At 44.4% G+C, this 576,716-nt stretch overlaps 6 protein-coding genes, 1 long non-coding RNA gene, 1 other non-coding gene and 1 pseudogene across 18 annotated transcripts in view; 3 read left to right on the top strand and 6 right to left on the bottom strand.

Moving 5' to 3' along the window:
• Nucleotides 1-20,271, top strand: part of HACD3 (3-hydroxyacyl-CoA dehydratase 3) — a 38,189-nt gene extending 17,918 nt beyond the window's left edge. The window contains exons 3-11 of the mRNA XM_042941681.1: nucleotides 1,051-1,124; nucleotides 2,334-2,498; nucleotides 4,171-4,222; nucleotides 5,477-5,587; nucleotides 11,722-11,849; nucleotides 13,993-14,105; nucleotides 15,497-15,603; nucleotides 16,183-16,314; nucleotides 18,933-20,271. Coding sequence (XP_042797615.1) covers nucleotides 1,051-1,124; nucleotides 2,334-2,498; nucleotides 4,171-4,222; nucleotides 5,477-5,587; nucleotides 11,722-11,849; nucleotides 13,993-14,105; nucleotides 15,497-15,603; nucleotides 16,183-16,314; nucleotides 18,933-19,009 — 959 coding nt within the window. The 3' untranslated portion in view covers nucleotides 19,010-20,271. The remainder of the gene's footprint in view (nucleotides 1-1,050; nucleotides 1,125-2,333; nucleotides 2,499-4,170; nucleotides 4,223-5,476; nucleotides 5,588-11,721; nucleotides 11,850-13,992; nucleotides 14,106-15,496; nucleotides 15,604-16,182; nucleotides 16,315-18,932) is intronic.
• LOC122221903 lies at nucleotides 2,418-7,765 on the bottom strand. Of its 2 annotated transcripts, none has more exons than XR_006203504.1 (3): nucleotides 7,499-7,765; nucleotides 5,440-5,570; nucleotides 2,418-2,528 (listed from the first exon to the last, which is right to left on the bottom strand). It is a non-coding gene; the product is annotated as an uncharacterized LOC122221903 (long non-coding RNA). The 2 variants fall into 2 exon arrangements; XR_006203505.1 differs by having other exon boundaries at nucleotides 5,503-5,570.
• A 278-nt stretch (nucleotides 20,272-20,549) lies between the features above and the next one.
• INTS14 (integrator complex subunit 14) lies at nucleotides 20,550-88,815 on the bottom strand. Of its 2 annotated transcripts, XM_042941678.1 has the most exons (13): nucleotides 88,745-88,815; nucleotides 84,701-85,136; nucleotides 47,173-47,456; nucleotides 45,319-45,426; nucleotides 41,468-41,623; nucleotides 40,567-40,685; nucleotides 39,984-40,126; nucleotides 37,915-38,007; nucleotides 36,600-36,744; nucleotides 35,223-35,356; nucleotides 25,890-26,008; nucleotides 23,637-23,702; nucleotides 20,550-21,951 (listed from the first exon to the last, which is right to left on the bottom strand). In XM_042941678.1, exons 3-13 carry the CDS (start codon nucleotides 47,392-47,394, stop codon nucleotides 21,700-21,702), a joined length of 1,557 nt encoding a protein of 518 aa, XP_042797612.1. In that variant the 5' UTR covers nucleotides 47,395-47,456; nucleotides 84,701-85,136; nucleotides 88,745-88,815; the 3' UTR covers nucleotides 20,550-21,699. The 2 variants fall into 2 exon arrangements, with proteins under 2 accessions (XP_042797612.1, XP_042797611.1); XM_042941677.1 differs by lacking the exons at nucleotides 84,701-85,136; nucleotides 88,745-88,815 and adding an exon at nucleotides 50,952-51,269.
• Nucleotides 64,470-92,801, top strand: SLC24A1 (solute carrier family 24 member 1). Its single transcript, XM_042941680.1, has 9 exons — nucleotides 64,470-67,192; nucleotides 78,212-78,265; nucleotides 79,603-79,711; nucleotides 83,636-83,719; nucleotides 84,807-84,898; nucleotides 88,226-88,804; nucleotides 89,511-89,600; nucleotides 90,474-90,640; nucleotides 91,579-92,801. The coding sequence occupies exons 1-9, from the start codon at nucleotides 65,294-65,296 to the stop codon at nucleotides 91,826-91,828; spliced, it is 3,324 nt and encodes a 1,107-aa protein (XP_042797614.1). The 5' UTR covers nucleotides 64,470-65,293; the 3' UTR covers nucleotides 91,829-92,801.
• A 4,949-nt stretch (nucleotides 92,802-97,750) lies between these two features.
• On the bottom strand, nucleotides 97,751-226,338 carry DENND4A (DENN domain containing 4A). 9 transcript variants are annotated; one of them, XM_042941668.1, is made up of 34 exons: nucleotides 226,136-226,338; nucleotides 198,747-198,825; nucleotides 189,014-189,346; nucleotides 183,188-183,437; nucleotides 173,343-173,412; nucleotides 172,613-172,782; nucleotides 171,280-171,521; nucleotides 168,499-168,565; nucleotides 167,064-167,122; nucleotides 164,739-164,883; nucleotides 164,272-164,447; nucleotides 160,219-160,319; nucleotides 155,014-155,232; nucleotides 153,203-153,348; nucleotides 137,892-138,025; nucleotides 134,463-134,598; nucleotides 133,894-134,100; nucleotides 133,428-133,556; nucleotides 133,026-133,167; nucleotides 132,493-132,624; nucleotides 130,214-130,330; nucleotides 129,239-129,373; nucleotides 126,679-127,778; nucleotides 121,981-122,170; nucleotides 117,375-117,469; nucleotides 115,227-115,402; nucleotides 114,986-115,132; nucleotides 112,158-112,356; nucleotides 111,653-111,907; nucleotides 110,601-110,718; nucleotides 110,457-110,483; nucleotides 109,831-109,993; nucleotides 109,604-109,668; nucleotides 97,751-98,924 (listed from the first exon to the last, which is right to left on the bottom strand). In XM_042941668.1, the coding sequence occupies exons 3-34, from the start codon at nucleotides 189,322-189,324 to the stop codon at nucleotides 98,788-98,790; spliced, it is 5,760 nt and encodes a 1,919-aa protein (XP_042797602.1). In that variant the 5' UTR covers nucleotides 189,325-189,346; nucleotides 198,747-198,825; nucleotides 226,136-226,338; the 3' UTR covers nucleotides 97,751-98,787. The 9 variants fall into 9 exon arrangements, with proteins under 9 accessions (XP_042797602.1, XP_042797603.1, XP_042797604.1 ...); XM_042941669.1 differs by having other exon boundaries at nucleotides 132,493-132,621; XM_042941670.1 differs by lacking the exon at nucleotides 110,457-110,483.
• Nucleotides 226,339-288,510: 62,172 nt separating this feature from the next.
• Nucleotides 288,511-288,639, bottom strand: LOC122223244 (annotated as a pseudogene).
• A 9,668-nt stretch (nucleotides 288,640-298,307) lies between these two features.
• Nucleotides 298,308-298,379, bottom strand: TRNAQ-CUG. Its single transcript has one exon. It is a non-coding gene; the product is annotated as a tRNA-Gln (tRNA).
• A 339-nt stretch (nucleotides 298,380-298,718) lies between these two features.
• Nucleotides 298,719-317,346, top strand: RAB11A (RAB11A, member RAS oncogene family). Its single transcript, XM_042941667.1, has 5 exons — nucleotides 298,719-298,883; nucleotides 305,546-305,741; nucleotides 305,987-306,180; nucleotides 307,188-307,268; nucleotides 315,560-317,346. The coding sequence occupies exons 1-5, from the start codon at nucleotides 298,844-298,846 to the stop codon at nucleotides 315,697-315,699; spliced, it is 651 nt and encodes a 216-aa protein (XP_042797601.1). The 5' UTR covers nucleotides 298,719-298,843; the 3' UTR covers nucleotides 315,700-317,346.
• A 6,090-nt stretch (nucleotides 317,347-323,436) lies between these two features.
• Nucleotides 323,437-553,912, bottom strand: MEGF11 (multiple EGF like domains 11). Its single transcript, XM_042941666.1, has 22 exons — nucleotides 553,332-553,912; nucleotides 548,977-549,078; nucleotides 544,634-544,734; nucleotides 503,266-503,358; nucleotides 399,325-399,571; nucleotides 397,912-398,032; nucleotides 392,062-392,198; nucleotides 387,275-387,487; nucleotides 380,073-380,247; nucleotides 356,808-356,928; nucleotides 355,671-355,834; nucleotides 354,503-354,605; nucleotides 349,186-349,332; nucleotides 348,703-348,837; nucleotides 343,543-343,671; nucleotides 342,402-342,530; nucleotides 341,777-341,905; nucleotides 341,079-341,207; nucleotides 339,321-339,557; nucleotides 337,619-337,737; nucleotides 332,247-332,303; nucleotides 323,437-325,524 (listed from the first exon to the last, which is right to left on the bottom strand). Exons 1-22 carry the CDS (start codon nucleotides 553,427-553,429, stop codon nucleotides 325,516-325,518), a joined length of 2,895 nt encoding a protein of 964 aa, XP_042797600.1. The 5' UTR covers nucleotides 553,430-553,912; the 3' UTR covers nucleotides 323,437-325,515.
• Between the last annotated feature and the right edge of the window lie 22,804 nt (nucleotides 553,913-576,716).

Here is a 576,716-nt window from a genome sequence, read left to right as displayed (position 1 = left end):
TGCCATTACTAAGAGACTGGGGTTATGGGATATTGACGAGTTTCTGCTTTACTTGAGATTCCATCTACCTTGGTATATTTGCATGAAAGCACAGCCTGGCTTTCGTATCTGCTTTTCAAGATGAGAACACTTGTAGCAGCTCAGATTTTTGGGGTGTTATACATTTGGGAGAGGAAGTTGAGTGATGAAAGTGTATCTTGCCAGTTGGAGATTATGGACTGCTCAACCTTAAGGAATTTATGGTCCTAGAGAACAGTAGCCACCTGTATATAGCAGATATTAGGCAAGTTGTACCACATATGGCCAGATGAGGAATGAGAATCCAGGAGGGAACCAAATGATAGACAAGTCAGAGAGTTAGAGAGGAAGGGATGTCTAGCAGTCATTGGCACCTAGGCACGGCACCTGCTTGATTTGGGGAAAGGAGCCATGTCAAAGCACAGGAATGGTGTAATGGGCAACCCAGGGATTTTCATCCCAGATCCATTTATCCTCTCTTAGAAATGAGCCGAGGAAATTATATTTCTCTTTTTCATTCCTTTTGGGATGTGCTAAAGGAGAAGTGAGCGTCTCCTTTTTCTGTCGTTGGTAGGGAGATGTTAGATTCAGAGCTTTCTCTGAGACAGTCCAGCACTTCCGTGTTCTCCACACAACTCTCCTTAACTGCAGTCAAGAGAATACGCCCACCTGCGATTTCTCTGTTCTGAATTCAGCACCAAAGTAAATGTGAAAGTTAAATTTATATCTATGTGATACCTTTGGCTTTGCTTTCTGTATTGCTTTTCCTGCCTCTTATTTGTACTGGGTATTATCAAGGCCACATTGGAAGATTCAGTAAATATTCTGGAACTGATCATTAGAAGGACATGTGGAGACAAAACTTTTGTCTAGGATTCGGCTTATCTAGCTGTCGAGTAGCTCTGCTCACAAGCCCCTACTCATTTTGGAAGGACCCATTACTATTTGTATGCTTCTGAAAGAACTGCACCAAGCTTTTGGATGGCCTTGCTCTGCCTGTTCACATTGTAACCCACATTTCTTTCTTTTTAGCTCAGGGACATGGTGCCAAAGGAGACAATGTCTATGAATTTCACTTGGAGTTCTTAGACCCTGTGAAACCAGAGGTATGTTTTCTCTTTTCTCACTTCCCTTTCCATTTTAGGAAATAAATACTAGTAGTTTAGTAAAATAGGAGGGCAAGGGTTGTGGGGGGAAATAAGATGAAAACCAAAGGAGAATATGGTTCTTTTATTGGGAACTGAGCCCAGATTTTAGCTGCAAAGGAGTAGGAAAGTCAGAGAACCTGAGGTGATTAGCAGTGCAAACAAGTCTCTTCACTTCTTTGAGTTACAATTTCCTCATGTGTGTTAAATGGATGATTGGACTAAGTAATCTTTAGGGTCCTTTCCAGCTCTGATGTTCTGTGGTTTTTAGTGAAGACAGAGGGGTGTGGCGCTCACAGGGAGCAGAGTTACATAAGCTAGGTAAAGCCCACGCCAGGGGCTTACTTTCATGTGACTTTGTCACAGGGGCAGTAGAAATCCGAAAAGGTGGAGGCAGCTGACCTTCAGAAAGAATGCTGGAAGTATAATTGAAGTTCCCTTTCTCTCAGAACTCGAGGAAGTTTTTCTGACAGGAAGAGAGAGAATCTCACAGATGGTGTATTGAAGTTTCTGGAATTACTCTCTTATCTCTGGGGGCCTGGGCATATTGACCTCCCTGTGCAGGAGGGGTCCGTTGTTTTGGTTGTTTTAATAGCCAGCAATAGTGTAAGGGATAGAGAACCTGTCATAGGTCTTGCCTTGGAGGTAAGGAAGGAAGAGGCTATGTGGAGGAATAATGAACTGGAACAGCCTCTCAGAATTTGAGTTTTGTTGGGAAGATGCCCTAGGCTGGTCCTTGTGATAGAGTTGTCATTATCCACTAAGTATCCACTAAGTTCCAGTCTTGAGTAGACCTTTCTAAAAAACGAGGGCTCGCTAGGCCAGGGAGTGTTGACCACTTGAATTCAGTCTGATACAGGTCTGGCAGGAGGTTCGCCTGGTTTCCTCCAGGAAAACCGGAACCATATGCCTTTCTCACCCTGATTTCCTCTGAAGTCATTTGCTGGAGGAATCAAAGAAACAGAGCGCCATTCTTAGCAGTTCTTGGCTATCCCAGCCCTTGGTCCAGATGTTCTCCTTGCATCACGGCTTGTAGGAACGGAGGAGGAAGGGGAGTGAGCATATATTGTGAGCTTCTCTGGGTAGCTACACTGGCTTGGTGCACTTGTCGCAGGAGGAGTGAGGGATGGGAAGGCAAGGGCACTCTCACATTCTCACTTTCTCTTCTAGCCGGTTTACAAACTGACCCAAAGGCAGGTAAACATTACAGTACAGAAGAAAGTGAGTCACTGGTGGGAGAGACTCACCAAGCAGGAGAAGCGCCCACTGTTTTTGGCCCCCGACTTTGATCGCTGGCTGGACGAGTCTGATGCGGAAATGGAGCTCAGAGCCAAGGTCAGTAAGGACCTGGATGCTAGTAAAGATCTAGACAAATCATAAAGAACACAAGTTATTTGGGCTACCTCAGATACCTATTTGGTAGGTATCTTTATCTATCTGATAGAATAAAGACAAATTCAGTTAAAGACACAAATTCAGTTAAAGACCTGGAAACATGGTTTTATAGAAGTACTGGACATGTATTTCGTATTTTGTCTCTCAACTGGGGTGTGTCGAATGTTTTTCTTGTGATTAGATGGGGTGATGGGTTTGGGGGGAGGAAGACCACAGAGGTTTAATTCTTACTGTGTCATATCAAGGGCACATACTATCAGCATGACTTATCACTGTTGATATTGATCTTGATCATCTGGCTGAGGTAACATTTGTCAGATTTCTCCACTGTAATGTTACTCCCCCACCTTTCTTTACTTTGTACTTTTTCTTTAAATTAAAAAAATATTTTTCAATGTTTATTTTCTTTTGAGAGAGACAGACAGAGCGTGAGCAGGGGAGGGGCAGAGAGAGAGGGAGACGCAGAATCTGAAGGAGGCTCCAGGCTCTGAGCTGCCCGGCTCAAACCCACAGACCGCGAGATCATGACCTGAGCCAATGTCGGACACTTAAACCGACCGAGCCCCCCAGGCGCCCCTACTGTGTACTTTTTGGATGGAAGTCACTGTGCATAGCCCATGCCAAAGGAGTGAAGAGTGATGCTTTCCAACTTTAGGGTAGAGTGTCTACGTACTTTATTTGGAATTTTTCCACATGGGAGATTTATCTCCTCTTCCATTTATTTATTCAATAATTTGTTTATATCAGTATGGACTGGTGAATATTTTATATTTGGGTTATAACCCAGTACTATATTATTTATTTTGTTGTTTGTGTTGTTCCAGCTTTGGCTGTTGGAAGCTTTTTCAGTTGACTCTTGTGTCCCTTTGACAAAGCTCCATCACTGTGGGGTGCTTTTTTTTTTTTTTTTGACATTCTTAATTTCTAGCACTATAAGCTGCTCCAGGCTTATCTTGTATATTCCCTGCTCCAGCCCTAGAGTCAGCCATTCTTCAAGGAGCTCTGTTCTTTTTATTGAAGGATAATAGTGGAAACCAAGATCTGGGCTCTAGATATTGCTTCTAGGCCCTCTTAGGTAACAGAATGAGCAACTAACTATATGCGTGCATGCAAATCCTACCTATATTTATAAATATTTCTGTATGTATCTATCTATATATCGACCAGATGTGGGTTCTTACTGATGTTGGTGACATGATTTTAGCTTCTGGAAAAATTATACTAAAAATCTGGAAGTCTCAGAAACAACAACAACAACCAAAACTGCTGTCTATTTACTGCCTTAAAATTCTGTTTAGTTCCTACGACCGTGACACATCTTCTGGGTGTCTTTTCCAGCTCCATGATTCTAAGACTATCCACTTTGTAGTTTGGAAGCCAGCTGATTGGTTTAATTCTGTGAGCATTGGAAGGGCATTCTATGATGCTAGCACTACCTAGTAGGAGGAGTCAGGCTTTCTGGCATCATTAGCTAGGCTGTTTGCCCCAGTGAAATATGAACACAATTGGAGGAAGTGGCTTTGAGGGAGTCAGATCACTTATCCTGCATGTGGACTTTTGCAAGCATCTGGGAATCCTAACCTGTGTTCTTGGAAATCTGTCCAAATTCTAGGAAGAAGAACGCCTAAATAAACTAAGAATTGAAAGCCAAGGCTCCCCTGAAAGTAAGTTGCCCCCACGGCCGTGGGAGTTACCAGTTAACTAATGATAGAGATGGGGGTATGGAGGGGTGCGAACAACTGAGCCACCTAGGTGCTCCCTGATGAAATGAATTCTTTAGGATGGGGAAGTATAATACATTTTTGTAGTTTTGAAGAGAAAAGTGTAGTTACATGTTGCGAAAAGTCTGACTCTTTTGGCTTCGCAGGACTGGGTTGCGTTTAATTGAGCACACTATTTAGTGTGATTATGTGAGCATCAGCCAAGGGTTATATGCAGAATATCTATAGCCTAGGAATAAATATGTAGCAGGAAAATTTGAACTCCATAGCTCTTCTCTTGAGAACTGTCCCATTTCCTGTGTCCTACCCCTTTGACTCAACCATGACTCTAAGCTCCTTACTCCTTCCTTAACTCTGTAATTGGCTGTGTCTTCATGAGCCTTAGGCTGCAGACAAAATTAATGTTCCTTATCCTCCTGCATCTCAGTCTGTAATTTTCCTTCTTTGGTTATATCCTCACCCTACCCATCTTCCAAAGCCCAGAGCAGGCATCGTCTCATCTATGCAAACTGCCTGATTCTGACTTCCCCAGCCTAATGTCATTTCCTCACCTCGAAATTGTCACAAGACATTACCTATTACTCTCTATTTTGTATTACAGCTTTCAGATTATAAGTTCTTTGAGGGCAACATCAAGTCTTAACATCTTTGAATCCCAGTAGTGCCCCTCAGTACCTTGCATGTTGGAGGTGTTCAGTTAATAAATACTTGGTTGAATGAATATATGATCAAATGTCAGAATTCTTTTTTTCATTGTGTTCCTATTTCTTTGAGCTAGTTTGACCTGCATGGCCTTAAAAAAATTCCAGGTAGAAGAAACTATAGATAATATAAAAATGGTAAGAGCAGGAGCTGAGTATAGCTTTATTTACCTTCTTTAATGCCCTCTAAGGTGGTCATTCTTTGCCAGAAGTAATTTGTCTTTATTCTCCTTGGACTTATGTCTGTGTACTTACCCTTCAAGGCTATGAGGGGAAAGACTGCTAAAAACATACCTTGGAGTGCAGTGTTCATAATTTTACCCATTTCTCTGTGGGACTAGGAGCCCAGGCTGGCACAGATCTGGGCCAGATATCTTTTTGGGAGCTTAGGGCACCCAGTGGGAAAGTGGGGAGAGGTCACCCAGGTATGCCCCCCATACTCCCTCCTGCTGCACCTACCGCTTGTAACAGTTTATTGTCTTGTTTTGCTTTTCAGCTCTTACAAGCTTGAAGAAAGGATACCTGTTCATGTATAATCTTGTGCAGTTCTTGGGATTCTCCTGGATCTTTGTCAACATGACTGTGAGGTTCTTTATTTTGGGAAAAGGCAAGCACAAAATTTCAACATTAGTTTTCTGTTTTCAGTAGTTTGACCTACTACTCACCAAAGGTACTAATAATACCCTGCCTCTGGTGTTAATAATAACCCCCCATGTTTGTGTAGCACACATGCCCTCCATTCTACTTTCATGTCTCTTATTTCCCTTGACCTTGTGAAACAGGCAGACTGGAGATTGTGTGCACAAGTAGACTGGAGATTGTGTGCACTTAACATGTGCAGAAACAGGCTTAGAAATGGTCCCCATTCACACAGCTGGCCGGAGGCACATCTTGGGCTAGCATTCCTTTCTCTGTTCACTATATGACAGTTCATTTATAACCAAATAGACTTATGTGGTAATTTCAGTGACAAAGTTATGCAAGTCCTATTCCAAAATTGAATGAAAGGACTATCATAAAGATGTTAGTTTTTGATGAATTAATTTATATGTTTAACAGAATTCTGGCAAAAGTAAAGACAATGGAAAGTTTTTGAGAATGTGATCTAAAATTATATTATGAACAATAAATAGGTAATAAAATTTGGAGGAAGAAAGGATAATGGGAGAGTACTTTCTCTGCCTGACAGGAGAGAATAATTAACATAGCAATTATTAAAAAAATAGAATGATCAGTAGAGCAGATTAGGTGGTCCACAAATAGCTCTTACATTATAATATATGTATGTATGTATATGTACACACACACACACACACACACACACATATATAAATTATATAAATATTATAAAAAAAATAATGAATCAATGGAAAGGGAAATATTACCCAATACTTTTTTTTTTTTTTTTTTTTCAAAATTTTTCTTTTTACATTTATTTATTGTTGATAGAGAGAGACAGAGCACAGTGGGCGAGGGTCAGACAGAGGGAGACACAGAATCCGAAGCAGGCTCCAGGCTCCGAGCTGTCAGCACAGAGCCCGATGTGGGGCTCGAACTCACAAACCGCGAGATCATGACCTGAGCCGAAGTCAGACGTTTAACCGACTGAGCCACCCAGGCACCCCTACCCAATACTTTTTTACTGGATGGGAATTCTAATAATATTTCCAGGGACAATTGGTTAGGTTTGGATACATGAGGCAGGCAAGGAATCTCTTTGACTCTTTTCCTTACATTGTGTACAAAAATAAATTCCCCCAAAGGATTTGAGTCATGTATCAAAATTTTAAAACATAACAGAAGATATAAGTTAATGTTTATAACCGTCTCATGTGGAAGGTTAGTACTTTCCAAGGTTAAAAGTGTTAGCGGAAATCATGAAGAATAAGGTCAATATATTTGACTAAGTAAAATACCTAAATTCCTGTGTATCTAAAAATACCCCAGCTAAAACAACACTAAAGATTAAAAGCCTATTGAAGCTAGTAGCATGGGGATGAAGGGTTGGTGGAAAATTGCAACAAATACCAGCAAGGGTTGATTACCTATAAGGAATATGTTACAGATTGATCCAAAAATGTGACTTCATCCAATAGATAAATAAACAGAAGTCATGTGCAGGCAGTTCATAAAAGGAAGTAAAGCCATATTTAATGTACAGAAAATGTTTAACTCAATAATGATGAAGGAAATAAAAATAAGATTTTTATCAGTTTTTCAAAGTTAAAAAAGATACCTAATTCAAGAGGACATATGCTAAAATACACAGTAGTGGCTACTGGGAGGGTACATAAATATGACTCTCTTGGAAAATCATTCGGCAAAGCACATCAGGAACCTTAACTGTTCATATCCTTAACCCTGGTTATTTCACTTCTGGGAATATGTTCTAAAGAAATCATTGAAACTACAAAAACAGCTTTTTCAAAAAGATATACATTATGGCATTACTTTTATTAATGACAAGTTAGAAACTACCTAGATGTCCGCCAACGAGGGATTACTTTAGAATACTTACTCAGTGGAATGATGAGAAGCAGATATAAAATATTCAAGGAGTTTGTAGTGACATGGAGAAATATGATAGGCTAAGAAAGTAATATATAAAGTTGTTCTTCCAGCTTCATCACATCTGCATAAAAAGCGGAAACAACTGAACCAATACATGCAAAAAGATCGGAAGGAAATGCACCATTTCAGATGGTTTGGATGTGGATAATTTAGACATTTTCCCTTATTTTATAAAATAAAAATGAGGAAAAATATAAGTATAATGGAATATATAAACTCTGTTTTAAAAGAGGGAAAAAAAGTCCTAGAGTCTGTTTAATTTTCAGTCCTAAATTTTCCAATCTGAGGTTGGTAGTACGTGAACTGCAGTTAGCTCAAGAGTCATTTGAAAGAAGCGCATGTTGTTTTTCCAGCCTTCTCAACACCTTAGAATCCTGCAAAGCACAGTGGCAGGAAAAACTTCCCAGCTGCCTAGTGTCTTACAGCCCCAAGTGATCAGAGGTTTACAGATGAGTTACTTAAAAAAAAGAAGGCAAGTCTCAGACCTGTAGTTTTTATTTCTCTGGGTTTATCCCAAGGTCCATGGAATGAATAGGGACATGCAAATACATAAATAATTTAACATAGTTAGATGGATTCTCCACGTTCCCGTGCAAGCCTGCTGGCCATCAAGTGATCTAGTCCAGAAGCTCCTAAGTTATTTGGGTCATGTGTTTAAGCTGCTTGGATTTGTAATTTCTATTTTGGCGCTCAACCCCTTCCTAACCCCCTTCTGGAATGGAGCTGCTGGTTTAATTCTTCCCTTATCAGTCCTCAAAAATGTAGTAAGGACTTGGGGCCTGGCACTCAATTTGCCCTTAACACTTTTCTCCTTTTGAACAAAGGGTGTTGGGAAATAGCAAATACCACACATATATACTTGGCTTTTCACATAAGCACGTATTTCCCAAACTTCTTATGCTAAGGAAACAAAGCAAATTCTTGGGCTTATGTAGAAACCTTTGTTTGAGCTTATCTAGCTCCCTGTTAAGGAATGCTTTTTTTTTTTTTTTTTTTAAATGTTTATTCATTTTTGTGAGAGAGAGAGAGAGGAAGACACAGAATCCAAAGCAGGCTCCAGGCTGTCAGCTGTCAGCACAGAACCCGACACGGGGCTCGAACCCACAAATGGCAAGATCGTGACCTGAGCCAAAGTCAGATGCTTAACTGACTGAGCCACCCAGGCACCCCAAAGGAATACTTTTTTTTCTTAGTAAAATTAATTTTTTTCTAGCTATAAAAATGTGTTATAGAAAAATCAGAAAATAAAGACTTAAGACATTCTCCTATAATCCCATCTATGACAGCAACAGATTCTTGGCATCCTGATACATATTTTTCCAACCCACAAAATTTCCTTAGGAGCAATTCCTGATATGGAATTGCAGGATTAATGGCAAATTGTTTTTAAGGATTTTCATGTATACTGTGCAGATATACTATATTATACTACCACTATTTAAATCTGTATCTCATTGACAGATGAGTGCCTTTTGCTACTTAAAACAATTTTTTTTTTCCAAATCATCAAAGTAAGTGTGCTGATTGAAGCAAATTTGGAAAGTGAGGGAAACCAGTGGAGGTGTGGGGGAAAAGAAAGGACGGTGAATAAGCCATTGTCCATCTCTTTAATATATCCATACATTTCCTTTTAGTTGTTGTTCTCCTACAGTTAAAAATTTTAGGGCACCTGGGTGGCTCAGTCCGTTGGTTGGGCTGCCAACACTTAATTGTGGCTCAGGTCATGATCTCCCAGTTTGTGGGATCAAGTCCCGTGTCAGGCTCCTTGCTGACAGTGCAGAGCCTGCTCGGGATTCTTTCTCTCCCTTTCTCTGCCCCTCCTCCACTCATGCGTGTCCACGTGCACACACTCTCTCTCTCAAAATAAATAAACTTTAAAAAGTTATAATCATACTGTGTACACAAATTTCTGTCTTGTTTTAAAAATAAAATTATAAATGGGGCGCCTGGGTGGCTCAGCTAGTTAAGCGTCTGATTTCAGCTCAGGTCATGATCTCACCGTCTATGGGTTCAAGCTCTGCATCAGGCTCTGTGCTGACAGCTCAGAGCCTGGAGCCTGCTTCAGATTGTGTCTCCTTCTCTTTCTGCCCCTCCCCTGCTTGCTCTCTGTCTCTCAAAAATAAAACATTAAAAAAATTTTTAAATAAAAAATTATAACCATTTTAATGTTATTAGTATTCTTTGTAACTATCATTTTAGAAGCCAGATTTCTAGTCCTGAATTGAAACAGGGATGAATTTCCTATAAAATCAGAGCAAAGCCACAAGATCTAGTTTTTGTTCACCATATGCCAAATCTTTTTTTTTTTTAATTTTTTTTAATGCTTATTTATTTTTGAGAGAGAGAGAGACAGAGCACGAGTGGGGGGTGGGGTGGAGAGAGGGAGACACACAATCCAAAGCAGGCTCCAGGCTCCAAACTGTCAGCACAGAGCTTGATGCGGGGCTTGAACCCACAGATGGTGAGATCATGACCTGAGCCAAAGTCTGATATAGGCGCCCCCACCATATATACCAAATCTTAAGTCACAGCTTTCTATTTCAACATGGGAGGTTCTCATGTTTCAAAGATTTGTCCAGGAGAAATGCCACCTTAAAGGGAATTCCCTTAAAATGGACACCCGGATTTCACTGTGATTTGATTGGGATTTTGTCTTGGAAACAGGGAGATTTAAAATTAGAATAAAATTTTTATCTTATATATAGCAAAATTCACATTGTAATTTTGCATTAATTCTTCAAAGAAAAGAATTAGTCAAATTTTGAACTAAATTACTAGTGGAATTTTTCTGGCAAAATTACATAATAACACTGTATACACCATTCTTCATTTCACATTTGACTTTGTAGTAGGATTGTAAAGTGGATCATTTTTGCAAAAATAGTAGATGGTTTAAGTTTTTGGAAGGGCCTCTTTTATTTAACTAATATTTAAACCACATTCTTTCGAGGATCCTACAAGGGTCATCTTTGTTTGGCACCTGGCCTACCTGTGCCAGATCCTTGGAGGCGTTACTTGTATTTAATAGGCAGGAAGCCATGGGGTGCCTGAGGGGCTCGGTCAGTTTACCTTCTGAGTTCGGCTCACGTCATGATCTCACAGCTTGTGGGTTTGCATCGGGCTCTGTGCTGACAGCTCAGAGCCTGGAGCCTGCTTCGGATTCTGTGTCTCTCTCCCTTTCTGCCCCTCCCCTGCTCGCACTCTGTCTCTAAATAAATAAATAAACAAACAAACAAACATAAAATTTGTTTTTTAAAAGATAGGCAGGGAGCCAAAAATCCTAATAAACTCCTAAGGCCAAAGAATTGTCCTGCCCAAATTGTCAGCAGTACCCTGGTTGAGTAGCACGCAAAGAGGAATGTGGGGAGGCAGGAGGTCAAGTGAGGATCAATATGAAAAGTAAAGGATTTTATATTATGGTCCACTCAGAACTGATACCACACTGGCTGATGGCAATACCACACTGGCTGATAGGCAATAACTGTCACTTTAAATATTACATACTATTCCATGAAGTAGATAAACTGTAGTTTACTCAAACTTCCCATACGCTTAGGCATTTAGACTCTTTGCACTTTAATACACTTAGAAATGTTTCAGAGAGCAGCCTTATTCCTAAAAAGCTTTTGGTTTTTTCATTTTAGATTTTTTTGTTAGGATAGATTCTTAGAATAAGAATTATAGGGACGAAATAGACATAAGGTTTTTGAAAGTTAATTTTATTTAGTATTTTTACACATCTGCGTTTGTTTATGATTGTACACTTTTGAGGTTTTTAAGAGGCTAGATTGCATTCAATATATGTGACATAATTTTAGCTTTAAATTCAATGATAATGGATCTGAAAAGACTTAGCCACTGTTCCTGATACATAAACTTTTCAGCTTATAATAACTGAATGAAGTATAGGTATACTTTTTTTCTTGCCTTTTAAAATGAGGACATACAGGGTTTATGTGTTTTAACTCTCTGCTAACCAGTAGAGTTTACTATTTATGACTCCACAGGCCTGTTTCCCGCCAGCTTTGTTTGGATACTAAGCTCGAATCTGAGGGGCTGTTTATTTTACTTTTCCTTAAATTCCTTTCTTGTAAGGAGGTATCTAGTTGGAGAAATAATTCTGTTGGAATTTGCCATTTGATTTACCCTTAATGTATATTTGTCCCTTAGAGTCCTTCTATGACACGTTCCACACCTTGGCCGACATGATGTATTTCTGCCAGATGCTGTCAGTTGTGGAAACTATCAATGCAGCAATTGGAGTCATTAAGTCACCAGTGATACCTTGTCTTATCCAGGTATTGAGTAATTGACTTCTAGGGTGGGGAATGAAAGATTTCAGAATTTAGTAGGTACACCACAATTTGCTGAGAAGTCTCAGTAAAAATCTCTTTACACAATAGCATTGTTTTTATCTGAAAAAAGAGGAAAACTGTAAGCCACAGGGATAATTTCCAAAGTAGAGTTTTGCCATTTCAGATCTGTGTTCTTTTTTTTTGTTTGCTTGTTTATAATATCTTCATGAAATTATAAAGTGATAAAAAGGGCTTTAAAACTAGCAAAACTTGACTTTCAAGCAGGAGCAGAAAGACCTCACCCACAGTCTTCTCAGGTAGAGACATGCTTAGTCTCCTCCCATCTTGGGTAGGTGAAGGCAGTGTGATCCTAGGAGATCTTTTCACTTTGGACCTTCTTCCATATATGAAGGTAACATTTTTGATTTGTGTGGGGATTCTCCCCCTCACCATACATCTGTGTTATTTCCTAACATTTGGAAGATTGCTATCAGGAATAGGACATCAAAGTCTTTTAATTTCTTTGCCCTATTACCTACCTATGTGATTGTATACTATCAAATACCCCCCACCTGGAGTCGGGGGGAACCAGGTGATGGTTGGTTAGTCTTTTCCAGAGTACTGTTGTTTGTTTTTGTTTTTTTTTTTAATTTTTTTTTTGTTTGTTTATCCATTTAAAAAAAAATTTTTTTTTTTTAATGTTTATTTTTGAGACAGAGAGAGACAGAGCATGAATGGGGCAGGGGCAGAGAGAGAGGGAGACACAGAATCGGAAGCAGGCTCCAGGCTCTGAGCCATCAGCCCAGAGCCTGACGCGGGGCTCGAACTCACGAACCGTGAGATCGTGACCTGAGCTGAAGTCGGACACTCAACCGACTGAGCCACCCAGGCGCCCCTGTTTATCCATTTTTGAGAGAGACAAAGCAAGAGAGAGGGAGAGGCAGGGAGAGAGGGAGACACAGAATCCAAAGCAGGCTCCAGGCTCTGAGCTGTCAGCACAGAGCCCGACACAGGGCTCGAACTCACAAACCTCGAGATCATGACCTGAGCAAACTTGACCACTTAACCAACAGAGCCACCCAGGCACCCCTGGTGTACTGTTTTTATACTTCTATTCTTTTATGGTACACCTGCTCCGGCATTCTGAGAGTATCCATTGCACGGTAAAGTGTGTTAATACAGTGGCCTTATTATTTCTAGGTTTTCTGTTCTCAGAGAGAGGCTGTTTTGTTCAGTCTAAAAAATAAAAGAGGATACAAAGTGACCCACTAATATGGAATAATATTTTTTGTACATCAAGGACTACTGTGATAAGAATGAGGATAGCATTTCTAGGGCAAGATGGAAGGGACAGATTGAGTTATTGTCATAATGCATGGCCCCAGGGAGTGCCAGTCACATAGAATGCAGTGTGAGTAAAACCTCCTGGAGTCGGACAGTGCCATGCGCACTAGCACGGACGAATCTCGGAAACAAAACATCGAGTAAGAAGTCACAGAATAATACATTCTGTTTCTTAAGGTTTAAAAACAGGCAAAGTGAAACGGTGTACTGTTTAGAAATATGTACATAACTAGTAAACTCTAGAGAGACAAGATAGTAGTTACTTATGAGGGGCTGCCACACTGGTGATGTTCTAAAAATTTTTTTTTCTTTAATGTTTATTATTTGACAAGAGACAGAGAGCAAGCAGGGGAGGGGCAGAGAGAGAGGGAGACACAGAATCGGAAGCAGGCTCCAGGCTCCGAGCTGCCAGCACAGAGCCCGACATGGGGCTCGAACCCACAGACTGCAAGATCATGACCTGAAGTGAAGTCGGCCGCCTAACCGACTGAGCCACCCAGGAGCCCCCACAATGTTGATGTTCTTGTTCTTGGGTTACGCAGACACGGATGTCCATTTGGCAGTAGTCTTTAAACCGTGTTTGAACTATTCGTGATGATATGTATTTACACACATGCACACAGTCAGAAAGACTGATTTGGATACTTGTTCCAAAGCTGGAACAGAGAATTAAACTAGCTGAGCTCAGTCTTTTCCTATTTACCCTGAATTTAGTGGGGCTTGGTTTTGGGTGACACTTTTATATAGTTTTTGTAGAATATATTTTTAAACTTTTTTTCTCTCTTCTGGGTTCTTTTAATAGCTTCTTGGAAGAAATTTCATTTTGTTTATCATCTTTGGCACCATGGAAGAAATGCAAAACAAAGCTGTGGTTTTCTTTGTGTTTTATACATGGAGCGCAGTTGAAATCTTCAGGTGGGTAGAAATGCCAGCATGGTTGTTTGAATGCTTCTCCTTTCTCTGGAACAGCTCTCTTCTGGAGGGAGTTGTTTTATTCCGAGTCTCATTTGGTTTGAAATTAAGGTTCCACCTATGTGGAGAGTTCTAGCTGAATCTGTGAGCTCTGCAAAGGAGACACACAGTTTTGTTTTTTTAAAGCAATCATAATACCAGTGTAGGCACTGGAGAACAGAGGGAGGAGAGATCTGGAGAAATGAAAGACCTGTGTTACCCTTCTTGCTGTCTTGTTGGAAAGAGAGGACTCATCCACATGGAAATATTTTTGAAAAAGCTGAAGAAACATGGGGTTGAAGGAGTAGTCAGGCTGGATGGAAACAGTGAATACCAGCCTTCTAGAAGGAATGATAGAAATCTTTTACTACAAGATTACTGAAATTTGAATCAGCCTTCTATGATTCTTCCATTCTCAACTGTCATAGAAAAAATATCTTTAAAAAATATATCCATTAATAGTAGAGGTGTTCTTATCTACCAGACCATACATATTCCATTTCTTTTTCGGTCAGGTGGAGAAAGGATTTTGCACATTGACTCCTGAGCTCTAGTATTTTGCAAACTTAATAGTTGAGAGGGAGAAGTAGTTAGCAACCCTAGATTTATCTTAACAGTGGTCTGGTCCCATAGTATCCCGTATATCCTCTTAAATCTGCTAATACAAACGTGAAAGAGATTATAAGTACTTAATATTAACTCTGTTAAAAATTCTTTTGTGTTATCTCTTATCAAAAAAAATTTTTTTTAATGCTTATTTTTTGAGAGAGATAGAGTGCAAGCTGGGGAGGGGCAGAGAGAGAGGGAGACACGGAACCTGAAGCAGTCTCCAGACTCTGAGCTGCCAGCACAGAGTCTGATGCGGGGCTCAAACTCACGAACCATGAGATCATGACCCAAGTTGAAGTCGGCTGCTTAACTGGCTGAGCCACCCAGGTGCCCCTTGTGTTTTAAATAGAGTGTCTGACTCTAGATTAGGGGTCTTTTGTATACTGAAATTTTGATGACATTCGTTGATCCAGGGATAAATTGTCACAGTGTTTGTCATCTTTACCTCTTGGAACTTAGAACTAGGAATGAAGCCAAAGAGCTTCTGAGCATTCACTCCATGTACTGAACTATTCCAAAGAAGGTTGTCTTAGGACCTAAACTTAGTCTGCCATCAGAGTTCACATCCACTGAAAATTGGAGGAGGGGTGTGATGGGAGTTTGTGGGTAGAGAGCCCAGGATTAGAATTCTGTTCTGAAGAAGCCATGTGTGGCTAATTGTGAAATGATTCTTCTTGAATGATGTTCTAGGGTTGCATTCAGGACCTGAAGTGGCTTTTCACATCTGAATTCCTTATTTTCAATAGGTACCCCTTCTACATGCTTTCCTGCATTGACATGGATTGGAAGGTGCTCACATGGCTTCGTTACACTGTGTGGATACCCTTGTATCCTCTGGGATGTTTGGCAGAAGGTACTTTCAAGAACACTGGGTTTTATAAGCTTAGTTCTAAAGATAGCTAAGCTAAAAGATAGCTAAACTTTCTTTCTTCCTGTGCCAGCCTTAGTCTGATATATGGGTGTTAGACTTTTTAAGAATTTCTTTCTCGTGGCTTCCTTCCATAGTACTCATGGTACCCAGACTGTTTCAGGGAAGTAGCTCGTTTTTGTACAGTTTGGAAGCTGGGTGTTCATGTATTGTATGCTTCCTATTTATACGGTATTTAAAATTTTCCAAAGCAGGTTCTTAGCGACAACTTCATTTTATCCACCACACACCTAGTGGGTGGGTCAAGTAGGGCTTTTTCTCTCCATTTTACACTTGATCTTAGCCAAAAGGCCGAGAAGCGATATTTTCTCTCCATTTTAGAGAAGACTGAATCTCAGTGCTATCAAAATGACTGTTCTTCATTCATCTTCCTTTTGTCAGCGTGGAGGGTTATCACGTGAAAACTAGGGGGGTGGGGAACGGAAGAGGCACGAGCCCTCTGTATTAAGGAGGCTAGATGGGACTGTATTTCATTTGTTTCTGACAAGTTATTTCTGCTCTCAGCTGTCTCAGTGATCCAGTCCATTCCAGTATTCAATGAAACAGGAAGATTCAGTTTCACATTGCCATATCCAGTGAAAATCAAAGTTAGATTTTCCTTTTTTCTTCAGATTTATCTCATAATATTATTTTTAGGTAAGTATTGGCTCTGTAATAGACTTTTTCCAGTCACTTCTTAGAGAGTAGAATTAAATGATTCAAAGTTTTCCAAGTCCTTATTAGGGATTTTCTTTCTAGAAGAGTAGTGTAGAGTCAGAAAAACATTACTTGTATGAAACGGACCCACAAGAATATGCTACGTGTATCTTCCAAATCTCCAGGGGTTATCTTCTTGGTCATTGGGAGTTCACCATATTTCATGTTTAAAACAACGTAAGAAACTCTTTTAAGAAGCTCATTTTAATAATTTCACTGACACATTCCTTATCTAGAGTTCACAGAGGTGGTAATACCACCGGCAGCAAGGAAGGAAGAAGGCAGTAAAGGCTTCTGAGCAGCCAAGAGATGTCATAAAGCCTTCTACTTAACAATAGGAAAGCTCCCTTAGCCCCCACCCTGTTCCTTATGTAAAACCTGCTTATATATTAATTTACTTTTATATAAAATCATAAATTCTTGCCTTAATTCATAAAAACTAAGAATTAAAAGAAGCAAACCTAATTATTGAAAATATGAGAAATTTAAAAGTCTTCCTAACTGTAAGGACTGTTTACTTTAGATAAAGTTCTAATGCATTTTAATCTATATATTTCTGTTTTAGTTCTCAAAAAGCTTAAGGTGGCCCTAAATAAGTATGGCTGCCTGCTCTTCTAGCAACAGGATATGAGAGCGGATACTATGTTAGTTATCTATTGCTGTGTAACAAATTACCCCAAAACTTAGTTGCTTAAGACAGCAAACGTTTGTTATCTCACAGTGTTTCTGAGGGTCAGAAAGCAGTCTAGCTGGGCGGCTCAGGGTCCCTCCTGAGGGTTCAGTCAGTCTGTCAGCCCAGTGGGGACTGCAGTTTCTGCAGACTTGACTGGGGCTGGAGGATCTGCTCCAAGCTCACACGTGTAGCTGTAGACAGGAGGCTTCAGTTTCTTGCCACAGTACATCTCCATGCGGCTGCTCGTGGCATGGCTTTCCCCCAGAACAAGTGGTCTGAGAGGCAGAAGCCACACTCTTTTTTGTTTTTGAATTTTATCTATTTTTTATTGAAATATATTTGACATATAACATTGCGTAAAGTTAAGTAAGGTATACACCATGTTGATTTGACTCATTTGTCTCAGAAGTGACATACCATCACTTCTGCCATATTCTGTTGGCTACACAGACCAACCTAGTAGAGGACAGGAGGGGATACACAAGGGTATGAGATCCCAGAAGGTAGGATCACTGGGGACCATCGTGGTGGCTACCCCAGTGAGAGGAAGAACACAAAAAGTAAACCCGAGAACCCCAAAAGCTCAGTGGTCTTGATCAGTTAGTACTGATCACATACCCTTTAGGAGGGGCCTCCAGGTATCAGCACGTGGCAGAAGCACAGTATGGGTGTAGATCATTTGCCAAAGGTTAAGTTTTATGCAATTTCTCCTTTCCTATTTCAGAGAGGGTATCATTTATTTTAGAAAGATTTCTAACCAGAAATGTTAAAATGTTTAGCCCTTGAAGGGAGTAAGCTTCAATTTGGAAGATGCACTCATTAAAAAAATTCTTTATCCCTATTACTGGATAAATAAATCTGGTTTACTGCAACTAGGCTCCATGAGCCATGATACTGAAAGTGTTAAAAGAGGAAGAAGTATTGGAAAGACCCTTAAAATACTTTACTAGAAAAGTTAGAAGAGTAGAAGTATTTTAATGTGCATTAACTTTAGTGGCTTTTCTTCAGGTTATATTGTTATACACTCTAATTTACAAGGTTTTATACTCCTATTTAGTTTGCTTGCAATGAATAATGTGGTTCTTATTTGTCAGAATGAAATCTCAAATTTGCGTAATTTAGAAGCAGTACTACAGTTACATTTGCATATAGATCAAGGTGCTTTTCCAAATACACATGCTTAGTAATCCTGTAAAATAGGTGTTTTTAACCTTGTACAATGAGGAAACTGAGGTGAGGCTAAGCCATAGAACTAGTTAGTAGTCAAGTAGGATTGGAAAGTTTTTTCTGACTCTGAAATCCTGCGTTTTCGAATTTACTTCCTAGAAAAGCATTTCATACCTTTTAGACTAGTGCTTAATACACATTATTATATTAAAAGTTGAACTAAAAATAGGGCTGTTTTTATACTTAAGGTTTGTATATTTAATTTTGTGTAAATCTTACCTTAAAAGGAAGAAAAAAAACTGAACTCTAATTGACGGAATGTTTCGGGGTGAAGTATACTGATGTCTGCTACTTTCAGTGAAATACATCAAAGATGAGGTGGGAGTGGGCATGTGCTCAGACGAATATAATAAAAACTTAAAGTTTAAACCTAGGTGGTGTTCCCTGTACAGTATTTTAATCTTGCAGCATGTTTGAAAATTTTCATATTAGAATATGGGAGGGAAGTTAAATTATAAACCCTCTGGGGAAAAAATGAAGGGTCTCCAGTGCATTGATAATAACTTGGTTCAAAGCTGTAATTTCTGAGCACCTACAGTGAGCACAGTGCTGGTGGATAGGATAGGCAGACATCTAGAGACTGTCTTTGCCCCAAGAGCTTCTGGTTATAAATACAGACCAAGATTCCCTTTTCTCACTGGCTTCTTTTCTTTTTCAGGGTTGTACATAAATTTTCGTCACCTTTATAAACAGCGCAGGCGGCGCTATGGACAAAAAAAGAAAAAGGTCCACTGAAAACAAAGATTGAGAGGATTCCTTGCCAGTTTGAGCCTAATCTATAATTCTTACAGTTTTACCTTCTTGTACTGATGTAAAAGTTTTTTTAAAGTTAAATGATTAAATTCTCAGTGAAGCTATCTTCCCTTTTCCCCCATAACATTCCTGAATTTACCGAACTATCTTAGTGTAGTACTTGCATGACATGGGTTCCTGGTATCTGAGGACAGGTTTGTTCTTGTGTGTTCCATTAATGACCGCAAAAGACTCAGCCCTACCCCCACACACTCCTTGTCCTGTCACTCTCACACGGGCCAGAGATATTTCTTCAGTGCCCTAACCCTACCAGGTACTGGCCATTCTTATAGCTGGGAATTGTTCTTTTCAGCTGTTGCTTGCAAGAAAAAAACCACTGTTGCCTCTACAGGGGGCTGTGAAAGTGACTCAGGCAGGACCTTGGATATATTCTGTATCCAAGGAGTTGCTTGTTAAGTGGGGTGGCATTGATTTTTGGAAAATCAAGTTCAACTCAGTCATTGATAAAACATTTCTGAGTCTGAGTGGAGCTAGAGAACACCTATTACCTCTGAATCTTTTGGCCTCTAACACCACCTGCTACGTGCTTACCTGTGTGTGTGCACGGGAGAGGCATGGAAGGATTTGGGAGAAACCGGTCAGAACCTTGGAACACCATGATCACTTACTTCATTCCTGGCTAAATCAGAACTATTTTCAACACTAGAGAAAGATGAAACATTAGTTAGAAAACAATGAGATTATAAGAGTTCCAAACCCAAATGGCTACAGGGTGTCAGAGGGTGAAACTGGCAGTAAGACAGCGGCTGGCAGTGCAGCCTGTGGCAACCTGGGAGCAGACAAAACAGACCTACAAAATGGCCTCAGGCTGTGCACATACATAAAAAACCTTGCTATCATCCTCCGCACTGGCTGAGTCCATTTACTCGTGTACCTGTCAGAGTGACTGGTAGAACTGACCTCAAAAACACCTGCTTTATTCTTTGGTTTCACCTGTCTGCCGTCAGACGGTAAAAACAGAGTGAGAACTTTGGCTGGAGAAGCTCAACAAAGCTACCTGGCAGGAAACCCACCAACAGAGGAACTGAGGAAAATCCAGACGTTGTAAAGTTTGGTCATTGTCAAAAACATTGTTTCCTCTAATACATTCCAAGTTAACCAAGTAAAATATGTTAGAAGTAATGCTTGTATTAAAGAATTTAAGAGCATGATAGCTCTTTCTGTTCTGCCATTCCTACTGTTCTTGGGAAAGGGGGACTCAGTGAGTTATGCTGTTTCTCTGAGTCCAATATGGAAACTTGGTTTGACCTAAAAACATCTGATTAGCATAGGCTGGCTGATTTTTATAAGTTCACTGCACTGAGGGGTATTTTGCATGTCTGTAACTTCTGTCAACACTTGTTTGTGTTAACTTCCGTTGTTCTTTCAATTGACTTTCTATGTTTATTTGGACAGATCAGCTTTGCAGTATATGCTGCATCTTTGTGGCAGAATCCTGTATTCTTAGTGATTGTTAAAACTCCTTTATTGCTGTCTGAGAAAGCAAAAGATTGTGTATTTCTATTAAACATTTACAATCAAAATCCTAATAACTTGTGTTTAAAGATCATTTAGTCTGATAGGTTTTCAAGTTGTTAATGATAAGTCCTTTGTTCAGGGAAAACATTATATAGCATGTTAAAATGGTTGCTCGGGTTAAAGCCCGAGGGAGGGAGTAATACCTTAGGAAGTCCACAGAACAATTTGAAAAGTATCGATGACATAAACAAAGCTTAGTGAAGTTATGTGACTTGCCTAATATCATGAAGCTAGCTAATGAAAAGGTACTGTAACTGACCACAGTGATCCGTCAGAATCCACGGGTGGAACCTGGCTTAGGCAGAGACCTAACCAATGTCAGAAACAAGGAAGTCCATATGGAACCCAAGGAACTCTGGGGACTTATGAACCTGTGCCGCTTAGGAAGCCGAAATTATACACAGGTGGTAGGACAGACCAAAAGGCAAAGACCCATTAGCTTCCCAGTGAATCCATTTCATAGAAAATCAAGTATTTTATTTTCATTAAAAAAAAAAAAAAACTTGAAGAAACAGGAATCATTTTATACATTTACGGTTGCCGCTTAAAAGTCTGTATCTCAAGACATACCAAAAGCACCAAAGGGTTGCCACCAAGTTTTTGCCCAAGTTCTAAGGAAAGTTCTGAAGCTTAATTAGGTGTTGGGCTTGTATTTAGCAAGCCCCAGACAGTCTGGGCTACTCATTCTAAGGACAGGAGCCTGAAAGTGTCCTTATGGTTGAGAGAGGAGAGGAAAAAGGTGCCTTTCAGGAAGCTGGAGAGCCCTTGCTGGTTAGATTTCCTGAGGAAGTGGGAGAGAGCTCTGTGCTCAACAGTCCTTTAAGTTTCTGAGATGTGCCCATTGTGGGAGCAACAGCGTTTTTTTGGGCTTAAAGACTCAGCCCCCAAAAGCTAAAGTCAAAGCCCAAACTGGCAGCCACTCTTCGGAACCTCCCTCAGACTCTAGCAGAGTCACTGAAACCAGCAAGTGGTGCTTCTGAGACAGCCTCGGAGTTCTTCGGGTGGCTCCTGCAGAGGTGAACAAACTATAAAGTTTTTACCCTAAATCATTTTCACCTGGAATGACAAAAGAAGGAAGGCTCCCAAAGTCGGCTTTACATTCTTTCGGTGCTGCTTCCGGAGAAGTCTGTGTGCAAAGGTGTGATGTTGTGCTCATACCCAGCATACTCGGAGGTGCCAGTACTGGCGAGCTTGAGTTGCTGGGCAGCATGGGTCAACTGGAATGCAGCGTCTGGGTGCGCTGTGTCGGGCAGCAGTGTGCACTCCCTTTCCAGCATGTCAGCCACCCCTTTAAGCAGGTCCAGGAAACCAAATGCCAGGGCGGCCTTTCGTAAACGGTTTAGCTCCTGAAAGAAGATTAAAAAGAAAACAAAAACAAAAAAACCAGTGTTCCTGAAATGCATTTTCCTTATCATGTACTTTCTAAACGCTCAGCTTAGAATAAGTTTTCCTTGATCTCCGAACTTAAGTGAGCATTTTTATAGGAGAACAAATGCTCATACAGAGATGCCAATAACCAGAGAATGTGATGACACAACCAGGTCCTCTACAGGCAATCAGAAAGCTGGCAGACTGAGTGCTTACACCAAACATGAAGAGACCCTTGTCACACACCATTCACTCGTAACTCTCAGGAGGATTACCTTTCCCCTGTTACTCAGGTATGGAAAAGGCATGCCTCAAACCTCAGAGGGCTCTGAACCCTCTGGTGCCTCCTCTCTGGATGGGCCTCAGGCCGAACAACAACACGCTTAGAGGAGGCTCTGGAGGATTCAAGAAGTCTGACCTGAGAGACTGCCATAAAAAGAAGGGCCGGGCAGTGGATGGAAACAAGAGAAATACAAAGTTCCTCTAAAACCACTTAGCAGTGCAATCTAGGCAAGCTGTGTAGCCTCCCCAGGTCTCAGTGGTCTCATTTATAAAATAAGAAGGATGACCTCGTCCTTGCCCACAGGAGGGGCTGACTCTTGCCCAACAAAAAGAGGCCCTTCCACATCTGGTATGTGGGATTATATAAAACCAGAAAAGAAGTGGGCTTTCTGACCACCTCTCTACTATCATCTGTGAATGGGTGAAAAGTTCAGAAGAAGGTGAAAGTAAAGTGTGCCATCTGGATAGACGGCCGACAATCGTGTGTAGGGGAGAAAGGGACTATAGCCAAATAGTGGTCATCAAGGGCCTGTGTGAGCTCAGCTTCATGGGGAGGGAGGGCATGGTGGACTGAGCAGCTGTTTGAACTCTGATTAAGGTTGCTCTTCCTTGCCACAATTAGGTTTGAAGACACCAGTGACATGAAGGTAATGAGATAACACCCAGAGTAGCACGTATATTCTCCGGGAAGAGATGCTAGCCTGGGGTACGTTATGTGCACCATAATATATTAGTAGCTAGGCTACAAGTGACAACACGGCATACCTCACACTGCCACTTAATTTAATTTTGGCCAAACACCAGATGGACAGGGGAGAAACAAGGAGTGTACTTAAATTACCCCCTCAACTCCCCTCCTTGTAACTTTATCCCCTCCACCAACTGTTCTGGATTCAGCTAGACAGGATTCCAGAGGGCCGTCCTTTTGCAACTCATAAAAGTGCAATGTTAATAGTCATTCCTGAGAGCAGCTTCTCTGGTACAGTAAGAATGCTTTGGGAGATCACCATCCCAGGAAGTCATCCTGGCTGCCTGGGCTTTGGCTGGATACTCACAGGAGAGTGGTGACAGGGGTTAAGGGCTTTGACCCACAGGTTCTTTCAACTCCTTCCCTCAGCCATTCACAGCAGCACCAATACGGAGGAGCCCTTCTGCACAGAACCAGGCCATTTAAACACATCCACTTCTTAGATTTTGGATCAGCAGTGGACCTATCATTTCTATTGACTTTATCAAGGAAAAAACTGAGGCATAAGCTAAACATTTCTAATTCCTGTCCATGTTCACTCTGCCACCCCACATTCATAACTACTGTGAACCATTTATTTTTGGCACACATCCCAGGGCCCACCCTTTTCCACTGTAATTCTGACAGTCTTACCTTATAGAATGTCTGTGTTTTTTCAGGTAGTTTCCTTGCATTTCTTAAAATCTTCTGTACATCTGTCTATCAAGGGTAAAAAGATTTCAACATAAGGATTCTGTGGTAACAGGGGTAAGAATACGAAAGGATATCTCTAAATGTTTAGAGAAATGAATATGGGAACAGAGAATCTCTTGTGAGTTAATGTCACTATTCTGTTCAACATTAGTAAAGCACCTCCCTCCTTCAAAATGTTTGATAATAAATCCCGTTGGTGACAGAAATGAACTTGTCTCACAAAAACAAACCCAGTAAACTCATATATCTATGGCCAGCTGCTTTTTGGCCAGGGCACCAGGACCTGGGGGAGAAGAATAATAGTCTCTTCAACAAATGGTGCCAGGACAACTGGATATCCACATGTAGAAGAATGAAGCTGGACCCTTGCTTCACACCATATACAAAAAAATTAACTCAAACTGCTTCAGAGACCTAAGTGTAAGAGGAAAAACTACAAAATTCTTGGAAGAAAACACAGGGGTAAACTCTCATGACCTTAGATTGGTAATGATTTCTTAGTTATGACAACAGCACAGCAACAAAAGAAAACAAATTCTAACAAATATTCACAGGAGCATTATTCACAATAGTCAAAAGGTGCAAACAATTCAAATGTTTGTCAACTGAATGAATGGATAAATGTAGCCATCATCAAAAGAAATGAAGTACTGATACATGCTACAAGATATATGAACACTGAAAACATTAAGCTAAGTGAAGGAAGCCAAACACAAAAACCCACACATTATATGAGGCTATTTATATGAAATATCTAGACTAGGCAAATCCATAGAGACAAAAAGCAGATTAGTGGTTGTCATGGGCTGGGGGAAGTCAGGAATATAGAGTGACTTGCTTAATGGGTACAGGGTTACCTTTTGGGGTGATGAAAATGTTCTAGAGCTGCACAGTGATGATGGTTGTATAACATTATGGTTGTACTAAATGCCACTGAATGGTTTACTTTAAAATGGCTTAAATGATAACTTTTATGTTATGTGTATTTCACAATTAAAAAATTCACCCAAGGGTGCCCGGGTGGCTCAGTTAGGTTAAGTGGTTTTGGCTCAGGTCATGATCTCACAGTTTCATGAGTATGAGCCCCACATCGGGCTCTACACTGACAGCGTGTAGCCTGCTTGGGATTCTCTCTCTCCCACTTTCTCTCTGCCCCTCCTCTGCCTGCTCTCTCTCTCTCTCAAAATAAATAAACTTAAAAAATATATACAACCAGACCAAAACAAAATATAAAAAGTAATTTAAGAAAAAAATCAGCAATCCTTGTGACAGGGGAGTGCTGGGGTCAAGGATGGCAGGAAAGAGAGAACCTGATTTTCCAACAAAACCCCTACCCTCTTAGCCACGACAGGACGTGTCCAGTCTCCACGGAGAGGGGGCTAAAAGAAACTGTGCCATCAGCCAAAGCTATTTCCCTTGTCAGGTGGCCTAACTGCCTCTTCTCATTTGGCTTAGGTTGAATTCATTGGAGGAACAAAGAAAAAGAAGATGGTGCTCAAATGAGAAAAAAGGTTCAAAAATGATTTTTAAAAACAGGCAGAAAGGACTATACGTCAGTGGAAGGAGAAGCATCACTGAGTACATTGCCTGAAAGCAACATACCTTGTGACAGTATCATCTTAGCTTCCCAAGAAAGTGTGTTTGTAGAATTAAAGTGTAATGCCATTGCTTGGGTTCTACTGTGGGGACAGAAGAAATAACCCCATAGAGATTTTTATATCTTTCTCAAAACTGTTGTTAAAGATAAAAACCCATTATGTCAATGCCTCACTATGTCAAAAATTTTACACTGAAATTCAATGCCAGGAAAATGTATCTCTCTAGAACCGACATGCTTCCTTTTATCAGACCAGAAAAACCATATAATCCTACATGTTGCTTTTTTGACCTTGGTAGCAGGAAGCTCAGAGCCAAATTGCTCAAATATAATTATCATTTGCCTTGGGTTCCTGGCACAATTCTCTCTCCTCTTCCTCTAGGTTTTTTACTGCTCTAAATTTTCTAAGAAGTGATTTTGCTGCATACGTGTTTTACTGTAGGCCACCTCAATTCTTTTTTGGAAATAATGACAAACATTAGAAGTAAATGAATTACTAAGTATCAAAGGAAAGGAAAATCAAATCAAAGGTCTGCCTGCTTGCCAGAATCCCTCCTCCTGTCCCCAGTGGAAAGCAACTTGAATGGTAGTATTACCTGTAGGCCACTGGGTTTGATCCAGACAGTCACGTTCTGGGCATAACTGCGTTTGTTTTTGGGCTGCAGGGGGAATGGGCTCTTATTGTCATCTTCACCATAAGGGTTTTCTTTAGCATCTTAAAAGAAAAAGACATTGTTAAAATGATATCTGGCAAAACATACAATTACATTTCCAATTAGGCTAAAAGCTCTTTGAATCATTCAATCTTCTACATCCTGTTACTTCCCTAATTAAGAAAATCTATTAACTTCCCTCAGGTTAGGGAATCTGTTTGCAATAGAAAGCCACTGATGTAGAAGTCTATAAACAATCAACTGAGGCCCATGTAGGTAAAAAAGCAAAACAAAACAGCTTAATGTTTTCAAAGAGACAAGCTTCACTTATCTGCTTTATAAATTGAGTTCAGAGAGAATAATACAAATACATGCAACAATACTGAAGCACGTATTTAAAAAATATATAAAAATACATAGTACAATTCTATATAGTCAAGCCCAGCACTCTCCAACAGAATTTACTACAATGATCAAATGGCAGTCACTAGACCACACGGCCATTGGACACTTGACTTGTGGCTAGAGTGAGGAACTGAATTTTAAATTTTACTATCTTCATTAAATTTAAATATCCTCAAGTATCTAATGGCTCGTGGGTTGGACATCAGTCTAGGCACTGAGAAAATTCCAAAGGAAAATTACATATAGCCAAATTAAAGAAAGAGCATAAAAAATATTTTTTGGTGAAACATACCCCAGGTCATCATAGTTTATTAGTTCTTGTTTCCAAAGATTAAAAGCCAGGTTGTTTTTCAGTCATGTGAATAAACAAGGATTTCTGTTTTTCTATTTGCTTCCTGAGCCAATGAAACTTTGCCACAAACTTACAAAGCATACTTACATCTACTGGCTCATTTTATGCTGATTATTACCACCTTCTGGGGTAGACAGAGCAGGGATCATTTCTCCAAGTTCAGGGAGTTTAACTCCCTTGCCCAAATGTTCATGTTGGAAACTGGAATTAGCCTAGTTTCTCTGAGTGAGAAGCTCTCTAACCCCAATCTGGTCATTAATTTAATGTTTTATACTGGCCCCACAACTCCTGTCAGTCCCTTCTCCTCCCAGCCCCTCCAGAAGTACTGGTCCAGCTTTCCAGACCTATTTCCGTAAATACTTGTGTGTATGTATGTATATATGTATGTATGTGTATGTATATATATATATACACACATATATACATATATATACATACACATATACATATATACACACACACACACACACACACACACACACACTTTTTTAGCCAGGCCAAGGTCCCAGCAGTCTTTTTCCATGTAACATGTTTATTTCCAACTTCTCTGCCACTATTTCTGTTATTTCCTCTGCCTGGGGTGCTCCCCTTTCCTCATTCATTTATTCCCTTACTCACTTATTCACTCATGAGCTATATGGTCGACCCACCATGTAGCAAGCACCTGCTAATGTGACCGGAGAAGATATTTTTCTGGATTCAAGGAACTTACAGAATAAAGAATATTTATTAAATTCCAACTATGTGTCAAACATTTTACATATAGACCTTCTCTCCTTAGAGCAACCCTACAGGGTAGATATTATCAGTCCCATTAAAGATGAGGAAACTGAGGGTTAGACAGGTTGGACCTTCACGGGTTTCACAGTGACCCAGCTGGGCCTGGCTGCAAAAGCAACAGGTTTTCTACCACTGAACACCACTGTTCCTCGCATAAACTTACACTCTAGGTCCTGATCCTATCCCACCTTCTCCATGATCTGTCCCAAGTTTTCCTGGCACACGGTACTTTCTCTAGACCCTTTTCTACTATAGCGCCCAGTATCAGTACCAAACATTTCAACACCTGATTGAAGTCTATCTTGTACTGCCTCTAATTGTTTGGGGACTTTATGTGATAACTGGCTTGGCAGACAGAAAATACTGCATTTATGAATAAAGAACAGGAGACTCTCAGAAATAAGAAATATGATAGCAGAATTAACCAAAAAAAAAAAAAAAAAAAAAAAAAAAAGACAGTTGCAAGGTAAAACTGAAGATAACTTACAGGAATTAGAAAAAAATGGAAAAATGGGTGTAAGAAAATTATACACAAAAATCATAAACAGATGTTCTAGAAAGGGAGAAGAGAGAATACGGAGAGGGGAAAATCAAAGACATAATTCATGTTTCCAGAACTGAAGAACATGAATTGCTAGATGGAAGGGCCCACTGAATGCCCAGCACTATGAATGAGGAGACCAACAACTAAGGACATCATTCTGAAAATCCAGAACACAAGGGACACAAAGAAGCACCTCCAGGAGTGCAGAGAAAACAGAGCATCAAAGCCCTGACAGCATGGCACTAGACTCTTAACAGCAACACTAGAAGCCAGAAAGGAAAAATAGAGCTATGCTTCAAAACTCTAAGGGAAAGTGATTCCAAACCCATAACTCCAACAAAACCATCAACTGAGTGTAAGGGATGAAATACGAACATTGCCAAATAGGCAAGGTTTCAAACATCTACTTCCCATGTATCCTTTTCTCAGGAGGAGTCATGAAACAGGAGAGCCAGAGGAGAGATGGGAAGGCTGACCGCTCTCCAACAGGCCTCGAGAACAACCAATTCACTTTATGAAACAAGAGGAAGGGAAATTATACTAAGGGGAATAAAAAAGAAAACTGACAAAAATACATACTGGAAGAATGTAGCTGGAAGGTAGGAAAGTAGGAATTAGCAGTAAGTACACAAAAAAAGGAACAAAGAAAAACTAAGTAGAGAGGAAGGCCATGAGAACCCTGAGGGAGGACTGCTCTCATCTGCCACTGGCTGCCCCCAAAGCCTACTTGCCCAGTTATTTCCTGAAGTCTCTGAGCAACCTCAGAGATCGGAGTATCTCTCTGATTATTGCCTTCCTTTTCATGTTAGGATACAGCTGACCTCCGAACAACATGGGTTGAAATGGGTCCACTTACACACAGAATTTCTTCCATAAATACAAGTACTGTAAGTGTATTTTCTCTTCCTGAGGGTTTTCTTAATAACATTTTCTTTTCTCTAGAATACATTATATAGTACACATACAAAATATGTGTTAACTGTTTGTTATCAGTAACGCTTCTAGTCATTAGTAGGCTCTTAATAGTTAAGTTTTGGAGGAGTTAAAAGCTATAACCCCCATATTATTCAAGGGTCACCTGCACATTTATTTTGCCTGCTAGAAAAAAAAAAAAAGTGGGGCAGAGAACAAGGAATTGCAAAACAAAATGTAACTTGGTATACACCACATGGCTTAGGTGTAATTAACACATTGTCTAACAAGGACAATCAAGAACACTATAACCACACTGGAACAACCAAGAACACTATAACCGCACTGGAAGGATACAGAAAGGGAAAATGTGCTTCTTGGAGGGGTGGGTTGGGATGGTGTTGATAAGAGAGCTAAGTAGTGAACCTTAAAAAGTCAAAAATATGACATTTAAAATGAAAAAAAAAAGTTAAGAAATAATTATATATGTATATTAATTAGAAATGTAAATATAAAAAAAAAAAACCCATCCCCAAATTATAAGTTGTTAGTGGTTGTTTCTAGGAACAGAATGAGAAGTAGGAGGGAAAGGCATAAACAATGGTATTGTTCTGCATGCCTTGCTGTGACAATAAATAAATAAATAAATAAATAAATAAATAAAAACAACTTCTTTGACATAGGCCATAGAAATATTTTTCTAGGTATGTCTCCTCAGGCAAGGTAAACAAAAACAAAACTAAGCTATTGGGAGTACACCAAAATAAAAAGCTTTTTGCATGGAAAAGGAAACTATCAACAAAACAAAAAGGCAACCTACTGAATGAGAGAAGGTATTTGCAAATGATATATCTGATAAGGGGTTAATATTAAAAATATATAAAAAACTTATACAATGCAATACCAGAAAAACAAATAATCCAATTAAAAAATGGGCAGAGGACTTGAACAGACAATTTTCCAAATAAGACATACAACTGCCCAACAGGCACATGAAAAGATGCTCAATATCACTAATCATCAGGGAAACGCAAATAAGAACCACAATGCTATATATATAGTCAGCTATATATGCTGACTCTGTACCTGTCAGAATGTCTACAATAAAAAAAAAAAAAAAAAATTAACACACACACACAAAATAACAAGTGCTGGCTAGGATGTGGAGAAAAAGAAACCCTTGGGCAATGCTAGTGGGAATACAAATTAGTGCAGCCACTGTGGAAAACAGTATGCAGGTTCCTCAAAAAACTAAAAACAGAATTATCATATGATCCATCAATTCCACTACGGTATTCACCCAAAGAGAATGAAAACGCTAATTTGAAAAGATATATGTACCCCTGTGTTTTTTGCAGCATTATTTACAATAGCCAAGATATGGAAGCAACTCACGTCCTTTGATAGATGAATGGATAAAGAAGACGTGATATATATATACACACACACAAGGGACTATTATTCAGCCATAAAAAAGAAAGATCTTGCCATCTGCAACAACATGGATGAACCTAGAGGGTATAATGCTAAGTGAAATAAGTCAGAGAAAGACAAACACCATATGATTTCACTCATGTGTGGAATTTCAGAAACAAATGAACAAAGAAAAAGGCAAAACAAAAAAGCCCAGACTCTTAAATACAGAGAACTGGTGGTTGCCAGATAGGAGATGGGTGGGAGGATGGGTGAAATAGATAAAGGGAACTAAGAGTACACTTATCATGATGAGCACTGAGTAATGTAATTGTTGAATCATTATATTGTACACCTGAAACTAACAGTGTACATTATACTTTAAAAAAAGGAAAAGAAAACAATAAAAACAGCAGGATCTACCATTTATATATCTATTGTGTGTCAGTCGCTTTATGCACATTCTCTCAATAAATTCTCTCAACAACCCACTAAGGTAAGTTTTATTATCAATTATTACTTGCTGTCATAATGGCAATTCTAACCTCATAAGACTGTCACGAGAATTAAAGGAGATTACGCACTTCATTGTCTAGCAGAGTGCCTGGTACAAAGTTAAATTCAACAAAATGTTAGCTCTTATTATCTTCATTTGAAGAGAACAGACCCTGAGGGAGAAAAAAATGAATATGGGGCAAAGTAAAAAGCAGTTCAATTTGAATAAAGAACATATGTAACAAACCAAGCACGACTAGATTGGAAACTAGATTAGAAAGGAACTTAAATGCTACATCTTAGATCATTGACAAGTATCTGCGTGAGAATGTCACAAGTCTAGGTCAGGGGTTGACAAACTTTTCCTGCAAAAAGGCAGGCAGTAAATATTTTAGAGTCTGTGGGTTATATGGTCTCTGTTGTAACTACTCAACTCTGCCACTGAAGCAGGAAAGCAGTCCTCGATAAACATCAATTAATGCATGTGACCATGTAATAAACCTTTAGAGTAGAACTTTATTTACAAAACAAGCAGTGGGCTAGTGTGGCCAGCAGGCATTGGTTAGCCGACCTTTGATCTAAATGAAAGGTAAAAGAAAACCAGACCAAGGCAAGAGCAGTGCAAACAAAAAGGTAGAATAAATTCAGGAATGCTACAGAGACCAGGAGGTGAGCAATCTCTTCACCCTAACACATACACATGGCTTCTTGCACCCGGTGCTCTCCAATTACTGCCTTACTTCTCTCCTCTTGTGGCAAACTTGTCATCTTCGTTTCCTCATCTCTCACTCATTCCTCAACTTGCCTCCTGTCTAACCACGACTGAAGCTACTCTTAACAAAGCCACAAAAAATGTCCTGTCGACGTCAAATGATTCTTTCCTCTTCATTTCCATTCCTTCCTAAAACTCTTTAGTCATTTACAACATTCTGTGGCCTCTTTCACATTAAGTTCTCAAGGTGGCAATCCTAATCTTCCTGTTGGTCTCCATTCAAAGGAGATATAATGCTCATATAATTTAAAGGCTTTTCTTTAAATCAGGAACTCATCTTCAGCGAGGATGGTTTTTCTGCACAAGTCTTTATGCCCTGTGTTGCCATTATATTAACTCCGGAGGTTGCACCATGGGTTTCATTGCTTCAGAAACGGGTTAGTGCATTGCTTGGTTTTGGGGATCCCCACTTCAGAATTGGGAGTGTCAATCTGCATGGTGCATGACTCATGAGACTTTTAATTTTTTAAGTTTATTTGTTTGTTTATTTATTTATTTACTTGGAGGAGGAAGAGCAGAGAGAGAGAGAGAGAGAGAGAGAGAGAGACAGAGAGAGAGGGAGAAAATCCCAAGCAGGCTCTGCGCTGTCAGCACAGAGCCCAGTGCAGAGCCCAATGCAGGGCTCAAACCCATGAACCTGAGCCAAAACCAAGAGTCAGCTACTCGACTGAGCCATCCAGGCACCCCAGGAGACTTTAATTTTTATAATATCTGGAAAAGCAGGTAGAAACAATGGGTTCTTGTCATCCTCTCACTAAGGGAGTAGACGTTCCACATTCCTAGCTTTACTCAGAGTTTTCAGTTTTATCTTATTTGGAAGCAAAGTCATATTCTCTTTCCCTGTGTAAGCTTTAAAACACCAGCCCCTGCATCCTGGATCAAGAGCTGGCCAACTATGGCCTTCTTTTTGAGTTACAAATGGTTTTTATATTTTTAAATAGCTGGGGGAAATCAAAATAATATTTCATGACACACAAAAATTGTATGAAGTTTAAATTTTGGTGTCCATGAAGAAAATTTTATTGGAATATGTCATTCCCATTCATTTATGTACTGTGCTATAATGGCAGAGTTAATAGGAGTTATAACAGAGAGCACATGACCTGCAAAGTCTAAAATATTTATTATCTTGCCCTTCACTGAAAAAGCTTGTTGACTCTTGGTCTAGCATCTAGGGTGTATATTTAGTCAAACTCTTTTCTAGGCATATATGTGCATATATGCATGCACATATGTATAAGACAGAGTATGTAGGTCATGTATCTTACATGTGTATGAGACAATGTACCTTCTTCTTGACTCTCTATTGTTTTGGTTTCTGTGACATCACTGTTTTCTCCTTTTCCTTCTGCCTATTCCTTCTCATTTTCCTTTACTAGCCAGTGCCCTTTCCACTGTCCCCACCAGTTAGTCCTTCCTAGGGGTTTGGTCCTTGGCTCCTTTTTTGCCTTAACTACACAGCTTCCTGAGGGTAGGGCTTCTTAAAGTGTGGTTATGGATCACCTGGACTGTTATCACTTGGGTTATATTAAAATTGTAAGTTCTTAGGCCAGAATTCAGACCTACTGAATCAGTCCTACCCCATCTTTAAGTGGGGCCCAGGAAACAATTTTTAAACAAGTTTTGTTTTTTTTTTAATGCATACGAAAAATCAAATGTGTGAAACCACTACCTAAGCTTATGCTCATTTTCACCATTTTAACTATCAGTGATATGCTTATAACTAAAAATTATACATCCAACTCTGCCCCCTCTCTAGAACTCTTCCAGGAGTTGTCTCTAGGCACCTCCACTTAAATCTCATAGGCATAAACTCGAAATGCACAAAAGATGTCTTCCCAAACCTACTCTTCCTCCTCTGTTCTGTTCATTTTTTTTTAAAGTTTTATTTATTTTGAGGTGGCAGGGAGGGAGAGAGGATCCCAAGCAGGCTCCGTGCTGTCAACACAGAGTCCAACACGAGGCTTGAGCCCACAAACCATGAGACTATGACATGAGCTGAAATTAAGAGTCGTATATTCAACCAACTGAGCCACCCAGGCATCCTTTTCTCTCTTTCAATCAACAGTATCACCTTTCACCCTGCAGTCTAGTTCAGAAACCTGGGATCATTCTTGACACTTCCATTTCCTTTATTCCCATATCTAAAGACTGTTGATTCTACCTCCTGAATATCTTTTGCATGGATCCCCACCCTATCTATTCCCAGCCACTGCCCTGTTCTGGGCTCTCATCTTTAGGAATGTCACAGGAGACTTCGAACTGCAGGATGCCCTTACCTTTCCAAATCCACACGCCACAGTATTATCTTTCTAAACGTAAATTCATTAGCTCTCACTTAATTTCAGCCAAACTGCACAACTCCAGAGGCTCCACTGCCCAGAACACAAAGTCTCCCAACTGGTATCTCCACTGTTCTCACATGCACCTCCTTCAGTGGCTTCCCGGTACCTGCAGAATAGTTTTAGCTCTTCACACTTCAAATGAAGCCTGCCCTATTCCAGCCATTGCCAAGCTCTAACCTAACATCTGGCCCTCCCACCACTACCCTCATCCTTTGTGTTCCAGATTTGTTTTTCTATAGGTGTTCCATTTGTCCAGGATGCCCCCTTTGCCTTCATCAGCTCAGTACATCTTTTTCTTCAAACTCCAGCTAAGGTGTCCCTCCTCTGTGAAGATTCTCCTGAGTTCTCTGGCAGAGATGATCATTAAAGCCAACTCTGATCTTGTACCAGTCTATGTTTATTATTCCACTTTCCACTAGACTTTGAGCAACTAACTTCTGCTAACTCTTTTATCCCCTGAAAGGTTGCTTGGTAGATGTACCTGAAATTGAAATGGGCCCAAATAAGTCAAGGATGACTCTACAGTTGGAGCCTGGGTACCTAGAAGTACTTAGGCTTCCATCGGTAGGGGCAAGGAAATCAGAAGAAGTAATCGTTTAGTGAGGGAAATGGTGAGAGACACTGGTTTCTGTAACAAACATGCTGAGCTTAGTACTAAGGCAGAATATCTAGGTGGACAGGTCCAACTAGGAACTGGAAATACAATATGCAAGTTCCAGGGAGAGATCGAGTAGGACCAGAGTGATGGATCTAGGGGAAGCTGAAGCTGTAATGGCTGATGAAATAACCAAGAGAGAATAATAAGCTAAGAGAAGAAGGCAAACAGCATTCTGAAAATCATGAGGCAAGAGAAAAAGACAAAAGGACAAGAAAATACCAGGAGAATGTAATGTTAGGAAAGGTGAGGGAAAACACTTTCCAGAAGGAAGGGAATTAAATTCTCTAGGAATGACTGAGGTTACCTGGTTTGAAAATAGTGCACTGGAGAAAAAAAAGTTTATAGACAGTATCTTTTTACCCTAAGCAGCGAAAGTATTTACATTTACTTAAAGCAACCTAAATGTTGGTTTTCCTTGACATAAAGTTAAAAGTTCAAACATCAAATTCTGTTGGGGTTCTCCATGCACATATCCAGCATCAGAGACCACAGCACACCCCTAAGGGAGATCACACAGCTCTCTGACTACACAGTCAGAGCCATTCAGAATAGTAGACAGAAAACAAAGTCAAGGTAAGTAAAATCTGATCTGGGTTATACCTGAAATAGGACCCAACTGTGCCATTTTCCCTAGCCATGGGAGAGGTTCTGGGCCAGGCTCAAAGAGAGACATCATGAGGTTTGATTTCTTCTTGCTGTCAGCTTGGGAGTAGAGCATTCCATGCCATTCAGGACTAGATGGAGAGAAGATGGAAGACCAGAAGAATGTCAAGCCTGGGACTGTAAAGTTAACAGCTTGGAGCCTGGAGTCTGCTTCAGATTCTCTGTCTCCTTCTCTCCCTGCCCTCCCCCTCTAGCACTCTGTCTCTCTTTCTTAAAAATAAACATTAAAAAAAAAAAAAATCACAAGGGCAGCAAATAGCCACAGAGGTCGGAAGGAGTAAGGGCTGCAACCTATGTTTCAGCTGCCTCCTTGAGTCATTCACAGCAACACCAACACAGGGAGTACTTCTAACAAAGGGCACAAAGCCATCACCCAACTCCGTTCCCGCCTCTCAAGGGGCCCCAAGGGATTCTCATATTCAGAGCCAGTACAAGTAACTCAGCAAACTAATACCTAATAAGAATTGTATTCTTCTTTTTGGACCAGGTAATTTTAACTCAAGTAGAAATGGAGCTTCATTTGAGTACTCCTAATCTCTTCATCTTCTATACCAGTCAACCCCAGGTGATGGCCAGAAGATGATCAGTCACCTCTTCTTTCCTAACAATAAGTATTATAGAGAGGGAAGCAGACGGCTTTGCAAATTTCAAGACTGCAGCACACGTGAAAGCTAGAAAGGTTTTCCTCATGGGAAGGGTTATAGCACAGTGGTTATGAGCATGGGCTCTGGAGTCAGAATGCATGAGTTAAGAACCCTGGCTCTTTGGTTTACAAGCTGTGTGACCCTGAGCAAGTTCCCTGACCTCCGTAAGCCTCAGTTTCCTCATCTATACAATAGGGATAACACTATATACAACTGTTGTTGTGAGGGATTTAATGAATTAATACATGTAAAGTGACTACAGGAGTGCCTGGCACATAATACAATGTTCAACCAATGTTCTTGGCATCTTTTTTCATTTAGTTCCTCCTCCTCATTTTATAGCTAAGGAGTCTGTGAAGATTGCATAAGATATCATAGCAAGCAGTAGCACTGTTATAACTAAGTCCAGATTTCCTAGATAAAAATAGAAAAGAGGAAAATAGAGAAAGGATATAAAAGCAATATAAATAAAAAAAGGCTCACTCTATACTGACTTTAGGGGATGATTTAAAGAGCAGTTTAGAAGGTGATGGTAGGTGGGAAGGGTATGGCAGGGAGAGGAAAAAGATGACAAGAATATTTCTATTTCCTTCAGAAGAGTCCAGGAAATCCTTTACTTTGTAAATTGATTCTCCCTTTCATTCAACCAAAGGTAAACAAAGTTTCTTACCCTAATTGAACTATTGCCACCATTCCTTCCACTTTTAGGCTGCCATGGAGCAGGACACAAAAGTTGGGTATTTTGCCTGCAATCTGATTGGCTGAGTTTTCATCTTCATTGTCATCAGTTATTCCAGTACCCACCTCATCACCTTCTGTGAAGAGAAAACAGGTCAGACTGAGATTAGCTACAAAACTTCCAGACCCCAATTATACTCCTAGGCTGTTTCTAGCCTTGGAAGGAGAGTATTTGCTTATAAAGGAATATTACTTATAAATTGCTTATATGGGAATAAATAAGAAAAATTCTTATTCTGGTTTTCTTATATCCATATAAAAACCCATTTTCCCATATTATATGAATTCCATTTATATGGAACATCCAGAATAGGTGAATCTATTGAAACAAAAAGGACATTTACTGGTTACCTGGGCTTGAGGGATATGGGAAGCTAGGGGTTGACAGCTTAAAGGGTTCCTTTTATGGTCGTGAAATTAAAACAGCAGAACCAGTTTCTTAGTATATTAGGCAACATTCAATTTTTATATAAAAAAAATTTTAAGCTTATTTATTTATTTGAGAGAGAGAGCAAGCGAGCATGCGCATGTGAGTGGAGGGAGAGGCAGAGAGAGGAGAGAGAGAATCCTAAGCAGGTTATGCTGTCAGCATGAAGCCTAACATTAGGCTTAAACCCATGAACAGTGAGATCCTGACCTAAGCCGAAATCAAGAGTCAGACACTTAACCGACTGAGCCACCCAGGTGCCCAAGACATTCCTTTTTTTTTTTTTCTTTAAATGTGTATTTTTGAGAGAATGTGAGCAGGGAAGGGGTAGAGAAAGAAGGGGACAAAGGATCCGAAGCGGGCCTGGCACTGACAGCAGACAGCCTGATGTAGGGCTCAAACTCACCAACCATGAGATCATAACCTGACCCAAAGTCAGATGCTTAAATGACTGAGCTACCCAGGCCCCCATTCCATTTTTAAAAAATCCAATCCAGTAGGGGTGCCTGGGTGGCTCAGTTGGTTAAGCATATGACTTTCGATTTCAGCTCAGGTCACAATCTCACGGTTTGTGAGTTTGAGCCCCACATCAGGCTGTGCACTGACAGTGTGGAGCCTGCTTGGGACTTTCCCACTCTGTCTGCCCCTCCCCTGCTCATGCGCTTTCTCTCCCTCTCTCTCTCTCTCTCTCTCTCAAAACAAATACATAAACATTAAAAAATTAAAAAAAAAAAACCCGATCCAATAACTATTCCTTTCCCCCAATTCTTCAGATCATAAGGTGCTTCATCTTTATAACCAGAATAGGAAAAGAACTCACCTTTGTTAAGTGCTATTGGTAGGACCAGATGTCTGGACAGAACTGGGGGACTAGAAATATCAGCTATATCAATAAATCCCACTATTTCCAAATCTGAAAAAAAATGGAATCAACACAATTAATTCATGCTATAGAGAAGTACATTATTTTCTACGTACTAGATTTTACAAATACAGTACTTAGGTAAGGAATTCAGATGCGCTGACTAGGAATGTTATTAGAAGTTTCTCTGGATGATTTCATAATTTGCATTTTAAATAGCTGAAGAAATAATACTACATGCCTTTCATTTAATGATTTAAGTTATAAGACAAATCAGCTAGACTTTATTTTTATGAGGCTGGGTCCCCAGCCAAGACGAAAGCTTCAAGGTTGAATCCCTGTTTAGTCAGGGATGCTCTGGTCAGCAGGGGGCATCGCAGTGTAGCACATCCACCAAGCCACCGTCGCAGGAGGAACTGCCATCCTGGGACAGTAAAGCTATCATTAAAAACATTTTTGTGAGAAAGAAATATATTATCTATAAACCCAAGGTAGCAGTATAACCATGACAATGATTGCTTTATAGAAGCTGTATTAAAGACCACGGGTATTTGTTGAAAACCTAATAGGTAAAAAATGAAAGTTTTATCCCAAAGTACTTTTTTTTTAAAGTTTGTTTTCTGATTATATAAATAGAAAAACTTGGAAAAACACTAAAAATTGTAAAGAAGAAAAGTCAGTCGTTCTTCACCGTCAAAGGAAACCTCTCTTAATATTTTATTGAATTGCTTTTCAAGTCTTTCTCCTAGGCACAGACATACTCATATTCTCAAAACGATTTTTTAAAAAAATCAGAGTCACAGTGAGTACGTTGTACTTCAAACACACCAGGAAATCTGCTTCTCTGGAGAGTTGTCATTACCTTCTTCAGCTTACTAACAAATGAATCAGCATAAAGCAGTTACATATTTTTCATCTGAGTAGCACAAGGCCTGCATTTTAAAGTGGCTTAAAAGAAGTATAAGCTATGGACAAAGATCTTGGACCAAAAGTTTATATGGAAAAGAAAAGACCAATTCAAAGGTACTAATCAAAAGAGACGGGAGGGAGTAGAATCTAGATGTTTTGAAGGCAACAAAACACTTGACACAGCTTAACACAGTGTAGGAGCCACAGTGAGAGAGAGGGATGCCCTACTTCCAGACAGCCAGGAGCTTAAAGACACAAAAAATAAAAAGCCTTTGCACAGCCCTTCACTCTCAAGACTCCTTCAAATCTATACACCCATGAGTGAAATGAACATTTACTGTGCACTTAATTTTAATCATTTGTTGACTGAGCAATTATCTAGTAAACACCTATAAGCATCAGATACTGTGCTAGGCACTGAAGGGACAATGATGATATAACGTGCACCCACCACCTCGAGTGGTACACCCACCAATAGGAGACAACTCTCCTCTCCACTCTTGTTAGGTTTGACTCACTTTGCCAATCTCAGCTAAGCACAGCACTATCAGCACGAACCAGGTAAAAGCAGTAGCACATCTCTTCCTTTTAGTTATAATATAAGCACCAGGGCTAAAGGGGTATAGTATATCAGAGCAGAGACCTCAGAGAGACCATGATTCATCTAAAGATTTCCACGCACCTAGGCAATCAGAATTAGAGGAAGTGATTTGTCCAGCATCACACAGGAAGAACCACACAGCCAAGTTTAGAAGCTAGCTCTTCACAGATGATCTTAATTATGATGCTAATCAATCTTAGTATCTCTTAAGAATTACTTCAAGGATATCGTCACTAGTAAATCTGGTCATGATTTCTAACTCTATTTAATTTGTGGGCTATAGTTATCTAGGATTGGAGATTAATTCATGACCTCACCATGAAAGATTACCAGCCTGCCACCCCTTAGGCAATGCTTCCTCCCACCCAAAATATACATACTGGTGATGACAAGAGCACCCTGGTATGAGAACTTACATTTCTTTTCAATCCTCTTGGATAGAGAAGAGTAGAAGTCAGAAGTTACAAGAAAGTAAGGATGACAGAAGAACTAAGAAGGAAGTTAAAAAACACATTACCTGTGTTGATGACTTTAGGAATGGGATCGATTTCCTCATCTACAACAAAAGGCTCTGGTCTGGGGAAGACTTGCACATCAGCGGTTAGATGGCCGCACTTGAGAACAGCATGGAAAGGCGTATATGCTAGATCTATTAGTTTTCTAGAATATGAGGATTAATTGTTATTAGAAGAGTAATATGATACATATTTTTTCATGTAATTTTTTCAAGATGCTAAGTTTATTTTCCCTTCAAGTTGATTCCAAAACTATGATCTGACCATTTGTGAAATAGAACAAAGTCTGACACTTTTGGTGAGCAAATTTCAATCCTGAATAGCCCAAAAGCAAATTAATCTTTTGAAACTGCTGAGTCGTTGTAAGGAGGTCAATATCTATAGACATCGCTGATTCAGTCATGCCTAATTTAAAAGGGAATGAACTTTAAAAAACCACTACTACCATTAATTTTTACCTGACAATTGTGCAACTCAGGAAAAATAAAATAACAATTAGAAATAATTAAACAGATCTTATAGTGGAATATCAAATTATAACAACAGATTGTAAGAAGGCAAAAAAAGCTCAAAGGATATACTCACCCAAACATAGACTGCACATTTTTCAAGCACAGGGGGCCATCAATAGTAAAAATCTGCCCTTCACCATTGTTTAAATCTATGAGACGTTCAAGGCAATCCAAAGAATCAGTACTCTGAAGCTACAAGGCAAAACAGATGACCCTTGTAAAGTGGCACACAATGACAGATTATTATCAGCACACCAAGGTCAAACCCATCACAATAACACAGCCAATAAGTAATAGAAATGATTTTTTTAACAATGTGAGAGAAAAATAACTATAACAATTTTGATTCAAGGTTACTAAGAGGAATGTTATATAAAATGATACCAGTAGAGCTATTTCATTCAAAAAGTTTTACTAAGATTCTCAGAAGTGACCACAGTTGGTATTTACAGTATCTTTCCTCCAAGGCGTTTCTAACATCTTTTGGTGAGAACCATCATTATCTACATTCTACAGACAGAAAAACTGAGGTGAAGAAAGGTTAACTAACTTTCCCAAAGAAATGAGAAAAGCAGGAAGTAGAGCTTAATAAAACATGTATCAGTAGTGTTACTTTACTGAAAAAGTTCAAGCACACTTCTGTCAACATTTCTGGTGGAATGGACATAAGAATTCCTAAACGAGAGAAATGTCTTAACACCAAAAAGAACATTTTGACTTTTAGGCATCTGAAGAGTCTCTGTGGGAAGTAGGATAAACAACAAGTCCAGCTATGTTTCCCGAGATGGGCAACCTCTAAACCTCCAAAGAGCATTACAGACCTAGAGTCTTTTCAAATATAATTTAGTGACCAGCCTCAGCTGAAACCAATGGAGTTCAATGCTATAGTATACACAATATTACTATTAATGGAATATACTAAAAAATAAAATCCTAAGATGTATCTAACCAAACTAAAAAGAACTTGGTATTACCTCCTCCAAATTTGCCATGCACATGATGTATAACTTAGATGGGAAAGGAAAAGGTAGTGGAAACCTGTTGCTCTCGCTTCGTTGACTGTGAGTAGCTAGGGAATGCCGCAGTGACCCTCTACCAATGCCAAGACAGCCATCTGTCACCAGAACAACCTGTTTGCAAAGCGTGAGAGGTTTGTACATGAAATAACATATTTATTTAAAGCAGTCTCATTTAGCAATGTTTTCATTTCTCCCTAATTGCACCTACACTGAAAAGCCCATCTCTTCGGGGAGATAAGCAAGAAGGTAAATAAATCTCAAAAACATTTTGTCAAGTGAAAGATGACACAATGTAGGACTCTATTTATATGAAGTTCTAGTACAGATGCAACAAAGCTAAGATAAATCAAACAGGAGACTTTGGGTATAGGGGGATAATGACTAGAAAGGGGGTTGAGGAAACTTTGTTGGATAACGGAAATGTTCTAGACCTTTACTGGAATAGTGGTTATATAGGTGTATGCGTCTGTCAAAACTCAGGGAACTGTGTGCTTAAGATCTACGCATTTTACTGTATTTTATATAATTAAACATAAAAACTAGTACCTACCTATGAATACTTAAAATCATATAATCAATTCTTACTTAATTGTATTAAAACTAGAACTCGATCTCTTAGCTAAGGGGTGGGCCCCTATGGCACTGGACGTCAAGAATGACATGAGGATCTATTTTACGTGGACCTAGGAAATCTGAACCTTGACACTATTTTCAGAGATGTCAAACTCTACCTGGTCAATTAAAAAGACCAGCGTTTCAGGGTGCCTGGGTGGCTCAGTCAGTTAAGTATCCGACTTCAGCTCATATCACGATCTCGTGGTTTGTGGGTTCGAGCCCCGTGTTGAGCTCTGTGCTGACAGCTCAGAGCTTGAAGCCTACTTCAGATTCTGTCTCTCTCTCTCTCTCTCTCTCAAAAAATAAATAAACGTTAAAAATATTTTTTAAAAATGACAAGTGTTTTAAAAATGTATCCATAAAAACCATTTAACCAGACATGTATAAGACCTTTAAAATACATTCTTAATCAACCTGTAATTTGAAAATGCCTTCGAACTATACCAACAATAGACAGTGGTTACAAATCATTTTCCTCATTGCTTCAGAGACCCTACAGGGTGGTAGACTTTCCAAGCATTCCAGAGGAGGACTGTTTTGGCTTTTCCTATTCTAGACTTGTACTTGATAAAACAGCCATTAAAGCAGTATTAGGTGACTGCAACCATGTGAAGTACCAAGATTGGCTCTTGTTTCTAAAGCCCAAGAATGCTCAATGGCAGTCTTCTGGAGGGATGTCATCTTTTGGGAAGATAGTCAATTTATTACAAGGCAATGTCCTCTTCTATGAACAAATGCTATATAATGATTTACTTCTGCCCCTACTTTTTTCAGATGCTTTGTGATAATGGAAATATTTCATGTAATATCAAAATGAGACAGACGTCACTGAGATAATGAAGACATGGTCCAGCTGTCTAAAACCTTGGTTAATAAAACTCCATGTTAAAACAAATCTATATGATAGCAACGGATTATAAAAACAATCACTAATAACTTCCACACCTAGCACACTGTTTTGGACCTGATTCACTCCAAAACTCATCAAACAAATCTAAGTGGATCCAGGCCTAGCCCCATGACCTCAGGGAACAGTACATCTCAAATTCAGATTCTTCCTTTTGCAAAGGAAGAAAAAATATTAAAAGGCAGAAGTCTGCATGGTACACAAGATCTTGCTTGTTACATATTTTCTGAATTTCTTCTCTAAAATGACTGAAGTAGCAAAGGAAACTGTGCTACCAGCTAGCTTCTAGTTCAGAAGATACTGACAACAAAATTTCATTTATTCAGTATATTGTTAGGACATTAGAAATTCTGTATGCAGATTTACCAAATAAATGTTTATGAAGGTGCCAAATATGTTTATTTCTGAAAATAAACTGATCTAAAGGCATTTATGGCATTTGCTAAAGTGATTTAACCTTTATAGCAGCTCAGGGCCTTCATTAACCCATGAGTTCATACTCTGTAAAACAGGGTGGTTTGACAGTAAGAAAAAAACCCAAAAACCAAAAAAAAAGTTGGGTTCTTGAGACAGACTTCACATGCAATAAAACTCATCCTTCTTAGTATACAGTTCTAGGAATTCCAACAACTGCCTTTAGTGAGCAACGACTTCTACAATCAAGATAAAGGCTAGTTCTGTCCTGTCACTTTCCATTCTCCCTTGTGCTTCATTTAAGTCAATCCCCTAACCCATCCCTCACCCCCAGGCAACCACAATCTTAAAAAATAAATACCAGTTATGCCATTGACACTACTAAAGAATCCATGTTTGACCATATAATAAAAAATCATATGCTATGGCACACTGCCTGTTTTCGTAAATAAAATTTTATTGCAACACAGGCTTTTCATTTATTTACTTTTTATCTATGGTTGCTTTCATGCCATGACAGTGGGAATGAGTTGTCGTCACAGACATCTGCAACATCTAAAATACAGAAAAAGCTTGTTGGGGTGCCTGGGTGGCTCAGTTGGTTAAGTGTCCGACTCTTGATTTCAGCTCAGGTCATGATCTCATGGTTTGTGAGACAGCCCTGCAAATCCTGCTTGGGATTCTCTCCCTCCCTCTCTCTCTGCCTCTCCCCAGCTCATGCTTGCTCATGTGTGTGCATGCGCTCTCTTAAATAAATAAAGTTAAAAAAAAAGAGAAAAAGAAAAAGCTTGCTGACTCCTGTTGTAGATTACTATAATTTTTCTGTTAGTGATTTTTTGTTTTCTCCTTTAAAATATGGTACCACTTCTCAAAGCACAAGCATATTCGTCATTGTATTTCTTTTTGTTTTTGTTTTGTGCTTCACAGATATCACAGTTTTTACAAATCGAAGGTCTGTGGCAACCCTGCACTGAGCAAGTTTATCGGTGCCATTTTTCTAATAGTATTTGCTCACTTCATGTCTCTGTGCCACATTTTGGTAATTCTTGCAATATTTTAAACTTTTTCATTATTGCTATCTTTGTTATGGTGATCTGTGTCAGTGATTACAACTTTCAGTTGACAGCATTTTAGCAATAAAGTATTTTTAAATTAGGATATGTACTTTTTTTTTAGACATAATACTATTATACACTAAATAGACTACAGTATAGTATAAACAATTTTATACATACTGGGAAAGCAAAAAATTCATGTGACTCACTTTACTGCAATATTAGCTTTATTCTGGTAGTCTGGACCAAACCCACAGTATCTCTGAGGTATGTCTGTACCTAATATTTATAGCAAACTTCCAATTCTCTTTTCATCTTAATACTCTGTTCTGACTTGATGCTAATGTGGACCCTGCTGTGGACTCTAAGTAAAGGGCAACAGATATATGACATTCATACTCCCCCCATTTTTAGACAACTCAGTTGAGATGGTTAAGTTTGCTAAATAAATGCTACAGTGAGATAATGAAGACAGAGTATAATGTACTGATGTTTATAATTGTATCATTCAAAATTATAATTACCCCTTCTAGGAAGTGTTCTAAAATTCTACTGTGAGCACTTCGTGTTTTATACAAACAATATTGGTTTGCAATAAGCCAATTTACTAGGAGAATGCTTTCCTCAAGGCATAATTTTGCTGTTTTCTGAGCATGGTAGTGTTGACTTAGTGCCTTCTTTTAAAAAGATACCAATCGTGTATAATGTAGTTTATAGAAATTACAATGCATGCTGTGTCAGAGCCTAAAGAAAATCGAAGCACCTCAGTGGTTAATGGTTTTAACTTAGGGCAATGAAAAAGAATTGATCATTACCTGGCAAGGAATTGCACCACCCCATTCTTGCTGAACAATATTGCAAACACCAACTAATGCAGATTCCAAGCAGGTTTTATCATAATCATCCATATTACTTAGTGCTTCCTAATTGAATAAAAGATAAAATTGCTCATTATTCTTTACTGTCTTAATCTGTTATTAGAAAACAACATAAACCATTCAAATCATGAACGTTACACAGGGGACATTGTGTTTCTGAGAGCCCAAAAGCATAGTTTCTCAAAGAAAAATGGTAAGACAGGCTTCCTCAACCACAAAGGACAATTAAAACAACTTCCCCTTATTCTATTCTCTTATCAAGTATGAGTGAACAATCCACCAAGTTCATAGCTTTGTAAGGGAACCCTGAAGAAAGTAACTAAAATGAAGAACTTTTAAACACACCAAAAAAATGACAAAAATTGAGTAGTACTATATCCTAAACATCAACCTAGGCACTTTACATGCATTTAATTATCACAACACTGTAAGGTACAGATTATTAACCTATTTTTAAAATGAGGAAACTGAGGTACAGATTGATGAGGTAACTTTCCTAGGTCACATGCCTAGAGGTGGCAGAGTTTAGATTTAAACCCACTTAATTGGATTCTAGGGCTCCTGATCTTAATCACTACTATGAACAACTTAGATAGTAATTCTCTAAATTTCAGAACTACTGAACATCCAAAAACTCTTAGTTTACTACTCATTTATAATAAATCCAGTGCAGGGGTGCTGGGGTGGCTCAATCAGTTAAGCGTCTGACCTTTGATGGTGGCTCAGATCATGATGTTGTGGTTGTGGAATCAAGCCCCAGGTCAAGCCCTGTGTTGAGCTCCGTGCTGAGCTCATGCTCGCTCCCTCTCTATCTCAAAATAAATAAACTTAAAAAAAAAAAAATCCAGTGCAATTTTTAAAAAGCTTTTAGGTAACATTAAGAAAGTGAGGTAATAAAAGAAATGATTTAACAAAATGCTATTACTTATATTAAAAAAAAAAATCACATTACACTGATCCTGGATTTCTAACCTACCCAGCAATTATTAACTATTTTCTTTTCTTTTATTGATTGATTTTGAGAGAGAGAGAGAGAGAGAGCATGCGCATGCATGCACATGAGCAGTAGAAGGAGACAGAGAGAATCCCAAGCAAGCTCCAAGCCCAGTGCGTAGCCCAACATAGGGCTCAATCTCACAACCCTGAGATCATGACCTGAGCCAAAATCAAGTCAGAGGCTTAACGAACAGAGCAACCCAAGTGCCCCTAAACTGTTTTAATTCAACACTTATTGACTATAGGCAAGGCACTATGCAAGGTAATGCTGGAAATATGATTTAGAGATGTTGTCAGAAAGTAAATTTTCTGGCATTTCACAGACAACATCTTTTGAACTGACACCTAACAATTAAGGTTTAAAAATTATACTTTCTTGCCATCTGTAAATCAAAGCTATTTATTGGAGAGGAAATATAATTTTGAATTACTCTAGAATAAAGGTTTTTATAAGAAGGGCCATTTTTCAACTACTTGGTTTATAGGAAAATAGAAAATAATCAAGTATTGCACCTAAAGACCTTGAATTTAGAAAATGGGGCACATGCTCTCCTTTCCACAGAAAAATTCCAGAAAACCGAGAGACGAAAATAAAGTAACAACTCACAGCTCGAACTCATAGCTCTACCAAAGGCATAAGGCTTACAGTTTATGAATCTTTGTTTTATAGATATTTTATCTATAGACTTAACATTAAATAATCCCAAATTCTAAATATTCAGTGCAATATGGTAACACTGTTTTCCTCCCTAAAAATTTGAGCCTTGTATTGCAAACACTTATTCCTTTTTGTACCTGAAGTGTGTTGTAATCTCTTGTGAAGGGAACCATCAGCTCCCAGAGTGATGAAAAAACCACCAGGGCTGTAAACTCGAGCTTATAATTTGTGGCCATGTGCTCAAACAGCATCGTCAGACCATGGGCGGCTAGGTGCTTGCGTTGATATTCTTCAGACCCCTCAATAGACACAGGTCGGGTCATGGAAAGGGATACGTCCATTACCACCACTGTTGGCATGATGAAAGTGATCCCAGTGTTCCCAGTCAGAGTGCAAACACACAGCTATGAACAGAAAAATGCTGTAGAAAATAAACATGATTAGGTCTTACATGTCACAGAGAGAAAAAGGTTTTTTGTTTTTTGTTTTTACCCCACCATAATTTTAACCAAACTTTGCAGAAATGGGTGAAGGCAAACCACATTTAAGTTGAGGTGAAGGCAAATCTGTGGAGAGTTCAATGGGAGGGAAGCAAGCAGCTTAGTTCCCTATGAGGAAGACTCCTAGAATCACCCACTAAATGGCCATAAATCAAGGACCACATAAGTATTTTTCTTGTTTTCAATTTATTTATTTATTTTTAGAGAGAGAGAGGCACACATGGTGGGGGGAAGGCCTGAGAGAGGGGGAGAGAGAAAATCCCAGGCAGGCTCCACACTGTCAGCACAGAGACAGATACATGGCCCAAACTCACAAACCATGAGATCATGACCTGAGCCAAAGTCAGATGGTCAACTGACTGAGCCACCCAGGGGCCCCGGGCATTATTACTATCTTAATGAATACAGCAGTATTTGTATATGTGTTTATTTAATTATCGTGTTGCTTGGTGCCCTTTTTATTAAAATGAATGCAAAATATAAAAATGAAAGGGTTAGAAGAGTCATAATCCAAATCAGACAAAGCTGGAAATCATTAACTATTACAAAAGCAACACACTCAGTAGTATGCACTGTACATAAATCAGGCAACAGTACTTTAATTGAAGGAAAAGCACAAAATTAAAGAATGTGAATGACAGCTGGCATTATCTCATGAAATTGTGTATAGAAGTCAATATGCAGAATAAATGGAGAAAACATTTCTATTCTCAAAAATAAAGAACATAGTTCATAGATATACAGACCTGTTCATGGGGACACAACTTGCTGCTACTGTTACTAAGCAAACTACATTCTATTGACATAATCAAATCTCATATAGCTATAAATAAAAGACACGTATGTAAATATGAAAAATATTTACACAAAATACCAGTAACTGAGAAAAGCAGGTCATAGCATTCTATGTATATACTGATTACAACTTCATAAAAATTATACTGCATATAAAATTAGGGAACACACTGGATGGATAATACTCATTAAAAACTCATTAGTTTCTTTTTTAGAACTTTCTTTAAACACACTTAACAGTAGCCAGGCTGCTTGTTTCATTAAAATATCCAACTGCAATGTGTGATATTCTAAAATTCCATTTCTACATAGGCTGCTGGGAACTTAGAACATACTGGTTCAGGGAAGCAATGTTATAAATGGGAGTCAGGGACTCAAGTAGGAAAAGCCTTTTTACCACATAGTGGCCTGAGATACATTTCAAATATAGTAATGCCTCATGTATCTAACATCAACAAAGATTAAATGAGATATAAATTACTTTTCCAGACTCCTCAAGATTCTAAAATGCTGGGGCACCTGGGTGGCTCAGTCAGTTAAGCGTCCAACTTCAGCTCAGGACATGATCTGTGGTTCAGGGGTTTGAGCCCCGAGTGGGCTCCGTGCTGACAGTGCAGAGCCTGCTTGGGATTCTCCCTCTCTCTCTCTCTCTCTCTCTCTCTGCCCCTCACTGACTCATGCTTTCTCTTTCTCTCAAAATAAATAAATACATAAATAAATAAGTAAACTTAAAAAAAATTCCAAAATGTTTCACCATTTTGATAGACAAAATTAAAATGTGTATCTTTCTTCTCTGCCTCATTAAACACTGTGTGCTGAACATAATTTATCTCTTATGATGACTTGGCATCACCCGTCTAAACACCAATACTGCCCAACACCCTAGTACTCTGATAGGTTTCTTTACACCAACATTCCCCCAAGTACATGCTGCGGAACACTGTTCTGGAGAAATGCTCCAAGAAAAATGAGTTCAGGCCTTATTAAAGATGTTGAAAAGTACCAGCGCAAAGAATTCAGTTTAATTTGCTAACCCTGTGTTTCCCATTTTACCTTTTTCTACATAATTATCATTAAGGCCCCAAAAAACAGGGCTTATATAGAACATACACAGAAACAATGCCTTAAGAAAAAAAAAAAAAGAAAAGAAACAATGTGTTATATTCAAGGTATCCAGGCTGTTGTGTTTTGTTTTGGTGTCTTTTTATAATTAATTTTTAGCCTATAAGTTTGCATTCTACTTTCCTGAGTAATCCCCTGTAATCATCCTCCTCTTTCTAATTTGCTGCTTCTTGGCTACTATGGGCTGGAAAGTCAGGTAATCAAGCTTGTTAAAACTGCGGCCAAAGTGAGTCTGTGGGTTTCTTCTCGTGTCAAATGTATGGGCTTATGTGTGTCAACTTGGTAATATTTCACCTCCTCAGTCTTTTTTATTTCCTTTCTGGGTCTTAGCTGTGTTGTTCAAAAGGTGAGGTCCTGTACAATATCGGTTCAACTATACTACATTAGGCCATAAATTCAATAAAAGGGCACTGCCCACCAATGGTCTCCTCGGAACCTATCACAGTAACTGGCACATAGTGTGAGCTAGACAAATGTTTCATAATGTCTACCCCTCATCATCAGATGTAACATTAATTCTTGGGCAAAACACATGATAAATTTTAACTCTGGACACTAGGAACACATTTCCTTCTCTCCTCATTCAATCAGAGATACTAGGGACACCTAAGCCTCTTCCCACAAGTAGAATCTCATGGGTAGACCTATTCCTGCGTGGAGGCCTACCTGTTACTGAAAGTTGGGGATTATGGGAAGTACTTCCTCAACTCTTAGAGGAAACTGAGAAACAGGCTACAAAGATTTAGATCAGGTACACGAAAGCATCTCTCGCCCACGAAATCGGTTGTAAACACCGCACTGGGCGACCACGGCTGGCAGTCCTGCCTTCTCTGCGAACACCTCGAGTGCTGGCTCTTTCCCCTTACTGATGCGTGTGTGTCCATCCACCTTCTTAATAGTGGCAATGTCATGGGAAACCATTTTAGTACCCAGGTTGTAAGCACAGAAGTAAAAGAGGGAACTGCATGTTCTTGAAGGATGATTCACTCAAGCAGTCTAGCCCCGATTTAAAAAAAAAAAAAAAAAAAAAAAAAATCCTGCCCACCACAGTCCAGCAATTTTGTGAGAACGCGAAGCATTTCTCACTTGGGCTAATGCTCACCTCCCCGCCCCACCCCCGCCTTTCCCCGTAAGTACTGTTTACATACATGGCTAAAGACAACTGTAGGTCTCCTTTCTCAAGGTCAGTCTACTGCTGAGAATAGACCCTAGCCACCTGATTTGGCCTTAGGGCCAAGTCACAGAAGTACACATTTGCAATTCTTCCCAGCAGGTGACAATTGGCTCATTCGTAAAGAATTGGTTCTCAGCAGTTTTGATTCCACTCGGATTTCTAGGCGCCCGCCCATTCACGTTCCGGTCCTCACCTACCCTCAGGTTTCTGAGTCAGCCTGACTTCCCTTGCCCTGAGGTTCTCAGATACAACTTCATCTCGAAACCTTCAGCCTGTAATACAGCACGCCTGCATTTGAATCGCAGCTGGAGGGGTGTATTTTTACCTTAAAATCAGCCCAAAACAAAATTTTTGATCGGGAAGTCTCTCATGGGTAGAGGGGACGAACAGGGCCCAGGGAAGGGCCGAAATCGTGGTGTTTACGCGCGGCCGACGACCCCGAGCCGCGGAGCGAGGGGAGCCCGGGAGCAGACGCCGCGAAGCAGGGCCCGGAACTGGTGCCGCAGAGACCGCGCGGGGCGGCGGAAAGGCCGGGCGATGGTTCCGCGTGGTTCCTCACCCCTGACCCCTTCTCCTGCAGCTCCAACAAGCAACGAAGGACGGCCCGAGACCGCTGCCACCTCCACTCACCCCGCGCCCATCGCCGGCGCAGTCCGTCCGCGTAAACTTTCCGCCCGTGCACCACGGCCGGAACTATAGTGCCGCCCGACAGCAGGGAAGCCTGCGCCAGATGGCTCACGGAGCTGGGGCGGGGCTTTAAGGCATGAGGGGCAGGGCTCTGGCGCAGTCGGGCCGCTAGGGGGCGCGCCTTCATCTCTCCTTCCCTCCCCGTCCTTTCTCGGGTGCTTCCCTTTTTACCCCTGGCCTCCTGGCCTCCTGGCCTCCTGCCCACCTCCTCCCCTTTCTGGTAACTCTGAGCTCTTCACACTCCTCTCGCCTCACGCACCTAGGCCCGTTGGTGCACCAGCCTCTCCCTCGCTGGCACTTGTTCCTCGTCGCCCGCACTCTTCAGCCCCCTCAGTCAATATCCTACGAACCAGTTGACAGAATCCTCTCCAAACTCTTTTTTAACTGCAATTCCTAACGGCTAAGCACATTTTTTTTTTTTTTTTTTAGCTGACCTGAGCCAGTTTACAAGTCAAGACTTTCTCTCTTGGTCTCCTCAGCGCGAGACTCACCTTATCCCCCCACCCCCCACCCCGACTCCTTCTTTAAGGGAACGGGGTGGGGGGGAGGGGGCGAGGGGGCGGGGGGAAGGTTCAGTGGGCTCTCCCTACAATGCCAGGTGCATTGCACTTAAACTTACTCGTGAGGCACCATGAGCCCTCGCCTGCCTCACCTCTGGCCGCCTGGTGTCCCACAGCAACCTGTGGGCCAGGTCTAGCCACGTAGGGAGCCAGGAAATGCCAGCTAGAAATAGGCCTGAATGGATGCCATCAGGCCGTGGGTAGATGTGGTTCAAAAAATCATGTTGTACCACACAGGTTACAAGTGAGAACAGAAAAAGGCCTCTGCCTCTTTCTTTTAGTTGGTGGGATGGGGTGAATTGGGGCAGGGGTGGGAGGGGTGGAGGTTGAGTCCAGGAGGGAGGATGCTTTGAACTGAACCACCCAGTCTGTCTGACTTTTCACAGCTTGTTCTGTGGGAGAGTACAGGGTCCAGTTGATGGGGTTTGGGGAGATGGGGGTTCTGAGCTGACGGCCAAGAAAGAATTCTTGAAGACATCTTTGGTGCAAAAAAGGTGATTTTATTAAAGCATGGGGACAGGGTTGTGGGCAGAAAGAACTGCACTGTGGTTGTGAAGAGTGACTCGTTATACACTATGGGGCTGGGAGAGGTGAGGTCAAGAGGAAGTTTCTTTTTTAAAAAATTATTTTAATGTTTATTTATTTTTGAGAGATGGAGAGACAGAGCATGAGTGGGGGAGGGGCAGAGAGAGAGGGAGACACAGAATCCAAATCAGGCTTCAGGCTCCGAGCTGTCAGCACAGAGCCCAACATGGGGCTCGAACTCACAGACTGTGAGATCATGCCCTGAGCCAAAGTCGGATGCTTAACATTTAACCAACTGAGCCACCCAGGTGCCCCAAGAGGACTCACAGATTACTGGAGGCCTATCTCTTGTCAAGCTAAAATTGTTTTTCCCTCTAGCAAAGTATTAACATTAAGACAGTAGGGAGTTCCTGGAGTTCTACTCTGCCTGCCTCAAGTATATGTCAATGCCTTCAGGTTATAAGGAAATTTAATTTTACCTGCCATTTCCTTTTTGACTTTGTTCCCCATATTACTATGGAGGAGTGATGTTGGGGCTCCAGGAAACTGAGTCTATAGTTTACTGGAGATTAAGTTATTGATAAGATTGCCTTTTTCTTGTAATTTACTAAGATATTTGTATACTGATGGAGACCCTATCAGTTTAACCATTTGTTTTCTGTCCTTTCCTTTGTCCTTGGGCAGCCAGGAGTGCCTGAGGAATATCACACATATGTCACCTGTAGGGGGAGGGTATGCTAGCTTGTACTTTGCCCTCAGCCTGCCTTATGGTCCCTCATCACATGTGCTTATAGTTCTTTCTTCTTCTTCTATCCAAGGTGGCAGAAGAGGAGTCAGTCCCTGGGACTGTCCCTGCCAGCACCAAGGCCCAAGCACCTACAGACTGTCCTTTTTGCTTCAGAACTTCTTTCCCCAACTTGGCCAGCCTCACTGTCTCAAAACCTTATAATGCTTGAGCATAATGAGTAAGTAAGGCTGCTTTCTGATTACTTAGTCACCATTTCTTTTTTTATTTTTTTTAATGTTTATTTATTTTGGAGGGAGAGAGAGGGAGGGGAGGGGCAGAGAGAGAGAGAGGGAGACACAGAATCTGAAACAGGCTCCAGGCTCCCATCTGTCAGCACAGAGCCCAATGTGGGGCTCAAACTCTGAACGGTGAGATCATGACCTGAGCCGAAGTCAGATGCTTAGCCAACTGAACCACCCAGGCACCCCTACTTAGTCACAATTTCTAACTTTTTCCCTAGTGGGAGGGATGTGGCCCAGAATATACGGGCAAGGGAGTCATCTAGTTACACTTAAAGTGGTGATGGCTTAGCCATAGGGTCGCTGTTCTCCTGGTAGTTCCAGCTCATCTCCATGGACTGATTCGTTACCTTCCTCAGTCCTAAAGCTTATGTTTATTAGTTTGCTGATGGTTGATCAGATTTTGGTAACCTAGTTCTGAATACAGGCTTTCAGGAGACTAGGGAAGCAAAAGGGCAATTTACTAAAATTGAATGGTAAAAGATAGACCTACCAAGGGGGCTGCGTCACTTAAGGCAACTGTTGAGTGCTTTTGTTTTTATTTTTAAATTCTTAGCAGAATCCCATTAAAAACTGGAAAATTGTTCAGTGATTATAAAAAAAGAGAACATCAACACAAAGAGTTAGAAGGTCTTACAGGAGATGTCTTTCAAGCTGTAGCTGGCTAATGAATTTCTTTGTCCCACTCCAGGGATCCTCATTTGCATGTTTCCACACACACATTAAAGAGAATCAATAAACAACTTCCTTTGCATAATCTATCATCCTTTCATTTTTAATTTATTTTTTTTTATTTTTTTGCCATAAAAGAGTGGACTGCTGTCAACAGAGGCTTTAAAAGTCAGAGTGGCAAAGTAAAGGTTAGTGACAGAACCACTCATAGGTGCTAGATACTCGGGCTCAGAGGGAGGTTCAGATATCCACCATTGTAGCACCATTCAGAATATTTTCACTGCTCTAAAAATCCTGTGTTCTGCCTTTTTATCCCTCCCTCTAGCCTGATTCCCAGTGACCACTAATCTTTTTAATGTCTCCATAGTCCTGCCTTTCCCTGGGTGTTGTAGAGTTGCAATCCGGCAGTATGTAGCCTTTTCACATTGGCTGCTTTTGCTTAGCAATACTTGCTTGCTTCCAAGTTTGGGCAATTATGAATAAGGCTGCTATAAACATCATTGTGCAGGTTTTGCGTGGACATACGTTTTCAATTCATTTGAATAAATACCAAGGAAAGAGATTGCTGGGTCGTATGATAAGAGTATGTTTAGTTTTGTGAAAAACCACCAAGCTGAAGTGGCCAAGTTGAAGTGGCTGTGCTGTTTTGCGTTCCTAGCAGCAATGAATGAGAGTTTCTGCGGCTCCACATTCTCAGCAGCATTTGGTGGTGTCAGTGTTCTTGATTTTGGCCATTCTAATAGGCGTGTAGTGCTATCTCGTTGTTTTAGTTTGTAATTCACTAATGATATATGAGGTCGAACATATTTTCATGTGCTTACTTTCCATCTGTATATCTTCTTTGGTGAAGGTCTGTTCAGGTTTTTTTGCACATTTTAAAATCAGATTGTTTCTTTTCTTTGAATTTTAAGTGTTGTTGTTTGTGTATTTTTGATAACACTTGTCAGATATGCGTTTTGCAAATATTTTCTGCCAGTCTGTGGCTTGCCTTTGCATTCTCTTGACAGTGAGGGACTTAAAACCACAATAATTACAATATCCTTATAAAATTTAAAATAATGAACAATAAGTCCCTAATATCGTCAAATGCCCAGTCAGTTTTCAAATATCCAGGTGTCTCATAAATATCATAAATTTGGGGGCACAGGGTGTGGCTCAGTCGGTTGAGCATCCAGCTCTGGATTTTGGCTCGGGTCATGATCCCAGTGTCGTGGTATCCAGCCCCAAGTCAGGCTCAGTGCTGAGCATGGCGTCTGCTTGGGATCTTCTCTCTCTTCCCCTCCCCCTCTCATGCTCTGACACTCTCTCTCAAAGATAAAATAATAAACATTAAAAAAATAAATTTTGGGGCGCCTGGGTGGCTCAGTCGGTTAAGCGTCCGACTTCGGCTCAGGTCACGGTCTCGCGGTCCGGGAGTTCGAGCCCCGCGTCGGGCTCTGGGCTGACTGCTCAGAGCCTGGAGCCTGTTTCAGATTCTGTGTCTCCCTCTCTCTCTGCCCCTCCCCCGTTCATGCTCTGTCTCTCCCTATCTCAAAAACAAATAAACGTTAAATAAATAAATAAATAAATAAATAAATAAATAAATAAATTTTACTTTTTTACACTTCGGTTGCTTGAGTCAGGATCCAAGTATGATCCAGACATTGCAATCCCTGAAGTCTCTGATCATCTATAGGTTTCTCCCTCCCTCCATGTCTTTTTTCTCTTGCAAGGTATTTGATGAAGAAACCATAACATTCTCTCTTTTAATTGCTCTCAATCCTTCCTTCCACAACATTTGAGAAAATGAAAAGTTTCTCTCTATTCTGAAATTATAGAAAGACTCACTGAACAAAGAAGGGATTTTATACAATTCCAATTCCAATTGACTTCATCTGTGCTCTGCAAATAGGGGTGAGCCTTGGTTGCCAAGGGTCTGGCATGTGACACCGAGTATGCATTTGTGGAAAGAAGATAGGAAGGAAGGAGGAGATTATTTGGGGGAAAAAATCAAAGGGGAAAGCAGAGAAAATTTGATACTACATTTGTCTAAGAAAGTAGAATTGAACTTCTTTATTTGGGATACCTTGTCCTTTGAGAAGTGTTACAAAACTCTAAATTGTTAAAGACTCCTCATGATCTGGGTCTGCATCTATCTTGCCGGGCTCACCCTCACCCTCTTAAAACTTTGGTAGCATCTTATAAAAAGATACGCAATATCACTCATCGTCAGGGAAATACAAATCAAAACCACAATGAGATACCACCTCACACCTGTCAGAATGGCTAACATTAACAACTCAGGCAACAACAGATGTTGGCGAGGATGCGGAGAAAGAGGAACCCTTTTGCATTGATGGTGGGAATGCAAACTGGTGCAACCACTCTGGAAAATAGTATGGAGGTTCCTCAAAAAATTAAAAATAGAACTACCCTATGACCCAACAATTGCACTACTAGGTATTATATCCAAAGGATACAAAAATGCTGATTCAAAGGGGACACATGCACCCCAATGTTTATAGCAGCGCTATGGCCAATAGCCAAAGTATGGAAAGCGCCCAAGTGTGAATTGACATTCCACAATGGAATATTACTCAGCAATCAAAAAGAATGAAATCTTGCCATTTGCAACAATATGAATGGAACTAGAATGTATTATATTAAGCAAAATAAATCAGAGAAAGACAAATATGATATGATTTTACTCATATGTGGAATTTAAGAAACAAAACATGAACGTAGGGGAAGGGAAGGAATAATAAGTTAAAAACAGAGATGGAAACAAACCATAAGAGACTCTTAACTGCAGAGAACAAACTTAGGGTTGCTGGTGGGGTATTGGGTCAGGGGATGGGCTAAATGAGCACTGGGCATTAAGGAGGGCCCTTGTTGGGATGAGCACTGGGTGTTATATGTAAGTGATGAATCACTAAATTCTATTCCTGAAACCATCATTACACTATATGTTAACTAACTTGGGTTTATTTTTTTTTAATTTTTTTTTAAACATTTATTTATTTTTGAGACAGAGAGAGACAGAGCATGAACGGGGGAGGGTCAGAGAGAGAGGGAGACACAGAATCGGAAGCAGGCTCCAGGCTCTGAGCCATCAGCCCAGAGCCCGACGCGGGGCTTGAACTCACGGACCGTGAGATCGTGACCTGAGCCGAAGTCGGCCACTCAACCGACTGAGCCACCCAGGCACCCCTTAACTTGGATTTAAATGAAAAACAAACAAACAAACAAACAAACCACTTTGGTAGCATCTTTCAGTGAAAAAGCAGATAAAGCAAAACAAAACTTCTTTATTATAAAAGTAATTCATTTATAAAGGGAAAAAATTCAAACAGTTTTAAAATATATAAAGTGAGAAGTAAGTGTTTCCCTTCCTGAAAGTAACCATATGTATCTCCCTGCCTCAAGGGTGGTTCCCACCACTGGCTTTAAGGCATGAAATATCAGAGAATCTTTTGTTTGGTTTTGTTCATTCTGTAACTACTGATGACAAAAGTACAGCCATTCATACATACTTTTTGCAACTTTGTCTATACTTGTGTGTAACATGTATTTATGTATGTATATATGCACATATAGATAATAGTATTAAATATATAATACTTTAAAATTGTTAAAGTTTGTTTATTTATTTAAGTAGTCTCTCCACCAAACGTGGGGCTCGAACTCATGACCCCAAGATCAAGAGTCACGTGCTCCTCTGACTGAGCCAGCCAGGTGCCCCAGGAATATAATATTTTTAAACTAAATGCAGTAATGTTATATATACTGTTTTATGTCTTGTTTTTATTATTTCTCGTTCATTAGTATATCTTAGGCATCATATTTCTGCCTTTGAACTGCTATATAATTGATTACTGGGAAGATATGACACCATTTATATAATCAGTTTTCCATTGACATTTAGATAGCTTTCCATTTCTGCTCTTACAAGCATTGCCTTGTAGACCATTGTGGGGGGCTTTTCCTCTGACTGAAGTGGAGAAGCACTGAAAAGTTTGGAGTAGAACAGGGACATGATCTAACTTGTAGTTTAACAAGGTCTCATGTGCTACTGTACCAGATTGAGACACCCTTCATCAGCACTGGATAATACATTTTTTAGTCTTTGTCAACTGATAAGAAAAATACAGGGGCACCTGGGTGGCTCAGTCGGTTAAGCGGACGACTTCGGCTCAGGTCATGATCTCGCGGTCTGTGAGTTCGAGCCCTGCTTCGGGCTCTGTGCTGACAGCTCAGAGCCTGGAGCCTGTTTCAGATTCTGTGTCTCCCTCTCTCTGACCCTCCCCCGTTCATGCTCTGTCTCTCTCTGTCTCAAAAATAAATAAACGTTAAAAAAAAAAAAAGAAAAATACAATCTCACCATTGCTTCATTTGGTATTCCTCTGTGGGTTTTTTTTTTAAGTTTATTTATTTTTGAGAGAGAGAGAGAGAGAAAGAGCACAAGCAAGGGAGGGGCAGAGAGAGGGAGACACAGAATCCAAAGCAGGCTCCAGGCTGTCAGCACAGAGCCTGATGCAGGACTTGAACCCGTGAACTGTGGGATCATGACCTGAGCTGAAGTCAGAAGCTTAACCGACTGAGCCACCCAACAACACCCAGTTGGTATTCCTTTGTAAAATCAGATTGATAGTGAGTTTTTTTCTTAATTTTTTTTAATGTTTATTTATTTTTGAGACAGAGAGAGACCGTGTGAGTGGGGAAGGGGCAGAGAGAGGGAGACACAGAATCTGAAGCAGGCTCCAGGCTCTGAACTGTCAGTACAGAGCCCGATGCGGGGCTTGAACTCACGAAGAGTGAGATCATGACCTGAGCCGAAATCAAACGCCCAACCGACTGAGCCACTCAGGCGCCCCAGATTGACAGTGAGTTTTACTTAATAGGCTGTTTCTCATTTGCTCAGTGGGGAGCTATTAATCAGACTGGTACTGTGTGGGTTCCTGTATGACCACACTGAAGCCCTCTGATAGTGCCTGTCTGATTTCTCCTCTAGACCCCAGGCCTAGAGGACCCGGATGGGTCCTTGAGAAGGCCCAAGCCCTGACTCTGAACCATTGCTAACCTGAAGTGTCACCACCTGCAAACTCCCTGCCTCAGGTAGGGCCCCAGCCACTGGTTTAAGGAGATGAAGTATTACAGGGTGTTATGGGATGTTTTGGGGCTTATTTTGCTTATTCCCACAGTGACAGCTGTGTGGTCATTTTTTGACCTCTTATACACAGTATTATATAAACAATTAAAACAATATAAACAAAAGGTCTTGGGCTGTGACACAGTTCAGTGCCTGACAGATCCAAGTGCTTTTCCACAGGTTCCCACTGGACCTCTTACATCACCCCCACAGGTTTTATAAATGAGAAAGCTGACTTTGAGAGACCTTAGGAGACTTGCTCCTGTTCTGGCTTTTTCCTTTATCAGATGTTGTAAAGTAGTACCTGTAGGTCAAATTTGGCCCATTTCATTTACATTTTAATATTTTAAAATTGCTTTACGTTGGAATGCCTATTGATAGGTCAATCATTCTCTGTCCAGACACAGGCCTCATTACTCTCCACTGACTTTGAATAGAACTAATGTAACTTAATTTTATCCACCCAGGCACCAAAGGCATTTGACTTTGCAACCCCTGCCCAATCTTGTCTACTTTCCACTCTGAAACTGTTGGGTCAATAGCAACTCCTGATGTAGCCCAGAAATAAACCAGCTTCAGCCAGAAACCCTCTACATCAGGCAAAAAATCCCATTCCCTCTTCCTCCTGTTCTAAAAGAACCACAGGAAAAGCCCTGAGATGCAGAGGGAAAGGAAAGGCCTCTGTGCTGTCCTGTCCAGTCTCTAAACCCTGCCTTCCTCAGTCCCTGATGTTATTATGAGGATCAGAGCCAGAATGGCCATATCTGTCCTGCCACCCTGTTCCAGGGAGAGTATCAAATGAGGCAGCTTTGTAGAACAAAGTATATCAATTTTTCTTCCTCAGTGGTCATGGTCTTTTTCCAGCACTTGTCTCTAAAATGACATAAACCTATGTGAGTGGGCATTTCCTCCACACCCTCCTGATCTCATGTGTAGCTCAGGTACCCTATCCCAGAGCATCTGCTCACTGGGATGTACTTTTTCATTCCATCAATAAATATACAGCCCACTGTCCTGGGCTCTGGGGATTGATTCAGTCATGAATAAGACAGGCAAGGTCCCTGTCTTAGAGCCACTAACTAGTAAGAGATTCAGAACGCTAATCAGGTGATCACACTTAGTACACAGTACAGTGTTGTCACAGTGGAATGCATGGGGACCGGCTGCGCCCCTATGAGCCTATGATCTCCGGAAGAAGAATAACAACAGTACCAGACACTGTTGACGTGTTTTCCATATTAATTCACTTGATCTTCGTAACAGGCCTACCAAGCAGGTAGTGTCATTATCATCCTCATTTTACAGGGGAAGAGATTGCCCAAATTCACCGTGCCAGGACAGACAATGCTTCCACTCTTGGTTGAGCAGCAAACTTTTCTACAGCCTGGTGAATTTCAAAATATGCCATAACCCCATGAGAACAAGACAGAAGGAACCAGATTCACCCCCAGCAGGTGAGATTTAGGTTGGACACTAGAAAGAACTCCTTGGCAACAGTTAGTTATAAGTATATGAGAAAAATTGGGGCGCCTGGGTGGCTCATTTGGTAGACCCGCTGACTCTTGATTTCTGCTCAGGTCATGATCACAAGGTCATGTGATCAAGCACCGTGTAGGGCTCCAGGCTGAGCGTGGAGCTTGCTTAAGATTCTCTCTCTCTCTCTCTCTCTCTCTCTCTCTCTCTCTCCCTCCGCCCCTCTCCCCTGCGCTCGCTCTCTCTCTGTCTCTCTCAAAAAAAAAAAAATAAATAAATAAATAAAGCATATGAGAAAAGGAATTCCTTTTCTGGGAATTTGCTTTTTTGAATTTTCTGTATGGCACAAATAACATTGTAAAAAATAGAGGAATTAATCTAGAAAAAAAAAAAAAAGATCTTTCAAAATTCCACCTGTGAATTGGGTTCCTTTGTTCATCTTTCCAGGCCACATGGAGACTGTGAGCTGGTGTGGGAGGAGAAGTAACTAGATCTGGGGCTGCTTGCAGCAGCCTGAAGGCAAGGATGTGCTAACTTGCAGAGGTCAGCCCCCATCTTTCTGCTTCCACAGGGGGCAGGCACCCCTGTGTGTTTCAGCAGGGGGAGCTGGCTACCTTCTGACTCTGACAGGCCACTCTGGATAAAGTAGGGCAGGGGTGAGGCTGTGAGGGATTACCTGCTTTTTCAGATGAGAACAATCAAAACTGCATGCTCTCTAGTCCCTGGGGGAAACAGCGAGGGAGAAAGGCGCAATCAGCAATCCAGCAAAGCTAGGTGAATGATTAAAATGGCTTCCAGGTCAATGGGTAGGGTCATAAGTCCCCATTGCTTCACCCCACCTTCACTTCAGCAGCTCCAGCCATGAGCTGGAGGCATAATTCCTTGGGTATCTTGGGATGTCCCAGCTTGTTCTGGGGAGTTCTGTCAGTGCCCTCTCCGCCAAGGATTTCCCTCTGGCCTAATAAAATATTTTTTATGTGTGAAATACTTTAAGGTAGTTTGAAGTATTTTCCCCACATTCTCTCATATTTTACCTTATTTTAAAAGTTTATTTATTTATTGAGAGAGAGAGAGAGAGAGAGAGAGAGAGAATCCCAAGCAGGCTCCTCACTATCAGCCCAGAGCCGGACTCAGTGCTTGAACCCATGAACTGTGAGATCATGACCGGAGCCTAAGCCGGATGCTTAACCGACTAAGCCACCCAGGGGCCCCTCTCATATTTTTAAATAAACTTTATTTCTTAGAGCAGTCTTAGGTTCACAGTGAAATTGAGCAGATACTCCCTAATTTTTAGTTTTGATTGTCACATCCACCCTACAAATAGATAGAAGGGGTATTATCTCCACATTTATGTTACATTTAGACTCACAGTAACAGAGCCTGGTGTTAACTGAGGTCTTCTGATCTCTTAAGCCCCAGGTACTTTCTCTTGGTTACCTCAGAGTGCCTTCTGAATCTTTCCAGATCTTTCCTCACACTAAGCCTGGGAACCTTGCACCATCTCTCATTGCTAGAGCTTAGAGCCAAGTTTGAGAAGTTTCCCCCGGTTCCCTGTTGACTGCAGGGGGCCACTAGAGAGCCCATCTCTTTCCCGGGTGAAAGGTCCACCCTCTCAGGCTCTGGCAGAGGCACTGGGACCCAGAACTTGTACAATGCCTTGATAAGCTTCTTAGAGGTGGGTATTAGCAGGGATCGGATATTCTTTCCCTGAGATGCCCTTCACACCCGACCCTGCTTTGAATTAGGATTCCATAGGGGAGCTGGGGACAGGAGAATGGGGTGTGCCCTGCTGTCCAGCTTCAGACTCACTCTTTGAGACCCTGGGTTCTGACAAGTTTCCAGAACTGAGAAGACACTCAGATGTCCAGGTTTGAAGGTAAATGATGTGCTTAGGTAGGAGGGATCAGCTGGGGTGCCAGCTCAGCTCTGTTACACAACACAGGCACACCAGGAATAGGAAGACCCTCCAAAGGTCTTGAGGAGAGTCAAGCGGGTTGCTAAGGAGTTGAGCTTCTGGCAAGGGACAGGGCGGCTGCAGGGAGATGGTGGAAATACAGTTACAGGAATCAAGGACAGAGAAGGAAAGTCGCTTATTCTGTACTTCTCCTTTAGCTTGCTCCTTTTTTGTTTTGTTTTTTTAATGTTTATTTTGGCGAAACAGAGAGGGAGTGGGGAGGGAGAGGGAGAGAGAGGGGGACAGAGGATCCGAAGCTCGCTGACAGCAGTGAGCCCGATGCAGGATTCGAACTCAGGAACCATGAGATCCTGACCTGAGCCGTAGTCGGACATTTAACCGACTGAGCCACCCAGGCGCCCCCTGTTTTGGTTTTTAAGATAAATGCATTTGATGGGGCGCCTGGGTGGCTCAGTTGGCTGAGCGTCCGACTTCGGCTCAGGTCGTGATCTTGCGGTCTGTGAGTTCAAGCCCCGTATAAGGCTCTGTGCCGACAGCTTGGAGCCTGGAGCCTGCTTCGGATTCTGTGTCTCCCTCTCTCTCTGTCCCCCCCCCCCCCCCCATGCTCTGTCTCTCTCTCTCTGTCTCTCTCTGTCAAAAATAAATAAACATTAACAAATTAAAAAAAAAAGATAAATGCATTTGCGTCTCTAGTTAGCATGGTATGCTGGAAAGAATGGGGCATTAGAAGGCTCACCTGCTCTGCTATGCACTAGCTGTGTCGTATTGAGAGAGTCCCATCTCTTCTCGGGAACTCGGTTTCTTCATGTCTCAAATGGGGAGCTGCACTAAGCAGTGTCTGCAATTCCTTCTACCTTTAATGTCCTAAGAGTCCTAAAGAGTCTTTAATATCCTAAGAGTCTACCTTTAATGTCCTAAGAGTCTATTAGTCTAGAGTCTAATATATTAGAGTCTTCTAATATATTACTTTATATGCAAACAACCATTTCTAGCTATTGTTTTATAATAATCTGTGGACACTAAATAGAGATTTAATGAATATTTAGTTCTTTATAAATAGAGGATTTTATGAGGGCCCTTCACGTTCTTCTTCCCTCCTGAAGAATATAAATTAAACCTTTGTATAAGATTAGAAAATTAAAATTTTACATAAAATTAACCCTTTATATAAAATTAACCCTTACGTAGCACTTGACTCTCTACAATGCTTTTTGTAGACCTTATGTGTTTTTACTCTCAACATTCCTGTGACATAGGTATTGTTATTAGTATTTACATGGATAGATATTGTTATTACTATTGTTATTTCTGTTAAATTTAAGTTTAAAATACCATAGTGACGCCTGGGTGGCTCAGTCAGTTAAGCGTCCAACCTGTGGTTGGACCTGTGGTTTTGGCTCAGGTCACGATCTCATGGTGTCGTGAGTTCAAGCCCTGCGTCAGGCTTTGCACTGACAGTGCAGAGCCTGCTTGTGATTTTCTCTCTCTCCCTTTCTGTCTACTCCTCCCCAGTCTCTCTCAAAATAAATAAATAAACTTAAAAAAATACAATTAAATGGCACAGGATAAAAAGGTTAAACAGTTAATCTGAACATTATGATATACTGAAAAGTAGGGCGCCTGGGTGGCTCAGTTGGTTAAGTGTCCGACTTTGGCTCAGATGTTGATCTCACGGACTGTGGGTTTGAGCCCCACGTCAGGCTCTGTGCTGACAGCTCAGAGCCTGGAGTCTGCTTCAGATTCTGCATCTCCCTCTCTCTCTCTCTCAAAAAGAAATAAAAATAAACATTTTTTAAAAAAGGATATACTGAAAAGTAAGTCTTCCTCAGACCCCTGACCTCAGTTTCCTCTCTCCACATGTCCTTCCAGGGACCCTCTTTGCATAATCAACATATACATTATCATGCTTATTTCACAGAGGAGGCAATGAGGTTTGGCCTGTCCAGGGAGGCACACCCGGTAAGCAGCTGAGCTGGAAATCCAGGCCTTTGACTCCATTCTCCGTGTTCTTCCCACCACACCAAACTGTCTGGGAAGCTCTATGGCATTAGATTTTGTTCTCTCTGGATGATATGGTGGAATTGTTTTAAGTCAGTCCAAAACCAGAAAACAAAAAATCACCAACACAGAGACTTGAGTTCCCAGCGCTGCCTTCCACTGCTGCCTGTTTTTGTCTGAAGCTTAAAATCATTCCCTTCCTCTGCCTTTGACAAGGTGAGATCTGTGGCCTGGGGCACCAACTATGGATGACTGAGCTCCCAGTATGTCAGGCTTGGACTTGGGGGATACTGGCAGACCTCTTGCGGGGATCCCAAAGAGGATTAGGTAGTCCCAGCTCAGGAACCTGGTTGCTGGCATGTCTACACAGAGGACTTCTAATGCTTTTTCCGAAGAGCAGGCATTTTTCTCTGGGAACAGGCGGCAGGGGTACTTTCGTTCCAGCAGAAACAACTGCCTCCTAGCACAAAGGTCCACTCTTCTAGATGATGGTTTGATGGTTCTCAGCTCTCCTCGTAAGGGACAAATAACCTCTTCTTTTTTCCCCCTGCAGGTTTGTGGATACCCCCTGGCTGGGCTTCATGGAGAATTCTTCACTGATCACCAACCTGAATCCCAGAACAGACCCCCTCTTTCCCTGGACAGAATGAAAGGCCTTCCGTAGCCAGGCATAGCTGGCCATCATGGGGAAATTGATCAGAATGGGGGCACGGGAGAGGCGGTTACTCTGGCCAAAGCGGCTTCATTGGAGTCGCCTCCTCTTCCTGTTGGGAATGTTGGTCATCGGTTCCACCTACCAGCACCTGAGGAGCCCCCGGGGCCTCCCCTCATTGTGGGCAGCAGTCTCCTCCCAACATTCTGTAAAACTGGCCAGCCGTGACCTCCCTGACAATGAGATGATGATGGTGAGCAGTGACCCTCCAAGAGCTAGCTCTGAAATGGAGGTGCCCCAAGCCACGGTGCCCCAAGCCACGGTGGGCAGGGTTCGTGAAGCAACACCTGGGATAACAATGAAGAATACACACAATCCACCCAGAAGAACAGCCAACATCACTCCAACAATACCCAAGATTAAGTACACAGCAGGAGACATAGAAAGAGTGAAGGCAGACAGCACAACCATACCCAGTGGACTACTGAGTCACTACACCCCAACTTCAAACAGACCAACTGTGAAGAATTACACCCCAACGCCACCACCCAGGGGAGAAATGCAGAGCTACAATCCAATTCAAGCCAAGGGAAAGGTGAAGAAATACACCCCATCTCCACTTGGTAGACTAGTAGGCAATTATGCCCCATCCACACTCATGACAATGACAAGGAGACATGGGGTCACCCCCAGAACAACAGTGAAAGACAGTGAAACTATGACAACCACCAAAATATTGGAGACTAACCCCTCTAAGAGAATGGTGGAGGAAACCACCCCAGCTACTCTCAAGGGAATAATTAACACCCCAACTTTCCAGATAAGTGGTATAGAAACAAACATCTTGACTTCTCCAAGGAGTATAACGGAAAAGAACACTGTGACTACCCCCAGAACAGTGGACAGCAAGAGCCCGACCAAGCCGCGGGGGTTAGTGGGAAAGAACAGGCTGACAACTTCTCTGGGAACGGTCCTTGAGCGTACCACAGCCATCTCTGAGGGGCAAGTGATGATAAGCACCATGACAGACAGTAGCCCAAAGGAAATCAAAGCCTCTACTGCTACCTGGAGTGTTAGTGATCCTTTGTCTAGGACCAGTGCATTGACCATGGGAATATCCTCAGCCACCTACAGGGGGCTGGCAAAGAAACCTTCCATAGCACCCGGGACCTCATCAACCTCCAAGGTCAGGGTGAATCCAAAGATCCATGTGCATCACTGTGTTTTTGTGGAGGCAGCCCCGACTGTGCCCCCTGCTTCCTCCCCCAACCTGACAACAGCTGCGATCCCAGAGGCACCCAGTTCCGGTCCCTCAGAGCTGCCCCCTGGCTGGCCAGACCTTCACTCCAAGGCAGAGTACCCCCCAGACTTGTTCAGCATAGAGGAGCGGCGACAGGGCTGGGTGGTGCTGCACATCTTTGGCATGATGTACGTGTTTGTGGCCTTGGCCATCGTGTGTGATGAGTACTTCGTCCCAGCCCTGGGTGTCATCACAGATAAGCTACAGATCTCTGATGATGTGGCAGGTGCCACCTTCATGGCTGCTGGAGGCTCTGCCCCTGAGCTCTTCACCTCCCTCATTGGCGTCTTCATCTCCCACAGCAATGTGGGCATTGGTACCATCGTGGGCTCTGCTGTGTTCAACATCCTCTTTGTCATCGGCACCTGTGCCCTCTTCTCCCGGGAGATCCTCAATCTCACGTGGTGGCCCTTGTTCCGTGACGTCTCCTTTTACATCCTTGACCTGATGATGCTCATTCTCTTCTTCCTGGACAGCCTCATTGCCTGGTGGGAAAGCCTGCTGCTGCTGCTGGCCTATGCCTTCTATGTGTTCACCATGAAGTGGAATAAACAACTAGAGATATGGGTGAAGGAGCAGCTCAGCAGGAGGCCAGTGGCCAAGGTCATGGCCTTGGGGGACCTCAGCAAGGTAAGGACAGGATGGTTCAAGCTTCTGCAGCCCCTTTGGGGCAAAAAGGGGGGAGAAGCCAGTGACTAAAGGGGAAAGTGCTGGGTCAGACCTCAAGAGATGGGTGCTTTGGTTCCCTTTGCTATTCATTCAACATTTAAAGTCCTATTCTTTTCTAGGCACTATGCTGGGACCTTTGCAAGAGTGACTTTGGCTCAGCCCCCAATCACCCAGTGGTTATTATCATGATCTATCATTGGTAGGGGAAGAAATCGAGGCCTAATCAAGTCAAACCACTGTTCAAGGTCACACAGCAAATAGGCAGTGGAGCCAGGATTTGAACTTGGGCTGGTCTGACTGGGTCTTTGGAAATGGCATTTGAGCTGGGCTTTGGAGAATATCCAAGGAAGATATCAGGCAGGCAAAAATGATAATCTCTTCCCTGTCCATGGAGTTGAGGGCTTGTCTAGCACCTTCACTTTCACTTAATCTTGTTTGTTCACATTCCAGATGTGGAGGGGCTAGTGGCTGGGAATGGGGTCTGGCAGGGGGAGGTTTTTGGGTTTTGTTGTGTTTTTGATATATTGGAGAAGATGAGAGCTCCACTCATCCATGATAGGCTAGCCCTGCGTGCAGAGCCCTCTCTGCGTGTTGAGTGGAGACCAGATATCAGAGGCTCTAACCCTAAGGCTTTCTCTTGACCCTCAACTTCCTTTTTAAGAATTTCTTTGCCCCCATGAGGGACCCTCCCTCTAAGTTCACTGCATGCTTCAATAACCTGGAAGATGAGATTAGACTGGGGAAGAGATTTCTGAAGATTCATCTCAGAGTTTTTGTTCCTTGACTCCAAAGTGAGATACCCTAGGGAACACAGATCTCGTTTCTTTCTTGCTCCTAAACAGTGAGTTTGGGCAAAGGTCGACTCTCAGCCTGCCTCTTTCAGGTCTCAGACAAACCACTGGTGTGAACATAATTTTGTGTGCAAAGAGTGGAAGGATTTAGCTACTTAATCCAGAGCAGTTTTGATGAGTGGGCAGGATGGAGACCACATTTAGCAGCATGTCTGGGAGATCTATGATGAAAGGAAGAGAAAATCTACTTCCTCTAGGATTTTTGAGATGATGCGGTGTTCTGGACAGAACACAGAACTAAGAGTCAGGAAATCTGGGTTCTATTCTGATTCTGCCTCTACCTAACTGTGTGACCTTGGATGGGTCCCTTCCCTTCTCTGGGGGAATTGACAGAGTCCAACTGGCCACCAAAAGGTCCTATCTGACAACCATTGTCCAAGTGAGTTCAGTTCTGGCAGGCCCCGCATCGTGGTTTTTTTGTCCGGTCTGGTCAACCAAGCTCCAATTGCCATATCTGCAGATGACTCCAAAGGAGAATGTCCTACCCAAGGTTGTACAGCTAGCAGGTGTCAGAACTGGCATGAGAATCCAGGATCTAACTCCCCATTCAGTGCTATTTTCTATTAGGCTACTACTCCATGAAGCCAGAGGCTTAAAAAAGAAAGGGAGGCTCAGAGCATTACATAATTTATTTTTTTTTTTAATTTTTTTTTTCAACGTTTTTTATTTATTTTTGGGACAGAGAGAGACAGAGCATGAACGGGGGAGGGGCAGAGAGAGAGGGAGACACACAGAATTGGAAACAGGCTCCAGGCTCCGAGCCATCAGCCCAGAGCCTGACGCGGGGCTCGAACTCACAGACCGCGAGATCGTGACCTGGCTGAAGTCGGACGCTTAACCGACTGCGCCACCCAGGCGCCCCGAGCATTACATAATTTAATATGAAGAAACAGCAGCCTCCCTCCTAGTGAGGTCCTCAGGGCGCATCTTGCTGAGGGTGGCCATAAGCCTGGTAGTCTCCCCTGAGAAAAGCATCTAATGCCTTGGTACACACAGGCCAGCCATTTTCAAAATGCCTCTGACTTGCCTCCTAATTCTTATCAGTAATTCTGTTTTTTAAATTTTTTTTAATGTTTATTTATTTTTGAGAGAGAGGGAGACAGAGTGTGAGCGGGGAAGGGACAGAGAGAGAGGGAGACACAGAATCTGAAGCAGGCTCCAGGCTCTGAGCTGTCAGCACAGCCTGATGCAGGGCTTGAACTCACAAACCGTGAGATTGTGACCTGAGCTGAAGTCAGATGCTTAACCGACCGAGCCACCCAGGCATCCCTGTTTTTTGTTTTTTTGTTTTTAATTTTTAATGTTTTATTTATTTTTGAGAGAGAGGGAGACAGAGCATGAGCGGGGGAGGGACAGAGAGAGAGGGAGACACAGAATCTGAATCGGGCTCCAGGCTCTGAGCTGTCAGCACAGAGCCCGACGAGGGGCTTGAACTCACCAACCATGAGATCATGACCTGAGCCGAAGCTGGACGCTTAACAGACTGAGCCACCCAGGCGCCCCTCAGTGCTGTTTTTATTTCAAGTCTCCAAATTCTGAGTTTTCCATTTTTCCAGGGCTAGACCATCAAAGGAAAGCTCATCAAACAGTGAAACATAATCATGATTTTAAAGGAGAATTTGTAATCTACTTAAAGAGATTCTTCAAGGGCAATAGTAGCAGGTCTTTGCCAACCACCAAGAGTGGTGCCGGTTACAGCTCTGTTCTTATCTGTTGAAACAAATCCAGCATGAATTTTAATTGACAGTGTTATTTAAAAAAACAGGTTGAATTACGGGTTATCATTAAAAGTAAATTTATATTTATATCATTAAAAGTAAATTTATATTTATTTAAAGTTAAAAACCTATGGGGTGCCTGGGTGGCTCAGTCGGTTAAGTATCTGACTTTGGCTCGGATCATGATCTCACAGTTTGTGAGTTCAAGCTCCATGTCAGGCTCTGTGCTGATAGCTCAAAGTCTGGAGCCTGCTTCTGATTCTGTGTCTGCCTCTCTCTGCCCCTTGCCTGCTCGTGCTCTGTCTCTCTCTCTCTCTCAAAAATAAATAAACATTCAAACAAATTTTTTAAAAAATTAAAAACCTAGCCTGGTGGGCTTGGCCAGTAGAGTATGCGATTCTTGGTCTTGGGGTTGTGAGTTCCAGTCCCATGTTGAGTGCTTAAAAATAAAATCTTTTAAAAAATGAAATAAAATAAAAACCTATAGTTAGTACTTTCCAGCACTAACAACTCCTCACTGAAAATTAGTACAAGTAACAAGAACTATAGCTATTTTGACATGGTTTTTAAAGCATCTGGATTTGAATTTCACCTCAAGTTTCTAATAGCAAGAGAGATAGAGCATTCTTTAAAAAAATTTTTTTTAATGTTTATTTATTTTTGAAAGAGAGATAGTGTGGGAAGGGGAGGGGCAGAGGGTCCAAAACAGGCTCTGTGCTGAGAGCAGGGAGCCCGATGCAGCTTGAACTCATGAACTGTGAGATCATGACCTGAGCAGAAGTTGGATGCTTCTAGAGATAGAGATAGAGGTAGATAGATAGATATATAGAGAGAACTGTCTTTGTCTTTGCTTCTACCTTTATGTCTATGTTTGGCTGGCCAAGACCTATGATTTGGTCAGAGGGAGATAAATTATCCTGCACTTCACTGATAGACTGAGGGCGAGCTATTCAGTTTTGAATTCATGCAACAATTCTCGAAAATCCAATTGTTGATCTAGTAAACTGTGTTGGCATTTGTTTTTGCAGTTTTCCCCTGTGAACTGTTTGACTTTAACATGAAAATGAACGTGCCTTGCTCTCTCACTAATGTTGACATACTGACGCACACCTCTCCCCGACTAATGGTTCCTCTCTGAGCATCACCTCTGGAAAGCAGGCATCCAGGGAAACCGGGCTTATTCAGTCTGCCATGGCCCAAAGTGAAGAAGTCAGAGAGAAGTGGGGCATACCCAGACAGGGTGGTAGGGAGCCAAGGAGAGGCAGGGTAGGCCAGGTCAGAGCCACAGGTGCTCCGGAAGTCTAAGCAGCAGGAAGAGAAGTGGAGGGCAGTGTGAGCCAGCTCCTTTTGGAGAGAAATAAGAATAGGAAAGACACCTGGGCCTCCCCCTGCCTCCGTTAGCAGCCTGGGGTGAGGGGTAGAGGGGGTGGCTACAGCATCAAGCTCATCATTGCCTCTGAACAGGAAACAGTCTTTGCATCTCCCAAAGAGGTGCTCCCAGGGTCTTGTCTCTAGCAGGAGATCCGTAAGTATTTGGTTTGGTTTCCTCAGGAAATCCTAACAGTTCAGGGACTCCAGTGTAGAGGAAAGTGAGGCCCCCAGCAGATATTTAACTCAGCTAGTTTCACAGCGAGTTGGTGGTTCTTACCACTGATTCCTGAAGCTGTACTTTTGGATTTTAATCCAGGCTACACTGCAGACTCTCCCCGTTGCCCTGGGCAAGTCAATGCCATTCAACAAACCTTTATTATTAAGCACTTAGATGAAAAGCAGTGTGGGAAAAAGATTGTGTCCCTTCCAGTAGAAAGGACAGGCTAGGCAAGAGTAATTGTAATAAAACGAGCTTTATACAAAGTGCTACAAAGTCACTTTGCTTTTCAACCAGGCCTTAGACTGTTTGTCTATAAAGTGAATGGGATGACCCAGAGCAGGGGTTGGCCGACTTTTACCGGAAAGAGCCAGATAGTAAGTATTTCAGGCTTTGCAGGCCATACAGTCTCTGTCACAACTACTCAGCTCTGTTGTTGCAGCATGAAAGCAGCCACAGACAGTACATAAACACACGGAAATGGCCACATGGTGTTTTACCAATTGCAACATACTTGCAGGTGTTTTTCTATGTGAACAATTTGGAGACAAGATCAGATAATTATTCTTTAAAAAATTTTTTTCACATTTATTTATTTTTGAGAGAGAGACAGAGTGTGAGCATGGGAGGGGCAGAGAGAGAGGGAGACACAGAATCCAAAGCAGGCTCCAGGCTCTGTGCTGACTGAGCTGTCAGCACAGAGCCCGACGCGCGGTGCTCAAATTCACAAACTGTGAAATCATGACCTGAGAGGAAGTCAAGTCAGACGCTTAACCGACTGAGCCACCCAGGCACCACTGGGCTAAGATATTTTAGACAACATCGTCAAACTGGCATGTATTGGTTTGGGATACCTTTTATGACCCCTATTATCAATATAGGCTAACTTAGCTTGCTCTGAAATTTTATACCTGAGTAGAAAGTATGCCTGAGTATAAAGTGTACACCTGTCCATGTATTTGTTCTAGCCTGACATGATAAATATCTGACTTGCCTTGACCATGCATAGTCACAGAAAGCCAATAAACAGCAAAGCCGATGCACTAGCCTGGCTTTAAAAGCGTTATCTCTCAACGATTGAAGCACCTCTGGCCATTACAGAGAGAGCTCCCAGCTTAGCTAGAAAGGACCAGCCATCTGCAGGAGATGCTAATTGGCAATATGGCCTGAGGGGAGCCAGTGGTGAAAAGGAATCCGAGGGAGGAGGTGGGGGGGAGGGGAACAGACCTATTTTGGATCCTTTTGGGTCTCTATCCACATCATGCCCTCAAGAATACTTCAGAATGTGAAACTCTGGAGAAAAGTCTGCCACTCTTTCCTAAATGCATTGAGGCCTGTTTTTTTGTTTGTTTTGTTTTGTTTTGTTTTCCTGGCAAGGTTTTTTTAATTAAACCAGCCAATATGACTCTCAAGCAGGCAAACCAAGTACCTCCTAAGGAGCCACCCCTTCCCTTTCTTGCCAGGGTTGACATTTATTCCAAGGGCTTCTATCAGTGGCTTATATGGTACCTGTCTGCTGTGGAGACAAGGGGGCTGTGGATAGGAAAGCCTTTTCAGTCTCTGTGGACCACCCCCCTCCCCCGTCCCTGCTCTAGGCTGCAGGGAATCCACTAAGCATCCTAGCCTGGGCTGAGGTTGTTTTTTTTTTCCTTCCTTCCTTCCTTCCTTCCTTAGCATTCACCCATTTTTAATTAATTAATTAATTAATTTAAATTTTTAATGTTTACTTATTTTTGAGAGAGAGAGAGAGCGAGCAGGGGAGGGGCAGAGAGGGAGACACAGAATCTGAAGCAGGATCCAGGCTCTGAGCTGTCAGCACTGAGCCCGACACGGGGCTCGAACCCACGAACCATGAGATCATGACCTAAGCTGAAGTTGGATGCTTAACTGACTGAGCCACCCAGGCACCCCTATTTTTATTTATTTTTTTTTAAATAGGCTCCACACCCGTTGTGGGGCTTGAACTCACAATGTTGAGATCAGGGTTGCACGCCCTAGTGACTGAGCCAGCCAGGAGCCCCAGGGTTCCCTCCTTCAACTCCTTGAATACTTAGCTTCCCCCCAGTTGTCACAAAAAGTTGGTATGAGTAGAATTCTCAATTTTAAGCCTTCTTTCCGTCATAAAATTTTTTTAGTGTTCACCTGCTAGTCAGTGCTGGCAGATGACAAAATGAATGTGTAAGAAACAAATATGAACAGAACTCAAGAACCTGATCATGCCTGGTCTAATAGCTTGTTTCCATGAATGCATGTGTGCTTATAATTCAGATTTTACATGCATTCATGCAACACAGTAATATTTTCTCATACTGAAAATGATGGGATTAAATATGAGATTAGATATACATGGTGTTCTACAAGTAACAGCATGATTTCTAGATGCTCTACCACCTGAATAACTTGGAAATAGAAAACCAACATTAATAGTGTGGGGGAGAGGGCATATGGATGATAAACAAGTAAAAACAAGATAATTTCAGGGGCACCTGGGCGGCTCAGTCAGTTGAGCATCTGACTCTTGGTTTGGGCTTAGGTCGTAATCTCATGGTTTGTGAGTTGAGCCCTGCATCGGGCTCTGTACTGGCAGTGTGGAGCCTGCTTGGGATTCTCTCTCCCCCACCCACCCCCCAAAGTAAATAAATAAAGTTAATACCACCTGTAATGGTATAGGAAAGCGCTGAGGGGTTTAGTACTGCAGAGAGTAGACACCTCAACAGACCAGAGAGTTAGGGAAGGCTTCCTCCGGGAGGTGATGTCTAACAGAATCTTGAAGGACCAGCAGGGGGTGGCTGACTGAAGCTGGGGTCAGGACTCTCCTGGGCTTGTGGAGAGGCCGAGGGAATGAGACACCGTGAGGAGATACAGCCGCACTGTCCAATATGGACCATTTGCTACATGTAGCTACAGAGCTCTTGAAATGGGGCTGGTCCGACTGAGTTATGCTGTTAAGTATAGAATATACACTGGGTTTCAAAGGTTTGGTATGATGAAAAAAAGGGGGGGGGGGAGTAAAATAGCTCAATGATATTAATCACATGTTGAATTATAATATTTTTAGTATATTGGGCTAAAGTATATTATTAAAATCAATTCCACTCATTTCTTTTACTTTAAAAAAATGTGGCTGCTACAGGAATTACATTTGCATATATGACTTGCATTCTATTTCTGTTGGACAATGCTGGACTGGAGGTAAGCAGGAGGCTAGTGTGTGCTCAGCCAAGGAGTCTGGACGCCCTCATGAGGACAGTAAACCCCCAGGATGTAGGGGAGGGACATGATTTGTGCTTTGTTCAGAAAATCACTCTGGCTGAGGGGTGGAGAATGAGCTGCAAGAGAAACAGATCAGGAGTCAGAAGCTTGCAGGACTGTAGGCAGGAAGAGTGAAGACATGAGGCCACAAGTGAGGACTTTGAGTAACTAGATCTGACAGCTGATTGGACCTGGGCTGTGAAGGAGAGGGAGGAATTTGGGTAGACTTTTGGGTTTCCAGCCTAGACAAATGAGTGGATCCAGATGCAAGACTGTACTCAGCAAAGGGCTAGAGTGAAGAGTCCCCTATTAGAGTCTAACCTCGGTGAAGGCAGGACTCAGACCAGGGACTCAGTAAATATTTGTTAAATGAATCTTAAAACAAAAATAACAACAGAGACTAAAATACATGGTTCAGAAAATGTGTCATGGATGGTCTAGAAGGGGAGGGGTCAATGATTAACTGCTACATCAGTGGGAAACAGAAACTGGAAGTCAGGAGGGGAAGCCCCCTGAGGGCCTGCCATATTTGCCATCCCAGGTTCCCATGAATGGCAGCAAGGGTCCTATTGCTCAACCTCAGCAAGATACCATGCAGGTGCTGGGGGCTTTGGCTGGCATGGAGACATCCTCTTTGGTTTCCTCAGCCCCTTTGCCAGTTTTCATGAGGAGAAGGGGAAGGTGGGGTGATGAGGCTGAAGAAAGAGGAGGGGCACTGGGTGGGTGTGAGAGGTGGATATGAAATGTATTTGTACTAAGGGCATATTCTGAATGCACCCACTTGCCGGACTGCTTCCTGTAAGTGGACCCATCGTCCACACCTAAAAGTAGGCAAACGTTTATGTCCATTTATCTAAAATGTCAATAATTCGCAGAGCCACTAGGGAATAGAGATTTTTACCTCAATACCTTGGGAAAAGAAATAGGAGTTCGTAAACAACAACAGCAACAAATATCTCCCTCCAATGGAGATCGGAGTTCTGACACTGTCTCTGTGAATGTGGGCAAGCCCCGGGCTCTTTCTGCATCTCAGTTTTCCCATCTATCAAAAAGCAGTAATAGCGCTAACCTTGTCGACTTCACGGGGTTGGTGGTATTGGATGAGAAAGTGGATGTGAAAGGTGTCAGAAGGTTAGAAGTACATGCTGAAGGGAGAAGATACTGGTGTGTGCCAAGAATGATGCGCTCCTAGAGAAGTACTTTGGCTTGAGTAAACCTGAATAGCAGAAAAATCACGAGGCCTGTACATCATGGGGCAAAAGTCAATCTCTCCTGCTCCTCTGAGGACAGAACTGGCTACCCCAAAGGGCAGCCTGGCTCCTCACAGTTTGTTACCTCCAAAAACTCACTGGGTGTGGGTGGGACATGATAAACAGTGAGATGGCTGGGCCACTGGGGGTCGGTGCTATAGCCTCCAGTATCCCAGTGAACTTACAGGTGTGTCACGAAAGAGTCAGGGACTTTGTTCAAGAAATCTAGAGTGCTCCCTTCAGATGCAGATTGGTTATTTCTGCTCCATTTCATTCATTTGCATGTTCATTTGTTCATCCATCTGTTTATTTATTCAAGTGTATATCCAGCATTCAGACCTCCCCCATCCTTCAAAGCTTACTCAGATTCTATCTACATTAAAAACATTTTTTTTAATCTTTATTTTTTTTGAGAGAGAGAGAGACAGAGCGTGAGTGGGGGAGGGGCAGAGAGAGAGGGAGACACAGAATCTGAAGCAGGCTCCAGGCTCTGAGCTGTCCACACAGAGCCCAAAGCAGGACTTGAACCCACAAACTGTGAAATCATGACCTGAGCTGAAGTCGGACGCCCAACCAACTGAGCCACCCAGGCACCCCAAGTTCTACTTACTTTTGGAAGCCTCCTCGTCCCTCCAACCACCGCACCTTTATCTGACCTCATTTCTTGAATCACGTTCTGTTTTCTATCTGGAGATAGAATTGGTCCCGATTCCTTTCTGGCCCAGTCAGTGTTTTCTTTATTTTCTGAGCTGAAACACAGACAGGAGATACAGAGCAAGTCTAGTTCTAGTTCTGGCCATGGAGGCCAGCAGTGAGGAGGGGAAGACCATTCCTGGGGGCAGCTATCAGTGACCCTGCCACCTGAAGATAGTACTGGAAGCCACTTAGGAGTAGCTCCTCATTCAGCTCACCTTTAGTGAGCACCTCCTGTGTACAAGAACCTATGCCACAGGCTTGGGGAACAGATGACTATATCGTAAGTTCAAAAAAACATGGAGTCAAAGCTGGGTAGATAACTCACATATGGCAAAGTTAAAAAAATGATTCTTTTAGGGCCGCCTGGGTGGCTCAGTCGGTTCAGCATCCAGTTTAGGCTCAGGTCACGATCTCATGGTTTGTGGGTTTGAGCCCTGCGTCGGGCTCTGTGCGGACAACTCAGAGCCCGGAGCCTGCTTCGGATTCTGTGTCTCCCTCTCTCTCTGCCCCTCCCCCCTCCCCCTCTGTCTCTCTGTCTCTCTCTCTCTCAAAAATAAATAAACATTAAAAAAAAATTTTTAAATGATTCTTTTAAAAGTTCAAACAGCATTATAAAGCAATAAATGCCAAGTGGAAAGCTAGTGGTCCAGACAACAGTTACTGTGGGTTTAATGATTCTTCATCTTGGATTTTTCTAGGGCTGTCTCATTTCCCAGATGGCTGCCCTACAGCTTCCCCAGGACACTAGCACTTACTTGATCACAGAGCCAGGTTTTGGTAACACAAAATGTGCTTACTCTTGTTATACAGCTTTTGAAGAGAGAGGTATTGTAGTGAGCTGGAGTGAGTGGGGGCGGGGGAAGGGGCCATTCAGGAAAGCTTTATAGAAGTATTCACCGTGAATTTGCTGAAAAACTGGAGACATGGGGGAATGGATGAGGCATTTTATGCAGAGGGAAAAGGTGTAAACAAGGGAACAGGAGCTAGAATAGATTGGGTGTAGTTACAGGATGGTTCATTCATGCATTAATTCAACAAATATTTATTGAACCTTTGCTAAGTGCTCAAGAGTGTTTTCACGCTGAACACATGGTGGTGAATGAAAGAGGCAATCTACCTTCAAGATGCTAGTGGGGCAGTTGATTTATTTGTCTGTTTATTAAATACAAGACTACATTGAGGAAAGTGCTATGAAGGAAAAGAACAGGAGTGTATAAAAAATAATTAGCACCTTAACCTCACAGAGGAAGGTGACATGTAAATGGAGGCCTGAACTATGGGGAGTGAGGAAGAGAGGGTTCCAAACATGGGAGGAGGGACCCTGTGATGAGGGTTTCACAGCAGGTAAAGACGGTGCATTTGAGGGACTGAGAGACGGTTGGTGGTACTGGGCTGTCGTAAGTGGACACATTTAAGAAGACTGTGGGGGGGTGGGGGGTGGGGGGTGGGGCTGAAGCCAGACTGTGAAAGGCCAGACTGGGGTTTGCACATGTGAAAACATGTCCCGAGACCAGGTTCTCTCTGGGTGTGTTTCTCAAACTGAGGGTTCCTTGGAGAGAGAGAGAATTAGGGAGAGAGAGCAAGGGTCTCTCCAGACATCTCGTGACTCCTGTCCCTGTTTGCAGCCAGGCAATGGGGCAGTTGCGGTGGATGAGCTGCAGGAAAACAAGAAGCTAAAGGTGGGTGCCATGTGGAGTCTGCCCAGAGGGGGCGCTGCAGGGTCTCAGAGGCCCTGTGGCCCTGATGCTGGGGGTGCTGGGCCGGGTTCAGGCTTGGGAAGCCCCAGGGAGTGCTGTCAGGATGAGCCAGGGAAGGCGCCAGCTCCTCTGCCAACAGGACTGTCACCTCTAAGGTGGCCTTGGACGAGGTGCTTGAGGTGCTTGTTTGGGAGCTGAGGCCAGAACATCACTGCTCGCTCCACCAGTAGCTTGCTGTGTGAGCTTTTACATCTGTGAAATGACTGTTTGGACTAGAAGAACTCAAGCCCCAACATTTAGAATTGATCTCAAAGCCCAATTACCTGTGGCTTTGGAATGCCCTGGAAATAAGAGAAACATAGGAGAGGCACTGGGGGCATGGGGGGGGGGTCTGAGGCTTCTGAAAAACTGTATCTTGGATGCTTTGGCCTATGGGATATTTGGGGAGAATTATGGGAACCTTAGAAGGGAGAGTCTGGGGCCTGACTGAAACCTTCTTCATCTGAAGAAAATCCCCAGAGCTGTTGTGAAGTACTGTGTTACCACAGCCACTAGATGGCAGAAGAGTTCAGATCCAGAGGGATGGGGGTGGCGTGGGGAGCGTGGGGGAGGGACAGAGCAAGTGTCAGTCTGTCTTTGGATGTTCCCTTGGACATCAGATGATATTTCTATGTGTGTCACATCTGGGTATCTGCATGTACAGATGTGTGTATGTGTGCACCTATGAAGGTCTCTTGAGCACCTGTGCGTAGAAAAAAGGACTGAACTGGGAATCAAAAGACCTGAGTGCCCATTTTGATACTTTCATTTACTCCCCACACGACCTTGGATAAATCACCTAGCCTCGTTGAGTTTCCATGTCCTTTTCTGTAGAAGGGGGTCACAGCCTTGCTTATCTGGGGGTGGGGCAACGATAAAGCGCGATGATGCTTTGTGGACTGTAAAGGGCTGTGCCCATGCACAGCGGTCCGTCTGTGCTGTGTGTGGGTGTGTGTTTCTATGACAGTGCATTTTCAGGGAAGGACAAACCCTTGGTAATGTGTTATGCTTAGTACACATTGTCTGCTCCCTGTTGAGACCTTGGGGAATTACTCGGTATGTAGAATTAGCCAGTCATGGAAGAGTGAGAGGAGCCTGAGAAAGAAAGCAGAGTGTAACTCTTCTCACTGAGGGGAAGGGAGAAGGGAGGCCAGGAGAAGGCTCCTGTGCTTTGTTCTGAGCTCTATGGGAGGGAGGCAGGGTTAGGGAGGCCCTTGTGTGGCTCCTCCCCTGGCTTGGGCAGGGGCTCACTGAGGCCTGTGCGGCTCTCTCCTGCTCAGCTCCCAGCAATGCTGACCCGAGGGAGCAGCTCGACCTCTCTGCACAACAGCACCATCCGCAGCACCATCTACCGGCTCATGCTTCACAGCCTGGACCCTCTGGGAGAAGGTAAGCAAGGCCTCCCTGGACCTGCGTGGTCTCCTGTCCACTCCCTCCCTCCCTCCCGCAGGTGGACAAGCCCTGGGACATGCAAAACTAGGAGGCAGTGGGTAGGATGAGGACGGAGTGGGGAATGGGGGGAGTGGGGGGATGAAGCCAACTGTCTGGGAGACAGGGTAGAGAGAGGACATGGGACTCAACAGGAGAGGGCCCCAAGGAGCTAAGGTTAGGCATCCGTATCCCATGGCTTCCATGTCTGTGTGTCCCCTCCTGTGAAAGGGTCCACTTGTAGTTAGTGAGGCCATGAGTGCCATGTGCCCTGCTCTGGTCGATGTCAGGGCTGTCCTCAGTGACTTCCCTGCGTAGCCCACCACCCACGAGTCGTCTCCAGTGTCCCACAGAACCTCCAGCCAGGCAGCTTGGCCCAGGCTGACTGCCAGGGCCACTTCTGGGGGTACCTCCTGTAGGGCCCCACAGCCCAGAAGCTTTGAGTAGCACCTCCCCTTGCTCTTTGTCTAGCTCTGGAGTCCTAGGGAAACTGCTAACCCTCTCCCTAGCCAGGAACCCCAAAGGAGCTGCCAGGACCACTTCTGGAGGATGACAGGGGTCCAAAGTAGAGTGGGTCCTGATTGACAAATGATGGGGGTAGCTAAGATTCTCTCCATGCACCTTACCAAGTCTTGCCTTTTGGCCCGCTTCCCCAGAGAACTGTTCCTAAAATGCTTCTCAGGCCCCTAAAGGGCACCCTCAGGTACACTCCTGTTCTCCTTGGGTCCCTTCATCTCTGGATCTCTGGTGCAAAACTAGGAGCCCAGGTTGGCCTGTGGGCAGAAGCCAAGGGGTCAGAGTGTAGTTGGAAGGAGGGCTGAGGGCTGAGCTGAATAGGACACTGGAGACTGGCCCATGAGCATCGGGAAACACCCTCACTGACTTTTCTGGTTCAGGGACAAATCTTGGGGGGGGGGGGGGAGGGGGGGAGGGAGAGGAGTGGCAGGGGGAGAGGTTGGGAAGGGGCTCAGAATTTCCTCAGGCCTTGAAATATCCCCTTCAGATACAGTATTGGGTTTAGGGTATTTAAAAGGCTATTGTACTGGGAAAAGCAGAGGTGATGAAACCTTCCTCAGGAAATCCTCAGGGCGAGCCTCTGCAGACATTGAGAGAGGCTACTCCCAAGTGTCAACTCCAGAAAAACAGTGCCCCTGGAGTTTTGAGAGTGGAGTTTGCATTACGCAGTAGCCTGTGGGTGATCGTGCTGGGGGCGTACCTGGCCTGGGGCGGTGAAGGAAGCTGTATCTCTGGGCCGAGAGTACTCGGCCACTCCTTGTAGAATCACCAACTCTAGCAAAGTCCTGAAGATAAAGATCTCCTGAATGGGACTGCAGGGCCCCTTGCCTGGGCCACTTCCATGACTGGCAGCCTGCCAACAGCTGACCTACTTGTCCTAACAGGATTATGTGATGGCCAGGCCAGGCAGAGGTCAGAGGAGATTGATACTAAGTAGGAGATGATCCGGCCACGCTGAGAGTAGAGAGGCCACGTGAGGAAACAAGTGCTGGGGGAGCCAGCGACAGTCATCCCTAGGAAGACAAGCAAGCTTGGTATATGGTGGGTACATGTGGCAGGCATGAAGGCGTGGAAAGGCCCTCGTGGCAGGTAATTGCTGATACGCTCTGGGACGAAGTCCTGCTCTGAGAAGCCAACCCAGATTCTATACTCCCAGACCCCATCCAGGAGGGCCTGGGACCTTGCAGAACTGTGGTGAAGGCCTTTGTTCCCAAGACTTTCCAGATCCATGTTTGTGTTTCCATATGCTGTTTCCAAATGGCTGTCCAGATGTTTCCACCCTTTCCAGGTGTTCCAACTCTTTCCACAGAGCTGATGTGTGTGGTCTGAACTCTCACCCACCCTGTAAAGGGGCCTTTCTTCTCCAGGATCCTATGCCTTCTATGGTGACTTCACATCTATGGATGTGTGCATATGTAAGAGAGAGAGGGAGAGAGGGACAGAAAGAGGTTCTGCAGCTGACCTGCTTTCCTCAGTGGCAAGGGAAATGAGAGGTTAGGGTGTGTGATGAGGAGTGAGGAGGAAACAGGGGGACTTGGTTTTTCTTGCCAGCCCTTCCAGCCAACAGTCGGCAGATATTCTCAGCACCAGGACCAGAACGAGTGGGACTCTCTTCTTTGGTAACAACTCTGTGTTCGTTGCTCAACAGAAGATTGCAATGCGTCATCCACGCCAGGGGGGCATTAAAGGTGTGTGGGTGAAGGAGGCAGCGGAGGGCCTGCTTCCTGACATCTCAGCTCTGACGAGCACCTGCTGGGTTGGCCCACCAGGACACTTGGAAGTCATGCCAGAGTGGTGGCCCTGCAGGATGGAGCCTGTTGCCAGACGCAGCTGCAGCTGAACCATCTCTGAGAGCTTAGTTGACAGGCTGAAAGGAGGAAATTCCAGACCCGTTTATGCTTCCTGTCCATCCTGGACCCAGGCAGAGTTTGGTCCCAGCAGCTTCCCATATTGTACCTTCTCAGTCTGTCTGTCATAAACTAGAGGATCTTCAGGTTCCCTTCTAACTCAAACGCTCTGGAATGCTGGGCCACTGCAGAGATGCTTCCTGGGTGGGACAGCTGCTCTCCATTACTCACTTTGTCCTTGTTGTAGCTAATGCTTATATAGTGCTTTCTAGGTGCCAGGCACTGTTTAAAGCACATTCATGTATCAACTTATTTATTCCATTAACAACTCTGTAAGATTTTACAGATGAAGAAGCTGAGGGACAGAGAGGTTAAGCAATCACTGAGCTAGGTCCCTGACTATCAAGTGGCAGAAGTAGGATCCAAACCCAGACTATCTGGTATCAGAATCCCAGCTAACATAGCAATATTTAATTGTAGCATTAAAGCCTTTTTATTTATTTTCGTCTCACAGACCCCCACATCAGTGCTCTCAGTGTATCATGATGTTGCCTTTTTAGAGGGGGGCGCTGAGGCTTAGAGAGGGCACACAGGCTTCCCAGGGTCACCCAGCGCTCACAGGGGAGAGCCAGCCTGGACTCCAGAATAGATTCCATGGTGCCACATTTTTTCTTGCTTGTGCCGTTGTCCTTACCCTCCCAGGTTACACAGCTGTGAGGACCCGCAGGAGCCCCTGCACCTCTCTCTGTGCCTCCCACCTTGAATTACACATGTAAACTTTGCATGTTGCCTGGAGCATCATCACATTGAAAAAGATTGCCCTCCCTAGTTTTCTTGCCTGGAAATCAGAGCAGCACTATTCTGTCCATAGTTCTCTTTGGGCCTCTGGCAAAGTGTGTTCATAGAGATCCGAAAGGAGGCTCCGGGTACCTAGGGTCAAAATGGTGTGGCAGGGAGGTTGGTGGTAGGCTCTTTCCCCTTTCTGACCAGAGAAGAAAGTCTCACCAGTAGTGCTCCTGGAACTATAGCAGAGCTTCTGGTAAATTCATTGAAGAAAGCAAGCTACAAAGGACCTTACAGATAATCCAGTCCAAGGATGGCAAAAATGTCTCCCTGCCATTTTTCGTCCGTTCCCTGCTCATTGCAGACATCACCAATAAATCACGGTAAAACCTCCACTATCCTTGGATCAGAATCCTCCTCAATCCAGCACTCATTCGAGCTTGTAAAGGAAATAAATCCTATTTGTTGCCTCTGAGTCCAACCATGTCATCTTACCAGAGAGGAAATAGGATCAGAGAGGGGAGGTGACTTGCCTAAGGTCACAGCCAGTTAGTAACATACAGGGAATTTAAGGCGAAAGCTTGGGAGCGGGCAGCAGGAACATGCGCAGTAGGACCGGAACCCAGACCATGACTTCCAGGCCAGCCTCTTCCCACCCACTTCAGCTGCTCTGGTTGCTCAGCTGACCAGTGTAACTGAAGGGCCTCGGATAAGATGTGTTCCCCTTTCTCATTTGCAGCCCATCCCTCCAAGGATAAGGAGGAGGAGAGCTTGAATCAGGAGACCAAAGCCAAGCCTCATGCTAATGCAGAGAACAAACCAGGTGAGAGGATGGTGAAACTGGTGGGTTTCCTCATGCTACCTTCCTCCCTCCTGTTGGCCAGGGGCTGAGACGTGCCTCTCGGCCTGTCTGGGCCAGTCAGCTGGAGTGATAGTCTGGTGCTGCCCTGAGTGCCACTGCACTCTAGCCTCCTCCTTCCCGTATGCTCCCTTTCTGACTGGGCTGCTGGCCCTAGGGAGGCTCTGGACAGCCCCTCCGCACTTTCCTCTGATGGGCCAGGCCAGGCCAGGCCAAGGGGTTATTGAAGGCCCATTTCTCTTTCACTAAATCTCATCCCAAATGAGACTCCATGGGACCTCTGTTTCTTCTTCCTGTCACTTCTACAAAAGGACAGTGCTCTTAGGGATTGGTCTGAGACCAGCAACCCCAGGAGGGAAGGACACCAGGGGTCTGGTGATGCAGAAGTCCAGCATCCATGTGGCACCTGGGATGGAGGGAATGAGGAAGCTCCTGCCCCTGTGGGTTCTGCACAGCACACCGGGCCTGCCCCATGCACCCAGCGACCTGCGGAAGGAGGGAGAGCGGCAGCCATTTTTTCCATACAATAGACAAGGAAACCCAGGCTGAGAGGTCAACTGACTCGTCTGAAGAAGTGAGAGGGTCTGCTCCTAAACCCGGCTCTCCAGGCTTTCTGAGTCTCCCTTCCCTGCCACCTATTTCAAGGCTTCCAAACTGCTGTGCTGCCTTTGAAGTCATCAGGATCCTCTCCATGTAGGCGGTAGGGGGCAAGGTCAGACCCTGAGGGCTGGGGCTTTGCCCTCTCTTTGGTCCCAGTTCCCCAAGCTTTTTATAGGTTGGATCCCTGGCCCCACTGGTCGGGATGGAAATATGTGTGAATACAGGGGGAGCAAAGATGGCCAGCTCCCGGCTGTCCTATCTGCAGCTATCTCTGTGGACAGGACAACAATAATTCCTATCACATCATGTTACTTTTCCTAACAACAAGAAATTCCCCAAACTTACTGAGACCCTGGGGTGGACGCGTCCTGTAGCCCCTCACACTGGCTCTGCCAGCTGCCCTCAAAAACTGGCACACTCTTCTGATCTTTTCCGTGTTTGTCCTTTAAAGAGGAGGAGTCAGCCAAGCTTCCTGCAGTCACGGTCACACCAGCCCCTGCTCCAGATGTTGAGGGAGATCAGGAGGAAGATCCTGGCAGTCAGGTAGGCACGAGCTTCTTCCCAGGTGGAGGGGATTGAACAGGCCCAGGGAAGGAGTTGCTGACCAAAGAGTCTTCTTTCGTGAAGGTCTGAAATGCTGCTTGAGGTTCATTCCTCTGAAGTAAGTATGGCCCTTTCTCTGAAGATCAAATAATATCTCATGGGGCCAATTAATTCACCGTTAACACCTTAGTGTCAGTGCGGTATATGCACACGAGAATGTGCCGCCACGGGTCACGTGCTAGGAGAACATAAGGAATAACTGTTAGGGGGTCTTTCAGAAACTAGGGGGCAGTAAGACCAGGCAGCTCAAAGCGTAGCTCCATGCCTCGGAACCCCCTGAGGTTTGTCTACAGGGCCTGCCGCTGCCTTTACAGCCACACAGCCTCTTCTTCCACCACGCTCCAGCTACACTGGACTCCTGTCTCCGTGCTCTTCTGCCTCCGGACCTTGGTTTCCTCCCCCTCATGTATCCCCCCACCTGCATGTATCACCTCACCCACCTCTCCAGGCCACTGTAAATGCCTCCATTGCCCTCAAGCTTCCCTGACCCCCCACCCCGATCTTATGAATAAATGCCCATGGGCTTTGTCCTTGTCCCAGGGCTCTTATCACTGCCTTCCCCGCACTCCATTTAGGAGTCTCTCTTCCTTCAGCTCGCTGCTGAGTGAAGTTCCTGAGGGCAGGATGCACTCCTGAACTGTCTGTCCCATAGAGAGAAGTGCGGTGCCTGGCACACGCGGCTGTGCTCAGTAAGGGTTCAGAGATGACAGTGAGGGTGTGGGGCCTCCCTCGGGCCAGCAGCCCAATCAGAAAGGGAGTCGATGACGGTCAGTGATACACTTGCATTTAGTTTGCAGGTTCCACCCCTGTTTGTTTTTTTTTAGTTTGCCACCGAGAAATAGTCAATTATACCTCATCCTTAAGCCAGCAACTTTGGGTTTAGTGTCTAAGACCTCTTGATGGTATCATGAGTGTCCTGAGTAGACCCACTACAGCCAGCTCAAGTACAAGGGATTAAGAGGAGACAGAGAGATCTCCTGGAATCCCAGGGCCAGAAGCGAAGCTCCATTTCACAAAGAACTGCCCCCAGTTCTAAGCAGGCAGCTGTGACCCTAGTGGCTTCTGTCTGTCTTTGCTCCCTCATGTTCCCTTCCCTGTGTGCAGACTTTTTTTCCTCTCAATTTTTATTTATTTTGGGAAGAGAGAGAGAGTGCGAGTGGGGAGGGGCAGAGAGAGAGAGGGAGAGAGAGAGAATCCCAACCAGACTCGGAGCCTGATGTGGGGTTTGAACTCATGAACCGTGAAATCACGAACTGAGCCGAAGTCGGGTGCTTAACCGACTGAGCCACCCAGGTGCCCCGCATTTACTTTCTTATTAGCACACATAGCACCACTCTAGGCCCCAGTCCATTATGGGGGTCAACCGATGACCGGCTCCCAGTCTCAGAAGAGAGAATCTGTTTAAACCAGGTCACAGGTCAGGGATCCAGCCTGTGTCTAAGCTGTGACAGGGAGTGCTGGGGTGCTCTGACTCCAACACAGAAGAACGGAGCCACCAATTCAGAGGGTGTTAGGGGTGACAGTTCTCAGAGAAAAGGGTGCAGGCTGGGCAGACACTCCCACACCTATGGATTTAAATGACTTGTCATCTCCCCCAGTAAGCCTTCTCTCCTGATGGGGCTGGGGGAGGGAGGGCAGGAAGTATTTCAGGGGCACCTAGGTGGCTCAGTCGGTTGAGCATCCGACTTCGGCTCAGGTCATGATCTCACGGCTCGTGGGTTCGAGCCCTGTGTCGGGCTCTGTGCTGACAGCTCAGAGCCTAGAGTCTGCTTCAGATTCTGTGTCTCTCTTGCTGTGCCCCTCCCTGGCTCATGCTCTGTCTCCCTTTCTCTCAAGAATAAATAAAAAACATTAAAAATGAAAAAAATGTACTCTCGACCATTAAGTTAGAGTATCTGGGGTGGGTATGAATGTTTTTAAAACCCTCAGGTGATCTGAATATGCAGTGGAGTTGAGAATCACTGAGTATCCCTTGGGGTTGGCTGTGTGAACTTCGTTACAGATGACATACTCTATGAGCACACAGCGCAGGTCACTTGCTCAAGGGACAGGCCAGGCATGTTGCTATAGGTTAGTTGGGCACCTAATCTGAGGACACTCAGAATCAATGCCTTTTAGAGTGCATGGAGTCACAGTGTTTGGTTCCCAAACACTGGTCTGCAAATGCATCTATTAGGAGCACTTGTGAGCATGTTAAAATAGATTCTTGGCTTAGTTCTCATCACAGAGATTCTAATTCAGTTGGTCCAGGAGGGGCCAGGACATCTGGATTTCTTTTATTTTATTAACTTATTTTGAAAATTAGTATTTATACTAAGCTCCCCAACTGAGAACCAAAGATCTCATTCAGCCCTGGCATTTGCGAAGAGGGGTAGCTTGGTGGTTAAGAGGCCAAGAGCTGGACTATCCATATGACAAATCCCAACTTTATCACTTACACCATGTGGACCACTGTGTGGACCACGGGCAAGTTATTTAACTATTCTGTACCCTAGTTTCTCCATCTGTCAGATGGGTTTAATTCCATCTATATCATAAGTTAATTGACTCATGAGACACAGTAAGTGCTAGCTATTATTATTGAAGCCACTTAACATAGTGCCTGGCACATAAAACCCCCCAGTAAATAGGTATTACCATCATAGTTTTACATACATAAGGTAATATAACAATTTAGAAGTTTTAGGAGGCTCAGCAATGTAACCACCAAAAGATATGCAATATTAGGCAACATTAATGGAAGTAGGTATCCAAGAGAGGGAAGTGATAATCTTATTCCATTCTGTGGTCCAATCCTATTACGTGTGGTGTTCTGTTTCAGTTTTTAAAGCTTCCTCATGGGGTATAATCTAACTAGAATGAGTTCACCAAGATGGGGAGGAGGCTCCAGGCCATAGCACAGAATAAAGGAAGGGACTGGGAATCTTTAACTCAGGGGAAAGAGCTGCCTCATGAAAGAGTGATTAGCTTTGTTCTGTGTGGCTCCAAAGAGTCAACCTATGCACAGAGAGTAGAACCTTGTTACAAATATGGACTCTAATCAGAGTTGCCAAGATACAGAGGGTGCCTTAGGTGGTGAGTTTTCCATCCCTGAAGAAAGGACAACCACTGTTGTGGTTGTGGAGTAATTTTGCTGAATGATTTCTCCTCCTAATCAAGTTTTTAGATCCATTCTGAGAACAGCAACAACAACAAAGTGGGGGAAAAGTGGGAGGGAAAACAAACCCAGCAGTTATTACACATTAATTTGTTGGCTTTGGATTGCAGGGAGGAGATGTGGCTGGAGCTGAGAGCACAGGTGAAATAGTAGCTGAAGAGGGTGAAGCTCCTGGTGAAGGCAAAAATGGGGAGCAAGGTGGAGGTGAGACTCAACTGGAAGGTGAAGGTGAAATTGAAGCAGAAGGAGAAGAAGGTGAACATGGCAGTGAACTCCAAGCAGAAGATGAGGACGTGAAAGCTGATGAAGGTGGAGGTGAAGGTGAACTCCAAGCAGAAGAGGGTGAAATGAAAGCTGATGAGGGTGAAAATGAAGAGCAGGAATTCAATGCTGAGAGTCAAGGTGAAGCCAAAAGTGACGAGAAAGGTACAGATGGTGAAGGGGGAGGTGATGGAGGTGACAGTAAAGATGAAGAGGAGGAAGAAGAGGAGGAGGACGAAGAGGAAGAGGAGGACGATGAGGAAGAGGAAGACGATGAGGAAGAGGAGGACGATGAGGAAGAAGAGGAGGCAAATGAGGAGCCTTTGTCCCTGGAGTGGCCCGACACCAGGCAGAAGCAAGCCATTTACCTCTTCCTCCTGCCCATTGTGTTCCCACTGTGGTTGACGGTGCCTGATGTCCGGAGGCTGGTGAGTTTGCCCAGCTGTACCCCAGGGAATCTGTGGAGTCTCTAGGCACTCCCGCTCAAGAAGGCAAACCAGCTTGGCAGGGCTCAACCACAGAGAGTATCTGGGATGCAACTTGTAGCTCCAGATGGGACCATGCACCTATGGGGACATACCGGTGGGCTTGGGAGACCCTAAGACATGCTTATTTCCTCACTATCAGCATGTGATCTGGTCCCTCAACTCCTATTCTCAGTTTTCTCGATTTTAATATGGGAATGATGCCAAGACGCCCCCACTCCGCCCCTGTATTTCCAGGCATATTCTGAAAACCTAGGGGGAAAGTACTGTTTCTACCCAGTATTCTCATTTATAGGGAAAGCGCTAACATACCCTACCCAAAGGCCATCCATACGCTCTAGGTCCAGAGATGGGTGGGGTAGGGGGGAGGTGGCAGATACCAAACCAAACACCTAGGCAAGTCTGGCTCTAGGGCAAGCAAACAGTCCTCTTCAGTTTGGTGACTGCTGAATGCCCTGCTGGCTGGACTCCCCTGCAGGCCACCATCCCAGGGTCCTCACTGGAGATCCAGATCTCAGCTGACACATCCCCAGATCCTCTCCATCACTCACTCAGCAGATCCCGTCCCTGATTCTGGGGCTCCCTCAGAAGGGCCAATGACCTTTAGCATCTGCAACTTATTTCTCTTCCTTTTCAAACTTGCAAATAGGAGTCTAGGAAGTTTTTTGTTATCACCTTCCTGGGATCCATCGTGTGGATAGCCATTTTCTCATACCTCATGGTCTGGTGGGCTCACCAGGTGAGTGAACAGCAGGAACTATATCCAACGTCAGTGGGGCCCAAGGACAATTTTTACCTTCAGGGTCAATGGCCAGTACCCAGGGAACGGTGAGGCTCAAGTGACTTTGTAGTTTCTAGATTGTTTACGAAGGGTCAAATTTGCCTTTTTTCTTCCAGTGAGTGTAGTGTTTTCAAGTGCGCTCTTCTGTCTTAACGCTCATGCTGTAGCCTCGCAGAGAAGGCCCTTCACAGTCTGACCCAACTGACCATTGCTTATTAGCCTTACTCCAGGCTTTCTCTGTCATGGATGCCCTGCTCCTCCCCACCTGGCGATGTTGGACACACTTGCGAGAGGAAGCTCAATTTTGCCTTGTCTCTGGCATCCAGTGAGTCTTCCTCTGAGTGCCCATTGCTTTCCTGTTCTACCTGTAATTGTTGTTCACGAGCTTTTTTCTTTCAGTAGGCTGAGGGTAGGGGCAGTGTTGTGGTGCCCATACTTCTATTTCCAGCCTCTAACTGGCACATAGCAGGTGTCCGTGGTTCTGGAGATGGAAACGTGACACGAACAGGTGTTCGGAGGGGCAGTTCTGAGAAGGTGCAGGTGTTATAGCTGGAATATCAGTGACAGCTGGTATCAGGGAGAGACGTGTACTCCAGAAAGGAGCTGCGTCATTCCCTGCAGCCTTGAGCAGGGGCCCTGCTCCTTCTCTCCGTGGCCCATCTCCCCAGCTGTCGGTTCGCCATACCCTCCCTCCGAGGCCGCGGGAGTATGCTGAGCTCTCCGGAAAAGTGTTGGGTTTGCACAAAGTAGCATGTGGTTGGTGCTTTGAAGAGCTTCAGATTTTTCCTTTTGCTGTTGCCATGGCTTATCATCGCTGTTACTTTTTACTAGGTTGGTGAAACAATAGGGATTTCAGAAGAGATCATGGGTTTGACGATCCTAGCAGCAGGCACGTCCATTCCTGACCTCATCACCAGTGTGATTGTCGCTCGGAAAGGCCTGGGAGACATGGCTGTGTCCAGCTCTGTGGGCAGTAACATATTTGATATCACCGTGGGGTGAGTGGCAAAGTTGCTTTCCAAGGCATATTAAGAATGACTGGAAAACACGGTGTTGGCTCTGTTTGCTGGTTTTTGGTTTCATTATTTATACATGGAATAAAAGGGCATTATTAGTTTCTACAAGGCATCAAAGTGTCCTCCCTTCGTTCATCACAGCCTGAGGGGATAACAGAACAAAAATGCTGTCTGAAATGTAACTGACTAGAATTTATAGATGAATCGAAAAACAAAGTCCTTTAAATTTCATTCCCAAATTCAGTCAGATGCTCTGCTCACTGACCCCCACTGGAAGTGGGGCCGGAAGGAGCAATGACTCAATCTCACTCGCTGATACTTCTGCTCCTTTGTGTTTGGGATCCTGCCAGCTCAGAGGCTCTAAAAGCATTTTGTCTAAACAAGCAAATGCCGCATCCTCCTGTACCCATTCTCTTGCCCCCTCCTCCCAACTTTGTCAGAGCCCAACCTCTGGGCTATTTTCATTTCCACGGGCATATCCTGGATTTGGGTGGTGGCTTTGATTTTTCTAAATTTTTATGGTAAGTCCTAGCTCAGGCTAATTTAAACGTAAAGACATGTTAGCCTGAGCTAGGACTGATCACAAAAATTTACAGATGGAAGAGTCACACATCAGCTCACCTGGGTTACTCACAGGAAAGTCATGAATTATAAAGAAAAAAATACCCACTCAGACCCTGAAAATTTCAGTTTTAATATAGAACTCCTTGTTATTAGCTGTGAGACCTTGGGCATGTAATTCAATTTCCATGAACTTCGTTTCCTCATCTGTGAAATGGGGCTATTATTTTCTGCTCTATTTCATAAGCTTTCTCGTGTGTGTGGAAAAATAAGTGCTTTGTAAATTGTAAAATACTATTTATGTTTATGGGATTAGTGCAGACATTCAGAATATTCACATTGTTTCTTCAATCTTGCAGCCTGCCTGTCCCTTGGTTGCTGTTCTCTCTTATCAATGGATTACAGCCTGTTCCAGTCAGCAGCAACGGCTTGTTTTGTGCAATTGTTTTGCTTTTTCTCATGCTCCTGTTTGTGATCTCTTCAATTGCATCATGCAAATGGAGAATGAACAAGATCCTGGGCTTCACAATGTTCCTCCTTTACTTTGTATTCCTGATAATCAGTGTGATGTTAGAAGATCGAATCATTTCCTGTCCTGTATCTGTCTGAGGCAGAGTCGCTGTTGCTCACAATGGACGTGGATCAGAAAACCATGCCAGAAGCTACCATACTTCTTGTTACATTAACAAAAGAATGAACGTGGTCCATCATGAGAGAGACCAGAGTGGCAAAGAGCCACTGATGGGAATGTGATCGGGGACTGAATGTTAGCCTTGGAAACACCCGCAGCTCGTTGTGGATTGTCTCACCTCTGGAGGGATGGAGTTTTTACCCCTGCCTGATGTTGGCAGCTATCACGTGGAGGCCAGTAGAAGGACCTCTGGAGCCAGAGGGTTTTCGGAATGAGGGATCATTTGGGGGTGAGGGCTGGGACAGGCACAGTAGCAGGACAAGCCCCTATACTCACAGTTCCCTGATCATTCCTGAAAGGCTGCTGACCCAAAGACACAGATGTGGTCTACACCCCACCCTTTGGCCCCTGTCCCAAGCACACACTGCAACTTGCCGTCCTCTCTTTTTCTGTTTAAAACATGAGGTTCCACCAGGGTTGTAAACATTACACATCCAGTTATTGGTGGGTTTAAGGAGCTAAGACTCGGAAAAAAAAAAGTATAACAGGAATCAATGATCATTACACACTGTAGCCCAGTAAAATGTGTACTGATATTTGATAGCTTAAAAAGACTCCCTTAGCTCTTCTTTTGCACTTCTGAAACATGAAATTAAAATAAGTAGCCCCCCAAATGAAAATGTATAATTCGCCGTTGTACCAGAAGGGGGGTGGGATATTAGGGAGGGCTACTTAAAAATATGTACTTACTAGAAAATCCAAATTAGTGTTGTCTCCATCAAGTGGTCACCTTGGGGGATTAGACAGTCATACAAAGCTGTCCTGACTTTGCTCCTCCAGCATATTCTCACCTAACAGTGACAAATGCTACTAGTGAGTCAGAAGGGGAGTGATTTTATTTCATTATTTTTTTAAATGTTTTATTTATTTTTGAGACAGAGAGAGACAGAGCACGAGCAGGGGAGGGGCAGAGAGAGAGGGAGACACAGAATCCGAAGCAGGCTCCAGGCTCCGAGCCATCAGCACAGAGCCCGATGCGGGGCTCGAACCCACAAACTGTGAGATCATGACCTGAGCCGAAGTTGGACGCTCAACCAACTGAGCCACCCAGGCGCCCCAGGGGAGTGATTTTAAAAAGAGTCCAAAATCAGTAGGTCCAAGTCTGCTATATAAAGTAAGAGATCTTGTGGGGTAATGCTACTTCTGTATGCCAACCTACATTGGATGATAAAGCCAGATTGATTTCCCGTGTGGCTTACATGTGGCTCTTAAGGCAATTACAAAGGAGAAATTCCAAAAATGCTTAACATAACGACAACACAGTGAGAAAAAGAGTATTACTACTTCTAATAGCTAGTGTAAAGGACTTCTGTGTTTTTAAAAATTGTGTGGTTATTTAAGCAGTGCTTGTGCAATTCGAAGTGCTTGTATGTTAAATACCACTGCTTGCTGCTTTTACTAGCACTCAGTTAGGGGACCGCTAGAAATGAAGCAGTTCCGTGTTCCTGGTTTCAGAGCAAAAGGAGCTCAGGTGACTATAGATTATGACGGCAAATATGGCTTTAATTACAAACGTGAGAGGATTCAGACTGGAATATAACAGGACAGATGTGATGTGGAAAAAAAAAAATCAAACATTTTGGTGTTGAAGGGCTGTACTGAAAATACTTTAGTCCATAATCCATCTCTTCAGATGGGCTGATTAATTAATGGCCTCACTACCCCAGGATTCACATTCTTTGGAAATGACTTTTATTAAATTTCAATAAATTGTGAGTCCCCATGGTATTTTATTTTACCAACATGGATGAGTTCATCTGTATCTTTAGGTCACTGGGTCAGAATGCTCAAGAAGAAGAATATGGAATCATGTTCACATTCCATTTTCTTACTTATCCTCCTTGCCGTTGCTGCTGCATTTGCCCAGTCTCCATATGCCATGGCCTAGGAACAGGAGAGAACAATGCCTACAGAAGGGTGACCCCAATGCCCAAACTCTGGGCATCTGTGTCTAATTCCAGCTAGCTTCAGGGGCATCACCTGAGAGTCTGGGATCTGATGCCTTCCCCAGAATGACTGATAAGGAGTGATGGACAGTGGAACATTTTGTCATGAAAAAGTGTTGGACAGTCATTTCATGATTAGAGTCAACTCTAATGATCTAACATTCTTTTTCTGATTAGCTTGCTGGATTTTTGGCATTTCTCTTTGCTTAGAAAGGATGATCTGATCACTTCACACTATGACAGAAAGGGTCAAGTAAAATGAAAGCTGGGTCTTGATGGATGAGTAAGAAGTCACTGGGGTGGGCAGGAGAAAGGAGATTTCAGGGAGATGGAAAACTTATGTAATTTTTATAAGATCAATTTGTTATGCTTGGAAATTAAAATTTTTGTCATATTTATAAGCCTACAGTTTATTAGAATTATGCTGTTGTAGGATAAAGAGTCATCTTAAAATGTCAAGATAATGGTGACACGGCCCTCTCATTTGGTAGGCAAAATGATCTACTGAGTTACAACGGACACATACTAGATCACTCATTCAGCCCAGGAAGTCTGAAGTGTCCCAGCTGGGCATCTCAGCTGGAAGACAGTGGCTGCAGAGATGACTGCTCCCTCCCTCTGGAGGTTCCATTTCCTTGATGACCCTGGTAATGGGTTTGGGTCAAATTTCTAAAAATGTGAGTGTCTTCCTAATTTAATGGGTTAAGTTTCTATATAGTACTAAGAAAAGATTCCTTCCAAATTTTTGAAAAATGGTGTTATGTTTAAATGGTTACTATACATGGTTAAATGGTTACTTTCATCAATAGATCTGAAAATGTTTTCATCAAATTATAGGCTTGGCCCTTTAGGACACCGTTGTCTATATCATAATGATCATTTCTTTAAAGACTGATACCAAAGAGGTCAGGAACTGGAATTTAGTGTGTAGGGCACAGCCTCGTAGATACATTTGAAGAACTGGCTGGCCTTCCGTGCCAAAGAATACCCTGGGGATCTGATTCCTTTTTTTGCGGGAGGGTCCCTCCATAGGTGCCACCTGCGATGTGTTTTCGGACTGGTCACTATGGAAGGTGCAGAGAGGGCTCATGATCACGGCTGTCTTTGCCTGGTGTGGGTGGGGAGTGGGGGGTACTGGAGCCAAGCAGGCCACCCTGGCCTAAGACAACATGGTTGCCTTCGCAACCAAAGGCAAGCTTTAGGTCTTCACTGTGATGAGCAGGCAAAGCCTGGAGAATTTCATTTACAGAAAATTCTGTCAGTTGCTCCAGTGGCTCTATCACAGCACAATGTTTGAAAAAAAATCTTTACAGACAAAAGGAGGGAGCCATGCAAAGGACAGCAACCGTGGGAAGGCCGCAGAGACTTCATCAGGAAAGTCTGTTACCATCTCAGAGGATAAGCACATGCACACCCACCTGAGTGAGAGACAAACTCCTATACTAATTTGTGCACTGCTAATTTTGTAAACGACAATAATTAAGCCAGCAAATGCACTTGCTTTGAGGCCAGAGGAAGAGGCTAGTGTGAAGGGATAAGAAGATAATAAGCCTGAGAATATTAAGGTAAACTGGTATGTAACTGCTAGTGGTTCAATTCTGAAATAAAACTTGGTCTTGTATCCAAACAGGAAAGACGGAGCACACCAACTCTACCACACAAAGGGGCCAAGGACCCTCTTAAAGAGGCAGCCTGTTCTTTCCCAAGGCACTTGGAAGTGCCTAATAGCAGCTTTCAAGTTCTAGTGGGAAAAATAAAAATAAAACTGGGCTACCTCACATTACCATACTAAAAACGGGTATTTTCTAACGGGTATTTTCTAACCATATACTTAAAACGTATTTAGAAATACACTGTAACAGGGGCGCCTGGGTGGCGCAGTCGGTTAAGCGTCCGACTTCAGCCAGGTCACGATCTCGCGGTCTGTGAGTTCGAGCCCCGCGTCAGGCTCTGGGCTGATGGCTCGGAGCCTGGAGCCTGTTTCCAATTCTGTGTGTCTCCCTCTCTCTCTGCCCCTCCCCCGTTCATGCTCTGTCTCTCTCTGTCCCAAAAATAAATAAAAAACGTTGAAAAAAAAAAAATTTAAATAAAAAAAAAAAAAAAAAAGAAAGAAATACACTGTAACAGCTTCTCTATAGAGCAGGCTAACACTTGCTAGTTTCAATAGGCATCATGGTAATGACCAGCATAAAATAAGTATTTATCACTAAAAATGCTGAACCAACATTTTCAGGGGCCATTTCTCTATATACAAAAATGTATAAACATCTTAGAAAACCTTAAAACAAAATAAGCTGGTAGTTTTAGGGATTTATCACAACCTCACGCCGTTCCCCCCCCCCCCCAAAAAAAAAAATCAGGGGGAGAAAAGACAAAAATCAGAATATGAACAGGCTGCATAATTCCCCATCTGACAGTAGGAAGAAAAAGCGGAATACTGAAATAAGATACAAAATACAAATGCATGACATTAATACCGTGAGAGGAAGTAGGAACAAGTTATACCAGGACACAGCAGGGTTTATTTTCAACTATTAAACATATAAACAAAACTAAGAGTAAGAAAACAAGAGACAGATAATGTAGCAAAAGTGTATTTCTCTCCAACCAGATTGGTTGGCCATGATTCTTCAAAATGTATCTTCAACAGAGAGAAAATTGAAGAGAAGTTTGTATAGAGTTATTTTAAAGGATGATCTAGATTTTAATTTTCTTTTGAGCAGGGTTTACTACATTCTACTCATGTTTTTGGTTTTATTTTTAAAGACTAAATTTGCACAAATAATATTCCCTGGGAATTAAAAGTAGAGGAAATAAAACCCAATGAAAAACAGAACAAAAACTCTGTGTGTATGGGAGGAGATAAAAACTATACTCACCTTTCCCCATAGGAGTTTGAACCATAATGAATGGGCTTTACCTCATTTTTTTTCTGGTTAGGTACTTGAAATCAATAAACTATAATTCTTACATATAGTTTGTGTCAAAGACAAGTTAAACAACAGCGAAAGCTGTTCTTATAAGGGAAACAAAACCCCAGGACACAAAAACAGAATAGAACCCCAGAACCCTATTTGGAGGGATATTTGTTGCCAATGCCAAAAGACTCACCTATCAAATGTTTCTCTCATTTGACAATTATCAAGCGATGTAGGGAACAAAAGACTCCTTTAGGATGTGAAACTTGGATATGAAGAGTGAAGGAGACTGGAGTTGTATTTACAAAGGAAAGGCATATAAATGTGCATAGCACCAGGTTTTTCAAGTAAGCAAGGTCAGTCCCAAACTAATTTGAACTAAAATTTCACATTTTTTAAACTCTCCCCATGACTTCCCAGGGTAGAAAGCTGTGAAATGTTTCAGCTTGATGCTATTCACTAATGGTGTGAACTCACAAGGTAGTTTTTGCGCAGCTAAACTGATTCTAAGTCTCAGATATCCCCAGGACAAGTGTCCTGGGCTCTACTGGCTTACACACCAGATTTGGAACCATCCACATTTTTCTTCTATGAAACTGTCTAGAGAATTCTCTCCTTCATGACAATGTGTGCAACCACGCACACACACATACTGGAAATCTATAAATAACTCTAATAGCCAAAGAATACTTTTTATCAGAAATTACCAAAGAAAGTGATATTTGAAATAATGGGACTAAAAATACTTTTTAAGAGTCTTTCTAATACCTATGGTGTTTAAACGTTCAATTTATTGTCTGATTTCTGGATATTTCTGGATTTTAGATTCCATAAACTTCAGATTCTGAAGGCTTATTGAAAAAGCCAAGTTCCTCAATATGGGAAATTCTACCTGGCTGTACTTTTAGAGAGTTATTATTTTTCTATTTTTGAAAAAATATCTTGTTTATTTATATATATATATATAATATGAACAGAATACTCCAATAGGTCATATTCCAGATAAATATGATACAATCTGCATCATATGCCACATTTTAGATATTAAAATAAGGGTAAAATCTGGAATAAGTTGTCTGACATATTTCCCAACACAAGTGTTCGTATAGAATATTAAAATCTAAATTGATTTTTGGCTTTGTAAGCTATCCCTGTGTACTGTCTGTATCTGTTAGCAATAGAGAACATTTTCAGTCATGGTATACTGAACCTGATTTTGCAGAAGCAGACTTGGAACCTCCCCGGCTCTCCTTCGACAAGGCTCAATGAGTCAGTCTGGGCAGTGCGCACCCTGGCTTTCATCCACTCACTGCAGTCAGGCTTAGCGGTACTAACATGCAATCCTAGCACAACACTGACACTAGCGCTGACAGTTTTGAATCATTCTCCCAAGTAATAAAATATATATATATATAGATAGATAGATATAGATAGCTATACATATAGAGATCTGCAGCTGTACTAATTACTTCAAATAGCAGCAGACAAGGAAAATAAGCACTTAATTGCTTGCTTCGTAAGTTTCAGTTCATTTTGTTTGCTATATTAAGTTTAAAAATTAAAAAAATATCAACTTACTATAAACAATTTAAAATATGTATAATACAACTTCATGGTCAAAACATTTGAATAGTCTATGAAAACAGGAAATACTTCGAGTTCCATTCATGATTTTTTCAACATGTTTCTTCCAAGAGAAACCACAAAACAGGTGTCTTATTTTGAGAAGTAATTTTGTCTAGGGATTTCCTTGTCACAAAAATACTTAATTACTGGTTACAGGAGAAGTAAAGAAAAAAAAAAAAAAAACAAAGAGATGAGAAACAAAATGGCTCTCTCTTCACTTGTCACTCTTCTCTTCTTAGAACATTCTGTACAAGAGCTATCTGGGCTTTCTGAACCATTTACAAATGCATTTTCAAAAATCGAAGAGAAAGAGTTTAGAATCTCCAAATATTATTTTATACACTGACTATACAATACATATTGAAAGTATACACGCACGTGCATATCTTAAAGATAAGGTTCTCCAAAGGTTTTTCGACATTCCATCACCCCTGTACTTGGTGGTCGATCACAGTTGTGTGTACTCTTGACTTGACTAGGTGTGAGGCGATCGTATGCCATCTTGTATTCTTTATCAAATGCATCTGTAAAAATTCATAAAGAAATGAGGGCATTTAGCAATTTATACTCGATATTAACAACAATCAAGATTTTGAAATATCACAGAACTAAAAAATTAGAGGCCAAGAAGGCATCTCTAGGTCATTTCTGCCAACTAAAGAAATACAGAATTTCAGAGCTCAAACAAGGACCTCAAAGCTCTCAGCATTTTAGAGCTAGATCACACAGACCAATGAATTTTAAAGTTTTAAGATGGCTTCCTTTTAAAATTCTTTTTCTCAAATTTAAAGATTGTGGTAAAATACATACATAAGTTACTATCTTAACCATCTTGTAGGTCAGTGGTATTATGTACATTCATAACGTGCAGCCATCACCACCATCCACCTCAACTCTCTTCCCTCTTGTGAAACTGAAACCCTATACCCATTAAACATTAATTCCGTTGCCCCCTGCCCCAACTGCTGTCAACTATCGTTCTACTTCTGTCTGTATGATTTTTGACTACTCTAGTAAGTGACTCATAAGAGGAATTGTACAGTATTTGTCTTTTTGTGATTGGCTTATTTCATGTACATAATGTCCTCGAGGTTCATCCATGTTATAGTATGTGCCAGAATTAACTTCTTTTTTAAGGAGGAATAATATTCCATTGTACGTATAGACCACATTTTGCTTACTCATTCATCCTTCAATGGACACATGGGTTGTTTCCACACTTTAGCTATTATGAATAATGCTGCTATGAACATGGATGTAAAAATCTCTCTTGCAGACCCTGCTTTTAAGTCCATTTTTAATTTTTTGAAGGGACTGACATACTGTTTTCCACAGCAGCTGTACCATTTTACATTCCCAGTAATAATGTATAAAAGTTCCAATTTTCTATATCTTCACCAACATTTGTTATTTTTGGTTTTTGTTTTTGTTGGGGGGGGGGGGACAGTAGCCAGCCTAATGGTGTGAGGTGGAATCTCACTATAGATTTGATTTGTATTTCCCTAGTAATTAATGATGTTGAGCATCTTTTCTTGTGCTTATTGGCCACCTATATGTCTTCTTTGGAGAAATGTCTATTCAAGTCCTTGCCCATTTTTAATTGGCTTTTTGTTGTCGTTGTGTTTTAGAAATTTTTCAAATCTATTCTGGATATTATTTTCTTCCATTCTATGGGTTGCCTTTTTACATTCCTGATACCTTTTAATGCACAAAATTTTAAATTTTCATGAATTCCAATTTTTGTATTTTTTCTTGTGTTGCTTGGGCCTCTGGTGTAATATCCAAGAAATCACTGCCAAATCTAATGTCATGAATGATTTTGCCCTGTTTTCTCCTAGGAGTTTTATAGTTTCAGATCTCACATTAGGTCTTTAATCCATCTTGAGTTAATTTGTTTTTTTTTCTTTAATTTTTTTTTTTAATAATTTACATCCAAATTAGTGTATAGTGCAACAATGATTTCAGGAGTAGATTCCTTAGTGCCCCTTACCCATTTAGCCCATCCCCCTTCCCACAACCCCTCCAGTAACCCTCAGTTTGTTCTCCATATATATGAGCCTCTTATGTTTTGTCCCCCTCCCTGTTTTTATACTATTTTTGTTTCCCTTCCTTTATGTTCATCTGTTTTGTCTCTTAAAGTCCTCATGACTTCACTCAGAAGTCATATGATATTTGTCTTTCTCTAATTTCACTTAGCATAATACCCTCTAGTTCCATCCACATAGTTGCAAATGGCAAGATTTCATTCTTTTTGATTGCCGAATAATACTCTGTTGTATATATATACCACATCTTCTTTATCCATTCATCCATTGATGGACATTTGGGCTCTTTCCATACTTTGGCTATTGTCCATAGTGCTGCTATAAACATGGGGGTGCATGTGTCCCTTCAAAACAGCACACCTGTATCCCGTGGATAAATGCCTAGTAGTGCAATTGCTGGGTTGTAGGGTAGTTCTATTTTTATTTTTTTGAGGAACCTCCATACTGTTTTCCAGAGTGGCTGTACCAGCTTGCATTCCCTTTGAGTTAATTTGTTTTACAAGGGGTTCCAACTTCATTCTTTTGCATATGGATATCCAGTTTTGCCAGCATCATTTGTCGAAATGACTGTCCTTTCCCCAATGGTGTTCTTGGCCCCATTGTCAAAAATCATTTGACCATATATATGAGGGCTTATTTCTGGGCTCTCTATTCAATTCCATTGGTCTACATGTCTGTCTTTATGCCAGTACCACACCGTTTAGATTACAGTAGCTTTGTAGTAAGTTTTGAAATCAATAAGTGTGAGTCATCCAGGTCTATTCTAAGATTTTGGTTACTTGAGGTCCCTCTGAGATTCCATATAAATTCGAGGATATGTTTTTCTATTTTTGAAAAAAAAAAATCATTACGATTTTGATAGGGATTGCACGTTAATCTATAGGTTGCTTTGGATAGTACTGATATCTTAAAAATTTTAGTCTTCTAAGTATATGAAAATGGGATGTATTTTCATTTATTTATGTCTAATTTCTTTCAACAACGTTTTGCAGTTTTCATTGTACAAGTCTTTCACCTCCTTGGTTGAACAAATTCCTAATTATTTTATTCTTTTTGATGCTACTGTACATGGAATTGCTCTCAATTTTTGGATGATGCATTGCTAGTTACAGAAATATGACTGAGTTTTGTATCTTATCTTTTATCCTGCAACCTTGCTGAAAGCATTTATTAACTCAAACAATCTAAGTGGTTTTGTTTTGTTTTGCTTTTGGTGTGGAATATCTAGGATTTTCTATATATATGATCATGTCATCTATGAATAGAGATAGCTTAACTTCTTCCTTTCCAATTTGGATGCCTTTTACTTCTTTTTCTTTCCTGGCTGCTTTGGCTAGAACTTCTAATACAATGTTGTCTTGTTCCTGATCTTAAGGGAAAATCTTTCCGTTTTTCACCATTGAGTATGGTGTTAATTTGGGGTTTTTCATAAATGCCCTTTATCCAGTTGAGGACATTCCCTTCTATTCCTAGTTTGCTGATTTTCCCAAATGCTTTTTCTGCATCTACTGAGACATGTGTCTTTTTTTTAAAATAATTTTATTTATCTCTATAACCAACATGGGGCTTGAACTCACAACCCCCAAATCAAGAGCTGCATGTTCTACCAACTGAGCCAGCCAAGTGCCCCAGAGAATTTGTGTCTTTTATTCCAATAATATGGTATATCACATTGATTGAGTTTTGTGTATTGAACCAACATTGCATTCCTGGGATAAATCCCAGTTGGTCATGGAACAAAATCCTTTCTAAATGTTGCTGGATTTCATTTGCCAGTATTTTGTTGAGGATTTTTGCACCTATATTAATAAGGGATATTGCTCTGTAGTTTTCTTTTCTTGTGATGTCTTTGTCTTATAATATTAGCTTCACAGAATGAGTTAGGAAGTGCTCCTTTTTCTTCTACTTTTGTAAGAGTATGTGAAGGATTGATGTCTTAGTTCAGGCTGCTATAACAGGATACCATAGACTAGGTGGCTTAAATGATGAACATTTATTTCTCACAGTTCTGGAGGCTGGGAAGTCTAAGATCAAGGCAACAGCAGATCTGGCGTCTTGTTAGAGCGCTCTTCCTGGTTTGTGAACAGCTGTCTTCTCCCTGTATCCTTCCATGACTGAGAGGGATAGCTCTCTTCTTAAGGATATTACCCCATTGTGGGGGCTCCAACCAGATGATGTTATTACTTCCCTAGGGCCCTACTTCCAAATACCATCACGTTAAGGCTTTAACATAGGAGTAGGGGCAGGGCATCAATATGCAGTCCATCACAATTGGTGTTAATCCTTCTTTAAACATTTGATAGAATTCACCATCTGGTCCTGGGTTTTTCTTTCTGGGAAGCTTTTTGATTATTAACTCAATCTATTTACTTATTACAGCTCTAGTAAGGGTTTCTATTCTAGAGTCAGTTTTGCAGTTTACGTCTTTGCCTATCTGGGTTACTGAATTTGTAGGCATATAGTTATTTTATTTATTTATTTATATATTTATTTATTTATTTATTTAATATATGAAATTTACTGTCAAATTGGTTTCCATACAACACCCAGTGCTCATCCCAAAAGGTGCCCTCCTCAATACCCATCACCCATCCTACCCTCCCTCCCACCCCCCATCAACCCTCAGTTTGTTCTCAGTTTTTAACAGTCTCTTATGCTTTGGCTCTCTCCCACTCTAACCTCTTTTTTTTTTTTTTTCCTTCCCCTCCCCCATGGGTTTCTGTTACATTTCTCAGGATCCACATAAGAGTGAAACCATATGGTATCTGTCTTTCTCTGTATGGCTTATTTCACTTAGCATCACACTCTCCAGTTCCATCCATGTTGCTACAAAAGGCCATATTTCATTTTTTTCTCATTGCCACGTAGTATTCCATTGTGTATATAAACCACAATTTCTTTATCCATTCATCAGTTGATGGACATTTAGGCTCTTTCCATAATTTGCCTATTGTTGAGAGTGCTGCTATAAACATTGGGGGTACAAGTGCCCCTATGCATCAGTACTCCTGTATCCCTTGGATAAATTCCTAGCAGTGCTATTGCTGGGTCATAGGGTAGGTCTATTTTTAATTTTTTGAGGAACCTCCACACTGCTTTCCAGAGCGGCTGCACCAATTTGCATTCCCACCAACAGTGCAAGAGGGTTCCCGTTTCTCCACATCCTCTCCAGCATCTATAGTCTCCTGCTTTCTTCATTTTGGCCACTCTGACTGGCGTGAGGTGATATCTGAGTGTGGTTTTGATTTGTATTTCCCTGATAAGGAGTGACGTTGAACATCTTTTCATGTGCCTGTTGGCCATCCGGATGCCTTCTTTAGAGAAGTGTCTATTCATGTTTTCTGCCCATTTCTTCACTGGGTTATTTGTTTTTCGGGTGTGGAGTTTGGTGAGCTCTTTATAGATTTTGGATACTAGCCCTTTGTCCGATATGTCATTTGCAAATATCTTTTCCCATTCCGTTAGTTGCCTTTTAGTTTTGTTGGTTGTTTCCTTTGCTGTGCAGAAGCTTTTTATCTTCATAAGGTCCCAGTAATTCACTTTTGCTTTTAATTCCCTTGCCTTTGGGGATGTGCCGAGTAAGAGATTGCTACGGCTGAGGTCAGAGAGGTCTTTTCCTGCTTTCTCCTCTAAGGTTTTGATGGTTTCCTGTCTCACATTCAGGTCCTCTATCCATTTTGAGTTTATTTTTGTGAATGGTGTGAGAAAGTGGTCTAGTTTCAACCTTCTGCATGTTGCTGTCCAGTTCTCCCAGCACCATTTGTTAAAGAGACTGTCTTTTTTCCATTGGATGTTCTTTCCTGCTTTGTCAAAGATGAGTTGGCCATACGTTTGTGGGTCTAGTTCTGGGGTTTCTATTCTATTCCATTGGTCTATGTGTCTGTTTTTATGCCAATACCATGCTGTCTTGATGATGACAGCTTTGTAGTAGAGGCTAAAGTCTGGGATTGTGATGCCTCCTGCTTTGGTCTTCTTCTTCAAAATTACTTTGGCTATTCGGGGCCTTTTGTGGTTCCATATGAATTTTAGGATTGCTTGTTCTAGTTTTGAGAAGAATGCTGGTGCAATTTTGATTGGGATTGCATTGAATGTGTAGATAGCTTTGGGTAGTATTGACATTTTGACAATATTTATTCTTCCAATCCATGAGCAGGGAATGTCTTTCCATTTCTTTATATCTTCTTCAATTACCTTCATAAGCTTTCTATAGTTTTCACCATACAGATCTTTTACATCTTTGGTTAGATTTATTCCTAGGTATTTTATGCTTCTTGGTGCAATTGTGAATGGGATCAGTTTCTTTATTTGTCTTTCTGTTGCTTCATTGTTAGTGTATAAGAATGCAACTGATTTCTGTACATTGATTTTGTATCCTGCAACTTTGCTGAATTCATGTATCAGTTCTAGCAGACTTTTGGTGGAGTCTATCGGATTTTCCATGTATAAAATCATGTCATCTGCAAAAAGCGAAAGCTTGACTTCATCTTTGCCAATTTTGATAGGCATATAGTTATTAATTGTACTTCCTTATCATTCTTTTTATTTCTGGAAGGGCGGTAGGAATATCTCCTCTTTCATTCCTCATTTCATTAATTTGAGTCCTCTCTTTTTCTCTTAGTCTAACCAAATTTCAATTTTATTGCTCTTTTCAAAGAACCAACTTTGATTTTGATGAGTTTCTTGATTTTAAAAATTGTTTTCCCCTATATTTTCTATTTTTTCTCTATTTTATTGATTTCTGCTGTAATATTTATTATTTCCTCTCTTCTGCTTGCTTTGGGTTTAATTTGCTCTTCTTTTTCTATTTCTTAAAAAAATTTTTGTTTAATGTTTTATTTATTTTTGAGACAGAGAGAGACAGAGCATGAGCAGGGGAGGGGCAGAGAGAGAGGGAGCCACAGAATCCGAAGCAGTCTCCAGGCTCTGAGCTGTCAGCACAGAGCCTGACGCAGGGCTTGAACTCACAAACCGTGAGATCATGACCTGAGCCGAAGTCAGAGGTTTAACTGACTGAGCTACCCAGGTGCCCCAAAGTAAACGTTTTTTACTTTTTTTTAATTTTTTTAATGTTTACTCATTTTTCAAGAGACAGAGAGAGACAGAGCATGAGCATGGAAGGGGCAGAGAGAGAGGTAGACACAGAATCCGAAGCAGGATCCAGGCTCTGAGCTGTCAGCACAGAGCCCAACGCAGGACTTGAACCCACAAACTATGAGATCATGACCTGAGCCGAAGTTGGACGCTTAATCAACTGAGCCACCTAGACGCCCCTTTCCATTTCTTAAGGTAGAAGGTTATGTAGGTATTTACATAGAAGTTCCTACCTTATTAAATTTCCAGTTGAGCATCAGAATCACTTGTCAAATTTCTTATTTTTAATGATTTCCAATGTTTCACAACCATCATAGTTAAAAAGCAAATATTCACAACATTCTGCTCAAAGCTCCCTAGATGCAATTTGAATCCATTCATTCTTTTCCTCTTTCTAATGGAAAGTGCAGCTCAACACATTCATACATTTGTTTACAAACAAAATTACAGGTTAAATACAGTTGTACTTCTGTTAGTCTTTTCCACCAAATAGTCCTTACTTCTAAGTTTTACTATTATTATTAGAACTTGTCCAAAATTTCCCACCTTTATTTCAACTAGGAAAATCAATGACTTAATGTGACTTTCGAGTACAACGTTCCCTGGTTATATTTCTTTGCATCATACTTTTTTTTTCCCAAGCAAAGATACCAAACACTGATCTCTACCGGGCTCAGATTTATAGCTAAACATTTTTTTTTTATAGCTAAATTTTTTGTTGTTGTTATACAGCTAAAATTTTTAAAAGCCATTTTAGTGTAAGGCCAATTGTCCAATTCCTAGCTTTTAAATCTTTCTTTCTTTTTTAGATTTATTTTCTTTCTAATCAAACCAGTCTCTCTGTATTTTTTAAAAGTTTATTTATTATTTTTTAGTAGTCTCTACACCCAATGTGGGGGCTTGAACTCATGACCCCCAAGATCAGCCAGGTGCCCCTCTTTGTCCTTTAAACATTGGTTTTGTTTAAAATAACACACTTGTATAAGTTTCACTTGTACTATTTCATTAGCTTCTTAATTGCCCCTTTCACTATCTACTGGGTCCCCACACAATTTGTTCTCCATAGACTACAGATCCTGGTAAACCATATATTTGATTATGTCTCTCTCCTGCTTAAAAATCCCCCAGATGTTTCCCACTGCCCTTAGAATTCAGTCCAAGATAGTTGGGAGACCCTAAAGACACCACACAATCTAGTTCCTGCCTGCTTTTCCAAACTCATTTCACCCCACACTCTACCCTTTCTCTGTGATCCCTCTCTTCCCTGGCCTTTCCATTACTCAAAAATGCCAGACCTTTCACCTCAGGGTCTTCCTACAAACTTTAAAGTTTGTTTGTTTTCTCCCCCATTGATATTCTGGCTACATTGTCAACTTAGTGTCATTTCCTCAGAAGCCTTCCTTATTTTCAAACTTGTCATTCTCCACACTCCTTCCTGGTCACAATGCACTTTTGGTACCTTCTCCCCATAGTCCAATCTACATCTCTGCAGAAGCCTCCAATAAATTAATTCTTCAACATCCAGATTCTCCATCCATCAGTCCATCCTAATACCAATTACTTATTCATTTATATTTGTTTCACACTTGCTTTTCTTTCCCATTATTGCTCTAGTCTCCAATCCTTCCCCTTGGGTTCTAAAATTTCCTTGGGCATCAACTCTGGTCTACACAGAAAGTGATACTTTTTTGAGGGACACCCAACATATATAGACAGTGAAGAGCTTTGCCCCCAGTGAGGGCATAAAAGAGAGGCCATAGAACCCAGATGCTTCCAGAAACCTTCAAACAACTGGCAAAGGAAGCTGATATCAGGTCTGTAATCCTACAGAGAGTCAGAGGAAAAGAGCTATTGAATTCATGAAATGGTAAATTCCTTTAAGGTACCAGTAAACCCATATAATAATCTCCAAGCAGATCTAGAGGACGATTAAAATTGTCTATTTTTAAATTTCGCTCTGGTTGGGGGAGGGGTGCTGGTAATATACAAAGATAAGGAACTTGAACACCATCACTGCAGGGGTCAGGCAATGCTGGTCTTAGCTAGAACAAAGTAAATGACAGATTGCTGAGATAAAGAAAAGCCTTTTACGCTTTCCCTCTCTCAGCATTATTTTAGGGGATCAGGAAATTGACTTTAAACTTTAAATAAATTTGGCTTTTCTGAAGAATGTGCTAAATAAAGGTTAATCCTTTTAGATAATGAGTACAAAAAAAAAAAAATTTAACCTCAACGTATAATTCCATTCTGTAAAATGCTCACCATCTCACGCATACACATCATGGCTTCTGGATTCAACAACTTCTCTCCTGGCATCAAAGCAGACAATTCCCAATGATATGAGTCACCTTTGGTGAGATGGCACGTGATAACCTCTTGAGCGACCCAGTTAGGGATGGCTGCTCTAAGCCCTCTACTTCACTCACTAATTCCTGCTCTTTCCCATCCTTTAGTGAACTTGTTGGGAAGCCAGCACCACAGGGAGTACTCTTGTTCTCTATTCATGTTCCCTAAGGTCTGGCTGAGTAGCCTGTAATAGGGCCTAACCTTACTATACATATGATATACATATGTATGATATATGTATGAATGATGTATGTATATGACTCTGATGAGACTAATAAATATCTGTGGCAAACGTCATGGGCACTCTAAAAGTCAACTGAAGTGTTGACTAGCACTAAATAACTAGATATATTTTGTTAAGATAGTATACAATCACCTAAAAGGTATGGCCTGTTGCATACTCTCTCATTAACTGGGAGTGGGTTTAATTAAGTAGGGCACCCAAGTTAGATACCACTTAAGTCAGGTGAATTATATGTATCATTATCATTTTCATCAACTTATTCATATTAGAATTTCCCAGACAAAACGCCAAAACTCTCTTGAGTCTCTCGATGCCTGACAGCTACCTCTTTCTTCTTTTTGTCTGTCGGGGGCTATTTCTGCCCTTTCCTGAGACTTAGAAACCAAAAGGAAGTCAAGCACAGTAACTGGGAGAAGGAGAGGATCAGTTAAAAAAGTTTAGGACCTCCTGACATATATATTTAGCTACCTTATATCCCTTCCGAAACAAGCTTAATGTTATTTTTGATATGACCCAACTGTGAAAAGCATGGATGGGCATTTAGAACTGCTTGATTCAAGGGGCGCCTGGGTGGCTCAGTTGGTTAAGCGTCTGAATTCGGCTCAGGTCATGATCTCGCATTTTGTTAGTTCTAGTCCCAAATCGGGATGTGTGCTAACAGCTCAGAGCCTGGAGCCTGCTTCAGATTCTGTGTCTCCCTCTCTCTTTCTCTGTCCCTCCCCTACTTGCACTCTGTCTCTCTCTCAAAAATAAGTAAATATTAAAAAAAAAAAAAAGAACTGGGGCGCCTGGGTGGCGCAGTCGGTTAAGCGTCCGACTTCAGCCAGGTCACGATCTCGCGGTCTGTGAGTTCGAGCCCCGCGTCAGGCTCTGGGCTGATGGCTCGGAGCCTGGAGCCTGTTTCCGATTCTGTGTCTCCCTCTCTCTCTGCCCCTCCCCCGTTCATGCTCTGTCTCTCTCTGTCCCAAAAATAAATAAAAAACGTTGAAAAAAAAAAAAAAATTAAAAAAAAAAAAAAATAAAAAAAAAAAAGAACTTTATAAAATTGCTTGGTTCAAATAGGGCTCTGTTATTTATTGTGAAACCCAAGTTCAAGTTACTTAACCTCTTGGATCCTCAGATGCCTCACTAATAACACAGAAACGATAACAGTACCTATCTCATATGGCTTTGGGGAGAATTATCAGGATAATACATGGGAAGTACTTCCTACAGTGTAAGGCACATAGTAAGCCTTCAAAAAATGTTAGCTTTTATCATTTAACATTACTATCACTAACGTGACCAAAGTATCAAAGTATCTATTTATTACATTAAAATTTTAAAAATCAAAGAAAGAATTCTTCTAATATTAATATATATTATATAATATTAGTATAATTTAATATAAAAATAATAAAGACTATCAATATAAAAATAATTTGAAAACAGTATCATGATCTATAAATATTACATGTTAGATATTATGCTGAATTACCTATATCAATGTTTTCTCTTCCCAGTGCCACAAGCGAGAGAAATAGTATTTCTCTATATAAACTCCTAGGGGGGGAAAAGGAGTGGAGAAGATATTATTACTCATTGGTCTCTATATTCTGTACAAAATATTTATGCTAATTTAAGCGTGAAATAATCAAACAAATTACTAAGCCAGTAACAGGAATCTGCTTGGAGGAACAATACATTCATTTAAGACAGACTTACCTCTGTCTTTTAAAATGAGGGCATTTATTCAGGGTCTCTAAAATCTGACTCATTGGTCCATAGACATCATTCATTTTAATGCTTTTTACCATATTTTTCAATAGTTCCTGGTTAAATGAATTATCACCTTTTTGCAATAAATGGACCATTGGATACTTTTGGGCTACAAAAGAACAAAAGAGCAAATGAAGGAAAACGTGTATAAAGGACAACATAATTAAGCAGCAACTGACAGTTAATCAAGAAGTTACAAAGCCCCCAAAACAAATTAAGGGCAATAGATAAAGGAACAGAAATCTAAGAATGAAGAAAGAAAAGAAAAGGGAAACAAAATAAGACACATAATGATAAAAATAGGCCTAAAGCTTTCTGTGGCCTCAGACAAAAACTAAAAGTGCTGTTTTCCTTAATACAGCCCCTGGAGGAAATTCTAAATCAGCAGCTTGGGATGGAAACAAATGTGTAAAAAGAAGCAGCTGGGACAAGCAATGTGCTAAAAGCAAACTCCACAAAACATAACCCCTTCAGCACATACAAAGCACCACTCAAGAAACAAAACCAAAAAAACAAAAAAACCCTTGACCTCCACGGAAGGTAGCACTAAAAACATCAAACTTAACACTCACTCTCAAATAAAAGAGTACGATTTTGACCTGTAAGACAAAAAGTAGTATAGTAAAATAAACGTTATTATACATTAGTTTAGGCTTGTAAAACAAGTAGAGATCACTCTCATATGAACAAAGTCAGCATTCTGTGACAGTACTTACTGTGGGCATTCCAGAGGATGTACAAGGGCTGTCCCGGATCCTGATGTAATTTCATATTGTCCCATAACATCTGTATTAAAACATATTTACTATCTTCAGACATACAGTGGCGAGGAATCTGTGTTGAAGAACCAACAAATATTCATTAATGATCCTTACAAATACTTTTTAGGACAAATGTGTGCAAGAGAGAAAAGAGAACAGAAAATGATTGGTTTGTATGCATTTTGTCTCTACTGAAGGAAGATCAGCCAAGAAGCTAATGATCTCTAAAGTAACAGATTTAACTAAGGACTGAGATCAGTAAGAAAGGGTGCCATGAAGGTCTAATCCTGACCAGCTTATGATTGAGGGGTCCACAGAAAAAGGAATCCAGGAGCCTCATGATACATCAGTCCACGACCCTACCCTAGATAACTCACTGAGATAACCTCTTGGTCATTCCTTCATCATGTACTGAAAATCCAAAGCACATGCACCATCACAGACATGAATACAAGCAGGCAGAAAAAGTTCCTGAATGTAGAAACTTGGCGATTTAGTGGTGGTGACACATATGAAGAAGTAAAACACTTTTATAGGACAATATATCAAAAATACAAGTAAACATACAACAACCTATCTAAATGTTAAGCAAAAACTCAGACTAAAGGACTGAAAAGAATGGTAGCACTCGGCTGAAAAAGGAATTACAGACATCCTCCTAAAAACGTGTAAGGCTCGTTTTTGAAGGAGGTAGGAGACATGAGTGGGGCCAACTCACAGACTCTTCTCATAAAAGCCATTTACAGTTTCTTCTTGAGGCTATGATGAAAACACAGCCCATTTTGTGTAAATTTTACAAGGAGTCTAAAAACATGATCTTGTCTTACTGCTAGGCTGTGAGAAGAAACATTATCTGTAAATATGACTAAGACATTTTATTGATCTAATGATTCCGATAATTATTTAAAATATTTAGCATAAAAATACTTTTTTGGTCATTAGGAATATGCAAATATTCCAATGGTGATGATAGCATTGCCTTTTAGATTGAATTTTCATTTTCATACCTTTGAATACTTGTTACAGTGCTCAGAAGAAAGAATCAATCCAGGTAAATTACTGGGTAAGTCAAGACGTCTAAAATACCACACCAGGTTCCAAAACACAATTGGATGATGGTCCACAAAGTCTGCCACTGTTATGGCATGATCACCTTCATTTTCCAATAAGCTTTCGAGTTCCTTCCATACCACTAAAGGACTAAGATAGGGAACAGTGATAGGATCTGGACTTGGGAGATGCCACTCTAATCCTAAAGAATCCTGTTGAATAAATAAAAAAAAACATAAATGGAAAATACAAGATTGGTGATACTAAATCAATTAAAAACCAAAACAGAATTCCTGTCAATAATTTCCATATAAATGGAAATATACTATAATTGTATCATGAGACTAGAAACTCTTCTTGAGAATCACAAAATTGAAGCTTGTAAGGCTATTTAGGACAAAGGGAACAAAATCATATGTAAATCATCAATGTCCAAATTTAAAAAGACACCAAAATACATACTGTAGCTCCTTGTAAAGTAGTTGGCAGGCTGCCTGTAGAAATGAGTTTCTGCCCTCCAGGGTCTTCCTTATCCAAGGGGCCATAAGTACTAACACTCCTGGCCATTGGAAATAGTGGACATTTTGACACAGCTGTTTTTGATCTATCAGCAGGGATCTGAATACTTCGGGCACATGTATTTTCCAGCAGTTTAGATTTGCTTCGGCATTGACAAAAGAAAAAAAGCACATCATTCTTTAGATTTACTTTATTTTATCCAGAAAGACCAGCTCTTTAGTATCAGAACTGGATATGCAGCAAAGTTATCAAAGGAAAGATGTTACTTCAGCTGCATCTGGTAAACAGGATATGGATATATATATATATATACATATATGTATATATGTATATATATACACATACATATATTTTATATATATATATAAAACAGAGATATATATGTATATCATATTTATATATGATATACATATATATATATGATATACATGTATATATATGATATACATGTATATCATATATATATCACAGGTTCGAACCCACAAACTGGGAGATCATGACCTGAGCTGAAGTCAGATCTTAACCACCTGAGCCACCCAGGTGCCCCTTTTAAGTAGTCTGATCATGTTAAGTTTCCAGAGAACTTTAAATACTCAAAAGTTATTCACTTATTAAAAACATTTAGTGGACAGCTTTTTAAAAAATATTTATTTATTTATTTACTTATTTTGAGAGAGAGCATGAGAAGGGGAGGGGCAGAGGGAGTGGGAAAGAGATAAAGAATCCCAAGCAGGCTCTGCGCTAAACCTGATGTGGGGCTCAAACTCACAAACCCTGAGATCCCGACCTGAACTGAAGAGTCAGATGCTTAACTAACTAAGCCACCCAGGCGCCCCTAGTGGACAATTCTATCACAGCAGGAGCCACAGCAGGCCCAGAGGATACAAAGCAGAGAAAATGGGCACCTCTTACTTCAGGAGTCACAAGCTAGTCACAAGCTAGTCTCAGTCAGAGAAAGGGCTGTACTTAACCTATCATGAGAGGAGATGCGCACACAGATTTGTGGGTTTGCTGCCTAAGCACTCAGGATCAAACAGGTCACGCCAGCCTACTAGTACTAAGCAGGCACTTTCTCTTGCACATGCAGTTACCTATATGACTCAACCTGCCCAGCTATATAGATTGAGTATCTGGCACGCCTCCAAAATGGAGTCTATTTCTGCATTTGTTTTCAGTGTAAATTCACTTATATTAGGCTTACTGTATAAGTGTTAGTTTGATTTTACAGTTCCTCTAGCAGCTCCAAATGTTTTCTCAGATTATTAAATATTCCAAAGTAGAAGTAAGTTAGTACTCATTTAATTCCTGAAGAGACAAGGGATAAGAGAAAGATGTTCACTGTAAACTTCAAGTGTTCTACAGAATTTTTACTTTTTTTTAAGAAGGTGCTATGCCCAACATGGGGTGGCTTGAACTCACCACCCTGAGATCAAGAGTCACATGTTCTACTGACTGAGCCAGTCAGGTGTCCCTAGAATTTTTACTTTCATTTTTGTAATTTTTAAAATTGTTAAACAATTTTATGTAATTTCTATACCCAATAATGGGGCTCAAACACACAACCCCAAGATCAAGAGTCATAGGCTCCACTGACTGAGCCAGCTGGGTACCCCTAGAATTTTTACTTTTTTTTAATTTAATTTAATTTTATTTTATTTTAACGTTTATTTATTTTTGAGACAGAGAGAGACAGAGCATGAACGGGGAGGGGCAGAGAGAGAGGGAGACACAGAATCGGAAGCAGGCTCCAGGCTCTGAGCCATCAGCCCAGAGCCCGACGCAGGGCTCGAACTCACAGACAATGAGTTCGTGACCTGAGCTGAAGTTGGACGCCCAACCGACTGAGCCACCCAGGCGCCCCTAGAATTTTTACTTTTAAAACACTAGTAAACATTGTCATACAAGAATTATACAGCTTAGGGGCACCTGGGTGGCTCAGTCAGTTGAGCATTTGGCTCTTGATTTTGGCTCAGGTCATGATCTCAGGGTTGGGGTATCAAGCCCCATGTTGGGCTCTGTACTTTTCCTCTCTTTCTCTCTCTCTGTCCCCTCTCCTCCACTCGCATTCTGTCTAAAAAAATAATAATAAAAAGAATTACACAGCTTAAACTCTGGGGATTCATAAAGCATAAACCATAACTATTTAAACATTTAGGTTTTCTTTTTTAAATGTTTATTTTTTTGTTCCCAACTGTGTTGATGGTTGTATAACTCTGTGAATAATATACAAAAAACCTTTGGTTTATATAAATGGGAGAATGTTAACTGGGGGAACTTTAACGTGTGAATTATATATCAAGAAAGCTCTTACCCCCCCACTCATCCCCGCCCCCAAAAAAGGAGTTGCTCTCTTTCCTCTGATGTTAAACTGGTAGAATAAAACTTGAAACTGCTAGTGACCAAATAAATAAATAAATGTTTATTTTATTTTTGAGAGAGAGGGAGGGTGGGCAGAGAGAGAGGGACAGAAGATCTGAAGCAGACTCCTCACTGACAGCAGAGAGCCTAACTCAGGGCTTGAACCTACAAACCTTGAGATCATGATCCAAGCTGAAACCCAGAGTCAGACACTCAACCAAATGAGTCACCCAGGCACCCCAAACATTTAGGTTTTTAGAGAGTTTAATAATGTTTTAACGAGGTGTAAAAATTTAAGATTGATTACGAATCTATTATACACAGAAATTTTACATGTTCAGCTGATTTTTCTGTCGTTTTCAGAAACGTATAATATATGTTGTTAAAATATAGTTCCCCATGATCATAGTTACCTATTGAGATCAAAATTCCCTTGAACAGAGATAACAGATGTGTCAAGACCAGTGGCTGATGTTGAGATACAAGACTGCCTTGTCTGACTTGAAAAGGAGGATGGAAAATGCATGTTTTCTGTAGATGGGCTTGACTTCAGAAAGTACCTGCAATGTGAATCAAAGGAACTTCTTGAGAAAAGAAATATTCTGGGCAATATGATCCTTAAACATGAAGGAAAGAGAAAGCATAAATCATTACCTTCCAGGTCGTCTTAAATCTCTTATTTCAATATTCAGAAAAGGCAAGAAAAGATTGCCACAAAACGGGCATGTAGTATTGAGATTTGAATCATCTGCTGTCCAGCCAGCCATGATTTCCTCATCATGGACAAGACAATCGCAAGTTCTACACCGAGAGCAACTTGAGATAAGGACCTATGGGAGAAAACAGCATTATAAAGTGAGCCTGTTGGAGATATTATGAATTAAAAATTATTTCAATCCATAAATCTACTGGAAAACTAAAACTCAGAAGGATTCAGAAATTACAAACAAAAGAAAAAATAGATTACATTCAGTGTATTATATAATATACTCATCTTTCACTATTTCAGCTAAATCTATTTTAAAATTTTTACCTCAAGGGAACCTTGCACTTAAGTAAGCATTTTTACCATTATAATTAATGTTAAGCCTGCCATGGCTGTATTAATGAAAAAGTGAACCCAAACACTAATTTGCTAATACTCCAAATCAGTACATGTACTTACACATTATGAATCTGTGTGCTACTCACAGTGTGGTCACCAGACAAGTGTGGGTCCGCAAACTCTTAGTGGTTAGGGGTAAGTAAAGAAACTAAGAAGAGGACTTAGAAACTTTAAAAGAATTGGTCATTGCTTCAATATTTAAGTTTGTGATCAACATACCGTATTTTATAAGACTACTAGCCATGATAGACTGGAAATTAAAAACAGCAACAAAGGGCACCTGGGTGGCTCAGTTAAGTGTCTGACACTTGATTTTGGCTCAGGTTCATGAGATAGAGCCCGCACTGAGCATGGGGTCTGCTTATTCTCTTTCTCTCTCTCCCTCTCTCTCTCTCTCTTCCCCCCTGCCCCTCCCCACTGGCTTGCGCAAGCATGTGCACTCTCTTTCAAAAAAAAAAAAAAAGTGTTGCCATAGATAAATGTAAATGCTGTGATTACATTAATATGGAAATTCCTGAAGCCATCAGAAACTTTGCCAATTGTAATACCAGTGCTCATCATTTATTTTCCAGCCACATGCAAATCTATTTTCCAAATTTATGCCAATTGGCTTAGAAAAGCAACAACACTCACAAATGTACTTGGAAGTAAATTTTACACAAAAATTAGGGACAGGGCACCTGGGTGGCTGAGTCGGTTAAGCGTCCAACGTTTGCTCATGATCTCATGGTTCGTGGGTTCAGGCCCCGTGCTGGCCTCTGTGCTGACAGTTCAGAGCCTGGAGCCTGCTTCGGATTCTGTGTCACCCTCTCTCTCTGCCCCTGCCCCGTTCACACACACACACACACACACACACACACACACACACTCTCTCTCTCTCTCTCTCTCTCTCTCTCTCTCTCAAAATAAACACTAAAAACACTAAAAACATTTTTAAAACTTAGGGACAACTTTTAAAGTGTAAAAGTGTAACTTTTTCCTTGTGAGCAAATAGGACATACAAGAAGCATATTGAACAGTTATTCACGTCAAACCGACACAAAGAATGAAAAACATGATGGAAAAATGGCACACAAATGCTAAACTGCTCCATGCCCCTCCTCAACACTGCTATGCCACGTGCTTGCACAGCAAAGCTGGTTTGTAAGGGATTCAGATGTAAAATAAAAATTTAAAGGGAACAGGGGAGTTTGGGTGGCTCAGTTGGTTGAGTGTCCAACTTCGGCTCAGGTCATGATCTCGCGGTTTGTGGGTTCGAGCCCCTCATCCAGCTGTGTGCTGACAGCTCAGAGCCTGGAGCCTGCTTTGGATTCTTTGTCTCCCTCTCTCTCTGCCCCTCCCGTTCTCGCATGCTCTCTCAAAAATAAATCAACATTAAAAAAAATTATTTTTTTAATTCAAAGGGAACATACATATAACAAGGGATAACTAGAAATACTGAAAATGAAAATGCTTTTATATGTTAATAAATGCAAAGGAAGCATGGGACTTTTCTAAAAAGGTAAAGCAGTAGGACTTCAGTGTTCTGAAGAACGGGATACTTTCAGTTTATTCAGGTGCCATATACATTCTGAAATTTTCAGATGCTCTGTTTAACTTTTTAGTTACTCTACCCCAAGCCACGAATACTTAAGAAACAGAAGTTTTCTAAGTAGTATAAGTAGTACAGGAAGATGCTCTTTTGATTCAAATCGTACCTCCATTGCATAGTTCTGGAAGATATTTGTATTACTTGTGTTGCAGGAAGATGCCACTTCTGACTTCCCAGGTAGGGCAAACTTCGACAGGGATCCTGCTCATGATTAAAAAACAAAAAGCAAAACCATTACAATTAATGACCAAGGCTATGAAAATCTTTCACTTTCATAAATCCTCTGATAAAATGTCAAACTGTTCTGTTTAAAATAGCAATTTGAGAAATAAACCAAATAAATAGTGAAAAAATGCTTTTCAAGGCATACATTTTTGTTTTGAGTACAAACCTAAGGACATGTGCTCTAATCCTACAGATCCCCACATGCTAGGGGTGTTCATTCACTACTCACTGAGGAAGCGCTTTGTGCATACAGGCTACAAGGCATTCTAGTTATTTGTCATTACCATTTCGCTGTTTCTATTTTTCCATGTTTAAAATCCAAGAATGTGGGGGCGCCTGGGTGGCTCAGTAGGTTAAGTGCTGACTTCGACTCAGGTCATGATCTTGCGGTTCGTGAGTTCGAGCCCCATGTCAGGCTCTGTGTGGACAGCTCAGAGCCAGGAGCCTGCTTCGGATTCTGTGTCTCCCTCTCTCTCTGTCCCTCCCCGGCTTGTGCTCTCTTTCTCTCTCTCTCAAAAATAATAAACATTAAAAAAATACAAGAATGTGTTCAGTTTTAAGGTCTAAAACATAAAATAGCTAATTTTATTTCCCATCATAAAAAAGATTTACTAGCAATTCTCTGTCTTGTAAGGATCTTTTAAGATCTGGTGCAGTAATCTTGTTCTTAAACATGAGGGAAGAATTTCCATATGTATTCTTCAGAGTAACGGATATTAGTTGGTATTAAAACAACAACAACAAAAACAACAACAAAGGGGAGTTCTGTGGTCAAATCACTTGTTGACAGTGGCTATTATATGTTGTTAGTAAAACTGAAGGTAATCCATACCATTTCTTTTCTTTTTTTTCTCAATAGTTACAAAATGTTATAAACACTTACATTTTTATAAAGTAAAGGTAAAAATAAGTCATGGGATAAACTACCAGTTCACAAGAAATAAAGAAGGGAAAACGTGTTAAACACCAGTCATGGGGATGCAATCGGCATAATCCAGACGAATGACCTGATTGCTTCCATAAATAAATGACGATGAAAAAAAAATTGTTCTATATCTGCCACCACTGGTCCTAGGTTGTGCCTCACATGTGCGTTGAGAGGGACAGAGAGAGCTGAAGCCTCACATCAACCTTTAAGCTACTGAGAGCTGGTGGTATTGCAGTCCTTTCCTGCATGGTTCCCCATAACCCTCTGTAATTCCTCTCTGCTAAAGCTAGTTGAAAACTCCCTTCTCATACCTTCTATTAGGCTTGAGTACTGTAATTATTTATGTGGGCAGCCTACCTTTTGTATCTAATTAATCTAGAGCACAGAATAAATATTCATTGTGATAAATACGAATCAGGCTATAAGGTAACTTTTATTTCTTAGCATAATAAATTGTTCTTGTCTATTCAAAAGAGGTGGGGGGAGCCGATTTCTTCATGAATGGATGACAAGATGGAAAAAAAGAGAGGTAACAAAGATAAAACATATCTTAGGAAAACATAATGTTAACAGACATATTAACCAGATGTGACAAGTGGACCTTGTCTGGATCCCAATTTGAACAAACCACCTATAAAAAGAGCTTTATGAGATAAATATGAAAATTTAAACTAAGTGAATATTTGATATAAAATGTTATATATTATCACATTAAAATATAATATTATAATTATGTTTTCAAACAGCAAATGCTTCACAAAAGACACATGCTATAAGAGTTCCTAACTGGCCATGCTAACATATAGTGTTAGAAGACAACGTTCATCTGTGAAGGGAGCAGTGACTAGATGTGGGCAGGACAGGAGGGTCTGGATGTTGTTGATGTTCTGTTTCTTGATCTGAGTGCTGGTTACTTAGGGGTAACCTGAGTACCGATAATTGAGTAACCTGAAATGTATTTACATACATAAAAGTATACGCATTACATGCATATTAATAAAATTAAAAATAAGTTTATGAAATACATGATTTTACTAAAATGTTAAAAAAAATTTTTTTGAAAAGAAAACCCCTGGCCCCAAAACGCATCATAAAGGCTGAATTCCCAAAAGGGCTTTATATCTAATCAAATTGCAGTTTCAACCTCCCTTAGAGTATAGTTTTAACCAGTCAGTCAGGAATTTTCCAACCAGTGCCAAGGAGTCTGCCACATGGGCCCCTCCATCTCACAAAGGAAGATGAAGTCATCTGCATGGTAAGACTGCTTCTCCCCAGGGAAAGTGACTTCGCCTGGAAAATTCTTTTTCTTTTGCTAATAACTTTCTTGCCCCACCCTTCTATAAAAACCTTCTGTTTTGTATAATTTGGAGCTCCCTTCTACTTGCTAGATGGCATGCTGCCCAATTCATGAATCGTTTAAGAAAGCCAGTTAGATCTTCAAATTTACTTGGCTGAATTCCGTTTTTTTAACAATATAAAACATTAAAGTCCTTATATTTTAGAGCTACATATTGAAGTACTGATGAATAAAATTATATGCTGTTTGGGATTTACTTAAAAACATTTTTTTTTAATGTTTATTTACTTTTGAGACAGAGAGAGACAGAGTGCAAGCGAGAGAGGGACAGAGAGAGAGAGGGAGACACAGAATCTGAAACAGGCTCCAGGCTCTGAACTGTCAGCACAGAACCCAATGTGGGGCTTGAACCCATGAACCATGAGATCGTGACCTGAATCAAAGTCGGACACTCCACCGACTGAGCCAAGCAGGCGCCCCTGGGATTTATTTTAAGATAATCCAGTGGGGAAGGAAAAAATGTTGGGACTATAGGAGGGGGAAAGATAAAACAAGACTGGTCATTTGTTGACAATTGTTGCAACTGGGTGAAGGGTAATGTGGATTCATTGTGCTATTCTTTCTACTCCTGTGTACATTTGAAAATCCCCACAACAAAAACTTCTTAAAATAGCAAAGGTGCAAATGAAAAAAATACTATAATGCGTCCATTCCTCACATCATACATTAGGACAAATTTCAAATGTATTAAATATCTAAATCAGGTGTCAAATCTACTTGTGTATGGCCAAGGGCTAAGAATGGTTTTCAGACTGTTGTTATAAAAAGAAAACGATGGGGGCACCTGGGTGGCTCAGCTGGTTAAGTGTCTGACTTTGGCTCAGCTCATGATCTCACAGTTTGTGGGTTCGGGCTCTGTGTCGGGCTCTGTGCTGACAGTTCAGAGACAGGAGCCTGCTTCAGATTCTGTGTCTCCCTGTCTCTCTGCCTCCCCTCCCACCCCCCCCACCCCCCCCCCCCCCCACGCTCATGCTCTGTCTGTCTCTCTCTCAAAAATAAACATTAAAAAAAATTTTTTTTTTAAAGAAAATGAGAAAAAAGAATATGTGACAGATGTATGTGGCCCACAAAACCTAAACTATTTAAAGCAGGCCCTTTACAGAGAAAGTCTGCTGAACTCAGAAAATGTTAGAAAGAAAACTAAACAAATGTCAGAAGAAAACACTGGCGAACTCTGGAAGGGGAAATCTTTCCTAATACCTCAAAATCCAGAAGTAGTCAGGGAAATGCTGAGAAATTTGATGACATAACATTAAAAACTTCTGTGTGGCAAAAATACCCACAGAAATTTAACACACTTGGAAGGAAATATCTGACAATTATATGACACAAAGGATTCCCTAATATAAAAAAAGAACTATCAAAACTTAAAAAAAAAAGGGCCAACAAGTGAAACGCAGGCAAAAGATAGTGCATAGAAAAAGAAATACAAATAGTCCTTGAACACATAAAAAGTTACTCAACTTACAAGAGTAATATAAATGAAACCAAACTGGAATACAGTCCTCACCTATCAGATGGCAAAAAATCCAAAAGTGTGCTAACATATTTTGTTGACAAGGCTGTGGGGAAATAGGTATTCTTATATACTGCCAGTGGGAGTGCAAAACAGCATACCCCCGAGGAAGGCAACTTGGCAATACCACTTCAAGGGAGAATTTTTGAGTATCTTCCAAAGATACCCTGTCAAAAATATAATATGACATACATGCGTCATAGCATCACTGATACTAGTCAAAGGCTGGACACCTAATGTCCGTCAACAGGGAAGTGATTAAAATGAACTATGACATATCCACAGATGATTGACCATGCAACTGTAAAAATGAACAGGGGACAATGCTATGTGATGATATGGAATGATCTTTAAGATACATTGTTAAGTGAAAAAAACAAGGAGTGGGAAAGTAGGTTACTTTTGAGTAAGAAGCCAAGGAGGCAGTAAGAACACACACATCCCTATATTTTTATAGCAGCAGCAATAAAGGATAAACCAAAATGAATAAAAATGGTTACTTCTAGGCACAGGGAGAAAACCAGATGAAGGGGTGGGGCTGGAAGGCACACCTCTCTAAAAGTGCCTGGGTTTCTTATTGTTTTGGAGATCTGGAGCTACGCAAATCTTTTACAAAATTAAAACAAAGGAAAACAAGTAAAGGCACCACATATAAAATGCAGTATGACCAAGCTGTGTGGACACACCTTCTAAGGAGGCAGAACTTTCCAGGCTTGTTCTGCTGAAATCAATTCCCTTAGTCCCTGAAGTGGCACTGCTCTCTTGGGAGGAAGTGGCTCCTTCCAACTCCTGGCAAACATCTTCATCTGTTAAAGAGGTAGATTCAGAATCCTGGGCTCCCACTGAAGAAAGACTGGTACGATCAGAACTTTGATCCTGAGGACATAATTATAAGCTTAATTTCCTTCATATTTAAAGTTAATTATTTAAAATGTCACTCCTAAGGCAGAGGAAATGCCTAATTACTCAGATGATCGATTAATCAACATTACAATGTCTACAGAAAGAAAACAACCGATTTCACAAGGGCTACTAATTTGGACAAACAGCGGGCTGGAAATCATTTAGATAACATTTGGAGTTAGATCAAAGCAGATACCTGCTAGTAAGATACCCTTGGCTGACTTTGAATCTCTTCATTTATTGTTCCTTTCCCTCCCTGCAAATCCCAGCCCAGGATGATACCATTAGAATTGCATTCTATTAAAATTTATGTTTACATTTTATTGTTTTCCATAATAACCTAGGTTTCAAAGACATGTATTTCCAGTTTTCATTTTTGAGAACACCAAAATGTTAAGTTAAATATTTTGCTGGTTACATCAACAATACATATGAACATCTGATAGGTATGAATTTTTGTATAAAGAAAAATATTGGAGGGGGGGGTGCCTGGGTGGCTCAGTCAGTTAGCGTCTAACTCTTGATATCAGCTCTGGTCATGATCTTGAGGTTCACAGAATCAAGCCTCACTTTGGGCTGGGCTCTGCACTGGCAGCACAGAGCTTGCTTGGGAATCTCTCTCTTCCTTTCTCTCTCTGCCCTTCCAAAGCTTGCTCTTGCTCTCAAAATAAGTAAATAAAAGAAATTTAAATATCTATAATTCTACTGCCCAGATAATACAATTTACATTTTTTTAGTCATGGTGTGTGTGTGTGTGTGTGTGTTGAGTTGTTCTTTTTTAGGATTATTTGAACATTTTTATTGGCTTTTTTTGGCTACATCGCATTGTGTTTTTAAAGTGGGTGCTCTAGGAATTAGAATATACACACCTAATCATTTACAGCCTACTTCAGGTTCTTATCATACCACTTCATATATAATAACTAATGAATGTCAGCAGAGTGAATCCCTTCACCACTGTAAAACATGTACCTATGTTGCATATTCCGTAACATGTCATAAGTTTTAGGTTGGAGAATTATAAGCATTTTAAGGAATTTAAGAGATAAAAAAGTATATTTTTTTATATTATACAACTATTTACCATGTATTTTGTTCTTCCTTCATTCCTGCAGATACAGTTTTGCTTGTGGTATCATTTTCTTCAGCCCGAAGAACTTCCTTTAGCATATTTTATACAGCAGGACTGCTGGCCATGAATTCTTTTCCTTTATCTGAAAATGTGTTTATTTCGCCTTTACCCCTGAAGAGTATTTTCACTGGATAAAGAATTCTGGTTGACAGATCTTTTGGCACATTCGTGGTGTGGTTCCAGTGTGTTCTTTCCTCCACGGATTGTGATAAAAAATATATGGTCATTCAAATCCTCATTCCTCTGTAGGTAATGTGTCATTTGTCTTTAACAGTTTTCAGGATATTTTCTATTAATTCCCCCCACCCCCAGCAGTCATTTTATTAGTAGATGGATATCTTTGCTTTTTAGCAGTTTTGCTTATGTGTGTATACATGTGGTTTCGAGTTTATGCTAATAGTTTACTGAGCCTCTTATACCTGTAAATCTAAATCTTTTACCAAGTTTGGGAAGTTTGAGCCATTATTTATTTCTTCAGATATCTTTTCTACCACAATCCTTTTCTCTAATATTTCTGGAACTCCAATTATATGTTAGATCTTTTGATATTGTCCCACAAGTCTCTGAGGCTCTTTCCTCTACCCTCTCCATTCTGCTGAGCCCATCCAATGAGTTTATTTCAGACTTTTTTTTTTTAGTTATACATTATGTTTTTCAAAAATAGTTTCTATTTCTTGCTGAGAATTCCTTTTCATTTATCCAAATGTGTTTTTCTTTAACCTCAGGAAACCTCGTTATAATACCTACTTTAGAGTTTCAGTTGGATAATTTCAACATCTGGGTCATCTCAGGGTTGTCTTTCCCTTGAGAATTGGGTCACATTTTCCTGGTTCTTTACCTATCAAGCAATTCTGGATTTTATTTTGGACACCATGAACGTTATGTTTTGGAGTCTGGGTACTGTTATAATCTCTTGGAGAACACATGCTTTTGCTACAGCAGGCTGGCAATAAGGTTATGTTCTGATTATAATTTGTGTTTCAATTTTTATAGGCAGTGACAATTCTTAGTTTAGTGCTCTAAGCTTCGTCTCTGCTGGTTTGCATTTATCCCGTGCACGTGTCGCTCAAGGGACTCTTGTTTGGGGCGTTCACAGAATCTGGGAATCCCCTTCTCTCAGATTCCCCTCAAACTCTCCAGCTCACAGCTGCCCCCCTTCTCTGGTTCCTCTGCCCAGGAACTGTGGGGTTTCTCTTGAAGTCTCAGCTGCCAGGGCTGTCATGCCACACAGTGACTGGACCTGCTCTTGGGGTGAAGATGCAGGAGAAAAGAAAATGGGGAATTCACCTCTGTCTGGGTCCCTCCCCACAACCTGCCTGCTTTTTCAGAATTCTTAGTTGTTTTTTGTGTTTTGTCTGGAGATTTTAGTTACATTCAGGGGGAGGGATGGGCTTTGGTGGCCTTAAATTACCACAGTGGAACTGGGACTCTCACCCTAATTTTTAGAGATGATATTTGCTGGGTGTAGGAAAACAGGGTGACAGTTTTCTCTCAGCGCTCTAAAAGAGTCTTTCCAGGATCTCCGGACATCAAAGTTTCTGTTCTGAAGACAAGTGTCGGTTTCTTACTGTTGTTCCATTTGAAGGTAAGACAGCTCTTGTCCCTGGCTCCTTCTATGATTTCCTCTTTGTATTCCATTTCCATCTATTTTAACAGGAGATGCCTAAGTATGGTTTTCTTTGCATTTATTCTGCTTGACATTTGTAGATCTTCTAAATATGTGAGTTGCCATCTTTAGTCACTTCGGGAAAATCTTTGGCAATTCGCTTTTTAAATGTTCCTTCTATCTCATTCTTTCTTCTTTTGGAACTCAGTTACATCAGTGTTAGGCATTGTCACTAAATCCCACCTCTGTTTTTGTATTTTCCGTTTGTTTTCCCGTCTGTGCTTCAGAGTGGATATTTTTTACTGAGTTTCCATCTAGTTTACTACTTTCTTTTTCTGTGCTTTGTCTGCTGTTAAATCCAACTACTGAACTACTGCAATCTTAATTTCAAATCTTTTTCAGTTCTAGAATTTATACTTGATTCTTTTTAATGGATAATTATCCAGTGAAACTTTCTACCTTTGCAGCTGTTTTTCACTTTTTCCTCAATTTTCTTGAACATACTAAAAGTATTTCAAAAGTCTCCTGCTAAGTTAACTATTTGGGCCACCTGAAGGTCTCTTCCCACTCCCTGTTTTTCTTTTGTTTTTTAGTTACGGTCCCATCTCTTGGTATAGCGATTTTTCATTAAATGATAGAATATAAAAAATTATATGTAAAAAATCACGAGGACTCTAATGATATTCTTTTCCTCTAGAAAGGGCACACTCTTTCATGTGTTAGATAAGGCTGATTATCTTCATCTAATCACAGGCTGAGCTGAGACAAGCCCGGGGTGCCGTTCTGGTCAGGTGTAGTCCACCTCTGGTTTGCCAACAGCATGGCTCTGTAGGACTTCTGACTAAGGGCTCCGTGTGCTTATCGAAGCTCCCTGCCTCCACTCCCGCCCCCTAAGAACTTAGGAACTCTTTGCAACTGTATTCCCGACACCGTGAAACTGCTGAAAACTCTTTTTCGTCAGAGACTTTCGGCTTACCTTTTTAGCCTCTTGTCTCATGCACTATCAGTATTTGGAACATATCTTGAAGGAAAAAAATTGGTGCTATTTGAGGACCCTCAAGCCTCTAATTTTGTCTTCCCAGTTTTACGAGATCCCCAAAGCTCTGTGGCCCCTCACCTCTCCTCAGTCCTCTGATAAGGGATTTGCAACTCCCAGTTCTGAGCTCAGATTCAACAAATGCCCTCAGGGGAAACGTAGCTGTAGCGTGTCCGGCTCCTCTCTGCTATTCTTTTCTTGCTACGATCTTGCCCCAGTACTTTCTAGTTGCTTTAGCAAATGTCTGATGACTTTAAACAGATACTTTATATTTCCTTTAGCTTTTTGCTCTCGAGAGATATGTAGTGGGTCCATCACAAGCTACTGCATCCTAACTAGGAGGAAAAAATCCTATGTCGGCTGATAATTTTGAAGGCATGCTAGACAGTACCTGAAAAAAAAAATCCCCATTTTGAAGGAAATAATGAAGTTCAGTAGGCATTTTCATATAACACTCATTTTTACTCCAGCTACAATCATTTTCGTTCGAAAGTGAACTAAAAACATAACCCTTGGTTAGTGAATTTTCTTTCGAAGTTATTATTCAAGTTCAGGTTCTGATATTTACAAACCTTAAGCATCCCAAGATTCCTTTTTGGTCAAGTTGTGTTTAAGGAGAATGGTGAAAACGGACATCTTTGCAAGGAAGGGGCTTTTGGTGGTGGAGGAGGGTAAAAGGAAAAGTAGAAAACACAAACAGAACTTACCTTAGATGAGGTGGTATACATGGTGAATCTTGAATACCATTTGCTGGCTTTCTCTGCAACTCCTTTCCCAGCAGTAAACATACTGTTCCTCAGAACGTCTAGTTTAGGTACTAGCAGTGTATCTAAATTAAATGAAGGTGACGAATGGGTTAATGCATCTTGAGAGTCTTCCCTAAATGGGCAAGTAGGTGAGAAGGCCGGAGAAGACCAGAGTCTGTCCCTTGGTCTCTCCTCCGTTTTCGTGTAACTTTTAGATTTGGTAAGTCTCATCGGCCTAGGAGAATGAGGAGGCAAGCTGGATCTTCTGCACGCCTTGACCAGTGTTGGACTTTTCTTACCAGTTGATTTATCGTCACATGCCCGTTGTAAATCAATGCTTGGCGTGCGGCTCGTCAACGGACTGCTCATGTTATTCATATACATCACAATTTCTTCAGCCAAATCACGCCTAGCGGATGGTGTTGAAACGCTTTTGCTGTCATCGTCATCCTCCTCCTCCTCCCCTTTTTGCTGCTGTTCAGTCTCAGCCACCAAAAGGGAGAGGGGATCAAATCCCGTGGCGACATCCGTTTTCTCAGAGGGTTTTACTGAAAAGCTGCTGCTGAGACGCTGAGTCCTCTTGGGGTTTTGTGAAGCAACATATCCCACTTTTGACCCATCTGTTTCGCCGTCTAAGTCCTCCAAATCAAAAATAACGGGAGAATCCACTTTATCTGCCAAACAATCGGAACCATCGAAAGGTGTATCGTCATCACTAGATTCCTTTTCTAGACTGTCTCTTTTTGATCTCAAAGGTGGCTTTCCAATATCAAGACTAGTTGGTCTTGTGCTTTTTGAGATCACATTTGAAAGTATTTTTGCGTCAGCTCCTAGTTTTTCGGCCATGTCTCCAGGATTTGCTTCCTGGTTGACTCTACTGAGCACAAGTCCCACCAGTACTCCTCCGCTAAGACTGCGCTCTCTGCTTCCCCAGGAGAGTCGCTGCTGCAAATCAGCTTCGTTGTCACTTTTATGTCTTTTCCTGAAGCATCTGCTTGGACTCTTTCCTGTTTCATTTGGACCCTCAAAGGGTGACATTAAGAGCAGCTCAGATGTGCTTTCTGAAAAACAAGTCAAGTGTTTTTAGCCACGAAAAATGTCATGTGCAAATGTAAGGTGTCTTACATTTTGAAAATACTAAGTAATGAAAGTGATAATAGCAAGTACTCACTGAATTATTTCCTCTGAGTACCGTCTTAGTTGACAGACACCATAACTAGGCACTTCCCTCGCATTACCTACTACAATCATTCCAACATCCTTACGGGTTGAGAAGAAACTGACACTCAGAGAGATTAATTATCTAGCCCAAAGTTACCCAGCCCTTAAGTGAAAGAAGTGGGATTCAAGTCCAGACATGACTGACTATGAAAGGTATGCTCTGAGACATTAACAGGTACTGCTTTTTAAAATTATTTTTATTTAAATAAAAAAAAATCTTTTTTAACATTTATATTTGAGAGAAAGAGACAGAGCATGAGCAGGAGAGGGGCAGAGAGAGGGGGAGACACAGAATCCGAAGCAGGCTCCAGGCTCTGAGCTGTCAGCACAGAGCCCGATGTGGGGCTCAAATTCACGAGTGGTGAGGTCATGAACTGAGCCGAAGTTGGATGTCCAATCGACTGAGCCACCCAGGCACCCCTAAATTTTTTTTAACATTTATTCATATTTGAGAGACAGAGATAGATTGTGAGTGAGGGAGGAGCAGAGAGAGAGGGAGACAAAGAATCTGAAGCAGGCACCAGGCTCTGAGCTGTCAGCACAAAGCCTGACGTGGGGCCTGAACTCACAAACTATGAGATCATGACCTGAGCTGAAGTGGGACGCTTAACCGACTGAGCCACCCAGGCGCCCCTCCCCCCAAAATGATTTGATGAAAATTTGTGAGACCAAATATTATCCCAAATCCTAAACACTCTTTTCCATTAATTAGGTGATAACTTATATGACCTGTCAACTGTCAGAATATGCCTTAGTCTTCTCATCTATAAAAGAGCGCTTATATCCTCTCTCCTTAATCTAAGCATTGTTCTATTAACAAATACAAAATAATATGTAAAAAGTACTCTGAAAAGAAAAAAAATATTAGGTATTATTATCTAAACTATCTGGAAGACTATCCTCTTGCTTCTGAGAAAACAGGGACAATAATGACGATTAAAGAACTATAGGCTTCAGGGGCTCCTGGATGGCTCAATTAAGTGTCCGACTCCCAATTTCGGTTCAGGTCATGATCTCATGGTTTGTGGGATCAAGCCTCATGTCAGGCTCTGCACTGACAGCTCGGAGCCTGCTTGGGATCCTCTCTCTCCCTTTCTGCCCCTTTCCCGCTCGTGCTCACTCTCTCACTCTCAAAATAAATAAATAAACTTAAAACAACAACAACAAAAAGAACTATGTGCTTCATTTAAAAACTGGTAAGTGTAAGGTACCCCCAGATGGATCATCTCACTTGCTCCCACTTCCCCCTTCCAGAAAGTCCATCATTCCAAACTCAAAAGATGTGTACTGTTCAACTTACCAGCAGCGCCTTCTTCTGATATTTTATCAGCACCATTGTTACCGGTGCCACTGGGGCGAACTATACTGGAAGAACTTTGATAATTAAGCTCAGGAAGACAATCAGCACTTCCTTTTGCACTCTCGCTCTCTGATACTGTAAAGATTAAAATGAACCATTAAGATAAAAGCTATGTACTTCATAGAAGGCATAAAGAGAAGAAGCTTTCGGTTCTAAATATTTCTATCTTTAAACAAAATTTTTTTAAAATATTTATTTATTTTTGAGAGAGACAGAGACACAGCATGAGTGGGGAAGGAGCAGAGAGAGGGAGACACAGAATCTGAAACAGGTTGCAGGCTCTGAGCTGTCAGCACAGAGCCCGACGCGGGGCTCGAACTCACGAACTGTGAGATCATGACATGAGCCAAAGTCAGACGCCCGACCGACTAAGCCACCCAGGCACCCCCTAAATATTTCTATCTTAAAATAGGTGATTAGAAAATACCAAACACCTCTACATCTATTTGTCAATCACAAGTAGATGATTGCAGTTATTTGAGGCCTCAAGACGTGTATCAAATTACTAAGTACTGGTCATGTGTGAGGTCCACACATTTTGTATTTCTTTTTGGTTGTGAAACACTGCTTTTGATGGAGGTGGCCAAAGGGGAAAAATAGAAGTCACAGACCATTAACAAAGCATTACATAAAAATATTGTTAAACCTTAGAAAAGAGCCACTGTTTGTAGTATATTTGTACTACGAGAAGAGAATTTGATTGGAGAGTGTTGTGCCACTGAGACGAGACACTTTACACATAAAGTATTTGTGTGTTGGAACATTAGGTGGTGAAGAGAGCCTGTAATGTGAAGAAAGAGGAGTCATAATGGGAACTTGGAAAATAAAATCAGTACTGTTATACTTGAAGCCACTTGTGTTTTCCGTTAATAGACGTGCACAAATTTATACAATATCAACTTAAATAATACCTACGGGAACTAGAATCACTCCCTTTCTTATCTTTTTCTTCTTGAATTTCTTCAGTAGATATATCCCCTCTTCTAACTTCATCCTTAGATAATGAATTATACCCAAGATCAGACTGGCCACCTAGGAAAAAGAGAAAAAAAAAAAAGAAACAAAAACCCTCTGCTGTTCATCATAAGCTTCTTTAGTGAGAACAACTGGATTTAGGAGCAACACACTAGTGTTTAGACTTCCTGATGAGAAATTTTCTGGATAACTTACAATTGAAAGCATTATTTTGTCAGCCCCCCTCCTCCATCTCTACTAATGCAAGAGAGGGATGATCGCAAAGTAACATTTCTGGCTCCACACCGCAGTCAAAAGAGACTATGTACATTCACACTACTGTCTGGGATCCTAAAGGTACAGACTAACCAGATGTTCTTTAAGCCCATGACCTTTCCAGGTTAAAGTCTAAGTTCCAGCTAAGCAATGGAGAAGAAAAATCTGCAGGGAATTCCTGACAGAACATTCACATGCAGATCACTGAACCCAAATGTATAAATGATTCTACCCAAAAATCATTTAGGTTTGGGTTTATTTAAATTTATTGATAGGTAATTATTTTTCTGCAAGTTCAACAGAATGATTACTGAATTGCACTTGAGTACAGATACATGGGAATGAGAAAAAAATGTGTCACTGTTAAGCAAACCCTGCACTGATAGAAGAAAACTTCTAATACATTGCTGTTCAAGAAGTCCTCTGTAATTTTCAGCAAATTGTTTTCACTAGAATAGCATCAAAATACAAGGTTTTAAATCCTATTTCTCCATCTTAGGAGACACGATTTTAAGCAAACCACTCAACCTTTTGGTTTGGATTTCAAGTCTCCAGATTTATAACACACAAAGCAGTTATGACTATATGAGAGAGGCTATATATTGAACGGTTTTATAAACCTATAAAGAACTGTGTAAAGAAACTGTATTAAGTATCACTAGGTATTTACTTTAAAATTATAATTTTGAGTTTGTATTTTTTCTAATCAAACTTTTGGCTCCATTTGTACAGAAAATACAAATTTAAAAATATGGAGATGATCATGATGGAAATTCATGCTTTTGTTAGATTCTGCAATGCTTTAAAATAAACTTTTCAAAAGCCACACTTAAAAACAAAAGATAGAGGGGCCTCTGGTCGGCTCAGTCAGAAGAAGGTGCGACTCTTGACCTTAGGGTTGTGAGTTCGAGCCCCACGTGGGGTGTAGAAATTACTGAAATAAAAATAAAACTAAAAAATAAAATTGATTTCTTCATTTTTAAGAGAGAATGCCTGAAGATGACTACTATAACCCGGATTAATTCATATTGCATGATCAAAATATAAAACCAGCCAAGTAAGAACAACTATGAAAATTACACTGCAACACAATTTGCTTACATTCATTACTCTTAAAAGTAGGCATAAAAGGAGACAGACCAAAATAATGTTACCATATGTAGAGAAAGAAGCCTTCATATTTTGTTATTAATGCTTAGATTTTTAATTTAAAATTTCTGTCTGTTAAGAGGTGGCTCTTACACTATGCACAAAAGTCATGTATCTTTTTTAAATGTCCTAATGAAAAGAACAGAATTATTCAACAAATTTCAGTGTGTCAGTTTTAATTCTTAGAGGAAGATTATGTACAAATCTGATATTTTAATGAAATTAATGGCATCTTCAGTGCTAGAAGACTACAAGCTTTATATATATTTGAAAAGTTTTTTATAATGCCTTTTTATTTTACTATAGCATAAGAGTCACAAGAAGCTGGCAAAATAATACAGTACAGAGAGTTCCTGTGTACTGTTTACCCAGCTTCTCTCAATGATACTATCTGACATGAAATATAATACACTGTTAAAACCAGGAAGTTGATGTTGATATGTACTATTAACTCAGATCAGGGCTATAAAGTTTCTCTTTAAAAAACCTCTAATAACATTTTCACAATTACAAGGAAGAATTTATCCTTAAAAATTACATGATAAAGATATCTGTGTGCTATCCAGAGTTAATTGGATTATCATCGGCTAAATACTTGAATAAACTCTCAAACTTTTATTTCTATTCAAATAAAGAATGAATAAAACAGCATGTAATTATTAAACACAGTATCAAACCAAATGCCTATCATATAAAATTAAAAAGTGACAGTTAACTTAAATACATCATTGAAAATTAAAATCTAAAAAAGACAGATGAGCAAATCTAGTTTGTAAAATGTACTGTAATAAATGTATACATAAGCACACACAAACCTGTACTAGATCTATCATCAGTAGCATATACTTTGATTAAACCCGTATTAAAAGGTGCCTGCTCCACAGTTTGTGTCCCATGACCACTATCCATGCTGCCATGACTAATAGCATCCAGGTCACTGCCATCTGCTTAAGAACACAATGTGACAGCATTTTACTACTCAGGGAGATACCAAAAATACACATTAGTTGTCGCTCAAGCTAATAATCCACTAATACTGAACACGAAATGTGCCACATAATTAGCAAAATACAACTATACCAACTATAACTATTGTGAATTATTACTGAACACTAAAGCAAGATCACCAGAGCTTCATAATTTAACAGTTCCAGGAAAAAAGTGAAATTTGGTGTCTTTCAAAGGGGAAAATACTCTAATATTAGAATTTGCTTAATGGCAATAAAAACTAGAAAACATTTAATATTTTGAAACTATGTAAAATTTCTAAAGAAATGTAAAGTGTAACTAGTCAATGAATTTTTTTTTTAAAGTAAAACATATACATCCTTTAAGAACCTTTAATTACCTGAGAGAGTTGTTTGTGATAAGTGTGCGTGTTTCTTTAAAGCTCTTTTGAACTGTGCTACTCCTAAAACAACGTTTCTTACTTTTGTCCAAAGAAAATAGCCACTACGACTTCTTGAGGGCCAAGTACTTTCCAGAACAGCCTATGCATTCAACAAAATAAAATAATTAGTAAAATAACATTGATAAGTGAGTGTACATTGGCTTTATAGTTAAGCTAAAGAAGATCTAAATCGATTGTACAACACAAAATAGAATAAAAAATCTTATTTGGTTTACAAAATATACTTTAGTACTCCAAAATTAATGCCAAACAAGGCCTGAATCAATGATTTCTGCCAACAAATTAAGGGTGTATAATCACAAAAGTTATACTTTTTCTCCACTAAATCAAAGTAATTACCTTATTATAATAACCATAAGTAATGGCATTGGGGTCAATACCAGCTTTCTGCATTTCGAAAAGCACTCGAACTGCAAGCACGGGCTGATCATACTGTCCACAGAGCTGCATGAGAATGCGGTAGCACACCTGAAACACAAAACGCAGAGTGTACAGAAACAAAGTACGCATGAACATAAATCCAAAATAAAGTAATGCTTTTTATTTCATTTCTTATAGTTGCTATTGTTTCTCCCGTTTTTAAGTTTTTAAAATAATGCGTTAAAAAACATGTTTAAAATACATGTATTACTTTTTTTAAGTTTATTTATTTATTTTGAGAGACAGAGAAAGAGCACTGTCAGCACAGAACCTGTTACAGGACTCGGACGCACCAACCGTGAGATCACGGCCTGAGCTACAGTTGGATGGTTAACCAACTGAGCCACCCAGGTGCTCCTAAAATGCATTTGAAAAAAACTGTTACCTCATCAGGGGGATCCATCTTCTTTGACTGCATTTTTTTAAGCACATCATATGCTGTTTTCAGGGCCCTGACTTTTGAATGACATACTTTCACATAAGCTGGCAGACAAATAAACCATAGTCCGTAACAGTGACGCAGTAGACATCTAGACCACATTTGGGGAATGGAAGAATACTTCTTGGCAATTTTATGGGCTGATTTAATTTCCTAGAAAAACAATGCAAGGATCTCATTAATAAATATACACATTTAAGTATTCTTATTTATTAACTGAATGCTGAATAAGGGCAGGTCATATGCTTTTATAATATTTCGCTCACAAAATCTGTCTGTAATTACTATACAGTCAAGCCTCTGCTTGAATGTGTATTATAAGATGTGTAAAATAAAATTCTAAGATAGGAAAATTAGTTAATGTTTTGAAGTCACATTACTATGAATTCAGGACGCCTTGTGGAGCATGATAACCTACTCATATATATGGGGCAGTAAAATATATTAAGAAAGAGTATCACATTAATTTTGTTCTAATACTTGAATATATGAAAAGCACAAAATTGTCAAAGTACCTGTTTTGTTCTTCTGAACATGGGAGAAGGGCTACTAGGACTACTTGATTTTGAAGGCAATTTGTTCTTTCGTGTTTGTAGAAATCCTTCAGGTCTCTCAAATAAATTGTTTCTAAGAACTGGAAATCCATTATAGCTGTTTTTGAAAAGAAAAAAAAAATCTCAAGCACACATAGATGATCATACTGGTTACAATCTAAAAAATATTCTGACCAATATTTCAACTATTTTTCTCCATCAGACAATGATATATACTTAACAAATATTCATGCTAATGTTGCCTTGTAATAGTCAAATACAAACTCAAGTATATATTTTAGAGCTAAAAAAGCAAAATATATTTAAATTTTGTTGAACTTAACATCAAACCCTAAAGTAAATCAAGCAAGCTTTGTACGTTAGTATTCATGTAGATACACAGCAAACATATCAGATAATATGATGGTAAAAGGTCCACCAAATCAATACGCTTTCAGACAGGACAGTCATTAAAATCGCTGCTTTAGATTAAAATATTACTGTTGAACTGTCCCCTTAAAAAGATACAAATAACGTATTAGTGCTCCAGGACAAACATATTATTATGAATTGGTTTATCACGTTAGTTAAGTAGGTTCAGGCCCTCATTTATGAGAAAGAAAATTGAAGAGGTTGGAGAAGAAGAAAAGATTAGAATGAGCGGCTCAATGAGGAGGTGGGCCTAATGTGGGTGCTAGAGCAAAGTATTTTGGGAATTTAAAAGGTAGCAGCAGCTAGGAAAAAGACATGCTTTTGAAAAGAATAGAAGAAGCCCCTGAGCATCACAATGAACCTACTTTAAAATCTTCCTAAGGGCATACAAATAGTTTCAATTAACTGAGAAAACCAGTTATAATAAAAGATAGTAAACTATATCTATTATACATTACTATAGGCAAATTCAGTAAAATGAAAAAATATTGATAAATATTGAATGTTAAGTAGGAATAAAATAGCAAAGGAGTTCAGGAAAACTATGCCCCTTAAAAAATTCATTGTATGTACATGTGTGATAATGAGACCATTCTGTGTGTCTTATGGAAACTTGCTTGCTACCTTATCATTTTACACAGACAATGTAAGAATATGAGTCGCCTCTCACTAAGAGGACCCACTGTACTCATTAAAGACATTTAAGTTGTTTTTCCAATGATTGGTATGATTACACCAGAATTATATTGTTAGTCTCAATTCAAAGAGTGACTTAGATTCTTTAAAAAATAGAAACTTTCCAAGCTAAGCAATTTTTTATTAACGTAAATCTAAAAGTTAAATTTTGAAAAAGTTAAAAGCAAATCATAAAAAAACAAAACTTTATTAGTGAAACATGTCTCCCCACAAAAGTCTTAGAAGTATAATGTACCAAAGGGATCAAAGATATGAGATCTTGTTTAGAAAGAAAAAAAAAAAGTGAGAAAGAAATTAGGAGAGAGATTTTGAACACCTTTGACAAAAGGCAGAATTTTAAAAAGTGATCTGAGCAACTTCATCAATAGACAAAAAGTAAGGGCAGGAGCCAAGCGGCCTATGAATTAACTGACATTCACAAACACCTGTTGCACCGCTTTTTTGTCTGTAAAAGGAAGAATTTAATCTGAGTTACAAATAAGGATGTTCTGAAAAATCCTTTTTCAATGAAAATAAACTATGACCTAATCAGTGATAGATGTGAAATGGCTTTAAAGTAAGAAAATATTATTGGAGAAAGAAATCATTTATTATCTAAAACGAAATATCAGGGGCGCCTGGGTGGCTCAGTCGGTTAAGCGTCCGACTTCGGCTCAGGTCATGATCTCACAGTCCGTGAGTTCGAGCCCTGCGTCAGGCTCTGTGCTGGCAGCTCGGAGCCTGGAGCCTGTTTCAGATTCTGTGTCTCCCTCTCTCTGACCCTCCCCCGTTCATGCTCTGTCTCTCTCTGTCTCAAAAATAAATAAACATTAAAAAAAAAAATTAAAAAAATAAATAAATAAAACGAAATATCAGTTTAGGGGCACCTGGATGGTTCAATCGGTTAAGTGACTGACACTTAATTTCAGCTCAGGTCATGTTCTCACCGTTCCTGAGATTGAGCCCCGAGTTGGGCTCTGCACTGGCAGCTCAGAGCCTGCTTGGGATTCTCTCTCTTCCTCTCTCTCTGTCCCTCCCCAACTCTCTCTCTCTCTCAAAATAAATAAATAGGGGCACCTGGGTGGCTTAGTCAGTTAAGCTTCTGACTTTGGCTCTGGTCTTGATCTCATGGTTTGTGGGTTGGAGCCGCCCCGCGTCAGACTTTGTGCTGACAGCTCAGAGCCTGGAGCCTGCTTTGGATTCTGTGTCTCCCTCTCTCTCTGCCCCGCCCCTGCTCATGCTCTGTCTCTCAAAAATAAATAAACATAAAAAATTAAAGAAAAATTTTTTTAAATGTTAAAGAATAAATAAATAGGGGTGCCTGGGTGGCTAGGTCAGTTAAGCATCTGACTTTGGCTCAGTTCATGATCTCACGGTTTGTGGGTTCAAGGTCCTGCATCGGGTGAGTTCGAGCCCGCTTTTGACTCCACATTCTCTCTTCCTCTCACTCTGCCCCTCGTGGGATTCTCTCTCTCCCCCTCACTCACTTGCATGCTCTCTCTCTCTCTCAAAAATATAAATAAATAAATACATACATACATACCATTTATTAGAAGGAAATACCATTCTAAGTAAAAATAAATGCATACTGAAAACCACCTCTAGTAGATAACAAGTGTATGCACATAATATACCTCTAGATACACAGATTATAATATATCTAACTCTATCATAACCCTATCTCAGAACTTTCCTCTCTTTTCCACTAGACTTGAAAGCAGTAAACAATGTATCATTCAAGTCTATGTCCCAAGCACTCAGCACAGTGTCTGAACAAACTTCCTGAATTAACAACGATCAATTCCCAATAGTTCTGAATTTCCACAGCTTAAAAGAAACACTCACAAAAAAATTAATAGCCTAAAAAATTGTATCGTCAAAATCAAGGCCACAAATATTGACTCTATTTCAATTTTTGTAAACAGATTACATTAATCAATATGTGTGTGGGGAAGGGGATGAAAGGGAGGAAATCAGCTTTAGTGAGAAACAAAAATCAAAATCTGTAATAAAAGTGCTGCATTTTGGTGGGGTGAGTCCTAACTGAATTTAGCCAACATTTATGAGAACAGATACTTATGTAGATATATAGAGCTTCCCAAGTCTAGATTATGCAAAATTATAATTCTTTTCTTTTTATACCTCAAAACTTAATAATGGATGTGGGATAAGCTTGCTTACCACCTAAAAATTAGGAATCTGTAAAGTTTGGATTTTTGAAAATACCACAGTCCTTAGAAAGCTACGTCACAGATGATGGATTGCTTCTCTCTTTCAATCTCAAACATTCTGCCTCTTGAATACCTGTACTGTAAAGGGGGTTCTTCACCATTGGGTAGATGGGGGATCTCAGGTGGTGTTACAAAAACAGTATGTTCACTTTTGAAAGATTCATCCAGTTCTATAAGTCGCATTTCACCACTCTTGTCCATATCCACCTGAAAAAGTTTAAAAAACATACATTAAAATAATACATTGGTTAGCCAAGAGTTTGTCTATGGGGAATGGTTAAATAAACCATTTACATAACTGGATACTAAAGAGCTATTAAGAAGAAAAAAAAAGAGCAAGTTCTCTATGCACCACTAAACAAGACTTCCAAGATAATTAAATAATAAGGTGTAGAACACTGTATATAGTGTACTGTCTTTTGAGTAAGAGAGAAAACTAAAAACACATATTCATATTTTTGTTTGTATTCACATAAGGAAATATTAAAGAATATTATGAAAAGCAATTACCTGTATGGGGAAGGGGAGATGAACAGAATGGACAAGGATGGGATAGGACCCACATTTCCCAATGTGTACCTTTTTATATTATTTTGCATTCTGAATCATGAGAATGTACTCAAGAAGTAGTATTTTTAAAAATCCACAAATACATGTGTGTATTTGTTGAGAATACTGGGATCTTTGTTTCATTTATACTCAATATAACATATTTCCCTAAGTTCTTCCAGTTTAGGTGGAAGCATAACGGAGTTAAAATTCCAGTCATATCAGTATTAAAAGTACTGTAGTAGTATAATTTCCCCTAGATACTCTATGGCAAGGTAATAGTAAAAAAACTGAAAACAGAGTCCAAATTGCCCAAAAGGAGCTCATGAACAAAAAAGCACACATCAACATCCATTGGAAAAAAACAAACAAGAAAACCAAAATGTCATACGTATCACAAAAATAACCCACAGCACTTTATTAGGATGGAGAGAATATCAAGTATCACTTGGAAATAAACGGGAGGACAAGAATTATTAACAAGTCAAATCTTTATTTTTTAAAAAATTTTAAGGTTTATTTATTTTTGAGAGAAAGACACATAGTGTGAGCGGGGGGAGGGACAGACTTTGAGGGAGACAGAATCTGAAGCAGGCTCCAGGCTCCAAACTGTCAGCACAGAGCTTGATGCAGGGCTCGAACTCATGAACAGCAAGATCATGACCTGAGCCAAAGTGAGACACTTAACCGACTGAGCCATCCAGGTGCTCCAACAAGTCAAATCTTTAAGATAAGGATTCAGGGCACAATCTACCAAAAAAGGACAGGGATAGCTTTTAAATTTTTCTAACTCTTATAAAAAAGTTAAACATTCAGAGTGTTCTTACATTAAGTGTTGGTTATAATTTCATAGTATGACATGCTGTAATCTCCAAGATTAAAGAATGTTTTTAATGGTAAATCCGTAAAGTGAACTAAATAACAATAAAGATGGTGTAGAATGACGACATGAAAAAATGTTCACAGAATAATGACAGTTGAAAAAAAAAGCATACTATATATATAGTATGATTCTAATTTTTAGGAGTGAATATATATGCCATATATAATACATATTTCTGTATATATGGGCACATATATACTTTTGTTCGTTTCTCTCTCTCATACACACTCTTATCAAATGTTACCTCTGAGTAATGGTATTACTGCAATTACTTTTCTTCTTTATATTGTTATCTTTCAGCTAAAAAATAATAAATATGTATTACTTAAGGAAATTTTTTTTTTTAATTTTTTTTTTTTTCAACGTTTTTTATTTATTTTTGGGACAGAGAGAGACAGAGCATGAACGGGGGAGGGGCAGAGAGAGAGGGAGACACAGAATCGGAAACAGGCTCCAGGCTCCGAGCCATCAGCCCAGAGCCTGACGCGGGGCTCGAACTCACGGACCGCGAGATCGTGACCTGGCTGAAGTCGGACGCTTAACCGACTGCGCCACCCAGGCGCCCCAAGGAAATTTTTTAAAATGTTTTTTTTTTTTTTTGAGGGAGAAAGTGAGCATGAGCAGGGGAGGGGCAGAGAGAGAGGGAGACACAGAATCTGAAGCAGGCTCCAGACGCCGAGCTGTCAGTACGGAGTCTGACGTGGGGCTTGAACTCACGAACCACGAGATCATGACCTGAGCTGAAGTCGGACATTTAACTGAGCCACCCAGGAGCTCCTAAATATGTATTACTTTTATTGGTTTTTCAAATATTACAAAAGTAATAAATGCTCAGAATAAAAACTTAAAGTAGAATACGTTGGAAGTCCTGCTTCAGATTCTGTGTCTCCCTCTCTCTCTAGCCCTACCCCTCTCACACTGTCTCTCAAAAAATAAATAAACATTAAAAAAAAAAAAAAGTGTCAGTGGAGGGAGGGGCAGGGAGAGAGGGAGACACAGAATCTGAAGCAAGCTCCTGAGGTGGGGCTTGAACTCACAAACCGTGAGATCATGACCTGAGGCGAAGTTGGATACTTAACCAACTGAGCCACCCAGGCACCCCCAAAAAAAATTAAAAAAAAAAAAAAAAGAATACGTTGGAAGTTACCTATGTTTTCAAAAAACAGGCAAATGAATAAACTATGATAAATGGTTGGAAAATACAATCACTAAAAATTAAAATAGTAAAGATCACATAGACTTCTGGTTGAGTAAGACAAATTAAACACAACAATTTACCTTCAATCCCTCTTGAAATCTCACCAAAATGAGAAGTAAGGGACTGAAAAAAAAACCCAACGAAGACAAAATGAACTGGAGAGAGGACAGTAGCGCAGCTGGAGTTCAGAACATTTCAGAAGCTGAAAAGTAGACTGATGTGACCCGTGAAAGCTGAAAGCCACATCTCTGGCACTGGGGAGGGGATAAAGGAGAGAGCCAAAAAAGCAAGCCATTTGCTCTGCAGAGTCCCAGAAAGGTCGGGAATTAAAAGTGCTTGATGACCCGGAAGACTGGAGTACATACACATGGGGCGGAAGCAGGAGAATTAGTTAAAAGCCTACATTCAAGGACTCCCAGATCCCTGACTCAGCCCAGTGCAGTTAGGCTACTACCTCTCCCCACTGTGGCCCGAGATGAGGTTGAGTCTTTTTACGTGAACCAGAGGGACTCTAGACTTGAAGATATCAGGCAGAGCTGTGGGAGATGAAGGAGGTTAATAAAACAGGTGAAGTGAGTAAAAGCCTACATGTTACAACAAGGGAAAACCTCAGTTACCTTCCCCACTGAGCTGGGAGAATACTGGCAGTCAGGCTGACAGTCCTCAGGCTAAAGACTGTAGATACCTCTCGGGGAAACTAAAATAGCCTAAAAGAAAAAAATTATAGACACTGCTCAAACAGGGCAGTGAATGAATGAATAGTTGAGTTCCTCTATGATCATCAATCTCATACCTAAGGAAGCTCCAAGTTTCAGCTTCCCAGAAAAGCTCCAATGAGTTCTTTGTTCCTCACTGAAATACCAACCAAAGATCACATGAGGAAAGCCAATCACTTGGAGGACAAAACAAACAAATATTAAAAGTAACATCTGAGTAAAAAATAGACACAATGCAGGAGGAAAAAAACCCTTCAAAACAACTAAAATAAACAAGTCTACATCCATGATAAGAAGATGCTATGAAGAAGAGACGTAACAAAAATTACAAATATGATAGCAGAAATAAAAAGTTTATTATAAAGGATGAAAGATAAACTTTAGGAAATCTCCCAGAAAGTGGAGATGAAAAACAGAGAGACAGAAATGGGATGAAAAAATATAAGAAAATTAAGAGGATCAGGATAGGAAGGCCAATAATCAAAACAACACATACTTCAGAAAAGGGAACCAAAGAAATGGAGGAATGAAAGGGGATGTAGGAAAACTGCCCGGAATCTGAAGAAAATGGGGCCACAGAGTAAGTAGAAGGGCCTGGATGTGTTCAACTCAGTGAAGAAAAGCCATCTACCAGGCATATCCTTGTGCAACCTTAGTAGAGTATCAAGGATCTTAAATGCTTTCAGAGAGAAAAAGAGATCAGGTATAAAAGGTCAGAAATGAACATGGCATTAGACCAGATGTTATTCTCAACAGTAACAATCAAAGCTAGAAGACTTCAAAATTTTACTTCCAACCAAATTAGCAATCAAATCTTAGGGGAGAATAAAGAAATTTACAGACAAGTAGGGCATCAAAAAATGTGAATCTCCCACATACTCTCTCTCACTAAGCTACCAGAATTTGTGCTCCACCATTAAAAGGAAATATGCCAAGAAAGAAGTTATTGAAGCCAGAAAGCAGGGGTACCAACTCCGAAGAGAAATCAATATAAGTCCCAAGATGATGGTGAAGGAAAATCCCAGGATGACAGACTAGAAAGCAATCAGTTCAGATTGGAATACACATGGAAATTTCCAGGAAAAAAAAATTACGGATATGTTGGAAAAATTGAGGTTAGATTTTTCACTTTTGTGAGTTTGGAAGAGTTTGGAGATGAATTAATAGTAGACATAAAACAAGAAATACAGCATTAACTTCAGAGAAAATAAAATCCATGCATGAAAGTACATCTAATTATAATATATTACAAAATACACATATGTGGTCTAGCTGGGATTACATACAAAGTAACAGTAATATTAACACTGAACACCAGGACACCTGGGTGGCTCAGTCAATTAAGGTCCGACTTCAGCTCAGGTCATGATCTCACCATTCATGGGTGTGAGCCCCATGTCAGGCTGTGTGCTAACAGCTCGGAGCCTGGAGCCTGGAGCCTGCTTTGGATTCTGTGTCTCCCTCTCTCTCTCTCTCTCTCTCTCTCTCTCTGCCCCTCCCCTGCTCACGCTCTGTCTCTCTTTCTCTCTCTCTCAAAAAACAAATAAACATTAAAACAAAAAACCACAAGCACTGAACACCTCTTGACCAAAATTCATTATAATGACAGTGGGAGAATTCAGGTGGTATGGTAGATAAGACATTAATGTACAATACATAAAATAATAAACAACAATAAAATCACATTATTTGGAAATCTTAAGGTAAATGAAGAAATTGCTGAAAGAGAAAAGTGGTTGCCTTTGGGGAGTAGAGACTAGGGGCAGGAAGGAATGGGCCTGAAGCTTGGACAATTATCTGACTTTTTAAACTGTTGTTTTGCTGTGTTAAAAATGAAAATCTCCTTTTATGAGATTTGGCAGCGATATTAAAAATGCTTATAAGATCTGGTTATGTAAAAAATTAGGAAAGTATGTATGATAATTATGTAAAAAACACTGACAGTAAATGTGAAATGGTATTAGGGTACCAGGCTTTACAGAGTTTTTTTCTCACTTTTATTTCCCACACTGTTTCTTCAACATTTAATAAAAGTGTTAAAAATTAAACTTTTAATAAAATCATAGAGCACCTGAGCCCTTATTAGAAAACTAACAATATTTTAAAAACATTAGGAATATGTCAATTATAACTCAAAATCATAGGTATGCCTAAGTAGGATACGGTGTCCATGGGCAACCCAAGAACAAATGAGAAGCTCTACCCACAAATATTTTATGCAGATGATATGTGGTTAATCTAATTACAAGGGCACCACTGATAATGAAAAAGAAGAGATGGACCAGAATGAAAAGGTTAAAACAAATACCTAAGGTCACTGGAAAGAAAGCTGGCAACCACTCCTGTCTCCATGATGGAACATTACAAGAGAACTGCTTGTCTATGGACATCATATGTTTTTATTTTATTATTATTTTTAAAATAATTTTTAAATGTTTATTTTTGAGAGAGAGAGAGAGAGGGAGGAAGGGACGGAGGGAGGAAGGGAGAGGGGCAGAGAGAGAGAGACAGAAGGAGACACAGAATCCGAAGCAGGCTCTAGGCTCTGAGCTATCACCACAGAGCCTGACGTGGGGCTTGAACTCATGAACTGTGAGATCATGACCTGAGCTGAAGTCAGATGCTTAACTGATTGAGCCACCCAGATCCCCCCATGGACACAATATGTTTTTAAATTTTTATTTATTTATTTTTTAACAGCTTCTTCTTCTCCAGACCTGTGCCTACTTCCTACTCCCCAGCCATTTTGCTCACAAAGAAAAAACCTGTTTATGAGCACAACTGCTCTAATTCTCAGTATCATAAAGTCTATTAAAATATTAAAATTTTGCACCACAGATTCAGTACCTTGGGAAAAGATATTTCTCTTAACTTGTATACCAGTAAAATCTCATTTCAACATTATAAAAACAGCCATGCTATACGTCCTACATGCATCAGTTGGCCATTTCTGTCTTTTGGAAAGCACAGTGATGTCTGCCCATTAGGAGAAAAAGAAATCCAACACCCATGACAGGATAAAACTAAAAGAATTTTCATATTCTCTTCATATTTTTTTCCACATTAATATGCTCAGAAAACACTGCAGACAGATGCTTGGGAGACTGAGAAAAATCTTACCAGACTATCTGTTACACAAAACTGCCCTTAGTGGGGCACTTGGGTGGCTCAGTTCATTGAGCATCCAACTTTGGCTCAATTCATGTTCTCACGGTTTCTGAGTTCCAGCCCTGCATTGGGCTCGCTGCTGTAGGCAGTGATACTCTGTCCCTGCCGCTCTCTGCCCCTCCCCCATGCATGCTCTCTTTCTCAAACAAACAAACAGACAAAAATATGGCCAACTAATCTTTGACAAAGCAGGAAAGAATATCGAATAGAATAAAGACAGTCTCTTCAGCAAGTGGTGCTGGGAAAACTGGACAGTGACATGCAGAAGAATGAACCTGGACCACTTTCTTACACCATACACAAAAATAAACTCAGAATGGATGAAAGACCTAAACATAAGACAGGAAGCCATCAAAATCCCCCAGGAGAAAGCAGGCAAAAACCTCTTTGATCTTGGCCGCAGAAACTTCTTACTCAACACGTCTCCAGAGGCAAGGGAAACAAAAGAAAGATGAACTACTGGGACCTCATCAAAATAAAAAGCTTCTGCATAGCGAAGGAAACAATCAGCAAAACTAAAAGGCAACCCATGGAATGGCAGAAGATAGTTGCAAACAACATATCAGATAAAGGGTTAGTATCCAAAATCTATAAAGAACTTATCAAACTCAACACCCAAAAAACAAATAATCCAGTGAAGAAATGGGCAAAAGACATGAATAGACACTTCTCCAGAGAAGACATCCAGATGGCCAACCGGCACATGAAAAAATGCTCCACATCACTCATCATCAGGGAAATGCAAATCAAAACCACGAGGAGATACCGCCTCACACCTGTCAGAATGGCTAACATGAACAACTCAGGCAACAACAGATGTTGGCCAGGATGCAGAGGGAGAGGATCTCTTTTGCATTATTGGTGGGAATGCAAGCTGGTGCAGCCACTCTGGAAAACAGTATGGAGGTTCCTCAAAAAAACTAAGAATAGAACTACCCTACGACCCAGCAATTGCACTACTAGGCATTTATCCACAGGATACAGGTGTGCTGTTTCGAAGGAACACACACCCTCTAATGTTTATAGCAGCACTATCAACAATAGCCAAAGTATGGAAAGAGCCCACATGTCCATTGATGGATGAATGGATAAAGAAGATGTGGTACCATAAAGAAGATGATATACCATTGTATATATACAATGGAATATCATTCAGCAATCAAAAAGAATGAAATCTTACCATTTGCAACTATGTGGATGGAACTAGAGGGTGGATGGAACTACGTGGATGGAACTAAGCGAAATTAGTCAGAGAAAGACAAATATCATATGACTTCACTCATGTGAGGACTTTAAGAGACAAAACAGATGAACATAAGGGAAGGGAAGCAAAAATAATATAAAAACAGGGAGGGGGACAAAACATAAGAGACTCTTAATTATGGAGAACAAACAGAGTGTTACTGGAAGGGTTGTGGGAGGGGGGATGGGCTAAATGGATAAGGGGCATTAAGGAATCTACTCCTGAAATCATTGTTGCACTATATGCTAATTTGGATGTAAATTAAAAAAGTAAAATAAAATAAAACATTAAAAAAAACCCCAAATTGCCTTTAATTAAGCACAATCCTATAGGAACTGATTGTAAGAATTCAAAACATAATCATATGAAGAACACATGGTTCCTAAATTAGTCATAAACGAAACTCATACAATTCTCACACACTGTTTTTCTTATTCCTATTCAGCATTACCCACCCTAGCTTTTTAAAGTTGGGCAAATGTGGGGCGCCTGGGTGGCTCAGTTGGTTGAGCCCACTTCAGCTCAGGTCATGATCTCAAAGTTCATGAATTCGAGCCTTGTGTTGGGCTCTGTGCTGACAGCTCAGGGCCCAGAGTCTGCTTTGGATTCTGTGTGTGTCTCTCTCTCTGTCCCTCCCCTGCTTGTGTTCTGTTTCTGTCTCTCAAAACTGAATAAATGTTAAAAAAAAAAAAAAAAAAAAACTTTAAAAAAGTTGGGGAAATGTTTTCTGTTTGAATATGCTAAGATCAAAAGATATGTCTAATTCCTGTTCACTCTTAGTCATAGATTGACTTAGGTAGTCTCTCTCTCTCTCTCTCTATATATATATATATATATATAATTAATAACATAACAATAATATATTATATATAACATAATATAACATTATTATATACATATAACAAAAACATTTTATATATAATATATATTTGATATAAAATATTTATATATAAATATATAAAAGTAAATATTATTTTCCATAGCTAAATTGCCAAAAGTAAGAGGACCTGTTCATTTAAAATATTAAGTTAAAAGGGGCACCTGGGTGGCTCAGTCAGTTAAGCATCTCTTGATTTCAGCTCAGGTCATGATCCTCAGTTTGTGAGATCAAGTCCTGCTTGGGATCCTTGCTCTCTCTCTCTCTCTCTCTCCCCCTGTCACTCTCTGCCCCCCTCCCATGCACACACTGGCACGCTTTTTCTCTATCAAAATTAATAAATACATTTTGAAAAAAAAAAAGTCACCCAACTAAGAACCCCAACATAAATGATTATTTTTTAAGTTATTATTGATATTCAGGGGCGCCTGGGTGGCTCAGTCAGTTGGGCATCCAACCCTTGATTTTGGCTAAGGTCATGATCTCTCGGTTTGTGGATTCGAGCTCCACGTCAGGTTCTCCACGGAGTGTGTAGCCTGCTTAGGATTCTCTCTCTCTCCCTCTCTGTCCCTCTCCTGTTTGCACACGTGCTCTCTCTCTCTCTTTCAAAATAAACAAACATTATAAAAATCTCAGGTATTACTGATATTCAGAAAACATTTGCAGATTAAAAGCAAGTACTAATACTTAAATTGTGGTACTAAAATATGAAAGGTAGCAACAGTACTGCATATTTACTATTTCAGAGAGTTCTGCTTAATGATACTAGAAATACAATGAACCTCTAAGTGTATATGAAGGTTATTTAGGTATATTTTGAATCTTGTGACATTTTGTTATTTTCTCTAATAAAAAACTTCCTTTGAATTATATAATAAAGGAAATACAAGTAACTATGTTTTAATGAGTTAATTTTCAGTGTTAATTTTCTTAGTCATTAAAACATTTAATTATAACGTGATTCCATTGGATCTTTTGTTGGATCTAGAGTTTGAATAGGTAAATAGCATTGCAGGAAAATAATCTGCCTGGAAACAATGGTTACACATTTAATGGGATTGGCTTTTCTCAACAGAACTTACATTCTTTGTGCAATTATTCTAAGCATGTCCTGCACAGACTCTTATCAAGTAAATAGCAGGTGTCCTACTTTCAGAAATTCCTAGACAATATAAGGTAGTAATTATCAATAATAAAATATCCTCCTCAGAACACGATGCCCTAGGTACCTAGGAAAAGTGTTACGTGTCTTACAATATTAATGAGTATTTTAAAAACCATGTGATACGGACACTACTGTATGAGTTCTTAGTTGAAATACAAACTTATGAACAAGGTGCACAAAATAAGTAAAAATAAAAGGGAACAATACAAGATTTCTGTCCTCTGCATAGTTAATTGGATTCCTACAACAAATTCAGTGTTCCCATGTGGATTAATCAATGTATTGGCTAAAGTATGCTATTAGCCAATCTCTGATCGTGAGTTTAGTCCCTTATGATTCAGTTAGTTTGGCACAGGAAAAAACTGTTACACAAATGTATGCCACAGTTCACAAAGCAAGCTGAATTGCACCTAAAGATGACCAGTGGAAGTCCAGCATCACAGGGGAAAAACATTCGAAGTGCATAATGCTAGTCAGAAACCCCACTTTTTTAAAAAAGCAGACTTCATGCCCAATGTGGGGCTTGAACTCACGACCCTGAGATCAAGAGTTGCATACTCTACCCACTGAGACAGCCAGGTGCCCCCAGAAATAATCATTTTTACCTACAAAACCAACAGAATTATTCCTATAAAAAAGGACTTAAGGAAAATATGTTTTAAAGCACAGTTTTCTATTTACCACAGACCTTTCTATTTATTTATTCTTTCTATTAAGCACCAACTAAGGCAAACTTACAGATTTGATTAAGATAGTGAATAAACTACCAATCTATAAACTCAAATAAAAATCAGCAAAATATAAATAGACTCATAATGTTTTCTACTTTTCGGTTCATACTACACTACTCTGAACACTGTGAGATGTGCATAATTATCTCTACTCACAATATATTTTAAACATAGATAAGAAAACAACACAGAAAGACTAGATGACTCAACAAAAGTTACAAGTGTAAGAGCTGGAACTCAGGTTGTCCTGATTCCCAATGCAGTGTTTTTCCTATTACATCTGGCATAGTCAGAATCATATCTCATTTTTATAAGACATTTTTGGTACTTATTTAACAATTAGTAAAGGACATTTTCATGTCAAACTCAGAAATGAGACAATTTCTGGGGCGCCTGTGTGGCTCAATCAGTTAAGCATCCAACTTCAGCTCAGGTCATTATCTCATGGTTCATGGGTTTGAGCCCTGCGTAGGGGTCTGTGCTGACAGCTCAGATCCTGGATCCTGCTTTGGATTCTGTGTCTCTCTCTCTCTGCCCCTCACCCGCTCACACACACACACACTCTCTCTCTCTCTCAAAAATAAATAAACATTAAAAAAAATTAAAAAACAAAAAGAACTGAGGCAATTTCTGAATGTGAGGATGAGTTGTATTTTGGCTGTTGTGCTCCCTCCCCTCAAAAATCACTGATTTTCACAATCCTAAAATTTGTATGGAACCAGAAAAGACCCCAAATAGCCAAAGTAACGTTGAAAAATAAAACCAAAGCTGGAGGCATCACGATCCCAGACTCTAGCCTGTACTACAAAGCTGTAATCATCAAGACAATAGGGTATTGGCACAAAAACAGACACAAAGACCAATGGAATAGAATAGGAAACCCAGAAATGGACCCATAAACGTATGACCAATCTTTAGCAAAGTAGGAAAGAGTATCCAATGGAAAAAAGACAGTCTCTTTAGCAGATGGTGCTGAGAGAACTGGACAGCAACATTCTCTTACACCGTACACAAAAATAAACTCAAAGTGGATGAAAGGCCTTAATGTGAGACAGGGAACCATCAAAGCCCTAAAAGAGAAAGCAGGCAATAACCTCTTTGACTTCAGCCCAGCAACTTCTTACTCAACATGTCTCTAAAGGCAAGGGAAATAAAAGCAAAAATAAACTATTGGGACCTCATCAAGATAAAAAGCTTCTGCACAGCAAAGGAACCAATCAACAAAACTAAAAGGCAACTGATGGAATGGGAGAAAATAGGGTTAGTACCCAAAATCTATAAAGAACTTACCAAACTCGACACCCGAAAAACAAATAATCCAGTGAAGAAATGGGCAGACGACATGAATAGAAACTTTTCCAAAGAAGACATCCAGATGGCCAACAGACATGAAAAGATGCCTGACATTGCTCATCATCAGGGAAATACAAATCAAAACCACAAGGAGATACCACCTCATGCCGGTCAGAGTGGCTAAAATTAAGAACTCAGGAAACAACAGATGTTGTTTCTCTTGTTGGTGGGAATGCAAACTGGTGCAGCCACTTTGGAAAACAGTGTGGAGGTTCCTCAAAAAATTAAAAACAGAATTACCCTATGACCCAGCAATAGCACTACTAGAAATTTATCCAAAGGATAAAGGAGTGCTGATTCACAGGGGCATATGTACCCCAATGTTTACAGCAGCGCTTTCAACAATAGCCAAATTATGGAAAGAGCCCAAATGTCCATCAACTGATGAATGGATAAAGAAGATATGGTATATACATACAATGGTATACTACTTGGCAATGAGAAAGAATGAAAACTTGCCATTTGCAACAATGTGGATGGAACTGGAGGGTATTATGCTAAGTGAAATAAGTCAGTCAGAGAAGACAAATATTACATGTTTTCACTCATATGTAGAATTTGAGAAACTTAACAGAAGACCATGGGGGAAGGGAAAGGGAAAAAATAGTTTCAAACAGAGAAGTAGGCAAACCATAAGAGACAAATACAGAAAACAAAGTGAGGGTCATTCGGGGTGGGGGGGGGGGTGGAATGGGTGATGGGCATTGAGGAGGGCACTTGTTGGGATGAGCACTGGGTGCTGTAGGTAAGCAATGAATCATGGAAATCTAGTCCTGAAGCCAAGAGCACACTGTATTCACTGTATGTTAGCTAACTTGACAATAAATTATATTTAAAAAATAATCAATCAATCACATTTTCTTTAAGTCACATAAATTTGAACGTGATGGACCTCTTTAAAAAACCTTACAAGTATAACTTGTTGACTAAATACATGACAAAACTTTGCTTTCCTCCTTTTTTCTATGGTCATGGGCATAAAATCATGAACACTGTATGCATATATACTCACAAATTTACAGGAGTTTCAAGTACAATAACTTTTCAAGGGCATATAATGTTTTCCGTTTCATCGTCTGAGAGTAAATTGCTGGCCTGATGACCCAACACCCTTCAATACTTTAGTGTGTACTTCCTAAAAACAATGACAGTCTGCTATCTAACCATAATACAACAAATTGTGGAAACCAACATGTTATACTACTACCTCTGTCTAATCCTCAAACTACATCCGAGCTTTACTGATTATATTAATGATGGTATGCCAAGAGCATCCAGTTCTGAATGATGAGCCTTGTATTTGCTTGTCAAGTCTCTGTAGTTTCCTTCACTTTTGAACAGTTTCTTAATTTTTCCTTTATTTTCTTAACCCTGAAAATTTGTGGATTACAGAAGAGGTATTTTGAGGGATGTCACTTAATTTGAGTTTGTCTCATACGTCCTTGAGATTCTATAGGTCATGCATCCTTGGCAGAAATATCACAGAGTTGATGTTGTATTCTCACCGTGGACTATTATAGGCATATGATGTTGATTTGTTTCCCTACTTGTAATGTTCACTTTGATGACTACATAAAAGTGGTGTCTGCCAGGCTTTCTGTTCCACTATAAAATTCCTCTTGCCCATTTTGTAATTAATACGTATTTTGTGCAGAGGTACTTTGAAACGAAAATCCTGTTTCTCATCAGACTCTCAGTACCTGTGTAAACTCACAGTTTCCTATTTTATTCAATGGGTTATAATCTGTTACTTAGATTTGATGTTCAAATTGTCTCAGATATAGCCAGTGGGGGTTCCTTCAAGCTGACTTACCTTTGTGTGTGTGTGTGTGTGTGTGTTGTTGTTGTTGTTTTAAAAAACATACCTCCATTTTTCTTGGAGCAATTCCTTATGTTCTAGCACAAGCTACTTCAGGGCTCATCCTGTACTTTCCTTGCCCTAGACCCAATTATTCTCCAAGGAGTCCTAATTCCTTTTAGTGGAGAATCGGCGTTAGAAGCCAAATTCTGTTCATTAGGTGTACTCACCACTATTGGGGTATGGCTGCTTCCAGATTCTCTAGGTGTACAGAGCTAGGGAATATATGTATGTACACACACAGACATACATACTTACATCTGTACTTATTTCTATATTTGTCTATACATACTGAAAACCAATGATATATCAAACCTCTTATTCCACTCTAATAACACAGGGTTCATTCTGGTTTTCTCCTTTTCTGTATTTGTAAGTCCCTTCTCTGACGGTAACTTCATTATCTTTAATATATTTATTTGATCCACTCCTCTTTACATTCTCCCATTTCCACCACCACCCCTCTCCACACATACAACTTCTTCATCCTAATTTGGCCTCAACAGCTACTTCCAGACCTACCCTCTGTCCCCACCAAGCTGGCATCTTCCTCATCTAGATCAAACGTTGATACTCCATTTGCTGCCCCTACCCTGTGGGGACACTCTCCTCACCTTGCTCAGCCTCTGATACTCCATGCTGTTTTGGCATGGATACTCTTCTCATCTTGTTTATTCTGACCCCCTGCAGCTGTCTGTCCCCCAGCCTGGGCACTCTTTTTATCCTGCTCATCCTCTGATTCTCCATGCTAGGTCACCCCTTACATAGATGCTGTCTTCACCTGGCTTGGGCTCCAACACCCAATGCTAGTCTGTTCCTCCTTCTTCACCCCATTCAGGTTTCAACATCCCACTCTAGATCACTGTTCCCCAACCTCCTCTATGTTCAGCATAGATAACCACCTTATGATATTAGGACTGAGGGGAAGAGAAGGTTTCATACACGAATTTAAAATAGAATTAATTGGGGCGCCTGGGTGGTTCGGTCGGTTAAGCATCCGACTTCGGCTCAGGTCATGATCTCACGGTCCGTGGGTTCGAGCCCCGCGTCGGGCTCTGTGCTGACTGCTTGGAGCCTGGAGCCTGTTTCAGATTCTGTGTCTCCCTCTCTCTCTGCCCCTCCCCTGTTCACGCTCTGTCTCTCTCTGTCTCAAAAATAAACGTTAAAAAAAATTTTTTTTTAAAAATAAAAAATAAAATAGAATTAATTCACTTAATTTATGCTATAAACTCACTTCCAAATTGTAGAAGTATTCAAGTGATATATTCATTATGCACTATACCTACTCTCAGCATGTGGCAATGTACAATAAGGAGAGGTGAAAACTACAGATGCTCAAGTTGGAGGTCCACAGACTTGGACAGAACTCCCATAGTCTGTAAGTGGGCAGGCAAAGTTATAGACCTGGTTGCTAAAATAAAACTCATGATTCAGTAAAATCCTGCAAGGTACTCCTAAGAGTTTGTGGTTTATAATATCTAGCAGTCCAAACAAAACTTTAATAATATAAAGAGTCAATGATGAAATGAAATGAACTTAGATTCTGTTAAGCGCTGATAAAAGTTAAATAGAAACTATAACTCATAACATGTAAAACAATCACACAAAATAAGTTAGGGCACTGTAGACATACTCTTACTTACTTTATCTACACAGTCATCAAAAAATGCCAGGCTTGCATCTTTATCACTGACAAAAGAACATTCCTCGATGAAGCGAATGAACATTTGTGTTTTGGTCATCATGTTATAGAATTTTTGATGTGATCGGTCCCGGCTTCTTAAGAAAGCTGTTCAACATAAATTCATAATGTCACAAAATATAGGATCATTCAAAGATTCATAGAATTTTAAGCCAGAAGGAACTTGATTAATCATGTCATCTGTAGTTCCTCAACCTACCATTTTGCAGAAGAAGAAACTAAGACCCCTGGGGAAGTGACCTGACAAAGACAGCAATAGGAAAGGAACTTGAACCCAGATCTTTCAAATCTTCACCCAGACTTGTCTCTGTTGTCCTCTCATTACCTTGTGGATTATATATAAAATTGTAAATGTGAAAGCATTTTTAAAGAGCAACAGTTACAACCTCTCTAGTGTTTGATTATGTCTGTGTCTTACTGAAACAGAGGAAAAGTTTATTTCCTGATTTCGCGCTCCACACTGCTTACTATGATCAGTTACACTACACTTGGGCCTTCTTTTGGGCCCATAAATTCAAACTATTTCCAAATGTTCTCTCTGTCTAAAACTTTCTACTTTTCTTTTGCCTGGCTCATTTGTATTCATCCTTGAGATTATGGCTCAGAGATAAATTCCTCAGAAGGGTTTTCTGTGATCTGAAGTTGTGAAATAAACTGTTCATCCATATTATTTTTTTAATGTTTGTTTTTATTATTTTTGAGAGAGAGAAAGAGAAAGAGAGAGAGAGAGACAGAGAGACAGACAGACAGACAGACAGAAAGACAGAGTACAAGCTGGGGAGGAGCAGAGAGAGAGGGAGATACAGAATCCGAAGTGGGCTCCAGGCTCTGAGGTGTCAGCACAGAGCCCCAAGCAGGGCTCGAACTCATGAATAGTGAGATCATGACCTGAGCCGAAGTCAGATGCTCAACTGACTGAGCCACCCAGGTGCCCCTCATTCATACTATTTTCAAATTGCTTATCTTTTTTTTTTTTAAGTTTTATTTATTTAAGTAATCTCTAAACCTCATGTGGGGCTTGAACTCCTGACCCTGAGATCAAGATTCACATACTCCTCTGACTGAACCAGTCAGGTGCCCTTCAAATTGCTTATCTTCTTGACTATAAGCTCATTGGGAGAAGTGACCATGTCTCTCTCTCCCTCTCGCTCTCTCTCTTTTATGACCATGTATCTTTTGCATGCCACTATATACCTAGCATTTAGAGGAACTCAATATATGCTTATTAAATGAATTTCTCTTCCAAATGTTATATACTACAAAAGAAAATAAATCTGTATTTTGACACAAACTGCACTCGGGGGCTCTCCAACTTCTTTTGTTTCAGGGCACAAACAGAAAGAAAGGAATATTTATAAAGTGTAATGAAGTAAAATGAATGAGGCTGTGCATGCTTGGAGGTGACCATCCCAGAGGCTCCTCTGAGTGTTCAACATTGCCCAGCTGCTCTGAAAACTAAAACTGTCAATATCCTAACACATCTGTGGCACAAAAGAGTGAAGCAGTACATGGTTACAAAGCTCTGTGCTTTTCAAATAGTTTCTTCGACATATTTTGTTAATGGGATTATTTCTAATTTGTCTGAGAAATAACTAGCTGTGTGGAAATGGATTACCAACAAAATTGGTAGATTCACATACTTCAAAAATAGCTACGTATTTTGATAAACATGAGCTACTAACACAGAAAAACTGTATCATCATAAGGTTAAACTCAGTGATACGAAAGCTGTAAAACTGTACAATCACTCACCTTGCAAGGCAAAAAGAGAGGACGCATCTGTGGCTGTCTCAGATGGGGCTTGTGTTATTGGTCTTAAGTATGATCTATAGCCTTTTAAAATAGAGGCCATGAAACACAAAAATGCCTCTTGGATTTCCAAATCTATCATGTGCAACCTCTTTCCAGAATTAAAATCATAGTCATTCATTGCTAAGTCCATTAGTCCATCGTCTCTTGGTCTCTGCTGCACTGTGAAAAAATACAGGGTGAAGGTTTTCTCCAAACTATTGAAACCAATGTTAATAATGGTATCAATATAAATCTGTTCTATATGTATGTCAAGTCACGCTGTACACCTTAAGTTTATACAGTCCTGTATGTTAATTAGATTTCAAAAAAATTGAAAGAAGTAAGTTATTGTTTTCAAAAGGGCTCAAGCTACTTAACTCTTTGTTTACATAACTTCATAATATGTAAACCCCAGCAAAGCTTGCTACATCATTTGTTAGCCTCTGCTGAGTTCGTTTCAACCAAAGTAAATATAAAATTATTCCTGTTTGTCTGACTACCATAAAAAAAAATCATGTTCTGAAGTAACTATATATAAACTAGTAAGAGAAAATCATAGCAACCATATCAACAGGAAACAGGGTTAAATGCATTAGTTCTACCCTCCCCCCCTTTTAAAAAAATGTAAGTGCCGACAGGAAAAACACACATGGATTAAAATGTGAAAAACAGCTCTTCCTCTTCCTGAACAACTCAATGCTAAAGCCATTAGGTAGTAAAAGAATAAACGCAAGTAAAAGAGGCCTGCTAGATGCCACCTTAATCAAGTGTACAAAGTGAACACCTTCATCAATAATGGGACAAATCAAAGTAGTTCACGATCTGATAAGGATGCTAGGAAAGGAACATAGTGTCATTTCTGTGATATTCCTGCCAAAAATGTATGACCTGTATTTACCATGTGGACGCTCAAGACAAACCCACATCATGGACCATTCTATGATAGCAAATACCATCTTCAAAAGTCTCAAAAAAAAAAAGGAAGTACAAATCGAAGAAGTGTTTGCAGAAAAGGAGACTAAAGAGACTTGAAACTAAAGACATCTGATTTGGAAGTGGATTATTTTGCTAGAAAGAACATTATTATAATAAAACTTGAATCTGGTCTGCAGGTAAAGATGGCAGAAATGCTCACTGGTAATTTCCTGATTTTCATGGTTATGTAGTGGTGGAGGAGAATGTATTTTTGGGTAGGAAATATATTCCATTTGGAGGTGATGGCGCATCTATTCTCAAAGATCAGGGAACATGTTTGTGATTGTTTCAAAATTTAAAAACTTTTCAAAATACGAGGAACAATAAATCATCTTACAAAGTTTTTTCTGGAGTTCTTATTGTCGAAAAAAGTAACAGTACTAGAAAGAACATGGGCCTTTATACAGAAGATCTAGATTTTAATCCTAGCTTCATCCGGGTTAACTGTATAATCTCTGACAAGCTATTTAACCTCCCTCAATTTATCTTCAGAGTTGTAAAGATAAAAAATATATGTGGAAGTGTTCTGAAGCTATAAAGTGTTACACAGTCCTCAACTATCAGTATTGCTTAAAAGTTTATAATTTTCAGCTTTAAGGTTCTGCCCTTCAATACAGCTGGACGGGCTATTTCACAGATTTTAATAATATTTTAAATATTGCTACAAAAGCTGCTGGACTTCTCAGCTATTTACAAGAAGTGTATGCCTTGTTAGAAAGCAGTTAACTAGTCAGCTTAAATAAAATTCTATACATAATTTATTTGCCACCTAAGATGACATGCTGCTCTATTTCATGTCACTGTTTTCCTATTCCAGTACTTATGAGCCACTTCCAGATTCTCTGCTTGTTGTAAGGTTTACTTGGGAAACACTGTCGTCTTCCATGTCTATTTCCAACTCTATGGTCACTTTGAACCCTCAAGGATATAGGCCCCTTCCGCTGTCTGTATTTCACCTAATACATAAAAGAGAACCTCAAATACTGCTATATCATTACTGACCATTTTTTAAACAGTAAGTATTAAATCATGGACCCTGAATGGGCCATTGTTCTAAAATACCAAGAGATTAAGTATATGAAGGTTTAATTCTTCTTATCGGTAATTCTGGATCACTGTCAAGGTATTCTTATATAAGCTTTTTACTGAAACATTCTATATCCCAATCAATTTTCATTTTGATTAATTTCCTAATGCATTTGGTAGGCTTCTATTTTCAAATTATTTGAGGTAAGGACGGCATTAAGATCCACTGAAGGTGAAAGCTTAAAACCCAGCTCTCACCCCACTAAAATCATCAGCACTTTCTAATTTAAACCATCTGTCTTAAATTTTCAAAATTAAACTTCTATTCTCTGTATGAAGAGAATGTTATACAAGAGGAAACCCTTATTTTTTAATTATTATTATTCATTTATTTAATTTACATCTAAGTTAGTTAGCATATAGTCCAACAATGATTTCAGGAGTAGATTCCTTAATGCCCCTTACCCATTTAGCCCATCCCCCCTCCCACGACCCCTCCAGTAACCCTCTGTTTGTTCTCCATGTTTAAGAGTCTCTTATGTCCATCCCCCTCCCGGTTTTTATATTATTTTTGCTTCCCTTCCCTTATGTTCATCTGTTTTGTCTCTTAAAGTCCTCACATGAGTGAAGTCATATGATATTTGTCTTTCTCTGACTAATTTCACTTAGCATAATACCCTCTAGTTCCAGCCACATAGTTGCAAATGGTAAGATTTCATTCTTTTTGATTGCTGAATGATATTCCATTGTATATATACAATGGTATATCATCTTCTTTATGGTACCACATCTTTATCCATTCATCCATCAATGGACATGTGGGCTCTTTCCATACTTTGGCTATTGTTGATAGTGCTGCTATAAACATTAGAGGGTGTGTGTTCCTTCGAAACAGCACACCTGTATCCTGTGGATAAATGCCTAGTAGTGCAATTGCTGGGTCGTAGGGTAGTTCTATTCTTAGTTTTTTTGAGGAACCTCCATACTGTTTTCCAGAGTGGCTGCACCAGCTTGCATTCCCACCAATAATGCAAAAGAGATCCTCTCCCTCTGCATCCTGGCCAACATCTGTTGTTGCCTGAGTTGTTCATGTTAGCCATTCTGACAGGTGTGAGGCGGTATCTCCTCGTGGTTTTGATTTGCATTTCCCTGATGATGAGTGATGTGGAGCATTTTTTCATGTGCCGGTTGGCCATCTGGATGTCTTCTCTGGAGAAGTGTCTATTCATGTCTTTTGCCCATTTCTTCACTGGATTATTTGTTTTTTGGGTGTTGAGTTTGATAAGTTCTTTATAGATTTTGGATACTAACCCTTTATCTGATATGTTGTTTGCAACTATCTTCTGCCATTCCATGGGTTGCCTTTTAGTTTTGCTGATTGTTTCCTTCGCTATGCAGAAGCTTTTTATTTTGATGAGGTCCCAGTAGTTCATCTTTCTTTTGTTTCCCTTGCCTCTGGAGATGTGTTGAGTAAGAAGTTTCTGCGGCCAAGATCAAAGAGGTTTTTGCCTGCTTTCTCCTGGAGGATTTTGATGGCTTCCTGTCTTATGTTTAGGTCTTTCATCCATTTTGAGTTTATTTTTGTGTATGGTGTAAGAAAGTGGTCCAGGTTCATTCTTCTGCATGTCGCTGTTCAGTTTTCCCAGCACCACTTGCTGAAGAGACTGTCTTTATTCTATTGGATATTCTTTCCTGCTTTGTCAGAGATTAGTTGGCCATATGCTTGTGGGTCCATTTCTGGGTTCTCTATTCTGTTCCATTGATCTGAGTGTCTGTTTGTGTCAGTACCATACTGTCTTGAGGAATACAGCTTTGTGATACAGCTTGAAGTCCGCGACGGTGATGCCTCCTGCTTTGGTTTTCTTTTTCAAGATTGCTTTGGCTATTCAGGGTCTTTTCTGGTTCCATACAAATTTTAGGACTGTTTGTTCTAGCTCTGTGAAGAATGCTGGTGTTGTTTTGATAGGGATTGCATTGACTATGTAGATTGCTTTGGGTAGTATTGACACTTTAACAATATTTGTTCTTCCTATCCAGGAGCATGGAATATTTTTCCATTTTTTTGTGTATCTTTTTCAATTTCTTTCATAAGCTTTCTATAGTTTTCAGTGTATAGATTTTTCACCTCTTTGGTTAGATTTATTCCTAGATATTTTATGGTTTTGGGTGTGATTGTAAATGGGACTGATTCCTTGATTTCTCTTTCTATTGCTTCATTGTTGGTGTATAGGAATGCAACTGATTTTTGTGAATTGATTTTATATCCTGCAACTTTGCTGAATTCATGGATCAGTCCTAGCAGGTTTTTTTTGGTGGAATCTTTTGGGGTTCCATATAGAGCATCATGTCATCTGTGAAGAGTGAAAGTTTGACCTCCTCCTGGCCGATTTGGCTGCCTTTTATTTCTTTGTGTTGTCTGATTGCTAAGGCTAAGACTTCCAATACTATGTTGAGTAACAGTGGTGAGAGTGGACATCCCTGTCTTGTTTCTGATCCTAGCGGGAAAGCTCTCAGTTTTCCCCATTGAGGATGATATTAGCATTGGGTCTTTCATATATGGCTTTTATGATCTTGAGGTATGATCCTTCTATCCCTAATTTCTTAATGGTTTTTATTAAGAAAGGATGCTCTATTTTGTCAAATGCTTTCTCTGTATCTATTGAGAGGATCATGTGGTTCTTGTCCTTTCTTTTATTGATGTGATGAATCACATTGATTGTTTTGCGGATACTGAACCAGCCCTGCATCCCAGGTATAAATCTCACTTGGTCGTGGTGAATAATTTTTTTAATGTATTGTTGGATCTGGTTGGCTAATATCTTGTTGAGGATTTTTGTATCCACGTTCATCAGGGAAGGAAACCCTTATTTTTTCCATGGTATTTCAGTAATGGTAAAAGTAAGGAAAACAATTACCTCAACCTCTTTTTCAATTTTACTATTCTAAAATGGCTCTATGAACATGTAGCAGATATAAAATAAAATATAATAAATTTTATAAATCTATTCAGCTTCTAACAAAGTTTGCTTTAATGTTCATTTTCCCTTAAGATTATAAAAACATTTCCCTTAGATAAAATAAACAATATCCTTTCACTAGCAAGGCAAAGTAACTGGAGTCCTTTCTCAGATTAAATTACTTCCTTTAATTAAGTTATACACTTACATTTTGCCAGCTGCTGGTGCAAATTATTCAGTGTGTTCATCAGATTTTTACATGGTTTCTTTGGAAGTATCTTCCAGGCTACATTTTTCTTGTCACCAGTTCTGAGATTAAATGACAACAACAATGTATTTGTTAGATGTTTTGTTTTTTTTTTTTGCTATATATATATAAAAGGTAAAAGAAAACATATATTGAATAAAAAATAAAATACATACGTACAAAATGTATGTACATATATACAAAAATAAAATATTATAATAAGAGAAAAATACTACAAGGATAAACTGGGATGCAGAATATTTAAAAATTAACTTACACAAGAGTAGAACCTTATACAAACATAGCGCAAAAAATTATAATTATGTTGGTATTGGGTAAATTCGACTTGCAGTGGAATCATGCTAATCACTACAAACTTAATATGGTGGTCATTACTCTCAAACCCCATTTAAGAGTCTTTAGACACCTCAATACTGAGAAAATCCTAGCAACAGGAGGTTTTTTTCTTATAGACTCTGACTTTAAGAACAAGCACTGTGGAAAACTTGCACTTGTAAAGACAAAATGAACTGAGGATCCAGAAAGCTTATCAAAATACTGCGGTATATTTAAGTATTTAGTTTCTTAGTTTCCTAAAAGTGGAAGTAAAATTTGCTTTCGTTTCTTTCAGAAAATAACTAATCCATGATATTAAATTATTTGAGCAAAGGATAATACTCCAAAGTACTTTTATAACTATAAAAGAGGATATCTGCTTGAAAGTGCTATCTTTGTTTCTACAACAAACTCCTATAATCTCTTTTATTAAAATTATTAGGACACAGTTGTTCTTCCAACCACACGTGCAGTAAGAAAAGAGCATGGTGATAAAATACCATAAACCTTTTGGACTTCACTATAGCTTTTTTGATTCCATTCTTTACTTATTAAATCTTTCTTTGTACTTCAGAAGCCATATATATATATTTTTAGAAAACTTGAAAAATGTAGAGAAAAAGGAGAAGAAAAGTGAATCACTCATGTACTAACCACCAAAAACAACACAGCACACGTGTGTAGTGGAAGTTGAATTTATTTTTCTGTTCCCTGTACCTCCCACAGAACAAAAAGGGCAAAATCATCACCTTGGAAACCAAACAAAGAAAAAGGAGTGGATGGGAAAGCTTAGGCTAAAAAGAACTACTGTCTTGGAATCTACCCTATCTTTCCACAAATGAGGATAAAAATACAGATAGATGGAACAGGGCCACCTGCAGATGTCCCACTGCGAAGGTTTTATTTTATAATGTGGCCGGGAGCACGGAATCCTGCATTACAGTGAGAAGACAATGTGGAACACTTTTTACATTATTTTCTGGATAAAACTTTGCAACACAGCACTCCCACTGTACTTCATCATTCACTGTGTGCATGCTGGCCTTATAAAACTAAATTATGAGCAACTTCAGAGAAAGAAGTGTACTTAAGTGTACTTAAGAGAAAGAAGTACACCAAGTTGCCCCTTTATTTCCAGTACCTATCAAAAAAGGGTGCTGAAGATAGATGAACAGAATCTTGGTGTCCATTCATTACACCTAATTACTGTTATTTACTCATGTTTTTACTCATGGTGATTCCCAAAATAACCAATAATCGGTGGCAGAGGAATTAGTTTTAAACCTGGATGGTGATGGTTCCAAAATCTAGCGGGCAGTAGATGCTATGTGCCCCTTCTGATAAATTACTTAAAAATCTAAGCTTTGGGGGTGACTGGCTGGCTCGGTGGAGTGTGTCACTCTTACTCTTGGGGTTGTGAGTTCGAGCCCCATGTTGGATGTGGTGATTACTTAAAAATAAAATCCAGAAATTCTGGATAAAGGAAACTAGAAAGCTGTTAGTTCACTAGCTTAGTCCTTCCATACATTTGGAAGGGTGATAATATCAAGAAGGAATACTACTAATGAGTGCCAACAACTCATGTTTTCTTTGATTCTTTAACTCACTAGTGATCAAAAGAAAAAGACAAAAATAAAAAAAATTCTTTTAACAAACCGGAAGGAAAGTATAAGAAGAGGGAAAATGTAATTTATTACCACAATAAATACAGTATATACCAATTCACCACCCTGAATTTCATTTTTTAAAAATACTATGTCATTGGGGTTGCCTGGGTGGCCCAGTTGGTTAAGCGTCCGACTCTTGGTTTTCGCTCAGGTCATGACCTCATGATTCATGAGTTCGAACCCTATACAGGGCTATACACTGTAGTGCACTGACAGTGCACTGACAGTGCAGAACCTGCCTGGGATTCTCCATCTCCCTCTCTCTCTGCCCCTACCCTCCTCATGCTCTCCCTAAAAATAAAAAAAATAAATTAAAAAAAATTATGTCATGTAACATCAACAACTGGCCAAAAAAAAGATAATACTTTAATATCTAAAGAATTAAATATTCCTGGTAATGAGTGAAATGTTCCTGATAAAGAATATTAGACTCTATCAATCCCATGTATAAAATGGCTTTTATGCACAAAGTACATCCCATATTTACTTGGTTAGGCATTCTCTGAAAAAAAGCTTTTTGACAGCGTATATACTTTATAATAGAAAAGTATTCAGGGTGCCTGGCTGGCTCAGTAGGTTAGGCGTTCGACTTCAGCTCAGGTCATGATCTCACGGTTTGTGAGTTGGAGCCCTGCATTGCGCTCTCTGCTGTCAGCGCAGAGCCTGCTTGGGATCCTCTGTCCTGCTCTCTCTCTGCTCTTCCCCTGTACACTTGCGCACAGGCATTCTCTCTCTCTTGAATGTAAACCTTAAAAGAAGTATTTTTTTGCTGTAATATATTATCATTTTATATTATTTTTATATTATCTATTTAATAGAACACCATCTTTTCTAATGGTTTAGGCACTTGAGGATTTGACATACGTGACAAGACTAGAATTAATGTAAGGTTAGAGAATTCAATCAAAACGCTTTAATATGAAACACGCTTAGTAAAAATGGAGAAGAACCTATTGCACATATACATATTTAAGTTGTAAAAGGTGCACTAGCTTTTGGGCTTTACTAACAGACTAACTTGTAGTTATTTTAAATATGTCCTGTGAATGCAGTGTGTTCAGTGCACCAATTTCCTTTTCCCTGAATAGCATAAGTATGATTCAACTGAAAATAAGGGATATGAGCGAACAACTGAATTATAAAAAAACTATGAAAAGATAGCTCCAGTAGCTACAACTTAAATATTATTCCAATAAAAAGAGAGGAAAACTTATAAAACCCTTATATTCTAAAAGTATAAAGGTGATAAAATCATTTATAACTTAAAAGTTGTTTAATTTTTTTTGAAGTACTAGTATACTAATAGTATTACACAAGACTAGAAACAGAATTTGAATACTATACCAAGGTATAGTATTCCAATTCAATTGGAATACCAATTATACCTTGGATATATACCTTGGATACACCTTGGATACTGGAATACCAATACTATACCTTGGTATAGTATTCCAATTCAATTTGTGATTTCACCTGTACTCATCTGGAAAATGGTAAATAAATTTTTGTTTTGTTTTTTTAATGGTTATTTATTTTTGAGATAGAGAGTGCTAGCGGGGGAGGGACAGAAAGGAAGGGGGACAGAGGATCCTAAGTGGGCTCTGCACTGACATCAGTGAGCCCACTGCAGGGCTTGAACTAACAAAAATGTGAGATCATGACCTGAGCCAAAGTCAGACACTCAAATGACTGAGCCACCCAGGCGCCCCTAAATTTTTCTGTTTCTAACCTCCATTTCCCTTCTGCTAAATTTCTACATAAGATTATAATGTTTCTTAAATATTTAAAGATCTGAGGCTTAAAGGTATAATTTGTTTACAGTACAAGCTCTCTAATACCCTAAATCTATTCCATTGGAGAACAGAACGGGTTGATTCAAAGATGGTATAACCCCAAAACAAAAACAATACAGCTCAAAAGAATTCTAATTCGCATTCATAAAATATACAATTACATACATATACTACTAAGTTGTAAATTACTGAGTAGAGAATCACTAAAATGTACTTACTGAGAAATGGTGTTGGTGTCTAGGTCAACACAACTGACATCTGGTGGAGGGTCATAGAGATCAAAGTATCTTGAATCAATTCCTACTATGAATGGACATGGTGCACTCAAGACATCTGCTAAAGCCAGTGGGCAGAGAGGAACATATGGGCATGGCCAGTGGAAAGGGAAAATCATCTTGGATAAACAAAAGACAGGAGAATATTTAGCTGTTTGGCATTGAAGCATAATTTATCAGCACACACAAAAAACTGTATTTAAGTATTCATACCTAAAGCCTAACACTTGATAACCAGTGAAATAATTACAACTAATATGAAGTGTCAGAAAATTAAAATTGTTTTCACAACATAAAAATTCATTACTCTCTGAATTTTAGTTAGGCTTTTAAAAAGTAACTTTAAATTAGATGAATCAATTATGCTTAAAATGAAATTGACTGCCAATGACAAAACCTGTAATACTCACAGACACTAATGCTTCTGTCACACTAGTAAGCACGGAAGGGCGTAGGGAATGGATGAGAATCTTATGTTCTGTTACTGCAAACACAAGTAGTGTCACAGCATTTTCAGGGCCTAAATTTTGAAGTAGTGTTGAAAACTTGCCACCACTGTCAATCCAAACAAAAATATATAATTAAAAGTGTATATATTCAAATATCTCATTATCCAAAATAATGAAACAAGGTCATGATTGGGTTAGGATTATATTATATATTCAACTTTAGACGCGATTGCTGTCCTTATGTGTGGAAAACATTAGAAATATACTATGAAAACAATGAAGTTTTCTGAGGTTTCAAAATCATCAGATTTTTCTACAGTGTATTCAATATGGAAAAATGAAAAGTCATTCTTTTTTTCAGAAAAAGATCTGCTGGGTAGATAATGTCCGAATAAAGGACTCAATCTATAGAGGGATGTTTTAGTTGAAAGCAAATTTTTTAATGAAATTTTTGTTAAATGGCTCACCTTTCATTGTTAATTGTCAGAAAAAATATGACTTACAGGCCCACCTCCCTTAAGGCAAGCACATACATTAAGATTTGGATTTACAAATAGATTATCTTTACTATTGTAATGAAAAGAGTAATATGAAATTGAGAGGTACGAAGTGATGGTATATACATACAAAGCAAATTTATAACCCAAACTGAGACACTCTGTGTGGTAACAAAATACTGGACTAAGTAATTCAGTAAGCCAATCAGTATGTTGTCTATATAATTGGCTAAATAATTGGCTTCACCAAATTAACTTTTTTATTTTTATTTTTTTATTAAAAAACTTTTTAAATGTTTATTTATTTTTGAGAGAGAAAGAGACAGAGTCAGAGTGAGGGAGGGCAGAGAGAAAGAGAGAGAGAGGGATTACTGTCAGCCCAGAGCCCAATGCGGGGCTTGAACTCACAAATCTAAGATCATGACCTGAGCTGAAGTCGACGCTTAACCGACTGAGCCACCCAGGCGCCACTTAACTTTTTTTTAAATAAAGCAAAACTAGTAACAATTCTCTTGGAGAAAGGAAAACACATCCACAAAAAAACTTGTGCATGTTGGTAGCAGCATTATTCATTGTAGGCAAAAGTAGAAACAACCCAAATGTCCCTCAACTAATGAATGAATAAATAGAAGTGATCTATCCATACAATGGAATATTTGTTGGAAACAGAAAGGAACAAAATATGATAACATGGATGAACTTCAGAAACATTATAATAAGTGAAAGAAGCCACACACAAAAGGCTACATATTATATAATTCCATTTATATGAAATCTCCAGAATAGGCAAATCCGTAGAGACAGAAAGTTAATCAGTGGTTGCCTTAGGCTGGAGAGGTGTGTTTGTCTGTGCGCGCGCACACACACACACACACACACACACACTATTGTGTGTGTGTGTGTGTGTGTGTGTGTGTGTGTGTGTGTGTATTTGCGTGAGTAGAAATGGCAGAAATTCTTTTTAGAGTGATGTAAATGTTGTTTATAGTGATCTCCATATATCTCTATTCACAGAGTGAATATAACCATTGAATTGTATGATTTAACTGGGTGAATTGTACAGTATGTGAATTATATCAATAAAGCTGTTACCAAAATTAAAAAAAAGGCCTCTTGGGTAATTTAGGATCTTTTTATACATAGTCACAGTCAGTATTTCTAGTTTATTTTTCACTCAAACAAAGGTTAAGAAAACACTGGTTGCTCTGGACTGAGACCTAGTGATGAAATAATCTGCAATTCTTACAAAATTAATGTCAAAGATGGCAGCTGGTCTCCCTCAGGTATGTGCTACAAAATAACTTAATTATATTGTAACGATTTCTCTGCTAGAAAATTACACTGCTAATTAAATTTCAAGAACTGATACTTTAGAAAAAATTTATTTCATAATTTCTTGGAACTTTTAAGGGATGAAATACATTATTTTATTCCATGGTTAGTATTTATGAGTACCATTTTATTAGGGGGTTAAATTTAAAATTAATTACGTTTGAATGTTCTTCAGAGGGTATTTAAAGTTAAAAACCATTGTTTTCATAATCTATATACACATATACTTATTTATGCAATAATAAGTACTTGATAATAAATGGATACACAAAATACCAAACTATTGTAAAGGTTTTTCTTTTTTCTTTAAGTAAAAGGAATTTAGATAACAAACAATTAAATGAGAAGTCTTTCCAACAACATTTGCAATTTTTCCTAGGAAAGAGAAAATATTTGAATGTCACTTTAGCTCACACTAGATTTAGAGAAACATAAATAGAAAGGAAATTCTACTTGCCTTAGTGGAAGAGGTGAAGAAACAGGTTGACTGAGAATCAGATTATCATGTGGTGATAACTGGAAGAAGATTTACAATAAAGTGTTTGAAATATAAAGATGAGCTTTAAAACACCACTTTCTGGAAAAAAATTTTTTTTGGCTAATGCTGACATCCATCAAGTTTCAAAATAACCATTAACCTGTATAGGAACTGTTTATATCACTTAATAAGATCTTGAAAAGTACATCCTAACCACTGACCTAACTACTAACTTCCCCTACTCTGAATTCTCTTTTCTCCTGTTCCTCAATGTTCCCCTAATGTCGTTTTAACAAAATTTTATTGGGAGACTAAATTATTCATTTAGTACCACAGAGTCAGGGCTAGTAAACCTATGGTCTCCAGGGCAAATCCACAGGCCATCTGTGTTTATGAATAAAGTTTTATTGGAACACTAGCCATGATCATTTGTTTAGGAATTATCTATAGCTGCTTTTGTGCAATAAGAGCTGAGTAGTTTTGACAGAGACAGGATGGCCTATAAAGACTAAAATATGTACTGTTTGGTCCTCAAAAGAAAAACTTACCAACATATATATATGTGTGTGTGTATATCCTGGCACTAAATATCAAGAAGAGAGGGAGGATATGTGGATATACAGACTGATTATAAAGATTAAAAAAATGACTTTTTTTCTAGACATTTTATCTGTATCAATATAATAATGCAATTATTTTTATCTACATTTTCAAATTTATGCACATTTCCACAAATTTGTAAATACCTATTTGCCAAATACTTCTAATTTTGAATGACACCGCACTCCCATTAAGGGTTGTGATAAATACAGTAAGGCACATATAGTGATAACACATAAAAATATTTTCTTTATATAAATCACTTTGTAAATGGTGACTAAATAAGCAGATATCTTACAAATCAAGACCATAAATAAGAAATGTAAACAAAAGAGAAAAGATAGTCAATTGGGAAAAGAAATAGGGAAAAAAATTATTCATTTTGAACTTCCCCATCACAAAGATATGAACACTTCTCCCTGCATAATATATGAAAGCACACCACTTTTTCTTCTATTTATTCTAAAAAAAAAAAGAAAAAAATATGTACACACACACAAACACCGCTTCGGGAATAAATGCCAAAGACACAAACTTTCAATTACCTATAACAAATTTAGGGAAAGAAGTCCCTTTTGGTGTGTTCAAAATGTCTACTGTTGTCTACTTTAACTCTTCAACCTTTTACCTAAGAGGAAACATTAGATGTCTGTCTGGGAGACAATTAATAAAACAATAAGGGCCCAAATTCCAACATGAACTACCATCTGGTTCTCATTTGATCTTTTCCTCCATTTAAAATTGTTATTCTTATGGTATGTTTTGACAGGGCTAATAATCATTTAATAAGGCACTTACATCAAGAAAATCTTACCTGAACTAAAATCCGCGGCCTCTGAGGAGATGGAAAAGGAACTTTATGCATAAAATGAGAAATATGCCTTAAAAACAAACAGACAAAAACCCAATTGATTCCAAAGTGAACACCATATACTATAAAGGTCAGCATGTCACCACAAGTCCAAGTTGAGTCAAATGCTCTGTGTACTTATAATTTCGAAATCCCTGGTACTACAAAAACAAGTGAACAAACTCCAAAAATCATTTGTCCCATTAAAGTTGCTTCTACCTAACTCCAGTGGCTTTTCATATGAATAGTTCCTCAGGTTCAATAATGTTTGTGTTATCAACATCTCAAAAGCCAGTTTAACTTTTACCTCTTCCTCAGTAGGTAATATACAACATATTATGTGGACAGTGATCAAAGAACTTAATGATTGTTTTGTTGTTGTCACAGAATGCCATTTTTCCTTGAAATAACAATTGATAAAGTTATCCAACGTTAGGTACTCAGCAAATTTTTTCTATATAAAAATGAATAAGGTGAGCCTATTGCTTCAAGAAAAATAACTCATAAGGGCTCCTGGCTGGCTCAGGCAGTGAAGCGTATGACTCTGAATCTTGGGGTTGTGAATTCAAGACTCACATTCGGTGCAGAGATTGCTTAAAAATGAAATCTTTAGGGAAGCCTAGGTGGCTCAGTCAGTTAAGCATGTGACTTCAGCTTAGGTCATGATCTCACGGTTTGTGAGCTTGAGCCCTGCATCGGGCTCTGTGCTGACAGCTCAGAGCCTGGAGCCTGCTTCAGATTCTGTGTCTCCCTCTCTCTCTGTCCCTCCCTTGCTTTCACTCTGTCTCTCTAAGAAATAAAATGAAAACATTAAAAAAAAATTTTTTAATGAAATCTTTAAAAAAAAGAAAAAGAACTCATGGTATTATAGCCAGTAAATTCAATTCAATTCTAATTCAATAAATAAAATTTTAAGTGAAAATTCTAATGTTGCCACCATGTACTTGATAACTTCTTGATACTGAAAAAAATTTTCTGATCAAATAGGTGGTTCTATTAACAAATGAAATTTATCTATGTTAAACGCCATGAACTGGTATTTCCAAATGACCAACGTATGATGCTACAAAACCATGCATGTGTAAAAGTTCCACTTAGAGTGAGAAAAATCAATAGATTTTAATGTAACAGAAAAAGTCCATTACTAAAGCTTTAGATTACACACTGTGAATAACCTATAACAAACTTCACTTGTCAAATTTGGGGCAGTGTCAAAGCAGAAATTCCACACGATTTTCTGAAAAGGCTATTCGAAGGCTCTCCCTTTTCCTACCTACATACCTGTGTGAGGCCAGGTCTTTTTCATATACTTTTACCCAAACAACATATTGCAACAGATTGAATGCAGAAGCATCCATGAGAACCTAGCTGTGTTCAATTAAGCCAGACATTAGAGATTTGCAAAAATGTAAAAAATGACTCTTCTCACTAATTTTTTAAAGAGTTATTTAAAAAAAATACTTGTTAACATGAAATTATTTTAAAATATTAAATATTGGGGCGCCTGGGTGGCTCAGTCGGTTAAGCGTCCGACTTCAGCTCAGGTCACGATCTCGTGGTATGTGAGTTCGAGCCCCGCGTCGGGCTCTGTGCTGACTGCTCAGAGCCTGGGGCCTGTTTCAGATTCTGTGTCTCCCTCCCTCTCTGACTCTCCCCCGTTCATGCTCTGTCTCTCTCTGTCTCAAAAATAAAATTAAAAAAAATAAATAAAATAAAATATTAAATATTTTCTCCATTTTAATTTCTATTGTAGCAAATATTGGCAGATATAACACATAAAAAAAGTTCTTCAGGGGTCCTCATTTTTTAAGAGTATAAAAGGGTCCTGACACCAAAAAAAAATTTGCTAACTGCTAGAGCAAAATACTGAGATGAAAGTGAAAAAGAGTAATATTAATATTGTACACTGAATGTTCTTATGATAATTCTATCACTTCCCAACAATCACTGAACAACTTCTTAACAATACAAAAGAGGTGGGGCACATGGTTGGCTCAGTTGGTTAAGCGTCTGACTTCAGTTCAGGTCATGATCTCACGGTTTGTGAGTTTGAGCCCTGCATAGGGCTCTCTGCTGTCAGGGCAGAGCCTGCTTCAGATCCTTAGTCTCCATCTCTCTGCCCCTCTCCTGCTCTTTCTCTCTCTCCCTCCCTCTCAAAAATAAACAAACATTAAAAAAAAAAAAGAATACAAAAGAGTTTAAGTGACAGATGGTATAGAATAAATAATCAAATAGGCATGAAGATATTTGGATCTCATTTGCAACAGATCTTATTGCATAAAACATTATTCACTTTTAGTAATTTTAAGGTAAATCACTGAATTTTTAAAAAGAATAAAGAATACATTTATCTAATTTTTTCTTTAAATTCATGATGTCTAAAAGTAGTAGGGAATATTTTTAAAAGTTCATGATAAACCCAAATTATTTGGAAAATAAGAATTACAAAACCAGCAAAAAAACAAAACAAAACAAAACAAAAAAAAACCAGTTAGGATCTCCAAACTTCACAAGAGCATCAAAAAATGAAATATTCATTTCATTCTGTTAGAGATATATTTAAAATAATGTGGCTGTAAAAGTATAATAGAGAAATATTACCTAATTGAAATAACCAAATTCTTTTTTCAAATAACTCTCGAGAAATCTAGTTTCCATATAAAATTTACTGAATTACCAGTTCAAATATACCACACATAATGGAATTATCTGCTAAATTTTGAACCAAGAAGGATTCTGACTTACTTCTCAATTGGAAGGACATGAGGTCCAGAGATAGAATAACGATACAGAAAAGTCAGAAACTTCCTGAATGCGTCAAAAAAAGGCCAGTGAGAAAGAAGACAGATGCATTTATTAGTGTGAATTGTTTTGGAACTATCAGATTTCCCATCTGCTGATGATGCTAAACCCAAGAGAAGTCTCTGTTTTTCTGTGAGATTTTCCTCAGAGTATGGTTCATAAAACTGAATAGCAGCACCATAGACCTGGAAAACAAGAAATATATTTAATAAATACACCTTATATCATTTATTCGAATCATATCATTAAATATTTAATGGAGGAGCCATTACGAGCTAGGCCATTAAAAGCCTTTTAGATGCCCATGAGCCAGGCAAGGTGCCAGGTAGCAGGAACACAGTGGTGAACAAACATCTCTCTCGGTTTCTCGGAGTATGTTTAAAAAAAATAATAATAATAATAATAAAACAGAAAACACTACACAGTGCTACTCTCACATCTCATTATTGAAAAAAAAGATGTTTCAATTAAATCGAGTTTGTTTTCTGAAGAGCGAAAGCAATTGAATCAATATTCTCTATAACAAAATGACTGAAAATATTTAGTAGACAATGGGACAGAATTCTAGACAAGGAAATATATATTCCAACTTCAGGCAATTCACTAAATTTCTGTGGACCTCAATTTCCCAATCTATAAAATGAGGATGTTAGACTAAATGATTTCCAAGGTCTTTTCCAACTATCATACTCTATGATTCTGAATAGCTTTGCATATATAATAATGTCTTTTGTATTACTCTCAAAGCATCTGGTTGACACAAAATGAAGCAATGAAAGATCATCATTTGACAATGAAAAAAAAAATCTTTTGCCATATTCACAAAAAAGCACTGGGGTGTATGGGACAGAATGAAATTTCTCTTTTCCTTTATCTCTGAATATAGTTATTTCAACCAAGTGGAAGAGGTATGTGTAATAGATTCAATTTAACCAGTTTTTTTTTTTTCCTACTGTTCCTTACATTATATAAAACTTAAGACCTGAAAATGTACAAGAGGGGCACTTGGGTGGCTCAGTCGGTTAAGCGTACAACTCTTGGTTTTGGCTCAGGTCACGATCTCTCAGTTTTCTGAGTCTGAGCCCCACATCAGGCTCTGTGCTGGCAGCATGGAGCCTGCTTGGGATTCTCTCTCTCTCTCTCTCTCTCTCTCTCTCTCTCTCTCTCTGCCCCTTCCCTACCCATGCTGTCTCTGTCTCTCTCAAAATAAATAAACTTAAAAAAAAAAAAGAAAATGTACAAGAAATTTGTCAACAGTTGTTAAAACACACAGTACCTTTTCAGCTGAGGCTCCAGTTAACACAAATGTAGAAAAAACAGGGAGAGGGTATTTGCTATTTGGTGGCCAACATTCAATAGTTGCACCCATTGGTAAACAAAATAGGGGAACAGATTCTGGGAGTGAGAAAGACTCATAATCTTCTTGAGGATATCTACAAATTAGACCTATAAAAACAATAATAAATATTAGGTCATCATCTCTTGAATTCAGGTACTCAAAATCTGAATGATGCTAAAATGTTTTATAACTACTTAACATTATATTACATACATGTTCATCAAATAGCTCTGAATGTTTCAGTAGAATACATCCAGATTTTTATCTTCAAACATTATAACTATTCATAATAACTAATTAATATTTATCAAGCTTCATCCATGAAGGCTAAGTAAGACAAACAAGAAAAGATTATCCTAAAGAAACATACACAGGTACAAACAGAATCCTAAAACTTTAGTTTGTGGTCATACTACCTTGAAGCAAATGAAAAACTCGTTTTTTGACATTTTCAACACGGTTACCCATCTTCTTTTAAAATCAATCTTCCATTGAGTATCCAATAAATTTAAGGATGAGACAAAACAGAAAAAAAAAAAAAAACAAAACCCATGGGTTGTGGTGACAGTCCTGACACTAATACATTATAAGATTTCTTTTTCCTTAAATTTTACTAGCCTTCATAATACATGTATATATTAAGTATTGCATGAAAAATTATACTTACCAGCTTTGTAAGATATAGTGTTAGTCTTTGCCACTGACTTTTTATAACATAAGTACACTGCTGATCCCCACTGAATCAAAAAAAAAAAAAAAAAGGAAATATCATTTAACTTTAAAAGGTAGTAACTTAATAAAATGGACTCTTTGATATCTCCAGTACATATCGTCTAAGATGTAGTAACAGATTTCTGTTAGCTATTTTCAGTTGGTTATTTTGTCATGATTTTATCAGAGTTTTTGCCCACTTTTCTTTCAGAAGTAATATTTCATGTTTTCTTCCCCACTGTAACAGCAATAACATAAGGAAAATTTGTTTAAAATAATTAAGTCATGACAATTTAGATTTTATTCCAACTCCAAACTTTGGGCAGAAATGATTAAGAAATATCTAGGGGCGCCTGGGTGGCTTAGTTGGTTGAGTGTCTGACTTTGGCTCAGGTCATGATCTCACAGTCTGTGAGTTCGAGCCCCGCGTCAGGCTCTGTGCTGACAACTCAGCACAGATTCTATGTCTCCCTCTCTCTCTGACCCTCCCCCGTTCATGCTCTGTTTCTGTCTCAAAAATAAATAAACATTAAAAAAAAAAAAAAAAAAAGGAAATATCTACCCATGGGTATACCTTCCTTTAGATTCCACAGCCTCTTTCTATAGTTCTTTATACCAAAACTTAAGAGTTATAATTTCCTATATCTGTTTCCGTGTTTCCCATTCTCTCCTGAATTCATTCCCAATCAGGTTTTAATCACACCATTCCTTAAAAGAACAATTTAACAACTTTAATGATGCCAAATTTAACAGTTGGTTCCTAGACTACATCTTCTCCAACCTCTCAGCACAGATCTGGACAGCACTAATGACTCCCAAAACATGTTCTCGCCTTTTGAGGCATCACATTCTCCTGGTGCCTTCCCACCAAACCTCTGGCTACTCCTCAGTCTCCTCCTCCCCTTTTCCCTGATCATTAAATGTGATCTCTTCTTTCCTTTTCTTTCTGTGAATGATCTCATACATTTAGTCCCATCGTTTTGGAGAACAGCTACTCCCAAAGGAGTCTCAAATTTCTAGTCCCAGCTGCAACAGAGATGGGGAAGACTGTGGATAAAGCAGACTTGGGGGTTGGGGGTGAAGAAAAGGAGTTCAGTTTTAGACATAAGTTTGAAACATCTATTAGACATCCAAGTGAAGAATCAAATGGAGCTAAAGTGAGGTCTGAAATGAAGATGTGACTTGGGAGATTTGCTACTTGACATTAGATGATGACAGATACATGCACACAGACACTCCCTTACCTCCTCTGGGCTCAACTCCAAACAACACTTCATCAGAGAGCCCTTCCTTCATCACCTTACATGCAATAACAATCTTCCTTCTACCCTGTCCCGTCTTCCCTATCATCCCTTCTTGCTTTCTTCTTCCTCCACAGCACTTACTACTACTTGGCATATTGTATATTGTCTTACTTATCAGTGCAAAGCCCAAAACGGGGCTCAATCCTATGACTCTGGGATTATGATCTGACTCAAAATCAAGAGTTGAGCCGAATGAGGTTTAAACGTACTGAGCCACCCAGGGACCCCAGGATTTTATTTTTAAGTAATCTCTACACCCAACTTGGGGTTCAAACTCACCACCCTTAGATCAAGAGTCACATGCTCTACTGACTGAGCCGGCCAGGCACTCTATAAGTTAAACATTAAAAGCATTTCCAGAACAATGGTTCCTCTTTCTTTTTGCTGAACCTTGTGTGTGAAAAACTTCAGAAAACCCTCTTTTAGTTTTGATATCTGTGGTTCTTTTCCTCCAGAGTCCCATAACTTTTACTGTTATCTCCAAGTCCTTGTTTTTTATTTTTGAATATTCCTTTTGTTTTCTGCCATATTCAAGTGGTCATATAGTTCCCTTCTTATCATCACAAAGGTTATCATTGAGGGTTTTTTGTTATCTTGAAAAACTGGTTTATTGGGAATTGGAGTTGGGACTTATCAATAGAAAGTCTTATTTATACATTTGTACACATCTCAGAAACTAAAAGCCTAGTTCGCCTACATTCATAATATCCACTTGACTTTTATACATCCATTCTTTTGATGCAAAAATACTAAACCATTTATAAAAACAAAATGCCAACACGGTAATGAGGATAATTTAATGTCGTGAGCACAATTTAACATACTGGTCTGCTGGAGACACATGAAAAATATTTAGGAAAGCAAGAAAAATTTTTAGATGAAGAGTCAACATACTGCATCATTGTTCATAATAGATCCTCCCCACAAAAGGGAAACAATCCAAGTGTCTATCAGTAGGTGAATGATTAAAATAAACTGTGGTTCATTTATTAATGAAATGCTTGCCACTGGTTCAGATGAAGAAATAAAATCTGTATCAACTTTACTAATTTTCAAAAACATATTAATGAGTTAAAAAAAGCAAATCACAGAAGAATATATTTAGTATATCACCGTTTATGTGAAATGTAAAGGTACACAAAGTAATAATATATATTTATAGATGTATAGTAGAAAGTTTTAAAATACATGTGAATGAAATGCACTAGCTTCAGGCTAGTTGTTAACTCTGGAGGACAGAAAAGGATGGAAGATGAGGCTTTGGCTAAACCTTTAAATTTTTTTTTTTTTTTTTTTTTTACAAATTAAAACATTTGAAGCAAATATGTTAAATTGTTTACATTTGTTAAATATAGGGGATGAGCACAGGGTGTTATAGTAGTCTCTTTTTAAAATTCCTTTTTAATGGCTATTTATTTTTGAAAGAGAGATAGAGCCCGTCAGGTGGTGGGGGGTGCGGTGGGCAGAGAATCCCAAGCAGGCTCTGTGCTAACAGCAGCAAGCCTGACGCAGGGCTCGAACTCATAAACTGTAAGATCATGACCTGGGCTGAAGTCAGACACTAAACTGACTGAGGCACCCAGGCACCCTATTATAGTAGTCTCTTAATAACTAGAAACATATCGTAAAGTTGGGGCACCTGGGTGGCTCAGTTGGTTGGGTGACTGACTCTTGATTTCAGCTCAGGTCATGATCTCACAGTTCGTGAGACTGAGCATGGCATCAGGCTCTGTGCTGACAGCATGGAACCTGCTTAGCCTCCCTCTGCCCCTCCCCTCTGCTTGTACTTGCTCTCTCTCTATAAAAAATAAAGATAGTAATAATAAAATAAAAGTTTAATTTATAAATTCAGTACCCATTTGTGGTACACACTTTCAAATGTCTTTTTTTTTTTTTTTTTTTTTTAGGAAATAGGTACATGATTTAATTACTTGCTTAGTTACTAACTCTACTTTTCTAAACAATCCTGATAAATCTTTTTTTTTTTTTAATGGACATTCTTTTTTTTTTTTTTAATGTTTATTTATTTTTGAGAGAGAGAGAGTGAGCAGGGGAGGAGCAGAGAGAGAAGAGGACACAGGATTTGAAACAGGCTCTGTGCTGACAGCCTGATATGGGGCTTGAACTCACAAACTATGAGATCGTGATCCGAGCTGAAGTTGGACGCTCAACTGACTGAACCATCCAGGCTCCCCTCAAATATGAACATTCTTAAATGGTTGTAAAACAAAAGCCATTTGGATAGAATATTAAAAAAAAATACTCTCGATGAGTCAAAAAGTGAGGAGATGGTCACAAATTTGCCAGAAATTAGCTGTGTGAATCAAAGCATCCAGACTAGCAGTTTTAAACCACATGAGCAGTTTAAGATCTTTTCTGGCTCTAAAATATGCTTCCATTGTAAGTCAGTCAAAGTCTAAATCATTTAAGTCTTACAGTCCAAAACTTGAAAACAAATAGTTCTTGCAAAGTCTTTCCACAAGCTTAATGGGAGGGTGGGGAAGATTCTTTTTGAGGCCAAAGCTATAAGCCTGGTACAAAATATCAGGTAGGAATTTGAGGAAAGATTCACCACACATCTCACGTCCATTACCTTGGTCTTTTGTTTTTTTCCCTGGTTTAGAAACCTGATAGATGACTTTTGTTCAAGCTACCTAACCTTCAAAAAAGAGTCAGCTACGTAACTATTGCTGGGTATTATCAACACATCATTAATTTAATCCCTACCACTTCCTAATTCTTTACATATACATTAGACAGATATGAACATAAGTCTTCTATATTGGATGTTTATTTAAAATTTTCTGAGTTAGAAGTCCCTGTACATCTGCTTCAAAGAACAAAATTTGCTTTTACTACCTTACAGTCGATGGAAACAAAGATTGGTAACAAAAATAAACACAACCCACTACTTAAAAAAAAGACATCAACTGCTAAGATCAGGCAAGTTTCCCTATACTCAGGACCGATACATGTATGGATAAGAAAATAAACATTTAAGGGATTTTATTCCGGTAATATTTCTTAAAAATTTTAGGAGGAGCTTAAGTACTGGGCAAAAATAAAATTTAAAAAGCTCTTCTTTGGGGTGCCTGGGTGGTTCAGTCGATTAAACGTCTGATTCTTGATTTCAGCTCAGGTCATGATCTTGGCTCAGGTCATGATCTCACGATTCATGAGATGGAGCCCTGTGTCAGGCTCTGTGCTGAGGGTGCAGAGCCTGCTTGCGATTTTCTTGCTCTCTCTGCCTGCCTCTCTCCCTCTCTCTCTCAAAATAAACATTTAAAAAATTAAATTAAATTTAAAAAGCTCTTCCTTGCTGAATGTCAATTGTATCTCAATTGAAAAAAGGAAACAAAAGCTTTTCCCCAGACATTAAGTACACATAAAAGGGACTGATGAAGCAGAGTTAACCAAATTTATAGCTAATATTTATATAGCACTCTCTGTGTACCAGACAGTATCCTAAGTTAGTTAAAAATATTAATTCATTTAATCTTCACAAAAATAAAGTACAACTTTATCCCTATATCGTGGACGAGGAAACTGAGGCACAAAGAATCAAGGAACCTGTCTAATCACATATCTGGATTTCAAATCCACTAGCTTAGGTGGAGTCCATTTCTGTTCACACTGTGTTACATTCCTCTTCCTTCTTTTAGTAGAGAATAAATGCTGACAACATTGGGACCAATGTTTCAGGATAAGAAAACATAGAAAATTCCTACCTCTGGGTTCAGTTTCAATGCAGTAAGTCTACCTTGAGCACCCTGATTAACTAATAAAACCTAGAAACGGTTCTGATGACATTATCAATTTACTTTGTGTCAAAACCCAACAAATCCACAAAATAAATGGAAAATTCACCAATGGGAAAATGGCAAGTTACCTGTGAGCCTGCACAATCTTGCTAAAATTCCAACCCAAATCTGAAATGATATTAAGCAGGACATTGTGTCATAAAAGCTTAAAAACCCTTCTTACGGGGTGCCTGGGTGGCTCAGTCAATTGAGCATCAGACTTTGGCTCAGGTCATGATCTCACATTTCATGGGTTCGAGCCCTGTGCTGACATGGAACCTGCCTGGCATTTTCTCTCTCTCCCTCTTTCTCTGCCCTTTCCCTGCTCATGCTTTCTCTCTCTCCCTCAAAATAAATAAATAAGCTTTAAAAATTAAAAAAAAAAAAAAAAAAAAAAAAAACTCTTCTTGACATCACTATCAGTACCACATAAGGCTTGTAAAACTGTTTGCTACCATGATCTTTTTTTTCCATCATAATCTCTCCAACTATCACATGTTATCACCAAATCAAAATAATATGGAAGGATGGCACAAAAGGATAGGGCATTTTGTGTGTGAATGGCTGTTGACAAGAAAAAAAAAAATGGTCATCTAATTAGGGGTAACACTGCTGCAGACTATTCTTTTTTGATACAATTTGGATCATGTCAATATCTATTTTTTGAATTACCTATTTAAAAATTTTAAACAGAGGGGCGCCTGGGTGGCGCAGTCGGTTAAGCGTCCGACTTCAGCCAGGTCACGATCTCACGGTCCGTGAGTTCGAGCCCCGCGTCAGGCTCTGGGCTGATGGCTCAGAGCCTGGAGCCTGTTTCCGATTCTGTGTCTCCCTCTCTCTCTGTCCCTCCCCCGTTCATGCTCTGTCTCTCTCTGTCCCAAAAAATAAAATAAACGTTGAAAAAAAATAAAAATTTTAAACAGATACTGATACTACCTAAAGTTGCAGGTTTTTCTTAAAGAAAATTTTCTTAAAGAATTGAAAGATACAGATAATACACATTTAGTGCTTTCACACATCCCATGTGTACTGGGACACAGTTGTAAATTCATTTAATCATCACAATAACTTAGATGCTATTATCATCCTCATTTTACCATTGTGAAATCGATGCATAGAGAGACAAAGTTACTTGCCCAAAGTCACAGAGCCAGTGTCAGAATTAGGATTCACAGCCAGACACTCTGGCTCCAGTCTGTGCTCTGAACCACTCGGCTATATTGACCTTAACCACTATAACACCAATCTATTTTACTGTCTTACTGAGGGAGTTAAAAATATTTTTCAGGGTCTCAAAATCTGTACTATATCCAGTCACAGATCAATACACCCCAGTTCTTCCTCTTCTAGCTTTATCTAAACCTTCAGTGTTTCTCATGTTGCTAGCTTAACAGAAAAGAGAATAATAATTAAAAAAAATCAACTTCCCATAATAAAAACTTAATAAGTATGTATACAATCTTAAATGTTGGAGGACCTGAGTGGCTCAGTAGGTTAAGTGTCTGACTCTTGATTTTGGCTCAGGTCATGATCTCACTGTTCATGCGATTGAGCCCCGCGTTGGGCTCTATGCTGACACTGAGGAGACTGCTTGGGATTCTCTCTTTTCTTTTCTCCCTCTCTCTCTCTATCCCTACCCGGCTCACACGCACTCACTCTCTCTCACTCAAAATAAATAAATAAACATTTAAAAAATATCTTAAATCTCAGCAAAGTATTCATTTACATAGTTATAACAGGACAATGTACATATCTGTTTTGGGATAATTAAGAAATTAAGTTTGAAAATTCGTGATTAAAAATCCAATTATTTACAAAGTTATATTTAAAAAACCCAACTTTCATATTTTGTTGGTAGGATTATAATTGGTTAAGCCTTTCTGGATAAAAATCTTAAAAGTAAAGCTTTGATCTACAAATTTCAGGACATATCATAAGGGAATAATTTAGCAATGCCGTATAGTGTTTAAGAGTTTGGTTCTAGAGTTCTATAGTTTGGGTCCGAATCTTGGTTCACCTGCTTACTGAAGGTATGAATGACCTTGGGGCAAACAACCTTTTTAACTCTCAAATTTCCTTCTCTGTAAAATGTGGGTGGGAAACACTACCCAGGGGGTTGTGAATTAACTGAATTAATGGATATGAAATACTCAGAATAGTGAATAGCACATAAGAGCTCAATAAATGTAAATTATTCTATGGAAAATTTAGTTGTGATTATGTTCATAACAGCTTTGCTTATAATATAAATAAATTGAATCTAAATGTCTTACAATAGAAGATGGAATAAATACATTGTGGCAAAATCCATTTAATGCAGTAATATTATGCCATTCAATGCAGTTATATATTAAAATATGCTCAACCTCCACAGTAATGAAATGAATGCAAATTAAAATTAGAATGATTTCTTGCTTTATTAGTCAATAATTAAAAAGCGATTGATAACAACCATTTTTTTAAAGTAGGCTCCATGCCTAACATGGGGCTTGAACTCATGACCCTGAGACCAAGAGTCACATGTTCTAACTGAGCCAGCCAAGCACCCCAAGGGAAAGGGAATTCTCTCTTTTTTTTTTTTATGTTTGTTTATTTTTGTGAGAGAAAGAGACAGAGTGTGAGTGGGGGGAGGGGAGAGAGAGAGACACACACAGAATCTGAAGTAGGCTCCAGGCTCTGAGCTGTCAGCACAGAGCCCAATGCGGGGCTCGAACCCATGAACCGTGAGATCATGACCTGAGCCAAAGTCAGACGCTTAACTGACTAAGCCAGCCAGGTACCTCAGGAAAGGGAATTCTTAATGAAAGTGCCACAACCCTTTCAGAGCAATGTGTCAACACTTTTCAAAATGTACAGCATACCCAGGGACCCATCAATTCCACTTATAATTATTTATTCTTCCAGAGACACTCCAAAAAATACACAAAGAAAAAGGTACAGGCTTGATCAAAGCAGCATCACTAATAATGGGAAGAACTGGAAATAACTTGTAATCATTACTTTTTATTCTTATTTTCTGGAATAGTATATAATTATTATAAGAATTAAATAGAGAGTTCTATTAACTCATGAAGGTGGATAGTGGAAAAAAGCTTCTATCAGAATATATAGAAAGTTCCAATTTTTGAAAAATAAAGGATGAATTCATTCACATTATGTATATTGCACACATATCTGAAAGGACAAAAGGCCTGAAAGGACACAAGCCAAATCAGTAATTGGTAATCCTGGAAAGGGATTACAAAAGATGAAAGTAAGAACAAGAACTTTCACTTCATAGGCCTACAATTTGCTCCCCCTCTCAATGTTTTGGGGGGTGGCACACATTTCTTTTTAAAATTTAAAACAGCAATAAAAGAACAAAGACAATTACAGATCATGCATAGCCTTAAGGCTACTGAAAGGACTTTGACTAAGAGTGAGATGGGAAGCCATTAAGGGTTGTAAGCAGAGGAGTGAATAGGATCCAATTTATGTTTTACAAGGATCGCTCTTGCTGCTACATGATGAATAGGCTGTAGGAAGAAGTAGAAGCCTTGATCAGGCATTCATTGCACACAATGGCTTGCATTTGACCCAAGGCCTGTTTTTGTACACCTGAGCTAAGACTAGTTTTTAATTTTTAGGGGTTTAAAAAAAAGAATATGTGACAGAGACTGTATATGACCCACAAAACTTATTATTTAGCCCTTTATATGAAAACTTGCCTGTCTCCTAAATTAGAATACTATTGCAACCATCCTGTTAAAAGGGGATTATGGCTTGGACCAGAGTTGTAGCAATGGAGAGGCTGAGTATTGGTCAAGTTCAAGATATGTTCCGAAATTGGAGTCAACAGAATTTACAGAAGAACTGGATGAAAAGTAGAAGAGAAAGGTTAAGGATTACTTCAAGGTTTCTAGCCTGAGTAACTAGAAGAGTACAATTTTCACTGCATCATATAGAGATTAGGGCAAAGGGAAGGAGTTAGCAAAGGCAGAAGTGGAATGATGGGTAAGGTAGGAGGAAAGAGCTACAGAGTACTCAGGAAGAGAATCCATCTTACCTTCCTGCCACTGTTTCAAGAAAGAAGTGATCAGCTATGTCAAAACCTACTGAAAAATTACAAATTAAAACCACTGAATTCAACAGCAAGAGCAATATTGGTGGAATGGTAGAGACAAAAGCCTAAGCTAGAGAGAGTCAAAGTGAGGAAGGGGACAGAATATAGTCACATCTTTTGAGATGTTTTACTGTAAAGGAGAACAATGAAATGAGGCAATAGACAGAGGCAAACATACGAGTCAAGAAGTTTTGTAAAGATGGGAAATATTGCAGTAGGCTTTGCGTGCTGGAGTAAATAATGCAATAGAGAAAGACCAATGATTCCTAAAAAGTAGAAACATTGCTGAAGCCATGTCCTCAAATACGTAAGTATGTGGGATCTAGCGCACAACTGAAGGGGTTAACCTTGGCTAGTGTATTACTTTTCCAGTAAGGGGAAAAATATTCTTTAAATTGGAAGAAAAAAAAAAAGCCAAATTGCTTTTTGCACAGTTCCTTTTCAAAGTACAACTATTTTCCCAAAAAGGAAAGATCCACTATCTTTAAAAACATATTTTTTAATTCAGTTATTATGCTCTGCTGTTTTTCAAAGATTTTAAATCATGTTCTTTTCATCAGTGGCTAATTTTACCAGTACAAAACAAGTCACTTACCATACTGTTATTGAGATTCTTGTCGACTTTGCAAAATGTGTGTGGTGGGCTTTCTCCTTTACTGGGTACGATAATACATATGTCTGTGACAGCCAACGTATTCTGAGTCATGTTTTCAGAGGCTCTTCGGTAAGTGATATAAATTTTTTGTGATGAGGTACTGCCACTAATATTTGCAGGGCGTCCATACGGAGTACTCTGAATAATTTCACACCCTTGTTTCAATCTTTCTTTCCAGTCGTATAAAACCCTAAAACAAAAATACATAAATAACTACACAAATGCAAAACATCTGCAAATAGGATAGGTAATATTTTCAGGTATCATCAACTGATCCTTAAACGTAGCAGATATTCCAATCTTACAGCAAGTCTGAATTGAACCATCCCGTGTAAAACTAAAGAGTAATGGTTTCCCTGCCCAAAATTAAAATAATGTAAGGAAAAGTCAGATTACCTCTTAGGTTTGTTGGCATAAACCACAGAAAGGCAAGGATTAAGTGCAGACGCACCTGCTGTGGCACTCCATTTAACAGATGTGTTTATTTTTGTCTCTAAAACCAAGCATCTTTTTTAGAAAAAGCAACTTGGTTTTAGCCAAAGTTGTAGTTTTACAAAAGGCTCCTTGCCAGACAGTATAGAAACTGCTTACACACTTTTACTTCCAACGCTTCCCTCAGGTTTAAGAGACAGTTTTAGGTTTTCAAAAGAGAAAATAACCTCAAATCCACCTTTAATCGAAAGGATGGGTGAAAGACATAGGCTTTTTTTCCTTCTTCTTTTTCTTTATTGTGGTAAAATGGTAGGATTTTATTAAAGGGCAGGCCAGGCATCTGTTCCTTAAGTCTTCTAAAAAGTACTTGGGGATACAAGGAAAATGTCATACTGGAGTAACATCAGTCTATTCCCTCAGAGAATTCACTGATTTGTACTTGGCATGAGCCAATGAAAATTTAAAGGTCTACTACACTAAGTGTGTTTCTGCATTTGCTATAAAAACTGTTGTAACAGGCAATATCCTCAACATCAGTCAGTATTTCCTTTTATAAAATCCCATAATTCAAATAAAATTAAGTGCCAAAAACTGGTCAAATTATTTCACTGTAATATAATTTTTAATTTCCCTTTATGTCATGACCATCTGCAAACTTAAAGAAATTTTTCTCTGAACATTCTATTTTGAAAATTTGGAGTTAGATTTGATAGTTAGAATTATAGCAACTATGTTTATCCTAATGTTAGCTTAAATGCTTATTCTTCCCTCTCTCCCTTTTGATCTTGCTTTTCTGTTTTGTTTTCTTTAATCTTTAAAAAAAAAAAGGTACTATAACAGAGAGAAATTAAACACACTTCAATTCAAATTTCTACTACTGGCTACTAGCTGTATTCTCTTGGGCAGATATTTAACCTCTCTGAGCCTTGCACTAATCAGAGAGGCTACAACATTGAAAAATCTAACTCACATGGGCACCTGGGGGGCTCAGTGGGTTAAGCATCTATCTTTAGCACAGATCATGATCTCACTGCTCGTGGGTTCAAGCCCCACATGGGGCTCTGTGCTGACAGCTCAGAGCCTGGAGCCTGCTTCAGATACCATGTCTCCCTCTCTCTCTGCCCCTCCCCTAATCTCTTTCTCTCTCTCTCGCAAAAATAAATAAACATTAAAAATAATCTAACTCACAGGATCTTGACAGAACTGGAAAACAGCTGCTCAACTGAAAATAAGAAATCTAAATATAACACAAACCACCACCAACAAACTACCATTACCTCAAATTTTTTAAAGATATGGAATATATATTTGATAACGATTTTCTTTAATCAGGTATTGTGTTGTTAAATCCAGTACTTGCATTACTACTTTTGATTTTTAAATTGTTAGGAACTTTTCTTGTCTAACTAAACTAAGCTTTTCAAAGGCTGTTAAAAATGATGCTCTATCCTCCCCAATGACAACAAGTTAGGATAGTTGTAAGGGTGGTTAATTTGGGGTGTCTGGGTGGCTCAGTGGGTTAAGTGTTTGACTCTTGGTTTCAGATCAGGTCATGATCTCATGGTTCATGAGACTGAGTCCCAAGTTGGGCTCTGCTCTGGGTATGGAGCCTGATTGGGATTCTCTCTCTCCCTCTCTCTCTGCCCCTCCCCCCTTCTCAAAATAAATTTTTAAAAATTAAAAAAAAAAAGGATGGTTAATTTACATTCCAGTTTAAGTTCTTCACTATTGGAGAATCCTTCATGTGCTTGGAAAAGTCCTCACCTCTAAACTAGGAAACTTCAACACCTTAACGAGAATCTGCAACATTCCCTTCATTTTATTCACAAGTTAGAATTGTGATGATGATCAGTGATCATAGGAGCAAATTACCTAATCTTTTGAAAAGAAGATCTAACAGCTGGCTTACTTTCCCAAGCCATTTACTAAATATATAAGCTTTAGAAGAAGCAATATAGTAGCTGTTCTGAAACCAACTTAAAATTACTGTAATTCATTCATGAATTAATAGAACCAAAATTATTTTTTTTTTTTAGGTAGGCTTCATGCCCAGCATGGAGTCCAACATGGAGCTTGAACCATGACCCCGAGATCATGACCTGAGCTGAGATCAAGAGTCAGCCACTTAACTCACTGAGCCACTCAGGCGCCCAAAAATTGATTTTTAGTATAACTTTTTGATATCAAACATTAAGTGACAGAATTTTTAAAGTGGAAGAAATTTCAGGAGCTCTTCCAATTCCAATTCATTCTATCTCCCCTTAGGCATTAGTAAACATGACTATCCCCTTTCAGACTTAATATAATAGGAGATGAAACTTTTATAGCCCCTACTGGTAACATCAGTAGGGATGTTGATATCTTCTCTGTTTTTATTTTTTGAAGTTTATTTATTTACTTTGAGAGAAAGAGAGAAAGCACAGGCGGGGGAGGGGCAGAGAGAGAAAATCCCGAGTAGGCTCCCCAATCTCGGCGCAGAGCCTGATGTAGGGCTCGAACCCACAAACCATGAGATCACGACCTGGGCCGAAGTCAGATGCTTAACTGACTTAGCCACCCAGGCACCCCCTTCCCAATTTTAACTCAAAGATTGTAAGTTAAACTCATGCCTTTTTTGCAACTGAGTAATGAAAACAATAAAGCTAATCTTCATTCCTTATAAACTTTTCATCTATTTTGAAGACATTATTAGAGCTACCTGTAGCTTTCCTTTGGCCTTTTTCTTTCAGTTTTTCAGTGGGCATCTTATTTTTCTACCTTTAAAGTGTTGTTCCTCTTTTGTCCCATGTGTATATGGATATATCTATATCTATATCTTATGTAGATACCTTTACACTTATATATTCTCCTTTTGTATATATAATACATATTATATAATGTATATAATGTCAACTTCTGCAAATATTTGGGTTCCTTTTAAAAAATGTAAACTACATATACATGTAAAAGAGAAATATATAAATGTAAATATATATGTGTGTGTGTGTGTGTGTGTGTATATGTATATATATATGCACACACACAAATACTCATCTTTTAAAAAGAGCCCCAATCTTTGCAAAAACTGATGAGCTGGTCCTAAAATTCATATGGAAATTCAAGGGACCCAGAATGGCCAAAACAATCTTTAAAAAGAACAAAGCTGGTAGATTCACACTTCCAATGTAAAAACTTAATACAACGCTACAGTATTGAAAACTGCGTACTGGCACAAAGACAGACATGTTGACAAATAAAATAGAAGTTGCAAGTCCAGAAATAAACCCATATGTCTATGACCTACTAATTTTTGAAAATGGGGAAAGAATGATCTCCTCAACGGATGGTGCTAGGACAACTGGATATCCATAAGCAAAATATTGAGGCTGGATCCCTTCCTTGACCATATACAAAAATTAAGTCAAAACAGATCAAAGATCGAAATATAAAGGCTGAATGTATAAAACCCTTAGACAAAAACTTAGGTGTAAATCCTCATGACTTGGGATTAGTAAAAGCTTTCTTAGAGAGGATGCCAAAACACAAGCAACCGAAGAAAAAATAGACAAATCAGACTTGATCGAAATTAAAAACTTTTCAGCTTCGAAGGATACCATAAAGAAAGTGTAGAGACAACCCACAGAATGGGAGAAAATATTTGTAAATTATATATTTGGTAAGTGACTTGCATTTAGAATACATAAAGGACTCTCAAAGCTCAACAATAAAAAGATAAGCCAGTTAAAAAATGGGTAAAGGATTCTAAATAGACATTTCTCAAAAGATTTACAGATGGCCAGTAAATGCACGAAAAGATGCTCAACATTATTAGCCATCAAGTGAATGCAAATCAAGACCACAATGAGATACCATTAGGAAAGCCACAATCAAAACAATGATACAAAATGCTGGCTAGGATGTGGACAAACTGGAACCTTCATACACTGCCAGTGGGAATGCAAAGTCATGCAGCTTTTTGGGAAGACAGTCTGGCAGTTCCTCAAAAGATTAAACAGAGTTATTAAATGACCCAGCAATTGCACTCCTAAGTATATATATATATATATATATATATATATATATATATATAAGAGAAATGAATGAAAACATATGACCATATAAAAATTTATATATGACTATTTCCAGCAGCATTATTCATAATAACCAAAAAGTGGGAACAATCCACATGTCCATCGAACTGATGAATAAATTGTGAAAACAAACAATTTATGGTGCATCCATAAATGGAATATTAGTCAGCCATGTAAAGGAATGAAGTACTGACACATACTACAACACGAATAAACCTGGAAAACATAATGCTAAGTGAAAGAAGCCAGGCACAAAATGTATTATTTTTTTGCCTTAGAATATGATTCCATTTACATAAAATGTCCAGAGTAGGCAAATCCATAGATACAGAAAGCAGAGTAAGCATTGCCTTGAGCTGAGGGGGTCAGGCAGAATGGGACAGCAGCTAAAATGAGTACAGGCTTTCTTTCTGCCATAATAAAAATGTTCTGAAGTTTATTGTGGTGATGGTTGCACAACTTTATAAGTTATACTGAAAACTACTGGATTGTACATTTTATTTTATTTTTTTATTTTTTAACGTTTATTTATTTTTGAGACACGGAGAGACAGAGCATGAACGGAGGAGGGGCAGAGAGAGAGGGAGACACAGAATCAGAAGCAGGCTCCAGGCTCTGAGCCATCAGCCCAGAGCCCGAGGCGGGGCTCGAACCCACGGACCGTGAGATCGTGACCTGAGCTGAAGTCGGACGCTTAACCGACTGAGCCACCCAGGCGCCCCTGGATTGTACATTTTAAATCGGTAAATTTCATGGTATATGAATTCTATCTCAATAAAGCTATTATGGGAAAAAGAAGCCCTAAGTTCTGTATCATATCCTAAGTAGAGCACTAATTTACCCCAAGATCCTTGTTTGATGCATACAGATTTAAGTATCCACCTACAATGATCATTACAACTGATGCTCAAAAGCCACCCTTTTCTAGTACTTTTTAAATGATTAAAATTTTTACGGTCAGGAAAAAACACTAGTTTTCTGGTACTTTACTGTAGAAGTTTGAAACTTTCAAAAGAAAAAAAAAAGTTTATTTAACAGAAAGAAATTCCACCAAGATGAAAGTGCTGGGAACCTGCAGGACAAAGGAACACTCAAATGGTATAAGGAACACAGAAAGACAACACAGGATTCTAATCATGCCCCTATTTTTCTAAAGCTGCCACATATCTATTAATGAATGAATTGAACAGTGAACTTCAAAATCTACAAGACATATTATTTGGATCAATAACAACCATTCTTAAAAAAAAAAAAAACAACTTACCCCAGATCTGTAAGTGGAGGCTTATCTCTTCCTCTTCTGTAGCAAAGGTAAATCTGTGGCCCCACAAGACTTCCATTATTGAGATCAGCTGACAATCCAGTTGGAGTAACATCAATACAGATATAATCCCGTGGCACTTCCTCCCCAAGAGATTTAATAATAACGGCAACATCTGTAATAGGTTCTTTTGGTTTAGCTACTTTATGACAGGCATCATTGAAGTGAATTTCTTCTTCCAGAGGCTTTGAAACATCAGTTAATCCAGCTACAACAAAGTAGTCAGCAACACGAGGCCCCTTATCTTCAATCATCTTCCATTACAGAAGGTTACATCTAAAAAGAAAGTGAAAGACTAACATTCTCCTCTAATAAATTAAATAAATAGAAGTGGTTTGTGCGTAAATAAAAATGAAAATCTATAAAAAGAACACCACTTCCCTGATAAACACAGTACTGTTATTACACATTTCATTTTAATATGTAAAATGTGTGGCCTCTTTAAGAAATAGGAATGGATTTAGCACTATTTTCTGAATATAAGAATTTCTGAATACATGAATTTCCATTTTTAACAACGTGGAAGCTTGGATTACCTAAGTAGACAGCACAAACAACAACAAAACACATCTTGTAAATGCACAGACTAACCTGTAAAAATGAAATCCCCAGGGCCTCAAAACACTGAGAAAACCAAAGACCAGAGTGCAGCATATGAGCTGATAATGGGTGGGGGAAGTTTGCTGATCTCGTCTCATCGGTAATCAGGGGGTTTGTGTTTTAAAAGGCATTACAGGGACCGGAGACAAGGCTTTGGGACCACATAAGACAGGGAATTAGAACTGAAACATCTGCATAAAGACAAGAGCTGCAAAGGGCTATATCCCCCATTAAAGAGTGGATTTAAAAAATCCATCTGCTGGTACAGTGAGATAATACTGGGCCTCAATCTGGGCCCAGCTTTTGGAAGGGAGGAGGTAAAAAGTCTCCTATGTGAATGTATAACAACAGGCCTACTCATACTTGGATATGAAGTTTGACCTTAAGCCATCTCCATTGTCCCAAGAAGCTCCAAACAGATATTAACAATAACTGTGTTCCCAGGCTAGTGGTACCCTGGGGGAAGCAAATACAAAACAGTTCTGGAAGGGAACACCCTCAACCCAGGTTTTCCACAGATAAACCCCAGCTGAAGATGACCTCCTATTCCAAAACTATAAAAACATACAAAGAAAAATCCACCCTGAATGAGTCTCAACAGATACAACAAACAGAGGAACTTCAAATACTACAAGTACTTAGGGCAGAGATGTTAAAAGTTAATACATGCTTATAAAAAATTCAAAGAAAAAATACGCAAAGTAAAATTCCATTATGTGTTTGCAAACACTTTATAGCAAAATCTCCTTCAGGTGTCATTTAAACCTTATTTGTTTCTTTAGGAGAATATGCCCCCCCCCAGAGTGCTGTCATTGCTTATGTAACAGTTATAAGAAAAAAGTTTAATATATAGAGCAGATATTTTCCAACACACGTCTCATGTTAAACTTAGTTTCAATAAATGCAAAGAAAGGATTCCGTGTTCAAATAAATTGGGTATATACACTTCATGCCTCTTTCATATATTTATAATAAAATATATAAAAATATTTATGTCTCAACAGTACTTTGAAAAAGGTACCTGTTAACTTTGCTTAGCCCAGGATTTCCCAAGTCTATTTGAACAACTGGTGAACCCTATTTTCCCACTTAAAAACTAGAAAAAACACCCTCAAAACATGCTTTAGAAAATGCTAAATCATTTTCCTTTGTAGACTATAAAATAACTGAGGGCAAACAATTTTTTATGGGGTAGACTTGTTTATAATATAATTATCACCATTTTCATCATAATCCCAAAACTTACCAAATTTCCTATATTGCTAATGCAATGAGTTTTCAGAATTCATGCCACATTTCTTAGAATCTGTATCCATTGCTCAAATATACTCTGTAAATATTCCTACTGTTTGCTTAGAAAACAAACCTAAAGAGGATCAAATGTTCCTACTTCCTTTATATGTATATGACTCCTATGTGGCAATTCCCTTACACGTAAGATTTCTGCACAAAATAAAGGGCTTAAACTTTTCAGAAATGGTTCCTAGCCCGACAGTAAAGAGAAAGTAATAACTTGTCTCCTGAGTTAAACACAGAGTAGTCACCGTCAGCTGACTACATGTAACAGGTGCTGCATGAAAAACATGTAGTTTTACCCAATTGATCATCTATCCATTTCTAAAAAGTAGGAGAACAAAAGCACCTTTTTTTTAAAGCACTTCTGTATTAAACCTTTTTTCTTCATTTCATTACATAGTCTTTGTGTTTTTTAATGGCTGCAATAGTATTTAAAAAAAATTTTTTTAACGTTTATTTATTTTTGAGAGACAAAGAGACAGAGCATGAGTGGGGGAGGGGCAGAGAGAGAGGAAGACACAGTATCTGAAGCAGGCTCCAGACTGAGCTGTCAGCATAGAGCCTGATGCGGGGCTTGAACTGTGAGATCATGACATGGGCCAAAGTCAGATGCTACCGACTGAGCTACCCAGGTGCCCCTGCAGAGTATTTTTTTTTTTTAATGAATAGAACATTATTGAGCTCTTTCTTTATTGTTCATCGCTTTTACTTTTACTTACTTTGCTAATATTTTTAAGTGCTATGATGAATAATCTTGAACATAAACCTATGGCTACAACTTTTTTTTTTTTTTGAGAGAGAGAGAGAGAGAGGGCACATGTGAACAAGAGCAGAGAGAGAGAGAGAGAGAAACCCAGGAGGGGCAGAGAGAGGGAGGAAGAGAGAGAGAGAGGTGTGGCTCACCCAAAGTGGGGCTCGAGCTCATGAACCTTGAGATCATGACTTGAGCCAATATCAGATGCTTAATGACTGAGCCACCTAAGTGCCCTGGCTACAATTCCTAGTATTTCTTCAGAATAAATTTATTGAACTAGAATTTCTAGGTCAAAAGTTATGTAACCAAGCTTCTATGTATGTTTATTTGCTTTTACGTGTGCATGAATTTTAAGCTATAAGCTCATGGTAGATACAAATCTTAAAAATACCTTGGTAAAACACTTTCCTTTCATTATAATGAAGACATTTAAATACTCTCCTTTTCCCTAGACTAATTTCATGTTATTTAAGTTTATTTATTTATTTAAGTAATCTCTACACCCAACATGGGTCTTGAACTCACGACTCCAAGATCAAGTCGCATGCTCTTCCAGTTGAGCCAGCCAGGCACCCCCCTAACTTCGTATTATTTAAACTAAAGCATATAGTCACTATTGCATACTATATAGTTTTATGTATTTCTATGCAGAAAAAAGGGAAAGAGGATGAAAACAGTACCATCATGAAAACATACATGTATTTAATACGTTCTTTTGAAAGCTACTACCTTAACTGTTGGAAATAAAAACAGCTATTATACTAATAAGCAGATATTTGAGAGAAATTTGTATGAAAAATTCATTTTGTTATATCTTTCTGATTCACAAATTTTAATGATTTGATCTCATTTACTGACTACAGTTAACTACTAACAGGGAACAAATTATTGTTCTTCATCAACACATATAAGAAAATAATCAATTTTAAAGTGGCACTAAAATCCTCCTACATTTATTGACAGAGAAGTAAATGATCCCAGTTCTCTTGCCTTGATGTTGTTGTTTTCCATTTATTCATTTGGGGAGAGTGGTTAGGAAGGTAAACAAAATATTTTAAGGCACTGCTGACAAAGTATATAATGCCAAGGACATAGTTGGCGACATTCCAGGTGACTTCTTGCAAGAACTAAATGCCCTTTAATTCACTCAAAAAAAAGTCTATAAAGTCTACAATACTGAAAATGCATCTCTATTTTTTATTTTAAATCAAGTGTTATCAAAGTAAGTTTGAGGTTTAGAACCTAGAGGGAAGATATCGTCAAAAATTACAAGGCAAAGAAAATACTGAAAATCTTTAATATAAAAGTGAACAACAGTATTTTCTTAATTTTTATTTATTTTTGAGAGAGAGAGAGAGAGAGAGAGAGAGAGGGAGACACAGAATCCGAAGCAGGCTCCAGGCTCCAAGCTGTCGGCACAGAGCCCTATGCAGGGCACAAACCCACGAACCATGAGATCATGACCTGAGCCAAAGTTGAACACTTAACTGACAATCTCACAACTGTACTTTTTGACAATTCCATTTAGGCAACAGACTTCCATTGATGTGTAAAAATTACAATCCTCATGAAAAATACTACATATATATTAAGACAAAATGCCTTGCGTTGCCAAGAACTACCCACAGTTCCTTGGAAAAAGGATTCCTAGTTACACGCAAAACTTGGATTTTTAGTGTAGTGCATGAGAGCAAACCCCCCCCAAAAATTAGAGGGTACATAGGTAAGTTTCTTTTCTTTTCTTTTCCCCTGGAAGTAAATGTCTTTGAATGCATTTAAATTGGGGGCCACACAAAATAAGGAGTTGATCCAACAGCTCTGTAAATAATCAGTAATAGAAAAACCCTGACATAACTTTACTCAAGTTGGAATAATGATAATACTATGTCATTAACCAGTCATTGTTTTTTAATTCTTCTTTGTTCAACATGATATAGATAGCTTAAGGAGTTAGCTTATTAAATGTTTACAGCCATCTTAAAATTTCAGATACCTGCTCAGCTAGTATTTCACTTCAAAGTACATTTATTTTCTTTAAGAATCGCAAACAAGAAGGATGTGCTCTCTATTCCTAAAAGGTTTATGAGAACTAAATTAAGAAATCATTATAAGAAAGCTCTTACCCATTCAGCAACTAATGGAGACTGGTTTATTTTTCTCCCTTTATTATTTTTTAATGCTTATTTATTTTTGAGATAGAAAGACAGAGTGCAAGTGGGGGAGGGACAGAGAGAACGAGACACAGAATCTGAAGCAGGCTCCAGGCTCCGAGCCGTCAGCACAGGGCTCAAACTCACGGAGCTCGAAGTCAGACGCTTAACCAACTGAGCCACCCAGATGCCCCTGTTCTTCTTCTCACTTTAAATATCTGCCCAATCAATTCAGAGTCTTTTGTATTTCTTCTATCACTCCAGTAGGTCAAAGTAGTTAAGCATTTGCTACCTAGGCTAACTTTAAGGACAAGAAAAGAGTGGAAATCAGAGGTAACGTTTTTAAGATATATGAAAAACAAAGTTGAGCATAGAAGTTTTGCAAAATTATAAACTATTACTCAAATGGTAAAAGGAACAAAAGTCTCTTAGGGAATGATAAAAAGTCACACGCTCAAAACTTACATATGAAAATGGGCGATAACACAATGGACCAGTTCAACTACCCCTCACTCCAGTTCACTTGAATAAACAAGCTAGAAAAAACTTTCTTTTTTTACAAAGTAATTCCACAGTTAAGAATGTAATCTAGCTCATCCTTTCTTACATTACCAAAACCAGAGACCCTCATTTCCATCCTTTTTAAACTTCATCTCTCATTGTTCTTCCAACCAACTTATCTACTGTCTGACAAATTTAGTTTTGCTCTCTTCCTCTTTCACAAAACACTATTTCCTCTTTCTGGCTGATACATATTCATCATATTTGTTTTTAAACTTAAGTTTATTTGGATTTTCATTTAAACTTTATGAATTGTACAAAATAACCAAAAGGAAAAGAAATTCAACAATTCCATTCACAACAATAAATCTGGTTTATATTTGTTTCCTAGTTTTCTCTGAGAACAGAAAACTTCCTCTTTTTTGAATGTTTAATTATTTTTGAGAAAGAGAACATGTGTGTGCAAGCAGAGGAGGGGCAGGGAGCGAGGGAGACAGAGGATCTGAAATGAGTTCTGCACTGACACAGTAAGCCTGAAGCGGGGCTCAAACTCACAAACCATGAGATCATGACCTGAGCCGAAGTCAGATGGTCAATCAACTGAGCCACCCAGGTGCCCTCAAAAAACATCCTTCTCATCCTCATGCACAATTACAATATAGGATATCAATATTTATACGGTTATTTAATAAGTATTTTTCTAAACTGCTATAACCTTCATAATTATACTAAGGGGCTATACAATATTCCATCAAATAGAACTATACACTATAACTACTACCACATTTTTACATTCCTGGCTAGTACCTAAAGTATGATAGGCAGGTGCTTAAAAAAAATATTTGTGCAAACTGATGCAGTCATTCTGGAAAACAGTATGAAGGTTCCTAAAAAAATTAAAAACAGAACTACCCTATGACCCAGCAATTGCACTACTAGGTATTTATCCAAAGGATACAGAAATGCTGATTCGAAGGGGCACATGCACCCTAATGTTTATAGTTGCACTATCAACAACAGCCAAATTATGGAAAGAGCCCAAATGTCCACTGACTGATGAATGGATAAAGAAGATGTGGTATAGGGGTGGCTGGGTGGCTCAGTCGGTTGAGCGACCGACTTCGGCTCAGATCATGATCTCACAGTTTGTGAGTTCGAGCCTCGCGTCGGGCTCTGTGCTGACAGCTCAGAGCCTGAAGCCTGCTTCGGATTCTGTGTCTCCCTCTCTCTCTGTCCCTCCCCCACTCATGCTCTGTCTCTCTCTGTCTCAGAAATAAATAAAATAAATTAAAAAAAAAGATTTTCTCTCTCTCCCTCTGCTCCTCTCCCCGGCTTGCACACTCATACACACTCTCTAAAATAAAAACAATATAAAAAACTAAAAACTAAAAAAATAAATCCCTGAAGCATATTATACTAAATGTAAGGTCTTTTTTCTATAATTCATACTTAATTTTCTGAACCTCGATACCTTAAATACTGTCTGTAGTTGTTGAATGTAGAGCAGACATAGATAACATAGATGATTTGAATCTAGTAACGAATAACCATAACCATCAGGGCCTTAGGCAAAATTAGAAGTTTACGAGTAAGTGATTCATTAATTCATTCAACGATATTTTCATAAATACTTATTCAGATCTGACACTATTCTAGAAGCTGGTGATAGACAATACTGATGAAAGCAATAGCCTCTGCCTTTAAGGAGTTTCCTGTCTAATTCTACTTTTCCACATCTCTTTCTATACTTTTTCTTTCCTTCTTTCTATATTTTTATTCCACCTCTCATTGTCTTTTCTCCTATCACCCTTCCAGATTTCAAGCGCTGGCCTTCAACCTGCCCAAAGTTCTGTACGATCTTCCCCCCAAAAGCCCCATGCATAGACGTGACCCTTACTTCACTGTCCCTTTCCCCCATCTCCTTGAAAACTGGCACTCCTTCAGTATCAGCATTCTATGGAGATTCTGAAAGGAAAGAAACCTTATTTGTATATTTAACAATAGGGTGAGTTTCTTTCTTTCTTTCTTTTAAATTTTTTTGAGAGCAAGCACGTACGAGAGGGGGAGAGGGACAGAGGGAGAGAGAGAATCCATACTCAGCGTGGAGCCCAATGTTAAGTCTCGATTCCATGACCCTGGGATCATGACCTAAGCTGAAATCAAGAGTCATCTGAGTGCAACTGAGCCACCCAGGCATCCCAAACATGAATTTTTAAAAATAAGCTTTTTAGGGGCACCTGGGTGGCCTAGCCAGTTGAGTGTCTAACTTTGACCCAGGTCATGATCTCATGGTTTGTGAGATCACACCGCATTTGTGAGTTCGAGCTCCGCATCGGGCTCGCTGCTATCAGTGCAAAGACTGCTTCGGATCCTCAATCTCCCTCTCTCTTTGCCCCTTCCCCGCTCATGCTCTCTTATCAGAAATAAACATTAAAAAAAAAAAAAAAAAAAAAAAAAAAAAAAAAAAAAAAAAAAAAAAAAAAAAACCTTTCATAAAATAAAAAAGAAATAAGCATTTTAACCCAAGTCAATGGACTATGCAAGGTAAATTCCTTGAGCAAGGGGGGCTTACTTATTTCCTAATTTGGAGCCACCTTCTCTCTCAATATCTATTCCCAAGCAAAAACCAACACACACACACAAATCAAAACAAAACTAGGTAATTTGAGAGCTCCCTTTTGGACGATCATTAACCTTAGATTTATTGTAACAACAACAAAAAACTTAAGCTGGGAATAGACATTTATTAAGGGGATATTATTAAGGGGAAAGGATCTTATTACTCATCCTAGACTAATCCCTCATTTTAGAGTCAAAGAAACTAAATACCTAGCTAGTTAGAGGCAGACAAGGCAAGAATTCAAGTTCTTTAATACAGTATTCTTTACTTGAGGATGATGCCTCCAATAATGGTCAGTAATAGTGACCCAGGGCACATCATAAGACATCTTACAATAAGGTGTTTTGTTTTTGTTTTTAATTTTTTTAATGTTTATTTTTATTTTTGAGAGACAGAGCATAAGCAGGGAGGGGCAGAGAGAGAGGGAGACACAGAATCCGAAGCAGGTTCCAGGCTTTGAGCTGTTGGCACAGAGCCTGATGCGGGGCTTGAACTCACAAACAATGAGATCATGACCTGAGCCGAAGTCGGACGCTTAACTGACTGAGCCACTCAGGCTCCCCCTAAGGTATTTTGTATCACTTGTTATTCGTCATCATTATGTGGTGAATATATGCCAAATTCTGGGTTTCTTTTAAATATATAATTTATTGTCAAATTGGTTTCCATACAACACCTAGTGCTCACCCCAACAGGTGCCCTCCTGAATGCCCATCGCCCACTTTCCTCTCACCCCCCCCCCATCAACCCTCAGTTTGTTCTCAGTATTTAAGAGTCTCTTATGGTTTGCCTCCTTCCCTCTCTGTAACTTTTTTTCCCCCCTTTACCTCCCCCATGGTCTTCTGTTAAGTTTCTCAGGATCCACATATGAGTGGAAACATATGGTATCTGTCTTTCTCTACCGACTTATTTTACTTAGCATAATACTCTCCAGTTCCATCTACGTTGCCACAAATGGCCAGATTTCATTCTTTCTCATTGCCACGTAGTATTCCATTGTTTATATAAACCACATCCTCGTTATCCATTCGTCAGTTGATGGACATTTAGGCTCTTTCTATAATTTGGCTATTGTTGAAAGTGCTACTATAAACATTGGGGTACAAGTGCCCCTGTGCATCAGCACTCCTGTATCCTTTGGGTAAATTCCTAGCAGTGCTATTGTTGGGTCATACGATAGATCTATTTTTAATTTTTTGAGGAACCTCCACGCTGTTTTCCAGAGCGGCTGCACCAGTTTGCATTCTCACCAATAGGGAGAGAGGGTTCCCATTACTCCACATCCTCTCCAGCATCTATAGTCTCCTGATTTGTTCATTTTAGCCACTCTGACCAGTGTGAGGTGGTATCTCAGTGTGGTTTTGATTTGTATTTCCCTGATGAGGAGTGACGTTGAGCATCTTTTCATGTGCCTGTTGGCCATCTGGATGTCTTCTTTGGAAAAGTGTCTATTCATGTCTTCTGCCCATTTCTTCACTGGATTATTTGTTTTTCGGGTGTGGAGTTCGGTGAGTTCTTTATAGATTTTGGATACTAGCCCTTTATCCAATATGTCATTTGCAAATATCTTTTCCCATTCTGTCAGTTGCCTTTTAGTTTTGTTGAATGTTTCCTTTGCATTATTGAAGTCTTTTATCTTGATGAGGTCCCAGACCAAATTCTGTTAAGTGACTGGTAAATTAACTATACAGTGTTCAACACAGAAAACAGCTAATAGAAACAAATCAAATGGGAAAAAAAAAAAAAACTACTTACACATTACTGAAGGTCTTTCTCTGAAAATGATGCCAAATCTCAATTTGTGAATTCTGCAAGCCTCAGAATTTGAGAAAGACTGTATTGAAAAGAATAAAAATTGAAGTTAAATTAATCCCATTGAAATATTTCCTCCTAAGATGCCCATAGATACTTAAAGTTCTGTTAATAATGATAATTTTCAAAGAAAACTATTGCATATATTATTTGCATATGCTTAAGACCCAATAAGTAATTTTCAAACACCAGCTCTTCCACAAACACCTTTCAGTCAAGAATAGCAACACACTTAAAAACCAAAAAAATCAGATAATGACAGAAAATAAAAGAATAAATAATGACACAAAAGAGTAAATGTGTACAGGAGCAAGGAGTATAAGAAAGAAAAAAAATGCCTATTTCTGGGGCATAATGTATAGTATCTCACTCCTACAATAAAATATACATATTTAAGACAATTCATAGACTCAAGTAATTTCCATTAGCAAATTTCAAAGAAGTCAATACTTGAAAGTATTTCCCCTTTATTACAGGTTTTTTGTTTTTTTTTTGGAGAGAGAGAGAGTGTGCAGGAGGGGCAAGAGGGAGAGAGAGAAAATCCCAAGTAGGCTCTGCACTGGCAGAGTAGATGCAGGGCTCAAACTCACAAGCTGAGCTGAGATCAAGAGTCGGATGCTTAACCAACTGAGCCAGCCAGGTGCACCTGTTTTCTTAATTTCTATGATAGTTCATTATTAGTGTATGGAAACACAATAGATTTGTTATATTAACTTTATATCTTGCAACTTTACTGAATTCATACTCAGCGTGATATGTCAATGTACTTCCTGCAACTATATATGTTAAATTATCTTTCAGCACAGACGCCTATAAATTGCTATTATTTTTAGTGAAACCTTTTATTTTCAGATAATTATAGATTCACATTCAGTTGAAAGAAATAATAAAGATCTGACATATCTTTCATTCAGTTTCTCCCAATGACAATATCTTACAAAACTATAGTACAATATCACAGCTGGGATACTGCATTGATGAATTCACCTATCTTATTTTGATTTACTCAGTTTTACTTGTATTCACGTGGGTTTATGTGCGTATACATGGTTCTATGTAGTTTTATCACATCCGCAGCTTCATGTATTATCATGCACGGTTAAGACAGAACAGTTCTATCACGAGGATTCCTAGTGTTGACCTTTCATAAGTATGCCCACCTTCCTCCCACTCCCCTCAACCACCATCCTTAACCCCTGTGGAGTCGTATATTTTTTACTGGAGAGCACATATATAGTCTATGAAAGGAAAAGATAATGTCTCCAAAAGCAATACCCCCTTACCAAGTAGGTGCAGAAACAAACCAAAGAAAACATGTAAGTATATACGGTGTGAAAGAGACTTGTTGGTCACATTTACTTAGCCATCTGGAACATTATATTTGAACATAATTATACAAACATAAATGCACAGACATATGAACACACACAAAAATATAAGAAAGACAGAGTGATCTCTACTAACATACAATGAAGACCAATCTTCTTAGTTCTAAGATAAATTTTCCTATTACGGATAAATTCTAGACTAGAATTGAGTGGACAATATAAAACAGTGCTACAGGACAACTACAACGGGGATTGCTAGGTGTATAAGAACATAAAAAGGAGACTTTTACTGTGTTCAGGTGCAACCCTGCCCTTCACCCAGATATTAGTTGGAACTAAGTAGCTGGTATTCCCTTGGGAATGTGGATCTGGTCTGCAGAGAACAGGAAGAGACTAGAAATTATTAAGTGTTAATGTACAGATACCTCTTGTCTCTCCAGACAGACTATAAACAATTCAAAGGCAGGAACCTTGTCTTTTATTTCCTTTGATTCTCTCATATAAATTAAAGTAGTTATAAACACATGATAGGTGTGTAAATATTTATTAAATGAATGAGGTCAGCACAGTAGAAAAAAATGGGAAAGTTAAGACACCACAGAATCATAGGATTTTATAGCCAGGAAAGGTCCTTAGAGATTTAGGTGCAATTCTTCTTTCTGTAACTGAATTGAGACATAAACGTTAAATCACTTGTCCAAGACTAAATACATTAATTTATGACTCAATTCTCATGACTTTTAATTTGGAGTTCTACTACATCATGCTTCAAGAATGGTAGAGAAGAAAGTAATTCCCTGGGGAGATCTAAGTGTTAACTAGTGAACATGGGCTTTGATGGACAAAAAAAAATTAATAGGTAAGTGGGAGAAGTTAAGCTGGTTGACGAATATATGGCAAACAGCAGGTAAGAAAAGGAACAGTGACCAAAAACATGAGAAAAGGAAGAAAGGTGAACAATGAGATACAGCAAGAAAATAAAAAAGATGAGGAGGGAAAGGTATAAAAAGAATAACAGTTAAAAAGTGCAGAAATGGGAAGGAGAAAAGTAGGAAATGGTTAAAAGGGATGAAGAGGGAGCCTGGCTGGCTCAGTCCACGGAGCATGAGACTCTTGATCTCAGGGTTGTGACTTCAAACCCTACACTGGGTGTAGAGATTACTTAAAGATAAAATCTTGGGGCGCCTGGGTGGCTCAGTCGGTTAAGCGGCCGACTTCGGCTCAGGTCATGATCTCACGATCCGTGGGTTCGAGCCCTGCGTCGGGCTGTGCTGAAAGCTCAGAGCCTGGAGCCTGTTTTGGATTCTGTGTCTCCCTCTCTCTGACCCTTCCCCATTCATGCTCTGTCTCTCTCTGTCTCAAAAATAAATAAATGTTAAAAAAAAAAAAATTAAAAAAAAAAAAAGATAAAATCTTAAAAAAAATAAATAAATAAAGGGATGAGGAAATGTTATCTGGAGAATTTGTAATGTTATTTGCATTCTTTTAACATAGAGAAATTATGAAATTTACCACTCCTAGAGTGAAATTAGATTCCATATAAACTAATGGTGACAACAAATACCAACTCCCAATCCTGTACTGAAAATCTGCTCATATTCACCACTGTGTATGAAATGCAAATATATGGTACACACCAGTCTAGAGTGAAAGGGAAGTCTGGTTTTAAATTTTGTCTCTTGCACCATCTTTTTTTTTACTTAATTTCCCATATGCATACCACTCCCACATCTCAAAGTTCTTGCTTCCTCTTTAAATTATCATAAGTGTTTTTTAAGCTAGTGTCTGAAGTGAACTGTTGCCTCCATTGGAATATTCCCAAAAGTTTCTCTCAAACAATACAGTATCTGGTTTTCCTTCTCTATTTTCAGAGCCATACACAAGCTATTTGAAACAGTACTCACTGGCATGATTAAAAATACATTTATATAAAACAAGCAATCTAAAATTCAGCTATATAAATATATAATAAAACTGAAATCAATTGAATAAAATATCACTTTTCTTTTAAATTTTAATGTTTATTTTTCAGAGATAGAGAGCACTAGTGGGGGAGGGGCAAAGAGAGAGAGACACACAGAATTCGAAGCAGGCTCCAGGCTCTGAGCTGTGTGCACAGAGCCCTACGTGAGGCTTGAACTCCTGAACTGTGAGATCATGACCTGAGTGAAAGTCGAATGCTTAACCAACTGAACCACCCAGGTGTCCCCAAAATAATCACTTTTCTTAAAAAGTAGACATGTAAGATTTACAGTTTTGTCATCTGATTAATGTTGAGCATTTCGACTTATTTCATCTTACCACCTATTTAAATATACTTTAAGGGTACCTGGGTGGCTCAATTGGTTAAGTGTCCGACTTCGGCTCAGGTCATGATCTCATGGTTCATGATTTTGAGCCCTGAGTTCATCAGGCTCTCTGCTGTCAGCACGGAGCACACTTTGGACCCGCTGTTCCCCTTCTCTCTGCAATTTCCCCTGCTCATTCTCTCAATCTCTCTCTCTCAATAAATAAATATACTTCAAAAAAATAATAATAAATATACTTTAAACGCCTTTTTAAAAATCCTTTTTTACTTTCCCTCACAAACTATAATAATACATTTATTTGTTAATAACACCTAAAGAGGACTTCTGAGAATTAATACTTGAAAACAACTTTGAGAATTCTGTTATTCTTCTAATTAATAATGATTAATATGATTTGTTAAATTGTAGGACTTACTAGATGATCAATGACTATAACAAACAATTCATACACGAAGAAACCCAAATACTAAAACACATGGAAGAACTGTTAGCCTTGCAAATAATTAAAGAAATTAAACTTTGAGGTATTACATCATATCCAGTAAATTAACAAATATGAATAAAAAACATTAAATCCAGCGCTGATAGTACTGAGAGGGAAATAAACACACTTAAAAATTATTGATGGCACTGAATTAGAATAATTTTTCTGAAAAGTAATCCAGCAAGAACTTAAAACTAATTATACTCTTATCAACTAATTCAATTTTGGTGAAATCATCTCAAGAAAATATTTTAATTTTTTTTAACGTTTATTTATTTTTAAGAGAGAGAGAGACAGAATCTGAAGCAGGCTCCAGGCTCTGAGCTGTCAGCACAGAGCCCAACACGGGGCTCGAACTCACAAACCGCAAGATCATGACCAGAACTGGGGTTGGACGCTTAACCAACTGAGCCACACAGACACCCCTCAAGAAAATATTAAAAAAAAAAAAAAAATCAATCTGTTGGCTTGGATTTACAACTGTATGTCTTTAAAGACTCAGAATTTAAAAGGACCTTAAAAATCTTTTGATTCAACCTCATCATTTTGTTGGAGGAAATTAAAGTATAGAAAGGACTTGCCCAAAATAGCACTGCTCCATCAGTAGCAGAGCAGGACCTGAAACTCCTTATCCTAGATCTCTTGATACTGTAGTTGACCCTTGAACAATGCAGGGATTAGGGGTATCAGTGCCCCATGCAGCTGAAAATCTGCATGTAACTTTTGAGTCCCCAAAACTTAACTACTAATAGCCTACTGTTGACCAGAAGCCTTACCAATAACATAAAGTCAATTAACACATATTTTGTATGTTATATGTGTTATATACTGTATTCTTAAGATAAGCTAGGGAAAAGAAAATGTTCCTAAGAAAATCATAAGGGAAAATACATTTACAGTGCTGTACTTTAAAAATCTACAATAAATAGACCTGCACAGTTCAAACTGGTGTTCAAGGGTCAACTGCATACATATGCCATGTAGACTATTCCAGAGAAGCCGGAAAAAATGACCCAGAATTGACAAGGGTAAGCAGATCAACTTAGTGAGGCTATATGACACATTGTTCTTTCTAAACATCCTGATGGCCAGAACCAGTCCTAGACAAAGGGTATCTTCTATCCTTTAAAATCCCTTAACAAATTTTCAGCAATCAAACCAACCTCCACGATTTTCCCCTTCTTCTTATTCCCATGAAAATGTATTAGTCCCACTGACTGCTCCCCACTTTTAAATTTATATCACCAACCATGACTTGCCATTGAGACCCAAAATGCCTACTTGATAACTCTACCTGTATATCTAATAGCCAAAACTAAACTATTTCTTTGGTAAAGCTCCATCATTAGACCCAAACACACTTCTCTCACACATGCACACACTTATACTGTATAAATTCACCAGGAAGGGGATCAATTTGAACATGGAATGTTGCCTATACATATTATCAGTCATAGGAGCTGATATTCTGAAGGTAGTATGAACTCCAGGAAAGAAAAAATAAACACTGCAGGAGTACAAGGGGGGGGGGGGGGAGGGAGGGGAAAGGCCAAAACCAGAACAACCTATCCCAGAGGAAACAGAATTTATGGTCCAGACCAAACACATTTCTTAGATAAGCATAACAAACATATTCAGGAAACTAAAGTAGGATATTAGGAAAATAATAATGAATAATGAAGAACCAACTATAGATACTGTGTGTTAAAAATATAATAACTGAAATTATTATATACAAGTTAAATAACAAAATGGATACAGTCAAAAATAAAATCAGTAAGTAGATGATCAAAATGAGGCATTAGGAAGGCGTAATAAATGGAAAAAATATATTATAAAAGTTTTAAAATATGGAGGCTTAAGAGAATGAGAAGACAACCCACAGACGGGGAGAAGTATTTGCAAAAGATATATCTGATATAGGACTGTTATCCAAAATATATAAAGAATCCCCGAAACTCAACAATAAGAAAACGAACCACCTGATTAAAAAATGAGCAAAAGACCTGAATAGACACCTTACCAAAGAAGATATACAGAAGACAAGTAAGCATATGAAAAGACATTCCACATCATATGTCTTAGAAACTCAAAGAAAATAACAATGAGATATCACCGCACCCCTATTAGAATAGCCAAAATCCAGGACACTGACAACACCTAATGATGGCAAAGATGTGGGGAAACAGGAACTCTCATTCACTGCTGGTGGGAATGCAAGATGGTACATACAGTCACTTTGGAAGACAGTTTGGCCGTTTCTTACAAAACTAGGGATAATTTTACCATATGATCCAACAATCACACTTTTAGGCATTTACTCATATGAGCTGAAAACATGTTCACACCAGCTTTATGTGAGTACAAGGGAGGGGGGCAACTTGGAAGAACTAAGATATCTGTCAGTAGGTGAACAGGTAAACTGTGGTGCAACCAAACAATGGAATATTACTTCTAAAAAGAAATGAGCTATCAAGCCACTGAAAGGACACAGAAGAACTTTACATGCATATTACTAAGTGAAAAAAAAAATCAATCTGAAAAGGCTACATACCATATGATTCCAACTATAGGACATTCTGGAAAAGGCAAAATTTGGAAATAGTAAAAAATCGGGGCTTGCCAAGTGGTTAGAGAGGTGGGGTTAATAGGGTAAGCACAGAGGATTTTTAGGGAAGTAAAACTATTCTATATCTGTCACTACATATATATGTCATTATATGTTTGTCAAAATCCACAGAATGTACAACACAAAGAGTGAAGCCTAACATAAATTTTGGACTTTGGGTGATAATGATATGTCAGTATAGGTTCAGAGATTGTAGTCCCACTCTGGTGTGGGATGTTGATTGTGGGGGAGGCTGTGTCTGTGTTGGGGGAAGGAGTATATGGGAACTTTGTACTTTCTGCTCAAATTTGCTGTTAATTTAAAACTGCTCTAAAAATTAACATGTAATTGAAAAGAAAAAAATTAAAGAATTAGTTTTGAACCCCTCCCTTACGAAACATGGAGGCTAGAAAAATTAGAGGCAACATCGAAATAACAGGTCTTTCAGAAGGTGAGAAAAAAAAAAATGGAGGTGAGGAAGTACTTAAAATAATGACCAATAATCAATAATCCTTAAAAAACTGACAGACAAGAATGAATACAAATATGAATCCAAGGGTAACCGCCAGAAGAATAAAAATAGAATACATAACTTTTAAACTGCCACCAAAAATTTTATTTTTCTTTAGAAAATAGTAACAGAGAAAGAAGAAAGGAAAAGAAACTAGGGCAAACAGAAAATACAAAATAAAATGGCGGGAATAAATCCTAACATAATAGTAAAAGACAAAAAAATTTAGCATACTAAAGAAACTCGTAGAAAGCCCTCTTGCAGGTAACATGCCAGGGTTCTTACTGATCCTTGAACAAATCAGGCATGTTCCAGTCTCAGGAGCTTTTCTACCTGCTCTCTGTGTCTGGACTAGCCTTCCCTGATGCCAGCCCAGCCAGCCCATCCTCAGGCTGGGCCACCCTCTCAGTGAGGCTTTCCATGACCACCCTATTTGAAATTTCAACCTCCCACATCCAACACCTCATATTCTCTTCCCCTGTTCTGATTTTCTCACCTTATTACTTTTCACTATCAAACATGTACATATACTCACTCATTTTATTATCTCATTGTCACTCCACAAGCCTGTAAATTCAATGAAGGTAGGAAGTTTTTGGTTTTAGGAATTTTTTGGTTTTAGTCACTGCTCTATAACTCGTATCTAGAACAGTGCCTGAAGAATAGTGTGTGGCCAATATTTGTTGAAGCAATGAATAAACAAATTGAGTTACCCATAAGTAAAGGAATAATTTTAAAATGTGGCAGATACCATGATTTGAATGCCATGTAGAAGTTAGGAGCAATTAAATAGATGTACACAGCCACACAAATAAATTTTTTTAATTTACTGAAGATAAGAGGAAACAGCAAGGAATATATACCAAAATATCATTTATATAAATTAAAAACATATATTCAAAACAGCACTGTAGTTTTCAAAACTAAATTCAGGATGATATGCTAAATATATTACAGTGGATATCTACAGGGGAAAGGGAATTCGAGTATGAAGGTGGAGCATATAAGAAGATAAAATGAAAGCAGGGCCCCCGCGTAAGCACAGGCCAATGATGAAAGCGTACCATGAAATGAGAAATAATGATTAAATGAAGTCTCTATACCTGAGGCGCTCTCACCCTGCTTCCCTCAAAGAGAGAGACTTAACCACTGGTTTTAACAAAACTCAAATCACTGTGACCTTGAGAAGACTCATTTCAGTTCTGTGTAAGATGGAAAGCCCAACTGGAATGAGCTGAGGAGAAAAGAGGAGATGAGAAAGTACACATAACCTTTCGTAGGCATTTTGATGTGAAGGGAAATTGGGAAGCAGAGTGATAATTGGCAGAAGACATGGAATCAGCAGATCTGTTTTTAAAAAGATGAACGAGGGGCGCCTGGGTGGCTCAGTCGGTTGAGCGTCCGACTTCGGCTCAGGTCACGATCTCGCGGTCCGCGAGTTCGAGCCCCGCGTCAGGCTCTGGGCTGACAGCTCAGAGCCTGGAGCCTGCTTCTGATTCTGTGTCTCCCTCTCTCTCTGCCCCTCCCCCGTTCATGCTCTGTCTCTCTCTGTCTCAAAAATAAATAAACGTTAAAAAAAAAAAATTTAAAAAGATGAATGAAATTAAGGGGGGTTATGCCAACAGCAATTGTCCAGAGGGAGACAAAATGAAGACGAAGGAGAAAAAGAGGATGAGTATAAAAGCAAAAGCCTTGAGAAAGTGTGAGAAGATTGAATGTAAAGACAAAGTCTGATTATAGAGGCAAGGGCTTACCTCACTGTAAAAACAAGCTTATGTGTTTAACAATACTTTTTCTGAATATTCAGGCTTTGGTGAAGTAGCGTCTTAACATTTTTAAAGTCGTGACCCCTCTGAGAATCTGAGTAGTGTTAAGGATCTTCTCTCCCTTAAAATACATTGACATATTCAGATAAAACTTCATGACTTTAGGAGGATCACAGAGCCATGCTTCCCAAAGTAGTCCATACCCATGTCTGGTTTTTGTTCTTCGCTCTTCAAATATTACATATAGAAAGGGCACAACTCCATGAATTTTCACAGAGTGAACGTACCACGTGTAATAAAGATCTCCCAGGTGAAGAAATGGAACATTACCAGTAACAGGAAGCCCTCCGTCCTCCTCCAATCTTCCCAAAAAAGAACCACTACCCCACTTTTAAGGCTAGATGAGTCTTGTCTGTTTCTGAACTTTATACAAACCAAACACAGAAGGATTCACACAGAATATATTCTTTTGGTCTAGCTTTTCTCATTCTACAGTATGTGTTTGAGATGCTCATACTCATATGCGTAGCAGTAGCTTGTTCGTTTTCATTTCTGTATAGTTTTTCATTTTGAGACTATAACACAGTTTTACTTATCCATTCTATTGTTAACAGACACTTGGCTTTGTTTCCAATGTTAGGCCATTATAAATAATTACAAAATCATGTATAAATTATTCTATATGTCTTTGATGTGCAAGTGTATGCATTAAAAAATACTTATGAATAAAACTGCTAGAATACAGTCTATGGTTATATTCAACTTTGGTACATAATGCCAAAATGTGTCCCAAGTAAGACCTTATATTGGATGGCTTAGAAATAAAAACTTTTTTCCACCAGCACAAATATTCCTCCGAGCTAAAATATTAGTTTGGGGGCGCCTGGGTGGCTCAGTCGGTTGAGCGTCTGACTTTGGCTCAGGTCATGATCTCACAGTTCGTGAGTTGAAGCCCCGCGTCGGGCTCTGTGCTGACAGCTTGGAGCCTGGAGCTTGCTTCGGATTCTGTGTCTCCTCCTCTCTCTGCCCCTTCCCCACTCATGCTCTGTCTCTGTCTGTCAAAAATGAATAAACGTTAAAAAAAAATTTTTTTTAAATATTAGTTTGGTGTTGTGTTTGCCTTAATTCATTGCTGAAGAAAACTATACAAAGACTATAAAAACAGGAGTTAAGTGCTCTGGAATCAGTTTGACAAGCTCAAATCCAGGCTCTATCCAGTGTCAGATGATGAGATAAGCAAGTAATTATGTGCTTTGGGTATTACAAAAAAGGGGAACCAAAAAATGTTTTAAATTTAATTCAAATAATTTTATTTGAATAATTTAACAATGCAGCATCATTTTAAAAAACACTTTGCTGATTTTGCTTATATTTTCCTTATTTTATGGTTTGGAATTTATTTTCTTGTGAATTACAGAAGTGGTACCATAATCACTTCAATGCTTGATGATGTAAATGTTTAAAGATAAGAAATTATGACTCTGATTCTCTCACATTCATCTAGTAAATATTTATTGAATGTTTACTGAAAAGGACACGTGTCAGTTTTATTTTTGACTGTCCACCATCTGAACTCCCTTTCAATGCTTAAAGAAATCTGCCACTGTGTGTGTCTTGAAAGGAAGTTGGGCCCTAGAATCAACCATGTAAGCCAAAAAGGCCAGAGAGTTGCTTCCCTATTTAGGGACCAGGTACACAGATTGGTCAATTAGATGCTTTCATGCAGAATTTTAATCTAGGCCTATAGCTGCTAAGACAGTTTAAAATTCATTTTTAGGGCAGTTAACACACAACACACAGTGGCAGTGTCCAAGCAATGGCATCCCGTGTCCTGCAGGGGAGTCAATGCAGTCTTAAACAGGAAAAGGATAATTCTATGGCATGACTATGATTATGGCCTAGCCTGGAGGGTGGTTGGTTGTTTTCCCATTTGTTCCCAGAGACTGGTTCTCCAGGCTTCCAGTCATTTCTGTAAACTAATTAATATCCTTTCAATAAATAACTTTTCTTCTGCTTCAGCTAACCGGAATTGATTTCTGGTGTCTACAACCAAGATGGTAACGCTCCATGTGCCATGCCCTGTACTAGGCACTGGGAACACAAAACAAATGATATGGCCCTGCTTTACAGGAGTTGATAGAGAAGGCAAGTAAACAGGCAATTACAATAAATGGTAAGTCTATAACAGGAATAATCACAGAAAGCACAAGAAGGACACACCGTTTAGGCTTGAGGAGTCAGAAAAGTAAGGGATGTCATCTAAATCTTGAAATATGACCAGGGTAATAGAGGAGAGATGGAAGGTCATTACAAACAAAAGGAGCAACAAGTAAAAGGCCTATAATCTCCCTGCTCATCACCTCCTTCCAACACAGTAGCAAAAGCATATTTGAAGGACAAAAATGACACAAGGCAGACCAAAGGGCTTGTGGAAGGGGATGAGAAAGTCATAATTTGTGACCTGGGTAACAACAGTCGTGTTATTGAGCCTGCTGTATGAAAATGAACCTCATGCCTGAAACACACCCACACCCACCACCACCGCTACTGCCCCCACCGCAAAGCTGGCCACAAGTACCTTCCTTTTCTCTATCGTTCTCACCTACCTCAGTCACTTCTCAGAACAGTCAACTAGGGAGTGCTGGGGTTTTGGGGGAGGGTTTGGTTGTTTGGTTGTTTCTCGGTGATGGGGGTGGTGTAGGAATCATGAATGAGTGGATAAAGGAATTGAAAACAGAAGTAAAGGTATTAATCAACAGATGAGAGTAGTGAAGCACAGGGCATTCTGCCAACTGCTTACACTAGTTTTGCTTAAAGGTAGGTACAAAAAAGGTAAGAAAAAACTGATGTATGTGTGTGTGTGTGTGTGCGCGCGCACTCTTCTAAAGTTATACAATTTCAGTGTTGACGCAGGTCGCTTTTAGAAATTTACCTTTTAAAATTATATTAGGCTTATACTATTTATATATTATAGGCTTACATATTATTTTCACTGTTTACTTTTATAAAAACTATGATCTTCCTCGGTTTTATAAGCTCTAGCATTTTCAGCCATCCATTGTATGGACATCTATGCTTGAATAGGAAAAAAATCACCATAAAATAAAATAACAAACCAACCAAACCACTCTAAGAAAAATTTGATAAAGCAAGCTGAAAGCAAGGATCCGTGACATGTCATTCTCAAAAGTGACATCAAAGTTTTAGAACAAAGTGATTTGAATATTCTAAAATCTATAATTCTCCTTTGAAGAAAGCAGTATTCACTACCATGTGAAGGATATGAAAAAATAAGTCATTTCAGTTTCACAAATTGAATGGTGCAAAAATACACTTCAGTCATATCAAACCTCACACCACCTTTACAAATTTATTTCTTTTAAAAAAAATTTTTGTTAAGTTATTATTATTTTTTAAGTAGGCTTCATGCCCAGCATGGAGCCCAATGCAGGGCTTAAACTCACAACCCTGAGATCAAGGCCAGAGCTGAGATCAAGAATAGACGCTTAATCGACTGAGCCACCCATGCAGGCGCCCCTCAAATTAATTTCTTTCTGCCAGAATGCCCCTGTTAAAATGGCCAGCCTCTGCATAGTATTTGAGACCTGCTCTTTGAAGCCTTCCCTAACCTTTTTCTCCAGAAGAGAGTTATTCTCTCCTCTTATGCTTCAAAAGCACCCTGTACATATCTCTATTATGATTATCACATGAATACTGTAACTGCTTCTTTGCAACTAGATTAGGAATTCTTTGAAAGTAGGCAATGTTACATCTCTATCTCTGTAAATATGTTTCAGCAGTCTCTAGCAGAGAACAGGCAGTCAGCAAATTCTTGTTGAAGAGAGACGGACATGATGTATTCATAATGATATTAATATAAGGTTATTTGTGTTCATGAAAAAGCATGACTCAAACTTCAAATTCTGTACGCGGAAGCTAAAAAATCAGCTCCCTTGGTTTTTATTTGAGAAAGGGAGAGATTTTTACAGCTTTCAAAATAATCACCTATGGATTGGGGATGAAATAGTTTTGTTATATTGCCAATGAGTGAGTGGTCTCTTTTTTATTTCAAAAAAATGCCAATTGCACTTCACATTACTTAGTATTCCTTTGTAATCACCACCTTCACACTAACATACTTACCTTCTAAGAGTTATATTCCCTGCATCTCCTCCCCAACCATAAAAATGGGGCCTGATATGTTTTATGAAACCTTGGTTTCATCCGCCATAGCTGACTCGACTAGACATAAACACTTGCCTCAGACTGGATTTTCTCCCAGAGGGTTAGAATAGGGTCACAGAACCATGAGTGAATGTATGACTTTATGAGTTGGAGGACTTGTTCAGCTATGCCCAGTAGTAAAAAGCAAAATGCAGATAGAGAAAAATGAACCGGGTAAGTAGAGAGAGGCAGAGAGATCATGCTGCCCCAGGGTGGTGAGAAAATGGCTACCTAAGTTACCAAGGAGTTTCTGGCTCCCAGTTCCCCTCCCCTTCACAAAGCCTGTCTGTACTTTCATCTTCAAGGCACTGTGACATCCCCAGGATCCTTGCTATTAACATTAATTCCTCTTTTTTTTTTTTTGTTCTTAAGTACAGTGGTTTGAATTTTATTTCTGTTACAAACAAAAGAAATTTGATTTTAAAAACCTCAAAAAAGAAGAGGTCAACTAGAAATATAAAAATGTCAGTTAATCATAGGAGGGAAGAGAAAGGCTTGTTAAAAAATGGCTGTTACATTGGTATCTTCAGGCATTCTTCAGCATAAGAAAATGAAAACTATTCACCAACCATAACAGGTTCTAACAGCAGCCTATACATCCAATTTTAGCACAGTTGTGAGTCAGTATGAATAAAATTCTATTTCAAAGTACAGGAAAAAAAAAAACAAAGATTAAGGGACAGGGAATATTTTAGAGACTATTAGAACAAAAATTTTTTTAAAGAAAAATAATACTGCTTACTACAATTTTGACCACAGAGTAGATGAGTTACATCTTCTCATAGCCAGTCCTATGTAATAAAGCCTAAATATCATTATGTAGTTTTCCCCATCCATCTAAACCTATTTCTCTGAAAAAACATACTACTTCAGAGTCCTCAACTAAAATACTTAGTGGTAGATGACAGTAACCTTTAAAAAAAAAAAAAAAAGGAATCATTTCACAACAGTACTGCCATTATGGCATTGGCTTTTTATTTATTTTATTTATTTATTTATTTATTTATTTGGCATTGGCTTTTTAAACAAGACTGTTATACTAGGTTTTTCATGTTTCTTTGATATTAGCTCATTAGTAAAAAGTTTTCTTTGGCAAATCAGACTTTAAAAAAAAACAACACACAACTAGTTTCTTCAGTAATAATTTTCAAATGGATAGTGGAGAACAATGAATAGCAGTACCTTGTACTATTCTTAAGTTCAAAACATAACTTTTTAAAGAAAAACTGACTAGTTTCACATAATCAAAATTGAGCAAGACTGGGAAAATCGACAAATGTAACGGCAAGTTCGGAGATAAGAACAAACAAAACAAACAGTACTTCTATCAAATTCACCAAGATTATATAGACAGTTGTGGCATTCGGAAAAAAAAATGAGAGACAAACTTAGGGTAAAAGGAAAAGTTCTGAAAAATTTAACAGTGATTGCCATAAAAAAGATTTAAAGCAAACAAGTCTCAAGTCTCAATTCTTTACAATAACAGAAAGCAGCAGAGGTGTCAATAGTTTTTAATGATTTTTATTGCTTCTAGAATTTTTGTTGAAATTACATTTGATTATGAGTACTTCATATTCCATGAATTTATTTTAAACCAAATACCGAAGGGATACTGTGCAGGTTTGACCCCATAGTTGAGAAGTTTTCCAATTACCCAATTGTGCCCCCTTGTTCAATCTTTGTCCACAACATGCTTCAGTTCGTCTCCAAAATTAATAAAAAGCCCAATCTTACACACCTTAATCCTTAACAGGAAAGGCTGGTTAAATGCTATAGTACAGGGGCGCCTGGGTGGCGCAGTCGGTTAAGCGTCCGACTTCAGCCAGGTCACGATCTCACGGTCCGTGAGTTCGAGCCCCGCGTCGGGCTCTGGGCTGATGGCTCAGAGCCTGGAGCCTGTTTCCGATTCTGTGTCTCCCTCTCTCTCTGTCCCTCCCCCGTTCATGCTCTGTCTCTCTCTGTCCCAAAAATAAAATAAACGTTGAAAAAATAAATAAATAAAATAAATGCTATAGTACAGGCTATATGAATACTAAGAGTAAATAAAGGGCATTGCTAGAGTTTAAACAGTGTGATTAATAAGTGTGCTAAACTTAAGTATCCATCTATAGAAGAATTGATAAGAAAGATGTGTGTGTGTGCGTGTGTGTGTGTGTGTATAAACATTATGTAGCCATAAAAAAGGATGAGATTTTGCCATTTGTGACAAACATGGATAAACCTAGAGGATATTTTGCTAAGTGATGTAAGTCAGGCTGAGAAAAACAAATACCATATGATTTCACTCATAAGTGGAATCTAAGAAAACATAAATACATAAGTAAATAAATTTAAAAAAAGCAGAATCAGACCTATAAATACAGAGAACAAACTTGTGTTTGCCAGAGGCATGAGAGTGGGGGATGGGCAAAATGTGTGAAGGGGAGAAGGAGATACAGGCTTCCAATTATGGAATGAATAAGTCACAGGAATAAAAGGCACAGCACAGTGAATAAAATCAATGCTATTGTAATAGTGTTGTTTGGTGACACATGTAGCTACACTTAAGGTGAGCAGAGCATAATATAGAAGTCAAATCACTGTTGTACACTCAAAACTAATGTAAAGTTGTGTGTTAAGTATACTCAAAATTTGTTTTTAAGTGTGGTGAAATTTAAATAATTAAGTAAAATTAAGAAATACTAATCCTCATTAATGCCGACTTCAAATTTGTAATAAAACACCAAATGTTGGAGCTACTATAAAGACTAATGGTCAACTTGCCATGACAGTCTCAAAAGCTAGTAATGTATCTTTCATTTAAAAACCCACAATTGGTTGCTTTGTTCATTCATTTGCTAATTCCAGGTTGGTGAGGAGACACAGATATATAAGTTAAACATCCTGGGGCTCCTGGGTGGCTCAGTCAGCTAAGTGTTCAACTTCGGCTCAGATCATGATCTCACAGCTTGGGAGTTTGAGCCCTGCATAGGGCTCTGTGCTGACAGCTCAGAGCCTGAAGCCTGCTTTGGATTCTGTGTCTCCCTCTCTCTCTGCCCCTCCCCTGCTTAAGTGTGCGTGCGCACACTCTCTCTCTCTCTCTCTGTCTCTCAAATATAAATAAACGTTAAAAAAATTTTTTTAAATATAGCAACAGGAGCTATAAAGAGTATCTACTGAATATTTACTGAGTGCCAGACACTGTTCTGAGTGCTTACTTGAATTAACAGATTTAAGTTTCACAATAATCTTAGGAAGAATTCACTATTCCCATTTTACCAGGGAAGAAATGGAGGTACAGAGAGATAACACAGATAATCAAAGAGCAAGGTCAGGTTTCAATCCCTGACATTCTGGGTTCACAACCAACTACTTTATATTACCTCTCCAATACTACAATCATTCTCTCAAAAAACTCTTATGGAGGGACGCCTGGGCGTCTCTCAAAAAACTCTTATGGAGGGACGCTTTTGAGGGCGCCTGGGTGGCTCAGTCGGTTAAGCGTCCGACTTCGGCTCAGGTCACAATCTCGTGGTCCGTGAGTTCGAGCCCCGCGTCGGGCTCTGGGCTGATGGCTCAGAGCCTGGAGCCTGCTTCAGATTCTGTGTCTCCCTCTCTCTCTGACCCTCCCCCGTTCATGTTCTCTCTCTGTCTCAAAAATAAATAAACTTAAAAAAAAAAAAAAAAAAACTCTTATGGAGTAACTTCCTTCCCTGTGCCAGGCACTGTTTCTAGGTGCCTGAGATATAACACAGTTAGTAATAGATTATTTCACGAGGGACTTGATAATCCAGTCAAGAGTATGGGTCTGAGAAGACTTTCTAGAGGAAGGAATGCTTAGGCTGAGTCTTAAAAGATGCAAAAGAGTTAGATACGCAAAAGGAAAAGGGAAGGAGAAAATGAAGTCATTCCAAGCAGAAAGACTATGTAAGCCATGGTCAACAATTGAGAAATAGCTGTACATTCAAGGAATCTTCAGCAAGTAGTTCTGTATGGCTAGAGTGGAAAATGAAAAGCAGAAATTATAAAGGTTAAGATTAGAGAACCAGTCAGAGGCCAAACCATGGTCAGTCTTAATGACATGGTAAGGAGTGCAACTTTATCCAGCTGACAATGGGAGTCAATGATGAACCTTCAAACTGCATGTTAGACACACCCATCTGGCAATTCTGATAAGTTGAATCTCAGGGAGATGAAACTGAAGACAGGAAAACCAGTGCAAAAGTAAGGAAGTAGATCCTAATAAGGCAGAGGTTAAAACAGGGATGCTAGGGAAGGGACTGATTCAGAAATATATTTAGGAGATAAAGCCAATAGAATTCAGAAAATGAATGGATGGGAATGAGAGAGAAAGAGGGGGAGGAATCCTGAATGACTCCTAAGTTCCTTGGATGATGAAGTCAACAGCAGATTATGATGTCTTTGGAAGACAACAGATCAAAGCAAAATTTTAGGCAGGTAAATTCAGTTTGGACAAGTGGAGTTTGAGGTGAAGATAAGTAAGGAGTTAGATAGGATATCTGATGCTTTGGAAAGATGCTAATGCTGGGAAAACAGCTTGGCAAGTAATTGGTAGATATATGGTAACTGAATCCACAGAGGTAACTGTGACCTACCAAGGAAAATGTGAAGGCTGAGAAGCGCAATGAGCCAACCCCAAGAACACCGCTTCTTATGGGATAAGCAAGATAAGCAGAAGAGGGCAGCATGGTGGAAGTCAAGGGGTGGAGTTTCATGAGAAAAGGGCCCAAAGTATTATTCTTTACTTCAGCAAGAGCAAGTTTAATAATATGAAGAAGTAGAAGTAGAAATTAATACTTCATAATAATATGAAGAAGTAGAAAGTAGACCGCAGTGGATAAACAAAAAGTGGGAGAAGAAGAGGTAATTTCAGCCAACGCAGAGTACTCTGTCAATTTCCTCATCTATAAAATTGAGACAATGGGTTATTTGGATTCCTAAATGACTTACCGCATCGAGCGTCACATATAATAAGCACTACACGTTTATTATTATTATTTTTTGCATTTGCTCACTACACTTAGCCACCCTGAGCGCCTTTCTATTCTCATCCCAAACTCCTTTGTACTGCAAGGCTTTGCACCTGATGCTGTCCCACAAGGATCCCTCTTTCCTCAGCTCGTCACATAACTGACTCTCTCATCTGTCAATATCATCTCCTGAGAAAGGACTTCCGGAGGAAGTACCCTCTCTCGGTCATTCTCTCCTCTCATCCTGGTTGACTTCCTTCATAACTCTTATCCTTCTTTCCACCTCTCTTGTTTAATTGGAGGTAATACAGCAAAGTGATGGATAATGCAGGCTCCGCGGTCAGCCTGGCTGCACTCGCATTCTGGCTCCGCCACCAACTAGCCATGTGACATTGGACAAACTGCTTCATCTCTCGGTGTCTTCCTCATCTTTAAAAGAGGCAAAATAATAAAGTACTTACCTCATAGACTTCTTGAGGGAATTAAATGAGTTAATCCGCATAAAATTACTGTAAGAATACAGGTACATTCTGAGCACTCAATTATATAATTGTTTGCTTGCAATCATCTCCAAAACTTCACTTCACTTAATGGCACATCTCAACATGTGCTATTAAAAATATTTGAAGCTATAAAAACTCTCAGTCCAAATCATAAAGATGTCAACTAATAACCAAATGAAGGAGTACCGTTCTGACTAAACCTCAAGAAATATTACTTTCAGAGATTTTTTTTTTTTTTTGGCCCCAAAAGTAGCAGGGGAGGGAAGCCATACAAAACTAAGGGTCTATAATTAAGCAAGGGAAGTTTTGTTGACTTTTTACATTTTGATAAATTTTTAAAAATGTTTATTTTTGAGTGAGAACACGAGTGGGGCAGGGGCAGGGAGAAAGGGGGACAGAGGATCCAAAGTGGGCTCTTCTCTGACAGCAGAGAGCCCTATGTGGACTTGAATTCACAAACTGTAAGACAGGAGTGCCTGGGTGGCTCAGCCAGTTAAGCACAAACTGTGAGATCATGAACTGAACCGAAGTGGGACATTTAACTGACTGAGCCACCCAGATGCCCCTGAGCTTTGGTAAATTTTTGATAAGATGTAATTACTGTGTAATTTAGACTAATTTATAAAAAGTAAAATTAAAATATGGAAGATGGGGGAAAAAAGGTTCTGCAAAGTTCTGACCTCAGTAACTGTGAAAAACAGTGTTTTCACTAGAAACTCTAAGAGTAGAGACAAAAGAACTGTACATATAACTGCTCTACTTGGGGGGGGGGGACACCTCTCTTCTCCCTCTCTCTCTGCCCTCCCATACTCAGACACACACATGCTCTCTCCCTCTCTCAAAATAAATAAAAACTCTAAAAAATCTGCTCTAGTTGGTACAGTTGTTTCTATTGTACATGTATGACAGGACTGGCCAAATAAGTAAATAGATGGCAAACGGTGAGAGTCCGGTTTCTTACTTTTGGAGACAGAGGTTATAGCTAAGCAAGAGTGTACAGGTAGGATGAACCAGAAGGCAGTGAAGTAGAGTCAAAGGTAACAGTATAAATTCATGTTTAGCTTCAGATAGATTAAAAAAAAAAAAAAAAGAGTTGTATGTTTGTATATGTGCATTAATATGCATACATATACTTCCTAGGTCTGTGCACTGAGAAAGCCTAAAAGCGATGATATCCCTGCAGCAATGAGCACACCCAGAAACCAGATCTTGGTTTCTAATATCATTCTCTAGTAGAAGTAACCAGGGATCCTTGGAGAAATAGCTGACTGGGGGACTGAGGCAGGGAATACACAAGATGAGTTTGGGGCATATTGTTCCTAGTGCCAGAAAGTAAAGAAGTGCCAATAATAATAATAATAATAATAATAATAATAATAATAATACCAATATGTCTTACTGGTCACAGGAACTAACCTGAAAGAGGCAGAACAACTTAAGCAATAACATAAAATGGTAGAGGATCATAACCCAAAGTTATAAAATGAATATCCAGCACTACATATGGATTGAATAAAAAATAATGGGGGAAAAGAGAAAAACCTCCCTTACAAAGAATTCCAAATAATTTTGCAGATATTTCCCCTTCAAGGAGTTGGAACCCAATTCTCCACACACTGAGTATGGTTTCCACAAATGACTTGCTTCCAAAAAGTAGAGTATGGGAAAAGTTTACAGTAGAGACACTTGGCAACACTGCCTCAACCAGGTAATTGAGGCTAAAAATATCAGCGCAGGGGCACCAGGGTGGCTCAGGCGGTTGAGCATCCAAGACTCCTGATACAGGCTTAGGTCCTGACCTCTAGGTTGTGAAAATGAGCCCTGGCATCAAGCGGAGCCTGCTTGGGATTCTTTCTCTCTCTCTCTCTCTCTCTGCACCCTCCCCCCAACTCGTGTGAGCACGTTCTGTATCTCAAAATAAATAAACATTTTTTAAAAATAAAAAAATTAAAATAACACTGCTAAGTCATAGTGATAGTATGTACCCTTCAGATGATGTAATTAGAATGGCATTTTTACCTCTGTGGTCATCCTCCCCCAAACCTATACCTCAGGCTAACACTGAGAAAAATATCAGACAAACCCAAACTGGGGTACTCTCTACAAAATATCTGACCCAAACTCCTCAAACCTGTCAAGGTCATCAAAAACATGGAAAATTTGAGAAGCTGTTACAGCCCACAGGAGCCAAAGGAAATGGCACAAATAAATGTACTGTGGTATTCTGGAACCCAGAAGAGACATTAGGTAAAAACTAATGAATTGGAGTAACATATGGACTTCAGTTAATAGTAATGTCCCAATGTTGGTTGCTTGGTTGTAACAAATGTAACACAGAAATGTCAGATATTAACAACAGGGGAAACTGGGTGCAGGGTAAGTGGTAACTCCCTGAAACTTTTCTGTAAATATAAAACTACTCTAAAATTAGGTTTATTTAAAATAACAGTAATAATAGGGAAGCTATTCTCTTAACCAGACTGATTTTAGTCCTGTAAGTCATGTATAGTAGGTTGGACAGCAAGAGAAATAAAGTTAATACTGTGCAAAACAATCTCAATATTGATGAATAGTTTCTAATATTGGACATGTAACTACAGTCATTTAATTTGTGTACATTTTTAGTTGGTATGCACTTTAGGAGCAGAAAACTCTCCTCTAAGCAGGACTCATATTTTGGATTAAAGAAAAAAAAAATTGTCATACTAATATTAGTAAAGATTCTACCTGGTTTTTGAGGTCCTAAAAGTTTAAATAGTTTTAGGCAAAATATATTCACAGTACATTGCTGAAACATTTCCCATACTTTCAGAAGGAGAAAAATGTAGCTACATACTGTAAGAAAATACATTGGAAAATTCACTAATAATATACTACACTATAAAATTTACAAAAACCTGGGTCCTTAATGGTCACTGTTCAAAAAATCTAGAAACTTCAAAAAACAAATAAAAACAAACTTTACCAACAAACAAACTTCACTAACATTTGTAACTATCTTAATATATTTAAAAACAAACAAACCAAAAAACCACCCACAAATCATTAAAAAAAAGGAAAAAAATACAACCCAATAGAAAATGTGTAAAGGACAGGTATAGGCAAATCACTTAAGAGGTAACTAAAAATGCTCATGCATAAGAAAGATGAAAGAAAATAAAAACAGAAAATGAAATGCGATTTCACATGAATTAGATGGGAAAAAATCAAAAGTATGACAACATTAAATGTTGGTAAGGATATGAAGGAACAGAAATTATTCGTCAATATCCCATAAATATCCTATCCAGGGAAAGAGGCTTCTATCCTAAGACCCAGCAATTTGACAATTAGGTATATGACGTGGAGAAACTGGTATGTGCTTCAGAAGATAGAAGGATGTTCATGAGGCACTGTTATAATACATAAAAAATAAAAAAACAATCTAAATATTAAATTAGATTTAGCAAATGATAAATTGCAGTATATTTATTTAACGGAACACTACACCAGTCAACATAAGTGAGCTAGACCTAGAGGGCTGACAAGGATGGGGAGGGGGGTAAAAATTAAAAAAGCAAGTTTCAAAATATGTATACCACAATAAAATCACATTAACAGCTGCTTAAGTTACATTAAAAAAAATAATAATAAGCGCCAGGCACAGTTTTAAGCATCTTATATAAACAGACTCACTTGCTTTCTAAAACAACCTTGTGAGATAGGTAGATCCATTATCCCTATTTGATAGATGAGGACATTGGAGGCATGCAAAGATTTTAAAATTTGCCTAAGGTCACAAAACTATTAAATAGCTGTCAAGATTTAAATCAAGGGAGTATGGCTCCAATGCCCACAGCTCTTCAAAAGCACTGAAAACAATGCCAGGTACTGTTCACATATGAAGTTTATGAAAAGGTAAAATGGAAGGATACACATCAAATTTATTATAACAATTGCCTCTGGGAGGGATTATGAAGAGAGAGGCAGGAAGGATGAAACTGGGGAGAACAAAAGGGCCTTAACTTGATCAGCACTGTTTGAGTACAGTATAAAGTTCTACCTGCTCTGTTAGTCTTCAGTGTGATAACTGTGATATACATAAATCTTTTATATTAAAATTATATCTGGGGGCGCCTGGTTGGCTCAGTGGGTTAAGTGTCCAACTCTTGATTTCAGTTCAGATCATGATCTCATGGTTCATGAGTTTGAGCCCCACGTTGGGCTCCGCACTGTCAGTGAGGCTCCTGCTTGGGATTCTCTCTCTCCCTTTCTGCCCCTCCCCTGCTTACTCACATTCTCAATCTCTCTCTCTCAAAATAAATAAACTTAAATATATATATATATATATATATATATATATATATATATACACACACACACACATAAATATATATACTTATATATACATTTATGTATATATAATTAAATATACTTATATATATATTTATGTATATATACTCATATATATGAGTATATATATATGTATATATATTTATACTCATATATATAAACTTAAATATACATATACACATATAGGTCTATACCTACGTCTATATATCTGAAGCAAAAATGAAAAAATGTTAACACTTTTTATGGTGAGTATATGTGTGCTTACCACTCTTTTGGGTAATTTTCTACATTTTTAAAGCTTTTCAAAAATAATAATGTCTCATCTACAAAATATTACAGGAAAAATAAAAAGAAATTTAAGAAATTTCCAATCTTCCTATTTCAGCTTTTATTTGGAAAGGAAAAAAGCTAAACTGTGAGTTAATGTATGTATGTATATGGAAAATCCATTTTTATAAGGATCCAAAGAGATACTAAAAGCATACCAGAAACAGTATATCATACTATACATTTTGATGACTGACTATTCTCAGTGAAAATAAAGTATAACACCAGTAGGAAAACTCCCCTGATATCTCTCCACCTTTTTAATTTTTTTTATGTTTATTTTATTTTTTTGAGAGAGATAGAGCATGAGCAGGGGAGGGACATAGGAGAGGAAGACACAGAATCTGAAGCAGGCTCCAGGCTCTGAGCTGTGAGCCCGATGCAGGGCTTGAACCCACAAACTGTGAGATCATGACCTGATCTGAAGTTGGCCACTTAACTGACTGAGCCACCCAGGCGCCCCCCCCCCCCTTTTCCCTTGATAGTTTGTCTCTTCTCTCTGTTGGTCTTTACTTGTTTATGCTTTTTAAAAGAAGGAAGCAAGGAGGTACTGAGAAATTGTCATACACTTTAAAATTAACAGTAATAGCCATAGATGAACATACATGTGGCCCTTCTGAATGTAAAATTCCCCAGCACACAAATAATGCTCCAAAAATTTATTCCTAAATTGGTTGTTTGGAACTCAAAATATATTTTCCCATAAAGAAAGTTAAAAGAGGGTATGACCACCAGGAAAAAAATACTGGGAAAGCAGAGTACACAGTACGCACTGACGGCCCAAGAAGAAAAGAAGGGGTTCTCAACCAGAGTTTGAGGACAGAAATCATGCTTCATTCACCTGTGTATCCTCAGTGACTAGCAAAATACCTGGCACCTCATAAACATTCAAAACCCGCTGCCTACTCACTGATGAGGTACAGAGGAAACGATGGAGTCAAGCAGTCCATCAATAGGTGGCACTGTCAATATAAAGTAGTTTGGGTGTAAGATCCACACAGAAAAGAGGTTGGACAGTAACAATGTGCATTAATATAAGCAACTACATCTGTAAAACCACTACCAAGTTGGTGCTGGTAACCATGTGCCTTCACCTAAATTATTAGCTCCTTCCATTACCGTGTACTGCGTAAGCACCATGTTTTGAGTTATCTTTCTAATAATGAATCATAAGATAGTCTATTGGAGCAGTGGCTTTGTGGGATTTTTAGGATTTTCTCCTATGACCCTTGAAAATATTTTAATGTCACCTTTGTGATTACCAGAGTAATACTATTCAGAAGACAGAAAAAAGTATAAACACTAAAATAAAAATCACCTACAATCCCATCATCCAGACATCTTTTAATATTTTCTTAAAATATTTATTTCCTGCCAATGATTTTGCCATTTGTATGTGATATGTTATAAATAATAACAAAGCATATTCTTTATGTTCTGATTTTTTTCTCAACATTATATTGTACTTTCTCATGCCAGTAAATATTTCCAAAAACGTGACTTTTAATAACTGCATGGATTATCGTTAGTTTCACTATTCCTCTATTATATGGTATTTTGACTACTGTAAATTTTTCACCATTATAGTAATAAACTATGTAAATTAATCCTGTTTAGTGTAAAGTTCTACACCACTGTTTTAGAATTCAAAGTGATAGCTATGATGTACGATAATAAAATGTGGAGTGCTTCACTTCCCCCAAGTCACAAATTCTACTGAGCAATGATCAATAATCTAGGGTATTAAACAAGTAAGAAGTTTTTATCAACTTTTCTTAAGTCATTTCATCTTTCACATCTAGTAAGCAAGAGGAAAGTCCCAAGATAAGTCTCTGACATCAGAGAGGATGAAAATAACAAGTCAATTTTCTTGCTACAGCCCCTGTTGTTTTCCACTTGGAATAATGAGCCATCAACTTAAATAGGAATAATATAAGATTTGTAATATACATCTCTATCTGTATCAGTTCTTAAATCCAGGTTTCCATGGTAAGTGGATGGCTTAGAAAAAATCTGCAAACAAAAAGATAGTGTAAATAATATCACTCAACGACAAAGAAAAGTTTTCTTTTACAATTCTGCCATGATTTTTATTATTTTTGAACAAGTTAATAAATGTCATATACTCTATTCCCTCTTATAGCTTCCCAATTATTCCAAATATTCTTCAAGTTACCATAAATAGGCCAACAGTTCCAGGAGCTTAAGAATCAATAACTATTTAAGCCAGCGGTAATTCATGTGGAAAAGTTCAGAACAAATCAGCATCAGCTTCCTGGCTCTCTTGCACAAACAAAAAATTTATATCGCTTCACCAATTTTCAAAAGTGCAAATTTGTGTACATAAATTTAAAACTCAGGCCAAAATTTACTCATATTTAGTTCAATTGGGCTGGTGTCAAGATCAATTAATTTTCCTAAAAAGTACATTCTTTAAAAATTCCACAATGAAGTAAGTCTATGTTTATTCATTCAGAAAAAGAAAATTATGTAACATATAGTATATATAATGATGAGGAGAAGGAGGATATATGCTATTGTGGACTCCTATTAAGAGGTGCAATTCAAAGGGAAATTGTGAAAATGAAGTAACCGTTGCCCAAAATGTCTAATTCTGGCCAAAACAAAACAAAGTTCCCATAAAAGAAGCCACATACAATCTTTTGTTTCATTATAAGTTCAACCAGGGTTCAAATAGCTTAGAAATTCTGTATACTTAAGTTTTCAAAAGCTGAATCCCAGAACTATCTGCTCTAAACATAAACTGAGTAACTTGCCCAAGAGTCCTCACTTATTACCTAACCTTGGGTCCCCCAGAGACTACTTTTTACAATAATCTCAAGTGTACTACAATAGATTAGTGTAACCTGGGCTACGCTGTTTACAGGTGTCTCTGCCTCCTTCCCCCAAGACGAGAAGAGGTAGGCTAGAGCAAGCAGAAAATAGTGACTATATACAACAAACAACAGCTTACAATCTTGTAAAATTGTTTCTTTTACACTTGGGCTATTATTTTCATTAACGTATAATGCATTTTAAAGAATAACATATTCAGGGAGCAATACAATTTCTGTCCTCACGAGTCTCTAGCTGGCTGACACGCGTTTTCTCCTCAAATAAATACATGCCTGTTGACTGATGCCTGTCCTGCTGTTGCAAACAACAAATAACTGTCCTGTAAGACAAAAACCCTTCTCTAAGGCTCCAGGCGTAACCATACGTTTGAATTAAAAGCACTCTGGAACAATAACAAAAATCTTCCACCACATCTGTCATTTAAAAGCACGATAATGAAAAACTGTCGCTGCGACCCAGTTTTAGATCACAAGCTCCCCCCACCCTCCCGAAAGCGATAAACTTCAAAGGGAATGGTGGCGACGAGGAACGTTTACCCCCTCCCCCCCCCCCAAAAAAAAACGAAAAAAAAAAAAAAAAAGCTAGTGACCAACTTGAACGCTAGCCCGGCCCACGCTGGCCGGGGTTACCTAAGCAGACCCCTAGGAGAAAATCGGGCCTCTGGGGCCCCGCCAGGCTCCCGCTGCTGCCCGTTTAAAATATCGAGCAGGTGGGATTCCGGAAGGCCACCTCCGTCTTACGTAACGGGCTTGTCAAAAATCCGAGCTCCAGGACCTCCCCTCTCACCGCCCCCGCCCCCACCCCACTCCCACCTCCCAACAACCGGAGCCCCAAGCCAGCCCGGAATAGAAAATCTGGAATGAAAACACCAGAGCCCCCCATGCGTCCGACACAGAGGTGCGGGCGCTACTCTCAGCACCGCCGTGCCATCCCAGAGCGGACCTAGCCCGCGGAGGACGGCCCGGCTCTGAAACGCCCCCGGGCGGAGGTCGCGGCCATCCGTGCCACCTCTCCGAGCCCGGGCGACCCCGCTCTCGAGACCACCGCTGTCACCGCTCCGGGCCGTGACAGCTCCACATGCAGCTGCTGTCCGCGCCGCTACCCCCGCACTCACCTCACCGCTGGCTCCAGCGCGAGCAACGGGTCGAGCTTGGAGAGTGGTGCACTGTCCCCTCCCGACGGCGGCGGGACACGAGGGGCTGGATGCCGCGGCGCTCTGAACCCGCTTAGCTCATCCCCAGCCCGGCGCTCCGCCCTGCGCGGCACCCCCGCCCGCCCAGGCCTGCCGTCTCAGTCAGACGGGACTCCCCCTCCCCTCGCAGCCGCTGCTGCCTCCGCCTCCTTCTCTGGCTCCAGCCGCCGCGGCCGCCGCCGCTGCGACCGGTGCCATCTTGGCAGTGACGGAGGGGCAGGGGCGGGGATCGCGGGCCACAAGGGCCAATCGGGAACCAGGCCCAGCCCGAGGGGGCGGAGCAGCGCCGGCTTGATGGTCGTGGGGTCCTAGCGCCTGATTTTCAAAGGGCGGAGAAGGTGGGCGGGGCTGAGCCGCGCTCACCCGTGACGCAAGCAGTAGTTGGGGAAATGCGCGCTAGTTCCCCCTGCGGTCGGGAGATCCCGAGCCCGAGGCGGGCGTGGGTGAGACACACCTTCCCTTCCCCTTTCACCACCAGGAGCGTCGGGATCTGTCTTGGGCTAACCGACCTGTTTCCTCCTTCCTCCCCAGCGGCCCCTGGAGTCCTGACATTGCCTAGCCAGAGCTAGGCACGATTGTCTGAGCGGCTGCCCCTACAACAAGGGCTCTCAGATTCCCCCAGGAAAACCCCCGAGGGTTTAGCAACCACCTAGTAGGTTTCGGTCCCAAGATACTGAAAGTCAGGTAAAATGGGGAATTCTAGGGGGTTCTCTGAAAAGTACGTTGATAAAACATCTATTGTTGACTGAAGGGGTGTCGATTACATTGGATTAATGGGATATGGCCTACTTAAACCTGGCTATGGCTCCACCATTAGTGGGTGTTGGCAAATTGCCTCTAAGAAATGAGAGTAATGAAGTTTGATTACCGCCACAGGGTTGCTCTGAGGGTTAAATGGTATAATACATGTCAGGCCTAGTGTAGTGCCTGAAAGTAAGTACTCAATGAGTACTCCATGGTCGTCAAATGAAGGCAGAAGTAGGACCCTAAAAATCCCTTTGGTTTCAAATCAACTTTCTAAATTGTGCAGATTAGGCATTAATTCCTTTTATTAACCAAGTTTACCGCTGTATTTCCTATCTCCATTTCTTCCATTGTATTCATTCATTCAGTCAACAAACATTCATTGAAATGCAAACAAATGCTGAGCGACAAAGCTTAGTGGGAAACAGAAAAAGGCCCGCTTTCATGGAACTGACAGACTAGTGGGGAAAGGAGGGACAATAAATAATTCACACATTTTGGGGGAAAACATGTATAAAGGTTATGAACAGAAATCTGGGAGAGAAAATAGTAGGATAGATTAAAAAAACAACATCAACAGAGTGGTCAGGAAAGGCTCATCTGAGGGATGAGGAGTCAGTAATGTGAGAAATGTCCTGGAAAACTGTTTGAGACACAGGGAATGAATGTACAAAGGATCTGTGGTAATAAGGTATTAGAAATGAGTGGTGTCTTTGGTGCTGGGGAATCCAAAGTATAGAGAGGAGCCTGGAATGAGCCTGGAGAGGTGATTGAGGGCCCATTCCCCCAGTTCCTAGGAAAATACAGAAATGATATCAGATTTTATTGTAATTGCAACTGAAAACCATTAGAACAAGGAAATCAGAAACAGTGATGTTTATGGTATGACATCCATGTCTATATTTTAGGCATGTCTATATTTCAGGTGACATATGGCCAAAGAACTGGGTTTCAAGTAAAACAAAACAAAAAGAACCTGAGGTTGAACCTGTTCAACACTAAGTTGGACAAATTATATGTTCTGATCTTCAGTTTCCTTATTAAAAATGTGTGAGCATCACATAAGCCTCTATACAGAAAAATACTACTTTCACTGAAAATTGTTAAATAACGTAAGTTGTTTCTAAGTGTTTTGTATGTCACGTTAATGTCACTTAAAGTTGCCTAATCAGTGCTATTTGAGAAGTGTGTTTAGTGGTGTTTGTTTTTATTGCAAGTAATAATCCATAGCAGTCATTCTTAACTGTTTTTGTACAGTGTGCTACTAAGGAAAAGAATATGTACTGTTATAAGTGTGTAGTTCCTTTTTTTCTTAACATTTTATTTGTAAATAATCCCTACCCCCAAGATGGGGCTCAAACTTACAACCTTGATATCAGAAGTCTTATGCTCCACTGACCGAGCCAGCCAGATACCCCGTAAGTGTGTGGTTTCTTGATATTGTAGTTCCAAATGTATTTTTAAGTACTTAGCTGTGCACTTTCTAATGAAATTTGCTATCAAGACATGAATTATTGTCTTTTTATTTGGGCAAACTATACATAACATAAAATTAACTATTTTAACTATTTCTAAGTGTACAGTTCATTGGCATGAAGTACATTCACACTGCTGTGCACCCATGACCACCATCCATCTCCAGAACTTTTTCATCATCCCAAACTGAAACTCTACCCAGTAAACAATAATTCCTATTCTACCTTTTAAAATATGTATGTTTTTTTAAAGGTATCTGGTGAGTTCTCCCCCCAAAATGGAAAATGGCCCTGGTGATCAATAGGATGGTTTGTTCCCATGGAAGGGTTCAATGGACCATTCCATGTAAATTTAGAAACCACCACCCAAGAAATAAGGATTAGTGTAAGTTTTTAGCTCAGATGGCTAACACATAATAATAAGAAGAAGTACTGATTAATTAATTTTTAACATTGAAAAGTTGTGTTCTCTGACCATAAAATATGTTCTATGGCCTTGTAAATGTTCGCTCCAAAATGGCCCAGACAACGTGCCCTTCCTTTTATCTACAACTTCTCTAAATGCATGTCTAATTGATGCCATTATTTTTCATTAAAATAGAAGTGATTCCAGCTCTGGGTAAATTTAATTTTAAAAATCACTCTTCTGTGAGGAATGGTTTATAAAAGGGCAAGAAAGAAGGCAGCAAGTCTTTGCCACATTTCAAATAATCAAACATTTGGTAAAGTTATGAAGATCCAAAGATCAAGATTATTTTTGACCTGAAAATACTGTAAGTCAATAACTTTATTATTTAAGCACATTCTACATGCAGCATTTTAACTCCATTAAACCAAAACCTAAATATCTTTTCCAGGCTGGACCCTTCCTCCTGCTGCCCATGTACCCACAGTGTTTTTATCCCCAACATAGGCCAGTCAGTGATTGCAAAGGAGAGATTATGGTATGAAGAGCCATATATGGTATGGGCCATAAAAGTACCAGTTATGGTGTAAAGGGAATTTGGGGGGATGATGGATGTGTCCATCTATGTCCACTATGAGGATGGTTTCACAGGAGTATACCTATGTCATACTTACCAAGTTGCACACTTTAAATATGTATAGGGGTGCCTGGGTGGCTCAGTCAGTTAAGCGTCCAACTCTTGATTTCGACTCAGGTCATGATCCTAGGGTTGTGGGATGAGCCCACCCAACCCTCCCTGTCAGGCTCCATACTGAAAATGGAGTCTGCTTAAGATTCTCTCTCCCTCTCCTGCCCCTTCCCCTGTGCTTGCATGTGCTTACTCTCTCTCAGAAGTAAATAAATAAATAAGTGTAGTCCCCTGTATGTCAATTGTATTTCAATAAAACTGTAAAAAAAAAAAAAAAAAGGAAGTCCAATTGCAAACCTCCCATTCTTTCCCTGTTGGATGCAGATTTAGCCTTTTATCAGTTTTAATTGTTGTGAAACCTATTTAATCAATTCCTCTTTGGGCAGCAACAGGAAGCACTCTTTTAATTGGCTATATATATATACATATATATTTTATCTACATTTACTAATTGAAATATTATGGACATACAAGCACATTTTATAGAATGGGATTCTAACAAGTGTCAAAAGTTGAAAATGTTTGAAGTTGTGGGGTTTTTTTTAATCACACTTTCTGAAAGAACATATTAAAAAGCAGAAAACCAATAAGCGGTATTTGTATGCTCAGGAAGTGCCTTTAAATACTTCAGAGCCCTTAACAGTCGTATCTTGAGTTGTCTCAACATCCCACGCATGTCACTATAGTCACAGTTAAACAAACGTAAACCCTAAATGTGATTTGGGCAAGGGAGTCTAACAATGCAGACATGGGCCACATAGAAAAATGTGGCTTAGACGTTTGAGCCTCGTGCCTTTTCTGAAATCATGTCATTTTTTACACCTGGAACCGTATCTGGTTATTTCTTAAAGTTCTTTTTAAATAAATATTGTGGTTTGAATGATGCATGAAGGAAAACTTTGAAAACAGTAACAGTTGAAAGCACTGGCAGCTCAAGCTGCTGAACAGCCTAATCCTCTCCACCTGTTAAACATATTCACCTTTAATTGTTCTACCAGAAGTTTCCCACGTCTTTAAATGAAAACGTGGAGCCTTCTATAAAGCGGTCTTGATATCTATGCCACAGGGCCTCCTTATGGGTGCAAAAGCCTTCCACCAGGGATTTATGGTCCTTTAGAAACTCTTTGGATGTTTCCCAAAGCAGAACACATGTTGCCAAATTCTATTCATCGTGCAACAGTGTTAGAATGACATTCTAGTGTATTTAATCCACCAACTGAAATTTATTAGCACTGTGGTCAAATTATCTTAATGTCTTAAAAACACAAATCTGATGAAATACTTTTGAACGACAAATTATTTGAACAACTCACAAGAATAGCGAGGAATGTCATGCTGTCAATGACAAATTCTAAACGTGATACTTGAGAGCAGTGTCCAGGGACAGGAGGGCTGTAATAGGCTGGGCCACTGCTGTCTCTAGCCTCTTGGTGGCCAACTGAGGAGTCATATCTTTGACTCAGCACTTTTTTCAAATTTGAAAATTATCACCTCTCAACATCCTTATCAAGTGAATGCTTTCACCTCTTTCAACAAGTCCTTCTGATTTCAGTTTTTAGTTTTCAAACGATCTGCAAAAGAAAGGTATTCGTATGTAGTGTGTTTTTTTAACTGTCAATGTCCACAGCCAATTATGCCTCCTGAACTTTCTTTAAATGGTAAGGCAGTATTTTTATAACTTTTAACAAATCACATCAGTCAGATTTTATATACAGAATGCTATGCTGGGCACAGAAGGAAAACAAAGAAAGATACATAAGCACCTTGTACCTCTGAGGCCCAAGGTATATTCCCAGGCATGTCACTTTAATAAAAATCACATTCTGAGAAGTCCTGCACTAGATGGTGGGATTATTGCTGTGCAGACTGGGAGAGTAGAGTGATTCATTCTGATTGTGGGAATGAAAAATGACAAATAGATAACATTTGAGCCAATCCTGAGAGAATCTAGGCTTTCTATGAAAGGTAAGGGTGTCCCTGTTTGGGGCGTGGGGGAAAAGCTTCCCCCACCCCCATGCTGAAAAAAATAACATGTGCTAGAATTGTTCTCAACAAATGAAAGGGATGCTCATAAATTGTTCCAACACTTTGACTCTCTTTGGGAGTGGCCAAAGGTTCAAATAATTTGGAAGGATGGATATCTGTGCTGACTTGTAGGAAATATGAGTCAGCTTTTCTCACAGACTCAGCACTGTTGTCACAGCTAGGATATTTGGGAAACACGAAGCTGAACAAATCAGACAGTGTAAGTCTTTTCTTTTTCTTGATTGGCCCAGACATGCATCCTGCAAGGGGAGACAATAGGGATGCCCTTTTTATTAGTGAGGGGAAACCCCTGCAATTGAAAAAAATACACTTAAACATAAAGTACTTCTGTTTTCCCTGTTATTCATCAGACTAGGAGACAGACACATCTTTCGTCCATCCTCTCTTCTGTGCTTCAGGAATGTATATTCAGTTGCCTCTAGACAGCTCAGTCCCAAGCACACCTGAAACTCCATGTTTTTGAAGGGAAACTCATTATCTTTACTCCAAACCTGTTTCTCCTACCTTCTTTAATTTCTTGAATGGTACCCACCATGCACCAATCACGAAAGTCAAAGCCTGTGAAGAATCAACTCCTCTTCCTCACCCTCATTCTCTAACATTTAATCATCAAAACCAACTGATACCACTTTTTAACATTAATTGTATTGTTCTGTTGTTCCTCCTCTCAATCTCCATTCCCACGGACCTAGTTCAAACTGTGTCTCTGGTTTTGTTGTTGTTGTTGTTTATGTCTTTGTTTGTTGCTGTTTTACCTGAAATTTTGTGGGAATCAACTCATTGGATTCCCTATCTCCTGTCTTTCCCTCTACAACCCTGCCTTCCCTTTGTTGCCAGGCTAATCTTTCTAAAGAAGAAATATGGTCAGTTCCAGACACAGTTTGAGGTTGCTAGCTTCCTCCTCCCTTTTCTTTCTATTCTTGGTGGAAAAGCTCGTCACTGTCCAATCTTGATGTTATCTAAGAGGAGCAAGGCATTAGGGCCTATGCGTTGTTCTCCCGTGCCTCTCTTCAGTATGGTGGAGACAGTCTCTCAGTGGGAACACTTTCAGATTCAGGACATGTGGTTCTTAATTGAGAGAATTTAAGCCTCCGCAGTCCATAAGAATTGGGCTCCCCTACAACTGTGCACAGAAAGAGAGATGGGTTGATTAGTTATATCAAACCACAGTACTTATATGAAGGGCAAAGTTAATCCAGAAGCGGAAAACCCTAACAATTACCTTACTTGGAATTTGGAGGAAAAAATAGGCTTTTAATAATAAAGACTTAAATTAAAAACAAAAAAGATCTCCAAACTGCTCCTGAGGCTATTTTAGGCTCTCTAAAGTCAGCATCACTTTACTCTCTCCTAGAAATGGATATCCTTCTTCTATATTCTCTGCTTATAACTCTGCATGTTTTCATGTTCATATTTGCTTGTAATTATTTTAATAGCACTTTAAATATAATAAATATCACCTAATTGATTTAATAGAATTTAGGTGTTGTAATAGTAACTTACAGAGTTACACTGAAAGGGGAACTGAAAGAAGTTGGTATGAAGCTTTTATTTGAATGTAGTGGAATTGAAATGGAAGAAAGGCTTTTAGAGATGGCACAATAGGGCGGGGCTGGCAAACCTCTTCTGGCCTGTGCAGTGCAGCCTGGAAGGCAGTGGATGGCACAGTGAAGAAAGGAGAGCCATAGAATCCTTGATTCAGGTGAAGAGAGTATATGATGATACAGCTCATTTTTAACAAACTCTATGCTAAAAGGGGACAGGGAATTACGGAGTTATAAAGAGACAAGAAAAATATTCTTCTGTTTCATATTCTCCCAGTGATCACACACCATTAGGCTCTGTTTGCCACAAGGTTAGAAGAAATAATTGAAATACTAAAGGTAATAAAAATGGGTTGTTGGTTGCCAAGGAAAATCTCAAGGGTGGAGTTCAGGTAACTAGAGCAATTGGATAAGGGTAGGGCTAAATGGATTGGGTTATAGTGCAACTGGGGTGGGACAGGCAATTAGAAATGGATTTAAAATGTATCATCTGACCCACATCATGATGGCTTTATGAGGATGTCAGCTTTCATAAATTGACTTCATGTTTCTCTGACCCAGAACATAGGAGCTTTGAGCAGGAAGGAACCTTAGAGATCATCTAGTAACCGTTTCATTTTCCCCAAAGTGACCGTTTGCCAAGTTGTGACTTGTCTAAAGTCACATACATCCAGTTGTGGGAAAAGAGATAGGAATACAATCCAGATTTCCAGTTCTTAGATTTCTCTGTTGCATAATATCAATCAGTTATGAGAACTCAGTATTTCAAAATCCCGATGAATACATAGGAAAATCCTTATTTTAGAGATGAAGAAACTGTTGATCAGGAAGGTGGAGTCAACCTACCAAATTACATAGCTGGCCTGGACCAGAGCCCAGGCCTCACAATTCCTGAGCCAATAAACGTCTACCAAACCACACTGCCTAGGAGATTCAAAAAAAAGTGAAATCTTTTTTTTTTTAATGTTTATTTATTTTTGAGAGAGAGAAAGAGCAAGCAAGCAGGGAGGTGGGGGACATAGAGACAGAGGGTTTGAAGCGGGTTCTGTACTGACAGCAGAGAGCCTGATGCGGGGCTTGTACTAAGAACCGTGAGATCACGACCTGAGCCAAAGTCAGTTAGTTGCTTAACCAACTGAACCACCCAGGCGACCTGAAAGTGAAATCTTCTATGCCATGTGCCATGGCATAGAATTTCCTCCTTCAACCTACAGGTATTTTATTTTGTGAAGTTATAGGCTGTGCTTTTTTCCAGGTGCTATTGAAAAAAATTATGAGACTAAAAGATTGATTTTGCAAGACTAGATTTCTATTTTGCAGGACTAAAAATTGAACGTTACCCAATTATCAGGCAAACGCATGTGCCTTTTTGTGGTTGATAAACTAGCAGGAAGTAAGTCTTGGTGTACTACACTATTGGGAGTGTTTTCCCTTTCATCAAAGGATGGGTTTCAGATTCTCTACTATATTATCCCAGTAATACGTCTATCAGATGGGCAAACATTTAAAAATCTGACAACACCAAGGGCTCTTGAGGCTGTAGGAAAACGAACTCTCGTGCTGTATTGCTGGGAACTTAAATGGCTCAACCCTTTTGGAAAGTAGTTTGGCAATATCTAGTAAAATTGAAAATGCATATGCCCTACAATCCAGCAATATCATTTCTGGATATATACTCTAAAGCAGTTTTTTGTTGTTATTGTTTTCAAGCTGTGATTTATGATCCATTAGTGGATTGTGAAATCAATTTAAGGGTTACAATAAACCTTTTTTACAAAAGAAATAGACCAGAAAATATTAGGGTAAGGATGGTTTTGTGAATTTTTGTATGCCACCTAGATTCTCCCTCTCTGGACTGAAGCATTAGTTCATTAGTTCATGCAGCCACTGGGAGGATTGGCAGTCAACAGCTGTAGCTGAGTCCCTCTCCAGGACTCTTTCCAGGAAGAGAGCTCCTTGCCCAAGGTCACGCCCTCTTCCTGGGTGCAGCGGTATCCAGTAACTGGTCAATGCAGTTGTATAAAGGTCCAATTCCCTTGCCCCAGTTCGAAAGTATTCTGAAGCATCGCTGCAGCCCACATGGGATCAGCCGAGGCTGTTGCCACTTCATTAAAGCCCAAAATGTTCTCTGCACATTCTTGCTTCCTTCACTCTGCCACAGGTGCTGATCCTGGGACACCCCCCAATAAGTGTTCTGCACACAGATTTCTGTCACCGGCCTTCTACTTCTAGGCAACTCGACCTGTGACGATATACTATGCATATATGTATGTACAGGATAGGATGTAAAATTATTTCTCACCATACACATACTGGCCATAGATGCTTGATAAGCCCTGCACCTGGAGAAACTTTTGCACATATGCAAAAGGAGATGCTATGAGGATGTTCACTGGGGTATTGTTTGCAGTAATGATGACTGGACAAAAACTAAATGTCTATAACCATGCAGTGTAACACTATACAATAATTAAAGTTAGTGAAATCTCCTAACCTCTATCAACATGGATAAATCTCTGAAATACAAGGATATCTTCAGGATAATAGCTACCTCTAGAGAAGAAGTGTGGGAGAGGGGATGAAATTGGGGCCTCAACTGTAGCATTGTATTGCTTTTTTTTAAGAAACATCTAAACAAATATAGCAAAAGTATGGCATTTATTACATTTATATGGACACAGGTTTTTTTCACTATTCTATATATTCAACATATTTTGAAATTAAATTCTATTTAATGAATTGTACTGCAGAAAATCTACATGCAAAAACAAAGCATTTTTAACTTTATCTTACTATCAGGAAATAGTGAAAGGACAGCTAACAAGGTCACTTCCTCTGAAATTTGGTCCAAATGTACTGTTGGCTGATTTATTGTACATTATTTTTTTCTTTTCCTATTTTTATTATTACTAAGTTCCATGTAATGAGAATGATAGTGGAATCTTCTAGAAGTTCATTGAATTCTACTGACATTCTCTTTGAAGATTTTTGCAATAATTAAATATGAGGGAATACAAATCCCTAGGTGCAACAGGCAAGGATAGTCTTCATCATTTTTTATCATTTTCATAATGTGTAATTTTTTTTTAAGATTTATTGAGGTAAAACGTACATATAGTAAAATTCATTCTTCTAAAGTGTACAGTTTGTTGAGTTTGGGCAAATGTATACATCTGTGAACCAGCACCACAATAAAGTTACAGAACATTTCCATCATCCCTTAAAGTTCCTTCTGTTCCTTTACAGCCAGTTTCTCCATCATAGCCCTTGGCGACCACTAATTGGATTTTTATTCCCATGATAATGCCTTTTCCATGAAGGCAAATAAATAGAATCAAACAATATGTGACATTTTGGTTTTGTTTGGCAGGAGGGAGGGGCAGAGGGAGAGAGAGAATCCCAAGCAGGCTGCACACTCAGTGAGGAGCCCAACCAGGGCTCTATCCCACAATGATGAGATCATGACCTGAGCTGAAATCGTGACTCCGATGCTCAACCGACTGAGCCACCCAGGCGCCCCCTTCCTTTCGTTTGTTTGTTTGTTTGTTTGTTTACTTAGCATAATGCATTTGAAATTTGTCATGTTGCACGTTGCCTACATCAGTAATCTGTTTCTTTGCATTGCTGAGTATAGTCCAACAACTGTTGGACTGTTTATCCATTCTCCAGTTGAGGGACATTTGGGATATTTCTGGTTTTTGGTGATTATAAATAAGTCCTCTATAAATGTTTGTACACGTTTTTATGTAGACCTATGTCTTCATTTTCCTTACGTAAATACCTAGGAAGGGGGCTTGCTGGGTCTTACGATAAGAGTTTGTTTACAAGAAACTCCTGAACTGTTTCTCATTGTGACTGTACCATATTGCATTCCCACCAGTGATGCAGTATGAGAGTTCCATTTGCTCCATTTGGTATTTTGAGGTTTTGGTTTATTTGGTTGTTTGGGTTTGTTTTGTTTTGTTTTGTTTTGTTTTGTAATCTATTCTAATCGACTTAAAATGGTATGATGGTATCTTATTGTACTTTTAGTTTGCATTTCTCTAATGACTAATGCTGTTAAGTAAGCTTTCATAACATTTTAAATAAGAAAACTTGTCAAAGATTGGACTATTACTAAATCACCTTTCCTACCCTGAAAATGATTGAGGAGAGATTCTCTCAGCTTCTCCGCTCTAAATCAGTTGTACTCTATGGTGCCAAAAAAAGGGATATTAAAGCAAAGCAAGCAGAGGTATTTAGTTGACTATGTAGGTATGGTCATATAGTTTACTTTAATAGTAGCTTCGTATTCATGGTGATAGATAAAAGAATAGGGGAGAGAAAAGGCAATAGAAATATCATTACTATTACATTCCTGGGTCTTTAGGACATTGCCTTTTGTATCATATGGGCTATCTAGAGTTCAAGGGACACTGGCCAAGTTGCTTCGGAAGGAGGAATTCAATAGAGGTTAGTGTTATTGCCCAAAAGCATATGTAAGGGATAGATCTAAGGAAGGAACTAAAAAAAGTAACCAGAATAAAAGCGTGGCCAGTAATGAAACTATAAATTAGGGTAAGAAGTGGTTGTGGCTTTGGGAAAGTCTCTGCTAGATTGTTTACTTGACCTTTTATTTTACTTACTTAGGTTTGGTTTCATTTTTCTACAGAACATGTGCAAAGTGAAACACTTTGCCTATATAGATTTAATATGACCTACAAGACCTAATGTAGAGGCTTTATTAATACTTCTGCTAAGGCATACACTTAAGGAAAAGCAAAGTTTTAGAATATTATTAGTAAGTCCTACATATAAAAGCAATCACCATAAAATAAATCTTCATATGTAAAGATAAGAGCACAGTGAACTATTTATAAGGAACTATAATAATGCAAAATAGACTCTAAATGATGAAAAATAAGGGTTTCCAAAGCAACGGGGAAGGCGAAACAAGTACATTTGGGGGTGGAGCCTATTAGAAATAGTTGCAGATGAAAGTTTGGGGAAGAATTGCTAATGCCCACTGAAAGAATTTGAATAACTGGACCAGAAGCGGAGTCGGATAAATAAGAATGTCATCCAGACTGAATACATCAATGCTGCTAACTAGAGTGGGTCAGAAAATATCTTCCAAATCTTCCAGAATAATTTGGTCTTGTCACTACTGCTGCTTTGATTTGTCAGAAAAAGATTTATGGCTTAAGTAAGTGCACTGTCTATGAAACAAGGTTTTGTTCCAGATGTTAAGCCAGTCATAAAACGAGATCTGTCAATTTCTGAAACTAGAACAGGAAAGATGTGCGTGATGCATGTTTTGTTGGTGAAAAGACCTTTGGACCATGATTATTAGCTTCTAGTTCCAGAGAAAACTTCATATCCAGGGCCTAAGAAACCTCACTCAATTTTTTTTTCCTTGTGTCGTGGTTAAAGTCCTTGGAATGGGAAGTTATGACGCTAATACTTTCAAGAACTGCGCAGATACCTCTGAGAAATTTATAAGGTCCTTAAAAGAATCCATAATTTAGAAGGAACAGGAAAGGGAATTTTTGTAGAGAAAAGGCTAGAGTTAAAAGCCAGACGTGAAACAGCTCATGGAAGAACTGGGTTTTTTTTGTTAGTTTTGTTTGTTTGGTCTCGTTCACAATTGAGAAGCTATTAAGATCACAGATCCTAGCCCAGATTTGGAGATACTGGGGGGAAAGCCCTGACCTTTTATTTTCAATTCACTACCTCCCTTCCGCTGCAAATACAACCCCAACTACATCTGAACCATTCTCTACTTTTGAGTATTTTATGATCAAGGCTACAATTGTTTGAAGGATTTCTCGGATCTTTCATCACATTACCTATCATTCATTTTGTGAAAGTATGGTGTCGCAGTTCTTTTCAATTTTTTAATGTTTTTATTTTATTTTTGAGAGAGAGACAGAGAGACAGAGAGGCAGGGCATGAGTGGGGAAGGAGCAGAGAGAGAGGGAGAGGGAGACACAGAATCTGAAGCAGGCTGCAGTCTCTGAGCTGTCAGCACAGAGCCCTATGCAGGGCTCAAACTCACAAACCATGAAGATCATGACCTGAGCAGAAGTCAGTGCTTAACCAACTGAGCCACCTAAGCACCTCTGTTGTCCCAGTTCTTAATACAACCTCTGTATTGATCTGATAGAATGATCATTAACTGTCACCATTATAAAAAACATTCAGATGTCTATGTAGACCCACACAAATAGGCATTTACAAAAGAAATTCCACATATTCCCCTTTTTTCCCATCAGCCAAAAATAACCTCAACACCAGACAGTTATTTGAAATGATCAATTTTTGGTCTCCCATTTTTCTTCCTGAACCCCATTTCAAACGCTGAAACCTCAAAAGGAACCACAAAAAACTACATACCTTATGGGTACTCAATAAATGATGAACGACTGTTGCTATTGCACTGGTCTTCATAATTCTCACTTTATCAAGATGGTGGTCATTTGTTCAGACAATCAATTGTCCTTAATTCATTTTTGTCCTAAACTTCAGCGTCTCTGCAGGAATCACCATAATCTTTAATAAAACCAGAGCTCATTTAGGGTACAAGCTGAGAGAACTTAGAAATTTTGGTTTTAAAAATCAGTTATCCAGGCACCTGGGTAGCTCAGACAGTTAAGCATCCACCTCTGGCTCAGGTCATGAACTCACAGTTCGTGGGTTCAAGCCCCACGTTGGGCTCTGTGCTGACAGCTCAGAGCCTGGAGCCTGCTTCAGAGTCTGTATCTCCTTGTGTCACTGCCTCTCCCCCATTCATGCACGCGCTCTCTCTCCCTCTCTCTCTCTGAAAGATAAACATTTTTAAAAATTTTAAAAAATAAGTAGAAATCGGTTACCGACTATGAGATCTTCATGTGAAAAATTATATGGAGGACTCTTTACCCTGATCTTTTCTTCTTCTTCCTTTTTTTTTTTTTTCCTGTCTTCTCCGGTTTACAACAGACACAGCTACTTTACAGCCACAAAGCAGTTTTGCAACAGAATGGCCTCGAAATAGAATACTGCCCAGCTGAAAACTTAGGCAATCAAAGTGGAATAAATGAAATCGTGCCTGCTAGCCTTCACGTGTCATTTCTTAGAAGGAAAGGTATCACATTTTTAGGAGAATGTTATTCTTTAAGTGACTCTATACCTTCTCCATATCAGAGTTCTCAATTGCTGTAACATTCAGTCATGGCACGGCAACTAAGACGTTACCTGATTATCTACAAGTGCTGCTTTAGTCACGAAAATGCAGCTTCTGAAAATACGTTAAGTGCTACCGCTTAGTAAGTACAATGGTGTTTCTCATTTCTCTTAGAGTGGTAAAATCACTGAGAGCACATAAACTCTTTAAAAATGTAACTATAAATGTCTACCTACTTGAGCTGCTCCAGTGCATGAATTAAACTGCTGCAATAATGCTGTGAAACCAAAGCCTCTTTCTGAAAAATGTGTTAATCTCTGTGGGGTTTTTTTGTTTTGTTTTTCTATTTTCTTCCTTCCTTTCTTTCTTTCTCTTTCTTTCTTTCTTTCTTTCTTTCTTTCTTTCTTTCTTTTTTCTTGTGAGAGGCCCTACTCTAGCCACAGATGACTTACTTGGGTCTCAGAGTTTTCTTTTTTTCAGTTTTGATTCTGATATGAAATTGAAATGATAAAAAGCAACATATGGGCCACTCTGATAGACTGAAAATTCTAGGGCAGCACATGACTCATGATAACTGTGTCGTATGCTGTCATTAGAACTGCTTGTCCCACCATCTCAAAACATTTTGTAAACATGTTGTGTCCACTCAACACCAGCCCGATGGGAGTGACTTTTCCACATTTTTTTTTCTCCATTCCTACACACATGAGATCATTTTTAATGTGGAAACTTGAAGAAAGGTTTAAAATTATTTTTTTTAAGTCATTGTGGGTAAATTTGCCAGAGTTCTTATAAATGTCAGAAGCCAGTAGCCAACAAATCAGTAATATGGATTTCCTAACCACGTAGAAGTATGTGCAACTAGTCAATGGTCTCGTGATCTACTGGCTTTAATCATGTGACTGGGTGCCCTATTTTATGATAATTAGGTGACACTAAAGCCTCAGAAAAAACATGATTCCAGGTAATACAAGATGCCAGTTTCCTTCAGTCATTTTTTTTTTCTATAGAAGTTTCTTGGGTTCTTGGATGGTTGGAATAACTTACCTTCATGACTGGAGTTAGTTGAATTATTTATAAATTAAGATTTTTATTATGTAGTTTAATAGAAACTCATGCACTGAATAAGCTATTGTCAACACACTTAAATCCTCCCTCGTATAGCACTTGAATCTGTGAGGGGTTACACAAAGTTGGTTTCTCTTAGTCTAGTTTGTTTCAGTAGTTAATTGTGAAAAGTCATTGTTCACCTTTGTAACCGGATGAAAAGGCTGTCCTCTTTTGGCCTGAAAAACGAGGAATCTCTGCATTTGTGGCAGCATCTACGTGGTACAATAACATTGGAGATTTGGTGAACACCCGGTTTCAGTTATTCTGAGAAATGGGGAAAACTAGTTCGGACTTTGTGGTCTAAGTTACTTGGTTTAGGTTTGACTCTTTGGGTTTGACTCCTTACTTTTTTTTTTTTTTTTTTTTTAAATAGCATTCCTCAAAAAACGTGGCAATGTGTTCCAAGTTGTTGATGATTCTTTTCAGAAAGCAGCTATTCCTGTCTTCAGCAAAGTAGGCAAGCACATTTCTCTTACATGCATTACAAAGCAAATATAGTCATTCAACTTGCAGGGAAGAATAATCTGTCACACACTATGATTTTTCACGTTGTTTTCCACAGATTGAGGAAAAAAATATTTGTAATCTTATTTTCATTAAAAAAATTTTTTTAATGTTTATTTATTTTTGGCAGAGGGAGAGAGAGACAGTGGGAGTGGAGGAGGAGCAGAGGGAGAGGGAGACACAGAATCCAAAGCAGGCTCCAGGTTCTGAGCTGTCAGCACAGAGCCCAATGCGAGGCTCGAACCCACAAACTGTGAGATCATGACCTGAGCCAAAGTCAGATGTTCAACTGACTGAGACACCCAGGCACCCCTGTAATTTTATTTTTATTTGAAAGTCCATTAAAATAAAAGAGCTAGAATTCAATTCGTATGGAAGCAAACTCTGATTCTTTAGCTAAAAGCTTCTTGGCTTAGCCTTAGATTTACAGTTCAGAATATTCTCAGGCTGCTGGCTTGGTTCAGAAGAGCAAGCACTCTGTATAACTCTGAATTAGAAGTCTCAACACACACACACACACACACACACACACACACACACACACACCAAAAACCAAAAAACCCCAAAACCCTACTTTTCTTAATTACACTGTATTTTATAAGAAGATTACTCCCTCTAAAATTAGCTTTCTAATGGCAAAACAGCTGGATGAAATGTGAAAAATTCAAGGACTCATCTTGCTACTTCAAACATATAATTTCAACAACCTCTTTGATTCTTATTCTTATGTTTTGCAGTTTTAGAAAATACTCAAAACTTTGGTACGTTAAACTTTGGTACATTTGGTGCATTTAAGTCTGATATGTATGGTTTTTTATTTCCCGCTGTATGTTAGAAATCTAAAATTAGAAATACTGTTCACTTTTATATGAGGTTTGGTGCATAATCTCATTTCACAATGAGAATTGAACTCACTTTTTCTTTTTCTTTCTTTCTCTCTCTCGTTTTGTTTTGTTTTGTTTTGTTTTGTTTTGTTTTGTTTTGTTTTTGAGAGAGACAGAGCATGAGCAGGGAAGAGGGGCAGAGGGAGAGAGAAAGGAGAGAAAGAGAGAGAGTGTGCCTTAAGCAGTCTCCATGCTCAGTGATGAGCCCGACATGGGGCTCAATCCCACAACCCTGGGATCCTGACAGGTCAGGATGCTCAACCAACTGAGCCACCCAGGCACTCTGAACTCACTTTTTCTTTTTTTCTTTTTAATGTTTTTTAAACATTTATTTATTTTTGAGAGACAGAGAGAGATAGAGCACGAGTGGGGGGAAGGGCAGAGAGAGAGAGGGAGACACAGAATCCAAAACAGGCTCCAGGCTGTGAGCTGTCAGCCAAGAGCCTGATGCGGAGCTTGAACCCATGAACTGTGAGATCATGACCTGAACCAAAGTCAGACGCTTAACTGACTGAGTCACCCAGGTGCCCCTGAACTTACTTTTGTAGAGCATAGTTTGCCCTTGGCCAACAGAGATGGTCAGAGACCCTATTGTATTTCTACCCAGTCTGACCATCTTTTTCTTAAAAAAATTATTTAACACAGTAAAAATAAGTTCTGGCAAGTGCATAGAGTGGTAAAACTACCACTACAATCAAAATATGGAATACAACCCCCCCACATTCCTATATGCTACCCCTTTGAGATCAGACCCTCACCCCACACTTAACCTCAGGCAACCACTAATCTGTTCCTATTGTTTTTCTAGAGTGTCATGTAAATGGAATCATAGAATATGTAGTGTCTTGAGCCTGGCTGCTTTCACTTAGCAAAATACTTTGAGGTTCATCCATGGTCTTATGTGTATCAAGAGTTTATTACTTTTTTTTATTTTAAGTTTATTTAATTTTGAGAGAGACAGTGCAAGTGGGAGAGGGGCAGAGAGAGGGAGAGAGAGAATCCCAAGTGGGCTCTGCATCATCAGCAAAGAGCCCAATACAGGGCTTGAACCCATGAACCATGAAATCGTGACCTGAGCCGAAACCAAGAGTCAGATGCTTAACCAGCTGAGCCACCCAGGTGCCCCAAGCTTATTCATTTTTTTATTGCTAGGTAATATTCCATTTTGTGGACATACTATAGCTTATTTATTGCTCAGTCAATGGAAATCTGGGCTGTTTCCAATTGTTGGCTGTTACAAATAAAGCTATTATTAATATTTGTGCTCAGGTTTTTGAAAGAACATAAGTTTTAATTTCACTCTGGTAGATATGTGGGACTGAGATTGCTGCATCTGTGGTAATTCTATGTTTCACTTTGTAAAAACTGCCAAACTGCTTTCTAGAGTGTCTGTACCATTATGCATTGGCCACCAACAAATGCATGGGAATGTTTGAAAGAATACAGTTACTTTCTGTTCTTACCAGCTCTTGGTATGGTCAGATTGTTTTATTTTAGCTATTCTAACAGGTATGTAGTAGGATCTCATTGTAGTTTAATTTATATTTCCATAATGGCTAATGATGTTGAGCAACCTTTCATTGCTTATTTACTATCCATACTTCTTCTTTGGTGACATAAATATTTAAATCTTTTGCCCATTATTTTACTAGGGTGTTTGTTTTCTTTTTTCTTTTCTTTCTTTTTTTTTAATTTGAGAGAGAGAGCGTGCACACAAGTGGGGGAGAGGAGCAGAGAGAGAGAGAGAGAGAGAGAGAGAGAATCCCAAGCAAGCTCCACGCTCAGCATGGAGCCAACATGGGGCTTGATCCCATGACCCTGGGATCATGACCTGAGCTGAAATCAAGAGTCAGGTGCTCAACTGACTGAGCCATCCAGGTGCTCCTAAGGGGTTTGCTTTCTTATTGTTGAAATTTGAGAGTTCTTTATATATTCTGGACATAAGTCATTTGTCAAATACATGCTTTGCAATGTGTATGCATTTCATTCTCTCAACAGTGTCTTTTCATTCTCTTAACAAAAGATTTTCATTTAAATCTGTTTGTTCTTTGGTTTTTAGGGTTTTTTTTTTTAAGAGAGAGAGAGAGAGAGAGCATGAGCAGGGGAGAGGGGCAGAGGGAGAGAGAGAGAATCTGAAACAGGTTGCACTCTCAGCACAGAGCCTGATAGGGGTCTAGATCTCACAACCCTGGGATCAATATCTGAGTTGAAATCAAGAGTTGGATGCTCAACCAACTGAACCACCCAGGTGCCCCTTAAATCTGTGTTTTGAAACAGACTGGTCCTAGAAAATTCTTTCAGATATTGCCTCTGTACCATTTTCTTGTTCCTCTCCTTCTAGAACTCCAATCAAATTAATGTATTTAAAGAATATCTTACTTTATTCTCCATATCTATTAACTGAGCTCATGTTTCCTTTTTCCTTGTCTCTTTTTAGTGTATGCTAGGTAATTTCTATTGTCATACCTTTCTGTTCATTAATTTTCTCTTCACTTGTATCTAATTGCTGTTAAGCCTGTCCATTGTGTTACTGATTTCAGTTACTGTGTAACTACGTACTGTGTTTTTCATTTCTAGAAGTTGTTTTTTAATCTACTTGGCTATTTTCTATGGTTTCTTGTTTTAAATAGGTATTTTCCATTTTGTATTTTATTTCTTTAAAGAAATGAAAGAGTTATTTCACTTCCTGTTCTGATAATTCAAATATCTGAAGTCTTTGTGGGAATTTTATGTTGATTCTATTGGATATTGTTTCTGCTGGCTCTCACCCATGTAACTTATTTTTTGGGGTGCTTAATGTTTATTACTGTGAGCTGTTCATTTTCCTTAGAGAATAATTTATGGATTATTGAGATACATCTCTTCAGAAAAGATCTGCATTGTTTCATCCCAACACAGAGCCTACTCAACTTATAATAATGGATTGAGAATTTTTGGATCTATCTTGACTGTAGATTATCATGAGGTTACTACAGTAGTTCAGGAACAGAACTTTTTGGTCCTCAATTCTGCTTAGTACCCCAGGAATTTTCCTTGTAGTCTTCTGAGGATGAATGGGTATATAGGTTTTTCATCCCCAGCTAAAGGGTCCAAGCTTTATTATAGGTTTATTTTATTGTAAGATGGCTTATTTATAGGATTCTCCAAGCCTTAGGCTTTAGTGTCCGTCCCAGCTTCCCCTACCCAAACCAAAGCTGAAGTTCACCAGCTTGAACAAATATAACTTTGGGCAAAAACAACTTCAGGGTCATAGAATTGAGCAATTAGAGTGATATCATTTAGGTGAGTAGCATATAAATGGTGCCTCCTAGTGTTATATACCTGGACAATGTCAATTACCTGTCTGGGTTCCTACTTTATTTCCCTTTGAGCCAATAATTCCCTGGTTTTTAGTTCATGCTTCAGGGGAACCTGCTTGGGATTCTCTCTCTCTCTCTCCCTCTCTCTCTCTCTGTCTCTTTCTACCCCAACCCCTTCGAAATACACAAATAAACATTTAAAAAAAAGAGGTTTAGTTTTTTTTTTTTAAGTTTATTTGTGTATTTTGAGAAAGAGAGAAAGAGTGCAAGCAGGGGAGGGGCAGAGAGAAAGGGAGAGAGAATCCTGACGTGGGGCTTGATCCCATGAATTGTGAGATCATGACCTGAGCTGAAATCAAGAGTCGGATGCTAACCAACTGAGCCACCCAGGAGCCCCGGAGTTTAGGATTTTTTTTTAAATTTAAATGTTTTCAGCAGGAAGGGCAGTCTGAACATCTCACCTGTCATATGCCCAGAAATAGAACTCTAAAAACTCAACTTTATATACTCTATAATTTATAAAAATATCTGATAGCCTAATTTGTTCAAATAATAATTACCTTTTTTTTTTTCTGGTACCAATGCTTTAATTAGGAAGAGTTCAATGGAATTAGAAAGAACCCATAGTCACTAATTCTTAACTATATTTCCTCATGAATTTTACTGACGTACGTACTGGATTTACATTGAAATAACAAAGTAGCTCAAAGATTTAATAGTGACCACATTTTTTTAAATGTTTCTCAGAAAATGAGTGTATTAAGCCAGAATCATGTGTGTTTGCCGCATATAAAGTGTTGCATCTCCATGGTTACATTAAACATAACAAGTACAAAGGGGAAATGTCTTTCGGTGGTTGATAAGCTAAAAGGAAGTGAGCCTTGTTGTACTAGAATATTAGGAATGTTTTTAAACTTTCATTCAAGAATGGAAGGTTTCAGATTCTCCTGTAATACCCCTGGCTCAAACACACGTAAAAGTAGTTACGTAAAAACCACATGTGCAGTCAATGCTAAGAGTCGATGTATTGATATCATGTAGAAAACACGATGCAGAGATCATTTTCTGTGGTTTATTTAATTCTCTCTGTTATTTATAGTATTTTCTCTGAAGTATAGCTCAAAAAGTTCTAGCAATTAAAGCGAAAGGAAATCTGTCCTAGCCCAATATTAGCCCTACTTCTCTACTTGCAAGATATTATTTTATAGCATATACCAAATCAAGCTTGGAGACAACAGTATCCACTTGTCCCTGGCATGTAATAGATATTCAGCAAGTGCTTGTTGAACCGATTAACTAAGGAACAGTCTATAATGGGCTGTTGTAAGGAAGGTGTGCAGTAGCTAAAATGTTGACTTGATCAAGTTACGAAAAGAACATTAAAGAAGGAAGATTCCTGGGATTCGATCCCCATTCTAGTTCTCCTTAGTGCTATGGCCTTGGGTAATCCTCAACCACTTTGGGCCCCAAGTTTCTTCATCACTTGCTCTAGTCTTGGGTCAAACTGCATTGCTGCTCCCTGTACATGCTGCATGATTTCCCAATTCAGTGTCTTTGTCCTTATAGTTATCTGTCTAAAATGCCTTCCTCCATCACTGCATGACTAAGCCTACCTAGCCGTGGCATCCTAATTCTTTTTTTTTTTTTTTTTTTTAATGTTTATTCTTGAGAGAGGGAGAGACAGAGCATGAGCAGGGGAGGGGCAGACAGAGAGGGATACACAGAATCCAAAGCAGGCTCCAGGCTCCGAGTTGTCAGCACAGAGCCTGATGCGGGGCTCAAACCCACGAACCGTGAGATCATGACCTGAGCCAAAGTCGGATGCTTAACCGACTGAGCTACCCAGGCACTCCCCTACTGATTATTTTTTTTAGTTTATTTATTTATTTTTGAGAGAGAGAGAGAGAGAGAAAGAAAACAAGCAGAGGAGGGGCAGAGAGAGAGAGGGAGACACAGAACCCAAAGCAGTCTCCAGGCTCCAAGCTGTCAGCACAGAGCCTAACACGGGGCTTGAACCCACAAACCATGAGAGCATGATCTGAGCCAAAGTCAGTTGCTTAATGGACTGAGCCACCCAGGTGCCCCCAGGCTTACTTGATACCATTCCAGCTAGAAGTTACCTTTCCCCTGATCTCACACAGCACTTGTTTACTTTAAACTTAGTGGTGTCATTGAATGTTTTATACCTATAAATGATTTATGATTTTTTATGTATATATCTGTACTTCTTTGCTTCTCTGCAAGGCTGGAAGCTCATAAGGGTAAAGCTCATGTCTGCTATATTTTTCTAGTCCTCCCCATAATACCTAGAAAAATACATCAAAGATTACATATGCTCAGTAAATATCTGCTGAATCTGAAAATAGGGCATAATAATGCTTTTCTTGTCAATGCGAGAGGTCTGTGTCAGATGATGGCTTGAGGCCATTTCCAGCTTTTAGACCAATGATTGTGAAGCACTGATGAGGAATGCTGGATATAGATAAGTATCCATTATGGGGACCAGAAAAGAGAATACTTGGGTGGATCAGAGCCTATTTAAAAGCAGAGAAGAAGAGGAAAATTAATGGTGTAAGAATAGGAGGTAACAAGAGCAGTATAGATTATTCTATTCTAGTCATTTAAAAAAGTTCTTTTCTCCACTGCCTTTTTTTCTAAGATTACACGTACCTGTGTATAGCTGGCATGTTCTGTACCCAGTTTTGAGAGATCCCCTGGGGACTTGAGCCAGAAAGTGAATTGCAATTTTAGTGTGTAGTTAACAATCTCAGAGACAGAATGTTGAATGAAAGAAAGCAGACACAGCCAGTATACTATATGATTTCATTAATATGAAGTTCAAAAACAGAATTTTTTGAACTTTAAAACTAATTTCCGGTGATAGAGGTTAAAATATGGTTACCTTGGAGGAGGGTGACTAGTGCAGGGCACAAAGTAAGTTTAGACGTGCTGGCAGTGCTCTGTATCTTGATCTGGGTTATGGTTACATTTTATATGCACAGGTAAAAATGTTTTGAGGTTTACAGTTAAGATGTGTGCCCTTGACTGTATGTAAGTTATACCTCAATTAAAAAAAAAAACAAGAATGTAGTTAATAATTCTGGTTGTACCATGCGTCACTGATGAGCAGGTAGAGGATAGATCTGAGCTATGCAGTGTGTTTCCTGGAAGAATGAACAAACACTTTTAAAATTCCAGAGTTTTCTCTGCAAACCTGTGGCCAGATGGCTCTCATAAATAATGCATCAAAATATGGCTAGAACTGTAAGAATTCGTGATGTGTGACAAAATGAAAACAACCAGTGATCATATGGTTTACTCATTTTGACTTTCATTGTGATTTTCTGGAAGAGCCAGGATCACCGATAAATTGTCATGCAGTTAAAATGGAATAAGTACTGTAGGAGGACACTTGGTAGTTGTGTGAAACCTTGAAAAAGTCACAGGCTTTCTGGGTATCAGATGCTTTTTCTGTTAAAAGGAAAAATATTTTATCTGTTCAAAGACAGAGGACAGAATCAATTGATCTCTTAAGACTCATCCCAGCTCTTAAAATCTTTGGTTTATGGAAGTTGGAACCATAAAGAACAACTCTGGTTAAAGCTTTCCAGAGATAGGATAGGGAACTAAGTCACTTTAAGAATCTGTAATAATAGGCAACAAAAAAATGTAGGTGGAATTGGAGTCCTGCCAAATAGTAAGAGATCCAGGCAGAAAACATCTTTTTAGATGCAGCCAGCTACTACCTGAATCCATTTGCTGTTGTTCCCTGGGGATTTCCCTTGCCTTCAGCAAGGGGTTTAACTTAATAATGCTAAAAGAAAGAAAAAGAGAAAGAAAGAAAGAAGGAAAGAGAGAAAGAGAGATAAGGGAACATTTTCAGACTTCAATCAAAGAAGGCATTGTGGGGTAAGTTTTTTCTTTGTGGGTTCATATTTGCGGAGAAAAAACTCCATTGCAGAAAAATGATATTTCATAAACTATATGAGCAGAGAAAGAACACTTGTCTAAGTTTGACTTAAATAAAATCTCACAGCTAGGAGGAACTACAGTGGTGTCATCTTTTTTTCTAAAGAGGCAGCGGAGACCCAGTGAGGCTAAAGGACTTGCCTAAGGTCACACAGCTGGGAGGAACACAGCCAGGAACACATTTCTGAGGCTTCCAGCCAGTTATATGTCTTCCACTGCACCAGGCTGCCCCCTGTGGTTCCTTTTGGGTGGCTTGAACTCCAAAGAAAAAGTAGGGAGGACTTAACACTATCCTTTGTTTTAAAAACACTTGTGTAGGAGCACCTGGGTGGCTCAGTCGGTTGAGTGTCTAGGTTTTGGCTCAGGTCATGATCTCACCATTTGTGAGTTCAAGCCCCACATCAGGCTCTGTGCTGACAGCGCAGAACCTGCTTGGGATTCTCTGTCTCCCTCTTTTGCTGCCCTTCCTCCCCTCTGCGCCCCTATCTCTCAAAAGTAAATAAACATTTAAAAAAATATATCAAAAGCAATTGAGTATCTGAGAAGCTGATGCACCTGGGAGTTAGAAGACTCTAGCCCTTCTACTCACAGCTGGCTGTGTGACCTTGGGAAATCTCCAAGCCTGAATTTCCTCATCTAAAATAGTACCTCACACTGTCTCCAAGGCAGAGGACCATTGAAGTAACCTATGAGAGAATGCTGTATAATTTGTAACCCAAAATGTGGTTATTAAAATGGAGAAGTTCTTAATGTACTTAGTAAATTAAGAAATTAGTAATTACAAAACAGTAATAACTGATAAAAATGCTCTGGGTGAATGTGTGTTAACAGCAGGGCTACTGTTAGCACATAAAAATCAATCATCCTGTAGCAGAAATATCCTTTGTTTATTTATCACAAGAGTCTAGTCTAATCACTTTTCATAAGACTCCAAGGACCTTTCCCTAATGTGTAGATGCTGGTTGTAAAAAGAACCTTTATGAGAGGCTACCTGTCTTTATCCTCCTTCATACTTTGTATTATCTTTTTCAGTTTGTGAGCCCAAGATGGTAAAAGTGATGTCCCATGGTTATTTTAATTTGCATTTTCCTGATTATTAGCAAGGCTTGGCATCTTTTCATCTTCTTATTGGAAGTGTAAATTGATAAAGTTGTATGGAAGTCTACTAGACAGTACCAAGAAAAAATTTAAGTGCATATTCCTTTCAAACCAGAATTGCTATTTTTCATTCACTCCCTTAGAGAAATATTGCTTAGATATATGCAAATAGAGGCACGCATTGTCTGAAATGGCAGATAACTAAAAACACCCTAAATAACATAACCATCAATAGGTGAAGTGATCAGATAAAGGATAGGATATCCAAGCCATGGAACACTGTGTAACCATTGGAAATGAATGAAGTAGACCTTCAACCTGAGGAAAAAAGCAAGTTGCAGAACAGTATGTGCAACAGAACACCATTTACTTAGAAAATGAAAATAAGATCATTTATTTCTATATGCGTATATAGGCGTGTAAATGATAAGCAAATGTCTTGAGAGTTACATAACAAACTGAAAACAGGTTACTGAGCGGAAGGAGACCAAGAGAGCGGGCGGCCAAGGGAAACTTCTGTATTCTTTGAATTGTTAGAGACTTTCAAATAAGAATGTATTTGTGTATTAATTGGTTAGTTGATAAAAAATAAAATATGGTTTAAAATGATACAGAATACTAAACAATGAAAGTTAAAAGAGAGAACATTATTATTTCAGGATAAGGGACAACTTTCGGGTTCTAGAAATTTCTTGGATTTTCCAGAGTTGCAAGATAAGAGTCCTAAAGTTGAATTAATATGATACCTGCCATTCAGGCGAAGGATAAAAAGTGTAGTCAAAAATCAAAATCATCTGGGGCACCTGGGTGGCTCAATCAGTTAAACGTCTGACTTTGGCTCAGGACATGATCTCACTGTTTGTGAGTTCAAGCCCCACGTTGGGCTGTGTGCTGACAGCTCAGCACCTATAACCTGCTTCAGATTCTGTGTCTCCCTCTCTCTGCGCGCCCCCCCTCCCCCGCAACACACACACGCACTCTGTCTCTGTCTCGAAAATAAACATTTAAAAAAAATTTTTTAAATCAAAACCAGCTAATTTATCTGGCTATTTGATATCATGTAGAAATTGACTGATTTTTCTTTCACTTTTCATCCAGATAGCAAATAGACACAGATTGAGGTTCACCCATCATGCCATTGGTTTTAATTTCTTCAGTAATTATTGTGTCCATCGTTAATATTTTAAATTAAATAGAGTCCATTTCAAAAAAAAAAAAATAAATAAATAAATAAATAAATAAATAGAGTCCATTTCAATGAGGTCACCTCTCCTTTTGGCATTGATTTTTTCTTCTCTGATCACAAAAGTATCATATGCTTGCTGTGAACGGAAAAGGAAGTTGGAAGCTATGAAAAAAAGAAAATGTAATCCCATCATCAAAAAGACATTTTTTTAAAGTATTTTTCTCTTTGCAATAGGTGTTCAAGGATTTGAGTTAATACTATTCATACAGTGTTGTGTCCCTTTTTTTTTCAATTAACATTTTATGGTAAGCATTTCTGCATATCATCACAGATGCTTAAAACATGTTTATAATGGCACAGTGATACTCTAAATTATGGGTACATCATAATTTATATACCTCTTCTCCATTTATAGGAAATTTAGCTTGTTTTCATTTTTTCACTATTCTACTTAATTCTGTGAGGAATATTCTTGCATATGATTTTTTCTTCCATCCTTGATTATGTCCCTAGGGTATATTCCTAGCCTGTGCTGGTTGTTTTCCATTTCTACCCCCACCTACTTCTCTGTCTTTCTTCATTCTGCTTTCTGTCTTATAGATAGCATCTCCAGGACTTCTTGTCCTTTGGCTTCCTTGGAGAGGAGTTCAGAGGGTGAGAAGAGAGAAGTAGGGATATTTCCTCCTCACTCTCTTCCTGCTATGGAGCGGTGGCTGCATGCCCCTCCCACTCCCCCACACCAGCCTACTTTCTTGGAGGTTCCTACTCCACTGTTCCAGCTCTTATTACTGGATTCTATTCCAAGATTTTTTCCTCCTCTTGTTCTTTAGCTCTAGGAATGGTAACAGCTTCCCACTCTTGTTCTTCTCTGGGTGCCTCAACATCCCTTCTTTACTCCTTTAATCTGGCCCCCATCTATAAGTAGTCTTTTTATTAAAGCTTCTTCATTTGAACCATCCTGAGTGGAACCCCTTTCCTTTTGGGATCCTGACAGACATAGAGCAAAAGAATATAAACTTTTAAAATGCAGTCTTGGTAGATATTGCCAAATTTCATTCCCAAAAGGTTATATCCATTTACACCCCCATTAGTAGAGTAAGATAGCTGGATGAGATGAACTCTTTAAGTTGCAATAGATTTTTGAAAGCATTCAGTATCCTGTTTGTTATCTTTTGCCTCTCTCTCTCTCTCTCTCTCTCTCTGATGTCACTTATAGGCAAGGTGTTCTGCCATAGGTCATCTAAAGAAAAGTAATGTGCGGCAAAGGTGAAAATACTGGGATAAGCACTTGTGTATCACTTACAAATGTGAAATTCCCAGTGTGAGAAGAGACCCTGGGTTTTATTGCGAAAACAACTTCTTTGACTGATACCACTGAAGGGGGAAAACACATCTGCCTGGGCACAGAGATAGTATGGTGTGGTTTGGGGATGTCAGCTCACATGCAGATGACAGCTAACCTCTAGCCCAGGAAACCAGTAGGGATGCAGTGCTGCAGCCTGTAGCTCTTAGTATCCACTCTGTGGAAGAATTTCTACTTCATCTTCCCTAGTTCTGGCTTTTTAAGGAGAGCAGTTTGTAGGTACATGGCTTATGAGAAAGAGAATCTACAAAGACATCTTCCATTACTTCCTCTCACATGAAAGGCAACTACACTATGGGCGTTTTATGGGTTGTTAGTACGGGGCTGAGATTTTAGCCAAGTGAACTGGATGTTTATACTATAGCTGACTCCTGACACAGGTGGAAACATTGTGCTTTGCATGTTCTTGCAAAATAATGAGACACCTAGTGGGCACAACATGAAAATATCCTTATGGGAGATGGTAAGTTCAGCCAATACTCAGGTAAATGGTATCCAATAAGTACTTGCCTTAATGCTTCATTCTACAAAAATGTTCTTATTAGAGAAATACCCAGAGCTAGGAATCAGACCGACGATTCTCTCACATTGGATAATTGAGATACATTATTACCGTATTATTTTTCTAGCACTTAATAGTTATCACAATCCTTTAAACATAAAGTTTCTTCCCATAACACTCACTATAATAGTCTCCCCTACTAGGCTTCGGACTCCCCGAGGGCGGGGGCCACACAGGTTGCTTTCTAGCACTAGCTCACAATCTCATATGTAGAGGAGAGGTGCTCGGTAAAGGTTTGACGAACAGAACTCCTCTGAACAACCACGCGAGAGGTGGGACAGTTTGCTTTTTTTCTAAGTGAGGAAACAAAAGGTCAATGAGTGAAGATAATTGCCCTCCAGCTAAAAAAGTAGAAGAGCCAAACATGAACCACACCTTATAATCCTTTGCTTTTGCCCATGCCCAAGCAGACTATGTAGGAAAGCCCCCTTGCTCTCATAAATGCCCTCTGGCCTTCCCCTCTAATATGAGTTAGCAGCATTTGTGTTTATTCCATTATCAGGGACCCCTTATGGAAAATCGTAGTGTTTAGATATTTATTTATCTATTTAAAAATTTTTAATGTTTATGTTTGAGAGACAGAGTGCGAGCAGGGGAGGGGTAGAGAGAGACACACACACAGAATTGGAAGCAGGCGCCAGGCTCTGAGCTGTCAGCACAGAGCCCATTGTGGGGCTTGAACTCACGAGTGGTGAGATTATGACCTGAGCTGAAGTCGGACACTTAACCAACTGAGCCACCCATGCACCCCTGGAAGGGTGTAGTGTTTAAATCAGGGATGGTCAATCAAGTGAGACCCCAGTGGGAGGCCTTCCTCACAGGATTTTCTACATTAGATTGCTTGGTATTGAACTCCATTTTTGTCTCATGCTGGGGCTTGTGCATTTCCATCCTCATAGAACACATATTTGGTCAGTACTTGGCGTGTAGATGGAGTAATCTGACACAAGCAAATCCCAAGGTGTCCCTTGGTTAGGCTTTGTCTTTGGCAAGCACCTTATGAAAAATCCTCGTCACACACCATGTAAATGAGTAACAAATCCTGTGAGATTATCTGGGTCAGTGTTTCTAAAACCAGGATTCATAGAACCTTGGAGTTTCTACCAATGAATTATCGGGGTCTAGAAGGTATCTGTAAATATTTTAAGTTTGGATGTCCTTTTATAATCATCGAAAGTTAACGCAAATGCCTTCTGGACCATCTTGCTAGCTACCTCATAAGTGAATCTGGACACAAGGATTCACTGTCCAGCACGAGGTATTTATCTTGGTACCCAGTAGTTAGCTAAAATACTCTAACTTTTTATTGAGATATAATTCACACACCATAAAATTCATCCTTTTAAACTGTGCAATTCACTGATTCTTCATAGATTTGCAGGTTGTACAATGACTACCACTATATAATTCCAGAAGATTTTCATTACCACCACCCCCCCCACCATGGGAGATGGTGAGTTCAGCCAATACCCAGGTAAATGATACCCAATAAGTACTTGCCTTAATGCTTCATTCTACAAAAATATTCTTATTAGAGAAATACCCAGAGCTAGGAATCAGACCGACGATTCTCTCACATTGGATAATCGAAATACATTATTACCGTATTATTTTTCTAGCACTTAATAGTTATCAAAATTCCCCCCCCCCCGAAAAATCCCCATCCACATTAGCAGTCGGTACCTATTTCCCTCTCCCTCCAGCCCCTGACAATTATGAATCTACTTTCTGTCCCTTTGGATTTGCCTACTCCGGACATTTCATATAAATGGAATCATACAATATGTGGCCTCTTGTGTGTACCTTCTTTCGCTTAGCATGTTTTCAAGATTCATCTGTTGTGGCATTTATCAGCATTTTATTCCTTATCACGGCTGAATATTTTTTCATTGTATTCCATTATTTATCCATTCATAAGTTGATGGACATTTGGTTCATGCCCACTTTCTGGCCATTATGAATAATGCTGCTATGAGAAACTTTTACTTCTAAGTTACAAGAATTCAGGTCCGTTAAGTCTTCAGATACACTGTTGGGGTCTGCAACTTCTCAAATTTGAGAAGTACTGACTCAGGCTGACTCCATTGTTTCCTAAAGAAAGAAATTGAGGGGCGCCTGGGTGGCGCAGTCGGTTGAGCGTCCGACTTCAGCCAGGTCACGATCTCGCGGTCCGTGAGTTCGAGCCCCGCGTCAGGCTCTGGGCTGATGGCTCGGAGCCTGGAGCCTGTTTCCGATTCTGTGTCTCCCTCTCTCTCTGCCCCTCCCCCGTTCATGCTCTGCCTCTCTCTGTCCCAAAAATAAATTAAAAAAAAAAACAAAAAAACATTGAAAAAAAAGAAAGAAATTGATCAGGTCACATTCACAGAGTCAATAGAAGCTTCTCCGACTAGATTCATAGCTCAAACTTGCTGTCTTTTTTTATCTGTAAGAAGTAGATATCTTCATTTAGGGCAGACCTAAGGTTCTGTAATGGTGGAGAGCCACCTTTAGCAGTGTGGTTAACACTTAACCAATAACTCTGGTGAATGCTGATCCAGCCCAGGTGCTGGGCAGCTCTTACTTCTGCAAAGCTCCTGGCCTGAATACTGGTAATATTTCCTCAGGCGAAAAGCCAGCAAAAAGAATCACCTGGCCAAACATCCCCAATTCAGCCTGCTTTTCTTGGAGTGGCCTCCCAGGGGAGCTCTCTGGACAAACAAAGCCTGTTGACCCAGTTTGAAGGCCTGGGAAATTATCATGTGAGTCACTGGGACAACAGAGCAAAGTGCCAGGCCCCTGAGAAACTATAGGCCCAGGCTTCCAGTGTCATTTGTGTCCCCATAGGGTGGGACCGGGAATCCCAAGGAGGTCTGCCACTTTTCACCCAGCCACTCCTCCAAGTGGTTTCCAAGCTCCTTGGTCCTGTGTGCGGTACCACAGAGGCCGATTCTTGTTTTCCTCCAAGCAGGCTTTGCCAACAGCAGGTCAGAGTGACAGCTCAGTTGTAGGAAACTAAAACAACCCTGGATACTCAGAAGAAGACATGTAGTGTTGTTTGGAACAAGGCCACAGGCTCTTTCTGGGAAGGAAGTGCTGAAGCGGCTACAAAAGTTTCAAATTAAAGACCAAGAATTCCGAGGCAGTATTTTAAAATAACACTCACAGGAGTGAGGCCAGGCCTTGCAAAAGAGAACCTCTAGATTACTTAAGGAGTGTTTTATAATGTTCTGAAGATTCTACTTCCTAAATTACACAAAGAGCTGGAGAAACATAGTCAGAAAAGCCATGCGGGTCAAACTTGTTACATTTAGATGGGGTGGAATGTTTGTGGCCTAGAGAGTATGGTGTCAGAAAGAATGCCAGAAGCTTCACAGGTCCTCAGATAACTCTCATGGGTACATAGGACTCCTGGGGAAGGGTAAGTACCAGAGTACGGGCTTCTGAATATCCAGGACAGCATGAGGACAAAGGAGGAGGTATTCATAGGAACAGGTGAAGAGAGGGTCACCCATGGCCGGTTTTCCTTTTTTTTTTTTTTTTTTTTCTCATTTCTTCCTCTTTTTCTTCTCCTTCTCTTTCTCCTTCCTTTTTAAAGCAACACCTGATTCCACCACTTTATTCTAGAGTGTTCGTCATCAGGAGGATGTAGTTTTAACACATAATCCGATCCAGGATTATAAATTCATGCCTGGTGGGTGGTTTAAGAGAGCGAGTGACTATTAAATTCCTCCCACTGTGGGAATGGCACATGAAGTCTCTCCCCTCCGTGGATTTGCGGGATCCACTTCTGTGCCCAGAAGAACTAGAAGAAGACGATTTGATCACCACGTTTTTAGGGTCTGTAGGCTTAACTACCCTCATCCCCATACTTCACTTCTTACTTTGCCCCTTTATCCTTTCTGCTTCTGTCTACTTCTGACGGATCTGGCAGAAATACAATAGACTCGCAGAAGCTGACTGTTCACTTCCCACCCTGGTGCTGTTGCTGCAGATTGCTTCGGAGCTGAGCTGCTGCCTCCCGGACTTGGGCAGTGTCGGCATCAGTCTTTGTCATCACAATTGCTGGGTCTGCCCTGGGGGCTGGGCGCCCTGCAGAGCCAGCAGGCCAGCGCCAGGCATGCCCTCTGGGTACTCAGGTGGAACATTGATGGGGGGATTAGAGAGAATATTCAGAACTAGACAATAAAGATGACAGAGGAGCAGAATCAGGTAAAGGTAAGTATTTCGTCTGTTTAAAGGTGCCTTCCTGATGCATGATGGTGATAGATCGGCAGCATTGTCCATTAGAATGTTCTAGGCCCATGGTAAATGTTCTACATCTGCGCCGTCCGATGTGGTAGTAACCCATGGCTATTGAGCACTTGAGAGGGGGGGGTTTGTGAGGAATTGAAGTTTTTATTTTGTTTAATTTTGATTGATTTACATTTAAATAACCATGTGATTAATGACTGCTATACTACGGGCACTAGCATTTTTTTAAAAACAGCAGAGAGAAGTAAGTCAGACATTGAGTCCTGGGTTCTAATTCTACCTCCTCTGTGTTATTAGCTTGTAACCCAAGGAAAGATCCTTAACCTCTCTGTACCTCTTTTTACACAACTGTAAGATGAGGCTAATGATATCTACCTTATGGTGTTGTTATTATAGGTAAGGCGGATGGGGTCTTGGGTAGAAGAAGGGACTCAATCAACAAAACTGGCCGCAAGGATCTGGGAGGAGTGAGGCCCAGGGGCACCTAGGAGGCTCTGTCTTTTGAGCATCTGACTCTTGATTTCAGCTCAGGCCATGATCCCAGGGCTGTGGGATTGAGCTCAGTGTGGAGCTTGCTTGGGATTCTCTCTCTCCTGGTCTCTCTTCCCCTCCCCTGCTTGTGTGCACCCACGTGCACACACATAATGCTCTCTGTCAAAATAAATAAATAAACATTAAAAAAAATCTCATACTCACAGCTCCTTTTACTTTTTGATGTCTTCATTGGGATCTTAAACGTTTACTCTGAGGAGCAGGCAAGTCAAAGACTATTCAGTTTTGCAGTTGAGAAAACAGAGACCCAGAAAACAAACAAACAAACCAACCCACAAAAAACTAGTTGCCCCAAGATGTTACACCGAGGAGTTAACACAGGAGACAATCTCCCCATGGGTCAGGGGCAAATGCTCACTCTGTCCCAAACTTTAGGAAAGTCCTCAAAGCTGTCTGTGGCCCAAAGGAGCCTGCCTCTTCTCCATTCTGCTCCTTTCCCCTCTCCAGTCGGCCAACAATGTGATATCTGTCCTGGCATTGACCCATTTCCAAAGACAGGTAACCACACTCTGCTCTCTGGAAAGCAGCAACTGTAATCTTTGACAAATGACTATGAAGAAATGCTTTAGTCCCGCTGTCTCATTTTTCCTCTGGCCCAGTCTGTAAATGCTTGCTCCTCAGGCACTGAGAATATTCTCACTCTCTTCCTGCTATGGAGCGGTGGCTGCATGCCCCTCCCACTCCCCCACACCAGCCTACTTTCTTGGAGGTTCCTACTCCACTGTTCCAGGTTTTAATAAACTTTGCACATCCATTTGCCTTTGTCTCCATGCCTATAATTATTTAACTGTTTTCTTCTAGTTCCTGAAAATAAGAACCCTGCCATCTGAGAACGGGTCAGAAGAAGGCATTTCCTGTCTTGTCACACACAACTACACCCCCTGTTGACAGAGGCATGCCAGTTTGAAACAAAAAACAAAAATCAAAAAACAAAAAAATTCTTTACAGCTTTATTGAGGTATAATCACTGTGCCCAAAATTGCACTATTTAAAGTGTACAATTTGGGAGCCCCTGGGTGGTTCAGTCCGTTGAGCGTCTGACTTTGTTCAGGTCATGATCTCCTGGTTTGTGAGTTCAAGCCCTGCATAGGGAGGGCTCTCTTCTGTCAGTGAAGAGCCTACTTGGGATGGATCCTCTGTCCCCTTTTCTCTGTCAAAACAAATACATCAAAAACAAACATTAGGGGCACCTGGCTGGCTCAGTCGGTTAAGTGTCCAACTTCGGCTCAGGTCATGATCTCTCAGTTTGTGGGTTTAAGCCCTGCGTGGGGCTCTGTCCTGACAGCTTGGAGCCTGGAGCCTGCTTTGGATTCTGTGTCTCTCTGGCTGTCCCTCCCCCATTCGCGCTCTGTCTCTCTTTTTCTCTCCAGAATAAATACCAAAAAAAATTTTTTTAATAATAAACATTAAAAAAGATAAAGGGTACAACTTGGTGAGTTTAAACGGGTATATGCCCATGAAACCATGTTAGTCAAGATAATGAACATTTCCATCACAGACTGCTTTTTCATTTTGGAGTGGAACAGAGTAAGTGTGCCCAGATCAAAACTATATAGTAAAAGCAATACCATCCTCCTAAAAACTAGTGGCACTGGCACCTGCAGGGCCATCCTGATTTCAATCACTATTATCATTGGAGAGGCAGTTCTCCCTTTGATCTCGGCATGGCTTTTCCTCTCTCCCCACGGCTACTACATTCATCATTGTGTTTAAGGCCAGCTCCTTTCCTGGTGCTCTGGTTTTCATTCCCTTCCTCTTTGTCAGACCCTCCCATGATGAGCATCCCCTTTCTCTGCTGAATCGTCCATTTCTTATCTACAAGCTCCTTTTCAATCTTAAACAAAAGCAAACAAAAAATTAAATGCCTCTTCCTGCCTCCCCGTGTCTCCCCTCAGTCACTTATTACTCTATCTCCTGCCTCCTGGACATGGCCAAACTTTCAGAAATAGTTGCCCAAACTCATTCTACTTCCTGTCTTCTCCCTCTCTCTCTCTTTTTTTTTTTTTAATTTTTTTTTTTAACGTTTATTTATTTTGAGACAGAGAGAGACACAGCATGAACGGGGGAGGGGCAGAGAGAGAGAGGGAGACACAGAATCGGAAGCAGGCTCCAGGCTCTGGGCCATGAGCCCAGAGCCTGACGCAGGGCCCAAACTCACGGACCTCGAGATCGTGACCTGAGCTGAAGTAGGATGCTTAACCGACTGAGCCACCCAGGCGTCCCTTACTCCTCTCTCTTAAAGCCACCCCCATCTCCTTCCATCACACAGATGCTGTTCTTGACCGGGTCACTCACTACCTCCCTGTTGCTTCAAGCAGTGAACCTTTCTCAGAAGTTATCATATTCTGAAACTGTGGCCACTCTATCCTTTGCAAAATAGCTTGGTTGTATGTGTTTTTTGTTTTTTGTTTACAAAAGTGATGCTGTCTTTAAAAAAGAGTCAGGGGTGCCTGGGTGGCTCAGTTGGTAGAGCGCCAGACTTCATTCTGCTCAGATCATGATCTCACAGCTCGTGAGTTCAAGCCCCACATTGGGCTCGCTGCTCTCAGCATAGAGCCCACCTCAGACCTTCTGTTCTCTCGCTCTCTCTGCCCCTCCCCCGCTCACGCTCTCTCACACACTCTCTCAAACATGAATAAACAGTAAAAAAAATAAAAATAAAAATAAAAAAGAGGCAGACAATAGATGAAAGTAGTAGGAAGCTCCTTCTAGTCTCACCCTGCCTCACTGCTACAGACAGTCACCTGTGCAGCCTTCAGAAGTCCCAGAAATCAGTCACTGTACCCTTCTAATTGGGGGAAATCCCTTGTTGTTCATAGAAGCCAAGAAATTTTTATAAGCAAACAAACACACAAACAATAGAGAAGGGCTCACATTCACTAACTTTTCAACCCTGATCGTAACAGTTGCTTTATATACTCGCCCTAAAGGTGACTTGGTGGCTGGGTCTACATGACAAGTCCCTGTTGATCTCTCCAGGCAGGAAGCCTGTCCGGGTATGGCTTTCCTGATAGCAATCCGTTGTTTTCCCCTTCCTAAAACTTATCGTTGAGAATGATAGGAATGAAGCGTATGGGCATCTGGGATCTTGTGAGGCTGACTTAGCGGCTTTAAAGGCTTACCGATTTTTAGACACATTACACAAAAATGGGAGTTCCCATGACCAGTGTCTTTACCCAAGATAAGGTACAGTGGAAGAAATAAAAATCATTCCCCAAATCCCACAACCCAGAACAACGGCCATAAAAATTCTTTAGACATCTCTAAAGTTCCAAATACACAGGGTAATAATTCACAAATTATTCTGTAATTGCTGTTTCCCTCAGCATTTGCAATTCCAAGTCAGTAAGTACAGACTCACACCATGATTATTAATGCTTGCCAACCATTCAGGATATTTATAAACCATGGTTTACTCAACCAGTCTTCAATTGTTGGGCATTTAGGTTGTTTGCATTTTTTGAGGCCATAAATTACACAATGATAAACATCCTGTTTTAGCTTTTTGCTTTGGTGCAATTGTCTCCTCAGGCTAATTTCTAGAAGTGGACCAGCTTGATACAATGGTGCATACATTTTACATTTTGTTTGTTTTATTTTTTAAACATTTATTTATTTTTGAGACAGAGAGAGACAGAGCATGAAGGGGGGAGGGGCAGAGAGAGAAGGAGACACAGAATCGGAAGCAGGCTCCAGGCTCTGAGCCATCAGCCCAGAGCCTGACGCGGGGCTCGAACTCACGGACCACGAGATCGTGACCTGAGCTGAAGTCAGACGCTCAACCGACTGAGCCACCCAGGCACCCCTACATTTTACATTTTGATGCAATTAGGCTAAATTCCTTCCAGGAATGTTATACCAATTTATTTTCTCACCAACAGTGGATTTGAGGACATCTTTGGGGGCGCCTGGGTGGCTCAGTCGGTTAAGCGTCTTGACTTCGGCTCAGGTCACGATCTCAGTTTGTGGCCTGGAGTCTGCTTCCGAGTCTGTGTCTCCCTCTCTCTCTGCCCCTTCCCCACTCTGCTCTGTCTCTCCCTGTCTCAAAATAAAGAAAACATTTTTTAAAAAGCTTTAAAAAAAGGACATCTTTGCCCCACTGTCACCAACACTGGGTTTTATCAACTTCTGGTTTTAGATGTGGCTTTTGTACACTGATTTTCTTCTTTATCAGTTGGAGTATTTATTTTTCTCTCAGCTAATCTCATTCATGTTTATTAATTATTATGTATAGTTTTAGTTCTGTCATCTTATTTTGTTTTCTATTTTTAGGCTTCCTTGGCATATATTTTTCTCCTTCTGGTAATTTTGAGGGTTGTTTGCCTGCTTTTAGTTCTGTAAGTGGGAATTGTGCCTTTCATTATGTACTTAGGTATATCTTTCTCAAACAGCAGAGTATTTACAGTTCTCTGATAATAGCTAACGCTTGTTGTACATTGACTGTACCCTCATAACAACCCTGTGAGGTCACTGGTGGTATGTTTTCTTTCCTTCCTCCAATTTGTTCGTATCTCCAGGCCTGGGATAGCTAAGAGTGTTTTGTGTACTTTAAATTCCTTGGGAAACAAAAATCATACCCTGGTTGGATCAGAGCTGAAATAGTTCTCCCTACTCAACTGGACAGTGATGATTATTTCTTTCTTTCTTTCTTTCTTTTTTTTTTAATGTTTATTTATTTCTGAGACAGAAAGAGACAGAGCATGAGTGGGGGAGGGGCAGAGAGAGAGGGAGACACAGAATCCGAAGCAGGCTGCAGGCTCTGAGCTGTCAGCAGAGAGCCCGACACAGGACTCGAACTCATAAACCGCGAGATCATGACCTGAGCCGAAGTCGGACTCTTAACCAACTGAGCCACCCAGGCACCCCATGATTATTTCTGTTTAGAGCAATTAAATGTCCCTCTCTCACTTCTACTCCCACAATTGACAGTATCCCAAGGGCATTATTATTTTCTTTATGTTTATTTATTTTTGAGAGAAAGAGAAAAACAGAATGCGAGTGAGGGAGGGGCAGAGAGAGAGGGAGACACAGAATCCAAAGCAGACTCCAGGCTCCCAACTGTCAGCACAGAGCCCGAGGCGGGGCTCGAACTCCTGAACTGTGAGATCATGACCTGAGCTGAAGTTGGACACTTAACCAACAGCCACCCAGGCGCCCCAAGGGCATTATTTTTTAACCAATCCAGGCTGTTCTGGTATAAACTGCACTTTCACATGAGTAATCTCATTGGGTCCTCACAGCAAGCCTTAAAAAATCCCTAAACTCCCACACTCGTGTGTGTGATTTGTCTTTGTGATCAGTACTCTGGTGCACTCAGCTAGTGTCCTCTGACTATCCTTTGACAGCCACATTTAAAAAAAAAAAAAAAAGAGAGAGAGAGAGAGAAGAAAACAATCAAAACCCAGATAATGCCAGAACATCAAATTAACATTCTTTAGGCCTTGCCAGAGGATATACTTGTATTTGGATGCTATTTAACTCTTATCTCTCTGTTGCAAGACAGAGAATTGGTATATATATGGAATATTGCTTGAAGTGTATAGAAGCCCATCCATCTCTCTAGATTAGCATTTTCTAAAAAGTGTTGCTTGTTTGTTGTGCAGGATGTTAATAGGTGTTATATGAAGAATGGATATGGAGGGGCACCTGGGTGTCTCAGTCGGTTAAGCGTCCAACTTCAGCTCAGGTCATGATCTCATGGTTCGGGAGTTCGAGTCCCACGACAGCTGGGGCTGACTGTTTAGAGCCTGGAGCTTATTTCAGATTCTGTGTCTCCCTCTCTCTCTGCCCCTCCCCTGCTCTTGCTCTTTCTCTCTGTCTCTGTCTCTCTCCCTCAAAAATAAATAAACATTAAAAAAAAGAAAGAAAAATGGGTATGGACAACAAATGATAGAAAACTCAAAGTTGCTCATGGAAATTGCTCGAAGAATTGCCTTTAATAGGCTAATGTACACCGCGAATCTATAAGATGAAGATATCATATGCAAACTTATTTGATCTCTATTAATGTCTAATAGGCACTAGTGTTCTGTGGAACACAATTTGGGAAATACTGATAGGTAGGAAATAGTTTCCCCCCCAAAACTCACCAATTATAAAAAAAGAAGGAAAGCCCACCATTTGTGAAAACATGGGTGGACCGTGAGGGCATTATGCTAACTGAAACAAGACAGGTAAAGAAAGAAAACTATTGTATGATTTCACTTATATGTGAAATCTAAAAAAAAAAAAAAAAAAAACCCTCAAACTCATAGATACAGAAAACATTGGTGGTTAAAACTTCTAATGCATTTATCAAGCACCCTCTCTATGTTTGAAAGAAGTAGAAGGCCTAGGCCTTCAAGTAACTGGGAAGTCAAATGCAGGTTAAAGCAATGGGCACCAACCCAAAATGGCTACCCAAAATCCTACTGTGATTGTATTTTGCTTTGATGCGTAATTTGGAAAATAAATGTAGGTATCAATAAAATTGAAAGTTACATTTTCCAAAGAGAAGCCTAGTGCCAAAGACACTCTAACACATGTATAAATTCAAACAAACCTACATGAACAGAGGCGAATTTATTGAACTGAGAAACTTCCTAGGAAAAGAGCTTTCACATCCCTTTATTCCTTTCTAAACACTAATTGCTCAATTAAAATTTGAAGGCAAATAATTTTTCCCTTTAAGGAACTAACATTAGTGATGTTTTAGGCTAATATATTTTTTTTAATTTTTTTTTTAATGTTTATTTATTTTTGAGACAGAGAGAGACAGAGAATGAACGGGGGAGGGTCAGAGAGAGAGGGAGACACAGAATCTGAAACAGGCTCCAGGCTCTGAGCCGTCAGCCCAGAGCCCGACGCGGGGCTTGAACCCACAGACCGTGAAATCATGACCTGAGCCGAGGTCGGACGCTTAACCGACTGAGCCACCCAGGCGCCCCCTAATATATTTTTTTTAATGATTATCTCATCTTTTTTTTTTTTTTAACGTTTATTTATTTTTGAGAGAAAGAGACAGAGTGTGAGGGGGAGAGAGGGACAGAGAGAGAGGGAGACACAGAATCGGAAGCAGGCTCCAGGCTCTGAGCTGTCAGCACAGAGCCCGATGCAGGGCTTGAACCCACGAACTGTGAGATCATGACCTGAGCTGAAGTCAGACACTTAACCGACTGAACCACCCAGGTGCCCCTGTTTTAGACTAATATTAATGCTAAAATTATCTGCAAATTTTCTCTGAATTATGGTTTTCTCTTTCCCTGCCTTTTCTCCTGGAGAGCTCCTCACTCATCTTTCAGGCTTTCGGTTTGAATTTTGTTTATTTAAAAGAATTTTTTTTTTTTTTTAACATGGTGAGTAGCATTTTGTTGATTTTTTTTTTTAACATATGAAATTTATTGTCAAATTGGTTTCCATACAACACCCAGTGCTCATCCCAAAAGGTGCCCTCCTCAATACCCATCACCCACCCTCCCCTCCCTCCCACCCCCCATAAAAGAAATTTTTAACATAACAATGTTGTATCGTTTCAGGTGTAGAACATAGTGGTTAGACAACTCTGTGTTATGCTATGCTCACAAGTATAGCTACCGTCTCTCACCATACAACGCTATTATAATACCATTGATTATATTCCCTATGCTGTGCCTTTCATCCTCATGAATATTCATTCCATAACTGGAAGCCTCTGTCTCCCACTCCCCTTCACCCATTTTGCCCTGCCCTCTGAAACTACCAGTTTGTCCTCTGTATTTATGGGTCTAGTTCTGTTTTTTTGTTTGTTCATTTGTTGTATTTTTTAGATGCCACGTATAAATGAAATCATATGGTATTTATCTTTCTTTTTCTGACTTATTTCACTTAGGAAATAATACCTTCTAGGCCCATCCATTTTGTTGCAAATGGAAAGATCTCATTTTTTTTTTTAATGGCTGAGTAATAAACACAGGGGTGCATATATCTTTTTCAATTATTATTTTTGTTTTCTTTGGGTAAATACTCAGCAGTGGAACTACCGGATTGTATGGTATTTCTACTTTCAATTTTTATTTTTTTTATTTTTTTTATTTTTTTATTTTTTTATTTTTTTTTCAACGTTTTTTATTTATTTTTGGGACAGAGAGAGACAGAGCATGAATGGGGGAGGGGCAGAGAGAGAGGGAGACATAGAATCGGAAACAGGCTCCAGGCTCCGAGCCGTCAGCCCAGAGCCTGACGTGGGGCTCGAACTCACGGACCGCGAGATCGTGACCTGGCTGAAGTCGGATGCTCAACCGACTGCGCCACCCAGGCGCCCCTCTACTTTCAATTTTTTGAGAAACCTCCATACTGTTTTCCACAGTGGTTGCACCAATTTGCATTCCCATCAACAATGTGAAAGGGTTCCCTTTTCTCCACATCCTCACCAACACTTGTTATTTCTTGTCTTTTTGATACTAGCCATTCTGACAGGTTTAAGGTAATATTTCATTGTGTTTTTGATTTGCATTTCCCTGATGATTAGTGATTGAACATCTTTTCATGTGTCTGTTTGCCATCTGTATGTTTTCTTTGGAAAATGTCTACTTAGCTCCTCTGTCCACTTTTTAAATTGGATTGTTTGTTGATCTTTTTGGTGTTGAGTTGTATAAATTCTTTTTTTTTTCTTTTTTTAATGTTTATTTATTTTTGAGAAAGATGGAGACAGAATGCGAGTGGGTTGGGGGCAGAGAGAGGGAGACACAGAATCCGAAGCAGGCTCCAGGCCCTGAGCTGTCAGCACAGAGCCCGACACAGGGCTCAAACCCACAAGCCATGAACTCATGACCCAAGCCAAAGCTGGACGGTCAACTGACTGAGCCACCCAGGCGCCCCAAGTTGTATAAATTCTTAATATACTTCTGATATTAATCGCTTATTGGATGTATTGTTTAAAAATATCTTTTCCATTCAGTAGGCTGCCTTTTCATTTTGTTGGTAGTTTCCTTTGCTATGCAAAAGCTTTTTATTTTGGGGGTAGTCTCAGTAGTTTATTTTTGCTTTTGTTTCTCTTTGCTTGAGAAGACCTATCGATAAATATGTTGCTAAGGCTGATGTCTAAGAGATTATGGCCTATAGTTTTCTTCTAGGAGTTTTATGGTTTCAGGTTTCACATTTGGGTCTTTCATCCAGTTTGAGTTTCTTTTTTTGTGTATGGTGTAAGAAAGTAGTCCAGTTTCATTCTTTTGCATGTAGCTGTCCACTTTTCCCAGCATCATTTATTGAAGAGACCTCTTTTGTCCGTTGTATATTCTTGCCTTTGTCAAAGTTGAATTGACCAGATGAGTGTGGGTTTTTTCTGGGCTCTCTATCCTATTCTATTGATCTGTGTGTCTGTTTTTGTGCCAATATTATGCTGCTTTGATTATTATAGCTTTGTAGTATAGTTTGAAATCAGGGAGTGTTATACCTCCAACTTTGTTCTTCTTTCTCATGATTGCCTTGGCTCTTCAGGGTCTTTTTTGCTTCCATATAAATTATTTGTTCTAGTTCTTTGAAAAATACTTATTGGTATTTTGATAGGAATTGCACTGAGTCTGTAGATTGCTTTGGGTAGTATGGACATTTTAGCAACGTTGATTCTTCCAACCCATGAGCATGGTATAGCTTTCTCTTTATGTCATTTTTAATTTATTTCATCAGTGTTTTATAATTTCCAGAGTACAGATCTTTAACCTTCTTGGTTAAGTTTATTCCTAAATATTTTATTCTTTTTGATGTAATTGAAAATGGGATTATTTTCTTAATTTCTCTGTCTACTACTTTATTAATGTACAAAAATGCAGCAGATTTTTGTGTACTGTGACTTTTCATTTATTACTTCTAGTAGTTTTTTGGTGGAGTCTTTAGGGTTTTCTATGTATAATATCATGTCATTTACAAATAATGACAGCTTTATTTCTTCCTTACCAGTTTGGATAGTTTTTATTTCTTTTTCTTCTCTGATTTCTGTGGCTAGGCTTTCCAATACTGCATAGAATAAAAGTGGGGAGAACAGACATCCTTGTCTTTTTCCTGATCTTAGAGGGAAAGCTTTCAACTCTTTCCCATTGAGTATGATGTTAACTGTGGGTTTTTCATTTATGGCCTTTAATATGTTGAAGTGTTTTCCCTCTAAACCCACCTTGTTGAGAGTTTTTATAATGAATGGATGTTGAATTTGGTCACATGCTTTTTCTACATCTATTGAGATGATCATATGGTTTTTATCCTTTATTTTGTTAACATGGTGTATCATGTTTGATTTGTGGATATTGAAACATCCTCACATATGGATGGAATAATCCCACTTCCTCATGGCGAATGGTCCTTTTAATGTACTGTTGAATTTGGCTTAAAAATATTTGGTGGAAAATTTTTACATCTCTGTTCATCAGGAATAATGGCCTGTAGTTTTCTTTTTTCATAGTGACTTTGTCTGGTTTTGGTATCAGGGTAATGCTGGCCTCATAGAATGAGCTTGTAAGCATTCCTTCCTTTTCAGTGTTCTGGAAAATTTGAGAAGGATTCCTTAAATGTTTTATGGAATTCACCTGGGAAGCCATCCGGTCCTGGACTTTTGTTTGTTGGGAATTTTTGATTATCGATTTAATTTTGTTACTAGTAATTGGTCTGTTCAGATTTTCTATTTCTTCCTGATTCAGTTTTGGAAGACTGCATGTTTCTAGGAATTTATCCATTTATTCTAGGTTGTTCAATGTGTTGGCATATAATATTTCATAGTAGTCTGTTACAATGCTTTGCATTTCTGCGGTTTTGGTTGTTATTTCCCTTCTTTCATTTCTGATTTTACTTATTTGAGTCCTCTCTCTTTATTTTTTAGTGAATCTTGCTAAAGGTTTATCAGTTTTATTTTTCTTGTCAAAGATTCAGCTCTTGGTTTCATTGACCTTCTCTATTATTTTTAGTTTCTATTTCATTTATTTCTGCTCTGATCTTTATTATGTTCTTCCTTCTACGAATGTTGGTCTTTGTTTGTTCTTCTTGTTCTAGTTCTTTTAGGTGTAAGGTTAAATTGTTTCTTTGGGATTTTTTGTTTGTTTCCTGATGTAGGCCTGTATGGCTATAAACTTCCTGCTTAGAACTGCTCTTGCTGTGTTACAAAGATTTTGGACCATTGTGTTTTCATTTTCATTTGTTTCAAGGTATTTTTTGGATTTCTCCTTTGATCTCTTAGTGGACCCATTAGTTGTTTAGTAGCATATTGTCTAGCCTCTATATTTTTGTGTTTTTCTGTGTTTGTTTATTTTTCTTATAATTGATTTCAAGTTTTCTTACTGTTGTGGTCAGAAAAAGAGGCTTGATCTGGTTTCAGTCTTCTTAAATTTACTGAGACTTATTTTGTGGCTTAACATGTGATTTATTCTGGAGAATGTTCCATATTCACTTGAAAAGAATGCACATTTTGCTGTTTTGGATGGAATGTATCTGTTAAATCCATCTAGTGTAATGTGTCCTTCAAAGCCACTGTTTTCATACTAATTTTCTTTCTGGATGATTTGTACATGTGTGTAAGTGGGGTGTTAAAGTCCTCTATGTTTAGTGTATTACTGTCAACTTCTCCCTTTATGTCTGTTGCTGTATGTTTTTAGGTACACCAATGTTGTGTGCATAGATGTTGACAGTTGTTGTATCCACTTGTTGGAATGATCCCTTTATCATTATGTAATGCCCTTCTTTGTCTCTTGTTACAGTCTTTGTTTAAAAATCTATTTGTCTTGTGGTGCCTGGGTGGCTCTGTCAGTTAAGTGTCCGACTCTTGATCTTGGCTCAGGTCATGATCTCAACAGTTCGTGGGATTGAGCCCTGTGTCAGGCTCCGTGCTAACAATGTGGAACCTGCTTGGGATTCTCTCTCTCCCTGTCTCTACCCCTCTGTAGCTCTCTGTCTCTGTCTCTCTCTCAAAAAAATAAATAATAAACTTTACAAAAATTAAAAAAAAAACAACAAAGATCATAAAACTATGCAAGTGAGAAGGCAAATCAGTATTAACTGGACACTTTATGTTGACTGTTTCACATACTTTATCTCAGGTGATCCTGACAACAGCTCTAGGATAGACATTTCCCCACTTCACAAATGAAGAAACTAAAGGGTAGAGGGGATAATAATTTGCTCGAGGTCCACAGTGCTTGGAAGTGAGGAAATAGGACTTGACATGTTATTATCTTAAACATATTATTTTATTTTATTATTAAAAAGGTTTTTTTAATGTTTATTTTCTTTTTGGGAGAGAGGCAGAGCACCAGCAGGGGAGGGGCAGAGAAGAGGGAGACATAGGATCCGAAGCAGGCTATAGGCTCTGAGCTGTCAGCATAGAGCCTCACATGGGACTCAAACTCACAAACCACGAGATCATGACTTGAACTGAAGTCAGCGCTCAACTGACTGAGCCACCCAGGCACCCTTTAAACATATTATTTTAAAATGCTCTCTAGGGGCACCTGAGTGGCTCAGTCAGTTGAGTGGTTGACTTCAGCTCAGGTCATGATCTCACGGTTCATAAGTTAAAGCCCTGAGTTGGGCTCTGTGCTGACAGCTCAGAGCCTGGAGGCGGCTTTGAATTCTGTGTCTCCCTTTCTCTCTGTCCCTTCCCCACTCGCTCTCTGTCTCTCTCAAAAATAAATTAACATTAAAAAATTAATAAATAAAATGCTTTCTAATACGAGTTAAAGGAGGGAAATAGAGGGAAGATAAGATAAAGAAAAAAAAAACTGGGAGAAACGGAAAGAAAAAACAAGAGAGAGGCAGAGAATCTAAAGAAGAGTTTGTTTTAAGATAGAGACATAGAATTGCACAAAGAAGGAAGATAGGTTTGTTTTCGATTTAAATACAAGTCCTAGAATTTCACATACAGAGACAGATACACAGAAGCTGATATTTACAAAACGATATCCCTTGTTTAAAAATCTGGATTTTTTTTTTTTTTTTTTTAGTTACTAATCTCAAGAGCAAATGTAACTAAAATCATCAGGTAAATTAAAAAAATTTTTATTTCAAGTTGGGAAGGACAGCTGTTCTTGAAATCATGTCTTCCTAAATTTTGGTGAGAAAAAAATCTCTGCTGTTATTCTTGGAAGATAGAGAATGCCACTTTCCATGGGAGAGAATGGTCCAGAAAATGATTCCTATCTTGAGGGCTCTTAAGATATCCCTAAGAAAGACACTTAAAGCCAGATACTGTTATTGAGATCATTAGTCATGCTATCTGGGCTGGTATTTGCTTTCTGTGTTCGGTGGAATTAAGATAAGAGCTAAATTTGGCATGGGAGTGGAGAAGAATTCTTCTCCCTTTTCCTAAAATATTGGGATTGTATCTAAGTAGCTTTAATTCCTAATACATGATCACCTAGTTATTTTTTCTTTAAGCTACTTAAAGGTTGACGACTATGTTTACTATTTCCTTTGCTTATAGTTGCTTTTGGTACATGCGTCTTCCTTCAGACTTCAGTTTCTTTCTCCCTGAGTGTATCCTTTAATAACTCTTTCAGCAAGAACCTGTAAAAAGTAATCTCTCAGTCTTTGTATGTCTGGAAGTATCCTGAGTGAGAGTATAAGAGCATCTAATATTCTAGGTCATTATCCCTCAGCACTTTGGAGGTGACATTCCAGTCTTCTGGCACTGATTGTTGTCCATGACAAGTCTAGTATAAGTCATGGTCATGTCTTTTTTTTTTATTTTTTATTTTTATTTTTATTTTTTTTTAAAATTTTTTTTTTTTAACATTTATTTATTTTTGAGACAGAGAGAGACAGAGCATGAACGGGGGAGGGTCAGAGAGAGGGAGACACAGAATCTGAAACAGGCTCCAGGCTCTGAGCTGTCAGCACAGAGCCCGACGTGGGGCTCGAACTCATGGACCGCGAGATCATGACCTGAGCCGAAGTCAGCCGCTTAACCGACTGAGCCACCCAGGTGCCCCATGGTCATGTCTTTAAAGATAAGGATTATCATCTGTCTGGTAGTTTTAAGATTTTACTCTTTGACTTTGATGTCTTACAATTTTATTTCATTGTGCCTAGGTGATGGTGTACTGTTATTTTTTCTGCTTGGCTGGTGGGCTTCTTCAGTGAAATAAACCAAATCTTTAAAATTTCACCCATATTTCTCCAAATATTGTCTCTCCTGCATTTTATTTATTTGAAACTCCTACTGTATTTATGTGAGATCTTCTCATTTTTCCTTCATGTCTCCAATTTATTAAGGGTTTTTTTTTTGTCTCTTTATCTGTGCTGCATTTGGGATAGTTTCTTTATATCCACTTCCAATTCATTAATTTCTTTTCAACTCTGTCTAATGTACTGTGTAATCTGTCTGTTAAGTGTTTTTTTTTCCCAATTATATGTTTTGTGTCTGACATTTCTAATCGGTTCTTTTATCATATTGATAATTTTTTATATAATGTCCTGTTTTTGCCATAAAGTATCTATTTCTTAAAATTCTGAAAAAAATTATTTAAAATCTCTTTAGATTGTTATATTATCCTGAGGTATTTTCCTGTTTGTTTCTACCTCTCTCTCTCTCTCTTTTTTTTTTTTTTTGTGCTTATATTTGGTTTGTTTTTTTTTTTTAATTTTTTTTCTAACGTTTATTCATTTTTGAGACAGAGAGAGACAGAGCATGAATGGGGAAAGGTCAGAGAGAGAGGAAGACACCGAATCTGAAACAGGTTCCAGGCTCTGAGCTGTCAGCACAGAGCCCGACGCAGGGCTCGAACTCACAGACCGTGAGATCATGACCTGAGCCGAAGTCGGACGCCCAACCAACTGAGCCACCCAGGCGCCCCTATTTGTTTTGAGAGAGAGAGAGCACAAGCAGGGAAGGGGCACAGAGAGAGGGAGACACAGAATCTGAAGCAGGCTCCAGGTTCTGAGCTATCAACAGAGAACCTGACTCGGGGCTCGATCTCATTAAACACAAGATCATGACCTGAGCCAAAGTTGAACACTTAACCGACTGAGCCACTCAGGTGCCCCTGCTTCTCCCTCTTTTAATCTGCCTCTTAGTGATTTATTTCCTCATGTGATTTGTAATTTTTGACTTTGAGCTCATCTGCAGCAGAGTTGTTTTCCATGGAGTTCTGTGTGCCATGGACTTTGAAAGTGTTTCTAATAGGTCAGTTGCACAGTTTACTGCTGCCAAGACCGTGCAGGTTTCATGAATCATGACCAAATTTTTATGTTGAATTTTTAGTTCAAGAATCCTGCGTCAGATGCAAAATTTGTGTGTTTGTGTGTGTGGTATCTTTCTAAGGGTATATGAATAAATTAATCCTTTCTTTTATTTGATATTATGTAGACACAGAATTAGTAGAATGGAGCGCAAGGTTTTCGAATGTCTCATTTTTATTAAAGTTGTTTTTAGTTCCATATTTCAGTTTTATTTCAAAGTGGTAAAAATTGAGCTCTCACTTACACTCATTTATGTTGTTGTAGAGTGTAGAGTTTGTTGTTTTAAATTAAATCAGAGCTTCAATACTTGGATCCTTTTTTTTAATGCCTTCTCTATTAGCTGTTGCTGTTTTCTCCTCCGGGATGAAAGGCAGTGAGGTTTGAAGAATAGACTTCTTGTCTATAATTTATAGACTTGATTGGAATGCACCGTGAATTATCCTTGTGAAGCCTTAATAATTCACTGCTTGTTGGGGAATTGGAAACTATTGATTCATGTTCTGCCCCGGGAGATGTTACTTCTCTCTGCTAAGGGTACATTATAAGGCTGGGTTTGGGCTTCCACTCTGCCAACAGGCGGAGTATTGCCCACTTTTCAATCTAGTATGCATGGAAGTCTTTCTGAGTTCTAGCAGGTAAAGTTTTGATACAGAGTTTACTGTATTTCCACATCTTTCTCTCAGATGTTACCCATTAAATCAAACTTCCTAGAGAAATGAGAGATTTCTCTTTTATTGGAGAATATGTTTGAGACCTGGACTGTCCAATAAGGGAGTCACCAGTCACATGTGACCCCTGAGCACTTGAAATATGGTCAGTTCAAACTGAGATGCATTGCAAATGCAAAATACATAGTATGAAAAAAATGTAAAATACGGTGTTAATAATTATCGATTACATGTTGAAATGACAGTATTTTGGATATACACTGGGTTAAATAATTAGGTTATTTCACTTGTTTCTTTTTTCTCTTTTATATGTGTGGCTACTAGAAAATTTTAAATCACTTATGTGGCTAGCATTATATTTCTCCTGGACAACACTGCCATAGCGTCTGACAAATAGGGAAACTTGTAAGTACTCTAATAAGAACGACTTTTGGTTTGTCATTTCCTCTCTGCACTTCCATTCACTATTGCTTTTACCATGTGATGCATTTAAAAAAATATTTTACTTATTTATTTACTTATTTTAAGATTTTATTTTTAAGCAATCTGTGCACCCAACATGGGGCTTGAACTCACAACTCTCAGATCAAGAGTTGCATAATCTACCCACTGAGCTGGCCAGGAAACCCAACAACGTCCTGATTTTTTGGTATGAATTAATGCTGTACTACCACAATGCAGGACAATGTAAAAAGGGTTGCATCTCACTTGGGGGGAGTTGTAAGGTCAGCATATAAGGCGAAAACTGGATATAGTCAAAATTATCCTTGAAAATCCCTTACCAAGGCCTCACACTGTCCCTGTCAAGCCACCTTTTAGGTCCCACCCAGGCAATTTTTTCTCTGGGGCAGATTAGGGCAGATCCCTCTTTCTTCATTGAGACCAGATGAAGCAGTTGGCTTATGTTTGGTGCCATATTATAGCAAAATACAAATCTTAAATCCACAGTCACCCTCAGCATGGAGAGATGCCTTCTTGGGGGAAGCAGAAGGGACTGAGGTCCATAGGGAAGCAGGACATTTATCCTTTTTGTTCACTTGCTGTAGAAAGGGGACATGCCTACTTAATTTATGTTTCTCTCTTTTCCCCTACCAGTCTTTCTGTTTCTTTTTTACATTTGCTAAGTTGTGATAGTTGAATTTGCATATTTTAGCATGTAAAGGTCTCCCTCTTCTCCAGATCTAATACTCTGTGTATCTCTGTTCCTAAATGTTTATAAAAAGTCAAAATGAGGGGCGCCTGGGTGGCTCAGTCGGTTAAGCATCCGACTTCAGCTCAGGTCACGATCTCACGGTCTGTGGGTTCGAGCCCCGCGTCTGGCTCTGGGCTGATGCCTCAGAGCCTGGAGCCTGCTTCCGGTTCTGTGTCTCCCTCTCTCTCTGCTGTCTCCCCCGTTCATGCTGTCTCTCTCTGTTTCAAAAATAAATAAACGTTAAAAATTTTTTTTTCAAAAATAAAATAAAATAAAAAAGTCAAAATGAAATTGCACAATCATGTGAGTATACTTAATGCCATTAAACTTTAAAACGGTTAAAATGGTTAATTTTATGTTATGTATATCTTACCATCGTAAAAAAAGTCATAATGAAGCATAATTACAATTAGTGGTGTAAAAAGATGGGACTTTGGAGTCAGGCAACATTGGTGAGTGGAGATGTCACAGGTTGGGTTCTCCAGAAAGCAAACTCTGAGACTGCATTAAGCGTTCAGGATGTTTATTTTTAAATAGTCTTTTCAGGGGCACCTGGGTGGGTCAGTCAGTTAAGCAGCTGACTCTTGATTTTGGCTCAGGTCATGATCTCACGGTTCATGGGATCGAACCCTGTGTCAGGCTCTGTGCTGATAGCATGGAGCCTGCTTGGGATTCTCTCTCTCCATCTCTCTCTGCCCCTCCCCTGCTCTTTCGCTCTCTCTCTCCCTCTCTCAAAATAAATAAACATTTTTAAAAAAGAAAAATAAAAAGGCTCTTGGAATCAACACCTATGGAAGGGAGAGATGGGAAGCAGGAGTGGGTAGAGGGAAAAATTCAGTTGTGCTACAAGCTCTCCCAACAGCCTCATTCAGGCTCAGAGAGCTCTGGAGTGAAAATGGCCCTGCAGAGTTGTGCCATAAAGTTAAAATGGTCAGGCCTTTATACCCCAGCTTCAATAATGTGGGCTGTCCCTGGAAGGGTGTAACCATGAATGGAGTGTTCTCTGCAGCAAAGGAAGTTCCTGGAGGGTTGACAGCTGAAGGCTCTCTGTAAACAACACTGTCACAGCTGGAGTGACAAGTTCCTCTTTGAAGGGGGTCTGCACACTGAATTAATTTTGAGAAATTATTTCTACAGAATGGGGCTTCTTCATGGGATAGGAAATTACATGTCCTGCTCTCCTTCTGAAGTGAAAGACCATTTGAGGACTCTTTCCGTGAACTTTGAATCCTGAACAAAATGACAGAAGGATGAAAAATGGTTGATGTTCATACTCTCCTGACTAGAGGATGCGGTATTTCTGTTGCCCTGGTTCTGGCCCTGTCTCTCTCTCTCTCTTTTTTTTTTTAAAGAAGGCTTCACTCGCAGCACAGAGCTCAACACAGGGCTTGAACCCATGACCCTGAGATCAAGACCTGAACTGAAATCAGAAGTCATACACTTAACCAACCAAACCACTCAGGCGCCCATTCAGCCTTGTGTTACACAGCTTCCTATTCAGTCTGTGATCTGTTCAGTATCCCTCTAATATCCTCTTTTCAGCTGAACTTAGCCTATTTCTTTTGCTTGCAACCAAATAACCCCAATTGATGCACTGGGGTTCAGATCCTGGCCCCATCACATTTAAGTGTTTGATCTTGAGTAAGTCTCTGTAGGTCTTGTTTTCTCTCATCTCCAAATTTGGTACAATAAAGTCTACCTTGCAGGGTAGAGCCGTGGTAAGAGACAGCGTATGCCCAGAATTGTAACCAATAGTCTAAAGAGGTTATAAAATTAATAAAAACAGTTTCTGCTTCCTGCTCTCAGTCTACACTGTGAGCTACTCTGCTAGAATATCAAATGTTGCATATGGAAAATGCGCGAATAATGAGAACTTCTTGTTTGCCAGATTTGTATTTGGAACTGGACTTCAAGGTTCCATGCTCTGTATGGCTCTTCCCCAAAGGCCTTGAGGGGTGACAGCATTCATGACACTGCAGCATAAATTATTAGGATGAAGGAAGGAGACAGTAATCTGTCTTCCAAGAAGTGTTGGACCAATGGATGATCAGATGGAAAGTTTAAAAAATATATGTCCAAGGGGGTTGATAGCGATATCCTTACAAATTGCTAAATTGGAAAAGGTGACTAATAACTGCCTTGGGATTTAACTGTATTGAGTAAAATATGCTTTGATGGGTATTTTTCATGTGTAGAGACACTGATTGATTTGACCTATGATGCATGTGTTTCTGTGTGTATAGATACCGTGTGGGATTGTAACTGGGTTCTGTTGTGCTTTGCCACAAAAAGAAGGATGAGGAAAAAGTGAAAAGATTCCCTAATCCAGTTCTTCAGATGCTGCAGCTTTTAGACACTCCTCCCTTGCCCCTCAAATCAGCCCTCACTGCCAACATCAGAATATTCAAATGTTTTCTTAGTTGAATTATTTATGACTTTGTGTTCTTTAGACTACAAGTGAAAAAAGCTGAATGAAAAATTAAATGGTTGCTATTGAAATATTTACAGATGGAAGGATATGATGTCTGGGATTTGTTTCAGAAAATGTGGGTGGGAGGCAAATAGCTGGCATAGTTAGGACAGGGTTAGTTACAGGTTAATGTTCTGGGGGGCTGGATAATAGTACATAGGGCTCATTATTTTATTCTGTCTACTTTGTGTATGTTTAAAATTTGCTAAAACAAAACACTTTAAGAACTGGATGATTATAGTTAGTTAAAATATGTATGCATAAAGCAAAGACTGGAAGAGAATGCCTAACAGTGAAGAGTTATATTAGCTGTTAGAGTAGATGAATTATGGGCGAATTAATTTTTGAAATTTCATTGAATATTATTCCAATTTTTATTTTTCAATAAATAAAAAAATCCAAAGGGAAGAAAAAACACACCAAAAAACTCTTTGAGGGTAAGAATCCGTGCTGTGCTGGAGCTGGCTTGTATCAGATTGACAGAACATTGTTAAATTTTTAGGAATTTTGCATCCTGGTTAATATCCTGTAAGTACCAAAACTGACGTGGTGGGAATATTGTTACCTCAGAAATCAAGCAAACACTAGAAATAAGTACTCCCAAGAACTAGTTGTTAAACATTTACCAGCATACCACCCGTAAGAACTGTGTCAAATGCTTTTCTGCCCAGAATTATCTAAAGATCCTGCAATTAATGGGTAGATACTTATTAATTTATTCCACGCATATTTAGTGAGGTCCTACCATGGGCAAGGAGCTATGCTAGGCACTTTGTGGGGGATAGAAAATATTATCTAAAGAAGAGGAAGATATTCTAAACTTTGTGAGATAATATATACCTAAGAGATTAGAATACAAATATGGCAACTGTGGAAGTTGATGCTCAGTCATCTGCAAGGACTGAAGGTAGCTGACAGCCTCCAGCTAAGTGCCTTTATGATCCAACCCTAGCTTTCTTTCTTTTAAAAAAATTTTTTTTGTAATGTTTTATTATTTATTTTTGTGAAAGTGAGAGAGAGAGACACAGTGGGAGCAGGGGAGGGGCAGAGAGAGAGAAGACCCAGAATCCAAAGCATTTCCAGGCTCTGAGCTGTCAGCACAGAGAGCCCGACACAGGGCTCGAACTCACAAGCTGTGAGATAATGACCTGAGCTGAAGTCGGACGCTTAACTGACTGAGCCACCCAGGTGTCCCCGAACCCTAGCTTTCTAAGTGTACACTAAATTGTACACTTCTTTTAAATTTACATCCAAATTAGTTAGCGTATAGTGCAACAATGATTTCAGGAGTAGATTCCTTAGTGCCCTTACCCATTTAGCCCATCCCCCCTCCCACAACCCCTCCAGCAACCCTCTGTTTCTTCTCCACATTTAAGGGTCTCTTATGTTTTGTCCCCCTCCCTGTTTTTAAATTATTTTTGATTCCCTTCCCTTATGTTCATCTGTTTTGTCTCTTAAAGTCATCATATGAGTGAAGTTATATGATATTTGTCTTTCTATGACTAATTTCACTTAGCATAATACCCTCTAGTTCCATCCACATAGTTGCAAATGGCAAGATTTCATTCTTTTTGATTGTCGAGTAATACTCCGTTGTATATATATATATATATATATATATATATATATATATATATATACATACACCAAATCGTCTTTATCCATTCATCCATCGATGGACATTTGGGGTCTTTCCATACTTTGGCTATTTTTGATAGTGTTGCTATAAACATTGGGGTACATGTGCCCCTTCAAAACAGCACACCTGTATCCCTTGGATAACTACCTGGTAGTGCAATTGCTGGGTCATAGGGTAGTTCTATTTTTAATTTTTTGAGGAACCCCCATACGGTTTTCCAGAGTGGCTGCACCGGCTTGCATTCCCACCAGCACGCAAAAGAGATCCTCTTTCTCCGCATCCTCGCCAACATCTGTTGTTACCTGTGTTGTTCGTGTTAGCCATTCTGACAGGTGTGGGGTGGTGTCTCCTTGTGGTTTTGATTTGTCTTTCCCTGATGAGGAGTGATGTGGAGCATTTTTTCACGTGCTGGTTGGCCATCTGGATGTCTTCTCTGGAGAAGTGTCTATTCATGTCTTTTGCCCATTTCTTCACTGGATGATTTGTTTTTTGGGTGTTGAGTTTGATAAATTCTTTATAGATTTTGGATACTAACCCTTTAACTGATATGTCGTTTGCAAATATCTTCTCCCATTCCTTCAGTTGCCTTTTAGTTTTGCTGATTGTTTCCTTCGCTGTGTAGAAGCTTTTTATTTTGATGAGGTCCCAGTAGTTCTTTATTGCTTTTGTTTTCCAGAAATGACTTGTTTTTTATATTGGGTTTTCCCTTCTGTGAACATACATGTCTATTATTCAGGTTTTATTTTATCTATTTTAGTAAAGTTGTATTATTTTCTCTGAAAGCTCCCACATACTTTAGATTAAGCTTATCCAGATGTATGTCATAACTTTTGCTATTCCTGTAACTCAAATATTTTTTTAACTGGCACATATGTTGTCTTTGTACGTATGTGTGAGTGTGTATGTGTGTGTTTACCTACCCATAGAGTATATACATCTCCTTAGCCACCTTCTTGAACTCTTTAAAAAACTGTTTCTTCCTTCTTGGAGTTACCTCAATATGTAATAAAATGGTCTCCAAATAATGATTTTTTTTAAATCTTTCAAAAGTTGTACCTTTTATTTATTTTTCTTGACCTTCCACATTAGATAGGTTTTCCAGAAAAACATTTAACAATAGAAATAGTAACTGGCATCTTTGTTTTGCTTCCAGTTTTTAAATAACAATCTTATTGAGATATAACTTACATACCATAAAATTCACCCTGTTAAAGTGTACAATTTAAATCCAGTGAAGAAATGGGCAAAAGACATGAATAGACACTTCTCCAGAGAAGACATCCAGATGGCCAACCAGCACGTGAAAAAATGCTCCACATCACTCCTCATCAGGGAAAGACAAATCAAAACCACAAGGAGACACCACCCCACACCTGTCAGAATGGCTAACACGAACAACTCAGGTAACAACAGATGTTGGCGAGGATGCGGAGAAAGAGGATCTCTTTTGCGTGCTGGTGGGAATGCAAGCCGGTGCAGCCACTCTGGAAAACCGTATGGGGGTTCCTCAAAAAATTAAAAATAGAACTACCCTATGACCCAGCAATTGCACTACCAGGTAGTTATCCAAGGGATACAGGTGTGCTGTTTTGAAGGGGCACATGTACCCCAATGTTTATAGCAACACTATCAAAAATAGCCAAAGTATGGAAAGACTCCAAATGTCCATCGATGGATGAATGGATAAAGACAATTTGGTGTGTATATATATATATATATATATATATATATATATATATATATACAACGGAGTATTACTCGACAATCAAAAAGAATGAAATCTTGCCATTTGCAACTATGTGGATGGAACTAGAGGGTATTATGCTAAGTGAAATTAGTCATAGAAAGACAAATATCATATAACTTCACTCATATGATGACTTTAAGAGACAAAACAGATGAACATAAGGGAAGGGAAGCAAAAATAATATAAAAACAGGGAGGGGGACAAAACATAAGAGACTCTTAAATGTGGAGAAGAAACAGAGGGTTGCCGGAGGGGTTGAGGGGGGGAATGGGCTAAATGGGTAAGGTGCGTTAAAGAATCTACTCTGAAATCGTTGCACTATACGGTAATTAATTTGGATGTAAATTTAAAAAATAAAATTAAAGTAAAAAAAGTATAAGTCGTTTCTTCACAAATTAATCTATAATTGCAGTGTAATTCCAAAAAAATCACAATAGATTCTTTGGAACTTCTCAAATTGTTTATGATGTTCATCTGAAAACTGGAAATGTGATAAAGCCAAGAAAATTTTGAAAGAAAGGAAAGAGTTAGAAGGAGCAGTGACATCTGGGCAGAAAAAAGAGTTGATAGAATGAATTAGAAAGTTCTACAGCAGATTCACATATGAAGTTTTAGTGTGCAGATTTCAGGTGACCTTTCAAAACAGTGAGAAAAGATGGATTATTCAATAAATGTTGGGACAACTGGACATTCATGTAAGAACAAAATAATGCTAAAAATAGAACTTTTATATGGAAAAGGTTTCATTAAAAAAGTTAAAATAATAAATTGGGAGAAATATTTGTGACATATTTGACTGGCAAGAATTTAATATGCTTATTTTTTTAAAGAGATTTTTTGAGTTATTAGGTAAATGATGAATACCCTGGTAGACAAATGGACAAAGGATTCGAATAATCATGTCACACAAAAAAGAAGTAAACATGACCAATTAACATTTAAAAAATTCTTTTTGCAAAAGAGAACTCCTAATTATAATAAAAGTTAGATATTATATTATATGTTATATTAATAAAGATGAAAGTGATGGACAGTACATCATATTTTTAAGAATATGGAGAATCAGGAACTCATAAATTATTGGGAATAGAAATTAATACAGCCATTTAAGAAGATATTTCTTCTAGAATTGTATTCAAAGGAAATAAATGGGTGGATGGGTGTTCACTCCAGCATGCTTACCAAAACACTGAGAAGGTCCTAAATGTCAGTAGCAGATTGGTTAAATAGACTCTGGTTCATCCATACAACAGAGTTCTAGAAGAACTTAAACTAGATTCGTATTAGGGGCACCTGGGTGGCTCAGTTGGTTAAGCATCCGACTCTTGATCTTGGCTCAGGTCATGGTCTCATGATCTCATGATCTCATGATTTCATGACCTTGTGATCTCGTGGTCGTGAGATCAAACTTTGCATTGGGCTCAGCCCTGACAACATGGAGCCTGCTTAGGATTCTCTTTCCCTCTGCCCCTCTCCCTCTCTCATACTTTCTCTAAAATTTAAAAAAAAAAATGTAAAAAATTAGCTAGATTTGTATTTAACAGTGAAAAAATTAGACTGCTTCACAGTATTATAGAATTTCTTATGTAAAAATACAATATTCATTTTTATTTGTGTATTAAAGAGTCTGAAAGAATATGTACCAAACTGTTACTACTATTTAAGGAAAGAAGGGGAGGGTATCAGCTTTTGTGTTTTCATTTTGCACGTAATAGAAAATTACACACAAATATGCCTCAATAATAAGTTGTATCTATTGGCCAAGTAACCAAAATGTCCAGCCTTAAAGTGGGCTTTGTTGAAGGAATGACACCAGGGCTCAACAATGTCATTCAGCTGCTAGCTTTCCTCTGGCTTGTAACTCTGCCTTCAAAGGTGAAAGCTTCTTGAGGACATTATGTTAAGTGAAATAAGCCAGACATAAAAGGACAAACACTGTATGATTCCACTTATATGAGGTAGTTAGAGTGGCCAGACTCATAGAGACGGAAGTAGAAGGGTGGGTGCCAAGGACTTGTGGGGAGTGGGAAAAGGGGAGTTGTGGTTATGGGTATAGAGTTTCTTTTTGCAAGATGAAAAGTTTTCTGGAGATTGGTTGCACAATGATGTGAATGTGTACTTACAAATGGTTAAGATGGCAAAGTGTATGTATATTTTGTACCACGGTTTAAAAAAATATATTACATTTAAAAAAAAAAAAAAAGGCCTTATCCCAAGGCTGGCTCCCCCTGGTGGTGGGAGGGTTGCTGGCACATTCAGGCCTGTGGACTTCTGTTACTTGTCACACAGCAGTCGTGGGCACATGCCTGCTCCTGAATCATGCACATTCTAGGGACCCATTTGTAAACTTAGGGAGAAATTTTGGTTGTTATAGTGATTGGGGCATTTAGAGACTGTGGGCCAGAGATACTAGATTCTGATAATGTATAGGACAATCCAATCCAACACAGAATTTCCCTATATCTTGCATGACTTTTAATGTCCTATTTGACTTTAATATACATTTAAAAAACCTGTTCATAATCATCTGAACCTAGACCCTAACTCCATTTTATATATAACATGAACTATTTTTGCATGTTCTTAATATATACTGAACTTGAAGATATGAGAATTATGGGTAAAGTGAGAGAAAATAGTACTTTGTTTCACTTGGAACTCTACCGAGAGTTGTTCACTATTTCAGAAAATCATGTTTTCAACAACCAACACCACTGACGGTATTTGAGTTACAAGCTCAGCCCTGCATATTGCAGTTCACACTGCATAATGCAATTCACACTGCATATTTTATCTCAGAAATCAGGATGTATCTTATGATCAGTGACATCTTAGATTCTATGAAATACGGTACTGAATATTAGTATGCATTTGCAGCTATTGCTGGAGCCGTTTCTCACTTGAGTTCTTGTAACAACCTCCCGACTGATCTCTCTGCTTCCACCCAGCAGTCTATTCTCAATAGAGCAGCCAGATTTTTCTTTTTAAAATGTAGATGAGATCATGTCACTCCTCTGCTCCAAACCTTCTAACGCGCCATTTTACGGAGTGTACAAGACTTGCAATGTCCTATGAGGCCCTGCGAGATCTGGCTCTGTTACCTTTCTGACACATCTGCTTCTGCTTTTTCTATTACTGACTCCAGTCCACCTCACTGGCCACTTAAAGCGCACACACTCACCAGACAAGCTTCTGCCTCAGGGCTTTTGCACTGTCTATTCCCTCTGCCTGGACACTGTCCCCCTAGACAGGTGCATGATTCATTCCCTTACCTCCTTCAAATCTTTGCTGTAATGTTACTTTCTAGTGAGGTCTGCCTTGACCGCTCTATTTTAAGCTGCAACCCACTACTCACTTCCTTACTGTTTCTTTTTACCCCCCATCATCCTTATTAACTTCTAATATAATATATAATTTACTTATGTGTTGTGTTGATTGCCGTCAGAATGCAAATTTCATAAGGTAGGGATTTCTGTCTGTATAGCCAGGAAATTTAGGAGAGTGCTCAAACACTATTTGTTGAATGAATGGTGATTCTGCCAGTAGGCACAAGCCTCTAACTATCTCATTATGTCTCCTATTATTGTTGTGCCCAAGCATCTACACAGTGAAATAGATATCATTTTATAATGAATTATTTTCCTCTTCTCTCTCTCTTATGTTATAATTATAGCATATCCTAAGTTGTATTATGCGATCTATTGATTTGCTAAGTCAGGATGGTGAAGTAGTATTATGAAACGTTTGTTACAATATCAGGGTTTGGATGTTAAGGTTAAGAACTGCAGGTTTAGACCGTTCCAAAGGCCACTCCTTGAACTGCGGGTGGAGATAATCCCAGCAAACTGCCTGGCTGCTTCCTGGATGGGAGGGGTGGGGTGGGTGTTGGGGAGGCCACCACAGCCTTGGCAACCAGGAGGAAACACACTGCCTTTTCCAGCTTTACTATATTCCCATATTGTTCATACTCTTTGAATATTTTACAATGAGCATTCATTCCTTTTGCAACAAGCAAAACCAATAAGGATATTTTTATTTAAAATACTATTGCAGAGGCGCCTGGGTGGCTTAGTTGGCTAAGCCTCTGACTTTGGCTCAGGTCATGATCTCGCAGCTGGTGGGTTTGAGCCCCGCGTGGGCTCTGTGCTGACAGCTCAGAGCCTGGTGCCTGCTTTGGATTCTGTGTCTCCCTCTCTCTCTGCCCCTCCCCTGCTCACGCTCTCTTTCTCTCTCTCAAAAAATAAACATTAAACAAAAATACTACTATAAAATATGGAAAGCAGATAAGCAAAAGCAAAACAAAATCACCTGTGATCTTATTCTCACCTCTAACATTTCATTTTATAACCTTTGGTTTTTCAGGCATGTGTGTCCACATTTGGATTTGGGGGATCATGTGGTTGGAGGTGTCTTTTGTCAAGGTTAGTCTGGCAGCCCCTGTGGGATTGAGGGTAAGGCTAGGTTGTAGCCTGACAGTGGGGAAGGAGGGCTTAGACCAGACCAGTGGCTGTGGGGATGGAAAGGGACACGACTCAGAAATACTGTAAAGGAAACGCGCCTTATCGTGTGCATGTGAGTGAGAGCAGCGGGGCCTTTTGTGTCTGTTTTGCATCTGTGCATTCCAGCCTTGCATTCAAGAATATTGAAGAGGAAGGAGGACCTTTTGTCTGGGTTTGTGCTCTGTTTCTCTCTCACTCTCTTTTTAAAAAACAATAAGCTGCATTTTTTTTAAAATTTTTTTTTTAACGTTTATTTATTTTTTGAGACAGAGAGAGACAGAGCATGAACGGGGGAGGGGCAGAGAGAGGGAGACACAGAATCGGAAACAGGCTCCAGGCTCTGAGCCATCAGCCCAGAGCCCGACGCGGGGCTCAAACTCACGGACCGTGAGATTGTGACCTGAGCTGAAGTCGGACGCTTAACCGACTGAGCCACCCAGGCGCCCCTAAGCTGCATTTTTGAAGTGTGGAATTTGATGAGTTTTGAGATGTGTATACACCTGTGAAACTATCACCACAACCAAGGCAACGAACATATTCACCATCTCCACAAACGTCCTCATACCTTTTAACCTGCCCCCCCCCACTCTTGTCTCGAGACTACTGATATGCTTTCTGTCACCCTAGGTCAGTTTGCATGTTGGGGAATGTTGTATAAATGGGATCATATGCTATTTATTTTTTTCCCTCTGGCTTCTTTCACTCGGCATGATTATTTTGAGATTCGGCCACTTGTGTGTATCCAACATTGCTCAGTACTATTCCTTTGTGTCGATGCACCAAAATTTACTTATCCGTTCACCTTCTGATGGAAATTCAGGCTATTGCTAGTTTCATGCTATTACAAATAAGTTTGCTATGAACACTCATATATAGGTTTTTGTATGGGTATATGCTTTCATGTCTTTGAAATACATAGTTAGGAGTGGATTGACTGGGTCACACAGTAAATGTTCCTCTGTTTTAAGCTTTGGCTCTATGTCTAAAAGTGTCACTTTTATCTTCTTTTTGCTCACCACAACCAGTTTAGAATTGTGGCATTTTTATTTCTCAGGGATGAAAGGATCTTTTTGCCCCCCAAATGACCGAAAACAAAAATGAGACTCTGGTGGTCTGCTAGTTTTTTTTTTTTTTCTCTCTTTTAAATGAGCATGACTCTTATCCACATGGGAGATTGCATGGGCTTGATGGGGTCCCACACTGCCAAAGCCAATTCGCTCTTCTAGGAGGTGGTGGTAAACACACAGCCGCACACAGGGGCACAGGGTAAGAGTGTGGGGAAGGAAGGAGGATGGTAATTGGTACTCATCTAAAGAAATTACTGTAATGGTGAAATTTCAGAGGTCATAGCAGGTGTCATTTCTAGGCTGGATGTGGATGAGGATGAACAAGCTAACTTTGGTCCAAAAAGCCAGCCAGTCCACAGGAGTTCTGGGAGGCTGTCAGGAAAGAGGCAAAAAGCCCCAGAAGGATAGTGATCCTGGGAAGACTGAGGAACTCATAGTATCCTGTCCCAGTCTTGTGACACTATCGCCCTTTTATCCTGACCTTCTGTTTCCTGTATTTTTCCATTTTTTTAAAAACTGAAATCCATTTCCTTATGGTTTTGTGTATTAAAATATACATAAAATTTACTATTTTAACCGTTTTAAGTTGATTGGTGGCATTCAGTACATTCATTATGTTTGCACAAACATCACCACCATCCACTTCCAGAACTTTTTCATCATCCCAAACAGAACCTCTGTACCCAACAAACAATAGCTTCAACCTTCTGTCTGTAAGAATGTACTCACTCTAGGTACCTCATAGAAGTGGAATCATACAATATTTGTCCATTTGTACCTGGCTTATTTCACTTAGCATAACGTGTTCCAGAGTCACCCATGTTGGAGCATGTAGCAGAATTTCCCTCCTTTTTAAGGCTACATAACATGACATTATTAATATATACCACCTTGTGTTTATCCATTCATCTGCTGATGGAACCTGTGTTATTTCCACCTTTTGGCTATTGTGAATAATGCTGCTATGAACGTTGGTATCTATCTGGTATCTGAACATGTATCTATCTGGTTGAGTCTGTGTCTTTGCTTTTTGGGGGGGTATATACCTAGAAGTTGATCTGCTGTACCATACAGTACTTGTATGTTTAACATTTTAGGGAAAAGTTTTCAATTAGCAATAATTGCGCCTCGGATAAACCTCATTGGCTATGACACTGCCACTGCGCAAAGCTTGTTTAACTTTTTAAAGAACCACCAAACTGCAACACAGCGGCTGCACCATTTTACATTCTCGTGAGCAATGTACAAGGTGCAATTTCTTCGCATCCTTGTCACACTTGTTTTGTTTTGTTAATAAAAGCTATCCTCATGAGTGCAAAGTGGTATCTCATATGGTTTTGATTTATATTTCTCTAATGAGTGACGATGTTGAGCATCCTTTCATGTGCTTACGGGCCATTTTGTATCTTCTTTGGAGATATGTCTATTCATGAAGTCCTTTGCCCATTTTTGAATTGGGTGGTGTTTTTCTTTGTTTTTGTTGTTGTTGTGTTAGTGTTGAGTTGTAATTGTTCTTTATAGATTCTGGATATGAATCACTTATCAGATATTGGATTTGTAAGTATTTTCTCCATTCTGTGCGGTATCTTTTCACCCTCTTGATAGTGTCCTTTTTAATTTTTGAAAGACGACTGTGGTATAAGATTTATGATCTATGAGTACTGAACCTAGAAGACTAAGAATATGTGAAAATTATGGGGCGCCTGGGTGGCTCAGACAGTTGAGCGACTGACTTCTGCTCAGGTCATGATCTCACTGTTTGTGAGTTCGAGCCCTGCATCAGGCTCTGTGCTGACAGCTCAGAGCCCGGAGCCTGCTTTGGATTCTGTGTCTCCCTCTCTCTCTGCCCCTCCCCCACTCATGCTCTGTCTCTCTCTGTCTCAGAAATAAATAAACATTACAAAAAAATTAAAAAAAAAAAAGAATATGTGAAGAGCAAAGTGTTATAATAAAAGTCAGAAGGGAGCACCTGGGTGGCTCAGTCGGTTAAGCATCAGACTCTTGGCTTCAGTTCAGGTCATGATCTCATGGTTCTTGAGTTTGAGCCTTACATCAGGCTCTGCGCTGGGAGCATGGAGCCTGCTTGGGATCCTCTCTTTCCTTTTCTCTGCCCCTCCCCTGCTTGCTCTCTCTCTCTCTCTCAAAATAAATAAACTTAAAAAAAAAAAACTCGGAGGTTATTGTGATTCAGATTTCATAATCTGGAAAAAAATATCTATAGTTGAACTACATAGCATTTTGGCATAAATAATAAGTTATAATATACATTTATTTTAAACATGTATGTTTATGACTTAAATATATTTACACATACATTTATTTTACCATTTCTTTCTTTAAGAGTAGTTGGTGTTTTAGTGACTGTCATCAGATAATCAAGGTTGAGAGTTTCTTATCTTGTGTATGATTTGTTACCTTACAATATACTCAATAGAAAAGATAAAAAGCCCCCAAACCAAATCTCACCACGTCATAAGGTCTGTTTACTTTTTTCTCTCAAAAAATTCTTATTGTGAAATAAAGTCAGCATTACAAAAAGGAGCATGAAATTGATATGTAGAGTTTAACACATCGTTATGAAGTGAATGACACTATAAAAATCCTTTTGGATCAAGAAATACGACACTGTGTTTCCTTAACAAATAGCACCATGTATGGAAGTATTTTGTGTCAGGCTAGTGGATCCCTGGGCTCCACCCAGGGGATTTTGTGACTATTTTATGGGATACTGAAGGATCCTGTGGGATCCTGAGGGATACTGTGGGATCTCAGTATTTTGTGAGATACTGGAGGGAAGTATGTGTGTTCTGGGCACTTTTCCTGAGACCTGGGGAGTATGCTCAGCCTTTCCAAAACAAGCAAGGATGGAGATGCGATGTTCATGGTATCCTGCCCTTTTCACACCATAGGCCCTGGCCGGGCCTCTAGCTAGTCTTTGCTATTAACTCATGGTTCTCAACCTTGGCACTAGTGATATGTTGGGCCAGATAATTCTCGGTTGTGGGGGAGCTGTCTGGTGTATTGCGGGATGTTTAGCAGCATTCCTGGTCTCCATCCCCTAGATGCCGGGTGGGCCTCTCACAGTTGTGCACTCCAGGCATGGTGCCAAGAGCGATACATACATCATTTTAATCTTCATGTTTGTCCTCATTTTGCAGATAAGGAACTGAGCTTCAGCAGGATTAGGTGAATTATTAAAGGTGTTACAGCAAGTGAATGGCTGAGTGCGAGTTTAAACACAGACCTATCAGTCCCCACTCTGTTTTCAGTAACCATGTAAAGTTGCCTCCCAGGTAGTGGAGGTGGATGGGATATATTCCAGATCTTGCTTCCTTCATTAAGACATTTCAAATCTGGGGGCACCTGGGTGGCTCAGTCGGTTGAGCATCCAACTTCAGCTCAGGTCATGATCTCCCGGCTCATGAGTTCAAGCCCCGCATCGGGCTCTATGCTGACAGCTCAGAGCCTGGAGGCTGCTTCAGATTCTGTGTCTCCCTCTTTTTCTGCCCGTCCCCTGCTCGCACCCTGTCTCTCTCTCCCTCTCTCTCTCTCTCTCAAAATAAATAAAAACATTAAATAAATTTAAAAACTGGGGGGGAAATGCAAGCTGATGCAGCCACTCTGGAAAACAGTATGGAGAAAAAAAAAAAAGAGGTTAGAGTGGGAGAGAGCCAAAGCATAAGAGACTCTTAAAAACTGAGAACAAACTGAGGGTTGATGGGGGTGGGAGGGAGTGGAGGGTGGGTGATGGGTATTGAGGAGGGCACCTTTTGGGATGAGCACTGGGTGTTGTATGGAAACCAATTTGACAATAGATTTCATATATTGAAAAAAAAAAGAAAACAGTATGGAGGTTCCTGAAAAAACTAAAAATAGAACTACCCTACGACCCAGCAATCACACTACTAGGTATTTATCCAAGGGATACAGGTGTGCTGTTTCAAAGGGACATGTGCACCCCCATGTTTATAGCAGCACTATCAACAATAGCCAAAGTATGGAAAGAGCCCAAATGTCCATCGATGGGTGAGTGGATAAAGATGTGGTGTATGTGGGGTGTGTGTGTGTGTGTGTGGGGGGTGTGTGTGTACACACACCCCCCCCCCACACACACAATGGAGTATTACTCGGCAATCAAAAAGAATGAAATCTTGCCATTTGCAACTACATGGGTGGAACTGGAGGGTATTATGCAAAGAGAAATTAGTCAGAGAAAGACAAAAATCATATGACTTCATATGAGGACTTTAAAAGACAAAACAGATGAACATAAGGAAAGGGAAGCAAAAATAATATAAAAACAGGGAGGGGGACAAAACAGAAGAGACTCATAAATATGGAGAACAAACAGAGTGTTACTGGAAGCGTTGTGGGGGGGGGGATGGGCTAAATGGGTAAGGGGCATTAAGGAATCTACTCCTGAAATCATTGTTGCACTATATGCTAATTTGGATGTAAATTTAAAAAAAATAATAAAAAAAATAAGAACAACAGTTGGGGCACATGGGTGGCTCAGTAAGTTAAACGTCTGCCTCTTGATTTCAACTCAGGTCATGATCTCACAGTCGTGAGATGGAGCCTCTGCTCAGCACAGAGCCTGCTTAGAATTCTCTCTCTCTCTCTCTCTCTCTCTCTGCCAAGTGCCACTTCCCCTTAAAATATATAAATATTAACAATCAAATAAGAAAAAAAATTTTTAGAGACATTTCATATCTATATTTCTAGGCTTTTTACTGGATATTTTCTTTTGGTTTTCCTACCAGCTGTTTAAATTGGACATTCCTAAAACTAAAGTCAACATTTTGCTTTTTTTCTGTTTTCCTTTTCCCTCACTTCCCTTCTCCTATTAATCATTCTTCCAACTCAATATTAAACCCCTGATCTTGGGGAGCCAGAGTGTCTCAGTCGTTTAAGTGTCTGACTTCAGCTCGGGCCATGAACTCACGGTTCGTGAGTTTTGCCCCATGTCAGGCTCTGTGCTGGATGGCTCAGAGCCTGGAGCCTGCTTCAGATTCTGTGTCTCCTTTCTCTGTTCCTCTCCTGCTTGCACTCTGAGTCTCTCTCTCTCTCAACAATAAATAAAGATTTAAAAAATATTTAACAAAACCTGATCTCTTTGACTCTTTTTTATATTTTCATAAGCAGAATCTCATATTTTTGTACATCTTGTCCAAACTCTATATTTCATTTCTAAAAAAAATATTTTTAATGATTAGTAATGCAATCCTAGTCAAAACCCCAATATGGGTATTTTTGGAACTTAAGAAGTTTACTCTAAGGTTCATCTGAAAAAGTCCCTAAATATAGCCAGCGTTTAGAAAGAAAAAAGCAGTGAGAAGGAATTTCTGTATTTGTTTTTATTTATCAAATACATGTGGTTCTTATTAGATGTCAGGCACTATTCTTTTTGTTTTAGAGAAAGAGGGAGAGGGAGGGGAGGGGAGGGGGCAGAGAGAGAGAGAGAGAGAGAGAGAGAATCTCAAGCAGACTCCAAGCTCAGTGTGACACAGGGTTGGATCCCACGACCCTGAAATCATGACCTGAGCTGAAATTATGAGTCAGACACTCAACCAACTAAGCCACCCAGTTATGTCAGGCAGTATTCTGAGCACTACACAAATATTTACTCATTTAGTACCACGTATGAGACAACGAAACAGACATAAAGCTATATAATAAAGCATAAAGCAGTGTGATATTGGCATAGGAATAGAAAACTTGACTTATTGGACTGTATCAGGTCAGGTCCTCTGGAATTAGAAGTGTAAGAGATTTGGGGCACCTGGGTGGCTCGGTCGGTTAAGTGTCTGACTCTTGGTTTCAGTTCAGGTCATGATCTCACAACTGGTGAGTTCCAGCTCCTCATCGGGCCCTGCGCTGACAGCGCGGAGATTCTTTCTCTCCCTCTCTCTGCCCCTCCCCTGCTTGCACTCTCTCTCTTTCAAAAATAAATAAACATTAAAAAAAAAAAAAAAAGGGGGCGCCTGGGTGGCTCAGTCGGTTAAGCGTCCGACCTCGGCTCAGGTCATGATCTCACGGTCCATGGGTTCGAGCCCCGCGTCGGGCTCTGTGCTGACAGCTCAGAGCCTGGAGCCTGTTTCAGATTCTGTGTCTCCCTCTCTCTCTGACCCTCCCCCATTCATGCTCTGTCTCTCTCTGTCTCAAAAATAAATAAACGTTAAAAAAAAAAAAAAAAAAAGATGTGTAAGAGATTCATTTGGGAGAAATGTCTGTGAAAGACACAAGGGAGAAGTAGGGCCTTCAAACCACAATTTAGGTCTAATACCCATGCAAGGAGAGAGGGAAGAAAGGAGGATTGGGTAGGAAGAGCCGCAGATTATAATACAATTCTAAGAAAATCTCAGCCAGGCCAATCTCGAGCTCCAAAGACTGCCTGTTAGAAGAGCCTCATTTTAGACAGAACTGTTCTAGCTCTAGTACCCCTGCCATGCTCAGTCATGGGGAACAGTCCAGAGGGAGCGTGGTTTCAGTGGAAACATCATAGTAGATCTTGGAGGTGTGGCAGCTAGAGACTGTCAGCCAACAACACTTCTCACACCAGGCTCTCTTGAAGGGACACGTGAGCAGTGTTCCTCTGTAGTTGCCAGAGGTATGGTGTGAAGATTCAAGAACAGACTCATGTGTATGTGGGAGCGTCATTCATAATAAACTAGGCATTTCGAATCAGTGGGAAAAGATGGACTGTTCGAATCAATGATGTTGAAACAATTGGCTATCCATTTGGAAAGAATTAATGTAGAGTCTTATGTCACATCATCCACAATATAAGTGAAAGCTGGATGGAGAAAAAAATTATAAAAATATTTGAAGGAAAGATTTTTTAAAAATAATCTTGGTGTGGAGAAGCCTTCTTATGCACCATGTAATACCCTGAGCCATAAAAGAGGCATACGGAAAAAAAGCATCATTAATGAAATTAAAAGTCAGGTGATAGATTTGAAGAAAATATTTGTGCCATATGTAACATGCAAAGGATTAAAAGGTAAGTATATATAAAGAGATCCTCTACATCAATATGAAAAGATAACCCAACAAAAGGATATTGACAGGCAATTCACAGAAGAAAGATAAATGGCTAATATATATAGGAGAAAATATTTACACTAACTGGTTATCAGAGAAGTGAAAATTACTGAGCAAACCAGATGGGCAAAAATTAAAAGTCATGCTAGTATTTTTTTTTAAGTTTTTTATTTTTTAATTTTTTTATGTTCACTGATTTTTGAGAGAGAGAGTGAGAGGGGGAGGAACAGAGAGGGAGACACAGAATCCAAAGCAGGCTCCAGGCTCTGAGCTATCAGCACAGAGCCCGATGTGGGACTCGAACTCACGAACTGCGAGACCATGACCTGAGCCGAAGTCAGATGCTTAACCAACTGAGCCACCCACTCACCCCAAAGTTTTTTATTTTTTTAAAAATTTATTTTGAGAGAGAGAGCAAGCAGGGGAGGGGCAAAGAGAGAATCCAAAGCAGGCTACGCACTGCCAGCACAGAGTCTGATGTGGGGCTCAAACTCACAAACTGTGAGATCACAACCTGTGCCGAAATCAAGAGTCAGACGCTTAAGTGACTGAGCCACCCAGGCACCCTGTTAGTATATTTTTATACTAGTGTATAAAATATTGCAAAGTAGCTGGGAAAATAAATATTTGACTTCCTAGTCTCTAGGGAAGTAGGCAAGGAAGAAATGGTTTAGGAATAGTTTTTTGTTTTTGTTTTTTTTAATATTTATTTATTTTTGAGACAGGGAGAGACAGAGCATGAACAGGGGAGGGTCAGAGAGAGGGAGACACAGAATCTGGAACAGGCTCCAGGCTCTGAGCTGTCAGCACAGAGCCCAACGCAGGGCTCAAACTTACAGACTGTGAGATCATGACCTGAGCCGAAGTCGGCTGCTTAACCTACTGAGCCACCCAGGCGCCCCTAGGAACAGGTTTTAATTTAGTGAACCTTCAATATCTGCTATATCCACTGGTAAGAGAATAGGAATGGTTGTACCAACTATGGTATATCCTTGCTAAGTAAAAACTATATAGCACATGAGTTAAATCTATATGGACTGGAAAAGAAAGAAAGAAAGAAAAGTTTTCAAGATGGAAAACGGTACACGTAACCTAATTTTATATATACTAAAAAAAAAAAAAATGTAGCAGTTATCTCTGGGGATATTATTGAAGTGGAGGAGGCCCTAAAAGGTTTGCTCCATATTTCTGGGGGTGCCTGGCTGGCTCAGTTGGCAGAGCATGTGACTCTTGATCTTGGGGTTGTACGTTTGAGCCCCATGTCGGGTGTAGAGATTATTTAAAAATAGAATCCTTAAAAAAAAAAGATTTACTTTATATTTCCGTATTATTTAAGTCATTTACATTAAATTCCTATATTTCTTGAGCGATTAAAACAGACACATCAAGCAATTACTACCCCTCCTGCAAAAAACAAAACAAAAGAACAAAAACCCACGAACATAAAACCCTCTCTTCTTTGTCCATGGGATCCATTCACTGTTTTTTCTATAACAGCCTTTGGTTTTTCTTTCTTCTCTATTCTAATAGATGTACTCCATTTCTATTAGTTTGTGCCTGGTTAATTGCAATAACCTTCTGATACACCTCTTTTTTTTAAATTTTTAATGTTTATTATTTATTAGAGAGAGAGAGAGGAAGCAAGCAGGGGAGGGTTAGAGAGAGAGGGAGACACAGAATCCAAAACAGGCTCCAGGCTCCAAGCTGTCAGCACAGAGCCTGATGCGGGGTCAGGGCTCGAAATCACGACCCGCGAGATCATGACCTGAGCGAAGTCGGATGCTTAACTGACTGAGACACCCAGGCGCCCCCTCACACCTCTTTCTTTACCCCAATCCTGCAGTCCACAGACACCTTACTTTTCCTAAGACCAGGTTGACTTCAATAATCCCTCTGTCCACAAATCTTTTATGAATTCCCCCAAAGAGTTCAGAGGGATGCTAACAGGTGTTCCATGGAAAAAGAGGCCTGTGGTCTTGGTGAATCTGGGAAATTCTGTGTTTAACACAGTGAAAAAAAGCTTTCTTCAGAGTGAAATACCTAGACTTTAAAATGCCACTGTGCTAAGGGAACTTCTAAAGTGGAGGAGGCTGTGTAATTCTTCTCAATTTATTTGGCCATGCAATCCTTCTTCTAAGTAACACTATTGACCTCCTCAGGACTACACTTTGAGAAACAATAGCTTAAGCGGAAAAGTTCATAATGATTCTTCTGGCATTAATGGCCTTGCTCAACATGCTTTTTAGCATCTGATTTCCTCCACTGTTCAAAATGAGTTTCCTTCCTTGCTTTTTTTCTTCAGGGGGTCAATGCTAGTTCCTCCAGGGAATCCTTCCTAATTATCTCAGTCTCTCTGAACTGTGGCACTTATCACCACAACTCTCATTAATGACATCTTCACAACTGCCTAGTTATTGATATCCCCCTTTTCTTGGGCCCCTTTTGTTTACTCATCTGAGTAGAGCTAGGACTGTGTCTTATAATCTGTGGTACCTGTAATATTTAGCTGCTTGAGAATATGGTGCATTTCCCCCAATGTGGATAATACTTACCTTTGCACAAGGCAGTATCTAGACCTTAGATAAACCTTCTATTGCTTATACTATCACAGAAAGCACTAAAAATGACACTGGATAAGTTTCTTATTGCTGTTGTAACAAGTTACCACAAACTTGATGACTTCAAACAACACAAATTTATTATAGTTCTGTGGGTCAGAATTCTGCATGGTGGTCTCACTGGGCTAAAATTAAGATGTTTGCAAGGCTGTATTCCATCTGGGGGCCATGGGGAAGAATCCATTTCCTTCCCTTTTCCATCTTCTAGAAGCCTGTAAATTTCTGGGCTCCTGGTCCCCTTCTTCCATCCTCAAAGCCACAAGGGCTGATTGAGCTCTTCTCACACCACATCACTTTTCCACTTGTAAGGATCCCTGTTACAAATTGGGCTCACCTGGAGAATGTAGGCTCTCTTCCTATTTTGAAGTCAGTTGAAATTTGCAATTTTAATTCCATCTATAACCTTAATTCCCCTTTGCCATGTAATTTAACCTATTCACAGTTTCCAGGAATTGGGAAGTGGACATCTTCAGGGAGCCATTATTCTGCTCACCACAGGTATCCTTGCCCCAAAGTCTAAATTGAAGGTTTGCATATAGGTGGTAGGGGGTATGGCAGCAAACGGGAAAAACGTTTGGTAATAACAAAGCTCTTACCAAATACAGGGAGGCCCTGCTGCACGATCTTTGGGAAGTCACTTAAGTCTTAGTATCCACATTTCTGCTAAAATGAAAATTGCCACTCTGGTCTCTGCTTGTTTAATGAAATAATTATGTAAACGGGTTTAGCTTAGAGGATGACAAATACGGCTCAAGAAGTTCTTGATGAATCTTGATGAGGAGGGTGGGCGCAGTTCTCTAAATGACATCTGGAGATAGTTTGAGATTTCCAGAGAAAAGGAGGGAAAAGTGCCTGTCCTTGAATGAAGTTGGAGGTTGAAATTCTAGCAAAAGGAATCGAGTTGCATTGAAGCTTTGGAAGTAAGCTTTGAGGCAGAAAAGCCCAAGTTAAAAAGAAGGCGAAGTGAACAGTCTCCTTAGGAGACACGCAGGTGACAGTGACTACAGAAACGAAGGGGGGAAATTTGTGAACTCCCGTAGGCAAAGATTATGTTTAGAGAAATTCTTTCCCTACTTAGTTCAATAGTTCAAGGCCATATATACCGCAATTATAAAACAACCAGTTGGTGAATAGGTAAATGAAGTAAAAACGTGGTCAGGAAAAAAACAGCACAGCGCAGGTTCCACCGAGATTTGAACTCGGATCGCTGGATTCAGAGTCCAGAGTGCTAACCATTACACCATGGAACCGCCACACTAGAAGGGCCGCCTTGGGCTCTCTAATTCTTACACAACCCCGCCCCCATCTACAAACCTACCACGAACAAGCGGGGCTAAAGCTCTTCCCAACACCCCGCTTCCCCGCATAGCGGCGCGAGGCACGAGGGAGAGGCCATTAAAAGGGTGGCAAGCTGCCGCTAGGAGCTGGGAGTCCAGAGCTCAGTTTCCCCTCTAAGCGTCTCGGAGGGGGCAGAATTTGAAGACGGACGCAAAGCTCCCGCAAACCGCCCTTCCTGGGCACAGGGGCGGAGCGCCACCTCCCGGAAGTACTTCCCCTTAGGGGCTGGGGCCTGCCGGAAGTGGCGTAGCGGCAGGGAGGGGTTCTTTACCCTGTCCGGCAGCTGAAGCTCGGCGTTCGGGTTACCCCTGCAGCGACGCCCCCTGGTCCCACCGATACCACTGCTGCTCCCGCCCCTTCGCTCCTCGGCCGCGCCATGGGCACCCGCGACGACGAGTACGACTATCTCTTCAAAGGTGAGGCCATGGGCTCTCCCACTCTCTTCACCGAGTCCCCCGTTCGGGGGCCCGAGACACTCCCGGGGGACCCGCGTGCGGGCTGCCCCTGCCCTGAAATCGGCCTTCCTCAGCCCTTCCTCTCTGTGCGATTTGTTCTGCGGTCTCCCAACTCAGTCCTTCTTCCCTCAGACGGGGAGCCCTCCCCACACGCCGGGCTCTTAGCGACCTCCCCTTAGGCCTTCACTATCCTCAGCGCCCCTCACCCGGTGTCCTTCTCGTGGCAGGCAGCTTTCTCCCCAATCGTCTTCCTTTCCCCGGTTCGGTGGCCCCTTGAAGGGGGCCGCCCCTCCCACCATCTATCTTTTCGGGTTTGGCGCCCCTCCCGCTCAGTATACACCCTTCTCGGCTCGCTCCTTTCCTGAGCCCGTCTGACCGGCCCTTCCCCTCGCTCACCTTTCTTTCGGCGCAGACTCCCACTACAGCTCTTTTTCTAATCTGCCCCCCTTTTCCCCTCGAGCGAGCCTCTCCTCTGCGTCTCCTCTCAGCCCCTCCCCTCGGACAGAAGCCTCTCTGAGCAGTTTTCTACCATCCCTGGGCCAGGCCCTCGTTAAAATCTGAACGGGCCAGAGGCCCCCACCCCCACCCGCCCCACAGGTCTCGTGGTCAGTAACCTTCTCGCACTGCCCCCGGGATCGGTAGCTCTTTCTCTGCCTTTCCTCCCCAAATAATCTAGAGCTCTCCGACGTCTCCTGTGCGACCCCGAGGGTGGGGGGTAGGGCAAGAGGGATTGTCCATCACCCACACGCGCACTTGTCGCAGTGACCCGGCAGACTGTTGTGACTTCCCATCTAGGCTTTTTTTCCTCCTACCCTCCCTACCCAGCGGCAGCCAGCCCGGGATAACTCTAGAGTCTGCTAGCGAGAAGGGGTTGCGGATGGGTGGTGGCTGTTATCCTTGCCAGACCTGAAGGCCCAGTTCCTGAGCAGGAAAGGTTGTGCGCTGCACAAATACTAGCTTGCTTTATCACTATGGACTGGTTGCTTCCTGCTGCAACACTGGGAGGATCCAACCTTTTGGTGTTTTTAGAACAGGAAGGGAAGAGTCTTAGTTGGCCACATACCTTTCCCAAAAGGTGGGGACTAGGGGGAAGTTGTGTGCTCTTTGGTGAAATTAAGTATGTAATACAAGATAGGGAAACATGTAGTGCCCTTGGACAAAACATATTGGAGGGTGGGAGTGGATGGAAAGAATTGCTTATTGGTTAGTCCAGAAAGAATCCCAGTAGTTTGTTGGGTTTTTTTTAATCAACAAAACTAAAGGGTACGGTTTTCAATGAGAAACACAACTGTAAATGCTTTATTTTTGTTCATTGAATGCGTTCCCACTCAGATGCTCTTTCTCTGCCTCTGAATTAGGGCAGCCATCAAGTAGTATGCTGAACAAAGATCATTACCAGGGAGGAAGAAGCCATTGCTATTAAAGCTTTACAGTGGAGGGTGGAGTTTAAAAAGAGTGTTAAGCATGGTGATTGTTTCTGACCTTGCCATTGGGTGCTAAGAATGATTGACTAAAGGGAGCCGGAAACCTTTCTTTGCTTTACCAATACTTTGCAAATCTTATCACTGCTAACTCCTGGGCCAGAATATTCTGTTTTATAGGGTGACTACATTCACTGTTCACCCTCACTACCCCATGGTGGGAAAGTCATTAACGGAGAAGAGAGTACTTAATGCATTTTACAAATACAAAAAGGAAATGTTAGCATACTGTTAGCTGAAGGCATCTGAGGTCAAGTGAAATTACTTAGGTAGGTGAGACCTTAGAGACTAGTGTTTAGTCATTATCAGGTTTATTTCTTAAGGTACAAGGTGGTAGGCAGCTAGGTACCTTTAAAGTGATGAATTTAGAACAAGGTAGACTAACAACACAGTATTTCTCCTGTTTGGTTTGGAGCTTGAGTGTTGTTTATAGAAGCCATTTTTTTTTTTTTTTTCCACTAAGAATATTAAGTATCCTGGATTGGTTTAAGAGATTTTAACTTTATTTTGAGATTAGACCATTCTTGTTAACAGTGATTGAGAGTATAGGGCTTACAGGCCTGGATTCAAATTCTGATTCAGGTCCTAAATTTGCTTTGTGACCTTTGAACATCAGTTCCCTCCTCTATAAAAAGGAAATAATACCTACCTCTCAGGACTCTTTCCAGAATTCAGTGAGACTGGTTATGAGGACTCAGTAAGTGATAATAATGTGAAGAAAGTCACTGTGGTTCTTGTCAGCTTTTTGAACCTTAACTCTTTATAAGAGCATTTAAGTATTACTAAAGAAACTGAAAAGTAGGAATTTGAGGTGCCTGCATGGCCCAGTTGGTTGAGTGTCCAACTCTTGATTTTGGCACAGGTCATGATCCCAGAGTTGTGGGACTGGGTCCCGCTTCAAGGTTCCACGCTCAGTGCGGAGCCTGCTTAAGATTCTCTCCCTCTGTCCCTCTCCCCTGTTTGTCTCTCTCTTTAAAAGTTCCTTTTTTTTTTTTTTTTTAAGTATTTTATGTTTCCATGGGTTATGTTTTCATTTTGTTGTACGTTTTTGTACATTTTGCTGTTTAAGATAGGGTGTTTAAAAATTTTGCTGAGAAGAATTTCCACTTTTTTTTAAAGCTCTTACAGGATATGAGTCATTTTAAAAAAAAACTTTAGTGCTGATTATTTGGCCAATTTTTTTAATTTATACAATTATATTTTAAAGCAAAGCAACAATATCACTTTAAAATGGTATCATTCTACAGAGATTATTCAACAAGATGAGCTACAGCTCTCCACTTGGAAGATCACGTACATAGCACACTTAATATTTGAGGGAAATAGAAGTTCATAACTCTGACCAATTGAAAATGAAGGGATATTTTGATTAGTAAACGATGTAGTGGTCCAAATGGGAATGTAAATTGGGGAGAGCAGGGCAGTTACTCTATGTTACGTATTCGTTCTTGAACATTAGTTAAGTTCAACAATGAGACTTGGGTCTCATTGACCCAAAGTGTGGGGGGGGGGGTTATTTTACTGTTTAAAACTTGACATTTTACTTTAAAAGCTTTATTTAATTGTACAGGTATTTATATACAATGTGGTTATGGCCTGTGGGACACATAAGTGAGCATCAATCATGGTTCCTATTGGTGTTGAAGACACCAATTCAAAGTCACATTTTTTGCAAATATTTAGATACATCATTTTCTTTTCAATCGAGTTGAAGGTCAGTAGTAATTAACCATCAGCTGATTGTCAGTGGAAAAGATCATAGGAACTTTGCTGTCTTGCATCTTGGTAGTTTTTCTTTCACAACTTTTGGTTGAGCAACTCACAATCTGCTGAATCTGGAAAAACTTGTCTAGACTAAAGCCTTATTGACTTATTGAATGCATTTTATTTTCAAGACTCTTTCAGTGAAGTAGGACCATGAATATAGCTGAAAGAGTAGAAAAGTCTCCCAAGTTTATTTATAAAAATCAGATTGAAAATTATCAGTTAATCATTTTAGATGATAACATTTAGATCTGATGCACTGTGATTGATTTTTCCAATTAAATCTTAGTCTAGTACATTAGTTTGCAAGAGTGTGTAAAACTAAATGTGGTTGAAGAGGTGGAACTTTTTATTAAATAATGGATAATTAATATGTATATTCTGCTTTTATGGCATTTAGCCTAATATTTGATATATTATGAACCAAATTTAATATTAGGTATTATAATGATACTTAAAATTCAGCAGGTGAGGTTGACCAAGTGGTAATAAATATCACTAGGTTATTTTAGAAATGTTACAGGTCTCTAATATACAGATGCTGTTATTTATGTTTATATTATTATACACACATACATACTTTTACCTAAAGTACTAGTTAAGGAAAACAGGAAAGTCACTGCAGATTCCTTTCTTTGAACTATAGGATGTGATCATATAGTTCACATTTTTAAAAAGCAATTAAATATTGTCATCCTAATGAGAGAAGCTATTTTGATTAGAAACTGAGTCCATGAATTAATTAATTTACTTATTTTTGGTTTATTTTTTCAGTCATAGCCTGTAAATTCTCTTAGGTTGTTCAGGTAATGTAATCCATTCTGGTTTGTTTATTTTTTTAGTGACCTTATATGTAACCCTTCTTGGTTTGATTTTTCATTTGGTAACTGAATAGAACCAGCTTTCCTTATTTTGTCATCTCAGCACTTCTTGGCAGTGCTGTTATTACAGAACCAATATCTTCTGGTGTCATTCAAGATATAATCCTTTAACAAGTTGTTAGTCTTTTAAATCTGGGAACTCTGTCCGTGTCTAGCGGAGGTAATTATTTTATACTGTATAAAGCATTCTTCATGAGTCTTGAATTATTTTTAGATAAGAGTGCAATTTTTTATAATGTTAAAATGAATTGGTTACATTGAGGGGGGAAATGCCTTCACTGTCTTTACGCTGAGGTGGGGAGATAATGAGTATAATCATTAGTTAACATGGCGGTCAAAAGGGAAGAAACCAAAATTTGAAAGTTCTAGAGGTTTTGTGGGAGGGAGAAGGTGTTCTTTGAGCGAGTTATGTATTTAATTTTCCAAAGGCTTTGTCATGCTTTTGTCTAGTTTTGTTATGCTAGATGTCTTGCTCTTTGGTTTTAAGCTGGCTCCTGAATTACTGATTGACATCTGAGTGTCTATAAAAGTAGAAATGTTTTAACTTTTTGGTTTTTCCCTTCTTCCTTATTCCCACCTCAAGTGAGGCTTTTACACCTCTGTGCTAGTGTGGGGCCAGAAATGATTGAAAGAGTTTCCTCAGCAGAACATTAGGTCTCTTGCCCTAAGAGGCAACACTGAGTGTATCCAATTAATAGGGTAGAGTACATCGCTGAAACTGGATTTGACCTCATCTCCAGAAAGGTGCACCTTGGAAACTAACATAACCAGCCATCCTATAAAACTGGAAGTGCATTGTTTTTATATGTTACGTTCATGACCTTACCATCTTTCCTGGTGTTAGAAATTAGAGCGTTTGCTATAATATCTGTGTTTGTCACAATACCTTTGACATCTCTAATTGACTATATAGCTAGAAATTACCGGTTGTACTGCATGGAGTTATTGCCACCTGCATGATTTCTTGCTGAATCAGCTAATAGAGGAAGTCAGAAAGATATGCATTTGATAATGTACTCCATCCAAGACTGTCCAGAGGCCAGCTTATATCCCTTCTTGTGGCAAGGAAGGAATGCGTAATAGACTCTCTTTGCCCTCTGACCAGAGTGCAGTGAGTTCTCACAGTTTTTACCTCCCTCTCTCTGCTCCTCTGCCCCCCAATCTCAGTCTCTTTAGGTAGATATGGTCTTATTCCTTGGTGTTATTCTCTCATGTTTGATTTTCTAGTCCTGGTGACTAAATCAGTTACCTAGTAAGAAGAAGCATTACTAGTCAACAGTAGAAATAAGTATTTTTTTTGAAATGATAACGTTTTTTTCCTTTGTAAACATTTTCAGTTCATGTTCTGTAAACCTGTGAATGTGTTTTGTTCTTAAATGCTTTAAAACAGGTTAACTGCCTGTTTTATTATTTATGAAAAAAAATTTTTTGTAAGTTTATTTATTTATTTTGAGAGAGTGAGAGAGCAGGAGGAGGGGAGGGGCAGAGAGAGAGAGGGGGAGACAGAATCTCAAGCAGGCTCTGCGCTGTTAGCGCAGAGCCAGATGCAGGGCTCGAACTCACGAACCATAAGATCATGGCCTAAGCTGAATCAAGAGTCAGACACTTAACTGACTGAGCCACCCAGGTGCCCCCTTTTTATGAAATTCTTAAGTATAACATTGCCTTGGGTGAAAAAAAAAAATCTCCATATATTTAGTTAGTAAATAAACTGTCTCCTATAGTGATCATAGGAAATAAATTCATCTAAACCAAACTTGTTTTTAAAAAATTCTTAAGTCATAAGAGTAAGTGTGTGCCCCCATTGCTTTGGCTTTTACTCAGAGGAAGTCAAGAATTCTTAGCTTCCTAGCGCCCCTGTTAAACTTAATTGAAGTGTCTGTGTTTGTAGGGGTCTCTCGCTTCTGGCCCATGTGATAAATGCAACTATGAAAAATTCTTTGTAGTTTCTGTAATCTGGGTGGCAGAGTATATAAACCTCATGCCTCATATGGTAAATGTGTTTCATTTTGCCTGGGTGTGAGTCCTGAGATCACACCTAGTCTTTGAAATTAGAACACTTTCATTCTTTCCCTCCTTTCTACTAACATCCTTTGTTGCTTTCCTGTATGATACACTTTAATATCACAAATTGTTTATTTGGTGTAGGATTTATCTTTCAAGTTACTACCTCCTATAATAGTAAGGTTGGTATCACATTGATGGTAATTAATCAATGCCTAGCAGACTTATGATTAAAAATTGCATGTGTAAGGCAGGATACTGTATCTGTGCTAAGCAGATGATGTGTCCAAGTTATTATGTAGGTAGAAATAGGTTAAAAAGAATAAATTGGTTTTATTGATTGGTAACAGGTCAGGAATATGGGCTTTTGCCCTCTCCCCCGCCCCCATTCGTTTTAAAATATCTGATGCTCTTTTTTGCTTTAAAGCATGGTGTTGTTTTGAATATGTCTGCCTCATTTATCTGACACTAAGTTCTTTGTCTTTTTAATCAGTTGTCCTTATTGGAGATTCTGGTGTTGGAAAGAGTAATCTCTTGTCTCGATTTACTCGAAATGAGTTTAATCTCGAAAGCAAGAGCACCATTGGAGTAGAGTTTGCAACAAGAAGCATCCAGGTTGATGGGAAAACAATCAAGGCACAGATATGGGACACGGCAGGGCAAGAGCGATACCGAGCTATAACATCAGCGTAAGTCTCATCGTTTTTAAGTTCTGAGAAATAGACTGAATTAGCTGACTTTTGGTATTGGAAAAGATAACTGGTTTTTTTTGTTTTGTTTTTTTTCTTCTTTTAAGAATTCTAGTATAAGGATTTTGAAATTTATTTATAAATGTCCTTTTAAAAATATATAATCCACAAATTTAGTTCTTCACGGTGTTCCCTTCCGTCTTGTGGTTTTTTTCTAATAGTTAAATACATGTTTTTGTTTTCAGATACTATCGTGGAGCTGTAGGTGCCTTATTGGTTTATGACATTGCTAAACATCTCACATATGAAAATGTAGAACGATGGCTGAAAGAACTGAGAGATCATGCTGATAGTAACATTGTTATCATGCTTGTGGGCAATAAGAGTGATTTGCGTCATCTCAGGGCAGTACCTACAGATGAAGCAAGAGCTTTTGCAGGTTAGTGATATGAATTTCACGATATTATAGTGATTCTGTATTTCTTACTGTTATGTCTTGCAGTTTTGAAACTTTTCCAGTGTGGGTAATCGCTTACAATAGTTTCAGGAAAGCAAACATCAGTGCTCAGCAAGGATTGTTGTTCTAAAAGTTAATGATGACTGTGTGGCTCTTTTGCTTAACCTTGAGTCATTAAAACATTGTATTTTGAGTTTTGCTGCCAAAAGTTGAATATAAATCCGATTTTTTTTCCTGACCCTGGAAGGAATAGATGATACCTGTCAGTTTATTTTATGCTTCTTGTTTTTTTTCTATTATGTCTGTGTTTTACCAAAGCTGCTCTATATGGGTGTGAAAAGTAGTGGCCCAGGGAGTGTCAAGGACCGATAGAGAATGTGGCTGTTTAGTAGGAGTTATAACTTTTCTGGCTTTAGTGGAGGATCTGCCTGTTTCTTCTGTTCCAGTAGGGACAGACTGTCGGAAGGCAGCATTATTCACTCTTGGCTAGTGAAGGTTGTGACTGTTTCCCAGTGATTATGCTGTGAATAAAGGTTTTTGTAATAGTTTTTCAGTTTTCCAGGCAAGAAGCTTTATTTCAAATAATATAGTTGCAGAATTTTAAGTGAATAAATACATACCTATCCATGTTTATATCATAATTATGTGGTTGATGGGGAGAAGGACAGTAAGGGATGGAAATAATGGAGTATTTGATAAGTTTACTACCTTTTGAGTAGTGTCACTCATTGCCATTCATTGGTAGTAGATAGATGTAACAAGTATTTATTTTAATTAAGGAGCCAGTGAAAATTTCTCACTGTTATTTTAATCTGCTAAAGTAAAGTAGAATGGTGTCCTTACGACTTAAGGGGTTGGGGAGGTCTTGGGTTTTACAAAATTTTATTATTTTCTTTTTGAAGTTTGAATGTATTACATCTCTTGTGTAAAATTTGACAAGACTGAAGTTTTTCTCTCTCCCCACTCCTTGCCCCCCCCCCACCCCCCAGAAAAGAATGGTTTGTCATTCATTGAGACTTCTGCTCTAGACTCTACAAATGTAGAAGCTGCTTTTCAGACAATTCTGACAGGTAAGACTTGAATTTTTACAGTACACTAGTGGGAATTGGAAGTTTTATGAATGTAAACAAATTAGAAAACTATATATCACACTATCTAAGAATGACTCATTTAAGAGCTGCTATAGCAAGAACTGTTTAGAGTACAAAATTAGTTAACCCTTGCTTGCTGAGCTTTAATCCTAATTCATTTGGTTTATATTGGGAAAAGTACTTTGAAAATAATTTGTTCACTTCTGTTATTACTTCATTCCAGATATTCTGTACTTTGTGGTCACAAGCACAAAGTAACGGTTAAAGTAATCCTTAAATTTTCATAAGATGAATATTGAAATCATGGCTGTGGAGGGGCACCTGGGTGGTTCAGTCAGTTAAAGGTTGGACTCTTTGATTTCGGCTCAGGTCGTGATCTTACGGTTCTTGAGTTTGAGCCCTGAGTCAGACTCAGCACTGACAGTGAGGAGTCTGCTTGGGATTCTCTCTCTCTGCCTCTTTCTCTGCCCCTCCCCCACTCATATGCACATGTTCCTGTGCACATGGGCATGTGCATGCTCACTCTCACTCTCTCTCTCTGTCAAATAAATCAGTGAATAAATAACCTGAAATCTTGGCTATGGAAAGCTATAAATGCCCTTTGAAATTCAGTAAAGAAAATCTTGCTTGGTTCTGATATGTTACAGAAGCAGCTAGGGAAAACTATACTTTTTTTTTTTTAACATTTTTTACATATTTATTTATTTTTGGGAGAGAGAGAGAGACACTGAGCGTGAGCAGGGGAGGGGCAGAGAGAGAAGGAGACACAGAATTGAAGCAGGCTCCAGGCTCTGAGCTATCAGCACAGAGCCTGACGCAGGGCCCGAACCCACAAACCACGAGATTGTGACCTGAGCCAAAGTCAGATGCTTAACCGACTGATCCACCTAGGTGCCCTGGGAAAAACACATTCTTAAAAATTTAGGTGAAAAAACAGTAAAATTCTCCTGTTGTAGAAGAAGCAAGGTGTCACCTTGTGGAGAAAATCAGCAAGTGACTGCATATGGAAAAGTTTAAATACATAGTGGGAAAAGAACAAAGTTCATGCTGTTCTAGAATGTAGATGTGCAGACAGATCAACCTTAGGGATTTCAAGAAGGCATTGTATTTGTGTTGACTTACATTTACTCTGACTTTATTAGAATGACCAAATTTATCAGCAAGTTTAATCTTAATCCTGTAGTAAGTATTTTGGTTGTTTTAAAGTACTTTAAAATTATATATTAACATTATTTTTTCAAATTTTTTGTTGAGAGAGAGAAAGCAGGCATGCAGGTGCCTGCGAGCGGGGGAGGGGCAGAGAGAGAGGGAGACACAGAGTCTGAAGCAGGCTCCAGGCTCTGAGCTGTCAGCACAGAGCCTGACGTGGGGCTTGATCTCATGAACCTTGAGATCATGACCTGAGCTGAAGTCAGGTGCTTGACTGATTGAGCCACCCAGGCTCCCCGGGATTCACAGATTTTAACTTGTAAATGTCTTATTTTATATTGGAAATATGTAGGGAATAAACCCAAGAATTTAAGAGCACGGACTTGGAAGCCTTACTTGGGTTTTAGTCCTGGCTCCTTCACTTACCAATGGCTCTGTAAGCTTAGGCAGGTTACTTAATCATTTCTAGGCCTTAAATTTTGGGGAATTTTGTTTTTGTTTTGTTTTTTTGAGAGAGGGCTTATATTTATAAATAAATACCTTGTGATATGATTTGACTTGGCTGTTATGTTGTGACTTAAAGGTTTTTGTCTCTATAACCCACAGAGAAGACACTGTCACTTGAGACATCTGTAGGCTCCAAAAATGAGTACATGACTTCATACATGTTAAAATACTTAGCTGTCCCTGGTACAGAGTGGACATTTGATGAATTAGTAGCTAATAGCAGTTAAAGCATGAAAATAAACTTAATTAGAAATAAACTAGATATTGGTAATTTACATACCTATCTTATTAGAATTCTTCCCTGTTATCAGAAAAATAGTAACTAACAGAACTGGTGCTAAGGTTGGATAAATAGTCTTTGGACCACAGGAGCTTTCCTTTAGAATCTTCTTTGTGTCAAGTTTCATTACAGACTGTTAGAAGCAAGGAAGAATTGATTAAATATGCAGTGTGTCTGCAAATCCCACTTTTCCTTACAACCGCTTGTGTGGATTCTATTAAATCAATATGTAGAGTACTAAATTTAGACCCAGGAGTTATAGGTTTTTACTTTTTATCACTTTGTTCCCACTCCCTATGTAACTAGTCGCTGAACTAGTCACTGGACCTCCCTGGTCCTCAGATTCACAGTGTCTTAAATAATGAGTGAGTTAAATCATTTTGAGGGTCTGTGAGTCTCTTAAGGCCTCTGAAAACCTCACTTTTTTTAGTCCTTGTTGAAATAGTTTTTATGTCCCATCACATCTCTGCATTCTAGCCCATTCTGATCTCAGTTTCTAGCCTATTCTGATATTAAGTGAAAATGAGACCATCTTCAGTTCACTATTTTATGTGTCATTTTGCAACGTTTAATTTAATGATCCACTCAAACATGAGCTAAGTGATCAGTAAGTATGATATATACTTAAAATTGAACTGTTTTGTCCTTAAAGATGAAGGACATATGGCTATTTTTCTTAAAGTTCACTCTAGAGTTAACATTTCTTATTGCTTGATTAATGTTGCTTGAAAGCAAACAAGACTTTCACTTACTACTATTTTTTCTCTCTCTATTCACTATTTTCTCAGCTTCCTCCATAAATCTTAAGTATGAATCTGTGGGATCGGAGGTCACTGCATATGGCAGCAGACATCTCTTGTTTTGCATGTGTTAGGATGTTTGTTCTAAACTTTTCTTCGCTTTATACCAGTAGGAGTATTAATAAGAGAAGACAGGGAGGGGGGGAAAAAAGCAACAGGAAACACCACAGTAATCTCCTTAGGTTTAATTCTGCCTTGAATGTTAACAGCATTAAGGGAACATTTACATTGTATTTTGATGTTGCTGGAAGAAAAAAATAGTTTTTTTCATTTTTAAGGTGAAAAATTAATTGTATGTTGGAAAACTTATCTACATTAATACTCCAGAGTTAATTGTGTTGCTTGTTTAGAATAAACTCATGGCATTTTTGACATCCACAGACGACAGTAACTCCATGACAATTTTACTGATAGAATTTTTTAGAGGTAGTTAGCTAGTACTTGAGTGAACCTGATGGATTGCCTAGCCTTTGCATTGCAGTGCAGTTTTCTTCCTTCATCCTCAAGTTTATTAAGGGATGTTTTTAATTTATATTTTCCATACTCTTATTTTTTCTTTCAACTTTGAATTTGACAATTTCAGACTGAAGAGTTGCAGTAATAGTGCAAAGAATTTGCGAGTACCCTTCACCCATGTTTCCCAAATGTTGGTATTTTATCATATCTGCTTTATTCTTTTTTCTTTCTCTTGCTGTATGCATTTTTTTTCTTGTATCAGTGTGTATTTCTTAAAGACAAGAATGTTCTCTCTCATAACCATAGTGCACTTGTAAAAAATCAGAGAGGTAGGTAGTAATCCACATCAGTGTTTAACTGCAGACCTTATGCAGATTTTTCCAATTGTTCCAATTATGTCCTTAATTAGCACAAGAAATTCTAGGATCACATCATGCATTGCATTCAGCTGTCCTAGCTCTTTCATCTCCTCTAATCAGGAAAAGATCCTTAGTCTTTGTTTTGTTTATTGACATTTTTTTGAAGGGTACAGGCCATTTATTTTGTAGTGTCCCTCATTTTGGGTTTGTCTCATGTTCACTCATAATTGAATTCAGATTATGCACTTCCAGCAGGAACACCACAAAAGTGCTCTTAGTGCATCCATCAGAAGGTCATGATATTGGTTTGTTGTATTTATTACTGGTAATGTTAACTCTGATCACTTGGTTAAAGTGATAACTGCAAGGTTTCTCCAAGTAATTAGTAAGTCCAAGTCATCTTTTTAATTAAAGATGGTTAAAGTAGTGAGAATCATTTAATTAGGTGTAGTATCTTTGTTCTTGGCATGTGGCAACCTTTTAAATACATCATTGTATCAAATCAGCACTTTTCTGACTTTCAAGAAAATGGTTAGCAGTGGGTTTGAAGACGACCTAACAAATTCTGACCAAGGCTATAGTGAGTGAAACAACTCAAGCTTCTGTTATTTTCACAATTTTTGGATGGCCCAGAGAACTTTAACTCTTTTTGTTCCCTAATTTGGAACAATTGCATTTAACTTCGGAAGAGTTTACTTGGCAACTAGCTCCATACTTTCATTAGGATAGAAATAAATATGTGTCTTTTTTTTTTTTTAATGTTTATTTATTTTTGAGAGAGAGAGAGTGTGAGCAAGGGAGGGGCAGAGAGGGAAACACAGAATCCAAGCAGGCTCCAGGCTCTGAGCGGTCAGCACAGAGCCCCATGTGGGGCTCGAACTCATGGACCACGAGATCATGACCTGAGCCAAAGTCGGACACCCAACCGACTGAACCACCCAGGCGCCTCAAGCATGTGTCTTTTTAATTTTTTTTTTTTTAAGCATGTGTCTTTTTAATTTAACTTTACCTGGTTATATTTAAAACTATGTTACATTAATATTTTATCTTTCTATTTAGATCTATGAGAGATCCTAATACAAGAACGACACAGAATAGTTCCTTTTCTTTTTAACTTTGCCTATCCTTTGGACATCTTGAAAAGGGACTGCACAGGAATTGGTGTATCACATACATTTGGTTCTAAAGGAGAACATGCCCTTGAAAGAGGAAAATGTTTGCATCTGGTTTAGCAGGTTATTAGTCCTGTTTCTGTTTCCACTTAACCTCTAATCAGATACCAGGTGGAAGGTATCTGCTTCCTATTTTCTTATCAAGGTTTCTTTTAAGTGACACACCCAGCCACAGGAGATGTTAAATACATTACTTGAGTAGCATCTTAGTGCCCATTTCTTTTACTGTTTTGATCCACACTTTCCTATTGATTGCTTTGGCATTTTCATTAGTGGATGTCTTTTTGGTGACTGGAACAAATGTAGCCCTAATCCATTTTTACAAAACTGTACAGTAGTACTTGCAGACCAGTTATACAGTACTGCTCAAATTGCTTGCTTTGGAATGAGACCTCTTTAATATTTAACTTAATGTTCTCTGAGAACTCTGCCTTGTCCTCTCTTACAGTGTTTGCTTTTCATGTAAGAGCCTGCAAAAGATTTTTTGTTTTGGTTCCTCTAACTTAATCTTCCAAACGACTTGTAAAGAAGTTAAAATTTGTAGAGGGTCCCATTTAATAATTTGCACTTGAGAAAGAAGAGCCATCCAGTTTGGGATAAGAGAAAACAAAGAAAGAATGAATGAGCAGTGTAGTTTTATAGTAAGTTGATGATTGTTTTTATTCCTTAGGCACTAGCCTGATTGGATGAGTGTCTTTCCCTTTGCCCTTGACACACTCCAGTTCCGTCTCTTTGCAATGAAAAGAATCTAAATGAATTAGACTGCATATCCTGTTTTTTTTTTTTTTTTTTAATTCTAGTCAGTAGGCTTTCTTTATTGCAGTGTTTTTCCCTTGATCCTTCTTCAGCTTTGAACCACTGTCAACTTTCTGAAACACAAATTTTAGCGCCTTCCCCTCCCCACAAAAAAGTAAGAAAAGGTACATTATAACTGTCAGCATTTTTGCCAGTTTACATACTCAGTTGACTACAGCTTGCTGTTTTTCAACTGTAGGGAAATTAGTTCTTAATTTGGAGGAACTTACTCATTTAACACATTTCTTCCTCTTTAACTTTTTGTTATGGAAAGTTTCCAATATACCAAAATCAGGACAGTATCATGAATTCCCATGTAGCCACCAACAGCCATCCGTTCATGACCAGTCTTTCTTTCTTCCCTCCCTTATTATTTTGAAACCAATCCCAGATATTATATCATTTCATTTGTAAACATTTCATGATGTATATATCTAAAAGATTAGGACTTAAGCTCAAAATAGCAAAACTAGTAAAAAATTGGCAGTATGTCTTATTATCATCTTTATCCAAACAATATTACAATATTCTGTTTCAATTTTTTTTTTTTTTTTTTTTTTTTTTTACAGTTCAAATTAGAATCCAATCAAATGATGTTCCTATTTGGTTGACATGTCTTGGAGCATTTTGAAAATATAATTCTACTTTTCTCTTTTTTACCCTATAACTTTATAATTTAAAAATATTCAAGTATTATAGAAATAATACAGTGAAAACCTTAAACCTTTCATCTTGAATCACTTTGCCACATTGGGCTTATTTCTACATGTGTGTATATATATACTCTTTTTCCTCTTTGCTCAATCTTCGGAAAATATATTGTAGACATTGTGGCACTTTACAAGTAAATAAATACTGGAGCGTTTTATCTTCTAAGTACAAGACATTCTATATAATCAGTACGATATATTCAAGTAACAAATTTCTTGAATATAATATACGGTACTGTGATTATGTAGAATAATTCCTTGAGTATATGGTATTTTGATTATGTAGAATGCCAAGTATAATATATGGTATTGTGACTATGTAGAATGCCTTGTGCTTGGGAGATACGGTGTTAGCTTATGTGCAGTTCATATTCCTGTTTCTTCAAGTATACTAATAATGTCCTTTATAGATTTGGTTTTTACATTTTAAATGTCATTTTGGTCAAAGGTCGCACATTGATGGAATTGTTTTCTGTCTGGGGCATTATTAAATACAGTAGCTACTGGGCACAGGTTGTTATTGAGCACTTGAAATATGACTAGTGGACTGAGAAATTGGTTTTTAAATTTAATTCAATTAAAAATTTTTTTAAAAATATTAGAGACAGAGGGAACGAGTGGGGGTGGGGTAGAGAGAGAGGGAGACACAGAATCTGAAGCAGGCTTACAGGTTCCTAGCTGTCAGCACAGAGCCAGACTCGGGGCTCGAATTCATAAACCATGAGATCATGATCTGAACCAAAGTCGGATGCTTAACTGACTGAACCGCCCATGTACCCCAAATTTTATTTAAATATGTGACTACTGTATTGGACACTACAGATGCAGAACATTTATCCCCATCTTTTAAAGTATTTTATAACAACAAAGTTTTTGAAGACTCTTGGCCAGTTTACTTGTGGGATGTCCCTTAGTCTGGATTTATCTAATTGTTTTCTCAGGATAAATTCATTTTAAACATTTTTGGCAGGAATACACTGGTATCCTTCATAGGAATGCACTGTGTCTTTCGTAGTACATCATAATAGGAGATAGATTGTGTCAGTTTGTCCCATTTTTAGAATTCTCTTACCTTTTGAGGTTTTTGTTTTTGTCTTGAGAGAATAAAGATAAGTAAGATACATTCTCTGCTTGTAAGGAATTTATAATTTAGTCAGAGTGAAATACTTTTAGGCAGTGCAATATATGACCGAATAAAATGAGTTAAATAAAGATACTTGGTGTAGAGGAATTTCATAACATTTATTGGACCAAAAAGTTACTTATTAAATTGTTAAGCCCCTACTATATACCATATGCTGGAGATACAGAAATGAATAAGGTAGACACAGTGTCTATACAGAGTTTAATGTTTAGTGGAAGAGGTAGACACAGATTTTCTTTTCTTTCTTTCTTTCTTTCTTTCTTTCTTTCTTTCTTTCTTTTTTTTAACAGTTTGGGTAAGTGTCATATAAGATCTTAAGTTGCTTGTTAATAATTACTTCATTACAATTTAACTTTAGTTCAGGAGACACTGATAAACATCATCTTTCCCTCCTTTCCAAGAGTCCTTGGGATTTTGGCATGTTGGTGAAGTTGTGTTCTTCCCTACACAGCCAAGAAAAATACTAATGTGTCTCATAGTGCAGATTTATTTTTATTTTTCTGTGGTACAGTGTGATGCTATGTAGGGTTTCTTGATAAGGGTAGACTGAAAATACTCTCATAGTTTAATATTTATTATTTATTTTTTTTCTCTCATGGCTTAATTTACATCTAAGCCCGTAAACTATGTAATCTCTTTAAAACAAGATTTATTTAATTGACTGGTGAACGGGAAAACCAGTTTTTCTCTTCTTACTCTTCGAGAAATTGTTACAATAATGGATTGACTCTAATCAGTGGCTATTTGAAAATAAAACTTAAATTTATACATTCTTTGGCCAAGTTTGTTTGCAGTCTTTTTCTGCAAATCTCTTTTCTACCTCTGTATACTTACTTTTATATCAACTATTAATGAGTCTATTCACAGTGAGTATTGCTGGATTTTCTTCTTTTTTCAGAGATCTACCGCATTGTTTCCCAGAAGCAAATGTCAGACAGACGTGAAAATGACATGTCTCCAAGCAACAACGTGGTTCCTATTCATGTTCCACCAACCACTGAAAACAAGCCAAAGGTGCAGTGCTGTCAGAACATATAAGGCGTTTCTCTTCTCCCCTAGAAGGCTGTGTATAGTCCATTTCCCAGGTCTGAGATTTAAATATATTTGTAATTCTTGTGGTCACTTTGTGTTTTATTACTTCCTCATACTTATGAATTTTTTCATGTCTTAAGTCTTTTGATTTTAGCTTTATAAAATCATCCACTTGTCCCAAATGACTGCAGCTTTTTTTTCATGCTATGGCTTCACTAGCCTTAGTTTAATAAACTGAATGTTTGGATTCCTCAGTTATTGTTTACTTTTCATCATGGAAGCCTGTCACTGTAGGACATAATAGAACTTGATCGCTTGAAGCTCAGACCTATTGGTCTTGATCAAATCAAACTAAGAAGACCTTAGAAGAAATAAGCTATCATTTTGCCACAGAGCAGCGAATAATGAGCAGCTTATAATTCATACACTCTTCTCTCAATGCAGTGTATATTTCCACAGATCTAAGAATTGCCCTATAAACACAGCAAGATTTTGAGAGCTTGAAAATTTTCCATTATTCTGGAAGTCAATTTCTAAAATGCCTTAATAGGGTTAAGTAGTTTAGTAAATTTTGTTTTTTAATTTTTGTAAGCATCAAAGTTGATTAGAGAGGGGGGACACTTTTTTCTGGACAAGAATTATCTTAATAAACATGAAAGACTGTTCTGTGGTTTCAGTAGCAGTGTGGTTATGGAGCCATATGTTCAACAACGCTGCCTGGCAGGCTGGGAACTCGAGACACTGGTGGAGTTCCATCTGAGATGCCTCTGCTGCAGTGATCAGGCAGCCCAAATCACTGGGCCTACCTGTTTTCCCAGCAGTAGGTTATGTGGCCTTTTATTGCTCAGGCAATAACTGGTTTAATGCTGTTAGTATCAGATTGTGAAGTGTTAATTTTGTCTTAAAACCCTCCAGTAAATGAAATGCAACGTAGTTTTATCACCATATCTATCAGCAGGCATGGATAATTATTTTAACAATGCTGATGTTGAGTTTGCAATATATTATGGAATACAGTCCAGTTAAATTTCTGGTTTCAGTATGTCTAGGAATACAGTGAGAAGTTAATTTCTGCTCAAGTGGTACCACTTAAAGGCATGTATTCTTTTAGTACGTCGTACCTTGAGTTTAAATAGAATGTATTTAGGCATTATACCAACCTGAAATACTTTTTCCCACTACATTATTGAAATCAATGGAGCAACTAGTTTCCCATTTAGAAATGTGCACACTAATACTGAGTTTTCCTTTCTTGTGGATAATATTAAGCACTTACTCTGCAGTGTTCTGAAAGTTGTGTCAACTGAAGTGATACTATTCAGGATGGTGGAATATCCCCCAAATACAAAAATATATATGTGTGTGGGCTTGCATAGATTACTATGTTGCATAGTTAATCAGTCTTTTGCAGTGCTTATGACGTGTGGGGCACACGGAAGGCATTGCTGTGGTCAGTCTTTTTGGTTTTCTTCTGTAGCCATTTATTATTTTAGTGTATTGGTTGGTTATGAAGATACTATTATCTATTTGTAAATCGCTACTTTGTATTTTATGCATGCTCTGTAACTTGATTTATTTTTATCTTTATTTTATTTTTTAGTTATTGATTTGGAATATATTCACATTCTAATAAACAGTTATAGGGGGACTATTCTTTATGTTGTCAGATTACATTTTTCCTTTGAGTGCTTTGGATGCAGCCATGGAATATTTGATTCTGATGAGTAAGAGCATAGGTCCTTGCATTACAGAGTAAACACTGAATTGGAGGCATCATTGTATGAATTCAGCTTTGATTTTAGACATGGAATGCAATTATGCTTTTCTTGGAAAAGGTATCACCAAAAACATTAGGGAGGTAGTCTTTGTATTTTCATTTATAACAGTGTCACCAGACCCAGCAAGAGGCATTTACTCAAAATTGGTAGTAAATCTTTCACAAAATTATTTAAGGGAAGGAAACCGTAGGTAGTGAATTGAAAATCAATAACTGAATTTTATCAAGTATAGACTTAATGTTGCCTTGGGCATGGTTGGATCTTGGGAGAATTCCAAGAACCCTTTAAGTAGTAGTAGAAAATGTCTTTGCATCTTAACAGTGTCTTCATTCTGAATAGTATCTCAGGAGACAAACTGTCTCAAGTAAGAAACATTAAGTTTTAAATTACTATGACAGTTTAGGGCTCAAGGCAGTTTAGAAGAGTTTTGCTGCTTGACCCTGCTTTTCAGTTATTTTAACTGGGAATTTTTTTTTTTTAACCTATTCTTCTGGAAAGTCCGTTAGCCCTCCTGATTTAAACTTGTATGTCATTGTTCTTAAGTGCTATCTGTGCTATCTATGATTTTTCTTTAATTGTGGTTGTAACTCTGTAAGGGTATCTTTAGCCATTGCATTGTGTATTCTAAATTCTAATTCTAAGAAGGGGTGCTAGCTGGTGATTTGTGCCAGGGGTCTTTTAAGTTCTGAAAGGTTATGCAGAAAAGTTAGACCTCTTGAGTTTAGATTGCCCATCAGAGCTAGTCATGTTTATTTCATCATTGGGAAAATGAACATCTTAAATTTTGTCCTCAGTGATACTTGTATTTTCAAAATACAGATACTCTCTCTCAGTGGTTTGATTGTTGTCCTGATTTCTTCCATCTACCGTAAAGAGGAAAACAAAACTTTTTAGACAGTTTTGGCCAGTACCAGAAGCAGAATAAGTCAAAGGCTGGGTTGATAATTAAGAACTTAATCTAGCCTGTTAGGTTTTAATTAATGGAGCTGTGTGTGTGTGTGTGTGTGTGTGTGTGCGCGCTTAAACACAGGAGGAAAATAGAGATTGGTTGTTTGAAGTCTCACAAACATTTTAAGCCTGAAAAAAATTCAAAACAAAATCTGAATTTTGTATAAGAACTGTGCATGGCGTGCATTACTTGTGTGGGGGAAAAAAAAATGAACAAAGACCCTGAAAGGACCGTCTTCCACCACATGCTTTAATGGGTTAGCATAATAGGCTAGTGCTAAAATTAGGAGGGCTGATTTTTGTTATCCTGTTGGGTCCGTGCTGATGCCACACCCTTTCTGGGATTTGACAGGCCACCTTTTCCACTCACCTAAATGATATGCCAAATAAACTGAAGTTGTCATGCTAATGTTTTAAAGAATGGTTGTATTTCCTCAAGCTCTAGGAGGCTGAGGGTAACAATGAAATATAAAATGCTAATATCATCACAGCTTCTGTAAAGGAGATCATAGGCTGAGAAGTAATTTTAATTGAAGGGTTAATTTCACTGAAAATTGAATTGGAGGATAGAGAAGGAACATCTGAAAGGACACTTATATATGTGATATTGGGCATATATTAGAAAGTATGCTAAAAGTGGCAGGTGTACTAGAGCAGTGGACTGAGGGACAAAAACTAGGATTCTAGTCGCAGCTCTTTAAGTTTTTTTTTTTTTTATCGCTGAGCCTCACCTTCTTCCCATTAGTGAGAGGAATAGGTTAGATTATTCCTGGGGTTTATCCCAGCTCCATTTCAGTAATTTTATGAATGAACTCTTCAGGTAGTAGAGTCAAAGTATTATACATTTGAACGTAAATTGAATAGATAAGTAAAAAATCATTTTGCCAAATGTTTTTGGTCTTACAATAAGTTGATTAAAATGTTATCATTATTTCCATGTTAACCCCATTCAGTGAGATGAAAACTTTCAGAACATTTGCAAAATGACTGCGGTTTTCTACCATAAGTGTCGGAGTACCGTATGTGCTAAGGGGCATGGGGGTGGGGAGCACATGATGGGCTGCTATGTCACTTGTAAATTGAGAACTGCTTATATTGGCTTTTACTGTTAAAGTTCTGCTGGCTTTTAATATATACCTTCTAAAATATATTCATGTCTGAGAGAGAGAACTTTTAAAAACATTTTGTGTTTAATTTTTTACTATTATCTCTTGAAGGAATCTATAAGAAGGTAGAGCAGTCCACAGTACTAGCTATCCAATAGAAACCAATAATTAAGTCCAGGGATACAGGTTTTTGTGGCCAAATACACATAACATGAATGGCATTATTTGGCTGTTAGTTTAATAGTCCAAATATTAAGCATAGAATTGATAGGTCCCAGCACAGGCGTCATATTTGCTGCTAACTACTCTATTACCAGTACAGAGTAGTGGTGAAAATCAGTAGCCAGCCAATAGGATTCCTTTTCTGTCTTTGAGTCAGTGGGACTTGCCTCTTGCTCCCATCCCAATAAAATGAGTAAGTATTGCTTGTAGACCCATTTCCCTTGACAACTTCCATTCTCAGCATACTATTTTCTCAGATCCTTGTCTTATCTTTAAGTTGCTGACCATGGTTTTAGTCTATGCCAAAGCATTTCATCATGCGGCCCTAAGAATATGATAGGAGAAGGTCATGCCTGACATGGGACATCTGGAAAGCCCCAAGAAGCAAGACTATTTCTGCAGGCTATCTTTGATAGGAGACCAACTCTGGAGGAGCTGTTAGGATCATCAGTTACTGGTTTTGGTTTACATTTAAGTGGGTGCCTAAATAACAGTACTTTGTAATATCTCAGGTCCCTGTGCTTTCTCTTATCCAAGGCTCTGGAAGGCCATCTGCTGGGCCAGACAATGGCTTGGGAGGTAGAAGCTGGAATGAGGAGGAAATCTCACAACTTGTTGCTACACACTAGAGCTTCCATCTGCTGTGGGTTTGGATTGGACCACTGCTTTCTAGTTCTGCAAATCAGGGAAGAAAATGTATAATCGGTACCCTACTAATCCCTAGGGCCCTCCATTTATCTCTGCCCTTTTCTAGTTGCAAAAGCATAAGATTCATAAGTGTGGGAATGTACTTTGTTCATACTTATATTCCTAATATCTGTCCCTTCTACTACTCCATGTCAGAACAATAAAGAAGGAACATCTAAAAGAGTGAGGGGGCTAATCCTAGGATTCATTCTAGTTTCGCTTGGGAGCTATAGTTTGAAAGTTACCATTCAGGCTAAAAATGTTTTAATTAAAAGTTGTGTAAAATTATGATTGGTATGATTATAATACAGCATTTATATAAAGTATAAATTATAGTATAATGAATCCCTATGTACCCATCCATCCCTTCTGAGAAAGATTTTTCTATTTCCTGTTGTCACATACTAATTAAATGGGCCTCTTCTGCCTTCCATCCAGTTAGATGAACGGCTCATAGAATGTATCATTCTTGAATCTTCTGTGTTGAGTGTACAACCTGCAGCCTTTGGTTATCACTTATGGTATTGGGTAGTATTCTGAGCCTTGTAAGTCATAATCTAATATTACTGTTCTCAGTAAATACCTTTGTTAGCCTTAAAACTCTTGATCATGTTTTGTCTTTCACTGAGAAGTCAAGCTCCAGCCCTTGAGAATTGTCTTAGGAAGATCGTTTCTGAATGGTCTTAGTCTCTAACAAAGATGTATTATTCTTGGTTAAACATTTTATTCAGTGGGAATCACTTCTGAGTGTCATGTAAGCCTTGGGAACTGATAAGTTGAAAGCTTTTACTTTGACTTAAATAGGATTATGTACAAACTTTGAAACTATGAAGGAAGAATTTTAAACTTATACTTTTGAAAGCATTCAGTAAGCTATTTTTTTAGCATCTGTGTTTTACTACAAAATTAATCCTGCTGCCTCTTTACCAGTTAGGTCACAAGGTTGTTTTAAAAGGTCCTAAAACATGCACCCACTGTAATGTACTGGGTGATAACTTCTACTAGTGGAAAGCTATTCACTGCACTTATGCAAATTAGGTGGCCCTTTCACTTGCTTTTATTCCATTCCATAGAAGTACCTTTGTGCCTCTGGAGCTGAGCACAGGCCTTTGAGTTCAGTCTTTGTGAAAGCAGAGAAATTCTCTATTTGAATATTTGACGTGTATGAGATTTTTCAATCTTTGGACATAAATAAGAATATGTTACTCCCATTCATTACTTTAAAGGAAGGGACTCTCATTATAAATATGATAGGGCTTGTTCACCTTATTTTTAAGTATCTGTTGGGATAATTTTCACTTTTCTGGCTGCCTAAAGTGACCACACAAAATATAGTTTAGTTCTGCCTTTTAAACCTAAGTTGTAGATTATAGATACATTTTCAATGTGCAAGACAACAGTAGGCATTCTTGTTAAATTAGTTCGAGAAATTCATTTTATTTTGTACAAGGTACGATTCCTCTGCACAGTGAACAAATATATTACAAATCTGGGTTATTTAAAAAAGTATTGCCACTTCATAGTTTCACTTATGCTATTGTACAATAATAGTGTTTTCTTTATTTGTTTGAATTGTATGCACATCACTTTGAGTGAAAACTAGTTTCTGTAAAATAATCACACAGATCTTTCCAAGTTGCCAATAAAATGCACAGTGCTCATATATAGGTTGACCACGAACCTGTGTGTGATAGTGCTAGATGGAAGTTCCTAACAGTTGCTCTGTAAGATTCAACTGTCTCTTACCAGTAACTCCTAGGTACGTGAAGGCAGCTGTTGTCACCACAGATTAATCACACCCTCTGCCTTTCCCTTCTCTGTGCTGCCTAATATTAATTGCATTACGTTTCTTTAAAAAATCATAGAATGCCAGAGCTGAGGGGTTGTGAGAGCTCCCTTACTCTCTACTTCTCTCCTTTTTAATACACAAGGAAGAAAGGAGTCCAGAGAGGGCAAGTAACTCGCCTGACCCAGCGCTTTAGCAATTCCACCATGCTACCTCTTGCCGAATTTTGCCCATGAGATAGTTGGCAAAAAAGAGGTGAAACCTGAATGCTGCTGCTGGTTTGCAGTTTGCCAGGCAGCAGTCACTGTACATGCAGGGTAGGGGAAGAAGATAAAACCTGGGATTCAGATGAAGTTTCTCCTGGCTGATCTGACTTCGCCATGCTTCTTGATCCTTGCTTTACAAAGATAATTGAGCACTTTGCTGCCCTGACATACTGAGGTAAGTCTCTTATCTCTATTTCTTCCTATGTATGTATGAGACATATTTACTTGGGTCTACAAAGGAATTTTCTAGTATTTCTATTTTGTAAGGCTTCAGTGGAAAGGAAATTTGCTATTGCTGATCACTTGCTCCCATGCACACATGCAGCATTCATGTAAGTATTCTATATTTTCCCCTAACGATAAAATTTGCTTAAGCCTTGTGTGAAGTGAGGGAGGGGGATTTACTCATTTATTTCTTTTCTTGCTTTTGCTGGTTATTGCCCAAGCTAATGGGTTCCATGGCAGACTTCCAGGTTGTATCAAGGGCCTCAGAACTCCCACACTTCCTGTAGCAGCTATATGCCAGCTCTATACCCGTTGAGTCCCTCTTCTGTATACCTCTTTGGAAGGAATTTTTACTGGCTGGACTCTTATCAGAATGGAGTAGTATAGGGGTGGCCTTTAGTTTCCTCGGTTTGCCCTTATGGTCTTGAATTCTTGTGAGGAGGTCCTCTTTTTTAGGGCTTGGGAATTGGCTCCATTTTGACTCCTGAGCCCCCGTCTACCTGTGTTTACTACTAGTGGGAGGTATGGACACATCCAAATACTGGGATCTGGAGCATGAGCTCGTTTTAATACGTTTTTGGCCCTCTGAGTAGGTGGTGGTTTTCAGTAGAAACACTTCATACCCTGATATGCTGTTTACTGTGAAGTTTTACATCATGTTACAGCACCTGATTACAGTCTTTATTTGATCATTTCATTTCCATCAAGAAGCATAATGTACTTTAAGCAGACTGTTAAACTTGCTCTATCCACTTTTGTCCAATTTCCTCTACACTTTTAGGTCCTATACTATATCAAGCTCAAGATTTACAAAGAAATGCTTGAAAGCAAGTACTCGTCTGACTCGAGGAATGCCAACCAAATAAATATGGGAGGCCAAACAGCCGTTTTTAGGGATGCTTAATTCACACCAGTCTGTGACTGATTGCTTAAAGCATCATCTCAGAGTTCTAGTTCACCTGGAATGACTCAGGTATTGGATGGACTAAGGAGACATGACAAGGCCAGGACTGGGCAATGTTGTTGAACCTTGAATCAGCAAGATTTGGTAAAGCTGGCCTAGAAATCATTGTTGTAGACTGAAAGAGGCTGCTGCTGCGCTTTGGAAAATTTTCCCCCTCCTACTACCACGAAGGGCAGAAGAGGGAAAGTTCATCTGTATTTATTAAAGTCTTACTTTTAAAAAATTGAAGTTGTCAGTATTAGACTGTACGCTGTAATCTTGGCCATTGTGATGGGTGGATCAGACATACATGTGTAGGTACTTTAGTGGTGCTATTAGCAGTTTGTGTTTGTGTATTATTTAGGTAATAAAACAGAGGTTGAAGGTAACAGCAACCAAAAGTACATATACATTTCAGGTGCTTTAAAGTAATCCATTCCCCTCCCCAGTTTCCCCTTCCCCCTAGGAAGTTTGTGAAACCTATGCTACGTGTTTTCTTAAGCATCATTTTCAGATGATTAAGTATGTCAATATATATATTTAGCTGATGTTCAGTAGCTGTATCTTAAATGTTTTAAAAGATCCTATATAGTCCTGGGCATTTTGGGTTGGGTGTGGGTGGGTGGATAGGATTTGCCTTTGTGAACAGACCTTTTGAACAATGACCCCAGTCCCACTTGGAAGCTCTTCTTTAGTTCCAGGTGAAAGTAATAACTAACACGCAGCTGAAGTCAGTCTGTGTCATTATTTCAAGTCAAGGGATTGTCTTCTTTCAGAGAGTCAGAATATTCAGCAGAGCACATTGCAAGAGAGAGGCTTCTCTCTTAAGACTGCTTGTCCTGGGAGGGCCCATTGGCAGGGCTTTGTCTTACTGGGAGGAGGTCATAATGACCAGGAATATGGCTGTTCCTAGGTAGGTCGTATGGATTCTGGATATAGCTGGAGTTATGACCGAGGCCTTCTTGGACCACACTGATTGTGGGCTCTAAGGAATATAGTGAAAAATGAGTTCAGAGAACAGATTAGCTTTGGTTGCCTTGTTGGGGGGAATAGAGTTCTATTTAACTTGATAGGGAGAGAAGCCAGGGATTTATAAATCTGTGATAAATATATGAGGGTTATGACTGAGGCTTGCTCATGAAATGGAAAACCTAAATGAGTATACTATTAGAATCCCAGGCTCTGGGTCAAAACCAAGAGGTTTAGAATATTCTAGAGGTAGGAGTGTCCTCCACGAGCCCAGAGACATAGGTGAAACGAAGAAGGTAGGAGACAGTGATTTAGAAACTTGGCAAATGTCTGTTCTGATTTTCTTTTTTAAACTGGGATTTGTATCAGCAATCAGTTGAAGTGTGTGTGTGTGTGTGTGTGTGTGTGTGTGCGCGCGCGCGCACGCGTGTGTATATACCCACTGACTCCCCACCCCCAGCATTTCTGATTCATACTAGTCCTGGTGTTTTTTTAAAGCACAGTTAATACGAGAATTTGATTTCCTGCGTGAGAGAGGAGGGTAGTCCTGGGAAAGACCGTTCGCCTTGGATTCCTTAAAAAGCAACAAAAGAAGGGTGTGTTTTCAAGACCGGGTGAGTGGAGAGGGCTTGTTTGACTTCAGATACTGCACTATTGCCCTGATTTCACTAAGGTACTTATTTGAGACACCTACCAACTTCATATATATTTTTATTAGATGTCGACAAGGATGCTATATCTGTGTACGGAGACCCTCTGTGCACAGGCGACTTCATTTCTACGTAGCTGCTTTCTGGAAGCTTGCAGGTGAGGATGGGCGGGTCCTTAATTGTGGCGTAAGGGTTTTCACTGCTATTCAAGGAACAAGTGCTAGAACTGCACACGGATTCTTTCATGTAATCTGTAAGGCAAGAAAGATTTCTTAGGACATGAGAGGACATAAGACTTAATTTCAATACCAGAAACAGATTGCAGTTTATGTGCCTTCAGGATCCTAGAGCTGTCAAAGCCTATGATAACCCCAGATTTCCTGCTTAAATATGTTGGAGTGGTTTCCTAGGTAGGGAGAGTTCTTTTCTTAAAGAAACCTACATTTTTGGAGGGACAGGAACATTTTTGCTTTTGGCTGTCAGTTCTAGCACCAGAACAGGATTATTTTATGGTATCTGTAATGCGCTTTCACATCTATTATTTACTTTTTTACAAAATCCTTCAGAGATGGTTGATAGTTTGCATTTTATAGGATGAAGGCCCAGAGAGATGAAGTGACTTGGCTGATGTCACATAAGCTCATAAATAGCAGTGCCAAAACTTGAATGCATGCCTTGGGACTTCTTGGCCTGTTTGTTCTGTGATATCATTCTTCCTCTGAATTCTTTTTGATGACTAAGAAGCTTAGATTCAAAAAGAAGTAGGTGTGTGTTTTGGCACAGGTGTGGGCAACTTTTAGGCAGCAAACTTTGGCTGGCGGCATCCCTGCTCTTGAGAAGGTTGTGATCAGAGGTGGGGCTGACTGAAGTGTAATAGAGATGTGAAAAGCACCTGGGTCTCAGGCTAGCCTTTGGAAAGTTCCCGTTTTCTAGTAAGCCTTACAGCGTATCCCTGGGGTCACTTACCTTAGTTCTTGTGAATGCTAACTGAAACCTATTTTGACAGTATCTTTTTCTGATACCAGGAGAACTGCTTCCTGTCCTGCTGCCTGTCTAGTGCATCATCCCCAAGACTTCAGGGTATGTTAGGGTACAAAAGGATGCAAACTGATTTCCAAATAGGAGGCAAAGTAACTGTGGCTCACTGGAGGAAGAAAGTGTTTTCTTTGGGACCGGGAGTCACAAAAGGGAAGGGGAGCCCCTCCTTCAGCCTGAGACTATCAGTGCAGCTTCTAGATCATCCCAAGTGAGGCAAGATGTTCTGATGGCCTTTAACAAGCAGTTGATTCTCTCATCTGGCAATTCAGGCCCTCATTCTGTGAGGATCTGCCAGCCAGGGGGTCTAGAAATAAGCATGGAGTTGCAGGACTTGTCAGTCATGAGTGGTCTTCAGAGGTCTAAATTTCTATAAGTGTTAGCAGATGGTGAAATTTCTATATTTCTCAGCTTTAAATTTCTGTAAGTGGTAGCAGATGGTGAAATTCTTGGACAGTCTTCCACTAGAACCATCACATGCTTTCTGCCTCCAGCTTGTGAGATTAATGAAAATGTAAAAAAAAAAAAAAAAAATCATTGTAACTCTTGGGGTGACTAGATATTCCCTTAGGTCCAAGGAGAGCAGAACACTCCATGTGGATGCAAGTTGAGATGTTTGCTACCACTAGCAGTCTTTTCTCCTGTAACAGGTGACTGGGTGGGAGGGGATCTCCTTTTCTGCTAGTACAGGGTTACTGATGTTTGTTTCAGAGGGTAACATTTCCTTAATCTTGTACAAAAGTACATTCACCCATTAATTCATTCAAGTGTTCACAACACCTGTGATCTAGCTTAGAACAGTAATTCTTCTCTCTTCCCCTTATTTATTGCTAATGAGGAAACTGAAGCTTGGAGTGAGGAAGTGACCTCCCCAGGGTCACACTGCTCATCGGTAGTAGAGCATGCTCCAGAACCAGGCTCAGAACATTTTCCATCTCACCCTGGCCCACAGGTAGAGAGAGGATGTTGGCCTTGGTCCCATTGCAGATTGTGGCCTCTTTGTAGCATATAGAACCCAAGAGAGGAGTAAGAGAAAACATTCTTGCTAGACAATGAGCAGGCCCAGCTGTTGGTGAGGCGCTCATGAAGAAAGGGGGATGCAGGTCCTGTGAGTCCTGGGCCACAGCCTGCCCAGAGCCACATAAAGCTGCTTCTACTGAGTTCTTTTTTTTTTTTTTTTTTTCTTTCCTTTCTTCCCTCTTTCCTTCCCTTCCTTCCTTTTTACTACTTTGTTTCTTAGTACAAGGGCTGGAAGTATGTCCAAGAACCCCAGCATAGTCCCATCGGTCCCACTCTGTGGTCTCTGAACTTGGTAGCCAAGGAGTAAGGAAGTACTCAGGACTCAGAGCTGCTTGTTGGAAGCTGAGACTAGAATTGCTTAAAGAAAGGCTGTCTCCTGAGTGATAAGTCCTAATACCCCACCCCTACCTCCTCACCCAGACACATCCTTTTACTTTGATTGGTGGGTGCCTTAGTTGCATGTTTTCTAAAACTTAAGGAATAGCAATAGAAAAGGTAGCCCTTATAGCTAGTATCTTCACTCCATTTAGGTCATTTGAAACTTGTTACATCTGTGAAGAGGGCTGGACACGAAGGACTAGGATTACTACTTCAGAAATGAGGATAGCGAAGCTCATAAAGTTTGCTTGATGCTCGTAAGTGGTCAAGTTACGACTCAACCCATCTTCTCTGGTATCTAGTCATGGTGTTTTCCTCCTTCCATCTGGTTACTTGTGCTCCTGTTCTGTATCTTTCAATGCAAACTGTAGCTGCAACAGCTTTGTTCTACCCTCAACGAGGAATACCTTCTATCGATGGGGGGCCAAGCCCTGCTGGGAGAGAAAGTCCAAGCTCTAAGCTTTTGGTAGATATCCCATGATCAATTTATTTGTGGCAGTGGGGGAGTCTTGAAGCTGTAGCGCAAAGCTGAAAAGAGCCACAGTCAGCCAGTAGTGCCCCTCTTCTCATTTCCACCAGAAGAATCAAGGCTGCCTTCAAATTTGGAGGTATACAGTAGTCTCCTGCCCTCCCCAATCCACAGGGATACTTGTCCACGACCCCCAGTGGATGCATGAAACCACAGATGGTACTGAACCCTTTATATACTGTTTTCTCCTTTGCGTACATACCGATGATAAAGTTTAACTTATAAGTCAGGTACAATAAGAGATTAACAACAATAGAACAATTATAACAATATAATGTAATAGATGTTATGTGAATGGGGTTTCTGTCAAAATACTGTACTGCACTCACCTTTCTTCTTGCGATGGTGAGGTGAGGTGAATGACCTAGGCATTGTGACAGGCCACTATTGATTGGCCTTGATCATGTGCTTCTGGATCACTGTTGACTACGGGTAACTGAAACCACGGAAAGCAAAACTGCAGGTAAGGGGGACTCCTGTAAATAGTTTGCTGTGCAGCAGGGGATGCACCTAAATGGATGAAAGACAAGTTGGGGTTGGGGGAGGGGATTCGTTTTAAGGAGAAGCTGTATCTCATAAAGGGGCCAGAGTGAAAGAAAGGATGGAGAAGCATGTATGTGTTGAGGTGGGTGAGAGAGGGTGTTGGATAATAAAATCATCTGGATTCTATTTTGGGGAACTGGAGGGAGGAAAGGGCCAGGCTGGCTGAAAAACTTACACTTTAGAAAGCTATTCTTTGCTCCAGCTGAGTCATCTACCTGCCTGCCCTCAGGGAGGGTGGGGTAAGGGGAAGAGTAACCTCTCTCAGGCACTTCCCCATCCTTTTACAGCCCCACCCTACACCAGCCAGTCCCTGCACTTGAGGGCATTTTGCAAGGAAAGGGGAAGCGTCAACCAAAGCCACCTAAGCTTTGGAGAGTCACTCCTCAGCGGTCCGTAACTAGCATCTGGACCAAAGACTTAGCTTTATAATGCCTTAGCATTTTTTCTCTTCTAGTTCTTATCTCCCCCAAACCACACATAGCCTTATACCCTCAGATGCAGAAGGGGCCTTGGAAATGAGCCTATACCTCTTCATTTTATAAAGGAAGCAGCAAATCCAGAGAGGGGAAATGACTTTCCGAGGCCATCCTGTAAGTAGGATCCGATCTGAACTGTGGGTGGGAACCTAGAAGGCTTTTAGGTTCACACTAACATCTAGGTAAAGCCAGGATCTCTTAGAAAACCCAGACACTGAACATCTGTTTCTTCTCAGCTTATTATTATTAGTCACACTGCTTTTTTTCTTCCTGGGCCCTACGTTGGCATTCTTTTCTTCATTGAGAGACCAGGATATGGGGAGAGGAAAAGGGAGATTTCAGGATCAGAAGGAGAATCACACTGACTGAAAAAAGTTTTCAGGAGGTCACTGGACTCCTAACTAATCTTGCAGCCCAAGGTAACTGCAAGGAGAGACGTGGAGGTTGGATTAGTAAGGAGCATACAGGTAGTTTCCCTGAGGCTGCAACAGTGGGATTCAGGATTTCAGGATCATAAAAGTGATGGAGCGTACCGGGGAGGATTTCTTCTGTAGCACTTTCAAATGCCTGACGGATAAGGAATTGAACACAAGGCAGTTTGTTACAATGTCATTGTGTTGAGGGGGAGAATGGGGAGAGATGGACAGCTGTTTAGGGGTAAAATGGGGTTAGTGCAGCAATGTGTGTGGTGGTGTGCAACTCCAGGATGACAGTGAGTGGAGGTCTTCAGTAAGTAACAAGGATTAAGGTCCTAGAGGGGGCCTTAGAGATGGGGCTAGTTACAACCTCATCCTTGGAACAGAGGTAGAAACCAACACTCAGGAAATAAGTGTGACTTAGTGCCACGCAGTAAGAACTAGGAACAGAATCCAAAACTTAGAGGCCAGGCTCTTTCCCACTGAGTTCAGAGAACACTCAGACTCTTACTTAGGGTTCTCATTTGGTTTGGCCCAACAGTTTTAGAAAGTAATCATTCCTGGTACAGACTAGTTTATTAAATGTTTATTGGGAGTTCAGCCAGTTAGTGGGGTTTATTCCATAACTTTGGCAAATAGTTCTGTAAAGTTCCAAACTGTGACATTTCATTTTCCTCTTTTTGAAATCTCTTGTTCTGATGTGTTGGTTCCTAACATCTGGTGGCATATTTACCTAGACAGCCTTCTTTTCTCGAATTTAAAGGATGTTTATAGCCAGAATGGTAAAACAAAATCTGGCCTTCCTTGCACTTACAGGCTCAGATACGTGATCCCACAAATGAGGAATGAATGACGCTGAGGCGGAGACCCTGCCCTCCTTAGCTTTGTTTGACATTTATGGTTGCGAGTCTGAAAGCAGTTACCCTAATCATAAAACAAAGTGCATAGGAAAGTTGGGTGCTCATTTTATTGAGGTGTTTGGGCCTGTTTGAGCTTATTCATGCCTGAGTCATGCATATTTTGAGAACTGGGAAGTCTCTAAAGAGATCTTTGCTGTCCAGATCTTTGAGAAAGAAACTGAAGTCCCAGGTCACAGTGATAAAACAGTAGAGCTTTCTTTTCTGTTTTTAGCCTCCAGACTGTAATGGTACTTGCCTCCATTTGGATGGTTTAAGTTAATATGCAGAAAATGGCCAGAATTGATGCTCCTAGGGGAGTAGTGTCCTTTGGCTGGTCAGGAGCCTAGGGGTTGACCTCTGTCCTCAGATTGTTCTCTTGTGGTGTGCACATCCTAACATGTGTTCATGGAGACTTGCCCTCCCTGCTTTAGTATCACCTACCCCTAGCTCACCTAATAACCAAGGGCTATAGATTATAGATGACTAGCTCTTCTTATTTAGGAAATAGTTGTGTCTCAGGTATAACTAAGGCTCACTCTGAAAGACCAGAACCAGTAATTGAGGAATCTGGGTCAATCTAGATCAGTGGTTCTTAAGTGTTAGTTGGGTGATGTGCTGCATAAGAATATCCTGAAGTACTCATTACAAATGCGGATTCCAGGGCTCCACTCTAGATCTGCTTCAGAGTCTTGGGAAGATGGGGTGTGGACAACTGTCTGTTTAACAAGCTTTCCAGGTGATTCTGGTGCACAGCTAGATCTAGGATATATCCATTGGAATCTTTGCTGTCAGCCATCTCTCTCAGTGTGGTTGAGACTCCTAAATAGACCTCAAGAGACAAAAGGACAGCCCTATTACATTAGTACAACCCTCTACAGTATGCAAAAAACACTTCCCATAATGTGTGTTTTTTTTTTTTTTTTTAATTGGCTACTCATGATAACCTTATTAGACAATAGGACAGGTATAAGTATCCTGACTTTGCAGATGAGGAAACAAGGCCTTGGAGAGCTCCCAGTCTAAGGTCACCATTAATGAGACACAGTTTCTATTTCACACATTCTGTTACTTAAATGCAGGGCCTAAGCCCAGGGCAGGACCTGACCTTTATCTTTGGCTTCACCCACAGATGTCCTAGAAGGATGAGCCACCTCGCATTTCCCATGTGCTAAGGATTAGTCCTTTCCCTGCTTTCAGGGGCACAGATGTCAAGGGTGGAGTACCATACGGTATTAAAACTAGGTATTATATTCATTCCTTGTGCTCCAGAAAGCCAGCAGGTGCAGGGTGGCATTCCTCACCAGCACAACGACAGGAGGCCTCTGGGGCGGGTAGATTGACTTTATTTCAGATTTTATAATCAATTTAACTCATACTAATTGGTTGGATAATGACATTCTACATTTCCGAAGACATTTAGTTGGCATCTATAAAAAACCCACAAGCGCTTGCTAAGCAGGTGCAACTTAAATCGAAATACAAATTCATTATTATTATGATTGCTCCTCCTGAGCAGAGCTACCCAGCAGCCCCAGGTCCTGTGGTCTTTTTACTTTTTTGGGGAATGAGGGGAAGAGATGTGCGCAGTGTCTCTGGTAGAATTCCTGGTCATGTCAGATCTGCACTCTTTATCTTGCTAAGCCCTTTCTAATGGGACGTCAGGATTGGATACTCTACCTTTGAAGCCTTTGTCCATAATGTATGTGTTCTGACGTCTGTCCATTCCACAAGCACCTGCATTAAAATAGTGTAAAGAAAGAAAAATGGGGTGAGTGAGGTTTACTTGGACTGCATACGTTTTTGCTTTATTTTTTTCTTGCCTTTTTTTCCTCCCCTGCCCATAAAATTAGCTAAAGTGCTAGAGAATTATTCTGGGTTTAATCTACTTTAAATCATTTTGACCAGGCAGGAATTCTTACAGGGATCAGAAGCATTAGCGGTGAGCTACAGCGCCCCCTGGCATATGCAGCACTGCTTCTTCTCTTTAACCTTAACTGTGAGGTCCTCAAGAGGCAGTTCTCATGACACCCGCAGTCACTGAAGGTGAAGTTCCAAGCTCCGGACTTACAGGATAAGGGATGAATCAGTACCAGTTCCTAGCTTGGGGAAGGGGTATATGACATTCCAAATCCCAGTTCTGTTGGATTTTGGAATGGGGTTGAAGACTGTTTCTTACCTCTCAGCTCTGGTCCTGCCTCCTCTCCTGGATCTGATGCTCAACTGAGGGGAGCCGGGGAGGGAGGTGGACTGGTGGCTGAGATTCTTTTTTTTTTTTTTTTTTTTTAATTTTTTTAATGTTTATTTATTTTTGAGACAGAGAGAGACAGAGCATGAACGGGGGAGGGTCAGAGAGAGGGAGACACAGAATCTGAAACAGGCTCCGGGCTCTGAGCTGTCAGCACAGAGCCCGACGCGGGGCTCGAACTCACGGAACGTGAGATCATGACCTGAGCCGAAGTCGGACGCTTAACCGACTGAGCCACCCAGGCGCCCCTGAGATTCTTGATTAGTTACCTTTCCAGGATGTACAGTCATTTCTATTCATAGTCTCTCTTAGTTACCCATTTTTGGGGGTGGACCATTTGCACAAAACAGAGGTGCCTTTGACAAGTATTACCACTGTTTCAGTCTGAAAGATTTCTCTCCCTTTTGGCTGTCACAATTTATCCAGCTCCTGCAATGCATGGTCCTTAGCCATAGCCAGATTCAGGACATAAAACTTCAGGGACCAAACTCGGCTTCTTTGTTGCTGGTGATACCAGAGAAGAAGCTGTCTGGCATTTTTAGGTTGAGACTGTAATGACTCTGGTAATTATTTTCAGCTTTTAACTGAGTCATTATTTTTCAGCGCTTAACTGAGGATACAATACCAGGCAAAAAGGCATGCAGCACATAATGACTAAAATACAATTTTGACTCCACTTGATTCTTCCCTGTTTCAGACACTGAAGACCAACCCACTACTATCTGGATACATCCCTATACCATAACTCCTCCACAGAGTTCCTAAGTTGAATTTGTAGGAATCTATTCTTACCTGCCTGCCTCCCACACATTACGGAGTGATAGGGCAGAACCAGTCCAGGTTTCCCCCTAGGTTGCTATTCTTCTAAAGGGCCTGCAGGTACCTGTGTCCTTCAGAAACATGACTCAGAATCTGTATCCCTGGCCTCAGTTCAGCTCTTTATACCTATACTATGCTTCCTTCACCCTCTGGGAGGGAGGGAGGCTAGGCTAGGCTGTCAACTTTTCCCTTTTCTAGAGCAGGAAGCAGAGGCCCACAGAGGGACAGTCACTTACCCAACACAAAAACCAGGACCTAGATCTCCCTAACTATTTTCTCCCATTGGCCACCAGCCTGCCTTAGTGTAAGCCAAAAAATGATAGCATCTGGTGGCTCTGGCTGCACTGGTTGAAGAGCGAGATCTATAATGTGGGGAGAAATGTGGGCCGAGCCCAGAGGATGCTCCCTTGTGGAAAGAGATGCAGGGTGGTGGGGGTGGGGAGCAGGAGGATTATATTTGGTGGGGTTGCTGAGAAACCGGACACGGCCGAGGGGGCCCACAGCCAAGAGCACAGCCTCCTAGGTATAGACTCTGAGTCTTTGCAGCCCACGACTGCTCAATAGGCAGATGAATTCAGAACCTTTTCTCTTCTTAGTGCTACTGCACCCAGGGACCTGCAGGGGTTGGTGGAGCTTCATTTCCTTGAGCTCTAGAAACCAGCTAGAGCCTGAGGGTTGTCCAGTATGCTAAGGCCCTGCCCTTGAGGGGCCACTTTGCAGGGAGGCTACATTCTCTGCTGATTCATTGTGCTTACTCCTATGGCACCTACTTCTGTAACTCCTACCCACATTCTCCCATAGCAGGACTGACTTTGCCAGTCTCCTTTTTTCATCTTGCCCCAGCCACCAGCTTTGAGTCTAATACAGAGCAGAGAGGATGTCGGTTGACACCTCCTTCCCCCACCTCTCCAGATCCCTGCTCGACAACCCTACCCTATGGTCTCGGAGAGCTTGGCCTGAGCCACTGGTGGGTCTGGGGTCTCTCTCTGTAGGACAGTGGGCTTTTAGACCAGAGAGCCAACTCTCTGTCATCCACACCCACAGGGCCCAGAGAACCCCAGAGGTGCTCCATCCTCAAGTTCTCAATGGTGTGGGATTGTAATCTGTGGTCTATAGGGAGTATAATTATGATGTGTCGCCTTCACCTAATACCACAGTTTGTCTATATCCAGTGACCATGATGGGAACAGAAGGGGTGATGGGGGATGGATCCAGGCAGTCTTCCTTTAGATAGGGTTTTGGGTTTGTAGACTAACCATGTTGGGAAGAGGACCCAACAGGGAAAGATCTGGGACCATGGCGGGTAAGTCTGGGGCAGGAATGCGGGGTAGGGCAGGGGGTCTAACCTGGTGAGTGTGGCTCAGCGGGGCGGCTGAGGTGTCTAAGTTCAATGTAGAAGTCCTCGGGCGGGTACCTGGCCTCCAGGGCACTGATCTGGAAATGGGAGTCTAGTGAGAGGAATGACAGGGAGGAGCCATTATTCCCAGGGCCCTGGTATGGCAGGGTGGGGAGTATGGAGGGGGTGAGGGTCAGGGTGGGGCAGGTTAGAAGGAATTAGGGCCCCTATGGGTAGTAGCCAAAGGGGCTAGGGCCAGGGGGATCTGCTAGAGTTGAGGCCATCGACCTTTCCTCCCTCACCCCCCCCCCCTCCCACAGGAATTGGTGCCTACCAGGACATCAGGGCAGAGGAAGCAGCCCTTGAAAAGAAGTGCTTTGGTAGGGCCTGGCTCAGGGAAGAGTTCCTTTCTCAGATGGTGAGTGCATCTTTTGCCTGCATCTGGAAGTCCCGCATCCAGGCTCTCTAGCTGTCTCCTTTGTGGTCCCTGGGTCACAGCCACCCTCTCCCCTGATATAAAGGGCATCCTGGGCTTCCTTTGCTTATAAGAGCTGAAACCAAGGCTTGGGTTTCCTCCCTGTACCACTTCTCCATGGGGAACCCATGCTCAGGATTCATTTAACCTTCTCCCTTGGAGCTAGGACAGGGCCCCTTTCCATGTGGAAAAAGGAGAACAGGTGGGACATGATGGCAGGAGACCAGACTCAAAGCACTACTGACCTAACACGTTCACAAAGCTGTATGGGGTCCAGCCTGCTGTTTCTCTGTCAAGGGACTTGTTACTGAGCTGTTTGGAGAGTAGGAGAGCAAGTTAATCCCTTGGCTCCCAAGGTGCCCCTGCCCAGCCTTCACTTTGCCCAGCCTTGTGCACCCACCCCTGTGACGATCCTGACCCACCTATGTCTTAGATCGTTGAGGGAAAGGAAGAAATACATGTAGCATGGCATGGCCAAGACCAGTGGGAGCAGAACCTGCCCCCTTCTAAGCTGTCTGGCTGAAATTGTAGGGTTTGTGGCCCTTAGGACAAAGTAGGGCAGGGCGAACACAGACCCAAGAATGGGGCGGAGCCTAGCTGGCTCTGACAGGGGAAGCAGGTCAGGTAGGTGGGGCTGAGCTGTAGAACAGGCTTTCCAGTGTCTTAGCAGCAACACGAGGCCATTTTCAGTACAAAGAGAGGTGCTGAGATTGCAACATCACTGTCACCTCTGCTACCTGGCCCTGTGTGAGTCTTCCTTTTGTATGAGCAAGGGAAAGCCTCAGCTTTGGCATCATTTTTGCCTCTAATCTGCTGTAGCCTTGATGTGGCTCTAGTTTATCAAGGACCTTGTACTAAGAAAATCCAGATTCCTTGCCCTCAGCTTCCAGCTCCTCAGTTAAGCCTAAAGCTGAAGCTGGGAATGAGAGTCTGAGCTGAGGAGGGGAAGAAAGGGCCAAAGCTGTGGGGTTGATAGCTACAGACTTTGCTTATGGGCCTCAAGGTACCCTGCATACAGCACTCCCATTTCATAGGAAAACTGAGGCTGAGAGCCTGTAAAAGAAAGTAGCCTTGGCGCTGGCTTGACAGTGCTTGCTGTTGGGGTTGAACTGTGTGTTATTGTTAAGGGGTTCAAGCTGTGTTCTACCAGGTCTGAGGACTGGTGGACATTTTCTGTGGGCCAGACTGGGAGAAAGGATTCCCAGAGCTCTAGGGCAGAGGCTTACACTATGAAAGCCGCTTCTGTCTGTGTTCCTCACACAGGAAAGATGGTGCAGGAAGCCAGGAGGCCTGGGATTGCCCTCCTAATGGTCCTACTGTATGTATACATGTGTAGTTGTGTGTGCACACGCATGCACATGCTTAGGTGGGTGTCAGGAGGAGTGCAGCATGAGCCTTTTCATTTCTGAACCTCCCACTCTGCCCAGTATGGGTCCTGGCACACCAGGGGGACTCCCTACACATGGGTGCTGAGACATCCTTACCCAAGGCCCTGTGATTGTAAGAGGAGGTCTTGCCATTAGCCAGGGTTATGCTGGGAGCTGTGATGGGAGGGCCCCATCGAGGGTGGTGCACACCTGCCCTTGAACGCCTGTGGGTCTCACTCTCAGTGGGAACACTGGCTATGGCTGATGTTTGGGTTTCCTGTCCCTTGTGTTGGTTCTGATTGCAAAACAAATGGTTGTGGGTATGTAGTTGTAACGTGTATGCCAGATATTAGGACGTGAGGGGTACCTGATAATAGTGATTACTCTCTAAGGTGCTGGTTGCATGCATAGTGTCGGAAATGGACTGTAGTGATCGGTGGTAGGTGGGGTAGCATGTAGTGTTTTGATTACATGTCTTACATGGCAAAAGTGACAAGGAGGCTACATGTGATCACATGGGTTGGTACCAGTTCATTACACACGGGTGTGCGGGTACATATCCGATTGCTGCTGTAGGTTGGTTTCATGTGATGTCTGCTGGTTACGTGGCACTTGGTTCTGTGTAACCTGCTGGCTTCCTGTCCTACGCTTCACAGAGTGTTTACATGTCCCATGGATCACGGGGCTGTGTTTAATGTACTGGCAGTTGGTTCCACATGGACCCTCCAGGTGGGGTGCAGTTCCTTCCTTGGACAGAGGTGAGGGCTCATTGGGAGGATAGTGGGTGGGGAGTCAGGGGCCCGGTACCTTGGTGGGGCTGTTCCTGTCCAGAGTGCTGGCCTGGCTGGTGGCAGGCCCCCCGCACGCCAGTGCGTGGTAGCTGGAATTGGAAAAGCACTGGGCATGGCTGCTACTTTGAGACAAATCTGGGAAGAGAACAAGGTGCCATACCATCATACTCCTGCCCTTGGTGTCAGAACACCCCAATACTAACACTTGGGCTGGGCAGCTTTGAGAGTGCTCTGCAAAGAGAGACTGCTAAGTCCCCCATCCCCCAAGCTTTCTGGCATCCACTCCCCCCACAGAAATCTGTATGGCCTGATTTGCCTCTTCCTTCATGGTGTCCCTCCCTGTAGGATGCAGGTCAGGCTCGCCAGTGTGGAGGGTGGCACCAGCAGCTAGAGCATGGATGAGGGGTGCTGGCTCGCACAGCTTCATATGTCCCTCAGTTGCTACATAGCGCTGTGCTGACCCCCCCCCCCCACCGCCTCCCTCCAGTGTTACATCCCAGGAGTGAGGCCATAAAGAGAACCCCTCTCTTCTTAGCCCCAGCCCTGCCCGCTTGTGGATTCCAGCACCCCTCCACGGTGTTGGGGAATTCCAGTGGAGTGGTGTGGGAAAACCAGCCAAACTTACTCATTATAGTCATAGAAGAAAATCCCCAAATCATCGCTGTGGGCTTGGGATTTCATCAGGGATTATTTGCTTTGGCTGAAACTCAGGGAGGCGTGCAGGCCAGGAGCTCCCTGAAGGCAGGGTCTGCACCTGGGCCACCCCTGTCTACCCTGCAGCACCTAGCATCGAGTGGGCACGTGGTAGGCAGCCCTTAGCAGGAAAGGGCTGAGGTGATCTTGGTTTTCTCAATCCGAGATGCAAGCGGCTGCAGGTCAGCCATAAGTTGGGAGCCAGCTGGAGGGAGCAGTCATCCTTGTGTTTACCTAGACAGGCCCCGCCTCCTGTGGCCCAGGGCTGTGAGCAATGTCAAAGCATTTTGACCTCAACTCTTTAAGTAAATACGAAGCCAAAAGCCTCATTTTAAGGCAGCAGTCCAGGGTTCAGGAGATGGGAAGGATCTGGCCCAATAGCCCCACCTCCACCCCATTCAGACTCTAGATAGAATGCCCCCTGGGGATACTACCACATTTGTGGACCTACTGGGCCATTGCCCAAACTTTCAGACTCTCCCCCTACCCTGAGCCAGGCACCATCCCCTTCCACTGGATTAATAGGGCGCTCCTAACTCTGGGAACTGGGAGGGAGGGTTGCTCTGAGACGTTCACCAAGGAAGCAAAAATGGAACAGGGCTCGGACGCAGCCCCAGGCCAGTTTCTTGAGGCGGCTCAGGCACTGGGCTGGAGAGGGGTTCCCTTGGAGAGTTTAGGAAAGTTTCTGTTTAGTATGGGTGTTCCTGTGGCCAAAGCCTGGTGAGAAAGATGGGAAGCTCTGGGGAAATGGAAGGAGGTTCCTAATCATAGCTGCTTCAAGCTGGGCACCCAGGAAGTGACATTTCCATAAAACCCCATCTACTTTTCCTAAGTAGGTTCCTGCTCCCCACACTCTTTGTCTCCAGGAGCATCTGACCATCCATCGCCTTCAGGAGATCCTGCAAGCACGACCACCCACCTCCAACAATCAACCTGGGTGTCCCCAAGGATACCATGTGACTCTGGGGTGTGTGTGTATGTGTGGGGAGGGGCAGGAGAGGTGATGCTGGGGGCATAGTCTTTACCTGAGAGTGAGTAGTCCGTGCTGGTCATCCTCATGGCAGGTGTGTAGGAGACACGGGGAGCCAGGTCACGGCCTTTCTCTTTCTGTCGCCGCCGGCGCCAGGCGAACAGGCCCAACAGCACCACAATGAGGAACAACAGGAGGACGATGCCTGTGACAGCACCCACCGAGTGCCGCTCTGCACCCAGGGCCGGGCTGATCTTGGTGTAGGGATTCAGCTCCTCCATCATGAGGGCAGCTGTGAAGGGAGGGAGGACACGAGTCTGGGGGAGGCCTGCTTGCTCTTCAGATCTTGGCCCGGGGCCTAGACTCCTCTAATGTTAGGAGACCTAGGTTCTGGTCTTCGGCCCTATTCTTCAATCCCTGTGTGATCCTGTCCCTCACCGTGCCTGTGTTCTTCAACTGTCTACAGCAGATGGACTTCCAGGGTCACGACCAAGAACAAATGTGATCACGGATGGCAAATAAAATAACAACAAATGTGTACTGAGTACTTTCTTCAAAAAATGAGTTACAGATTCTAACTCATTTTATCTTCCCAGCAGCCATATGAGTAAGGACTATTTAATTATTTCCCTTTCACAGATGAAGAAACTGACTCACGGTAAGGGTAGATAACTTGCCCAAGATCATATAACCAGTAACTGGTAAAGTCTGGTTTCTCCGGAGTTCGGAAGAATTGCACTCAGTGCATCTCCCTGCTTACCAGCTTTGTGACTCTGAGTCCTCAGTTTGTTCATTTGTAACATGGGGACAATAATCTCACCCTCCCCAGGGAACTGTGAGCACCATAGGACAGACTGGCAAAAAAGCGTGCCATTGTGCCCGATGACTGCCCACAGCATCCCTCTTGATGATACATGAATGGCTAACTCTTCATACTGCTGCCAAGCCCATGGTGGGGGCATCCTGCCGCCCAGCAGAGGCTAGACCTTTCCTTGGCTATCGGCAACTGGGTGAACGGAGCTAGTCAACATCCTCGGGGAAATGTGCTGCATTATCATTCTCTGTGATCATCAGAATGCAATAGAAATGTCTTTTGGGCCCCTTTCTGTTAGGTGGATAACTGAGAGCCCATTATCATTCCCCATCTCGAACAAACAACAGTGTAATCCCTTATTTGCACCAATTCACGAGGGGTTTTTATGTATACAAAATCATTTATTGAGTGCTTGCTTATGTGCCAGGCACTGTGCTGAGTTCTCTACTCCTATCATCTCAACCTGGTCCTCATAATTCCTATGGGGTGTCCTCTGACTATATAGAGCTGGAGCCAAGGTTGAGCGCCTTTGGACTCCTTGGCCCTCAACAGAACCTCGTGTTGTGTTGGAAGACGGATTAATCTACCCTTCCGACTTTGCATGTGGAAAAATAAGCCCGGTAAAATAAAATGACCTGTCCAGCATACCTAGCCGGTAATGGCAGAACCAGAATTTGGCATATCTTCGATTGTCTGGTGGCCTTTCCAGAGGATTAGCTTGCGCTTACCCTTGTGTGGCTCATAGCAAACTGGCCAAGGAGGAGCATGGGGAAGCCATGACTGAGAGGTTCCTGCTCCATCTGCCTCCAATATCCGGTACCTGGAGCCTCTGCCCCCCCCTCTGCAACCCACCCCACTCCTGCTCTCCTTCCAAAAGTGCACAAACCGAAGTCACAAACTGCCCTTCCAAAATCCAGTTGTTCCATTGGACTCTCCTCCGATCCTGTCTCCATGGGGCCCTTCCAGAGCCCCCTGCCTAGGGACTCTGCCACCTGTTACCTTGGTCACACCGTATTCCTTTGAATCCAGAGCTGCAATAACAGGTGCCGGTGACGTGGTCACAGGTGGCGTTGTTCATGCACTCACATAGCTGCTGACACCCGTAGCCAAAGGTTCCTGGGGCACATCCTGTGTAGCACGAAGAAGAAATGGGATGGATAGACACATCCTCGCTCGCTCTTCCCATCCTATATGTGGCCAGCTATGATTAGCCAGTTCCAACTCAGAGTGAAACCTATTTCCCTCTATCTCCCACTGTGGTTGGACCGTGGGAGCACTTTAGCGGTGGACAGAGCACCTTAGCCCTGAGTGTTGGGGGACACCCACTCCTACTTCCTCCTCACCTGACACATTTATGCAGCATCTTTCACAGGCCAGGCCCTGAGCTGGGTGCCATGGAGGCTTCAAAGAATTAAACGACTGTCTCCCTGTATTCCCTCAGTCCCCCCTCAGGCCTCTGTGATCTGCCCTTAGCATCTTCCATTCCTCCCCCAGCGACTGGAGGAAGAAGCTCTACAGGCACATCGATGTAGGCATGACCTTCAGCCTTTTTTCTTGGGAGTTGCCCCAAAAATCCAGGGAACACGAGGTGCAGAGCCCTGAATGAGTGGATTTGAGGGGCGGTGGCAGGGGGGCTTCCCCTGCAAGAGGCTGATGCCTGGCACCAACACTCAGGGTCAGGGGTTGGGACGGCTTACTCTGTTCGCAGTGTCGCCCGGTGAAGCCCGTGCGGCAGGTGCACTTGCCGCTGATGTGGTCACAGCTGGCGCCATTCTGACACTGGCACACACGCCCACAGTCCTTCCCGTAAAACGCTGCGGGGCAGCCTGGAGAAACAGGGTGGGGACAACTACGGAGATGCAGCTGGGACCAAAGCTGTCATCTGCTACCTCTGAGCACAGGGTGGGGACCTGTGAGACCCTGCACCTCAGCTGTCACTACACTCTGGACTCCAGGCTTCATGAAGGGGTAGGGGTGAGAGTGAGGAGTTCTTTAGACAAAGGTGTGTTGGAACCAGAGACCAGGCTAGGGTCTCCTTGCTGTGTAGCCACGGACTGTTCCTCCCTCTCTGGGCCCTACTGTCCAGAGGGTCGGGTCTTGGTGATTGCCCGGGTACCTTACAGCCCTGACTTTCCAGGACTTGGGGCTCATCAACCCCCTGAATCCATCCAGGCTTCCCAATCCTGGGGTGGGGTAGGGGGCAGCTCCGGCCCCGGGGGCCTCCCTCCTCCCTCCCTCCACAGGCCCGGACGATGCTCAAGGCAGCCAGCAGGCCGCAGCACGGGATCCCCAATAGCTGGGAGGCCAGGAGGCAGGACTTACGCTGAGTGCAGAAGAGTCCAGTCCAGCCAGGGGTGCAGTGGCAGGCCCCATCCTCGGCGCTACAGCGTCCCCCGTTGTGGCAGCTACACGTGTGGAAGCAGGCGGGGCCCCAGAACCCTGGTGGGCAAGCTGGGGGATGGGTGGGACGCAGAGGGTGAGACAGAGGCAGACAATCAGAGGGAGAGGAAGGGGGACTGCACGTCAGCCAAGATGCCAGGATACACCCGGGTGGAATTTCCTGGCTTTCCTGACACGCTGTTCCCAGAATTCCTCCACTCACCTCCTGACCCACTCACCCAGGATCCTCTGCCCACTTGCCCAGCTCCGAGGGCTCCTGAACTTCCCTTCTCGGGGGACCGGCTGTGATTTGGAGCGTGTGGGGGTGTGTGAACTAAACACTGCAGTTTACAGCGTGAACACTGTTAACATTCCCGTGACGATGGGGACTTTCCCAGGGTGGGGACTCCCCTCTTTTGGCTGATGAGCTCCCTGAGGACGGCACTGTGTCTCCTCCACCAGAATGGAAATTCCCTCAGGCCAGGCCATCCAACTGGGACCTCCCTCAGGGTACTGGCCACATCTCACCCATCGCACCAGGAGCTCCACGGGGCTAGAGGTTAGGCCTTCACCCTGGTGTGGTCCCTGTTACTTCCATATCGGATTGGGGTACACCTTACAAGAACAGCTTCTACAATTCCTTGTCCAGGCTTATGTGCCCAGGACACCATTCACATGGGTCACTCAGGGGACCCCTCACCCCTCTGAGGTGACTGCCCTGGCCTCACGTCACTTCCCCACTCCCAAACCCCAGCAAGCCAGTCCCTGCCCCCTTCTCCTCCCCAACCAAACGTAGGGGCTACTCCTTGCTCAGGTGCCCACGGAGCATTAATTCTCAGTCTTAGTATCAATGGTACTCCCAACAATGTCACTATCTCTATTACCAACAGTTAATAACGCCAGTGATCAATCCTAATGACTCATCATGTTAGCTATGGAGCTAAATGGGACTCAGGTGGACATTCCTGTCCAGAGAAGGAGATTTTGGTGGAGGCACCAGGGACACAGAGTTCTGGGCAAGGAAGGGGTGTGTTAGGGGGCCAGACTTCCGGTGGGGGGGCGTTCCCGGGAGGCAGCTGCTTACCCTGTGAGCAGTCCTTGCCAATCCATCCAGGGAAGCACTGGCAGGAGCCATCGATGGGGCTGCAGGTCCCGTTGTTGGCACAGGAGCAGAGCTGGGCGCAATCCTGTCCAAAGCGCCCTCCAGCACACACTGTGGGCACAGGACAGCCTGGCTCCTGCCCTCCCACCTGCACTCCTCAGACCACCACCCGCAGCTGCTGCACCCCTAGATGTTCCCAGGCCATTGCCATCGTGGCCCTGGGCTCACAGATCTGGGTGGGAACTGCCCACCTCCACAGCCCCATCACCCTTCTCCATCTGCGCAGAAATGAGTTCCCCTCTTGTGCCCACAGCTGCATTCTTCTGGACGCTCTATTACTGATCCCCTTCGAAAGAGGCCCAGACTGAGGCCCAGAGGGCTAGGTAGAGGCCCTTGACTTGGGCCTCACAGATGGAAGCGGTGAGGCTGGGAATCTGGCCTCTGCCCTCAGTCTACACGGCTCCGCGGCCTTTTGCTTTCCATCACCACATTCTTGCTGGCATCACTATCCCATAGCCACGAGGGTGGACGATGTTTGTAGCTGGAAGCAGAGGGGTGAGTGCAGGTGGCAGGTCGGTCTGCAGTTAGACTGTTGGAGGACCGTCTCTGCCCACCTGTTTCCTCTGTCTCTACAAATCCCACCTGTTCCTCAAGCCTTAGCTCAGCCTCAGGACAACCCTCCTGAGTCCACAAGGAGCTCTCTTCCACTGAGCTCCTGTGGTTATTTCCACCTTGAGTCACTTGTAGGGTTGTGATTCTCACCCCTCCTGGAGGAGTCACTCCTTGGTCCCTAAAGGAAGGGCTGGTGTCCTCAACCAGGCTGTAAGCTCTGATAGAACTAAGTCTGAGTGTTAATTGAGCACCTACCTTTCATTTCCCCTGCAGTTCATTCTCCACCTGCTTCCTACAACTTGAGCTCTTTAAAGCATAGCTCTCTTCTGCATGGCACTCCTGTGCCCTGCTCAGACATCCTCAGTGGCTCCCCACTTCCCCAGAATAAAATATAGCTACCTCACCTGGGTTACCCTTGACCACCTGTCTCTCCCAGACACATAAGCCACTGGCCCACACAACACTTTCTAAATACACTGCATGCCTTCACTCCAGCTGTTCCCTTCTAGAGTTTCCCTGACCCTCATGTCCAGCTGTGGAAATCCTACCCTACCTATAAGACTCATTTTGTTCTTAAACTTTATTTGTTTGAGAGAGAGAAAGAGCGAGAGACCAAGAGCGAGCACAAGCAGGGAAGAGGGAGAGAGAGAGGGAGAGAGAGAGGGAGAGAGAGAATCCCAATCTCACAATTGTGAGATCATGGCCTGAGCCAGTATCAAGAGTAGGATGCTTAACGGACTGATCCACCCAGATGCCCCTATAAGACTCATTTTAAATGCTACCTTCCCTATGATCTCTCTGTAGTAGACTGTTAATCTTTCAACAATCCATTGTCTTCTTCCTTAGAAGTAGAATCTGAAGTTTTAGCTGGGCTTATGGCCACAAAGACTTCATTTCTTAGGCTCCTGCACCGCTGGGTATGGCCATGTGACTACATTCTGGCCAATGGTAAGTGGAAATGCATGTCTTTAGTTGCCCATTCCTCATCCTTGTTGAAGGATAATGTGGATTCTGGATAAGAACTGTGGATAAGGTGGCTGAGTTTAAGCAGCTAGCTTTCATCAGAGGTGGAAGCCATGTACTGAGGATGGCTGAACAACAAGACAGAAGGTGACTGGTCCCTGACATCTTTGTAAGCTACCCTACCATTCTCCAATGGTTTACTTCTGGATAGTTTCTTTCTTGTTTGTTCGTTTTCCTTTTCCCTTTCTCTCTCTCTTCCGGAAATAATGTTTGTCATTTTCAAGTCAGATATTTTGGCTTTTTATGTCACTTATAGCTGAACTAAATCCCGATTCACCCATCTTCTCTGGTTTTGGGGTGCTATGTCCTTGTTTGAACTTCCAGACCCTCGGTTAGTTTCTTCTTCCTGGTCTTCTGTTACTGTAACTTGTGAGTCTATTTCAGGCCAGGCCTGAGTTCTACCCATGTCTTGGTCTTCCACAACACCTGGAAAAACCAGGCAGGGTAGTTGAATGTGTGGAAATAAACCGGCTGCCCCTCAACTCCCAAGTTCTTCTGGGGAAGGCTGAGCTCCAAATTTCCCCCTCTAGACTATAGGCTTTGTGAGGTCAGGGAATGTGGTTCTCCTGTTCTTTATTGCGTCTGAGTGCTCAGCACAGTGTCTGATGTGTAGGAAACACTCAGAGAATATTCTAACATGGCCAAAATAGGCCTCAGGAGCAGTGACCTTCCAGTGGGTTCTGCTGGGACCAGTGACTCTTCTCCCTTTGAGCTCTTCCAGGTTCAACCTTCTCCCCTTAGAGCCCAGTTGTAGCCATCCCCACAATCCTCCAAGAAGGCTTCCGTGCATTCCTGTTATGGGGGAGGAATCCCTTGAATGTCCGAGGCCCTCAGCTAAGTCACTCAGAGGATCATGGGAAAGTGTTGATTCTTAAAGAGAAGCGACTTACCCAGGACCCAGGCCTCTCAAACCTTGGGCTGGCACCCTCTCCTTTATGCCACACTGCCTCACCTTCAAGCCCTTCCCCAACCAGACTGTGGGCAGCTGGAGCCTGGGATCTGTGTCCACCTCATGCCTTTCCTGGACATGACCAGTGGTTGGGACAAATAATGAAGGCGGCATGGTGCACCAGGGTCTCCAATGTAAAGCCTTGGGTTTGGGTCTTAATTTTATTTATGTATCCAGCAAACAGTTCTAGGCACTTATATGCACGAGACACCATTCAAAGTGCTTCACAAATACTAGTTCGGTCAACCTTGTAATACTTTCAGTATTAGATATTTTCATTACTACTCCCTATTATCAACTCTACAGATGAGGAAACTGAGGGACTGAGGTCAAGTAATTTGCCCAAGGTCACACAGCTAGAAAGGTCTGCCACTTACTCGGTGAGCACTTTTGGACAGACTGCGTGACCCCTCTAAGTCTCTGTTTCCTCATCTCAGAAATGGGGCTAGTGACCCGCGTTCACTGGGCTCAGGCCGTAGTTTGCAGCTATGGGGCTGATCTGGGGCCCTGCGCTTCCCCTGGCTGAAACCTTAGCTCCTTCCAGGGCGGATGGCTTGCCCCTCGCCACCTGCAGCTCAGGTTCCTGCTTCTTCCCCGCCTCTGGGAGGTGCTTGATTTGGGGAGCCCGTTTCCCCAGTCCTGGCCCTGTATGGGGAAGGGGGTGAGCTGCTCCACCTCCCATACCCCCCAAACCGGCTCTGGGCTTCTCTAACAAGACAGTCTTATCTTTGAAGTCTTTCTCACACGCTCCAGGCTGACAAATTCACCCACAGAGCCGCTAATGCGATCAGTCTAATACATTAATTGGTCGACTTCTTAGCTGAATCAAGAGTGAGGCAAGAAGAGGGGCGGTGGAGAAGGGGGCTGGTGAAAAGAAAACATCTGGTTATATTTAATCTATGTTTAATGATTCTGCATAAGCAGTGTCTGTAATTTGTAACTCGCTGGAAAGCCGGTCATTAGAAAGTGTCAGTTCAATTTTTTACAAGGTTTGAGACTTAACCAGGGCAGTTGCCATTAATAGCAAACTCTATTAGATCTATATGTGGAAAATACTCATTAGGCCAGCGGGCGATAAATCAGACATCGCAGGATCTGAGAGTTACTCCGCGGGCTGTTTAGGTCCTAATTTAGACCCAGCCTATCTGTATTGACGGCTGGGTCTCCGATGTTTAATAAGTAAACCTCGACGCATCGGGTTATGATTAAACTGTCCTAGGAGGGCTGCAAGCAAATGAAACTGTCACATATGCTTCCCTGGGGCCCAAACTTCTCATGACCTCAAAGCATCATGGAATGAACTTTCCACTCATACATATTAACAGCCCATAGCCTTACAAAACCAGCCCAGCTCAGTGGTGATTATTCATCAAAAGAATCTGTTCCCCTGGGAGGTAGTGAGCTCTCAGTGGAAGCATCTAAGCAGAGGCCAGATGAGATTCTCGAGCAGATGACCTTGAAGTTGCTTTAAGCTCTAAGTTTACCTTAGTCTGAGATCTCTTTGCTTCTATAGGTCAGAGTACAAATTCTGCACCCCTGTGTTCAAAGCTGTCCTGAAGGCCTCAGACCACACCTTCCCAGTCCCCCCTCGGCCGTCCCCAGCCCCCACGTTCTTTAGCTACCCCCTAATGCCAGACAGTCCCATGTCCACACCCAAGCTGCTTGCTCTACCCGCAACACCTTTCTTCCTTCTCTGCCTCTTAGGCTAAGACCCAGCTGAAGACCTGCACAGCATGCTGCTGTCCCCCAAATCCACACCGAGCACTGGCCTAATAACTGAGCCAGGGACGGCAGTAGGCAGCGGGGTATGCCAGAGCCCCCTTCTACTTTCGCGCTGGTTGCTAAATACTCAAGAATTTTGTGACCGTGTTGAGCCACTGGGACTGTGGCATCAACCGCGGCGGAGACATTGAGGTCACAGAACTTGCTTGCAAATGTTACAAAGCGAGGCTTTCCCCCCACAGAGAGCCAGTTTAGCAGCACGCCAATGCAAATAAGCTTTATTATCTCCCTTTTCAAGTCCTGTTGAGTGGCGGAGGCTGGCTGGAGTTGGCCTTGTGAAGGATGTTGCTGTGGAGATGGGAAACTGCGGTGAGGGATCAGTGACGTTGGCCTGAGTGTGGGGGGAGCAGGGCTGGGAAGCTGCCATCTCCAGCCCATGCCAGAACTGTCTCCTCTGAGTTCCCACAGCATCCTCTGCCTTTACACTTGGCACTCAGCAGAAGCCATTCGGGGACGCTTCTTATGCAGAACTCATCTACGCTTATTTCATTTTTCCTCAGCTTTGGAGTCAGAATTTGTTTCTCAGCTCTGCCACTTTCTAGTGGTGAGACCATGGAGTAGTCATTTAACCTCTCTGAGCCTGTTCCTTTTAACTGCGCAATGGCTTTGTCTCATGCCTCGCGGTGACCAGTTCTCACAAAGGTAGGCCTACGCCCTGAAGATGCAGGGAGCTGCCTCCACGGAGCATGATGAGAAGCCCCAAACCCCTCCTTCCAGCCCCTTCTCTCCCAGGATGCCTCGCCTCCCTGGCCCATACCTTCCCCTGGAGACACTACCTTGGTTGCAGAGGGCTCCGGAGAATCCAGGGAGGCACTCACAGATGCCACTGATGTGGTGGCAGGGACCACTGCTGTGCACGCAGAGGGGACATGGCTGGGCGCAGCCATGGCCATAGAAGCCAGGGGGGCAGACTGGGGATGAAGGGGAGAGGATGGTCAGCAGCCTCACGGGCCCCAGTCAGCTTGGCTACCTGGCCGGTTCCACACAGGGATGCAGAGAGGCTCTTCAGGGGTATGCGGAGAGCTGTCTCCACCCCACACCTTAGAGGGCCCACCCCCTTCTGCAGAGAGGAGCTGTGGTCTGGTCCTGTTTCCACTGAGGAGCCAGGCCGGGCCCTGAACTTAGGGACAGAAAAGCCAATGCAGGGAGAGAGGGGACTAGAGGGAGAGGTTTGATGGGGGCTGACTCTGAGACCCCAGCCCCTCTCAGGCCAGGACTAGTTCCAACAGGGAAGGGGTGCAGAGGGCGAGCCATCTTACTTCTCTGGCACAAGGGTCCTCGGAAGCCAGGGGCACACTCGCAGCTCCCGTCCTCTGGGGAGCAGGAGCCACCGTTCTCGCAGCTGCAGGAGACGGAGCAGTTGGGGCCCCAGCGACCAGGTGGACACATGCTGTCACAGCGGATGCCTGTGGGCCAGAGGCAGACTCAGGTCAGTGGTAAGAGGAGTGAAGGCAGAAGGAAGGATGATGGGAAGGGGCGCCATGCAGGATAAAGGGGTGGAGGTGAGCACAGTGTATCTGGGAGTGCAGAGGAAAACTCCTATCTAGACTTGGCTGGTCTAGGGAGGGCTTCCAGGAAGAGGAAACCCTCTGTGCAAAGCGTAGGAGGCAGGAGAGAGAATCGTGCCTTGAAAGAAAACACAGCATAACGTGGCTGAACCATAAAGTGCAAGACGAGGTATGGCAAGAGATGGGATTATGGGACCAAGAAGGGACCAGGTCACGAAGGACCACCCTCATCTTTGACATCTTAGCTGGTATCCAAGGTTAGGCTTGAGAGAAACCAACTCTGGGGCAGGTGAATGCTGTTACGGGGTGGGGCTGCACGAGCCGCGAGTGAGCTCCCTGCCTAGTGGCCACGTCGGCCCAGGAGCCACTGGTCCTTTGGATCCCAGACAACCAGCCCTAGGGCGAGGGCTCAGACAGTGGGTGGGGTCTTTTCAGATCCTTTTGACCACAGCCCTCGGTGCAAAGTGGATTTTATATCATATGTGCACACATGTTTGTAATAGAAACCAACACTTTGCAAAATGAGGTTTTACTGCTGCTGTATGTGACGCACTCCGATGTTTTCTCTACGCTATGATGTATTCTATTAAGAAAGAGGAGGAGGGGCGCCTGGGTAGCTCAGTCGGCTAAGCGTCCGACCTCAGCTCAGGTCACGATCTCGCAGTTCGTGGGTTCGAGCCCTGCGTCGGGCTCTGTGTTGACAGCTCAGAGCCTGGAGCCTGTTTCAGATTCTGTGTCTCCCTCTCTCTCTGACCCTCCCCCATTCATGCTCTATCTCTCTCTGTCTCAAAAATAAATAAACGTTAAAAAAAAATTAAAAAAAAAAAAAAAAAGAAAGAGGAGGAAGGCCTACCTGGTCTTCTTGAGCGGAGACAGAGCAAATATGTTACTGAGATGATGGCAGCCCAAAGGCTAAGAATGAATTTTAAAAGGCCTGAGGCCCCAGCTGAGAGGTGGGGTTTCCTCTCAGGCAGAAAGACTTCCAGTCTGACATGCATTAGGTGAACAGATGGGTGTGGGCCCCAGGAAACTGGCGTGGCTTTGGATGGTGAGTATCAGAGGCTCAGAGAAGAACAGAATTAGCTTGAAGATCATGTCGGCCTTGTTCTAGGGACGGGGGTTGCGAGAAAGAGAAAGAGAGAGGGAGGAAGACTCTCAGGCCCAGTGACGAGAGCCAGCCCTAGCACGAGGAGAGCAGTGGGACCAATTTGGAGGCAGGCTGGAATTGCAGAGGCCCCCCTGTGCCCATGGGAAGGGGAGGGAGGGAGGGAGGACTGAACAGCCAGAGAGAGCGGAGAGTGAGGGGATATGACAGGCCTTATTCACCCTCCGGTGCCTGTCTAGTCCAGTGCATACACTCCCTCCTTCGCCCCCCTCCCTGTGACATCTCAATTTGCCAGCAGGGCAAGGGTTTCCGATGCTGCTCTCCTGGAAATGAGGCCTCTCCGTGGCGCGGGGGAATCTGGCCAGCACACTCCACCCCTTGATGGAGGCCTCTCCTGGTGCGGTTTCAAGGGCTCAAGAGGCTGACCCTGGACAAACCCCACAGATTGACTGACTGAAGGGGAGTCTGGGGACGGCAGGGCCACGAAGCTATTCAAAGCTTTGGATACTGCTTCAAGTTTCCCCTTCTCGAGGCACACGAAACCTGTGACCTGCTCCAAGGAATCTTCTGTTGGAAACCCAGGATCAGACTGTGGGCCGAGGGACTCTGCTGTTCCCGGGAGGCCCACTGGACTAAGGCAGAGCTCTGCTGCCTGACGGCGACCTCTGATCCCATCGGTGCCTCAAGTGCTTTTTGTAGGCTGACCAAGGCACACGGGTCACACATAAACACTGCTCTTTCCTGAAACCGTATGCGGATACTGCTGTGATTAATAAACACAAAAGCACCCTTGAATTCGTGGCAGCTTGTGGCTATTGTGCGTTCTCCCAATCAATGGATATTAAAAGTACAGCTACTCTCCTGTGTGGGATCCTCAACATGTTTTCATGTCAAGAAGGGGTCCTCCTTCTTGGGGCCTGAGATGGTTCTCAGTGCAAGGTGATTATGCCGACGGCAGGTGTCAGCAAGGGCCCACTGGGTTTCAGGATCTGGCAACTTTGATAGTACAGGCCTGGTTCTGCGGGAGTGGGGCCCCTGTTGGAGGTTTTTCTATGTCCTAAGAACTCTCTGGAGCTCGAGACACTGGGATCTGAGTGGGGAGAAGGGCCCAGGGTTTGCCCCTGCGTGGAGTGTCCCAGTTCTACTGGAGGGCCAAAGGAGCAGATCCTTGGCCTGGTGGGAGGGTCTCCAGTTATAGCTTCTGAAAATGCACAGCTTCATCAGTTACGCTATCTAGGCCTTGTGTTCCCAGTAGTTGAATAGGGATAACAATCCCCCTTAGAGGTCCTCCCCTGCTGTATTTTTCGGGAGCCCCCTCTTCATCTATACTGATGGGTAAAGCCAGGCAAACAATTCATGTACTGTGACCTCAAATTCATGCCACAAGGCCAGCAGCGACTCAGCAGCCCACACCCTTCAAGGTCTGCTTAGGGTCCTTCTGCAGGAAGCCTTCCCAGATGTCTACCCAGGGATTCAAGCATCTATTTGAAAGTCAGTGGCCTACAGCTTTGTCCCTGCCTATTATTTGAATGTTTCGTACATAAGGCTCGTCTCCCCTGGCAGCAATGTGAAGGGAGCATGGCTTATTGACACTTCTGACCCTCCTTATTTGGTGCTCCTAATGGACAGGACGCCATCTTGGTTATCTTTGCTTCTCCCGTGCCCAGCACAGTGTCAGGTACATAATAGGTATGCAGGAACTACTGCTTTATTGAATTTTGCTGTTTACTGCTAGGCCTGACACAGTGCTGGGTACATGGTCGTTGCCAAGTAAGGACTACGGTGACTGCTTGAGTCAATAAATGCTAATTGAATGAATAGATGATTCCTTCTTACAATGCAATCCTGTGTCCCCATCCTATTGGCACTAACGTTCTGAGACCTTGGACAACTCCCTCTCCTCATCTGTAATCTGAGAGGTTACAGTAGATCATCTTGAAGGTCGCCTTCGCTTCAAGGGGAAAACCTATATATGGTTATAGCCCACCTTCTTTCAACTTACTTCAATAAGCATTTAATGAACACCGACTAGGTACAGGCCAAGGGGAACTAGATGTGATGGCACTTGCCAAAAGAGTCTGGCTTATGCAGGCAGGGGGAAGACATGCACATACTTAGGGCAGAGCAAAACCGGTATTGAGTCCAAGCATGAGCAATGAGCCAGGAGCTGGGAAGTCAGGGAGAGACTTCTTGGGGCAGGTGTGGGTGGGGAGGGTTCACTGAGTGCGTGTCCGGGACCTACACCCCATCCCCTCCTTATCCTTCCTCGGTCCCCTTTTCCATGACAAACCTCAGGACATCAGTCACTCCTTTGAAATGACTTCAGGGCCGCATTTGGAGAAATGAGCTTTAGAACAGCAGAGGCCTTGCTGAAAAGTTGTCCATCAAAGACAGAATTTTTAAGCACTAGATATCATTAAAATCTTACCAGCTCGCTTGAAATCAAGGCAATGAAAAATTAAAGTGGATTTCCACTTGGCTCCAGCTAGGCATCTGGGGTGCCAGTAACTAGGGTGGAGTCTCACTCCGTACCAAGGGGCAGGGCAGAGGAGCCAGGTCAGAGATGCTGCAGAGGCAGCGACGTCCTTGGCTTTCTGCTGGTCAGCAACCTGGTATGAATTATTATCTGCAGGCCTACACTGCCAGCAACGCCTGCCTTTCTTCCTCTGTCCACCACCTTGGGACCGACTTCATTCCCGCAGCACAGCATGATTAAGCACTTCCCGTATTCATGCGTTACGTTTATTGAGCACAGTGCCATGCACATTTAGCATCTCCCAAGTATTCACTCATTTCAACTTCAAAATGACCCTGCAACTGGGAGGGTTAGAATTATCTGCATTTCATGGAGAATTCAGGACCCCGAGAGGTTAAAGGACTTGCCCAAGGTCACAAACCCAGGCGGTCTGGCTCCAGGTCTGTGTTCCTGACCACCGTGGCCTCTGTCTCTCAGTGGGAGGCAAGCGGTGGATACAGTGATGAGCAAGGCCCTGCCTCCAGGGAGCTGATGGTCTAGCTGGGGAGCCGAATAATAAATACTCCGATACAGGTTCAGTGTCGAGTGAGCCAAGTATGGCAAAAAGAAGAGTGTAGGATATTATGAGAATTAATAAAAGGGGCTCTGATGCAGTCTTGGCCTGTTGTAAGGGGAAGGCCGTTATCAGGTGAAGAGAAAAGGAAAGAGTGACCCAGGCAGAAAGAAGGCACGTACAAAGGCCTGGAGTCAGGAGAGTGGTCGGCCCAAATGCTCCAGGGTAGTAGACGGGACGGCGGGGGGGGGGGGGGGGGGGGGGGGGGAGGCAAAAGGGAGGTGGCGGATGTGGGCGGGGGCCAGATCCTATGGACCCTGGGCCACTGTAAGGAATTTGGATTTTATGTAAGCGCCAGGAGAAGCCACTGAGGACTCTTGAGCAGGGGCTAGTATGAATGCAGCTGTGTTTTAAGAAGTTCACTTGGGCCACCATATGCATAACGGGTGCAGCTGGGCAAAAGGGGTGGCCCAGAGAGAGCAAGTAGAAGGTCAAGGCAGGGCCAGCTGGGAGATGGTGCCTGGAGGACCAGGATCACGGCAATGGGATGGATTTGCTCTATGTCTGGGGAGCAGACTGAAGGATACATTTTGGACCAGGAATACGAGCCGGAGCTAAGCGGAAGGTCCCCGTCCCCCTCCCTACCATATCCTCTGTGAATACAGATTCAGCACCTACACCCACCAAGTGTTCAACCTTTGTCTGATTTCTTACTGGTAGGTTCCTGACCTTCAGAACGAAGCCTGCACGTAATAGATGTTCAATAATTTGTCTGCTTGAATTGTATGGAATGGAGAAGTGGGGCCCAGAGGAGATAAGGAAAAGGTGCATATGTAAGGAGCAAGAAGAAGTGAAAAAGAACCGTCAAGAGAAGTGCAACCCCAAAGACCTAGTTTCACAGGCCTTGGGTGGTGGCGAGGCAGGGGGCAGTTACCTGTCCATCCGGCCAGGCAGCAGCAGTGGCCTGTGACAGGATCGCAGCCGTCCGCATGGCTGCAGTCACAATGCTCACTGCAGTTTAGCCCAAATGTGCCATCCTGTGGAGAGAAGGGGAGGGAGAAATGACCAGACCTAGACTCCCAGAGGTTCGTACACTTCTGTTGGATTTTGATGACAAAACTGAGCCACTGCCCCATGGGGATGCAAAGAGACTGTGGCCGGGGCGCAGTGGGAGCACTTTTCATAACTGGTGATCGACATGGCCACGAGGTCACTCCAAATCATTCTTTGGCTGCATTCATAGAAATGGGGGGTTCTCGATGGTCAAGCTCAAAAGGATGTAGTTAATGATCATTAACACAAATTTGTAAATGAGAATGCGCTTTGCAAATCACAGTGCATCGATCCCATGTGAAGAATGACTGATCTATTATTTATTCCTAGGCAAGAAGGTACCAACCGACTTTTGTTGCATGTTCATTAGGTGTCAAGAGCCTTCTATCACTCATTTCTCTTAATCCTCACAGCATACCTTTGGGATGGTTCCATTATATTCACAAGTTAAAGACGAGAAATAGGGTCAGAAAGGCGAAGTAACGCGTTCGAGGTCACATAGTTAGGATGTGGCGAAGTCAGCATTTGAACCCAGGACTGTAGGCCTCATTCAACAATATCACATAGTGGTTGGTTTAACTTATTCGGATCTTAGACTAAGATCCAGTGATTAAGTCTGGGTGGTTATTGCTGAAGAGTGTTTGGTTTTGTCCTCCCATACCCTGATCATAAAATTATTGAGGAACAGCAACCCCGAGGGGTTAGTAATGGCTGTCCTGTAGCAGTGGGGTGAAGGATTCTGAGGCTGCGCATGGGCTCAGGGAAATGTGCCAGAGACAATTAATAATGTTAACCAAGCACAGCAAGGGGGAAGTGATGCCACGGCACTCCATCTGCCAAAGATCTGCCATTTTCTAGAGGAAAGGGCTGAGGTCCCAAAGCAGGAAAGTGGCCACAGAGGTTAGAACTAGGGCTGAGCCCTGAACCCACGTGTCCCACCACCTAGTCCAGGGCTCTTGTCTGCACACCTCCGTGGACAGAACGACCGCAGGGAAAGGGTGAGAGGGGCTGCTGGGCACACCCGGTCCTTCCCTGCCCCGGGCGCTCACCGGGCAGGGCAGTTCGCAGGTGTCTCCGAGCCAGCCGGGGGCACAGGAGCAGGAGCCATCGGCGGGGCTGCAGGCTGCCCCGTTGGCACACGAGCAGCTCTCATTGCAGTCCAGGCCCCACGTCCCGCTGGGACACGGCAGGGTGCAGTCCAGGCCTTGCCACCCTGCGGGGAGGGACGGGGGCTGTCACCGCTCCATCTGGGCCCAGCACGGCCTTCTGCCCCCTCTCCCAGCCGGGCCCTAAACCTTTGTTTCTCTGATTGCTGCATTAGAAGACACATTCCACCTGGAGTCTGCTCAGAAACACAGCACGGCTATTAGGAGAGCTGGGGCGAGAACCCAGGTCTCCCGCCTCCCAGTTCTCACTGCCCATGCTGTAAGTGCTTGATCCCCCCTGGGACAAGGAACCGGCTGAGATGCGGAGGGCTATTTCTGCCCAGGGTGGAATCCGGCAGCTTATTTTAGGGCCCTTTTTTTCCAGAACAAGCTGGTTTCCCATTCTGAGGCTGGTCACTGGTCTGCTGGCTCTCAGATCCATTTCTCCTCCTCCCTGCTCTGATCTGTGTCACAGGGGGCTGATCCCTGCTGCCACATACCCCAGGTTCTCCCTCGGCTGGCTCCCAGATGGGCTTCACAGTGGGTGACCTGGCCCACAGACCGCAGTGGGGGAGCAGGAGAGACGTCACGTACCTTGTCCCCTTTCTCTGCTGCAGGCAGGGCCTCTGATGATGGCTGGGCCTCCACCGTGCTCCAGCACTGTCACGCAACCCCTCTATCCATGTGCCAGCTCCCACCCAGTGGCCCTCACTCCCAGGCTCTAGAATTCCACTTCCTCCATCTGTCCTTCCCCTCCAGGAGTGGTGGAAACTCCTCTCTCAGCTTCTAATCTCTGGTCAGCCTGCCTTCCTTTGTATGCCACCCCAGCGATTGTAACACCACTGTAACTAATCCCCTCTATTACATTCCTGCTATTGAAGTCCCTGGCATGGGTTTCCTTGGCTGGAACCTGACAAATAAACTCCCTGACTCTGCATGTGGGTGGATGGGGCAGGAACAGCCCAGACTCCTCAGCTCGGCAGCCCACTCGGGCAGTGTGCACATCTGAGGAGGGTGGGACTGGAAAAGACGGCACATCACCTTCCTTGCAGGTGCAGGAGCCATCCACGGGGGAGCAGGTACCACCGTTGTTACAGGTACAGACGGACGAGCAGTTGGGGCCGTAGGTCCCCGTGGCACATGGAACTGCACAGACCTCTCCCTGGAAGAAGAGGAGGTGAATTCTGGATCAGAGTTGTCCTGTGCTGGTTGGCTGTGGTAGGGAGAATAATGCCCTCCCCTCTTGCCCCCATAAAAGATGTTCATGTTCTAATCCCTGGAATCTGTGAATGTTACTTTACCTGGTAAAAGGGACTTTGCAGATGTGATTAAGGACCTTGAGGTAAGGAGAATATTCTAGATTATGCAGGTGGACCCAACTAATCACATGAGTCCTTAAAAGTGGAAGATGACTAAAGAAGATCAGAGAGCTATGCCATAAGAACTCCCCCACCTGCCTGTCACCTGGTTGGAAGAAAGGCAACACAGCCAAGGAATGCACTGGCCTCCGGAAGACAGGATCAACCCTCATTTTAGAGCCAGCAAGAAAATGGGGACCTGAGTCCTACAACCCTAGGAACTGAATTCTACCAACTTCCCTGAATGAGCAGGAATCAGATTCTCCCCTAGAACCTCCAAAAAGGAACACAGCCTGCAGACCTTGACTTTAATCCAATGAGACCCACACCTGACCTACAGGACTGTAAGATAATAAATCTGTGTTGTCTTAAGCCACTAAATGTGTGGTAATTTGTTACAGCAGTGATAGGTAACAGTGATTGTCACTGATTGGGGGAGGGGTCAGGCTTCCAGACTACAGCTCCAGATGGGGAAAGCCCCCATGGAACTTGACCCCTGAGTCTGTATTAGGTCACAGCAGGACAGAATGTAACCCTTTGCCTTTCAATATTATTTGATTCTCGCCAAGAACTCCATGACACAGATAATAGTACTCTAATCTCCCCATTTACCTCAACCTCAGAGAAGCTAAATGTAGACGGTAATAGTTAATGTTTACTGAGTGCTTTCTCAGTATCAGGCACATGCATACATCCTCTCATTTAATCCTCACAAGACTCGCAGGAGACTATTTATTGCCTCAGCGTCATTCCTGTTTTATAGATACAGCAATCGTATGGAGAAGTTAGGTAACTCTGCCCCAGTCATGATACTAAGAACAGCTGATCTCTATTTGAACCAGGGCTGGCTGCCTAACCATTCTGTTACCAGGCATCCTAAACTGGCTTCCCCAGAAAGCATCCTCCGAGATGGACATTAGTGAGCTCTTGAGAAGGGTCCCCATGAGCAGTAAGGGAAGCAGGACTGGGTAGGGGAGAAACGGCCCTGAGTTGCAGTCAACAATGATCTCTGCTGATCTGCCAGAAAGCTCTGGAGCTGGGGTGGCCCTTAGAGATATCCAGGGGAAGGGGAGGGAGAGCCTTTACAGCCCCCACCCAGCATTGGACATCCACTGCTCCGGGGAAGGAGGCATGACTTCATAGGAATCGGCACCCTCTGACTGAGGGCAGTTTCTGGAGAGGGATGCAGTCGGGAGCCACTGTTTCCTGAAGCTGGGGAAGAAGGGGTGTCTCAGCCCCGAAAGCTGAATCTGAGGGGTACGCTACAGCGTCCACTATACCAGGCCTCCATGGGTGGGCTATTCATTCCAGTGAAGGGTTCAAGGCGGGGGCGGGGGGAACCAGGAATGGGGACTCCACAGGCCTTGAGGGGTGAGAGCATTCAATGTGCCGGAGAAGAGCCAGGTACAGGCAATCCAGGCAGGAAGAGTGTGGACAAGAGTGCAGAGGAGTATGAGAGCTGAGAATTTTCTAGGGGTAACTGCTGGAAGAGTTTGTGTAGGGAGCGGTGAGGGGGATATTTAAAGGGGAGCTGGGAGCCTTGAACGGCAGGTAAGGGGGTTTGGGCTTTCTTCCCTGAGCTCTTTGGGACATGCCTTCCATACTCAGGAGCCTGTTTGCTCTGAGCATGTGCTCATTAGAGGTTGGAGTCCTTCACCAGAAGTCTCCATGGTTCCCACACTTTCCCCTGCCAGTCCCTGGCAGGCCCTGACCAGCTGGAGTCTGCAGCACTCCCATTACCCAGAAAGCTCTAATTTTTCCAAGACTATAAATAGCCCCCAGGAATATATTTAAGCTCTGAGGGTCTTGGCCCATGGGCAAATTGCACACACAGCTTATGAGTTTTTCTGCATGAATTTACTTTAAGGGAGAGGGGTTTCTCTCCTGGTATCCTCATTAGTGTCCCCGGCCCCAGTCCTCCCAGGAGGCCTCCAGGGGCCTGTGAGCCCAGCTGTGGGTCTGTTGATGGGGCTCAGAGAGGACTTTCCATCCTGGCTCTATTCCAGGGGGCAAGATACAGAATTCCCAGCTTGAAATGTTTGCTCCCCAAAAGGCTGCACCAGGGCACCCATTTTCTCACAGTGAAACCCATGCAGGGATATTGACAGCTTGAGGTTGCCGGGCCGAGAGGACTTTCTTCTTCCCAGAGAAGGAAATGGAGACTCAGAGAGGGTCAGTGACTCATTCTGCACCCCCCACCCCTGGTGTATTAGTGAGGATGAAGGAGAAGGCAGGGAGGGAGGAAGGAGAATCAGACGTTCCTTCCAGAGAGGCGGCAGAGCCCGGTGGTTCGAGAATGGACTCTGGTACCATCCTATTTCCAGCATTTACTGCGTGACCTCGCACAATTTGCTAAACCGCTCTGGGACTCAGTTCTTGCATCTGTAAAATGGGAGAAATAATATCCCTACCTCATACGATTGTCAAGAGGATCAAATCAGTTACATTTGAAGTAGACAGAACAGCGCCTGGCAGGTAGAAATTGCTATAAAAGCTCTTATTACTGCAAAGAAATCTCTCCCGTGGAAAGAATACACAAAACCCTCCAAGGTTTTGGCAGAAGGCAGCTATGGAAAAGGGACCATCTCTCACTCAGTGAACAATGCTGGGCCCTGTGCAGTAAAGAAGGCTGGTGCTCACAGGGGCAGGAATCCTGACTTCATGCCCCCGGGTTCACCTTCTCCCTCCTGCTGTAGGCTGTGTCCCCAGTTCTCTTCCTCATGGCTGAAGCAGGCCAGAAATTTTATCACGACACACCAGGGGCATGGTCTGGGCGGACAGATTGACCTCTCACTGAGGAGGGGCTACTATGTGCCAGGAGCGCCTCCCAACACTTTGCATTTGTTAGCTCCTAAAGGCAAAAAGTCCAAACAGAGCAGCGAGCAGTTTCTAAAGTACAGAGTTCTGCACCAAAGGGATGTAAGCCTGGTACGCCTAACTCCGAGCACTCCCCTTCTTCCACCCATTCTGTCCTGACCCCCACTTGGCTCAAACTCCTTCAGAAGCACGAGTACTAAACTTTTCGTCCAGTTCCCTACTTCCGGCCACTGAGCGGAGGGTCAGGCCTGCTCTAGAATTGATTGGCTGTCTCTGGGGATTGACATTTACTGCAAGCCAATCATCAGCCTAATTTCTCAGATTTAGACTAACAGCCCCGCCCACCTCCGGGCAGGCCGGGGAGGCTGGCTAAGGCGGGGTGATTCCCAAGGTGCCCCAAGTACGACCTCCCAACACGCAGGCCATTGTCTCACCCACACACCTCCCCAGATTGGGGGACCACTAACAGGCTTTAATCATGATGGCCTGTGAGGCAGGTCTGTATTTGTATCAGGGTCAGTATTTGTATCTATATGTGCTTAGTCAGTATATACACCTATGAGTGTGTGCGTGTGTGTGTGTGTGTGTGCATGTGCGCATGCATGTGTGGATGTCTAGGGGTATCTGTTTAACTGCCTGGGTGGGTCTGGGTAGAAATCCTTTTCCTCTTGCTACGTTCCGTCCCCAGTCCTGCTCTAGTGGGAATGGGTACATACACAGCCACTGTGCTTGCGTCTGCCCTGGGCTGTGAGCTCAGGGAGACGGGGATCTGATTTTATTCATGTTTAGATTCTCAGGGCTTGAGAGCCTGTTGGTACATAATGAGCCCTCAATAAATGTTGTTTAATTGAAATGAGATGTTTGTGGGTACACGCTGGCTTCTACTGTGGACAACCAGAAGGACTGGGCACCTTCCATATGCTTTCTCTCTCATGCCAGGCAATTCAACAAATGTTCGCTACGTGGGGACAACTCTGAGCCAGCCTGGCAGTGGGCTCCAGGGGCCCTCAGGATGCTGAGACCCAGTGTCTGCCTTTGGGCAACTCCCAGGCAGCATCCACACAGGCACACTCTTGGCTGCATCCAGGTGTGTTTACCTGTCCGCTTATTTGCTGTCTGCTCCCCCAGTGAGACTGAAAGTTTCATGACAACAGGGCTCTTATCTGTCTGGGCTGCCCCAGTGTCTGTAGCTCAGCACCTGGCATAGAGTACAGGTATCTATCATGTTGAACGAATGAGTGACGGGACCTGTTGGGCCCAGGTTCTGTGGCTCCCATCACACACACGAAGCAGAATAGTGTCTGGTCTGAGGCTGGCCACGTTACCATGCCGAAGCTTGCCTTTTCTGGGGGCTCTTGTGAAAAGGGAAAGCCAGGCCAGATCCTGGTCTATGGTTCCAAGCCATACCCTGCCACTCCCTGCCCAAAGCCTGCCAGGCCAGGCTGAGGGTGAGAAGTGCAGCTACGAAATTACCCTGCTGGCCTCCAGTGCACCTGCTCAGGGAGACAAGACCCTCTGACCTGAACAGGTAAAGATGATCAAACCCATGGCTCTCATGAAAAGGAGACTATAAGCCAGAGGGCCACGAGGCGGAGCTGAGACCTGTGGGCCAACGCTCAGGGGACTGGCTGCCAGACTGCGTCCTCTCTGCTCCCTGTCCCCCGGCCCAGTGCCTGGTCTAGACCAGCCCTGAATTCACATCTGTTGATCTTTTCACACTCCGGGGAAAAGGAGAGGACAAGAGGCCAGGCTTGTGAGCTCACATCAGAGGTAAAGTTGGGGAGACTGCATTTGGCACCTCTCATGCCTCACAGATCTTGGCACTTACACCCCCACTCCTTCATCAAGAGCACCCTAAGGCCCTGTATTGAGGCTGTTCCCCAAGATCTCCATCCAGCACATCTCTTACTGCCAGAAGACAGTGTTCTCTTCTGATTGACCCACGTTCATGCTGGGTCATATATAGGTCTTGGTTTCCCTATCAATTATATGTCGTTATTAAAATCAATCCGTCTCCCCAACTTCTTGCCACCAAGGACCCTTGTTAGTATCCTCCCCCTACAAAGTCCCTTCAATTTGAAAGGCACTGGCGATATTCTGGGCTGGTATCTAAGGCCAGTCACGTATTGAGCAGGTGGAATGTGGCCAGTGACCACATGCCACGTGACTCTGGTGGCAGCATCTTGTCCACCAACCATGACCCAGAAATTCCAGTGATGTCACCTGCAACCAATCAGAGCTTCTGATGAGCGCACTGTAACCTGAGATATCACATAGAGTTAATTTAATTCTAATTAAAAGCAAAAGAAAAACCTCGGTGTTTTAGTTAGCTTCATCGCAGGTAATGGAATATTGCCTGTAGGCTCTGTGAAATGTTCAAAACCCCTCTTGGCAACCTGCTGCAGCCTTTTCAAACATCTAGCTGGGAACCACCGGCTGAATTGTCTCTAATGGCCCTTCAGCTCTGACTCTCTGAACATTTTCTTGCCTGCAGTAGGGGTCTTAGCCCAAAGGATGGAGGAATGGTAGGAACAGAGGCCCAGGGCTGGGGAGTCCTCCTGGGGCTTTAAGAATCACACGGGCCAGGTGGCCACCTACTCTGCTCATGCATGGTCTGGGCCTGACCACACACCATTCATAACAATGAGGGGACAGCCCACTGTACCAGAGTTGGAAGGACTCTGGGAATCACTTGGTCCAGCTGTCTTGTTTTACAGGTTAAGGAAACTGAAGCCAAGAGAGGGAACATGACTTGCCCAAGGCCATACAGCCAATGAGAAGCAGGGATGGGTTTCAAACTCAACCTCTTGGCACCGATTACAAGCACAGGATGCTAATAGCCTAGCTGTGGTGAAACTCTAGGAGAGCCTACGCTTCCCCTGCTCATACTGACAGCACACTCACCACCGAAGCACAGAGCATCCGGAACACATGGCCCTGACCTTGAGGAAGGGCTGCCTGCTGAGGCCCAGATGCTTGGAGTCTTTCTCAGCACCTGGAAATTGATGCCTGAGCATTCTTACATTCTTACCCATCCCCATCTCCCCTCCGCACAGCCCACACCCCCAGCCCCAGAAAGGGAGCCCTCCACCTCCCACAGGGACAGACCCCCGAGGTTCCAGCTTCTGCTGGGGGAAGCCTGCCAGCCCCGCTCAGTGGCTCCACTCTGTGAATGGACGATGGAGGTGAACACCTCCTCTCATCCAAAGGCCTGTTAATTATAGATGCAGCATTGGCTATTAACATCTTGAACTTGATTTGAAAGAGCTACCGGTGGAATGGAACCCCTGGAGCTGGTTGCTGAAGAGATGCAAATCTCCCCTACACCTTCCACCTGCCTTCTTGCACAACGTGGCGGCACAGGCCCAGACCCCGGTGGGTAATGAGTTACATGTTCTATTAAATTTGTTTCAAATGCTCTTTATTGAATTTTCTCCCCTGCAATACGCTGCTTTGTAGTTTGGCCCTGTTTGGGAAAATTAATCAGCAGCTGGGCTTCTGGTGTGGATCATCCGTTTTCCTTGCAACGGGCCAGAGGTTAATGAGTATTTTTTGGAGAGGGAGGAGGAGGGGGATGGAAAGTGGTTGACTCTGCCTCCCACAAAAGAGGGAGGCGATGTTGCAAGTTCATCTCTGGGTCCCTTTTAATATGTTCTGGGGGTGGGAGGCAGTGTAAACGGAGCGGAGCTGGGCTCTCTAGATCCAGGCCAGGGTGGTGGGTATATGCTCCTGCCAGCCTATGGGACCTCAGCAGAGAGGACTCTGGGAGAGCCAGTCAGGGAAGCCACCCTGACCCACATGTCTTCTTGTTGGAGAGCTACAGATGGTTTAGGTAAGAGACGGCCCTTGCATCTAGGGTCAGAATGCATGGATTGAAGTAAGGCAAAAGCACCAGCTCATGGCAACGTGGCCTCATTCGTCCATCCATCCAGTCCACAGAACTTTGCCAAACACCTCCTATACAGGCCAGGCACCATGACAGGCCCCGGGTCTCATCAATGATGACACCGGACCAGATGCAGCCTAAGGTCCTATTCAGCCCCTACCATATTCTTGAGCCTCCCCCCACCCCCCTACTTCAGAGCAGGGGTCCCTGTCACCGGCTCCTTTGCGGCACTAGCTGCAGTCGTAACGAATTAAAAAAAAATCAGCTCTCATTCACTGGATTGTAAGTTCCAGGAAGGTAGGGACTGGGTCTGCTTTATTCAGCCGTACAGCCCCAGCCCTTAGCACAGACCCTTGCCCACACTCGGTGCTCAGTGCACATGTACTGACTTAGTTCGGTAGTTCCAGAAATGGTTTTCAAGCATGAGCACGTGTCAGACACTGTGCTAGGCTGGGGGACACACCAAGAGTGGCACAGAGATTGTCCCCCCTCATGGAATTTACCCTCTAGTGGCTGGAGCAGGGTACAGCACGGGGTGAGGCAGTGGCATGAGAAGGGTGGAGGTTAGTCCCCTTCTTACATCCCCACAACGTTCTGCAGGCAGCCTTTAGTGGCCTCCCCGATCTTCTGGTTGCTCCTGTTCCTCCCCCTCCCCTGCTACCCCTGGAGGTTCACGGCCACCAGTGCAGGCTGATCTTGATGTCTAACGTCATGTCAATGCCAGCAGCACACATGTGGAGTCCGCTTGGTTCTTTCCAAGGCCCCCTGCCAGGCGGGTGGCCACGTTTGCCAAGCAAAGTGCCAGCCCTGGGCTGCTGGCTCTCTCCCTGCCCACCCTTCTCAGTCGTCACCACCCCCGGCTCCAATGCTCAGGCAGTGGGACTCCCAGATAGGGAGCCTCATTTATAATTTTCTGGGGAGAAAGAATGACACATGGCTCACAAGGCAAATAGAGAACAGCTCGGACCGAGCGCCAACCACGGAGGGCTCTCCAATGCAGAGCAAACCTCACTGGACCTAATTAGTGTGTCACTGATAAAGCAGCAACTGACAGTGGATACATGTTGGGGAAAAGAAACTCTGCATAAGGCATGAGGAGCAGAGGGTCAAAGAGATGAGAGGGAGAGAGGGATGGAGGTCACTTATCATATCCATTCCCATCCCTGCCTTCCCATGCTGAGGGGGTAACACCCAGGGTCATTCTGTCTGGCTCCCAAGGGAGATGGGTGGAAATGGCTGAAGATTAGGCCTGGAAGCCCAATGTCTGTCCAAAATGAGTTAGCTGTTAGTGACCTGAGGCTGCTCTGTACAGCTGTGCAGGCAACACACTGCACAACTCTAGAGGTGCCACTCACAGGACAGTCATCAGTTTGGGTATATATTACATTAATTTTCTGGCAGATGTCAGTAGAATGTCTTGAGAAAGGGATGCCTTTTTCTCATCTGCACAAATGTGCTATATAACTCTGACCCCTCACGAGTCTTCTCTGAAGGAGCACAGACACCTTCTAATGGTTCCCAAACAGATATCAAAATATTACAGAGACCTGAACAGTTGTGAGTGTGGTCAAGGAAGGACATTTGGGCTCAAGTTAAAGCCATGCCACTTACTGGCTGCAAATCCAGGAGGTCCTCCTGGAGACTCAGCTGCTTGCTGTCTTGGTAAAACAAAGTTTCTCTTCTGGTCTGCATTGCTGTCCTTGTCCTATCAGTAAGTCCCCTCCCCTTCTCCAATGGTTCCTGCTGAAGAGTCTCTTCTGAGATCAGAGAAGGCATCACAGGCTAACAAGAGCTCATAGAGCCCTCATCAGAGGTCTCTGTATCTTGCCAGGTGACTCCCAAGTCTAAGAGCCCTGCAGAGTTCTTACATGCATAGTGGGCAGCCCCCAGAGATGGGGAGCAGGTGCAGGCAGGACTCTGATCCTCACCACTGTCCACACCCCTGTACCCCTACAGATGGGGCTGACCTACTGTCTCAGGACAGACCGCTCCCTTGGTGCCAGCCCATAGCAGGTGCTTGATGTCCTCTGTCCCCTTCTGTTCTTATAATAGCCCTGCAGGGAAGGAATTACCTCCCTCGAGAGAGAACCACCCTAGAGAGAGGCCAAACCAAGGCTGGAGGGGTCAATCTGCCCTAAGTCACTGTGGGAAAGGGGCCAACAGATCCCTCGGACCAAGCTCTCCCCTCGACCCAGCCACCTTGGCTGCAGACAGGCTGGCGATACTGGGGACCCAAATGTCCCGAGCACCTACTGCGTGCTGGTGCCTTCCTACACATTAGTTATTAAATGTATGCTGATGGCTACTAGCAACCTCCGGGGGGCAGTCTTAGGGGGCATTTGTATCTCGTGTCGGGAAACTCTTAAAGCCCCAAAGTCTTTAAAACTTGGAGGAATAAAGCTAAGATGGCGGAAAGACAGAGAACAGGCCCCATGAGCGAGAGAGCCTGGGGAGTGAGCCGACACCCATCAAATGGCGTGTATCCTCTGAAAGAGACAGCGCTGGCTACAGTGACGATGCTGGTGACAGCACTGCTGGCGACTGAGCATGCCATCAGCGTGCCGCACGTGGAGGGCCTCAGCCCTCAGTGGAAGGCCTGGCTTTCTAAGACGGCTTCGCTTTCCTGCTCTTGGCCTCATCTCCCCATCCCTGCTCCTCCTCCTGTGTCCTGTGCTGAGGGTCTGGGGGTGGGGATGACTCCAGACACAGAGGATCAGGGCCTCCCCTGCAGGATCAGTTCTCCCCTGAGGACAGGACAAGGCTTCCCAACAAAGACTGGGCCCGAAGCTTCGAGAGTCCCTGGACAAGCCCTGACAGCCTTACGGCCCCAATCACTCCGCATCAGATTTTTTTGAGTTCCTTCGCGGTTTTAGAAAGCGCCAGGAGAACACTGCTTCTGAACTGCCGGGAGAGCCTACGGTGGGGCATCAAGGAGAGGTCTCCATGAGCTTCGAGGAAAGAGTTTGCAGAACAGAGTGGGGCGGGGGCCCAAGATGAGACTAGTACCGGAGGGCCACCGCCCTACTTCAGATGTTCTGCAGACTGTTTCTGGGGAGCGTGTGTGTGTGTGTGTGTGTGTGTGTGTGTGTGTGTGTATTGCAGGGCCTAGATCCTCTGAGGTGGCGGCTGGGTGGTATGGGCCCAGGGCAGTGGCCTGAACAGCTAGAGTCTCAATAGTGATAATGTCCCACATGGGAACCAGATTATGGGAAACAGAGGATCCTACAGATTCTGATGGGGGTGTTTACCAGGGTCCAAGTAAAATGTGGACTATTCACGACCTAGGGGATGCTTTTTTTTTTTTTAATGTTTTGTTTTTATTTTTGACAGAGAGAGAGAGAGAGAGAGAGAGCAGAGCATGAGCAGGGGAGGGGCAGAGAGAGAGGGAGACACAGAATCTGAAGCAGGCTCCGGGCTCCGAGCAGTCAGCACAGAGCCGGATGTGGGGCTTAACCTGCAAACTGTGAGATCGTGGCCTGAGCTGAAGTTGGAGGCTCAACCCACTGAGCCACCCAGGCGCCCCAAGGGGATGCTTCTAAATGACCCATGCATTTATTCAACGAATAGCTACCGCTCCCACTCTGTGCAGGAGACTGTGCCAGTCCCGGGAGGGGCCCGGGTTAGGAAGGAAGCAGGGTGGGGAAAAGGGCAGAGACACAGGGATGAATCAGACAGACCTGCTCCCTACCCCGGCAGCTGTCTAGTAGAGATGACAGAAACATCCACAGTGGGCCACCAGAGCGGGGGGGCCAGCACACAATATGGAGTGGTTTCGTTCCAGTGGGAAGCGAGCAAGGAGGCTGTACAAAGAGGCAGAAACCCAGCTGGGGCTGGTTCCTGCACAGGCCGGGTTCGGCCAGGAGGATGGACAGCAAAGGCATTCGGGAGGTGGCAGATTGGACAGAGGCACAGCGGCGGGGCCATGCGTGGCTGAGGGGGTCTCCAGGGCAAGGTGATCTGTTAGGATCTGCTGGAACACTGAGGCTGAGGGGCGGTGGGTAAGACAGGCATCTGGCGGTCAGACCGGCCCAGCCAGGAAGGCCTTGGGTGCCAGGCTCCAAACTGTGCCCTGAAGATAAAGGTGGGTCCAACAGCAGGTAAACGATTTAGTGTTCCAGCCTATTTTAGGAACCCTCCTCCCCCAAAGGCAGGGGTCTGGGCCACTCCTTTCTGGTTGAGAGAGGTTGAAAACCCAGACTCAGGCAAATTCAATCACTTATGGACTGTAGAGTCAGTCATTAAAGAAAAGCAGTTATAGGCCTGACTACAAAGAAAGCCCAGCAGGGGCGCCTGGGTGGCTCATTCTGTTAAGTGTCTGACTTCAGCTCTGGTCATGATCTCGTGGTTTGTGAGTTCAAGCCCGGTGTCGGGCTCTCCGCTGTCAGTGCAGCGCCTGCTTTGGATGCTCTGTCCCTCTCTCCTGCTCACGTGTGCGTTCGTGGGCCCTCTCTATCACAAACAAAATAAATAAACATAAGAAAAAAAGAAGGCCCAGCAGTTGAAACTCGAGAAGCTTTTTTGGGGGCACAGAGTGGAGGTAGAAGAGGCTGCCCTTACCCACACCGTCCACTCCTCTCATCCCCCGACTGCTAATTCTCTGCACCTTTCTAAAGCAGGTACCCTATGGATTTTTCAGGCTCTCAGAGATTTTCTCAGCCAACTTCTCAAAGAATGCTTCACTACACATAACATGGGCCTAGAAGGTGCTTCCCATGTAAGGCCCTGAGGCTTCCGGGCGGGTTGAAGGGAGCCTAGAGTAGGTGTGGCCTCCCTGTAGGAAGGGAGATGGTAATTTCCAGCCTGGGGCACAGCCCGTCTGGGTCTGCAGGCCAGGGAGAAGAGGGGAGCTACGCCCCAGAGGGAGACGGGGCTGGAGGGGCTTGTCCTGCAGCCCTGGCCTGGGGAGCGGCTCAGGGCTGGGCTTGAGAGTGGGGAAGGCCAAGATGAGAAACATGCTGAGCCTGTTCCCATGTGTATAAAATGGCAGCAGTGACTTGTCACCCATAGGGCTGTGAGAACACAGGAGATGCTGGGCAGGAGAGCATTTTGGAGTGGAAGAACCGTGGTACAGACAGGGGTCATGGTAGGGACCCGGGGCTCCATCCACACCACCACCTGTCACATTGATGCTTCCCGTCCTACCTGACGGACACCTGATTGCTCCCCAGTTTGATGCTACTTCCAAATTTGACTCCCGTGGCTGCAGCACCCCTGTGGCCGTGGTTAAGGTTTTAGCCTGGTGGGGGGCGCTGAGGATCCTTTGGGGTTTGCCCAAAGAAGAGGCAGGGCACAGAGGTTCCAGTGGGCTCTGGAATCTGACTGTTGGCCTTAGGTCCTGGCTCTGACACTTACAGAACCCTGGGCATTTTACTTTTTCAGCTTTAATGGGGTATAGTTGACCAACTTGGGGTAAGCTGTTAACCTCTCTGCATCTCAGTCTTCCTGTCTGCAAGACGGGGATTGTGGTAGTACCTTCCTCCAAGGGTAGCGGTGAAGCTCAAGTAAGTTAATATATGTCATCTTCGGGGCGCCTGGGTGGCTCAGTCGTTAAGTGTCCGACTTCAGCTCAGGTCACGATCTCGCAGTCCGTGAGTTCGAGCCCCACGTCGGGCTCTGGGCTGACAGCTCAGAGCCTGGAGCCTGTTTCCGATTCTGTGTCTCCCTCTCTCCGCCCCTCCCCCGTTCATGCTCTGTCTCTCTCTGTCTCAAAAATAAATAAACGTTAAAAAAAAAAAATTTAAAAAAAAATATATGTCATCTTCTTAGAGGAGTGCCAGGCCCAGAGGAAGGGCCATAAATGCTTTAGGCATTTTGAGTGTTACACACGATCCATTAGAGCCGAGGCCACTGCAGACCACAAGGAAAGGAACAGATTTACCTGCTCTGGCCACTTTCATGCTCTGTTTCCCTTCACTACCATCCTGCAAGGTACTCCCCGTGGGAGGTGAGCAAAGTGAGGTATATGAAGTGGGCCTGTTATACACTGCCACACTGGCGAGATTCAAACGCGGGTTCCCTCGGCTCAAAGCCCATGCCCTCCCCACTACACCAAGCAGCCTCTGCCGAAGAGCCACAGGGAGTGATGGGAACCAACTTCCACTGAGCACTCACTATAAGCTGAGCTCTTAGACAGTGACGTCCCTGTCTCCTCACACAGGGTATGGGGCGGCAGAGGTCAAGCATGGGGCTGCTTTGGTCACCCCCCTTGCTCAAGACTACAGTGGCTCCCTCTTGCCTGCTGAATTCATCTCGTGTCCCTGCCCTGGCGCACAGGGCCCCGCCGGCTCTGCTCCCACTCTCTCCCCTCACATTCCGTCCACCCCTGCTCATCCGGGCCATCAGGCTGGGGTGCCCCTGCCCAGGTCCCCTGTGCCTGTCTCAGGAATGAACACCCTTCCTCAGACCGCTCAGGTGAGGTGAGAACAATTATCTGGTAGTGTTTTTGGAGACAACTTTTGAGTTTTTGTTTTTGTTTTTGTGTTTACCCCCATTGCTAAGTTCCCTATTCGCCCCGCCTTGAAGTAATTTATTCATGACCTTTTTGTGCAACATCTTTCATTTTCCAGACATAATCACATCTTCTGGCAGGAACCCCTTTCCCTCCTGGGGTGCATAATTACTGCTGCAGATGAGACTATTGGTGCTAATGACTAAGTGGGGAGATGGCCGGGGAGGGGCCAGGCTGGGTGGGGTCTTGGAAGAGAGGGCAGGGGTAGCGGGAAGGAAGGGAGGGGGTTCTTCCTTTGTTCCAGACCTGCAAGGTTGGTAGGGAGTCAGTCTGCCCACTGTTCCCCCTCACGTCTCTGGGGACACACACCCTGGAACTTCTTCCAGTCCTTCCTGTAGGTATTTCCTGTGAGCTTTACAGCAGCCCCAGGATGCAGGGAGCACCTATCTTTGTAGAAGATGAAGTGAAGGCACAGACGGGTAAAGTGACTTGGTCCAATAGTGAGGTGGCAGCAAAGCCAGGGTCAGAGCCCAGGTCAGCATCCGGCTGGCCTTCTCCTCAGCCCTGATCCCCTCACCGCACAGCTGTCCTGAGGCGAGTGTGGCCCCCGAGCCATAAGCCTTGGGTCCAGCTCAATGTCCTCACGAGTCACGTCACCCTGGACCAGACCTGGAACCCCTCCAAACTTTGGTTTCCTCTTCTGTGCAATAGCCCTAACACTTTTCGCCCTGCTTTCCTCATTAGGGGGGCTATGTGAGGCAGCTGGGTAAGCTGGGAAGGGCCGCCCCAGAGGAAGGGAGGGAGACTGAGGCTCCCAGCCTACCTCCCCTCAAAGACAAAGCGAGGAAGGGCACTAGGCTCCCACTGAGAAACGAGAAATGAGGTTGCCAAGGCTGTGCCCTTTCCCAGGAAAAGGCCTGAGGGAGTCTCCAAGCTGCTTATTTACCATAGATCCACAGCCCTCTCCTCTCCAGTTTTTGTTTGTGGCTCAAAGTGCAGGCTCTGGGTTCACACAGCTAGAGGCTCAGCTCCTGGTGGCCACTTACAAAGTAGGGAAGGTTACTTCACCTCTCTGAGCCTCGGTTTCCTCATCTGCAAAGTGGGGATACTGATAGTCTGCACCTACAGGGTAATCGTGAGGATTACATAAAATGACGAACAAAGAGCAGGGGGCCTGGCCTAAGGCGTGCCGTGGTCACTCACAGCTCCGCTCGCTCATCTGCTTCCTCTAGACCTTTCAGGACAGCATCCCTGACTCGTGGCCTGGGCCAACTCTCCAGAGTCTGTGGGGTGGCTAGGCCCGAGAGCCGGCGGGAGCAGACACCCCAGGAACACCAGAGAATTGGATGAAAAGAAAACTGGTGATGCTCAAAGCATGGATGCCTCAGCTCCAACACCCTCTTCTGTTTCATGGAGAGAGCTCCAGGCTCTGGACCAAAGTCCCAGCTCCAGACCCCAGTAACGAGGGCACTGATAAAGACATGAGGAAGCCAGCAGGGAGGGGGTGCTCTGACATGAGGGACGTCTATTTTTTAGAACAGAAGAGTCAGCAGTTTTCCCTAATAAAGCCACAAACCATGGGGTCCCAGAGGGGGAAGGCTGGACTCAGCCTTAGTGACATAAAACCAATTTTCCTACTTTGCTCTGCGGATTAATTGCCAACATGGTTTAATACTCTGGTGACCACTCCCCCAACTGCTATCCCCCTCTCTGCCCTGGGTAAAATCAGCTGATGTCTGCTCCGGGGACAGCAAACTCAGGAGAAGGAGGTAAAGGTAGAAAAAGCATCGGACTGGGAATTGTGTCACCTGATTTCCATCCCAGTTCTGCTAACGATTTGCTGTGTGACCCAGGATAAGTCACTTTCCCTCTCTGAACCTGTTTCCTTCTTTTTAAAATGAGAAGGTGCGGTAGGGAAGTGCTCAGCATTCTTCCCACTCTGCCATGATGAAGAATAATTCCCGTTTTGTGCTCACACTGACCCTGAAGGGCAGGCACTATTAACCCATTTCACAGATGGGAAACTGAGGCTCAGAGAGGCTGAGGACGTCGCTAAGTTCACAGAGCTGAGGGACAGGCTTGGGACTCCATCTCAGGCTTGTCTGACCCCAAAGTCCATGCCTTTGCCTCCAGTGTATCAACTCTATACAACCACACAAGAAACCTTGACTTTACTAAGCATTCGCTACATGCCAGCCTTTGTTCTAAGCCTTGTACATATTTATCTAATCCAATCCTGAGAACACTAGAACATAGTACCATTATTTATCCTGTTTTATAGATGAAAAACTAAGGCTTGAGAAGCATAAGTAACTGGGCCAAGGCCACCCAGCAGGCAATGACAGAGCTGGGAGTTGAATCCTGGAGTGTGGTGTGTATATGTTTACATTTTTGCTACTTTGCACTACCTGTGTTCCTCTGCTCACACGGGCAGGGCAGCTAGAGGGTGAATTCCTCATCTGCAGTGCAGCACCCAGGAAAATCTTGTACTATAATTAGGAAACCAGTCAATGGCGGGGCGGGGTGGGGGGGGGACATGAAAAGCTTAGGGCTAATAGCCTGCAGACCTTGGGTTTGATAAAGAACAAACAGTTAGAAAAGAAAAGGCACACACATTGTACACATGTCACCTGGCTGTAATTTTTCAGTCCACATTCTCTTCTGGCCCCACAGCTGTCCCACTCCCTGGTTCCAGCTCAGGAGCTGAACAAAAGGCAGACACACATTTTGTCCAGCTTGGGGGTGGGGGCTGGAGGAGAGTGACGTCTTTAAAGGACACCAAAAACCTTGGAGGAAAATTCAATCACTGCTCCACTGGTCTGGATTTTCATAACTCTCACCCCTGTCCTGCCTTCCCTGGCCAGAGCGGCTGAGGTTTGCATATAAGACCTACCGACAGCCCAGAGAAAAGGCAGAAAAATGTGGAAACGAGTTTGTTCATTTGGGTGATGGAGTGCCCGCTCCCCTCGCCAGCATGCAGGGTTCAATAACAGCAGACAGGACTTCAAAAAATTGCAGCATAAATAGATGAGCCCTTTAAGGTAATAGAAATTCTGTCATCCAGGGGAGAAATATAGGCCCCGGACCCCACGGGAGGGGACACCAGGTTCCTCTCCCCAGCCTCCCATGCTCCCCACACCCATTATAGCCAGAGCTGAAAGGGAGCATCTGTACTGAGCAATGACCAGAGGGCCCCTTATCTCCCAGACACATGGGTTCCATGCAGGGAGAAGGTCTGGGAAATCCAATCGCTGCAGCTCTGGTGACCGCACAGGCTGTTCGCTGCAGGTGCCAAGGTGGCAGCAATTAGTCCGAGAGCAGGCGAGGAAGCTTCATCAGGCTGGCCACTTAGGCGAGGCCTTAATTAAGGAAAGCTGGTCAGCAGAGAAGTGTGCAGGGGCTGAGAAGCTAGCCTTCTCCCCCTGTGATGAGAAAGTCGATTCTCAGTTCTGTGGCTGCCCTTGGGAACCCAGGAGGCCCCGTCAACCCTGCAGCTCCTGGCCAGAAGGAAGTTTCAACTAACTACTCTCTTCCTCTTGCTCCCCTTTCTGCCTGGACCCCCAAAGAGGGCATTCAGGCCAGGACCAGTCAATCTCTTCAGGTAGGGAACTGCTTGGGGTAAATAACAACAATAGCAGCAGCAGTATGAATGAAAAAATAATGGTAATAATAAGCTAACTCTTGTTAAAAGAGTACTGATATGCTAAGTATTCTAGTTATTGTGTATGTATTAATTAGTTCTATCAGCTCAGTAATCCAAAAGACTTTATTATTATTTCCCTTTCATATATGAGAAGACAGAGGCACAGAGAGGTAAAACATCCTGCCCAAGGTCACACAGCTAGTAAGCAGCAAAGCTGGTATTTGAAGTGAGGGAATCTGGCTCTATAGTCTCTGGGTAACCGCTATGTAATATTGCGTAAGGTAGGAAGCTCACACCATTCCCCGCGCCCCCCACCCCCAAAAAAAACAAACCCAGAGATGATGTTGGGTGATAGCTATTCTAGTCCCACTACAGCTACCTGTTTATCTGAACTGCAGAGAAACCAATGGATGTTTTCAAGCCTCAGCCCTGCTGGCATGGTCTCTCAAGAAATGCCATGAGTTTCCTTCCTATAGCGGTCAGTGCTGGAAACTTCTGCTTTAAGGGCATTCATTGCTCTTCTCAAAAGTTTCATCCATTTCAAAATGAGTATGTTGAGCAAGATGTTCACATGCTAGACATGGGTCAGGGGGAGGCAGCTGGAGGAGTAGACAGACTCTGAGTATGAGCCATCTGCTATGGGAACAGAGGAGAGCTTAATTCTGAAGGAGGAATATTCAGGGAAGGCTTCATGGAAGAGGCAGCCTTTGATCTTAGCTCTGAAAGGCTGAGAAAGATTTTCATAGAGATAAGGAGAGTGGGGAGGGCATTCTAGGAAGAGGGAAAAGCTTGAGAAAAGGCACAGTCAGAGGCTCCAAAGCAGACACTGTGCTTAAGGAAAGGTGAGTCATGTGTGGCCACAGCAGAGATTTGTGGCAGGACTTTAGCAGGAGATGAAGTTAAGGTGGACTAACTAGTTTTAAGGGCATACAAAGGACTAGGGTTTGAGTTTTGTTTGGTGGGTAAAGAGAAACCATATAGAGGGATGATGTGATTTCAGCCTCCAAGTGGATAGACAGCTTCACTTAGTCCCCTCGACCACGGTTAGGCTGTTCCTCACTTCCTGAATCATCCCTCATGTGGGCACTCCTAGGACTCTGCTGGCCTGAGCCTCCTGTCATGCGACCCTCACTCTGCCCTCCCCCACCTCTGTTCAACCTGGTGTTCTGACTGGGTGGGACCCTAGGTTCTGATAGGACAAGACAACCTTAGAGGAGAGGCTTGTGGCGGCTGTCCAAGGTGCTGAAACAATATGCCTCCCAATTTTAAGCCCTCCCATTAAAAAAAATTTTTTTTTTTAACGTTTATTTATTTTTGAGACAGACACAGAGCATGAACAGGGGAGGGGCAGAGAGAGAGGGAAACACAGAATCTGAAACAGGCTCCAGGCTCTGAGCTGTCAGCACAGAGCCCGACACGGGGCTCGAACTCACAGACCGTGAGATCATGACCGGAGCCGAAGTCGGATGCTTAACCGACTAAGCCACCCAGGCGCCCCTAAGCCCTCCCATTTTTAAATTTTTTTTTTTTTAACGTTTATTTATTTTTGAGACAGAGAGAGACAGAGCATGAACGGGGGAGGGGCAGAGAGAGAGGGAGACACAGAATCGGAAACAGGCTCCAGGCTCTGAGCCATCTGCCCAGAGCCCGACGCGGGGCTCGAACTCACGGACCGCGAGATCGTGACCTGAGCCGAAGTCGGACGCTTAACCGACTGAGCCACCCAGGCGCCCCATAAGCCCTCCCATTTTAATGATTAGTTCCCATACCACTGTTCTACTGCGGAGCCGATTTCATTCCCATTTTACAGATAAGAAATAGAAGCCCTGAAAGCTAGCATAACCAGAGCTACGAACCTAGTTTCTCACCTTCTAGCCCAGGGCTCTTTTGCCCCACCCAGCAGCCCCAATGTAATTCAGCAAACCATGCCTCAAGTAATTATTACACTGGCATTGCCAAGCTAACATGTAAGATGCCTAGACTTTACTCCTACCTCCAGCTCTATGTCCATTTCCCCAAACATCAGCAGGTGTGTCCACCCCATAATGCTTCCTGAGACTGACCATTTAGGGTGACCCACAGGTACTTGGGTGGACCTGCTTGGAACCACAGCTGTGCATATTCATGGCTCTGCTTGTTCCAAAAGGAACCCCTGGGTTATACAGCTCATCTTGACACTCTCCTTGATGGGAGGGGTGCTGAACTTGGAGGAAACACTGCCCCCCCCCACCCCAATACTCTCATAGTGCACCAATAATCACTACCATTTTACTGGGTGCTTACTGTGTTCCAGGCACTGAATCACAAACTTTCCATATGAAGCTTCTCACTCTCTTGGCAAAGTCTACTCTTAACAATGGAGGAACTTCAGGCTTAGGCAGGCTTAGGCTTAGGCTTGCCAGTAGGCAGAGTGGGAATTGGAGGGCAAGGATCTGAACTCAGATTTGTGTGGTTCCATGGTGATCTGTCAGTCAAAGTCTATCATCTAACATATGAGAGCTCAGCGGCTCCCACCACTACTGGCTTTGTGATCCTGGGCAAGTCACTTGTCCTGTTTGAACTTCAGATCCTCATTTTCAAATTGAAGAATGTGAAAGTGCACCTCTACAGGGCTCTTGTGAGGAATAAAGATGAAGCATGCAGCAAGGACTCAATAAGTGTTTGCTGCTAGTGTGAATATGATTGTTACTGAGCACAAGCTCTCTGAAGGCTAAAATGGATGTCTGATTAGCCTTTCCATACCACCAGATGATTCCCAAGTTTGTCAGGGTAAATATCTAGTGTTCTGAGAAGGAAGGAGGAAGAATGTGAAGGCCAACACACCCAGGCTGCCAGGTGGGTCTTGCTTCTGCCCCATATTCTCATGGCCTCTGCAGGGGTTGGGGACCATCTGGCTGGAGCAGGCAGGCCACTAGACTCTCAAGGGTGGTTCTCGCTACCTTATTAGTACTCTTCACATCTACGTTGAGTCTGAGGCCATTCTCAGTCCTCAGAGACTCTGCTTTGATAAAGCTATCCCCAAATCCTCCCTAAAGAGCCCTTGGCAGGGAGAGCTTTGCTGGGTGGGGCCAGCTGAGGATGTGGCCTCACATCGATTACCATGTTGGCTACTCACATCCAATAGCAGACAGGAATGATGTGACTCCCATCTTACAGAAGAGGAAACTGAGGCCCAGCAAAGTGAGGCAACATGTCCAAGGTTAGTGAGCCTAGGATAGAGGTCTCCAAACACTCAGAAAAGGGCTCTTTTAATTAGTCTCTAATTAATTGCTCATCCTAAAAATCTTTCAAGGAAAAGGGCAGCTGCATAAATTTATAGATTAACTAGCAAATAAAGGCATTTCTAATTATTATTGACTGCAGGGCATTCTGGTGAAGGTCTCAGCCAAGTTGGCTCTGCTGATTGCCCCAACCCCAACCCTGACCAGAGCTGGCTAATTGCAGGAAGTTGCATTCATTCAGAAGCTGGAGTAAAAGCAACAGTAATGAGTTCCCCCTTGGAGCCTGGTGCATTCAGGAATGAGTCACACTGGATGAGAACAATTGACTGTTCTGTAATCACCTCCAGCAGCTCCTGCTCAACACCCAACAGGGCCCCAGAAGAGCCTTTCCAGGTATAATGAGGCTGGGCAGGAGGAGATGGATGAGAATTCATGGGGTCTCACCAGGGCAGTTTGGCTTACAATCTGTCTTAGCCCTGAGCCCCAGGCAGGTAGGACTCCACAATGAGATGATTACTGCAAGTGCCAAGTCTCCCAAAGTTCAAGGGCAGGAAGTCATTTGCATCCCAGATGGGAGGAAGAGAAGCAGGGGACTGGCCTCCAGACTGCAGGAGCCCTGGCCTGGGGGCAGTAGGCACACAGACTCTGGCCTCCCTAGCCATCCGAAGGCTTTGATTCTCCCTTCTATTGAGGAATAGTGACTAGGCAGGCAGTTGGGGGGTGAAGAAGGGGGAACATGGGACACTCAGCAGTCCCACAGATGATGTATACAACTTCAATGAGCCCCTCTCCCTTGGCTAACACACACACATACATCACACACACACACACACACACAACACACATCCCTCCTTGCTCCTATTTTCCTTTATCTCCTCCATAAGGGTGTGCTTTCTGATATGGTCCCTGGAGTCTGCACAATGGGCCATCTTACACTTGATCTTAGCCAAAAGGCGGGGAAGCGATGCATAGTGGACCATCTTAGAAATCAGTGGGTTCATTTCCCCCTGCACACTTACCATTTACAGATGGAGGAACTGGGGGCTCCAGTTCCTGGAGGAACTGGGGAGGAAGCCATCTGTCCAAAGTCATAGTGGAACTGGAACTGGGGTCAGAATGCCCACACTAAATGTCTGGTGTGATCTGTCCACTTCCACTCAGTCTCCCAAACAACTAGTCTCTCCTACCCAAACCAAAACCTTGGGCGCTCACATTTTTTCTGTGGAAATTATGGCCAAAGCTCACACCAACGAAGGTAAATAAGAAAGGAAACCTACAGGGGGAACAGACTTCTTTCTCTTTCAAATATGTCACCGGAATTCATTTTCACCCAGTTTTATCTGCACCAGGGAGGAGGAAGAAGGAACTAAACAGAATTTTGTTCAATAGACCAGGGCAACTTGCCTACAAAAGACACCAGGCAAACCCACACTCCCATGTTGTGCTTCCCTGTAGATCAGTGGACCTCCACCTTGGCAGCACACTGGCCTCAACTAGACCAAAAATGTCAGTGTTCTGGAGGGGGGGGGGGTGGACAGGCATCAGTGTTTATAAAGCTCCCCGGGTGATTCCAATGGGCATCCCAAGTTGAGGACCACCCCTTCCTGCTCAAAATGAGGCCACTGACCAGCAGCACTGACATCACTTAGGAGCTTGTTAGAATGCAGAGCCTCAGGCCCCACCTGCATCTACTGGACCGGAACGTGCAATGCAGTAGGGCCCACCGCTGATTCATGTGTGCACTAAAGTCTGAGAAGCACTGAGGTGAGGTACTTGATGTATTTCATCTCTACACCTGGCAGCAGTTTTGCGAGGCACGTGTTCCATTCCAGAGATGAGGAAACCGATCCTGAGAGAGGTAAACTCACTGCTCCAAAGTCACGGAGAAGCTCCAGGACAACCAGGATGTGACCCCAGTGTGGTTCCAAAGACCACACTTTGTGCTGCACAGACCACTTCCTACAGCACAATCAAATATATGGCCCTGGGGGACCCCAGCGTGCTTGGGTCCTCAGACCCACTGGGCACGCCCCACCTTCGAACAGGATTCCACTTCCAGTGTCAAGTTCCCTCACCTCATAAAAACCAGCATAATTCATGAGAAAATACAAATAGTAAACACATGGGGGAAAGGTTCACTCTCCCCAGTAATCAGAAGAGAAATGCAAATTAGAGCAACATCAAGGAGCCATTTTCTACCGATATAATTAGCCAAAAAAAAAAAAAAAAAAAAGGGATGTTAGCAAAGTTGTTTTGAAATAGGTACATTTGTACATGGCTGGTGGCGGTATAGATTTATATAACCCTTGAGGAAAGTAATATGGCACCATCCATCAAAAGCCATAAATATATTATGCCCACTGACCCTGGGAATTCACCCTAAGGAAATAATTCAATAGGAGAGGAAAAGCTGTTTGTAGGAAGATGCTTATTGTAACATTTGCCGTGAACATTGGAAACAACTCAATATTCAGCAGTAAGGGAATGGCTGAGTAAACTGGGGTACATCAGCTCCTGCAGTGTTATGCAGCTATTTAAAATGATAATCAAGAAGCCCAAGCAGCAAATGTGGGTGAAAGCAAGTAGAATACAAAACTGTGCATACTGTGGTTATTGTGATGGAGAAAGACCGGGTACATAGGATTTGGACAGGGAAGAGCTGGGCAAGGACAACCGGTGCTCAGGGTTGAGGGGACAATGGAAAGACCCCCTCCTTTTAATCTACAATTACAGACCTCAGTATAACTGACCCTTTGAGAGCAGCCTGGGGGCTCTCTGGTCAGGAGCTCTCTGAGGGGGGTGTGGAGTCACTTCCACTCTTCGTCCCTGGGCAAAGGGATTCCCAGATTCCACTCAGAGGTGGGAGGAGCTGACGCCTCCTCTTCTGTGTAGGCCGGAGAGCATGAGGCCGTGGGAGACCCTTCCCATCTTACCATGAAGCCTGGGGCACAAGTGCAGCTCCCAGTGATGCTGTGGCAGTCGGCGCCGTTCTGACAGGTGCAAGGCAGCTGACAGCCATTGCCATAGTAGCCAGCAGGGCAGGACTCGTTGCAGTGGTGGCCAGACCAGCCTGGCTGGCAGGTGCACGCTCCAGTTACTGGGTGGCAGCTGAGCAGATGAGAGAAGAATGAGGGGACAGTCTGGCCAGAGAGGCAGCCACGTCCCACCCTCTGCCTACCCTAAGCCTGGTGTGCCAGGGTAGCAGGATCAAAAGGCCTCTCAGGTTAAAATGCTTACTGCCTTGTTTGTTTGCCAGAAGGTGCCAAGGTCAAGGTCACATGGTCTTTATGGCCCCAAGAAAGCGAGGCTCATGGTAATTATATAATTTACCTAAAGTCACATAGTTTGCAAAGGAAGCAGCAAAATCAGGATTATAACACAGGTCTTCTGACTCCCAAAGAAGTGCTCTTTATAATACAGAGTCCAAAGAAGAAGGGAGCCTTCTTCAGTCCCTTCCCTATGACTATGATGTCCAGAGCCTCACTCACCCTGTACTCAAGGCAGATGCCTGGTGAGGCAGCACGACGTGAGAGGGTTGCAGTGAGACCCAGCGACTCTGCATATTGTAGGTACTCCATGGACATTTGCTATGTTAAAATGAGACCTGAGGGCAGATGTGGTCTCTCTCCTCTGGCGGTGTCTGCATGGGACAGGATACCTTCCATCTGGGCTTTGCTAGGGCTCCTTAAGAGTGACTGTGATAATCTTTACCCCTTATCTGTCTGGCTGCCTGGCATGACCTCTAGAGAATAGGGCAATCTCTGGCTAGCAGAAGTCTGATCCAACCAACAGCCAATATCTATTCATGATCAGAGGGGATGCTGGTGTGGTGACCATGTGCTTCTCAAAGCTTCTGGGGGGAGTGTAACTGACCAATGACCCCAGCTACTGTGTCTGAAATCCATCACTACATTCACTCAGAGCCCACACTTCCCCTGGGCTGCTCCCAACTAGAGCATGGCACAGACATGAAAGGTTGGCCCATTCCTGGGAGACCGGAGATTCTTCTGATGGGCAATTTGATCTAGAGACTCCCCATCTTGCCAGACTTTCTTAGAACTGTGATATAATCTAGGACTTTCCACCCAGCCTTCCTTCCTTCCCTCTCCTTCACATGGGTCAGACCTGCACTGCACTCTGATGTTTTCCTAGCCTCCCAGCCCCCGCCCCATTTTCCCTCATAGATGTTTCTCTAGTAAATCTCTTGAACGTGGGGAGAACCCAGACTAACACTCCAAGGAAGATGCTGAATGGTAGAGACAAGCCAACCTTCCTGGATTCCCTGTGTCACCTGCCTCTCTTCTCCAGAGTCCAGCTGAAGGGATATGATCAAAAGGGGCATGCTCTGGCCTGGCAGGGGAGCCTGGGTACAATTCTTGATTCTGCTAAATTCCACGAGACATGGGTTTTGTCTCCCCAGGTCATTGCTGTATCCCCAGCACCTGGCTTGTATTCACTGCCCAATTAAATATTTGGGAGTGAGTCATACTTTCACTATGAGTAATTATTTTCTGTGTCTATTGACTTATCATATGTCTCTCCCACCAGGTGGCAGCTCCATTGGGGAGGGCCCTTTGTCTATTCCACCTCTCTCTGTATTGTACCCCAGGGCCCCGCAGAGTCCCTGGCATGCTAGAGATGCTCAATACATATTTGGCAAATGAATTAATGAACACACTAATTGTGTGAAGCCCAGCCAAGCTATTTCTCTTCCGGGAGCCCTGGTTTTCTCATGGAAAATGAGAGATGGACAAGAGTAGACAGTTTCTGAATAATAAGTGCAAGTAGCTAATAATCATCTTGGAAAATGTTTAGTCTCATTAATTATCAAGTCAAAATAACAACGAGATATCACTTTTTCTCTATCAAAATAGATTTTTTTTTTTAAGGGACAATACTCAATGCTGGTAGAAGGTTCTGGAAAACTATGTGGGGTTATGTATCAGGAGTTTTAAAAATATTCAGACCCTTTGGTCTTATAATTCCATTTCTAAGAATCTGTCCTAAGGAAATAATCATAGTGGCAGAGAAAGATTTATGCACAGAGATGTTCCCTGAAGCATTATTTATAATAGAGGGCAAATGAAACCAATTTAAATAATAATGTGACCAGGCTATTAAAACACCAGGCACTTTATACATATATTTCTAATCTTCAGATAAGCCTGTGATTTAGGCATTAGAGCCTCTATTTTACAAAGGGCACTTGGAGGTAATGTGACTTGCTCACAGTCACATGGCTAAGTCAGGGGAAGCAGGGATTCAAACCCAGGTCTGTCTGACCATGTTCTATCCATGGTCTTATGCCGCCTCTGACAACAAAGTGTTGGTTACGTGAATTATGACAATTTGTATGAAGAGATGTTACAGAAATATCCAAATGCTTCCCAAAATCTTTACTGATACCAGGTGAAGTGAAATAAGCAAATTGTAAATAAGTCATGATCTAAAATATGGAAAAAGTAAGACAGATATACATAGACGTGTATGAAGCACGAAAAAATGACAACAAAATGGCTTTGGGGTTGAGAAATTATGATGACTCGCAGTTTTTTCTTTAAAAATGTATTGTCGAATTTTCCCAAACTTAGCATCAATTCTATTTATACACAGATGTAAATCAATAAAAAGTGTAAATAAGTGGAAAAGGAGAATCATGCAAGGGATGAGGGTTTTAAGACTTCCTGGCTCCAGACAAACTCTTCCCTGAGCCCCACGCCATAGTTACGTGGGTGCCATGGGGCGGTGGCCCCCACGTGGTGACCCTGACCCTCAGCTAGACAGATGTGGGGCACATCCCCCTGTCTCAATACTCTGAGCAAGCCCCTTCTTGGTTCCACATTTCCAGGAGCCTCTCCTGGGGTGGGAGGGTCCAGCTTAGTGACAGTCTCAGGGATGGACACGGGTGGATCTAACGAACGACCCGGCAGCCTTGGCTGTGGCCATCAACTCAGCCCAGCCCCTGCGATGCCAAAGGGTCTCAGGCACGCTTGTGCCCTTCCCATCGGTGGGTTCTCTCACTGCAGACCCTGGCTCTGGTGGGACCGCCACCCCGTGAGAAGCAGACCGGGCACACGCTGCCTGGTGAACCTGACTTCTAAGTGCTCCCGCAGGGCCCGCCTGTAGTCTCAGCCACCAGCGTTTGGGTGTGTGCATTGGTGTCAATTTTACTTTTCACTCTGAGCACCGGAAAAGCTCAAAACTGCATCTGAAATCACTTCTTTCTCCCTCCTTTCATGTCCCTAAAATTCTAGGTAAAAAACCCATGATCTCTAGTTTCTTAATTTGATTGCTTATCATTAATTATAAAACCTCTCAAATACCTTTCAAGAGGGGCTGGGGGGAATGACTGCTGGCTGTGTGATTTATGACTGAGAACTGGGCACCTTCCTCACATCTGATCTCTCCCAGGCGTCCCCTGTTCCCTGCTCCCCTATGCTTCGTGGTGGCACAGCCATTCCCTCAGTCACACGGTGGACAAGTGACTGTTGGTTAGGCTCAGGCAGAGGTCACAAACATTGGTGTTTAGGCAGGCTCAGTTCACTGTTTTTTTTTTTTCTTCCCCTTGTCTTTATGCCATTTTCTCCAGACATAGATTAATCACAAATTAATAGGAGCCGAAAGCTGAACAATACAGGAATCTTTTCCGGGTGGATTTTTCTGTCGTTTTTATTTTGGTGGCTCTGAGATTTCTATCAATGCTGCATCTATTGGCTAAATAAAATCTTTCAAAGGTAATACATGATCATGGCTGCTGGAATTCGTCTGTGACAATCCAGTTGTGGAGGGGACACGGCAGAGGCCTGACACACAGGCACTCTCTTTCTCAAGGTTATTCTTTTATGAAGGAGGATCATTTCTTTGTGCGTGCTACACAGCATTTATAAAGAGAATGAAGCGGTGGGGGGTCTGACCAGCCACTTCGTCCCTCCTCGGGCACATGGGTTCAACCTCTGTGAAGCAGCCTCTCCAGAGGGGCACCGGGCAGAGAGAGGCTAGGACCAGATGTGGAGGGTTGGGGGTCAAGAGTACTCTGTCTCCCTGGGAAGATACTCAAGGCCTTGCATGCCTTCTTGGCAGGGCTCTGCCATAAGCTCTCAGAAGCCAGGGGGAATTGGGGGCTAGGCTTCTGGGGACCCCACACTCCATGTCTCAGGGAGCTGGGGGGACACTTCACCTTCAAAGACCACAAGAGAACTTTTGCCCCCACTGGGCTGATGAAAGGTGATGGACTGGGAAACTGAGACCTAGAGAGGACAAGTGTACATAGCAGGGCATTTGATCAGACAGAGCAAATGTCCTGAGGCCAGGACTCAGGGGTCCCAGACCCCACCCAGGATAACTTAACTCCCTCGAGATGAGAAGCCATAGAGTTCTCCCTCTACTTTTCTTGGATCCCAAGAGAAGGCTCTATATTGGGACAAAAGCTCATGGAAGAGAGGAGTGACGTGTGTCCATGCAGAGGAAGAGAGGTGTTCCCTGTGGCCACGAAAATGAAGTCAAAAACAGCCTGAGAGAGTTGAGTCAGGCCAAAGGCTCTCAACCATGGGCAATGTACCATACATTCCCCATCCAAGAAACAGTTTTGCTTGTCAGAACTTGGGGGTGGGTTGTGGCCACTGGGGTCTAGTGGGTAGAGGCCACGGATGCTGCTAAACCCCCTACGATGCACAGAACAGCCCCCACAACCAAGAATTATCTGGCCCTAAATGCCAACAGTGGCCAGGTTGAGAAACTCTGAGTTAGACTGAATGACAACGTTGAGTATGTGGGTTCAGTTATTGGGCCGGTGTGCCAAAAGAGCGGGGTGAAATATGAACAAAAATAGTAAGGCAGACATCAGCCCAGTGGCAGAACCACCTAGAGGCATCGGCTGAGTTGAATTCAGTGATTTTCCTTACTGAGGGTCTGCCCTGTGCCAGGCACCGTGCAATGCTGGGCAAGCCAGGTCATAACCGCCCTCAAGGAGCCTGGGCCATGTGTGACACAGCGGCCTGAAAGGAGCCCGCCATGCAGACACGGAGGAGCCCGGCCCGGAGCCCCCAGTTCTAAGAAACGCTATGGACTCCCAATCCCTGAAACATGACACGTGTTAAAGACAGGAAAGCAAACAATCATCAATATTGGATGGGCTGAGATTAGCGACGGAGAAGAGGGAGTCCTTCCAGATTAATAATGCATGGAGGACTCCTTCAGAGGAAAAATAAATTATGCAGGGCACGGCTGCTCAGGCACAGGAGGAAAACAATAGCTCTTTAATCTGGGGGTTGGTTGAATCTCTGTGGCAAGGAATCTCCCTGCATTGGACCTCAGCGGCAGCAGCCCTGCTTCCTGTCCCTGAAAGGGTCCTCCCTTGGCTTCCAGCTGGGGTTGGGGCGGGTGGGGGGGGGGGGGGTCCTGGTGCGGTTCCACCTGTGCAAGAGGTCCAGGCCCCTGACCGGCCATATGGAATCTTTAGAGCCTCAGAGCTCTTACCCTGTCCTCCGGACCCAGCAAGGACGCCACCTCCTCAAGACTTTCCAGACTAACAGAGCAGTTTCCTGTGACGCTTTCTAAGCACAGCCCTGGTCAGTTACTTGAGCACGTGTTGGGACCCAGTGGGGCCAGCCACATACATCTTACCGATTCCAAGATGCACGTTCCCCCGCATTCCCCCCTCTCAGATATGGGCGCGCTATACAATCAATGGTACGTCATGGTTCAGGTGATAGCATTTTCCTTTCTTAGTAGTCCGTAAAACAGAGCTGTGCCTCACTACTGGTATTGTCTCGTATTGGAAGACATATGGTAGAAGGGGCTCAGTGTGTGTGAGTGCTCCAGACCTGAGTTCCTGAGGGCTGGACGGGTGCTGAGGGACTCGATTTCCTCCTTGTGGTCTAGCCCCGCACGCTCTCAGTGTTTGCTGAATGAATGACTGAGTGAATGACTCGGGTCATATATAGGTCTGCTAGGGCCCTCTCTATGGTGTCTTCTCAGCCCTCTGCCTTGCAGGCAGCATCATCCCAGCCACTCAGCTCCAGGGATTGAGGACCGAGGACAGATCCCCTCTAAGCCATAATATCTGCTAAGATGCCTCTGCTTGCAGTGACCAGAGGCTCTTGGGTGATCTGTGGAGAATCAAATGCTGGAAATGAAGAGGGGGCTGGGGCCAAGTCCTGGCTGTCCCAGCAACTGGGCTGCAAAGAAGAGGCATCTCTGTCTGGCCTGCAAACAGCAGCGGTACCCATTGCCCCGAGCGTGCAGTCCTCCCGAGCTGTCTTGCAGGTCCGAGGAGAGAAGGGAGACTCCCCCATCCTTCACCACCCAGATAAGAGGCAGCCACATAGAGGGCTGTGGAGGTGTTATCTGGGGCCGACAGCCTCATTTATTACTAGAGGGTGCTGCCAGCTGGCGCATGAAGCAGGAAGTGAAGAAGACACGGAAGAGGTGGCCCAGGGCGGCTCTGGCTTCTCCGCTTCCCAGATTCAGGCTTCCCTGGAAGCAGCCGTTGGTGCCAGCTTCACCCGAGGTGCCCTCAAACCCGAAAGGACACAGACCGCAGGGAGAGGCTGGCCCTGACCTCTGTCCCTCCTACTCTTCCACTCTAGCCAGGGCCTGCTGGGACAGCCCTCTTCAGGTCCTAGGAGAGCCACACTGATCTCTAAGGCCCCTTCCAGTATTGATCCTCTGAGCTCCAAGGCCCTGGCTTCTGCCCTGGCGGTCTTGTCCCTGAACCTCTAGGGGCTGGCGGATGGCTTAGTTAGGCATGGAGCACACGGAGGGGAAATTTCTCAAGGACAATGGCCCCAGAGCCTGTGGCACGTGAGCTGAGCCACCCTAGCACCCCAGGACCATGTGGCCACACTCCACGCTGCTGCCCTGAGGGTCACCAAACTCCCTCCTTACTTCTGTGTGTGGGGTCTCAGGCGGGCCCACTTTCAAAGCTGGCAGCTGGGTGTGGTAGACAGAAGCAGGTGACCCGGGTCCTGGTCCTGGCTGTCTGTGGCTTTGGCTTCCCCTTTTCATCAAAGTGGTTAGCTGAGCTCTTCAATGCCCCACCCGGGTGACCAAGCAGGGGCATGTGCCCTGAGAAGCTCCCTCTCCACCGGTGTTCACCCGCCCACCCAGCCCCGGCTCACCTGACCCCAGCTCGTACCTGATGGTGTTGTCGGCATCACAGGGGCAGGGCAAGGCACAGCCCAGGCCATACAGTCCCTCGGGGCATAGCCGCTCCTGGCAGCGGGGGCCTTTGTAGCCGGGATCACACTCGCAGGCGCCGGTGGTGGGCGAGCACTGGCCTCCATTGTGACAGTCACAGCGCTGTGAGCACTGGAAGCCGAAGGTCCCAAACGGGCATTCCTCTTGGCACCTGCGGGAAGGAGACTGGGGTTGAGGCTGTGCCCCACCACCTGCCCTTCCAGATCCGCCCAGCACACACCCTGTGCCTCTAGGCCTGAGCCTGGGGTGTGGCACCTGATCCCAGCATCCCTCCCTCCCTTCTCATCTTCCAGGAAGCACCTGCAGGCAGGTCCCCACTTGGTGCCTGGTCCCCTCAGTCCCCCCAGCACGGAATTTGTATGGTCATATTTCATTGATTAGAGGCCTTAAATGGGGTTTTACTTCACTTTTTTTGATTGCAGTAAAATATATGTAACATAAAATTGAACATTTTAACCATTTTTAGGGCTCAGTGGCATGAAGTATATTCACATTTTGTGCAACTGTTTCCACCATCCAGCTCCAGAACCTTTTCACCTTCCCCAAGCTGGAATGTCTGTACCCATTAAACAATAAACCTTATGTATTTTTTTAATTAAAAAAATTTTTTTTAACATTTATTTATTGTTGAGACACAGAGACAGAGCATGTGCAGGGGAGGGGCAGAGAGAGAGAGAGAGAGAGAGAGAGAGACACACACACACAGAGAACCCAAAGCGGGCTCCAGGCTCCGGGCTGTCAGCACAGAGCCCGACACAGGGCTCGAACCTACAAACCAGGAGATCATGACCTGAGTTGAAGTTGGATGCTTAATTGACTGAGCCACCCAGGCGTCCCATAAACCTTATGTTCTTAAGCTATGTTTTAGCATCTCTGCCATCAGTTCAGTCTTACAACTGATGGCGTGTCACAGGGTAATTATCCGTGTTTTCATTCTTAGCCGTCGACAAAATGATGCATCTTACCATTGGTGGCATCTTGGGTTTGATGAAACGTGGTCATTTCATTTCTAATCACTGTTTCCGATTTTATCTTTTGGGCAGATGTACAGTCTCCCTTGGTCAGACTAGAAACGTGTGTCCTCCACCAGCGTGGAATTTTCCTGAGTACAAGAGGCATCCTCCTTCACCAGATGGGAGAATCCCCCACACCAGGGACTAATTCTTCCTCCTCGGACTGGGGATGCTGGTGAGCCAAGGAGGAGAAGTGAGCCCCTTTCATGTCTTGACTTTTGTGTCCAATAGTTTGGCCTGCTCCTTGGAGCTTCCAGTAATAACCTTCATTATTTAAATCATTGCCTTGCAGCCCCTGGGTGTGGATCCTCTGTGGAAGAGTGAGACCCCTGCTGCAGAGTGCCCGACACCCCCCACCCCAGGCCAGGGCTATTCCCCAGGGAGGCAAAGTCACTGTCACTGCGATCCTGGCAAGGTCAGGGGTACACCTGGGGACACAGAGGGTAAAAGAGGTGGGTGGTTCCTGCATCCCAGAGACAAAGGAAATGGCCTCTGGGATTTGGGATGACCCACGGGGCAGTCTGCTTCTGTGATGCTGGAAGGTCGATTCTGGCATCTGCTTTCTCATCATAGAATGGGATGATAATAAAAGCTCCCCAGGTTGTTTGAGGATGAAATGAGGTAATGTGTGTAAACCCTCAGAAAGGTGCCCCAAGCACGGTAAGGGCTCAGTAAGAAATGTGAGTTATTAATTTTCCCGTTAATATTGTTTTCTAAAGTTCTCAGAGCCCATCCGACCTTCTGCCTCATGTTCTGATATGAAAAGGATTCAAGGGAAAAATTCCAAAACGTTAACCATGGAGTAGACTTGAGGAATTCTAAAATGTTCTAATGGTCATCTAGACAACCATTTTCCAGTTTTCCTATGCCTTCCACAATAATGGTGGGGAGGGGGGTATAAAAAATACAGCCCTAAGTTCTTTATTAGATCTTGGAGAGTTGTGAGTTGTAACCAGTGTTCTCCACAACAGGGCAGGGAAAGACCATGTCTGGGCGACCTTGGGTACTGATCACGATGGGGAGGGGCCCCGGTGATGCTGTAGGACTGGGTGGCAAGCGCCTCATGCCCAGAGTGGCCGGTGTGTCAGATGTCAGTCTTGGCATAGGGGGTCTCTGTCTTTCTTTTCTTTGTCGCCTTGAGCCCATGATGACAGGAGAAGGAAAAAGGTGATGGAGGTCTAACTTTGCGGGCTTTCCCGAGGAAGATGCCACCCATCCGCCCCTCACAGAGTTACTGTGACAAAAGGAGGAATGGAGCAGAATGGACGGGCAGTGGGGATGATGATGGGTACAGCCTGGACAGTGGTCAGAGGGGACTTCCAGCTGTGCACACCCCAAAGTCCGGCCACAGGCCCCTAAAGCAGCAGGAAACTCACTATCCAAAGTGCCAGCCCCTGTTCAGCCTCAGAATGGATTTTTCCAGATGTCACTCAATTTGGGTCTCCTCAGATGTCTCAGATGTCAGGGCAAGAGACCCAAGTGAGGAGACCCTCCTGACTCCTCCTCCCTTCCACTGGAACATTCCTGCTCCCTGCCATCCCTCAGGAGTGGGCAGAGCCCTGGCCAGTGAGCTCCTTGTGAAGGGCACCACCCCTACCCTGCCATATTTATGAAGTGACTTATTCCACAGCCCCAGAAAAAGAATCTGGAAATGAAATATTGACAACCTAATCCATTTACATAATCAGCCTCTTTTTTTTTCTTACTCATAATTTAAACAACTTATTTATTTAGAGATCAAGCAACGACTGCTAATGAATTTTACACAAAGCACGCTAATAACGGGGCCTGTGGAACAGAAGGGTAATCACAGCAGGAATTAGTTTTCTACTTAAACATCCTTCCTTTGCAACATATCAATCTAATGTGTCTGATATTGCCATTAACAACCAGATCCATTGCTCAATTAAATTACAAAATGAGCTGCAAAGCCCTCGTTACGTTTCATGTTTAATTTGCACTGGATTCTGCCTATCCGGGGAGGCCTGCATTATTACACCCACTCAACTTTAATATGCTTGCAATGATTTGGGGAGGGTTAATGCAGCTGTCACCTACAAAATTAATGGAAGCAATTTTACAAAATATTAAACACTAGGTGGCCCGTTTAGGTGGGAAACCCAAATGCTACTGGCCCTCCCACTGAACTCTCTATAGTTGATTGGTGAAGCTTGCTCAGGAGACCCCAAGGATTTGGGATTTCTCTCTGGCCCAGGATTGAGGGCTGCCCCAACAAGAAGAGGGATTAGAATTACTTTTCTGTTGGGCACATCTTGGAAAATCGAGAGAGTCAGTGATGTAAGGTCTACTGGTGTTGCGTCCAGCCAGCTGGAAGTCTGGGCCTGATTGTCTCCAACAACAAGTGAGCTGTTGTTACCTCTCATGTGCAGGTGGACTGCAACAAAGGGTCCTGTTCTGGTTCTGGGGTCTTCTAGCTCCTGACCCTCGTAGCTCATCCTGAGCATTTCCTTATTGGGGGAGAGGGTGAGGATGTGAAGTTGGGCTCAGTGCTTCAGTCCGTCCCCTCTGCACCTTCCCCCAGAGACCCCCATCTTTGACAGAAGTCAGAGAGGATTTCCAGATACTGCACCCCATGTGCTAAGGCTGGGAAGATCAAAGGGATGGATACTGGCTCACAAAGAGATTAGATCTGGCTCAAAAGACTTTGGGCTAGAAGCACATAAATGTAAAGCAAAAAATGGAAAATCGCTTTTCTGGACATCGCCAAGAATTTGAGGCTGACTCCAGTCACAGTTGGAGGGGCCCAATTATATTGTCACAACCAGAAAGACCAATTAGTTGACTCAGCCTCGATCCCTGCTTGCTGATGTTATCTGGGCAGGAGAAGCAGAGGGATGGTGAACAAACGTTCCTCTTGCCTCACCTTGTCTGGGCAGAGTAACAAAACCCAAGGTCAGAGATAAGACGCAGATCCCACAGAAGCAGGAAAAGCGTTTGAGAGCCTCCTTTCTACCACCCCTCTCTCTGCTCGAAGAGACACATGTAGTTGAGACTTGGCCCGGGTCCTGTGGGCAAACGTCCTCTTCCAGCTCTGAATTCACTCACCATGCAACACACTGACTGTGGCTTCTCTCACTTCCATAGCACCAAGCCCACCCATCATCATGGCATCCTTCTTCCTACCATGGCAAATGTGCTTATACAGTAATTCCTCAGTTATGTGTTTTGTGAGCTATCTGCTCTGCAGGGCTGGAGTGATTCCTGGACCCTGTGCCCTTGTTCAGTCTGCTCTCAGGCCTCTAGCCTTCAGAGAATGCAAACTTATGCCCGTACCCTTTTGGCAGAACTCAAATTAGGCACAGAAATTTAGTTCTAGAAGAAATTATGCAAAATGTACCAACTAGTTTGCACCCCCAGCTTCCTTGGATTACTGGTGCCATTGTCTCCCTGCAGTAAGGCAGAAAGCAGAGAGTGGCTAGTAGGTGCTCACTTCCTTCTCTGGGTGAGTCAGTGCAAGTTTAGGGCTTGGGTCACCGGGCTGGGGGCGGGGCGGTGTGTGTAGCGGGCCAAGGGCCAGGAAGGATGAGTTGATGAGTCTTCCCGGCAGGAGGACTCAGAATGCTTTCTGAGAAAGGAGCAGGAAGGCTCACAGAGGGATGCTGTGGGCTGGTGAACCCCAGCCGCTCTCTGCAAGGCTGCTGGGAAAATGAGCAATATGAACAGCAAGGACAATAGCTAACCCCCCTCTTACCTGTCCCCCATGTAGCCAGCTGTGCAGTGGCACCGTCCAGTCACATGATCACACTGCCCTCCATGGTGGCAAGGACAGTCCTGGCTGCAGTTCTGGCCGAATGTCCCTGGTGGGCAGGGCTGGGCACACACTGCTCCCTGAAACAGAGGAGGGAAGACACACATAGGTAGTGCAATCCTGAGGCCACTCTCTCCTAGAAGTGGCACAGCGGCCGTAGTCCAGGGACCACCCCATTTCCTCAGTGGGACTTTCTTCCCAGTCATAAAGCATAAGAAGCTGGACATGGTGGCTTCCAAAGCCCCAATTTAGAGACAGGGAGACTGAGGCCAATTTGCTCATCCAATTATTCAGCACACATTTATTAAGTGCCTGTTGTATACCAGGCTCTGTGTTAGATATTATGGATACAAAAGTATGAGGGAGACTCGATTTGTGACCTCCCAATCTACTGGGGAGAGAGGCAACAAAGCAGATAACTAAAGTACAATGTGCTAAGCACTGTGACACTGGCAGACAATAAAGTGCTGAGGAAAAACAGACACTCTAATTAAACATAGTGGTCTGGAAACACACACTTTATTTCTATTTCTTTCCCCAACCCTGCTAACATGAAAGCAAAGGGGCAAAGGTATGAGCCTGCAAAGACAAAAGCAATGGAAGTGGAGACCATGCAGGACACAAACGTCTTCCAAGATATGCTGGAAGATGGTAACCTCAGTAAAGCTCAGGAATCAAAGACACCAAGAACATCTGAAGGTCCAAGGGCAGGTGTGCAGGAACAGGAGGGCTATTCAAAAGTTTATAATAGATAGAATTAGACCCCAGACCTCTGCCCCCACTTCAAACAGCCAGGTGACTTCCCCAGTCTGGCAGAAGTCTGGAAGTTGACTTTTGAAGAGTCTGACCCACGTAGGCTTGGACAGAGGGACACCAAGCACAACTGAGGGAGGTGCCATGAGAAACAGGGATCCTGTGCACTCTGCCTGCTCAGCAACTAGACTGCTGATTACCATTCCTGCTAGGGATGCAGGTAAGCTCAAAAGCAAAAACCTGCAGATATTGATATTTGAGGGTCCCATCAGTCAACAAGCCTGGAAACTCCCCCTACCTTTAAGCTTCCTAACAGCTTTTCTGAGGCTTACCAGAAAACCTGAACAGGTACTGGAGGATCACCAGATATTTCAAATGAAATAACAGATGAAGACCTAAGCAGAAAATACACAAAAGGAACACAGAGGAAATAGGAAGTATGCAGGGAGCAAAGACAACTTTTAAAAAGAGAATTACAAACCTCCGTTATAATTAAAATGAGTATCCGTAGGTAGTTATTTGAAATTATTTTTATCTATGAAAGAGCAGAGTGGTATAAAAGGAAATATCCCAGAGAAAAGTAAAGATTTCTTGAAATTTAAAAATAAGATGGCAGAAATTTAAAAATTTTTAGTAGAAGAGCTGGAAAATGCATAAATTTCCCACAAAGTAGGACAAGAGAGAGGGAGAAGTGCGGGGGTGGGGGAGGCACTGAAGGAGGAAACTGTAGGCAAAATATAATAAAATTAGAGGATCAGTCCAGGAGGTCTGACATCTAATTAACAGAGGATTTCAGACAGTGGAACAGAGAAAATGGAGGTGCCTAAATTAAATGGGAAATATAATACAAGAAAAATTTCCCAGAATGGAATAATGGAAAGCACTGATCTCTGAATTGAAAAGGTCTAGAGAGTTTCCAGCATGAAAAATGAAAAAGACCCACATTAAGGCTTATAATTATAAATTTTTATACTTTCATGGATAAAGAAATTATCCTCAAAGTTTTTAGAAAGTGACATACAAAAGAACAGGAATCAAAATGTATTGGATTTCTTAACTAGAAGCTAGATGATAATGGAGCAATGCCTCAGAAATTCAGAGGAAAATAATTTCCAAACTAGAATTCTATACCCAGCTAAACTAACACTCAGGTGGGGCGTAGCCTCAAAAAACTAACTTCCTAAGCTTCTCTTCTAGAAAGCTACTGAAGGACTTTTTTTTCATTAAAAAGAATTATATGATAAAAAGAAAGAAATGGGGACTTCAACAGAAGAGAGAGGTGGAGGGAATCACAGGGTGGCAGTGAAAGGAAGTCCGAGAATGACACCAGGGCAGCAGGAACTGAAGTACACAAAGCTCTGGGGGGTGTGGCCTCCAAGAAAATAACTGGAACAAAACCCAAATTGAGAGATTTCTAATGGGTCTGAACTTACTGAGAGGCCTTTTTGAGTTCTGCCAGAGAGTTTTAGGGATAAATTAGTAACAATACATAGGTGAGCATATTAACATAAACACTGATTTTGAATTCATTATGTCATCAAATTATGAAGTCATCAATTTCATCAAAATGATTCAACCAAAAATTATAATAAAGTTGCACTGAGAGGGTTGGGGAAGGGTTGCATGTGATGTGTGTGTGTGTGTGTGTGTGTGTGTGTGTGTGTGTGTGTGTGTAAGACAGATTTGAATCTTATCCTATGGTAGGAAGTCAACAGAAATGGCAATGAAATGGCAGTGAAGCATGTGATGCAGAAATGAGGAGGGAAATGCCAGAAGAAACACCTACAAGAGGTGAATGCACTTGCCTTTCAGGAGTAGGATTTGTGAGTGAGTCAGGGGACTACTTTCCCCTCCCTTCAGTACTAGCCTTGTGAGATTAGATAACTTAAAAAAATTTTTTTAAATGTTTATTTCTGAGAGAGCAAGAGCGAGAGAGAGAATGAGCAGGGGAGGAGCAGAGAGAGAGAGGAAGACACAGAATCTGAAGCAGGCTCCAGGCTCTGAGCTGTCAGCACAGAGCCTGATGTGGGGCTTGAATTTGTGAACTGTGAGATCATGACCTGAGTGGAAGTTGGACGCCCAACCGACTGAACCACCCAGGGGCCCCAAGATTAGATAACTTTAAACAATTATATCTGTGAATCTTAGGTCTTTATAAAAGAGAAATCTGAACAAGCTTCCCTTTCAGCCTCTCCCTTTCATTTCTCTTATGGAGACCAAGGATTCTCCCACAATTAATTCATCAATAAGTTCAATACACAGTTATTAAGCACCAACAACTGCGGGCCCAGAGGAAGCTGTTTTACTCAGGAAAATGCTGCCAGACCCAAGTCATTTTTCAATATCATCCAATTTATTGTAATGAATTAGGTGGGAGGCTTTTTAGCTCAGATTTCTCTTCCCCACCTGTCAGAAGGTGAGGGACTGGTGTGGGGGGAGTGGAAGGGGGAATGGAGAAGGCAGAGGCAGCAGCTGAGGGGACAGTGAGATGAGTGTGTATGTGAGGAGAGGGGCAGGGAAAAGCCACAGAGGAAGGGGCTCTTTTCCTCCTAGGGGTGATAGGGGTTCCCCATAGAGGCTTGCCTTTCTCACTATACCCCAGAAGCTTCTAAGACATGACCAGGACTCCACAAGGAGGCCCACAGAGAAGCTTCGTGTACAGAGTGCTACCTTCTGAAATTGCCTGGGAAAATCAAGCTCTGGATTGTACTCTTTAGATCTGTGAGTGTAGTGGAAGCCGCTGGGGGCCAACAAGAAAGTGAGGGCTTGGAGGATGATAAAGGCAGGACCCTTCGGCCCAGCACCCTCTTCCCAGCCCTAGCCGTCCCTGGGAGGGGCCTCAGGACTGAGCTGCAGCGTCCTTACACTGTGACTCTGCATGCACGAGGGGTATTAATAATTCATACAAATCTGCAAGTTAAATGCTGTGTAAAAAATAGAAACGCAATTGTCTACCAAAAAATTAAAAATATAAAGTCCCCAAATCCATAGGTGTCTATTGACAGTTTCCTGTCGTCTCGAAGAACAAACTTCTCACTGTGTTGGGAAGAAAAAAATTCCTCCAAGACTTCCTCCCTTCCCCTTCTTTGACCACTGGCTTCCATCAGTGTCTCTAGAGAGGCCTGTGGCCCATTCTCCTCCTCCCTCACCCTGACCCAACCTCAATGCCTGCTGCTAGGCCTCTGAAAACCCAGCCTGTGGGTGGTGGAATTCTGGAAGCAGGTGGGAGATAAGAGGGTCTTTCCAGAGACTGGTTCAGGGCGGGAGAAATGGGCAGGTGAGAAATGAGAGAGGCAGCAGCAGCCCCTTTGTCCTCAGAAGAGACAGTCAGACAGACACCAAGGGCTGGGGTTCAGGAGTCCAAGAGTCAGGAGACCCAGATTCTAACCCACCTTCCTCTTAACCAGCAGTGTAGCCATGGGCAGGTCACTCAACCTCTCTGGGCCTCAGCTTCATCATCTGAGAAAGGAGGGGATTGATGGACCAGTGGTGTTCAGACCTCTAAAAGCTGGGAGGCCCTGTTTTTATATGAAATCTTACCAAGAACCTCAATATAGAAAGTAGGTTAAAATGGAGAAGTGAGGGTGTGTGGGACCGACCCAGAGCCCTAATTATTAGGCTCCCCACCCACCCTCACCCCCAAGAAACCCGAGGGTTCTGTGAAACTCAGAAGGAAATCCTACAGTCTTGATCAATTATTTCCAAATATGGATCTGCGGACAGGGTTGGCACTTCAGAATCATCTGGGGATCTTATTAAATATAGAGATCCAGGCCCCAGAAAGTCTCTGGTGGGGCCTGGAAATCTGTTCTTAAGACCCACCCTCAGCCCCAGAAACTCTGGCGTGCAGCCACGTTTGGACACTGCTGGACCAAATCATCCCCTGGTCCTTTCCTGCTCTAAAAAATCCCGGCAAATCTGTGCCCGTGTCAATGGGCCCTGCAAGCATCCCTCCAGCCTGCTCCCCATGACCTCTGCCTTCACAGCTTCCCGAAATACCCTGCTCCTACTCAGTACCCCTGTCCTCTCTGGCTTTGCAAAGAAGTTTCAGGCCCTGGGGGATGCAGCCCCCTGTGTCACTGAGCTTCCCCCAAAATGGGGTGTGTTACTGGAGAGTCAGAGGCGGGGGCACAGCCTGGGAGAGTCCGATTTAGTGACTCGGTGCTCCTGAGAAGTTTGGGTCATTGGTGGGGGGAGCCCTGACAGAGTGTGTTAGCTAAAAAAAAAAAGAGCCTTGTGGATTGTCTGCAGGATCCAGGGATATAAAACAAGCAATGATAAAGGACAGAGTCTGCAAGGCACTTTGAATGTGCACTGCCTCATCTGAGCCTTTTGCCCACCAGGGCGGTTATGAAGGGCAGGGCTTACTATTGTTGTATGGGTTCTGCTTACAGATGGGGAAACAGAGACCAGAGTAACTGAGCACTTTTTTCAGGGTCAACACTGGTTGCAGGACCTGAACTGAGGCCTGTGAGGTTGTAATTCCCACCCTTTCCTTTCCATAATAGCGGTTCCCAGACACAAGAGCTGGGTTGGTTGAGGCTGCACCAGAATCACCGGGAGCGCATATTGAAATGCAGATTCTGGGCCCACAGAACAGCGGGGTACAGGCTGGGAATCTGAAGTTCTAGAACTTCAGGTGATCTCTACTCTTCCATCTCCCCTCCTCCTCCCACCTGTTCCCCTGCCCTCACACCACACCCTTTCTGCCACATTGGGCCCAGAGCCCACGGCAGCTCAGGTGAGTACCTATCTATGTCCAAGGAAAGAGCTTATCTAGATTTCAACTCCTTTGAGCATGAGAGACCACAGGCTCAGAGAGGTTAAGGAACCTGCCATCAGTTCACACAGCCCTTAGATGTAGACTGTCATTCAAAGTTGTGTCCAAGGGATCTCCGGTGGTTATCTAGTGATGCCTGTGACCACAGATAGGAGGGAGAGTTTTCAGGGTGGGAAAAGAATTCAGCCCCTCAACGTGTGTGGGTGAGGGACGCTCACACCTCTTACAGAGGCCCACCCAGGTCCTGTGGGCCCACCTACCGTCCAGCCTGGGGGGCAGGCACACTCTCCAGTGATGTGGTGGCAGGTGCCCCCATTCTGGCAGGGGCAGCGCAGCTCACAGTAAGCCCCGTGGCTTCCAGGCGGACACAGCTCCTCACAGCTGCATGAGGAAGCAGAGGTGTCAGACATGGCAGCATTCAGTCAGTGGCAGTGTCCCAGTACTCCAGGGCTCCCTAGGAATTCGAGAGTCCACAGCCGATGTGAACTGTATTAGCTGAGATGCAGTCCTGCTTTCTGCCAGAAGGGGGAAACAGGGCTCAGACATAATGAACTGGAATGCTGTGTGACTGGGCCCATGCCTATGGGGTAACTTAAGCGCTTAATGTCAAGAAGAGTGTTTTTTGGGGAAGGCTTCCGTGAGAGGAAGACATTTTATGTGGGTCCTGAAGGTGAAGTTAGTTTCACTGGGAGAAGGGAAGGAAGGGCATGCCAGGCAGAAGGAACAGCATGAGTAAAGGCACTGAGATGTGGTTATTGATCTGGCTTTTAAGAATCTACCTAGATTCAGGGAGACTAAGTATCTGGGCATGCCCCACTTTTAGCCTCTGGAAAGTTCTCAGCTGTCATGACGGGTTCATGTGCACTGCTGAGGTATGAGGGAGGCTTTGCACAGGATCTTGGCCTTGGGCCTCAGGGAAATGGCCCTGGCCTCTAGCTGGAGCTGGCCCTGGAGTTGGCCAGACCTTGGGGCAGGAAACACCCTCAATCAAGGATGTGTCCCTGACCAGTGTCCTTGGATACCCTCTCAGGATCTAGGGCTGTTGGGAGGCCACGGAGTCTTCAACAGGGTGGGGAGTGGGGAGGAGAACTTCAATCTTGCTCTGAGGGGGTCTCAATTAAGCAGTCTTGGAGGTTCCCTCTCAGTACAGACTCTCTAGAGAACTGGAGTGAGGGGCTGTTTGGGGTGTGAGGGGAGAAGACAGGGGATATGAACAGGCACAATAAATTCTCTGAATCTATTCATAGTACTTACTGCCCAGGGCCCTCACCCATCTCTTTCTCAAATGGCCTGGAAGGGTCGGGACCCAGGTGAGCAGCGGGCGTTTGGGTTATGATCAGAGGAGAATGCCAAACTGAGGTCTGGGGCCCGGACAGGAAGGGCCTCGCGGGAGGAGTTTCATGAACTCCTGATGTATTTGGTCTCAGCTTGCACCTGTTACCCTGGGGCCTGGATGGAGGGACCGGGGACCTGCGTGGGTGAGGCCTGGGCATTTAACCTCTGTAGGGCTTGGGGTCACAGCGCGGGAGATCTGCCAGCCAGGACTACCTTGAACTTCTGTCTGTACCCCCTACCCTGCTCCTCGGTTAGGGGCCAGTGGCAGACTGCGCAGCTGCGGGGAGGGAGCCAGCCCCGCCCCGCCCCGCCCCTAGGGCCCTGGGGGCGGTACTCACTAGACTCCGGTGTAGCCCGGAGCGCAGAGGCACTGGCCGGTGCGGGGGTCGCAGCTGGCTCCGTGGCGGCACTGGCACTGCAGCTGGCAGCCCTTGCCGTGGGTGCCCGGCGCACAGAGCTCCTCGCAGCGCCAGCCGCGGAAGCCAGCGGCACACACGCAGGCGCCCGTGATGGGGTTGCACAGGGCTCCATTCTGGCACTGGCACCGATTGCTGCAATGGGGGCCCCAGTGGTCGCTGTCACAGCCTGCAAGAGAGGAGCCGGTCAGGGCTGAGGGAATTCCCTGAGGGACTGTCCTTGGGACGGGGGCTGGAACCGATACCCCAAAGGCCACTCTCTGCGTTGCTCTTCCCTGGATAAGGAGACAGCAAGGGCCATTAGGGGGGAAGCTTTGGCACCTCATAACCTCCATGGGCTCTTCGCCAAGCCACTCCACTAATCATACACCCTAAGAAGATTATTTCTTCAAGGTATCTCCCAGTCTGGGCCATCCCATTCCAACCAGTGCTTCCCTGAAGCCCCTCCCGGGTATTGAAATTCTGGAACCATAAGCTATTCACCTCCCTCTGCCTTTGCTAAATTCTTCTTGGTTGGTTGTCTCTGTTCCTCTCAGCCAGGCTTTCTCTTCTGGTTTGCTACCGCTCTTCTCTGTGACACTACTCACTCCCCCTTCTCAGTCCCTCCCCAGCCCAGCCCCCATCTCTCTCTCTTTCCCTCTCTTTCTGAAACTCATTAGTTTTCTCACCTCTTGTACCTCACTCTCCAGTGAGAATGCCTTCTAGCTCCCTGCACCCTCTCCCCCCCACCCCCCTCCCATCTCCCTGTCACCCTTCCCATCTGTCTCTCCGAGGCTTCTCCTTTTCAGCAATGTCTACCCACCCTGCACCCCCACCCCCCGCCCCTGGGTTGCTTTATCTTCAGTTCAATTTCTTTACTTTCCAAGTAGCCAACTTCAGAAGGAGCAGGAAAAAGAAATGTTTCCCTGGGAGGAGCCAGACAGCCTTCAAGATCTTTATATGTAATTAAATGTTTCAAAGAGTGATGATATCTGAGCCAGCTTTGCAGAAACTTTCATAGCTGTGGAAAGGACCTGAATGGCAGAGCCCCAGGTAGGTCACCCAGCCTGCTGCCACCTCCCCCTCTGACCTTCCCCTGGTGCCTACAGGACACCCAATACCAAGATGTCCTCAAACCACAGGCTCATTCACTTGAATCCTGGAGTGTGGTGGATGTGGGGTTCAAGCATGGCCATAGACAGGCACAGATAATGTTCTACGAGAAGTTCAATGGAGAAAAAGACTACTCCCAGCTAAGGAGATCGGGCAAGACTTCCTAAAGTCTCATTTGTCTGCCTATCAGAGTGACCAAGTGTCCTGGTTTCAGCACTAAAATCCCACCTTCTGAGAAATCCTTCAGTCCTGGCCAAACCGGAATGGCTGGACACCCTACCTTCTGAAGACAAGGTGCCGATCAGATGATCTTTGTGCTCCAGTGATTCTAGGGTTTAGACACTCAGAGAAGGAAGGCGGCAGGTGAGTGTGACTGGAGAAAGTGTCACTGGGGCAGGCTCAGTATGAACAAAGAGGCAGTGGCGCTCGAGTGTTGGGCATGCACAAGAGCAGAAGGTTCTAGCGAGGCCAGTGAGTACATGGGATCTTTGGGGACGAAGGCATTGATGGAGGAATCACTCCATCAGCCCCACAAACTCCACTGGATGTACCTCCCACTTGTTGATCAAGGTCAAATGGTCAATGTCATGGAGCCTGTCCATCATCCTTTAACAGATGGAACCAGCCTGGGCCCAAATCCCTGTCTTGCTTTATTCCTTCTTCATCTCTGCCCCAAATATTCACATATACAAACTGAGCTGCCAGCTTATGAGTAAGCCCCACCCTGCATTTTCTACCTGGTACTACGGTGAGGCAAAATCAAGTCCAACAGCCAAAATGATCTTGACAAAGAACAAAGCTGGAGGCATCATGCTTCCGGATTCCAAACTATATTACAAAGCTATAGTAATCAAAACAGTATGATACGGGCATAAAAACAATGGATCAATGGAACAGAACAAAGAGGCCAGAAATAAACCCAGGAATATATGGTCAGTTAATTTATGACCAAGGAGCCAAGAATATACAATGGGGAAAGGACAGTCTCTTACATCATACACAAACATTAACTCAAAATGGATTAAAGATTGAAATGTAAGACCTGAAACTATGAAACTCCTAGAAGAAAACATAGGTGGTAATCTCCTTGACGCAGGCGATAATTTTCTGGATTTGACATGAAAAGCAAAGGCAACAAAACCAAATATAAACAAGTGGGACTACATTAAACTAAAAAGCTTCTGCATAAGAAAGGAAACCATCAGCAAAATGAAAGGCAACTTACTGAATGGGAGAAAACATGTGCAAATCATGTAACTGACAAGGGGTTAATATTCAAAGTCTATAAAGAACTCATACAACTCAATAGCAAAAAAACAAACAAACAAACAGAAAATGAAACAAAAAACCCAAACGATCCAATTAAAAAATGGGCAGAGGATCTGAACAGTCATTTTTACAAAGAAGACATACAGAGGGCCAACAGGTACATGAAAAGGTGCTACACATCACTAATCATCAAGGAAATGCAAATCAGAACCACAATGAGATATCACCTCACACCTGTTAGAACGGCTAGCATCAAAAAACAAGAAATAACAAGTGTTGGCAAAAATGTGGAAAGAAGGGAACCCTCGTGCACTGTTGGTGGGAATACAAACTGGTGCAACCATTGCGGAAAACAGTATGGAGGTCCCCCCACTCCCAAATTAAAAATAGAACTATCCTGGGGCACCTGGGTGGCTCAGTCGGTTGAGCGTCCGACTTCAGCTCAGGTCACGATCTCGCGTCCATGAGTTCGAGCCCCGCGTGGGGCTCTGGGCTGATGGCTCAGAGCCTGGAGCCTGCTTCCGATTCTGTGTCTCCCTCTCTCTCTCACCCTCCCCCGTTCATGCTCTGTCTCTCTCTGTCTCAAAAATAAATAAACATTGGGGCGCCTGGGTGGCGCAGTCGGTTGAGCGTCCGACTTCAGCCAGGTCACGATCTCTCAGTCCGTGAGTTCGAGCCCCGCGTCAGGCTCTGGGCTGATGGCTCGGAGCCTGGAGCCTGTTTCCGATTCTGTGTCTCCCTCTCTCTCTGCCCCTCCCCTGTTCATGCTATGTCTCTCTCTGTCCCAAAAATAAATAAAAAACGTTGAAAAAAAATTTAAAAATAAATAAACATTAAAAAAAAAATTAAAAAAAAAAATAGAACTATCCTATGATCCAGCAATTCCAGTTCTGGGTATTTATCCAAAGGAAATGAAAATACAAACTTGAAAAGATATACGCACCCTCGTGTTCACTGCAGCATTATCTATGACAGCCAAGACATGCAAGCAACTTAAGTGTCCATTAATAGATAAATGGATAAAGAAGATGTGGTATATTTAGACAATGGAATGTTATCCAGCCACAAAAAAGAAGGAAATCTTGTAATTTGTAACAACATGGATGGACCTTGAGGGCATTATGCTAATAAGTCAAACAGAGACTTATGAAATAAGTCAAACAGAGAAAGACAAACACCATATGATTTATGTGGAATCTAAAAAATGAAGAAACAGACAGGAACTGGACTCATAGATGCAAAGAACTATTTGGTGGTTACCAGAGGTGGGGTGTAGGAGGTGGGGAAAATGGGTGAAGGTGGCCAAAAGGTACAAAGTTCTAGTTACCAAATAAATAAGTCATGGGGATGTGACGTCCAGCATGGTGACTAGAGTTAATACCATTGTATAGTTAATAATACGTGAAAGTTAGTAAGAGTAGATCTTAAAGGTTCCCATGGCAAGAAAAAAACCATGTAACTATGTATGGTGACATATGTTGACCTGTGCTGATCATTTCACAATATATACAAATGTGGAATCATTATGTTATATACCTGAAACATTTTTTTAAATTTTTTTAATGTTTATTTATTTTTTTGAGAGAGAGTGAGAGACGGAGCTCGAGAGGGGAAGGACAGAGAGAGGGAGACGCAGAATCCGAAGCAGGCTCCAGGCTCTGAGCTGTCAGCACAGAGCCTGATGTGGGGCTCGAACTCACAGACTGTGAGATCATGACCTGAGCCGGAGTCAGACGCTTAACCGACAGCCATCCAGGCACCTCTGAAACTAATTTCTTAATACAAAAAAAAAAAAAAAATCAAGTCCAGATATAGTTACAAACTCCACCCACAATGGAAGAGGCTCATAAGACAGAGAATAACCGAGTATCCAGCAGTCAGCTTCTCCCACGTCACCCTCTCTCTGGGACATATATCAACGAGTGGAAAGACTAGCCGAATTAACTGCTATACCATTTCTCAATCTCTTTTTGTTGCCAAGCACACGTAGTTGAATTCCCATAAATTTAACGTACCTATGACGTGACTCCATTGTAATAATAACGACAACCACGTTTTAAATGCTCACTTGTGACATTTAAAACCCTGTAAGTTAGGCTTTATTACTCTTCATTTTACAGATGGGGAAACTAAAGGGTCAGCGAGGTTAAGTGATTGCCCAAGGTCCTAGTCAAGGGCAGGCTCAGGTCTGGCTCCAGCAACCTCCACTGCCGGTAAATGGGACACTTTCTGAAGGATGCTTCTGTGGACAGAAACTCAGGGGTGCCACTGGGCATAAGGGGGCAGCTGCAGAACACAAGGGTAGAGATGCCATGTAAACCAGCCACTTCCTCTCTGCTCATCACTGGGAACAGCCCCAGGATCTAGAACAAGGGATTCTCTTCGTTGTTACGGTCATAGTCACTGCCCTCGGACCTTGACTCTGAAGGAAACTGCTAGAGTCCAAAGCCAGTTTGTCCTTGGTGCATCCCAGGGTGTAGTTATGCTTTGCTTATCAGAGGTGACCTCCATTCTCTCTGGCACAACCCAAACCCCAAACTGGAGAGCATACAGTCTAGTGGGGACGGAGATGCTAAGGCGGCATTTAAAGTATCTCACAGAAGTGCCACAGCAAGGGTCGTTCAGGACAATATAGAAGGGCGTGGGTGGGTTTGAATCCAGACTAAGGGGTTAGGGACTATATCCTCAAAGAAGAGACCTGAAGGAGGGGTGAGCGTGGGGAATGGTTCCAAGCAGAGGAAATAATGTACGTAAAAACTTGGAGCTGGGAAAAAGCATGACATGAGAGAACATTTTAAAAGGTATGTGTGTCTGGAGTATAGACTTTAAGGGAGAGCAAGGTATAGGTGGGGAAGATTCCTGGGCAGGATCCCAGGTCCAAGGGCTCTGTGAGGCATGTTCAGGGGTGTTGACTTCCCACAAGGGCAGCCGGGAAACTCTAGATGTGTTCCAAGTAGGGGACAGACATGATTAGGTATGGCCGTAGAAAGACTGCTCTGGTAAGAATAGATATGTGGGCAGGAAAAACGGAGCAAGAGTGGGGTCAGGGGGACTGGCTGTTATATATATATAGTAGGAAAGAGATGGTGGTGGCCTTGACTAAGGTAGTAGCACTGGGGATGGAGGGAAGGGGACAGACTCCAGCTGTATTGATGAGGTACAAGCCACAAGGACTTGCTGATTGACAGAGTGCTGGAGAAGGAAGACGAGGGAGGAAGGATGTCGACCCGGCTCTGGCTTCGGCTGCCGGGTGGATATTGGTGCCAATCACCCTAATTCTTTATGGGCAACACAAGGGTGAATAGCACATGTCGGGGGAAAGAGAATGATGGGCCAATGAATTTGAGGTGTCCAAGAGACATCCAGGAAGGCATTCAAAGCCACTCACTTACCACTAACTGATGCCCTAACACTTAGGTGCTTTCATTCTTTCACTTGTCTGTTCCACACACATTGGTCAAGCGCCAAGTAATGCCAGAAAGTGTCCTGCCCTCTTGGAACATACAATCTAGTGGGGACAGAGATGACAGAAAAGCCTATATGGTGTGCCATAAAATGCCCTATTAAGGGTGTCAGAGAAGCACAGGCAAACACAGTTCCATTAGGTCTGACAATCTGGGTTCTCAGCGTGCGTGTGTATACACACATGTGCAAATTTGTGTCTGTGTGTTTTATGGAGTTCCTAAAAATACATAGAAAGAGCTTCACGTCACAGTAGGAAACCATGGAAACAAACAGTAAACATCTGTAGACTAAAAAAGCAAAGCATTTGCCATATTAATGGAGCCGTTAATCTAGGGGCAAATAGCCCTGTAAGTCCAAGTTGACAGGAAGAGGTTACATTCAATTTAGAATATTCTGATTAAGGGAGCAGGGAAGTGTGTAATCCATTCCATATAAATTTCCCCTCAGAGTGATTAAATGAAAAAAAATGTTAGGGTTCACAGGGATAAGCTTCAGTTATCTAGAAAATCCACTTAAAAACACCTCATTCCCCAGCAATGACAGAGAAATGAGGCAGAGCTGCAGTGAGTCAATTATCTTTCCTGTTGAAGGTGAATAAAAACTACAGTCATTAAAATTACAACAGGATTTTGCATTCTTTCGCAGATACAAACTCTTTCCAATTTGGCCTTGGAATGTCACCCCCTCATGCTTTTTTTTTTTTTTTTTTTTTTCTCCCTGTCACAGACATTCCTTTCTAATTATTTTTTGGCTTTGGCTGATGTTTCAAGTGGATGTATCTTCTCCGGGCAGCTAGCATATGGCCTGGCTTGTTCTGTTCCCTTAGGCTGGCCCACTCACCCCCCTTTCCCAGCCAGTACATCTCCCTACTTCGGGGTCCAGGGCTAATGTGTTCCTGGCTCATTTAATTCTTACAACCACCCACCTGCAAGGGGTGCGCCTCCATTTTGTAGATCAGGAAACTGAGGCCCAGAGAGGTTATGTAACTTGTCCAAAGTCACACAGCTGGGGAGTGACTGGGCATTTGAGCTCCTAACCACTGCTGTCCTGCTGACTGTGGTCCGGTGTTGATGGAAGAGGGGACACAGGACACTGGCAGCCAGCCTGGGCTAAAACAGCCGCCTTGGATAATTCACAAGGAGATGAGAAAGCAGAGGCTCATTTTTCACATGCACTTCATTCAAGGGTTGGCGTACGTGTGAATGGTGGTTGTAGGTCCCGGGTTTCCCAGGGTTGGCCCTACTTCTCATAATTCTCTTAAGATTATTGATTTAGAACTTTTTATATTGTGTAAAATACACATAACATACCTTGTGCCATTTCAATCATTTTTATTTTTTTTTAATTTACTTTGAGAGAGTGTGCACATGCATGTGTGCGTGAGAGGGGGAGGGGCAGAGAGAGAGAGAGTGAGTGAGAGAATCCCAAGCAGGCTCCACGCTCTGCGCTGAGCCTGATGCAGGGCTCAACCTTACAAGTATGAGATCATGACCTGAGCCAAACCAAAAGTCGGATGCTTAACCGACTGAGCCACCCAGGCGCCCTGAATTTCCCTTTTTAAGGCTCAACAGTATTTTATTGTGTAAACAGGCCTCATTTTGTTTATCTGTTGATGGACACTTGGGTTGTTTCCACTTTTTGGCTGTGGTAATAAATGCTGTCATAAACATTGGTGTCAAACATCTTTTTGAGTCCCTGAAGGTCATTTATTAAAGGCACAGCTATGTTTTTATGCCTTCCTTGACTTTGTCTCTTAGGAACAATAACTTGGCTGACCATTGTTTTTTGTCACCACTGCCATATACAAGCAGGTTTACGTGCCTTGTGTCCAATCTCTTCCCTTAGCCTAGAGAGTCCATGCATTGCTGCAGGGGGAGCTGGGGGGCGGGTGCCCTTGCCTGAGCCACCCCACCCCCCACAGGCGCACAGTCTCCCCCCGTGTCCAGCCCAGAGCTGGGCACAAGAAGAACCGTCAGCCAGCTGACAAGGCTTTTCCAGCGACCGAAGAGCCCTCTCTCAGCTGCTTTTGAGGATTTGCTTCCTCAGCCAGTGGTTCTCAGCCTGGCCGCACGTTAGCATTACCCCAGGAGGTTTTAAAAAAGACACTCATGCCCGGGCTTCACCCCTGGACATTTGAATTATTCTGGGGTGGTGGGGTCAAGCATAGATCCTTTTAAAAGCACAGCTGGCAAGGACTATCATCCTTCCGGTGACCTGTGTGCTCACTGGTCCTCTCAGAGATGGGCAGGAGGATGCTGGGTCTGAGGTGGAGTGGAGCAGATGCTTGGTTCTTCCCATTCCACAGATGGGAATCCTGAGACTCAGCACGGAGGAAGACTGGCCACTGAAGTGAAGGTCAAGCGTTAGAAACAAACCTGGGATCCACTGACCCTGAGTTGCCCTGGCCTGTACGAGAGCCTGGGCCGAGGCCTCTCCACACCCCCCACCATTTAGCAATGGGAAGGCTTGATAGAGTCAGAGCACCTCCCCCGTGGTCCCCAGGCCCCGCCCACCTCAAGAAGATGTAGGGAGAGCTGACACATTATGGAATTGCTCCTGAGTTTACAAAGCAGCGGGCACACAGGCAGAGATGGGGCTGGAGCAGCCCCAAACCATTCCAGCTGATAAATAAAGTGACTTCCCAGTGAGCGAGGCCATTTGTCAACTGACTTGCCCTAATAAAAGCACAGGCAAATTCTCGGAGGCTGAGCGCCTCCACGCTTTTCGGGCCCGAGCTGCAAGTTTGGGGGCCCACCGAGGCTGAGTCACAGCCAGCGCTGTGCAATCTTGGGCAGCCCCCTCCCCTCTCTGGGCCTGTGCTTTCTCATCTGTAGAATGACATGTTTGGATCAGTGGTTTTTGCTTGGAGTAGGTCACCCTCCCCAAGAGGGCATCTGGAAATGGGAGGGGGGAGGGAGGAATTAGGTTGTCACAGATGATCAGGGACAGGGACAGTTCCGCACAATGAAGAACTATGCTCTCCAATGCCAGTGATGCTCTCATTAAAAGACACCAGCGGGTAAATTCTGGGGTCTCTTCCAGCCTCGATTTTGTGTGGTTCTACGCTCCATTGCTAAATGTCCCCACTTGAGCAAGAGGCCAGAGGGGACCGGGGTGAGAGGTGTGTTTGTCCTTGTGTAGACAAGAAAAATTCGAGGTGGTTACCCAGGCTCTGAGCTGAGCCATCGCTCAGCTCCCTATCTTTCCACTACTTAGATTGTTGGAATTAAATATTAATAGACCAAGGTGCCATAGATTAAAACCCAAATCTCCTGACACAGTCCCTAAGCCAGAAGATGCTGACAGCACAGGATTATAATGATGTATCATTAGCTCTTAGTGATCTATTTATTACACTTGTTACTTACTCTGTTATTTAACCACATTATCTGTATCTCCCTTAAGCCTCTGAAGGGAGGCGGGACTCACAGTGGCTGCCTGGGATGCAGAGTGGACCTCCACATCACGCTTGTTTCCTGGGGCACAGGAGCGGACGGATAAACACACACATGCAGGAAAACCCCCTCACCCTGCACACCTACTATGGGTCAGCTGGGTTTCCCACCTGTGTTACTCCACTGATTCCTCTTCTAACCGGGTGCCATTTATTTATTCCTTGCCTTGTTCCAAAGAAGATGGAGGCAAACCATGTGAGGTGGAATCATTACCCCATTTCTCAACTGAGAAAACTGAGGTTCCGAGACATTAAATAACTAAACCGGTGTTTATCAACTTTGGCGCAATTGATATGTTGAGCCAGAAAATTCTTTGCTGTGGGGGCTGTCCTGTGCATTGTAGGATGCTGAGCAGCACCCCTGGCCTCTCCCCACTGGATGCCAGTAGCAGACCCTCCTCCACGATTGCGACAACCAAAAATGTCTCCACATATTGACAAATGTTCCCTGGAGGACAAAATCACCCCTGGTTGCAAGAGGCAGAGTTGAGAGTCTGAGTCTGCCTGTCTTACTACTAGGCTTTAGAGGTCATCTCTAAACACATTTTATCAGTCAGGGAACTCTGGACCAGAGAGACTGAGCGCCTTGTCTGTGCCCACACAGCTGATGCAGTGAAGAGCTAGATTGGAAACCAGTTGTGGCCATATCGATCTAGGGCTCTCACCACCCCAGCATACTAGCTTTTGGGAGAGGAGTTGGGCTCATTTATTGCTTGTCAAACAATCATTGAGCACCTACTATGTTCTAGAAGCCCATAGGTTAGTTGGAGAAGCAGACAAGCAAATGGGAAACATGGACCCATTGGAACATGGGGTTACTAGCAGATGCTGGGCGAGCTGTGCTGGGGGAGCTACAACTGGGCAAGGTGCCCCACTGTCAGGGCGGGGGTCAGGAGACCCAGAAGGGCCTTGAGGTAGCCGGGCAGGAGGAGGGAACGAAGCCAGAAGGTACGTTAAAATGCCCCGAGCAAAGGCTGTCACTTCAGCCCATTTACCTTCCTCATCTGCAACACCACAGCCTCGACGACAGTTCTGGGCAACCAAGCACATTTCGACCAGATGTCATCATGCCATCAGAACACCAGGAGGGAGTCGAGAGACCCAGTAACTCCATTCTGCCAGGGCCCTGAATCTCTCTGTGGATAGATGCATCTGGAAGCCAGGACTGGGTCCTTGCTCCAAGATGTCACCAAGTCTGCCTGGCATCCCACCGTTAGGACCTACACTCTTCAGGGTCTGCAGGGATCCCCTAGAAGAATGCTCATCATCCTTGTTTGTGTAGGAGTGTGTGTCAGTCACAACACATTATTAGACATTAATATCCCAGTTATCTGTTAATATCTGGGAGGCAATTAGAAGACCCGGGAGCCAGATTGGGAAGGGTGTGTGTGTGTGCGCATGTGTGTGTATCTGCTTTTGGAGAGAGGAGGTGGGAAGGTATAAAAGTCAAATTTATCAGCTTCGCTGGGACTGCTATGGATACAGAATGCCACCATATTACGTGGACAGGGTGATGAGAAAGAAAACTAGGCATTAGGTAGTTTGTAGTGCCTAATTTGTTCATTTCGAGCCACAACTCCTCAGGGTAGCTATAATTATCCCCATTTTACAGAGGATGGAATGAAGGTTAGGCGTGGTTAGGTGACTAGCACACGACCTCACAGCCAGAGTGACCTCCTGCCCCATTTCTTGAAAGGGGACATTTAACAATAATGCCTTGAGTTCAAGGCCCCAGAATATCTGATGTGAGGCACGGCACAGCTGGGACATTGGAGTTCCTTTACACCTGTGCCTGCCTTGTACAGAGCGGGTCTTCAGACCCGAGAGGCAGGGAGCTGTCCAGGTCACTGGGGACAGGTGGGAAAGGGGGAGACTCAGGACCCACGTGAGCTCTCTAGGCCGTGCTTAGCAGAGAGGCTGGTGTGGACTCCATGGGGTCCTGGCAATGCCAGTCGCTTCTCTTCCAAAGCCCAAGTTGGAATGCACGCACCGCCCTGCCTCCCCGCCCTCTGGGATAAATGTACCTCTGTGACTTCAGCACTTCTGGCTCGTCCATTTCCACGATGGGGTCAGCGAGGCCCAGGGTGAGAGGTAAGCTGGGGGCTGCCCCCAAATGGATCCAGGGGCAGCTCAGAGCTGGTCTGTCCTCAGCTCTACTTAAAACCTACCCCCCGCTCCACCTCCACAGGCTTTTAATGAGGCCCAGCTCCTAGCTGCCTGGCTCCCTCTGATCTGTCTGCATCACTGCCTTTGAAGCTTCCCAGCCCCAAAGACCATTTATCTCCACAATTTGCCTAGAAAGCCTCATAAATCATGTCTGTGCACAAAGGAATTACCTCTTTGGAGGAGCTTTCAAAGGCAGCCGGCAAAGGCACCACAGACCTGCTGGGGGACCACCGCTTTGGCCCTGCACCCTCCCTAGCATGGCCCGCCCCTCATCTGGTTTTCAAAGCTCTGAGGAAAATCTGGGCTGGGGATGGGAGGGGAGCTGTTGGGGATCAAAGGGAATTTGGTGAAGATCCAGCGTGTGGGATGGGAGCCCTAGGTACAGGCTCTGAGGGAAACAAACTCACAGTTGGAGCGGGAAAGCGGGAATGGGGTCCAGGCTGGTTTCCCAGGAGAAGTGAACTCATTCCACGACCTTGTCTACCATTTTCCCATCATTCCATGTCATTCCATTTTCTCCAAACAGTGAAGTCTGGGCTGGTAGACAGAGCCTCTCTCTGGCTATCACAGTGGGTAAGTAAGGTACCACCCTTCCAGGCCTCAGCATCTCCCTTGGCAAAGAGACAGGATCAGTCCAGATGAGTGGGTGCCAAGCCGCGACCCACGGAGGCCAAAGGGGTCCTCCGTGTGCATGTGTGGGGTAGGGGTTGGGGCCATGAAAAGGGCTCTGGACCCTCTATTTCCACAGCTTCAGAGCTGCTGAATGCCTTGCTGGGTTTTCCTATAAGGACAAAGGATTAAGAAGCTAAAGGTTGGTGAAGGGAGGTAAAAAACCAAGGTCTAAGATCCTCTTTGCCTTGCAAAGTCTGTGTTTAATTCCTCTCATGGTCAGAAAGTTCTTCCATAGGTCTGAGAAACTTCTTGCTGCAATCTCAAGTAATTTCTTTTTGCTCTTCTGCTCACTTCTGAGCAGCCAGGGATGCTCACGGGGAAGCAGCCGGAGTGGTGCTCAAGGTCTCTGTCTTTAAGGAACTTCCTTTCTGGCCCTGTGGCCAGCCCCCACCCCCACCCCCACCCCAGGGAATACATAGGAAGCAGAAAGAGAGGCAGGAAAAGCCACGCAGAGGCCTGGCTCCCTTGTGGGCCCACAAACCACTTTTGAACCAAGGCCTGGCTCACCTGTTGCCCTATTCATGATGGGAAAGGGGGTCTTTCTCATCAGGTGGAAAGGGGGAGAAGAGATTGAGGCTGGGGGGATGTACTGGGGCTGTTCAGGTAGCTCATTAGCGGTTCACAGGCACCAGGGAGAGGTAAAGCAAATTGAGGTAGTCTGGGCCCGGGCAGCCTGGAGAGACATGTTGAAAGTCAGAAGGCTGTGGGCCAGAGGCAGGACGGACTAGAAACCTCCACCCCAGCTACTCATCCTGGGAGGTAATGGCACACCCAGAGGCCTGGAGGAAGGCTGTTTTCACCAGCAGACACCCTGGCTCCTCTAACTGTCCTGCAGGGCTTACACCGCAATCATTCTAGTGAAAAAGATTCACATCTGAGCCACTTTTTCTTCTGGAAAAGATAGTACCTAGGGCTGACTGGTTTACCCTGTGCTTTGCATTAGCTGGGCTGACATTTATCGAAAACTAGTTAGATGTAAGCTCTAGCCGGGGGTGGGGGGTGGGGGCTTACAAAGGGCCTGGTCCATCCCCAGGGGCCACGGAGTGATCAAAGTCAGGTTCACAGGCTGTAGCACTTGCTGGAGGGGACAGCACAGTTGGGAGGCTTGGGTGTGTGGCTGGGGAGGGGTTAACCTGCCCAGGAAGGCCTCATGGAAGAAGTGGGATCTGATTTAGGACCTAGAAGGACAGCAAAGGCCAAGGGAAGGAGACTTCAGGGTAGAGAGCCATCTGGAAAGCACAGGTGAACATAGCCCTGACAGCAGAGGCCCTGAGAAGCAGGCTGACGAGTTTGTTTCATTGAAGGAAGACCAGACCACTGCTTCTCAAAGGGAAGGACCAGCTTTGTTTGCTTTGTTTTATCAGTTTTCCAATCCATCAGAGACGCATGGGCCTTACTGAGCATGACTTGTACCGTACCGTAGGCACTCACCGTGACAGCACTCAGACTATGCCCTGTTCAGCAGAGCTGTCCATCAACCATGGGCCTGGCTGTCACAGCGATGTCAACAGTGCTATACGTTTTCAAACACTTACTCTCAGTTTCTTACTCACTGCAATTCTTACTTATTTCAGTAACAATTCCTGGACCACCCTGAGTGGCACTGGGCCAGCACACAGCTTACAGGACGGATGACGAGCAAACCACGGCAGGGTTAAGCTGGCTTTACTGGAGACCCGGATGCGTAAGATTTCTGTCCTTTCCATCTCCTTTGGGAAGTCCTGTGGACACCAAGAGGCTGTGGAGCTGCCTAAAAAAACCAGGAACTTGGGAATGATGAAGGTAACCAAGGAGGACACCGAGAATACTAACAGCCACTGATCAGAAAGGCCGCGTGGTTGCATTGGTGCCTGCTGTTCTATCATGGGGAACAGAACACCCATGCTGTTCTACCCAACATGCAGCGAGCCCTGTTGCAGGTGAAGCACTGTCTGAGCTCTCTGCAATTAGTATCTTGTTTAAACTCCATTTTCAGATAAGGAAACAGAGACAGAAAGACGATACCCTGCGGAAGCAGAGCGTCCAGATGTTGCCACAGTTGTGAGGAAGTGCTACTCTCCAATCCTTTCCTGTCTCTGGCCCCATCTGGGAGTGATGGACACCACGTTCCAGTCCAGGCCCCTCTGCTGAGATTCTGTGTGGCTTTAGGCAGATCACATCTCCTCTTTGGACCTCTATGTTCCCCATTGTAAAATCAAGAGAGGAGAACTAGATGATCCCCAAGATTCCTTCCATTTCAGGCATGCTGAGCTCTCTGAGTCACCTCGAGGAACTATAAGAGACAAAGACCCAGGAACGTGGACAGCAGCAAACCCAAGGGAGGAAGTAAAGTGTTGAATCTTGGAGCACAGGTCTGTGCTCTGAATTTCCGCCCATGGACACTCACTGGATTACAGGCATAAATAGAATTTTCAAAACAAGAACAACGAATGGAGGTTTGCCTCCCTTTATACAACCATTCTTCCAAGTCTCTGTGCAACTAATTTGCTGTTTGGAATAACCCTGTTTATCTGTATACTTTTGACCTTCCAAATTACCTCTATGCTTATAGGTCATCAAAGCAAAGATTGGCATTCCCATTGCTCAGATGGATTAACTGAGTCCCAGAAGTGAAGCAGCTTGCCCAAGGCCACTGGTCTAGTTAGCAGGAGAATTCAAGACTCCAGGTCTTCAGGCTCCAATCCCACCCAGCCATTCTCCCCAGCAATGCTTCCCTAGTGGGGTCATTTAACACAGCCTACCTATCAGCAGCAAGCCATGGCTCTTTGATGTTTGGAGTCTCCTGCCCACCCCTGTCTTGGTATTTATGTCATTTGTGTCATGGTCCATTTGTCCCTGTTATAGGGAAAGACTGAGGGCAGCTCCCAGTTGGGCCTGCCAGTCAGAGGACACTCTATCCATCACCGCTGGGCAAGGACCTCTGGTTTCCCTGGAGAGAGGAGGCCTGAGGGCAAATGACAAATGGCCTTCCCGTCTATTGAGAGCTATAACCAAGGACAGGGACTGGCTGCTCCTGGGATCTCTAAGGATGAAAGCAGGAAAAGACACTTGTGCTGCAGTAGGTCTGGTGAGCCATCCATTTGTTCATTCACCCCATAAAACTTTATCGAATGCCTACTACGTGCCAGACACTGGGGATCAAGTGGGGAACAGAACACCCATAGAACCTTCCCGGAGTTGCCGGTCCAGCAGCATAGAGAGACAATAAGCAAATAAGGCCTCTGTTTTGGCCTTTGCTCAAATGGCACTTCCTCATTTCTAAGCTCTCTCCCCAACTGCCTTGGCTTTCTCTTTTTTTCTAGGACTTATTTGATCTGATATTATATAATCACTGCATCATATATTTATTTTCTTCTTTTTTTAATTATCTGGGACTCCCTCCAGAATGTCAGCCTCATGAGGGCAGGGCTTTGTCTTATTGACTGTTGTATCCCCAGTTCCTAGAACAGTGTCTGATCTATGGTACATGCTCAATAAATACTTGCTGAACAAGTGAATGGATTAATAATAAGCTGCAGTAAGGGTATGAAGGTCCAAATAAGGGCTTGATGGTAAACAAAGGGAGGGGCTTCCTTTCAGTTGGGAGATCAAAGAAGGCCTCTCTGAGCAGGTGTCATTTATGCGGAGAGCTGAAAGATGGGAAAGAGGCAGTTGCGGGAGGAACAGGAGGTAAAAGCCTTCCAGGTAAAAGCAAGAGTGTGGACAAATGTCCTGAGGTGGGGAAAGGCTGGGCAGAGTCAATGCACCGATGGGGGTGCTGCACAGCTGGGACACCATGAGAGCAATCATAGAGGGAAAGGGCTCTAGGTGAGGTCAAGGGGGCCAGGTCACATGTGGCCATGGCAGGGAGCTGGGATTTTAAGAACAATGGGAAACTCCTGAAGCGTTCTATCATGACTCAATGAAGTAATAAAGCAGGACTTCCCTGTGAGCAGGAATCACAACCCTGGACCAGGAGGGACATGGTCCCTTTGCATCCCATTATCATCCTGGGTAGGCTAGGACTTTCCCTGCTTAGAAGGGAAAGGGAGGGAGGGGGAGGGGGGAGGGGAAGCGGGAGAGGGAGAGGGTGGGGAAGAGAGAGAGGGGGAAAGAGAGATTTGCTCAGAGCACTGCCTGTTGCCAATGAGATGCCCCACCCACCCACCCCTGTGCCAGGCAGGAGACAGCTGGGGAGGGGGAAGAATAGGGAGGAGAATCTGTCAGGGCAGCTCAGTACATTCTCATCCAGGTGATTCAGAAAATGTGCTGACAGTTGTACACAAGCTGAGATCTCATAAATTATATCCCCCTTTTCCCCCAGGAGGGGCGGAGGTCGTGCTAAATATAGTTCCCCTTATTGTTATTTATATCTCTGGGTGCCAAGCAGGGACTCCCGAAGCCTGTCTCACCCATCACTAACTGCGGGTGCTGTGTTTGCCAGAAGTTGGAGAGGGGGGTTCGGGATGGGTCCCCCTGTGCAGCTGAGGACCGTGAGGAGGAGGCCCAGGGTTGCAGGAGAGGCCAGGGCCACTCTGGGAGCTGATTTCCCAGTCAGCTGTCTGGCAAGGAACATGGCCAGCACATGAGCAAAGGAGACGGGGTTAATGACCCTTAGGATTTCTGATGACCACAGGCGTGGCCCACAGCAGGCAGCAGCAAGAAGCTTCATTAAGCAGGACATCCACATTCTATGCTTCTGGAACATCCCTTGAGCTCCTAGGGGCCTGGGACTTGAGAGAGAATCTAATGAGCTTAACTTAGCAAAAGTGTCTCAGGTCCTTAGCACCCCTCATTCTGTCTTGGGGGGTGCTCAGTCTCCTCCAGAGCACCTAAACTTGTCCTCCACACGATAGTCACTTCCTCAGGCCCTGCAGATCCCACACAGGGGAGGGGCTTCTTCACCTCCTGAAACTCTCTTATCCATTAAGGCTCCAATTAAATGCTCCTCCCTAGAGAAGGTTTCTGGGAAACTTCCTACTCTCCACCTCATTCTAAATTCATTGTGTTTACTGCTTATTTGCCTCACATTGAGGTGGGTGCTTACCCATCAGGCCCCTGGACTTCGGAATCCTACAGAGCTGGTTCAAATCCCACTGTTCCCTCTTCTCACCTGTGCCATGTCAGACAAGCTATGTTATTCCTTGAAGCTGGGCTTCCTCATCTTCACTATAGAAAGGGGCTCATCCATGCCTTAGAGGGCTGTGTCCAGGATATGGTGCAGACATACCTTATTCAAGACTCACAAATAGGAGATGCTCGATACTACTCAACAAACCCTTTGAGAAAACGTGGAGATAAATAAATGCATAAACAAAGCCAGTGATCAAGGCATCATGCTATGTGCAAGGGCAAACTCATTAGGTAGCTGAATTATTAGGGTCATTAATAATGGGTCATTATTGTCATCGCATGGCTGAAAACTCCTCTGGGAAAGGACTTGGTTGGAGGTTCCCCAGAAGCAGACCCTGAGGTGATTCCATGGGGAAGGGGCGGGGGGAGGGGGGGCGGAGATGAAGTGCCACCAGCACCTCTGGGAGGCGACGGAGAACAGGGCTTAGAGGACCCCAACCAAGAAGCAACGAAGGCAGGGCAGGGTGTTTGTCCATTAACCTCCTGGTCCTGGTGCTGGTTGAGGCTGTTGGGATGGGCATTTGCTCTCTGGCACCTCCGCTCATGGAAGTTTGTCACAGGCACCCTCTGGTGTGGGAAATGCACCCTGAGCAGTCTGGGGAATCAGGAGCATCTGTTGCGAGGGACCAAGTCTGTTTTGCTCCCTGCAGTGTGCACCATGCCTAAAGCACTGTCTGGTACACATTAGGCGCTCAATATTCATGTTTATCGATTCAATGACTAATTCATCAACAAATCTACCTAAGACATGGCTAGAGGGGCTGGGGATAAAAAGCTGGCCAGGGCTCCTGCCCTGGGACCCTCAAGACCTGGATGGGGATAGGGGTGGGACAATGACACGTGAAAAAGACAAAGGATGGGCTCCTGACAGCATGGAGCCCGCTTGGGATTCTCTCTCAAAATAAATAAATAAACTTAGAAAAAAAGACAAAGGAGGAATTTCATTAAAAGCCGAGGAGCTAAGACCCAGGCAGAGTGAAGGCACACTACAAATATAAGGTGCAGAAAAGGAGTGGTCTCCAGGGCTGGGAAGGCTTTCAGGAGAATGAGGGACTTGCTTTGCCGGGAGGAAGAGTGGACTCAGGCATCAGGGAGAAGAGTCAGGAGGTTTGAAAGAACAGCACAGGCAAGGACTCGGAGGCAGGAATGTGGAGGGTGAGGGTAGTCGGCATGTACGGAGACCACAGGGTAGGAGAGCTAGTAGGAGCATCTAGTTTCTCTACCTTTGTCAGGGTTAGAGTTGGGGCTTGGGGTCAGAAATTTGGCCTCAGAGAGCTCATAAGAGAAGGGACCAAATACCCTGGAAACTGAAAGACAGCAAAGGTGGCCCTCATTCTGTATCTCAGTGTCCCTCTAGGATAGGCTCAGCAGCTGTCCTGATATCCCTCTACCTCTCTCTACCTGTCTTGATTTCCATCTTTGCTACCCCTCTCCACACTCTCACCCAATTTTCCCCTGCCTTACCCATCTTTCTCTCTCATCTCCCTTCCTGCCATGGTTGGGATCCAAAAGGGTGGGGTGGGAGGACTAGTGTGAGGCTACCCGAGGCCAGGATGTGCTGGGAGATGTGTGGGAGGGTAGTCAGGAAGCCCTCTGAACTGGATATTTGAACCAAAGGGGGTCCCAGTGGGCATCCCCAGCATGTGGAGGTTTTCTTTCCTTTTCCTTTTAAAACATCTCACTTTCAAAGGAAGCCAGGCCCAAGTGAAGGGATGGGATAAACTCAGGCGCACAATCAAAATGCCTTTGAACCTGGGCTGAGAGCTCTGTGGTCCTCTCCTGTTCCGGTCAGGAGCTGGCAGGGGGCTGGGGAACCCTGATGTCTAATTGGCAGCTAATTGAATACTGGGAGGGGAGAGTGCATTCGGGGCCGAAAGCAAGTTGCTGGGGATTGGGTGAGCGCAGCTCTTTTCAACTCAGTGTAAAAGCAGGTCTATTACGGGTTTTCTTGCCTGCATCTAGGTTGTAGGGAGACAGGCTTCTGTTGCTTAATGAGCTCATGGCTCAGGCTGTCTCCAGCTGGGGAGCTTGCGGAGGATTTCAAGGCAAAGTTAACACTGTAGTTAGTTCTAGCTGGCTACCTGTCATCACTCAGGCTCTAGAGAGAGAACTATCTTATTAAGATGAGCAAACAGAAGACAAGCTCCTCAGCAGAGCCCCCAGGTGGGGGAAGGGCAGGGTTTGGTCACTCACAAAGCCTAGGAGACTCCCAGACAAGTGTTTCTCTCGTGGTTTGATGTGGACCAAGGAGAACTTGGAAGGCACTACTATGGGGACTGGCCTGGATCTAAGCTTGGGGCTGGGCATTAAGGCATAGGAATTCAGAGCATGGCTGTGAGACTAACAGACTTGGGTTCAAGTTCTGGTTCTATAGGGTGACCTTGGGCAAGTTACTAAAATGTTCTGTATCTCGATCTCCCTCATCTATAAAATGAAAGTAATAACAGCACCTACCTAGTAGAGTAGTTGTAGTAATTAAATGTGATTACATAGGACTTAGCACAGTGCCAAGCACATGATAAATGGAGAATAAATTATAGAAGTTATGATTATGAAGGATCAGGGCTGAGTAGACTATTTGCAGGCTTCCGAGTTAAGAATCCCACAGATGATTCTCAAGAAGAGAGGAGGAGGATGTAATTACAAATTATGAGCATGGCAAACACCTTCACAATGAGCTAGTCCAGTGCACCCCTTTCACAGGTGCAGAATCAGAGGCCCAGAAAGGGAAAGTGATTGGTCCAAGGTCACATGGTAAACTAGGAACAATGCTGAGCCTGAAGCAGGTCTTCAGAGGCCCCGGGCTGCTTCTTCAACAGAACTGGAGCTGAACCACAGATGTGAGTTAGAAATGAAGAGTGTAAAACAGTCCCCTTTGTTCTTTTCCCTGCCATTTAAGAGTGGGTTATGGTGGTTTCCCTTATTTACCATGTTCGGCTCATGTTTCACGAAGACAAATTTTCTATCCCTGGGAATGACTGAAGTGAGGGTGGGAGGTAAAGCTGGCCCAGGATAAGCCATCAGAGCCTGAGAGTTGCCTGTTACCTGCCAAATAACACAAAAGCACCAGGAGAAAGAGAAACATCAGGTGGCTACAGATTATTGTAACAAGGGTCCAAACCAGTGGCCAACTTGTGTAGCGTCTTCCTCCATCCCACCTCTGCCTAACTTCCAGAGTAACCTTCCTAAACGTCCAATATGGTGAGGTGACTGCCCTGTGTAGAGCCCTTCCATGGCTCCACAGTGATCTGAAGCTCAAGTCCAGATGCATGGGGGCCTGGCATTCAAAGTCCTCCACACCCAGGCCCAGTCTTTCCACTGCCCAACCCCTTCCCACTCAGGTTCCCAGCAGAGTCTGCCTTTGTACGCCTCAACTTTGCTGAAGCTATTCCCCCTGCCCCAGAGTCCTGCTCCACGCAAACCCATTCTAAACCCCCATAAGGCAAGTTGATTTGATTTCCCTTGTTATTCAGTTGTCTTTACTATGACTCAAATTTCTCATAGGGAACACAGTGTGTGAGACAAGAAATGCTTCCAACTATGATTTCTCTGATATTTCCATATACAACAGAGGGTGACTTGATATCTTTGAGTTGAGGTGGAGAGCTAAAAAGGCAGATGGACGACACCAAGACCTGTAAAATGGATATACTAATCCATGTTTCACCTCACGGCAAAGACTAGGATGAAATTAAAGGGAAGATGGTGGCCATGAAAGGGCTTAGGGCTGCCACTGAGATCTTAAGTCAAGACTTCCTGGGTGCCTGGGTGGCTCAGTCAGGTCTGACTCTTGGTTTCAGCTCAGGTCATTATCTCACGGTTTCATGAGTTTGAGACCCGTGTTGGGCTCTTCACTGACGGAGGCTGCTTGGGATTCTCTCTCTCTCCTTCTCTCCCTGCCCCTCCCCTGTTCACACCATCTCTGTCTCTCTCAAAATAAACAAATAAACAAACTTAAAATTAAAAAAAAAAAAAGAGACTTCCCTCCAAGTCTTGGTTCCCTTACCTGCTAAATGAGGTGTTGGAGAAGGAGGTCTCCAGGAACGATTTTGGCTCTGATCTAACTTAACCACTGAAGACAGAGGGGTGGAGAAGAATTCACTCAGACAGGGCACAAAGGGGGCTTCAAATATTTTTGTAACATTTTCTTTCTTTAAAAAAGATATGACATAGGGGCGCCTGGGTGGCTCAGTCAGTAAGCGTCTGACTTCAGCTCAGGTCATGATCTCATGGTTCATGAGTTTGAGCCCCGCATCAGGCTCTGTACTGATTCCTGAGAGCCTGGAGCCTACTTCAGATTCTGTCTCCCTCTCTCTCTGCTCCTCCCCCACTCACTCTCTCTCAAAAATAAACATTAAAAAAAAACTTTTAAAAAAGATATGACACAAATACAGTGAATCTTAATTTTTTTTTCAGTCTGGGTGGTGGGTGATTTTCATATTATTTTCTCTATTTTTTTCTATGTCACAAATGTTTAACAATTTAAAAAACAATTTTGTGATCTTCTCAGCAGTAACCATCTATTTGCCTGACTTCTACCATGTCAATAGGAGGCACCATCTCCAAGGGCAAACCATATATCAGTGGAAAAGACTGAATTTGGGAGTGGTAAGATCCCGTACTGCAGGAGATATTCAAGCAGAGGTCAGATGCGCTGTACATATTATGGAAGTGGTTTGTATGATGGGTGAAGGTTGGTCTCTGTGACCTCAGAAGACTCTTCGTTCTAATTCTCTGTTCTTACAGGGCCAGCAGAGGTGCTGTCCTTGGTGCTGAATCCCACACCAGTAAACTTCTGAACACAGACCATGGAAATGAGAACAATTCCTTTCATTCTTGTCACTCTAAGATACAAACTAATGCTTCAATTTCCAGGACATTCTGGTGACCAAAATGACAGGGAAAAGCCCTTCTTTTTTTTTTAAGTTTATTTATTTATTTTGAGAGAAAGAGAAAGTATGCATGAGCAGAAGAGGGGCAGAGAGAGAGGGAGAGAATTCCAAGCAGGCTCAGTGCTCTCACATGGAACACCAATATGGGGTTTGAACTCACGAACCGTGAGATCATGACCTGAGCCAAAATCAAGAGTGAGATGCTTAACTGACTGAGCCACCCAGGCGCCCCAAGGATAAGCCCTTCTTAAAGGGGTTTCTGGTATTTGCTTTCCTGAAATTTCTTCTCTGATCCCCAGCTACTGCTGGCGGTTGCTTGTTCTTTCCCAGCCTTATACGGAACAGCACAGAACTGGGAACCAGAATGTTTGGGGATAAGTTCTAGATCAGCCACTGATAGGCTGTGTGACCCACAGCGAATCCCTTCACTATAGTGAGCTTCTGATTCTTTATCTGTCAAGTGGAGATAATTGCACCAGCTGATAAAATGCTTGAAAACATGCTTGCTTGTGAAAACACTTAAGTGCCATATAATTATTAATTGGCAATAATATTATGATTCCTGCTCCAATAAGTATGAAGTGAAACTATCCCTCAGGGCGGGAAGGCAGTGAGTGTTGGGGGTTGAGTTAAGCTGAGAAAACTCTTGAGGAAGTTTAGAGAAAAACTGTCCAGTTGGTTTCCCTGTGGGTAAATGAAAACCTTTTCAGATAGTGTCTGGTGACATTTGCAAGCATCACAGAATTTTAGAGTGGAGGTGGGTAGTGAAGCATCTCTAAGTGATGTGGTGTTATTTGTACTGACTGAGCTGAGGGGCAGCCTCAATGGGTAGGGAAATGGGGTCCTCCTGGGACAACAAAAAGGGTTTGAGGTCGGAATGTCAGGGCCCACATTCTAGTCCTGGCTCTCTGCCATTAACCTATTCACATAGTGGAAAGCAGCTGGACTCAAGTCCAATGTACCCACTGACTAGCTGTGTCACCTTGGGAAAGTCATTTCACTTCTCCAACCCTCAGTTTCGTCTGGTGGAAAATGGGTATATTGAAGCCTACCCACAAGGATGGTTATAATAGTAAAATGAAGTCTTGGATGACAAAGAGCTTGCTAACCTGTAGCACTGTATGATGGTTCGTATTCATCCTTTGGGGGCCTCTGTATTAATCACCTATAAAATGGAGACAACAGGGCTTGACCTTATGAGCTGGATAAGAATGAGGAGAAGAATCACACAACCACTGGCATTTTGTTATCATTGTGAGAAGTGGGAAGGGGGAGGAAGATGGGGCAGAGGAGACATGCTGAGCTGAAAGTCAAGAGATGGGTTTCCAGTTTCTGCTCTACCCTACTCAACCACATGACCTCAGCTTCCACATCTCTAAAGTGAAGGATGGGAGTTGGTCCCTGCCAGCTACAACATACAACATACTCAAGCGCTGGGCTTCTCCCTGAGTTCTCTGAGCCCACAGAGCTAAAGCAATGCTGGCCTAGAGTTCTCTGAGGGAGCTAAGCCAACAACTTTCATTTCCATTTCATTCTCTGATTGAAAGGGCCAAGCATCTCAGTCCCTTCTCTCCTCCACCTGTGGTCAAACCCCAAAGCGGGCATGATTTAGACACAGTGGGCCCCAGAGACTGGGTTTTGAATTCAAAATCTTGGTGTTCTGCTGAGCTCTCTGGTTCTGGCCTGGCTTCCTCCCCACTGCTGGCATCCTCGACAGGAAAATAAATTGCTGTTGTCACTCTGCTTTTTGTTCCAGTCTATATTCCATGAATAAGATATCTGAATGACATTAAGTAACCTGTATATAAAAGTCCTTTCTAAAGGCCAGAATGGTAAGCACAGAGAGGTGGGCTCCAGGGCTGGGAGAGAGCCAAGGACAGCTCCCCACTGGCAGCCTTGCCAGTGTTCAAGAAAGTAGGATCTGTACATGTGCACACACAATGGGAAAGGGACCTTCATGCTTTTCCCGGGAAGCAGGGGACCTTGAGCCTGCTGATTCAACCTTAGGAGCAAACACAAACGCCTCATTCTCCTTCACCCCAGGGGCTGCATTTCACTACAACCCTCCTACTATCCCGGATTGAATTCTTGCTGTCTTGGCTCAGGCACTATCAGTTAAGCCTCATTCATGTTCTGATTCATGTGGCTTCACACTGCTGACCTGCCTGGGGCTGAGGGGTCCATGGTGCCAGCACTGAGTGAGTTAAGTTAGGAAGACTCATAGGTCGGCACAGGTGAGTCACCAGGGATTCTGCCAGCCCTGGCTAGCTCCTCACACTAATGGTAGAATTGACATGTGGCATTATTAGCATGAGGCATATGCAAAGTTCAGCATCAAGTAAGAGCCAAGCCCATACTTGGGACAATCTTAGGAAAATATAGTCACACATAGACACACACACACACACACGATTCCTGACCCACAGGACTTACAGTATGGTATAACTCCCTTCTTTTTTCTTTTCTTTATAAAGTTAGTTATTTTGAGACAGAGAGAGTGTGAGTAGGGGAGGGGCAGAGAGAGGAGACAGAGGATCCCAAGCAGGCTCTGCACAGTCAGCGGGCAGAGCCCGGCGTGGGGCTAAAACTCATAAAACTGTGAGATCATGACCTGAGCCAAAATCAAAAGTCAGACACTTAACAGGATGAGCCACCCAGGTGCCCCAAACTCCCTCCTTTTATAGATCAGGATGCTCTTATTCAGGGAGGGACAGAGACTTGCCCAAGGTAAAAGAGTCACAGGGGCCATAAACCAGATCCCTGGACTCCAAGTCCAGTGCTCTTTCTACTAAATCATGCTGCCTCTACCTAAGACTATTGCCTGTTCCAGAACCCATGGAATAACAAAACCTGAATTCCTGTCCCAGCCTGGCCTGCCAGGTGAGTTGGGAGGCTAATGAAAAGGACAGCAATGTAACCTGAAGTTCATAAGAGCTTTTTGCTCTTGTGTTCTGGGAGAAAATTTCTGGTTCTTTGGAGTCTGTCTACTTATGGTCTTAATTACTTGCGTGTACGAGATCTTGCAATCTGTGCCTGGGGACTCTTTGAATTGCAGATTAATATTCAACTAGCTGGAACGATCTTCAGAAGGAGGCTCGTGGTAATTAAGTTGGTTAGAGAACACTTCAAACTAACTTTTTTTATGGCACACAAGTGCAGTAAATTACCAGTTTAGAAGGAAGACCAGTCCCTTAATGGTATTTCTTGGGAGACATGGTGGGCCATGCACTTCATTCCGAGAGGCGGGAGTGTCCTTGGGGGTCCCTTCCTAGGGGCTGGGTGACTGCAGATTGTGGGGATGGGAAGAAAGGGTCAGAGAAAGGAGTAAAGATATGAACTGGGCTGTGAGGCTTTGAGTCAAGACCCAGTGACCTAGCTGACATCTGTGACTTAAAACCCAGTGATTCTGTCTAGGGAGGAGAGACATCACAGTGAAAGAAAGTGACAGAGTATGGGCATTTCAGAAGCAGAGAGTGGGACTGATGAGCAGAATCTAGTGAGTGAAAATGCTGGGTCATATCTGGTCTTCTAAACAAAGTGGGCTGGGGTGGGGGAAGCCTTGAAAGACTGCCCAAAGCTGCAGGTATTTTAGAGGATAATTTTCGGTACCGGTGAAGAATAATCTGTGTATCTTAGACTAGCTGTTCTTACCGTTGTGTCGCACATGACAAATCAACAGAGTGTGAGGTTTGTCACAACTGATTTGCTACTAATGTACAAAACTGGTGAATAATTTATTTTTCAGACTAAGTAACAGAAGTGTCAAGGTTGTAAGTGCACGACAACCTCGCTCTATATTACTCGCGTTACGTTCTTAAATGGGAGAGGGTGGGAGCCACTGAGATTGTCCGTACCCACGGCCAGCTTATCTGGCCCCGGCCCATGGGAACAGCATATGTCACTGTGTCTCAGTGGAACAAAAGTCAAGGAAACCATTTTTAAGGATACACACGGTCAGGTGGGGAGCCATTAGATGTGGCAATGGGGGTGGGGTGGAAGGTGGAAGGAGGAATCCCCCAGCTAGAGTGCTGGGGTCCCCAGCAGCTCTATATGGCATGGTGTGGGGCTGTGGGGGTGCTTAAAGGGAGCTGGCAGGAGCAGCCACATGTGGTGCCTTTCTCATAGCTGGTATAGAAATGCCCAGGTGCTGCAGGAACCTTCCTGTCTGTCCTTCCAGTGGCTTCAGACGCTGCATCAGCACAGATGTCCTCAGGGATTGCTCTGACCAAATGTGGCCACCATAAGATTTTAGAAGACCCCAAGGGGTGAGAATGAGGAGGAAGGAAGTATAGGATGGAGTGGGGGGAGTGGAAGGAGGAGGGAGTCCTCCTCGCTTACTGGACATGCCATTGCCCAGCTGGGGGACTCGGACCAAATCACTTCAGAACTCAGTTTCCTTGTCTGTAAAAATGACATCTGCAGGAGATAAAAGATGTGAGAGGCTGCTTATGTGAACATAGAGAACCTGGAGGCAGACAGCACTGTGCGAAAAAAACTCCTGGTTTCTTGTAAGAAACCTCCACCTCCAACAAGCCTCGTGTGACATTTTGCAAGTCACTTGGACAAGTCTCTTAACTCCTCTGTTTCCTCGTCTATAAAAAAGGGATAATAATAGTTCACAGGAGGGGCGCCTGGGTGGCTCAGTCGGTTCAGTGTCTGCCTTTGGCTCAGGTCATGGTCTCACGGTTTGTGGGTTCGAGCCCTGCGTCGAGCTCTGTGTGGACAGCTCAGGGCCTGGTGCCTGCTTCGGATTCTGTGTCTCCCTCTCTCTGCCCCTCCCCCACTCACACTCTGTCTCTCTCTCTCGAAAATAAATATTAAAAAAAAATTTTTTTTAAATAGTTCATAGGATTGTGGTGAGGATAAATCAATGCAGGTAAAGCCCGGAATGCAAGCTGTGAGAATAGACCTCTGGTGAATTGACCTAGTATTATTATTATTAAACATAAGGAGTGGACTAGGCAAATTCTAGTACATCCATGGAATATTATGCAGCCCTTCCAAATGACAATTATGTGGCAAATTAAAGCGTGATTATGCCATGCTGTTGACAGAAAAAAAGAACATACTATCACATACCGTATGTACACATTATGATCATAAAATGTATGCATATGAACAGAGAATGCAAAATAATGAGGAGAAATATAGATTTCTTTCTCCCCAAATTCTGTTTCTCAATGTTAAAAAATCAGGGTATGGGGGAAATGCTCCTGGGGGGGGGGGTCTCTGGCCCTGGCATGTCGAGGGTTAGGGGCTGTCTCTGCTCCCTGGTTAGCTGCTGCCTGGAGGCTGAACTCCCACAGTGCGACCCCCCTGAGATGTGGGACCCTGAAGCTAGAGCCCAGCATGGAGAGTCCTCAAGCACCTGCCCAAGCAATGTCAAAGTGGCCCAACTGACTCCTCCTTTGCTTAATTTGTGTCAATCGATTTCCTATTTTTAATTAATAATTCTAATTATGATGCAGCAAATTTACCCAACAGCCGTGACTGAATTAATCAGGGTCTATTGATTGGGGCTGCAGAGTTATCCCACAGTTTCTGACACCATCGATTTCCTGTTGGGAACAAATAAGAAAACACGGGTAGGGCAGATGCGGCTGTCATCCCAGTCTTGCCCCTGCCGCTCCCCCACACCCCCTGCTGTCAGAGCCACCAGGCAGCAGCACCTCCCTTAGGAGCCCCAGGGAGGCCATCCCAGCCCTTGTTAGTTTCCACAAGGTAGCAGGGTAGGTGACAACAGGCCTGCCCTGGAGCAGGGGGCTCTGCAGAAAGGGTCACAGCAGTTCTGGGCTTTGTTTAGAATCTGTTCAGAATTCTGCTGCTGTATCAATGGGCAGAGATTAACTTCCATCTCAGTGTCCCTTCTGCAGTAGAGAATCTTGGAGACTCTCCTCTCTTGCCCTGTCATTTTACAGATGAGGAAACCAAGGCCCATGGAGAGCACGGTCTTGCCCAAGACAGCCCACTGGGTCACTGAACACCTGCAGCTGGAACTTAATTAAGTCTTTGGCCTCCATGTCCCATCCCACTCACATGGCGCAGAAAGTGTGCCTGGCCGAGCTGGAGGAGCCTGGAGGGCAGGGACAGATTTTATCTTGTGTCTCTGTCCTCTACTATGGGGTCAACCATCAGGCAGAGAAGCTTGGTACCCAGCGTGACCTTGGTGAGCCAGCTCTGTGTGTTCTTGGCCTCACCCTCCAACACTGGCTCTGTGCTTGCTTCTTGCTATTATCCTTCTGGACCTTGAGAATGCCAGCCTCCCACCCCCTGCCCCAGGTCTCCAGACTCCGCACCTGGTCTTGATATCAATATGGTGACTTCTGTGCCACGCCTGCACTCCTGAGTCCGTGGGGAACCAGATGAGTCCCCACTGCCTTTGTGCCTTCCCTGTGCTGGGCACCTCACACACGTGGTCTAATTTAATCTCCACAACTCACTGAAGAAACAGATGTATGAGGAAACTGTGGCTCAGGGAGATAAAGTAGCTTGCCATATTCCCACTGTGAATAAGGCACAAAGATGTGAGTCTGGGACTGTCTTACTCCAAAGCCCGTCGTGATTCCTTCACAGGAGGAGAAAGGAAAGAAATCAGGAGAGGGATATTAATAGTGGAGACCATGGGATACATGCGGTCCTCATAACAACACTGGGAAGGGCACCCAACTAATAAACGGAAGAGTGACACTTTGAAACTGGCAAAGACTGGGAAGTATGGGAAAGAACAAGAGTAGTTCATTTGGATACAGGTTGGCTGAAGACAAGTGAAGGGGCAAAGAAAGGTTGAGGTTGGAGGGGTATATTGGAGCCAGATCATGCAAGACTTGTGAATGAATGGAGGAGAATCTGGATGTCCTCTGTGCGGCGCGTGAGAGCAGCTTCAAGCTTTGAGCAGAGGAGGGCCATGGTCAGGGTGGTTCAGGGACCCTGATTTGATTACGGTGGGTTTGAGGGGGGAGAGGCCAGATGAAGCAGAGACCATTAGAAAGTTATCACAATGGTCTTGAATGAATGAAGCCTGGAACCAAGGCATTGGTGGTGGGCACAGGAAAGAAAGCAAGAAGAATTGGGGGAGGGGGCTGATAGCACCTGCAGCTGATTGAAGGTGGGGTCTCCAGGATTTCTTGTTTGGGTCATTGGCAGGCAGTATGACCTCATTTTAACTGATTACATCTGCAAAGATCCTACTCCCAAGTGGGGTCACATTCACAGGCTCCAGGTAGACATGAATTTGGGGGTCACTGTTCAGTCCAGTACACAGGGGAATAATACATCTGCCTCATAGGATGGCCCCTTCCTAGGGCTAAATGAGATATGATTATGAGAAACAGCCACCTGACTTCCATTATTCTTCTTTCAGGTACAGAGTTGCTCCAGAAGCTTCACCCATGAAGACTTAGAAAGACTATTTAGAAGGACAAATTCAGGAGGGAGAGTGGTCGTCACCAAAATCTGCCTTGAGATTCCCTGGGTGCCTAAGGTGCACAAACTGGGGTTTCCCATTACTCATCAGGTGCCCCGGGGAGGCCCCCTCACCCCCTCCTCAAGTTCTAGTCTTTCATCTCCATGGACTTCCCGTTGGTATCACAGCACGTGCATCAACTTGCATCAAGGGGCAGGGCGACCAAGGAGGACCAGGTCACCTCAAAGAGAGTAACTACATAGAGACGTGGTACTCATGTTCGCGTGGTACTCCAGAAGCTCCCAATTACCAGGTGTAACCTAATCAGTGGGTGCTTATGAACGTTTAACAACCAGGTCTTCGGTGGGGGGGGGGGGGGAAGGAGCCCTGGTTTGTAGCACTTGCTCATATCTATGGTGTAAAGACTTCTGCATGGCCAATTTCAAGCTACCAATATGAAGCAACAGAACACAGAATTGGGAATAAATGCACACCATCAGCTGTCATGAGCTGGTATGAGCCAGCTCAGAGCACCACTGCACACAGTCATCTGTGAGCCAGGGAGCCACGAGGAAGGGTCTGTGCACATGATTCCCCCTCTCCACCAGCCAGCACCTTCTGGATTGGTCAACTCTGCAGTGGTCATCAGCCAATGGATACGGGTTTGGAAGTGGCAAAAACTCTTATGATTGGGGAGGCTGAGCACCATTTGGACAGGTGTGGTGCTGCAAAGGTGATCCGGGCCAGATGTGAATCCACATTCTGTCACTTACCAGCTGTATAACCTGGGTAAGTCACATAACCTCTTGTTGCATGATTAATCTTTCCCTCAACAATTATTGAAGCTTCACTGTTATAGACAATGGGGGAATAAAGATGAAAAATGAAACACAGTCCCTGGGTCAAGAAACTCACCATTTGGTGAAAAGAGCATCGTAAAAAAATTATAATATCATGGCATAGGTATCAGTCTCCCCATCTATGGGGGTCAGGAATCTACTCCAGAAAATGGAATAAGAATACACACAGAAAGCTCCCAACAGTAAGTGGAACACAGTAGGGGCTCAGCCAATGTTTGTTAAATCTAGGAAAGCAAATCTACAGCAGGAAATCATCAAGTATATGGCACATACCTGCTCTGGCAAGGTACTGGGCTCAGAGCTCTGGGGACTGCAAAAAATGACCACTGGGCTACAGTCTGGGAAGATGATGGGAAGGTAGCACCTTTCCCTTGCCCCTTCCTGTCTGCTCATCCAGTGGTCACCTTCTTTCGCCATGCCGCTGTGGGAGGTCAGGGTTGGGGGGGGCCTCTGGCAGATTCCTCAGTGCCTACCCAATCAGAGTAGCTGGGCACAATATGGCTTTCTTTGTTATAGGACACAGACCCTTAGACATTTCTTTTTTTTTTTTTTAATGTTTATTTATTTTTGAGACGGAGAAACAGAGCGTGAATCAGGGGTGGGGGTGGGGTGCGGGGAGAGAAGGAGAGAGAATCCGAAGCAGCCTCCAGGCTCTGAGCTGTCAGCACAGAGCCTGACACAAGGTTCAAACTCACGAACCAGAAGATGACCTGAGCCGAAGTCAGATGCTTAGCTGACTGAGCCACCCAGGCACCCTGACCCTTTGACATTTCTAGGCTTCAAGTCATAGAATGGGATAGTGCAAAGAGTTCACTAATACATTTTTTTTTCTTCTTTTTAACTAATTTAAAAAAAAACAACAACCTTTTTTCTCAGCTTCAGTAGTCATTAGCATATGGCCAAATCTTGCTTCAACTTATCATCTCTTCTCCTACCATCCCCCATGTTTTTCTCTTTCACTGATCAGTTAGGATTGGTTGAGTTTTTGCTGCTACCCCCATCACTCCAGGCTTGCAAAATAACTTCCTCTTGCCTATTTTTCCTACAATACCTGTATGCTGCCACCAGAGGGCAGCATGCTGCCTCATCCCTATGGTTCAAAGAATTTCATCCTAGAATCAAAACTCTTGATTTTCCAATAAAAACAAAACAATCTGTCATTCTTTTCTTAAAAAAAAAAATCTCCTTCCCATCCACCCAATTTTTCTCTGGAAGCAAAGAGTTAAATAAAATTTAAACACAGTGACTCCTCTTAGCAACGCCCTTGACAACCTGCAACATTGACAAATTGTCTCTGATCCAAACTGCCTTCTTTTACAAAGCTTCCAGCTACAAATCCAAGCTGACAGCCAAATATCACCTTCAAAACGACAAGTTTAAATGAGTTATTATTTGTAAAGGGCTTAGAAGGGTGTCTAGCACATAGTAAGCGCTATGCAAGTATTTGAGGTTCTATTTGTTTTCAATTTTTAATTCTTTTCTTCCCCCATTGCACAGGAATGTAAATTTGTTTCAACACTGCAGGAATTAGCAACGAATGAGTCTTTATTACTCCGGTTTAATTATCTACTCCCTGGGAGCGGGAAAGGGGATGCCTATGGAGACCGGAAGTTGTCCCAAAGGTGGCTTGGGCTGGGGCTGATTTCTCTCCTCCTCCAAAACCTCCCCACAGGGGAGACTCTGCAGCTCCCTCTGGTTTACTCATGGTCATCTGACTATCTGGGCTGAGCCAAACCTGCTAATTACAGCGATGTTGGACAGGGGTTATTATTTTTTTTTCTTTCCTGAGTTAAGCCAAGAAATGCTGCTGGAGAAGCACAGCTGGTGTGAGCGGGATCAATTAAATTATCATAAGCAGCAGGGGGATGGAGGAGGGGAGGTCTCACAAGCCAGGGCCATTATTACCACTGCAATGGAGCTGTCATCTGTAGACAGACAGCCGTATGTCAAGCCTGGCAGAGATGGTCAGACTGACGGGAGCCCTCGGTGTCACCTCGGGGAACTGTTGGTGCCCACGAGTTCTCGAGAGGCTGCTAATGATGGTGACAGTGGTGACTGCCATTAACTGAGCTCCTTCTGTGGGCCAAGCATGTCATACGTTGTTAGCACCTAAATGGGTGTTACCCTGCCCATTTTCCAGAAGAGGACACCTGACCCTCAGAGCCACTGACTTACTCAAGGTCTCACAGCCAGTAAAGTGAAAGGGCTGGATGACGGCCAGGTCTGTCTAGCCGGCATGTTCCCGTTCAGAAAAAGCTGGCTTTACTTCCCTTCACCACCCTGGGGTCCTCTGACCCTGCTCGCTGTCCCCCTCCTTCCTCCCCCTCTCAGAGTGCTTTTCCAGAAGATGCTTGCCTTTCAGACTTCTTTGGACAGGAGCCAGGTGGGGTTGAAACAGGAAACAGTGGAGTTGGTGGAGGTGAGAGGCAGGGTGTCAGGGGTGCCAGGATACAGGGGACGGGGATGCTGGATGAGCCTGGGAATGGGGAGCTGCACCCAAATACAATGCGTACCCAGCAGGCCTTGCAGACCTGATAGGGTCGTCCAGGCCTCAGTAGGCAGGGTCGCCTATAGGACAATCTAGGCGGGCCACAGAGGGACAGACAGGGAGGGAAGCCAGGCTCCGCTCACAGGAACATCCGTCTCCTTTGGGTGCTTGACAGTCTCATCTCAGGGTCACGTAAAGCCCCCAGTGTGGTTCAGAGTCTGTCCCTCCCATGCGATTCCAGTGACCGGGAAGGGCATGTACCATCCAGCTGGCACTGCCCAATCAGGAGGGGCCTCCCACTTTATTCCGCTGTGCCCTGAAGGACAGGTAGCCCTGTCTGGGCACCATCCTCTTGGCTTTCACCTCTGACCCTCCCTGTAGAATAAGACGGTGGCTGACCGGTGGCTGGGCTGGCCTCAGAGCCACTCTACGGTTTTAGTGGAGTGGGTACAGACAAGTGGGTGAACCCCAGATGCCCACTCACCCCGGTTCTACCTGCTGCATCAGCCAGCAGCCCGAAACCATGTGTGACAGTGCGAGAGAGGGGGTGAGTGACAGTACGTAAGTGTGTGCGTGTGTGCGTGAGTGCAGGAGTGTGGATAGATGTTTGTGGAACCGTGCGTGTGAATGTGAAGAGCGTGTCAAAGGGGGTGGGGTGGGTGTGAGGCCGTGTGTGGGGCTGTGGAAAAGTTCTGAACGCGAGGTTAGAGCAACAAAGAGCTCTTGACAGACACAGTTGGGCAGACCCAGAGCCAAAGACATGCTGAGATCAAGAGAAGTATTTGGAGAGGCAGAGGCCCCAGAGACAGGCTAAGATGAAGGGAATGCAGATCTGGAGAGACAGATAGGAGAGAGAGACACAGAGAGAGGTAAGTTGAGGAAGGAAAGCAAGACAAGGATAGCTTTTCAGCAGAGAGGGCTGAGTGTCAGTGATACCTGTGCATCCCCTAGATAGGGTCCCCCTGAGATGCATTGGAGGGTCAGCCTAATGTAACCCCATCACTGTAGTGAGACCCATCACTGTAACCCCAGACCTGTGGGGCTATTTCTGGTTCTAAATGTCAGCCTTGGAATGGGAAGGGAGGAGCCCAAGGGAGAGGAAAAAGCATGTGTGTCTGTGAATGTGTAGAGGGTTTGGTGGGCAGGGTCTATGCCTATCAACCAGGAGCTACCTTGCAGAAGGGCCCTGACCACCTTCCTCCCTCCCTTCTCTCCACATCCCCCAGCCCTCAGTCATCCCAGAGACCACTGACATCCCCCCAGCGGGCTTCTCTCTTGCCAAGCACCAATCCTGATATGACATGCGTATTCTGCTGACTTAAGTCCAATTTACTTGGGGAAGAAAACTTCCCTGGCCCCCAAATCAAATCACTCAGGGAAAGAAGGGGGTTGAAAGGAACCAGGGGAAATAAATGTATTCAGCAAGTGTATTTTTATTCCAATAAAACTTGATTCAATAACCACCATGAATATTTCATTTGCAGGAGGCTGCCCCCCTCCTATAGCCTGCCTGGTCTCAGGCCAATTTTGCCCTCCCTCCCTCTGGGGCAGCACAGTCCCCTGCTCCAGTGCTCTGGGCAGCTCTGACAGTAGACAGGGAATGGCAGGGCCCTCCGGCCTCCCAGCGATCACCAGCTTCTCAAGGGGCCTGGCCCAGTTTCAAGAATAGGGCAGCGCTGAGAGCTTTGGGTGGAGAACTAGGTTCAAACACTGACTTGCTGGTTAACCTTAGTCACGTGACCTCACCCTGCACCTGCTCCTTCTCTCTGCCTTACCACATTCTTATGAAGATCAAAAAAGACACAATGGATATGGACAACTTTATGTATATCAGTGATTATCCTTCCCTGGGATTGGGAGCCAAGGCAGAGTTATCCAAAAACTGTATCCCCACAACAACCTACCCTTTTCTGGATCCATGCTTTTAAGCCATTTCCTTTACTATCCCACTCTCATTCCTTACCCCATCCCAAACCAGGCCATGCCACCTCTAACAAGTAAATCTAGGTGGGGCTGGAAGGGGTCAGACTGGGAAGGGGATTGTAGGCTTCTGTTGTTTTGATAGCACAAAAGCACTACCCTTTTCCTGGGCCCCAGTCATGTGTAATGGGTGGGGCTGATTCCACAGCCAATCAGAACACTCCATTCCCTGTCATAGTGATTAGTCCTGGGGTGGGCATGGGACCCAGCCAGGCCAACGTGACAATCCTGGGACTTTCACTGGACTAATTGGGTAAAAGGGCTCGCTCTCGCTCTCGCTCTCGCTCTCTCTCTCTCTCTCTCTCGGTTGGGGATGTGAAGTTGGGAGACTGCAGATCTGGAGCTGCTGATGAGCATTTCTGGTTTTTCTTGGGAAGAGAACACTTGAGAATGAAGCCAACACAAAGGAAGATAGCTCCAAGGTGGAGACAGATTACTGACATCATCTGAGCCCTGTGAGGTAGCTGTATCCAGAGAAATATCCACCTCTGTTCTTCCCAGTTACAAGAGACAACAAATCCCCTTCTCTGCCTAAGCCATCTTAGGTTGGGTTCCCATCACTTGCAGTGAAACAGTACTGGTTAATGCCTGGGATCTGAGGCATATCTTTTCATCTCACTAATTAAAACTTTCTTCGTCCCCAGGGAAATGTCTAGGGAAAGCGGGGCATCCAACTGGAAGACATGGTGGGAACTTTATGCTGGCTCATCCCAGTCCCCTTACCCCTGGAAGTACCTTGAAGAATTCAAATGCAGTCAGCAGTTGTAGTGCCCCCCCCGCCCCCGCCATGAAACTCTCGGCATCCCTCAGGGAGTTGGGGTAAGGTCCTGCAGGGACAACTCTAGGGGTTACCCCTACCCCCACCCACCTTGCGGGCGGCTCTTGCTTCTCGGTATTGTCATCAATCAACCAATCAATCAGGTAATCAACAACAAAGGTAAAGTGGAATAATGGGCTCAGGATCAGGAAGATTGGGCAGGTTGGATGCCCCCCTGTGCCTCAGTTTCCCTGTCACTGAGATGAGGGGATTGGAGAAGATGAACTCAAGCCCAGCTCTGACATCATCTATATTTATGAGTCTTTACTATGCTTTAGACACTTGGGAGAAATAGAAATAAAGAAAGGACTCTATTCTTAACCTCACAATCTCTTTGGGACTAGAAGACACACATTAAAATAAAGCAAAAAAAAAAAAAAAAAAACCCACAAAAACCCCAAAACAAAAAACAGTAATGCTGTCCTAAAGGCAAAACCTGAAGGAGAGGAGGACTGACCAGGGTGGACTGCAGGCTCTTTCCTGGTTCTCTGAATCTGTGAGAAGGAAAGAGGCTACGTCTTGGGGAGACAGAAACAGCAGCCAGTGCCAGTTGGCTGAAGCCCAAACAGTTTTCTACGGAAGGCTCTGGGCATCAGAGGAGTTTCCCAGAAGCCCCTGCCTTTCCAAGCTGGTTTGGGCAAGTGTGGAACTAAGACCCAGGTGGGCTGGGGTGAAAACTCAGGAGGAGGAGGGGGTGGAGAAGAGAGGACACGCACTTGTGGGGAGCTCATTTCTCTTCACTATTTCCTCCCTTGCAAGTTTGCAAATTGCAAAGTGGCTTCTGGTAAGACAGAGAGAGAGAGAGAGAGAGAGAGAGAGAGAGAGAGAGAGAGAGAGAGAGAGAGAGAGAGAAAGGCAGGGCAGGGCAGGGCTCCTGGGTCAGCTGGGGATTTAGGGTGTGGGGCAAATGAGGAGACTAGAGCTAGCCAGGCAGGTGTGTGGGTCTGGGGTCTTTGTCAGAGTCCTGAATAAGGGACAGGGAAGAGGCCAGATACAAAGACCCCTGCAAGCAACATAGAGCCACCCAGGCCCTGTACCACAGCTAGCTGAGCTCAGGGCTCCATCCTGCAGGTAGGGCCTGGTGGCTTGGGATGTGGACATGGTGACAGGTGCTGGGGTCTCAGGCCAGCTGGCTATTCTATGACATGTGCCCTCTTGGACCACCATGTAAGGCAATGCAGGAGGTTTGCTGCAAATGGGTGCCCCGTGGAGGGGGCCGGCGGGGAATGGACCTGGCTTATACTCCACTCGCCTGGTCATGTGCCCTGGCATGGGGCTCAGTCTGTCCCCATGGAGAAGTGTTGCAAGGGTGGGCCCTGTGCTCTCTCTTGAGGTACAGAAGCAAACAGTCCTGAGGACAGAAGTAAAGTGCTGGGGCAGAGATGAGGAGGCTTTACCCTGACTTGACCTCCCTGACTGTGACCATGGGCAACTCCTCCAACTTCTCTGAGGCTGGGCTAAACTGTGGTCCTCTCCTGACCACACACTCTGGTCCCTTCTCCCTGTATGTCTACACAGAGGGACCACATTCTTTCAGGAGCAAACCATGAGCCAGTCCCCCTGCCTCTTACCAGCCCCACAAATACAATCTCTCCTGGACCCAGTGCAACATGGAAACTCACCCAGGGGGAAGAGAAGAGTGCATGGCCCAGATTCTGTTTGGCCTCAGGCGGGGCCAGTTCCCCAGTACTGACAATACCAACTGCTCATGCTGGGGACAAGCTTTAAAAAAATTTAAAAAGACCATCCCATTTTCAAAATCTCCTCCTCCTTCCCCTTTCTTCCTCTTCTCCCTAATCTCAGTACCACCTAGGTAGCCCCTGACTCCCAAATCCCAGTTAGAAACCGGGAAACTGGGGTGCCTGGGTAGTTCAGTCAGTTAAGCATCCCTTGGTTTCTGCTCAGGTCATGATCACACGGTTCATGAGTTCGAGCCCCACGTCAGGCTCTGTGCTGACAGCGTGGAGCCTGCTTGAGATTCTCTGTCTCTGTCTCTCTCTGACCCTCCCTTTCTTTCTCTCTCAAAAATAAATAAATAAACAACAACAACAAAAAAGAAAACTGGAAACTGTCGTAGGTACCTTCCTCTTTCCTACCCTCTGGAACTAATTGGTCATCAAATTCTGTCAATCCTACTTTCCCCAAACTCCTTGGTGCCCTCTTTGCACGTCCACTTGCCTTTGTTCAGGCCCTGCTATTTCACAACTAGATCACTGCCTCTGCCCTCCAGGGGTTCCCTGGACTTGATCTCCAGCCCACTTGGTTCACCTGTAAAGCAAGAGGCTTGATCTAGGTGACCTCTAATTTCCCATCTGGTGCTGCTGGTCATGACTGACGGTCTAATGCAGCCGTGCTTGGACCACACTCTTAGGTCCCAGACGTTTAAAAAAAACTTTTTTTTAAGGTTTTTATTTATTTATTAGAAAGAGAGCATGAGCAGGGGAGGGGCAGAGAGAGACAGGGAGAGAGAGAATCCCAAGCAGGCTCCATGCTGTCAGCACAGAGCCCAACGTGGGGCTCGAACCCACAGTGGGATCATGACCGGAACTGAAATCAAGAGTCGGATGCCCAACTAACTGAGCCACCAAGGAGCCCCGTGGTCCCAGATGCTTTTAAGAATCTGATGAAAGCTGTGGACTGTCCCTGACAAAATGCATACACACGTGCACACACACATACATACAATTTGCATATGATTTCAAGGACTTCATGGTCTAACTGGGGCTCGGGTCCACAGACTCCAGGTTCTGAATTTGTTTGAATTTCTAGGGCCGCTGGGCTCAGAGGAAAGCCCAGACGAAGATCCTATTCTTTCATCATCCTCTGGATGGACTCCAGGGACAGCTGCTACTTGCCCTGAATTCCAGGTAGCAGTCAACTGCCCATCGGCTCAGGCCCTGGGGCTGAAGCCTGCCTGGAAGAAGCAGGGTTGTATCCACGAGAGCCACTAGACCTGACCCTGCAGGGTGACCCAGTTTACAGGCGGCCCAGCTGGGGCTGGAGAATGTACCATGTGCCTTGGCCACATGCAGACCCAGTTAAAAGGCAGATTAATGGGTGGTCAGGTGTGAGGAAGCTAGCCAAGGCGCCACGCTGGGGAACACAAGGCATTTGTTCTGGTCTGTGAGGCACTTTATGAGTCCCTCCTAGCTGGCCTTTCTGAATGGAGAAGCCTCCCAAAGACTCACAGCCCCAATTGCGAAAAGGCTCCTCTGTCTTTGCCTGCTGGAGAGTTCACAGAAATCCAAGTGGGGCCGGAGTGCCCCTGTGCGTGTGCAGAAGAAAAGTGGCTCAATCAATGGGCTGGATTAGAGACCCTGCCGCAGCGGGCAGGTAATAGCAGCAAGGCACCAGTTGCTCACACCAAATAACCTTACCCTGCACGTCACAAAGTGTCAATCACAAAGGATTAGAACCAGCCAGGGGCAGCGACCCCCAAGAGAAAGGCCTGAGGCTGAGCCAGCAGACAATAATGGGGCTGGGGAGGGTGAGATGGGCCGGTGGGGGCCAGCCTGGCGGCCTTGGGGGGCCGAGGATGGAGGAGGCGGGGGTTGGGACCAGGACAGGGAAGGGTTGGGAGAGAGGGCACGGAGGTCACCAGCAAAAGCAAGGAGGGAAGGGACAGCGAGGGGATAGTGTAGGCTCAGGATGAGGCCGGATTATTCTCGAGAGCGAGACTCTGAGTCTCATTGACTCCCCACTGTCTGTATTCTTGGAGTCTAAACCAATCACTGGAAAAATGTTAAAGTCTCCTGAAGTCCTGGGCTTCTTAAAAAAATATTTTTTTAATGTTTATTTATTTTTGAGAGACAAAGACACAGAGTGCCAAGTGGGGGAGGGGCAGAGAGAAGGAGACACAGAAACTGAAACAGGCGTGCCATGCTCTGAGCTGTCAGCACAGAGCCCAACGTGGGGCTCGAACCCACAGACAGTGAGATCATGACCTGGGCTGAAGTCAGATACTTAACTGACTGAGCCACCCAGGCACCCTTGAACTCCTGGGCTTCTATTGATAGTCCAAGTGCTTTGGGGAGCATAGTTGCCCAGAAAAACACCCCCCCATGAGGGCAGCCCCACAATCTCCAGAATTCTAAACCTGCACCAGCCCTCTGGGGCCCCTAGGCCTTCCCACAACATGATCTCACCCGACCCTCACAGCAAGCTCAGAAGACAGGGCTGTTAGCCCCTAGATCTCACAGAGGAGAACACCAAGGCCCAGAAAGAAGTGACTTCCCCAGAGTCCCACGGCTGGTCAAGGATGCTGCCACAAGCCCCCGTTTCCTTGTTTGTGAAACGGGTATGCTGCCTGTGTGCCTCATGGAAATGATCACGATTGCTGCCATTTACTCCAGGCTGGGCGCCATGCTGAGCCCCAAATGTGCATGGTGTTGTGGATTCATGTCAAGAATGCTGTAGGCTGGTGGAATCGCTCTGTTTTGCACCTGTAGAAACTACGGCTCAGAGAAGGGAAGTAACTTGCCCAAGATCACACAGCCTGTCAGTGGCCAAGCCAGGATTTGATCCCTGGTGGATCTGGCTTCAGAGCTTCTGAAAATCCAACATGAAGGGGATTTGTAAAGTGCTGTGTGGGGGTCAGTCATCACTGCTGGGACTGGGCAGGGGGTACTGTGGGGAGCAGAGAGAGGAAGCAGCCAGGATCTCAGTCCCTCTCAGCTGAGCTAAGTGAAGAGCTGGGTCTTGCTGGACGGGGACTGGGTGCCTCTCTGGGTGGGGTGGGCTCGGTTTGTGTTTGGTGGGGCAACTATGACTGGCTCCTCCCTATAGTTCAGCCTCCCATCACCCCTGCTAACAGCCTACAGGGGAAATCATCTGCAAGAGGTGATTTTCTGCTCCTGCTAGATCAAAGCCTGGCCCGGAATGAGCCCCCTCACTGGATAATGAAGATGAATCCTGGCCAGGTCTGCCCAGAAAGAGCGTTAACTAAATGAAGATGGCAGTTCAGTGACTGTGGAGTTTGGATCAGGGCCAAATTGAACTCTCTCTTCCAGCGTGTAGATGCAACACTGGGGCCAGTGTCCAAGAAAGGGGGAATGCACACGCCCACACCCACACACACTCATCCTGTCCCCCCCATCCCTGGCCACTGGCAGCCACCTCTGGGAGGGGCCGGTTCCAAGCTGACTCCTGGGTGGGGCCTCCTCCTGGCCCACTGTGGCTTGGCTTATGGACACTCATACTGGGTCCCTCAGTCAGCCTGGGGGCAGGGAGGAGGGGGAAGGGGCTCGATGCGGCAGGGGGTCCACCGGGTCTCCTGTGTTTACCCTGAGAACAATGGTAGCGCAGTAATCAGACCTGAGTTCAAGTCTAGCTCTTACAAGCTTAAGTGACCTCAAGCGAAAGCCTATGAGTCTCTAAGCCTCAATTTCTTAATCTATAAAATGGGAATGATAAAGACACCTGCCACCTGGATCCATGCCGGGCGGTGTTATATGAATCATTAAGTGGTAGACCCCCTTTTGCCCTGCACGGCCCTTGGGGCTTTGCCCTGTGCCCGAGACCCAGCCTGGGCTTGCAGGCCTGAGCTTTTGTGAACTTCTAACACTCATCATCCGCTTCCTAGGCTTCAGGATCAACCTCTCCAAGCCCTGCAACGCTGGGGAATCCCTGGCCCACCTATTCCCCCGAGATGATAATTAACAATGCCTCCAACCACCTAGCACATCGCACTGAACACTTAGAAGGAAAAACAGGGTGGAGGGGGGGGGGGGTGGAGTCAGCAGAGACAGGCCTGCCCAGAATTGGTTGGGGCATCCAGGACCAGCTTTCTCACCTTGGTTGCACGTTAGAATTACCTGGGGAACATAGAAAAGTCCATGCCAAGGTCCAGCCCCCGGTCTTGGTTCAGATCTCCAGGGTGGAACCCGGGCAGGGGAGATGTCTCTTGCCCAGGTTCCCCAGGTAATTCTAACGTGCAGTCAGCGTGCAGAACGCCTGTCTAGAGACAAGGCATTCTGGACTTTAATGTGTGTGAGAATCACCTGGGAGGGCTTGTTACAACGCGGTCTCGGGCTCAGGCGGCCTGCGGTGGAGCTAGGGGGTCTATATTTCTAACGAGCTCTGACTGATACTGACACTATGGGTCCGGGGGACTGCGCTTGTGAGTAGCGCTGCCTTGATGAAGGCACCCTGACTTGGTCATCTCTGTTCCTTGCCAGCCCTAACAAGTTTCTGCACAGCGCCCCCCTCAGGAAACACTTGTGGAATTCAATGCACCCGTAACAGAAACAGCAATGGATCTGGAGCCTGGTGGCCTGTTTGATTCCTAGTTTAAGTGTTCTAGCTCTGTCGATTAGGGCAAGGCACGTTATCAACCAGGGGTCTCCGTATCTGTGTCTGGAAAATAGGTACACCATTAATCCCCCAAGGGCCTTGGAGGATCGGTGGGAGAAGAAAATGTCATCAAGTTAATGAAACGTAAGTTGATATTCTTTTTTCTTCCACTTGCCACTGAAGGGCACATACGACACAGAGCCTGCCCTCAGTGACCTCTCCATGCCTCTAATCTGGCTATCTTTGGTAACCCTCCAGAACCAGCACCCCAACAGCCCTGGAATCCAGCATGTGCTGGTCATGCTGGCTATGCAGACCATCCTGGGCCCCCCCACCCAGCTCCAGAGCCCTGGCCAGGCCCAAACGGTCCCTCAAAAACAAGCACGCTTCCAGATTTATAAGCACACAAAGACTCACAGGCCTTGGGCTTGAATTTGAACTTTGCCCCTTCCAGCCATGGGGTGAGCCCACGTTTGGGCTCCCAGCAGCCCTTGTAAACAACCGGCATCCCAATCACCCTTTTCTTCTTCTTTTTTTTTTTTTTTTAAATGTTTATTTATTTTGAGAGAGAGAGAGAGAGAGCATGCGTGCAAGCAGGGGAGGGGTAGAGGGAGAGGGGGAGGGAGAGAGAATCCCAAGCAGGCTCTGTGGAGCCCATGTCCACCCCCATCCTGTCACACCTTATCTCAGTGGGCCACAGCCTCAGCACCAAGATTCAGACTGAGCAGGTCTTGGGTGGGGGTCAGAATAACCTACTTTAAAAAAAATTTTTTTTAAGGTTTATTCATTTTTCAGAGACAGAGAGACAAAGCCTGAGTGGCAGAGGGGTAGAGAGAGAGGGGGGGAGACATAGAATCTGAAGCAGGCCCCAGGCTCTGAGCTGTCAGCACAGAGCCCGTTGCGGGGCTTGAACTCACAGACCGCGAGATCCTGAGCCGAAGTCGGACGCTTAACTGAATGAGCCATCCAGGCGCCCCTACCTTTTTTTTTTTCTTTTTTAAGTTCCCAATGGTGCTGTTCCACAGTTAAGGCTGAGGACCACTGCCGTCCATGCTCTCCTCACCCCTATGGGGATGCCTGTCCGAGAGCACTGGATTCAGAATTGGGACCCCGGGTTCAAGTTCTGGCCCTGCACCTTAAGCCATGTCCTACAATCTGTCACTTAACAGAGTTGGGCCTCAGTTTCCTCATCTGCAAAATGAGGCTAGTGAGGCCAATCATCTTGGAGGAATATACAGGGTCGAAAAAGATCAGGAGTGTGGAAACACCCTGAAAAGAAGGACGTACACATAAATTCAAGGTGCTCTGAGAAGTGTAGTGCCGGGCTACCCACCGGCGTCCTCCCCTGGAGTCCCTCCCTCAGTACCTCACAGGGGCCGGCCAGCCAGGGCCACCCATGGTCCCTCCAAGCGTCCCTTGCCTGATGGTGCAGGCTCCCCCTGCTGGCTGCACCTCACATTGGCAACTGGCTCTCTCCTTGTCCACTTCCATCCCGGTTCTGAGCACCCACCCTGTCCCACCTCCGTGCCTTTGCTTAAGCTGTCACCTGTGCATGGGCTGCTCTTCCTCCCTCCCCAGATTCGGGGCTCAGCCACCCTTCTAGAGCCACTTCGGTGGCACCTGCTCCAGGGAGACATCTCTTCCTGTGCCCAGTCTCCTCTTCCCGGCAGCCATTTGGTTGTAAGCCTGGACTGGACTGTGAGCTGCCTGAGAGGGCCCTTGTCTTAGCGTCTCTGTAGCCCCCAAGGCACAGACCCCTACCACAGACCCTGGCACACAGTAAGTAGCCAATAAAAGTCTTTTGTAACACAGAAAATGTTTGTCCTTGCTAGAAAGCCAATAAATGCAAATTAATGCAACCAGGAGGTCCTATTTTATACTTCCTAAATTAGCAATTTAGGGGGGGGAAATGACAACATGCACCGCTGACCATGTTATGTCGAAATTGGTACACATATTACTGATAATGCTGAAATTGGAATGATTATGTGGAAAGTAATATGGCAATATATAATAAGGGTTATAAAAATGCTTATTCATTTTGACCTAGTAATCCCGCCCCTAATACTGCATCCAATGGAAAGCATTCAAAAGAATTACAAGTGTTATATATGCATGAAGATATTCATTGCAACATTATCTATAATAGCCCCAAACGGGAAACAACCTCAATGTTCAACAATAGGGGAATTGTTAAGTAAATTATGGTATATAAACTCCACAAACTATTATGCGGCCATTTAAAATATTTATGAAAACTATGTAACATGGAAAAATACTTATGATAAAATGCAAAATAAAAAATTCAGAATGTAAGATTATATGCACATTATAACTATGTAATAAAAACGTAGGCATGCTGACAAGGATCAGAAGGAACTAGGCAAGAATGAAATTAATTATTGTGTTAAGGTGGTGGGACTAGAGATGGTTTATTCTTATTTTTAAACATTGCCTGTGAGATTGTTATAATGCCATTTTCACAATGCAGAAGTTAACTACCCAAATAATAAATGTTTGTCAAATGAATGCAAGGAGAGAGAGATCAGGGAGAAGAGTGATGTTCGGGGTAGTAGCGGAGGGGGGGGGGTGGGAGGACTCTGGATCTACCTTCACCCCTATCCCAAAGTATCTTGGGCCGATTCCCTGGGGTCTGAATAAACAGTGCGGTTCTGGATGTGGCCACGTGAACCCAGAATTACTCTGCCTTTTTGGGTGCTCCTAAATCATTTTGGGTACCTTTGGGGAAAGGTTGGATTTTCTCAGTCTCCCAGAAGCCCGTGCTGCCCTGTAGTGTGGGGGGCTGGACCAGGGAGGAGTCCAGAGGTTGCTCAAGTTCAAGTAGCTGATGACCCACAAGGTCTTCCCTGCCAGGGCCTCTCACACAGGAGACAGGCTGAGCCCGGAGGAGGAGGGGGAAGGCTTTTGTTCTACACCCACCCATCCTTACCTTCGAGCTTTGAGAAACTACATGTCTGGTGCCTGGGAGAGTCCCAGTTCTCGCCCGCTGTCCTGGCATAATTATTAACAGCCCCTTTTAGTCTTACAAGTGTCCCAGTTGGGACATGGTCACATTATTCAAACCGTATCATAGCAGGAAAAGAGAGGAAAAGTTACTCTGTGGCTGACGGCTGGGAGGAGAGGGGCATCTCTCTCCTGGGGGGACCCAGACCCAGAGATGTCAAGACGTGTTTTGGGTGGGCCCTTGGTCACCTGTCCCTTCCATTTCACAGCTCCTGTGTGCTGTCTCTGTCCCAGGGGGCTTCCTGGGGGGACATCCATGCCTTCAATCCCCCCTCCTGGAGTGCCCTCTTTCTGTACCTGCCCCCAACATTCACGGCGCCCTGGGCTTTACACCTCCAAAGGCCTATCCCCTTCCTCCTCCACTCTTCCACTCCTGAGTTATCCCTTTCCTTCCTCTGGACCTCCCCCTCCTGCTAACGGAGACTTTCCACTTTAATCAGGTATTCTTTCCTGTCTCCCCAGCCCCAACTCATCCTCTGCTGAGCCAGTTGAATTCCTTTCTCTATTCCTGGGGACATTTTTCACCGGTCCTTTCTCCAACCAATGTTATCTCAGCGCTAAGCGGGATAATAATTCTGCCCAATGTCATGGGAATTCTCAGCAATCTTTGCTTCTGACAGTGACAAAGCCCTTCAGGCTCAGATACCTGAGCACACGCTCATCGATAGATTCAGGCACTACTTTTCACATGCCCACACTACATACGTGCCACAGGCAAAATTGCAGGCATTCCCGCTGTATGTTCAGCAGACCACACGTTTCCACATCACACACACACAACACACATATCCAAAACTTAGCATGCAATACCCACCCCAAAGACTCATGCTATGCAAACACACATGACACAAATCCCACACGTGTTGTGGGTATGCCTCAGACCACACATCCATTACACATTCTACACACACACACACGCACACACACACACCCTCACGTGAAGGCTTTGGGGCTTCTGCAGTGTCAAGATCCTCTTCAGGGAAAAAAGCTCGATTCTTCCCACAGAGGCCACATTCCCCCACCAAGCTGCAAAAGGACTTCGGCGAGGAATGTTCATTACTGCTAACGAGCATTACATGCCTAATTAATTCCCAGGCTTGGTTTGAGGATCTGACCCAGGGCCTGATTTCCATTCAGGGAAAAATAAGCAGCGAGCTAAAAGGGCTTGTGTGCTTTTAGCAGGCTTAGTGGAACCTAGGGCACACTTGCATTTGCCCATCATGTCCCCAAACCCAAACCCCTGGGGTGATCAGCCTGATATGAGAACATCAGACCTTGTCCAAGTGGAGGGAAGCTGGGTCTCCTCTCTGACTGCTTTTCTGCAGCATCAGAACCAAAGCGAGAATGTCTTACGAGCATCTTTGGATAGGTTCTGTGCTCTACCCAGGTAAAGGTCCCTTCACCTCCGCTTGGAAAAGAGGCCCTTCTCAGCAACCATTAACAGCTGGTATTCCTTGTTCCTCGATGTGTGGGTGTGGTTCATCCATCTGCACAGTCAGCACCTTCTGTGCCGAGGCTGGTTTCCTTTGCTGGGATATAGCACAGAATATGCAAGGCGATTGCTTTGGGAGAGGGGGCCCGAGCACAGGGTTAGCAAACACGAGGTCCTCTTGGCCAACGCTGCAAACACAAGGTCCTCTTGGCCAACACTGCTTGCGGATCACCGCGCTCTCCCCCACTGAGCCTGGGCTGGGGTCCTCCTTCAACCCAGCACTCTCCCGCCAACAGACCCGAGGCGATGTGCAGGGGGAGGACAACATGCCATTGCGAGAGGAGTATTGCTACCACATTCAGCAACTTTCGGGGGATGGGGGAGAGAGTATCCACATGCAAACCATGGAAAGGCAGTAAAGAAAGAATGGTGGAGAAGCTGACCTTTATCAAGCCAACCTGGACTCAAAGCCACATGCTGCCATCCATTAGGCATGTGACGTGATAAGGCAGCTACTTATCTTCCCTGGGCCTCAGGTTCCAAAGGCGTAAAATGGGATGATAACAATAGGACGTTCCTCATGGGGGTTGCTGTGCAGTTTAAAGAAAGCCGATGTGCACGCAGTGTGTGGCGAAGTGACTGGCACAGATTAAGAGCTTAATTCTTAGTAGTACAGAGTTGTTTTCTTAGTTGTATATTATTGTTACTGTTACTATCGCCATTACTGCTCATGCCTCGCTGACATTCCTTTTGGGGAGTTTATACTCCTCGGCACAGCACCGAAGGCCCTCCACAGTAGGGCCTCACCCTGCCTGTTCAACCCTTAACTCCCTAACACAACTACGCTGGTCTCCGGAGCTCATTTCCACTTCCGTGCCTTTGCTCTCGAGGTCCCCTGGCCCGGCACACCCTTCTCCCTCTTCTGTCTAGCCAAACCTTTCTCCTTCAAAGCCAAGGCTCTTACCAGCTTCCACCATGAACCCGCCCTCTCTCACCACACACGCGGAGGGCCCTCCACATGCATTTCTATGGGGTTTATCATGATCATGAAATGTTTCAAACACACAAGAAGTGATGAAACAAATGCCCACGTACCCACCACTTAGCTTCAAAAAGAAAAGGCAAATCACAAATGCTGCTGCGGTCTCGCACTTCACTCCTGATTGCATTTCGCTCTCCCTTCCCAGAGGTAACCCGCATCCTGAGTGTGATGTTTATCACTGTCAGGACCGTCTTTAGGTTTTTACCACATGTGTATTCCTTGTCAATATCAGTTGTACTTTCGCATGTTTTGAAGCTTGACAGACACATACGGAATCTGCAGCAGGCACTCTGTACTCTGTGCCACGTGCCCTCAGCCCTCCTGCCTTCGGCACAGCCGTGGGGACCTCTCGGGGCACCCCGCCAGCCTCCCATGTCAGCCCCGTGGAGTCTCTGCTTGCCGGCCTCAGGGCTTACTCCCCAGTCCCAGAAGGCTGCTTAGCTTGTGCAGGCACAGCCAGGGGGGCCAAGAGCCAGCACCTCTGGGGTCAAGCCCCAACCAACGGGGGAGAGGAGCCAGTAGACAGCCACCTCGGGTCTCTCTGTCAGAGGCCGTTTCCCATGAGTGTGATTCCTCAGAGGCCCCCGAAGCTGCCCCCACCCCCAGTGACCTGCTCAGTAATCCCCTTGACTGGCTTTCCCCTTCTCTGTTCTCCCCTCCTCCTCCTCCCTCCTTCTCCCCAGGAACAGCTCCCAAAGGAGCTCCTTGCACGCAGCTCTGCTTTTGGGGAACCCCAGCTAAGGCGGTATCGCTTTTGCCCTCAACACTGCTTTGAAGAATCATCCACGTTCTTACGTACAGCTCTATTTCATTCAGCTTCAGTGCCACAAGGTACTGCTCAGCATGAACAGGGGTCTGACTCCATACCCCTCTCGGGCTGGGGGACACTTATGCGGCTTCCAACATGTCGCTATGACAAACAGAGCCACCGTGAGCTTCCTGCCCGGTTCCTGCTTCCCTTGAGTTTTCCATCAGGCTCTCTGACCCCAAGTCATATTCGCCTCACACTGCCGTTTAGCTCTTTGATGTCCACGTCTCCCTTCCTACAGGCAAGCCCCAGAAGGCAGAGGAAGGCGAGGGAAGGAAATTAATTCACCAAACAAACTCAAGGAGATCTGGTGGATTTCAAGCCCAGCCAGATCCAGCTGGGTACCACTCAAAGGATCGCCCATTCATTCCCATAGTAAGTATTGATGTGCCCGGCACATGGCTTCCTCCTCCTCTAATTCCTGCATTTCGTCCTTCTTCCTTCCTCTTTCTTTCTGTCCTACCTCCCCAGGGGTCCTCCCAGGCCCCAGGGACTTCCTGCATAATAGGTACAGAGGGAGACGTGGGTCTGCCAGCATCACCAGCGATAGCCTGAGCTATTTCTTAGAACACCATGCTGGTAATGATACTCCATGGCCCGTTAACCTGCGTGCAGATGGCCTGCAAGCAGCAGTTCTGAGCTCTCGCCACTGGTCTGGTCCGGGTGATCCTGGGCAGGTGAGCGAGACACTGTCTCTGCCGCGTCCAGCCCTCTGATCAAACCCACACGCTCTGGGAAGGCTTCCTGACTCTCCTGGGCACCACAGTCCTGCAGCTTTTAGCATTTCTATCTCATGCTTGCTGAGTCAATGACTCAGTAACATTTATTGAGTACCCACTCCAGTCAGGGCCTGAGTGAACTCATGAACTGCCAAAAGACGCCTGCCAGTTTTCATAGCTGAGCTTGCTGTTTTCTTGGTGGCTGGGTTCAGGCAGGTGACCTAACCAACCTCTCCAGGCCTCAGTTTCCTCAAGGATAAGAACAGCCCCCAACTTCGTAAGGTTTGTGTAACGGCAAAATGAGTTCTCATGCGTAAGTGCCTAGAACAGTGCCTGGCATATAGTTAGCGCTCCTTGGGGATTAGCTCCTATAGCCTGGACATTCTCTCTCCCCCATGATGGGTGGGGGGCAGGGCAGAGGAGGGGTCTCAGCTTCAGGAAAGAGTTCTTCCATCAGAAGAGCGGATAAATGCCCCAGTTCCCTCCAGGTCGCTCGCACCATCCTGGTGGCCCTCTGAAGGCAGGCTTTAATTTCCTCAAGGGACTGGATTCTTCCCCAAGGTGAGGAAGAAGCAAGTTCACCTCCCTTAGCAGACTGAAGGCCTCCAGGGGTAGACAAGATGCTGCTGGCTGTGTCTGTCCCCGGCCTCCCTCCCTGGGGCCAGTTCTTCCCTGGTGGAGCAGATGTCGGGGACACAGACAGGAGGCACCCTCAAGCTGACATCCCCACGGCCACACCAGACCTAAAGTTTGACAAATTAATTAATAGGAAAGGTCAAAACACCTGGCTGCAACCCTCAAAAAATTCTTTTTATTATCCGCTAACGGCAACACTTCCCAGAGCAGTCTGATATGAAATAAAATTTTTTCATTGTCTCAGCCTTGGCTTCGAGAGGCAGAAAAGGAGACCAGGGAGAGAAAAGAAAGGAGTTGTTAACAAGATTAAGAATGCAAACTTCCTAAAAGGGTCAGGGATGATGAATCGAGGCCTGCACCTCGTTCCTCTTCAAAGATGGGGTGACAGGGAGAGGTGGAACTCCTGAGTCCAGGTTCAGGGGGATGTTTAGACTCTGGTATGGAAGAAAGGGCAGGGTTCAGGGGAAAGCTGGATTCTTCTCCTGGTTTTGCTCTTCAACCATAAGCACGCTGCTTCTCTGTCTGGGCCTCTGTTTTCTCCTCTGCAAACTGGGCAGATTAAGTTTAAGGACACGATCCCCCAAAGTGTTCTCTGTGGCTAAGGCTTGGCATCTTGGCGTGGTTAAACTCAGTGTTCGCTCCTTCCTCTTCTTTCACACTGGGACAAGACGACCGTAGTTTTGTTTGGCACTTTAGCCTAACCAAGCCCTTTTAGCATATTCTACAAGAACAGGAGAGATGTGCCGGAAGAACATTATTATCTCCATTTTGCAGATGAGAAAACTGAGGCCCAGATGAGCGAAGTCACCATTGTTTCCATTACAACAACTAGCAGCTCAAGGTCATCCCTGTCAAGAAACAGATAGCAGGCTGAACCCAGGTTTGGCCCCTCAGCCTATGTTCTTTCCACCATATGATGTAGTTTCTCAGAGCAGATGATGGGGGACCAAGCCAAGTTCACTAATCCAATCACCTGGGTCTCACTGGCACCTGTGCTGAGCAGCACCTGGATCCAAAGCAGGAATGGGGGCAGGGAAGAAACAAGAGTAGAAAGGAAGTCTTGGCTCAACCCTTCAGCAGCCAGGGGCCTTGCCAGCTCATTCATGGCACACAATCCCTCTGGTGCAGTCAGCCTAGGGCAATGGTTCTAGAAGTGTGGTCCCTGGACAGCAGCACCAGCTTGTTGGAAATGCAAAGTCTCGGGCTCCGCCTCAGACCTATTGAACCAGAAACGAATGATAAATGGATCCACTTGAGACAAAATAAAGAGGAGGCTACCTATGTGATAAAAATGTTCAGAATGCCAGGATTCATAACTGCACTGACAAACATCTCCCATGAGCAGCTACGAGGAGAATTAGAAGAGGGAGAGGGAGAGAAGCTTTCATTCCACGGTGAGGAGGCCGGCGAGATAAATGCCCTGAGCAAGACTGCACAACCCACCGGCGACGAGAGATGGTGGAGATGTTTTGCTCAGAGTGGGCACTGAGAGCCGAAGGGGGAAGTTCAATGTTTTGGGTACTAAGCCTAACGCTGGCCTCCGAGCCCAATCCCCAGCTAAGGGAAGAGGGAAATGATGGACGTGTGTTGTGGCTATCTAATGAGCTGAGTACACTGAGCTAGACATTTGATTTTTCACCAGCTCATGCAGTTCTTGCGAACGAAAGGCAGGCGGCATTATCCCCACTTACGGACAGGTAAGTAGGCCCGGCGAGCTTGCATAGCCTACCCAAGTGGCCGCACCAGGGTGGAAGCTGAAACCCAGGTCTCAATGATTTCAAAACCCCCAGCCCTGCTCTCTCCCCTGGATGAGAGCGTCCAAGAACCCATGCCTGCCCCACAGCCTGTACCTCCAGAGAGGGCAGAGAGGGGCCGTCGGTTGACGGTTCCGAGCTGCGTCAGGTGGATGTGAGGTGACAGCCAGCTCTCACTGATCTCTACCTCTTAGCAAACCCTTCCACGTTTCAGGTATGGTGCCAGAGCTGGTAGTCTTTTTTTGTTGTTGTTTTTCCTTTCCTCTTAGAAAGAGACAGTGGGTGCACGCAAGCAGGGAAGAAGCAGACAGACAGAGAGAGACAATCCCAAGCAGGCTCTGTGCTGTGAGCACAGAGCCCAATGTGGGCTCGAGCTCACCAACTGTGAGATCATGACCTCGGCTGAAATCAAGAGTCAGTCGCTTAACTGACTGAGCCACCCAGGCACCCCGAGCTGGTAGTCTTTTCGTGTTCACTGAGGCTTCACAGATGATAATGTCAAATGTGGCAGCAGAGAGGCTTACAGCCCAACCGGGGAGACAAATATAACCCAACTGAAACATTTCCTAATGCTAGATAGTAAGTGGTTTAAGACCAATAGGGGTGGCTTAGCAATTCAGAGACGGGAGAGAGAGGGGAGTACCCTTGAGCAGTTTGGGAGGGCTTCCTGGTGCAATGGTGGGTACAGGTGGGTCTACAGTGCTCAGGATCAAGGCCAGTGGCCGTGGTGGTGGCCACAGAAAGTCTGGCACCTCAGAATGGCTCTCCATCAAGCCTCTAAAATAATGCCAGATGTTTCACTGATGCTTCCCCGGCCTCTTTCCCATACAATAATTATCTTTTAATGGCACACATTAATGCAAATTGGGTACATCGGGAAGTATATTTCATAGCAAATGTGCACTCAGTCCTCTAGGTAGTGCCCCCTCCCAGCACTACAAGGTAAGGCAGGCACTCTTCAGTGGGGGTGGTGATGAAGGTCTAGGCTGAGGGCCGGTTATGTGGGCATAGAGGTTGTAGCTCCAAATAGGGAATCAGAAGTCGGCAGATGGGAAGGGAAGTCGAGGGTATCCTAGAGCATCGTACTCACCCCTCTTTTGGAGTACTCCTATTGCTACTGTACTCACTCACTTCCATGCCTCAAAACTCTACTAGACTATATTGTTCCAGGGAACAAGGGAACAGGAACACCATGTATGGTTGTGTGAGTTGTGCACTGCACAAGGTGCCTGGCTTAAAGGGAAAAGGGCTGATATTCAGTCTGCCCTCGGCTTGCCACTGGGACCATGTCCACTCAGAGGAAGGGCTGCCTTTTGCTGTCTTCACAAAGGGTTCATTTAGGCTTGGGGGTGTCCCAGCCTGATACTGTGCCTGTGTGTTCCTGGCTGTATCCCTGTCCCCCAGCACAGTACTAGGCACATAGTAGGTCCTCAGTAGATGTTTGTTGCATTACTAAAGGCATGAAAATAAGCGAGAATCCAAGAATGACTAAATGGAAGAAAGAACAGCTCTGAAACGAGCAGGTGGGTTATTCCATTTCACAAATAAATAGCCAGCTTTCAGAAAACTAGGGCAGGAACTGTGATTTTTACTTTGAGTATTTCTCTCCTGTTTTTTTTTTTTCAAGTTTTTAAATGTTTATTTATTCATCTTGCAAGAGAGATATAGAGAGTGAGCAGGGGCAGGACAGAGAGAGAGGGAGGCAGAGAATCCCAAGCAGGCTCTGCACTGCCAGTGTGGAGCCTGATGTGGGGCTTGAACTCATGAACTAGGAGATCATGGCCTGAGCCAAAATCAAGAGTCAGATGCTTAACCAACTGAGCCACCCAGGAGCCCCACTTAAGTACTTCTCAACTGCCCCAGTTCTCCCTCTCTAAGTCAAACACAGCTCTGCGCATACAACACAGCCTTAGTAAACTGATCAGCTGGGAAAGGGATAAACCCGTGTCTGTTAAGACCCACGGAGAGCTGGGAGGGTAAGCAAACCCATGCTATTGAGCAGAAGACACAAGCTCTCTACCTCGGCTCCAGATAACTTCTCTGGACCTCAGTTTTCTTGTCCGTAAAGTGGGGATATCCACAATTCCTATCTCATGGGGTTTCTGTGAGAGCAAATGAAATTATGTATGAGAAAGGGTTTTGTACCTTCTGAAGAGCTACACAACAACAGCTCCCATGGACTGAGGGAAGCTTTGAGGTATACACCAGACTGGGTGCTTCAGACATGTTATTCAAATTTGGCCAGCTATGGCCTGTGAGCCACATTTGGCCTGTCACCTGTCTTTGTAAATAAAGTTTTGTTGAATCACAGGCAAGCCATTCATTTGTATATTGTCTGAGACTGCTTTCACTCTACGAGGGCAGAGTTGAGTAGTTGTGACAGAAACTTTTAAGGGAGCACACAAATCCTAAAATACTTACTCTCTGGTCCTTTCCAGAAAAAGTATGCCGACACTTGTATTAACTCATTTAACCTTTTTTTGGTTTTTTTTTTTTACATTTATTTATTTTTGAGAGACAGAGCACAGGTGGGGAAGGGGCAGAGAGAGGAGAGGAGGAGACACAGAATCCGAAGCAGGCTCCAGGCTCCAAGCTGTCAGCACAGAGCCCCACATGGGGCTCGAACTCACAAACCGCGAGATCATGACCTGAGCTGAAGTCAGATGCTTAACCAACTGAGCCACCCAGTCGCCCCACTCATTTAACCTTTCTAACCACCCTATGCGTTAAGTAATAATATTATTTTATTTTAGAATAATTATTATTTAGAATAATATTTAGATATTATATAGATGATATTATATAGATAATAATATATAGATAATATTATATAGATATTAATATTCTAAATAATAATTATTTAGAATAATATTTACAGAGAAGAAAACAGACACAGAGCAGTTAAGTCACTTTCTGGGAAAGTGGCAGAGCTGGGAATCAACCCAGGGTGGGTAGGGGCCAGTTTAGAAGCTCCTGGACCCCAAGGACAAAGGGGATGTCCCAGAAAAACAACTTAAAGCCAAATAGAAGGTGTTTCTTTCTCACGCAAGGTAGAGAATGCACTGATACGGTTACCCAGGGGAGCCGGTCAGGGCTGAAATGGGAAATGAGGCTGAGAAAGGTTCAGTAAGCTTCGGGGGAACAGACTTTTTTCCAGGTAAGCTAAGAGTCCTGGGGGAATAGATCTGTTTCCTAGGGCTACCATAACAAAGCACCAAACAACGAAGTAAATTCTTTCCCAGTGCTGGAGGCCAGGAGTCTGAAACTAAGGTGTTAGTGGGCCGGGCTGTGTTCCCTCTGAAACCTGTAGCAGAATCCTTTCTTGCCTTTTCCTGGTCCTAGTGGTTGGCTGGCAGTCCTTGGCATGGTGAGGGCAGCATGTCAGTTTCTGCCTTCACTGAGCATCTCTGTCTCGATGTGGCCATCTTCTCTTTTTTCTTTTTTTAATTTTTTTAGAGTTTATTTATTTTTGAGAGACAGACACACAAAGCACGAGCTGGGGAGGGGCAGAGAGAAGGAGACAGAATCCAAAGCAGGCTCTGGGCTCTGAGCTGTCAGCACAGAGCCCAATGTGGGACTCAAACCCACGAACTATAGGATCATGACCTGAGTCAAAGTCAGATGCTTAACTTACTGAGCCACCCAGGCACCCAATTCATGTGGTCATCTTCTTATAAAGACACTGGTCATGCTGGATAAGGGGCCCACCCTACTCCAGTGGGACCTCATCCTAATTTAAGTAATGATGTCCACAATGACCCTGTTTCCAGGTAAGGTCATATTCTGAGGTACTGGGAGTGAGGACTCCAACATATCTTTTTTGAGAGGGACAAAATTAAGCCCATAACGAGGAATGTCTCAAAACTCTAAAGGGGCTGTCCCAACCCTTCTCTGAGTCAGGAAGGGAGCCAGCCAGAGACAGAGAGAGGGAACAGAGCCCTTCCGGCAACCAGAGTGGGGTGAGTTCATGGCTATTTTGATCTCAAAAAGTCCTCTTCTAGAATTTTCCCTGTCCCCATAGATTGAAAGCTCCTTAAGGCTGGGGCTGGCTCTTATTCCCTCGTCTCCACATAGTAGGTGTTTAATAGTAGCTGGCAACCTGACGGTCATGTCAAACTGCCCCTCGATGCCTCTGTTGGAAAAGTAGCGAGGCCAGAGGGCCATGGGGCTCACCAGCTCTGTGGTTCCTCTTGGGCTGAAATCAGATGCAAAGAAACTGGGCATTGCCAGGCCAGCTGGGATGCTGGGGGCATCCTGGGGTAGGAGGGCCCTGAACTGGCCCCATCTGCTCTCCTGGCAGGGTTTCTGAGGGATGTCTGGACAGAGGCCATACTAATGCCAGATAACATGCAGTGCAGGGGCCTTTGACTGTGTGTTTGCTTGGTTAATATAATTATGCCCTCGAGATGTTGACACAAAAGGAGCCATATTTGAGAAGGGCTTATCAGCCACCCCAAAAGTCCCAGATTACTTCAACAGAAAGGCTCTCACATACACGTGTAATCTAAGGAGTGTTCCAGAAGTGTTGGCTGCAGGGCTGGCCCTGCTGATTTAGAGGTAGTAAGATGTACCAGGCGCCTACTAATGGCCCCCACACAGAACTCAGTCACTTATTCACTCAACAAATACATCATGAGCTGCTTCTAGTCAGCCAAGCACTGGGATTTTAAGGATGAAAAAGACCACAATACCAGCCCCAGAGGGGGAAAGATACACAGAAATAGGTAACTGTGTGCTGAAGTATTTACAGATGACCTGATCCGGGGACATGGGGAAAATAGGTGGATATGTAGGTGAATCAAGACTAACCAGCCGATGATACTTACTGAAGCTGAGTGATGGTTATGTGGGAATCATATTATTCTTCTACTTTTGTATATATTTTAAATATTCCATAGGAGAAGCTTCAGAAATCAAAATTAAAAGCAAACAGTGTGGGGTCGAGGAATACTTTCCAGAGGAGGAAGTAATCTGAGTCTAATCGGAGAAAGGAGAGGAAGCTTCTACACTTGAGGAGCTTATACAAAACAGACATCTCTGTTATGGCAAGATGATGTAGAAGAAAACAGTATTCAGCATCACCCAGATGAGTTCAAATCCCACCCATAAATTTGGGAAAATAACACCTACCCAACAGAATATTTATTGGCCTTAAGGAAGGTAGTGGACAAGAAGGGGGCCTTGCCCACAGTAGGCACTGAATCAATGATTATTTCATTCATCTTTCTATGGATGCATACTCCATTATCCATCCATCCATCCGTCAACCATCTATTCACCCCTCCATCATTGATCATCCAACTATCTATCCATCTCCACCCATCTACCCCTCTACTCATCCATCATCCACCCACCCATTCAACCATTATTCATCCACCTACCCTCTCCACATCCATCTATTCACCCATCCATCCCTCCATCCACCCGCCACCCAACTTTCTATGCATCTATCCATCCACCCACCCACCGACCTACCCACCCATCCATTATCTATTTATTCATCCATTACCACACTGTATTCTTTGTGCTCTACTCTACACTGTGAATTCCTTTAAGGCAGAAAGGGATAGTGTACATCTTCACATTCCTGATGCCACACACAGAGCCAAAGTCCCAGAAAGTGCCCCATGATTTTCTTCCCAAGAGCAAACGTGTGATGGAAAGTTCTCTCATGTCTGCCTTTGGGGCCACTTAGTCTTAGAAATTAAACCAGAGGATAAGGAGAATGGAAGGGTGGTGTATTAATTGGGAGGCTGTGTCTACAGGATGTGGAGCTGGAGTAAAGGCTTAGCACCAGTGCCCTGCAGAGGGGACACTCTGAATTATGAAACCCAAACGGTGCAACTTGAGAAAGTACAACAGTCAGGAAAGCCTGGGTCATGCTGCTATAACAAACAATTCCCGAATCTAAGAGGATCAACACAACAAAGATTTGTGTTTGGCTCACACAAAGTCTATCGTAGGTCCAGGCAGCTTTCCAGGGCAGCTGGCCTCCATGCAATGAGTCAGCAATCCAGGCAGCTCCAATTTTTTGGCTCCACCACCTTAACACAAGGCTTCCATGTCTTCCACAGGAGGGGACAGCATATACCCCCGCCATACTTTCTCCCTCTCATGTCCGAGCCTACAGTCCCGTAGCTATAGAACCCAGCAGGGCTTTTGCATAAAGGTCCTGTGCTGCAGGACTCAGGGCACGGCAGGAGAGAGTGGAAGGATAGGGCACCTGCTTGTCCACTTAAGACACTATTCCAGGGTCACCTTCCTATTTCATGGCCTGAACCTCCCTCTGTATAAGCTTCCTCTGATTCAGGGCCCCGTGGCTTGGCATCTCCACTTAACAATTTGTAGCAGAGATATTAATGCCCACCCAATATCCATGTGCTCTGCCACATTACCAGTCCCTTGGGGCCAGGAGGGGCCACGAGAATAGTCCTGGCCAGTGGAATGCGAGGGGTGTGACATGTGTCCCCTCTGACTGAAGCACAGAAGAAGAGGTGTGACTCTGGCCCATACTGTGGCTCCCTTGTTCTCCCAAAACAGCAGAGCTTTGTGTGGGCACAGTGCTTTACAGTTTGCACGGCCCCTGCCCCACCATGATCTCACCTGAGCCTCGCCACAACCATGTGCAATAAGGATGATCATAGCCCCATTTTGCGGTCGTGGCAACTGAGGCTCAGGGAGGTGAAGCGACCTCCTCCAGGTCACGGGGCAGCTATGTGGCAGGGAGCTGTCTCTCCACTCTCTTTCTTGCCTTATTTTCTTCTTTCCCATCCTTCCAGCTTATCTCCTATCTCCCCACCCCTACACACACACCACTATCCCAAATACCAGACATCCCAAATGACCCTTGGAAGTTTCTAATCTAACTGGAGGGGGGCGGGGTGGTCCACCCAGGCTCAGGAAGCCCTACTTCCAGGAGGTGGGCATTCAGCTTGCAGGGTGTGGGTCTCACAGGGGGCCCGGTGGTCAGGCCATCTCGATGGTTTCGCTGAAGCAGATGTAGGAGGACAGCTGGGCTCTGGCCCAGTGCTGCTAAGCATCCTGCAGAGTATTGCAGCTATCATGAGCAGCGGGCCTCTGCTCTTGGCTAAGAGGCTTCTCACACAGGCTTTAGTTTGAGCGTCAACATTGCGGGGCTTCCTTGTTTGCTTTATTCTTAAGGGATTTGTTCATTTGTAGTGTATACTATGTCCACTTCTAAAGAGAAAGTCCGGGGGCGCCTGGGTGGCTCAGTCTGTTAAGCGTCTGACTCTGAATTTCTGCTCAGCTCATGATCTCACAATTCATGAGATCGAGCCCCGCGTCGGGCTCTGCGCTGGCAGCACGGAGCCTGCTCGGGATTCTCTCTCTCCCCCTCCCTCTCTGCCCCTCCCCCACTCACGCACGCACGCTCTCTCTCTCAAAATAAGTAAATAAACATTTAAAAATAAACACAGAGAAAGTCTGGAGCAGCAGTGAGGAGAAATGCTTATGGGCAGCCCCTCGCCCTCACCCCTGTCCCAGGCTGGCTTTGCCAACACACGCATCAGCCATTTGCTCACCTCCACAGTCTTTGCCCAGACTGTTCCTTCTACCAGAAACACCTTCCTCTCACCTCTGCCTGGCCGACTCTGCCCACAGCTCACGTATGTACAATCAGCCACGTAATGCCATACCTCACTCCCTACCACCACCTGTCAGGAATGGGGAAAAGGAGGCACAGAGCATCTCCCTCCCCGGGTGCCCTCTGTTGCAGGTGCCGTGATAACAGTGGTGAACGCACTAAGTGAATAAATGTGGACTTCAGTGCATCTCAGGAAGTTCATTTGACTCTCAGCTAGGCAGACCCAAAATTCTGGGTCTCAAGGGAGCCGCACAGGATGTTGTGTCTTCCCTAAGCCCACCAAGGGAGGGATCCAGGAGACAAAAACCTTACCTAACAGAGGAAGGAAGGCCCAAATGCTTGCTATTCAGAACAAGCGTTTTAAAAGCTGTTGTGCGGTTGCTTGTAGCATGGCCTTGTGACGAGTGTTTTTTTTCCTGACAGACAGAACTGGGTAAGAATCCCAGCGCGGCACTGTACCAGCTGTGTGACCTTGAGTCAGTTACTACACGTCTCTGAACCTCTGTTTCTCTCACCATTTGCTAGCCAGGCCAGTTATTTATCTTCTCTGAGCCTTGGTGTCCTCATGTACAAAATGGAACGGATTCTGCTTTCCTCAGGGGTTCATTTTAAGGATCAAATGAGATCTGCGCGCGCGCGCGCACACACACACACACACACACACACACACACACACACACACACACATATACACACAACACAGAGCACTGGGCTATAATAAATGCTGGCTCTCCTGGCTCTATAATGACCTGTTTATTACTGGCCTGCTTCACTCCACAAAGATTAATATACAGTGTCTAGAATAAATACCTTCTTCGATTCGTGTCCTTCCTCTCAGAACCCCTTTATCCCTGGGCCACAAGCTCCACCCAAACTCCTAGTGAAACTGTTTGAAAGATGAGAACAAAGGTGCTGATGGCAGGCAGGATGCTGGTCAGCCTGGGAGAGGCTGGGTAGAGCAGGTCTCCCAAGATGCCAGGCTGCCTGCCACACAGGGCATCCTCCGGGACTGAGGCTGAGAGAACTCTCAGCCCACATGCCCTGCAGTGGGTCAGTAATGTAGCTTGAAGTAGAAGGTGCCACGCTGGGCTGAGGGTGGGATGATTAGAGCCTGAGGGGACCTGAAGAAACCCCCACTTAGAGGAGTGTTTGTTTCCCGGCTGACCATGGGGCAGCCTCAGGGCAGTGGGGATCGGTGGGCCCCAGGGGGAGTCCATGGGTCTGCCTGAGGTTCTAGATGCTGTGTGATGCCATCAAGGGGGTACCTGGAAGGTGCCCTTCTCCAGGAGGTTCAAAGAAAAAGAGAGAGCGAGCCATCTGGGTGGATTTTGACATAGGAAGATGGCTTCTCTGCAGCCCAGGGCTCTGCTGGGCCTAGCAGCCATGTGACCACGGGCAAGGCTACTTCTGAGCCTCAGCACCCACCTCCCCAGCGTATAACACCTGCCTCTCAGTTCACTGTGACATTCAAAGGAGACAATGCATGGAAATACTTGTGGACTGGGTCACTGAGACCCAGTGCCTGGCCTATGCTGGCTGATCGAGCCTCCTGCTTACCCTGGTGGGTCGCAAACAGCAGGGGAAGGCCTGGCCATCCAGGGTCCCAGATGGGCAAGTGAGACCACAGGAGGCTAACATGCCCCACAAAGCATACTGTAATACTTCTAGAAGACACTAGAACTATAAGACAAAATCCACATCGCTATCATTTATGGAAACTTCCAGGGGCCCTGTGCCAAGTGAGTGCTGTACAGGCCTTACCCCTTTGGATGTCAAAACAGCCCTGTGAAGTGCTCCCTCTCATCATTCCCATTTTACAGTTAGGGAAACCAAGGCTCTCTGATGATCCTCAGTCCAGCTCTCCTCTCAGAAGAGACCATCAGGGGTGTTTCTTGTAACAGGATGGCAGGGCTGCAGAAGGGAGCCAAGGGCCTAGGGCAGGGCATTTCTGGGGGACGCAGCCCCGGTGCCCCAAACAGCTTGCCCCATCCTCCAAGGGTATGTGTCTTTGGGAGCTAGGAAGTGTGGACGTGTGGACTGGCTGCTGTTCCCCAGCCTGGAGCGGACCCGCACCAGGATCCACTTGTTTTGAGGAAGGAGGGAACTGCTTCCCCATTATCTCCCTCATCACAGAAAGACTGTGCTCTAGGCTCCAACTCTGGGTTTCAAACTGTGTTGATCCTGGGGCCCCTGGGCCAGCGGAAGGGTCGGGGTGGGGGGTAGAGGTGACAAAGAAAAGGGATGGTGTGTTCATGGTTCTAATTTACCGATGGCAATTAGCTTCCTAAGATGGCTAACCTTTCAACCTTCTGCCTGCCTTCACTGAGGGAACTATTGACATTTAGAATGTGCAAGCCAAATGCTGCAGCGAGGGAGGCAATGTTTTTTTAATGGGGACTCAGAGCCTGTGGATGTGCTCTCCCGGCCCGTGCCATTTGCATACTTTACAGGGTGTGGGTCGAGCTGCATTTTAACAGGTTTGTGGGCTTGCTGGAAAACTGTCAGTGACGGTGGGAAGTTTTATACACGTGGGTTCCAGACATGGCTGACTACGCATCTTTATACCCTCTCTCTGCTCTGGTCCACGCCAGGAAGAGGAGGCAGAAAGGATGGCTCGGGTCTGGAGTGGGCCTGGAGGCTTCACTCTCACAACCTAAGGAATTAAAAGATCGGGGTTCTTTTCCCAGCCTGCCTTCTGGCCCAAACCCACCTTCCTTGCAGAGGAGATTGGGCCTTCCCATGGTTGCTGGGTCCAGCCTTCTGCCTCCAGGCAATGTGGCCCTTCCTCCGACCCAGCCAGGGGCCTGGTTCTTTAGTCCATCCACCTATCTGTCCATCCATTTATCCATGCAAGCAACTAACATTTACCAAGAGCTTATTATTGCCAGGCAGTGTTGTAGGCACTGTGGTTCTAGGCACTGTGGATGCAGCAGAGAATAGGATAGATCCGGTCCCCGTCCTCATGAAGCTTACATTCTAGTAAAGAGGACAGATAAACAAAATAAATATGTAGGACATCAATTGTGCAATGGGCTGGGAAGAAAATAAGGATGGAAGGGGGAGAGGGCATCCACTCCAGCAGGGAAGACTTGCACTTTTAGCATGGTAGACAGGAACAGCCTTACCAAGAGGAGCAAAGACGTGGAGCAGTAAGGAGCGAGCCACGGAGCCCAGGGGAACAGCCAATGCAAAGGCCCTGAGGTTTCCAAGAGAGACCTGCAGAGCAAGGAGGTCAGTGCGGCTGGAGAGGAGTGAACAAGGTTGGGAGAAGCAGGCCAGACTCCAGCAGGGCTACGCATGCCTCCGACGGGCTTTGGCTCTGACTCTGCTGTGAGGAGTCACTGGAGAAATAGCATGCCCTGATCAGAGCAGTTCTGTGGAGCGATTTCAGGGGCTCGGAGAGACAGGCAGAGAGCAGTGAAGAAGCTGTGGCAGTAACCCAGGGGAGAGGTCCTTTCAGCCTCCCCAGAGAAGGTGAGTCCTTAAACTCCCCAGACAGGGGCCCATCCTGACCATCGGGAATTCTCTCGAACATGGCTCAGCCCGGATTTCCAGCCCTTTCAGAGGCTGGCACTTTCCTCTGGGGACTTAAAGCCTAACTTAGAGGAAGCCTGCATTAAAAGATCGTTAGCCTTACCGCACCATTTGCTAAGCGCTCTCCCCCAGAGAGTCACTGAGGGTCTCCAGTTAGAGGCACCTTTCCCGGATAGATATGAGCCCCAAGGAATAAACCCTGCAACAAACCCTATGCCTCCCAGCGTTTTAACACTTGCAAAGTCCTTTCACCTGCATGAGCTCACGTGCATCTTGCAATATCCTCCAAGTTAGCTCCTTTTATTATTATGGTTTCTGCTTTGCAGGTGGAGAAACCGAGGCCTCCATTGGAGGAGCTAAGAGTGAGGACAGGGAGGAGGGGTGAGCCTGGGGTGGGGAGGGTCCTGAGTCACTGCCTCCCGTCCCCCAGGCCAGCGAGCCCCTTCTCCTCAAGGCTGGGATGGCGAGAGCAGTTTTCCTCCACGAGGTGACTCTGACACCCGATCTAGCCAAGACCGACAAGGTCCAAGACCCTCTTTCCCACAGAGGAACCTGGCTCAGTTCCATCCAGGAGAAAAAGGTGCAGGAGGAAGATGAGGGTCGGCTCGGCCCAAGTGAGGCTTCTCCCACGGGTTCTCTGTGCTCCGCAGTGTTGAGTGAAGGTATGATGGCAGCCATTCGGCCACAGGGGGACAGAGCCTCTGGTGGGGGGTGGCTCTGGGTGGCTTGTGCTCTTGTGGCTGACCAGGGCTCAGAACTCAGACGGAGGGAGGAAGCGACAGGGAAGTGATCACTGGTCATTTCAGGCCACCCGTGGCCTTCTCTGGGCTCTGCCTGCCTGGTCACTCATTGGACTCCAGGGACAGCGAGGGCGCTGTGCAGTCTGGTGAGGCTTCCTCAGAAACTTCAGCCCACATTTATAATAGATTTATAAGAACTGTGTGGACATGTTTGCTTTTTTTAGCCCCTCATAAGTGATGCCATTATGGCGGCTATAACTCTTATTTACTCCACCAGCAGGCTGCTGGCAACGGCACAAAAATAGATTTGGAGAATTTATCTCATACATGCATCATGAGGAGGCAACAAAGGCCCACAGGTGAGATTTATGTGGGCGGAGGTGGGGGGGCCAGTATCCATCATACATCCCACCTTGGCGTTCACGCCGCTTCTCAAAGAGAGCCATTACCCTTCTTAATCGGAGCAAAGTAATTGTGGAAACTTCCTCCCGGCAACAAGAGCAGCTGTCCTCCTTGCCCTCTGGGCGGGGCTATGCTGAGGGGCTTGGGAGGCTGGCCTGCTCTCAGAGAACAGCAGAGCCCATGGAAGGAGTCAGCGTGCTCCACAGAAGGGAGGCCGGGGTGTTTGCACATAGGTTTGTTTTGTGCACTGAAAGAGCCCTCAAAACCGCACCCGGCATCCTCATTCCCGGTCCAGATCGTTCGCTGTGCTCTCACTCCTACTCGAAATCCCTCTCTCCCTCCTCTAACCCGGGCTTACCCAGTCACCAAAGACCCATCAGATCATGCCTCCTTCCAGATGCCTTCTCTGGCTGCTAGCAGGGAGGGGGAGAAGGTACCCTGAGCTGAGAGGGTGAGGACAACGAAGAGCGGCCAAGGCCTGACTCCGCATTGACCAGGTCTCCCCTTGCTGAGACTTGGTTTCCTCGCCTTTAAAATAGGAGGCGAGGGGCGCCTGGGTGGCTCAGTCGGTTGGGCATCCGACTTCAGCCCAGGTCAAGATCTCGCGGTCCGTGAGTTCGAGCCCCGCGTCGGGCTCTGGGCTGATGGCTCAGAGCCTGGAGCCTGCTTCCGATTCTGTGCCTCCCTCTCTCTCTGCCCCTCCCCCGTTCATGCTCTGTCTCTCTCCGTCTCAAAAATAAATAAAACGTTAAAAAAAAAAATTAAAAAAAAAAAATAGGAGGCGATACTAAGGACTTCAGGACCTCTCCAGATCTGAAGTTCACTGAATGTCCCAGCCCTCATCTTCACCAGCCCTCCCACGTCTGAAGTGCCAAACCCCTTTTGAGGGTTTTCATCTCTGGCTACGTATTAGGATCCCCAAGGAACTGAAAAATAAATTACCAAAGTTTAGCTCCACCCTTCACCCAATAAACCAGAATCTCTGGGGTGGGGCCTGGCATCAGCATTTTCTAATGTCTATAGTATTCCAACATCCAGCCAGAGTTGGGAGAACCCACTTGGGATCTGGATAACCTAATTTATGATTATAACGAATGCTAACTGGATGGACAGATGGGTGGAGAGGTGGGCAGACAGGAGAGTGCATGGACGGATGGATGTGTAGATGAGTGGGTCGGTGGGTGCACGGATGGTGGGTAGGCAGGTGGACTGAGTGGGTGATAAAATGGTACTTCCTTGCCACTGTTTGCTAGTTTCCTTGGGTTGATCTTCTCTTTTCATCAAGACTATGACCTTCCTTAGGGCAAAAAATTTTCACATCCTTTATGTTCCCCAACAATGCTCAGCATAGAGCCAGAGAAAACTAGTGCTCAGGGGAGTTCTAACACCCTTGCATGGTAAGAACACTAGGCCAGGAGAAGATAGGGGGTTAAACACTGCATCCTTCATTTACTGTGACTCTAATCCAGTCAACTTGCCTTAGGTCTCTCATGGTGTTAGCAACAACAATAGTAATAATAACCCCTGCCAACTTGTCAAGGTCAAGTGGTTCAGATAAATTTTAAAGTGTCGTATGCACGGGGGAACGGTGTTATCAATATCTCTAACGTTTGGTTACCCAACTCAGCAGTCGCATCCCCAACCTCCCTTGCGATGCTGGTAGTCAGTGGCCATCCTGCCTTTGGTGGCATTTTAGCTGCCACCCTGAGGGCTGAGTCCCCCACTGGTGGAGACATGGGCCCAGACATTCCGGAGGCCCTTGAAACCTAACCCTGACCCCTCTCCATGCCCAGTCAACCAGCCACAACTCCACAGTCTGGCGTCTCTGCTCTCTACCTGGGGCATTAGCCTTTTCTCTCACCAGCTCCCCTCTCTCAGCCTGCTCCCCTCAGACGCTCAGCTCCCAGCTCTGCTCCGTTCCCAGTAGGTTCCCTGGCAGTACGGCCCAGCATGGGCCCTGACTCTAACACGCCAGCCTGCTAGGCTGATGCAACAGCTCCTATCCAGTCCCTGCCACCAGACTGTGGTCCATCCTGCACTCTAGCCATCCATGGACCTTGAAAATGCAAAGCTGATCGGGTCCCCTCCTGCTTTAAAATTCTCAGTGGGTTCCTTCGTGAGGGCTCCATATAGCCTGATCCTAACAAGCCTCTCCAGCTCCAGCCCCTGACCTCCGCCAAGCCTGTGCTCCTGACACATGGATTTTTCAACATTTCTCAGACACACTGGGTGCTTTTCCAACTCCAGGCCTTTGCAAATGCTATTCCCACTGCCTAGAATGTCCCTTCTCCTCTCCAGCCTCTTCACTTGACCAACTTCGACTCAGCCTTTAAACCTTACCCCCGGGGCCATCTGGATGAGGATTCTCTCCATTGGCCTGGGCAGGATAAATGGCTTGGCAAACGGTGAGTGTGTGAACATGGGCTTCAAGTGTGTTCTTTTAAAATCTCAATATGAGAAAGTCCAAATAATGTAATTAGGGCTTCACTCTACTTTATAAAACCCTTCATTTAAAACACACAGTCATTGCGAGGTGCCCTTGAACAGGGAACTACCTTAGGAGAGTTGATGCAAACTTCAAACGTGAGGCACAGTTGGGTTTACAGGGGAGGTCAGGGGAAGGAAGGAAGGAAGGGAATAAATTAGGGAGGAAGGAAGGAAAAGAAAAAAGAGAAGAAAAGAAGGTGAGACACAGAAGGGAAGAATCCAGAGAGGGTACGTCTATAACCTGAGATTACAAAAGAGGCTGTTCTCTAGAAGCAGGCAATAAAAGCAGGTAGCATTACTGGATCAGGCATAGAATCTGGATAAGTGGTGGGTGTAGACACAGAATCTGGGTAATTGGAGAGCCAACCCGCCCATGTTGAACCACACAAGACAGAGTAAATTTCACCAACTCAGTCTGGATAAAATACACCCGAAATGCCACAGCCACTGGACAAGATGCACGCTCAACTGCGCCAATTTTCCTCTGATAGGCTGAAAACTCCTGCACTTTTAGATTATTTCATGAAACGTGAAGTATAATTGCTCTGGGCCGTTGGCACTAAGAACTCAATAGGACTATGGAGATTCACAGGCCCAGGATAAAGCGCATATGAAGTTCCTAAGCGTTAGCTAACGCAGCTTTCAATTACGCTCACCCATTTTAAACTGTAAAAGAGGTAATGTTAATCAAACATTTGGTTTGCAAGTGTTTTTCTTCGTAAATGTCATGTACAAGGAGACATTCAGACGTGATCCACAACATAATTGCGTGAGGGTGCCTCATTCAGTGATGTGTGTTTGCACCGGTGCGTGAGGAGGGAGGGAGCAGTCTCTCTGATTCTCAGGCTCTGTGAATTTCTTTCCACATTTCAGAATACGTAGCATTTGGAAAATAAACCTCATGCTATTTATAATGTTTGGTAACATTCCGGTCTCAACTCAATTTTCACAGTAAATATCTTGCCCCTGAAGCAAGCTCTGTGTATTCCAGGACGGAGTAAATATAAGGCACCAATTTGTTGTTCAATTACTAGTTATTAAATCATAATACTGGGAAGCTTTACATGGCCACAACTGCTTGGGTTTTGAATACAGAACAGCCTCTATATGATTTGGGAATCTCTCAGGGGGGTTTTCCCATCTCTTTCCTGGAGATTGCTCACAGTAAAAATTCCAAATTTTTGCTCCAAATTCCAGCAGCAGGAGAATGGACTTCATGACCACTGGGAGGCATTGCCAGCAGCAGGAGTGTGTGAATGCATGACACGGGTCAAAGGCTTTTCTGGAAAGCAGGGAGGCAGCTGGCTCTGAAAGGGTGATCCAGTCCATAGTACTCAAAATGTGGTCCCAGACCAGCTGCAGGGGCATCACACGTGAGCTAATAGTTAGAAATACAGAATTTCAGGCCCCCAATTTTACCCCCTTCCTACATACCGAATCAGACCCTGCATTTTAACAAGACCTCCAGGCGACACACGTGTACATTACAATATGAGAAGCCAGTGGCTAGTTAATGCCCCAGTGATTCCTCCCAATTACTGGAGTCTCTGACCCATTTCATTTTTGACTGTTCTGGGCCTGAGAAGAGGAAAGAGCTGTGGATGGGGCAGGGTGGGCGGTGAGAAGAGGTAAAAACAAGATTAAGCAAGTTAAACAGAACTTAACCTTCTGAGCCTCATTTTTCCCATCTGTAAAATGGGAGATCAAAATACCTGCCCCACTCAGGGTTGTTGTGATGGTTATAAACAATGTAGATCCAGCGTCCAGCTCTGTGCCTGACAAACAATAGATCCTCAATAGATGTTAGTTCCCTGCCCACGTGAACTCTACATACCCAGCTAGACAGCCACACAGGCAAGACCTGGCCCGATCATGAGCATGAGGGCGATAACCCCTAATTCAGGCAAAGAAGCCTTCATCTCAGAAGAAAGGAAACAAAAGCCAGAGGAATACGCAGGAACCCCTCAATGTTAGGAGGCTGCAGGTACCCGTAACACAGAAAGGGAAGTTCCACAAAGGAGGTATCACTGAGTGACAAGGGGCACAAAGTTAAGATCCTGTCTAGGACTTAGGACACTGGGGTTCCAGACGTGACTCAGGCAGAAACTTACTGTGTGATCCTGGGCCTCAGTTTCCCCACTTATGCCTCAGAGAGGATGGAATTCAGTATCTCCAAGGTCCCTTCTAACCCTATCATTCTCTGATTCTGCTCGGAGATTCAGGGAACAGCTCTCGCCAAGCTGCAGGCAGACTTTTCTCCCTGGGAAAATTAATTCAGTCCTCAATGTTGCAGTCTATAAATTACCGGCCAATCTGTTTCAGAAATATTAAGGGAACATTTATAAATTGCATCTTCCATTCAATGCTGCAGAGTAAAGATCTTGGGGCCTTCAGATGTTTATCTTACTTAAAGCCCCAGCTAGAATCAATCTCCCCCAGCCTTCATGGGAGAGAACATCATTTCAGGAGTTGGGGAGCGGGGAACCATATGTCAAGCTGACTCCCTGCCTCCTTTTCCCCCATTCCCTGCTCTGGAGAATTTACTGCCCCAAATCCAAGCTGGAGACTTTGAGTGAAGCAAAGCGAGGGTGGGAAGTAGGGGAGGGGGTGCCTGTTGTGACAGGAGGCCGGGGTGGGGCCCATCCCTTTGATCACCCTCACAAGGCCCAGGGTAGTGGTGCTGGCTCAGGGGCCCCCGAGAACAGGCCAAGAAGTTAAGCTGTCTTCTGCCGTAATTGATTTTGACAGCATAACAAGTTAATTCGTCACTGTTTTGCAACTTATTTGAGAATTCATCGGTAAGCAGAGTCCCACAGGACAGCTTGTAATCACTTGTAAACTCAAATTAGGGCTCCCAGTTAAATACGGTTGATATCAGGTAGAGCCGGACTCCGACCAGTGACTACAAATGCACCTGTTTTCACCTTCTCTCTTACATCAAGGACATGCTCTGCTAGAGGTGATCCAAGCGGACGGAGACCAGGTTCCAAGCATCACTGTTACCAAGTGATCACGCTAATTGGAAACAGCTTGATGGGAGGGAGGAAAGGCAGACCAAGTCCCCCGTCCCTTAAATACACCATATTCTCTTCTCCTCGGTTATTGTGATTATGGTTAGGCTCATTGACACGTCATGGTGAAAAATGAAATGCACTAGGAGAAAAAGGCTTGTTCAGGGCCCAGCTCCTTGAATAGAATTAATACCTGAGCTAAACCCCCTTCCAGCAGGGTCCCCCTAATACTTTATTACAATAGTTTATCAGGAACAGTTATTTTAATACCAGACCATAAAGACGATCTCGGGTGGCAGCTTTATTTCCCAGGAGTTAAATATTAATTGCCACACAAAAGGAATATAAAAATGACATGGGGAACAAATATTCCAGCTTCCTGCAAAGTGGGAAGAATTCTTTAATATTAGCATTGCCACGATACGGTGCACACTGAGGCTTAATTAAAATGCACAATTATTGTACAATGTTTTTTTTTTCTTCTTGGTGGCTTCAATGAGACGGGCTCACAGATGGAAGCTGAGGCCACATCCTTGCAAGACGGGCTCTCGATAAAGCACCGCCTCTCCGTGACATAACGGGGCAACCACAATAAATGGTTGATATCAGAATACGGGCCACTCAGAAGGCAAATGCAACTTCACCTAAGAGCCTTAAAATGTTTTAACTACCATTTCAATCAAGTCTGGAAGTTTGAAATGTGGCACTAAACACACTTCTTCGAGAAGCTGTTTTCTTTCCACCCTCAGAACTAATAAATCCAAAAGGCCTACTTAAGCTAAGACAAGCCAGGAGCTGAGGAAGCAGTTTTGGAAACTGTTAAAAACATCCCTCCAGGGGGTTGAGGGGCAGCTGTGGGCTGGGCTCTGGGGGCCCCTCCTGTGCCATGAGGCAGGAGCAGATTTGGGGCAGGGTGTGCAGGACTGGGACATCCCAGTTATATGTACCTCCCCAAATCCCCCAACTCCTTCCACAGCTCCAGAGGAAGGGAAGCAAAGGGCTTCAGGACACCCCAGCCATATCCCCTCTCTGCAGAAGGGAGGCATCAAGTGGTCACCTCATCCCGTCCCCTCCTTCCAGGTGGCCCTCTCCCAGCAACTCCCACCCCCCTTCAGAAAGAGGAGACGGCACTGCCTCCTTGGGTGACATGCGGTCCTATTATGCAGCTGGGACACATGGGCACATCCGTGCCGGTTTCTACAATCCTGAACTATTTCCAGACTAGTTGGTGAAGACCCATTTCCCTGAGCCCGTGAAGTCCCTCTCCCCACTGCCCCAGCCACGCCAGCCCCTTCACCGGCACCTCCCCTCCCAGGACTCCCGATCACTCAGCAATTAAGGGACTCATTCCTGCCTCAGCTTGGCAGCTGGACGCCTGGAGGCCGGCGGGTCAGTACCCTCAACCACAGACACTTGTTTCTAACATCACCCTTAGTTACCTTGGAGAAGCCGCTCTGGACCTGGTTCCACTTAGAAACCATCTGTCTAAGTCCCCTTGGTCACATGGAGGACCGGTGGGAGGGTGTGACCCGGTGGCACAGACAGGGCGAACCCCAGCCAGTGCGGGACCCCCCCACCCCCACCTTCCTCACCACTCGGAAGTCCTCCTCCAGTTCTAACCCAAGTCTTTGCTGCTTCCAGGCACATCTTTCTCTGGCTCAGTCCTGCCAGCCTCATTAGGGCCTCACTGCCCTTCTCCCAGCCCCCAGCGTTCTAGCAGAGGAGGAGGGCACCCCACTGGGCAGGTCCTTTTTCCGCTAATTGGGTTTTAATGGTCCTGGCCAGAGGGATGGGCTTGGCTGCCATGTTTGGCCCCTGGCCAACTGGGGACCCAGGGGGGAAAAGGTAGGGGTGCGGCTTCATGAGCAATGCCTGCAGCCCTCATGACCACCTGCTTCTGACTCCACTGAGGCCCGAGCCACCTTGTCCCTGCCCAGTCCCAAAGACCCCCCCCACAAGACTAGCACACACTCTCTAGGCTCCTAAGCTGATGGAATGTGAGTCATGCAGGCTTGGGACACGCAGAGATCCAGCGATTCTCATCTGTCAGGACAGGGAGAGGGCCAGCACGCCTGCCAAGCTTCGAGAAATGCTAGGGATATGTCTCAGGCCCCCAGAGACTCCCCTGCCCGCTCTGTGTGTAAGACAGAGCCGCTCCTTCTAGAAGCCAGGCTCCCAAGCAGAGAGCTAATGTGCTGATTTATTTACCTAATTATAGTAAAACAAACAAGCTGGAAGCTAAGGTGGTCTGTGCTCTTGTTCAGAAGGCAGCCACACCTTCCTGCCCGGGTTCTTGGGAGGCTGAGGGGGAGGAAGGACAGGCAAGGATCTGAGCAGGCACCTGGGAAGAGACAAGTGGGAGTGTGGGCACACATTAAGGTCCCCAATCCGGCACAATCGCTTCCCTTGCAGACCCATCCTGATCCCCATTGTGTCTGCTGCTCCAAACTGTCTCCTGTTCCTGAATGACCCTAAGCATCCCAGCTTCCACACCTTTGCTTGTGCAGAGCGCCCACCCCCCCTCGCCCTTGCCATGTGGCTTCCTTATTACACCTGTCCCCAGGGCCCCCAAGGCACTTGGCCTGCCCACCACTTTGGCCATCTAGTTCTCTGGGCATGTCTGTCCCTATAGCACTGGCTCCCAGTCCCTCTGGGGGAGGGAGAGGCCAGACTGGGGACTGGAGGAGGCAGGGAACCCCCTGTCAGGGCCAGAGTAGCAGAAAATGGGAAGCCCAGAAAGAAGAGGGTGCTAGCTGCGGAGACCAGGGCCTCAGGGGGGACTGAAAAGTGTGACTTACAGGCATGTCACCAAATGGTGGTAAATGAAGGCTGCCCTCCCACCCCTCAAACCTCAGGGGCCTTCTGGGGGTGGGGCCAAGGGGTTAAGCCCTGACTCTGCTCAGAGGACCGGGGAAATTGTAGCTCCACCCTGACTGCCAAGGAGACTGAGACCCAAGGAGGTGAAGGGAGCCATCCCAGGCCATCCCCGGGCATTCAGGCTGAGACAGCTTTCCCACCACACTGTCTCCTTCCCCTAATATCTCCATCCCCCTCCCTGGCCCAGACCTGGGAAGGCCTCACCACCCACATCTCAGCCTTAGACTCACTCATTCATTCATTCATTCATTCATTCCATATTTCTTGAGTATGGGGCACTGTTATTGGGGATGACACTGGTGAAGAAGACAAGAGGAGACCCCTCAGTAAGCTTACAGTCCACAGAGAGACAGACAGTAGCCACATAACTCGGTCAATAAAATGATCACAGGTTGTCATCAGAGCCTGTGTGGTGAGTGGAGGGCACAGTGCATGGGGTAGGGGTGCCTCCTTAGGGTCAGGTGGTCAGAGAAGGCCTCTCTGGGAAGGGGACATTTATTACATGAGGGACGAAGAGGAGAGAGCCCTGCAAAGGTTGGAGGAAACTCCTTCCAGGCAAAGGGATCAGCAAGTGCAAAGGCCCCTGAGTCAGAAAAAAAAGGCTTGCAGGAGGCCAGTGTGACTGATTCATAGCCTGCAGGGGTGAGGCTGGAGGAGGCAGCCCAGGGCCAGGGTGTGCAGCCAAGAATTTGGAGACTTTGGATTTTGCCTAAGGACAATGGGAAGCCATTGGAGGATTTGTAGCAGGTGAGATGACATCGAATTCATTTGCCCCATCACTATCTTCCCCACTGGCTGCCCTGTATTCGCCTTCAACAGCAGGAGAACGGGGTGTCGATATTATGGCTGCAAAGAGTTGCATTCTGCAGCTACTGGTGGGAGCTTGGAAGCAGATTTTCCCCATCAATCCACTGGTAAGACTATACCCCACTGACACCTTGGTTGCAGCCTTAGGAGACCCAGTAAAAGACCCAGCTAAACCATGCCCAACTGCTGGTCCACAGAAACTGTAAGGCAGTAAGTTCGCATCGTTTGTGGTAATTAGTTATGCAGCCATAGAAAACTAAGGTGAAAGAGTGAGCTATGCAGATATTTGGGGGGAAACGATGGCAGGCAGAAGAGCAGCCAGTGCAAAGGCCCTGAGGCAGGAGAGGGATCCCATGGAGGTCAGAATGGCAGATGCAGGGCAACTGTAGAAGATGAGGTTGAATGACTTGGCCAAGCGACACGGAGGGTTTTTCGTTTTTAGTCTGATGGACATTTTGTTAAGCAACCCGTTTGAATTATGAAAAAAGTATATTTCAGATGTGGATTTTAAAAATACACTCTACTGGGGTGTCTGACTGACTCAGTCCAATAGAGCACATGGCTCTTGATCTTGGAGTTGTTTGAGCCCTACGTTGGGCATGGAGAGAAAGTAAATAAGTAAAAAATAAAAACTTAAAAAATACAAGCTACGAAAAGTAGGACCAATATACATATTCAGAACAATTAAGATGTCCCCGGAGCCGGGGTCCCTGGGTGGCTCAGTTGGTTAAGCGTTCGATTCTTGATTTTGGTTCAGGTCATGATCTCACAGTTTGTGGGTCCAAGCCCTGCCTTAGGCTCTGTGCTGGTGGCTCACTTGGGATTCTCTCCCTCCCTCTGCCCCTCTCCTATCGCTCTCTCTCTCAAAATAAATAAATTAAAAAAAAAAAAGATGTCTCCTGAACCATATTTATAGTGGCAAAACGGTATATATTCATTGCCCCCAAATTTCATTTTTATTCAAATGCCAACAAGTTACATCATTACAAACCAATGGCTTTGTACCTAGATAGTTTGGTACTTTTATTTGACAACACTCTGGGACATACCTGAAGCTTTAAATATCATTTCTAAGGAGCTCCTGGGGGTTCTGAACAGAAGAGGGGCATGATCTGACCCATGTCTGAGAGTGCACATTGGCTGCCAGGTAGAGAATGGGCTGCAGGGGAGCGAAGGCGGATGCAGGGCATCGAGGGGGAGGCAGGTACACCAGCCTCGGGGAATGATGAGGGACCCTGCCACTCACCCCTGCCCACCGACCAGCCTGGCTGGTCTCCCGCAGGCCCCTGGGGTGGCCTGCCAAGGCGAGGCCAATGACACACCCTGGTCCCCATCCTTGGGCAGCAAAACTTCCAGGCCACAGCTTTGGCCCAGACCAGGATACAAGCCCTTACTACTACTGCACACGCACCTACTGTGTGCAAGGCCACATTTCTCATTCCTGGCTTTTCTGTCTGGGTTAGGAAGACCCCAGGTTGCTTTTAGGGGAGATGCTAAGTTTTCTTTAGGGAGCTTTTCCTGATTAATCCCCCAGACTTGGGAGTATTCCTTATGCTTCAAGCTCTCCACGCTTGGGAGATACCCATTAATTTTGCATCATATTAAAACCCACAGAGGAGAGGAATAAAGGGAGTAAAACAAAAATTTCTTAAGTACTCACTGCTTATCAGGCAGTGTCCTGGGAGCATTTCTTTCTTAAGTGAAGTATGTGAGTGGCCTGACTGCCTTTATTTTGTTTTCTAATGAGGAGACAAGCTCAGAAAAGTCAAGTGACAGGCCTGAGGTTACACAGAAATTCTCAACTCAGCAGCTGGGATTTGAACGGTCCATCTGGCTCCAAAGCCCATGTTCAGAACCCACCATCATGTCAGCTACCTAGCACTTTGATGAAACACCAAAATAAAACACCAAATAAAACAACTCCACCTGATGAACATGGATGCAAAAATCCTCAACAAGGTATTAGCCAGCCGGATCCAACAATACATTAAGAAAATTATTCACCACGACCAAGTGGGATTTATACCTGGGATGCAGGGCTGGTTCAATATCCGCAAAACAATTAACGTGATTCATCACATCAATAAAAGAAAGGACAAGAACCATATGATCCTCTCAATAGCTGTAGAGAAAGCATTTGACAAAATGATGAAAACCCTCAAGAAAGCAGGGATAGAAGGATCATACCTCGAGATGATAAAAGGCATATACGAGCGACCCAATGCTAATATCACCCTCAATGGGAAAAACTGAGAGCTTCCCCCTAAGGTCAGGAACCAGACAGGGATGTCCACTCTCGCCACTGTTATTCAACATAGTAGTGGAAGTCTTAGCCTCTGCAATCAGACAACGCAAAGAAATAAAAGGCATCCAAATCGGCCAGGAGGAGGTCAAACTTTCACTCTTCACAGATGACATGATAATCTAGATGCAAAACCCAAAAGATTCCGCCAAAAAACTGCTAGAACTGATTCATGAATTCAGCAAAGTGGCAGGATATAAAATCAATGCACAGAAATTGGTTGCATTCCTATATACCAACAATGAAGCAACAGAAAGGGAAATCAAGGAATCGATCCCATTTACAGTTGCACCAAAAACCATAAAATACCTAGGAATAAATCTAACCAAAGAGGTGAAAAATCTATACACTGAAAATTATAGAAAGCTTATGAAAGAAATTGAAGAAGACACAAAGAAATGGAAAAAGATTCCATGCTCCTGGATAGGAAGAACAAATATTGTTAAAATGTCGACACTACCCAAAGCAATCTACATGTTCAACACAATCCCTATCAAAGTAACACCAGCATTCTTCACAGAGCTAGAACAAATAATCCTAAAATTTTTATGGAATCAGAAGAGACCCCGAATAGCCAAAGCAATCTTGAAAAAGAAAACCAAAGCAGGAGGCATCACAATCCCAGACTTCAAGCTATACTACAAAGCTGTAATCATCGAGACAGTATGGTACTGGCACAAGAACGGACACTCAGATCAATGGAATAGAATACAGAACCCAGAAATGGACCCACAAACGTATGGCCAACTAATCTTTGACAAAGCAGAAAAGAATATCCAATGGAATAAAGACAGTCTCTTCAGCAAGTGGTGCTGGGAAAACTGGACAGCAACATGCAGAAGAATGAACCTGGACCACTTTCTTACACCATACACAAAAATAAACTCAAAGTGGATAAAAGACCTCAATGTAAAACAGGAAGCCATCAAAATCCTCGAGGAGAAAGCAGGCAAAAACCTCTTTGATCTTGCCCGCAGCAATTTCTTACTCAATATGTCTCCAGAGGCAAGGGAAACAAAAGCAAAAATGAACTACTGGGACCTCATCAAAATAAAAAGCTTCTGCACAGCAAAGGAAACAATCAGCAAAACTAAAAGGCAACCAACGGAATGGGAGAAGATATTTGCAAATGACATATCAGATAAAGGGTTAGTATCCAAAATCTACGAAGAACTTATCAAACTCAACACCCAAGAAACAAATAATCCAGTGGAGAAATGGGCAAAAGACATGAATAGACACTTCTCCAAAGAAGACATCTAGATGGCCAGCTGACACATGAAAAAATGCTCAACATCACTCATCATCAGGGAAATACAAATCAAAACCACAATGAGATACCACCTTACACCTGTCAGAATGGCTAACATAGGGGCGCCTGGGTGGCTCAGTCGGTTAAGCGTCCGACTTCAGCTCAGGTCACGATCTTGCGGTCCGTGAGTTCGAGCCCCGCGTCGGGTTCTGGGCTGATGGCTCAGAGCCTGGAGCCTGCTTCCGATTCTGTGTCTCCCTCTCTCTCTGCCCCTCCCCAGTTCATGCTCTGTCTCTCTCTGTCTCAAAAATAAATTAAAAAACTTAAAAAAAAAAAAAAAAGCTGCTGAGGAGTCAACTCAGTTTAAAAAAAAAAAAGAATGGCTAACATGAACAACTCAGGCAACAACAGATGATGGGGAGGATGCGGAGAAAGAGGATCTCTTTTGCATTGTTGGTGGCAATGCAAGCTGGTGCAGCCACTCTGGAAAACAGTATGGAGGCTCCTCAAAAAACTAAAAATAGAACTACCCTACGACCCAGCAATGGCACTCCTAGGCATTTCTCCACGGGATACAGGTGTGCTGTTTCAAAGGGACACATGCACCCCCATGTTTATAGCAGCACTATCCACAATAGCCAAAGTATGGAAAGAGCCCAAATGTCCATCGATGGATGAATGGATAAAGATGTGGTATATATATACACGATGGAGTATTACTCGGCAATCAAAAAGAATGAAATCTTGTCATTTGCAACTACGTGGATGGAACTGGAGGATATTATGCTAAGTGAAATTAGTCAATCAGAGAAAGACAAAAATCATATGACTTCACTCATATGAGGACTTTAAGAGACAAAACAGATGAACATATGGGAAGGGAAACAAAAATAATATAAAAACAGGGAGGGGGACAAAACAGAAGAGACTCATATATATGGAGAACAAACTGAGGGTTGCTGGAGGGGTTGTGGGAGGGCGGATGGGCTAAATGGGTAAGGGACATTAAGGAATCTACTCCTGAAATCATTGTTTCACTATATACTAATTTGGATGTAAATTTTAAAAAATAAAAAATAAAGTTAAATTATAAAAACAAAACAAAACAAAAAAACAACAACTCCAAATCCCACCAAATAACCCACTTTTCCAAGAAATAGCTAGTGCAATGACATTCCAGGGTAATTAATGAGTTAGGACCATCTCGTAGGAGGGTGCGGGTTTGTGAATTAGATATTTAATTTAAGGGCTATTATTCCACGATACATTTATGTTTTCTTAAAGTGTTATTATTTCACTGTCTGAGAGACATGGTCTAGACTCCTCCCTCATCCTGGGACCTCTATGAGTCAGAGCCTTGGGCCCCCGCACCAACCTGAGAGCTTCCCTAGACCCCACCAGCCCTGCCTACTAGGCCCCATCCACAGCCCCTATTCGCTGGGTCCTGTGTCCATACGGACCCCACAGGTTTTAGAAGCATGGTCACAGCTGATACAGGCAAGAGGAGAAGCAGCAAACTTGACCACAGATGAGGCAGGAGAGGACATGTCTGCCATCAGCACATGCCCAGAGACCCCACCATGGCACCTAACGGTTTTCTTTGGCAGTTGTCAGAAATAAGATTTAAGACTGAAACTTTACAGAATAATCAATAGACTAGGAAATGATGGAACATAAACCATGAGCCTATTTGTTCTGTGGGGGTGGAAAAAAAAGTCAAGTTTATCGGCAGAGTTGAAAAGGAAAACAAAGGGGAAAATGGCGAGTGCCCCCTCCTGGCGGGACCAACTATTGCCAAGCCATCCTGGGCCCCGTCCTCCTCCCTATTCTGGTCTCCCTGGGCTCTGCACATCTGGATCTGTGGGCCCACCGCACTGGGGTCCACAGCGGGGTAGGGGGATTGGTTAGGTCACTTCCAAGTGGCGTTTCCCCCCATGGAGCCTCAAACTGGCTCCCTATGAGACACTACCCTGGGGCAGGCAGAGACGGGTGCCCACATGCCCTAGAAATTCTCTCCTCAGCAAACATTTCCTGGGCCGGGAGGACACAGCCAAGTATGGCTTAATGGCCTCCCACTGCTCTTTGCATTATTGATTACAATACCTGCTTAGAAGCTTGAAAATGAGATTTTTTTTTTCCCTCCATTGATTTCCACTTGGCAAACGCCAAGATTCTTCTGACTTTTCCCTGCTGAGGATGCTTGAGGAGGGCATAGTGAGGTGGGGGCCAGCTGGGGTTCCCTGCATCATCTTCCAAGGAACATGGGAAACCTCCACCCAACTGTCCTGCTGCAGAGGGGCCGTACCCAGGGCTCAGGAACAAACTTCAGGATTGAGATGAGCAGTTTGACCTTGCATCCCGCACAGAGACACCCCAAGTTAACAGGATTTGGGGCTGCTAAGGCCATTTTGTCCATCTCTCTTTCCAGATAGTTCTGAACAGGGATCCAAAAGGGCAGTCAACCTGAAGGGAAGCCAGCGGGGCGGGGGGGGGGCGGGGGGGGACGCTGCCTAAGGACTTCCCAAACCCTGGAAGAAGGTGCCTAATAGAGGGAGCCTGCAAAGTGGGGTTCCTGACAGCTCAGGAATGTGATCACAAGAGAAGTACAGAGGACACTTTCCTGAGAACAGAAGCAGGGGAAGAAGAAGGCCACAGGGAGCTTGGCGACTTGGGGTCAGGAGGGCGTGGATCGTAGGGTCCCAGCACCAGAGCCCGCAGGACCGTCTCCCTGGTCACTGACCCTCCCTCCCCACTCCAGGCCTCCTCACCCACGCGGGCGCTGCGTTTCTTCCAGGGTAATGTTTCTATAGTATTGTTGGAGACCCAGAAGGAAAGTACAGGAGTTTAAAATTTTTATGTGTCTATTTCAATGATAATTTAAAAATCCCAAACATCAGCATGTTGTACAGACCCTGAATGACCACACTGTAACTGAGCCTCAAGCCGCGCTGCCTGCTCTCTGTCCGGGGTGAGGGCCCACTCTGCTGTGCTCCTGGCCTGCTCCCGAACGGAGACCGCCATCCCCTGTGTGTCCCAGTCCAAGAGAAGCCTGCTGTGCTGTCCTCACACCAAGCTCCAATTACAGAAACTGCCCAGACCTCTAGGTTCCCGGGAGGTGAAGTTCTGCCATCTCCTGGCCAGGCCCCTAGGGGGGCTGGAATGTCTCCTCTGGATGGCAGCAGCCAGAGGGCTCAGCCCTGCCTCCTGAATGCACTGCCCTGGGTTAGCCCGTCTCACCTTGAGCCGAGGCTTGGGGTCATCCCGCTTCCCAGGAAAAGTCAAACCCCACAAAAACCAACCAGGGTGCCTCTGTTTCCCGGCAGAGAAGCTTAGGTCAGGGGATGCGCGGGGCATCCCCTGACCCCAGCAGTCAGGAGGCAGTGGAGGCCCCCAGCGAGGCGAGTGCCATCTGACTGCCACCCTCCAACCGACTCCATTTCTCATCTGTGTGTGAGGAGCGGTGGTCACTGGTGGAGCCCATCTGCCTGCAACCAGATAGGCAACTCTGGTCCCTCTCTGGGCAGCAGTTTCCTCATCTGTAAAATGGGGATAACACCCATCCCTAATTCTGAGGTTGGAAATAAGGATTAAACACGTTAGTACAGAGAAAGCGCTGAGAACGATGTTTGGCACACAGTCAGCGCGTGATGAATGAAAGCGATTACTTACACGGTGGGGAAGGTGAACCAGATGAGTCTATAAAGCTACACTCAGGTCTGAGGCTTGATTAAATCTCGAAAGACAGCCCCGTACGTGGCTGCTACAGCGACCATCACTGCTACGACCACCACCAGCGAAAACGAGGCTTAACATCTCTGCAAAATAGGCCACATCCACTGTCACATCCGTCACCGCATTAAAGGCTGAAAATAGCCCTGTGAGCAAAAACATTAATGTCTCCACTTTACAGATGGAGAAATGGAGGCCCAGAGTACAAACGGGACTTGATGAAGGCCTTGCGGCTATTTTAGGGTCCTAGAAGGGACCAGAACCCAGCTCTCCTGGGGTATACCACACTCTCCCATCACCTTCCCAGCATCCTACACCCACAAGGAAGCATTCGCCTCTGGCCAACAGGGCCTGTAACACCTAAACCCTGAGGGGTTGCTTTCCTACTTACTGAGGCACCCGACTAGGGAGGGCTGCCATCAAATAGGCTTTTATGGCTCCCATAACCGTTCTAACAAATGTCTTTCCAGCAGCAGTGGCTGAAAGCAGATTAATGTCTCCGTGGCCCTAACACTTCTCAGGCCCCCTTTGCCTGTCAGGTCATTACCGGCTGGTTTATAGTCCTGAGGCCTTTTTCCAGTCCACAAACGGTTTGCATGATAAAGAGACCACAGGGCTAAGCATTCCTGAGCTGCTACTCCTCCATGAGCTGGCTGGTGGAGACCAGTCCTCTTTTCTCTGATTTGGGGGCACTGGATGGGAGGCCCTGTTAGGAGCCCGGGCTCTGGAGCAAAAATGCTAATGCCACCACTTACCAGCTGTGTGGCCTTAGGCAAGCTGCTTCACTGGGCTTCCATTTCCTCATCTGTAAAATGGGAACATTAGTACTTTTCAAGGATCGAGAGTTCCGGTTTATGTAAAGAACTCAGTATACAGTTAGCACTCAGCCAATATGAACTCTTATTATTATCTTCATAATCTCTGGGCCCTGGGAGGGCAGGGACTCTGTCCTGTTCACTGCCTGGCACGTAATTGGCACCTGATAAATCCATGTTTGGTGAACAAATGAAGGGGGGCCATTGTAAAGCCAGATTTGTAGATTGTAGGGTTTCTCTGCAGTGGCACGACCAGCACTGGGGCTGTGACAATTGTTTGCTATGGGGCTGTCCTATATGCTGTAGGATGGGGAGTAGCACGCGTGGCCTCTGTCACTAGATACTGGTAGCACCCTTCCCCCAAACTGTGACAATAAAAAAGTCTCCGGACACTATAGAATGTCCCCCGAGGGGCAACCCACGCCTCCCCTGATCTCAGGAAATCGGATGACCTCATTTGAAAAATGAGGACGTTGAGGCTCAGAGAGAGAAAGTGACTTCCGGAAATCACACAGCAATTTAGTGGCAGGGCTGGGATTCACACCCGGTTGTCCTGACTCCAAGTCAAGCGCTTCCTCCACTTTACCTCTGCCTTCGGTGGTTCATTGTCATAGCCCTGCCATCAGGACACGGGCATGGGCTCTAAACCAGAGGCCGCTGTGCTGTCCCTTCAGTTATCCTATAACATGGGTGCTGGTCATGAGAGGCCTGGGCAGCCAGTTGTACAAGGTCCCCCTGCTCTGGTGACAGTGCATGGGGCACAGCCACCTCTGTGGTCAGACTGCTTTTCCAGTGTCTCTCATTCGTGAATTCACTCATCAAGCATGGGCGGTGACTAGGGACTGGGACTCAGTTGGTTGAGAGTCACCAGAGGGACAGGTGTTTAATTACTAGGTATGTCGGGGTCAGACAGCCTGGAGGGAATCGTGCTTCTCATGGACACTTACCCTGCCTCAACATCAGTCTCTGCATCTGTAAAATGGGAGTGATAATGGCACCAACTTGAAGACCACAAGCACAAGTGTCCCTCGGCATCCAAGGCTAATTGAGTTCAGAGGAAGCTGTCATGGTGAGTGATTAACCCAAGACTTTATATCCCTCTTTTCTGTTTCTGAATTGGATAGCAAGGGTGTGGATAGGCAGGGTCCTGTACCTGTCTATGAGAAGGGGTTTGCCATGAGGATTAAATGTGTAAACCAGCATTTCCTGGACACTTTGTCGAGGCATCATCTAAGAACCTTACACACGTCATATCTTATTCAGCTCACACAACAAGCCGCCAAAGCAGCCACCATTTTTTAAAAGAAGAAATCGAGGCACAGAGAGGTCATACAACTGTCCAAGACCCCATAGTTGGGAAAGTGGTGAAAAGAGGATGTGAGCCAGTCTGCTTCCTTAACCTGTGCCCACTGGTTCCCAGGACTAAGGATTTAAAGCATTTACCCCAGGACCACTGCTGCTGCTATGGTGATGATGATGATGAAGATATTATCCTAGATGATAAAAAGGTTTGGTGATCCTGTCTTGAAGGCATTTAATGCTTTTCACGGGGGAAAACATTGGGGCAAAAAATTCTAATGTTCTAAGATAGGAATTGGTAAAGATTTTCTACAAAAGGCCAACCGGTAAATATTTTTTACTTGGTGGGCAAGACAGACCCCTGTCATAGCTATTCAACCCTGCTAATATTGTGAGAAAATTATCATAGGCATCCAGAAACAAATGGGCACAGATGTGTTCCAATAAAACTTTATTTACAAAGGCAGGCTATGAAACAGACATGGCCCATGGGCCTTAGTTTGCCAAGGTGTTTTAAGAGAACTGCTTTAATTAGGAAGAGTGCCTAGGTCCCTCTCTTTTCTCCAGCCCAGGGGAAATGAGCCCAGTGGTCTGGGGAGAACGTTCAGGAAAGACTGCAGTAAAACTCACACGTGTGGGCTCTGGGGCAAGGGACAGCTCATGGGAAGGTCAGCCCCAAGGCTGCCGCCACAGGTAGCGAAGCATTGGGAAGCCCAGCTTGGGCAAAAGACCGTGGAGCCTGCAGGCTGTGGGTACTGCCCCGGGCTTGGCTGTCTCTTCCATCAGAGTCTTGCAGTGAGCAATCAGAGGGCTGGGCCCCAGAATCTTCAAAGGGACACCTGCCCTGGCTGTTACCTGCTGTTTTGTGACTCATTTAGGACCCAACCTCAACGGCCCAAACCTGCCGTGGCTGGGCTGAGGATGTCTGATGTGACAAGATCCACTGTGGCAGGAAAGGAAGAATGCTCAGCATTCTGGAATCACCCCTGCGCAAAAATGGGTGGTCGACCATCCCTGGCTCACAGGTTTGTAACCCCGTGTTCACGAAGAGGCTGGCTGCGGTGGCGGGCGGGTCTTTGCCGAACCCCGTTTATAAAGTTGCTGCAGAGCTAACTAGGTAATTCTGAGCTATGGCGACTATCCTCTTATCCGGACGTGCTCTTTCAAATCAATCCGCCTCTCCCCCAGCAGCCATGCGGCCTTGACAGCTCTGCCTCTCCAGTTCCCTCATCTGCTGAATGAGAATAATTTGCAAGGCCGTCTGGAGGCTTAAATGAAACCCACGTCTGCGCTCGCAGACACAGGCCTGCCCAGAACCTGACACATAGTAGGCGCACTTAATAATGTTCCACCCTCTCCCTTAGATTTGTGTGTAGTCCAGCGGCTACTGAAACCAAAGGTTATAGGAAGATTTCTACAAAGGAAGACATACAGAGCAAACCATGCATTGGCTTGATCTCCCCAGCTCTCCACCAAGAACTAGGAAAAGACAGCTGTCATTCATTTCAGCGGTGGCTTCTCCTGGTATAATTTAGCGGCCAGGCTGTCTCGTAGTTTCTTCTTTTCTGTTCCAAGGAATTCGTGGGCATGGAATGGGGGAGATAAAAACTCGACCCAAGGCCCGCCTGGTGGAACTGCCCCCTCCCCGCCCACCTGTCCTGTACACAGGCATCAGCACCCACAACGCTGTCAGGCTGTGATTCACTGGCCTGGCTCCCTTTATGAGGCTCTATGTTCCTTTTTTTTAAAAAAAATTTTTTTTTGGTTTATTTATTTTTGAGAAAGAGAGAGAGTGCGGGGGGGGGGGGGTGGTGGAAGGGGCAGAGAGAGAGGGAGACACAGAATCAGAAGCAGGCTCCAGGCTCTGAGCCATCAGCACAGAGCCCGACGCGGGGCTCGAACTCATAAACCGTGAGATCATGACCTGAGCCGAAGTCAGAGGCTTAACTGACTGAGCCACCCAGGCACCCTGGGGCTCGATGTTCCTTAAGGAAAGGGGCTGCCTTGTCTCCCCAGCACCTAACCTACAGCCTGCTCTCTGGGAGTTCCCACAGTGAGATGCTGCTGGGCCAGCCCTTCACGTCATCAGCCAGGCTGCCCAGGAAGTCGCTGCATTTCTTGGTTTTTCTCTGGATGCTCTGGCTGTGACCGATGTTGAGAGACGCTCAGAGCTGAGAGCAAAGGCAGGGAGGTCTGTCCTGCTCATCTTTATTTGCTAAGCAAATTGTACTGGCTTATAAAAGAGGGTTGCTCATTTCGACAGCAGGCCTCCTATATGGTTTATGCTCTCTCCACAGAGAAGCCCTGCAGCCACATCGGAGATCTGGCATTTCCCGTGATCTGGACCATCCACGGCTCCTGGGTCCCCATCAGGGCTGTGACCCAGAGCCGAGAAACATGCAGTGCAGAAAAGAGGGGAACCCTCGGGGATTTCCTTTGGCGGTGATAGCAAGGAAGAAACAATCCACGCCCCTCATCCTGCTGCCAGTTATCAAAAGAAAGCTGGTTCCAATGCCAAGTTCCTTCCTGCCCTCCTGTCCTGGCTCACTCTGGACACCCACCGCCCAACCCGGGACATACATCTGAGGGAATAAATGAATACTACCAAACCCAGCACCACTGGCCAAGTCAGCACCCTGCCAGACAACTGCCTGCAGGCGCTCTGCCCTCCAGGAGCCCTTCCCCGCTCACCCCAACCGGAAGGGCCCTGCACCTCCTCTGAGCTTTCAGCACAACGCGTGGTGCCGCCTGGAACGCCCTGCCCTGACGTTCCTCGGGTAGTTAGATAATCGCATGCCCCCTAGATCGAAGGCACTGTGTGGGCAGGGACCTGCCTGTCCATAAATCCTCAGCGGAGCCTGCTCAGCAGTTGTCCTGTTCTGCTGAGCCAGAAATAGACCGAGTCCTAAGGTTTACAAACTCACGAATCCTCGCTCTTTGTCTTTCCTTATCATCCGAGTCTCAGCTCAAACGTCCATCCTCAGGGAAGCCTTTGCTGACCACCCTGCCTCATTCCCTTGAACTTACTCCTCTATTTCATTTTCTTCACACCCACGTCCCTGCCTGCTGTCTCCCTCACTAGAAGGTAAGCCCCCCCTGAAGGCACACGCTCTGTCTTGTTTGCTGCTGTCTCTCCAGCACCCAAACAGACACACGGTGGGCGGCCAACACCAATGCACTAAGAGAAATGCACTCTTAGATGGGTGAGTTAAGGAAGGCGAGCGCAGTCAGTGCGGTGAGCGCACTTTACCTGAGCCCCCTTGTGTAAGGTGCTCACCCGTGACCTTCTCCTCAGGCAGCCTTTCCAAGCCATACAGACCTCAGACAACTCATACCCATAGGCCCAAGGGGACACTGCAGAGCCAGGACCTGGGACGGTCACCCGGCTCATCCCCATGGTAGGACTAGAATCTCATCTTCCTGACTTGCTTTCATACCACTGTGTCCAGCTCCTCTGATCCCCCCCACCCCAACCCCATCGGCCCTTTGATTTAAGGTGGCGACTTTTCCAAAGGGACAGCAAAACCTTAGTAAGAAATCGGCCCGGGCTGATAGATGACACAAAGTTGGCACCAGTCTCAAGGTCGGAGAGAGTTATTTTAAAGTATTCAGATTTACTAGGAGGGGAGCAAGTCAGAGGAGGATTTAGGGGCTTGGCTCCTGGCAAGACATGTGGACAGGTCCCCGAGGCATCTAAGACAGACATTTCCTGTGCCATCTACCTCTGCCTTTGCCCCGCCACCCTGAGATGGATGGGGAGGCCTCTGGCATGAGGAATTTATTGGGAGCTGGTCAAATAAATTTGAAGTCTGGGATGTGAGCAGAACCTTCCCTGCTGGGGCCCTTGTCTGGGGATGTGCCGTGCAGTGAGCCGTCCCTGAGAGGCTGTGCCCCTCCGCGGAGGGCAGGCTATCTACAGTCTCCTGCAGACTCCAGGAGCCCAGCGCTCCTCAGCCCCCATGATGAATTAGACCCACTTCTCCTCTCCATTTGTCTGGCTCCTGCTGGGCGCTGCAGATAAAGTGCATCTCACCATCCTAGCTGCGGTGTCTTGAGTTCAGAGGCCTTAGCTGCCCTGTCACCTTTCTTTCCCATGCAGACCCAGAGCTTCCTGGAGCTCTAGGTTCCTCTGGTCTCCTGAGTCTCCTACCGATCAATCCCTGTCCATCCTTGAAGGAGCTCAGTCCTCACCTCTTCCGGGGAGACCTCCCTGATTCCCCAGGGCAACCCAGGCTCTTCTTCATGAACTTTGAGCCTATGTTTGTGGCACGCGTGTTTATCTGCTTTCTGTAGCAGAGATGATGGGCAGCCTGTGCCCTTGCCAAACTCCAAGTTTTTTTTAAATTATTTTTAACATTTATTCACTTTTGAGAGAGACAGACAGAGCATGAGTGGGGGAGGGGCAGCGAGAGAGAGGGAGACACAGCATCCAAAGCAGGCTCCACGCCCCGAGCTGTCGGCACAGAGCCCGATGTGGGGCTCGAACCCACATACCGTGAGATCATGACCTGAGCCGAAGTCGGGTGCTTAACCGACTGAGCCACCCAGGCGCCCTGCCAAACTCCAAATTTTTAAAGTTGCCAAACTCCAAACTCCCTGCCTTCCTGCCTACTCCACACCTCACATCTGGCATTGTCAGACCCTTAGTTGGTGCTCAATCAACATCTGTTGAACTAAATAGAAGGAAGTGGACACCTAAGTTTAATGCAAACCATCACATTCTTTTTCTTCACATGAGCTCGGGTGTTTGCCAGAGAAAGAGGTGACGGCCTTTTCTTTTGCATATGGAATATTTCAAGCATATTGTAAAGGTTAGAGAAAATTAAAGCATCGTATATTCATCACACAAATCTTATCATTCCCCATTTTTGCTATGGATGTTTTTATTTTCTTTAAAAAAAAATTTTTTTAAGTTTATCTATTTAGAGAGAGACAGAGAGCATGAGTTGGGGAGGGGCAGAGAGAGAGAGAGAGAGAGAGAGAGAGAATCCCAAGCAGGCTCTGCACTGCCAGCCCAGAGCCCGATGTGGGGTTCAAACTCACGAACCATGAGATTATTCCCTGAGTCGAAGCCAAGAGTTGGACAGTGAACTGACCGAGCCACCCAGATGCCCCAGACATTATTTTCAAATAAAACAGCACACAGCCGAAATTCCTAGTACAAACCTCTCTGTCCCTTCGTCTGCCCTCCCAGGGGCGACCTAAGCCTGACTTTGGCATTTACCATTGCCGTATCTGTTTTTATACTTAGGCGCTACATATTCATTATTTTGCATGCTTTTGAACTTTATATAAAGGATATTATAGGGTATGCACGTCGCCTTCTGCAACTTGCATTTTTCACTCAATATTATAGATTTGAGATTCATGCAAGTAGACAGGTATAGCGCTCATTCATTCCTTTGAACTGCTGTGGAGATTCCATTGTGTGAATACATTAGGAGTCACCCATTTCCCACCTGGGGGACTTCTCCGGGTTTGCTCGCAGCTTTTCACCACGGTCAACAATGATGCCGCTTGCACATGCTGGAGAAGCTCTCTGGAGAAGCTTTTCAAACTGCAGGTTGCAACCCAGAAGAGAGTCACAACACTGATACAAAAGGTTCCAAGTACTATTGAAAAAAATTAAGTAGAGAGATTTTTTTTTTTTTTTGTAATTAACTAAAGAGATTTTATTTTTCAAAGTTTATTTATTTGAGAGACGGGGAGAAAGCACAAGTCAGGGAGGGGCAAAGGGAGAGGGCGAGAGGATCCCAAGCAGGCTCTGCGCTGTCAGCACAGAGCCCGACACGGGGCTTGAACCCACAAAGCCGTGAGATCATGACCTGAGCCGAAACCAAGAGTCAAATGCTTAACCAACCGAGCCACCCAGGCGCCCCGGGTGGCAGATCTCTTCATTTGAATTTGCATTTTTTTGACTACCAGGGAGGTGAGCATCTTTTCCTATGCTTACTGCCCATCAAAATACCCTTTTCCTATGACATGCATGTTCATATTCTTTGCCACTCTTTGAATGGTTGATCTTATTGATTTGTAGGATTTAATGATATACATTCTGGTTATCAATCCTCTGTGGACTGTAGGTGTTACGAGTGCCTTGTCCCGGTCCGTGGCTTGCCTTTTTACTTCGTTTTGCCAGCTCTGACACCCTGATTCACAATGAGGCAAAAGGGGACCCCTGCCAGGTTGACTCTAGAGCAGGGTGAAAGCTTAGGTCTTTCTGCATCCCCAGAGAAGACCCCTAATAAACGTTTGGTGTCCATAATAGAACTCGCTTAATAAGTCTGTCAGATTTGCCTGGCAGAGAGCTGGGCTTACAGCAAGGGTTCTGTGGAGACTTAATGAATTGAGTCGTGGTTTTGCTACACTAAAAGAAAAGTCTCAATGTCCAGGCAGAGAAATCAGAAAGAGGGTATCTTCACTGCAAAAAGAACATTGGCTTTATGGAAGGATTTCCTGTAGGATGTCTATGAAGTTATGAGTAGATTTAACTCAGAATTCAACTTAACGTCCAGTGTTCCAGAAAGCAAATTTGCGTCTCCAACAGGGAGCCCCAAGCATCTTGACTTCAGTCATCCCTGTGAGCTCACAGTAGCCAAGTGATTCTTCGTACTTTACAGATGAACCAACAAAAAGTAAACATCTTGTCCAGATCACATGGAAAGCAGGGGCCAGGGAGGAGCTGGATCCCACATACCCTGATCTCCACCTGATAAAAGGCTGGGACCCAGAGCAATGGGTATTTTGAAGCCAACAGATCCCTAGGCTCTCAGACGTAGGGGAACAAGCTGACCTTATTGGAAAGGAACCTATTACCTAACTCAAGCCAGGTTCAAGTCCAAATATCTCTATGTGTATCCCTGGGATACCAAGAAAGAGATGAAGGACAAACTCATATTCGACAGGACCTCAGAACAGGAATAGGAATGACAGCTCGCACTACTCAAAGGCCCACTTGCTTGGGCTGGGGGCTCCTTGGGCAGGGGCAGGGGCTTATCTGTCTCCACATTTCCAGGACTCAGCACAGTGTCTGGCACAAGGAAGGGGCTCAAGAGGTATCTACTGAAGGAATGGGTAGATGGATGGATGGATGGATGAATGGATGGAGAGATGAACGGCTGGACGGAACGATGGACAGATACACAGACAAATGGATACACAGTTAATGGATGGACGGATGTTCCTCATCTGGAACGAGCCCCAGGGAAAGACTCAGTGTCAACAGACCCTCTCAAGCAGGCAGCCAGATCTGGGAATCTGCTGCAGCTGTTCGTAAAACATACCAAGTGGCATAACTGCAAGAAATAATTGCTTCTAATTGGGCTGAATTATTCTGGCCATATACTAGACATATTTTTATAACTTTATTAATTATTCAATTTGAGGCCTATTACCCAGCCTGCCAAAATGGGCTTTCCTTATTAAGAGGGTGATGGATTCCCCAGTTCATCTGCTTCCTCTGCTGCTGGAGCACCGTTGGGCAGTTGCTGCCTGCCTCGGGCCCCACTGGTGTCTGAGGACGGGAGGGGAGGGCAGGGCTGTCCCTGATAGGCAGGCTGGGAGTCAGAGACCCCGGAGGCCAATAAGGCTGTTTCAGGTGCTCTGCCTGGACATCCCAGGGGGCCATCAGATCTGCCTTCTCTGGCCTGGCCACGGAGGCAGAAAGGTGTCAGAACACATCCAACCTGGCCTCTGTGGGTCACCCCCTGCCCAGATCCCTTCACCAACTCTTAATCACGACGGTCTCCCCTCCATCCAATCCGCTCCCCACACGATGCCAAGTTAGCCTGCCGTATGTTCTTCAGTGGCCTCCAGTCAGGGACAGGGGGAGGACAGCATGGCCCAGCTAGCCTGGGGGATTAGCCGGGACTGGAGGGGCAGACCAGAGGCTCCAGCATGCTCTCTGTTCCCATACCTAGGTCACAGGTTGGTCACAGATTGGTCGGGAAGAGGAAGAGTACAGAGGTTGCCCCACCAGCAAACGATACAGACTCAGTTGATGAAAAGTGGACCGTCGGGGGCTCCCCGAGGCCCACGGAACAAGGCCAAGCTCCTTGGGCTGTTGGTGTTAGAGCACCACACCAGCTAGCCTGGCCTGGCCTCCTCCACACCAGACGCCCTCTGCTTCAGCCACAGAGACCTGTTCACCATTCAGTACCTGTGCTTCGGTGGGTCAGTCTGCCTGGAATGCCCTCCCTTTCCACACCTGACTACTGAAACTTCAAACCCCACCCTTCTTTGAGCTCTGGTTCCAACACCTTCTCAGCATCTTTTCCACTTTTCCAGCTGGATGTGACCTCTGCTTCTTCTGAAGGACCAACCTGACTCCTGGCCTCACATCACAATCCTTGGGAACACGCGCCTGGGTGACACTGGTAGGTGAGAACTTTCAGAAGATCAAGAGACATGGCTGTGAATTCTCCTGAGCTGCCAGCCCAGAGCCCCACACTCTCCCCTAGTCCCAGCACCACCCCTAGATCGTCATCCAGGGGAACCAAAACATGGGAGAGCAAACCCACTGGATCCCACTTAGCACTGTGCTGCATGTCCACCGTGTGCACACAGGGTGCAGGGCCCCGGCGGTCACAGAGACAAGACAGACAGACCCGGGCCCTGCCATGGAGAAGATCTCAGGCGACGGGAGCTGAGAGGACAGCAAACACGCAATCAAACGATCGTCCAGCGTGGCATGGGCCACAGTGGGCATGTGTATACAGTCAAGGTCTGGGGAATAAGTGTCACAGTAGGGATGGCATCTGAGCTGAGCTTTAAAGGCAAAAGAGCAATGGGTCAGTGGATACGGGCAAGTTGGGGGTGGGGGGAGGGGAGAGAGTGATGGAAAATGAGGCTAAAACCTAGGCAGGCATCAGAGTCAGAGAAGCCTTACAGGCCTGGCCGAGGAGCTGGGGTACTTCCTGGTGGGCAAAGGGGAGCAGGAAAGTGACATGGCCCAATCTGCATGTGAGCCTTCTCCCTACCTCCCAAGTGTGAGACGGGCTGGAGAGGGAAAGCGGGGAGCCCTGTAAGGAAGGCTACACCAGAATGCTGAGTGTGGTCTCCAGAAACAGACAGCCTGAGTTCAAATCCTGACTGCCACTTACTGGCTGTGTGTCCTCCAGCCAGGTACTCAACCTCTCTGAGCCTCAGTTTCTTCCTCTGAAAGATGGGGATAATAATGAATAGTAATGTCTAATGAAAGGACAGCATGTACAGTATGTGCTGATAGGACAGAAGTCTAAGTGGGACCAAAGTCCAGACCACCCTCCCTTTCAGGATCAAATGCCACCTCGTCCCCAGCCGCACACTCTGGTGGAAACAGTCCTGAGTGAAGGCAGCACACACTCTGGAGCAGGTGAGTGACCTCGGCTTCCTCAATGTCAGAACAAGGGTTGAATCCCCACCCCTGTAGGGAGATGGGACTCCCACCCCCAGTGCTGCCCAGCATGCTGCGGGTCTGGGCTGACTGGGGCAGAGCTGAAAGTCCTTGGGGTCCCCGGGCTGGGCTTAGAGAGCGGCCCCAGAGAGCACGCACCTCCCCCATCCTCTTCCCTGCCAGAGTTCCAGACAGTTCTCTAGGCTGGTGGGGCCAAGATGGGAGCAGTGCGAGATTCCCTTCCTAGAGGGCTGTGTTTCCCATGGAGACCCAGCCCACGCACCCCTCCTGGAAACGAGGCTGTCCGCTTACGTGTGTGCGTCTGTGTGTGTGTGTGTGTGTGTGTGTGTGTGTGTGTGTGTGTGTCGGGGGTGGGCACAGTGTCCTTTTCATGCCTGGGCGGGGCCAGGGAGCGGCGGCAGCACTGCCTGCCAGCCCCACGCGAAGACACCGGCTTGGCTGCTGTCATTCTGTTCTGTTTCTGTCACATTCTACACGGGCTCTCCCACCCTCCTCCCTCTCCCCGGTTCGTGAGCCTCCCTGTGTGTCACTTATTTATTAATTTTGTTCTCAGGGAGCAGATGGCCGGAGCTGAGTCTGGCAGAATGTGCCTCCCTCCCCCACCCTCTGTGACAGCCCCCTTGAACACGCGGCTCACGCAGGCTGCAGGCTACCCAGTTTCTGGATTTCTCAGACAAAAATTGACTTTCAGGATAGGCCACACGTGCCCTTGCCTGACTCTCCATCCTGCTTGGATGGCATTGGTCCCAGTACCTCTTCTGGTCTGAGAGGCACAGTGTGGGAGGGGATGAAACCCTGAGGGGCTGCCCTCCCTCAAGGAACCGGGGTGGGGTGGGGGGGGAGGGCAGAAGCCCCATGCCTCTTCTGCCCCGTGGCCAGCCTCCCTTGGACTTGGGAAGGAGGCCCTTAGGTCTCCTCTCCTTTCCTGGGGGGTGTCATCGCAGGAGCAAGACACAGTCCTGGGGCAGACATGAGGTGGGGAGACCAGCTGTCCTCAGTCCCATGTTCTGGGGCCTCCACAGGCTGCCCCCCCCGCCAGCCTCATCCTCACCCCCACAACGGTCTGGGCTCCACGAGGGCACAGCACACCCACATCTGCTCCCTCTCACTCCCTGTTTCTCCTGAAAGTCACCTCAGGAGAGGAAGAAACTCTGGAAGGGGGATAACAAACCTCTTCACTAGCTTCCAGAACATACCCAAGGCTGGGGGGGTGGGGGTGGTCTTAAAAGGGGGAAGGCAGGGGCTGGGGGGGAGGGAGGCGACAGCCAAGGGCAAATCCAGCTTCTTGCCATCCCTCCCCTACGGCCCCCATCCCCGCCCCCCACCCCCAGGACTTGGGCAGTTTCTGGGTTGAGGTCTCTTTCAGCCTCCACCACAGGCTCCTCACACGTGTGTATGTTGTCCCCTTTCTTATCCCCGTGGCCTGTGGAAAAAGCCAGGCAGACCCAACTCTGACATTCACCAAATGTGGGGCCTCAGGCCACCACTTAGCCTCCCTGTGCCTCAGTTTCTTCATCTACAAATGAGAGCACAGCACACACCTGTTTCCTTCCTTCCTGTACCCTCCCCACGGTGACTTTCCTGGGCCATCCAGGTGCCCCCACGCATGAAAGCCAGAGGCCTTCTCTCTCCCTGGACTCCTCCAACTCCCTTCCTCTGTGCTAGTAGTTCAAAGCTCCCCGAGGATGGGGGCTATGCCCTCCACGTCCCCAAATCCGCCCCCCACCCCGCTTTAGCCCTGAACCCCTGGCAGTGCTGTCCTCTGAGAGGAGCTCAATAATGTGCATTAAGTGGAACTCGAGGGACAGGAGCCACTGAGCCGATGGGGCCGGTGGCCCTTGCTACTGACTTCTTTTTTGTTCGAAATTAGAATTCTGGGGTGAATAGCAGCTTCTCTTACGCACAGACCTTGAAAAAGCATTTGCTGCCGCATCCGCCTCTCCCTTCTGTTCCCGTCACGGTGACTGAGCCCCAGCGTGCGGCGCTGACACGGAGCCCACTGTCCCGGGGAGGCCCACAGGCGCACCAGATGCCGGCAGAAGGCAGCCCAGGCGGTTCTGCGAGGGGCCGCGGGCTGGGCAGAGCAGCACGCGAGAAAAAGCAAGTGTGATTGCTTTGTGGTGATTCATCTGAAGTTGCTTTAACCTTGACAGCCAGCTCAGCGTAGTGAAAAAAAAAAAACAACCGGGGAGCACCAGCCCTCCCTGTTGGCATGACGCCCCTCCACACGCCCCCTCCCTGATGAGGCGACCAAGGCTCAACAGGACCCCCCCACCCGGGGGAGGCAAGGATGTGAGTCATGAGGCTGCCTCCACCCATGGCTGCCCTCCTCCCCACTCCTCTTCCAGGTCTCAGAATGTAGAGAGAGAATCGAAGGAAGGCCGTGCACGGGGAGGGGGGCAGGGGAGAGGAGACTCCCTCCCCAGAGGTCGGTGGGAAGGTCACCAGGGCCCTTGATTAGGTAAGGAGATGCTCGATTTTGACTTCCCAGAAAAAGAGCATCACGGGATTTGACAGTGGACTAGCCACACCAACCTTCCCGTTTTATGGATGAGAAAACTGAGGCTCACAGAGAGGGAAGGACTTAGCTAGGGTCGCCCAGGCAGCGGTAGGACCTGAAGCCAGCTTTCCTGTGTGTTGTGGCACAGGACCTCCATTTCTTTAGAGGCAGTGTGCAGCTGTGGAAGGACACAGTTCTGGGTTGTAATCCCGGATCTGCCGCTCGTTAGCTGGGTGAGTAACAGAAGCTACTCTTCTTCCTGGAGCTTTGGTTTCTTTATAAAATGGAGATAGCACCCATGACCTCTCCAAGCTGTCGGGGGATGAGATGAGATTGTCTATGTGCAGCATCTGGGAGTGGTGGGAGCAGGAATCCCCATTCACCTTCCTCCACAGACCCTGCGGCCCCTCACGCTTCCTTCTCTCCCACTGTTCCCACTCGGGCTCCCTACCCCATCGCTGAGAGGGATCCCCAAAGTTTTGGGGCCTTCCCAGCAGTCTGCAGTGGCCCTTCCCAGCAGACCTATGGGGCTGCGCCCACTCACTCCCCCATCAGGCCCTGCCCATCTCCTTCTGGGCCCCCTCACCTCCTCCCCAGAGGCAGGAACCCTGGCCCGCATCGTGCACTTGCGCTCTGTCCCCATGCCCTGTGCTGCCAGACCGTGACGTCTCCATATTCATCAGTGAGAAGTGTACCCAGCGGTCCCGGAGATGGGGACTCTTCCCTGATGTACTTTTCAAGCCAGGCAGATGGCAGGGTGGCCCCTCTGGAAATTCCCAATCTCAGTGCCTTGGCCTGACCGGCGGTCATGAATCTGTGCTCTAGGCCTGGGCTAAGGAACCAGGAGGGTCTGGAACCTTTAGGGTCATCTGCACAAAAGTCTATAGAACAACTTGGTCTATTTGGTTTCATATGATGAGATCCATGTGCCTCTACGACAACTCTAGCCCTGAACTCCTAGAGCAGCTGGTGGGAGACAGGAGGCCTGGGAGCTCTGCCACTACCTCCCTGGGTAACCTCAGAAGCAGTTTCCCTTCTCTAGACCTCAGTTTGCCCGTCTTTCAAATGGAAGTAGACCCAACAATTTCTATGGTCTCTCCCAGCTCTTGATTCAATGGCTTCAGGTTAAATTATGAGATCTCAGACATGGTTCCGGGAACCCAGACCATGCTTTCTAATACTCTATTCCAGGAATTTGTGGCTTTATGAAAGGTAAGTGAAGAGACCTTCAGGAAAACAGCAATGTGAGATTCCTATGACTCAGAGCCATGAGGGTCAGCACTGAGCACTACGGAAAGATGAAGAGGCCCTAGAATGCCCCGGACCAGGCAGTGGGGGCTGGGCCAGAGCCTTTATGCCAATCCAGAGCCAAGGAGCCCAGGTACAGACAGTGGGCATACTGCACACAGCCCAGAATTCTGGAGGGAAGACAGAGTTCCCAAGAACACAGTGGAGAAAGGGGTTCAGGGCCTGATCTCTCTTTCAACCATCCTTGCAAATAGTCACAGCAGCACGGGGAGATCCAATTCTGGTTACGGTCTTTCTGCCCTTTCTACTGCTTTCAAACATTACTTCTAAACTGGCCCTGCCCCCAGGGAGGCCCGGTGGCATAGCTCCAAAATGTCCACCAAAGGCTCAAATAATCACATTTTTTTTTTTAATGAATGCCAATTCTGCATTTCATTCTATAATAAATCTTTATTTGTTTTGATATAAGGAGCAACATTTAAATTACTTATCAGATAACTAATGTACCATTACATGGTGAAAAATTACACTCCATAGTTTCAAAAACCTTTAGCAGAAGTCTTTTTAAAAAATGCTCAGAAAACTTGATATCCACATGTAAAAAAACCTAAGTTGGACCCCTGCCTTATACCATATACAAAAATTAATTAAAATGGATCAAAGACCTTAATGCAAGATAAAACTCTTAGACAAAACACAGAGGAAGACTTCATGACATTGGATTTGGCAATGACTTCTTGAATATGAGACCAACAGCACAGGCAACAAAAGAAAAACTAAGAAACTGGACTTCATCAAAATCAAAATATTTTGTGCATGAAAGGACCCTAATTAACAGAGCATAAAGGCAACTCACAGAACGAGAGAAAATGTTTTCAAATCATATATTCGATAAGGGATTAATATCCAGAATATATAAAGAACTCCTACGACTCAGCAACAACAAACAGCCCAATTAAAAAACAGGCAAAGGGGGGCGCCTGGGTGGCGCAGTCGGTTGAGCGTCCGACTTCAGCCAGGTCACGATCTCGCAGTCTGTGAGTTCGAGCCCCGCGTCAGGCTCTGGGCTGATGGCTCGGAGCCTGGAGCCTGTTTCCGATTCTGTGTCTCCCTCTCTCTCTCTGCCCCTCCCCCGTTCATGCTCTGTCTCTCTCTGTCCCAAAAATAAATAAAAAACGTTGAAAAAAAAAATTAAAAAAAAAAACAAAAAAAAAAAACCAGGCAAAGGACTTGAGTAGACATTTTTCTAAAGAAGATCTACACACAGTCAATAAGCACATGAAAAGATGCTTGACATCACTAATCAGTAGGGAAATGCAAATCAAAACCACAATGAAATACCACTTCATACCCACTGGGATGGCAGTTATTAGAAGAAGAAAAAAATCCTGAAAATAACAAGCACTGGCAAGGGTTTGGAGGAAGCAGAACCCTTGGGCATTGGGCATTGCTGGGAAATGTGAAATGGTACAGATATTGTGGAATAAGGTATGATGATTCCTCAAAAAATTAGACGTAGACTTATCCTATGATCCAGCAATCCACTTCTGGATTATATGCCCCGAAGAAGCGAAAGTGGAAACTTGAAAACCTATCTGTATACCCGTGTTTCTAGCAGCATTATTCACAATAGTCAAAGAGTGGAAGCAACGCAAGGGTCCACTGATGAACAGATCAACAGAATGAGGTATGTACAGACAGTGGAATGTTATTCAGCCTTATAAAGCAAACAAGTTCTGATACGTGCTACAGTACGGATGAACCTTGAATATAGGAGGCTAAGTGACGTAAGACAGACACAGAAAGTCAAATATTATAGAAGGTGCCTAGAGTAGTCAAATTCTTAGGGACAGAAAATAGAATGGGGTTGCTATGGCTAAGGGGAAGGGAGAATGGGAGCTACTATTTAAGGAGTATGGAGCTTCAGGTGGGGAAGATGAAAAAGTTCCGGAGATGGATGGTCATGACAACTGTTCGACAATGTGAATACACTTAATGCCACAGACCTGTCCGCTTAAAAATGGTTAAAATGGTAAATTCCATGCCACGTATCTCTTATCACACATGCGCACACAAATCTAGTAAACACATACCTTAGTTTGAAAAGCACTGCCCTCCAGGGTCCCAGGCCACTTTAGGAGCGTGGGCATATTTCCGAACTGGCAACTGTTTTATTTTAATCTGCAGGGATAACGGAAAGCCAAGGCAGCCAGGGGTCCTACCCACCATTCAAGAGAACAAGGTACTCCCGAGTGGTGGCCCAGCATGGTGGGCCATGGAAGTAATGCCTCGCGCCTGGTGTGGGGTGGTGGGGAGGTCTCATCAGACAGTAAGATGCTGTGTAGCGAGCTTTTACTGTCCTGCACTCTGTCCCCGCACATGGATGGAACAAGTTCAGTGGAGTCCAAGGATGGGGGAGATGGTGGGGAAATGGAGAGGTCTCTCAGGCCACCCCCCCACCCGCCCCTCTGGGGGAAGCAGGGCACCTGGTTGGGTTGGGCGTCCGACTTCGGCTCAGGTCATGACCTCACGGCTCTTGAGTTCGAGCCCCGTGTCAGGCTCTGTGCTGACAGCTCAGAGCCTGGAGCCTGCTTTGGATTCTGTGTCTCCTTCTCTCTCTGCCCCAACCCCCGCTCGCACTCTGTCTCTGTCTCTCAAAAATGAATAAATGTTAAAAAAAAAAATTAAAAAGAAAAAAAAAAAAAACACCACACTAGAGCCCGGAACCCGAACTGCAAAGCATCACGGGATGGGAGGCAGAGGGGCAGGGCCCGGGAAATACAATAATTAAATAATACAATGAAGGCTTAAGTTTCCAAGCTGATTCTTGGGTATCATTTGTAAAAGTTAACAGGGCATATTTAATTTAGGAATTGGCTCACGTCCTTCTCCTTACAGCCGAAACCTCATAAATGAAATATACTGGATCATTGCCCAGTGCGGAAATAAAAGTTATGAATAATGTTTCTATCTCAATCATTGTCAGCGCTTTAATATTCCTAATTACTTTAAAAAGCTAGATATTCAATATAGGAAAACTTTTTTTTTCTTTTTATCTCCACTTGTGAGATTAGTACAATTTAATAACAGTTGCTCTTTCGTCTTTATTCAGTGTAAACTGACATTTCATCCTTTCACTCTTCATTATTATAGGGGATGGAGGTTTATGACCAAGCATGGAGCCACTCCATTTCCCCATATCGGTCCGTCTAACACCTTGGAATTCTCCGCAACAACTCACGTGTCCGCCCCCCAGGCAAATCAGCATCACCTCGCTTTCTTTATGGAGCAGAGAGAATTCAGTCCAGGCCTTAAAGAAATCAGGCTATGGGGTTCTAAGTCCAGAAAAGAACAAAAAGCCTCCCACCCCCACCCCAGTACTAGATAGATCTGTCCCCTTCACAACTGTCAAAGTCATAAATCCCTTGGCAGCCACAAAGGGCAGGACAGGGCAGGCAGTAGGATGATGGATCTTTATAACCCTCCCTGCCACTTCCAGGAATTTATCCTAAGAAGAAATCGGGACAAATGGGCAAAGATAAATGCACCAGAAAAATCACTGTTGCGTTTTTTATACAGGGCCACAGTCCCTTGCCCACAATCCAAAAATCCCTAAGAAGTCCAAAAGAAAATTGTTTTGTTTTTTTTTTTTAATTTTTTTTTTTAACGTTTATTTATTTTTGAGACAGAGAGAGACACAGCAGGAACAGGGGAGGGGCAGAGAGAGAGGGAGACACAGAATCGGAAGCAAGCTCCAGGCTCTGAGCCATCAGCCCAGAGCCCGACGCGGGGCTCGAACTCCCAGACCGCAAGATCGTGACCTGAGCTGAAGTCGGATGCTTAACTGACTGAGCCACCCAGGCGCCCCAAAAAGAAAATTGTTTTTAAAGTTCGGCACCAAAATTCATTTAGAGGCCAGATGTGCACGGAAATGATTTGTGGTTATATATTGTCTCAGTGTCACTAGATGCGATTAGTCATATATCCCTTCAGAAATATTACTATGTTTCATCCCAGGGTGCTGCCAGGACACCACTGAGGCCATAGGTCATATATGTATAGTCATCATACGTGTTCCTAACCTCTGAAAAAACTGAAATTCTGAAATCAACAGGCCCCAAGGATCCTGAACAGAGGATGGTGGGGTCTGCAGTAGTGAAAACCCCAAAATGACTTAAATGCCCATCCATGAGAGACTGGTCACATACATCTGGTAATCCATAGAAAGAAACTCTACAAAGCCCATTAAAAATGTAAAGGGAGACTCATGTTTATTGACAAGGAAATGAGTGCATGACCTAAGTTAAATTTAAAAAGCAAGTTCCAGAACAGCACATACACATGATCTCATTCATAAAAGTTGTATCCAGATCTAGCTCTCCGTGCAACTATGTAGAGAGATGACAGGAAGGGCAAGCACCCAATGCTGGAGGCGTCTGTCTCTGGGTGTGTGTGTGTCTAACCTTTCTGTATGCTTCTGGTACAGTTTGGATTTTCTTTTTATTTACTGTATTGTATTGATTGTATTTTACTTTTTATTTTTTAATGTTTATTTTTGAGAGACAGTGTGTGAGTGGGGGAGGGGGAAGAGAGAGACAGACGGACAGACAGAATCTGAAGCAGGCTCCAGGCTCTGAGCTGTCAGCACAGAGCCCGACGCAGGGCTTGAACTCACAAACCACAAGACCATGACCTGAGCTGAAGTCGGATGCTTAACCAACTGAGCCACCCAGGCACCCCTCTGTTGTGTTTTTTGAGAGAGAAAGAGGGCACAAGTGAGCAAGGGGCAGAGAGAGAGAGAGAGAGAGAATCCCATGAGGGGCAAGGAGAGAGAGAGAGAGAGAGAGAGAAGCGAGGCTCACCCAAAGTGGGGCTCGAGCTCACCCCATGAGGGACTCGAACTCACCAACCGTGAGCTGAAGTCAGATACTTAGCCGACTGAGCCCCCCAGATGCCCTGGATTTTCTTTTTAACGTGAACAGGTATAATTTTATCATCAGAAAAACAAGAATGATGCTTTCCATTAAACAGAAACCAAAGCTTCCCTGCAAGGGTACCACACATACAGACATGCACACGGGCAGCTCCCATGCAGAAATCTCCAGAGGTACACACTGCACTGACCGGGACACCCATCCGCAGGGGCCCGGGCCCCACAGAGACCCCAAGGCACGCTGAGGCAGACAGGCATCCAGCGGCACACCAGCAAGCACGTGCAAATTGCTTGCAGTACACCTAGTCACAGTTCGTGACCCACAGCGGATTGATCTGTCTGCACAACACTATCTCAGGGACACATCTTTCAAGCAGATCCTTCTTTCCTCTGTGAGCAGCACTGTTTTCTCATCAAAGACCGATCTCAACCCTAAGCTGTATTAACAGAGGTTCAGGATCCAGAGGAAGAACATAAAAATTAAGAGTTCAAGTCTGGGACTCAGGTTTTTGCTTGCTTCACAGCCCCGGTTTCACCATGTACCAGGTGCGAGCCTGTGGAAAGTTCTTTAGCCTTTCTGTGCTTCGACTTTCTCATCCATAAATAGGGCTCATAACCATTCCTCTTCCATAGGGTTGTGAAAATTAAGTGAGAAGAGTACCTAGCGCATAGTAAAATTCAATAAATAACCTATTTCTATTATTCTTTTTTCCAGGCAAGCCTATGTTGTGTGGTCAGACCCAGAAATGATAGTTTAAGAGGAATAAAGGCCACAGCCAATGGATGGGGAAGGCAGATCAGACCATGTCAGGAGAAACAAAAGAGTTTGGAGAATAAAAACCTGGGGAAGGAAGTGATTGCTATCTCTAACACCCAAAGGGCTGACCCATGGAAGGGAACTCTGGTTTCTTCTATGTAGCCCCAGTGGCTGTTATCAACTACTTATTTTTTTAATGTTCATTTATTTTTGAAAAAGAGAAAGAGTGGGAGCAAGGAAGGGGCAGAGAGAGAGAGGGAGATACAGAATCTGAAACAGGCTCCAGGCTCTGAGCTGCCAGCACAGAGCCCAAGGCAGGGCTCAAACTCATGATGAGATGATGACCTGAGCCGAAGTCGGACGCTTAACCGACTGAGCCACCCAGATGCCCCCTATTATCAACTACTTTTTTGAAGAACATCTTCCCATACACAGTCTGTGGCCTTGTTCACTGATCACCTTGGGAGAAATTCCAGACATGGCTGGGAGAGTCATGGCGATCCATCACCCTGCCCTGGGCTTTACCATGAGTGAGAACTGACTGGTGAAAGCTTGAGACAGGTTTCCACTCAGTAGAAGGGAAAACTTTCCAATAGTCAGCATGTGCTTTCACTGGAGGCAGGGAGCTCTTTGTTAATGGAGGGACTCAGGAAGGAGTCAGAAGGCCCTTAGTGACATCCAAGTATTCAATGCCCTGAGTGACTTTGAAAGTCAGAGTCTGTGAATTCCTGTCCTTCAGTGCTGGTTCCAGCAGAGGGTTGGAACCCATCTTTCGGGGCCTCCTCCGGGCTCAGTACTACGTGCCTTCGAGTAGACTTAGGGGGTGGTGGCTCTTCAGCCCACGAACATGGGTTTAACTGAGGAAACAGCTTATGGGTTGCTCACCAAGTCTGATGACTGAATCGGGGGTGGGGAAATTGAGCAGTCCAATTTTGTACTGGCAACTACCGAGGCCATTTCCCTGTATGTTACACCATACCGTATGTTGGTACGCTGTATGTTACCTCCAACCTGCCCAGTCCTGTTAAATCGACTGCTGCCTTCTTTCCATTTCTTTCACCAGACAGAAACCCTGAGAGAGGCAGACCATGTCTGAAAGACCTGTCAGGGCCCACCCCGTGCCCAGCATATAGTAAACACCAAACACACTTAGGCTGATTGCCGATGGTGGTTTATATGCACTCAGGGCTCCTGAGACTCAGGCTGTATTTCAACCGCCAACAGGCTGCCCTTGACATTGTAATCCAGCAGCAGCAAGCAGACCTGTCCCAGCAGGGTTCACCTAATCCACGTTAGCTCTTCATCAAAGATTCATGGTAAACAAAGTTACATAAAACAAAACATGGACGAGCACAAGCCGGGAAGAAGCTCTTGAACATTTTAGCCAACATGTTTCCTGTTTGTTCACAGAAAGACTAATTGGACACATTTCTTTACCTCAGGAGACTCTCAGGTTTACTTTCCGTTGTTTGGAGGAACCCCTGGCCCACCTCAAAGCAGGGAAACAGGTGGCAGGAGGAGACCACTGTGGTCACTGGAGGCCCAGTGCATTGCAGAGAGTCTCCTGATTCTGGCCCCTCCAAGCCAAGATAACCACCCAGGCTCAAAACAAAACCACATCTAATAGCCTTGCTGTGGAGTATATCCTCATGCACTGGGTAGACAGAGAGGCTCCAGTCAAAGCCTTTGGAAAAAAGAACTAGAACTAGATGTTTCCAGCCCAGCAGAGCCAGTGGAAAAGGGAAAGACCACCACATTGGGCCAACATGGGCCCACCTTTCCCCTCTTCAAGTTTTCATGACCATTGCAGCTGTCTGTAATGGGACGGGGAATGGGGAGGTGGGTCCCAAAGACAGGCAAATACTGGGGGTTAGATCCCCAATGGATCTGCTTAGATATGCTATTGTCTCAAGTCACAATAAAGAGGACACTCTACCCCAGCTCAAGGCACGAAGAAAACTGGGCTTCAACACTCATCGAGGCCTGTTTGAAAATCATGGAAGACCATAATGTGAACCAACCATTGACTGCAACCTGTGCCAATGGAAAGAGGGTCATCTGTGAGAATTTAGGGGAAATGAGCCAGAAGAGCAGGAGTGGTCTTCAGCTGGGGTCTTGGCAGAGGACTCCCAGAGCAGCTGCTGGGTGTGCCCCACCCTCTCGGTGGCCAGTCCCACAGCAGAGACGATGCCCTGTAGGTCTGTCCCGAGAGTGTCTGTCTCACCCCATCCTTTCTAGGAAGCCTTGTCCAGAGAATATGAACTTTCTACCCAGAGAAATGCAGGAATCCAGTGACCCACGCCCTAAGAGTCTCATCCTCCTACTTTTGGGGACACAGAGGTATCCCAGTGCCCACCAGTCTCATGAATTGGTCCCTCAAGCTTCTGTGAGCACCCACAGAACTTGGCCTTTAAACCAATGAAGCTGAGGACCAGGCCTTCACCACAGTCCTTGACCCCCTGGGTCTGCACCCTTGGGTGGCATCTCAATTTCACACCAACCCTTGAAAGACCATATCTAGAAGTGTTTCAGCAAGCCAGAGTTGTACAAATACTCCACAGTTCCATACAAATGTGATGTACAATGCCCCTCCAGACCCCACAAACCATTACCCCCACGCCCCTGGAGACTTCTGCCCCAAGTGTCATCAGGTAAACTGCAGGTTTCCCTCCTCCCTGATGCTCACACTCGCCTGGGCTACCCCAGGCCAACGCAAAGAATTCAGCACGCACATGGCACGGCCCCTCCCAAACCAGAGCCAAGGGACCCCTCCTGGCCCCAAAAGGCCCCAGACTCACCACTGGAACAGTCGGGCCCTCCCCAGCCAGGCTCACAGTGGCAGGTGTCCGGGGAAACACAGCGGCCGTGCACACACTCTTCCGTACACAGGGCTGCAGGGGGCCGGGAGAGAGGGAGGAAGAACAGGAACAGACAGTGAAAACCAACCATCTGGTCAAAGAGCATAAACCACTTTATAATGATCCCCTGGGGCCCAAGGATGCTCAGAATGCATCACTGGCTTTGGGGGAAATCAAGCTACTCCTGACCCCAGTCATTTAATTAACTCTGAAATGGATCCAACAGGAGTGTGCTTCATCCCAGCACACTTTCCTTCCTAAAAGGAAACCCAAGCCTGAGAAATGGAAGCCCTAGCTTTTCAAGAACATTCTGTCCAAGATTTAACACTTGGAGACCCTCCACAAACCCCGGCCCTAAACCCACACTCCTACTCTCTTTCCCATAAGCTCAGGAAGTGACCGGTCACGTCCATCTTCGGCTTTCCCCGGTTTCTTTCCACAAGGGCCCCGAATTGTATCAGGTTGCCTGAAAGGTAGCAGGTTCCCCCCACCTTCTGCTCTCCTCCCCAAATGTCCCTATTTTGGGGCTCTCAAATGTCAGCAAATCTGCAAAGTACACAAATGCTAAGGAAAAAGCAACAGCTAATTATAAGAAAGTAATTAAGAGAGACATCTACGATGATGATAATTGTAATTAGAAAGTGTCTGGCAATTTCTTATCATGCAGTCAAATGCTACAGCCTCCTGAGCCGGGAGGCAGCAGCAGCAGCAAACTTTCCATCAACTTCCTCCAATGCCGAGAAGGCTTATTGGCAGCGGTTTGAGGAAGGGGGATTATTTCTCTCTTCCTTTGACATCCACATTTTCTCAAGGTCGTCCTTTGCTCCTGCGAGATCTGCCCCACCATCTAATCCATCAGTGAAGGATTACAGAAAACCCCCATTTGCCACCCAGGCCAATTTTGTAAGCTCAGGAAATCAGCAGCTACCATCGACCCTGTCAATTTCTTAGACGGGATCTAGATGAACTGCTTCTTTCTGACAAGCAATGAGAGAGACCTTCTCTCTGCCTGGAACTGGCCTGGGCTGGGGGAGCAGGTGGGCCCCAACGGGGAGCTCTGAGGAGCAACCACTGATCTCCAAACACCCCCTCTATTGCCACGTCCACTGCCTGGCCTGGAGGTCCACCGAGAGGCCGCTGCCAGGTTAGACAACAAAGTCCATTTTAGGGCTGGTGTGAGGTCCCTCCGGCCCCTCCCCAACACGGACGCTGACCCTGAAGCTGTTGCCTTGGCTTTGCCCAAGCCCCCAGAGGAGTCATTTCAGATGCCCCACACACAGGTCAGTGGTCTGCAGTCAGCCTGTCCTCTACAAGCCCGGCTATGGTATGTCTGGGGAGGGCCCTGGCACCCAAGTCCTTCTCATTTGCACAGGTGGCCTTCAGGGAGGGTTCTGGTCTGTGAAGATCTCCACATGCCCTCGCTTGGAGCTCCAGAGGATGGCCAGGGCCGACCAGTTCACCCAGTTCTCACTGGGGAACTGGGCTGGCCCCTGGCCCCAGTGACCAGCTCCACTTAAGAGTCACAGTGAGCTGCTCACCCAGCAGCTAGCAAGGCTTCGTTGGCCACTCCTGCCGCCCTAGCTGTCTCTCCTCCACCGGCCTTTCCAAACTCAAATGGGTCAATGTGCCCAGAACACACTGGATACCAGATGTCCATCCCCAGGCTCCCCCTCAGAGGCCAGCACCCAGCCCAGCCAGCTCCAAGCCCTGGCCTCAGCTGCTCCTTTCCCCCATCTGCACCCCCAGAGGCCCCTCAGCCTTCCCGCAGACCCTCCCGTCAGCTCGTCGGATTAGCTCAAGACCCCTCCAGCTGCTTTCTGACAGCACAGAGCAACACCTTGATCCCGGGGGGGCTCTGCCTGGGGGCGGCGAGGGCAGACAGGGAACAACGAAACTCTAAGCATCAGGGCTAGAAGAGACCTCAGAGAAAATCACGTCCAACCCCTTCATTTTAGACCCGGAGGAACTGAGGCCCGAGTGTTTGTGACCTCATGGATAGCGTGTGGTTTCTTGACCAGGAAGGAAGGACTCGGGGATGAGCCTCCTGAGAGGGAGGGGAGAGGTGCCCAAGGCCACGGACCTTCACCTCTCACCCAGCTGGATGTCTCCCTCTGCCCACATAGCTCAGGGGCTGGGGGAGCCAGCCCAGAGGGACAGCACAGGGTGCTGGGGTTGACCCCAAGGAGGGTGAGAGCTGAAGGCAGAGGCCAGAGAAGCTGCTTCCAACACACTGAGCCCCCCGCAGGGGGTGCTGCGCAGGGGGCTCAGGGCAGCTCAAGGGCGGAGGGAGGAAAGACGAAGTGTCCTGCTAACCCTGGCCTCTCTCCGGCCCTTCTCCCTCTGGAGACCTGAGCACAGGCCTACCTCCTGCACCCTCCCCCTCGCTGGAAGGGTGAGGCCTTCGGGGGCTCTGGGCAAGCCCCACGCCACCTTTTCCCTTGGCCTCTCCCCAAAACCCCAGGAAGCCCTAGGAAAATCTGTCGAGCACCTACCCCATCTCAGCCCTGTATCCAGCACCGGCCCCCAGTGACCCCATGTGCGGAGAAGAGCGCCCCCCCGCCCCCCACTCCCGGTGTGGCTGCTGTCCCTGTGGTCCCTCAAGACCTCATTATCCCCTGCCCCTCCTCATCACCCCGGTACTGTGCCTGGGCTATCTGCGTGTCAAAACCTCAATCCGTTCATATTTCATAGGTGTCGTTTAGACGGTGTCGCTTGAAGCATGAACCATTGATGGCAGAGATCCAAGGCTCAGACAGCCATATTTGGCGATTGGGCCACTGTGTGCTTATGGGCCTGGCGGAGAGGGCCCAGGACGTGGGTGCTGGGAGGACAGTCTCCTGAGGAGAATGGAGGGGAGACGCATGCTCTTCCCTGGGGCGGGGGCACCTGACTCCTCCCCTTGACTCCACTGTGGCCCAGCGGTGGACAGCCCCTCTACAGACGCCTGGGGTTTACACAGCAGCCACTCCTGGAGTGAACAGGTGCCCGAAGTTCTTTCCGACCCCAGCCCCTCATTCCAGCTTCTGTCTAGGTCCTGGGAGGGGCCGAGTTAGGCTTCTGCCACACTGGCCTCCCTCTTCTCTGCCCTGTGACTCTACACAGGGGCCTTTTGTTAAGCCCCTCTTTCCGTTGCTGTTGGGGACAGGGAAGCAGAGGCTGGCCGTGACATAGGCCCACGGTGTGACCGAGGGCCAGCCACCTTCCCTCTCCTGGCCCCACTGAGAAACTTGAGCCTCTGCTCCCTCAGCTTCCCACCACCTACCGTCCTGCCTCCGTCCTGCCTCTAGCATCTGGGGACTGGAGGCATCTTTAGCGAGAAGCAGCACAGCACAGTGGTTAAGAGCAAAGACTGCGCCAGAAAGCCAGTTCTGGGCCCAGGGATGCCACTTAGTAGCTCTAGACCTCAGGCAAGTGCGTACTACCTCTGTGTCAGTCCCCATCTGTCCAGTGGGGGCCAGCGACAGGACGGGCCTCAGGCTGTGTGTGAGGATTATATGAGTTGACAAAGCACCCAGAGCGGTGCCTGTGGTATAGTAAGTACGGTAGGAGTCTTGCTATTGTTATTTAGTAAGGTGTCCTCAGACCCGAGGCGGGGGCCTCCACACACAGGCTGTCCCCCTCACTCTCACCCTTCACGGAGTCCCAAGACACATGGGGAGGGCTGTAGGGATCTGCTGACAATCCCTGATAGGGGATGGTACGCTGGAGGGCACCCCTGTCTCCGCCCCTGGTGGGGAGGCCAGGGTGGTAGGTAATGTGACGACCTAGGTTTCAATTCCCTATCTGTCAATTACAATTACAGGACGATAAGCCAATTATCTAACCTTCCATGCCCCAGTTCCTTCATCTGTAAAATGGGGATAATAATAGTACCTAACTCGTGAGTGGTTGGCAAAGACTGAATGAAAAACATGGAAAGTGCCAAGGCCAGCGGCTGGCACACAGACACCAAATCTCTAGTCCCTGCCCATTGGCTCTGGCTGTTTCTGGCCACAGGGGACCAGGGTGACTGGGGGTCTTGAGCACCAATGGTGTGGGGTTGCAGGACAGCTCCAGGAGTGAGGAGATCTGGGTTTATGACTATCTGCATCTATCTCAATGATACCAAACATCTCACTTTCCTCTCCGGGCCCTGCAGCTTTACCTATAAATTGAGACAAGACCAGATGAGGTCTGTAAAGTCCCATTCAGCCATGAATCATCACAAGCTATCATTCTGCCCACACCCTCCTTGAAATGCCTGGATCACTGCCACTACCCTAGTCCCACTTCCTGGCCCCCAAGCCCCATCCCCTTTCTACGGCCTGGTAAACCTTAACATCACAGGGAGCCTGGTTTCTGTCCTTCATTCCTTTGGAAACAGCACTGGACTAGGAGGCAGGAGACTGCAGCGTGAGTTCGGGCTCTGTACTCCTGCCATATGACTCTAGGCAGGTGGCCTCCTCTCTCTGGTCTGTAAAACAAGCACACTGCAACTTATCACCCTTCAAGTTCCTCTACTGCTCACAGCCTGTGACGCTTCTAGGGCTATTCAGCCTCCACCGTGTCACCTCACAGCAGCTGGAGGCTCAAAACACTTCCACTGGGCTCCCTAGCCCTGGGTCACCAGGGTCACCAAGGCCAGGCATAGCCTCCATCACCCAGCTCTACCGAGAAGCTAGGGAGGCTTCAGACGCCCAGTCTGCACATCTATGGAAGGCAAAATGTTTTCCCACCAGAACCCCCCCTCTCCACACAAGGGTCCCCTGACTGACCCAGCCCAGAGAGGCCTCTTCTTCCACCGAATCCCATGACATACTGTATGTGTGTATGGGGGGGAGGGGGGACAGGGGAGGCAGTCGGTGGCACATAGTTCACTTGGCCTCCTGCCACTTCCCCCTTAGCTTGGGGTCATTTGGTCTCCCCAACCAGACTGTGAGCCACTTGAGACTAAATCCATAGTCTTAAATATCCCCAGACCTCCCGTTGGGTCATACTTTACAGATGCCCTATGCGTGGCTGGTGGTGACTCTTTTGAGTACCTGTCCTTTCTGAGGAAGGGACATTAACAAGCCCGGAGAAAAGGATCAGGATGTAGAGGGTGTGGACCTGTGACGGTCATGTGAAGGTTGGGACTTGTTGGGAGGGCGGGTACCGTGTTGTCTAGCCTGGAGAAGAAAGTACAGGGTGGGAGGCAGGTCACAATCCGCGGGGCAGGCTGAAATGCTGCTGAAGAGAAGCGGGAGCCGTTCTGTCCCAGAGAGAAGAGGGATCCAGGGGCACATGTGACAAGGGGACAGATTTCAGGCTAACCCGAGGCAAGGCTTTCTAACACCTGAATGGGTTCAGCAGTTCGAAAGGGTGTTTCTATAGGTAGGGAGCAACCTATCGCTGGGAACATTCAAGCAGAGCACAGAGGACCCTACAGAAGGGAGGGGTCGGCAGGCAAGCTGGCCCTCGAGCCAAATCCTGCCGGCTGCCTATTTCTGTGAATAGAGATCTCTTGGAGCACAGCCATGCCCATTCACATACATATTACCACGGCTGATTTTGCACTACAGGGACAGAGTGGAACTGTTGCCGCAGAGATGGATGGTCAACAAAACCTAAAATACTTACTCTCTGGTACTTTGTGAGGGGACAGGGCCCTTTTGCTCCAGAAGGTTCCCGGCTGGTGGGAAGTCAGACTATGGGACTCTAAAGGTGCCTTTTGCCCTTCTATTTTGCTATCATTTACTCACTCCCAGGTATGATCACATGGTAAAACAAAGCCCAAAATGTGCTTAGGACACACCCGATGATGCCAAGCCTCCTTTTTTAAAGTAGTACTCTGGGTCCACGCAAAGGAACAAGGGCCCGTCAAGCTGAGAGGCATAACCTTCAGCAGCCACAAATGCTCAGCTGGCACTCTACTGCAGTCTTTTCTTCCCTCCCGGGGCTGGGGACAAGGACTATGGATGATTTAGTGACCCCCTCGTGTTGCCACTGATGGTCTTGCTCAGGTAGACACTGGTAACTGCAGTCAGTGAGAAAAAGCCAAGTGATGAGTCCTTTCTCTCTGCCAGGCGTTGAATTTCCGTTGCCCATTTCCATCCTGGAGGCAGGTATAATTACTACTCCATTCATAGTTAGGAATCTAGACCACAGGAAGGGCTAAACGATTTGTGCCAATGCCCGTAGCTACGGTGTAAGACCGGTATTTCTCAACCTTGTTTTCATGATCAACCACTCCCCTCCAGGAATCATTTTAGACATTTTGTCCTTAATCACTCTCCCGACATGAACTTTTCATACAACACATATACATGCAATACATACATAGATACACAGTGCATTTGTGCTTTCTATGCAAACAGACTAAGAACCAATTTTTACCCCCCGAGAATGCATGTTCTCTATCTGCCCTTCCAGATCACTCTCAGCCCTTCTGTGCCTCTCTCTGTGTCCCGAGAAGTAGATCTCTGTGGACTGCATGGGCTTCCTTGCCCTCTGGCTTCTGGATGGGTTTGGCCAATGGGAAATACCAGCAGGAGATGGGAGGGCAATGGATTGGCAGTAGTGATGGGCCTTTGCTCTACAGCTCAAGGTCTTGGGCAGGGGTGGGGGTGGGGTTCTTCCTGCCCAAGCATGGAGTGGCTCTTCTTGGCTGCTAGCCCTAAATGCTCTGTCATTCCTTACTGTCATTCCTTATCCCTCCCCGTGCCCTTACAAATACAGATCCCTCCCCCCATCTTGAAAGTAGAGCATTTCTATGAAACCTTTTGTAAGCCAAAACAGCATAAAGCAAAAAAGCAATTGCCATTAATTTATATGAAAAAATTTCGCCACCCCCCCCCCCCCCCAAATAACCTCTTAGGCTTTTCAGATACCTTGTGACACATCTTGCTAACAGAAGCACAAAATTAAATTGAGATAAAACACAGATGCTCCAACACAATTCAAAGCTATGCAGGCTTGATGCTAAATGTAGCTCCTGGGGAAGGATCCTGGTGGGGTCACTCTTGCTGCTCAGGGTGCGTGCTCCCTTTATAACCGCTTGCTGCAAAGCAAACGAGGAGTGCTATCTTCACTTGCACCTTTTTTTTCATGAAAGTAAAAATCCCCCATGGATTTCTCTGTGTTCACAAAAACAGGTAGTAATGTAAAAGTCTTCTGTAAAAGCAAAATGGCTCAACACACACTTTCAATAAGTGGGGGATACCTGCAATTGCTTTCTTAAACTCTCCTCGGTTAACAGGCCATCTGTTTCTTGCCAGAGCCCTCAGTGATCCAGTGGCCAGGCCAAGGTTTGAGCCCATAGCTACGTGATGCTAACAGGCCTGCTCTCATCCGCGTGCTCCATCACCGCCTGGACCACAGGTGACATAAATAAGTTCCAACACCAGATCCGTCACTAATATAGTCCACTTTCTCCTCTGGGTCTCAGTTTCTCTGTGCAATGAAGGGGCTGAAGGACAGGATCCAAACGTTCCTTCGAACTTTGGGAGTCTAGGGCTCCACTGCACTGGGGATTGGCTTTTTGGCATACTTTGATTTATACCAAGCTGGAGAAGACTCCATTCCACAAAGGCGGGCACAGAGCTTGCCACGAAAGAAATGTATCGAGATATAGATATAAGGCCAGAACATCCGTCCTGGGGCAGGGGATGAGCCCATATGAGCAGCCAGGACCCAGCACCGGTATCTTGGCATCAAGCAAAGCGGTCTAGGCAGATGTGGGGTCTCTTCTGCAAACAAATTGCCGAGACAACACTGGCCCTTCCCTGGCCGAGGCGCCCAGTCTGCTGTCCCTCGCTCACGGTGAGCCCTCTGAATCAATTCTCACTCCTATTAGCATTCCACCCAAGACAACCCATAAGTCCCTGAGGCGTTCGTGGTAATATATTTTGCCTGGTGGTTTTCAAATGGTCTTACTAGTTAATGGAACTATAAAAATTACTTACATGAAAAGGTCAAGATAAATAAAGACAACTTCCATGTTCCCTGGCCAACTAGGCTGATACCCAGCTAGGACAAAAGAGGGCTAGGGAGCCAGGGAAAGGAGGTGGTAGCCTCCCAGAATTCTGCAGCATATGGCTTCTGGAACTTCCCCCAAACCCAGTGTCCCCGGTGCCCCCAGGCACATTGATCCGTCCTCCATCAACATTCTTGGCAGGAGGAGCCACAGATCAGGCTGTCGTTTGATTCTGCTTAGAAATAAAATGACCTACATCCAAGTGGGCCCAAATGCCAATTCTCAAGTGACACACTTAGCATGAGTGATTCTGCCACACCTAAGGTCATGTGACATGTGGGAGCAGGTGCAGGTGCCTACATCAAGGAGGCCACCAAAGAGAGTTCCAAAACAATTCATCATTCCTTTAAAGCTACCAGCACCAAGTCCGGTGCATGGCCAGGAAGAGTCAAAACAGCTGGTCCTTCCTTCTAAGCACATCTAGAGTCGGCTTTGAATTGCTGTGGTCACATCTGGCTCCAAGATATAAATAGTCAATTAAAAAAAACAAAGAAAGAAAGAAAGGAAGGAAGGAAGCGTTTCACCTGTAGGGCTGATATTGGGAGCCAAGAGCTCTTCTTGTCTGGAGTCCGTAGGCCTGCTGGTCCCCCTTCTTCCCACTGGTGGGGGGCAGGGGGCACTGGGAAGGCTCACACAGGACTCAGACAGGTAACCAGCGGTTTGCGGCCCCCACCCAATCTGCCAAGCCGGCCCATCTCAATCTGGTGGTGTCTTTGCTGAGTTTTAGTCTTTGGCAATCTAGTATTTACCTAAAAGCCTGGGTCCTTGTTCTGCCACTTATTAGCTGCATGTCCTTGAGCAACACGTCTCGTCCTGAGCTTCCCCATCTATAAAATGGCTATGGACTTAGACAGTTGCTGCAAAGAATAAATGAGTTAAGGGGCACCTGGCTGGCTCAGTCAGCTGAGCGTCCAACTCTTGATTTCAGCTCAGGTCATGATCTCATGGTTGTGAGATCGAGCGAGCCCCTTGTCGGGCCCTGTGCTGACAGAGCGGGGCCCGCTTGGGATTCTCTCTCCTACTCTCTCTGCCCCTCCCCCACTTGTAATTGCTCTCTTGCTCTCTCCCTCAAAATAAATGAAGAAGAAGGACGAGAAGGAGAAGGGAGCTAATTCACGTAAAGCACCTAGAACCAGAGGTTAGTTATAACTGTTGCTGGTTGTTTCTTGTTTTTATGCTGTTGTCATTAACACCCCTCTTCCCAGGGCTGGCCAGGGGAGCTGGGATGCCACAGCCCCAGAGCATTCTTAGGTTCATTTCCAGCTCAAAGAATGATAGAGGGGCCTGAGTTAGACCTGAAGCAGCTTCCTCATTCACTGAGGCAGGGAGGTGAACATAGCCCTGGGAGCACGGCAAGTGTGGGCACTGGGGGCAGGCAAGGAGGCCCCAAGGTGCAGCCTCAGCTCACTGGTGATTGTAATTGTGATTTCAGGGGAGAGAAGCCTGGAACAAGAGGAGGCCACAGTCTGGCTGCCAGGCCCTTCCTCTCCTCGAGGACCGTGGTGGTGCTTCTGGGGGCAAACGTGAACTTGGGTAGGGGCATGCTCCCCGTTCCTGAGCACCCGCACCCGCTACTCTTCATGCACATACCCACCCACACGTGCATTCACTTGACAAGCGTTTATGCGGCACCTGCTGGGTGCTGGGCCCCCTGGGCAGGGATTTACCGAGAGGAGTCCAAAAGGCAGAAATGGCCAGGCCCTGCCCTGCCCACGGGACTCCCAGGTGGTGAACACTCCTCCTGCCTGCTGTTGACCCCTTTCCCTCAAGGAGCTCCTCTGGCCCTTAGGAGCTGGGGTGTCCCCTCAGGGAGTTGTGCACAGAGGGACTGCACTCAAATTCCCCCAGGGGCCAAGACCGGGAGGAAAGGCAGAGAACGGACTTGGGAGCCAGGCTGTCTGGATTCAAGTCCTGGGTCTGCCACTTCCTAGTTGTGACCTCAGGCAAGTTACTCTACTTCTCTGGACCTCAGTTTGCTCATCTTTAAAGTGGAGACAAAAAATAAAACTAAAAAACTAAAAACAAATCAATAACATGGGGACAATGGCCCTCTACCTCACAATTTGGTTGCCAACTCAAGTCATCAATACAAGGAAACTGCTTAGAACACTGCCTGGCACATGGGAACCTACCTATTATTTTTTTTTCAAGGTCATCTCTTCCATTCCCCCGCCTCTGAGCAATCACTTACTCCGGAAGCATTTCCTAAGCTGTGCCGGATCCCCTGCTGGGTGCTGGGAATACCGTAAGCAAGTAAGCCACAGTCCCCGCTTCCACAGTGCAATACTGGAGCCAGCACCTGAGCGCAAGGGCGAGCAGACAGGGGGGTGGCTGGGTAGGCAGGTGGGGGCACTACAATGTCTCTGGTGCCGAAACCATAGCCAGGTCGGGGTGCAGGACGCGTGCCAACAAATGGGAGGCAATGCTGTATGTTGACAGGGGAAAAGCTTCACAGAAGAGGGGACGTTCGACTTGACATTCATTCATAATACCTTTACTGAGCACCTACCATGTGCCAGAGACTGTATCTGCCTTCCCCACGCCTATAGACTATGAGGATTTTGCCTCTTAAGGTTTTCTGCTAGAAGAAAACTTCCTGTACCTTCCTTCTTCCCATCTCTCACCTCTCCAGCCTCGACCCTCGCTCCTGCCGTCTCTTCTTTGGCACGTGGAGTATCTGCTGGTTGTGAATGAGCCTCTCTACCCCGGGCCTTCTTAGAGCCTGGAACCCATCTGTAACCCAGCCCTGCAGCTCTCTTACCACTTCTGGTTACCCTTCACACGAACTTGGACGCCACTTCCCGCAGGAAGCTCTCCCTGACTGCACTGCCCACCCCTCTCCCTGCTCCTACAGCATCTGGTATGCCCCCATAGGGCACAGAACTGACTACTCTGTGCCACTGGTCTATCTCCCATAAATTCCACAAGGGCAGAAAGAACAGCCCTCTGTTGTTCATCTTTATGTCCCCTCGCCTCACATGGTGCCTGACCCACGGCAGGTGTTCAATAACTAAATGTGGAATGAATAGGTGTCTGAATCTACAAAGGACCACTCCCCTTTCCCTTCATCCTGAGTGCCTACCTAGCCCTACCAGCGCCTAGGGGGCGCCTGGGTGGCTCAGTCGGTTAAGCGTCCGACTTCGGCTCAGGTCACGATCTCGCGGTATGTGAGTTCGAGCCCCGCGTGGGGCTCTGTGCTGACTGCTCAGAGCCTGGAGCCTGTTTCAGATTCTGTGTCTCCCTCTCTCTCTGACCCTCCCCCGTTCGTGCTCTGTCTCTCTCTGTCTCAAAAATAAATAAACGTTAAAAACAAAAATTTAAATAAATAAATAAATAAATAAATAAATAAATAAATAAAGTGGGCCACACCAGTCTGGTTGGGGTTGAATACATAATTCAGCTAAGAGACCAGGGGAATGCCAAGTCCCAAATCATCTCACGGTAGCCTAGTGAAATGCTCTTTAGAAAGATTCCAGTAACTCTCCAGCTAATAGATAAGAGCTGTTCAGCAAAACCCAATGAGAAGGATTTCAGTCTGGGGTTTGGGCCTCCCCCTTCTAGCCTGGAGCTCTGAGGGCCACCAATCATTAAACGTCAGTATCAGACGGCAGACTCCCCTGGGAACCTTTCTTGTATCTCTACCAATCACCCCAAGATATTAGCCTGCCTCTCATGGCTTGCTTCAACATGGCTTAACTTTTTTTAAACATTTTTATTCATATTTTGAGAGACAGAGAGAGACAGAGTGTAAGCAGGGAAGGGGCAGAGAGAGAGGGAGACACAGAATCCAAAGCAGGCTCCAGGCTCTGAGCTGTCAGCACAGAGCCCGACGTGGGGCCCAAACCCACAAACTGCGAGATCACGACCTGAGCCAAAGTCAGACGTTCAACCGACTGAGCCACCCAGGTGCCCTTGGCTTCACCGTTAATAATTGTCATCAATTTGCCAACTCGTCAGGATGTCCCTAGCGGGTTTCCACGTAGAGCAATCCTGTCCAAACACTGGGCCTGACAAAAGCCCCAGTGTGGCTGTCAATTCCCTTAATCCATCCTGTGGGCCCGGCACCTGCTGGTGGACGCTCCTGGTGCTCTCAACCCTCCTCGCTTTGTAAAAGATTTTCCCGGCTGAGCTGTTCAAACCACCAATACTGCATTCTTACATGCAGCAACAGCTTTTCAACTTGTTAATGATGTTGGAGCATACGGCCTGAGTCAGCAACGCCCAGCGCACAACCCAAGAAAATCTTTCTCCGGGTCTTTTTTTTTCCCCATTTGACAGATGCCAGGCTTACTCTAGAAAGACACATTCCAACTGATTGATTTTTTTCTTTGAGAAATTGATCCTCATCACCTACGAGGAAAGCAAAACATGAAGCTTGTCGAGTTGTTGTTTTGTTTTGTTTTTAATGTTCTGATTTAAAAATCAGTCCCCTGGTTCTGTCTTGCAACTTGCCTTTCCTGAAGGAGCCAGCCTCTTCTCGTGGCCACACGTGACACAGTCCCAAAGGAGGGGGTGCTGGAGGACGGGCAGATGGAGGACAGAGAGGCCCCGGGGCAGACGCATGTGATTAAGCACACGGGCTTCCGGATGCACAGACTTGGGTTCAAGTCCTGATTCTTCCACTTAACTAGCTATGTGATCTTGGGTCAAGTGAAATGACCTAACATCGCAAAGCCTTGGGTTCTTTATCTGTGAAACTGGACCAACGGCACTGCCTAAATAAAGGGTGCTGTGGGGGACTCGCTGAAATAATCAAGCAGTTGACAGAGTGGGCTTCTAGCAAGCGCCCCATAAATCCCAGCTCTTACTACCATGATTGGTTTTAGAGGAGGCAGCCCACATGTGACACTTGAACATGTTGAACCTGGGGACTTCAGCAGACACTCTGAACCACAGCATCTCAGAAAGGGCCAGGGAATTAGAGTCCCCCCTTTCACCTCCTCATCCAGAGCTTGGAGCCTCTCTCCTACATCTCATGCCAAACTTCTGCTGAGATGCCTCTACCAGCAGGGAATGCAGTCACTCTGCCCCAACCTCATTCAATTGCATCCACACCAGCAAGCGAGAAAGGCTCTCTCCAACCTCCGGGCCTTTGCACATGCTGGATTCCTTCCTGTAGCCACCCTTCCCACTCCTCCTTGCCTGGCTAATACATCTCTCAGGTCTCACCCTCAATGGTGCCCACTTTAGGAAGCCATCCTTGATAGATAAGGTGCTCCTGATCTGTGCTCCCCTAGCACCTGCCCTTCCCCATCAAAGCACAGGTCCCTTGTTACTGTTTCACTTGTTCACGGTCTTCAGCACTGGACCAGGAGCCTCTGAAAGCAAGTCCTCAGGGCCCAGCACAGTAGTGGCCTGGAGCGGGAACTCAAGAAACATCTGCTGAACCTACGAATGAACGAATCAATGAAGCCCCGTCCATGTATCAACAACTCTGATCACTAGAAAGCTTTTTGCTTCACTGGGCTGAAATCTGCCTCCTCGGAGCTTGCCCAACTGCTATCTTGCCCTTCCCTGCCCCCCAACCTACGTCTCCTCCCGATTCCCCATAACAAGGCTTCAGGGAGCTCTTCTCTATCAGAACGGAAGCAGATCGGAAACAGAGTGACAGGACCCCACAGAGCAGAGTGGCTGGGACCGAAGATGCCCGCCCATGGAGAAGTGTCCTTCTTTCTGTCAGAGTTAGTCTTTTGTCCTGGGTACTGTAGCCTGGCTGCCACCACCGACCAGCACAATGAAGCCCACCCAAAGCATCTGAGCACTGTCATTGCCCCTGCCTCCGGCAGCGAGGAGCCCGTGGTCCTGCTGGTTTCACATCTCCTCTCAATCGAGAAGCTAAATCAGGAGCTACTTAGCACCACTGATTTAGGGCTTTAATAAAAATAATGCAAAGTGAATAGGAAAGGCAGCTGTGAAGGTCACGGTCAGAGCTCCTCCTAGCAGACTCCTGCCTTCCCTGCCTGCGTCTCTGCCCAGCCAGAAGAGCCCTCGATTCCCTTGCAGCCCCACAAATGAGAATTGGTGCTTTTATGAAATCAGTCCTCATCACAGCCACATCCCTTTACGGCCCAGGCTGTATCTGTTTCTCACAGGGCTGTGTAGGGGTTCCCTGCCACCTCGGGAACTTAACCCTTCTCCCTACAAAGACCCTGGCCTGAGAGGCTAGAGGCCTCTGAATGTGCTCCAGCTCTGTGACTGATTCACTGCGAGCACCACTCACAGCCTCTGCCTGTGCAAGGTGGCTGGTGACAGGGTGAGGCAGCCGTTCAGAGCCTGTGCCACTGAGGTCCTGTGAGTGGGGGTGGGGAACGGGGAGTTTGCAGTGTTCCCCACCCCCAACCCCTACCCAGGCACAGAGACTTCCACTGGGACCCAATGCCAAGCCCAGAGTGTTTCCTTACATTCTAAATGAGTCTATTTGAACACCTAATGCTTTAGTAATAAGGAGAAAATGTTATTTTTAAGTGACCTTTTTATTTTTAAAATCACTATGGCCTGTCATACAGCTTCTAAGTGGCAAAGCCAGGATTCCAGCCAAGGGCCCTGCAGGCCGTAGCTGGCCCTCCTCTCGGCTCCCCCATTCGGCCTCTTGAGCAGACCCAAACCCGTAGCAGGTGAGTAGAGGGGCAATGCTCCCATGGGCTGGGTGAGCAGGGAAGGCTTTACAGAGGAAGAGAACACCCCACCCCCTACTCCCCATAGGGTGCATAAAACACCTCGCCTGGGCAGACTGAGGTCTCAGAAACACAGCCCCCACCTGCCCTCGCTTCTGACTCCAGTGGTCAGAGCAGGGCCATGGGCCTCTCACTGCTCCAGGGCAGGACCTGCCATCACTCTGGCCCTGGCGACTTGGGTGGAGGGAACACACATCCCACCCTGACCCTCCCAGGCTCTCTCTGCAGGATGCCCCTGCCCTTCACCCCCTCTCCCACACTCCCCCTCCCCCCTGCCCATGCCCTGCAGCAGACCCCTCAGCTGGAGGGGGGGGGGGGGAACAGCTGAGATGCAAACAGGCAGGAAGGAGCTCTGTTCTCCCCTCAATAGTTCACCCATAGGCCTATCTCTGTATCTCTGGGGAAAAGCATCACCTCAATATCCTTGCACCTGAGTAAATGACAAACGTGAGGGTCATTTACTGCAATACTGTCTAGGGTAGCAAAAACTTGGAAATAACCTACATGTCCATCCATCCACAAGGGCAAGGACAAAGAAATGACGGCACAGCCACACCGCAGAATACCTTACAGCCGGAAAAAAAAAAGGCACCAGACCCCTCCTCGTGTACTGATAACATACACAAAGCTAGAGCCAAAGGGACAACAGTAAAGGCAGAGCAGGGTTTAGAAGATGCTGCCATCGGTGTAAAAATGAAAATGCGTTGGAAAAGAAGGCATGCATACATTTCCCTAGATGTGCATAAAATAGCTCTGAAAAGACGCACAGAAACTCGCAACAGTGGTCCCTTCCAGGAAGGCGGCGTGGGAGAAGGGTTTTCTATCGCAGGCCCTTTCGTAGCTGTTAAATATTGAACCAGGTGAAATGTGTTACCTGCGCAGAAAATAAATACCATTAAAACTGTAAAAAAATAAGACACACCCATGCCAAAAGCTTCTGGTTAACATACAAAAGAATCCACTGGGAGAGGAAACACGTGACTGTCACACTTACTAGCCCCAGGTGAGAGTGACAGCTACCACAACGGAGCCCTGAGCCAGTGGGACTCAGGAGCAGTGAGTTTTGCAGAAGGTTTATTTGAGTCAAGGGGCCAGGAACTATGTGCAGCTTGGTTCTCCGGCTGAGTTAGGGCCTGGAAGTCACCTTTGCAGCAACAGTCGGGTCTCTGTCACCCCCAGCCTGGATGACAGAAGGTTCCCCAGGGCCCCTGCTGTGCCTGGGAGGGGGTGCAAGGGCTGCCACTGGCCTCAGCACAGCACCGGGAGACCCGATAAAACACGATGGCACGACGGATTCCTGAGGTGGCGGTTACCTCTGTATCACGCTGAGAGCAATATTGATTCTTTCAAGTGAGACCCTGGTCCTCCCTCCTTCCAACTTTTATCAGCCTAATCTGGTGAGATGCCTCCCTTCTCCAGCCTCCTTCTGTCTTCTTTCCTCTTTGTGTTCTCTCCTTCTCACCACCCCGCTCCCCCCCCCCCCGCCCCGCCACCACCCCCTCACTCTCCCATCTCCACTCTCCTTCTTAACTCATCAATTCACAGCCCTGCTCACAAGCTTCCTTCTCCCCTTCATCTCTGTGATGCTCTGCTCATCCAGACCCAGTCACCCTGGCCCTTGGCAGGGATGGGTGGGGCGAAAGGAGGGAGGGGCTGCAGCATGGTCCCCCCACCTCCCCAGGGGAGCCTGCAGGAAGGAAGCTGAAGGGCGCCCCCCTCTCACTGGTCAGCTGCAGCCCTCTTTGAGAGAACTCTGCTTTCCAGCACAGAGCAGCGAGCCCACACACCATCACCTTCTTTGGGTCCCTGTCCCCCTCCCTCTCTGCACCCCACCCTCGAGCAAGCTCTGCCTTGGAGTGTCGGACTTCCTCTCCCACTTGCTGCCCACTCGCCTTTCCACCTTTTCTTTAGGGGTCAGCCCATGACCCTGCTCTTGAGGCGTCCGGCCGGGAACCCCAGCCGGCAGGGGGGTGGCACGCTCTACTTAGTATCACAGTTCCGGTGACACCCGGCTCCTAAATATCTCAAACTCCTTAAAGGTTGGGACAGATCTTCTTCATTTTTTAAATTATTATTTTCATTACTTTTTAAAAATTTATATCCAAGTTGGTTAACATATAGCATATTAACGACTTCGGAAACAGAATTTAGTGACTCATCATTTACAGATAACACCCAGTGCTCATCCCAACAAGGGCCCTCCTTATTGCCTAGTGCCCACTTAGCCCATCCCCTGACCCCATACCCCACCAGCAACCCTCAGTTTGTTCTCTGTATTTAATAGTCTCTTATGGTTCATCTCCCTCCCTGCGTTTATATTATTTTTGCTTCCCTTCCTTTATGTTTCCGTTTTGTATCTTAAATTCCACATATGTGTGACGTCATATGATATTTGTCTTTCTCTAATTTCGCTTAGCATGATACCCTCTCGTTCCATCCACGTAGTTGCGAATGGCAAGATTTCATTCTTTTTGATCGCCGAGTAATACTCCATTGGGTATATACACCACATCTCCTTTATCCATTCATCAGTCGATGGACATTCGGGCTCTTTCCATACTTTGGCTACTGTCGATAGTGCTGCTATAAACATTGTGGAGCTTCGAAACGGCACACCTGTATCCCTTGGATAAATACCTAGTAGTGCAATTGCTGGGTCGTAGGGGAGTTATTTTTAGTTTTTTGAGGAACCCCCCCCCCCCCATACAGTTTTCCAGAACGGCTCCACCAGTTGGCATTCCCACCAGCAGGTGCAAAAGTGCAACGGGTCTTCATCTGTGCCCCGCTCTCTCCCCCAACCCCAACCTGTCACCAAGCACAGTATTTCCAGAGGAAAGCAACTTGGCAGGCATATGCAGAAAGGAAGGAGAAAAGGAGAAGGAAAAAACTAAAGAAAGATAGAACAGATTTCTGCCTCTGAATTTTCCAAGCATGTAATAGTTAGTGTTCATCTGGCACTTCAGCATTTCTAAAGCACATTTATGTTTGCCATTTCATTTGCTTTCACAACTCCCCTAAGAAGTAGCCAAGAATGGGGCGCCTGGGTGGCTCAGTCTGTTAAGCATCTGAGTTTGGATCAGGTCATGATCTCACGGTCCCTGAGTTCAAGCCCCACACAGGGCTCTCTGCTGTCAGCGGAGCCTGCTTCAGATCCTGTCTCCTCTCTCTGCCCCTCCCCCTCCTCCCTCACCCAGCGTGTGAGCGCGCTCTCTCTCTCAAAAATAGACATATAGGAAAAAGAGAGAGAGAGAAAGAAGTAGGCAAGACAGGTCTGTTATTTCACTCACTTTACAGAGGGGGACAGCAAGGCTTTAGAGACATGAAGGTACTTGCCCAAGGTCACCCATACCAGGGCTAGCTCAGAGCCTGATCTCCCTGCTCCATGCCCCTGGGCACTGGCACAGCCTCTCTCTTTGCCTGGAACATTCTCTTAGAGCAGCCGGCATGATCAAGTATCACCTCCCGTAGAGGGCTCAGCTTGCAAGCTAAGTTATCAGCCGCTGGAGGGCAGAGACCCCTGCCCGCTGCTCCTTCCAGTGCAAACACGTAGCCCAGAGCCTGGCCTTGCCCAGTGGCCAGGCGACGGTTGCTGGTTGCTGAGGGCCCTAAGGCGGGCCTTGCTCAAGGCCCAGCGACGAGTTGTGCCGGGAAGGGGGCCAGAAGCCCATGCCTCACGCTGCGGGGTGAGCCACAGTGCTCCTGCAAACCCACGATTCTAGAAACCAGAAAGCCTGAAAAGGCAGGGTACTTCTTTTCCCCCGGGGTTGGGGGGGGGGGGGCAGAAAAGTACAGGAAAAGTGACCGTTCGGCCTTTAAACACATAAATAACATTGCTTCTTCTATCCCCCGTCCCAGAGCACCCACCTACAGAGGGCATGAACGGCAGGCACTCGACAAAATGTCTTACTGAAACAAGAGACAAAATCGGGCCCGGAGTAGTGCTGTGCGGGTTGCCATGGAGTCCGACAAGCCATTGGAAGGCAGCGGTCAGGGCCGAAGCCCACATGCTTCCGTGGCTTCCTCCACACGCACGTGCAAACACAGTCCCCGGCACCTGCTCCGTGTTCCTCCAGGGCCACACAAAGGCCTCCCAGAAGAGACCCGGCTCTGGGACTTGGGTGAGTGCTTCTCTATGCCCCAGTTTTCTCTTCTGGAAAAATGAGGCGGATGACACCATCCTGGCTGGAAAGCACACAGATAGAATAACAAGTGTTCTGCAGAAAAGACGAGGTGAGGTGGGCCCTAGGGCCGGGGTTCCTGTGTTTGCATTTCCATTCCGCCCCTAGTAGCTAGTTACTAGGGCAACTCAGCTGCCGGCTGCTGTGTTTCCCCTCATGCCCGTAAGAGCAAGCAGCTGGCAGGCACTACAGGTAGGGGTGGCCTTGGCCTTGGCCAAGGGGAAAAAGAGCAGTGTGGAAGATAGCCTGAGGACAGGTCTCCGTTAGCAGAGCAACCGTACTCTTCCTAGCACTTTACAGTGTGCAGAGACCCTTCTTTCCCAAGGTCGTGCTTTCCTGCTCCCCTCTCTACTTGCAGCTTAGAGCCAGGACTGTTAGGCGTACACAGAAGAGAACCCCGAGCAGCTCAGAGGAGGCAGGTAACACAACAAATGAACAGCAGAGCCACAACCAGAATCCAGCCCAGCCAAGCGAGTTTTGGCCGGACACTGTGCTGGGCACTGGGTACCAGACTGTCCTGGAAAAATCGCATCTAGATGGGGAGCCAGAGGTCCCCGGGGCATCCCTACCTCATAGCGGAAGTCCTGTTCCCACAAAGGGAAGAAGGGAACCCGGGTAAGACTCCACAAGGCAGTGGCTGCCACTGCCTAGCCCAGATGGCCTGTGGGGGCTCTCAGGGCAGAGCCTTCCTATCTGGAGCAACGATGACCCCCCCACACTCCCCAGCTTTGCTCCAGGCTCTTGCCTGCATTAGCACTGGCCTAGCAGGTGACAACAAGGTCAGGGGCTATTCCCATGGGAGCCCTCTGGGATCCAGCCCTGCTGGCCTCTTCTATTCTACCCCCCACCACGCCCTCCCCCAGCCCTCTGCTCTCCACCAATTTCTCGTTTCTTGGGCACATACATACATCTCAGTCCCACCTGAGGGTCTTCTCCCATGCGGTTCCCCCAGCCAAGAGCTCCCACCCCATCCCCAGGCTTCACTACTCATCCTTCATATCCCAGCCCCATACCCTCTTGCCTGATGTCCCCAACCTCCTATCTGTGGGAGGGGCCCCTGGTAGTGGTTCTCAGCATCCCCTGCTCTTTCCCTCCAAGTCACCCACAGAAAATGTCATTCTCCATTTACCTGGGGAACAACAGTTGAAAGCCTGTCTCTCTCTAGGCTATTAGCTTCATGGGGACACATATCCTGTGTCTTTTGTTGACCCTTGGACCTTCCTCCCTGGCCCTAGCCCTGAGTACAGTAAACACTCAACACACGTCGCCTGAATATAAAAAGTAAATGAACACATTGTATAGTATTACAGAGTAGATACTCAACAAATGTGTTAAACAAATGACCCTTTTGTCTGAAAAGATGCAGTAATGACTGTCATATAGACATTACCAAAATAAACACTTTTCTCATCCTGTGTCCGCTCCATGCCTCCGTGGGATTGGATGTAAATAACACCTTGCATTTGTGTGTAACAAAATAAAATTCTAATTCGCGTTAGAGCCCGCACGTTAACCTTGCAAGGGTAGGTAGCCAAACGCTGCTTTCCTCAGGATGGTGTCCAGGGAGGCTAAGTGATTTCCCCAGCTTCACACAGAGGTTAATGGAAACATGGACAGAGAAGCAGGGCGATCGCCTCTGCCCTGATCAAGGCAGACCTGCAGCCCCTTCCTACTTTCAAGAGGAAAGTGGAGAAGTCCAGAAATGATGCTTTGCTGGACTGTGAGCTCCCTAAGTGAATGACCATTTATGTTTTATTAATTCCTGTATCTCCATCACCCAGCCCGAGTGGGGCACATTACAGGTGCTTGAAAATAAACTGCTAAATCAACAAATGATGTTCGACCTGGAAAAGAAAATGGGAAGGAGGGGATAAACGAGAGGGGAGAGAGATTCTTAAACATCTAAAAAGCCGTTATGTGGAAGACAGAGACCTGTTCTAGAACCAAAAGAAATACCTTTCTCCCCCTGAGAGCAGTCTGTATCACTTGGGCTTCCTTAGGAAGGAGTGAGTTCCCTGTCAGCCAAGGTAATCAAGCCAAGCCAGAATAACCATGTCTGGTTGTAACAGCAGCAGGGCTTCCATGTTACAGAGAACCCTGGGGCTCCATTTACATATCAAGAGTATGAATGATGGCCCAGGGGCTCAGGTAGATTCAGTGGCCTGTAGAGTTCCACCTAATCCTGAGAATATGTGATTCCCTGATCTAGGAACAGAAAAGAATCAGGATCCACTTCTAGGTCTCTAGATCCACAGTCCCCAGCTCTATGGCACATGAAGCCTGGGGTTCTGGACCAGAGGGTCCGACAACTCAGCTCCAAGCCTCAGCTACTCCTTTCACTGGGAACCAGAAAACCGAAACTCCTCCCCTAGTGTGGGTTCCCTGATGCCCACTGTCCCCTTGGTGCATCTCCCTGGCACAATCTCACACACAGCCCCCCCAAAGTCCTCCCTGAGAGCCATCTCCCATGTGCCCCAACCTCCCCCAGCACAAAGGCACCGTTGCACGGGGAGAACGAGGTGCAGCTGGACCCAGAGACAAAGGGGAAGAGAGGCAGCCATCTTAGGACAAGGTGCCAGCTCCTGGCTGCCTCTGAAGGTCATTGGATGCAGCTGTTGCCTGTAGCCCTCCCCTCTCATTGGGTATAACTAGAGAACTCTCGATGGCCTCCACACAAGGAAGGAAAAATTCATGAAGGCGGAGGAGAAGGGGGAAGCCAAGCAGGAAAGAAGTTCTCACCTCCAGCCTCCTTGGCTTTAGTGATCAGAAGCCATTGCCGCCCCAGAACACAAGGCCAAGTGGGCTGAGATCGGTTTGCCCATTCCCACCAGGCCTCATTGTCTCTGGGGAGGGAGAACCAAAAAGGCGGCCCCTAAAGCCTGGGTCCAGCCCTTCTGCTGCGGAAGCAAGGCCCCCAACCTCTTTGGGGAGGGGCTATTTTGATTTCCCAGAAGTCCCCTCCTGGCAGACACTGAAATGATCAAGAAACCCTTCCAATTGCCTGTTAGCCCCACAGAGACATAGAAACATTCAGACCCAAACCCTGCTTTCTGGGCCTTCAAGGCAACTTCCGCAAGGGGGCCAAGGGAGGAAGACGGGTGACGATGACATAATGAACATAGCACAGCAGGCAGAACAGCAGGGCACCCAGAGCCTGCCCTAGACCTCTGGGGAGAGGGTATTCTTCTGGCTGGGGAGAGGGCAGGGTGTTTTAAACCTATGTCCCATCCCCACAAGCCAGAGAATGAGGGACGTAGAGGGGGCCACAGGCCATGCTCCCTCCGTGCTGGGACGCCCTGGCAATGGACTAGGGCAGTCAATCCAAGGGTGACCCGCTTAGATCGGTTGTGATGTTTTGACCGTAGAGTCTCATAGTAAGAGGCACGGAGGGATCAGGATGGGGGACAGAGCTGGATTCAGATCAAGTCTTAGAGGGGAGAGGGCACTACCGTCCTCCACCTAGGTCTCCTCTCCCCTATCACAGTCCCCAGCTCTACACCAACCTCTCTCCATCCCGGGGAGCGTGGAGGTTAACACATTACCTCCTCAGGGAACAAAGCTACCTTTTAGCAGGAACCTTCTGGAGACCAGGAAATCATCCAGGAGAGACTCTAACACAAAAATTCCTGGCTCGTTGGTGGGAGAGATACCGAGGAGCCCTGAGACACAGCAATCGGCACGATGCTTGTTTTCCTAAGAAGCGCGCCCTCAGCTAACACGGCCTTGGAAGATCTGCCTCTGTCCAGGTCTGGCACAGTCTCTAGGAAAGAACCCTGGCTTTGGAGTCAGACAGGCCTAAGTTTGAGTCTTGTCTTCCGGTCCCTAGCTCCAAGGACCTCTGGCCAGTTACTCGGCCTCTCTGTGCTTCTGCTCCCTCATCTGTGAGCTGAGAGGACGCAACCCACCACAAAGCACTGCCGGAAGATCGGAGGAACACGTCACGGCGCAGGCACACCGTGGGCACACCGCGGGCCCCACCCCGTGATTCCCCTTCCACCCCACCGGATACGCAGACGTGCAAAAGAAGATAGCTGTCATTTGGAATGAGAACCCACTGGAATATATTCATCATTCCAACCAGCTGGGGGGCTGGGGACGGAAGAGAGCCACTTTGGGGGAAGGATATTAACCGTTCCAGCCAACCAGAAGTCCCTCATCACCTTTAACTCTCCCAGAGGGAGGCTGTCCAGGTTGAGTTATCTTCTGTGGGAAGGAAAAGCAGCTCTGGCCCTTTTAACCTAACACGGATCATAGAGCAGAGAAAATATAACAGCCCCAAACCACTAAGCACTCTTCAACTAGATTTTCCCAGCCCTGCCAAAGAGGCGAGCGGCGGCCACCGTTAAAGGAATGACATGTGTATTTTCTGGAGGACGTGGAGGCCCCACCTGCCCAGTGGAGATGGTAGAGATCCCCGGGGAGCTAGCAGGGCCCTGGCCCGCAGGACCTCAGAGGCAGGCCCCGGCCAGGACAGTTCAGCAAGGGGGCAGACGCTGAGGCAGGGTTTCTGGGGATGGATGGCCATGCAGCGGGCACGGAGACATCCCATCGCCCTCCATCATCCACCTGCTTGACTGCTGGGTTTGTGGGCGGCTGCAACGTACGCACGAGAATTGCAAGTCCCGTAATTCACCCAGATGGTGGAGGCTCCCGAATTGTTCCTCCTCAAGAGACAGCTGTTCCACCGCTGGGCCATATGGCTCCCCTTGTCTGCACCCTGCTCTGGGAAATGAACCACTTTGCACAGGCTGCTTCTCAGATCTTAGAGCCGTCTCTTGTTCTTCGCGGGTAATTAAGACCTCTGGCTGAGGCGTCCCTGTTTCTCCACGTGTGGTCTGTACACATGTCAGAGCAGTGTTTTAAAGCTCCATCAAGGTAAATACAGGCGGGCGAGGCCCGCCAGCCTCCCACTCAAGGGGTGCACCTACCATCACAGACTCAGAGAGGCTGCCGGGAAATCGCCTCACCACCCCTCTGCGAGGGTGCACCCTCACCTCACCCAGGCGCGTCCCGGAGTTCCGGGCTGGCAGTGACCTTCGGAGGTCATCTCCCGTCCACCCTTTGACGGAGGCTCATTTCGGCACAGGCAGGAGGAGACAGACACGCCTTAGACACATCTTTTCACCATCGGCGTTATAAAGTTATTCACGGAGACCTTTAAGACTAGCTTTGATTTAGGAATGCACTGAGCGAGCCCCTCGGAAAAGAAAGAGCGCTTCTGGATGGAAATGCCTGCTGTCCGCAGCAGGCTGGGTCCTTGGACCCCCCTCTCTGTCACCATTTCTCTCCAGGACACCCTGGCAAGCTGGACCCCAGACATGCAGAAAAAGACTTTCTTTGTTCTCTAGGAGGGAATGTTGCCATCTGTGTGCTGTCCTAGAGGAAACAGCCATGGCTGGGGCCTCACCCTTTTCAAAGCTGATCCGCACGCTTGATGGCTCACCCCATTTCTGGGACACTCACCAGGAACCCGATAATATTTATTTGCTATCCTTTCCGACGGTTTCGAGCGTTTTCTTTGGGAAGTCAGGGGAAGGGCCCATGTGCCCCACCTCCCAACCCCATGCTTATACAGGGCTTCTTCCCAGATCTGAAAACTGACTCCTCTGGCCCTCAGCCTAGCGGGAAAGCTCTCTCTGCATTATCCTGCCATACCAGGTAATAAGAGCTGACACTGAAGCATTTACGGATTCCAATCATTGCCCGTGAATTTACTCACCTAATCCTCGTAAGCCTAAGTGGAAGGTACTGTGATCACCCCATCACGCAGATGAGGAAAGTGAGGCAAAGAGAGGATACGTAGCGGGGCTCCTTAAACAAGGCTCTATCTCAGCAGGAAATGGGAACTAGCATAGAGAATGAGCGGGACAGGTGGCCAGGTTGGCGACTGGAGTGACCACACACTGCAGGGGCCCAACAGTGGAAGCCACCGTCCTATCCGCTAAATACCACCTACCCTCAACCTCCAGAGATACCAGAAGCTTCCAAATGCGGCCTGGTAGCAGCTGAACCTGCAGACCCCTGGCTAGAACAGCGTGGGTAAGAGCACAGAGCCAACACCAGATGCCCGGGCTTGGCTTCCGGCTGTATCGCTTCATTGCTGGGTGACCTTGGGGAAGTTATGTAACCATTCTGTGCCTCCATTTCCTCATCTGTAAAATGAGAACGTTACCAGTACCTACTTCACAGGGGCGTTGTGCGATTAAATGAGTTAATACAGAAGCGAGGCCCAGCATCTAGTTTGTGTTGTGTAAGTGATAGCTCTGATGATGATAAGGCAGCAGGAAGAGGGAGAGGTGGGGGAGGGGAAGACTGTTATTCCTACTGCCAGATGGGTTAGGCGGGTGTCCTCAGGGGCTAGCGATTACAAAGCCCCATCACATAGTCTTGTAGGACAAGGTTGACGCTCCTATTCTGTATACAAGAGAAAGTCTGAGAGGGGAACCAGGTGTCTTGAGTTGCTCGGCTAGTTGGAGTGGACAGTAAGGCTGTAACCCAGGCGCCTGAGCCTGAGCCACAGCTGAATGTTCTGCTGGAGAGCCTGAGCGCTAAGGCCAGCACGCCCTCCAGCCTGGGGCGGGGACCCCGTTCTCTTACAGGTCAGCTTCCCGGGGACTTCACAGTCCCTGCTTCCTCCAAGCCGATCCCCTGGAAACCGGCTCACCACCTAACTAGCTGTCGGCTCCCGGGGCAAAGCGTTTAAGTTCTCTGAAGCTCAGTTTGACATGCACAAAGGGAGGGACAGTTCCTGCAAAGTCATCTTGAGGATAAAATGAGATAACAAAAGTGACCCACCTGACACCAAAAAGTCAGCCCCTTGCTCAGCTCCTCACTTTGTGAAGGTGACGCTCCACCAAAGGAGGTCGTTACGGAGGATGTGTTCCCGACGGGCTTGGTGCACCTGAACAAGCTTCTCCACCTTGACCGGTGTCACCGTGAGCCCCTCCTTCCCCTCTCCGCACCCTGCCTTGTAGTTCAATCTTTAGGGGAAACTGGGAAGGCCTGTGCCAGCCCCAGAAGGTCCAAGACGCAAGCCAGGGAGTTCCTGCCCTTGGGAAGCTTATGAACCTCTGGGTCACATGAAACTTGTCAAGATAATCCCAGGGCTATGTATGTCCACCACCTCGAAGCATTTCCGAGGATCTCCCTGACTCTGTTTCATGATTCTTGGCCAATCATGTTGCCTGTGTTTGGTTCTTCCTCCTGTTGCTTGGTTCCCGTTTCAAACTATCCACTCGGTCCTAGGCCTCATGTTAACTTTGCCCACAGACCTGGCAATGAGAAAAACCTCTGCCCCACAGTCACCATCAGTGGAACTCCTATGTCACAGAAGTTCAAAGCCTCTGCGTCTTCTAATTACCCATGAGGAACTAAGGCCCAGAGAGGTAGAATCCTGTACCCAGCCAGCACAGCCAAGATGATGGCCAAGCAGGGGGAGGAGAACTCCCATCTCTGAAAGCCAGGCCGGGACCCACATCTGACAGCGGCGCGGTGGCCTCAAGCCCCAAGGGGGTGGTTCCAAATTACAGGCAAAACCCCAGTCCTCTTAGCCAGGGTCAGTGACCTCCTCAGAGCCAGAAGCCAGTATCGGGGAGGACTCTCAGACAACAAATGCTACTTTAGTGCCCCAGGACTGGGGCAAAACCTCCAACTGAAACCGTCCCATCAGGCACCAGATGGCATTTGACTTCAGGGCTGAAGACCTCATCTAGATTCAGACCCAGCCACCGGCTGCAAACGTGGCCCCAAACCTGATCTTGCCTCCGGGGCTTCATGCAGAGAGGCAATTAAAAAAGGAGGGTGTGCTCTGATTAGAAAGAGACTAGGGCAGCCGCTGCCACGAAGCCACAAAGTCTGTCCCCGGGCTTGTGGACAGAGGTCCAAGCCCAGAAGAAGGAGAAGCAAGAGAAGACGCAGACCGAAGAGGGCAGGGAAGCCCTGCTTCCCTCCCCAGAACCATCTCGGCTGGTAGTGCTTTATAGAAGTCCATTGTGCAAAAACAAGATTAAAAGGGACAGGCAGAACAAAGCATCACTCTCCCTAACAAAGGCCCCTCCACTTAGTAAATTAGGAGCTCTTTCCACCTGACACACTTTTAAAGGAAAATCTTCAATTACCAAGCGCTGGCGGGGCCCGGCAACAAAAGGTCTGTCCAGTGACTTTATTCTCAAAGCCCAGAGCAGGCATTGAAATGGTTTTATGTAATAGAGATACTAATCTAGTCCATATAATTTTGAGAATCCTTTATGGAGGACTGAAGGGCGTTTGAGCCCCGCGGCTGTTTCCAAGAGATTTTCTGCAGCTTATGCATTTACCTTGCCAAAAGCTTAGCTGAGCAAACAAACATTCCTCTAAATCACACCCAATGCTGATTTACTATCAGGCCTCTGCAGTTTGTTTGGCGATGGAACCTTGTGGATAAACAGAGGCCAAGGCCTCGGTCCTTCCACCTGACCAGACCAACGGGATGAGGGCCTGCCTTTACACTGGAGCCCCCCTGGCTCCCAGATTTGAGACATTCCCTTTCCCTGCCATCAGCTCAGCCCAGGGTAAAGGCAGCCGGAGGGGCAGTTCTTGGTCTGGCCAGGGGCAGGAGGAGGCCTCCCTGGCTTTTGCCCTTGGATCCAGGTCTGCTCCGTCCCAGAAGGAGATTGATGGTGTCATTTGGCTCCCCCTTCCCACCCCATCCCGAGCAAAGACACAGTTCTGGCTCCCTTGGTGACAATTCAGCAACACTGGTTGCTTGAAAAGGAGAAAGGAACGTGGGAAAGCATGATGGGGAAGGTGACTCTCAGGAGAACCGAGAGAGACAAGAACACACACGCTGTCTAAACACATAAGCACGGGGGCACCTGGGTGGCTCAGTCGGTTAAGCGTCCGACTTCAGCTCAGGTCACGATCTCGCGGTCCATGAGTTCAAGCCCCGCATCGGGCTCTGGGCTGACGGCTCAGAGCCTGGAGCCTGCTTCCGATTCTGTGTCTCCCTCTCTCTCTGCCCCTCCCCCGTTCACGCTCTGTCTCTGTCCCAAAAAGAAATAAACGTTAAAAAAAAAAAATCATCTAAACACACAAGCACACAGACCTACACTCGAGACGCGGGCTCCGGGGCCCTTTTCGTTGGCACACATGCAACACACACACACACAGCAAGTGTATACACCGCGAACATGCGTGTGCGCACCCAGCAGGGAAGAGGGGAGCTCCTCCCACATGGCGAAGCCGAGTGCTCACGAATAGACAAGCGCACACGTAATAATAAAAGCTAACATTTCCACACCACTTACCATGTGCTTGGTTTACATACATCCACTTATTTAATGCTCATAGCAAGCCCATAAGGAACGGTACAGCACTTTCCAGTTGAGTAAACTGAGGCACAGAGCGGCCACGTAACTTGCCCCCCCCCCCCCGTCACAGAGGCAGGAGGCGGCAGTCTGGTCCCAGGGTCTGCGCTCTTGACCTTTACGCTGTCAAGGACATGCCACACCAATACCCCTTTTTAAAATTTTCTTAAAGATTTCATTTTTAAGTAAACTCTACACCCAACATAAGGCTTGAACTCACAACCCCAAGATCAAAGAGTCATATGCTCTACGGACTGAGTCAGCCAGGCGCCCCGAGACACCCTTTCATGGGTGGGCAGTAGCGTCCACACAGGCAGACTCACAACTTCCTATGCACACACGTACACACAGCCAGATGCCGAAGCATCCACACATCACATACGGGGCCCAGACGTATCACATCTTCAGGTTCAGGCCTAGACTTAGACTGGGGAGCAGGGTGGTGAATATTAACATAGTTAAATACTTCTGCTCTAGTTGGTAAGTATTGCCACCCCCGCCCCTCCCCGCCCATAGTCTGGCACCTACAGAGTTAACCCTGGCACCACAACAGGCCTCAAGGTCCCTATTCCATTCTAACCTCTTGCTGGAAGTGCCACACATGTGGTTAAATATTTTCATTCTTATCCCCAGGTACGGACAAGGTGGAGACAGTGGGATGTCTGCCTGCCACAAGGTGGGGGGGGGGGGGGCCTGGTTCTTGGGCCTTCCGTGAGCCTTGGCCAATGCCCAGCCAGCATGGCGTGAGGGGCGTCCAGCTCTCCCAGCTAGTCCCCCCTCCAGCCACTGATGGGCAGCTGATCAAGGCTCTTCAAAGACAAGAGGACTGAGTGGCCACTGGGAGCAAAGGGAGGCTCTGAGGTGTCATTTTCACCTTCACAGAGGCCATTCAGCTTCCCTTAAAGAGCAAAGAGTAGAGGAGACTTGGGGGCTGGCCTGTCTGTCCTCCCCAAAAGCCCATTAATGGCCACTTTTTGAAAGCTCTCTGCTACAAAGGCCAGGAGCCAGGAGGGAAGAAGCAGCTTGACAAACCAGGAGGCACCGCGTGAGCAATTTCTCTTCCTCATGTCTTGGAGGCTCAGTCCCAGCCCAGGGGGTTAGTCTCCTGGGTCATGCCCCCTATGGAGCCTCAGAGCAGGATCCCCAGGCTCTTCGCACACGAGTGTGACACTGGGCGTAGACACCAGAACTCTGGGAGGGGCTCTGGGAGGCCGAGGGAAGGAAAATGGAGACAAGGACCCTATCTGAGGCAGGTCACCCTCTGCTCTGGGATCTCGAGGTCCCGCCCAGAGACCACTCCTCTGGGTGTCCTTTGAGGGTCCCCAGGAAAAGCTAGCCCACACATCCTTCTTCTAGCCAAGGCTAGTGTCTTCTAGTCAAAGCTTGTGTCTCTGCTGGGCCCTGTGATGGATGCTAGGGACACAGAGGAGTCCCACAGCCATGGCTCTAAGGAGCTCACTGTGCAGGGAGAGAAAGAATAAGTGAGGACAGGTGGGGCTGAAGAGGGGCCAAGATCAGGACTGGGAGGGGAGAGGGAGGCATCAGGTGGGGCTCCCCAGAGACCACGCAGCTCTGCACCGAGTCTCCAAGAGCCACTAGACAAAGCAGGACCAGGGGTTCTGGGAGCAGGGGCAGCTGGAATGAAGTCCCAGGGAGAGAGAGTGTGGAGAATCCGGGTGTCTGGCTGGAGCAGAGAGGATCACAGACCACAAGGGGACCTGGGAAAGCAAGATACAGGATGAGAAGTCCCAGCATGGAGGGGCCTGGGGTATAGCACTTAGAGCAAGCAGCAGTGGGGGGGGCACAGGAGCGAAGTATCAAAAATATGGGAGGGGGCGGGGCAGACCTCGGATCGGTGGTACCTGATCACTATTTTCTGAGCCCCTACTCTGGGTGTGGTACGCCATGAGCCACTGTAGACCACACAACAGTATGTTTTTAAAAGGGTGCTCCTACCCACAGGAGCTTATAGTTCACTTGTCCATTCGTTCATTCATCATTTATTGAGCATCTACTATATGGCAGGTACTGTTCTAAGAGTAGAGAGGTCAGCTAGGTCCCTTATCCCTACTGAACACATAATCTAGTTGGGGAGACAGAAAACAAAAATATATATGTTTCACGTCTCTATATCAGGTAACAGTAGTGTTAATTAACAAAACAGGATAAGGGGACACAGAAAGATGGTTGGGGGACTGCTATTTCAGATAGGGTGGTCAGGAAAGACTCCGATAATGTGACTTTTGAGAAGAGATGGGGTGAAATAAGGGTGAGAGCCACATGGCTCTCTAAGGGAAGAGCATTCGGACAGAGGGGACGGCACGCGGGGCATACACAAAAGAGCAAGGTGGCCAGCACAGGGGAGGGAGGGAGGAGATGGGTCGGAGGCCGCTGGGGCCGGGCACAGGGAGAACATCAGAGAAGCAGCCAACAGCCAACACGGACCAGAAATCAGAGCTGGCATCCCATAGATGTTGAGGGCATTTAGAAGATGGCAAGCAGGGCCCTTGGGAAGTTCCCGTAGAAAAATAGTGAAGTCAGGTTGGGGACAGGTTAGCTACTTCATAGGCTTTACCTGGCCTGAGACACCCAAGAAGGGGACTTTACATAAATGCCCAGCTGTTCTGACACTAATTAAGGCTTCCCCTCAGAGGCTGCCCAGTCCGGATAGCAGAGGTTTAATTACAGCTGCAGCTGGTAATTAAGAAGCAGCACCTAGATCCTTCCACGGCTGTGTCAGCACACCGGACTCTGCTGGCACTCGCTGCAGGTGGGGGAAAGGCCTAGCAGGGAACTTTAGGGCCAGGCCAGCAAAATGCAGTCGGACAGACCCCAGATCCCGTGTCCTCTTGACCAAGGTGCCTGAGCACAGCCATACACAGCTCCCCCATCCCCACGCACCTCCTGATTTGTCTTTCACCCCCTTGACTCTTCCTTGCTGCCGCCCCCAGAGCAATTGCCACCGTGACCCTTCAAGGCCCTCATGAGATTGTCCAGGATCTTCCGTGTGGTGCTGAGGGTCCAGCCCCAGCCCCACCCAGCCCTCTCGAGTACCACTTCTCCCACATTTCCTGCGCTCTGGCCCTGGAGGCCTGCTGACGATGCCCTGATCCCGTCTGCTCTTTCCCACCTCTGCTCACACCAGTGCCTCTGCCACAAAGTGCCCTCTTCACACCAAGAACACAGACAGCAGGGGCACCCGGGTGGCTCGGTCAGTTGAGCGTCCGGCTTCAGCTCAGATCATGATCTCACGGTTCATGAGCTCAAGCCCCACATTGGGCTCACTGCCATCAGCACAAAGCCCACTTGGGATCCTCTGTCCCTCTCTCTGCCCCTCCCCCACTCATGCGCTCTTGCTTTCCCTCAAAAATAAATAAACATAAAACAAGAACACAAACAGCAGTAGCTACCATTTACTGAGCCCTCACTGTGTGCCAGGTCCTGCCCTGAATGCTTTCCTGGTGGGAACTCCTTTACTCCTCACGACAGCCCAAACGGGCAGGAACTTAATACAGCCCTGCCTTATTTTACAGATGAGGAAAACCGAGGCAGAGAGAAGCTAACTAACATGCTCAGAGAGCCACCCTGGAGGAGAAATGGGATTTAAAACTCATGCTCTGTCTTGGGGCGCCTGGGTCGCTCAGCCGGTTAAGCATCCGGCTTCAGCTCAGGTCGACCTCGCGTTTTGTGAGTTCAAGCCCCATGTCGGGCTCTGTGCTGACAGCTCAGAGCCTGGAACCTGCTTCAGATTCTGTGTCTCCCTTTCTCTTGCTGCCCCTCCCCTGCTCACGCTCTGTCTCTCTCTCTCTCTCAAAAAATAAACATTTAAAAAATTAAAAATAAATAAAAATAACAAAACTCATTCTCTGTCTTAACCATTGCCCATCTCCTGCTCTCCTGGCAAGTTCCCACTCACCTTTGAGATTCTGCTCAAAACTAACCTCCTTCAAGGAGTCTTTTTGGATCTCCCTTCCCCCTTCAATTCCCCAGAGTTATAGTTGGTTCTCCCAAAGAGGTCTCTCAGTGCTCAGGGTCTATTTCATTCACCCACTTTCTTACTCCCTCATTCAGTAATTATTCAGCACTAAGTGCCAGGCACTGTGCCTGGCCCTGGGACTAACCCGTGTAGGACACACGGTCCCTCTCCTTCGGGAACTCACTTGTGAGTGGGATAGACATGCAAGGCAGTATCACAACCAGTGGGGCAGAGTGACAGATGGTGCTCTAGAGTTCAGTCGGGGGAATCCGAAATAGGTGCTAACAGGAGCAGTGTCCAGAGAACCCCCCGGGCCTTGGTGCCCTACCGTGGATTCACTTGTTCAACAATTCTTTATGAGGACCTGAAAAGCACTAGTAAGTGATGGAGAGCAAATGTTCTGTTTGCTCACCGGAAATGAATGAATCTGCAGCAGGGTTAAGCATCAGTATCTTATGAGTTTGGTTAGTGTGCATCATCAGCTGGAGCTCAGCCACTCGAGGCATCCTAAATCAATGTTCTAAGCCCACAAGACTGGGGAGGAGATCGTAGTGGCTGCACCAACTTTGGCCACTCAGTGAGGATGTGTTGGGGCAGCTAAACAGCCATTACTCCTCCCCCCGCCCCCCACCAAACACACACACACACACACACACACACACACACACACACACACACACACCAGCCCGGTGACCCTTGGTTTCCTTGCCTACTTATTTAAAGTGTGCTTATCATGCTGTGTTAGAACTTAAGTGTATATATTTCCCACTAGACTGTATGCTTCTTATTCATCCCTCTATCCCCAGGACTCCATAGTGCATTCAAGGCATAGATAGGTAATAAATGTTGATGGATGGATGGATGGACAGATGGAAGAATGGATGTTGTTCTAGGCAGCAAAGCTCAGCACCAGGTGCTGGTGATCTGGGGGAGAAGCATCAGCACTGGTTCTGGTCCTGTCAGCAGGCTGCATTCTCTGGGGAGCCTCCTAGAAGGTCAGCAGGGAATGATTTTTCCTAGTAGCTACGTGGAGAGGCTTTCAGACAGGACCCACATCTCTGTACACACGTGTGCGCGCACACACACACACACACACACACACACTTTGATCCTGGCAGGTCATCCTTGCACCCACCTTTGCAAAATTCTGAAATCAAATCAGTTTGTCTTCCGTCCCTTCCTCTTCCTACAAACCTTTTCACCTGCCCTCTTGTCCGGCCCCACTTCTCTCTTCTGGCCGCAGGTCCCTCCCACCGAGAGGAAACCCTCTGCAGGGGGGGAAGTGAAGGACTAGAAGTAGCACAGATCTCAACTCCTGGGCCGCACTTATCCACCGGACAAGGCACTTAGCCTCCCTGGCATCAGTTTCCCCTGCTGTGCAAGGGCCGTGGTAACACTCCTCCAGTCTGTCAGGAGTGAGTGATATACCGTAAGGGAAAGTTCAGGGTAAACCACCAGACGTTACACCGTTTTATTATTGTTGTTCGAAGCTAGCCCTCAGTCCACGAAAGCACTGCCCTGAACGTCACTGGGTCTGGTTATAAAGCCCCCCCGACTCCACCGCTCGCTATAAAATAGGTACAGTTCCAGTGACACGGAGAAAGGGCTAATGAAGGCCCCTCCTGCTACAAAAATGCCCCCAAAATATAATTTACAACTAAAAAACCAAAAATGTAGATATCTGCGCTCTAAGGAGAGAAAGGTAAACCGCCAAGTGTAAGAAAGAGCAGTGAGTCTACAGGAGGGACAAAAGGGCAGATACTGAAGCTAAGGTAGGCCAGGGAGCATGGGACCTAGCTAGCCGCTGCCCGCAGCCCCCAGTCCTGGCTAGGAGCCTGGGGTTTAACACCCACACAGGGACAGATGGCCTTGGGACTTACCAGCTCCATGTAGGGGAAACTTGAAAATACTGCCCACCGGCCATACGAGAAATAAGGGATTCCGGATGAGCAGAAAGTCTTCCACAAGAAACAAGAAACCAGGAGGGGGGGATGGAGAGTGACCGTTTAATGGGACCAGAGTCTTCTTCAGGGGTGATGAAAAGGTTTTAGAACTAGACAGAAGTGTCAGATGCACAACGTTACCAATGCACTAAGTGCCACTCTCCTGCACGCTTCAAAATGGTCAATACCATTAGCCATTGTGTCATGTGTGAATTTCGCATCTTTTTTTAAAGGAAAAAGCAAAAAACAAAAACAAAAACAAAAACCCCACGCCTTCACCACAGTTCCAGCCTCAGCATGGAATCCCAAACCAAGAGATCAGTGCAGAGACTGGTCGTGTGCCTACTAAGAAAACGCAGAACTCATGGGTGGGGCACGTGCACACCCCAGGGCGTGGGGAGGAGAAAAAAAGCTCAAGAGTTCGCAGCGATAAAGAAGGAAAAAAAAAAAACAAGAAAAAAGAAACTACAACCTATATGGGGAAACAATCCATCACAAGGGAGAGTCAGCTATCTCCAAAAACAGCAGAACGGATACTCTGAGCTAACCAAACTCAAGGACCCAAGATGGAACTATCTTGACTCTATAGCATAGCTCAAAATAGAACCATCTGAAAGAGACCATCAATACGTCTCACATAGTTAAAGCAGTAAGCAAAGGATTAGAATTCATAATGAAAACACCTAGGCGGCTCAGTTGGTTAAGCCTCCAACTTCAGCTCAGATCATGATCTCACGGTTCATGAGTTCGAGCCCCACACGGGGCTCACTGCTGCCAGCACAGAGCCCACTTTGGATCCTCTGTCCTCCTCTCTCTCTGCGCCTCCCCTGCTCACTTTCTCTCTCTCTCAAAAATAAAAACATTAAAAAAAAAAAAAAAAAAAGAACAGGACACTACAGAAAAAAAAAAAAAGCAAACCTGTAGATCTGAAGAAGGAAAAACAGAATACTCCTAGGAATGAAACATGCCGTTGTTGAAATGGAGACCTCAACAGACAGGGTAATTAGCAGAGCCAAAGGATTTGAAAAATGGATCTGAGGAAAATTTCCAAGATACAGCATGGAGAGATAAGGAGATGGAAAAAGAGAGCCTAGGAGAGAGGAAGTGGAATGAGTATCCAACATTTTGGCACTTCAACAGGAGAAAACTGAGCGAATGAAGGACAGGGGATGTTTGAAGAGCTATGGCCGAGAATTTTCCAGAATGGATAAAGGACATGAAAATTTAGCTTCAAGGGATATATACGTCTGAGGAGCAAACAGTGTGAATGAAAGCAACTCCACACCCACACAAGCGTTAGCCCGCAAAGACGAGGTCCAGAACACGACAGAAAAACATCCTCAGACCCTGAGGGAAGATCACAGAGAACCTAGAATTCCACAGGCAGCTAAAGCACCACTCAGGAGTGAGGGTAAAACAAAGGCGTTTTCAGACAAGTAAAGCATACGAGAGGCGTTCGCTCACAGACCCTCCCAGGAAAAACCCCTGAACACAGATGGCCCTTCGAGAAGAATAAGGCCAAATCTAGCAAAGAGTGAGACCCAAGGAGAGATGAAGAGCAAGCCAATCAGTAAACCGGAGCTGAATTCACAGTTAAACAACAATCCGCTGTAAAAACAACTGCGATCATAAGACAGGGGTACTTAAATCTCAAAAATGGTGTGAGGAGTTTGCTGGAGTTAGTTAAATCTTAAGCACGGCTCGGGTGCCCTCAGTGCAGCCAGTATCCCAGATCGTCCCCTGCCGGCTCCCCCTTAGCCATCCCAGGACATGCACACTGAGCCGGAGTGGTCTCCCTTCCAGGAGGCTTAGCAACCCCCTCCCCCACCCCTCCTGCACCCCTCTTCCGCCCCCAATCAATGGTGGGAGTGGGGAGGGCTGCTGGTGTGGGGCCCGTCAGCCACTTGCCTGGAGCTTCATTCCTCTACTTCTTGATTAGGATGAAACTCACACTGCGGGGAGGCTGGCTCTGGGATTCCAAGCATCCAGTGAGAGGGCTGGAGGACACCACTTAGGAAGTCTGGGGGCATTACCTCCTCCAGGAAAAGGAAAAAGGGGAGGGAGGGAGGGAGGGAGGGAGGGATCAGGCAGACCAGTTCCCCCTCCTTGCTGGCTACTCTGAAGCAGGCCCTCTCCTCTAGCCCATCGAGAGAGGGCCTGACTACCAATGGGATGCACCTGGTAAGCAATCTGCTTTCCCACCATCCTCGGCAGTTTTCAAAGTGTGGTTCCCAATGAGCGTCACCTGGGAACTCGTTAGAGAAGCACGTTCTCTGGCTGCCCAGCTCCAATCTTTGAATCTGAGACTGGGGCTGGGGCTCAATGAGTCTGTGTTCAAACGTGTCTTCCAGGGGAATCTTCTACTAGGTTATCAGGTGTTCGAGAACACACGTGAGTGAATTGTGATTACCACGGCATCTGTAGGGTGATAAGCCCTAATACCGCTCACTAAATATTTCTGACCCGCCAGAGCCCTCTTCTCTCTGCCATGGCAACCAGCAACACTGCAAAGTTCGTGCTCCAGCAGCCTGGGTCCTGGGGCGAGCAGGCCCCAGCCAGCCAACAGCGGTCATGCAAAATGAGCAAGGAAGAGAAGTCTATTGTTTTAAGCCACTGGGATTCGGGGTGTTTGTTACTGCATCATAACCAAGCCCATCCAGTCTGATACAAGCTAACGTTTTCAAAGAGCAGAGTTTCCCCAAATACCTCAAACACCACCGCCTACGTGACAAAACCGGCTCTGTGAGGCAAAGGTGCCCTCTGGCCTGTCTCATGAGAAAGGAGAAAGAGAGAAGTGCCATTTGGGTCCAATGATCCTTAGGAAATATGGGACTCAGCTGTATCTGTAGCTAAGGGAGAGGGTGGGCAGTTCTGGTGCAGAAGGTTCTAGAAGGGCTGCCAAGGCCTCTGGGATATGGATGGCAGTTCTGGGGCAGAGGAAATGGCACAAAGAAGAGAAACAGTAGTGCCACCCTGCATGTATCAAGCTCTATGCATTTCAGGATCTTTACTCCTTCCACCCACAGGGATGATCCATCCTATGCCATGGGGGGTCCAGAGAGGCAAAGCGACTCGCCCAAGACTGCACATCTAGCTGGTGGCAGAGTCAGCCACGGCTTTTACTCCAGGGTCGGTGTCCTCCTACTATCTGCTAAGAAACGGGCTCCAAAAAGGCCGTTTTGGAGGGAAGATGATGCCCTCCTACCCCTACCCAGAGCATGGGTAATATTCTCGTGCCTCAGTCCTGAGGCATTAGATGGGTTCTCACCAGGTTCTGGTGAACTTGGGAGTTTCTCTGGTCCCCAAGGGGTGGAGAAGGAGAACTGGAGAGGGAGGGGGCCGCAGGGCATCGACTCCTGAATGCTTCTTCTGGGTTTGCAAAGCTTCTCATCTGGCACCCTGGACACAATCCCTCATTTGCCTGCTACCATTTTTCCCTCATGCAAGTTCCCTGCCCCTGGGGTCTCCACTCGCTCCTGGACGGCTGGCAAAGCCTGCGTGAGGGCTGGCTGGTCCCCCTCCTTTCTTCCCATTGCAATAAGCGGGAACGAAAGAATGCTAGTAATGGCCAACACTCACCTGTTTACGGGTTCAACTGTCTCCCTCCCTAAAATTCATATATTGGAGGCCTAACCCCCAAATCTTCAGAATGTGACCTTATTTGAAGATAGGGTCTTATAGAGGTAATCAAGTTAAAACAGGGTCATTCGGGTGGGCTCTCATCCAATCTGACTGGTGTCCTTACAAAAAGGGGAAACCTAGAGCGACACAGACACAGAGAGAAGGCTGTGTGGGGAATGGAGTTACCAGAAGCAAGGAGAGGGGCCTGGAACAGATCTCCAGTCACAGCCCTCAGAAGGAAGCAACCCTGCTGACATCCAGATTTGGACTTGTAGCCTCCAGAGGTGTGAGCCAGCACACTCCTGGTGGGGAAGCCCGCCAGGCAGTGCTGCTTTGCAAGGGCGGCCCTGGGAAATGAATGACTGCCTCCCCCAACCCCTCCCCCAGCCAGATCTGCCTCCCCCACCCCCCCACCCCCGTGGTCTCAGGCCAGCTGCCTCCACGCCCTTGCTGACGGGGTTCCCTCTCTCCCACCCACACCCAAAGATACCATTCCATCCAGCCCAAACCCTCACGAAGCCCCCCGAGTGACAGCAGGTCACAGCATGGTCTCCCGCCTAGCGTGTCCGGTCTGTGGGTTCCTCCCCACATTCTTCTCCGGCTGCTGTCCACGGATTTTTCTGCATGTGGCCTGGCCTTCCCAACAAGACCGTAGGTTCCACGAGGGCAGGAGCTATTTCTACCCCATCTCTTCTATCCCAAGGCACAGCACCGTGGGTGGGCCACGATAGGCGTCTAATAAATGCTGGTGGCACACCCTTCAAGGGCTTCTCCCGTCACTCTTCTGTCAAGAGCTGACGTCTCATTAACTCTCGCTAAGTGGGCATGGCTGAAGAAGACAGTCTCTCCATTCCACTCGGTTCTACTTTATCAAGATGCTCGTTGAAGCATCTGCAACTCTGGGGGCATGTATCTGTGTGCCAGATCATCTCTCTCTGCTAGGGCTGCAAGCCCCTCGGGGTAGCAACCATCTCTCATGCGCACCCAAGTGCGTAGGCAACAAGTCGACAAGCAACAGTGTCAATCGAATGGATAAACATGAACACATGGCAGAAATGATTTACCAGGGTTTCAAAGACTCTGTGAGGGATGTGAGGGATCCATGAACCCACTGCAACTGTGTGCAAAGGAAGGGCTGTGTGTGTGCACATAGGTTTATATATGTCATGTGCATTTTCCCAGGGAGAGGGTCCATGGTGATCTGGAGAATTAAAACAAAAGCCAAGAGTGAAAAAAATGTTAAGACCCAAAGCCATGGAGTAAGGGAGCTGACATTTTTTAAGCCCCTACCCTGTGTCTGGCGGTAGAGGTTATTACTATCCCCATTTTACATGAGTGGAAACTGAGGTTCCAAGAGGTGACGTCTTGCCTAGGCTCACAGAGAGGGCAGCAGCCCATCGGAGAGGTTCAGGGCAGCCTCCAGAGCCAGACAACCTAGGTTCAAATCCCTGTTCTGCCACTTTCTAGCTGTACGACCCTGGTCAAGTTACTTACTCACTCTGTGACTCAGTTTCTCCATCTATAAGATAGGAGAAGTAAGAGTACCTACTTCAGAGGGCTGTTGTGAGAAGCTGATCCATTAATGCACATGAAGTGACCGGAACAGTGCCTGGCACAGGGGGTGTGCTCTGAAGAGGATGAGGAGGAGCATAAAGAGGAAGAAGCTGGGAGGGACAGAGCTGAGACTCAAACCCAGGCCTGTGTGACTCTTGCCCCTCTGGGTCAGCACTACCAGTACCCCGCATGCCCCAGTGCCCCATCCCACTGCTGAAACTCTCCTGTCCCCCTTCAGAAAAAGCCTTCAGTCCTAAAGTTGGCTTTTCTCGCTGGCTTCCTGGAGGTGGCCTGGCCTGTGGCCACCAGCTCAGCAGGCAGTACCTGGCCGTTACATAAGGAGTAGGTAGGAGGTGACAAGCTGCCGTTCCCAGTCAGCAAGACCAGGCCTGTGCAATCAGGACACTTAGTGTTTCTGCCCTGGTCTTCATTTTCCAAGAGCTTTACCAACACCCGCTAATGGAAATTAGAAAAGAAATGTGCTCATCTGTTCCTGGAGCCCCGTGCTGACATCTGAATTCCCTCTATCATTTCCCTGGGTCCATCTTGGTGCCCTGAGCCCCGAAGGGCCACTCACATCCATTCTGCTTAGGCTTTATGAGTCCTCTGTCACCCCCCCATGCCTGGCTCTCGCTCTCCTCCAGGCAGACAGAAGAGCAGTAAAGCTTGGTCTTGATCTCACATCTACACCCAGGTCCCCATAGGAACGCCATCCCAGGTGATGTGCCAACCAAGGCCTTGTCCCAGCCCGGTCCTCTGCCCTGCTCCTGAGAAACAGCCTTTTGGGGATGGCTTTGGGTATCTTTGTATTTTTCCTGCAAAACCATCATCAGTGAACGCATCTGTGGGAGCATTTTTCATTCGTTCCTGTAATGCAATTAGAATCGAGTTTCTCCAGCAAGAGGGGATACGTAACATCAGCAGGGGAAAATTGTCATTTCGTTCCCAACGCCAACACGCCCACCCTGCCCAAACTGTCTCTCTGGTGCTGGCTCACTCTACCCACCCAAAGGGCAAGGAGAATGCTAACAAGGAACATCACTCTCCAAATCTGCCTCCAAATGAAGAGGCAGAAGTTTTGGGGGTGGATTCCCCTATGTCATTAATAGTGGGGGGCTCCCAGCTTCTCTGACACTCTCCCACAGTGGCAACCCTCTACTGCCCACAGGAGAGCCCCATCCTGGCCCCATTACACCTGTCAGAGGTGGTGGGAAAGAGTCCATTGGACTCCAACAGGGCCCTGGAGTCATTCTTCCTGAGAGGTGAAATGACTTGCCCAAAGCCACATGCCTCAGAAGCTGGGACCAGAACTCAGATCCGCAGGTTCCTGGGTATCTCCCACTGCACAGAACTGCTCCCCCACCCCCACCCAGAGGGCCTGAAGCTGCCAGAAACTCAGCCCTTGACTCTCTGGGGACACCAAGAGCACTGAGCCACTGCAGACAAACAGGGGGAGAGGTTCCATGTGTCTTTCATGCACCCCCCCTTGTTTTCAGTGTCTCCCGATCAGTTTTGGAAACCCCCCACTTCCTGGAATCGGCCCCCTGTGATCTGTCTTACTCTTGCTATCCTCCTTCTAGGTACTATGGTCTTGCTATCCAATGATCCAGCTTGCCTTCCTTCCTCCCTTCCAATCTCTATCCATCCGTCCATCCATCCATCCACTCATCCATCTCGTCACCGTTTATCCATTCAAGTCTCCTTCCATCCGACAAAGCCTTCTGGAGCCCTTCAGATCTGTACCAGCCACTCAGCCCTTCTTCCCCACTGCTCCTCAGAGCACCCTCCCCGGAAGGGTCCACTTCTCTCCTGACCCTACCAAAGCCTGGAACTGACCTGCTTCCATTGATCCCATGTGATCCCACGCAATGTGTTTATACCAGACCCATGATCCCCTCAGAGCCAGCAGCAGGCAGGGACTTCTGGAGCCCTCGGGTCGGCTGAGGCCTGCTTACCTCCCTTCTCTCTTCTCTCCCCTCGCCTCCCAACCCCAGCGAGGCCAGAACAGAGGCGGCCCCTACGTACGTATGCAGAAGTCTCCATTCTCGTAGTAGCCAGGGCAACACTGGGACCTGCGCCGGTACATGGTCCGGAGGCCACGCCGATACGCCGTCTTATAACTGATCCTAAGGCACAAGGGAGAAAGCCACTTGAAAGTATTGAAAATCAATCACTCCCGTTAGAATGATATTTGTGTTAAGCTACATGGAGGATGCCATTCAATAATTACTTTAAAATGCATGGCGGCTTCAAATATGAAGGAACACAATAAAGAAAAATCGATGGCTGCATCTGGGCCATTGTGATGCAGAATGTATTACTGACGCGGCGTTTGCTACACCTGCTGACTTTCCCAGGTCTCTTCAGCGTGATATTGAACAGGGTTTCGGAAGATACTTTCTGGGGTACTTGTGGAAGGTGACTGGGGCGGGGGGTGGAGGGGCTCTCCTAAAACCCCCCAGAGGAGCTCATAGGGTGACCTAGACCGGAGGTGTGGGCCCCGAGAGTGTCTGCCCCAACAAGCAGACTGCTCACGGCTTCCTAGGGACTGGTCCACACACCTGGAGAACCAAAACGGGGTCAGCAAAGGGTCCCCTGAGTCTGACTCAGTCCCAGGAAGCAGATTAACCTCCGTCACCCCAAAATAACATGTCCTCGTCCCTCGGAAGGCTCAGAACTGACCGCTGGCCCTGCAGAGGAAGAAACTAAGGCCCAGGGAGCAGGAACTCTGGACTGGAAGTCAGAGACTTGCATTCCCGTTCTTCTGCTGACACAGATGTTGACACTTCCTCCTGTGCCAGAGATTTATAGGCGAAATCTCATTCCATTCTCTGCCCGAGGCAGGTAGCATTACTATGTCACCTTTATTTTATTTCCTTTTTAGGGTTTTTTATTCTTGTCTTATGTATCCCTCTTCTGTTTTATGGATGAGAAAACTGGTATTCAGAGAAGTTAATGACTCGCTCAAGGTCACACAACGGATCAGTTTCAGAGCCAAGATTCGAACCCAAATCAGTCTAATTTCAGTGCCCCCAGGTTTCCCTTATTGTCCTGTGCCAGTTCCCACAGGGCGGCTGGCTGGCCATACAGGAAGGCCAGAGTGAGGAGGAAGACCAGGTAAATGGATGGTGGGTGGAATGAGTCCTTAAGAGGGAGTCAAAATGGGGTACTGACAGGCAAAGCCCCTTCCTCACACACGGGGTCAAAATGGAAGAGACTGAAATGGCCATTAAAGGCCAGAGAGAGGAAGTAACTCCCCAAGGTCATGACATGTGACTACGACTCAACCCCAAGTCCTTGGGCCTTGAAGCCAGAGCCCCTTCACTTCCCCCACCAACACCCCAGGGGAGCCTTCCCTGCAGACCCCTCCCCAGTGGGCAGAGCATCAGGGACCAGACATGGGAGACGCCTACAGCCTGCTTTCCATGGAGGGTTAGGCCAACGTAGGAAGGGAGTCCCACAGCACAGGCTGGGCCAGCCCTCCCAGTCCTTAAAGCCCTCGCTTTATGACAAATGACAGTGCAGGGCTTCTGGGGAAATCTATGATATTTGGGAATGTCGTAAACTAAGGGCATTCTACTTTGTCAAAAGCCCATAATGGGAAGTAAGCCGGCCTCACAGTGAGGCTACTTCCGTGACACAGGAAGGCAGCTCCTGGCAATTTCAGGGGTGGTGTAGGCCTCTCAGATAAAGAACGAGGTAGGGCTGGCTTAGATTTCATCCAACCCGGTCGCCGTACCACACAGGCTTATCCCTCAGCTCTTCCAGTGGCGGGGGGGCGGGTGGTCTTGGCACCGTGAAAGCCTGCCGGGACGGAGATGTCTCCCATGGCTTTGGTCTGGGAGACCCTTGCTTGCTCCCAGCACCGGGGTGGGAAGCAGGAGAGGGAAGGGGCCAGGGCCCAGGCTGTCGGGAGAAGGGTGCTACCTTTAAAGAAACCATTCTGCACTGAGGCAGACTGATGGTGCAGCTGTCAGCACACACACTCTAGGTCATCAGGAAAGCTGCAAGGCAACTCAATGATTTAGCAAAATAATTCATGTTCCAGGAATGCAGCCTATTTTAATAAGCAGCCACTCACTCGCCTTCCCCCCCGCGCTGATGGATAGCATCCCTGGCCTCCAAGAACCCAACAGAGCCACACCTCAGAGCAAACTTGACTCTGGCACAGGGTCTGACAGGGCTCATGGAGGGAGGGAGGCTTCTATTTCCGCCTCCATCTTTGGCTGGGGCCACACGCGGCTACCTTGGCACAGCTGAGGAAGTTGGAAGGGGGCATTGGGCCCCACCTCCTCATTTCACAGTCAAGGGCGAGGGGAAGGGGATGTAATAATGGCTGAATAGCTCCTATGGGGTCAACCTTCCTGCAAACAACTATGAAATCTGGGGGAAATATAAAAAAAACAACTACCAGAAGGTGCTAGAGAGAGAACAAAGGTGGGTACTGGAGGGAAATACACACTTGGGAAAAAGGAAATGACACTGGGCAAGGTGAGCCCAAGTTCAGGACCCAGTCAACAAGGACTCCGGACGGCTACAATTCAGAGAGAAGGCACCCGGCCTTACTGGTTTGAAGCACCACAAGACAAGTCCAGCAACTTGAAAAGTGAAAATTGAAACCCCGCTCAGAAAAAAGAACAGCAAAGAGGAAGCCCCATATTCGTTACAAAAGTCTCTGTCCAAACTCCTGGCCCCTGAATTATGTGTGTGGAGGACAGGTCCCACACAGTCCAGCTAAGACTAAAAATACTGAACGGGAAATTGATTGTAGCCAGGTTAACTGAGAGCTAAAACAAAACAATAACAACAACAACAACAACAACAACAAATCAATACTCTTGGTTGGAATATAACAGAACTCAGTCTCTACAGTCTCTGCTGTTTATAATGCCCAGAATATAATTCAAAATGACTAGACATAAGAAGAAACTGGAGGGGCGCCGGGGTGGCTCGGCCAGTTAGGTGTCTTGACTCTTGGTTTTGGCTCAGGTCGTGAACTTACAGTTGTGAAATAGAGCCCTGTGTCGGGCTCCATGCTAGGCATGGAGCCTACTTAAGATTCTCTCTCTCTGTCTCTCTCTTTCTCTCTCTCTCTCCCTCTGCCCCTTCCCTGCTCACACATGCTCACTCACGCTCTCTCTCACTCTCTCTCTCTCTTGCTCGCTCTCTCAAGAAAAGGGAAACTAGAAAATATCACCTATATTAAAGAAAAGACAACCCATGAAGACCAACCCTGAAGTGGCCCAGATGTTGGAATTAGCCAGTAAGGGTTTTAAAAGCAGCTATCGTGTCCTACACTCAGACATGAAAACCAGGACTTTGGCTTTTCAGCATAGAGCAAATTTCCCCAGCCACATTGCTACCCACCGTGATTTAGGCATAAACCACAAAGAGGGACTAGGCCCAGGAGGAGGAAGCAAAAGGAATCTGAAACCAACACAGATGCTGAGCAACTAGGAAAGAAACCTAAGGGATGGCGTCCCCCTCATTCCCCCGCTTACCCTCAGATAATAGTGCCACCTTGCCCGGATCTAACAGCTCGCTTTTTTCCATCTTCCCCTGTATTTTTCCCAGTATTTTCACATCCCTGACCTCACTGGACCCTGTGAGTAGGCAGGGCAAGGATCACTGTATGTTTGATGAGTACACTGGGAATCCCAAAATAAAGCAGCTTGCCCGGGGTCATCCAACAAAACGTGTTCTCTTCCTTCCTCTCCTCTCTCCCCCAGCAACATGAGAGAATGGCGTGACCTGCGGGGGGCGCTGCAGACAAGGGAGCAGGAGCCCCGTGCAGTCATTTAGACTGAGTGTCTCCCGTGGGCAGCCTGCCAAGGTGCCGAGGGGGTGCCAAGTCCTATCCTGAGCTCAGTTCTCCAAACCAGAGGCCCTGGCATGGGGCTACCCCTGCTCTGAGGTTTCTGTCTTAGGTTGTATTTCCCCTTGAAGCTGACCCTGAGGCAAAGATTCAAGGACAAGGAGTTTATTGGGGAGGTAACATAAGGAAGCCCTGGGAGGGGAGAGGGAAAAAGAGGGTGGAAGAGGCAGCCAATTCAGGGTATGCTGGGATATGTGTAGAATACGCCTCAAAGTTTTCCCCTCTGCCCTCCAGTGAGGGAACCAGGGGACTTACCCACCGACTCCCCACCTCTCGTTGGGTGAGAGACGCCCCCAAGGGCAGGAATTCTCTAGCACTTCTGCCCTACCCTGCCCATAAGCTTCTCTGGCCAGATAGAAGCCCTCAGCAGGGACTCTCAGATGGCAGTGCATTGACTACGGCTGCTACAGGAGACTCTTACTACCCGGCACAAAGCCACACTCTGAGGGCCCAGCACCCCCTCCCCAGCCCACCCCCCGAGAGAGGTACTCACCGGTGCCTGGTGCACTTGAACCAGCTGAGGATATCTGTGCACCGCGTGTAGTAGATCTGGTCGAAGGGGTGTGCGTATGACTCCTGGACGGTCACCGCATAGCTGAAAGTCAGGCGGGAGGACGAAGAAGCTATGGTCAGCACTTGAGAGGCTCAGCTGGTATGGGGTCTCCTTCCCCAGGGGAGCCGGGCCCACAGCCACGTGTCCAGCCGCTCAAACCTCCCCTCACCCCGCTATCCTCCTCCTGCCCTGCATGCCCTCAGCAATCAAACCTCCCCGACCCCAGGCTGGATCCAAGGCACATCCCTTATTGCCCTTTGGCCCGGTTCATTTTCTGAAATTCCAGTTCATTTATCAGAGAATGAACGAAGCAGAGTTTAGGTTTATTCTACGTGGCTCTGGAAGGCAGAGCCAACAAGTTTCAACATACTTTGTGTGGGTCTCTATGGTTTTCAGCGCGTCTACAGGGAAGTCGACCCTTAGAGCAAAGTGGTCCCATTTCACAGCTGAAAAAGACTAAGGCTCAGGGAGAGGCCGGTTGCCCGGGCCACACAGCTGGTACCGATAACTGCGAATACTCATTAAAGGCCCTGTGTTAAGTGTTTGAGCTCATTTTAATCCTCACAATCTTCTAAGACAGGTGGCACTGCTAGTAGCCTTATTTTACAAACAGGGAAAATGAACATCACAGAGACCAAGTGACCTCCCCAAGGTCACTTACCTTCCGCTCTCTTTTGTCTCCGGGATAGCTGGGGGAGCATCAAGGACATGCCCCAGATCCCCTAATCCAAGGAGCACCTCGTTATCCTGCCTGCTGGCTGTAAACCCGAACAGTGGGTAGAAGTCACAGAGGGGGGCGGATCTCAGCCTGACCCATATGTCTTTCTACCTGCCCGCCCCTGCCGGGAGTTGTATGAAAAGGCGGTCGAGCCGGGATGCTGAAGGGAAGATTCATGCTTGCTGTGCAGGCTGGGAGAGGGCCCCAGCTGAGACTTCAGGAATTCATTTTTATGTAGGTTGGTATTCCTCACTGCTTCCCCCCAGACGGCTCACTGACCTGGGCCAGATGGCTAGATCCAGGCTATAAAAGCCCGTCTGCTTTGCCTGAGGAAGCTCTTGGTTTGCTTGCAAGGGGGCTGAGCAGGCCAGCTCCCCGAGTGGGTCCACAGCAGGCTCTCTGATGCCCGAAAGGTCAAAGATCTAAAATTCAGAAAGCGGGGCCAGGAGCAGTCAGCAAGGCCCAGGGACTCGGGGGGCTGGGAAATTCTCTGGCTCTTTGAAGCACTGAGGATATGAGGGTCCCTGCTGAGCCTCTATCAGCCAGCAAGCAGCAATCGGAGACAGAGGCACACATCTGCGCAGACATGGGCCAAACGCTTTTTCATCTCCAGGCTCGGGGACACGGAGGCAGCTCGGCACCTACCCCTGACCTCCCACGGGCCCCTTCCAACTCTGAAATTCCACGATCCTATGCTCCCACAGGGCTACTGACTACCTCACTTAGGGCAGAAGAGTGACTGGATAAGCGTGCGTGGGCTCCGGGTCACCTTCGAACCCTGTCACTCGTTAGCCGCACGTCCTCAGACATGTTATGTAACTCACGGAAGGCTCCGTTTCCTCACCTGTAAATCCATGGCAAATACTGCCAAGGGCTTCGCGCAGTTACTGTGAGGACTAAGAAAGGCAACAAGAGTGTCCATCTCTCAGGGTGGTGGGAAGGTAAAGTAAGATAACAAGTAAAATTGTCAGCGCAAGATAACACACGTAAAATTTTTAATGGGTGCACCGTAAGCGTCCAATAGACGCTGGCCACCATTGCTATACGACTGCAATGGTTCACCTCCTGTGCTACACATTGAGGTATTTCCTCCCTGGCTGTGGCGGGGAGAGGAGGAGCCAGACCACACGAAGAATGGGCTCCCCACCTTTGCTACGCACTCGGGGACTCAGGCACCCCTTCCCGTCCCGACACAGACAGTGGGTGCTCAGAGAAGAGGCATCAGCCCGACAGACGGGTGAGGAGAGTATCATGGGGGGAACGGTCCCAGCTCTGCAGGGGGTCCCCTGGGCCGAGTGAGTCTGGCAGTGAGACCTTGAATCAATTCCAAGTCTCCGGGGCGAAGAGTGTGCCCCTGGTTTCATGGCTGGGCGGTTTAACACGCTCGCTTGCCAATATGCTAATGAGGGACCAGATTAATCTTGTAGAACTGGGCTTTACCAGCCAGGGGAGGTCTTTCCGCTGGGTTTAATGGTGGAGGGGCATAATTAACAAGGAGCCTGCCAGAAGCACTAATCCAGCTGAGAAAGTCTCCCTAAGCGGTCTCTGGGGACCAGGGCATGTTTCCGGAATGATGCAGACTAAATCTGTCCATATGTAGTAGGCAGTGGAGCTCAGGTGGGCAAGCCAAGAAGAAGAAGGCACCCGGTGTCATGGGGCACTGTCTGCGAGGCCTCCTCCGCCTTAAGGGTTGGAGAAGCACCAGGGGCCCCCAGAACTCACTTTAGCCATAGGGTCTGTCCTTGTCCTCCCATCAACTGATCACCTCTGCTGACAGCCCAATCAGCCTGAAATGCCAGCTCAGTGCAAGCTCAGTTCAGAGTGTTTTCCTATTCCCAGTTTATTAATGTCGCGGGGAGGGCGGGGGGTGAGGGCGGTTAGGAAATTAGAGAATTTGGTTTCAATTTGAACAGATCCACAGTTGGGACTCAGAAGAGGGAAGTGAGGATGGGCCCTGCCATCAGGGAAGGCTCCCTGGAGGAGACGGCCCAGTTAGAGGAGCTGGGGAAGGCAGAGAAGGGCAGACGGGAGGAGGTATCCTGGAGGTGGGGACATAGCACAGCCATCCTCAGGAAGCAACTATATCTCAGCCTCGGATCAGGTGGATAGTAGGGGGCTGTCGAGGCTGGGATCCGTCAACCAGGGAGGCTAGTGTGCAACTTCACCTGACAGCTCTCTCACCCTCTGGGAAAGAAAGGTTTAAATTCACCAAGACCAGAAGGGCAAGAAGCCCGAGTCACCTCAGAGCCATGTGGAAAGCTTATGAAAAATGCATATCCCTAGGCTCTACCCCAGACCTGTAGAATCAGAGTCTCCGGGGCCAGGACCCAGAACACTCCGTTTTCCACGCCCACCTCCGGTGAGCCCGATGTGCTTTAAAGTCTGTGAGAACCGGTTCCTGCAAAGCCAGAGGCGTCACCAAGAAAAGACAACAATCGACTTTTGCGGTCGCGAAAGCCCTTTCATGACACCGGTACCCCGATCCTCCAACGTGCCTGTGAGGCCAGGGTAATTATTCTCCCCACTTGACAGTGGGGAAGCAGCCTCAGGCTGGTTCAGACACTGCCCCAAAGTCCTACAGCTGCCAGGTGACAGACTGGAGTGAACCAAGGTCCTCTCGTTACAGACCTTGTGTTCTTCCCACTGTACCTAACAGGTGTCGGTTTGCTCCAGCGGACTCTGTGGGGACCCCCACGGAGCGCCCAGTCACTGCCGCACATGCTCATACTGGCGTAGGGGCACTCCCTCTGCGCCCCCAGACCCTCATCCCTCCAGGGCTTGGGGTGGCCTGGGCGGGGGGTGCCTTTCCCTGTCGTGGGGCCGGGACATTCACCCTCACAAGCACGGAGCACGGCCAGCCCCACTCGCCTGTCCTCTACCATCTGCCTCCCCCACCGGGCCCTCATCTTAATTTTATTCATTTGATTTATTAACATCTAAGTGGCAGAGTCGTCCTGGTCAGCGCGGCCAATCAATTCCAGGGTTTAATTCGGTTTTTCCTGATTGGGTCTCCGGTCACTATCTTTCTGCTCACCAAAATCAATACTTTAACCTTGTACTTCAAAGTCAGGCTGTCTGCAGGGCCCTGGCCCATTCCCCACGGACCCAGTGCTGCAGCCAGGATGCAGCCGGCTCTTCTGCAGAGGCCCCGGGCCGCTCTTCCCCTGGTCCCCTCCTGCCCACACCAGGCGGGAAGCAGCAGCAACGGCATCTCAGCATCGGAGAATAGCACATCCGGATTGCGGTCACTCACCGCACCCCACCTGCCTGTGGACGGGCACTGAGCCCCGCTGGGCCTCTGGAAAATGGTCAGGGAGGGCCAGTGCGGGGAGGGACCGGAGTTCATTGTCATCTATCACACTGCATCACTAAGTCAACCCCCTCCCACAGCCCCGAGTCCCAGACAGAATCCATACTGCTTTGTCCTGTCTTCCAGCGTCTGTGCTGTGTCCCCAGCTGGACCACAGGCCCACGGTGGGCAGCTTCTGTACCTCCCGACTCCGCTTTTGTCCCAACAGTGCCAAGCCCAGGGTGAGGCCCTCGGGGAGTGCCTGGACATCTGAGATCCACATCTTACCTCTCCCAGTGGCTGCACACGTTGGGGTCCTCGGGGTTCAGGGAGAGGGCAGTTTGCAGGAGAGAGAAGACAGTGAGCCCTGTCACCGAGAGTGCCATCCCGGGCCCTGTGGGGGGTTGGGGGAGGGGACAAAGGAAGCAGCGTCATTAATCAGACCGTTTTCCCGGGCATCTGTTTGGCACGGAGACTTCTCACACGAAACAACAAAATAGACTTGCTAAGCAGACTAAGTTTCCCCCCGACGTCATGTAATGAGCATTTGATATTTCACACTCGCGGGCTTTGACTACACAGCAACACTCCACCAGCTCTGAGTAACCAGGGAGTGGGAAGCCTGAGTCAGGGAAAAGTTGAAATTCCAGGCCAGAGCTTCTGAAAGTTTTTTTGGCTCGTGGAACTCCTTTGAGAATCTCCGGAAAGTTCAAGAACTTCTCCCCAGAAAAATGCCCACATGCACAACATTTGGCTGCGATACCGGGGTGTCCTCAGGCCCCTGAGCCCATCCTTGGATGAAGAACCCCTGATCTTTAAACGCAACGTCCTCCCTCTGCCCGTTCTCCCTCATCTCTGGTATGCTTGGAGCATCCAATTCTCTCCCTACTCCTTCCTGCAAAGAGGAAAGAGAAGAAAGGTGTCTGCTGTGGCCAGAGCTGGGAAGCTGAGCTGGGAAAATCCTTCCAGACCACCCAGAAGGCTGGACCTTGCTTCTCTTGCTGCTATGGGGTATCAGTCTCTGACTCCCACACTGATGCACACATCACTCCCACCAAGGGACGAAGGCCTGGTGAGGGGCTTTGAGGAAGCAGCTCATAGAGTTTGATCCAGGCCCCTGAAGTGACAGCCTGTGGCAGGTGTCAAGTGTACCTACACAGATGTCAACCCCCCAGGCTCCTTCCTGCCCTGGCTCCAGGACCCCACGACCCTACAGCCTTAGAGAACTGTCCAGGGCTCCCACCTCTGGGGGCGGAGGTGGGGGGGTTGGGGGCAAAGGGGGAGGGAAACTCACCCCAGGGAGCTGGAATTCATATGTGCTCAAACATCAGCTCTAAAATGAATGAACACTGTGGCTCAGAAAGATAGCACTATTTTTCATGTGTACACAGATGCTATCGTGATTTGCTTAAAAGCTTTACTGAATTCAGAGTAGCTTCTCTTCTCCGTCTGACATACTAAAAAAACGCAGTTGCTAATAACTGGGGGCGGGGATGGTATAGAAAATATTTTGACGTTGGAAAGGGGTCCCCAGGCTTGAAATGGTTGAGGATCCAGTCCATTGGCCCTGAGCTCACTGATGAGGAAGTACTCACCCTACTCAGGGACAGACAAGAGTGACAGGGATGTCACACACACCCCCATCTGTACCCGGAGGGAAGCTAAAGAGAGCTCCTGTCTTTCTTCGTGAAAGGTTAAATGCTCTCCTCCCCATCCCCAGTAATTTCCTCACTAAACTCCTTCTTAGCAGCTCCTTCAAAGATAAACAAATTGTCACAAGTTCTGTACAACTGTGGGGGTCCAAATTAATGATTAATGAGGCTTTTCTGTTTGAGATCTGAAAACAATCTGGCTACACGTATTTTGGAAATCAGTTAGGAAAGAGAAAAGCAATTCTGGTGTTCCCGCTCAATTTGCAAAGTCCAGGAGTACGCAGGCCACAGCCACTCTTCTCCCCTCCCCACTCACACTCCCCCCCTACGTCCTCGGGGCCCCAAGGGGCCTCTCCACAGAGAGCTGGGCACAGCCTGGAGCCCACGCAGCACTGAGGCCGCAGGGCATTTCAGCCCGTTCCCCTCTGAGAAGAGGAACCACAGCCGATCCCGGAAAGAGTCTGCCCGGACGTGGCATCATGTTTTAGGGAGACTCGTGTAGGAGAAGAATCCTCTTCCAGGGCAAGGGGGGCTGATCAGCCATCAGATAAATTAAATCAAGGAACAATGGAAGCGACACGGTGCTCCCAAAGGAACAGAGTCAGGATGCCAGCGGCCGAGAATGCCTCGTTCTGGTTCTCTCCACAGCCCTGTCTCATTAATTTGGTCACTCCTGTAATCTACAGCGATCTCCTGAGTGGACCTCCCGACCGCATCTTCAAACTTAGGAAGCTTAGAACATCAAAGGATAAAGCCACCTGGATTAGAAGAGAGTGTTCCTCTGGCCCCTTTGGATCCATGGTGACAGGAGAGGAGTGGGGGATGGAGGGAGCTGGATCGTTGCTAGAATTTGGGACATCTTTCCAAATGTTCCTGAAAACCTCCTCCCTGAGTCCGATCTGGGCAGGGCAGTTTAGCTGCCTCCCACCGGATATTGGGGCATAGAGGAGGGGGTGGGGGGGACGGGTGTTTGGATAAGCACCCAGGAAGAGGAGGCAAGGACCCAGGCAGTTCGGCGGCCTCTCTCCTCTGTCCATGTTGTGGCGTGAAGGCCAGCAGAGCAGGGGGGATTCGCACCCAACCCTTGAACAGCCCTGCCACCAGCATCCACGTGGTCCCCCATCTGAGGCCAAGTCTGCCTCTGTGGAAGTGTGGGAAGGGAGCTGAGAAGGATGGCCAAGGACGGCCAGCCTGAGCGTGGAAGGCTCCCCTCAGATTCCCTCACCCTCACGCTTTCTCCCAGAACCCGGCCCAATCTACAAGATGCAACCTTATCACCCACACTTCCCGCCCTGGGCCACACTGGTCTCTCCCGCTCTTTTCTTCATTCACACTGGCCCCCTTGTCCTCAATGCCCCGACATTGTCAACTTTACACGTGCAAGTACCGTCAACTCGAGGTCCAGCTCAGGCCCCAGCCCCTCCTCCCCTTCAGGGCCTGGGCACCTACTGGGTGCCAGGCACGCTACACTCACAGAGCTTAGAGTCTGGGCCACGCGGCCCAGCGCTTACCAAGTCCCATCTCACATGGACAGCTTTTCCAGCCTGTGTTCTTCACGTGTCGCATAACGCCTCAAAGGCGGGGTCGAGTCCTAGGTCAGACCAGTCAGTTCCTCTTGGTAACTGGTTTTAGAAGAACTATTTCTAGGGGCACCTGGGTGGCTCAGTTGATTGGGCGGCCGACCTCGGCTCAGGTCATGATCTAGCGGTTTGTGGGTTTGAGCCCCGCATCGGGCTCTGTACTGACAGCTCAGAGCCTGGAGCCTGCTTCGGATTTTTTTATCTCCCTCTCTCTCTGCCCCTCCCCTACTCCTGCTCTGTCCCTCTCTCTCTCTCTCTCTGAGAAGTATTTAAAAAAAAAAAAGACGAAGAAGAAGCTTTCTACTCATCTCAGACACTTCACTTGAGGCAGAGTGAAGAGAAGCCAGAAGGGAACCACCCCCACATGCGGGCAAACCCCTCGCCATGCACGTTAACGGGGCTTCCCAGGGCTCTCTCTCTCAAGAGGCTGGATCCCAAAGACATGTGCTCACAAGATGACTGAGGGAAAATCAATGCTGCCGCAGTGGTTATTAGGCCGACTCCATTCGGAGTGACAGAGGTTAACGTATCGGGCACCATCTGATTTAGGGCATTAATAATTAAATAAGAAAATGCCCCTGGTTTCACTTGGGAGCAAGGGAACATGTAAATAGATCAGCTGGTTCCCTTCCCTCTTGTCCATGCTCCCTGCATATTAAGGAGCAGAGGAAGAGAGTTGAGGTCCCAGCGATGGAGAAATTTCCTCCCTGACTGTGGGGTCTGGCTGCTTCGCACCCAGTGAGCCAGGTAGGAGGCTGCAGGGGAGAGAAGGTGGCTGGGAGATGAGTCTGCACACCTGCCCCCCGCCTGAACTGGTCAACCGTGCCCTCCTGGAACACCACCGGCTGGACCTGGGCTACACCGTGGACACAAAGAAATAAAACGCGTCAGCTGCCATCTCTTTGAGGAGCTAAAGCAGCAAGCGGCGAAGTCCCCCTGGGGGGCCCGTGGGGGACTCTGTGGAGCGGCCGGACTTAAGATGGACAGAACACGGAGAGAGGGCGGGGAAGAGAAAGGGCATTTCGGCGGCAGGCACAGCATTAGCAAGTGCACGGGGAGGCAGGAATGTTCCGTGGCGCTGGAGGCAGCAGAGAGATGACGTTGCGGAGCCGTGGGGGCCGTGGGGGCAGCTTTGGGAGGTGTTTCCCAAACCAGGGTTCTGTGGAACACTAGTCCCACGAGCCACTGATAGAAATCTCCCAGAGCTTTCCACGAGTGAGTTAGTTCAGGAAATGCTGCACGCTTATGCCCGCATCTTAACTCTCCCAGTGTATCTCAGGCCCTGAGAAGACCCCAAGTAAAGAGACCTGCTTTTACTTTGTTTGATCCAGTGTTTTCCCTACAACCCCTTCTAGTCAATGTGCTAGGAGCAGAGGTCCTCAGAGGTCCATTTGGAAAACTCTGCTCCCCTCCATCAAGGGCAAGTGTGAAGGAAGCCCTGCTCCTATCAGCCTGCATCCTTAGAGTTGGTATTCATTTGTTTATTCTAACACTTGAGGGCCCCCTGTGCCTGGCACGTGGTGTTAAGGGGACCTGCCACTGGGTAACCTAAGAGACACTGACATCGTAGCAAAGGACCCCTCCTCCCAGCCAGGCTTATGTTCCAGTCTGGGTCAGCCCTGCAGGCTGGGCAGACCTTAGAGACGGCGGCGTCCTCGGGAGACCTGCGCCTCCTGCCCAGGGTCCTGGCATCGCGGGCGCCCCAAGAGTCCAGCCTGAATCTCTGGCCAGACACCAGCTGCTCACATCAGCCAAGATGCATAAAACTAGGGCAGAGGCCAGACAGACAAACAGATGGCCTCTGCCCCGGGATCAGTTGCTATGACCTCACAGTCCATCTGTGCAAAAATCCTCCCCCACCTGCTTCGCTTCCACCACCTGCCTAGTCCTCCTGACTGTGCCGAAATCTTGGACACGGAAGCCTGGTCCACGTACCTGGAACCTGCTCTCTGTCCATCCCAGTCTCTTCCAGGGAGCCCTTCGTCCCCAATAAATTTGCAGTGGTGGCGGGGGTGGCGGTGGCTAGGCCCTAGTCTGTGGGTCCTGGGAGGTTTCCACTTGTACAACACTGGGCATCGATCGGTAGTGGCTGCTTGGAATGCAACACTGAGAAACGGGGGTGGAGTGGGAAAGCGTGCCATGATCGATTAGTAATGCCTGTCATAGGCACCGAGTGGGAGAGGGACACACAGGTGCCTCGCACTTGCCCCCGTCCTACACTGCTGATCAGTTATTAGTAGCTTTGGAAATTGCTCTTTTTCTATTTAAGCCATCCAGATGTGGCCGCAACTCTTCCCTCTGGGCCTTAGAACCTGCGCATCGTTTTCCCTCCCTTGATAGCACACTTTTAGGACACCCATCATGAGGACAGAGGCTGGGGTCTGGCGCGTGCATGTCGTCCTCAGCACCCAGAGCACCTGCCTGCACGTGGAGAGGGCTCAATACCCCTCGTCAACCCATTATTGACTCTTCAGCTAAGCGCATCACCCAGCCTTTTGGCCAGCCCAAGCCTCAGGGCATATTGCTTGTGTCTGGCCTGACAGAGGCCACCAAAGATCTGTCCCAATGGCAGGTCATATACTGCACGGGGCATTCCACACTGCGTTAACACTGCACCGCGGAGACATCAATCTGTTGGCAGTGGATACAGGGAGCACGGTGACATCCTGAGAGTGATTCAAAGCCTCCCGCCTGGGCCACCCCACCAGCGCGGGGGTACATCTGCTCCAGGGACCAGCACAAGGCGGGCATTGAAGCCTCCTCAATAGCTCAAGCTGCAACTTGGGACTGACGTATTCCGAGCGCCTCATGAAAAGGCGCTTTCAGACTCGGGAAGCAGCAGAAGCAGCCCCCGAACTGGAACTGATAAAGCAAACGCCTCACATCCCTCCCAGCATGTGGGTATAGAAAGAGAGATTTCTATCTTCTATTTATAGAACACACACACACACACACATAAATACACACGCTTCTCTATCTCTCTCTCTTATTTTTTTTTTTCCTGAATAAAACAAAACAAAAAGCCAAGTTTGCACCCAGAGGGGCAAATACCAAGGTTATCATCCTGTCTGGCAGGCCTTCCCCCTCATCTGCCCACGAGCTGGTTCCCAGTCCCCAGGCCCCTCTCTATTTACTGGCCTTGCTGGGGTCTGATTAATGTGAGATGAAAAGCAGAGCTGAGGTCCGCCCGTAATTAAGAGGCTTCACCCTTTGCCTTGATGAGGCCTCCTGCCCTCCAGCAATCCCACCGGGGGCCGGGTTTACGCCCAGAAGGCTTTCTAATCTCTCTGCACTTAAAAAGAAAAAAAGTTTTCAAAATAAATCCACAGCTCTTAATCTCCAAAAGAGTGATTCCCTGACAGTGAGGAGTGCAGCAGAAATTCCCAGTGCCAACACGGAGACCCTGCCAGGTGCCTGCCCACTGGGATAAATCAGAGAGGATTGCAAAGACATGGTAAACGTCCTCCTTGGAGTATGGGCTCAACCGCCCCGATAAATTCTACTTTCTCCTTGCCCGGGAAGCCTCGGGCTGCAAATCCTGAAAATGGCACCACGGAGGCCTACCATTCATCAGGGTCAAAAAGACGGTCCTGTCCCCTGCGCCCTTAAGCCCTATAGACCAAGCGGCTGTGGCATCAGCCAGGCTCGGAGAGAAATCACAGCATATCCCCAGGGAGGGGGAAGTGGGGGGGGGGGGGTGCGGAAACTGCTGAGTTGATAAAGCACCCCCCTTCCTCCCCCACTGGGTGCAGCCTCTGTGTTCTGGGCCCTCAATCCTTCCATTCCCAAACAGGCAGCAGAGGCTCCCCCAGCCTCCAGCCCCTCCAAAGATGAAGGGAGGAAACTTATCTGTGTTCTTAGGCCATTCCATTTCTCACAAACCCTTTATCTCCATCTTTCCATTTCTCCGCAAATCAGGGAGCACTCAGCTGGCTTGGCCAGCCCCGAGGCCGCCTGCCCCTCCCAGCCCACCCTCCCCAGGCCTACTCTGCTTCTCTCCCCCAACCCCTCCCAGGGCCACGGGGTTCTTGGAACCGTGCGAGTCCCACGTGCCCTGGCTTGAAATCATGGCTCCGTCCACACAACCCCCAAAGATAAGTCAGTCCCTCAGGGCCATACAGCCCCAAGGAGACTATCCCATTCCTTGCCCACTCTGAAAACACATTTCTCGGACTACAGGATGCAAGCACAGGTGCCTGGATAGGAAGGCGCACTAAGGGACAGGGCCCTGGAGAATCACCGCCATCGGAAAATCAAGGGTCCCACGTAGGCTGAGGTGAGGATGACCGACTAAACAACAAGCCACACGGTATTAGAACAGGCACCGAGACCTGGGAGCTTCAACTGTCCAACGCCTCGTCCCCCAGGAGGGGGAACTGTCACCGGGTGGTTGGTTCAAGGTCACATGACACACAGGGGGCAGAGCTCACGTGAAAGGGATAGAGAAGCCAGACTGACGTTGTTCGAATCCTGACTCCACGTCAGTGGCTGTACAACCTGGATAAAATCATTCACCTGCCTTAGGGCTGAGTGTCTTACAGGGACCACATCAGGCACCGCCAACTTCACGGCGCTGTTAGGATACGAATGAGTCAGCAGGTAAAGCATTTGGCCCCGTATCTGGCACATGGAAGGTACCCAATAAAATACTCGTTTCCTCTCAACCCATATTCCCCCACCTCAAAGATCCGTCCAACTCTAGAATTCTGACTTCTAGAATTTCTAAGGAGCTGGAGAGGAAAAAAAAAAAAAAAGACACTGATGGAAAAACCCTCGGTGGAAAATCTAGGCTTGGCTGTATGGATTTGGTGACTACTGGGTCCGTCTTTGCTGTTCAATTGTCAAGACGGATCTCATCTTTCAACTACCGAGCACACGTCTATTGAACACTTGCCAGTCACTGTGGACACAAAGGTACTCAGGCAGGCCCCTGCCCCAAGACCACCAAATACTTGCTGGAGGGTGTGTGGGAACGGCTGTGACAGGGCTGTGGACCCAGGATGTGGCTTAATTCAAAGCACTGAAACCTTTCCCTGGCAGGAAGCCTCAGGCAAGTGTGATGGGATATCAGAGACCTTTGCGGGGATCAATGCGTAACAACCCCGCAGGTGCCTCCCACGTTGAATCTGGCCCATCTCTGTTCCCACTGCCTCTGAAGCCACTCTTGATCAGCACTGCCCGCTCTGGAGAGAGAACAGCCCAACCCCCGCCCCCCCCCCCCCCCACCCCAGGATGCAAGGCAACCCCTTCTCCTTGGGTCTTCCCTCCTGAAAGCCAGCTCTGCTCAGGAACAACTCAGCTTTCCACAGGCCCCGTTCCCCACACCCCCCCCCCCCCAACCCTGCCTGCTAAGGTCACTGACTTGCTGTGTGACCCAAGAAAGCTTGCTTTCCCTCCCTGAGCTTCATTCTCTGCTTGTCCCAAAGGCTGAGGTCAGATTGCATCATCTCCTGGACCCTTTGAGCTCTACAAGTTCACCTATAGTGTGTCTCCCTTTCCTGCCCTTCCTCTCCTCACATTTTTCTCTCTCTTACCCAACTCCCAACCCGGGGTTTGCCCCCATCTCCCCACAGCAAGGGGAGAGGCAGAGGAGGTAGGAGAACTGGAGTCTGATCCTGGATCTCGGAGAACTCATTTCACTGCTCCGAGCCTCCTTTTCCTCTTTGACTACGTGGGCAGGATGAGAGAACAACAGACTCTCAGGAGGATTAAACTGCAGTCCAGTACTGGGAACGCAGGGCTCGGTAGCATTGTGATGGTTGTGCGCCTTAGTCCCTGCCTCCTCCCTGCTCAATCCTCAGCACCCTTCTAATTAAAGACTACCTTCTTGTCTTGTGCTCTCTTCCCACCCAGCACCCATATCAGGCACATTCTGCCCCCTCACATAATGGGGGCCACCTCTCCCCAGGCAGGAGCTAAACAGGAGGGCCTGGCTGTCAGCCCGCAGACACAGGCATCAGCCTAGGATACTCCAGGTTTCCTTCTGGAACCTTCCACATGAACCTAGGCCAGAAGATTCTGAAGCCAGATACCTACTGTCCCAAAGCCCAACGATGCTCATGCTTGCGCACTCGTAGTGGAAACATGCATCAGTGGGTTCTGGAAAGCAACCGGGCAATGTCTAACATGTTTTCATGTATATCTATAACGCAGCACAAATTAAATTGCAGAAGTATTTGCAATTTTTTTTTGTTTTTTAGAAATTGACCAGGACCGGGGTGCCTGGGTGGCTCAGTTGGTGAAGCGGCCGACTTCAGCTCAGGTCATGATCTCGCGGTCCGTGAGGGCTGTGAGTTCGAGCCCCGCGTCGGGCTCTGTGCTGACAGCTCAGAGCCTGGAGCCTGTTTCAGATTCTGTGTCTCCCTCTCTCTGACCCTCCCCTGTTCATGCTCTGTCTCTCTGTGTCTCAAAAATAAATAAATGTTAAAAAAAAAAAAAAAATTAAAAAAAAAAAAAGAAAGAAAGAAATTGACCAGGACCAAGGATAGGTTCAAGAATGTTTCCTGCAATATCTCTTAATAAAGAGATGTTTGTTGTAGCATCAAAACCACCTAAATGTCTAAATCAGTAGGGCCCTTGCTAAATAAATTCCACCATGTCTACATAACAAAATATTATGCCAACATTAAAAATATTGATGGGTGGAAAAAATATGGAAGCCTATATCCACTAGAGCATTAATAGTGATCATCTTTCATAGGAGCTGGAAACGGTACCATAGGACTTGTGCTTCTAAGTCAACATTTTTATTGTTATATTAGTGTTTCCTACAATAAACATCAGTATCACTATAATCAGAAAGGCAAAGATATTTTAAGATAATGTACATAGGTTCAGCAACATGGAAAAATAACTCTGATGTATTATCATATGAAAAACACAGGTTACAAAACAGCATGAACATTATGATCACACTTCTATAAAATGTGGTGTGCATGTGTGTGGTGTTGAGAGCAAGCAAGACGGAAAGATGTCCAGAAGGATATTTATTTTACTTTAATTTTTTTAACGTTTATTTTTGAGAGAGAGCGAGAGAGCGCACAAGTACATGAGTGGGGGAGGGGCAGAGAGAGAGGGAGACACAGAATCCGAAGCAGGCTCCAGGCTCTGAGCCATCAGCCCAGAGCCCGACGCGGGGCTCGAACCCACAGACCGCGAGATCGTGACCTGAGCCGAAGTCAGACACTTAGCCAACTGAGCCACTCAGGTGCCCCAAAAGGATATTTAAAATGTTAACAAAAATATCTAGATGACAATATTTTAGGTGACTTACTTTCTTCTTTATATTTTTTTGTATATTTACACTGTCTGTGATGAGCTGGCTTCAATTTTAAAATTTGAAAAACCACAATAAAGCCATCTTCGTTTGGGAAACAAAGAACCCAGGGCCCTTTGGACAGTGCCCTCAACAAGCCTACCTTCCTCCAGGTCCAGATTCTTCTCGGCTGCTCCTTGGGGGTACCTTTTCCCAAAGAACAGGGATTCATCAGCCCTGAGCCTGCTACCCCTAGGGACACAGGCCACTTTACAGGGCTCCCCAGGCAGCCCTCGGAACCATCAAGCTGGGGCAAAATTGCCATTACAATTGTATGGCATGTGTCCATGCTGTGATTGTATCTGTGCCGTGATTAAAAACATTATGCCATCTCAAAGACCCAAAATGATCTTACGACACAGAAAAATGGATGGATAATGTACAAATCTGTCAGCTCTATCCAGTATAATAAATGAATCAGGTATTCAGATTTTAAAAGAAATTTATTGCAGTCCTTTGTTCATGACACTGATGAATTCTGGCTCACAGCCTCGTCAGGTCAGCCTGGGGCACTTCACCCCACTCCGGGGCCCGCTCAGTCCTCCGTACCCACACAGGCTTGCTCCTCCAAAGGTAACAAGAACCCAGAGCCCTGGGATCTCAGTTCCTGGGTCCAAATCTCACAGCATCTCTTACCAATTGTGTGACCTTCAGTGGGTCATTTAACCTCTGGGAGTCCCGCTTCCTCCTCTGTACAGGGGGAATAGTAAGAAAACCTACCCGCAGGGTTGTGAGAAACCAAAGAGATTAGGGTTACAAGAAGGGCTGTAAACAGTAAAACACGGGGTAAAATATGGTCACTGCCCTCTTGCTGGGGCCTTGCGGCGGGGGGGGGGGTGGGGATGCAGCAAAATAGTCCTGGGGAGGGGGGGAGGCGTGCACAGAGACAGAATGAGTTTATTCGGATCCTGAGACCAAGAACTGCCTCCTTGGGGGTGAAGCAAGTTTGCCACAAGGGAGAGCAAAGGACCGAAGATGAATTTCAATGAGGCTGCAGCTTGGCCCAGCCCAGGCCCTGCTGACCCACAGCCTAAGCTAGAGACGATTCCAAGTCTGGAACCAGAGGCCAATTTGGCTGCGCTTCCGGCTTATGCTGCGTCTGACAATCCTCTCCACAGCCGCATGCGTGCGTGAAAAACTACAGTTCCTCCGAACTCCGGTTTCCTGGAGGAACAAGACGTTCATGCACCTTCCAGAACTTCAGCACCCTGCACTCCCTCCGCAGGAAAGGAACCACTAAAACAGACGTGCGGCACATAGAACCTGTCCCTCTTCTTCCAGGTTCAATCTGCAGAGTAGCACACAGCTCCCAGATTCATTGTGTTCCTGGCCTGATTACCCGTTGTTTATTTCAGTATTTTCCAGGAAATTGTTCATTAAGGATAAAAGCACCTGCTTACTGTAAGAGAGCATTACACAAAGACTCTGGCACGGGGGCCTGGGAAGAACATTAATTAATGAAGTAAAACTGAACAAACATGCTATAAATTAAAGGTCTAAAAAGAAATGTCTGGCATGTAGTGGCTTAGGATGGAAGGCTGAAATGAAACATCATATTTTTAGACCACAGTGGTGTGGGGGGGAAAATGGGAGGGGAAAAAATTACAAAAGGTGGCAGAGGTAACGATCTATTTCTAGAGCAACGAAAGCCTGGGCTTCCATTAAGAGAATTATAAATCAATTCTGTTTTGTCTGGGGGCATATACGCGCCGTGTGTGCTAAATTAAAAAGCTTAACATGTCAGAGCGGTTCCTCCTGAACACTCCATGGAACGATGCCGACTGAGGCACTGAGGTGTGAGAGAGGCATGGCAGGTCGTGAGGAGGAAGGAAGGAGGATTGGAGCTGTGTCGCCGATTTAGGCCCGGCTGGGCACGGGCAACCCTGAGCACCCTGAGCAACCCTGGGCAACCCTGAGCACCAGTGTCCAAGAGAAAATGTAGCCAAACCCCCATTAGGTGAAACCTTCAGTTAACCAGGACGCCACCATGCAGCTGGCGGCACCCAATGGCACCTGTCAGGCTGGGTTCTCATCAGTCCATTTCTACCCCAGAGCAGCGGTTTCTGCCCCACAAATGAGCAGGGCTCACCCCACTCTGGGCCCTCCTGAAAAACAGTTTCCAGGGCTGGTAACCTATTCGCTTCCTTTCCCTCACTTCATACCTACTCCTGAACAATGACAACGTCTTTAGGAATGATGATCCTGAAATGACGCAAAATCCCGATCAATCCAAAGAGATTTGTTCCCACTTGGTATAATCCACTTCCCAAGGCCAGAAGGGGACAGGACACGTTGCAAAAGGATTTGGGTGGCAGGCACTGGGAGCAGTATAAAGGCCTTCTCTGTCTCACTTGCAACTCAACAGGACATTGAGAAATATGAACAACCCATTCCTCAAGGCAAAATGGGAGAGGGGACAGGTTTCCCCTCTGGCCCCGGCTTCTCCGGGTTGCGGGCCCAGCCTGCGAGGCGCTCCCCTCCAGCGTGCTGAATCGCCAATACGCAGGAAACAGGAAGCTTGTGCCAAGTCTCCACTATGCTTCCGATTCTGTGGTACGTCCACAAATCTCTAAATTGGCCACCGCACGTACAGGGACTCAATGGTGTAGGAAGAACGCGGGGCAGGCCAGAAGCCTGATGACCATGGTAGGCCTCTGACACAGGACGCATGTTTGGCCAAGAGAGGGAGAAAAGAGAAAAGCAAGTGGGGTGGGTGGGAGTTGGGTCTGTTGACTTGCCGAGGGTCACAGTGCAGAAGTGGATGAACTAGATCTGAACTCAGGACCACCTGCTTGTCCATCACTATGCTTCCAAGTATGGCTTTGCTCTTCAGACTCAGAGCCTGTGTGTGTGTGTGTGTGTGTGTGTGTGTGTGTGTGTGTGTACACATATATGCATGTGTCCCAGGTATGATGTGCTGGGAGAGGGATGGGCCATCTCTGGATCAGAGCCTCCTCTGAGATCACTAAATTTGAGCGGAGGAAGGGACAGCACTACGTTATGGTGAGAGAAGGAATGGCCTGGGCTACCCTTGGGCAAGTCTCCTGCCTCGTTGATGCTTATTCGCTGCGAGGAAGGCTTTATTGGCCAGAGTTCCTCATCTGAACCGCCGAGCCCAGAAAAGGATTCCAGTGACTATTTCTCAGCTTTTCCAAGGATGGGACATAACAGGTACCATTCTAGATGCATAGGATCCATTACAAGACAGAGGACGTCATAGGGTGTTACAGCTGAATTCTCTCTGGAACCTGAGAAAGTTCTAGATGGTCTTTAAGGTTCCTATGGCTCTGACATCAGGAGATGAGTGGGGAGGCTGCATGCCTCCATTATAGGAACGCTGCAGGGTGATGTTCCTGAGCACAACCAAGGGTTCAGATGAGGAAGCCAGACCCCCTAGACCAGATTATCTTGCTTTACAATATCCTGTGTGTGTGTGTTTCCCCTGTGTCATCCCTTAGCCTAACTACCTTCTTTAAATGCACCAATCTTGCCTCAGCTGCACTTTGAGAACTCAAGGAAGAGGTTGGGGACAGCTCATTCTCTTCCCTTAGGGCCAGTTTGGGTGCACGGGGCAGCTACAACTGGCAAGACATCAGAATGGGATCCACAATGGAGCACAAGACTCCCCTGCACGCCCCCCAGCCCTCGGAGGATACGATGCGGAGTTTATTCGATTACAGAAGGGGCCAGTGCCCGGGCAAGGCAGGGCAGTGCTTTGTGCCCCAGCTATGAGAGGTGCCCACCCGGGAAATACTCTAATAACCTTGAAAAGTGAGAACACGGTGAGCCCTTCTTCACACTCAGCTCTGCCTGTGGCGCCCCCAGGCGCTGGGAAGCATCCCACAGGCGGCTGGGAAGGGGCAGCGCCCTGTGGAGTTCAGCAGCCATCTCAGCAGGCCTCTCAAGAAACTTTGGGCTCAGCAGTAGCCACGGCAACATCTTTGCATCAAAAAGGACCTATCTAGACAGAACAGGCGCAGGCCAGACTCTGGATCACTCCGCAAAGTGGAGCTGAGGATAAAATCACCCCGAGGGAAGAAGGCAGAGGAGACATTTATTTCAAACCAATTTCACCCACTGCGGAGCAATCGCTAAAGCCAAATGCTAGAGCTGTGCGTGTATGTGTCGCGGCGTATGAATGTGGGAAAAGCAAGGAAGCCAGCGCTGCAGCCAGCCTAGTACAGCTGTGAGAAGACAGAATCTGCTGACGAGGTGTCCGTGGGCTCTGAAGATGGCCTGAGCCGAGCACCCAGCCAAGGGCCCGATCAAACAGGCCAGAGACAAAGAAACCCAGAACCAGGTCTCTCCCTACGTCTGGCAAAATTGCTGTGTGACCCTGAATGAGTCACTGTGCCCCTCTGGGCAATGTCCTGATAGGGAGGAGCCAGAATCACTTCTCAAGTACGCGGTCTCTTCCTGAGGAGAGGACCTGGGCTTCAAGGCCTGAGTTTGAGCTTTCTAGTGTCACCTACCAGCTATGGGACCACGGAAAGACCCTTAACAGCTTCTCTGGACCTCGGTTTCCCCGTTTATGAAGGGAGGCTGAGTGACAGTTCTGTTGTTTTAGAGCCAAACTTGGACTCTCACTAAGGTCCCTTATTGCTCTACAAGGTTCCACAGTGACTCTCTGCGGCAAGAGATGACGGGGAAGAGGGGTTCCCTACTGTGCTCTCAGCCACTGGCCCAGGGCCAGTGTCACTAAACGTTTGATAACTAGCCAATGACTGGATCAATGAATCAATGAACAGGTCTCTGTCTGCATGAGAGAACAGAGGCCAAAAGAAAAGAGACTTGCCCAAGGCCGCATAGCGAATGGCAGAGCTGACCTCAAACACAGGTCTTCGGACCCCAGATCTGGTGCTCCTCTCGCTCCACCGTGCCCTGGGAAAGAGAAGGGCAGCCCTTGAGGAGAGCTCCTTGGGGGTGGGCAAGGCCCAGATAGCCTGGGGACAAGCGTATGGTGAGATTCCCCCGGAGGCATGTTGGATTCTGGGTACCTCGAATGTACCAGCCCCTCAGTCAACTTCAGCGTCTGCTGACTTTCCAGCCCATTCAAACCCGTGTCCGTGGGTGCAGAGAGAAGGATGGTCAGTGGCCAGCCAGGATCTCTCCCTGCCACCTCCTTCAGCCTTCCCTGCAGGTACTTTGTTTTCTCCTCCAGCGATGGGGCACAGAGGAGGCAATGAACTAGAGAGGCAGAGTGGGGGGCTACAGGAAAGCTTTCCTCCCTGCCCTGCTTTCCCTGGGCTCTCAGAAATTATTTCCACCTGCCCTCCCTCCCCAGGACTCAGGAGACAGTTTCTGTAGCGCCACCTGATCTTAAAAATCCTCACCTTCCTGTGGGTGTTTTACAAAGCGCGTCCTCAGCTACTGTCCTTGCTCCTAGAAGATCCTTTAAGGATGAGGACCCGGAGATGGGACTTGGGGTCGTGGGTGGTGAGGAGAGGCCCAAAGGTTCAGGAGCAGAGCGGAGCACAGAGACAGCAAGCTGACATTTGTCCAGAAGTGACAAGCTCACCCTTTCCTCTGATGTTTCCTCTGTCCTTGAGAAACCGCAAAGGCAGAAATCGGGGTTGCCCCCATCACAGAGCTCAGGGTAGGGGCTGAGGCTCCCCTGGTGGGGGGTTCACTCCTTCCAGGAGGGACATCTAGCACCCCTCTTCCAAAACATGCACACATTAAGCAGTGGTACCCACCCTGGCTACATGTTAGAATCACCTAGGGACATTTTAAACATCCAAGCTTGGGACCTCACTCCAAGCCAATCAGAACCAAATTTGTGTGGCGGGAGCTTGGACTCAGTATTTTTTTTTTTTAAGCTCTTCAGATGCTTCAGATGATTCTAGTGAGCTGTCAGGGTTGAGAACCACCCACTAGGGCCCTCTGAGGGCAGAGGCTGAGGCCCTCGTCATGACTAAAGCCTACCAGGGCACCTGGGTGGCTCAGTGGGTTGAGGATCTGACTCTTGATTTCGGCTCAGTTGAGCTCAAGCGTGGAACCTGCTTGAGGGCACAGGCATCTAACCTGGGTACCTCCTTCCGGCAGGCACTGTGGTTCTGCCTGGACTCACGGGGCACCCCCTCCCTATCGAAGTGTCTTTGGGAGGCAGAAGCAGGGGTCTGCTGAGCCACTAGTGAAGTTGCCCGTCACGTTCAAGAAGCCAGTCAGGCCCAGGCGAAAGAAAAGAGCAAAACTGCTGTAACGGAAATGCCCAGCAACCCCTCCCTTAGCGCATCTATACGGCAACAGACACAGGGCAGAGGGGCTCGTGGCTCACCCACCCACCCCCAGGGCTGGCATGAGTGCCCTGGGCACCAACCAACCTCATGCGAGCCCAATCATAGATGGCCAACGAGCAGGCCTTTACCGGCACCCCCACAGGCCGACCCCATTTGTGGAACAACACTGCCATCCTTCTCTCCACCCATCTCTCTACTCCAGGCCCCTCTGACGTGCCAGGCACCAAGACTACAGCAACGAACGAAGTAGACCCCATCTCTCCCCACAGAGCATAGCCACGTGGTAGATGCCACAGTCCCCACTGTACAGGTTCAAAGAAGAATGATGGCCAGCCTGTCACTGGGCAGACTAAGCCAACCCAGGCCCTCCGGTATGGTGAGCCCCACTGCACAACCGGCCAAGTCCCTTTTCCTGATCCCACAGTGAAAAGCAGCAGGAATCCTCCTGCATGGATGGGAGAGCGGCACTCACTTGGGGGAGGCTGGAGCCAAGTACGGTCCCTGCGCCCTGAGGTTCCCCCCTCCCGCATCCGTCTGTGTCTTGCCCTTCCCCCCACTCCCTCCTCTAATGAAAACTCTGAGAGCCGGAATGAAATTCACCTTAATAAGCGCTCGTTAGAAATATGCTAATGGGGAGGAAGCTGATATCATATGCCCTGAAACCCCAAAGGGAGAGGGAGATGAAAAATTCAATATTGAGTTTTGTCTCATTTCAAAGCCACTTTCGAAGTGGCCATAAATCTTCTGTGTGATGTGACATAACAGGGAGCTGCCAGCGGCTCGGGCGTTAATAATTAGCAGTTGCCAGGTGCTGAATGCGTTTGACTTTCCAGTCCTCTCTACGGGAAAAGAAAGGGAAGGTGCAAACCAGGGCCAAAGCGTGGGCCGACCCATCCACACAGGCTGCCCACCCGCGGGCCCTGGCTGGGGCGGAGCTCATGGCCGAGCGAGGCCATGGAATGCTCCAGAAGAGGGAGGCTCGGGAATATGCAAGGGCCATCTTAAACCCCAGCCTAGGTGGGGTCAAATTCCACCAGGTGTGTGGCTCTGGGACAAGTCCCTAATGAGATCAAGCCTCGATTTTTATCTATGAGATTAGTAAGAGCACATATCCCACGCTGGGTCCCTGGGAGGATCACATGTGGCATGGGTATTAACTGGCTTACGGTGGAGCTTGGTAAAAAACGCACTCTGGAGTCAGCTGGTCTGAATCACGAACCAGTTCTGTTAACACTAGCTGAGTGACTTTGGACAAACGACTTAATCTCACCGAGGCTGTTTCCTCATCTGCAAATGGAGACGGTAATTGTATCCATTGTGAAAACTAAATGAAGTAATTATACACAGTATCTGATACCCTGTAAAAACTCAACAAACACAGCTGCTGTCACTGTTGGGCTCCCGTAAAGAGTAGCTACTGTCTACACTGCTGTCTCCTTCAGTTCCCCCGTACCCCTCTAACTGCCGGTGACTTAAAAAATAAGAAACAACAACACACAAAAAACCTAAGGGTTGTCTCTTATCCTTTTTTTTTTTTTTTTTTCTAATTTGCTGAGTAACTTTGGGAAACTGACTGGACCTCTCTGATCTGAACTATCTAGTCCACAAAGTGAGGGGGATGATTCCTGCTCTGATCTATCTGTAGAGTGGTTGTAAAGACCGAGAAGGTCATGCTAGTGAAAGTGCTTTGAAAGGCATAATAAATGACACAGGTGCAGGGAATTATCAATTATTGGCCTCCAAGGGGAAGGTTGTTCTAAATGCCCTCCCCTCCCCAGGCAGCAAAGGACAGTCTTTCTCAAGACCTCAGAGGAAAAGTCTACATTTCTTATAGACAACAGCGACCGCAAATTATAGCTTTTGATTCCTACAGATGTCTAACTGAAGTTCCTCCTTCTGGCTGTTGAGAAATGCAAGTCCTCTTGCTGTGCCCTCAGGAGAGAAAGTGACAAGCCAGTGGTCACCATTTCGATGGGAGTTCCTCACAGTCTAGAACAATTGGTTTTTAATTTCCAATAATTAATTTCTAATGGCCATGCTGTGCATGGCCTCAAGGGGCGCATGCCAAGTATGACTCGTCACTGCCACCTGCCACACTAGTCTCCCCCCATCCAATGAGAGGGATCTACTGACTGTATCAAAGTCAAGTTGCTCTCAAGTTGCTTTCTCTTAATATCTGTACTCATCTGCCTGGAGACCCAACAGTTTCTGCGCTGGCCTCGGTCCCCGGAGCACGCTTTGAATAGCTGGAAGGCAGTGGGAGCAGAGGAAGCAGACAGTTCTCTGCCCTGATCCTGTTTTGTTTACACAGATCAGCACCTTCTCAAGGAATTTCATGTTTTCCTCTCACCCTCTTGCCACTTCCTCTGCCTTTGCTTTCTAGAACTACTTCCTAGGGGTTCCCATGATGCTCCTGCCTAAGAACTCACAGTAAAGTCCTGCTCCTGAAGCCATTTTTCCAAGACAGGCATAATGTGGAAACTCTTACTGACCCGAGACTGGGGATGGACAGTGGCTGGGTCAGAGCTGCAAGGTCCCAGGATTGTCCCCTAAGCCTCTTCCACTGCCAATGAGACCCAAAAGGGAACCTCAGTCATCTCATCTGGTCCAAAGTCCCAGCCTAACTTTGTCCTCCCCAAGCCCCTGCCTCCGTGACCTAGGCTCTAAGAATCTGCCTTCTCCCAAGGCGCCTGGGTGGCTCAGTTGGTTGGGCGTCCGACTTCGGCTCAGGTCATGATCTCACGGTCCGTGAGTTCGAGCCCCGCGTCAGGCTCTGTGCTGACAGCTCAGAGCCTGGAGCCTGCTTCAGATTCTGTGTCTCCCTGTCTCTCTGACCCTCCCCCGTTCATGCTCTGTCTCTCTCTGTCTCAAAAATAAATAAAACATTAAAAAAAATAATAATAAATAAACGTTAAAAAAAAAAACACTTAAAAACAAATCTAGTTACTTTCCTGGTCCCTGCTCCAAAATTCTGACTTATTGCCCTTCTCCAACTGGTACATTACATGATGGCCCAGCCCAGGGTTCTTGCCAGCCTCCTCCCAAGGACCTCATGCTTCATCAACCATTCACACAACACAGAAGCACCTAGAAGGTGCCAGACATTAGGCAAGGACCTGGATACATAACATGTCAAGTCAAATGCTAACGGGAGAGAGAACAACTTGTAACTACAAAGTTCCAATACCTGTGAGACTCCAAAGACCCAGACTTGGGCCACTGTCAAGGGATCTGAGGAGGGGCACCGGCCAGAAGAAGGGGCATATATGTGGAGACCGGAAGGAGGCCAAGGAGTCAGCCAGGTAAGGCAGGAGTGCTTCGGACAGAGGGAGAAAGAAGAAGTTCATTTGAGGAAGTAAAACCGGCTCGTTCTGGCTGGAGCAGAGTTTCAGAAGGGTCAGCCCCAGAACATTTCGTCCCAAGATAAATGGGCAACCACTGGAAGGTTTTAAGTGAGTGATCTATTTGGCCAGGGTTGTATTTTCAAAGGATCCTTTTCTGATTAAAAAAAAAAAAAAAAAAAAAAGTAGAAAAAAAGTGAATGCTCATTAATAGGGACATAACATTTTTTAAATGACAGATAGATATCCACACCATGGAATATTTGGCAGCCATTAAAAGGAAAAGGAATGAATGAGAGCAACAGTGGTTGAATTGGAAGGATTGCCAGGAGGCAGTGGGAAGGGAGAACGTCAGAGGCTAGACGGCATCATCCTGTTTTCGAAAACAAACAGTCTGCACACACACACACACACACACACACACACACACACACACACACCTGCTGTACATGGTTAGAGTTCTAGGATGTGGAAGGATACAGAACAGGTTGTGGGGGCGAGGGGATTCCCAGAGTGGGCAAGGGGTGAGAGCATGATGCAGGGTGAAAGGGAGGAGGGAGGCAAGTTCAAGGGGAAAAAAATTAAGAATGAGCTGAAAAGAACACAAGTATGTTTGCTTTTATGTGGAATTATTTATGTGGAGGCCTTCGGGACTTAGCTTATCTGCCCCTCTGACCAGTGCCCCTTCTCAGGCTCTCTTGGCAGTGGTTCCAGAATATTCCAAGAAAAGTAGGCAATTTCCCACTGCTGAGACGTGTCTAGAGAAGGGCTCAGATGGGTCGGGGCTGGGGCAGGCAGGATGGTGCTGGTAGGGCAGGCGGTGGGGCTGGTACGGTGGGCCTGGGGCGCAACGTCCCTCTGTGGTCAAACCTCCAGACTGCGCTAGCTGACTCTGCGTCCACCCCAGGGACTGGCAGCCCTCCAGCCATTGTGTCCCCTACCGCCTTCCCCAGCAGCCTGGCTGTCCTTCCAACTCTGTGCTGTCCCAGCTGTTCCTGGGGGTGGGACTAGAGGGTAGAGGGGGAGTGGGCAGGTCTGGTGCCAGATCAAGTGGCAGGTCCCTGATCACCTTCTCTCCCCACGGGAGGGAATCCGAGGATCTGACATCCCCCTGTTAGAGCAGAGCTGCTTGAGGCAGGAAGCCTCTCTCCCACCGCTCCAGTCCCTAAGGGCGCTCGATAAATCATGGCTGGTTCTTGGACATGGTTCCCCCGTTGAGTAGTGGGAAGCCCTTGGTCAAGTCACTGCACCACCCAGGGCCTCAGTCTCCAGAGCTGTCAGGGGGTGCGGAAAAGACCTTGCCCGGTCAGGCAAGAGGAGGAAAGGTAGATACCCAGGACAGGACAAAGTCAAGTGTCTGTGCCCTACGGCTGTAGCTTTCTCTGCCCCCTCTGCACCCCTCTTCACAGACCCTTTCCTACCCCTCATCTCCCTTTCCAAATAACCACAGCCACAGCTGCAGGCACACCGGAGCTCAGCAAGGCTCCAAAAGCCGCTTTGGGAAAACCCTCCACGGCATGATCGAGACAGGCTGGATTCCTGATTCTGCCTGGCAATGCAAAACTTGACAGTCGCTTGATGTCTCTGATCCTCGGTTTCCCCATCTGTAAAGTGGGGATAATGACAGGACCTACTTCAACAGGCCGCTGTGAGGCCCAAAGGAGTCGGTGCAGCCTACGGAGTTGTCGTTTTGAACCATTATCGCTGGTGGTGTCCATGGGTCTCCGCAGGCTAAGTAAGTCTAACTTCCCAACCCCGTCCCCACCCCCAGGCGCCTCCATGAGCTGGACAGACCACACCTCCCGTCAGCACCACTCGGAGTGCAGCCCACTGGGGTTCAGACAAAACACCGAGTGGGAAGCCAACTGTCACACCCTTACAAAGGTTAATTGCGGGATTCAACAAGAGGGAGGGAGTTTGCCCCCCTCGTAAACAAGGCTGATCAAAAAAACCAGCATCATCTTGTAACGATGCCACTGAAAGAAGTCCACCGTCCCACTCAGCAGCTTTAGAGCAGGTGGAGGGTTTCACCCAAGACACACCCACTAAAGCCCCGCCCCTAAGGGGCTTCCCCATCCCCACCAGGCCTCCAGAGATTCCCCCAGGGCCCTGCACGTTCTTCAAAAGCGGCAAGTGGCCTTGGGCCTAGAAGAATGCCCATCCCACTGTTCCCTTGAAGCGGTGCCTGCTGGAGCCCCCAAGAAGTCAATTAACAGCATCTGGCTAATTAAAGCGAGATGTTGCATTTCGCTGGTTGACTCAGAGCTGCGGAGGGAGCGTGGGAGAAGCAGCCCCCACGTCCCAACCAGCTCCCCGTTTCATGTGGCTCTGGGGACACAGAGCTTCTCTGATCCCTTTGAAAGCTGTGGTCCCACCAGCCCCAGAGCAGGGAGCCGGGCCACCCAGGGGAGGACAGCAGTTCAAAGCCAGCCTGGCGGGCATGGTGGGATCCAGTAGGGATCGGGAATAATTAGGGCATTCCAGACCATAAGAATCAATAACATAATTAACAAATATTGTGCTATTCCTCAGAATCTTGCTACGAATTATACTGTCTTTGATCATACAGTGTTCTCTGACTGTTAATGACATGTAATGTTAATTACCGGAGAAAGGGAATGACTCAGAATGAAGACTTCCTTGGAGAATAATTAATATTCTTTGAGGAGTCGCACAGCCTGTGAGAGGGGCTTTTCCCCCCAGTTTGGTGACTCAGGAACCTCAGGAAGCCCACCCTCCTTGTCCCTGGGTAGGCAGACCTGTCCCTTATGAAGAGAGTGCCTTATGCATCGTAGGCATGCTATAAAGACTTAGCTGAATGAAAGAATGGATCAGTGAATGACGAGGTTCACCCGGAAATCTGTTAGAGTCTCACGGTATGAGGGCAAGAACACTTTGAATCATGATCTAGTCACTCTTTTTTCAAGTGGGACAACTGAGACTCAAAGAGAGAAAGGCCCTTATCAATGACAAAGTTGGGAAGAAAACTCAGGTGTCAGATGATCAGTCCCATCCGCTTTCCACCACCTTCACCCTGCTTAATTTGGGGGGACGTTAGGAAAGATTCGAGGGACAAGGAAGGAATGTCTTAGGGTTTGGGGAGGTACTCTTTTTGCCTTGAAATGCGTTGGGAATATTTCAGAGGTATCCAGCCTCATACCTTGGACTTACTCGGAATTCCCTGTGTGGGAATGAAAGGTCCCAGTCAGCTGAGACACCTCCCAAAACATAGGGTGCATGCTGGGAAACCACAGAACCGTGTCCAAAGTCCCCAGAGAAAGACCTCTGCCCCTCAAACTCCTCCCATGTCCAGAAGGGAGGACAGAAGGGAGGAGCCAGCACCTCTCTGCCATCACTGCCTTCTCTGCACTGGAGCTGAGCCCCCTGGGAGAACCAAGGTCTCATTATCCAGACGGAGCTCTACCAGAGGGAAGGCAGGGATGCGGGGGCAGACAGCCCTGGACCAGAAATCACGACACTGGCTTCAGATCCTGTTCTGCCACCAGTCATGGGCAGATCACTCCTCTCTCTGGGTCTGGGTTTCTT

This window comes from Panthera leo, chromosome B3 (assembly GCF_018350215.1).
Source record: "Panthera leo isolate Ple1 chromosome B3, P.leo_Ple1_pat1.1, whole genome shotgun sequence".
Taxonomy (NCBI): Eukaryota; Metazoa; Chordata; class Mammalia; order Carnivora; family Felidae; genus Panthera; species Panthera leo.
Note: the sequence above shows the minus strand (reverse complement) of the source record. Positions and strands in the feature narration are given on the sequence as shown.

Coding starts and splice junctions, on each gene's coding strand:
- INTS14 (XM_042941678.1), bottom strand. CDS start 47,394: ATGCCAACAGTGGTGGTAATGGACGTATCCCTTTCCATGACCCGACCT. Junction 36,745..37,914: donor ACCAATAGCACTTAACAAAG/GTGAGTTCTTTT, acceptor TTCTCTTCACAG/AAGGTGATGAGGTGGGTACT. Junction 35,357..36,599: donor GTGGCAATAGTTCAATTAGG/GTAAGAAACTTT, acceptor CTCTCCATCTAG/TCCTGAATGGCATGGAATGC.
- SLC24A1 (XM_042941680.1), top strand. CDS start 65,294: ATGGGGAAATTGATCAGAATGGGGGCACGGGAGAGGCGGTTACTCTGG. Junction 84,899..88,225: donor AGGAAGATCCTGGCAGTCAG/GTAGGCACGAGC, acceptor TTTGGATTGCAG/GGAGGAGATGTGGCTGGAGC. Junction 89,601..90,473: donor TGGTCTGGTGGGCTCACCAG/GTGAGTGAACAG, acceptor ACTTTTTACTAG/GTTGGTGAAACAATAGGGAT.
- DENND4A (XM_042941668.1), bottom strand. CDS start 189,324: ATGATTGAAGATAAGGGGCCTCGTGTTGCTGACTACTTTGTTGTAGCT. Junction 183,438..189,013: donor CCTCCACTTACAGATCTGGG/GTAAGTTGTTTT, acceptor TTTTTGTTTTAG/GGTTTTATACGACTGGAAAG. Junction 127,779..129,238: donor ATCAGAAGAAGGCGCTGCTG/GTAAGTTGAACA, acceptor CTTGTTTTTCAG/AAAGCACATCTGAGCTGCTC.
- RAB11A (XM_042941667.1), top strand. CDS start 298,844: ATGGGCACCCGCGACGACGAGTACGACTATCTCTTCAAAG. Junction 306,181..307,187: donor TGAAGCAAGAGCTTTTGCAG/GTTAGTGATATG, acceptor CCCACCCCCCAG/AAAAGAATGGTTTGTCATTC. Junction 307,269..315,559: donor TTTTCAGACAATTCTGACAG/GTAAGACTTGAA, acceptor TTCTTTTTTCAG/AGATCTACCGCATTGTTTCC.
- MEGF11 (XM_042941666.1), bottom strand. CDS start 553,429: ATGGCACTCTCGGTGACAGGGCTCACTGTCTTCTCTCTCCTGCAAACT. Junction 399,572..503,265: donor AGGGCCCGACTGTTCCAGTG/GTGAGTCTGGGG, acceptor CCTCTCTTGCAG/GCTGTGACAGCGACCACTGG. Junction 339,558..341,078: donor AGGAATACGGTGTGACCAAG/GTAACAGGTGGC, acceptor CTCCCTTCACAG/CTGCCCTCATGATGGAGGAG.